This window comes from Pieris rapae, chromosome 11, assembly GCF_905147795.1.
Source record: "Pieris rapae chromosome 11, ilPieRapa1.1, whole genome shotgun sequence".
Taxonomy (NCBI): domain Eukaryota; kingdom Metazoa; phylum Arthropoda; class Insecta; order Lepidoptera; family Pieridae; genus Pieris; species Pieris rapae.
In genome coordinates this window covers 386,581-963,296 of record NC_059519.1, presented here as the reverse complement: position 1 = coordinate 963,296, position 576,716 = coordinate 386,581, and the positions used below count along the sequence as shown (strand labels likewise).

The window sequence follows — 576,716 nt, the reverse complement described above, 5'->3', positions numbered from 1 at the left end:
ATTGAGTCTCTGGTGCGGTTTCATACTTAGTTTTTTTAGGACACAAAATTTGTATATGACCAATTTCCCTACATGAAACATGAACAGTTAATATTAGACTGAAAATTATCTCGTTTTCAGAAATTATCTCGCAAATTTGGCCTTTTAACGTGATTTTGTATTATAGAGCGCGGTTCTAGGGGCTTGGTATATAATGAGAGGAATTTAACTAAGCCTTCCGATGATAAATTAGCACTAGTCGCGGCGGCGCGAACTTGTGGGTCCTTAATACCCCAAATAACTACTGCGACAATTAACTCTTCACTCATTCCTCGAACAACACGCAATACGTGAGATAACTATCAGAGTCTGTTGTCATTACGTCGAATAAAATATTTGCTAAGTCCACTCGCTACGGAAAAAGCTATTTAAATTCTCTCAACTATGATCATTTCTAAGCCACTCATTTAGCCACACTTTAGCATCCCCTTTCAAACAATATCCAATCAGAGATAAGCACTCACGGTCATCCCAATAATTAGACAACCGCGCACAGTCTTCCTCCTCACATCATATATCGAAATATTTGAAAGACGGGTCAAAATTAGAAATATAAATGGAGTTAGATCTTACCAGAATTGTGCTCAACGCACTTACTAGTTTGTCGGTCAACTGATTAAGTACCAGATCGGTGCTTGACTCGCATGCGCTGCTTGAACTTGGCACCGGAGCGTTCTCAGTACCATTGAGCGAACCGTCAGTACCAGGTGGTAACGAGTGTCGCTTACGGAAGAAAGCAGCAAATCCGATGGTGTTGCGCATGTCGGTGCAAAGGGCCGATCCCCTCGCGGTGGTGTTGCTGAGCACAGTTGTGGTGACACCACTGGTGGACATAGCTCAGTCGCTTGCGTCGGTTGACGGTTTAATATCGACTGTAACGTTTCTTCAAGCCCAGAGACGGGCACACCGTCTTTTTTTTTTTACGTGTTCACCGCCTACCCTCTATTATTTTTATTAAACGTATATCACTCGCGTTTCAAACTGACTAAAATAAAACCACGTGGGCGTTAATTTAAACTAATCAGAAATGAGAACGAATCCCACTACTGAAGTTAGAAATTAACAAATAAAATTACTAAAAATAACCAAATTAAATTACACGAAATTAACCACAAATTTAACAACAATAGTAACGTCCTATATCTAGTGCGAGCGTCGAAGAAGTGCGCCCGACCATACAGCGCGCCGTGCTTATATAGCCTGAAAACCAGTTTAGTCTAGTATACCCCACTGCTGCACGTCACTTGACTTTTTACAGCTTATTATATTATAATAATAATAATATAAATTACGTGCATGGCGAGCGAGTATTAATTTTGAATAAACTTTCGTAGACGCAGCACGTAGAACTTGTAGTACGCTCGCAAGAAAAACAAACCCGTTATACATATATTTTTATAGAAATGTGATTATTTCGAATTAGATATACAGAATAATTAAAAATTGGCAGTACAGACAAATTTAATATTTTTTTATGGAGACGGCCTTCTGTAGCTGAAAGCAAAATTGTAAAAATTGTAAAGCACAGAACAGGGAGCGCTGAAACATTCTTATTTCGAAGGTCAAGACAATTTTTGGATTGCTTATCCAGTGAGGTGTGTATAGATCATCATGTAACGGCCGGTTCACACATGTCTCCGTTTTACTGTTCCGTTTTATCGTGTACGTTTTTTTTCGTCGATGGCGTATGTAGTTGTATGAGCGACTTCACACATGGCACAGTATTCTGTATACAGTAAAAAATATCGTTCCGTAAAAAAATTACATTCCGTTTTGTCATCGAATACTGGACGACGGAACAGTAAAAATATACGGATACGTAGAATTTTAACGGATAGGTATTGTGTCAAAAGTGGACATTGACATACGAAAGTAATTGAAAAATTTCGATTCATCACCTCGTAATTGACTTATAAGTAAACTGTAAGCACCCTCTCTAGATCTTTGGGCCATAAGTGGATGCTGCCAATAACGTCGAATCTTCCTTCTCCGACGATAGTAGCAAGCAATACAACACGACAGCGTCCATCCTTGTAGAATAACGGCGGTATACTGCGAGAGTTTTCTGTTCACACATCGGATCCAGTAATGACGGATCCGTTGAACGTTATACGGTGCATATGTGTGAACAGAGCATAAATTTATGACGTATCCGTTAAAAATGTACAAGTAAAACGGACTCCCATGTGTGAACGGGCCTTTACTGATAATTCCACTAAAAAAGTTCCTTTTATTTTATTACTAGTACTATTATATTACTATATATATTTTATTATTAGTACTATACTACTTACTATTATATTATTAGTTACGGGTTTTATAAATAACAATAATAATATAATTTTAAAGTATATAGTTATAAGGTTCTATTTTCTATCTAAATATATCCATTAACTTTTAATAATTGCTCTTTTCCTTATATATTAATGACATATCCAAATGTTTCTTACACTGCAATTACTTGCTCTACGCAGACGATTTAAAGTTATACAGAAAGGTAGTTACACTTTCTGACGTGAAACTTATCCAAGAGGATCTCGATAGGCTTGATGACTACTGCCAAATAAACAAATTATTCTTGAAATATAGTAAGTGTCAGCATATCGTGTTTACAAGAAAAACACATAACACAATCACCGCCAACTTCACCCTTGGATACCATGCCCTCGAACGTGTGCGGTCTGTAAGGGATCTTGGTGTCCTTTTTGACTCCAAATTAACCCTAGATAAGCACATAGGCTTAATTATTAATAAAGCCTACCGCATGTTAGGTTTCATAACACGAGTCACCAGACCCTTCAAAGACAAAACCACATACATCCACCTTTATAAGACGTTCGTGCAATCCCAGTTGGAGTACGCCTGTCCAATCTGGAATCCGCATTACGCTATATATGTCGCACAACTGGAGGCTGTACAAAAGAAATTTTTACGCATTTTAAATTATCGGATGAATAGTGGTAGGGCTAATTACAAGGAACTTTTAAAAAGATATAAATTACCTTCTCTGAGTACTAGGCGTAATCTAATAGATTGTGTCACAGTGAGAAAAATATGCGTAAATGAAATAAGTTGTTCAGATCTTCTTGAACTCATACCATTTAATGTTCCTGCCAGGTCTCTACGCTTACATAGAACTTTTAATTTTCAGACTCCCAGAACCAACATTGGGTTCCGCGAGCCTCTTCACAGGATGTGTTCTTCCTTAGATTCAATCAAAAACATTGACCCTTTTTCGCACTCCACTACTGCTTTGTTTAAGAATAAAATAAAGAAACTCTTAATGTCTTAACTTTATATTACTATTAGTGTGTTGTTGTCATGTATTATTTTGTGTATCATATATAAGTGTAACCTGATGTGGATGCATCCAGTGTGTTTGTATTTGTTTTATTTTTGACTTTGTTTTTATTAAGGATGTCTCTGTTTGGTTTCCCAATAAATAAATAAATAAATAAATATCAATTTTAGTTCAATTCATGTAACGGTTTTTTTTTTGTTTCAAACGAGTTATTGAAAGCCTTTGATACCCTGTCATTTAAAACGATTATATTGATTTTTTATTATAAGCGTATAGAGATGGTCGTTACTGACCCGTAAATCACCTTCAAGTGAAGAGGGCAAATCATAAAGGAAAAAGGTTCTTCCTCTACTACGGAAATTGGATCTTAACTGTGCGTTGAATTTTTACCATTAATACAAATAATATGTCCTCGACGTACAAATGTAACAAACGTATGATCAAAGGCACTTTTTTATTTTTTTATTTAAATTCTTACGATTATTTTGCTTTTTTATGATCCGTTTTGCACCTCCTTCTCACCTCTTTTGCTAACCAACCTTCGTTGTTTTAAATTTTAGAGTTATGAACATTTAATTACAATCTATTACAACAACAAATTGTAGAAATTGTTGCCGAAAAAAAATTGTTTTTTCATTTGCTAATTTTATGCAAGCACATGATTTGATTTTGTTAGTAATATTCTCCACAATATAATCTTTTATCTTCTATCGGCACCATATATTAATAACATAGAAAAAACAGGCTTAACCTGTCGACATAAATGAAATTATACACAATAGTTTCAAAGATATTTACTTAATCAAATTTTTTTCTCAAATTAAAATTGTTCGCAGGATAAAGGGTAAAGTTAAAGAGGGAAACCTATAAAGGTCAGCTAAGAGCTTTTGTATAAGCTTCGAACTTGAACAAAAACATTGGATAAAAGCTTGATGTTGAGAAATTTTAATGTGAACTTTAGACTGAACGAAATCGCTTAAGCCGCGTTTAGTTCAAATTGGGCAGAATTTATAAGCGTTTAAAATTCTCGAAGAATTTCTTATACAATTTCAGGTACAGTACCATATTTTTTGATAGAAATATAAAAACCTTTCATATATTCAGACTCACCCGAGGTTTGAAGCCGCGACTTACTAGAAACTTATTGAAGAAACGGTATTTACTTCTTCCACGCGTTCAAACATAGACATATAATTTATTATAAACAAAAACACACACATAAACACACAAAATAACAATAATCAAAGAGAAAAAATAAAATATAATATTTTTTTTTCCATTTCCCATTCGGTTCATCGCGAGTATGTAATGCGTATGTGCTGTGGCTGTAATTGGCCCTGGCTCAGCATTATGCTGAGGAGCAGAATTTACCACAGCAATAAAAAACAACAAATCGAATTTATAATATTCCCACAATAATGCTAGATGAAATCTAAAATCATTGAAAAGTTAATATTCCTGAGATGAAATCCTGGGCGCAATAAGTATATTGATCGGCGGATATTGTTCAATCTGAGCTGGACTTGACCTTATTTTACAACCTGCCTTAAATATTAAGTCATAATAAAATTGAAATGGAAAATTTTCCATTAATTTGTAAGGAAACTCAGATTGAATGAAAATAACAACCTTACTATACGTAAATTACTTATTTAGATACTAAGAGTCTTTGTAATATATGGTTTTACAAAAGTTCAGTTAGAAAATCGCAAGCTTACAAAAGCGTATTATTCTTAAACGTATTTACTCGAAAAAACGAAATTTCGTAGCTGAGTTCTAGATTTTAATAATTATAATTTTTAATCTAGATTACATCTATATGTATACTCTTAATGTCAGTTCGTCTAGCCATAAAGTTACTCTTTAAAAATAATATAATATTTGAAATTGGAATATGCTATATTTAATTGTTGCTTTTTTAAATTTGGAATGGTCGGAAGAAATTAATAAGGTTGGATATATTGACTATATGACAAATATTACATTTGGTGAAACCTTCTTAGTCTGTGGTTTTTCTTGACATCCTTTGAAGTCTTTGAAGATTAAATGAAGTTTCTTTTTTGAAGATTTTATGTCCTGGAGGTTGAAGAGTCATTGACTTTAATATATATAGACACAATAGATACTAACACTGCCTTCCAAAGAGATGTGTACTATCTATTTTAAATTGTGGCTTACTTTCAACTTACTTACTTGTGGTACTACAATACTTTTCGAGGTTTATAGGTTTCTTGTTAACCATGTCCATTGTATAGCACAATACTTAACCAACGTTATTTTCTTTTGTTTTTAAATTACGAAACTGTAAAAATATATTAAAAGGGTTTGCCAAAGCAAAGTTCAACATTATGTCTAGTTATTCCAAACAATTACTGACCAAAGCATGACAGACACAAGCGTCAATTGATATAGCGAGAAATCTTTTAGAATTTAGGACAAAATCGTGCCCCGGGGCGACCTTTTGTACCTTCTGGGATCTTAGGGTACGGCTTGTCTTGCTTGGCTTAATTTGAAATTGTATTTATGTTATAAGAATTTTTAAATATAATGTCATTTACATAACAAAAAAAGTTAGTAAAGCTTTTTGCTCTTTATAATTAGGTAAGTTGTTTGTTAATTGTTTTGCTACGTATTTGTGATTTTTAAACATAATATCAAATTACTCTCATATGTTTGCAGTAAGTTCTTAAAATAAGGAAGGTCGAACAATCTGAGAGTCTCTTCCACTCTTTTTAATACTAACTACTTCATTTACATGATCAGTAGGGAGTTTTACCTATTATCACATGAAATGAAACATTTGAATGCTTTATTTTTTCAAAATACGCTTAATAGGAGAATGTAGGTCATGAAAGGTGAATGTGCCCATAAAAGTTGCTTTTGATTCTAAATGTATTATTTATACGAATCTTTTTAATAATTACAAATTCTTATATAATATACACAGGTATGATAATTATATATTTACGCAGTATTCTAGACCAATATCATTATTAAAAATGTATAGAAAACTCTTATAAAAGTTAAATCATTTAAACGAATCGTTGTCCTGGGTTTTAGAATTTACTTACTTCTAAATATTGGTAATTTTATTCTACTTAATATACATGCAAAATCATTTTTATTAGTTACCAGCAGATAAATGTAGTTCTTTATTGTTGCTTATTATTACTTTAAGTGTTCTGAATAAAAAACATGAAACAATAATTTTAGCAACGGGAACATACCTAATTATCTTTTTCTGACATGTTGCATGTTTAGTCTGTATTAGTCATTTGTCTGAGTGCTCTGTTTTTGCTCACCTAATTACTAACATGATTGTTGTTTTAGAAATGTCCGAGGCTTACACCAAAAACAAATTCAACATAAAGTTCTCATTAATTGTTTGTACAGGAAGCTAGCGTTTAATATTTAGTGCAAAAAGGATATTTAGCATAAGAGAGCATAGATTTGGTCATCCATAGATTGGAGTAAGTTGGGCCCATCATCTGCAAAATGTTGTATACTGGAAGCCCTTCGTAAAACTTAATATTATCTTCAATACACCCTATATGTAAATTCAAAATTAATTTAATTTTTTGACGTTCATAAGTGTACTTGTTTACCTATATGAATAAAGATATTTTTGTTTGTTTTGTTTTATAATCCACCATAAATAGCATGTCTAACGCAAGGACTCGTTAGTAGATAATATGAAAAACAATTGATAAAAAAGGCAATTGTCTTATAAAAACATAAAATAAATAATAACTCTGCAAGGTTTGAGCTGAAAGACTTCCCAAAGAACAATTTTTTGCAGCTGATGACCCCATCTAACCTCTAGTTGCGTTTGATCTGCGACATTTTGGTCACCCTGTATAATTAAATACAGCCCTAAACATGGAGATTTTTGTATCAAAATTCTTTTGAAAGGGATTACATTTCTTTATCCACTTTAGCACGTATATGTAAAATCGAAGAGCTGTCGTTGTCCGAAATAGATGCTTTTATTTAATAAATTTTGTTGGCGATCCATAGTTTGATTAGATTAGATTTTTGGTATAAAGCTTTGGTTTATATGCTTGAAATTTACTTGCCATTTTTTTATACATGATATAATTATCGGAAGTGTGTAAGCATAAATATTGTTTAGTCAGCGTTTGCGTTATTTTGCAGTTATTTAATGTTATATAAAGATAAAGTTATCTAACTTCTATCATCGCTTCTATACCAATTGCTTTCTTATTACTACGACTGACAGTCCATAGCTAACTATTAACTGTTAAAACACGAGGCAACCGTTCTTTGTGGTACTTACAATCGTATTTGTAACAATACGATATTACGTAAACTTTCAGCAACCCTTCGGAGGCCTATTTGGAACGAATGAAATCCCATATATGCTTAACGTGTAGTAATCAATACAAATTGTATGGAAAGTCAAGTTATGTTTCCTAAAGCTTCCAGTAATCAAATTAGTTGTTAGTATCGATTAGGGCTAATTATAGCCAGAACGTGTGCAACCTGTGACATAACTAATTATACGTAATGATTCTGTATCGGTATTGGGATTTTAATAGAAAAAAGAGTATGTTTAGTGGAATAGAAAATATAAATTTTATATTATTGTATAATGTTTTTGCAGGAAATATTAAATCGTGTGGACTGATAAAGTACTAAAGCGTGTAGCGACATCTACAATTTGCTTACAAATCACTGCAATGACGCAAACCCTGAAACGCGTAAAATATGTTATTAGGATATATTAAACTTTTTGACCTTAGCAACCAGGCCCATATAGGTGGCCAGTCAGTTGATAGACTGGTCCATGGATCACAAGCGTAATCACCCGATAAAAAACTAAAAATTATACTTTTTTTAATTTGGTTCCCTCGGAAGCTTTTAAGCAAACTGTCACAAAACTTTACTGTCTCAAACATACATACATATCAATATATATTTAATAAATTGTCTCTTTACTGAGACTTCGTTTAACATTACGATCTAACTTTACATTACTTAGGGCCTGTTTCACAATGTATGGATAAAGTACCAAATAGTAGCTTTTATCTACCAAATAATTTATGCAGCACATAAATTATTTGGTAGATAAAAGTTCCGAATAAGACACTTTGAGTTTCATGACGATTAGCGCTATCTGACAGTCGTGAAACGCAACAAACACTACATTATCCTACCAATTAGTAATAAATAGCTTATTTGGAACTTCTCCGGACATTGTGAAACAGGCCCTAAGTAATTTAAGCCTAACCTAGTTTACTAAAAAGGATATTTAACATAACAAAGTGTCCCATAACACTATATGTCAAATACACTATTATATTAAAATCTCTAGTAAAGGAAGACACTGTTCTCGTGTACTTTTTTAGTTTAGCCTTGTTTCTGATAATTATAAGCTTATAATAAATATAATATAAAATAATATATATAATTTAATATAATATATATAATTTAATATAATACTAAATATATTTTATATGTATCAATATTTTACAAGCCTTCCGTCGTACTGTAATTTTGTTTCTTATGCTTTTTATAAGGTTTAAGTTTTAATTAAGTTTTAGTTGATATTTTATTTTCGTTTATTCTGTGGTATTTTTTTTATTTTTTTCTATTATAATAAATGTGTGATTTGTGATATCATATTTCTTTTATAATTTTATGCTTACAAGTTTTTTTAGAACATGTAAATAAATTATTAAAAACAAAAGTTGCTAAATAATTGCTTGTAAATTAATGTTTTTATTTCATATCTGTTAAATTAAAAACACAAAAGATATTCATATATATAGCAGTTTTAGTATTTTGTAGATAGATATTTCCGATATTCATATTTCTATTTTCATAAATTTAGATCAGGATGATCTAAAATATTTTAACTCCGCCGAACGTCACATTTTCATTCGATTGCTTTTCATGTTTCGTTCGGGTTAATTGGTAAAAATTTCACCAATTTAGGGGTAAATTTTTTGCCAATTATATTAATTATTTGGTATGTCTTCAATTTTTAAATTTTTTTGTGTATTGTAATCTTTTTTATAATAATAATATTTGGGGCCGTTTAAGTTTAACATAAGCACTAAAGGGGTAAAGGGTAGTCTTTCATTTTCTTATTTGGTGATTATGTCAACTGTAATTATTTAGTTTTTTTACAAATTACCCACTTATTGTCTATGATTGAAAACTAAATACACTTGTACATGTACTTAGTATTGTCTTTTATTAACATAACTTTTACTGAGATCCAATAATATCCAAATTAAAATCTCGAGACAAACAATCCGGGAAAATAGAGGACACCGTAAGTCAATTCTGCAAAACCCCTTCATCTTTTAGTCGATACCAACTCTGAGGAAATAAATACTAATATAACTTTTTCTACAGCTGTGATACTTTTTGACATTCAATACCCCTTTGTCTGTCCCAAGTTAAAAATTATGTAAAAAAATAATAAGTTTTTAATAATACAGCTTCAATCCGTTGAAAAAGGGTTTTATTTTAACGTTTATGTACCTACTATAGGGGGGGGGGGATAAATTGCAGTAAATCTGCTTACATATTAATAATACTTGAACCATATCAGTCTAATCTCTTATTGTTTCCAAACAAATTTCCCCTTTATTTTTACAACTGACAGTTTTGCACTTTTCTTGTTAAGAATATATGGAAACGAAATACTCAGGGCTTATTGTTTTAATATATAACATTTCATAACACCGACCACCGAACGTTCTTTGTATGTTATGATATGTTAATCACAAACAAATGAAACAATTAAGCCTGCCTATTAAGTTCGTGCACGAACCCTTATTCAAGATGCCTTAATATGTAGTAAGTGAAAAACTAATGAAAATGATATTTCATACAAATTTAGTTTTCGACTTTCTACATACACTACTCGTATGCCATCTTGACTAAGACTCCACATTTTTATTAATAACCTCGTAAATATAGACAGGTCACAAAAAATCTCTTTAACACTCTACATAAGTGCAAAACATAAAAATACCACAGACAATAAACTAAAATACGCGGCATCAAAACTTGGAATGTTTATTTTCATAATATTATTATGGAGCCTACGCTTCTTGAGTTGATTGGTATAATAAATGAGTTCGGTCCATTTTGCGGAATACGGTTAAGTGACCGGATAGACTAATTTACTCTACGATTCAATAAACGTAATAACATTTTTCCTTCAAACTCAAAATAACTTTATTTACATAGGTAAACAAGTACACTTATTAAAGTCAACAGAAAAGATGTAACATTGATTCTAAATTTACATTAACCCCTAGTACGCAAGCCAAGGACAAAGAGCGGGAAAGAAGAAAAGGCAAGAAACTTTCAGATACTCACTCAGCAAATTATTTTAAAACAAAATCAAAACAAACTCAAATATTTTGATTATTTTTATTATTTCTTTGTAGGTAAATAAAATTGTAAATACTGTATTCTTGATTTTATACATAAAAAAAATATTTATTTTATTTCTGCACAAACATCACACATAACACAAGGAGGCCAATCAGATAATTATGAAAATATATTATAGAAAGGAAAATAACATGAGAAGGGGCTGGGGCAGCCACGTCCATGCAAATTTCTCACAATCGAGTAGGCCGCAATATCACAGCACAAACCTCCTGAGGGCACTCTTTATATTGAATAAGTTGCATAGGTACACTGTAATTAAATAATTATATAAGATTAAAGAAAATAAAAACAGCAAATAATAAAACTCAAAAATAGCAAATTACTCAGCGAAAGGTTTCAGTGGAGTTGCAGAGTCCATCGAGTCATTTTTCATCACAGTTTTATTGTAATACTAGTTGACCCGGCGAACTTTGTTCCGCCTTAATGGCAATAAATAAGCAGTTTGGGTTTTTTTATTGGAAAAAATACAAAAAAATTAAATACCTACATTAATCATTCATTATTATTTCTGTATTTTAGTACATAGGTTGCTCTTCACTTAAGTACCTTGTGATACACATTTTTTAATTTTTTGTTTTATTATCAGGCGCAAAAACAAACAACGCTGATGGTCTTCCGACCCGTGAACATGCCACGTATAATTGACCATGGGAAAAACATGAATGTTCTAGATTTAAACCACAAACTTTTAAGGATTGGCCTTGTGATTTGTTGATGGTCATGGCAAATGCAAGACGTATCGGAAATTGAAGTCTTTTAAATTCAAACGGCATATCGGTTGGGATCATCGGGATCCTCGGAATAAGAACTTCCTCACCTTTGAATTTTCCTATCATTATCGTAGCGTAAATTACATTGTTCTTCAATTTTCTAACCACCAAACGCATACCATTATGTAGTTCAGGTCATCTACATCTTTATTCTTTTTCTTCTTTTTTATCAGTAAGCAATGTAACTCTCATGTTTGTTGTCAGCTGCAGTTTCGTCACATAGCGCCATAGATTTGACGATTTGAGGCAAGCGTTTATTTCGTCGACAGCCGTAGATCTTGGAATTACTGGCAGTATTTGGCGGAAATCGCCAGACAGTAAAATCATTGCTCCTCCAAAACATCTCGATTCATTGCGTAAATCTTTTAATGTTCGGTTAAGTGCTTCCAATGCACGTTTATGCGCCATTGTGCATTCGTCCCAGATGATGATTTTCGATGCCGCTAAAACTTTGGCCATTGCTGAGTGTTTTGCAATATTACACGTTGGTTCTCCAATAGTTTGAAGATTTAACGGTAATTTTAATTCTGAATGAGCCGTACGGCATCCTTCTAACAATGTGGCTGCTATTTCAGAAGAAGCAACTGCAACCGCTATGTTGGATCTCGCCCGAACAGTTGCTAAAACTAATGACATGAGGAATGTCTTGCCAGTTCCACCAAGGGCATCTAGGAAATATAAACCACCATTTTCATCATCGTTTGCCTTCATTAAAGTATCATAAACTTCCTTTACTCGATTAAATGCGTCATTCGACAACAACAACAAATAGAAACATTCATCATTCTTTGGATGAACTGTATACATACGACCATACCGAGTTTTATAGTTCTCTTCACTGTTTATACGAATGGGCAATAGCACTATCATTATAATTAAATTGTAAATTGTAAAAATAATTAAACGTATTTATTTAATAGAAATATTTTGAATATTGATTTCTTACAAATATCAAATTGTCATATATACGTCATTACATAGCTGTCATTATACGTCAATTACATAGCTATCATTTGCGTTTTATTATTCCAAGTCTGATTCTTATTTGTTATACCACTTTTTATAGTGACTGACGTTTCATGTCAAGTCCCACGGGAACGCTGTCGAACGGGATAAAAAGTATCCTATGTCCGTCTCCTGGCTCTAAGCTACCTCCATACCAATTTTCACTCAAATCTGTTCTTTCGTTCTTGAGTTATAAGTGGTGTAACTAACACGACTTTCTTTTATATATATAAGATATATGTATTAAGGATGTGTATGCATGTGTTTGTAAAGTTGTGTCACTCATTAAAATGATTCATGAAAAAAATAATTGGTTCGGTAAACAAGGATATATGACAAATCTAGGATAGAGGACAAATCTTTGTCTTTGTTTTTAATCTTTTTTTTTTTATTTTTTTTTTATTTTTTATTCTTTATTACTCAATATGTCATATAGAACATGGTGTAGTGGTTGCAGCTCCTTACAAGCATTGTGTAAAAAAAAACTTGGCGATTAAAAAGAGTGGCGGAGAGTTTATCGCCAGTTCTTCTCTTCCGTTCTACGCCCTTGATTTGAGAACTGGCAGTAAATGTAAAATTAAATTCATTTAATATTTCTTTTTTTGACGTTCATAAGTGTACATTGTTACCTACATGAATAAATAAATTTTGAATTTGAATTTGAATGAGTAAACGAGGTCCTGGCACTGCCTTGTTCGATGATGCTCGAAAACCTCTATGAATAAAAATGACGTGCTTATTTTGTTGCTTACATTGCTACATATAATTATAATAACAGCACCCGTATAACGAATATTATCTTCAATGTAGATTGTATTGTACCGTAAATCCTCTTTATATTAGCACCAAACGCTAAAAGCCATCCCGACGTTCTATAAAATAAAAGAAATACGACCAGTAATCAAGGGAAAGTGTAAGTAAAGATAATAATGTTTATTACCGAGTTTTTTAGAGCAAACTCGGTCGGTATATTAACAATTATTCATATATATGTTTTACAATATATAAAATACCTACTCACAAAAAGACATTATTGACAACTTTCTTAACCAGCATAGTAATAAAAAATAATTAATGTTGACATATATATATATTTCTTTCAGAGTTTTAAATTAACGCCTAGCCAAACTAGCAATAAAATCTACGCAAATTTGATTTATTAAGTATAAGCTTAATAAGTTGCAATTAGTCAAAATTCAAATATTACTAAGTAAGAAACTGTTGAAAATGTCAAACGTCACATAGCCGTATTCTTGTAGTGTTTTTTAAAATCACTTTTACATAAGTAACTTGTTTTTCCATGATACGTTCCTAAAATATTATATTGAAACGCGGTCTACATATAAAATTGGATTTTGCTCGAATTTCATAAATTCAAAGACATGAAAATAAATTGTTATTTTTTATCTGTGTGAAATGACAGCGCTCGTGGAAGATAAATGATAATGATTCATATATCCAACATTTATTACAAAATATTTAGTGATATTAATAAAATTTATGTCACAGTGGTCGTGCGTTCGAATTATTTCTAGACCTTAGATGAGCAGAATTTACATAGAAAAAGGTATAAAAAATAGTAAGATAAATCCATCAGGGCTTGTGTATGTCGCAGTTAAGTAGTTAAATCAGAGAGTAAATTGAATTCTTAGACAGTTAATTAAAGATCGATATTCAATCACAAGAACACACTGTGTTTATTCTTCCTTTAAAAAACTTCGTCACTAAATCAGACCCAAGCCGATATATTAAACTGATAACCAAGAGATTTGATTGATCTCGACAATTTCATACTTCGTTAGCCTGAAATATTCTCGGATGAGTAAAAGCTTTCAAGTTGTCCGCGGTAAATCCAATATAAGGCCGACGATATCACAGCTATAGATATTTGACGATTGCAATGTATTTTTTTATGTAATACGAGGCAAATGGGCAGGTGCTAATCTAATATTAAGTAATACTGCCGCTCATGGACACTCACATTGTCAGGAGGCTCACAAGTGCGTTGCCCGCCTTTCAAGTTTGTTGTAATAACCCTTTGTTTTTTTAACAGTATTCCAGGAAACATAACGAAATATTCAAATTCCAATGTTGATTTATTGAAGAAGCAGCAAAATCGTCGCTGTCGAATCGAATCGAATCGCTATTCGAAGTTATTGATAATTGGAACTAGTCCTTTATCGTCAGCCCAACATCATTGCGTCATGTCTAGTAGTAGTAAAGACGGTTTTTGTATGAACGAACCGGGCTTATAGCGATGAATTTCCCCGTTATCTATACAACTGTAGCTGTCAACTGTCAATTTCACCGTGTTCGCTGAAAGAAACTTTAAAACGAATCTAAATTTTAAGATATTAAAACACCTGAATGTCTGTAATTGTTTTCTCACGAAATTGCCTTGATTTATCCTCAAAGTTATATCCAAATTATACAGTATTTGTAAAATTTATAGCACCCTTAATTGTGTTAATTTGAGAAAGGGTCGCAGGTATTATACTTATACTTAAAGCTGTTCCGTCATTCATTCTGCCTTCTCAGACCGTCGTCTTATGTATAAGTCCTAAAACAACGTCTGCTTAAAATTATACAATAAATAGTGACTTTACAAATTTTACACACACAATCACATCAATTATTTTTTATTTTGTTATTTATTTGGATGGTCCGGGCGCTGGTGCGGCTGCGGGTGCGGGTTGAGAAGCTAAAAAGTCGAGACCCTATGTAAAGCAAAATTTATAAATTTTTAAAGAAAACACTTTTTTAACGGATTGAAGTTATGTATTATTATAAATATATAATTATTTTACATAATTTAAAAAAAATCCCGACGTTTCGCATACTCAACACGCACACACGTTCAATCCGTTAACAGGTGTTTTCTTTAAATATGTTTACAGAAAACATGTTATGTTAATAAAATACAATATATCAATATTTTCTTTAATGTTAGTAATTAAGTTGTAAAAGTGAGATATCATATTCCCTGGACCGTTGATAGTCGCAGATAAGCGAGCTGTAGGTACGTATAGAAGACTAGCTCTAGTCGCTCTAGGATTTCAAAGAAAAGACAGTCTTGCAAGAAGATCTTGATTATAATAGTCCAAATGAGACTCATACGTTTGCCATATTATCATAGTCCTGCGCCTAAAGTTTCACTACAAAATTTATTATAAAACCTAATAAATATATAATGTTTTTGTAAAGCAGATCTTTGAAAGACTATAGAAAACCTTCTTCAAACAATTATAAAAACTCCTTTGTGAGACAAACTTCGTAGAATTGACCTCTGTCGTAGTGGCTTCCTTTGAGCAATGTTATAATGACTTTTTAATGTTTAAAAGAATGTAATTATAGAATTTCGTAAATTAAATAAAATCATAGGAGATAATATATTGTGTAATAGTAAACAAAATACCTATACAATATACTTACTCAGCACATTTGTAATATCCCCAACAATGACTTGCAATTTGACATCACCGGTACAGAAAGATATGCTGTCCCGGGATAATGGAAATCAGAAGGATGGGAGGCGTCGAGTCAGGTCGTGTCCTGGTATATCGATCCATTCTCTGCGCAACAAGTGAGCGAACGCTGAATTAAATGCTAGATAGGTTGTCGTACTGCAAGCGATTTCAATAACATTTTTAGTTCAGTTTGAGCAGCATACGACCAAGCAACGATAACTGAATTTCATATTTCACTATAGGTCATTTAATATTGCACTATTCTTCCATAATTCTTAATTGTTTTCTAGAACAAGGGGCAAACGGGCAAGAGGCTCACCTGATGTTAAGTGATTACGCCGCCCATGGACACTCTCAATGCCAGAGGGCTCGCGAGTGCGTTGCCGGACTTTTAAGTATTGTTTAATATTCTACGGTTTCGATATTTGTAAATATGTGAGTGTATACTAACAATACAATAATAGACCTGTATAGCAATTTTATTCTGGGAGTATATTGTCTTCAAATATAATTATATAACTAATGTATACAAAAACATATCCTATTTTAAAAGAGTAAGTGTGGAGTTTCTTGCCAATTCTTCTCCACACGAAACAACCTTTTGGAAGGGGCAACTAGAATCTTTATATTTTATTTAACGGTCAAAAGTGCCATTTTAGGTGGTCTAACTGGAATAAATGATTAGATTAATTGACTATTATAAATATAAATATTACATTTAAAACATCACAGGAGAACGAAGAGCTGGCAGCTACCTCGCACAAAGAATAAGTCTAGCTATTCAAAGGGGGAACACTGCCAGTATCTTCGGAACCTTGCCTAAAGGGACTCCTTTTAATAATATTTTTTAATAATTAAATTTTAAGGTTAGTTATTAGATATATTTTTATGTATTTATAAAGCTAAAATCTGTATATGAAGTGAAGCGCATCACATCTGCGCCTTCTATCACATCTATGCTCTTGACATAGCGATCACGACCGCTCAATACCGAATAAGAAGAAGATTGTATAAAAAAATATCCATTACTTCTAAACGACAGATATATTGCACCAAGTTTCTGTGCTCTGTAATTAATCTTGGCACACGCCGATTTTGACGGCTCGTGGGCTGTTGATAAATTATGTCCCAGCCCTGTAACTTACAAGTGTTGAAGTTTTTAATAGGGTGGAATAATGCTCGTTATGTGTCTGGATGTTAATACATAGATTCTTGGTCCCAGCTGTGCCAAATGATATTACAGACAAGGGGTCACTTTAATTGACAATGATTAGACTATGACATTGAATATTTGATTTTTTACGTGAATGTATTCATTATTTTGAAATGATTTATGGAATAATTTAATTTTATGAAATTTATTGATAAAAAATATGTACATATTTAAACAGTTTACATGTTAAAAATGTCTGATTTCCGATTATTATAAACTTTAATGGGTATGATGCATTAAGCCCGTAATGTGTATGCCTTATTTATTTATATTTACTTATTTTGTACTCCTACAGCTAACATAATTATAATGTTTACATACATACAATTTAAAAAGGCCAGCGACTCACTCGCAAGCCCACATACAGGTGAGCCTCCAATCCGTTAGCCTCAAGGTCTATAAAAATTTAAATTGATAACCATGTTGACAAACGAAGATGGCTGGACTAATTCGAGTATTTTCTTTATTTCTTGAACTCTGTTATAGTTTTATGGATGGATAAATTCTTCCATTTAAGCGAACAGACTCTATTGGATAACAAAATGTGTATGCATATGTACTAAAAAAATCGTATTTTTTATTACTACTACTACTACTAATTTTATAAAGACAGGCAACGCTCCCACTAAAATGGATGTGCATGGGCTGCGATTACTGTGCTTTTTTAGCGTCCCGTAGCCCGTACGCTCGTTGGCCTATATATACAACATTTATTATTTTTTTATTAACCTCTTTAAAGATCTAGGTTTTAAATAATAATCAAATCACATTAAGTACACGTATATTTACTATTATACATTTAGTATAAATATACCAAAAAGATTTTATAAGATATGACAAAAGTTTAAATTACAATTATTGACACATTCTCATAGTTTCTCTTATTTATCAAATCCATCCGTGCGCCGATACTCTTAAAAAATATTTTAAAAATAGATGGTTTTTTAGGGACTTCAAAGACATTTTAAAAGGAGTTTTCATTCTAAAAAAGTAAATCTTTTTACACAGTTTTAGTATAAATTATAGGTAAATCCGTAAAGCAGCCAGAATAGGATTAGAAAATATTCGATTTCATGTTCAAAATACTTTGTAATCTTTTGTTAAAAGTCAATTGTCAAACGAAACAATACCATAGTTATTTTTATTATTAATTAAAATTTTAGTATATTTGACATAATAGTTGACACATTTATGTGATTCATTTGACGCGCCAATTATTAAACTTACCAAAGAAACCGGAGTAACTTTCTTATGCATCAATCAATAAATGTGGTATGATTTTCGCTACTTTATGTTATATTTTTTACTTTTAAATACGTCACGATATAAAACGATTTATTGCTATTCTATAATGTAACTCAGCGTTTTCCGACCTACTAACAAGGAGTAAATCATAAATGAGGAGTATTTTTGAAATTTTATAAGTAAGTTTTAAAAATTTCAAGGCTAATAATGGTACAAAGAAGGTTCGGTAACGCTGTTTTAACAATTAGATTTTACGAATTGTGTATAACAGAAGTGCCTAGATAAATCTGTGTAAGAAGATTAATTTTGTTTTTTAATCAGGGGTCCATTAGTGTAAGATTCAGTCATAGTGCCAAGTATGACTTGCATATTAATTGGATTTGAAACAGGGCAGTCATAATTAGCGCTATAAAAATTATATATTATACACAATAAAATTATTATTGTAAAATCATTGTATACATATTGTATCGCTCTGGCACAATCCATTAAAATATTTACATCAAGTTATTAGAAGTCATATTCTAAGCTCATAAGTAAATAATTAAAATATACTTTATTATCAGTATGTATATCTAACTTTAAGCTAAGATAGACACTAATAGTCGAGAAAGTTAAAGTCTACGTAGTATATCAAAAACCTTATTTAATTGTATTTAGAAAGATTCAGTAGGTACACACGGGTTATCAGACCAGTCAATTGTCAAAAAGTAAAACTACAGATCGTAAAGATATCAAACATAACCTCAAAAACCATGTTTGCAGTTTGCACTGTACTTACGAATAAAACCTTTTAAAATAATTATACCACAAGGCTTTCTCTGTAATAAAAATGTATTAGAGAAATACCTGATCTGTTGGACTTGAAATAAAGTATACTTCTTATTAATAAACATTGTAAACAATCAATAAAGGCACATACTTACTTAAATACATATATAATGAGATCGCAATAAAAGCAACTGAAATTACTTGATATTTTTTATTAAATCATATATTTGTATAATTATATATTTTCTAATTGGTGTTTTTATCTTTCGATTTCAAATTAATTTAGTTTTAAACCTTTCCAGACCACATACAGATATAGTTGTAAATAACTAAATAATTTTTTTGACCTTTTTTTGTAATTTAACGAATACTTATTATATTCAAGTTGATAGGCTCAGGTCTCTAACTTGGCTATAATATGATTCTCTTTTGTAAAACACGGGTTTCACATCTGTGAAATTTATTCTAAGTACAGCTGGAAGGCTCCCGTCTGTCAGATACAATACGCTTGACATGCGGACGTCAGAATCAATTCTTAATCGCTGATTACTAAAATTCACTAGGTATAACATATGTGTATAAAGATTACTTTTATATACTAAAAAATAATTCAGTTTTGTTTTTATTATTGTACAAATTGTGTTGTTAAAGGGTGAAGGTTAAAATTAACAGTGTAAAGTTTCAAACCAATGAATTAATTACATTGTCACGCCTCTGTGGCGTATCAAATTGACAGATCCTTTGTGTCGCGTTTAAATGCGCAGTTCTAATGATTTTGTAAAATTGTTATTTCTCTTTATTTTGGCTTGTAAAATTTGCGCATTTCATTCGCAGGTAGCGATTACATAATATATAAGTTATTGTGCGTCTTATGTACTGTAAATAATGTTAGATATGATTGTATTAATTCAGCCATTTGTTCTTTGTAAATTTGAAGTGTAACTAAAATCAAGAGATGTTTATTTAAATGTTTTGAAATAATATGAAATATCTGATTATAAAATGATACAAACTTAAATCTTTAAGTAGCCTTGTACACAATACATAAGAGTCTATATCTTACTGAATAAAGTCCTTTCATTAGCATAATATGTTTTATATTTAAAAATAGAATTCACGGTACTTATCAAGTTATTTCGGAAATGCATATTCATTCTCATGTAATCACAACATTTAGAAAGATTGTCTTCTACTTAATTAAATTACACTTAAGAAATTGTACAGGAATTGCGTTTACTGTTCGCGTTTCTTTCCCTAATTTGTTGAAGGTGCGCGAGCTGAGCGGGGGAAGGTACATGGGGAGCATTAGAGGAAGAGGGGCTGGCAGCCGAGCCAGGTGGACCCTGGGGTCCAGTGGGCAATGATTGCCGCCGTCTTCGCCGGAGCGCGGGCGACAAGTTGTACTTCACCTTAGCCTGCACCAGAAGCTCTTTGAAGATCTGAGACACGTTCATATTATCCTTTGCCGATGCCTCCACAAAACCATTCTCCCAATCCACGGTTACAACGGACTCCGTTGTGTGAAAGTCGACCTGAAATTAAAATAATATTATACACACTGAATCGAATTTTGTGTAATTTTAACTACTCTTTTGTCTCTTTTTGTCCAATTATGATGAAAGACAGAGAACTTTACTTTAAACGATGCAATTAGACTTTATTAAAATTTATGAATGGGGTAAGATTCCATACTGCTAGCGTAGGAATATACTATTACAAGAATTACATTAAATTCAAATTCATTTATTCATATTTGTAACACAATGTACACTTGCATCTAATTTTACATTTACTGCCAGTTCTCAAATCATGTGCGTAGAACGGGAGGGAAGAACTGAAAATAAACTCTCCGCCACTCTAATCGCCAAGTTTTTGTTTTACATAACGTTTGTAAGAAGCTTACTCCATGTTTCACATGACATTATAACTATAAGTAAAATACCAATTAAAGTATATGTTAGGTATATGTAATAAATTAATTTAACGTTATACCGTAATTAAGGACTAACGATTTATTGCCTTAAGTATAAATGTTCTTAAGGGTCGCATTCCGCCTGAAATCTGACAAGATAAACGTGACAAATGAAGGCTTGCGAACTTTCAGCTTTAATTATGATGTCTGTGCCGTGAAGTGAGATACGAGGGATTTGTTCAACTTCATTATACTGATGTCGAGTCGATGTTTATTTTTTTATTTGAGATGACGTTGCCAGGTGTTTTCAAAAGGTCTAAGGGTGCCGGGGGCTTATCTTAAATTTGGTTAAATATAATTGGAAATTTTACTGTGTTTATTATACACTAGCTGAACTGGCAAACGTCGTTTTGCCATGTACATATATCATTTATGGTTATTGTGCCTCACTCGACATAGATAGGTATAGTGTGTCGCGGACTTTTTTGTAGGTATTTATAAGATCTACAGTTACTTAGAACATTTTATGGTTCTATCTTTAATAGTTTAGGCAGGGTACTCAAAATAAGTAACGTTTTTGGTTGATTTTTTACACCTTGTGTCCGAAAAACCCTAATATCTTACGGAACCCTATTTTTGTTCAAAATTAAATATAGCCTATATTACTCGTGGATAATGTAGCTTTCGAATGGTGAAAGAATTTTTAAAATCGGTCCAGTAGTTTATGAGCCTATTCAATTCATACAAACAAACAAAAAATCAAACCTTTCCTCTTTATAATATTAGTATAGATTGTTCAAAATTAAATATAGCCTATATTACTCGTGGATAATGTAGCTTTCGAATGGTGAAAGAATTTTTAAAATCGGTCCAGTAGTTTATGAGCCTATTCAATTCATACAAACAAACAAAAAATCAAACCTTTCCTCTTTATAATATTAGTATAGATTTTTTTTTTTTTTTTTTTTTATTTATTTGGTGCACAAAACACATTATAATCTTTACAAAAATAAACTTAAAACTAATAGTTATGAACAGGATTCTAATGTAAAACCATGTGCACACTGCAAAATTAATGTTACATCAATAAAAGGCTCATAACTAACAAAGGTAACATAGTAAAAAAAAAACAATAATAATAATAATAATAAGTTCCTCGACACCAATTTAACGTAACGTTAACCAGGACCACAAGGGTCAGCACTTAACCTACGATGGAGGATGTCTTTAACGACACTAATGAATTTATTGATGTTGCGACAGAATATGTCCACAAGTAAGTGGTTGCTCTTTGCCATCTCGTTATATTGACGAGCCATCCTGGTCAAAGGGTTGAAAAAAGAGATGTTATTCTTATAAGTTTGAAGGGAAAATAAATTGACTTCGTTAGCTCTACGGGCACTAAATCTAATGTTAAGGCTAATGTGAGCTAGTAGTTCGGGAGAGTCTATAATGGAGTGGGTGATTTTGTAAAGGTAAACTAAGTCGAAGACTATGCGTCTGGATTCTAATGGTTGAACTTTAAATTTCAGGAGTCTATCGCAATAATTTAAGTTAGACCGGCCAGGTTTTATACGATAACATAAAATTCTGAGAAATTTCCTCTGAATTCGTTCAATATCGTCAATGTGCACCTTATAATTCGGCGACCATATTGGACTACCGTATTCTAATATACTTCTTACGAGGCTGAAGTATAAGTACAAGGTGCTACGAGGATTTTTAAAACCTTTTGTGGATCTAAGAATAAAACCCAGTAGATGGTTTGCTTTAGACGTGATGTGACTATAGTGGGCACGGAATGAAAGCTTGTCATCGAACAGGATACCTAGGTCTTTTGCAACATCTGATCTGTTAACTAATTGACCATCTATGACGTAGTTCCATACGATTTTGTTTCGTTTATTAGTAAACGATATGACAAAACACTTGTCTATATTTAAATACATGTAGTTCGTCTTGCACCATAGTGATACGGTATTGATATCACGCTGTAATGTTAAGCAGTCATCTAAATTAGTAATAGAAGTAAATATTTTTAAGTCATCTGCATATAAGAGACAATTGCAGGACAGTTGTTGAATAAGGTCATTAATAAAAACTACGAAGAATAATGGCCCTAAGTGGGAACCCTGAGGTACTCCCGATGTAACTGCGATAGGTGCAGAGATGAAGCCCTTTAACGCAACCAACTGAGTTCTAGAGTCTAGGTATGAGCAGATCCATCTATATAAACTGCCGTGGATACCATGTGACGCTAACTTATGACAGAGCAGATGGTGATTTACTTTGTCAAAAGCCTTAGAGAAGTCAGTGTAAACAGAGTCAACTTGGCCACCTGTGGCAAACACTTGACAGAGATAGTTTTTGTATTCCAGAAGGTTAGTGACCGTAGACCTGTTTCTAACAAAACCATGTTGCTTGTCTGAAAGAACAGGCTTAAAATGACTGAACAGATGAGTATACATCACTGACTCAAATAATTTAGCAGCGCAAGATAAAATACTTATCGGTCTATAGTTTTTACAATTGGACTTATCACCACTTTTATAAATAGGTATTATGTGGGCAGTTTTCCAGCGCTTAGGAAACACACCACTAGTTAACGATTTATTAAAGAGAACACATAATGGAATGGACAACTCCTTTCCGCAACTTTTTATGAAAATAGGAGGCAGAAGGTCAGGACCCGCCCCTTTGTTAATATCCAAACTATCTATTTTACGTTTGATATCTGTTACCGTAATAGAAAAGCCAGATAATATATTAAAATACGTGTTATTTACAGCACCAGATTGGTCAGTGTATATAGTTTTATTAGTTTTATCGTCAAAAACTGAACCAAAGTATCGCGAAAAAAGGTCACATATCCCCTGACCGTCTGTCTCAGAAGTATTTTCAAGTGTCATGGTGTGAGGCACTGAAATATGGCCTTTACGATTATTCACAAATCTCCAAAATGATTTTATGTCCTTGGCCAACGAGTCCTCGATGGATGCGATATACTTGTCGTAACAAATCTTGGTAAGAAATTTGCATCTCTCCCTCAGCAAAGAGAAAACGTCGTAATCGCGGGGATTCCCAAACCTCTTAAACCGTTTATGATATAAGTTTTTTTCTTTATTACATTTAATTAAGGATTTGCTGTACCAGACTGGATAAGATGAGAATTTGCTACAACAACTTGGTGTATTTCTTGATATTATTTCAAATAAAAGCTCATAAAAAGCTTCGGTGCACTCATCAATACAAGGGGACGATAAGATTTCGGACCAGTTCACAGACTGGAGTTCAGATTTAATGTTTTCAAAATTACATTTAGCAAAATTAAGCCGTTTAATGTTAGCGCGTTGAAGCCCTTTAGAAATCTGAATCGGAGAAAGAGTAATCAAAATTGCGGGATGATTTTTATCTAACAAACTTAATGCAAGTGTTTCATTGACACTTATACAATCTATATTAGAAAGCACCAAATCCAACAAGCGAGCGTTTGCATTTGTGATAAAGTTATGCTGTTTTAGATTACACAGTGACATTAATTCATTTAGTAGAAGGAGCTTCTTACTCGGGTTAGGGGAAATTGACAGAGAGGGATTAATCGAATCAGAGTAATCAGGTGTGTTAAAATCACCAATTAATAAGAAATTATCCAAAGGGAAACGATTAAGAAGTAAATTTTGGCAATGGCTATAAAAGAGTTCAAAATGAATTTTACAAATATAGATTACAAAATGAATTTTTAATTTGTTGTTTGAGGAGAACAAGTGCTCCTACCTTTGCAGATTTAAATAGTGTCAAAAATAATAAAGTCAGTTTAAATACATAAACTAAATACTGTATTTGTATATATATGTTCTTTCTTGGTTATCCTTACTTTCTTCTCCCCCTCAGGCCTTATCCAGCCTTTTTCCAAATTTCAGTATCCGTGGCTCTCTCCCTCCATTCGCTTCCTGCTCAATGTTCTATGTCTTCTATCCACCTACTTTAAGAGCACCTTCTTCTCTTTCTTCCTCTTTGTGCTTCCATATATTTATCTTTGAAGTCCACATTTTATCTGTGCGTCATGCTATATATCCCATCCTCTTTTTAGGGAATATTTTAATAATGTATAGTTACTGTAGTTATAAACGCAAATTTATACATAAATCACTAGAAATGTCAGGAAAGTGTAAATAAAAGTTTGCATTAATATCCTTTTTTGTATATATGTATAAAGTAAGTAAGTGTAAGTATTCGAGACAATATTTGATTCATCCTGATCTCGGCTCCCTTTCCCTATACAAAGGGAGTTACAGTTCGCCATAAGTTAGTTATTTGAACAAATGAAACCGACGAGACGAAGCGTCCGTGCGGAAGACACAAGGGATTGGATATTGGTAAGTTAGTACTACCCTATTACTGCTGCCACAGTATAAACTACACTCACTGCATCCGTTTGCATTTCCTAACCCGATCGCAAACAAAATATGTTATTTGCTACCTCGCAGTTTACTTAGCGGAATATCGGAATAACTTTACTAATGGTTTAAGTCAATACCGCTTTTAAACGTATGTAATCGTGTAAACACATAAACCTGAATTAATATAAATGTCACAACTACGTGTAAGGTTAACTAAGGCTATAAAAGAGAATGCCAATGAATTTCGTTTGTTTTTTTTTCATTCATAAACGAAGTTTAGAGCGCCGCCATTTTGAGGACTTTTTGCTGCGTATCAAGGATTATGTTAATAATAATGTCAGCCATGATGAAAGTGTATGAAGCAAAAGAGGTATGTCAGAACAGTAGCAAGCAAAAAGTAAAAAAAGATATACTATTGGCAATTAATTCTCAAGAATAATACGAATAAAACACCGTATGACCTAGTCAAGCGGTGTCATGGATGGAAAAGATAAAATGCGGCGGAGCGGAGAAACCTGAAGAATCTCAAGTGTTCAAAAATATTGTTTTACGTGAATAACAATATATTTAATCAATGTCAAACAAAATCTTAACAACTTATTCGTGTACACAGGATGTCCAAAACATAGCCACAGCCATTTTTTGTCTATCTTCCTAAGTTTCTCACAAAATTTTTATACTTTTGCCATAATATAATTTAATTTCAGCTTAAATATGGTATGGTAAGTATTCTTTTTCCTTTTCATAATCTTTGAAATCTCTCCTATTCTTCGTTATTCTAGTTGATCCTTGATACATAACAATGTAATAGTCTTTTAAAATCCATTATCTATTATGAACTCCACAATAGCACAGAGCACAATGCATGAAAAATATTTTAAATATTCTTCATTTTACTTTTACTTATTTTTTTATTACTTACTTATTTTAAATTAAATTTTTTCAAACACATACATTACACATATTTCCACACCCACCACTCATACATTAGTTTTATTTAGTATTTAATGAACTGAAACTTCTTTATCGGCGTTGGAAAAAAATTACCGTCACATTTTTCGGTTACGCGTCACATTTTACCGTTACGCGCCAAATATTTGTGTTTATCTAAGTATATATTAATATCATCGTCGATATGTTTAAAGTTATGTTATTGTATACAGTTTAGTTTTACTTTTATATTGTTTGCGACCTTTTACTATTAAAGTGCTGTTCACACTAATTAACTAAGTGCACTACACATTATTAATATATCGATCACGTGAAAACGTTACTCGAAGATTGATAAAAATTATGTAGTGTAGATGAATAACATTTAACAACACATTTCTCTCATAGAACACGGTACCATTGACAAAGTGTTGAAAAATTTACAATTGTAATAGCTGAAAGAATACGATACATCATATACATCATCATCAGATAACATCTATTTCCTGGTGTAGACAACCCATAAATAAGTTTATGTTTCACTTCTTATTTGTTAGGGCACAACTGTTAGGATCTATTAGGTTGTTAAGAACTCACCCTTTCATATTTATCTAGTGCAGCTTGCTAATATACTTCATATAGTATATAGATATTTATTAAATTATAATTTAAAAAATAGTTTTCATAGTTCACTGGCTGGTAAGCTTTACACTTGTCCTTCGAGCCGGATGAACTAGATTTGAAATGCTCATCACCCTGTTGTGACAGAACAAAATATCTGCTTTCATCTTTGTCTGGCTGGCTTGCTTCTGTGATTTCTGTTCGGTCAATCGTTTTAGAAGTCATCTTAGTCTCTCAGATTCCCCGATCTTTATGAGATCCTCTTGGCGGATATTATAGGATTTTTATGTATTTCCTTCTTTCTAGTTATCTTATTTATGGGCACTTTAGCGTACGATGTTGCAACACTCTTAGGAGACAAATGCTTTAAAGCCTCTTGGTGATGCAGTTCCATTAGTAGTAGTCGTTTGCGCGACGTATAAACATCCAAGCTGATAAATTAAATTAAGAATATTGTCTATATTGGTGTCAGAATATACAATAAAATATGTATTTTTATGTAATGTATATAATTGTAAGCTATAAAAACATGACTTGTAAAACTCTCCAAACTTATTACATAATTGTCCATCCTTACAACATCCTAATCTGACAATATCTATATTAAAAATCCACACCAATGTTATAGGTCCCTCGAAAATGGCCTGAAGTGTTTTAGAGAAAAGGATGTAACAATCTAAGGCTATGCGGCTTTTTTGCTCGACTTGGTGGGGCGCGCCCCCAGACAAAAGGCAGATAAGTAAAATAAACTAATTAGCACTTGTTCCAATGGTGTAGGCAAATCTGTGAGGAAACCGGCATTCTTTAAAATCTTACTTTATCAGTAAAAGAAGACCTCATCTCCTCCAAGCTATAACGTTGCATCGCCCGCATTGAATAATACTCTTGGGACCGAACTATATTGTTGTTTATCAAAAATTCACTGTCGTATCAAAAAGCGTGTTAGCGTCAACAAATCTGGCTTCGTGCATTTCCATTTCGATTGAAAATTCAATTTATCCAATGAATGAACTGCATCAAATACTATAAATAACTGCGATTTAAAGCTTAGTTGGGACTGCGATAGAAAAAGCGATTAAGAAAATTCAATTTAAAATTGAAGTGTTTAAAAGCATTTAATGTTAGATTCTCTTTCACTATAGGTACTTGTTTTTAATTAAGCAAAATTTGAAGATAACTCTCTAAATAAAATATTTTTTTAATTTATATTACGAGAGAATTGTGAACAATCTTTGATTTACGGATAGAAAGTAGGTTCTTAGTTACATAATTAAATTACATATTACTTAAATAATTATCTATTTAGATAATTATTTAATTAATATGTAATAGTAATATGTAACTAAGTTTAAATGCGTAAATACGCTTTTAAATATGTAAGTGTATATTATATGTGTACAAATTTTACGGAAATAACCTCGTATTGCGATGGTTTTATTTAAATTCTTCATCAATCATCAGAATCCGTTTTCACTTCACAGCGTGTTAATTACTGAGTACTGAAGTTTCACAATTCTAGTCTATATGATAAAGCATCTTAACCTATAAACTAACCTGTCTCTCACCAGACTCAGCCATATCCACCTTATTCCCCACCACAACGATCGGAACAGCCGTGCTCTCCTTCGTCTCGTGTATCTGGTCTCTCAAAGCCCGCACTTCAGCGAAACTATCCAAATCAGTTATGTCATAGACTAAAATGAACGCGTCCGCCGATTGCATGGACAGGGCGCGCATAGCTGGAAACTCATACGCCCCAGATGTGTCCAAAATGTCTAAAGTTAGTCTAACTCCCGCCACGTTGAAGTCGCCATGATGCATTTCCTCAATTGTCCTTTTGTATTTGGGCGAAAATGTCCCATACAGGAATTGAGATATCAGAGATGATTTTCCAACTTTCGCCGCTCCTAAGACGACGATCTTGTGCCGGACAGCGTTGTTTGTTAAGTTGCTATTGCTGCCTGCTGTGTGATCCACTTTTTCAGGTCTGTAAAAAAGAATAACAATTTAATGAAGTTTAATGTCCGCCATACAAAATCTTAACATAAAATTAATTTCGGGAATCTTATAGCTAAATAGCACCGTTATGTAATTAAATTTTATCCACACGAGAGAGGAGCATAACCGTAATTAAGTAGTGGGTAAGTTAACCGTGAGGTCGTAGGTTCAGAGCGATCAATATCGAATCTAGCAGTCATACAGTTAAAGTTGGTCAGAGAATCCAAAATCCTATATGTCTTCATTATTTAGATGACAAGAATCCCAGGATGTTTAATGTCCCGTTTCGTTATTCTACAAATGGGCGTTTTTTGCCATTAATGTGGGCCAGCTGTCCTCCGAAGTATTTCTGAATTAACAGGATTAAAGAAAAGAGCGTACTTATTCTTAAAGGTAACGCACACGCAAACCTTCTGGCATGAGGGCGTCCATAGGCGGTGGTTTCTATTTAAGATTTAGTCTGTGACTAAATCTTTACTGATGCCAGTATCACAGTCTTTTATAACCTCATGATTCTAAGCCAATTTTTAACCAAGAATAAAAGACTTTAATTGTTACAATTCGTCAAAATTGTGGTTACTTTAAAATTTAAGTTATGTGAGCTTTTAACGCTGAAAGTTCCTGCAAAAATAAAAGTTATTTTAAGTTGGCTTGTTGCCTGCATGTCTGGGAAATGGAAACTAACGGTTAGATTCGCAACATCCTGTTGTTGGATTAAAGTAGATCTGCTTGTATTAAAACAATTACCAGTAAAGTATGCTCGGGATACTTTAAACAAACTTATTTTCTACGAGTTATATATTCTACTGAAGGAGTTAAATTTACCCTACTCAACCCTGAAATTGTGTGATTGAATCAGGGCTATGAACTAATAGAATGATCTTTCTATATACGGAATTCATTTTTACGGTAAAGGAAAACATACAATGACCCAAAAATCGAAGGCATTTGTCAGGCATAGTAGATAGTATATATTAAGAAAATAAAATGATCACGAAATTGATGTGTACAACAGGAAAGTTGATGGGCAATTGTTTTTTCCATGGAATTACATAAAAGCGAAGGTACGATCAAAATCGTTTTTGCTAGCCGATTTTAATCATTCGTAAAAATACTCTAACATTTAAAATTAATACTGAATCTTCAAACGTGTGTATTCAAATTATTAAAACATAATTTTGAATGAAAACATAATTAATTAAGCAGACAACATTTAAATATAAAAAAATTAGGGTAATTATGTCGTAAATCTTTGTTAATGTAATTTTTAGACATTGTCATGCTGATTTAAAAACATTGTTTGTTTAAAAACAATGAAAACAATTTACTATACCAATGTAGTATATATTTATGTGTGTATGTGTAGGTTGTTATGGAGAAACTGGAATCTCGATAAGTAGCTTTTACTTAAGACGCTCCCTAAATCTAATATATAAACACATTTTTATTTACTTAAAAATATATCTTAAGAAGCTAATACTACAATTAAAATTCATAGATTAATTTGTGATGAAATGACTTTGGTGTACCAGAAATTAAAACGCTTTGTGAAGTTCGGTGTTTTAAAAAAGCTGTGTTAACCCAGTAGGCATCTTTCAATTGTTTTCAAAACGTCGTGGGTTCAATCATGTGTACTTAATGACTTTTCTTTCATAGTTCTGTTCTATTTAGAACTCTTGTATAAGGAGACCTAACGATACGTAGACCAAAAAAGTGGCGATATGCGCCAGATACAAAGAGAACAGTGCTCCAAAATAATTAGTAACAATACAGAATACCACCTTGACATTTGTGCCATATTCTTGCAATGAATAAATTATTATTATTATTAGAAAAATAAGATTATTATCTAGTTAAATACTCTACCGGATGAGCTGATACGTTCGTGTCTGCGAATCTGGAGAAAATCATCAAGAAGGTGTACTTATTACCTGCTTAAACTAACTTGTATGATACTAAGCAGTTTCACTTAAATTAAAGCTAAATCAATATCCGAAACAGTCGCCTACTTCCTAATTCAGTAAATTAGTAGACTGATTCTCCTAAATTCCATTAAATCAGCTGTTTACACAAACCTTAACACACATAAGGTCACTAATTATCAAATAGACCCATTTAATTAGCTAACTAGCTACCTTTTTGCGGAAAATTTAATCCCTGAAGGCGACCCACGTAGACTTAATGTCTACATTGTTTTAGGGAATATAATTGGGAATAGGAATTAATGATAATTTTGGAAAGTATGTTTTTTAGTTTTATGAGTAAGACATATTAATCTTTTATGCTTAAATATAACCGTTTATATGATATAAGTTTTGAAAATCTAATCTTAAAAGTTAACCGTCGTACAATGTAAAAATTAAGTTATAATTTTATTTATATTTTCGCAAAATTTCCAGTGTCGCTTTACCAGCCTTCCTATCTTCTGTCCATAGTTCAGCAAATCTCATAAGTCAAATTTTAAGGGCATCCCCTTCAAACTTTGAGATTGCTGGCTTGGAAGAAGCTAGAAACGCTTTCTTAATTGCATGCCCAGGTCAAAATTTTCCATTTTCTCTAAATTCACAGAGGAGCTGGGACGACATAGACAGTAAAATGACTTATGACAATCTTTTGAGCCGTAGTACAGGTTCAGCACGTGCTAGGCTTTTGGCCGTGGGTACGCATGAGGCCGGCTATTGGCTTCACGCTTACCCTTCGTCAAATACAGGAACATTTCTTGAACCTGACACGCTCCGAATCGCAACCTGTCTGCGGCTTGGGGTACCGGTCTGCGCTCCTCATACTTGTCCCTGTGGCAGTGATGTCGACAAACTAGGACATCACGGACTATCATGTCAAAAAAGTGCTGGCCGCTTCTCGAGACATGCCGCACTCAACGATATCATACATCGGTCCCTTGCCACCGTCAACGTGTCTAATCTACTTGAGCCGACTGGAATTGCTAGAGACGATGGCAAGAGACCGGACGGTATGAGTTTGATTCCATGGAAGATGGGTCGGGTTTTGGTATGGGATGCCACCTGTTCAGACACACTGGCCCCTTCCAATCTTCATGGAACTAACAAGAGAGCTGGTGCGGCTTGTGATGCGGCTGAAAAAGCTAAAGTCTGCAAATACAGGGGTCTAGGCTCTGAATATGATTTTGTCCCATTCGGTGTCGAGACCCTTGGTCCGTGGGGTCCTAGCGCATTAAAGCTTTTTAGGGAATTATCAAAAAGGTTAGTCGACATCACAGGAGAACGAAGAGCTGGCAGCTACCTCGCACAAAGAATTAGTCTAGCTATTCAAAGGGGGAACGCTGCTAGTATCTTCGGAACCTTGCCTAAAGGGACTCCTTTTAATAATATTTTTTAATAATTAAATTTTAAGGTAGTTATTAGATATATTTTTAGTTTGTAATTGTATATAAATATTTATTGTAATCAATGTACAACAAAGTAATAAATACTATATTGTCAATTTCAAAATATTTTATATACTACATGTTTATAATTATTTGACTGCATTGGTCAAGTTTTATTAATTTATTTCCTATTTTTCAGTAACTTAATAGAAAAATAAATCTATATTTTTTTATAACTAATTATAAATAATGCAATTCTCCAGTGTATACTGGAACTAAATATATAAATATATAATTTACTTTGAATACGCTCGAATATTAAAGCACATGTTTTTCTTGCGGGACCCACATCATAGAGTTAAATTCTTCTAACAAGTGTATTATCCAAGGCCATTATCTCAACATTATACAAAGTTATGAACCTATTTAGTTAAAACCTATTTTAATTTTCAAATGCTGTATTGTATACTAATAATTATTTATATATTGATTCAGATTTATTACAACGATTTTTCAACATACCTACCGTAACTTTGTATTTGACGTTCTTACTGAGATTTAAGATTCTATTATGATATATTCATTTTTATTTTGTGGTTGCTGTTTTATATTTTCCCTTGCTAGCTTGCTTATGTTCTAACATAATTGATGTATTATATTTGTGACGTCATATTTTTTATATAATTTTATATATACACGATGTTTTAGAACTTTTAAACAAATAATCTTTAATTTTAGATTATCTTACTTTAGTTTAAGGTTTTTTCCCTGTAGCAGTGTGCTTTTACCGGTAAAAGCATTTCTTCGCAGTATTGCGATACTTATACGACAAAGTAGGAAAGCTTTGGGGTCACCGGTACTTTGTACCAGGCCAACTTAAACCTATATTTAGCGCCTGTGCACTTAAACTTCACGGCCAAAGTGTCTTTGTCCAAATGGAAGACAAATATAATAATAATGTCAGTGTGACCTCTAAAATCATTGTACTTTATTACGCTGTTATCAGATGCCCGCTGTAGTGTCGCCGGCTTATCAGCGCAATCACCGATCAATACAAACCTCACCTGTCACACTTACCTCGACAAACATAAGTCGAGTAGATATTACAAAAAGTTATACCTGTGTAATTGTCTCTTCCTTACTTCATCAGTTTTGGTAACACGAAAACCGAAAGTTGGGATAGCGATATCGGATGATAAATGGAACAGAAATGCGAAGGATGAAACTGTGTGGTATTCCACCTAAATCAAGGAACCTAACAATATAGCCACCGATTGATCCTTGGCCCTAATAGGCAGGTATATTATTACCGGTTGAAATTTTTTTTAGCGCTCTGTTAGCAAACTATACACAACAACTGTACAAACTCAATCAAAATTACGTAAAAAACGTGTCTTGCTATTAGTTCAAACAATCGGCGCATAAAACTGTAACAGATTATGCTTTCACGTTAAAAACATTTATTCATTTAGGTAACACAATGTACACTTATGAATGTCAATAAAGAAATACATTAAATGCTTAATGCTCCTAATTTTACGTTCGCAGCCAGTTCTCAAATCAAGGGCTTAGTACGGACGAGAAGAACTCTTAGTAAACTCTCTGCCACTCTTTTTAATCGTCAAGTTTTTGTTTTTACACAATGTCTGTAAGGAGCTGCAGCCAGTACACCATGTGACATCTTATGTAATTAATAGTTAATTAATAATAATAAAACTATAAATATGTACTTTAATGACTGAGTGAGATTCACACTCAAAGTATAGTAAACGTGACTCTTGTAAATACACTGCAAAGTACTGGCAATAACAGAAAAAGTTATTAAATGTTTTCGTCGAGCACTTTTTTCGAGATCATATAAAAAAATGGGTGGAGCACGATGTACAGACTCGTATATGGCGAGAGAATGGCGTTGAGGAATTTGCTACCACGGCTAACAAATAGGCTACCCGAACAGATACTAGATAGCCTAACGCTAACCAACATAAACTCTAAATTTAAAAAATATATATTTTTATTTGCATTTGTCGCGCTCCTAAACAAGACTGCCATGGTTACATTAATACTAACCACAGAGGTTTTCTAATGTAACATACTGCGATATTTATATTGTTTTGTACAAAAATAATAAAAATTATTAAGGCAAATGTACTTTAACTTATTAATTTGAATTCAAAACTGTCCCAGTTAATCAGTGCCTCGTCTGAACAGTTTCGTTATAAACTACACAAATTTCATACGTGTTTGTGTTGCGTTTTTGTGTGTGTGTTCGAGACGGGTATAAAATAATTCCTACTATTCAGAAGAGTATACACGAAAGATCATACATACTTGAGTTGTGATTAATCATATAGCGAGAGGAATACACATGTGTGTGACCATCTTTATAACATTATGGGGCTTTATAACATCAACAGATCCCAAAACTTTTCCAATAACAGTAAATGTATTCTCAGACCGAAAATAATTTATAAATTCATAATGTGTCAAAGCGAATTGTGTTTGCATTTACAGAATGGGCGATACAATATCCCCATGCCATTTACTTTAATATTATCCAATTTAACTTACGAAGGTTCTAAATGAGGATTAAATAAAGTATATAATTTATTAATTTAAAATACACAGTCTTCATAAATTCCCATAGTATTGCCAGGCTATGAAGACATTTAATAATTTGGTAATAATAAAAATGTTGAAATTATTTTGTCACACAAAATGTTATTTAAAATTGAAAATTAATAAATAGACAATCACTATAAAGCTTGGTCCCTGTGGCAGTGTACCTTTAACGCTGGCAACATTTCCTCGCTATATTGCGATACTTATTCGTTAAGCGTGGAAAACACCAGCCTAAATTATGTTATATGTATTAACAGTCAAGCTAAGAAGACCAAAAGCAAAAGTATATTATATTTTTTTTGTAAGTTAAGACTATTATAAATATCAAATAAATTAGACAAAACATTGACGGTGAAACAATATATAAATATGTCAGAAATTATGTAAAAAGAGAACATCAACATCATCGTCATTTCCTTTATTAGATTGGCAACACCACGTACAGGTTGTAAATTGTCAATGTGTCAAAGTCAATTTGTCGGTAGTGCGTTGAACGATCGTGAGTTCGTACGTATCGTGATAACTATCTGGCTCATATTAATCGCTTAGAATCCACGACAAATATATATCTTGATATAACATTAGTCGATAACACGGGTATATGTAAGTATTGATGTCGAGTCAGGCATATCCTAAATGACCTTTGACAAAAAGACGCATATTTTAAAACGTCGGTATGCTGTCAAATGTGTTCAATTACATTATATTTTACTTTTCGTTCATTAATGAAAAGTCATTTAACATAAAAGCCTCATAAATATAAGCCTTTTTATTCTAATTGGATTGGTCAATAGGCCAAATTTTCAAAGCTCAGTTCAAAAGCTTCAGAATTCTGCTAAAACGATCAAAAAGATTTTTTAAAGTTTCAAGAGCCCTCTATGGGAGATTTTCTTATATCTGTTGCATATTGAAATAATTATCGTATTTAATTCTATTTCGAAACGCTTCAGTTATTATTTCTACTATTATTTTTTGAGGTGATACATATGATAAATTATAAATTATATTTTATTAAGTCATAAAAGCGTGTAAAATAATTTCTACATACCATCATTTATTCAACGATTTAAACGTAAGCGTCGTTTGCTATAGTCTATACGCATTTGAGTACTTTTGACATAGTCTGTGTTTCATAAGCGCCAAAAAAAAATGATTCTCTTAATACATTATAAGCCTTGTAAATAAATATTAAATACAAATAAGACTTTTTTTACATTCCAGTGCTAATCTACAAACATACATTAAAAGTACCCATAATTCAGTTTCGATCTAAGCTTAACAAGCCAAAAAATTGCCGTAATAATTCACCCAGAAGTTTAATAAAGAACCGGTTTCTTGTAATATTTGTCACTCAACATTTTAAGATCTTTAGTAGTTTACATAAACTAATATGTAATTATGTCAGTAATCATAACAATCATTTGTACAGTATTTACAATTTCTTTAACTTATGTAGGTAATAATAAAAAATTTAAATCCCCATTCAATAAGTTATTTAATACAAACTAGTCGTGGTTGAATTATTTTGTTTCTAAATAAAACTGGCGTATACTTGTCATCATCTTACTATGAGAAACGGTAGGTAAAAATAGTATCTAAACGTCCAACACTTTACGGTGATAAAGGTATAATATTAAAAGTAGGCCTGGCAGGTCCATTTTAATGGAATACCTTAACATCTGTCGTTGGAACGAGCCGATTCAGAAATCTCAATGAAAACAATAAAATTTTACGACATTGCCCTTAAGTGAATTAAGTTGGCAATAATCTCCGAATATAATGTTATAGGTAATTCCGAGACAATTCGCAATAGAAAACGACTGTTACAATATAGAATTTACGATCGAGACGTTTTATTTATCAGTGGGCGGTCCCATATTAATTTTATTGAGCCATCGGAGGGCAATCGAAGATCGTCACGCACCATACTTGTTCATCGTGTTAAGTTTGCCAATCTTATTTAGAAACAATATAATAATTAGTTTGGGTAAACTATAATTGAAAATGACAAGTGTTTGTCCAAACAGGTCCTTAATAAAACTTCTGGATGAATTATTACCACAATATTCGCTTGTTCAGCTTAGACCCAAGACTGACCTCTGAACCCGGGACTACCTTTATTTTTAATGTGTTTTGTGGGGTCTTTCTGTCATAACACAATTTTAAAACCCCGAACGATGCCACATGCAACAAATAAATACTGAACTAAAAATAATATAAAATTTAATTAGTTAATTATTTTGTGTCAGCCATTTTGTGATTTTACTAGTATTAAATTATTTTTAAAATAAATATGTACATTTTTTAATTTAGGTTTCTTTTGTTTTATTTATTTAACATCATTACCGACTTAAGATGATCGTCTTAAATTTTATATGGATTTGAAAATGAGTTGCGGAATTGGCTTCAAACCTGTGGTCCTATGTTCGAATCACGGCTGTTTTATATATATTATGTATTATATATTTCTAGGAGCTGTTATACCCTTATACCATGTAAGAGATATGGCTAACCTCTTGACTATCTAATATGCTAAGTAAACAAAAGGAGAGCATACAAGCATACCAAGCAGGAGCAGGGTCAGCCGTTTGTCAGTGTCCATTATGGTTGCACCTCTGTTTCTTAATTACTATTTCTAAATAATTAATTTTGTTTTTAAATAGATCATTTAAAGCATCTGTATAACAGAGCCCATTTACTGTATACGCTGAAGAAAAACATCAGCGTACGACGTACTTTAGACCCATACTCGCACGGCCTATGTCAGAAGGCTGATCACCTCCTTGCCTATTAAAAGAAACAATTAACAACAATACAGAATTCAGAGGAAAGATTCACACTGTTTTTTTTCTTTCATTCCGGATACATTTAATAATAAGGTATATTACATTTAACCAATAAGTTCTAAAGTGGTTCTATTGAATTAATAACAGGTAATTACGGTTGGCAGAATCCGGCTTAAATTAATATCATTATTAAAGGATAGAGGGTGACCAGAGTTTAATTTTAACTAGATCCCAGACTAAGAGGCTTAAAAACCAATTATTATCAATGAAGACTTTTGATGTTATACTTATCTTAAATATATCAATGTCTATGAAAATAATTAAGTTTCTTGTGTGTATTAATATAACTAAGTTTGAACTAGTTTATGTTGTATCTTGTACCTTTGTTTAAGAAACTCAAAATGTAGTCTCTTCTCTTCTATTTTAGAAATGTCCTTTTTTGTTCAAAAAACCATAAATATTTTTAATTCAACGGAAATAGACATCTGTCGAAGTAGACGAGGGGAGAAATTGGCTATGCCGAAAATGTATCTATAATTGAATACGAAAAACATCTTTTATACAAAGCAAGCAATATAGCAATCAGGGTTTATAATAAATTACGAAAAATGTTAAAATATATAATTCATATTAATTTGATAACGTAATAATCAAGTAAATATTTTGTCACGACAGACAAGTGATGTAAGTGTGTATGACACCTATTATTTAAAAGTAATTTAAAATGTATTATTAATTTATAATAAAATTTACAATATTCTGAACACATACAAAAAGAGAACTAAAACTTATTTTACAAGTCTTATACAGTTGTCAGACCATTTCTGGGGCCACCGGTACTATCTACCAGGCAATTTAAATCTTTATTATTTACTGTATTTATTTATATATTGTCATTTAAAGCATTTATTATTCTTATTACTAATATAGCACACGACTATATATACAAAAAAACTCATTTTACACGTCCTTAAGAAATAAAAAGTGAAATAAACAATTTTAATAGTCTTTATATAAATGGACGACAATTACTGGTTAAGGATGGATGACATTTGATCGTTTATTAACCCTGACAATTCGTAATGCTGACTCATCTTTGAAAACATTAATATCGGATGAATAGCCAATGATAAAGCGAACAAAAAGGGTGTGGCGGGCTTTAGGTTAAAAGCTTGCTTTTTATTACTACATTATATGTTTACATTTTGACTAAAAAGGAAACATTACTGTAGTACAGTAAGGGGTTACCTCCAGAGTCGAGCGTAGTGCTAAGTACGACGACTATTTTGAGGGGTAGCTCAAAAAAATATTTGATTTTATGTAGAACATCAATTGTTTTATTATATAGATAATGTAGAAAAGGAGAGATCGGTTTATGTATATGTTTTTACATTTAATAAGCTTAAAATAAAGAGAGAATGAAATACAGAGCAGTGTTGGCTTTCTTTGTTGAACTCTCATTAACATTCGCTCGAATGGTGAAGGAAAACATCGTGAGGAAACCGAAATATTAGATTGACAAATGATCATGAAGCATATAAATAAATCTAAGGCCTAGACCTAAAAAGCTGGCCACTGGAAAGACTGTCTTTTGAATGTGCTAAAAAACCGGCAACGCACTCGTGAGCCCTCTGGCATTGAAAGTGTCCATGGGCGGCGGTATCACTTACCATCTGGTGAGCCTCCTGCCCATTTGCCCCCTATTCTATAAAAAAACCTAGGGAAAGTTCTTATAGAAACACAATTCATTGTTCTTATACTAGAGCAAACATAGTAAGTATTTGTGACAGATGTTTCGTTTAGTTTGCATAAAGGCGCAAAATGGTACACGCTACCGTTTTTACTCAAACAGATGTGTGCTTAGTTTCAACAAATTTCAACTTTACGCCATTAAAATGTTCTGTTAAATGTTCAGAACCAGTATAGTACTCTCAACCAGATTTTCCTGTCTATGAACGCAATTGTTTTTCTAAAACAGATTGCGAACGGGCAGAAGACAATCTGATGTTAAGGATATGGACACTATCGGTCAGAGGGTTCGCGAGTGCGTCGCCGACCTTTTAAGAATTAGTACGCTCTTGTAGAACCCTAAGAAGAATTGTTTCAGAAATAGTGTGACAGCTGGTTCCACATGATGGTGCGCGGCAGAACACAGTAGGAAACGTCGTAGGAAAACCGATTTAGTAACCTAACCTATAACTGAAACATTGATTAAAGAATCAGATTGGTATCTAAACTGTTAATATTCTACATCTAGGTACATCTGTTAATAGAAAAAGGTAATATAAACTCTTGATGAGCCTAACAATGTCTTCAATGTGTCGAACATAAATATCTGAACAATCTTATCTATCGTAAAACCAATTCTTTCCTATTAATCTATATATCCGACAATACGATTGCTTTCAATACCATACCGGCTTATAACGCGATGTCCATGCCCTATATAACGTGGTATTTCCCTTCTATAATGCGGTGATTTCTCCAATTATAATTATATAGTGTGAAAGTACAAAATTTAGTTTGGCGTACCTTTTTACCTGTTTCAAGTATGTAACTTTATAAAATGCGTGTTCCTAGTTTTTGAATTGTTTTGAAAAGAAGGTTGTACTCCTACAACGCGATTTACCATATAGCACCGGTTCTATCGCGTTATACGGAGGTTTACTATACTTTATCAATCCCCTACTGGTGACTATGATATAAAATATTAAATATTATAATTAAATATTTAAATTAATTGAAGTAAAATCAAGTAAATTACGAAACAAAAGAACGTTTTAGTATCAAAGGCTCATGTCAAACGCATGAAATATAAACAGTGAAGTGAAATTTTCTTAACTTTCCTTTCGTACGTACATCATACAAAGCAAAGGAAAAACTTTAATAAAGCTCGAAGGATCGCTAAGCTTCAGCTATGGCGTAAATAATATACAATTTTAGACATTTAATATTATTCTGAGCTACAAAAGCTTTACTATGCACTAAAGCTGCATGTAAGACACAGTGTATAAACTATAAAGCACTGAGACTATCAATTTAGGTTTACACGTAATGAATTCAGAATTTAGACAAATATTCAAATGTATTGAAATTGGATATATATTTTCACATGAATACATTTTGTCCTTAATACATTTGTTCGCTTATTATCCTTCGATTATGTAAATTCCCGCCAATTGAATTTGCACAGATACTATAAATGTGAGCAGAAAATATACGGGTTTTGAATCTGTTTAAATACTTTTTACAGAGAGAAAAGATAAGACGTACATTTGTTTGGGACATGATAAGATAATTATGTATTGCCATGTTTATGAGAGATAGATATCTTTTATATTAAAATAAAAGGAGTTTTTCTTTTGTTAAGGAAATTTTCTACAGAAGGCTTTTCGAATTACTGTGTGCCTTTAAGAAAATTATAATGATGTAACAATATCTAATATATGGAGAAACAACGTGTCGCCTTTTAGACTAAATAAGGAGGTTTAAGATTGTCTAACTCGACTTGACAGTAACACATATCTTCTTTTAATTTTTTAAAACCAACCGTTATCAACCCCCGTTGACACGCAGTTGACTTTTTCGACGACAAGCCAGTTTTTTCATAAAAAAAGGCATTGATGTACAACCGGGAATCGAACCTATTGAAACGACTTTAGGCACTAGGCTAAAAGTGCTCACTAATTTGTTTTTTAAATTAAATATAAATGATTGATATATATATCTACATATAAATGTTAATTAATATAAATAATAAATAGGTAATTCAATTATACAGGTTTTCTGCTAGCCTAGCCGTTAGTAACTATTATGTGTTTAGTAAATTTCGATTATAAAATCATTGGAATGCACACGACATGAGTTGAACATCTGAAATTCCTGCCGCGGGGTTATTAGCATTACATTAAATGACAACGTTAATTACATGCGGTTTCGCTATTGTAGTGTTAAATTGTATTAATCTGTTTTTTAATTAGATAAAAACAGAAATGAGATAAACAGAAAAAATATAATTGACCCTCTACGAACGATTAATAACTGATAACAATGTTAAGATGGTATCTAAACACAAAAATTGATTATATCCATTAAGACATCATTTTTAAATCGCATACATTTATAATCATTGCTGAATTTCGTTTCGATCCTAGGCATTAAATAATAGAAGATTTTAGTTCTAGTTAATATTAACCACTCGGATACAACGACAGAATATCACTACATATTATAAAACAAAGTCGCTTTCTCTGTCCCTATGTCCCTTTGTATGCTTAAATCTTTTAAACTACGCAACGGATTGATGCGGTTTTTTTAAATAGATAGAGTGATTCAAGAGGAAGGTTTATATGTATAATAACATCCATTAAATAGTGGAGAAGTACTGTTATTTTTGTGGTTTCTAATGTGATGTCGTAAATAATTACATTTTTTTCCGCTTACATTGCAAACGCAGGCTGAACCCTACGAGTTTTATCAAAATAATGTACTAAGTATTGTACACATTGAAAAGGTCTACAGAAAAGTCCGTGATGGTATGTGTCTATCTTATGGATAACCCACATGTTGTACATTTTATATGCAACGTTCACAGATTTTCTGTAGTGTATTAAGTATCAGCATTGCACCCATGCGAAGCCGGGGCGGGTCGCTAGTAATCAATATAATGAAATGTTAACAAGTAACAAATGATTGCAAAGTAACAGTCAAAGAGAGTGCCTACGTCTGGCTATACTCTCGGGGCTTGATTCCGTCGATTTAGAAAATCGCCACGCTTCTAAAACCAAGAAAGCCTCAGTGAGCAAACTATACAGCCTTTGTTTGATTGGTATTCATTGGTAAGGGAAACTATGAGCTGTACTTAAAGATATTAAATAACATCTAAACCCGAACTAAAAGTACTAATAAAGCTTAAATATAACAATTATTTTTGAGGAAATCCCAAAAATACGCTCGATGGAAGCTAGAGTTAGATTTATAATAATAATAGTTTCTCTGTGGGTCTTAAATTTCTACATCTGTTTCATTGAAAACGTTTTTATAGGCAAGTATACTATATACAAGATGGAATAAAAGGAATAGCTGGGAAGGATTGAATTGGAGATGGTGGCGAGGATGAGACACAAATGAAGGAATTTTGAGGAATTTTGAATTTTGACTAATATTAAACAGTATTTTGTACTTGAATACAGGTTTTTTTTATTATTGTTATGTTAGTGTATTTTTTGTTATATTATACAAAATCTTCTTGTAGAATCCTTCTATTTAAAGATTTGCCTTGTAGGTTTTAAAGAGCAATATTAATATAGTTTAAAGTTAATATATCCATGCTATAAAAAATACCGTGCACCGGGGTGCAATAAATCAATTTAAAGCTTGTGTTCACATTTTTATAATACCTTACACATGACAGCGTTAATTATAATGCACTCATGCACCACTTGTTATTAAATTAATAATTCATGTATGTCAGTTTTACATCAATTTATTCCGATTTTATAGAACATTTTACATTTGGACTGTATATTTAAAATTAAAAAAAAGTCACATATTTCTGAACAATTAATAAGTCCACATATTGTTAAAATAGTAAAACTTATAACTACGTTGGTAAAATTATTAAAACCTTTTAAATATTCAATTTATAAGTCTACATTTGAGACACTAGGTAGGTGCATGGCCATGTATATGAACCCAGTGTCTCAAAACAGCACATTCGGGCATATTTGCTATTTGGACCGCTATTGGCAGGTTAATCAAACTTGCTATCTATAGAGATAATTATGTATATCATATTATCACGATACAAAATGTCATATTTCATCGATCTCACACCTGCTCCAACTATAAACCAGCTATGGAAAAAGACCGAAGATTGAATTTGCATTATAAATGTCATAGAAAATTAAAATAATTGCGTTTTAGTAAGTAAATGAAGGCGTCATTTTCTTCACTATCGTAAAATGCATAAAAAAATTACTTTTAAATAAATAATTAAAATTAAATACATTAAGTAAAGACTAATTTAAACCATTGTTACATCTAAGAATCTAGCTACTATCTTAAGCGTAGCAAGATCGTAGAAGACGCTACGAGACGTAGACGCATAATGTTAATTCATAAAAAATACCTCTGAGTTTTCCTTTCTTCGTCGGTGTCATCTTTCATGAACGAAGGCTGTAAACTGAATCTACGGCGGAATTGGTGGCGACCTTTCATCTTTGAAACACTTAACACATACTAATAATTCGAATGTTTTTGTACCGCGACACACGTGCGCACTCCCGACTTGTCGAGCACTGAATGCCGCCTGTGGCTCGACCAGCTCCCTGCTACGCAGCACTACGGTACGAAAAATTAAATCTAAATTACAGCAAGGATTATGGACCTCCTTTCTACTTAGTTAAATTAATACAACGCTGTTTACGTCTAGTACATAAAATATATATAACGTAAAAAGAACAATTAACTTTGTGGTAAATCTTGTTTAATTTTAACTAAATGATTATTATTAGATAAATTAGGCAAAGCCATTAAGGAGATACAGTCCTGTTAAACAACTATTTATTGATTGAAAAGACAATATCGCCAATTTAACATTATTAACTTAAATGATATTAAGTCTTCAACAGCGATGTAAAAAATGCTATCTAAGAGAATATCTTCAATTTCAAAAAAGCGGTTGTTCGATATAAGATTCTCTACGATAAGTGGGCGTGCATAGTACTGCCTGTTGCGCCCACTGTGCTTTTTATGAGACATAATGTTGTTCGGAACTCGCATCAATAAGCCTGCTCCTAATATTACGAAAATAAAGTAATTTTACTTTAAGTTAATTCAAAGTATTTTTATATCTTTATCATTATTATATATGTATGTATGGTAAATTATGCACATTAATAAAAGTAAAATACGAATGGAGGTGGCTTGGCAAAAAGGTTTCAAGTAGCAAATCCGTCATGTGGAAATAATTTGTATTTAGGAATGAAGATTAAAAATTGTTGTAGTGGTTTTTCGTCGCATACTTTGAGTATCAGAAATTGAAGAAAATCATTAATTTTTATACCTATTAGCTGTATTTTTATTTAGTGTGGGAGTTAGTTTATTTATTATATTTTAACTAAATGCTTATATACCCTTGCTCTTGGATAAATTTTATCAGTATGTAATCAGCCGTTTCTGCCTGACGCTATTGAGTTTTTGTGTTCGGGATGTTTTCCTACATCGTTTAAGCGAGTGTTTGCACATATAAAATCCAAGGGTGCATAGCCGAGATTCGAATCTATTCCCCAAGGGATGAAACTCGCAAACTTTTGTAAGTAGGTCAATATTTTTCTTAAGAACAACCTCTTTGTGTCTTATTTACACTATTATGATGGAAAATACAACTATTGTTTTTAAGTTTTAATGATTTATAAAGATCTATAAATCAAGAAAACAAGTTATTTTAACATCACTTTGAGTAGAAAATTCATTTCCATTGATGATTAAGAAAATTGTGGACATCAAAATGTAAAGGCTCGACACCCACAACGCAGTTTGTCTCAAACATTTACATTTATAACGACGCAGATTCATCAACAAAACAAATATTTTACGTCTAATAGAATGAATTTATTAAATCGAATGAAGCTTTCGTTCGTTTGAAATAATAATGAAAAGTAACTGCTTTATATTTCCAAAATTTATTTCTTTACATTGATTCATATAGTATTTTATACGGTTGAATATTTTCTATCTCAGTTGTAGGGCTAGTGAACTGTTACTGTTTCTTTGGAGAAACAAAATAGATCTCTATACAAGAAAAAAATAAAACAAACAATAAATACTTTGGACAAATCCACAAAAAGTTTCAATGATAAAAAAATAAGATACAAAGCAAAGCAAAATACGACAACACCTACTTATTTAGTACTATGATAACATAGTAGTAGCTACAAAAAATGAAAAAGATACAAGGCTTAGGAAAGTTTGTTTTTATAACTTATGTATTTAATTATTTATAACAGACTATATAATATAATAATAGTAAATGTTATAATATAATAAAGTAATATGTTACTTTGTTAAACTTTTAATTTACTCTGCGAAGATATAATATATCGAACTTATTCCTAAATGAAGAATAAATTATGTACACCAACCTCTCTTAACACAGCCAATACCTGTAATATGCGTAAAGATAAAAAAGTATTAACAATAGGGGGAATGCTGCCAGCATATAAGGCCAGCATACACTGCCACAGAGACCAAACTTTTATGTAGGTAAAGAATATTGTAAAAATATAAAAATGTCTTAAAAAATATTTTTATAAAGGTTCATTCAGACATTCCCGGAACCTTGAAAAACTCAACCATCTTTGTCATATCAATAAAAAGATGCTACAGTTGTAACTATAGTGATTGTCATCAATATTTTGTAAAACAAAAACAACCCGCGAATACTAAACGCTTATAAAACGCTAGTATAACTTCATATTACCCCCAAACCAAGTAATAATATGATAAAGCCGAGAGATATCGCAAGAAACGCGGTTTCAGTAGCCGAGAATAGTAAATTACCCTGGGGAGGCTTGATTTAGTGTTGAGGAAAATTTATATCGACGTATAGATGCTATACATTCATCACATTGTCTTCTTTCTTTGTGTAATAATCGCAAAACACATTCTGTACACAGATTCACAAAATATGTATAAAATACTTTATAAGCATACAGGCATTGTTGTGTCTTAAACCTCTGTATATCAACATCTGTTCATAGATCTTTTAAGCTAATTAATTTAATGCTAAAAAATGTATATAGAACATGTTAATGAAAAGAAACCTGCAGAAAATGTTTAATAAAGACGTGTGTGTCTTCTTCATCGTAAGATCTCAAATGGTAATTATTACCCAGTCGTTCGATAGATCTTGCTCTCACAGTTCTCTCTCTCCCGCACTTGTTTTTAGCGAACCAAAGAGATGTAATACTTATTATTGATTTTCTAAATCTACGTGAGTCTCAGTTAACAACACACTCCTAGGAAGAATATATGCGTACCACTTCGACTCCCGTCGTTCCATACCTGAGCGTTTTTTAAGGCAGTTTTTGGCACGCACGATCAGTATGTGGAACCAGCTGTCCACTGAAGTATTTCCGGATTTCAATTTTGGGTCCTACAAGTAAAGAGTGCACCAAATTTTAAAAGACCGGCAAAACTTGCAAACCTTAAAAAAAAGCAATAATTCATATGACGGAGCTTTACACTCTGAGCTTATTGTAATATTACTTAGTATTCATACTTCTTCCCCAAAAGTTCCTTGAATTGAAACCTTGAGGGTTATAAAGTAAGCCGTTGCACATGACTAGAGCATTTAATAACGGAGAACAAAGGCTTTGATCTCCCGCTGTGGAGACGAGATGTTTCTAGACCTACTCGTTAACGTAGCTTGTTTACGGGCTATTTTATAAACTGCATTTTCAAAGAGATGTTAAATGTGAAATGTTCGATTGCGATTGGTCAATAGAATCTCTAGCTATTACGCGACATGATGCGTCACGCTTTCATCTATATTGTCCAATCACAAACGAACATGTTTGCGTTTCTCGTTTTACACCACTTGAGAATTATTGTTAATAATACATATTGGTCTCTGATTATGAAATTTGTTCATAGTACTTTTGAATGGTATTAATGTTTGATGTTTTAATTCTAATATAGGATTAAAACGTAGTTTTGAGCATTAAGCAACTGTGCAACCTTATATTTAATTTATATTTCTGAATTCTTAAGAATTAGTTGGACTCAATTTCCGCAAATAGACTCAAATTTAGTCCGTTTTGCGTAAAATAATTTCTTAAGAATATATAAATTACTTTTGAAAAGCAAGATGACACAGATACGTAATTGTATTTTGTAGGGGTGCCAAAATTGCGTTATTCGTATAACAGATATAATATAAGCAGTCTTACATTTCGTATTTTTAAAATAATACTTATATTTCTGAGAGACATCCATAGACTAGTTTTGTTTTTTAATAATTAAAACATTTAATGAAGGGAATAAGAGTGAGACGTGGAATCGACAGTTAGCGCTTAGTTAAGATGTTCGTTAAAGATGTATTAGATTTTCTCCCTCGTAAGTCTTGCTGAATCGCATCGTTTCTTTTAGCAAACGAGCCTACGGGATGCACAAAGACGGCAGCCGTCACAGACCATGGACGCCAAGTTTAGTAGGTGCACAACAGACCTTTGAGAGAGAAGTATGCTCTCTTTTTAAACAGTTGAAGGTCGTCTCTCTCTCTGTCTCCTCTCTATCTCCCAGGGAAGACTTCCACCGGGAGTTCATTCCACAGCTCGCGCTTGCTCACAAAAGAACACGAAAAACACGAACACTTCCAGACCGTAAGAGTAAAAGGTCCACAAAAGTTTTTATATTGAAAAAACACAAAGTTAGTCTAGAACTAAAACCTTAGAAGTTTTATCGGTCCCTCATTTGTTTATTGTTCTTTTCAATTCGTTTCCGTTTGAATCCGTTCAAAGAAAACGTTTGTAGAAAACACGGTTTGTCCGAGAAACATTACATTCGAGGCAACAAGGCAAAAGTACACATTGCCAAACAAATATAAAGTCTTAAAGAAAGCTCGCTTATTAGAAGTAAATTGTGGGCTTTTGCGACCGAGACTAATTAAACCCGAGGCGATTTTTTACAAAACAATAAGCAGAAATGCTTTGATACAAACAACACTTGCAGTGTTTGCGGGGTTGGTGCAGTGTTTACGGGATCTTTAATTTTTTAATTAACTGGTTTTGCAGATTTACTTGTGTTAACTAGATTGTAGCATCTTTTTGAGATGCAATTGGTATATTCTTGCATCTTACTGACAGGCTTTCAGAAAAAGCCATTTTTATTTTTCTTTAACGGCGCCGTGTGTTGTATTTATCTGGAATAGATTCCATTTACGAAAAAATAATCTGTCATAATTATAATCAAATAATAAATCCGGTCCACAATCAGGATTCAATTCCCGATAAACATTTATGGTTTCGATTTGAGGCTGATGTCCTATATGCTGAAAGATAATTTATTAATAAATCATGAATTTCGTGAATCAATTTGTCTTTTCATGTTACATTCGTTTAAGTCAATTAATTCGTCAAGTAATGATACAAAATATGTCATATAAATTAATATATAAATCAGTGGCGCTACAACCTCTATAGGTCTTGGCCTCAGATTTCTGAATCTGTTTCATGATCATTTTTAAATCTATTAGGCAAGTAGGTGATTAACCTCCAGTGCCTGATACACATCGTCGACTTTTTGGATTTAAGACATGTTGGTTTCCTCACCTTTCGAGCAAATGTTAAATGCGCACATAGAAAGAAATTCCATTGGTGCACAGCCGATGAATGAACCTACGATCTCAGGTATGAGAGTCCCACGCTGAAGCCACTAGGCCAACACTGCTCGAATATGTGATATATCTCTCATAATATCAGCGATGTATCCATTTATTAGGGTCCTTAAAGCAAAAACAAGTCCCATGTTTTCTCATTCTATTTCAGTAAATAATGTATTCAACTTTCGTTGTCGAATATTTTTGGGGAGTGAATATAAACAAAATTACGATAATGTATCCTGTATTTCAAATTTCGATCGTCTCCTGATATTAGAATCGATAACTTTATTTTAAGATAACAAAAAGTAATTGATAAATTTATTTCCAATACTCACGTACATAATAGTAATTTAAAATTAATAAATATAAATTCAAACAAATTTTATTATTCGTTGCGCGTGGTTTTCACCAGATGTGTCAACGGCACTATCTTCTAGGCGCCAAGTTAAATATTTACTTAGCGCATATGCTCCTGAACCCCATGGCCCAAGAGTCTCTACTCCAAAAGGAACAAAATTAAACTGGAAGGAAAGACTTGAACCACTTTTTAAAATTATAAATTCTATGAAAAGGTTGACCAAAGCGTACACACGTATGATTTGTTACCTAATAATGACATAATTAATGACACATAATGGCGGTACATGGTAAACATTAATTTGTGACAGATAGGTGAAACGATGCTATTTTGTATCAATGTAAAACTTTCTTTTGTTTCTATATCTTACAATCAGTCAGCGAGACTATGAGCAGATGTGTTTATTTATTTATTTATTTATTTATTGGGAAACCAAACAGAGACATCCTTAATAAAAACACAGTCAAAAATAAAACAAATACAAACACACTGGATGCATCTACAACAGGTTACACTTATATATGATACAAAAAATAATACATGACAACAACACACATAAAAGTAATATTAAGTTAAGACATTAAGAGTTGCTTTATTTTATTCTTAAACAAAGCAGTAGTGGAGTGCGAAAAAGGGTCAATGTTTTTGATTGAATCTAGAGAAGAACACATCCTGTGAAGAGGCTCGCGGAACCGAATGTTGGTTCTGGGAGTCTGAAAATTAAAAGTTCTATGTAAGCGTAGAGACCTGGCAGGAACATTAAATGGTATGAGTTCAAGAAGATCTGAACAACTTATTTCATTTACGCATATTTTTCTCACTGTGACACAATCTATTAGATTACGCCTAGTACTCAGAGAAGGTAATTTATATCTTTTTAAAAGTTCCTTGAGAGCTGTTAGTGCAATGTAAAACCTAATACCCTAATAACCTGTATATAAATTTGATGAAATGATAAGAGTATTCTGCTTATAGGTTTTTGTATTAACGACATTAAACGTTGATTGAGCTATAATTAAACTTTAGCATTTCATGTAATTACTAATATATTTGTCCCCGCACCACCTTTTGAGCCTGACACGTCGTTGACTGTATAACAATGTCTAGAAGAACCATGTTCAGAGTCAACCGCATGACCAGCGCTGTGGAACATTCTGCTCCTCAGCATGATGCTGAGCCAGGGCCATTTACAGCCACAGCACACACGCATTACATGCTTAGGACGAACCGAATGGGAAAAGGAAAAAATAAAAAATATATATACCTCTCGTTTTATCTTTAATTTAATTTTTTCTCTTTGATTATTGTTATTTTGTGTGTTTATGTGTGTGTGTTTTGTTTGTAATAAATAATATGTCTATGTTAACGGCATATTACCGTAAAACAAAGAAAAAATTATGTATATGAATTCATGTATATTCATTAATTAAAATGGTATTCATTCAGCCTCTGTATCTTGATTTACTAAAGCTATTTAGCCAGACCGAGTCACAGTTAATGAATAAAACATTAGAAAACACCTCAGACTTGTAATTTATTAAAAAGGTTCTATTTATTAGATATACCAGTCCCGTTACTCTGTAACTTCTATAATTAACTTATTAGTTACCAACGAGCAGAAGTTGGCCTGGTAGTTTCAACGTGCGACTCTCATTTCATTCGTAGGTTCGATATCCGGCTGTGCACCAACGAACTTTCAGTCTATGTGCGCATTTAAAACTGCACAGAACATTGGCAACATTTCACCCATATTCTATGCGAACAAAGTCGCAGACAGCTCGTAAATGTTAAGCATAAACATGCTCCATTATCTTTCTGCAACGAATAATGGGTTTTAGTTTGCAGACTTGCTTTATGTGATCCTTTGAAACGAACTCCCGCAAATCTCACTCGATTAAAATTAAATACATGTGTTTGACAAAGTGTTCAACTTTAACATAAAATGTCTGTTGTTTAACATTTTGCGCTTAAAACTAGAAGCGTTATAGCTGTGAGATTTTATTAAGGGACGCCAGGGATTCTAATCCCATATAACTTTTAAATTGATTAGAAGTTACTTCAGCGTGCGCTTCTCATCCTTGTGGTGCAGATTCGAACCCTAACAGTGCCAGTGGTCTTTCTTTCCATGTGGACATTTAAAATTTGGCTTGAACGGCGAAGGAAAACTTCGTTACGAAACCGGCTCGCTTTAGGCCAAAAAAGTCGCCAGACAGCAGGTTGATCATCTACTTGCCGATTAATTGATCGTGAAACAGATACAGAAATCTGAGGCCTAGACCTAAAAAGGTTTTTGCGCCTCTGACTTATTTATTTCTATAATTTGGCACAAACCATAGGCTATTTATAGACACATCATACTGTTTGTAAATAATAGTTGTTTCAAGTCGGAATCTATAGAAAGCGAATGATAAAAAGAACACATACTAAAAGGTCATAAAAGCAGGGCGCATAAACGTAAATAAATGAATAACGCCTCAAACCTTCAGAGCCAGTTAGTAAGTTCAGGCATATTTTTCTTAGCGGGAGAAAAAACTTATGCACAAGGAAGAATATCTTGAAAAGATAATATACCGTACTCTTTCCTTACGTAGTTTAAATACGTTTCACAAAGTAACAGTCGTTCAACTTCCCAGATGAATTGTCTTATCGGTAAATATGTCAAACACGAAAAGAAGCGGGCGACGTTGAAGCTCCAACTTTCCTGTAAATATTTTAATATTTATTATTATATTATTATATATAATTATTGTCTAGCCGCAAGCCCAACATAGAGCGATATAATAAATTATAATTATATCCATCGTATATATCTATCATTGGCCCCCTTTTAATTAAATCTAAATAATAATAAGCCTCTTATGCTGCTTTCTTCTTTCTTTGCATATTGGTGTCAGTTTATTTATAAAATATCTCTTAGTTTAGTGTGCCTCTTGGCAAAGGCCTCCTCTAACAATTTCTATTGTACTGTGTATCTAGCAAGCCTTCTCCATTTTGGGTCTGCCGTTAGTTTTAATTCGTCTTACCATCTCTTGCTTTGTCTTCCTCTGTTCCTTCTCCCATCTCCAGGATACCAGTGTAATTATGATGCTCAACTTCTCTTATGTACCGCGCTCCATGTGCCCAGTCCATCTCCACTTCAAACTATCTATTATATTAAGAACATCTATGACTTTTGTCTTACTTCTTATGACGGTGTTTCTTATCCTATCTTGTTTTTTATACCTATTATACTTCGTTCTATAGCTATTTGGCAGTGCTCCAGCATGTTTCTATGATGTTTCGTAATAGCCCAGGTTTCACACCCAAATGAAATACATGGAAGAACGCAGGTAGGTATTCTAAAATAATAATAATAAATCTAAATAATTATAATTGCATAAAACTCGCATATAATTCAAATCAAATCAAATCAAAATGTCTTTATTCATTCAGGTTAACATGTACACTTATGAACGTCAAGAAAAACCAATTAAATTAATCGTAAATTTACATTTACCACCAGTTACAATTGTTATGCAAAAACAAAATAACTTATATTATAACATATTCTTTGAATATGATATATATAGATATCTATAAACAGATAACATCTTCCTTTGTTATTAACGACGTCCTGATAAATTACATAATAACTCATTGTTTCCCGTTTCTTTGTCTATAGAAGACCCTTCTCGACCCCGATATAAATCTTTACCCCACATTGTTTGGATAATCTAAGTAAGAATGTAACTAACCGATTGATTTTAACTTATTTAGGGATTTTTCGTATTTTAGGACAGGGTTGTAAGACTATCATCAATCAAAATCATTTCATGAGAACAGGGTTTCTTTAGAAAAGAGCGAACCAACTCTTAAAAAGCCGGCAGCGCGCTTGCGAGTCTTCTAACAGTGCGAGTGTCCATGGTTATCACTTAACATGAGGTCAGTCATTTGCATCCTGTAACATAAAAAAAGTGTCAGGAGCTTTTACCCTTAAAGATAATATAGATTTTAGCCATCAGACAGAGTACAAAATATGGACTGGAATACAAGCCACTCAATTTCTACAGTTTCTAAGTAAAAACTATTAAACAAATTCCACAAATCTTCTTCATAACACCAAAGCTGCCACCGTCTAAAGGACAACGAACGAATATGATTGCTAGAGTTTAATACCAATATTAAATCTGCTTGACACATATTTTAAATTACATAAATTGTAATAAGCTCTAAAAATATCAGCGCCGCGACCTTTGATATTATACTTAATTTTCAGTATCCCTTATTATAATCATTCTTTATAGGAGCTTTTCTTTCAGCTCTCTGTACCTTAGAACGCTTAAAAACAATTTCGCTTTGACAATCCTAAAATCCTTACAATACAAATACAAAACCGTCTTAGTACTAAGATTATTCCGTACATTTAAATGTTAGTTCGCCAAACAGCTTTGTAAGAGTGCACTTAGCTCCCGCGGCGTTACATACAACTTCGCTTAGTTATACACGCTACTCTGGCGTACCGATTTTGATAACAGAAAGCTCGTTTTAAATAAAAGGATTTCCTAATCTGTTGATTTAGGTTTTCCTTAAACTTTTACTTTAAGTTACTTTCATATAGACTCATTGTTGTCTATTGGTGATTTGCATCACACTCGTTTCTTTTCATCAGAAATGTGGCAGATTGGCTCTTACCCGTAAATAGACACTGTCTAGTTTAAAACTATTTATAATATCCAGTTATTCTTGAAACTATGGTAGTAGGGTACTCGATAGCGCAGCATAATGTTGACGCAGTTATAACCACATCACACACAGATAACACACTTAAAATGTACCTTGTTTTTTAAATGGTCTTTTAGATTATTAAAGTGTTTCTGTGTGTGTTTCGATGGGGTGCGATGCGGCGCCAGAGCGGTGCCGCAACGTCATTCTACTTACAAATTAGTATACCATGTCACACGACGCGTTGTGCTGCCGCGCGGCGCCGCACCGCATCGTTACCGAATCGTGTGACTTTAGCCTTAGTCTATAGATCATATCCGTAGATCTTCTTTCTTAGAAGCTCTCGCCAACTCTTTAAAACTAAGTCACATTATAGGGAGCCTAGCTACATCATGTGGATGTAAAGAAGACAGGTTTATATGTATAATAACATCCGTTATGAGGTTTCTAAAGTGATGTCGTAAATTAACATTAACATTTAAACGCAGACTGAACCCTGAGATTTATCAAAATAATGTACTAAGTATAGTATTGAAAAGGTCTGCAAAAATTAGAACTTAGCAGAGATGAGATGCGTTTATTTTCGGAGCTCTATAGCGAGGAAAATAACATTACTTAATAAAAACGTGCTTTTCATCATAATTGCACCAGTGCTAAGCCGAGGCGGGTTGCTAGTTGTTACTAAGATTTTAGTTTTAAAATTTCTTTTCCATACTTCTTATTGAGTTAAATAAAATTAGGAAAATACTAGATTACTATTTAATCCAAAGTCCATTCAAGGAGCTTAAGCTTGTTTTAATCACGATAAGTACAAAGTGACTCGACTTGAACTCGAAAGAATAATAATTAAAAGGCAATTACATTAAAAGTTCGTTTTTAGTGCGAGTCATTCCTAAAGATATTGTTGCAAAGCGGAAAACTACAGAATGTTTTTATTTTCATTATTAAAAGCTTAATTAAAAAAACCAACAAAAGCTTCTTAATTCAGACGAATCATACAACAAATATATCAAGATTCTTTCAGACTATAATAATTGTGGTGAAAAGTTCTTGGGCTAACAGAAATTTTATTTTCTTTATTTTCGATTTGAATAGTATAATTTGTTGTTAAATAGGCCTCAGTTTCGACGATTTCCTCTTTATCAGCGCAAAATTTCGCAAAAAGCAGTCTCTTGATGTCTTAGAACCAGGAAAAGTCGCTGGAGCCTCAATCTGGAGTAGAAGTATACGGTGGATGCAGAAGCAATGTGAAGCCCAATTCATGGAGTTTTGCCATTCTACTAACCTATTTATTTTTTTGTAGGAATTGTCAAAAATGCAATTCGTTTCAAACATAGACAATGTGTTCTTCTTTAGATTCTATCAAAAACATAGACCCTTTTTCGCACTCCACGTAATCACCAAAAAAGACAATCAAACCCCCCCCCCCCCCATAGTGCTTACGTAATGCTTGTACGGCCCCATACAATATTTGTATATATCTATCCTCTCCCGATTTTCTTCCTCCGTTCGTGGGTAACTAACGATTCACATTGCTACAAATTGGTCCCATTGTTTTGTTTTGAATAGGTTTCAGGATATTAAATAGAAATGTCTCATGAAAAAACTATGTAATCTGGTTCGTCATCAGTTGAATGTTTATTATGCATCCATGAAGCGGAATTAAATTATCATACAGATTTACTAAGAAATGCGTTGGTTATATTTTTCAAGCAAGTTAAATACAAATTTAACATTGCTACAAAGCAATTGGCCTAGTCAGTTTGACTCACATCCTCGAGGTTGTAGGTTCAATACCGGTCTGTGCAACAATAAAAATTCTGTCTATGTGTGCATTTAACTCGAACGGTGAAGAGAAAACCGGCATGCCTTAGACCCAGAAAGTCGACGGCGTGTATAGGCTGGAGGCTGATCGTCTACTTGTCTATGATATTGACATATGATCATGAAACAGGTACAGAAATCTGATGACCAAATCTTATTATTCTGAACCGCAGCAAGTTATGTTTTTATTTGTTAAGACAATTTATTAAAGTTTCAGTTTCTAAGATTATATGAAACCCATTAATTATCGATGTTAAGTAAAAGTAAATACTTAGCAATTTGTCTAGACTGGTGTAAATAAGACACTACAATTAAGAAAATTCAAGTAGGTAAGTAAATTATTATACTAAATTGAGCTTTTATTTGTTAAGCACTCCTCCTCCATCAAAGTCATAACAATTGGTGCAAACTAGAAAAATTAGAAGAATATGTATTTACCGTGCTAGAAAACACAAGCTAGCTTGGATCTTCGATCCGACACTAAAGTTGTTACAATAAAAATAACTTAACTAAAGTGGAAGGCGGGGCATGTGCAAGAGGAACAAAAAAGTACTACTGGTGCCCAAGGTACTGCAAACGAAAAAGAAGAAGACACCTTAGAAGGTGGATATACCAAATTAAAGATACAGCAGGCGCATGGCAGACAGTGCCACAGTTCAGAAAGGATAGACTGGATTTGGATGAGTCCTTTGCCAAAAAGGGCACACAGATACTTAAATGAAAGGGAAACGCGTTCCAATCTAAAAAAAAATATTATTAGAATCACTCAATCTTTATCGCACATTGTGATCACCTTCAAAAAGATCTTCGTTTATAGTTGTTTATTATTAAAAATCTCATCCATATAAAAAGTCTAGACAAACTATTTGATTTATGTGAACCAAAGAATAATTTCAAGTGAACTTGCTGGAGATTTTTACTCAATATATCGTAACTGAAAACAGTGCACGTTCGCCCAAATACTATTCATGACAATTTGTAAAGATTTATACACCGAGAGCCCGCCTCCCTCTTTCTTAACTGCCGTTTGAATAGAATTTGCTGATATTATTTCTAAGTGAAAATGTATCGTGATTGAATTTCTGTCATCAGGATTTGGTTTGGATTTTCTTTCTTAAGAGTTTTTAATTCTTGTTATTCTTTATTGTACGCAGGATGCTAGTGTGTCTGTTGCAGTAAAGTATTTAAATCAGAGAGTTAATTGAATCTCTATACAGTTAATTAAAGATCGATATTCAATCAATATTCATTTTGACCGTAAGCCAGCGTGTTGATTAATAATATAAAACAAGATGGCGGTCCCGATGTACGCTATTGACTTATTCCTTACTTATCCAAGTCTTAGTTATATTATTAATAAACTAAATACTATTAATTTAAAAATCCATTTTATCCATATATAATAAATATGCTATGAATGGTCTATCCTACTGAAATATAATTTAAATATCTATATCTTTGCTTTTGTTTGTTGTCTATGTTTTTCAGTTTCAGTTTAATGTTTTGCAGTATAAGACTCTCAACTGTACGTCGTGAGTTCAAATGACCGCTATGCGGAGATAGATTCGTTTCTATATGCATTTACTCTTACGAGGGAAACCATGTCTTCAACTGAACAATAAAAGACAACAGTTACAAGGAAACTTTTCTTCTTTCCTTTAATTTTTATAATAGGTCATAAAGCTTGAAGAGTGAAAACCAGGAAATAAAATTTGCCTCCATAGTCCATGGCTCATAATTCCACTGTGAAACGTTATTTCAGGTACAGTGCTTTGGGATCTTAATTTAGCGAAGTTATTTAATTCCCATAGTATTGTTAGTGTTTAAAAAAATTGCCATTACTTATCAGTAATGTACACATACATCAGTACTCTATCGAGTAAACAATTAGGCAGCAGAACGTTGAATGAAATTACCTACGTTGAAAATAATCAAAATGTCAAAATATATTATTTACAAGGTACCTTGGCTTTAGACCGGGGGAGAAAAACTGTCATTAAAATCCCCGTTACACAAATAGTTAATAGAAAAAGTTGTGACCATTAGACCGTCACACCATGAAATAATTCACCATTATAAACAAACGATAAGCATTTATCAGCAATACGAGAAATAACGTGGAATAACACAAAGTGAAGTGTAGTTTAAAATATATATATAAATTTCAGACAAAATTACACTAATATTTAAATAGAAGGAAAACCTATCAGTATTGTAAACAAACGAAACTTTATATGTAAGTATAGCCCATTTATCAGACGGGAGAAAATTGTTTATAATCAAGTGTCTAGCAGTGACGATGGTTAATGGGAATAGTGTGACGCAGTGTCAACACTACAACAGCGGGGAAGACAACTTAATTAAGAAGCAACTTTAGCTATAACACCGATCCATCGAGTCTAGAAATTCAGAACAATATGGCCATAGATACTTTATTATTTATAAAAAATTACTATCAATTCAAATTTGGAATCTGTCATTTGAATTAAATATACTCTGTTTTTGTTGATAAAATGAAGTGTGCATAGTTTGCCTCGGCTGAGTAGTAAAAATAATACATATAAATATATGTATACCTGTGAGCCTGGATAATAAGAGCAGTGTTGGCCTAGTGACTTTAGCGAACGACTGTCATCCGTGGTCGTAGGTTCGACCTTTGCACCAATGGACTTTCTTTCTATATATTTCATTCTTTAACATTCGCTCGAACCGACATGTCATAGTCCCAAAAAGTCGACGATGTATGTCGGGCACTGGAGGTTGATCACCTACCTGCCTAATGCCTATTACATAAAGAAGAGAAACAGATTCAGAAATCTGACGCTCAGACTTAAATAAGTTGTAGCTCCACTCATTTTTTTTATATATGTCTGTAGGCATACTATATATAGACAACTAAGATTAAGTGTCAATGTTACGATACGGCACTTATTTCAGTGGTAATTTACTCTATCGATTTAATTTGATATATCCGAGAGTAACATTAATTGCGGAAAACGTCTACAAATCTGCGGTAATTTAGTGATTACAAAAATTTGTTATTTAAAAAAAACTTTTCGTGACTGATTTGAAACATCTGAATATTGATGATTTTATTGAAATTGCAATATAACCTCAATTAAATAGCAAAAATATAATAACGTTTGGTTACATAACCTAAATTCTTTAAAATAATCTTGTACTCATTCAGCTAAACAGTCCTCGTTATTAAAACATTGTCAAAATACTTTGCGCCTCATTAAGTTAGGTATTTCGACCCGAAGAAATAGACGAGAAATGCGACCGTAAAGTAATAGCTTTGTTCTCTTAATTAAGACTATTCCACCTAAAAACAACAGTTAACAAAGTCATTTAGTTGATGTTATGGGAGGCCAGGGGGTCTAGTCAAGTATCAACAGTTGGTACCAACTACTAGCTGTCATTTTCATACACTTTCTACATACACTACTGTTAAGCCGTCTTGACCAGAGCCCCAAAGCAAAAATTGGAAAAAATTCAATGTCATAGTTAACATCAAGTTTCTATTTACACCGATTTTTTAATGATAAAAGAAAGAAATAAAAAGATCATCAAAACAATTTGTAGTAATATTTTCAAAACTCGAATTAAATTTATTTGAAAAACGATTGTTACCTTTGTATAATATCGTCAGAAATGACCAGAAATGTTGTCAAAATGTAATCGTTCAAAACTGGCAACAAATTTGTATAAGCATAAATCCTTAATGATTTTATAATATTTTTCAACCTTGAGCAAATAACCGGCCATAATTCTATTATACACGGAGAACAGATACGTCAGAGGAGAAGAAATTCTAATTAATTCTGTCTACAACACAGATAAAGTTATTACGTATAATTTATTGTTCTGGTATCATCTACGGGAATCCATTTATCGTCGTACGAGATTAATTCCGGGATGTGACACGCCCGAAGCCTGTATCGATATCTAGTAAATATCTAATCGACAATTTATGTTCTTGTTTCGAGAATTTGCTGGTAGATATTTAGGACGAATATTGTTACAGATTGAAAGACATCGATGTTTTTATTTTCTAATTTTAATTTCATTCTTTTTCTGCTGAATAAATTCTGGTATTTTATAGTAATTTTTTAGTAATATTTATGTATACCTAAATTCTTATATATTTTAGATAAAAGCATTGTAACATATATCGTAGATATAGTATTATGTATGATGATAAATTTAATAAATAAATATACATCTTTCCTATCACGGAAGAGACATCGTTAGTAGACAAGTTTAAATTTGCTGGGACTATATTTCATGGGATTACGCATGCTTCAAAGCTGCTGATCTTCCAGGTACCTTCTGTGTTCCGGATGTAGGTATCATCAACTGGGGTAATTAAGCTTTTGTCAGAACCACAATTGTTTTATGCTCCAGTTCGGCATATTACAGTAAAACAATCTTGTCTTTCAAATCAAATCGAATCAAAAATCATATTCATGTAGGTAACATAATGTACAATTATGAACGGTAAAAAAAGAAATATTCATTAAATGCTTCTAATTTTACATTTACTGCCAGTTCTCAAATCAAGGGCGTAGAACGGAAGAGAAGAACTGGCAATAAGCTCTGCGCTACTCTTTTTAATCGCCAAGTTTTTTCTTTTGCATACATGCGGAAGAAAAATAACATTTGAGGGTCAAACTATCAAAGAATAATAATAAAAAAATTGACACGCGTTTATTACATTCCCCATTGAATTTTTGGGACTATAATAAATACGCAAAGTAATTAACTAGTGTACAAAAAGTTTGGAATGAAAACATCACTTTTTAAAATTAATTTTAAAAGATGTCAGATTTTACACGCTTTTCGGTGAGGTATTAAATTCGCAAAAAATTTGCACGATTTTCCTCAATCCTCTAGGCGATTACAGTTGCCACGTTGTTGAATAAATTATAAAGTCTTCTTCATCACATCGTTTAATAAGTTTCATTATTTTAATTGATCATGCTCTGTGTAAATTAATTTAAGATTTAATTACGTATAATATAGCCAGTAAAAATATTGTAATATTTTATTCATAATTATATTTGAATATGGTTTGTTGTAATGAAGACTGTTGGTAAAAACAACTTCTACAGAAGGTTTGTTAAGCACAGCGGTACACAACTGTCGCAATAAAATCCAAAAATTTAGTTACATGTGCCATAAATGCGATAATTACAGACATAACAGCGATATGACATAACAGGCTTAATCATAATTATGTTTAGTAGATATAAACATTAAAGTCGTAGAAATACTACAATAATTGTTTTGAAATTATAATTATTATTGATTTATTTACTTTCCCGTCTTTTAACAAAACAAAAGACAATGTTAATTCTCGGAGTAGTAATGTGTGAAACGGAATTAAATCGAAAACAAAAATATATTTAACATCTTTGAAATTCAAAAAAAAAGTTTAATATCGGCAGATTGTGCGAAATGATTTATTTCCCAATTTAAGAAAAAATGTGTTTATTTATGTACAGAAGTCGTAAAGTGAAGAATGTATCACAAATGTATTTGTGCAATTCTATATACGGCAAGAAACATGGAAACACGAGGTTAGGTATTTAAAATAAAATATCAATAGCGCAATATAAAGAGCAAATAAAAATCCCGCAACAGAAAACTTTAAGTGATTCTAGGGATAATACACATATTTACTTGAACAAAATATCCTACGTGCTCTCTGCATTGCGCTGAAATTTAAGAACAAAGATTTTCAAAGACACACTTTTAAAGTAAACATCAATCAAGATTCTGTATACTTTGCTTAACGTTTTCCCAGACACGATTATTTATATGTTTCATACTATCCTCATTGGCATTCACTAAAGTCTTTTTTTATTACTCTCGTGTCACAAAAAAATATTTAACAACGTTTAAAGTTTGGTTAAGGATGAATTTTCTTAAACTTAATGTTCAAGTGTTGGTAAGAGAAATTATGCTTGGTCTTAGAACCTATTTTTAGCTACTTTTAACGGAAGTCCTGGGACGATTCTTCAAAATTTCATACAACAATCAAGTCATACACGAACATTGCCACACGAACGTCTTAACAAAGAGATCCGTAATAATACAGAGAGCATAGAGCTCTCCACTTGAGAATAGACTGTCGAAAGACTCGTATGATTCTGTTCGTTAAGACTAAAGGCCAAAACCGATTTCAAAAATTATTTCACCATTGAAACTACATAGTCTTTGTAACATTGGATATATTTTATTGATTTATTTTTTAAATAAGTATATAACAATAAAGCCTTTAAAGGCACTTTTACCATGCATCTCGCGTCAAACTGTTTTCAAACCTACATTATTCTTAAATAACGAACACAAATCAGTCGGTGGTACATCAAAAAGTGCTCGTCAAAAAGCTCCATAGCACTTTGAAAAAAAAAACATTTAAAACGGTCATCGTCTCGGATACTACAGCGTAGCGTACCATGCACGGAGTGTATCGGCATCTGCAAAAAATTTATCGGAGATTCTTAACGTGCATGGTATACGACGTTGTTGGTAGACGTTCTAGTGAGTACAGTCCAGTTCCAAATATAGTACTAGCACGGTTATAATATGCTGTAGTGGGTAGGTATTTTAAAACTAAATTCAGTTGTTCGCGTTATTTTTTTTTAAAGATTACAGACACTTTTTTTTAAATTGAATATGTCTATTAGATCGTTTCATAATTTCAAATACTGTTTCACCCTTTGTATTTACTTTATAAAGTTTTTCTGATTGTTTAGTTGCCCACGACTGCTGTAAATCGGTACTCATTAATCATTATCATCATTTGATGGTCATGTTGCAATAGTTGAAGGCACTATCCTGCAAAGTTCGTGTTCATACTTCAATTTCTGTTATCAGAGTTCTGTCTAGTGATAAATGTTTTGTTTGTTTGATCCTGTTTAATAAGTTTTTTGACTAATTTTCTAACTCTACTAAAGCTGTATCAACCAATTGAATACGATCTCTTGAAAGCTGCGTACTGTCTTCGTCTACAGAATCTCCGCCTGAATTTCCTTCTCTTCTGGTACCTTCTTAACCTTTCATCTTCATTAAATAATGTATCTATCACATGTGTCCACTTTTCGTCTAGATCTTCTGCGGGTCTATCGTTAACTAGAATGATTGGCTTAACGAACTTTCGTTCAACTCTTAGATTATCATCTTTGGATGTTACTTCAGCCTTTGTACAAGGAATTTCTTTGCATATAACTGATATTTCCATATGAGATGTGTTAGAACAGTTTTCTTCTTCAGCTGCTCTCAGTGCTGCTTCCGCGTCTAATAGAAGTAACTGAAAAGATAAAACTTATAATTAAAATCTCGAATTACTGTTTAATGTTGATCTTGAATCTTTTGATGATAACGCTAAATTAAAAAACTACCGAATATTAAAATTTTAGGCATATAAAGTATATTCCTAAAATTTTATGTATCAATGTTTTAACCAATAAAATAGGGGTCCAAATATGGGCTAAACGATTCGTCAAAATTAGTCAAGCCGTTTAATCCATTTGAATAAGCGAATTAGAGTTAGTGTACGTTAGTTTTAAGTGCTTAACAGTGGTAAGTGATAAAATAGAACACAAGAATAGTGTCTTCTCCGTAACAGAGGTAGTAAGAAGTGTTATTGGATACGTTTTTATTTTAAATATATTAGTAAATTAGGTTAGACTTAAATGACTTTTCAGTATTTAGTTAAGCTAGCATACATAATATATACAATGCGTATAGAAATATGTCATTATATAGATATATATATATATATACATATTTCTATACGCATTATATTCTCCCCGACTATATAAGCTTTTATGGCTAAAAGCTTTTATAGTTAAAGGCTTATATTGACTTTTTATTTTCTATCTTTGTTATTGATAACGTTTAACAAAAAGCAGAAACAAATGTTATTTTAAACTTAACTAATATTTTTTTAAGTGAAACTTCTTTATCGGAGTTGGAAAAAAAAATCCGTCACATTTTTCGGTTACGCGCCACTTGTATCGGTTATGCACCATCTTTTTCTTGTCACTACCACGGCTGATTCGAAGCCATTATTAACAAAAATATATAATAACGATAACAATAATTCTAATAATATTTAATATAGTACGGCAAACCAAACAAATTGACTTTGTAATGTTAATTAATCTACTTAAGGTAAATACTGTAATACATATTTTGTTTTATTAAATAAGTCAGGATTGAAGAACCCTGGTACGAACCATTTTGGTCTAATGGGTTGAGCATGCGATTCTCAACTCTGTAGGTAAGAATAGTCGAATCGCGGTTCTTTATTGAATCGATTTCTTTCTCATCATACATCGTGAATATCTTCGACGTTAAAATTGATGACAAGTTTCACGCACAGAAGGCCTATTTATTTCTTTATGGCATGGATCACGGAATTCTCACGCTTCCAAATTAACATCTATTTCCAGAACAAAGGAGCTGTTTCTCCTATAGCTAAATAGTTTGTAATAAACCTAATAGCGGAAGTTTCTGAGAAACGTTAAAACGTGAATCCTCGATTTTACAATTCGGAAGCAAAATTCAACTCGAAATATAAACGCGTGAAAATTGGTTTATTTATTGAACCTCGTTCAAAATTGCTGGAATTGGAACTATCTTCGACACTTTGTTAATAAAACTTGGCACCTATTGAGATATCAATTCTGTTTAATACTCTTTATAAAAGCGGGCTTCTATTATATATCTAATTAGGTTTTCCACCACAGAACCTTGCACTATTAGAAGAATGTCTAGCTTTTGTTTTTACACATACAGTGTACCATAAAAAATACTAATGTTGAAAAATCCTCGGCGTTATGCAACATATATATTACATAAAACTATTTAATAACAACACTGAAATAAAAAAAATACTTAAGTTAATCTAACCTCGCTCGCTTTGGGTTTTGAATATTTTCATGGCTTACAGAATGTATGACGAAGTATGATACCTATTCTTTTTTAGGCCATAAAACAGAGCAGACAGGTATGGCGGAGGAGGCGTTGCCCAAAAAAGGCACATAGATTGTACGGTTTCTGGGTCATCGGGGTGCTTTGAATAAAAGATAATTTTAGTTTTACTCTATATTAACCATTCGCGTACACCAATATAAGCAAAGTAATGAAATTTTAATTGCTTTGTAACAACTGAATGCATAGTAACAGTTGAAGAGGGTGCCTACGACTGGCTATACCCTGGGACGTAACCCCGACGTTTAAGTGAGCAAAAAACATCCTTGGATCGTACCCAGATATTTAAAAATAATAAAAAATGTGAAAGTGTAAAAATATATAGAAATAAATATATATTTTTATATAATAGGGGGCAACGGAGCCCATAGACACCCATTTTTAGTGGGTGCGTTGCCGGCCTTTGATTTACACTCGAATTTTGATCAGTTGAAGGTCGTATTAATTATTAAATAAAAATTAATAAACTTATTCTTTATTCAAATTCATTCAGTTAGCATTTAATATGACTTTTATTTATTACAATTCTACTCGGACCGACACACCTAAGTAACTTAAAGATAAATGAAGAAATAATTTGCTACAGACATTGAAATTGTGATGAAAAATGAGTGGAAAATGGAATTGTTAATTCATGTCTGCAGTTAAACGCTTTAGTTCACGACACCTGCAGCAGAACCTCGTTTCGTTACAATAAAATTAATTTGTACCGCAACCAACTGGAGGCATGCCAATATTGAATTTCCATAACCGTGCCATAGTTACTTTTTAATTATCTCTGTGTCTAAGAATAAGAATGTTTTGGTTTATGCGCAGTTTCTAAAAGGCTAAGAAAGCAAATAAATGAAAGGATTTTTTTATCTGTGCCAGTTTTATTAAATAAAATAAAATACGTTTATTTTGGAACATAAGATCATCTAGTTATCACTTATTCCACGTCAATCAATTCGAACCTGTAGGCATCCCTACTCATCGGCAAATTAACATGCATTGAATAGTAATCGAACGAACGATCTATTGAGTGTGAATTAGAGCTATTAAAACATTGAGACACTTAGTTTGCAAGCGTGGTTATTTTTACATTATATTTCGCCCTTTAACGATGTAATTGTATCCTAAGAATCTTGAAGAAAACAATCATCCATCTTTGAATTGCTTTTATGAAGGATTCAGTTTGACTCATTCAAATTGTATAATATGCGATCGATTCGTAACGCGTTGAAAGCATTCAAAGATCTTTTACTCGATGAGTAGCTTTCAGAATTTTCACATAGATACCCATATCAACAGCGACTTAAGAAATGCAATATAATATCACTGTACGATCGGAGATCTTTAGCCGGTGTTACTTTCTTGTATTAATTAATTCATGGAAATATTCTCTGTATTTAATTATTTAGGAATTGCTAAATAATCAAATACAGAGCAGCGATCTCTTGAAGGATATTAACCTGTCGTCCCAAATTTTAAAATCAGCAAAAAAATTTAAATTCCTTTTGAATTATCACAATATTTGATAGTGGGCTTATCGGACGCTTGAATATTGGCGTTCCTAATTTAAAGTAGGTTTCAGTAAAATCCTTTTAAACATATTAAAACAATTACAGGTCAGGCCTGTGTGAAACGTATAATCCCTCCTTCAAACTGGCCAACGTGTAGTTGTCGGCTTATGTGATGATATTGTTTTATCGACTCGCTGACAGTCCAATCAAATTAAACGCTGGTCGAGTTACAAGCTATCGAGTTTAGCCCATAGGTTATTTAGGTTACTGAGTATCGCACTCGTGTTGGTTGTTTACCAACGTCGTCCATTCAATTAATTTGTCGGCGATATTTTCGTATGCAAAATTCGTACAATGCTATTTCACAGTATAAACAATAGAATGTGCCGAAAATATTGAAAAAAAACCCGTCAACCACAAGGTTTTAGGTCTCGGCATCAGATTTTTGTATAACGTAGATGGTTTGTGTACCTGACATACTTCATACTCAAATTTACGAGTTGAATTATTTTTTAGGCAATTTCCGTCATCATCGGACACAAGACGAAATATTTTTTGTATAGTTTTGGGGGGCAAAGGAGCCCATTTTAGTGGATGTGTTGCCGGCTTATAATAAACCGGAATAGACAAATTTACATCTCAATTACCGCCGGATTTATGGAAATAGACTTGCTTTGGAGTTTTTGAACTTAACCTTGCGGGTTAATGAAGTAAACAATAGGTCGGTGAATGTAAACATATCTCTTCATATTTTAGACTATGCCCAGGCGTTATGTAATATGTATACATATAGGTATAGTATGAATATTTTTAGCTCTCTTCAGCTTACGACATAATCATATTTTTTATCATTTATCAGCAAAGAAAGTGATACATTAAGATTAATTAATAATTTTTCATTGTACTTGTAATTTGGTTTTTGTTGATTTGGTTATGCACTTTTTGCACTTAACACATTTATTATATAAGGATTTTTCCTTGCTAGGGTTACCTGGAAGAGATCGTTAGTTTGCGATAAGGCCGCCTATCGCATCCCTTATTATTTTATATTTTAAAAATATGCATGCAAATGACTTAATCAGAACCGTTAAGTTATTTATAAGTGTTGTTGAAACGTATAGTCTAAATTCTCTCCCACATTAAAATGCTTTTACCTAGGTAACACTGAAAAAATTTAGAATTGGCCAGTTATAAAATTGCTGGAACCTGTTTTTTAATTTTAATTTTAGAACTCTTTGGTAACCTAATGTTAAATAAAAAATAAAAATTACATTGCATTTATAGTATACCCCCTTTTTTTTTTTTTTTTTTTGTTATTCGAGGTGGAAATGCATTTGCGCATCCCCTGCCCTAGGAAGTTGCAGGGGTATGTGGGACTCGACCCACACCAAAATCTCTGCTATTCAGAGACTGGGTGAACAATACCCGCTAAAAACACCTCGACAAATACCTACAAAGCCGCGTTACAGAGGCTCCGGGGTCGCTATCGCATTCTACCGGGACCTCAACGGCATAATACACTCAAAAAGCTTCGGTGCAATACACTACATAGGAGGTAAGAGATGTATAGTATACCCCCTTGATTAGATAGTTTTATAGCGATAGTGAAACTATTTTTTAAATACATCGTGATGCAACATATAGATCCGTGTTAGGATAGTAATTATCTTTAAATGTTTTGAATATTTCTGATGATTTTTTTACAGTCACCTTTCTAGGAATTATTAACCTGGAACTGTCAAAATAACGAGAGTTCATAAACTTTTTTACAGCTTACAATAGGTCTATCACAGAATAGCCCTTACACATGTATTCCAAGTAATAAAAACTTTATTCACATCTATCTAACACATATATATATATATATATGTGTGTGTTTATGAGAGCTTAGTCTCTTTATGAAGCCGCTTAATGGACAATCTCATTATTATTGCAATATTAATAAATAATAATTTTCATAAAACAGAAAAAACAATTAAAATGCTTCTGAATATAATAGTAGCCATAATTTCAACTCTCGTTACAGTTGAAAAGTTTGTCTTAGAATGGTGTCGAGTTCGCTCGTGAGCTTTCCGTACTTTCAAACGCAACTTTCACAGAAATTACACTTAAACTTGATTCTTGTAAGACACGTGTTTATAACCAATTTGCTAGTAGACCAAATTTATCGTATAAAACTGTCTAATCAAGGGGGCTAAGGAAAGGATGGAAGTCCACTGTTGTGAATGGTTTTGCATAATTACAAAGTAGTTTGCAAATTTCTCAGGCTTCTTATAATTATAAATTTAATCTAACCGTTATGAAACTTTGACGAAAAATGTAATCCCTATTATTAATACTGATAGATCTATCACATGCACAACACAACACAACACGTTTTACTAACTTTAAAAACATAATGTTGTTGATATTATAAGCATTATAACAAACATTATGTAAACACACAGGGACATTAATAATATCTTATTCATTACAGATTATGTACGTTGTTTTAGTTAGTAACGATTCGGACAAATATCTATGTCAGAATTGGTTATTAGGTTTAAAGACATTTATTCTCATAAAAGACATTAGCCACTTACCTGAGAACACTTATATGCTAATGTTACAATTAGAAAAAAAAAAGAAACTAAACAAAACAAAAAGACTAACGTTTTAATGCGTAAACTTTTAAACATATTTAGGATACAATTGCTCTGCCTAACACGACGCATTATTTCACGAAAACCGACAGTTTGTCTGACAAACATACCTGACGCCCTGCACAATCTCGGCAAGCCCAATAGCAACCTATGCGTGTTGTTACTAAAGATGAAGCGTATTCAACGTCTTCTGGGTAAAATAGAGTGCTCGAATGACAATTTTTTGAAGTGAAACTTCTTTAGAATCGGTGTGATTTCAAACCGGATGCAACGGAAAAAGCGACAGTAGAAAGAGACGGAAACATAAATTCATAAGACGTGGGAGAAAATTTGGTAGGATGCATTATACAGCCTTTTTTTCATTTTATCGAATTACAAACTTTCTATGTTTTAGTTTTTGCCAAATTAAAGATTTATATAAAATAAAATACATAAAACATACTGTTTTAAAAAAAAATAGTACATTTAGAAAGTAAAAAATGTTTAATTTATAAATGATTAATTATAAAAACTTTGTTTCAGAAGGTTTCTTCCAAGTGTGAATTGCACATATGTTTTTTTTATTTTAAGATAAAAATCTTATACATCTGCTCTTAACGGAATAATATAATTGATGACATACGGTGCACCAACGTGGGCGTTAAATGTTACCACGATTACGCGATGATTCCATTCCACACTTTAACATTAATTTACATGTGTAAACATTCTTTGAAGGTGGTCTATCGATTTTTGGATGAACAGATGTTTACGTGCAGACGGTGTGAGTCAGATGTTATTTTATAGTTTATATCTTGAACCGTTAATCTTGACTTTGACACTTATCAAGGAAGTGGGTAACGGCGGCTATATTTTTAATAATAGAGCGAACTACATGCTGTCAATAGAAGTGCCAATAAACGTGAACGAAGATGAAGTTGAATATGTAAATGAGTATATCTACTTGGGATATTTAGTATTCTTGGAAAAGATACTGGTTACTGTAAGTAGTCATGAAAAACAGTAAATTAAACATGTTTTACAAAATAAAAGTGTTGATGCCTGTATATTACCGTGTCTGATATACGCATGCCAAATCTGGTCTCTCACTGATTAACAAGAAATGAAACAAAGAGTATGACAGAGAAAGAATAGTATCGAAAGGATTTAAAAATGGACAGGAGAGAAGTTTTCTGCTGAATAAATCAATCAATAAAATCAATTAAATATATCTTTTATAAGTATGTGTCTTACACTCGCTTCCTCTCGATATCTTCCGTCCATCTTAATTGCAGCAACAAAAATAATAGTTTATTGGGTAATAAATATATGAAAATATTCATATATTTCTGATTCGTTCACGAAAATTTATGAATACTCTTATGTATTAATAGTTGTCTTACTATGAAGGAATCATTCTACTAGTAAACTGTAAAAAAGAATTTGCCAATGCTGTTGTTAATAAAGTTGCTCTAAGTACATATAACATTGACAGCCTGGGAGAACTCTGACTTTTACTTTAAATAAATGTTATATATTGTAAAAACATTTCAACACTACGAGTTTTTCTTCGAAATTGCAAACATTCTATTGCCGCTATACTTTATTGGATGGATTTGTTTATTAACAGTGAGTTATGAATCGTATTTAGTGGGACAATAATTAATGTTTTTGTACATATACATGTCTATTGGAATGTCAAAAAATCTATTAGATTTTAAGATATGTAAGTCATAGTTACTATGTCGACGTTGAATAAAATTTATTTACAAAGAAAGCAGTATTGGCTTGGTGGATTAAACGTACGAATCCTGGGCAGACGCTTTAGCGAGGCAAGAGGAGTTCATGCCCACAAAAAAGGGAACCTCTCAAGCATTGTACACGACCTCCCCTTGCTCTTAAAACCAGGGCAAAGTTCACCCTATATCATTGATGGACTGGAGGCCGTGATATAAACGGCTGATGGCGTGACGGGACAAGGCTGCGCTGCAGTGTCATGGCTTGGGCGAACGCTGGTGGTGCCGTGGGGTTTATGAGCACAGCCGCGTGTTCCACCATAATTATAAAAAGTAATTTGTGTTGAAGGTTCAGCATCATTATCGTCGTGCGTTCGATTCACGGCTAGACGTCAATGTTCTATGTTTAATTAACTGCGACGAAAAAGGAAAATTACGTCAAGAAACCGGCCTGCATTAGACATTAAAAAAAAATAACATACGAATCTTACCTCTAAGGTAACGTTATGCGTTCTTCAAATTTTCTATTATCTATGTTTTATTGTTATTTCTATACAAAATATCGTGTTTCACTAAAGTACTTCGAGAGAAATAGAGCCTTTGCGGGTAAACTTAATTTGACTCGACTTGAGCCTCAATTCGATAACTCTTCGATGACGTTACTAATCCATGACACAGATCTACGTAAACTGATATTTGTGAGTTTATCTACATTGACATTTGGATGCTTTGTAATACCTTGTTTATGAATCGCTTTTGACTTCTCTTTCGCACTTTAAAAGAAATTCTTCTACCAGAAACATCCGATCTTGTAAATCATTCAGAATAAAATATATATAATATATTAATTAAAGATTATTTTTATATAATAACAGCATTATTATTGTATTTCGCAATGAACACATGCTCTTACGGTAAAGGCAAACATCTCGAACGAATTAACGATATAACCATGGATAAATAACTTCTTTATAAATAAGTCCTTTTATTCGTTTTGCGACTGTATTTTTCGCAGTATCTTTCTGTATTACTATTATGATGTATTAACTAAATATAACTAACCTAGGGTTAGTTATATTTTACGTAGTTTCCAGAAAGCGTGCTAAACTTTGATGAAACCTTTTACGACCCACAAGCAGAATTTTATCTCAGCTCTCTCACAAAAACCTAAAATTTAGTAGATATTATTAAATTTATATCAAAATACTTCAAGCACATTTTATTTTTCTCGGACTTTATGTAATTTATATTTTGCGTCTGTGTTTCATCAAAATAATAACGTAAATAATATTTTGGTAATTGTAATGGACCGCGTGTACCTCTTTAATTGTATTTAAAACTACTACTATAATATTTAGAATATTGCAACTAACACAACAATAACCGTTTGTTTTTAAAATTATCTGCTTGAATAAATAAATAATAATTATTATATTATACATGATAATATTATGTCCCATAGTCGTACTCATTATTTAGTTATAATTTTTTATTTTATATATTTTCTGGTACTAATTTATAGTGAGATATTTGAGAAAGTGTTGGATTTAAAAGATTCCATTTCGTGAACATCTACAATAAAATGCGCAGTAAAAAAATATAATCGCAATCAAACGGGACATATCCTTAAGTCGGTTTTAAAACTTAATAAAACCTAGCTGAATCACTTACGCCCAAATATACATTAAGTATACAATGTTCGTGCTAATTCATAACAATTGTTTCTCTAAGAACAATATTAAATATAAAAATACCTAAAGATATTGAGACTAACGATTCTTTGAATAAAATACTTACTACGAATGAATGTAAGTCGTGATATATATAAAATTTTTGATTACTTACGCGTTTTTTATCCCTCGATGCAGTAAACAAAACCCATCCCACATAGACAAACATGATAAGAGCAGGCACGACGAGACTGGCAACTACAGGAATCCGTCGAACCCATGCGTGGTATATGGCAAGCATAAGTAGACATATGCCGACCAATATTGCTATATATCGCCCAGTGCGTCGACGCTCCTCCTGAAATGTTTTAAGACTATATTAGAAGAGATATCTCATATAATTTTCTAATAGTCTAATAAATTTAAATAAAAACTTTATTGTATGTTTATCTCACACACTGTTTGGTTGTTTTTTTTATTATTCTATAATGTAAAATATTCTACGGTTTTGAAATTTGTAAATATCTGAGGATCATGTATCGTAACAATACAATAATAGACCTGTATGGTAATTTTATTCTGGGAGTACATTGTCTTAACATATAATTATTTAACTAGTGTTGCCATTCTTCTCCACACGAAACTTCCTTCCAAAAATCCTTTTGGAAGGGGCAACTAGAATCATCTTTATATTTTATTTAACGTTCAAAAGTGGAATTTTAGGTGATCTAATTGGAATAAATGATTTGATTTGAGAGGCGAATTCCAAACTGTAATGAAGAGCTTTCATTACATTATACACTGTTATTCATAGGGGTTAGGTTTATGACGAGCGAAATGCTGGGATCAATATATTATATCATTTTATAAAGCACATTCATTACAATATTAAAACAACGGAAACTCAACAACTCTACGGAAATAGGAGAGTTTTTTCCTGTTACTTATCGTCCCTTCTACGACCTGGATTAGATAGCTGGCAGTATATATAAGTATCATTTTAATTATTATGATTTGTAGATACGATACAATATGACATTTGACATTGACCTTATAAAGAGAGAATAGCGCGGTATGGGCAGCGTCATATCCGTTAAGGCAAACTAGCTCGAACATATATGTTTTCATTTCCTACAATATCAATACAAAATATACCCAATATTGGGTAAACGCTTATCGAGTAATTGCATTCCATCTGTGCGGATATTACAAGACTTGTGTCAATCAACGGGTTAAATTGAATTTCGTGAACATACTGTACGAATATGCAAATTTTAAAAGGTTATGTGTATTTAAATATATTTTAGGAGATGTTTTTTTTTATATTCTAGAACTGTGTCTAATTTATAAAATAAATTAGAAATAAAATTCATACAAAATGAAGGAATTACTGTTCGTTTGTCTTGCTAAAACTCGAGAATGTCTGGACCGATTTGGCTGATTATGATGAACGTGGTGTTGGCATATTGAACGCGATTAAGAATCGTAGTCTTATGTCTAGGTTGCAAGGACTAGCTTAGAATATATAGTAGCGCGAAATAAGAATAAAAAAATCTTACCAATCTGGTCATTAGTTTTGATATCTAACGCAATTTTAGATAAATTTAATTTTTATTAGTTCGTTAGTGTACGTTATATCATCGACTGTTACCTACCTACAATATATTACCTAAGTGAATTATTTGTACTGGTTTAATATCATTCTAAAAAATTTGAATTAAACCCAAATGTTTGTGAATTACTTCTTCAAGAAAATACGAAGACTACTTGCATTGTTAGTATTTAAATATTTAAATGACGTGCTATTATGTCACAGATGGGGCGGTTATATCCATCAAAGTTAATTTAATTTAAAAATATATTATGTAAAAGGCTAGTCAAACATCGCTTTACAAAAAAACCATAGACAGCTTTTGATTAAAGCAGGATTGTCGAAAAGCCTCAGCCGCATGTGCAAAAAAATCGTACGAATCGGAACGGTCGTTAAAAAAAATTGTACGAATAATGCCATACATATATTGAAGTCCCATAGCATCGTCAACATATAAATGTTTACATAGAAAGGTTAAAGCGTTAATAATGTACTTAACATGAATGATGAAATGTTTCAAATATAATTCCGTGAATAATAAATAATTCATGTCACAGTAGAATTTTATGCACGTTCATGAATATTTCACAATATGGAAATATTTAAGTTGTATTAAAAAAATGTACTGTAACTCTTTAACACGAGAAAGATTAATCAGGAAAGTGTGGATGAAAATAAGAGACGAAAACACGGAAAGAAGGATGTCGCTGTGATAGAAAAAGCAACGCTGTTGAGTAGGTACACATAACAAATATAATTTAGTATTATTATATTTTAGTACTATTAAATACTCTTTGGAAAACACTGTGCATAAATTTATTAAAAAAACGAGTGATATCGCTTCTAAAACAATGAACTTGAGGCAAATCCGCATTCAGACCGACCAATATCTTTTGCAGGACCTTTTTGTTATTTGCACAAGCTCCAATACAATCATAAATTTACCATCATACTCAATATGGCTAAAATTTCCATTCTTATATGAATAAATTTCCAATATACATATTTTATTAAAGCTTACCAAAGCGGTTATATCACGAAAATATGAATTCATGTTAAAAAAAGGAACTTCTAATTGAACCAAAAAATAATATCAGAAAAGTAATAAGTTCATGTGCTGTGGAAGCCAGTTTCAAAATTAAACATAATTTTGAAAAGTTCTAAGTAGTTAATTTTAAGTAGTTAAGTTATATAATTTACAATAATTAGCTGCATTTATGCTTTGTTACTGTAAGCTATACCATAATTTAAAAACTTATAAAGATCCATTAATGGAAGAGAATTCAGAGTTATGTTAATAGTTAATTACAAGTCAATGGAACTAAAGTTTAGAAAATATAACTTATAGTTATGGTAATAGAAAAAGAATGAATAAGCTAAGTCGTTACAAGAAAACCGCAGAATAAAACTTTAATCAAAGAAGATTGCGAAAACGTAAGGAAAAAACACAAGTGCAAATCTCGCGGAAATATATACAATTTCGTTACAAACAGAGGAAAACAAAGCGAATTACCTTTACAGAAGAGACAGGCGGTTTATGAAGCAACTTGTCAGAGCTTCTTACCTCGTTGTTAAATTTTAAATTCATGTTATTTTTATTCACGATGCGTATGCGCGCTCCTACAGGCGCCGGTTAACTGAATTAACATGAAATTAATGGACTTACACTTTGTTTACTTCGTTTAAGACGTACAGCTTCACTCGGTTGAATCGGCTTTTTACAGTATTTTTTCTGGTTGGAATTCATAGACAAATGGTCTTTTAATAGTTTACGTACGTGTGTAAACGTATACGGTACGGTCCCCTGTTTTAAGGCATATAAACATTAGTTTATAAGTATAAGTTAGTAGTTCGTTACGTGAATATAAAAAACATTTTTGTTTATTGCTCAAATTTGTTGGAGAAGAACAAGGCGGTCAACACTTTTATTTATTTATTATAAGCTACCAATACAGATTACTCCGGTACAGTAACTATTGACATTTACATCACATACAAAACAATACATACACATAGAAAAAACAACGCAACATTACAACAGTAATAGATTTAGACAAAGAGATTAACTATAGTTAATCTAGGCAGCTCATTAATTACTTGTGTCGTCATGTGTGACCTTTTCAAAACGAAATTCTCGTTACATCATTAGATTAGTTTTATGGAATTTGATGAATGAGTTATATTTAATTAATAATGCATAACATATAACGAACGAAACTAAAAAGGGAACAACAGAAGTACGTAGTTTTTTTTATGGAGCTGCGAACCCACCCCTGACTTATGCTTATTAGGGACCTTGTTTTGCTTTATTTAAGTTTGTACGTAGTTAGGCAGTCTAACGTTGACCAACATAAAATGTAAGTTGAAAATGCGTTTGTCGAGTTCCTAAACGAGACTGCTACATTTATACAAACCACAGCGGTTTTGTAATGTAACATATCATGATTTTATTATATTATTCCGTAAAATAAGTAAATTAAGTAAATATACTTATCTAACGCACTGACCGCTGATGTGACGTTTTGAAAGTATCACTCAACTTTGTAATGAACAATGCATCCCTAGCTTTCAAGTTAAACTCAAACCCAAACTCAAAATATCTTTATTCATATAGGTAACCAAGTACACTTATGAACGTCAAACTTGTTAAATTAATTCTAAAGTCCATAGACACTTTTACAATTAAATATACACACAATAAAAATCTTTTCTGCGTAAATTTTCGTCTTAACTCCACTCTAACAATAGGTGCAATTAATCAATAAAAACGCTAAAATCGACGGCTGACGTTTACCAGAACATTTTTATTGACTCCACAATGTTAACCATACGCACTAACTATAAACAATTTTTTGCTATCTTCCGTTAAAAACCACAATCGAAAATTGCAAACATATTTGCCGAACGATCTGGCGAGTGATGATTTGCGGTTTTCGAGTTCTTTGTTTTTGGGTTCTGTATGTAAATATCATAATGTTTTCTATATAAATACATGATTTTATCTCGTTATATTGAGGAAATGTTATGCAGGAAAAAGCCTATCGTGATATCTCAGAACCGCTTTAACTTCAAGTCCATCAGGTCTTTCTCAATAAAGTAATTTTATTTTTTAAAGGCAAATCTTTCTTGTTCACTTTCGCTATCATCCCAGTCCGATAACTGAGCTAGAATCTAGAGATCACTATCACTTGAAAATAAATGGTTTTGACACGTGCTAGGTATATATTACACTACTAAACAACACCACAAAAATGGTGAATCGGTCAAAGTGGGAATATCGCAACTTAAGATTGATAAATGTCATAATTAGTACTGTCGAATTCAAAGATATTTTATAGAAAGCGTTGATCTGTCATTTTCTTACAAATATCATTACAAAAGGGCAGCCAAGGATGGTTTACAGAATCAGATTGACTATCAATTTTAGGGTTGGGTTATTGAATAGTAGTTTATGAGAGATGGATTGTAATATCAATCTCTAGTAGTAAAAATTGGATTGGGATTAAGTATAAAAAGCGGCCGATATAACACACTCGGGAAGCAGTCTTGCATCGAAGTCCATGGGCTACAATATACCTATTCTAAAAAATTAAAAACTTTTTCTGAAGGTGTCGAAATCGTAACCTTGAACATATTATTTACAGAAATCGTACTTATTAAGCCTAGATTATACGAAATATTATTTTCATTGTCAATACGAAATGCGGAAGTAGATGCACGGATTTTCTCAAATTTATTAATAGATAGTATAAATGTTGTATTAACATTATCCCGATAAACTTACAAATAGCGCTTTTAAATTCCTTTACATTTGATTGACTTAGACTTCCGTTAAGACAGTTTAATTGATATAAGAGAACAATTGGCTGGTCAATAAAGAAAGCGATATATTGGAAAACGGCGCATACGTAAAACAGAAGGAAAAATACTAAGAAAGGGGAGCTCACCAATTATGTCGGTAGCAAAAATAAGAGATTTAAAGAAAACACTTTTTTAACGGATTGAAGCTATGTATTATTGTAAACTTATAATTATTTAAACATAATTTTAAATTTATCCGACGTTTTGCGTGCTTTACAGCGTGAGTGGTCACGATGGTGGTGGTTTGTAAGAGATATTGAAAGGGGATTAGAGGAGAGACTTCAATAACCAATCTCAAGGGGTGCGGCTGTGCACTTATGAACTTTTTTTCATTGTGGGCATTCAACTAACTTGTTCAGGGAAGAAAACATCGTGAGGTAATCCGTATATCTTATATCCAAACATTTAACAACGCTGTTAATAACTAAAGGCTGATCACCTACTTGGGTAGAAAAGAAAATATCTAAAAATTAATTGATGTTTATATCGCCACCGAGTATACGAAATATTGTAGAACTTCTGCATTATGTTATGGTACGTATGTATTTTGACAATTAAACGCTCAGCGTGCGTATTTATTCACTCGTTTCGTAATGCAAATTCCCTAGGCGTCGTTAAATTCAATGACTTGAGAGTAAACGCGATTCGCTGAAACTTTTCCATTCTATTGTTTTCATTATAGTTACATCAAACAATGGGGATGTCTGAACTTTGGACAATCATAATGTGGTTCCATTTAACATACAAATACCCATATTTTATGCGTTCTGATCTGAATTTAAAAGATACTTTGCAAAACGGATAAAAACACTTGTTAAATAGTTCAGTTAAAATCATACTTAATGTAAAAACTTTAAAACATTTCTTTTTTTCTGATTTTTTTCTCTTCATAGATAATTTATTTATTTAATTATAAGTAATATCCAACATAATCGATTCTAATGTAATTACAACGCTGTATTCCATAACTAAATCATCTTTAATTAATTTGGAAGAACACATAATCAGTAACTGTATGGAAATATAATTTTAATAAACAATTATATTCCCGAATAAATAAAATACTAGAAACATCGGTAAAGAAAACATTAAAAGTAATAATATTTTAATGGCGTTAAAAATAGACCCACTTATAAATCTTAATAAATCGTTTGTCTGAATCAATAAATGCTTTGCAGTATGAGAATTGTTAACGTAGTAATAAATTTTATTGTTATCTGTGTTTCATATAAAAATTTACTGTATTTTCCTAAATCTTCACTAAGTGGCGTTAATGTACGGCTGTTAAAAACGCTCTACAACTAAACACATTAGATCCTAACATATGAAATGTCTTACTGGCCTGGTTTTTTAAGAAAAGAGATGATTTAACCTATAAGATGGCAAAAGTGTACTTATATCAATACTCTTATATCAAATACAATAGAAATATATACAGCTTGTGATGCGTCTGAAAAAGCTAAAGCCTGTAAATACAGGGGTCTAGGCTGATGTACATATATGATTTTGTCCCATTCGGTGTCGAAACCCTTAGTCCGTAGGGTCCTAGCGCGATAAGGCTTTTTAAGGAAATATCAAAAAGGTTAGTCGACATCACTGGAGACCGAAGAGCTGGCAGCTACCTCGGACAAAGAATTATTCTACTATTCAGAGGGGTAACGCTGCCAGTATCTTTGGAACCTTGCCTAAAGGGACTCCTTTTAATAATATATTTCAGTTATTAAATTTTAAGGTTAGTTATTATATTAGAATTATTTATTAGATGATATTATCGTGTCTATTTTACCATTTTAACATGCAATGTTTACGAATGTTTAAGAATACTATTGTAGTTTTATGATATATAAATTTTCAGTTAATGTTAGATGTAGCAGAGTAAGAGTCGAAACCTTAATATAAATTTGAATAATATATAATTATTGATAATTTAACATAACATATTATTCAATCTACATATGTTATAATATCCATATGTTTTAATTGCCTCCATTCGTTTTATCTTAATGCCATAAATAACCTTACCTATTATTTTTTCCCTGTGGTTGTTGGAAGAGATCGCTTGATAGCGATAATTCCACCAGTTACCCTCATATTTCCTTAATTATTTTAATTATTCTACATTTCTGTATACAAAAATGTTTATAAATCAATAATTACCTAAGCATCATACATAAACCAGTAAAGTTTGGTTGTGTGAAGCGCTGCCGGATGTTAATGGAATGGACTATAAATTATGTAAGTTATTACAATTCCATCAACCACCCACGTTTGTTTGTAAATGGAGCTGTATTTATTTATTCAGCATATGATTAGAGATACTACGTTACATATAAAATACATGGAGCGTAGGTTAAAAATCGGTCGATATGATCAATTCAATTGAAGTTACTTGATACTGCAAAATACACGTCGGGTGAGATGCAGATAAGGGAATTGATTAAGACGTGCAAACGTAATACGCTTTTGTCGTACGACACATAGCATAAGATTCCAAAGAAAGCATATGCTAAGTCCCAATTCTGAATTTTACCTATACCGAAGACACGTATGCATACTTCCTTCGTCTACTTAACATTTGACAAAAAATATTATTACATAGATAATGCAAAAATTACATGAATTGGATTTTGTTTACTCCACGTTTATGTAAATAACAAAAAAATCTAATCTTAATCTTTATTACATATAAAGATTAAGATTAGATTTTTTTGTTTGTAATAGATGAACTCAAAACCGAATGAACAATAATAATAATATTTTGTATTTGCCAATAAGAAGCTGTATTTTCACTAATATACATGCTATGAATAATAACAGTTGAGCATCAAGAAACGATCTTTCAAAGACGAGATAATTATTTTATTTTTCAGACTTTTTTAGACGTTAAACGATCTCAGAAACAACACGCCCTTGTGAAAAAAATATTGTTGAGGTGTCTCTGTTTCTGTCTTGAGAAAGGCTTATTTAGACTTGTTACCGCAAGTCAAAAAACATTTAAGCTTTAGAAACAGAACATTACTTCGACAAGGTTTTTATTTTTTGGCGCCAACATGATTGTCGGTGCATAGACAAGCGCCTTAGAATCTAGGCTACAGAATGCGTGCGCCCAATTCCGATATGCCATTGACCTGTGGCACTTTGCCCAAATGACGTTGCCAACATTGTGACACTATAATTCACTCGCCAATACGAGCTAGATAAAGCCACTTGTTGTTATTGTCAATCACGTATGTTACGCGTCTGTATTATAAATACTTTGAACACATTATGTAATACAAACTCGTAAGGCGAGAAGCCCAACTAGAAGTCAACTTTAAGAGTGAGGCATGCATGTTTGATTTATTGTCGCAGTTACAGTACTGGCCTAGTGTCTTCAGCGTGAGACTATCATACGTCACAGGTTCGATCTCCGGCAATGCGCCAATGGTGTTGTCACCGTCTTGTCACTTGGCACTTTCTAAGTGCTCAGTTAACATGCGCTCGAATAGTGCAGGTAAATATTGTGAGGAACCTTGCTTTAGAGTTTAGACAATAAAAGTCGACGGCGGGTGTCAGGCACAGGGCGCTGATCACCTACTCGCCTATTAGAAATCTGAAACCCAGACCTAAAATGGTAGCGCCACCAAGTTTTTTATCAATTACAGAGAAGCTATATGTGACTCGAAACCATTATAATTCCGATTCTAATCAAACACTAAAAAATGAGTGGAGAGCATATGTGTTTATCTAATACGAAACAGTAGTTAGAAGACATCTACGGCAAACAAGTGGAAATTCCAAGAAAATTTATCTTTACATGTTACTAAATAAAGGAAATAAAAAATGTATTGCTCATATAAAAATTGAAACAGAAAAATACACGTACAGTAAGAGCATTTAAAATGCTTGCTACGTTTGATATCATATATGCCATTTCAAGCCTATACAGTGAATGCTTTCTCCGTAACTCTATAGTTTATAAAATGTGAGCATTTGTCTATACAAATCTTCACATTTTATATCATCAAAGGCATGCTTTCTTCGTTGACATTTACAAGGCAATATCATACATTTCTTCGCGTTCTTTAACATGATATGTAGTAATAAAAATATAACATTTGTTAAAACAAACACTTTTCAATATAATTTCTTAGCCTTAAAGAATGAAGGATGATTGAAAAAGTAATTGCTATGGGAAATGGGATGAATATCAAAAAGTATGTTAATGACTTTCCAGTTCTTTGGAGAGTAAAGTTTGAAATGCTTCCTATTGACTTTGTTAAAGTGTTTTAAGAAGTTTTCAATGAAATGATTTATCTATTGAAACTAACGAGAAATTATATTTTTAGATTTTTAAATGTAAAAGATACTGATTTTTATCAAGTCGCTCACTGCTAGTGGACTAGACATTTTTATCACACTTTTTCGTTTTTAATTACCACCACCCTAATACAATAATTATATAGTTATAATTATGTAAAACAATATTCTGACAGCTTCTGAAGGCTAAAACCAAAAATATTGTAATAAGTAATTAATTTCATATGCATCGTTTTGTGTCAGACACAGAAGGTTGATTACCTACTTGCCTATTGAATTCAGAAAAAAAATATCACAAATCTAGGGATGGTAGAGCAGTATAAAATATGTACTGAAATTTTACTACAACAAAACAATACTCCTATATTCACGACCGCTCTTAAAATCCCTAACTATTTCCTTTGACAATCCGTTCAGTGTATCCGTTTAATGAGTCATAAAGTGTCAGGGAATGTTTGTTACGAATTTGTAAACGATTTTAAAACGATCGTGACCCGGTTCGGTTATTGCGAGTAATATCTTTACAAACTCATTGTCATAATTTTACGTTGTAACGAAGGTCAACTCGTGAATCAAAAGTTTCATGAATTCATTAAAGTGTTGTGGAAGATTTACGAACGAAACTTGTTGATAAGTTAACTCTATCACTAATTTGTATTAATTACTTTTAACAATTAATATTCTTAACAATAAAATAGAAAAAGATATGGAAGAGCTGGGTTCCTAACTCAGGTATTTTTTACATAAAAGGGTTTCCAAATCTTACACTTTGAAAAGAAAATGTACGTAAAATGAATAAACACTTATTATTAATATTATTATAAACACAGAATTAAAATGTTTATTACTAAAAACCTTGTTGATGTTCTTTTTCTTTTGTTGGCTCATCTGATGTAAAGTATGCCCATGGACACACAATGCGAGCGTTCGCGAATGTCGCCGGCCGGTACGCTGTTTTCATAAGGGACCCTAAGTCGAATTGGTTCGGAAATACTTCAGTGTTAATTGTTATGTATCTGATGTCTAAGTATGTAACAATATATAAAATTTTACGGTGTCAAAGAACGAAGCCTCATTTTTATTCTTCTCTTCTTTGCTTTACGTGCGATTTAAAACGGGCACTTTAATGTCATCGCTGCCATCACGTCAATTTATTTGGAACCATTTTACGACGACCTTTTCACAAAGTAGCATGTTTACAAAATATTACGTACATTTGCCGGGGCTGCCCGTTGACACATTGTTACCTGCATATTAAATTTTTCACGATCATTTTTATATCGCATATAGGTTTATAACCGATAAACTTTGTAATGTTCTTTGTTACAATTTTATTATTAAATGAACATATTATGTACGGTAAGCCTGCGAATAACGGGGAACACACGTTGCACACACACACACACATATCCACCAAACGGAGCTTTGTTCTTAGCCTCAGATTTCTGTATCTACCTATATCATTTTTAATTATAGGAAAGGTGATCAGCTTGTTGTCTGATGATCCTTTGATCTTTGGGTTTTAGGGTATTTTCATATTCAGATTCATTCAGCATTCGGTGATGGATGTTCGTATGCTGGGGCGGGCAACTGTGCTAAAAGTACCAACCGAGGTCTTTTAAACCTTGGGCGCCGGTATAAATTAACATTAGATTAGACTCCTATTTGTTTCTCCTCTGTTCTATAAAAAGATGTATGATTCCCGTATGTCAAATCCTATACGTTTTCTGGAATTCTTTTTTCACGATAAGCCTCAATTTAAATAGAACCTTCTGACGAGGCGCTCAATGGTATCCGTAATATATATATAAACATGATTTGAAATTTTTGGAATTCCATCCATCTATGAAGTTATATTGTCATCTCGATCTGTTTCTTTATAGAAACTTTTTAGACATTAATTAGTAGAAAAATACCTAATTATAAAAGTTTACGTTTTATTTTTAGCAAAAGTTCAAACAATTTTTAATTTGATTTCTTAACAATGAGGTAGCCTAGACATGACAGAGAGTTAATTAGGAAATTTCTAAAACGGAAATTGAAATTTCAGATTACTCATCAAGTTCGCTCCAAAGCTCAATCAAAACTTATCAATTGCTAATATTGGACTTTAACAAACTTCGACCAACTAAAGCTTCTATATAACTAGGCATGTCTATGATAAATGCTATTTTTATACAAATATTGTAGCCAATCGGATGTTATGAAAAGCCTACCTCTGCCTCGCGACTGCGTTGCCGTCCTTACAGACTTCCTTGGGGCCTTTATTTGTCCGGAATTAGATAGATGGCTTATAGTTTAAATAAAAACAAATATAAGTTATTATATATTTTATTTTTCACGCTGTACATAAATAAAATAAAAATATCGTTTTCCCAGTGTAGTTGCTGTATGCTGTAATTCTAGTGGTATCTCTGTTTAGTCGGTAGATTATGTCTGAGCGTCATGGCTAGCTAGGAAACGTCTGGAGAGAACAATCTATTTCTACCGGTTTCTATCCAGCGCCTCAGATTGGTCTATCTGGTTGTTGAAAGGCCACGTGATATTTTGCCTTCTGTGTTACCAACCCCAATCAGTTTCTCTAAGTTCTCATCCTCAACGCATTGAGATATAGAGAAGTTTCATTAGTGGTTCACTTTTTATACTCATGAATATACCGCAGTAAGAACATGCATACAACATATCTTAAGGCCAATATTTGAACATACGCAACGATTAATCGTAAATATTACAATAATAATAAACTTTTTTCATGACGAAATATGGTTGTTATCAAATTGTTTTGACAATGGCACCCATACTAGGGAAGCCCTCTGTTATGGGTAACTAGATTACAGCTCTTCGCTAGTCCATGGTGCATGTTTAAATGGACAGTAAGTATACAAATACTTTTTAATTAGTCTTTATATTAAAATTAAATAAAAAATTGTGTAAGATGTAAGTATGTATGTGTGTATGTGTGGCTGAGAGCGTGCGTGCGCTGCTGGGTGAGTTTCAGCAACCTCAGAGACATGCCAAGTCATGTAGTAAACCCAGACTTTAATTATATCAGAATTCATAGGTCGGAGATTGTATTATAAATAAAAAACAGCGCTAGCCGAAGTCTGTCCGTCGTTTTGGAGTCGGGACTAAAAACGTAGTCCATGGTGTTTGCTATATTATATACCTGTAACAGATCGCTAAGATGTTTATCTCTCATGCTAAATAGGTTTTTGTTTCTAGGTAGAGTTTGACTACTATATCTGTACTCACCTCTCTTTACTCTCTATTACTGTTCAAGTCTGTCTTATTAATAAATATGTCTTCTCGCCGTTCTTGCGACAGTTCCTTGTCTCAGTCCCTGAATCAGTTCTTCACGTTCCAATCAGTGAATCAGGTTTTTTCTGTTGATTTAAGATATAGGTTTGAAGTTTTCTTATATTAGAAGACTGCATCAATACGTCTAGTCTATTATTATTACTAAATACTACTTTCTAAGTACTTTCCGTGTATTCAACAACTGAAGACATAGCATGTATGGAGTTAAATAATAGCTTATTTATTTGAGATTATATCCATATGTCGTTAGGTAGTTGGCTTCAGTGTGCGACTCTAATCCATTAGGTCTCAGATAAAGAAATCTGACACCCAGAACTGACAATGTTGTAGGCTGATTTAATTTTTATTCAGTAAGAGAATCACAATTCAGTATTAGAAACTATGTCAGTATTGGTGAACAATACAAAGTTTTTATAATAGGCAGCATACCGAAATTTATTATGCGAGTTATTTGTGATAACACATTCAGGATATTAATGCCGAACACGATTTTTTTGTATAGAACAGGGGGCAAACGGGCAGGAGGCTCACCTGATGTTAAGTGATACCGCCGCCCATGGACACTCTATGCATGAAGGACCTCATTCCACCCTTTTCCTAAAAATGGCATTAAACCATTTCGGTCTCGGCATGCCGGACGCACTGCAGAAACGCAGAAAGCCCAATAGTAAACTAAACGTGATTTAATACTGAATATGGAACCTATTCTACGCCTTCTGGATAAACCGGGCGTGTCATTAGGCTGGAGCGATCTGTTATAGCAAAACACAGTGATTTACAGTTTTGAAGCCAATTTGTATCTTTACATATATAACTACTACTGTACGTGTACTGAACTGTATGTAGCTAAACTACTCTAAAACAGTGGAACCAATTTGAATGAATTTTTCTGTATGCGCCCTGGATGGTTTCGATTTACAATTCAGTCCAACTGATGGCGCTGTATTTGGTATCTAAGTTATTCATCTATAAAAAGAATGAATAATCTGTGCATGAGTAATAAAACTCCTAAATAGCTGAAATTATTTTGGTGAAATTTTAATGGAATCCAGAATTATTTTAATTGTTAGATTTTTTGGATGTAAGATGTGGGTTCAAGACAACCTCTATCAGATCCGCTAGTATATTTATAAATAAAACAACTACAAAACTGGTATATATTTAATAATAAACTATGTTAAAGCTTATGAAACTTTACAAATATCTGCATGATTACAATTGTGTATAGAGTTATAAAAATATTCTTCTAGAAGTGTTAACGGGCAAAGCTCTTCATCACACATTGGCAGCTTTATAACTCTTTCTTGGTGTAGAGTTAAGATTTTATCGCCATCTTTACATCTGAAAAATATAATATATTTAGATATATTTTTACCCATATTTATATATTTTGCTCCCTCGAACAGACGTACACAGAATTTCGCAAGCCACAATAACATTTTTTATAAATACATTACAATTGCAGCCGTAGATTGACTGACGCTACAGTATGCATTCAGACATATTTGTGTATCATAAATTAAAAAAAAAAAACAAAAAAAATATTTGACTGCATACAAGACGTTCGTTGTTTCACAACTGAGCGTTTCTTAAGGCACCTCCGCGCACCACTATTGTGGAACCAGCTGCCCACTGAAGTATTTCCGAACCAATTCGACTTAGGGTCCTTCTAGAAAGAAAAGAGTGTACCAAATCTTGATAGGCCGGGAACGCATTTAACATCAGATTAGCCTCCTGTCTGTTTCTGTTATATATAAGGGGGGGGGGGGTTCCAACTTACTTGTACATGACGAAGGCTATGTTCGATGCGAAGCAATCTATGTTGGAAGCTCTCCAAGGCCTTTCATCATCTACATAGTCACCCCTTAAATGTGATTTCGGTTTGTATAATTGAAGATGCGCCAGCAACTTCAACAGCGTACCAGAATGGGCGAACAAAAATGTCGCATTGCGAGTCTCATTCCTAAAATAAATACTATGTTAAAAAATTTACTTATAAGCGTTGGACTGCCTACCATTAGGTGGACAGATGACCTGGTTTTGGTGGAGGGAAGGTGTTGGATGCAGAGCGCGGGGAAGCGGTTCTACAGGAAATTTTAGGTAACAGCCTACCCAGTAGTCTGAATACTGTAAATAATTAATGCGCTATTAATATTACGCAGTGTAGGCCTATACTCTGATTTTTAATTCTGTAGAATACTGAAATTTCATAAGTGTTTCTATTTAAAAAATCTCCAAATGCAAATTTAACCCATTTGACCCATTGATGAAAATACACGAAAATAAACGAAAGTAAACGAAAATACATGAAAATAAACGTAAATAAACGAAGATAAACGAAATTGCACGAAAATTAACGAAGGTAAACGGAAATACACGAAAATAAACGAAAATACATGAAAATAAACGAAAATGCACGAAGATAAACGAAAATAAACGAAAATAAACGAAAATGCACGAAAATTAACGAAGGTAAACGAAAATAAACGAAAATACACGAAAATAAACGAAGATAAACGAAAATACATGAAAATAAACGAAGATATATGAAAATACACGAAAATAAACGAAAATACACGAAAATAAACGAAAATAAACGAAGTTAACGAAGATAAACGAAAATGCACTACTAAAAACGAAGATACTCGAAAAAAAACATGGTACACTATGGTTAAATCGTTAAATTTGAAAATGTTACAAACTACGAAATTTAAATACACCGTAATCAATGAGACATTTAAGCTGGAATTTGGAAAACTAATCCATCGGTATTTATATCCTTTCCACTGATACAAATACGTAAATAATTTTCCAAGTTATGCGTTGATTGACTCTCATCAATAAAGAGAACTGTTCGCATTTATAATTAATTCCAAACGCACAAATAAATCTTCTTGCGAACTTTCTGAGCTGCGGAATATTGTCTTCGTCATCACTACATATTAAAAACACAAGTCGCTTTCTCTGTCCCTATGTCCCTTTGAATGCTTAAATCTTTGAAACTACGCAACGGATTTTGATGCGGATTTTTTTAATAGATAGAGTGATTCAAGAGGAAGGTTTATATGTATAATAATATCCATTCAATAGTGGAGAAGTACTGTTATTTTTGAGGTTTCTAATGTGATGTCGTAAATAATTACATTTTTTCCGCTTACATTGCAAACGCAGGCTGAACCCTACGAGTTTTATCAAAATAATGAACTAAGTATTGTACACATTGAAAAGGTCTACAGAAAAGTCCCTGATGGTATATGTCTATCTCTTATGGATAACCGACATTATTATATACAACGTTCACAGATTTTCTGTAGTGTATTTAGTATCAGCATTGCACCCGTGCGAAGCCGGGGCGGGTCGCTAGTATAGAATAGGGGGCAAACGGGCAGGAGGCTCACCTGATGTTAAGTGCGTTGCCGGCCTTTTAACTTATTTAAGAAACACCTACTAAGTATCCATGGGCTGTGGTAACTGCGTTTTAAGTCTATGCCATGGACTCATATGCCGCTCTATTCCATAAAAATTACTGTACCTAAAATACTCACCGTAGAGTTTGAAACATATGTTTCAAAAGCATACAAGCCGGACGTAAAGTCAAATTATGTCCATACCCATCGCTCCAGTAATGTTTTAAATCAAAGTAATACTCCAATCTCTGTAATTAAAAATAATCATATACACAAAAGTAAAAATTATATTATGAGTCTGTGGACTGGGTAACTGTTACGGGCGATGCAAATTCGTTGGCAGTATAGGGGGAAGGGGGGAGGGGACGTCTTTCAATTTTTTTACTTTGCTTACGTCAACAATAATTACTTACTTTTACACATTGTCTATGCTTAAAAAAGGAAATGCAATTTCGAGGATTTCTACAAAAAATTAATACGTTTATGTGCTACAATTTTTGAGATCTTCGTGTACTTTTGCTGACAATAGAGTGGGCGTGGCGGATAAACTGCAGTAAATCTGCTTAATACTTGAATAGCCCTTAAGCGTGTTGGTTATATGTTCGAACCCCAGCTTTCCACTAATGGTCTTTCTGTCTGTGTGCGCATATAACACTTACACGACGTGTGAGGCACAGAAGGCTGATAATCTAGTTGCCTATTGGAAATCACAAATAATCATAAGCAAACAAACAAAACTAAAGCCAAGACATTAAAATGTGGCACCACCACCATAAGATAGATATTAAGAAGATACAATGGACCCCAACCCGCCAGAACTCAAAAGCGCTGTCTGCTCATTGGACATACATAAAATCAGTAGAAATAAATACCTGAATGCTTGTAGCGTCAAACGGAAAACACCACGGTGATGCAAAATGTTTATGCCATGACGTTTCATAGCCACAGATTTTATACATCAGTGATACCACATCTAAAAACAAATATTTAAATCAATTTAATAGATAAGCCGTAACTCATAGTTGCTGGCAAGCGAAAGCCCGATAAATTTATTTATAAAAGTTTTATTAACTTAGAGATTCTGTAGATCAAAAATAAATTAGCGTTTATGTCCCCTAAATTTTAGATAAATGTACTCGAAAAACCAATATCATGTAATTTAAGTAAAACATTTTATTAAAATCTCACATTTTATTGAAATTTCAGAAGTCTGGAATCCGGCCAAAATAAAGTAAATATACTAGGATCCAGATGTAACAACTCTCAGGAGATAAGGGAAATAAATACTAAAAATGCTTTTATGAAACATAACGACATCTTAGAAAGGTGCCTTTTCGACTGAAAAAACATTTCATCAATCAATCAATCAATCAATCAATGTTCATCTTTATGGGCCGTATTAAGTAAGTATTAAGTTAGAACTTATGGGAGGGGGGGCTAGTAATTTATTTTTTGGTAATTATTTCAACGGTAATTATTTACTTTTTTACAAAATGCACTTTCCAGGATTCCTACAAAAATAATATGTTTATGTACAATTATTACTTACTTATAAATTGCAGCAAATCTGTTTACTTAATACTTTGAATGGCACATATAAAGCTAGTTTTGGCAAAAGCATTATCTACCGAAACATACTGTTAAGAGCAGTTAATTTTAAGTGAATTTTACTATATGACTGCTTACTAAATTACTCCTATGTATTAATTGGATTCACCAACCTACGTCACAGAATATATGACAAATACAGGAAATAAAACATACAAGGCTTAGGGTTAAAGCATAGAACAGAAACAAAAAGCTATAACATTTTTAAAAAACAATGGTTTAATCCTGCTACAACTTGGAAGAGTCGAATGGTGTGGGTGTCAGAATAAGAATATATAAAGAGATACTATAGGAGAGAGCTACATATTTAAAGCTATTATGAAAGATGCAGCAGAAGCGAAAGTGTATGATTTGTATAACAACAAACCCAAACTCAACACCCTATCGAGACCCAAATATTTAGACACATTTGCTAATGTTTCATTCATTTCTTTACTAATGCCATATAATTTTTGCTCCTTGAAAGTTTCTGGATTTTTCTTGACTTCCTTTTTCCACCTGTCACAATCTTTATAAAACTGAAAGTGTATTTATTTATAGCTTTCTATAATCTATATGAAATATTATTTGTAGGCAAAGGTAGAATGTTTTAAGCAGAAGATATGGATTCTATTCCGGGTGAAATAAATATTGTATTTGGCTTATAAGGACATCACATCCAAAATTGGAATGGTGTTTTATTCAATAAATAGCAGATATAAATTCCATAAATAAAATAAATGGTAAAGAAGAATTTTAAGTAAAACTTAATAATGTAGAATTTAATTGTTAAATATATTTACTAACTTTACACTGTAAGTTTGTAAAGATTACGACATTCATAATAATGCTTATAAATCATACTAAATAATAAATATAATTTATAAAGGCATAAATACAATCTGTTTGGTAATATTTATTATATAAAACAGCAATACATACCCGAAGTGTATTATCTACTTTCAGGGCTGGTTCAAATACAACATTGTGTGCATTTTTTTTATCAAACAGCCCAATTGAAAAATATTTTGCACTCTGTTGTGTTCTTTGAGTTGCTGTATATCTAAACTGTGGATAGCATAATACATAAACTTTATACCAAATATATTTCAAAATAATCCCTTGGCTTGAACTTTTACTTATTACTATAATATGATAGTGAATAGCTGAGGAGAAAAACTATAATTGAAACAGATACAGAAATCTTTGAGCAAATCTTTTATATTTCAGTTATGCCTTAATTTTATTTTAAAATTTAAATTGGAACATAATTTACCTGAAAGCTGTTATTATCATACTTTTGCTTAACAATATTTGGGAATCGGTTATGTGTTCTCTCAGCTAGTAAAACCATTTCATCTTGTCCTTCTAAGGTCAAATATTTCTCTTCTTCCACTGGCATATCACAGGTCCAATGTTCAAAAGTTTGCAATTGCTCCTTATTTAGAAGTCCTGTAATTGTATAATAGTAAAATTAATATACTGTTTAAATCTTATATAAACTTTAAAAGCACAATATATCAGGTTATACAGTTGTTTAAAAGCAATAGAAAATACTTTAAACCAGTTATATGTTTCCAATTGTGTATGATTTAACATATCAATTCAAACAGAAAAATTATTTGCATAATAATTGCAAGCTTTACTCTAATCTATGAACTCACCCTTTCCCATGTTATGCTGTAATAGCACTTCATATTTCAAGTTTTGTAAAACTGTTTGGGCTCCCACTATGTCTTTTGCGCTAGGGAGACGAGATCCGTGGCGTAAGAGCATCCATATTTTGTGTGCTTTACAATCTGGAAGATATAAATAATGTATATTTATGTAAATGTTTGGAACTCCAGAAAAAAAGTAGTGCGTTACTTACTAGGAAACTTTATCTTAAAATCATCTTTGTTGCATTTAATTCTATATGGAGTACGAGTACCTAAATGATGCCGTATATCAGATTTTATGCCATTACAATGATAAAATCTAAATATAATTATAAACGACAATAATGGGAAAACTTTTTTAATAATACTCATTTTGCGTTGAAAATACTTGTACTATTATTGTATATCCATTTTTAAAATTTTTCACAATCTTTCACATTTATATTTTAATAACACCTAATTTTGGTAATATCTTAATGTTTCCCAGAAAACCTAAAAATTTAAAAACTATTTACAATACAAACAAATAAACGAAATGTTTTTTATTTTTAATTTTACGATTTCTGTCAATTGTCAACGGCACTGACAAACAAATTGCTTAAATATAATAAAGATAAATAATATACACAGTTTATTAATTATATATTTGTTAGTAAATATAAAAAATAATAATTTGTTAGTTATATAAGCATTGAATATTAAGAGGTATCTGTAAAATCTCTTCTATTTAAAATGATGTAACTACCTATACATAATAAAAAAGCCTATCATGTTTCCTACTATACGCATTGCGTAGGATTTTATAATGACCATGACGTAATGTTTAGTATTTGTACATATTTAGCCACATCGGATCATAACAATACACGTTTTCTCTCCCAGAGCGATAATTTTAGTGCTCTCTGGAGCGTTGTACTCATCTACCATCGCCTCCACCAGGAGGCGTATTATTATATTCTATAAAACATTATCTACTAGAAAATGTATATATAGCATTTCGTGCTGATAATTTATACACCGACAATATTATCAAGCGAGTAATTGCCATGAGCTTAGTGGTTTACGCTTATTAGATCCAAGCCGGTTTGAAAGTTTTTTAGAGTTGATGGGCACATACGGCTGATATATCTATAAAGATTGATAAATCAAGAGAAAGGTCAATGAATCTTGTGCTATTGCGATTTTATTTATGTTAAATATAAGATACTTTACTTCACTTCAGAAATAAGGTTAAAAATAAAACAGGAGAGACGTAACTGCTTAATATAAGAATTTATTATAAAATATTTTCAGCCTTAATTTTAGGGGATCTACCGATATTTACAAAGGCGGAATGACGTTCAGTCGTCGTGTAGGCGTTCCGGTGCGGGGAATCCTCTTGCAGTCAAGGGGTCAGGCGCGGGGGACGCATGGGGGGCAGGGGATGCGGCGGGGGAAGCTGCTGGGGATGCACTTCCAAGAGGAGACGGAATCGTCGCATACACAGTGGGCCTCGGCGGCTGGTACGACGGCGCGTATGAGTCACTCCGCGGATTGTAGAAGGGCGAATCGTCGGCGCTGCAATCCAAGTTCGGCGAATACGGAGTTACGGCCCCGCAAGATGGCGCATCATCGCTGGGCCGGTACGCGGGTCCCACTGGGGCGTACACCGTCCGACGAGGGGACTCCGCTTCGGGCTTGTGATGGGACGACGGCGCGTACGCGTCCGACCATCGGGCCTTGCTGGGGGTGAAATCCCCTTTAACGTACAACTGGATAGGACGCGTGAACCCCTTGCTGGCATGTTGGGGCACGCCTAAAACACAGCATTTGCTGAAGCCTACTTCGGGTGAAAGTAGATATTCGCGGAATTTGTACGGGAACAGTTCAATTGAATTGAAGTTCTCGTAAATCGTTGGCTGAAACAAAAAATATATATTTATGTATATTCTGTGTGTAATAATGTTTTTGCTAATCTATGTAAGAACTGCAGGCTGCAATTTCCCCATACTAGACTATCGAAAGTTAGTAATTCTTTTTTGGGAAAAGGGATACTCTTTTTTTTATAAAATCCCAGAGGCTCTTTTATCTGTCTTTTAAAAAATTTAAGAAATGTATTAAAGAAAAGCTATATAAAAAGGCTTACTAAAAAGTTAGCGATGATCTAGTTGATAAAAGGGGCTAGTGCTGGGCAGGCTACTTCTAATTAATTTGCTATATTTGTTTCAAATATTGTGCTTTTTTTTTAAGAGTACCGAGAGTTTTTTTACGCCGGTTTTTTCTCTCGGCCTACACCCTCTGTCTCCTTTGCCGGTGAGTAGGGATGCCTACAGGTTCGAATTTAATGACGTGGAATAAGTGATACCTTGATGATCTTATGTTCCAAAGTAAACGTATTTTATTTTCGTTTAAAACTGAGCATAAAGGTAGTTAGTCCTCAAATATTTGTAAAAACAACATAAATTGCTACGTTAGTCGTAGCCTTCTTATTATATTATGAATGTGCATAACTTGGACTGACATTGAAAAAGACAATCATTTTATTTAGTTAAAGTACGTTGTTTTAAGATTGAATATGTACTAAAATTAGCCTCATTAATAACAACACCAGTTCTCGTCGTTACATGTTGGGAAACATTTTTAATAACATGACAAATTAACTAGCTGCTGTAGTCTCTGGCAGAATGACCAGCGCTGTGGAACACTCTGCTCCTCAGCATAGTGCTGATCCAGGGCCTATTACAATCACATCACACACGCATTATTAAAACATACCTTGTTCTTTAAAAAATAATGTGTGTGTGTTTTGTAATAAGTGTTATGCCTATGTCTATGAAATTACTCATAATACAAATATATTAATAACGCTACAACGTCTAGGCTTCAGATATATTTATCTGTGTCGTAATGATTTATTTAGAAGGAAAATTGGTTTATAGGTTGTGTCTAAGGCATGTTTGATTCTTCAGAATCTACTATTCATAGTGTGTATTGTATATAAAATGTAAAGTGCATTGGTGCACAGCCGGGTTTCGAAACTACGACCGCAGGGACGAATGTCGCACGTTCAAGGCACAATGTCAACACTGTCATAAAAATAAAGGACATTTTTAATTTTTTACATCAGTCAGTTTATTTCTAAAGAATTGCGACAGATTACGTAATTAACTGCAATATAATATAATACAACTTCACAGTCTAAACTAGACTTTTTTTAAACATTTTATTAATAAATAATAAATATAGCCAAAGTTACTTTGTGCCTATACACCAAATTCAAGCAGTAATAATTAAAAGAAACTTACCGTTAAACGCTTTTTCTTCTTGTAGCTGGCCCAGTTTTGTGCTTCAAGCACCAACTTTCCTCCTGGACGTAGATCATTGAACATTCTTTTGAATGCACGCTTAATACCAGCATCGCCCCAATTTAGATGGAGCCATTTTGTGGTAGACAGACACAGAATCAGATCGAATTGTGGTGACTCCATAGACCCTACTGCCACATCTTCACGAGGCACGTAATTGCCCTGGAAATAGCAATGCCTTGTAAATATATGATTTAAAATAGAATTATAATAAAAGCATTATGGTTTATTCATTTAACCGTTTACTACATCGTTTAGAACACCATACCATTTATATTGACTAAAATGACATGACATGAAATCTATTGTATTAGGTACTTAATAACAACGTCATCGGTTGTTACGACTACCGGTTTTTAAGACCAAATATTATTAATTAGTAGTCCCTTTGAAGTCGTTATAACAGATTTTGACTGTACTATTTATATATTATATATAGTTTTTATTCTATAAATGTCGCGGTCTACTAGCTTTGTTAGCCGTTAAAAAGCCTAGTAGTTTGGTTAAGTTCACTAAACAAGGCCGTTTAACTAGCTAGTCTGAAACATATTCATCTGTAGCGTTTGTTACATTTATTAAACTTACTTAGGGCATTTATATCGTAGGACACATGTGCAAAATATAAAAAAAGATTAAACATTTGACATAAAAAAATAATCCTTTAAATTGCTAGTCACATTATCATTGTCACTACTGCCATTCATTGTTCTTGTATTCATTAAACTTAGTAAAGCACCATCAAAGTGGTTTGACAAAGTACACATGTCAGAAGTGAAACTTCTTTGTAAATTAAGTATTACTAAGGTAAAAGCCCCAATAGATGATCATGTACCAGTATATGATCACGCCATGTATTTATATATCTATATTCACACTGCTTACACATTGTATACATGCTAATGATAATATTAATAAATAAAAATCTGCGTTTACTGCACAAGACGTTATGCGACAGAATTTCCATCTAAAGTTCTAATATGTAACCACTAAGCAAATACATCAACCAATAACGTGTATTTTTGCTTGATCTACATTTCTCACTCTCTCTCTCATTCGCTCTCTCCCTTTTCTTCGAGAAAAACGATGCACATCTCCGTGACGTTTCATCCGTAAATATATTACTCTCATGCGCCTAAAGAAGTTTCATTTCAAATGTTCTATGTAAATCCGAAATAATAATTTAGATAGAAAATTATTACAACAATAATTTAAGTATGTCTGGTATTTTACTTTGTTCCACTACATTAAGTATGCGTGGATTATAATCCCATTGTTAAATGAATATTAAAGAGCCGAGTGAATCATTTTCAAGGCATACTCTGAGTTGTTTATGTTTTATTCTTGCATTTCACCGTCAATGACTTTTAATTTTCCAATTTATTAACAACCATAATTTTAAAAACGAAACTACTTTTACAGACATATCCCAAAGTATCACCTAGCTTTAATAATTGTGCACATAATAAACGATATGAGACCATTCTTATATATCATGGGCAGATGGTATGAAAAAGCATTGTACGCAAGCACAGACACAAATAAAATATTAATACATTACAGGCTAGGTAAAATTAGCATATATGTATATGTTAATATTATAAGTGTTTGTTTTATATCGTAGAAAGGGATCAGGCCCAAATTGATTCAAATTTAAAAAAAAAATATATTAGATAAGCTGAAGGCTAGAAGAAATAATGTTTCTGTTGTATCTTCATTGTATGTTCAGAGAAAATCTTACATGATGAAATTGAATATTTCAGTTTAGGTTTTAGTAGTGTGAAATTAAATTTGAAAACCATCTAATTTTGAAGACAGACTACAGACAATAACCATTATAATCGTAATGAAATTTCAAATATTCCTTAATACAAAATTTATTGAAATTTATAAAAATTTATTAAATTAATATGGAGAACAGACAGTATATCTTGTGCATATGAAAATGGGCTAAAGCAATTAAATATAGGGACTAAATTAAACACTTATTACCTGTTTAAATGTGACATTATATGGAAATATTGCTGGTGTTGTTTCCTCGGGAACATTTCCCATTGGACCAAACATCATTGACATTGACATCGGAAAGAAACACTGACCCTCAGGTTTGCCAATTGCCTTGCGGTTCTTTCTGGGTCTTTTAATCTTTCTTCCTTTCTTATCATCTTCTTTTTCCTTCTGCTCTGAGGCAAAACAGTCACATTTATCCTCTTTACATTTATCGCAATGTAATTTTTTATCATCTAGTGGATCTTCTGGTTTTTTCTCATCATCACACTTTGGCTGTGGTAATGGGACTGGTATAAAGGAATGAAGATTTTTACGAGCTCGACCTGAAATTAATAATTTATTTTATTAAACATGCATTCCGTTTTGCTATTCCTTACAACATTTTTTGAAAAAAAATGTATGTTTTATTTGAGAACTTTCATAGATTTACACTTAAAGAAATGCTTGCATAAGATATATTGTAACTTACCAATAAGAAGATTATCAATGTCAATGCCCACAACTGATTTGGCACCAAGTGTTCGAGCCACTGCTATGGAGATATGACCAACATTACAACCAATATCCAAGATATCTTTATTTTGGAACAAATGCCTATGCATTTCAAATACTTGCAGACGAATATCCATCATTGCATTGAGATTACGATATCCATAATACCTGAAAGTAATGTGTTGATGTCAAAGTAAGCATGAATGGGCGTTCATTATAAAACATCTGAGAAGAAATTAACACTGTTAATAATCTGGTGTGAAAACAAATAGCAGGAGGCTACAAAATATTTCAAATAATGTTTTATATTTACCTATCATAGTTTCCATATTGATAGCGAGAGTTCTTTGGGTGAAAAGTTGGCAGTTTCTGTTCACCTTCAGATAGACTCTTCAGTTTGGTCCTGTGCGGAGATGCTGGTCTTTCTTGTGGCCCTGTCCTCTGTTGGGGCCTTGCTCTCATCCATGCACCAGGTTGTGGAACCACAGGACTAACAATTTTATCCAGAGACTCCATGCGGCGTAGTTTTTTGGCATCTTTACATTTTTGCGAATTATTATCACTATCGCTACATGAGCGTTTGCGCGACTTTGAAGATGATGGTTCGGGTGGAGGTGGTTCTTTGATGTGCTCCTTTTCTTCTACAGTAGTCTCAACATCAGCAGCAACAGACTCTGCAGTTCGACGTCTAATACGTGGCTTCTTTCTAGGTGTCTTTTTGCGTTGTTGCATCTCAAGCCTCTTCTCATACTCCTCATTGTCCAGAGGTTCCATAAGATTTAAAGGGTCTCTTATGTTAGGTGGAATAATCACATCTATCTTTGCCTTGTGTCGTGGTGGTGTCGGTAATGGAGAAGATTCAGGTGTAACAGCATTCATAGCTCTATTAACATCCTCATCTTGTAAGCTATTAAGATTCAGGGGATCAGATATGTTACCACCAAGTAAAAATTTCGTTGGAGGAATAAAGGCTTCCTTTCGCGGACGATTATATGGAAGGAAAAATTTAGAAATAGATGGAAAACTTTGTGCACGTTTCTTAGTTTGCTTAAATTTTGTGCCTGCGTGATGTAGCCTGCGAATAGTACTCCTTTCTGGATTTTCTTTTAACGCACCTTTCTTGCCATGGCGAGTCTTTTTCTTTATTTTCTTTGAATTTCCAATAAGCGACTCCTCTTCTTTAGACGAATTGGCATCACTAACCGTAACATTATTGGATGTGTCTATTTGTGATGTATCTGAATTATCAACCACATTGTTTCCAACACTAGATACGGTTTGATCTAAAATCTTACTATTATCACTTGTGCTTACACTTAAATTTAATTCCTTTTCCGGACTCCCCATCGCGATATAACAAACATATAAAAGATCACATAATATTTAAAACAATAAACTGTAAATCAAATTTACCGCCACGACAATTATTGCAAAATGTACAAGGACATCCGCCAATAGCGATAAACAGGCCCTAGATATTTTACTGAAAAGTATAGATCTTAATAAAGCCGTGATTAACAAATCGAAAATGCACGAAAGTTTTATTTTAGTGGAATATTCAATATTCCAACTAAATACTATTAATTCACATTTATCCACTTAGACGCACCACAAAACACATCGGAACGATTTCCGAAATAAGCAATTGACATAATTCTAATTTACAAATCACATTTTACTAGCTGACAGTAAACGGCTGATGGGTCTGTGGTTTTGTCATAGTCACATTGGCATATTTATGGTACATGCTGAGAATTATCAACAGACTACACCAAGTAAATAGGCATAAAATAGCATAAATTTAAAATATTGTTTTTAAAAATATGAAAATACATTCTAAATTTTTATTTGTGTTAATATTAGCAGATTAATAAACAAAATTAATTAGTTTCAAACTATCGTCTATATTTTCTATTACATAATCAAATCTTTGAAAAGGTAACGCAATCCACACATGTTAGATTTATAATAATTTAGGTACAAAAAGTTTACAAAATAGTTTAGATTTTTTTTTATTATTCATATTTTTGATAATTGTTCCTTTATTTGTTATTTAATTATTATGTCACTATATTTTTGCATTTTGTAACTGGCAACATAGATTCAGTCGGCGTCAGAAGTCAAAACAATTTCGAATTTTGAATGTAACGACCGTTTGTGGCTGTTAAGATAGTTTGTGTTTGTGAAAAACGAATGAGGGGTTTCTTTGATTTTGTACTAGATTATATTCATGGTGTGTAATTATTTATGAAATTATTATTTACTAAGTACTAACCTACTTAGTAAACAAAGCTAACCTTTACGTAAACGTAATTAAATATCTTGTAAAGCGAATTTTATGTGATTATAATTATTTGACAGTGGTTTTTTGAACACTTCCAGATGTCTCGCATTCCAAAGCTGCCAGTGGCTAAAGAAAATAGACCCGGGTTTTCAAATATAAGGAACACAACAAGAACAATTGGCAATGGACTCAGTGATATTGATAAAAAAGCGCTTCTTATGAACCATACCAAACCGAGTACAACAGTTACGTCTAGTAGTACAGTAGCAGCTCCACGGCTTAAAAGAGCAGCTTCTGCTAACGCTGTAGTACCCCCTTCAAAAGCTGCTAAAGTGGAAAGAAAACCAAGTGTATCTGCAAGAATTCCACCATATGACTATAAAGCAAGATTCAATGATTTACTGGAAAAACATAAGGTGATAAAGAGCGAATTGACTGCTTTAAATACTAAATACATTGACGTATCTGATGACTATGAAAAGTACAAAGAATTGTCTGATAACAGCCTTAAAGAAAACTCCATATTAAAAGACAAATTGCAAAACTGCTTAAGAGAGCTGAGACAGATTACTGCCGACCATGACAGCCTCAAACTTGACAATGAAATGCTGAAAAGAGAACTGGATGACCTGCATAATAAAACAAAAATATTGGAAGATGTAACAAATAGTTTAAAAATGAAATCCATGGAAAATGATAGGCTCAGATTAGAAATTGATGATTTGAGCCGACGCCATAAGAGTTTGCAAGAAGAAAATGAAGCAATAAAAGTTCTAAATGAACATCTCAAAAAAGTGTCAGCAGAACATGAAAACCTACAAGAAGATCACAAATGTGCACTTGAATTAGTTAAGACAACCCAAACTCACCGTGATGCCTTACAAAACATAGTTGATACCATGTATAAAGACCAGAGAATCCTAAGGAATACTATTCAAGATCTAAAAGGCAACATAAGAGTTTACTGCCGAGTAAGACCTCCACTTGAGTCTGAAACAAATAAGCCCCTGTACAATTTACATGTTGTTGATGCATGCACCATTGAAATTGAAAAAATTGAACTATTGAATTCAGCTAGAAAAGGTAAATCTCAACATACCTTTTCATTTGATGGAATTTTTACACCCCATTCATCACAAGAAGATGTTTTTGGCAAAGTTTCTTCGATGGTTCAATCTGCCCTAGATGGATACAATGTGTGTATTTTTGCTTATGGACAAACTGGTTCAGGAAAAACATACACAATGGAGGGTGGAAGTGGAATTGCCGAATATGGTATCATTCCAAGATCAATAAATATGATTTTTGAATGCATGGCAGAATTGAAAGAAATGGGTTGGGAGTTGTCAATAAAAGCTTCGTTCTTGGAAATTTACAATGAAGTTATTTATGACTTACTTGATTCCAACAAAGATCAAGAGAGCCATGACATCAAAATGGTCAATTCGAAAGGATCAGAATTATATGTTTCCAACTTGCGTGAGGAAGAAGTAAAAAGCTCTCATGATTTCATCAGGTTGTTAATTTTTGCTCAACGAAACAGACAAACAGCTGCAACATTAAACAATGAAAGGAGTTCACGATCACATTCTGTGGCCCAAATTAAAATCTCTGCAATTAATGAAAAGCGAAAAGAAAAGTTTATGAGCCATCTTAATTTAGTAGATCTTGCTGGATCGGAGAGTGGGAAAACAACACAGAGGATGGGCGAGACAAAACACATAAATAGATCACTTTCAGAGCTGTCTAAGGTGATTTTGTCTTTGCAGACTAACCAATCGCATATTCCATACAGGAATTCTAAGTTAACACATCTTCTTATGCCCAGTCTTGGTGGAAACTCAAAAACTCTTATGTTAGTAAACATTAACCAATTTGATGATAATTTTAATGAGACTCTTAACTCCTTAAGATTTGCCACCAATGTTAATAGTTGTAAAACAACTAAGGCTAAAAAGAACTTGACTTTGTTTGAAGGTTTTTAAATACTTCTAAATGACAAAATATATAGCATAACAAGTTTTACATGGACAGGATCTATGGAACTGATAAATCCAGGCAAAATGTATTGTATGGATAATATGATATCTTAAATAATTGGCCATTCTTCAATAAACAAATAATGAGCCCACCAATATGTTATAACTAATGTATATGTGTTAATGTTTCATTCATATACTAAATTTGATAATTGTTATTTGACATTTTCATGTTTTTTTACTTTTCTGCTAAATTTGGCTTTTGATTATGTATTAAAATCTTAGATTAGTCTAGTTATAATTATGTTATCATATGATATTTGTATGAGAAAATTTTAATCTTGTATTGGTTTTAGTGTAGTCTTAATTATGGCCTTCTATTTAAATAATAAAATAGATATAATGATACTATATTTTTATTTTTTTGTAGTATACCAACTATTTTTCTTTATACTCTTCCTAAACTGCAGCCAATCTAAATGTAAGCCCCATAGGTTAATTATTATAGGGTTTCCTTCTCTTAGTTAAGCAGGCCGAAATGTTGCAGTATTACCGGCGTGTATGGTGTTTGCAGTATTACCGGAGATTCTAGGTGCTTCTAATATTGGCATAACTATAATTGTTATGGAAAGGCAGGTGAGGCAGTAACAGTAGATCACACCTTAAAAAATGAAAACACCAATTTACTTAATGCTGTTTTACATTCTTTAAGGATAATTTGTATTCGGTAGCAGTGCCATCTTTTGGATAGAACCTAATCAATCATACTGCAACGATATAGAACGCTCCTAGATGGAGTCACATTCTCGATTTCTCGTAATTTAATACATATTGTATTGATCATACAAAGCTTTAATGCCTAAGGATTATAAATAAACTATATTTAGAATGTGGATATTGTTAGGTAATGTTTAATTGCATGCTTTTTTTAGTAAATAAAAAGTTGTGTGCGTCTCGAAACACTATTTTAAATTCGGGCATCGAATTTTTACATTCTTCCACTCTCGCCTACAAACTTATGGCTTTAGTTAGAAATTTTTGGTACAATAGTTGAGTATTAATAAAAAGAATTTTACTTTTGAATATCTGTTTTAAAATCAAATATATATTAATAGGTAAGAATGTCAAAGGTCATCAATTTCTAAGTTTTATTATAGCATTAGTAAATCTATCACATTAATGCAAATAGATGTTATTTAGAGTATTTAAGGATTTTAAAAGGAAACACACACGAAAAATCATCAAATTATAATTATCAATTAATCATTAGGACTAGATCATTAAGCGAAACTGGCTTCGCATTGAAAACAATAATTCTGTGCATCCCCGTGCGTACACCCTCGGTGGGCGCAGGAACAAGCACTGGGCGAACGCGGCTCAGGCTTCGATTTGACCGCAGACGAGACCTTCAGACCTTTTCCTTCCAGGTCTACTCATCAGTCGCTCAACGAGATACTTCAGGTAATTTAGCCGTTTCTATAGTCTCTATCAGTCTATCCAGTCCGTACAGGAAGCCCTCCTCGTGGCTTCCTTGTTCCCAGGGTTCGCGATGCGTTACGCTCAAACCCTCAGGAAGACGTCGGGTCTTAGCGAAGTCGATTAACCACGCCCCGACACGCTCATCATCGTAGATTATAAATATACTACTGCCGACGATCTCATGCGTCCGGAAGAACTCGGAGTTTTCGAAAAGTTCCCTTATTTCGCGGAGACGGGCAGCAATAGAGCGGCGCGCGCGTTCATTGCCAGCGAAGAACTTGGCAACCGTAGCTCTCAGATGTCCTGGCTCTTTAACTTTCTGCAAATCAGTCAAAGGAGGCTGTCCTGGTAGTTTGACAGCTTCAATTCGAAATCCCTGCTCAGCCGATGAAGAGCATTGTTCCCTGAACTGCATGTATCTTAGTTTGGTTACGGCACGCACAGTATGCTCTGCTTCAGTCGGAGCATTGGGATCGAGGCGGACCATCTTCTCATACAGGTCGGTTCTAGCTCGAGCGTTGCTGACTTCGTCTTCGAGGAAAGTCCGGGTTCCCATTTTGACGTCCATAACGTGAGGGTCACGGAAGCCATGCAATAAGTCTTGAAGCTCAATGAAATGTTCACCACCGTATTCCAGTTCTCTGTAGTAACGTGGGATGGCAGACCGCATGTGGGGACAGGACGCGAGGGCAACGTACGCGTCACGTTCAGGGTTATGTGAGGGGTGGTCGCCAGGAGAGCGGCGTTTCCAAACGGTGCCAGGTCCGGCGGGTGCTAAAGAACCCGGGTGACCGGAAAGTTGGAACCACTCCGAAGAACGAGTCTTGAGTAGGGCGTCCGAGGCCGGTGCCGACAACTCTAGTGCATTCTGAAAATAAAAGGAAAAAACTTTATTCTAACTGACTTTATTGAATTTTTAAATCTGAAAATAACTCTATTTCAAAACTAAAATCGAAAGGAAATAGATATAATAGTCTATAAATTATAAATGGTCTTTATAAAAAACTCTGAAGTATTAAGAACATTTTAAACTATTGAATTTATCAAATGAAACTTACAATAGCCAAAAATTTCAACAAATCCGAAGGTTGAGCTGGTGATGTAGGAGCAGGCGCTACAGGAGAAGTTTCCGGAGAGGCGTGGCGTCTCCATCGTTTGAACAGAGCACCTTCCTCTTTCCCACGCCAGCGTTCTTCATCTTTACCTGATGCAACCTGCGGACAATAGAAACAACAAATTGAAACACCGTGCAACACATAGATACATCAAGAATATCCATTCACTTTCGTTTGCGGCGTCGATTGCACAAAGAAACGTACCGCTAGTATTTTGTTAGCGGTGTAAAGGAGCCCGCCAGGTCCAAGACGGCTGAGCAGAGATTGGCGGGAAACACTATTCATCTTACTGGTTACAGTCATGGCGAACACAATGAATGTACACGCGAGAAGCGATCAACGTTTGTGACTAAGCGTCTAGTGCTAACTTGCGAGTGATGCCAGTGGGAGGGTGACGATGCTTTTATAGAGACCTCGGCTTTCGCGTGACGTGTGCGGCCGCACTACTCCGCGCCCGCGCCGCACGCACGTCGCTGGTTTGTTTTCCCATCGTTATTTTGTTTGGCATTAGGCTATTCACGATTTACACTTAGCAAGAGCGCGTCGTATTACTTATATTTAAAAACTTTAACATATAGAACTGTAGAAAAGTGTTGTATAATTTCAGAGGGTAATAAACGTGTGTATCATATATAGTTTAAGTTACTTTTATTTATACACAGTATGTGTGTGTATTCAGTTTTTAGTGGTTTGCTTTTGGATAAGAATGTAACAATGAAGTTTATCTTTAAATTAGCATAGTAGTTGCTATGACAAGGTAATTAAACGTATCTGGGGTATAAACTGATCCGATGACGCAAATGTTTTGTTCTTGGGACAAAAGCCGTGACGTAAGGGGAAGACGCGTTCCGCATCCCAAAGTACTCTTGATCATTCGCGGTAAACAGTTTTACAAATACCTAACATGCATAAATGCCAGCCAGTATTTTAAACATATCTTTTAAGTATCGCAAATAAAGAATAGTTAAGGCAATAATAATTTACTGAATTGGGTGAAAAAATTTGGGTAAAAATGAAAAGTTCATCGCATACACCTCTTGACTAGGGAAGTGTCCAGCCATGATTATGTAATATTGATTGTAATACACTTACTTTAATGGCGTTGTTAAATATTTATTTGCCATGAAAGTAATAAGTACATAAGACTAGAAGAATTACAAAGAAACGCATGTAGCATTTCTATTCATATGTCAAAATATAATAAAATTATTTCCAACGTGATATTTTTTGATAAGCTAACGATGACAGTTGAGAATGTCAAAACCGATTATATTTAATCTCAATGAATTATTAAAATACAAGAAATATATTTCAGATAATAATAATATATTTACACACACACAAAGTCCATCCGATTTCACGAAACAATCTGTCATTTTTTATCGACATACGTGAAAGCACGAATAAATTATAAACCGTATAATTTTTATTTACCTTAGAATAACTGAACCACAACCAATTAAATATTTTTTGCACGTAGCACACAAACACACAAATATTGCTCACTAAATTTAGCTTTTATGGAGGTACTTAGCCGCGTTTACATGACTATAATATAAAGGTAAGATTAATGTCATAATTATTTTCCTAATTAATTCAAAATATTTTAAGATATTCAATTTATAATTTGACTGAATAGTGTATTTTTTTACACGTTGAATCCTCCTTGGGGTTTTTCAATCGATTAAAAAGTAAAAGAAATTAAACCATCTGTATTGGCGTCATTGCGGAGGAAAAATACCTATGCGATTATCAAAATTCTCAAAAGGGATAAATTATTATTTTAATTATATTTACCTTGCTTTATGTGACCTAATAAAAAAACATCTCATTTTTCTAGTTACTGTTGAACAATAAAGTCTCAATTTAAGAAAACGCAATGGTGACTTTTCTAAAAAATAGTATTGCTGTTTAAACAATAAAAGCAGTCATCTGCTCTCGCTCTTGGCCTGAAGGTTCGTGACAGCTCAGTTCGGCTGGAACTATGCTTAGACCGTGTGAGGTGTTTTTGCTATCGTTACTGCAAAAAACGAAATTTTATATAAAACGGGATTTTTTTCGTAAAAGTTACAAAATATCGATATTTTAAGTAGCCCTCAAAATCATTTATCAGTTTGAATTAAGGAATCTGCATACATATAGAGTATAAGATAAATTTACATTTCCGACCAAAATAATTTATATATATATACTTTATCTACTATACATACTTTTTGTGAATTATTAATTTAACAAAATTTAATTTAATATTACACATGTTATTTTATCTATTTAATGTAAACTTTTCGGTTAACACGGGTACAAAAATTTTGCAATTACGTTTGCGATATAAATGCACCAGGAAGAGCAAATACAGTAGCAATATTTGTCTTAGTAATGCATCAATCGACGTTCACAAATAATAGGTATCGTCATATATTTATAAAATTATTAACACATAAATACTGTACTATAAATAAATAGTTATAGTTCCTGTGTTTCGTCAATATGAAAATGAATGTCTGATAACCGCCCTGCTTCTATTGTCTATGTACTAAAGCGAACCTCTAGGGTCAGTTATTTAAAACAAACTGAAAGATTCCATTTTCAAATCCTATACTATAAATTAAATTGTGCTAAACGCGCGAAAATACAAGTGACCATGTCAAATGCCAATGCTCTCAAATGCAATAAAATTTCACTTATTTTTAGAGAGAAAATATAGAAAGACGTAACGTTTATATAAATATAAATACTACCAGAACAGGGAATTATATTCACTTAATCTGTGGCTGATAAATAAGGTTTTATTTAAATTTATTTTGTCCTAAAAATCAAAGAGAAAAAAAACTCTTAAATTCATATAATTAAAAGTAATAAGGCTCTGTTGTGAGATTGTGTGAAAGTAATGGTATGTACGTGAAGGTGTGAATGTGTGGAGTGCTCATGATGTAGGTGATTTAGCATTAATGGTTTATTCTACATATTCTACGATAGCTTAAACAATCAAGGCATTGTGGTCATTGCATGTCCAGGCGGCGCGACACATAATTGAGTTATTACGCACAAATTATTATTAAATTACATTTAAATATTATACCAATTATATATTATACAATTATATACCAATTGAACCTATATATTTTTTTTATGTTATTGTGTATGGAAAATATACGAAGTATTTTTGTAGATTTAAGTTGCCTTGTCTTTGATGAATAATAATGTATGACGGGAGGACTTTTCCATGAAAATATATAACGATTATGCTTTCATGTAATTGTAAAACAAATTTGAATTATATTATCCTTTATTGTGAAATGGGTCAGGGTCGTATTACGTAATCAACATAGTGCTTTCGTTAAGGCGTATTTTTTGTTTTTAAAGTTTAAAACCTTACAGAGATCAATAGCTACCATATTTAAAATACCAGCCATGATTACTACCAATGGTAGATATTTTTACAGATAGTGTTAATCTATTATCTATTGAACCACGAAATATATAAGTCATTTTAAATAAAATAAAGTTTTCTTTTCTTCATTTTTTCAGAAGCAAATGAAATGAAAAATGATTCACCATGCGTCATAGTCACGATTTGCGACGAGTCTAAAACCCTTCTATAGATATTTATAAGTATTATTTATTTATTTATCACAGTAGACCAGTAGATAGGCCTAGGTACCGCTAGATCGCCAGAGTGGAAGACCTGCTGCAGATGTAAGCCAGTAATAGGCGGGAAGATATTTATTTCGGACTCGAATACACTTTTTGGGTCGCATAGCTAGCGGAGTGTGTCATATATTAACCATATGACACATTGTGTTAGTTAAAATATTGACCTAAATATTATATAAGTAGATTAGCTTTAATATACGTAATTAAAATTAAATTATAACCCGCAACAAAACCCCACAGTATGTTTTACATAAATATTCTAAATATATTTAAGTATTATATACCTGCGACTCGTAATATAAACGAATCGCTGAAAAAACGCGCTGAGGTTACACTATTATTCTTTAATTACACAATTAAAGTTGATTTAAGCACTTGCACGTTCGCTTACCACATTATTGTGGTATTACAACAAATTTCCACAGCTATAAGAGAAATGTAGAAAAGTATACCTGTACACTACAACAATCATAGACTGTGAACTATTTTTAATCTATGGATTAGTCGAAAAAACAGATGACAAAATAGTGGTAGAATTTATAATCTAAATTTGTATGAAGACCTTCAACAAACCTGCTCTAGTAGTTTTTATAATACGTTTCATGTTTTATTGTTATGTAAAACACATTGATAATATCTAACAGTAGTTAAATTGCGAATTACAACGTTTAAATTAGTGGAATATTTGTAATTTGACATTAATTAAGGTATTCTCCCGTAATATATAAAATACATAGTTACACTAAATCTAGATAACAAAAACTAAACCGGTCAAACTACTATGTTATAAAAATAAAATGTGTACATATTACATATATATAACTTCTTGAACGGATTGATTACTTACATAAAGTATCGAGTGCTTCCACATGTATATAATAAATTGACTTTGATAATAATTTAGTTAAATGTATTGAATATTTCTGTTCCTTTTGTTGTTTGATTTATTATGTTAGCTGAAGGATTATAAATTAAATAAATAAACAGTTTTGAATGAACGAAAGGAACAAAGGTTTTTTTTTCAAATAAGTACAATTTGTATTTAGATAAATAGTTTTCTTATTGTTCGAGTGACTGACTTTTATCAATTATGTAAAGTTGTCTGCTTATATTAGTGTTACCCAATGGTAAAAAAATACTGTGTATTATCATAAACTCAGTGTGTTTTGTCACACAATTGAATTATAACTTTGGGACCGTAAGTATTACGTAAGCACTATAGGGGGTCTTTGATTTTCTTATTCGGTGATTGCGTCTACAGAACATATTTACATTTTTTACACATATTACCTTCACATTGTCAATACTTAAAAAGAAATATATTTTTATTAAGACTAATACAAATTATGAGGATTCCTACCAAAAAAATATATACGTTGAGATTTTTGAGAGCTTTGGTCACTTTTGCTGACAAGAGGGGGTCAAGGGGGGTTTTTTTGGTAAATTGCAGTAAATCTGCTTACGTTTGCTTGAACAGCTCCTTTCCCTTTCCGCTCACAATTTTTTCTCCAAATGGCAGCTAATAAAGAGAAGTATATGACTGATGTTGACTGACTGTGTGTTGTATACTGTGGTATAGTATAAAATAAACAAATCTTAAATTCAGCATCTGAAAGTGCATTATAATGCGTCACTGCACCTCTAGTGTCTGAAGGCCGAGTTGTTTATTGAAAATTGTGTTGCATGGTTGGTTGGTCAATAGGTCATGTACGCCTATACCCTTGTAAGTGTAAAAGCTTCTTCCACTTCCCCGATATTGCCTGCCGCTTTACGACAATAAACAAATTTTAGTAGCCATGACTTATACGTTTTTATATATGAAAATTCATTTACAATGTAATGCCAATTCAATTCTCGTACTTTTCCAATGTTTGTATTGATCTTTTTCATTGGGTACGTAATTTGTTTGACTGGAGTATATTAGTTTACAATTCTTGTGTATACAATATGATTGAATGTTAAATATGGTTTTAGCTGATTTGGTACATTCCTACGTGGACACAGGATATCTCAATTTTAGTCTATTGATATAACGTCCTCTCTGTTTGTTGTTTTTGTTAAATCGAGAGTATTAAATGTCACTTATTATTTACTACTTTACATTGAATTTATGTGAAACTTAATAAAATCAAGTTTTAAGATATTATATGTACTTATACGATACTTGAAGAAATTATCGAATAATTTATGCTACTGATGAGTTGACATGACAATACAAAGGCATAATTGTCTCATATATCGTGTCATACAAGTATATAATATAAAGCACCACATTATATAAGTACAATACAGTAATAAAGCAAAATGACGTGTGTTTATTCTAAATCACTTTCTAAAAAGTATCCACAGGATTTTCCAAGATAATAAATGACATTATTGAAATTGCTATTTTATTCAGGCATGATCATTTAAAGCATAAAGCATTTTTTTGTGATAGCATCATCCTCAATATAATGCATAATTTTTAATATAAAACATAGAATTGTTTGGTTAAGTTTATTAACAGATTAGCCTTTGAAACCTATTCGAAAATAATAATTTTTCTCTCGGTTAGTTATAATGACAAAAAACCTACGGACATAGGTACGTATGAATCGCAAAAACCAATTAACATAAAGGAAATTAAGTTTAAAATTAAAATAATTTAGAACGACATTACAATGACGTCAATCAATTAACGTGCTGTGCAATTACTGTTCTTTATCATTTTTATCATTTTTCTAACCTTCAAATAGGGTTAATAAAATCTAACATGGAAAGTCACAAGTATGATGCAAGCAGATGAAAAAGTTATGTCACAATCAGCTAATTGGGTATTGTTATTAATATCTACAACACAAGAACATAATAATGGATTCAAATAATTCACCTACTCTGACACATGCAAGCGGGTTCAGGAATATCCGGTCGTTTCGGCATGCAATGGAAAGAAGAATCTTTAAGTTGAGGAGAATAAACAAAAGGAGAAATGTTGATAGTCGTAACAAAACCTCCAGCTACACTTGTACACGCTCTTAGGCTAAAATGGAAATAGGCAGATCACATTTCTAAAGCGCGGGAAATAATATGGACGAAATAACAAAATGGACTGAACCTACTGGAAAGAGATGTAAAGGATGATAAAAGAAAAGATGGTGGGATGACGTAATAGAATTAGCGGGGAAAATAGAAAGTTGTTCAAGGCAAAGAGAAATGGAAAAATATGGATAAGGCTTTCACTCTAAAACTCTAATACAAATACTAGACCACTAAAAAGAAAAAATCTAACTTAAAATTTCATAAAGCTATAATAATAATAACAAATACATGACAAATGGTCTAAAGCAGGAACCGGATGGACTCGTCCAAAAGGAATAAGGAACAAAGGAAGACCAATAGAGCGATGTGATCGGGAGGGTAGCTGAATAACGATGGCACAAAATAAATTAGGGTGGAAAAAGTTGGAGGCCTTCTCCCGGACAGGGATAGTTAAAATTGAACTTACATTTAATTTTATTAAATGTATGTAAATAGAATGTGGAAGGCTTATTATTATTATTACATGACAATTACAATACGGTACACCACAAATGAGTATATTGCGTTACAGTAGTGAAATTGCGCTGTGGAAGGGTAATGGACCCAAAAGGAAGAGGAGGATCAGCCGCAATCATATTTTTAATAGAAACGTCAGCGGTAAATACTAAAATAAATATGAAGTATAAATGAATGGACATTTATAGCAATCTAAATTAGTTTAATGACGCGAGTATCTGAATAAACTCAATCGTGCAGGTGCTTTTTATATACAGCTGTACACACAATAAAATTAAAACAATATTTCATGAGTCACTGAAACAGTTAATGAAATTTGCGTTACTTAAAAATATGTCGTGTATATTTATTATATTACAAACATCTTGGAAACGACTTCCGGTGGGGGTCTTCCCTAAGAGATACGACCTCCAACTATTCAAAATTCGAGCGTACTCCTTCCTCAAAGGCCGGCAACGCACCCACTAAAAATGGGTGACTATTTGCTGCTATGACTGGCCTTTTTGGGCGTCCCGCAGGCTCCTTTGCCGCTTGTGTTATTATAAAAAAAACGTATGTCTGTAAACTGCTTTTAGTTGCACGTACATATTTATTGATATGTGTTTTTAGATGTATTGTATGTATCCAGTGTACGAGGACTTGTAGCGACATCTACAATCTGCGCTTACAAAACACTGCGAAGACTTCATACCTTGACACGTGCTAACAAAGTTATGCGGCCGCTAAAGTATATACCACTTCTCGACCTTAGCTGCCTTAGTTCAGCCAGTCTGTGGTTAGACTGGTCGAGTTTGATCCCTCCAATATGGAGAACGATAAGAACCATCTTTCAGACTAAAATTACTGATACAAAAAAATATCTCTTCGCTATTTTCAAAGAATAGCGTTCTAGAACATGCTTTGAAAGACGAGAGTTAGATTCAGAAGGAAACGCATACCCGTATGTCAAAATCCAATCTATCAATTCTTGCTGACAACCTTTACCTTAATTACCTCCAAGAAAAGAGCTATACAATATGCATGCGTCACCATGATTTGTCTTGCCGGTGACTCTCTCCTGAATGAACCATGGCCCAAAAATAATCTACCAGCAGCGAGAGTAGGGGCATGGGAATAGAAAATATTTAAATAATTAATTGTTATTTCATATTTTAACTATTCCCATCCGTATAAACTATTAGCCAGGCAATTAGTAGGCAACTTGGCCATGTTTCATTTCAACAAACATTCATCCAGGCTTCAACAGGCAAGAACACCAAGAAAATGTTTTCTATACCATTTGAGGATATCAGCTGCTTGTTATTTCGGGGTCAAATGTTTATATCGGCAAGCGGAAACTCGCACAGTCGAATACAAAGCATTAATCTAAAGCGGAACATTGTTCTTCCATAGTTAATAACGGTTTATCATCGGTTATTTAATCCTACAATTGTATAATAACATATTTATCATAATAACTTCGTCCTACTTTGGCCGGGGGACAACCGGTTGTCTTGTGAAACTAATGATAGGGACGAGTAAGGGTAAGAGAAACCTGGGTCGATCCACCACCCGTTGATCTGACCAAGTTAAGATAATGGGAATATCCTTTATGCCTTGAGACAAGCGGAGGAGAGGGCAGGAGGCAGATAAACGATATGTCAAGTCAAGCATTAAGTAATGAAGACTAAATGAAGAATTCTAAACATCAAAATAAATAAACATTTAAACCGTTTAAACCACACCCTGTATAACTAAGTAAAAAGTCAACTCATGACCTCAGACAAGAGTCGCATCACGACTTTCACTTAGACTTTCAATCGACCCTGTTTTTTAATGTTGGCAATATACATTAAGATGAAATTTCAAATTTTACTTACGCCTATCCCAACTACTTATATATATTTATTATTAGATTTTTATTATGCTTTTAGCCGCCGCAGTTAAACCAGCGTAAGAATGGTTTAGTTATTTATACACTTGCTTTTATTGTCTTTCGAATTGTTTTTGCTTTGCGGGCTCTCTCTCTCTACTGTACCTTTTTTTTAATGGCTTTAATTTGTGCCAACTGGGAACAAGGTACTTCGCCAGTGTCGTGTAGATGGAGAAGGCACGAAGGAGATTGATCGGTGACTACTGTATCTTAGTCATTGTTTATAAATATATCCTGTCATTCGTCGAAACTGTTTGTCAATCGGCACTTGGAGCTGTTCGACTTTATCTGGACGATCGGTATACGGAGATACGCTTTTTAATGCTTGGATCTTGTCCCATTCATTGACCTGACCAGTCCAACGAAGACTTTGGGCTTAAGCCTCACCAATTATGTTGGGTACAACAAAGGCAGCAGGATTCTCAAGTTTTGTAGGCCATGGCTTACTTTAGGTCGCTGTACTAGCGAAGTGAGTATTTATAGAAACTTACTGGGTCGGTTAATCATATCTAAGTATCGTGTTTAATTAATTTTTGTCCTGTGCTTCTTTTATAACGGTGTATAAATCATCTCGTTGGCTAACGTCCATGTGATCTTTTGCCTTCAGTGTTACCAATCAATGAAATAAAATTAATCTAGAAACTATAATTTACTGTAATCTCAAATCATGGATAAATTGTTTTCTCGCAACAAGTACAGCTGCAATTTGCTGAAAATTTTTTAGTGAAATTCCTTTTACAAGTGCAAATTAAACCTACTTAATTTTTAAAGATAATTGTCTCATTAAATATTTTAATACGTGTTCATTCATATTAGTTTTGATAAATCCGATTCAAGAACAGGTTACAACAGAAACCATAAGTGCCTTGACAGGCACCTTCAATATGAGGACAATCACGTCAGATGCAACGGCATTATAATACTCACATAGATTTGAATCTACACTTAACATACAAACATATAGTAGAATCTTTTCAAAGAACTCATGAGCAAGAAAGATTATTTTAATATAATGTTTTTAGGTAGCTTTATATACAGTTTAATTGTGTTTTTTATATATCATATCACCGGATGAGTCTACACATTTAAACTAAGGATATTAATCATAATCTATATCTGTGGTTTGTCTAAAGGCTGTATTATTAACAATAATGATATACAGAGAAAATTTTATGAAAACACTATGGGAAAGTGCCAGACAGAAATGTAAAAATGGTCTTTTAATAAATATTTTTTTTTTTATATTAAGTACATCATTTTTAATTTATATTTTTTAATAAAAGTATAGAAGTGATTTTAGCAGTAAGACAGCCCATAATATACATCCTGTCTTCTTACATACATTTTGTATGCAAATTAAGATTAATATTTAAAGATCTTCGTGTTGTACAACGTGTTCTTACATTTGCATACCTTTGTTTAAAGACTGTAACCAATTGCAGGTAAACAGATTAATTTAAGTGTTTCGTTGATAAGAATCATAATTCAAGTAAATCAAAATTCAGGATACATCACGGAAGGGGAAGCGAGCCATGCTTTGTTTTTTTTAGATTTAAAAGTACCGGAACGCCACAAATTAAATAACTAATATTTTTATTGATATTGGCAAATATAAGTTTTAGTTGTAGCGGGTAATCTTATTCTTACTTTTTTCATCACAGCATTAAATCAAAATAACAGAAAGAGACGAAAGAAATCTAGCGTACAATACGTGTGTATATTGGCATGATATACGTAAAAATAATTTTATTGTTACTTCTTGATTATATTTCTGAGTATGATCTAATTATGACACGGTACGTATTTATAATTATTATTGTTAATTCAATAAATTTTACTGAAGAATAAAAAAATAATGGACAAACTGTTTTATAAAATTAATAAATATGTTTTAAATTTATAAATTTCTATAATATTTTTTTTCACGTCCACCTGGATTTAAGATCAACCGACTTTCCGTTTTGAATTCTACCAAGACTTCAGAACTTAGCTGGCGTCGTCACTCATCTCACATGCCGCGTTTGTGCACACACGTACGGAGATAGGACAAGGACAGAAGTCCTTCTTTCTCTTTCTAATGCCTAGACATTGCTGGCTAAAGTACTAGGAGCGAAGATGCAGGCGGAAGCCAGTTTTTAATGCAATAGCCAATGTTTGCCGTTCAACGCCTTACGAAATAAGGCACATCACACAAGGCTATGTCGTGCGTCATATTTCACATTATTCAAAATTGTTGCCAGTTTCGACATATCCATTTTAAAGTTTCATCAACCCACAAAAGAGTATTTGCGTATTGATATTATTTAAATATATACTAATTTGCTACGCTATCTTGACTATTTAACAAGAGATGTGAAATTCTTCGTCAAGGATGGCAATTGTTAAAAGATTTTCCAAGTTCATAATCATTAGTTTTTATTTTTAACCTATGTAATTCCTAATTTACAACAACTAAGAAATATAAATTTTAGAATGGAGATTTGTTTTTTATCACATTATCTCTATATTCTATAATAAAACAAGGTACAAAACAAATTCTGTTCGCGAACTCTCTTCTTTGCAGTTTAAACGAATAAGCTTTTTACATTATTCTACCTTAACAGTTACTACTAATTGGATAGAACGTCAAAATAATACCCACACAATTTATTTAAAATCACTAAAAATTATATTTATATACATTAATCTTATAACTAACAATAAATAATAAACTGAAAGTTTACATTAGTATATTTTCTAGCTGGAACCTTGCCGCATAATTCATGTAATTCAATGCATATCCGATTTCCCTGGTATGGTATCGATTGCATAACGACACTGGATATCTTTGTCCTTCGAGGCATATTTATTACAGTAGGTATTGTTTAGTATAACAATCTTGTAATATGAATACAAATTCATTATAATGAATGTCAAGTAAAAACATTAATGGGAATTGAAATAAAGTAAAATTTAGAGAACTAGCTAATTATGTCTTCTTCTGGTGCCACTGTATTGCTACAGGTTGGCTGTTAACACCTTGAATTGTTGGGTGTCATACGCTAGTCTAAAAAGCTCCTTCCGATTGTGATGCCGTTCCACTCTTGTACTTTCCGCACCCAGATCTACCTTCTACCAGCCCGTCGATGGCTAGTCAAAGGGCGGGCAAGAAGAACTGGCAAGAAACTCTCCACCACTCTTTATAATCGCCATATTTTGAGTCATACAAATTGTTTGAACTGAAGCAAATCAGACACATGATCATATAAAAATCTTCACTGATATCGAAGAAGATATAAATATACACAAATCATCTAATTTAATATTTTGACATGGACTTTCTGCAAAGAATTTTTGATATGTTAAGTCGGGATATGGTTCCATAGGCGTTCGTTTGTTAGCCATAGACTAGCTACTTTTCTCAGCCTCCATGAAAGATTTCTAAAATACAATAATCGGCTAGAACATATATTATATAAGAAACATCTCAGTACTGTGACAAATATAAAATTGCAGACTGGCGCCGCCCGATCCATAACGTGTGCAGTTTTACTTATTATGCACATCATCAACTAACACATACAATACACATTGCATTCACAAATAGTAATCTTCAATTCTTTAGGTTTTTTGTTTTTATTAAATAAATCAGAGGCGCTTATTAGGTCTGGGCATCACATTTCTGTATCTCTTTCATGATCAATGTGCCTCAAACTTGCATTTCTATATTGATTATTTTGACCTTTACAAACCTGTAACAATAAAGTTAACAGACAATCTTTATAAGGAAAAGCATCTAAGATGTGTAAATTATTATGTATTTTGATTAAAATATTCCATCAGTATTATCTCTATATATAAAATTCTCGTGTCACAATGTTAGTTCCCATACTCCTCATAAACGGCTCGACCGATTCTTATGAAATGTTTTATGCATATTCAGTAGGTCTGAGAATCTGCTGCTATCTATCTTTCGAACCCCTGAATGATAAGGGGTGTCTACCCCAATATTTTTTTTTAATTTTTAGACAACCCTCTACGATCCATTATTATTTTTATATGTTATTTAAGAACTGATAATTTGAACTCTGAGATTTATTATTAAAAACCCATCAGTCTCTGTGATAGCACAGCAAAATGTTTCATGTTGGTACTATCAATCTTCTACTAAAAAAGTAGGCTAGGCATAAAGTAGAACCGAAGTTCGCGGGGGCAGCTAGTAATTTACAATACCTAATTTGGTACACATTAAAGCAAATAGGTACTCCTTCTACGACTACACAGGAATTTCAAATATTATGTGATATTTGTTAAACCATACAGGAAATTTATTTTAGTATTTAAAAGTATAATAGACATTGAGCATAAAGTGGTCTGATAAAGACTCAGATAAATGAGTACATCCTGTGTGCGTGGGTACCACGCGATACCAGCTTTTATGCGCCCACGCATGCTACAAAACGTGATATTCAGGTAAAGGGGATCTATTTATGAGGTGCCCTAACTGTTATCTAGCTCACATGGAGGCTACAGTCCAAACGTCTGGACAGTTTTATGTTACCATACTAATATATTGTGGGAATAAATAATGTGACAATGTTCGTACCACAATTTGTTTTTTTTATCTATAAATATATATAAACGACAATATAATATAAATATAAATATTGCTGTTCATTTGTTTTTTTATCTATATATATATAAACGACAATATAATATAAATATAAATATTCCTGTTCATTTGTCTTGTTATAAGTCGAAGATGGCTGGACTGAATTATTTAATTATAATCTTGAATTTCACGGGAAAGGTTTGAACATATAAATAATAACTAAAAATATTAAATAATGTCACTAGTTATATTTATAGATAGATGACTGTTTGGTTGACGTCAAATTTGTAGGTACCCAAAAATTATTATTAATTTAACAGTTCTTCTGTGACAACTACGTGTGGGTATTTATTATTACAGTAGTTATAAATATTTATATGCCTTATTTGACATGAATTTTGTCGTTAGAACTACCAGTCGTTGATTTCCTATCAAGAGCAAAAGTACAAAGTAAAACAATGTGTAACATGAAGTTGTTCTGAAGAGTTCTTTGGGTTGATTTTTTTCGATCTCGTTTCAACACCGTCCGGATCATCATGGATGGCTGGTAGTCGGACGGTCCGGTTTACGAGACACTTCATTTGCAAACTAGCGAACTGTAGAATCGACGTCTATTTGTTTTAAGAGTATACTCCTCCCTCAAAGGTAGGTAAGGCACCCACTAAAATGGGTGTCCATGAATGTCTTTTTAGGCGTCCCGTAGCCGCGTATATAAAAAAGAAAACAGGAGAGGATGGGCAGGACATAATAAAACGTTCATATACAAATGTGTACCAATCAAGATGTAACACAGAGTTATTATCTGTATACAAGATGCAATTATGATAACTAATGAGTGTTTAACTGTGCGTCATAATTGGAAGTTAATTTATATAAATTATACGGTCCTACTTAACAATTCGAACCGATTACACTAGATTCATAAAATTAAATTAAATTACTAATTATAATTAACTTAATAACTTGGTATACGATCTTCAACAAGATTAGTAGATGATGTATTTTTCGATCCCCGACAGTCGATAATATTTCTTTCTATGCATGCATTTAACACTCGCTCCCACAGTGAAGAGAAATATCTTGAGGAAACCGGTTTGCCTTGAGGCCCAAAAAGTCGACAGCGTGCGTAAGGCACAGGAGGCTGATCACCTACTTACCTATTGAAAAATGATCTTGAAACGGCTACAGAAATTTGAAGGCCAGGCCTAAAAAGGTTGTAGCGGCACTGATTTATTTTTATATTTAAGCAGAGGTGAAAGCTTCCAATTGAATTTATCTTGAAGTCAATCTAAAAATGAATAACTTTTATAGCACACATAGGATCGATGGGGATTTTTAAAACTTTATTTATAATGGTAAAATCCAGCTCTCCACCAATTTTTTGCTTTCCGAGGATTTTTGTTATTTGACCACTAGCCAGTAAAAATTGTAAGACGGCAAAAAATAATATAGGATGAAAAAATTTAAGGAGGCCCTCTTCTAGACAGGGGCCGTTATCTCAGAGTAATTAGTTAAATTGTTTATATATATATATTTATTTTTGTATAATGTATGGTAATCAGATGTGGATAAATAAAGGCTTATTATAATAAGTATTCATACTCATACATACATATTCATACTTCCAAAAAAGAAAAGAATCAGCTTTTCATGGTAATTAAAGGCTTTTAAGGGTATGAAACAACCAACCACGGAATTGCAAAAGCTTCCTTTAGTCTCTTTAACGATACCCGCTGTACGATACTTGTATGCATTTCGTTTTATATTATACACGGATGTACGGAAATAATGAACTTATAAGGTACCTAATTTAATTAGTATTTATAAAGAGAATACAGTTTTAAAGAGTTTAGTCAGACATTGTAATAATGTTTCGTGTGTTTAACATATATAATACAATATGCTATTGCATCTTCAGGTGCCAACAAGGAAGCATGAATGATTTGTGACGACTTCCGTCTGGTTATCCAATCTGACGTAAATCTTGTACATATAAACAACTTCGTTATTTATATGGACCCCGGAAGCTTATTGATAATCAGGTATTAAGGGAAACGCGTCTTTAACATCTCGCATACCGAGTGGAATACACGTAAATAAAACATTTCCATTAAACATAACCAATATGGCTTACTGGAGAAAGAATTTTGTCCGTTGAAATGTTACATTTGCTGAACATTTGACAGAGGACGCAATTTTATTTTGGGACATGTAGTATTAATATTTTTAAAATAAAACAAATAAAATTGCGGACATTCGCATCCTAGAAACTAATCTGTATTCGGGCCCGCGCGTCTCCCACAATACCAGTTACGTGAGTGAATTTTACTTACTTAATTTTTTTTTTAATTCCTACAATTTTACTTATTGGTATCCCTAGTAGGCCCATGAAACAAACAACTTGCTGATGTCCTATAATCAGTTATTAGATTAGTTAGCTAGCTTCGATGGTCCAGGTTGTGGCTACATTTTACACTAAGTAAATGCGGGATTTCCCTTCAGCATCCATATCTTCAGAGAACCCAATAAATGCGAGAAACTAAGGCGGTTCCAGATAATTAACATTAATTATTAGTTCATATCTGCCTATATTTACGTAAGTAACTGAGATAACGACCGTTTCAAGTCGATGGACTTTACTGCCAAATAACAAAAATAGATGGGTTCAAATTTTTTCAGTTACAGACGTCAAAACATTAACTTTAATTAAGCCAAACTCAACATTCAAGTGTTTATATGAACAGGTTATTATTAAGATTGTTTAATTTTGGCATTATAGTAACATTAAACAATTGAGGAAGGATGTGTGTCTGTTTCAGTTTGCCCACCCACATTCAAACAAAACGAAACATTTGTCTTTCAAATTATATTTTGCATACTAAGGGCCTGTTTCACAATATGGATAAAGTCCCAAATAGCTATGCAACACAAATTATTCGAAAGATAAAAGTTCCGAATAATATACTTGGCATTTCGTGACGAATAGCGCTATCTTACAGTCATGAAACGCAAAAATACTGTTTATCCTACCAATAAGTAATATATAGCTTATTTGGAACTTATCCGGACATTGTGAAACAGGCCCTAAACGTTCATGATTAAATTTGACTTTTAAACGTATAACTTTAAAAAAACAGTGGCGCCCCAACCTTTTACGGTTTGTTTTTTTTTCTAATAGCCAAGCTTGCCTGTCACACGCTTATAATGAGCCACTATTCTAACACTGTTCTTACGACCAAGGCATTGTTACTTTTTATTTAAATATCAAAATGTTATACCAAATTAAACTCAGTTCTTTTATGAAACATACACCCATTTACGTTTCTTATATATAAGACTTATCTTAGGTTATCTAATGTTTAATATAACATCCAGTTAATTCTATTTTGGTATAATAACATGCGTCAAATAATCGCGCGATTTTATAATTACGTATTTACTGATAAACTATATTTTAAGACGTCATATTAAATGGGCAATTTTATTTTAGCATGAGTATCGTGGTACAATATATCTATTTGTCTTGCGCGTATCATTTTCCTCCACCGATTTCTGATATCACACATCACTTCTATCGGAAAGTAAAAGTCCTATCAAAATTTGACAAGGCGTACTTCTGCGTAATGAATACTACAATCCATACATTTTTGGAGGTTTTACACAGGCTCCAAAAATGTATGGATTGCCAAAAATACACAAACTCAACAATCCTTTAAGACCAATAGTCAGTCATATCGACTCACCCACATACAAATTAGCCAAACACTTAGCATCAATATTATCCCCTCTCAGGGGGCACACTAGTGCTTATGTCAAGGACTCTTACCATTTTGTGGAAACATGTAGAGATCTCAAATTACTCCACAACGAAACTATGGTGAGTTTTGACGTTGAGTCACTATTTACAAACTTACCACTAAATGACTGCCTAGATATAATTTCAAAAAGACTTAAGGAACAGAACATGTCACCAGATTATGTAGATATTGTAAAACACTGTCTCACATCAGGGTACTTAATGTGGAAAGATGAGTTCTATGTGCAGGTTGATGGAGTAGCCATGGGTTCTCCGGTGTCACCTATAGTCGCTGACATCTTCATGGAGGACTTTGAGGAGAGAGCTTTGGCCAATGCCCCGGTTAAACCTAGACTGTACAAGAGATATGTCGATGACACATTTGTAGTACTCCCCAATGACAAAATATCTACATTTCTAGCGCATTTAAATTCAATACACAAGAACATTAAATTTACTGTTGAAAAAGAAAACAACAACTGTCTGCCCTTTTTAGACATTTTAATTATACGCAAAGCAGATGGCACACTAGGTCACACAATACACAGAAAGGCAACCCACACAGATAGGTACCTCAATGGTGAATCCCACCACCACCCGTCACAACTGCTCTCTGTCGGTAAATGTTTGTTTCAGAGAGCCCAACGTCTTTGTGATGCGGCCCACCTCAAGGAGGAACTACAGCATGTCAAACAGGTGCTACACCGAAACAAGTTGCGCATCCCCCGGCTGCATCACAGAAACAAAAACAAGACACAAACAGTTCCTCGCCAGCCAGCTTACCTGCCATATGTGAAGGGAGTTACAGATAGAATTAGCCGGGTCCTAAAACGAGCTTCCATTAATACAATTTTCAAGCCGCACAAGAAGATTCAGCAATTCCTAAGACCAATCAAAAGTAACACCCCATTGCAAGATGCAGGTATATACAAACTGGATTGCGACTGTGGCCTGTCTTACATAGGGCAAACTAAACGCAATATGTCCAGCAGACTCAAGGAACACATCGCGGACATAAGACATAGACGACACACAAAATCAGCAGTCTGTGAACACACACTAGATAGGCCTAATCACTACATACGCTTTGACCAACCGAAAGTACTTGCGAAAGAAAAAAGATTCTTCCCAAGATTGGTACGCGAAGCCATTGAAATCAAAAAACACGCCAATTTCAATAGAGAGGACGGCCTAAAATTATCAAACACCTGGGATCCAATAATATCCAAATTAAAATCTCAAAATAAACAACCCGCGAAAATGGAGGACACCGTGAGCAATTTCTGCAAAAACCCTACATCTTTTAGTCGATACCAACTCCGGGGAAATAAATACAGATAACACAACATTTTTCTGCAGCTGTAATACTTTTTGACATTTAACACCTTTGTCTTCAGTCACCGTGACCACGCACGCTGTAAAGCACGCGAAACGTCGGTTTAAATTTAAAATTATGTACAAATAATTATAAGTTTAAATATAAATACATATCTATAATCCGTTAAAAAAGTGTTTTTCTTTAAATGTGTAAAAGTTATGTAAATAAAAGACAATACTTCTTTTATATAAATTCCGATTCATTGGCAAAAGTAAACCACTGGGTAGGCTTACATTAAGGTGTTGTGTACCGTAGTAATGAGAGCTAGGGCCATAGTAAGAAGATACATTTAAGCTACTATGTACATATATAGCGATATCAAGCGTTCCACAGTTTACCCGCAAAAGCGTAACAGAACAATAATATAATATTACTTTTTAGCCATAATTATTGTATAGGCTAGATTGTTATCCATGTAACGTCGCACTCTTTTGTTGTGAACTTTAATAAAAAGAAAAAAATATTAACATGTTGTTTATTTTACCTTAAGCAATTGCTGAGGCAATTATGATGCATTCACATGAAAACACAATCAGATGACCTTCTAAAACACAAGCATAATTTGCATTGTAATACTGTCGTGAGAACAAAGGAGTTTTTATGTCACACTTCCATGGAGAAAGTAGAACGTATTTTAATGCCTTCTGTCAAAATTTCTCACAGAGGGGAAAATTTTTCATTTGTTTTATACAGACATTTGCCCTAGTGAAAGGTAAAATAAATAGTCGAGTACCGCTTGCCAAAAAAATGCCAATTTTATTTTCTCCCAAACAGCGACTTGTATTTGTAATTTATCTGGAAACGCATTTCTTAAACTTACAGCTATTGAAGCCATTTTCTGTCACTGCCTATCTGCCCTATTCTTGATTAAATCGGTGACTAAAAGGGTCATAAGTTGGAGTCCTATTAATCTACCAATAGACGTAATTTGATGTGCGGTTGGAGTCCTATTAATCTACCAATAGATGTAATTTGATATGCGAAACACCCAACTGCTGTAATCATCAGTAACAATAAAACATGCCATTCGTTTTTAATTATTTTTACTCCCTAACTGGTGCTTTCATATGTCAATTAAATATTAATACAAAATCATACTTATTTAATCAGCCTTGACACATTTATGACAACATTGATTGCAAATCACAGGGACCTCAAGTAGTGATTAAAACTATTTTATAACAAAAGATATAAGTAGATAGACAAGTTTATTATATTATTGGTAAGTGCTTGCAGTGCTTCATTAGAAGCAATACAGTTTAAGTCAGTCATAGAAATATTTAAGCAGAATTAAGGATATTAAAATATTGTGCTTTATGTACGCATTATTAGCCTTAATAGATGAGAATTGTGTTTTTATTATAACTTATACTATGGCTTGTACAATAGATAAATAAATGTAAACACGAAACTCATCAAGAGCTTTGAAATTCCTATATTATGTGTAAAAAACGTGAAAACATCGGCCATCACTTTAACATAAATTTCACTTTTTGACTGCCATCAACCGAAGAGAGTTTTCAATTCTCGAGTTTTTTTAGTTCACCGAAAGTTGAACCCAAGAACTCGGAGTAATCGGTAGCGGCTAGGCCCTGAACTTCTTAATATAACTATGTTCTTAATACGACTAATCTCCCAATGGGAACGAGTTAGAAATTTATCATACACGAGTATAGTTTTGTATAAAATTACTTACGTCAATGATTTTTATTTGTGTATCATTTACATATTATTAAACATTTTAGCTCTATCTAATATTTTAAATTTGATGTGCTATTTATTGTGTTGCTATGAAAAACACAATATATTATCTAATTATTTTTATATTTAAGTAATTATGAAATTGTGTTAACGCATTATCCTATGTTTATATAATAACTTATATATGTACTATTAATTAAGATTGATATAATAAAATATTGTTATAATGTCTATACAAAACTAAAGTTTCTTAATAACTTTAATTAACTTTCCATAATTGAATTAATTTTATTGCAAACTTATAAATTACTAATGCAAACTAATTGACGTCACGATCATAATCGTCCATATAAAAATAAAACAAAAACAGCTCAATAGTTCCAAACGAAGTTATGTTTAAAAGGTCATGATATTTCTGTTGAATCGGTATGCAATTATAACCAGTTTCGATTATATTTAATCTTTATCAAAGATCTCGAAATATTTCTTACAAACGCTGCTTTAAAATACTACAGGCTTATTTGAATGGGTATAATTTATACGGTGACTGAACCGTGGATAAATTTCAATAAATCAAGTGAAGTCTGTATAAGCCATGCAAATAGTGCAATACAAAGCTATTTCCGCTTACTTTTTCCTTAGTGAATCGTTTCAAGTCGATTATCTTCTGATACTGCCGCAGCGCCCGCATATAAATGCGGACGGGGAGGTCAGACGGCAAAGACATGGACCCCGGAGGCCGGGAGGCGACCCCCGTACCGCTCATCGTGGAATCCGCACACACAAACACACTAAATCCATATGCACAGCACGTTGATTCCGCAAATTAAAGTGCTAATCGCGCGTCCGAAGTGAACGTTGGCTCCACGCAACACTGACGTACTAGCCGCCTTCGCGCATGCGTATTCGCAAAAGGAAACTTAACAACTCGACTCGTCTGACTTTCCATACAAGCCGGCCACCGACCTGACCCGCTTTTACTATAAATAACTATAAGCTACGCACAAAATATGTCCCCCGCACCTTGTGTTTTAAAATATACAATAATTGACAACGTAACAAAAGATTACTAAATAATTGACGATTATCGTATAGAGTATAGACAATAGACTGCGGCCCAAGTGCGTTTGAAATAACTACAGATATTTATTATAATTCTAAAACTATTTTTATCGTCGTGTGAGTGTTTATAATCTAGCATAATTTATTATTCCATATTGTACATCTGAATTCTGATATAACTTGTCATGCAATCCTTAGATAAGCAAACAGCGTTATCAAGAAGTCCGGACAAATTGTTACCATACGATAAGATAAAATCTAACTAAACTTGCAATGATCAACGTCTCTGTGAACTATACGTGATGAAACGCACAAACTTACCGTCGCGTCGTTGTAATCGTCCTATAGATTGATTGACGTAATCTTTTAATGGTGTCAGTTAAAGGGATTCGTGATTTAAATCGAGGGGGATTCATACCACAGACCATAGTATTTTTGTCCTGTACTTTTTTACGAAGTAATTAAACGTGAACTGCAGGTTTTAAGGTTTACATACTTGAGTATGTATGAAGCATTTCATTCTTTAAATTTGAAGAAAATTTATAATACTAAAGTAGCCCTTGTATTAAATCAGTTTTATAGATACTACTTTCTATATGTAAAAAAAATCCAAATTGTGTTTACGGTACCTATGATGACGTGAGCCTTACATGATAATTAAACATACTAGTATTGTAATAAGCCAATTAGATTTATAGAGGCTTGACATACTTACAATCTAGTCTAAAATCAAAAACGTATTGGATTTTAACATAACAAGCATTCAAACCTATAAATCAGAATTGTGGTAAAAAATACATCTACTTTCGAACATTGTCGTAAATAAAAGTGTTTTGCGTCATATCAATTAAATATTACAATTACCTATTGTTTCACTTGTATAAATGGTGTTGCAATTAATACATAACGCAATTTTATGTAAATAACTAAAGCAATGTTTTTACTAAGTAAAAGATTACAAGTCTCACAGACCTGTTCCTAGCAGATCGAGAATAATCCAAGCTAGAAACTTCAAAATATATAATAAAGACAAATAATTTTATCATCTATTTAAACAATGTCCTGAGGAATGTAAATAGAAAGTTAAGTAGATTTGACATCGAAGGATTTTCTAGAACAAGAGATGTGCGTCACTCAATGCTTAAATTAAGTCGTCGGTCTTTAATACGTTTTGGTCCATTTTTAGAGTGAGTCACGTATGTATAAATTAGATATTACTTGTACTAACATTCTGTGTCAAGGACAAATGTTATTTAACATTGTTTGTGTTATTGTTAGTCAAAGTAATTTCCCAAAACAATGGGAAGTTATAACAAAAAAACTGTTTATGGAGGCGTAGTTCAGATAATTGGTCTTTCTACATAATATTATTAACATGACAGCACTTACAAGAACACTTTCAGTTCTAAAAATACAAATACCAAAAGAAATCTTAAAGCTTACTTACGATAACTCGAAGCTTTTGAGTAAACATAACCTCTTCTTCAACAAAACTTTTAGTTTTATGTTTATTATAACTTCACATACATCGAACACTCACTTTATAACTTAAATATCACATAATTTATAACTGTTAACAGTATTAACTGATTGAACATGGCATTTAATATCGGCAAAGACAAAAACAACGCGTCAGCTTCCTAGCCGGCATTTTGCGTCCCTTCCCCCTCCGTTCTCCCCTAACCCCTTGCCCGTGTTCCGGACATTCATGAAGCTAGGGTTGACTTGTGTTTTTTTGTAAAAAACTGACTCCTAGTCCTACAGTCAGGACTCGTTGGGTTAGTTATATGTATAAAAGTTAAAATGTATTTAAACGACGTTATTTAATTACTCTTAAATAAGGAGATCAAAGATAACTAAAGGTAAACTAGTCATAAGTACCTATTACTTTGTTATTACAGATTGAAAAGTAGTTTTACATACTAAATAATACAAAAAGTACATTTTGATTTTATTTTGCAAATGCATACACATTATGTTTATAGATTTGTATCATTTAACGTCGTGTAATAAGATTTCAAAAAAGTTTATTTATTTATTAAGATAAAATTTTCTCGGGTGTGATAATAAACAGTAGAGGTAGGTCAGGAAAGTGTTTGTCACATAATGAGCGTGGAGGTAAAGGAAGTCATTTAGATAATTCATAATTAAATTGGTCTTTCTATGTTATCTAAAACCCTTCGTTAATTACCTGTCAAATATACCAACAATGTTTGTTAAAGAGACAATTTTATTATGATGAAATTAAATAATGGCGTATACTTACTTAGTTCGAAATAGTTTATTTATCTTTCTTTATATAACTATATATATTATATATAACTAACTTAATATTTACTATCTGTAAACGAATTCTTTTTCGAAATGGAGTTAAGTTAAATTTAAACATACTTACATATCCAATGATACATTTATCTTCAATGAAGACGAGCTTTGCCGTGTCCGAATAATTTAAAAATATTTATTTATATTTGAATATGTTTTAAATGCTCAATATTAACGTAATAATGTTTGGTCAATGTGAGTGAATAAAAAACACTAAGTCATCACGGCTTTTAAAATGTTTGTATAATTTAACTTTTACATAATTCTAGCATTCTTACAATTCATGCATACATTTGTTCCCTTAAACACTGATGCTCGCGTTATACGGCGAAACATATAAATTTATGAATTAATAATTCAAGCTATAGTCCAGGATCAATCCAGAAAAAGGTAAACGTCCGAGACCGCGTTGTCTCATTAAAATTATCGTTGTATTTTTTACGATTTTATATTATTTTAACTGAAGCTAAAGTACAGTTTCCATAAGGTATAAATAATAAATATAGGACACAAGCACAGAGTGTCTTCCCCTTAGTAGTAGTGTTAAACAGTTTTTAGAAAATTACGCAAGTTTTAAAATACTAATAATGTTAAATGATAACTTTGTGCAGTGATAATAAATAAAACCGATGTGAGAGTATGCGTGCTGCCCCGCTCTAACGCGTATTGGCCACACCTATATGACGTCATCGTGTGTGAGGTTTATTTTTGTTACGGAATTTCTTGATTCATTCGCCGCCCTCAAAGACCGCAATAAAATCTATGCAATAGCTTTAAAGTAATAAATACCATTTTTTAATACTATTACTATTGACCATCAAGGAAAACGGCTTACTAAGCTTGCATAACGAAAACCTTAATTTCATATCAATTGCTCAAAATTTTATACGATGATAAATTCAAATAATTTTGTTAGTACCGAACTTTTTAGTTGGATAACAAGAAGCAATAGCGTATTAGGGGTACTAACATGCAGCTATACTAAAGGCCATTGACGTCAATGGACATACATATTTATTAATACGCACATAATTATTCGGTTCTCCTTGCAAAATAAATGTCGTAGTGAAGCGGATGACAGGTATATTAGCATAAGGTGGAACTTAGAAAAAACAATTGTTATGAATCAGAATTGGTAACAATAACTTCATAAACGGTTATGTTATTATATGAAAGGTGTCCTCCCTCAAAGGCCGGCAACGCAGCCACTAAAATGCCCCGTAGGCTCATTTGCCATTTATCAAATGAATAAAGAAACTAGTAAAGTATTAATTTATTTTGTTACAATTCTAATTACATCATGCAAATTTGTTGATATTCTAAAATACGATTTTTACTATTACAAGATCCTACAAGTATCTCGCCTGAAATCATATATTCGTGATAATATGTCCACAAAGCTATGTACGTACACTGCGAGTTGTTGAGGAAAATACTGAAATAGTTACTGGCTAAGTTTTTCTCACGATATAAATGTATCTTTACACCACTAGCGGGATGTTGCACTTTATAACCGTGGGATTGTTTACTGTTTTAACTGGATGTTTTGAGTTATAGCTATAGAACCATGGGCGAAGTATGGAATCGCGTTAAAGATGTAACGTTTTTTATATGATAAATGAAACTCCAGCTGAAAATTATAACAACTATTTTACTCTAATCCTAAGTAAAATCTGAAAGTGTCAAAAATTCAAGTAACAAGCCTCAATTCTTCCACAGACTAACAAACTTGTAATGTTGTATATAAAACGACAGTTATGACATATAAATAACAATCCGCCGCGCGCGACGTCATATGCCGCTCTTTTGCCTCCTTCAATGTTCTAACTTTTATGGAGCTAACAGGCATCGCTAGAGACGATGGCAAGCGGCCGGATGGGATGTCATTGATCCCTTGGAAGATGGGACGGACTTTGGTATGGGGTGTTACTTGTGAAGACTCGTCTCTTACAAGCAAAAAAGATGAGGCGGCCGCAGACGGAAAATAATAAACGGCTTAAATATTCTTTCTTTCCTCCAACTACGATTTGGTTCCCTTTGGAGTAGACTCTTGGGTTGGGGAAATCAAGTGCACAGGCGCTAATTAAAGATTGACACCTGGTAGATAGTACCGGTGACCCCAGAGCTGGTGTTTTTCTCGCTCTCAAACAACAGGGACCAAGCTTTTTAAATTTGTTTAAATTTTCTTTTTATCAATTTTCAATTATTTTTGATTTTTATAATAAAGTATTATAAATTTATAACTGCATACATAATTAGCTTCTACCAGTGAATTTATGAAATCTTAATTACCAAAATTATCTAATTATTTTAATGGAGCTCATGGTTAGCTCGGGCCAAAAAGCTTTAATAATATAGGCCGATAATATTGCCCAAGTATTGCACTTACATAGCTCATGCCTGTGATGGATTGATCTACGGTGGAAAGAGCCAGGCGCCAAGATAACTTACGGGTCAAAAGATACGAGCTGCACGTGGGAAAAATAAATTGTAACTTCTTATTATATAATTTTCTATTATATTAAATATTCAAAAAGTAAAGAATGTAATACATACGTACAGCTCTCTCTCTGTCTCAAATTATCTCTATCTCTTTCTATCAATCTATTCTATTAAATCTATTGTTTATGCCAAGATGAGTTAACTTTTCTACAAATGTTTTTAACAAGTTATTGTTTATTTTTATTATTAATATGAGAGGTTTTTACATAGTTCTATCGATAGACAAATAATTTTAGCTGACCTAAAACATGGCTTACATTAAGAAACAGATTAATTTCAATACGTCAATGATAACGTCATAGACTAAGTACAAATATCATGTATCACAGTGTAAGGTGTCATTAGTAGGGTTGCCAACCATAATTTTTTATACTTTATTTTTGACATTATTTTAGAAATTCAGAGTTTTTATGGTCATTTTGATTTATTATAATAAAATATTATATAATATATTTGATATTTATTTATATTGTTATTTAAGTTCATAAAACTAAATTAAATAATTTTTTTTATCATTATTTATGTTTATATATATGTATACATATATGTATAAATAAATAATTTTTATATTATGTTTTGTCGTAGAATCTAAAGACATGTTATTTTGCTGCCCTAGTCTTCTCCAAGGCTAGAATCGAGGTTGATGATATCCAGGCAATGCGCACGCGCAGCCTATTGTGAAACCACACGATTGACGTCAATGCTGCCCTGCACTTTCTCCAAACGCAACGTACCAGCACTTTCTGTACTTATGTAATAAATAAACAGAAATTATGAGGTAATTTATATATCTCATATAATAAATCCATACTATCATTAGGTACATACTAAATCTCGTTTCACGGTATTTGTGATAAACTCTCTTCACTCTCAAACGACTTGACAGATTTGAATGTATATTTGGTACATCGTATCCCATGATGAGCCGAGATTATTTATTAATAAAAAAAAATTGCAGCGCAAACATTGCCCTTTAAAAACTACAATTTAAATGTAATACTAATAATAAAAACTGGAAAGATTTATATGACATATGTTAGTAAAAAATTAACTCAAAATATATTGGACCGATTTAATCCGCATGGCAACATTATCCCTTATAATACACTATTTTTTTTTTCAAAATAAAAAAAAACTATTTGTTTAGCTGTTCCTACATATAATTTTGTTAAAATGGCGATTGGTAGCAATTCTATTAATAACAGAAATTGTTGCAAATGACATAATAGTCGTAATATAAAAAAAACTGATTTTGGTGAGGTTTAATTTTTTTATATAGAACGGGAGCAAACTTGCAGGATTGTTAATTGCTATCACTCATGGATCTTACCGGCCATTTCTTAAAAAACCTAAGTCACATTGGTTCATCAGCACCTTAAATACATCTTTGAATATAAAACAAGTATAAATAATCGTAAACTACTACATTATACGTATTATAAGAAGTTATTACCCTACGTTAATTTTACTAGTTTTTACGCATTTACAAGAAACATTAAAAGTTTTCGTAAACCTGTCAAAGTTCATATAAACAATAGCTCGCTATCTGAAATACAGTTTGGAAATTTCTCGGAATTATACGTTCCCGTTTGTTATGAGAATCTGATGTTTTTCATCGCATTTAATATTAATTTTGTAGGTTTTTCCCTGTTACATCCCAGACGCTTAGCATAGCGTGAACTTTTTCTTTGACGTCATACGAAATTGAATAACTATGTTAACAATGTACCTAATATTGTATCTGTGGCTATTCAATGAAGTCTGGAGAAACTTTAGAGACTTCATAACTTCTTAAGAACGACCTCTAAGGATTTTTAGTCTTTTGTGTTATGGATGAATATTTTCCTGGTTCACAGTTTTAGCTCTTTAAGATGTTCCTAGGTGTACTATCACCACTACATTACATATACATTTTCTATTAGTCAATATGACTTACTTGACATAAATTCCGTCTCCCAAGTGAGGCAGAGGTCATCCAGCGTAGAATTATTTCATATTCCTAAATAAAAGTTAATTCACATAAATGAGCATAACAAATATGGTGATATTATTCTTATTTACGACCGTAAAATTTAATATAGTTTATATTATATGCTTTGACGCTAACAATAATAAAAATGAAACTGTTTTTATGTAGTCAAAGTCATCGTAAATAGCCATAGACACCTATTAGATAGATTTTTGATTATTTAGTCTAGACTTCATTTATATATAGGTTTTTCTTTCTTCTTTTTTCAATTTCTTGGCGTTGCGCTGAGATGTGCAGTCATGTTGTATCCTCTACCGCATTTTCCATGGAGAGTGTTCAGAAGAGTTTTTCGTAATAATAACTGCAGCTTTCATCATCGATCGTGAAGGCAGACGTCCGTAGTTCTACAACTGGGGGGTTTAATGGTATACCGTACCGCGTACCACCACTATGTGGAAGCCGCCGCCCGTAGTCTTTCCGAACCAATTCGACTTAGACTCCTTCAAGAAAAGATCTTACCAATATTTAGAAGGCCGGCAATGTTCATGTTATCACTCAACATCCGATGTAATAAAATATAATAAAATGTTATATAGTGTTATGCTGCAACTACGTCGAGAAAAAAATATAATAAAACTTCAGTTTACAAAACGTGACTACAATAAACGTCATACAAATAAAATATAACGCAATAAAATTACACGCTTAGATAATTAAAAGTCGGTTGTGTGCGTATTATTAACAGGAAATATCGAAATACCTTCACGGTAAAACGGAAATCACAAAATATTTGAACACTTGATTCACTTCAGTTTCTACGAAAGGGAATAACCGAAACCCTAGTAGCACACAGTGAATTAGAGCTTAATGTTGCCATCTAATGAAATCTTTGCGATAATTTTAATAAGACTTCACGAAGGTCATATAATTGCCTATATTAATTTTCAACAATTATACATTTTTATTTATCACCCTTTCTAGAGGCTCGGTTCTGTACATAAAGAATAAACAACGTAGAGGTTTTTGCTAAAGCGGCTTATATACTACTTAGTCAGTTTATTAGATAGCTTAACGTTAACCAACATAAAAAAAGTTGAAAAACTACTTTTATACGCATTTGTCGCGTTCCTAAACACCACTGCTATGGTTTGATTTTTACAAACCTCAGCGGTTTTCTTATGTAACATATTATGAGTTTATTATATATTCTGTAAAATAAATAAATTAAAAAAAAAGATACGGTCTGTACTTCGATCTCATATCATGAGTATAACAACTACCCACTTAGATTACATCTATTGGTTTAGCCATGGTTTAAACACAAACCAAGTTATAATTTTTAATGTTTCTAGTATAATAATATGCATGCCTATTTTTATATGACTGATTATAAACAATCACTAAATGTCCACTTTCTTTGCAAATAAATAGATTATTATCAAGATTGAGACTGATTCAGGCTGTTCCTAACATTTTTGAAATGAAACTTCTGCAGTAAACGCAGTTTTTTTATTTACTTATATTATCATTAGCACGTATACAGTGTGAAAACACTGTTAATACAGATATACAAATACATGCACTGATCGTATACTGATACATGATCATCTATTGGGGCTTTTATCTTAGTAAGAATTAATTTACAAAGAAGTTTCACTTCTGACATGTGTACTTTGTACGCACGCACTATTTTTTATTATACATGTGTATTTATTAAGTATCACGAATGCATCACGAAACATTAGAATCTACCATAATTCTAATAAGTAATTTAAGTCTAACATAGTTTAAGTACACCGTTGCAGACGTAGGACTGATGCCAGAAACATATAAAAGATCAAAGACCGATTTTATTGATACAATGCGTGCGTATGACTTGGCAAAAATGTGTGACGTCTAGAAGGTCATAATAGATTATTATAATTTAATGAACCATTCAAATCCAAATATGTAACTGAAGAGGTTACTATTTTTAGATTACGTATTTTATTGTTTCATAGAGGCTTGAAGCTCGCGTCGTAGGTTCGTTCCCAGGCTGTGCATTAATTATTTTACATTCGCTGGGACGGTAAAAGAAAACATCGTGAGAAAACTGCTCGTAAATCAACGGCATATGTTAATACAGATATACAAATACATGGATTGATATACAGATATACAGGCACAGGAGGCTGATTGCCTATTAGATGGACAAATGATCATAGAACAGATACAGAAATCTGAGGCTAAATGAATAATTATTATAGGCTGGAAAGCAAAGATACCCACCACGTCTACCCGTGTCATTATAGACATCAACTATAATATATAACTATATATATAACTCTATTTCATGAGAGAGCAATAAATTCTTCTGTCTCTCAGAATGACCAGCTCTATGGAACACTCTGCTCCTCAGCATTTTGCTGAGTCAGGGCCAATCACCACCACAGCACACAAGAACATACTTAAAATATACCTTGTTTAAAAAAAAAATTATCTCATTCTTTTTTTTTTCTTTGATTATTGTTATTTTGTATGTTTATGTGTGTGAGTTTTGTTAGTTATAAATGTTATGTCTATGGCTAAATTCTTAAAGCGTAATTTTCCATTGCGTTTTTCACAATGGAAAATCAAATAAAAAGTAAGAGAATTATGGCCCCAGATAATAAGGTAAATATTTGCCCAAGATACTTATATGGTGCTTATGTTCGTGCCGCAATATTGAGTTAGATTTAAGTGTTTACACAAAAATTCTCCCACTTATTGCAAAAATAAAACACAAATGTTTCGCAGACTCGTTTTCTCAACATTAATAGGTCCGACAAAGACTTTTTAAGTGTCTGAATCAAGTTGTACAAAAATCCCATTTTAAATATAAAAAAAACATAAGTTATTTCATGCAAAAAGTTTTAATTTTGAAGCACGTTCATAGCTGGACCCAAAAATGATTGATTATCTAGGATGATAACTACTCTATCAAATCACGCCAAAAAACAAAAAAAAACAAGTCTACATGCCGACGGCTCGTGGTAATTGTATTAAAATTGTAAAGACGTCATTAGTCATTACTTATTTTTTGTTATACTCAATTAATAACGGCGAATAAAGAATAGCCGGTGAATTAGTATTAATAAGATTTTATTGGCACACACGAGTGTTGTAAATAGTAAAAAAAAGGGCTATTGAAAAAAAAATTATTTGAATTTACTATTAATTTTGTTATAAAATAGCTGGGTTCACTGACACAGGTATTTTTTACCAAATCATTCCTTTCATAGTATTCATTCAAACTCATTTTTTTTATAATGAATGATTTTTTTAAAAATATTATCTGTTGATAAATTAAGCAGGTAATTTTCTAGTCAGCATGGGTGGGCTAAAAACGTATTGTCGTATTAATGAAGCTATCAATATGTGCGAAGTAAGAGCACTATTATTGGCAACACTTGGCAACCATAAAAGATATATGGGAAATCCATATTGGTAAAATTCATATTTGGTATGCGGAAAATGTGAAAAACTCTTCATTTTAACTACAATTTTAACGTATAGGCTATTATTATACATATATCAATAGGTATTTGAAATTCCGATGAAATTCTTTAAAAGAATATGTACTACAAGCTTAAACGGAAGGCAATCTAAAAAAAATGATTAATGAGGCGATGTCTCATTGCTGTACTGGAAATAAGCCATAATGAAAATTTATTTTTCCTCCTACAGGGCTTCTTCGTTATAAATATGGAAAAAATAAGGTATGAAGGAATAAATTTGATTCGAATTTTTATTCATGTATGATAAAATTATTTATAGATTACTTTAAATAAATTGAGAGGCGAGGTGTTTCTATAGTGAATGCTGACGGTACATTGAACTCACCATGACCCGAAGGACTTCTACTATTATCATCACCACCCTGGTAGCCCGCTAAAAGAAATCGCTCGAACAAATTAATTATTTCATTTCATAAACTAATTTTCAAATAGTTGTTTCTATTGAGTCATCAAGCCACAATCAATGTATTGATTCGAAATTGTAGCTGATTTTTAAAGTTTTAAAATTCAGTGTAAAATAGGTACATAGTAATGGGTTTTTTTGACGCGCTCGCTGCTTGCGTCGTACTCCGTAGTATGTGACTCGTCGTTGACCGGTCCACGGCCGAGGTCGCGTTGAATATGCAGCACTCCAAGTTAATATTAATAGGAAAACTCCTTAAAATACTACCCGGGGACAATCACAGTGATAATGGGATGTAGATGTTCTGTGGGGGGATTGACCTGTCCGTACAGCGATCGTAGGGGTCGTGGAGCTCCTCCTATATCGTACTCCATATGTGATTCATTAAATATGTTTTATAACCTTTCATTGTAATTATATGTATTTATTAATAACTGTAAATACAATATATTTAGAAATAAACATATGTTGAACACTAATAAATATTGATTAACTATTTATTAGTACTAAATAAATTATTTATGAGGCTTCTATGCTCCAAAAGGAAGAAAAGGAATGACACCTTGTTTCGTCGTCTATGGACGGTGTTGCCATACTATTTACACTTATTTTTAATATAATGGCAGTAGTTATAATTGACACTTTTAAATAACTTTAATATAGCTGATTTTTTTAAGATTTTTTGGTCTGCCAATGAGATAAAAAAATGAAACTACGTGTTATTTCAGAGTATTTATTTTTAATCGTGTGTTACACTTGTTCGTCAAATGTCTAGAGCTCAGATTATTAACGAAAACTAGTGTCTTAGAAGATTATTTCCCATTTATAATCAAAGTATCGACGCTTCCTAACCGTTGACCATTAGATATATTGCGTAACAGAAAGTAAAAGTTAATAAAAAGGTATGTTTATGTTTCGAAAAAAAAAACTCCTCATGAAATTTTTTTAAATACAAAATGAATTTTATTTCGATTAAAACTATCAATATTAATACGAGATACGTCAAACTGGGACCACAATTATTCCATTTTCATTTGCAAGTTTTACCCTTTGCATGGGAAATGTATGCTTATACTAATTGTAAATAAGATATTAACATAATGTCGTCCAAAATTGCAAATGTCAATATTAAAATTATCGGCACCGATCCCATAAGAAATTATAATAAGTTTTGCCGCAGTATATTTAATTTAATGTTAAAAACATGGGGTTATCCCGATTTAACCACGCAATTTGCGAAAAACCTAATATCTATAGAAAAATATAATATCACGAAACCGATACAAAATACTGAGGCCAAGGTTGAAGGGTTTTTTCATCACGATATTTATGGGATTGGTCTGAACCAACCTTAACCTGAAGCCCTAAGGCTCGACACACTGATACACTGGTACAAGAAAAATAAAATACAATAAGTATTTAATGAGACAACACTTATACGCAAACATAACATACACAAAAAATAGATTACAATAAGAGATAAAGAAATAAACAAAAAATCGGTTTTAAGATGTGAGAGAAGCAACTATGGATATGCAGAATTGTTTAATAGAATGCTGCTGTACTCAAGAGAGGAATGTAAATTTTTATTTAGTTTGATTTATTTTTTTTATTATGACATGACCCTTTGTAAAAATCGATTACGATTCGAGACTAAATAATAGGCGTCGGCACGCGTAGGATGTGCGCGGGCGAACTACGTAACATGCGACCACATTATGACTGATCAAACAAATTAGCCACCCACAATAAAATACTCAAACGTTTAGGTGCGATACAATATTTATTTTTAGACTTTTATCTTTACGTTAAACAATATATTTATACATATAATTATTCGATTCATTTCAAAGTTAATTTAGCAAAACTGAAAAATAAATATCAAAATGTTATATTTAAATACTTTTGGAATTTACGTTATACTTTATCCATCCTAATGAAAGGCTTCGAATCAAAAAAGTCCAGTAGTAGCAGATATAATAAACGTAAAAATATTCAACCTTTACAATTAATTAACAAAGACAACTTAATCATTAAAAATGTGTTGAATGCTTAAAATGAAATTATTATTGTAATGATTTTATAATAAAAACTATAGTAGTATTTCGATAGATATTAATACACACACACACAGATAAACGGAAATACATAGCTGAGTATAGTCTTTTTGAAGTGAAACCTCTTTAGGCGCATGATGTTAAAAATTTACGGATGAAACGCAATAATAATATTAGCGTCACGAAGATGTGCAGCGTTGTTGTCGAAGAAAAGGGAGGGAGACTGAGACTGATTGAGAGAGAGTGAGAAAAGTCAAACGTGGCATGAAGCAAATAGCCATGGAGCGAGACTAGGGAGCAAGCAAGTGAAATAAAACGTTATTATACTTATGTGTATAATTGAAGATCAATTAATTCCCATCCTCTTGCTTCGCCCACTCTCATTTGTCAAAAGTGCCTTTGTCTTTCCTTTATTAATCATCTGCAATCAGCCTCTTGGTTTGGCTTGCAGCTCTGCGGAATGTCTTCTCAGCCATTCACGCGTTCCGCTGTTTCCAAAAGGTTGACGTGTTGCTGATTCTCCTTTTCTATTGTTCGGTCAATCTTTTAATATCTTCCTGAACAGAGGCAATTCCCAAATACTCATGGACTTCAGCATTTCGTGTTAACCATGACGCACCCCTCATATTTCGCAGTGTTTTGTTTTGTAGCCGCTGCAGGATTTATTATAGCGGCTTGATGACCCTCAGAGCTGTAACCCATAGGACCGTAGTGGTTTTATCTATAGGTATAATAATAGTATAATTCTGTCTTAGCGCCCTAAATCTCGTAGGAGCCAACCTCACCAAAATCGTCTAATAATAACGCTGGAACGTGAATATGATGCCTAAGAAGCACGCGCCACGCCCGTGCTTATCGTTTGATCTGGTGACCGGCTGTCAAGCCCAATTGCGACTTAACCTATGTTTAACCTCAATCACAACAACCACTCTTTCACACGAATCAATAGCTTTGAGTTACAGACTCATTCATATTGTTTAAATATAGAAATTTTCAAATATTTAGATCTATAGCTAGATAAAATCAAAATCATTTCACGTTTTTAGAAAATATATATATAAACAACAGCTATCGAAATTGTGTATGTCAATAGTGAACTTACTTAATGATATTCCAAAAAGGTACATAATTATGAATTTTTAGGTTTGGGCCTCAAATTTTTGCTGCGTTTCAGCCTCCTATACTGATACACGCCGTCGACTTTTTGGGTCAAAGGCTATCCTCACAATGTTATCCTTCACCGTTCATGCAAATGTTAAATGCTCACATAGACAGGAAGTCCATTGATGCATCGAACCAACGACCTCAAGAGTGACAGTCACAGTCACACGCTGAAGCCAATAGGTCATGGTTCTCAAGTGGGGATCGCGACCCTTGGGGAGTCAAGTTTGTTTTAAAAGGGACTCACAATTTGTTGAAAAATTATAAATACAAACTACCACATCTAAGTACAAAAGATTCGTTAAAATTGCGCGCTATGTACATATTATTATTATTCTACAGTTTCGAGCTCCCAAGACTGTTTTACATAAATTTTTAACTATTTCATGGACATAAAATGACTGAGAAACGGTACGCTAGCCCAGCACTGCTTTTTGCAGCAAACTAAACCATAAATTAACTTAACCAACAAATATATCAGAAATGATCCATCTCGTATTCAATGTTCGTCAAGTGAAGGGTTGATAGCACCAAACGTCATAACGTCTGCATATATTCATCTTCATTTGCAAAAAGAGATCATATCGTTCTGAGGTAGCCAGGGGTCAATGATGCACCATGCATAATGCATCATGGACAGTTCGTTTACCTCGACGTCTGCATTCTTAACATGATGGTTGAACGTTGCCCTTTGCCCTACACTGACTGTACATGCATTATACCCTCTTCTATAAATAATGTCTGAACAAAGTCTGTTTCTATGATTAAGGAATCAATTTAAAACAACGCTTATACAGCGTGTTTAAAAGAAATACGCAATTTTTATATATATTGTAACAACTGCTTTACTGCAAATTTGCACTATAAGGGAGGTGCTGGTTGGAAACAGAAAACACACACGCAGAGCTAAAAACACTAAGACAACAAAGAAATCCAAAACTAATTACATTGCAAAACAAAACAGAAAAGACATAAGTATTTAACGAATTAATAGATTTAAAAAAAGAAGTCTAAAATTAAACGGTAAATTAAGTCAATTAAGTATTTATCGCATTCATAGATTTAAAAATAAGAAGTTAAACATTAAACGAACGATAATCTAATATTAAACAAAAAAATATTGCTTCTGTTAAATAAACTCAAAACAAAATATGTTGTGTATTTCAACATCTTCATAATTTGTGTCAAAATTAGTCCAAAATATTGGCAACTTAATAAGATAATTCGTGTTCGTAAGAGGCACATGGAATTGTAAATATCTTATCGCATACGGGATTCTTAATGTAATTAACGGCTATGAATAAACCCTTAATATCTTAGTAAAAATGTATATGTTATATAAGCTGTAGTAAACAAAGTATTTAAAATACCATAAGCCTGGTCCAAAAAAGGAAATCGCGGTCGCGTGCGGCTCGAATTTCCTCTTCAGTCGTCATACAAGGAAAATATCTTGTAAGGTCATTAAGAATCAATCAAAATCGATTAATTAATAGTTAAAGTTTGACACACTTGCGTAGAGTCACGTACGTGTCGATTATTTGCTTTTTAATAATCGATAATGGGCACAACAATCATATAAGCTTGGCCCTAATGCTTGCAATTAAAGAAATAATAATAATAATTAATCATTGACGTGTAAGGATGGTGTTATGCACTTCTTGAGGGCCGTGGCTTTGGCTTCAGAGTACAATCATTCCTGAGGTCATGGTTCAATTCAAGCAAGTTCGCATTGATCTCGCTTGAACGGTGAAGGAAAACATCGTGAGGAAGCCAAACAGAAGGCTGATCACTGATTTGTCTATTATATTATGTTATAACAAAAATTCGCTTACTGAGAAAACATTATAAACTTAGATTATTATTTATTAGAATAATTATTATATAACCAAATGATTATGAAAAAGATACAGAAATGTGAAGCCTACATTTAAAAGGTTGTAGCACCCTGTATGCCACAGATTTTTCTAGATCGTCCCTACAAATAAACGCGCGTAATAATATTAAAAAATGCTGTCGAATGATTGAGAAAGTTCTTGAAAATGTAAAATTAAACGTGGGTTTTCTCGCATGTTATTTTAGTCTTTATGTACTCCGTAAAATGGAAGAATTATGTTTGTGTAAATAATAAATATGGTAGCGGTGTTTTAGAACCTTAAACAGTAAGATAGGGATGAAAACATTTGGTCGTCGCAGAAGCAATACATTCATGGATTTGCACTGAAAAAGATTGTTCATAAATTGGGCTTAATGCAAGTCGATGAAATTTTTCATAAAAATTCCGGTGCAATATCAAGGGACGCATGTGCATGGGATTTATGTCCGTGCACCATTACTATATAGAACCAGCTGGCCACTTGGGTATTTCCGAAGCAATATGACTCAGGGATTTTCAAGAAAAGATCGTACTGATTTTAAGACGGGAAACGCAATCGCGAAGCTTCTGGTGATATGATGTCTATGGGCGGCGTTATCACTTAACAATTAAATGAGCCTCTATAAAAATACTTTTGGCACATTTACTCCTACTTAGAACGAAAGTTAAACAGTAAGGTTTTTTAATATATTTAATTAGTACAATTGAGAGCAGTTGATTACAGTAGGCGCCCAAAATAGGTTCTATTGCATAAGGCTGTTTGTGATTAGTAAGAGGCACGCGCCGTTATCAAAATGAGCACTAATTCAAACGCCTACGTGACTTCTGGCATGGACCGTTGTAATCAACTAATGAATCAATCCGATGACCGCTTTCATAATTGAATTAAAATTATTTTTTAACTATTGCTAGAGGGATTTCGTTCACGTGTAAAAAGAAAGACGTAGTATATAAAGATAGCGGTGGATTCGATAGATGATTTTGAACGTTTAGACATAGACATATCATTTATTACAAACAACGTTTCACCAGATGTTAAGTGTAACAACCGATGACGTTGTTATTAACTACCTAATCTAGTACTTATTACTAAACACTTGATTAATATATGGAACTATTGACACGGCGACATTGAGTCTCTTAAATAATGTTTGTATCAAGGAGGGGCGAAATTTCCTTGGAATCGCAAATTAAAATTCAATAGAATTTTTATTGAGACTAATAAATATAGCTTTTAATAATATTTACTTCATTAAAAAAATGCATTTTCATTTGTAACAGAACTTATGGCTCGACTAGGTTTATTACTTATATACAAATATTATTATTGATTTCTAAATATACATACTAAGCCAAAACGATAATTGACAGAAAATAAATAAAAACGTAATACATAAAATACACAATAACGCTACTGTGAATTCCCTCTGCGAACATATAAAGATGTCGATAGTGTCGAAGACATCATTCAGCAAGCATTCTTTATTAAAGTTGATCTGTGCAGCAGACTGGTTCTGGCCCTTGGTATGGCAAACAGCCTTGGCCTTCACCGTCCCATAAACCCTGGCTACAAAGAAACCGAGTTCTTGGAGAACACTTGGGTTGCTTACCACCCAATGGAAAAAAATGTATTCGTGTTACATTTTAATTATTACAAGTCTAATAGTTATCATCAGGTATTTATGCATTATGATTTTCTTTTTACTTAACCCAATGTATTTATTTCCAACACACAAATATAATATTCTTAATCTACATAGTAATAAATGTATATAATTATTATTTAAAATGGATAAATTGAAGACTAACACCCAAAAATAAATTGTTTATCAATTTTATTTTGCATATTGTTTCTGTTTAATTATAATAAACTTTTTATTGACACATATGTACAAGAAATTTCTGCACCAACATATACTCTGACATACGATATATAGTCCCTCATACGAAATACATGAAAAGACGTTGGCTTTATACATTACAATAGCCTACTAGAGATTGTGATACTATTCCGAGCCAATGTCATGCATATGAAAGACTTCTTAAATCCTATCGTTTCCCCAGGATCAATATTAGAAGCTCGAAGTTAAACCCATTAAATAAGCCACTGACCAGAGCGGTAGAGATGATGACAGTTACCATATATTGACGTCAAAAGGATAATGTATTCAATTTCGCACAAAAACATCCAATAAATGCAAATAAATCCAGTTTTCTCAATATTATAACTTGACTGGCGCCGAGTATGTAAAATATTCTTTACACAGGTTAATACTACAGGATGTAACACTTGAAAATATTTAACTAGACTATGTTCGTATATTTATTTAAACAATTGAAAGGATTTAGTGACAAGGACTGATGTAAGGTGTCGCTAGCCTTAAAAATAAAAAAAGTAAAACTTAAATGGCGTTATTAAAATAACTAGATAAATTAATGTATACTATGTATGTATGGGTCCTTCAAGAAAAGAGCGTACTAATTCTTAATAGGCCGGCAACGCACTCGCGAGCCCTCTGGCATTGAAAGTGTCCATGGGCGGCGGTATCACTTAACAAAAGGTAAGCCTCCTGCCCGTTTGCCCCCTGTTCTATAAAAAAAACAGTAATGAAAATGACAGTACTAAGGTACTATGTACACACATATATATGTATGAACGCGTATACTTAAAAATGTGAAGGTATAATTCTTTAAAGTGAAATATTTAAACGATTATTGTTGAAGAGTTAAAAAAAAACTTGAATACACGGTATCCACGCGAGGGATTTTTACGAATTTTGTATTTAACATGTTTGCTTGAAATTCTAACGATTTAATCGCTTAGCACGTAAAGTTAGGTAATACTCTTTGTAATGACTGTCGCAGAATAAAAGGCAATTTGCTATCAGTCTGTATAAAATCTCTTTCAATAAAAATTCCTTTAATTTCTTCTAATTATGAAGGTTTATGTTTACAATGATTTAAAGAAAAATTATATGTAGTTCATAGTTAGGATATATAACCGTGCGAAACCAGCACAACAAATAAATTATAGTAATAAACGAATTAAAGCCAGCCCAAAAAAATACCTTAACGTAAGTTCTTCTCGCAAACAGACAGACAGGCGCGGCGGACGATTTATTTTTATAATATAAAAGTTGCTGACAAACTTTTCTGTAGAACTCACAATAAATCCTATTTAAGAAAGCGTTCGTAAGAAACGTTTGACAGTTTTTCTGCGACTACCACGAAAAACCCTTTTTTTTTTGGGTTAAAAGTCTATGACACTCACAAATAACCTGGCTTTCTATTGATAATTAATTTGCCAAATCGATCCGAACCTCACAACCTTTTCCTCTTTAATTAATATGTATTTGAATTAAAAGAAATCCTTCCAATTGCGAAAAAAATAATCTAGCACCTTCTCACAAACACTGTATTTAATTCAACAGAGTTTATATTTTTTAACAATAGGTAAACATTACATAACAAATGAATTATGTAGTACATCTGACTCATGATCTTTGTCACTGATCTCATTACACGCCAGTCGGAATACAAAAGGATTTAACACTTAATTGGCGCCACAAGAGTCCGCAATCCATGCTAAGTTATTTATGCAAAACAGGCTAAATGATAATTATCTATGGTTACATGGCTTTAATTTCACAATTTTAACATGGTTAGGGAACGCTATTAATTTCCACCTCGATGGCTGGGAATCTTTCTTTCGTTTTACGAATTAGCGGGCTGTGGAATCCGATGGAAATCTCCCATATTTGTATTTGAAAACGTATGTACATTTCACAAAAAGCAGTTGGCTCATTTTTGTCCCTATTTTATTACAAAAATAAATTATTGTTGAAGTGTAACTTCCTAAATAATATTATAGGCGCATGAGGGTAATTTTTTTCGGATGAAACGCAATAATAATAATATTAGCGTCACGAACATATGCAGCGCTTTAGTCGAAGAAAAGGGGAAGGCGATTGAGACCGATTGAGAGTATACAGTGTGTAAACAGTGTGAATATGGATAAACAAAAACATGGAGATAACATATAAATATGATCATTTTTTATAGGGGCTTTTACCTTAGTAATAAACAATTTACAAAGAAGTTTCACTTCTTCTTCTTCAACAGTATGAATGAACTTAAATGTTTGTTTTCTCAACGTAAGTTAGTAAAAAATAAAATCGCAAGTTAATATTTATAGAATGATGGTTCAAAATCCAGTTAAAAAGCCATTTACATTATAATCGTTGTACAATCACCTATTTAAAAATGATAGCAATTCCAATTCAAAGTAGGTAGTAGTAGTAGTAATATATTTTCATTAAATGTTCTCTATTAGATAAAATATAGATCGCAAAAACATTTTTAATATAAAACTTATATGTATATGGATTAAATGAATATAGATTTATTTTAATTTTGTCCTTATATAATAAAAATAGCATTGAGCTACAGATTATGTAACTTTTGCTAGATATAAAGTAGAAAGATATTAAGAATAACGTCTTATGTACCAACACTAGTAAAGTATTTAACCGTCAAATTGTATATAAAACCACAAGGTGGTCCTGGCGTAACTGAAATTAAATTGTGTGAAATTCGGTTGAAGTTTGATTGCTGTCGCGGTTAGACATAAAAAAATGGAAAGAAACACTTTTTTGCCTTTCCTGTTTCTAAAGCGTCATTAAGATGTATATGTTCTACTTTTTAATATGGACTTAAATATTGTAAATTGAAATACGATTTGAAAAAAACGCCTGCTCATTTTTAATAGTTACTTTCCGCGTCATTGCTATTAAACAGTTTCAAAAAAAGGGGCGTATACCTTTTCTCCCATTTTTTTTTACGCAATTACCTGCGAGCTTATAGGCATACAATTCTGCATATAGGAAACCATCTACATAACTACTGCTGAAAATCGTTTATCGGTAATTTGTATTAGTATCTCTTATTATACGTTTACATTACATTTATAAAATTTTTTTTAGTATTAATAATAAACTAATAATTTTTATTTATATTATTATTATCGCCCTATGACTTCACTTGAAGGGCCTCGCAGGCGTTGTGGCTGCGATGCCACCGCGCTGCGGCGATCGCCTATCCTTGCGGTAGGTATGTTTGTGATCACGTGGTTATTGACGTCAATTCTGACCTCTGTCGACTATACCGGCTTGCCTCCTGCTTATCTGAAATACCCTATACTATGTACATACCATTCGTTTCCTTGCGAGTTGCGACTCGTATACAAAGAACGACGCGAGAAATCCAAAATTTTATCACGTTTGTACAATTGTTTAGGTACACTTTCGCATCGTTATAACGTCAGTTAATAGACTAAGACGTACAAGGAATTATCAAATATTTTTTGTAATTTTTACCTAATTGAATTTTATACGTTTCATTTTTTTAAAGAAAATGTTATACATAGACTAATGCCGCTGGTATATTACAGTTACGAAATGATATAGTAAAATTCTTTGTTGGTAGTTTCTGACCGAATGGCAACAAAATCACTCATTCATTCTTGAAGTAATCGTCAGATATCAAATCAAAAATTATAATTTTTAACCACATACATGTTGACACTTATACCCATAGTTGACACTTAACTATAATTAAATAATATACAAAATGTGATTATATCATTAAATATAAAAGCATTCTAGAGTTACAAACAGCTCCATTACTCTGGAAAGCTTATCAATTGCATTGATTAACTCAATAATTTTATTATAAAGAGGAAATATTTCTTAGTATGTATTTTTGCAACTACACTAAAAAATTAAAAAAAAAGCATAATAAACTGATTAATCTATATCATAGAGCTCGGTTCGCCTAAAGTAGCAGTGTTCCTTTATTATTATTTATTTATATATAATTATTACCAATTACTCAAAAACTATTGTTATTGCTGAAGTACTGAAACGTTAAACTTATACGTATAAAGACATTTACAAGTTGTACAAATTGTCTCATATAAAACATCTTAAAAAAGAGTCGAGCTATAATCCTTAATCTCTTCATTTTGTATCTTAGTCCATTGAAAAGTTACATTTTGGGTTGCGTTTTTTAGAGGAAGCAATTTTATTTTTTTGATGTGTAGGAGGGGGTCAGTGAAAGCTAAAACCAAGTTTGTGGGGTCGCCACCCTTGTCCCACGGCCACCATCTTGAAAATAGGGGTTGAAATGGTATTTACAATATATCTCTTAAGCTATTTATTTGAAATAGTTAACAGTTTTTGTTGCAAATTAAATTCTCTACAACAGTTTTTGGTCCAGTAACTTTTTGTCGTAGAACTATAAATAATAAAGTTATAAGCGAAAATCTTCAGAAATTCGAGAAATAATTTTATATTTTTCGGTGTAACTTATTTGTTTATCATTTTACGAAAAAATGATATAGTTGTCTTTATACACTACTGTTAAGGCATACTGAATAAACCCCCTGGTTATGTATTGTTACAAGGATCTTAATCGTTTTTAACACCCGGCCCCTAGAATTATTGGGTGTGCTGCCTACAACACCTTACAGATATAAAATATATAATATTGCAGAAGAATATATTACCGCAACGTTTTATACAGATTCATTAAAATGTAATGAATTGGAATGAAATATTGAATAAACTAGCTTGGTTGGCGTAAGATATAAATCTAGCCAAAACAATTTCTTGAAATACTTTTTTTTTGATTGATTGCAAACGTAATCTTAACAATAACTATAAATGGATGAACATTGTGCATCTTAATAAAAATGGATTTGATAACTTTTTATTGCCCCTTAACAATGGATTCAGATAAAACAAGAAAAATAATTGCACTTTCCAGAGATTTCTTGTCCATTGTTTTTACCTGCTTGAGGCGACATATTATACAGTTTTTCTCATTGTTCGAGACATATTATGTTGATAAGATTATGTAACGATTACATTATGTTTTAAATTTCACTCAAATGGAGTTGTTTTTCTGCGGCAAGTATTGAACACGTGATCGTGGCCTTGAAGAAAATGAAAAATTTACAGTTCATACACGTTTAAAAACTTAATTTGAAATTTAGATCTTCAGCAACACCACGTAATAAAAGTCATCTAAATGTTACGAAACGTATATTTTTCTTAAATCTAAATAATTTTCTAAAACAGCGGAGCTTCTTACGTTCCTCATAAATACATTTTTTATAACCTACAATCAAATAAACTGTGTTTATTGTTTTGTAAAATAGTTTGATCGATATAATTTTTTACAAATAAAAAAATATTGAATATTTCTGTTTCTTAGAGAAACAATTTTACGTTATGTAATTCATATTTTTAATATTTGCAGAACAACTAATATTTTTATTTCATATAGTTTATTTTCTAATAATTTACACCAACACAACTAACCTTCCTTACATTAAATTTTCTCACAACGTGAATTTAATAAATAACATATGTACAATGTTCTTTGAGAAATACGATATCTTTAAACCAAGAAGTAGCCGATCAGCCTTTTATGCCTGACATATAACACAATGTTTGGATTTAAAATACGTTATCCTCACGTTGTTAGTGTACACATAGATAGATATCTATAGGTGAACAGCCGTGATGGACGACCACAGAGTTTAGAAACGCAAAAGCCAGTGGCATTTATTACAATTTTAAACTAAATATTTATTGGACTGAACCACGTCGAAATAATATAAATTTTCTAAAACATATCGCGAATTACCATCAATGGTGATTTACTAAGTATAAATCATATAATAATTGTAGAAAGAAGCAATAATTCCATCGATTCAATATAACAAGAATATTTCCTATTATGAATAATGCAGGATTTTTTTCTTACCGCATATGGTATATGGATTTGATTTGAGGCCAACAAAAGGCGAACGCCCCTACGGGACTCCCAAAAAGGTCATCACAATGAACACATTATGTGGGGTTTGGATTGCCCGACGTTTTATTAATAAAATAAAATGTTTATTATGGAAAAAAAGAATTTGAATTTGTAGGCATCCCTACTCATCGGCAAAGAAGACAGAGAGTGTAGGCCGAGAGAATAGATGGGTACATCGCCGGAGATTTAATTAATAGTCGGAGATCGTATCTCCCAGGAAAGACCAAGACCGGGAGTCGATACCACAGTTCGAAAAAGACTATTATGATTTCCGATGGTAAAGTCACCTAAAAAAATAACTTAATCAACAACTGAATCAATTACAGGAATTAAAACAAATTATTAATTGTCTTACTTAGGTATCAAAATTAAGTTTTGTTTACTTTTGATGAAACAATACCAGAACTTTGAGTGAATAAACAATAAGAAGCTTACAAACACTGAAAATAATTGTTAATTTTATATCGTAATATTCGAATGCAGTAAACGACATTAAATAAGTGATAAATCCTAAATTGTAGACGGACGCTGATGATTCTTCCGCTTGTGAGTAATAAATAAAATTTAAAACAAAATCTTAGAGGTTTAAGGGTAAAATCGGTAATAAACTATACAGTATTTCCCACGGGGATCAATTTGATTGTCAAGGGCTTTTCGAAAATTTATTAAACTTATTTGTGATTTTTATTACAGTTAAAAAAGTACTAAGTATGCTCTTTAAAAAAATTACTTAAATAAATTAAAAAATTAAATTACTAGAATTTCTCCCTAAAACCTATAATTTCAGTGTCTTAAGTGAACAATCCTAATATCAAAACATAGGCATAGGCATGGGCATTATGGTGGAGAAGGTTATAGGTTGGAAAACACTGCTATAGACTATATAAATAGTATATAAAATACGGCTTAAATATCGAAAATTTCCATCAAGAAATAACGAGCTTTGACGTTAAGGAATTAACAAAACAAACGACTTTCCATTCCCTTATACTTTCTAATTAAAATCATGAAATTCAAATTAAAATACGAAATTCTAAATAGCAGTGAGCGTCGGAAATGGTGAAATATTATAATTTATTCCTAAAACACGTGTGGCGGACAAGTGATAGTAATTTAAAGTATTGATTTAGCTCAAAAAAGTAGCGAAATACACGTGATCAAAATGTCTACTTACTATTAATGATTTGGTCGCCATTTCGTTTTCCTTTTTATCGATTTAGGTATTAAAATGAGATAAATTATATTTTCCATTCAGACATTTTCTATCTGACAATTCAAATTTACAGTTCGTTGCGCGGGATTTTCCATGTTCACTTTTCGCGAAACTTCCTTGCAGGAATATAAATGAGGAGGCTGAGTAGGAGCGTAATCGATATTAACCTAACATTTTCAATAAATAATGATTCAGCACGGAAATCTTTCTAATCTGTCACAGGCGTAAATAAAATTAGACGCAAAATAAAAATTTATGGGACGAATCATTCGGCTACAGATGTTTACAAAATATCCTACACAATGCCATGTGAAGCTGGGGTAGGCTAGAAATAACTATAGGTTGTTGTCTTTGAAAGATTTATTAATTGTTCATAAAATCAATTTAGGGTATCTATTTTTAACATTTCTTCTTTTTATTTCAAAAATTGTTTATGCGTCGCGGCAAATGAAACATATTTAAATTCTTGTAATAAGATTTATAATCCTAATAAAGTACCTAGGTATATTTTATAGTTCCTACTACAAATTTAATAATTGAATAATAACTATTCATGTTTTCATATGACATATAGTGCCTATCTCGAAAATAAGCCGCTGTTTTGCTGGTTAAATTGTTATGTACTTAACAAAAATTTCTGTCATTTTTATTTTAACTTTTTATATATTATATGTAATTGTATTTTTCAATAATTTTTTGTATAACTTATGTTTACCTTAATTGTCATTCCTTTTACATAGAATATGTAGTTATATATTTATAAACTTTCAAAACTAAACATCATAGCTCCTTTTTTTAGATTTACTTTTTATTATCCGTATGATTTGTTTATAATGTCTAATTATGGGATTAGTATATTAAGGCAAAATACGCTTGTGAAAAAATCTAATAAATAAGAGTTCACTGAACTTTATGAAGCCTTTAAAATACTAAAGATATCCAATAATTAAATTCAAACGAAATTCTTAAAAACTTTCGCAGCGTAAAAGTGAGCAAACAACAATCAACGTGACCATGCTAGTTTAAATAATTCTGGAATATAATCTAAGCCACAATTATACGATCACGTGTCAGCGGAACCATAGAAAGAAAGCGGGAGCTCTCTCGGGCGGGAGTGAACACGTGACCTGCGCCCGCCGGTCGAGCACGGTCATTCGCTCCAGACTATTAACGCGTAAAAAAACCCATAAAGTACAGACTATGAAATTTGTATTTCCTCTTACATTAAATTTGATAGAATTTGAATTATGGTAACTTGAGATTTACGTTACTATTTCTAACACAAAGCAATGGTTTTTAATTCGAATGTCTTCGTTCAAATTGGAGCCTACATTAATATATCCTTAGTAAACTTTTATCGGTATTTTTTTTTAAGATAAAGCTTTTCAAATTAATAAGATTACGTACAATACGTAAGTACAATTTTGGATAAAGTACTATATATTGTTGTCTTGTGTACATTCTGAAATAATTATTAAATAATTGTATAAGTAATAACAATAATATATTTAATTTTAAAAGCTGATAACGCACTCGCGAGCCACCCGGCATTGAGTGTCCATGGGCGGAGGTATTTCTAAACATCAGATGAAGTTCATGCCCGTTTGTCCCCTGTTCTATAAAAAAAAGCTTAATTTACTATACCTAGGTAATATTCCATCCTCATAAAGTTTCGTAATAATAATTTGGGCAATATTGTATCTTCGTTGTAATATAATATAAACTATTTAAAACATCTGTATGTATTTCAACTTTGTTTACCTGAAACCGATCCAGATACGCAAAACCTCTGTTGTTTACGATACAATATTAAGGCGTAGATAAAAAATATGAATTTAAATGTAAAGACGCAAATGCACACGATAAATCCATGTTTCGAATTTAAATATAAAACCTTGTATAATTTAAGACTATGACGCAATTTCGAAAAAAGTTTATGTAATATTGTTTATAAGGAAGAAAACTTTTGTGTCGTTTATCTTTATAATAAAAGTAAAACAATGCTACATTATCTCTGAGGAATAGGTTTTACTTCCTTAATATTTAAAAACAAATGCTTAGATTTATCGCAACAAACTAAATATAAAATATTTTGTACAAAAAGTTAGCAGTACTTAGGCGTTTCGCTGAAGACGCCTAATCTTCTTTATGGTATTTTGACATAATATATATGTAATTAATATAAGATAACACGAAAGAAAACTCACCTTCTTTGAAGCATGTTTGTCTTTTTTGATAACTTTCATGCCATTCTGAAACTGAAAACAACATTGATCTTACTCATGTACTTGCTAAATATTTATAGAATGTTACCGGTTCTTTATTTTTAGACGAGGCCATTGCGTAAAAACATATTTATCAAACTGCATTAAAGTTTCTTGCAGAAAGCGTGAAAGATTGTACCTTGCTCGGTAACAATTTACGCAAATGATTTAAACGAAACGCAACATGATTGAAACTTTTCTTTTATTCAGTTTTCGCGGATGTGTCTTTGTGATAACCCGTTTTATTGCACTTCAAATATAAATATCTATAGTTTTCCTTCAGCTTATTGCTATTAAAAGCTTTTCTCTAAGCACTTATTTAACAGTTTTTTTGCTACACCTATATCTTAATATATATATTTCTTGTGTGCGTGTGTATGTGACTGAACTCCTCCTAAACGACTGGACCAATTTTGATGAAATTTTTTGTGTGTGTTCGTGGAGATTCGAGAATGGTTTAGATTCACAATTTTGTCCGCTGGACAATGTTTTTTTTAATTAATTAGTAGTTGTTGATTTTGGAATGTTTTACATTGGATCCGACAGACGGCGCTACCATCGCACTTTCAAATTTTAAATAATATTCGAATTTTAATTTTAGTCTGTCCCGACAGTTAGCGCTGCGATCAAATTAAAAAAAGTTTTGTTATCATTGTGTTATTGTAGACCATGTGCTGGATCGTTAGATATTGTCATAACATTTGAATAATAATTTTCATCAAAATGGTCCAGAATGTTTTAGCTTATTAAAAAAAGTTTGAAATTTTCAAATTAAAGACGTATAGACAGGACAACGTCTGTCGGATCCGCTAGTATATATATATATTGCTTATTGCCCTCATAATTAGAATCGGTTTCCGAATACTTACAGCACAATGGAAGCAGCTGAAAAGTGATGTTGAGGGTGAACTTGGGCTGGAAACAGGTAACGCCTCAATTTCACAACTCGCATTTTTGCCATTCACTACCTAAAATTAAAAAAAAAATCATATTAATATTTTCTATGACTGTGTGGTGTCGTCGGAGGTATACAAATAGTATTTGTAAATAAAAGTAGTATTATAATAGTATATACAGCTTTTGGACAGTCTGTCTCTTTCTGTTGTCTATAGGTATTTAAAATTTATTCGGTATTGAACCTTTTCTAGAAAAATATGTTGTTGCAATTTAAAATAATCATTTATAATTGGTTACAGCCTTATAGGATTCGTTTCAAATAATTTTATACATTTATATTATTGACTGGGTTAAAAAAATCTATGGATGATAAAAAACGAATTATATATTCGATTTTTTAATCCCTTAAGATAGCTAGGGAATCTTTAGCAAAGAAATTTATTACAGCGCACTAATACGGTACGTTATAGTTGTATTAACTCTTTGTGTTGGTTTTCTCCATATGATATTAGGAAAATTTATAGATACTGTCAACATTTAGGTTATTGTAATAACGATACGGTACTTTTACTCTAAGGGCCAGTGTTTATGGAAAGAAAGTTTGTTATTTTTGGTTTGTCTTTTTTAAAGAACCTACGAGGGAGGGAATTTTTTTAAACAGCTTATCTAAGGAAAGGACTTTTTAGCTACCTATATTATTTAATTTAATATTTAATATTTGTAAATGCAAGCACTGCATACAGAACAACACTTTATATTTTAAGTGTAATCTCATGTAAGCTATTAATATAATTGTCTTATTTATTCCTATACATTGCATATTATATATAACATATACATTGCATAATACCAAGAGCAGTCGACATGGTGTCCCACCAAATATTACTTCGCAAGATTGAATTTATGTGAGTAAGAGGGGTTCTCAATTAAAAGACCGAATACAAAGAGTATGTCTTAATGCCGGTCTGACACAAGCAACTACACACAAGTGACATTTGGAGTTCTCAAGGCAGTCCGCCGTCCTACCCTCTGTTGATACATTTGAAAGGCCTAAGCAATTTTCTACTGATGAATCGAAACATATGACCCCCCTGGATCCGCCTGATGATTATGATTGGGTTAGCATAATCTTATATTAATTCTATATTTATCTCATTTATGCTATTAATTCACGTGAACGTGAACATTGAGAATTAAAGGTTGTTCAACTACGTTTAAATTGTTAAGGGTAGTATCTATTACATACTGATATATAATACAAATTAAAGACAATATAGGGAAGTAATTTTATATGTAAAGACGTATTCGTATTTAAAAGATAATGACGTACCATAAAAATGCAAAACAGTATGTAAATTTATATCCGAACTGTTAATTTAAAAACAAAGATTGACGCACGATGCCACCTAGCAATATTTTATGCAAATTCAAAAAGTGAGGATATCAAAAGTGGACGTTTAGTTATTATTTTTATTGTATTCATTAAATAGGTATCACATCATTTCTTATAGGCTGTTGATTCGCCCTTGATTCGTAACAAATTAAATTGGTAAGTGCGCTACTTTATGAATAAATTATAATATTATTTGAAACTCAGACCATATACTATGAAGCAATGTATAGTTCAATTATTCATACATAATTGATAATTTAATCGAGCAGTGATGTAATTGTTGATAAAACTATGAACTTGAGAAAAACGAAACACAGGTTGCCTGAACATGTGGTTAAAAATACACAAGCAAATTGACCATCGTACTTTTAAATTTTGATATTGATCAATTCACACGAGTTGAATGCACCAATAAACAGTGTTATGGCCTTGATTATGCGCGTACGCATGATAAGAGCCATGCTGTACTTACATTAGCACTAGCCTCGTTGTAAACAGCGGAATAACTTTCCGGTGGAAAGTTGAATGGCAAGGCGGACATATCCGTTCTAATTCACAACACAAACACTATTGGAGGGCGTAGGGACACGATCAAGTCAAGTGGCAAATGTTCCGCAGATTCATTGTTCCTTATTGATCAACATATTGAGCCGCAATATCACCACGCGCGGGTGTCGGGGAGACCACTGACGCTCCGTCGCGTCTGGACACGCACATATGCGGATTATCACGATTTACGCCTTTAATGAGTAATGCAAACTTCCCGGTCGTAAAATTGGCCGTGTGAGCCGGTATTGGCGCTATCGGAACGAACGAGCCACTACTCAATTGATTGCCAGCCTGCAGTGTATGTCGAGTGGACGAGTTATGCACACGATTAAATCTACCTACATTTTTTATTAAGTATTGACGTGTTTACTTGCGACAGGTTTTTTTTTATTTGTGCGTTATTGACAGGATCGTTGATACTATTTTTATAATACTATTTACGCAATAAATGATTTAATCTGTGCACTAGCACCGGTAATAATTAAAAATGTGTGAATGGCGATTATAATTATTTATTTTTAATTTAAACTAATTTAACGTTCGCTGCTTTTAATTCGAAAGGTCTCCAAGGTAAATAAATTCCTTAAAAAATTATTGGCTAATGTATGCAAATGAGTATACTTTAGCATAAAACCTTCTGATGCTATTTTTAGTATTCATTAATGGTCAACTTCAATTAAACTTTTAAAAGGATCAATGAAATGAGTGAACGATTATGAAATATATTTTGGTAGGCTTACCATATTATAATTACAATCACGTAAGTTGGCAGTACTTATTCAGTGAAGTCGATTTTTGGAGCAAAACTACCACGAAATTTCTCTAATCTAATAGCCATTGAATCTCCTATGCTGGTGAAGTCCCAACAAAAAAAATATTTCACATATCACACGTCTATACCGTTTTCTAAATTACTATACCATAAAATAAATATTTATTTTGATGTCTAAAGTAATATATCTATACTTTAAGGTATATTATACATAGTTTGTGCTTTGACAAGGGCTTCTGAATGTTTTCAATATTGATGTTCGTTAGCGGTAACCATCCACATACTCGTCTCTCTTATTATATTAATATATTGCTTTTCTTATTAATCCTGTTATTTCTATACTATTTAGACAATTTTTTATTTTATTTACCAATTGTCCTACAAGTCCGACACTCGTCTAGCAAACATAGCAAAATACACATATTCGAAACTATATCTTTTCCTTCATAGGGATGTCGTTTCGTATTCAAATGTTGGCTATTCTTCTCTCTATAACTAACGTATTCTATTACTTCCTTGTGCATATTGAATAGTTTCTTCATGTGGAAAATTTGACCGTATTTCTATTTTTGTTAAGTCAAAAGTTAAATAACTTAATTGGCAAGTAAGTTATGTGGTTAGTTTAGATTAGTAAACGTAATTTTAATTGCGTTTACTAACCACATAAACATAACAACCAATAAACATGTCTTTAGTAAAATTCCCCTTAGCACGTCAAAATCTTCTCTGATACCCACACTATTAGGAACATTTTATTGAGTACTGGCAGAATTGTTACTTAATTAATAATTGACTTATGATTTAGTTTAGCACGAGCTTCCATGTTATCCTAGGGTAGGTAAGGAAGGGAATAAAACACTGAGCAATTCATTTAATACTTATAATAAGGTTTAAAACAAATACAGAGAAGTAGAATTTTATTATACATAAAGGAAAATAAATTAGTAAAACATACAAATAAGAAGAGAATTGTATACGTTAAAGCTCATTAATAATAATTCAGTCTTTTTATATTGGTAAAAGGGAATCAATAAGCAGGACAAACTGAATTAAGGAATTATTTAATAAATTACATACGTTAAAAAATTAGAAACAAGTATACGTATCCGTGCGCACAATGTGTACGCAAAATATATACGTTCATTTACATTTTTTATGCAATCGTCTACAACATAAGTAAAATACGTATAATTTTGCTGATTAAATCAAGTTTGTAAAATATTGTACGTATACGTGAGAAGTTGCAACGCCCTCTGTGCCGCGACGTCATTGCTCCTCTGCAGCCTTTGCATCGTGGTCTGGACTGCCGTGGTGATACCAGAACTCCGAAGGACTAATTTGGCCTGAAATAAAATGTATATTGAATTTCAAAAGGAGGTTATCAGTTTTACACAAGTATGTTATTTTTTAAGTGTATGTCTGTCCACATTTCTCAAAAATATAGAGATGTTGTTTTATCAAAATCGGTAAATTACTTTAATAATGTAGTTAGTAATCTTGGAAAGATCATTTAATATCTTTAATAAATATTAAAATTAAAATAAATATTTTAAATATTAAATTTTTAAGTTTCTTAAATCATAACAATGTACAGAGGCAAACAAAATTCAGTTGTCTTTCATCACAAAACACGTGAAATTGATAACCGGTTTACGGTTTTTTAGAAGTAACTGACTTCAATAAAAATAGGGTGTAATTAATAAAATATTTGACTAATATTGGTGGTGTACCCGATGATTATTAGCAGCAAGGGCCCATACAGCACGGCTGGCCGAAACTATCTCGGATGTGTCGCCGGTCAACAGCGAGCCTGACAATACTTCTAGAAGATCCGCTGGAATATAATAATTTTAAACAATAAAAAAAAACAATATTAATGTTCTGTCTCATTGATTCAGTTTCGGAGTCGTTCTATTATGGGGAGTTAATTGTACGTACGTGATTGAAGAAATGCCAATCTCTGATGATGAGCAGCGTGGGCCAGGGAAGTGAGTAATGGGCGTGGTATGGGTCTAAGTGTGGGCGAAGACAGCACGTTAATAAGAGCCGACGCCCCATCAGCGTGTCGGCTCAGAGCCTCACACAGTTTGTACCACGCTTCGGTATACGAGTCGTTATTGCGTGCACGTAGTTTGCAGGCGCAAGAAATTACGTCAGTCTGAAAAGAAAACAAAAAAATTACACAGTAATTTAAATGATTTTTTTATATTAATACTAGCAGACTCGGCCAAGCGTTGCTGTGGCTAAGGTTATTGTTATATTATATAGTAGTTAGCTATTCATTCATATATTGCCCAGGGCGACATCTCTGTCTCAAAAAGATAAAAAGTAAAGGCTATTTTGGGAACAGACTTTAACCCCTAAAAATTCGCAATTATGTTGGTTTAATCTTGTCTTCATGGTTGCGATACTCATTGCATATATGTTAGTCATAGAAGCGGCCACATTGTTTTACATGATCAATTTATAATTAGTATATATTTAATTAGAATAAACATTTAATATGGATTTTTTGCTTGCCTGTTTTTTTTATGTGTACCTTTAGTGAACGGAACATTGCAAGGGGAAACCAAAATACCTTGAGTATAAGAGACCGACAGTGCTGGTTCGGTGTGCAATGTGTGAGCACTCGCAAGGCGAGAGGCAACAGATGCGAGGCACGAGGCCGGGAAGCCTCGCGACTCACCAGCGCACACACTTCGCTCGCGAGGCTACGCCCGGATACGCAGGCGCACATCGCGCTCCAGCCTGTAATGAGAAATATATGATACAATTCTACTACTAATCTACCTAATGGGTCTGCCCCTTCGCAATGGGCATTTCAAACGTAACCCAGTTGTTACAGTCTTTGGTACTGTTTTATACACGTCAGAGAAATAGTGCTAATGTCAGCTGTCACTGTCATGTGTCACAGAGCGCGCAAATTAACCACGTAAATATCTAAAACTTAGGTTACTATTAGGAAAACAATGATTTAATCCAAATTACGAAATGAATATAAAAATATTTGAAAACTATTCGTCGAAATTACGATTCGTACTTCGAAACTTACCTTTCGGATTGTCATTAGTAAACGTAAGCAGCAAGTGCATGATTGTATCCCTCAAGGGTTCCGTCATCATGTACCAGGGCCACAGCTTGTTGTGAGAGGTCACGTCTTCGGACAAACGCTCCTTACTCGGGGCACAGTCTAGCATCGAGCTATTGGCCAACATCAGGACCCAATAGAGATTGTTTAGTATTGGCTCCTGTAAAAGTCAAAAATAATTTCATAATGTATTTGTATTATTATTAATATTTTTTAATAATTCATTCATTCATATCATACATATACAGAAATGTGTGCCCATATAAGAAATTTAAATTTGTACAAAATAAATCTGTATAAACTAGCATTAAATTATCAAAAGGAAATGCCCAAATGGGATGCAACCTTTCCAAAACTGCTGGCGTAGATCCAGTGGCTTGTGTGTGTAACCTATGAAAGGAGTTCTAAATTGTAACTTATAATTATATTTATAAATATATTTGTTACTTATAATTATCTAAACAAGTAACAAATATATTTATTTGATTGTATTATCATATTTTTTTTTCTAGATATGGCTGTTCAATTAAAATATCATACACATTACATATGGTATTGATGACCATCTTTTGGATAGAACTATAAATAATCTAATAACCAAAAAAACATCAGCACTGACCGAATTAGCATTCCGAATGACATCCATAGGTTTACCCTGCAAGGACAGTTTATCCCTAAAAGCCTGCAGCGCAAGGTTCAGCACTGTGGGAAATCGGCGATGAACCGCGTACATGCGACTGCGAGGACTGACAGACAGTACTGACGCCATACAGGAACATAGAGAGGACCACGTCTCGTCTGAAAGGAGAAATTAATTAGTTACTGTCTAAGCTAAATAAGAATGTATGAGAAGCTTACACTCCTAAACGGCTGAAACGATTTTGATACATTAATTCATCAATATCACTTATTCCTTATAATACGGAATACATACCTTGTTTTGTCAAAAAGTTTTTCTTCTCCAAATGCTCTTTGAAGATCTCCATCAATATCTTGCACAATTCCTCAACTATATACTCCGGTTGGCAATCACTCAAACCGACGCTACCCGACCGCACGTTGTCTATGAATGTATGTTTGTTTCCTTTGTGAATCGATTGCGCCAATTGGGTTAAACAAAACATCGCCGTTGACTGCAATTCTGCAAATATCGTTTAGCATTATAGCTGGTCTAAACAGTTCTATTGGGACGCCAAGTCTAAACAGAGGAAAGGGGAGATTTGATATTTCTCTCCTGTCCATGGGCAGGTAACAGTCTAACTAGTTCTAATTAAAAAGTTAATAAACCATTGAATATACATATATCTTCTTCATATCCGGTACACTCTTGATCGCTATGTATCCCACCTATCTACCCCTTCTATTACCACTACGGTAATAGAAGGGGCAGATGTTAGAGGTCATCCTGCTGCAGTGATTGACTGAACCATACATATATAGGGTGTCCCAAAAAGGTTTCAAGCGATGGTCCAGAGATGGAGCTCCCGTAGAGGAACCCAAATATCCCTGTGTATCTTTTATAATTATATTTTTTCTGTTTTGGGTGAATTTTTACGAATAATAATTTAGGTATGCTAATTTTATCACAAGAGTGACAGCGTAATGAAATTTACAATTCAGGGTACTAAGCCTGGACCACCGCTTCACACTCATTTTTAGGATACCCTGTATACTACGGCTGACGCATGTAACTTAATAGTAAGATCTGGTGTCCGTATTAATCGATCAGTATCTAATGTTAACAGCAGGGCTACTCTGTAAATCGATTGGGTTATCTCATGCTAAAAAAAATGTCCAGTTCTTTTAATTACCATAGATAGCGCTGATGTGGAAAGGAAAAAATATAGAAATTGCTATTACTCCTGAAGATGGAGATTTATATCGAACTGAACAGGCGTTTTTCCACAATCCCACCAGACGTTAACTAAGATGAGGACAATTAGAGTGCTGTAGGACTTATGAAGTCACGTAATCCGTAGGATCTGATTTCATCCATATCTAAGATTGAATTAATAATTGTTTCAATTAAAAATCAAATTACCTATATCATCACTTTCCAAGAACTGCAAAAGCATTTCAAATAATAAATTCGAGTTGTTTTTCTTCAATTCCCACCAGAAGGTGTCGCTAGCTGATGTATCGCTTAGTAAATATCCCAGTAGTAGCGTGGCCTGCGTGCGCGCAAAGATTTCGTTATCAGCTGAAAATATATTTAAAAAGCTATACATAGTGGAATTTAATATACATATTATGACATTTTTAGATCAACTCAACTCAAACTCATATAGCTAAACAAGTAGATTTATGAAAGTAAAAAAAAATTAATTAATTTACATTTACTACGTCTACGTTTATATAAGGATTTTATATAAGGGCATCGCATAAGACAATGGCAAGCGGCCGGATGCGATGTTTGATACCTTGGAAGATGCAACGGGCGTTCCTAGGGAGGGACCCTAGTTAGAGTTTAACTTGGTACAATCTAGATATTCAAAATATCGATAAACGACTCAGATGACATGCATTTAAACAATTCAGGTGTTTAATGACTTAATTCATAAGTGATTACAACTTATCTATCAAATACTTTAATTAATGCTTTAATCTCTGATAAAATTCCAATACAACGATTCATTTAATCTTTGACCGATATTTTTATTTAATATCAAGAAAATTATTTTTTGCATAATTTGGATTGCCATAATATTTATATACGTAGTATTTTAGTTAATAATTAGAAGTGCAAACCAAATAGCAATCATCGCACACTTGAAGCCAAATGGTGCCCTATAGCAGTTAGTTTCCCACACTCTAAAATTTTAATTTAAAATTATTGTTTCCCATAACGCGCAAAAGATCGATTACAGCTATATTCTTTATTGGTAACATAAGTGTCTTTTAGCTCAAATAAATCAAGTTTTTATTAGCATCGCAACCCTTCCACCCCAAATTTTAAGTAATAGTTATTTATATATAATTTGACACGGAGCTTCAAACAAGAGTTTCATTTATTTCAACATCCCTCAAAACTGCCACCGAATTTAACTCCTATTAAAACATTCAAAAATAATATTCAGGACTAGATTACATATATTGCAGAGCACATGTTTTCTTTCTTAATAAATTTGTCTAAACAGTCCCCTAATAACGTAATAAGTTTTAGAAAATGTTCTAAAAATAGTCAAAATAAATTATAGAAAAACTAACCTTCAATTGGTCGCAAAGTGTCGATCAGGTAATGTAAGCAGTCCTTAGTGGAGGCTAGGAGTGCGCGTACGCACTTATGTCTCACCGCGACGCATAGAGTGCGACAGATGCTACCGCTCATGCTGTCCTGCTCTATCATACCCTCTGACCGGCTCAAACATCTGTGAAATAGATACAATATAAAAACGTTTTATTTAAATTCGATATCATTACAGTTGGTTGATTGAGCAGTGTTGGCTCTGGACTCTCATCCCTGAGGTCCGTAGGTTCGATCCTCGGCTGTGGACCAACCGGCTGGCATCAATTTAATTGACTTGCCATTGTCAAGTCCATGCCTGCCTTATAGCCTTTTAACAGCACACAAGAAAAAAATTGACAACAATTATAAACAGCTAGCTTATTATGACATTGTGTTGATGTCCTTATTATTTGACTTAATGAAAATTAATATAACATTTGCCTATTTCCATATGGCTGATTGTGCGGATTTTCATAATTGATTAATCACCAAATTTTTGCAAATAAATGATTTATTATTATTTTATTCATGGTCGTCAGATGCTACTTCGCCATAGCTTAATACGCACATAAGGTATCTCGGAAACCCTGCGTTTGACAAAATATAATAGGAAAGATATCTTACTTTTAAAGTTCAGTAAAATAAACTTAACAATTATTTTCATTTCTTTCTCATCAGTTAATTATTAGGAATAGTTTTAAAAAATACAAACCGAAACATCACCCTATATAGACCCCGTTCGTTCCAACTTTGTATGGGACTATTCTTCAACATTGAAACGTTTGTGAATACATCGGCAATGGCTGTAATTAGATCGCCAGTCGGTGGCGGCTTTTCAAACCCATGGGTCGGTGACACGATGACGTCTTGACTCTTTTGACTGCGAACTTCAAGTTCCGCTCTCTTTTCTAATAAAGCAAGTGGCATGTTTGGTTCTGGAAAAAATGGTTGAGTTTACACTGTATTTTAAAAAATACAGAAATTTATATGACGTGGAACACAAATTGGTTACAAATTTTCTGTCCATCGAAGCGTCAACATTTATTACAATAATATAATACGTAAAAACAAAATTAGCTACTTAAATTAATTAAAATTGTAAATTCAAACTAGGCAACAAGATTTACAGTCTTAAATTATTAGGAGTGGTTATAATAATATATATAAATTAAATGATTATGTAACATATATTTACGGAAATCTGAGGCCCAGGCCTAAAAAGTTGTAGCAGTTTTTATTAAAATACCACTAATAAAGACAAAACAATTATTAAAATTACTTACCAAGATAGGATATATCGTTCGAATAACTGCTATTGCAGAAATCTATTAAAATTTGTAAACACTCTTCCACGAAACTGTAATCATCTAGGGACATAAGTAGATCCCTTTCTAACACCTGAAATCAATATACAATATTTACATAATAATTAATCACGTGGATATGAAATAAATATTTTTATATAATATGTCGCAACATTGTGAAAATAATTATACAATTTTTTTGACCTTGTGAGTGTGAATTTTGTGCTGGAAGCTAGAATTTCAAATCGGTGACACAAGAAATTGGGAACAGAACCCGGTATATACATAGTTGTTTTTATAGGCAAACGAGCAGTAGCTTGAGCAGTAGTAGTATTAAGTGATACCACCCGTGGACTGCACACTGCTGGCAAGTGCGATGCCGGCCTTTTAAGACAACACAAACACATATTTCCGGATTTCATAATACGCCCAAGATCAACTTTCTAAATCTTAATTTCATTTTACAGTTATAGCATCCACTAAATCTCAGATGTAATACATGAACACGACCCACAAAGACGACAATTCTAAATTATACCTAGTATAAGAAATAATCTATGTAAAAAAAGTCGAGGTCAAAGTAAAATCATTTCTAGACAATACTACTGCGTTGTATTTACAACGACAGTGACTTGCAAATACACTGATTCAAATATTTTATTAGAATTTATGATAATCCAGACAGTGAACAATAAATAGTTTGTATGACCATGACGTCATATGAATGCCGACAGATTTATTTCTTTATTTTGTTGCATGTACAGAAATACAATACGATTGAGATAATTAAAATAATATGGTCTTATAATCGAGCGATCTCTTCCAGATTGTCACTGACCACTTTGAGCAAGAAGTGGAAAACAAAACAAAACTAATGGAAACAAAGCAATAAAAACATATTATGTTACATATGGATAATAATAAAAAAGAACACATTAATTACGATAATTTCAGTTCAGTACAAAAGTTAGGGATACAATGTGGACTTGTGGGTAATTTATATTATTTATTTGTAGGAAAAAACCTAAAAACTTCAGTGCGTCTAATGACTCTCATTATGAAACCTAAGGATTAGTGGTAAGGCACTGACAACACGTCAATCCCCGGCTGTGAACAAATGCTTTTTCCTCATCAACAGCTTCTACAATGAGTACTTTCCACGTTCTGTTTATATCACAAATAAAATGCAAAAATAAATATTCACAATATTTTATTACTCAATAACATTAAGTACAAATACATTAAGTTTTACATATTAAGACATAATTAAATGTAAATACGCAGTTGTTATATAAACATATATTGCCTTGAATATTGTCGTAACTGGTATTCTAGTTTATAAATGGATTTTATTCCAGTTTTTGCTGTGAATACAAAAAAAAACAACAATGTAGGCTCTCGGTACTTAAATTAATTAGTTCGTATAATAATATTAACCTGCTGGTAAAGCAATTTCTGAGATTATAGTGTTCTACTAAACCTCACCAGCTGGAACATATCAATACGAATCTAGACAAAAGTCTGCTGCCAGCAGGGCTCAGTTATTGTTCTAAAACATCTGGCGTATTCGCTTTTTTTATTATAGAACAGGGGGCAAACGGGCAGGAGGCTTACCTGATGTTAAGTGATACCTCCGCCCATGGACACTCTCAATGCCAGAGGACTCGCGAGTGCGTTGCCGGCTTTTAGTACGCTCTTTTCTTGAAGGACCCTAAGTCGAATTGGTTCGGAAATACTTCAGTCGGCAGCTGGTTCCACAAAGTGGAACTGGAAAAACTTTATAAAATCCTTGACGCTGCCAACATCGTCCAATTCATATTGCAACAGGTGGGACATGTGCATCGAATAGCGAACGACAGTAACCCAAGGTCCTGACAGATCTCACAACTTGATAGCAAGAGGAAACCCGGTAGACCGAGGCTGCGTTAATGGGATGGAGTTATCAAGGACCTCGATACAAAAAGAACTGAAGTTCTTCGAATATATTTGAGGAGGCTCAGGGCTTGCAAGGAGCTGAAGCCATTGATGATGATGAAATACATGTATATAGAAATAATAGAAGACAATAAGCATCCAATCGTTAAATCGGAATCCTTCACACAACTTTACTAATTATATTTGTAAAGCAAATAACGTTGAATAAACATTCTGTTTTCTTGTTTGACTCAATTAATAATAAAGTTCATTCATAAGAAAAAATAATCTAATATTTATTTTCTAATTAAGTTTAAATTTACTAAAATATATTCGAAATTTGACACGTATTTTTTCGAACCTAAGTTCAAAATTAATAATTATTTATTCAAATATTTAGGTAAAACAATGTACTCTCATGAACGTCGAAAAGCAATATAAATTAAATGCTTCTATTTTTACATTTAGTGCCAGTTCCCAAATCAAGTGCGGAGAACGGGAGAGAAGAACTGGCAATAAACTATCCACCACTTTTTAATTGCGAAGTTTTTTGTTTTACACAATGTTTGTAAGGAGCTGCAACCACTACACCATGTTCCGTCTTATGTATTGAATAGTTAATTAATAATAATAAATTAAAAACAAAGATTTGTCCTTTATCAACAGGAGTGATGGTGAAATAGGAGCACGCACTTATATTATCGTGGTAACAATACGCGATCTCAATAATTATGTTGCAATCTTAGTAATAAAATATTACCCGGAAAATCCAAATTACGTACACAAATTTATGAAGAATATTCAATTGCTATTTGTGCCTAAGTACATTAACAAATAAGTATTAAGGCACAGAGACTTTATTGAAAGACGGTCAGAGTCCCGGCAAAAACGAGGCGCGGATCACACTAATCTCTGAAGCAATATAAAACTTATATTTGATATATTTATATTAAATAAAAAAAAATATTTATAAAAATAATAATTGATTTTATGTTTAAATGTATTTTTATCAGCAGTGCGATATTTAAATTACAAATACATAATAAAGTTAATTACACAATTATCATACACGTCAAAACATGAGTCAGTCAAAACCGCCTATTTACAAAAAACAGTACAACGCTGCAAAATTTTCGATACAATTTTATAAGCAGCTGTAAATACAAAAAACAGCTCAAATTCAGCTAAATTCTACAATACTGTAAAGGCATGGCACTCCGTATACATCATATTGGTTTAAATCTTAACCATATGCCACCTTTGTTTTTGAGCATAACGCTACGCGGATCAAATTGAATAGTGGGTGTGGTTTTAGAACATGGTTCAACAACGAAGTTACTGAGAATTCCCGTGAGACCGGCTACAACTGTAAGTTGACCGAAGCGAGCGCCTGAAAGAAATTATACAGAGTTATAGTAGGTAAATTAATGCATTTATTAAAAGGGCAGATTCGCAAATCATTTAAAGTAAAATTTCATTAATATACATATAGAAACTCATGCGTAAGACATACAGTCAAAACCGTTTACAACATCGAAGAACAACATACCGGTTATATATACCAAAATCCGAGGTCCCGGCTAAATTCTATTGTATTAGGTACTTAAAAACAACGTCATCGGTTTTTACGACCAAATATGAGTAGTCAGTTTCCAATGATTTTCAGTTCTCGTATTTAAGATTATATAATTTTGCGTTTTTATCCTTTAAAGACCTTATATTGTGATCTATATTAATTTAATACCTTTCAAGCCGCTAGTTAAATGGCGCTATTTAGTTAAGAAGCTAGGCAGTTAATTGAACTGCTTATTGAAGAAATTTAATTTACAAATAATTATTTTGTATTTCAGATGTTTCATCTTTTTAATTTCTGCAAAATAATGACTCTTCCGTACGAATGGCATAAGCATTAGCCAGCCAGTTTATTAAATGTTGTAACCAACGCTACTGAATATCTTTCAGGCCGCTAGATAAACATCGGAATTTAGTAAAAAGCCTAGGCTGTTACGGCTAATTGAGTTGGCTACGACATACATATGATGTACATGCTTTATCTATTTCCTTTTCCTCTGTTGAATGAACAAAGCTAACAAACCACGTACTATCATCTCGTATATATATCGTTATAATAGACGGTAAACTCATACTGTTCAATTTAAGTAAATCTATTTTTATAAATCTACCAATATAAATATGCTAAAGATCGATCAAGTGAGCGTAAACGTGGAGGAAGCTACGTGTAGCTCCACTAACCACTGACGAGCCGACCCGAAGGCCTAAGTGGCTAAGGCTGAGAATTTCCACATATCCTGAGGCCGGAATAACCTCAGTGCGTTTCAGAGGTTGTGTCTAAGCAGTGATTTGTAAGCGCAGATAGTAGATGTCGCTACACGTGAACTACAGCAACTATCCAATAACATTACAGGGAACACTTCGTAACCATGGCAAGTACGCGATACTAAATTTGTCCCATGTAATAATAGTCTAGCAAAAGTTATACATATATGTGCACTCAGATTAAAAAAAAATATTTAGGTTTTAGGGAGCGTTCCAGTATTACGTAACGAAGTTTAGGGAGGGGGGTTAAAACGTTACGATGCAGATGCGGGGATTGAATTAAGCGTCATTTTAATGTCAATTTAATGATTTACTAGGTGGTAACGAAACATTTTACTATTGGTTATTTACAGAAAAAAGTTACGGGGCGTTGGATGTGGTGGGGGGGTCAAGAATTTCCAAAAATTACGTAACGTAATATATGAATGCTCCCTTATACTGTTTCCATTGCGAAACCATTTTTGAAATAGTGATACAAATAAAATATTGTAGCCAAATGAATAATATTATACTTCGAATATTCTTAAACAAGAAATCTTTTCAATTCACTTGAGATAAATCGAATTGATAGCTCTATCTTCGAATGTAAACAAGGCTGACTTTCACACTTGTGCGCTCTGAGATTAACCTCAACCGATACTACGTACACTGCGTAATTTATCATGATGAAATTCTAAACGAATACACTAAGATTTATCTATACTAATATAAGAAGATTTGTAATGTACTCCCTACAAACATAGTATATTTAAATTTATTAAAAATTTACATATGATTTTTTTATAGTTGCTTATTAGTCACTTCAATAAGACATTTTTGTCGTAACTGTCAAAATACCGCGAATCTGCCCAAAAATAAATTTGACATACACTTACCAGGACAACTTCTCGGTCCATCACCAAACGCTAAAAACGCTTGAGGATTTGAACCTTCGCTAAAACGTTCTGGATTGAATTTATCCGGTTCCGGGAAATATCTAGCGTCCCTCTGTATACAATACAAAGGAATGAGTACTGCATCTCTCTTCTTAAAACTAAGCTCCGTTCCTTCCAAAGTGCAAGGAGTCGTACACAGTCTCGTTGTGAGAGGAGTGGGTGGGTACATTCTCAAAGTCTCCATCACAGTTTGGTTCACCAGCCGCATCGCACAAACTGCATCATAATTCAATCCATTACACCTTTCCAAGCATTCTCTAATCTCAGCCCTCAATTTAGTCTGCAAATCGAAATCTTTAGACAGCTCATACAAACAAAACGATAACGTGGTGGCAGATGTTTCCAATCCAGCGAGCATGAAGATAAAAGAATTGGACGTTATCAGTTCATCCGTCATACAAAATTCTTTCTCTGTTTTTTGTACGTTTAACATCAGCTGCAAAAAGTCATGCCTCTGAACTCCCGTGGTGCGTCTGGTTGTCAACACCTGATTGATGATATCAGTAAAAAACACTTCAACGTCTAGCGGATATGTCTTGAGATTCAAAAACCTAAATAGCCATGGAAAAAATGTTCGACAGTATCTTTTGAGTATAGTGGAGCGGTCTGTCTTAAACATTTTCTGCGACATAACTAAAAATGGCGATTCGGGATTCTTCATCGATCCAGGGTCCACGCCGAATGCACAACTGCCTATCACATCGGTGGTGAACCGGCTCATTAATTGTGGGACATTGATTTCGTCCGTTGGTTCCAGGTTCAGTGCTCCCTGGAAACCATTTGCGCATTCCGCAATCAATGGGAACATAGCTTTCATTTTTGCAGACGAAAATGAGGGAGTCACTATATGTCTCATCGCTTTCCATTCAGCTCCACTCATATTTGCCAAATTTCTGAGTAGGGGTTCTCTTTTGGTGTCTGTTGATACCGATATACGATCGCTAAAGCTCTGGAACTCTTTCGATAGCACACTTTTTACAATATCTATATCTATCAAGAAGAGCGTGGGTCTCCGTGCTTGAAAAATGCCAACATATTTCTCATTCTTATAGAAATCATAAAAATATTGTAACATGCTTGTATAGCTGCGTCTCATTGTTAGAGTTGCGCCAAAATTTCCGAATATGGGACACGGTTCTTTATAAGGCACATTTCTTAAAAACCAATACTTTCTTCCATTCGTCGTGTAATGAAGAACTGTCAACAGTAACACTAAACACAGTACAATTAAAAGTAATAGAATAAAAAACGGCATTTTTATTATCACTGTTATTACACTCGACTGTTGTAAACAACGCGTGGCCGTCAAATGCGAGAGCGAAGTCGCGGCGTGCGCGTGCAACGACGGCGAGCGGTGAAATAAGCAGTGTCGATTGTCGGTATGCGCAAGCGTCAACAACCAAGACTCAAGATAAGCTTCACAGCCGGCGTGCTTCAAGGCCATGTAGTGTTGACGTACCCCGCCCGTGACTCGAATTTATGCCCGCATGTCGTGCGCAAGGGTGCTTCTATCCATAATAGGCTATTTGACATGAATATAAAGTGTTAATCAGAGTAAGCTGTGTAAAAACAGATTTGTAAATAATCATTAATTTAACAAAAACTCTATAATTAAACAAATAGCTATTCACGTCAATAATGTGACACAAAATAGTCACAGTAGACGTGATTTATTTTAATTTAACAATTTTCACAAATTTATATTTGTGAAAATTGAAGAATTTAAAAAATCGTACCATACAAACTTTGTAAAAAATAAAAAAATCAAATTAAATAAACTCGGAATAAATTCTGTTTAATCTATATTACCCTTAATTTTTATGTAGTCTACAGTGCTGAACTCTTAAACGGCTGGACCGATTTCTATAAATTTTTTGTATACGTTTGCGAGGCGCCCTGGATGGTTTATGTCAACACAGCAGCCCAGCGCTGTAAACTATGTACTTTCATACTTTATATCCTAAACGCTTGAAATATCATGCAGGACGTCTATCGGGTCCGCTAGTATCGGCACCATCGGCACCATTCTTACTAAACAAACGAACACAATAACGATTCAGAGAATTGCAACATTGATTCAACAAATGCACCGAGCGACAAAACTTAACTCGTAAAATGAGCAAAATGTGTGAAAAGTTATGGAAATCCCCGCGGTTAATACTTTGAACAATTTTCCTGCTTTCAATAATAAATTAGTTTCTCGTTTACTGTAATAATTGAAATTATTGTTATATATCAACCAACAGCTACTATCAATCCTATACAGAACCAGTCTTAATTGCAACGAATATTTTTCTAAAGCTGTAATACTTATTATTAGTATAGAAACTGATCGTAATAACTTAACATTTATAACTTACGAAACACACAAAATAATAGTAATATAATAACAAAGAACTATGGAAAGAAAAAAGTAATAGGGTACATTTTAAGTGTGTATGTAATACGTGTGTGCTGTGGTAGAACCTGACCCTTGCTCAGCATTTTGCCAAAGACCACAACAGTTATTTTGCGCCACAGACACAAAAAAAGAATATAATAATATTAGAAAAATAAAAACAGTAAAACTTAACACTGCCAAAATTAATACTGTCTTATAATTTTACTACTATCTATTAATATTTAAAAAAATACCTGAAGACTCGGGCATTTTTGGTGTGCTTTAGTATCAAATAAAGTATTCTTAAATATTTAAGTAGTCTTTATAAATAATGAAATCATAACATCGGATGTGTATGTGAACAGAGTGGACGAACGACTTAATAATTTCCATTGTTTTCCCAAACAAGAATAACAAATGCGCACATCATTCACAAAGCTATTTAAAACAATACCAATTACTAACTTTTTAATGTTTATTTACGCGACTGGAAATATTATTTATATTGTAATACAGCTAACATAAATTGTATATCACACAAAACAATTATACTTATGGTGTAGCCAAAATAGCTATTCCATGGCATATGCTATTCGACGCTGCTTTATTTCTAAAACGCTAGGGACTAGATCGAATATCGATATTTAATTAACTTTCTAGAGATTCAATTAACTTTAAACTTTCGTTTAGCTATGCAAGATAATTTACCGTGTCCAACATACAAATTGAAATTGTAAACGTAAAATGTCAAATATAGCTTTTATATATATATTCGGAATAGAATGTGTTAAAATAAAATTTAAAGTCTTTAATACATTACTAAAAGTTCCGCAGATATATTTGCGTCCGTTCTGTTTCATTTAGAATAATGCAAAGCAAATAGATGATTACTTTGACATCCACTCAAAAAATTTAATGACTCATAATCAAAAGGGCAAACTTTAAAATCGATTTTCCTTTTACAAATAATTGACGGAAACTAAATAACCACCGTTACTATGATCCAAATATACAAAGGAGGTAAGAAAAACTCGAGTATTAAATATATCCTCATACTTATAAAACTTAATATTGATAAAAAATAGGTGATTTCGTTTTTATGAATTAAATTTATGACACAGACAGTACAGACCTTTTTGCGAATTCAATCGTCTGAAAAATTTGAAAGAATGCTAGAAGGCCATTGGTTGCACCTCGAGAGTTCACATGACTGATTCATTTGACATATACACATAGTATATATTATATAATCAACATAATAAACCGATCCGTAATAATATGTCAACCCAAAAGACAGACACAAAGCAAATTCCGATGATTATTAGTTTTAATTATTTTTCAAATTCATACTTAAATTCCATACATGCCTAGATAACAATAAAAAATCATACATTCCAGCATAAATGACGTAAGTGAAGCCATAGTTATCTCCTCCGGTGGTCCCTTTATTCTGCCCACGAACTCTCGCGGTTAATATAATTTATAGATCATTACTGAACATTCCTTTAAGGCTATCAAAGCTTTGTTTTGTCGCGATTTATTATTCATGTGGTTTATAAATTAATGCGTAGGCGCACTATTGTTTAAGTTAACCACTAAATGCATCTATACATCAGTGTTTAATGTAACAAACCAGTCGAATGTTTAAAATTAAACTAATATTTCTTAAGAAATATTTTAATCTTTTATTTTGTTTCATTCGACCTCAGTGTCAAATGTTAACAAAGAGGTTGGGATCAAAAGAGACTACAACAAAATGAAGACAAAAGCTTTTTTTAGATTTACACCTAATTACTATTATAAAAAAACAGAAAAATAACTAATGACGAAAATAAATTAATTATAAAAATGTTTTAAAATTTATTTATCTTTTAGGTCTGGACCTAAGATTTCTACATAATTTGTTTTTCAAATAGGCAAGTAGGTATTCGGCCTTTTGTGCCTGACACACGACGTCGACCGGTTTCCTCACGAAGTTTTCCTTCACTGTTCGAGCGAATGTTAAATGCGCACATAGAAAGTAAGTATGTACGGCACTAGACCGCGCGGCAGGTCACCTACATTGGACTGATCAGATTAAGTCTGCCGTAGGAGAATCACCGAATCAGTGCAGCAGGATGACCTCCAATAGGCAACGATGGCGGATCGTCGTGAAGCGCATCACATCTGCACCTTCTATTACAACATAGAGATCACGATCGCTCTGTCAAGAGTGTACCGAATAAGACGTAAGAGATATCTAGAGAAAGAGAGAGAGTAAGAGATATCTATAGAAAGAGAGAGAGTAAGATATATCTAGAGAAAGAGAGAGAGTAAGAGATATCTAGATACTAACTTGATTATGCGGTGAGACAGAAGAGGTGACAGTCGTGAGAAGTGCCAGCGCGGACGCACGAACAACGTTCGCTTCGCCGCTCTTTGCGAACACGTCCAATGCGTAACGACATAACGACTCGTCGGGAATATCTAGAAAAAAATATTTTTTTAGCTATATATAATATAACTTCCAATAAATAATTTCGTATATGTGTACATATTAGTACGGAGTACAGCTGAGTTTCATCATCGGAGGTCCAGACAGAATACAAAATTCCAACCGTATCACCTCGTTCTCAGCGTTTTTTTAAGGCAGGCAAGCATCCCTACTACGTGGAACCAGCTGCCCTCAGCTGTCCCATCGGAAGTATTTTCGAACCAATAAGGATCCTTCAAGAAAAGTGTGTACCAATTCTTAAAAGGCCAGCAAGGAACTCGGGCGCCTTTTTAGATCTTTTCATCAAAAATTTTATGCTAGTTCCATATAGTCTCTGAATATGCGATCGGAGCAGAATCTCATTGTAGGGTCAATAACCACTATCAATTAATTCAAATCAATTATAATATAAATAAATCAAGTCAATTTCAAGAATTTTAATAATTTGATTACTGAATTATGAGTTACGCCTAAAAATACATTTACGCATATCGTAAACATGTTCTCGATTACGTTCAGTAACCTCATATCGTATTGTTATCAGTATTTACAAGTCACTACAATATAACTATACAAATCACCATGCTAATGCATTTGTAGAATATTGAAGTTATACTTCTTTTGGCGCGTTGGGGAAAAATAATGAAAAGAAATTTTTATGACGCGCGCGCACACCGTCTTAAAAAACGTGAACCCTGAAGTTAGCCATAATCAACATTTTAGTTCATTCCACAAACGTAGAACGTAGAAGGCGAAAGATATAATTTTTGGAAAGAGTTTATCTTGTTACGCAGAGAAGTGCGCATAAATACTTGTACGTATTTTTAACGTATCCGCAAATTGAGCCGGATCTATATTCAATTTTTAAAAAGCCGGCAACTTGCAAGTCGTCTGACAATGTCAGCATCCATGGACGATATCACTGAACACCAGATGTACCGCTTGCCCGTTTGTTATGTAAAAACATTCTGTAAACCCGCCCCCTCTCCCCCCAAACAATAGTTCCTCAGAGGTATACCCTGGTAACGTGGAATCATAATTTTAAACAGGAAAAAAATTGCTAAACGTTGAAGTAAACTGTATTTTGTATCTGTCGTATGAATATTCACTTACATTGCAATATCTGTGGTAAAAGTTGCGTATAACATGCGAGCGCGGCCGTAACTTGTATAGCGGCTGCGCGTAACTCCGGACGTTGGGCGTCCACACATCTGATTACCGATTCGGTCAAGAAACCATCGCAGTATTCACCCCATCGCTGTAACAATTATAACAATTGTGAAATGGTCACAGCATAACCACGTTGATCCAAGTCGAACCAATGTCATAATTTTATAGATATGAAACATATCAATATCGCCGGAGTGTGTACCAAAAATTCTAATCCTTATCAACGTTATCAATCAATCAATCAAATACAACATATATATTATTATATATTACTGGAAGAAATTGTGAAAAAGCGTTACTTAACTTTCTAGAAAATGTTGATTTACTATGTATGTGTATATATGTTAAATTTTTGCGTTTTAACTGTATTTTGTAATGGACAAAAATGCATATTATTACAGAACGTAATAATAATAATAAAATTATTCATGAGAAAATCATACTTCATTAGTCCCGACACTAGGAAGTCTGTTTGTAGGTTTATTTTTTATGTTTATTTTTACTAGAAGAAAAATTGCCAGTTGTACGTGTATACGTATACGTATATGTTTAAAACAGTTTCTTTAGTAAAAGTAGGTTTTGGTGTTACAACTAATAGAACACAAGTCTTATAAGACATTAAGTATGTGCAAATGTGTACGTTCATATGTATTTCAAAGTGTAGCTAAGAAATACGAGAAGCGTATATGCTGTAGATTGAAATCCAATTTAGCTAGCGTAATTTTTATGCGATTTGTGAGTTTGTATCTGGATAGATTGACTATCTTAAAATCCATAGATCGAGGAATTTTACTAAACAGGAAAAGCCCTTTAATGCAAAGAAGCCTTGGCCAATGACAGTCCTTTTGGTGTGGACAAAACATCTGTTCTTAGATGTGTACTGATTTCTTAGTCCATGGAGTTTGTAATATGTAACAGATCGCTGAGAGGTAAAGGTTTCTTAATGAGAACGTTTTTGGTTCTAGGTGGAGTTTAACTGTGGGGTATCTAAACTGTCCGCGATTGGCAACTTTAAAAATGCTCTCTGTTCACGTTCTGACTTAATCAGTAAAAATTCAGCGGTTCCTCCCCATGCAGGTAGGCATTCTAGATAGGACTATCAAAGTGCTTGATAAATTATTAGTAAGGTGACGACAACTATTGTTACGTAAAATAAAACTAAATTAAACTATTTATAAAAGATAAAAAATATAGAAAATTATCGTAAACAGTATCAAGAGTATGGATTTTGGCTTTGCAAGGCTGTTATCATTGCATGTCGTTTGTCATGTAGCAAGATAAAATAGATGTAAATAGATATAGTATATGACATAGATGACACATCTGTTAGAAAACTGCCAGCACTGGTTGGAAGTGAGAAAATTTGGATAGTTCACCTATAGCGCTATTTGCAGCGGAGCATACTAGTAATAAAATTAATCATGGAATTGACATCCTCATCATTCAAAGTTTTGTAGTCGGTTGAAAAGTATAATGTAAATACTAAAAAAATGTGTCATTAAAAAATAAAGGCTTTTCTGACAAACGTGGGCTAATCTAACATTGCTACCTATGGTTGCCTGCCTATACTCTCCAGCGAATGCGTTGCCGGCTCTTCCGGATTTTTAAACTTTACCACAAATAATAATCTAAAAAACACTTTGACATAGTATTGTCTTTTATTTACATAACTTTTATACATTTAAAGAAAAACACTTTTTTAACGGATTATAGTTATGTATTTGTATTTAAACTTATAATAATTTGTACATAATTTTAAATTTATACCGGTACCAGTCACCGTGACCACGCACGCTGTAAAGCACGCGAAACGTCGGTTTAAATTTAAAATTATGTACAAATAATTATAAGTTTAAATATAATAATACATATCTATAATCCGTTAAAAAAGTGTTTTTCTTTAAACACTTTGACGTTTAACTTTGTTGTAAACAATTTATTTATCAACGAAATGTAGTAAAAATTTCCTGTCAAACTAAATCTAATAAATTATCGTAAAAAAACAGCTAAATTATTCCAAATTCCAAACTACCTGAACTGGTATGTCCTGCGCCTTGATTTTCTTCAAAACAGCCATCAACGCGAGCATCGCATCCAACCTACAGGCTTGACCTTTCCTTCCAGCGCTGGATGAGCAGCCACTTAACACCCTGGTTATCATCTTTAAGCTGTGTAATAAGGCTTCCTCGGAAAGATCACATTGTGAGTGCAAGGCATATCTTATACAACATAGTAATTCCTTGAGATAACCTAGAATCAATAAAAAAACTGTAAATTCAATAAAAACTATATTGCATTCAATGTTGAGTCGACTGCCACATGTTAGCTTTTAATATGTATTTAATTAATTTATGAAATATATAATAATAAGAATGTGCCATAGTCGCTTTGGCTCGAAGTGGGATGGGTCGAGTCGACGTACGGAGTAGAATATAAAATATATTTATTATGGAACATAAGATACAGGTATCAGTTATTCTACGTCATTAAATTTAAACCTGTAGGCATCCCTGCAATGAAAACAGAGGATGTGGGCGACAGAAAAAGACGACGTATAATATCTCGGTACTCTTTTAAACAGCAAATCAAGACGCTATATAACACGTCGTGGCACATGCGCACGGGCAATTCCCTTGTTTAACTTTGAAGTTATACATAAATCGAAGATATGTGTAAAGTCAGTGAAGTGTATAATTTCCCATTTTGAGTACTAGATCAACTAGCTTTGGTACACGGTACTCTTATAATGCAATTTCATATAACGCGACAGTCTCTCGTATAACGCGGAGATTACACACGTTATATTTCCGTGACATTTATAATGATTTGTACGCACATATTTCGTTCATCACAATCTTAATATTTGATGTAAATTTTAACGAGTAAATGAAACATTTGCACATAACGCTTTACATGGGGTCATACAACGCGTAATACGCTTATACTCCTACAACGCTGTGCGCACCTTCCGTGTTATACATTCATGAACTTGCCGTGAAACATGAAATGTATTAATAATGGATACAATTAAAATAACTCAATTGTAAAATGCGTACCACTATCGACTCTTAAGTCCCGGATAGGCGGTATGACATGTTAGACTCAAAAACATACATATAGCCTAAAATTATATGCCTCATACATACCTAGCATATGAAAATTCTTCAATTCAACCCGTTCCAAACATGCAAAAAGGATCTTCAGAAGACTTTCCATCTTGCTACCCCTAAAGCCATCTTCCATTATTATGCACCGAAGCAGAACTTTAACTATGTATATCCTGAGTTGTATTACGTCTATATCTTCGCTGGGCGTTTGTTGTGGATAGAGACGATCTCGACTCAAAAGTGCTATTACAGCCGCTTCGTTACCGATAAATGATGATTTTACCCACGACATCGTTGCTTCTATAAAAATTATACATAATGATGAGCCATGTCATACGATTCCAGTCAGTGAATAGCTTATTTAAAGCTTTGCTTCAAACGAAAGCTCGATCCAAAACAGCGTTGGCTAATGCGCGTTTAACGCGGATTTTGGATCGTAGGTGTGAGGCACCTGGACAACGTGACGATTGACCTGTGTCAGTCACATAAGACTGATCACCTACTTGCCTATTAGATTGAACAATGATCACGACACAAACACAGAAATTTGAAGCCGTGATTTGTGCATGTAGTAGCAATGGAAAAACAAATGGTTTTTACATAAAAGAAATCAAAGCAGGTGTCAAATCAAAGTGATATTGAATGATATCAGGTATGAAGTATTTATAAAGAGATATAAAATACTTTGAAACACTTTAAATTTTGACAATCAGTTTCCAGAATGTCTGAAAGATTGTACACATAGTGGCATTTTCCACACCAAATATGTAAGATAAGTGTGCATTACTAGCACAAAATTTAAGAAATAACATGACACACAACTTATGATATGCTAAAAAAAGATAATCTTTTTTTGATACTTGAAAAATACATTTATTTAGATTACATACTCCAAAAGTATATAGTATATATTATCTATACTAATATTATAAAGAGGAAAGGTTTGATTTTTTGTTTGTTTGTTTGTATGAATTGAATAGGCTCCGAAACTACTTGGCAGATTTGAAAAATTCTTTCACTGTTGGAAAGCTACATCATTCCTGAGTGACATAGGCTATATTTCATTTTCAAAAAAATAGGCATCCTTACTAAAATTACGATAACATTAACATTTGTTTATTATTTGATACAATTCTAACAGATGGCGCTGAGTTAAAGGTAGTAGTTTGGCAAGACGACGTTTGCCAGGTCAGCTAGTATACAAATAATTTAAAAAATACAAATGTTCACGTCATTTGGCATGCTAATGTTTTGAGAAATATATATATATGCTATAGCGAATATTAATAAACTTTAATATAAGCCTGTAGGTAAGGAATTGTAAGTCATAAATACAAATACCAAACTTTTGTATATTACATACTTTTACTGAAAATAAAAATTTAACGCCCAACCACATATTATAGTACATTTTGTAAGAACTATAAAACATAAGAGAAGATCTAGTACCTACGCTTAAAAGCCAATAACACACTCGCAAAGCCTTATAGGCGGATATTAATTTTAAATGTCCCGTATGCTCCTTTGCCTGTCAAATGAAAAAAGCCGCTCAAAAATGAACACTGACCAAGATTTACCTGTCTTAGGCACATTGTCCATATAAGCTACGATGAACTGCAACAGTACTATCAGTAGATCTGTGTCACGCGCAGACGCTGGTGGCGATATTAGGAATCGCTTCAGATTCAGCCATTTCAGACTTCCAAACTCTTCGGGACAGACTGTAGACGATGACATCACATGGATATAGCTGAATAAAAATTAAAATCGTGTTTGAACTCGTCTTTTAGTGAATTCTTAAATATACGAAACATAGTAATCAATTTCTACTATCGCTATACTAATACAGAAAATGAGGACAGTATTGTTCTGTTTAGGGTACGATTGAGGTCATGGGTTCGATTGTCGGCTTTACACCAACCTTTCTTTTGCAAAAAACCCCGTTATCCAAGACGTTGCGCCTAAATACTGTCTCCGACACTATCGACATATTTATATGTTCGCAGATTGAATTCACAGTAGCGATATTGTATATATAGTATGTGTTTAACATTATACATGTACTTTATCATATTTTATTAAATGTTTCTCGACATTAGCGTATTGGCATAGTTTGTAAAGATAATGTATTTCTGTAATAAATAAATAAATATTAATTAAAACCAAACGCGCTCAGCAAACATACCTCTCCAAGACACACAGTGCTTCGTTAACCTGCATGTGTGTAGTTGCATTCTCCAAATTCAACAGTCCTTTCGTACAGGAGTAGTCCACACATGCGGACCTAAGTAGTTCCAAATCGTGATCGTTGAGACCCTTGTTAGATTGGAGCAAATGTGGAGAACCGCGGACTTTTTTTCCCCCATTGAGAACCCAATGCCATCGTATACGGATAGCTGTACGCCATTCCGTTTCATTGAGTAGCCAGTCTAGAAATGGTTTTAGTCTATAAGACATTTAATTTATTTAATTTAATTCATTGGGTCAGTCTCGTCTGCAGTGCGCAATGGAGCAAGTCTCCAGCACTGAGACGCGCCGACCCTTAATAACAATTAAATTAATGTAATTTTGGATTACATTTAAATCGGTCAAACCGCAAGAGGAGTTCAGTGATATACACTAGTACTTAGAATTATATACATATATAAAAATAACACAATTATACCTACATATATAAACTAAATTGAAAATTATGGATATCCAAAATGATATGGAGAACTCAATAGTGACTGAAAATATGAAAAATAAACATAACATTTTTGTTTTATTTACTTCCAAAGATAATATAAAATAACTTTGAAAGTTCATAATAGAAATCCAAAATTCTCAGAAATTCTCAGTTCTTGAAAAGAAATTGGTTCCAGTTAACCTACCCACAGATCCATGTTCGGCATTAGGGCTGGTAATCCAATACGTGTTGACAGTAAATGGTAAATTGACTCGCTGAGTCACACTCGAGGGCAGGGCTGGCACTATTTGCCTGGAATCGTCCAGCTCTTGTAAAACGAATCCGGCCCAAGCCAGCAACCCTAGTACTTGTGCGGACATCGTTACGTGGTTTTCGTTGGCGGGAAAAATCAGTATAGCTGAAAAATATGATTTTGAAGGATGGTCATAGAAAAAGGACGGTTTCTAAAATTTTATTTTTGTAGTGAAACTTCTTTAGGCGCATTAGGGTAAATATTTTACAGATGAAACACAATCTTCATAGTATTAGCGTCACGAACATGTGCAGCGTTTTCGTCGAAGAAAAGGGAAAGAGCTATTAAGACTAATTGAGACAGAGTGAGAAAAGGCGAACGTAGCAAGCAAATGAGAAAGATCGAGAGAGAGATCGAGAAGGATCGAGAGGGGGGAGGAGAGGGGGGATATACAAACATATGGAGTGATCATAGGGTAGAAATTAGTATTCTGCCCCGACGTCTAATGATAAAACTACTACTATCTCCTCTGAACACTCTCCATAGTAATTGCGGTACGAGATTCTGATAAACATACAGTAATTTTTGATCCTTACCTCTAAGCAGAAATAAGGGTAATTCAGCCATTTTGGATAGCTCATGTCGGGCGGCAAAACAAATGCTATTTAAGACAGAGACACAACTCAGAGCGCACTCGGGGAACGCTAAGTAGTCATCCACTGTTAGGGACATTCTGAAAATATATTTTGTCATTATTCTATGGTATTTAAATTTTTTATATTAGGTACTTAATATTATACATAGTAAACTTGTTTATTAATTATAAATACATAGAGTATTTTAAAGTAATCGTAAGATAATAAGGAGCTTAACTGTTGTAAAGCACTTGAAACATTGATTAAAGTTTAATATCGAATTCATAAAAATGAATATCACAGTCCGGCGACGCATTCCCTTTAAAAATGTTCAGATAATTACAATTTAATACCTTAGCAAGGCATCAATAATTCTGACCCCATCATATCGTACAAAAGCATCGTGCAGACCCTGCTGCCTCATCATCACGGCCAGCTGCTGCAAAGTACTTCGCCGCAGAGACGGTTCCAATGTCTGAGAAGTGCCTGCCGGCATATACTCCGAACCATCCAGAACTAAATCCTGTTTTAGCACTTCCAGAACTTGTATTAGGCCTGTGGTCTGTAAATGTGAATCGACATTATATGTGTGTGAGTGGAAATCAAAACGATGTACTCCAAAAAGTAAATACACTCTTAAAGCCAGAGGGCTCGCGAGTGCGATGCCGAACTTTGAAAAATTGGTACAGCAAGTCGAGAACTTTACAAAATATAAAATTAATCAATTATTAACTTACCGACACCTTCCTATCGGGTGAACTCGTTTGATCGACATTAAAATCCTGAATCTCCACCCTCCGCAAGGCATTTATTAGGATATCTGTTCGGAGTGTCTCTTTTGGGGGTAGATATTTGGCGTCATCTGAGAAATGCAATGCAAAATTGATAATGAAACTGTGTTTAGTTAAATAGGGCCGACGCCGTTATTTTGTGGAAATGGGCCGGTCACATCAGATGTGTCCTAAAAGTCAGCCTCAGTTGGAATAGCCCAGTGGTAAGAACAGAGAGGAAGGCCTTTTAGAAACTTGGGAAGATGAATTAAAAGAGATAGGGAAGAAAATGTTAGCGAGGATGAGAGACAAATGAATGAATTTGGAGCATATCCGAAATGTTTAATTGTAAAATACATTTGCATTGGACATGACATTTAAATTTATATAGTAGTATTAAATGTTAATCAACTTTCTTATTCATTACAAATACATTATTATTTAATTTTAATAGATATCAACACATTTCTTTATCGTTATAAACACAACACTCTGTAAAACGCAAAAATGAGAGAAATTTTTAGTATAACACACAACCCATACATAAATTCATTCTTTATAACGCTAAGCTTTTCTCTATTACGATTACGAAGCAATATCATGTAAATGCTAAGATTAACTCACCTAAAACTCCACATAGCGAATGCGCCGCATACATTTGCACAGCCGGACATTTGACAAACAAGAGGCGGACCAAACCCCAGACCATTTCGGCTTTCGACACCCCCATGCACTCCACTATGTCCGCTTCGAGGGATTTGCAAATCGCCTTTCCTGAAACAGAGTTACTAGTTCAAGTTCAGGACATTTTATTATTACTATATATAATTAATTGTTACGTAGTGACCCCTGGTTCATTAATAATAATGTGTTTTGAAGTGAAACTTCTTTAGGCGCTTGAAGCTAAAAATTTTACGGATGAAACGTCACGAAGATGTGCAGCGTTTTCGTTGAATAAAATGAAGAGTGCGATTGCGACCGATGGAGAGAGAGAGAGAGAGTGAGAAAGAATACACGCTGTTGGATGATGTATTCGTTTAGTAGAAGAAGTTTTTAAATATTTATATTATCATTAGCACGTATTCAGTGCGTAAACAGTGTAAATATATTTATACGAATACATGGATCGAACATATACCTTAGTAATAATAAATTAACAAAGAAGTTTCACTTTTGACTTGTTTGACACTATATACGCACGCGCCTCTTTTTCTAGGAATTAGACTCCTCTATAGCCCAGTCATATTAGGGCTTTCACCTCGGAATGAAAGATAATAAGCTGAAAATTGGTATGAACCTTTGTTTTGTCATTCTAAATGTTGTCTCAAAAGTCACAATCGTTATCGTGTCCGCGTCTTAAGATATTCAAGGTCAAAGGTCACAAAAATCGGTTTTTCGCGAATATCTGGCTTCCAATCGGTTGAATGAGATTTGCATTTATTATAAAAGTTGTAGGCTATAAAATTCCCTACAACTTTTGTTTAAACTTTTTTTTCATACGACCAACCGTTTTGAAGGTAGAGCGCGAAGTGCACATAGTACAGTCATATACGGCCTAATGCAAGGTCAAGCGTGAGTTATGGTTATCAGTACGTTATAAAGTCAATTATTTACTTGGAAATTATAATTATTAAACAATGCCTATTATTTATGTACTAACTATTAATTATTTATATTTAATTAAAGTAAGTAACTTGATTATTTATATATAATTATTCATATTTAACTATTTAAGTATAAAATATTATTAATTCTGGATTATATATTTTAGTTTTATTTTAAGTTAAAATGATAGTAAGAGTATATATTTTACACATATTTTTATTTATTATTAAATACGGCATAATATACATTTATCAAAATGTGAGTTCAAATATCAAAAGTATCTTTGTTGATTTTAATTGTAATGAAATTGGAAATGGAAGCTAATTATTTTCTTCTTCTTCGTCTTCTTCTTCTTCTTGTCGCTCAAAAATTATATTATTATCATTATCTGTCATGTTCATCTCCAAACCTTCCAGAATATCGGGATCATATGTATTTTCTTCATCGGGATTACTTGGATACAGTGAAGCGTTGAGGCAAGCTTGTCCGTTGCATTGGCCGCAAGCTAAAGAACATTGTAGCCCTGATTTTCTGCATCCACAGCGGGAACCACAACCATTTTTGCAATTGCAAAATATTACGTTTAGTAGTTCGGCTGGTGCTGGAGGTAATAACGTTCGTATGGGCTCCAGGATTTCATTTTCAAGCATCCAGCCCCATTCTTGAGGTTCTAAGTCCTTCCCTAACCACGTTAGAATCTGGTAGTAGACACGTTTCATGTGTTGATGAGCTGCTACACTTGTTGGTGGAAGTGTTGACAGTTGTACAGGTTTATTTAGTTTTATAAATTTGATGAATTGCGTGTAGCGGAAATGATCAATGTTGTCCTCAGATTTTGGAGCATTATATAATGCCAACAAGATGCGCACTCCATTTTCTAATAATGTTTGTTTTAAGCAGTTTTCTTGTTGAAAAACTTCCACCAGTTTATCTAAATCAGGAATTTTTTCCAATGCTCTAGTAACAGTTTTTTTTTCCTTTTTTAAATAGCGCAGAAGTCGTGTCACAGCCACTGAATGCGTCTAAAAATAAAATGTGCTTTTTAGTACGAGGATATTGGTCAAAACTTTTAGTAGAATATATTTGTGTTTTGACATTGCCTTTGCCAACTTTTTTCAAAAAAAATTCCTGATGATGTGACTGAGTACGTCCAATTAAAATAACGAGCAAATCGATATCTTCTCCTATGATGACAGCAGTCTTTTGATGTTCTGATAAGGCAATAGCTGTGTCAATGATGAGAACATCAGCATCATCTCTGGCTTGTTTTGTTGTGATATTAACAGTTTTAAATTTTTCAACAAGCATGTCGATAAATTTTTTTTTATTAGACCGATTTGATAAAAATTTTTCTTGACTGATTGGCACAACCATTGTTTCGTCAACAACTTTTATAATAAATGCAAATCTCATTCAACCGATAGGAAGCCAGATATTCGCGAAAAACCGATTTTTGTGACCTTTGACCTTGAATATCTTAAGACGCGGACACGATAACGATTGTGACTTTTGAGACAACATTTAGAATGACAAAACAAAGGTTCATACCAATTTTCAGCTTATTATCTTTCATTCCGAGGTTGACCCCTTTTCTTACCTAATATGACTGGGCTACTAGATAAATTGCCTCTTTGCTGTAGTAGAGAGATAAGTAATTTAAGTCTATTCTTATTTACTAAAAAGGTTATTTAACATTAATAAGTGTTCGAATAACACTTCTTCTTATCAAGGATTAACTTTAGGTGAGGTAAGGTACAAAAGGAATGTAAATAAAACGATATCACGTGATCACCCACCAAGTTGCGTTTCGTGAGCTGCGTAGACGTGTAAAAGAGGCAGAACCGGCATCAAACTGGCGAGTAGCCTCCACCAACATTTCTCACTGAGGACTAGTCTCCCGCGGAGTAGGTATAACATTACTTCGGAAGCACTTTCCTGAACCTGGAATTTCAAAGATTAATCGCAGCATTAAGAAGGGTATTTAAATACTTTTTGTTTTGATTGAAAAAAAATTAATTAATTCACTTGGGAAACGTAAATTAATACAGCTAAATCCAACTAAAATATCAAATTTAAATCGAGTGTTACAAAGTTAATTTAAAGTCTTCCATTCTTGCTTTTATTTATTAGTTATTGATTTGAAAAACATCTCCTATTTTAAATTTTGAACACGTCTGACGTGTTTTCAAGTATATGTGAAACAATAAGATTTTCCCGTATATCTTGATTTTCCTTGAGTTGCCTTTCACGTGTTTTCGCGCCACGCTATTAAAGTCCTAGGTTCGATCCCGGCTGTGCACCAATGGACTTTCAGTATATCTTTTCACATTAGCTTGAACGGTGAAGGAAACATCATCAGAAAAACGGTTTGCCTTACACCCAAAAAGATGACAGCGTATATCAGGCACAGAAGACAGATAACCTACTTGTCCGCCCATATCTAAAAAGATTTTAATGCAAAAACCCTACGAACATTCCTAAGCAAGGATGTTTTTGTCCAAACTTTTTTATGTTTATTAAAACTGTCTTAGATTTGACATACAGGAGTTTTAATTGCGGTCTTGACTCTGAAACTCAAGGTCTAAACAAAACTTGTTGTTGTGTTTAGTCAAAAACAGATTTTAATTTTAAGAAATAATTTTTACTCACCTCTTTATTACTACACGATAGACCCTGACAGCATATCTCAGTTAGAACACCAACATCACACAACAAATTCAAACTCATTTCATTTTCCGACTTGAAAGCTGCCTTAACCATATTCTCCAATATTTTATAGAACACCCCTTGAACCCAGGGGATGCTGTGAGCCATAAGCGATAATGCTATATCCCTGGCTATTGACCAATCATCGCCATCGAACTTCTTCGCCATCAAAACCTCTGCTATGTCAGTTAAAAATCTCTCATTTCTATATATATGAAGCACTGGTATGGCATTTTTAATAATTGATAGTATATTTTGGTTGTTCCCAGGTTTCTGCATAAACTCCACCGCATGATCCATGCTTGTGAATATTTTCTTTAGTTCCCGGTATCTGCTTTTGAATTCTTGGTCTACGGCTGATTGTGCACACTGAAATGAGACATATTCCTTGAGCGTTAAGATTTAAATATAATGTTGATTTCAAAGGCAATACGTTGATCTAGGTGCGTGTACGTTATGTACGTGCACGTGTGTGAAGATGGAAAATTTAGAAATCGTTTATTTAAAACGAACAAAGTTTCGTGGTAAACGGATTTTACTGTTTATTAAGATTTTAAATCTGGACACAAAACTCACCTGTAAAACAACAGACATTCTCTTATTTAGCTCTGGATAAAAAATATCGATTCCCGGGTCCAAAAGGCCCATTTGTAGAGCTGTACACAAGGAAGTTGGCGGAAGAGGGGATTTCCTTGCCCAATACAGCAATTCAGCTGCACATGATAAAAGTCTAAACCAAGCTACTCTATGCTGTAATCTCTCTTGGTCTGACTGGTACAAATTGCTGTAAAATTATATTCAGTATGTTGTATGTTTGGCACTGCAGTGTGTCATTATAAATATTTTATTCATAAAAATTAGGTAATAAAGTACTAGTTCGAAATAGATATATTTTTAATTCATTTTGTTGAAAAGCGGCTACCATCAAAACTACAGCGAAATAATTTTAATGAATAAAAAAGTTTTTTATATTATTGTTATTAATGATATGTAAATGAAATTCATCTAATTTTATGTATGAATTAAATTAATCTCGTATATAATTACTACATGTATGTTCATTTAATCAGAAAAAGATCAGTGGCTTAAATTTTATACACTGTATAATGTTGTATAATGTATAATGCTTTTTTCAAAAAATCATCCACTTTTAATCGTATAAATTTATGTCTAACTCTTTTTAGCGTCGCTTTTTCGTTACATCATCTTTCAAATCACAACGATACTAAATAAGTTATAAATTCAAAAATAATAATTAACTTACTGATACTTCATTAAAAGGTCACCCAACATCCGCATTGTCATGCAACTTTTATGAGCTATATCCCTTTCAACCTTCGATGAGTGATCCGACACCCAGAAACTGTCATCCACAAGGTCCAAGAGTAACTTTGTAAGTTCTTCCACTAAACATATACATAAACTTAGCTCCTTCTGAAAAAAATTATTCAATCTCATATAAAATATTGAGTATAATTGGTCACTTTAAGATTTTCTTTGTATGGAAAATTTAGACTATATCCTATTGTATCAACTCTTACGTAGGCGACGAATCTTTGAGGATATGGGTAGTGAAGATTCAATGTTATCTTGGCTTGCTCACGATGAAGAAGCATTTCATTAACACAATGTGTAAAAATATTGTTTATAACACGCTCATGGCATGACATCAACTCAAATCATTTATTCCAATTAGACCACCTAAAATGGGACTTTTAAATAAAATATAAGGATGATTCTAGTTGCCTCTCCTAAAAGGTAGTTTTGTGTGGAGAAGAGTGGGAAAGAAACTCCACACTTACACTTTTAAAATAGAATTTACATGTATTTGTAAACATCAGTTAAATTTTTATATGTGAAGACAATATATTCCCAGCATAAAATGACTATATAGGTCTAATATTGTATTGTTAGTAAACATGTTCCTCACATATTTACACATATTCACATGCTATGACAGCTTTATTAAGTTCCGTGCTCACTCACCATAGTCAAAATTTCTTTGTTGGTAGTTTCAATCTGTACACTCTTTGCCATAATACAGAGAATGTTGTGTGCTGTGTCTAATGCAAATATTGGTGCAGGCAACTGCCGCAATGCTGCTAATTTATCCTCATTTGGTGTTATTATTCTACCCACTATTTGTTCCAATTCCACATTCACATTATCATAAGAATCCCTGTTGTCATATGGTACCTAAAAATGAAATTTACCTAATTTTATCTGAACATATGGCATGGTATATTAAGTCAGACTTATGGAACAATAAATTTACAGCTACCCTCTTTTTAGAAGCCAATAATTGTACTATGTAAAGATTTTTTTTATATAGAACAGACATTTATTAACAGACTTAAACAAGAAGGATATCAGTTTGAATTGTATGCATGTTTATTTATTTATAAGTTTTTAAACAACATGGGCTTAATGGGTTTCTTGTCACTCCACCTGAGAGCGACCAATTTGATAAATGTATGGGGGTAGTATACACTGATATCAGGATATAGTTGAAGGGTATTAGAGGATAGCATCTACTGACAATTTTGTTAGTAACTTAATTGTATTTTATTGTGTTTTTTTGTTATTTTATAATTACCATTTTATTTTTAGTATGAGTTTGGCCATGGCTGTAAGTGAATAATTAAATAAATAACATGTTTACATAAAATTATACAAGAAAATATGACATCACAAATTTTACAAACATACACATCAATTATATTAAAACATAAGCAATTAAGTTCTAGAATAAGTATTGGTTTGTATAGTAATTGCATACGATTTTTAGGCCTCTGGAATAAGTCACATCAGTAATTATTAAGTAAGCTGAAATATACCAAATGATGTTTTTGAAAAAAGGCTATAATAATAAATTAAGTCTGGATTTCATTAAAATATGTTTATTAGTTTTTGATATATGAAAATTTTTAAGGTGACTACAGTGTATAAGCACAAGCACAATACCTAAGTAAAAAATGTTAACAAATATTGATATTTTTGTAAATTGCTTTTTAATAGATTTTAGTTCAATTAATTTAATAATAATAAAATTTGTTACCTTACTATGTTCACATATAAGTTCTGCAGATAACAGCTGTTTTAACCGTTTATGGAGTGATTTTGTTATACACAATAGTACATGCAATGCTTCACTGGGAGAACTGCCCAATTGCCCATCAGATATAGCTAGTAAGGCCTAAATAAAAATTATTATAACTACTAAATAATGAATAAAACATAAAATAAAATATTCAACTGTAATGATAGAATAATCAATTTAAAAAAAATAAATTGAATTAATTAGACATGTGCTTATTGAATAAGAATAAACCCCACAACACACTTGGTTTAATAAAGTGAATTTGAGAATTGAAATTAAAGCACTTCTAAGAAATATGCCCTGCCATGCCATTATAATCCAGTATATCCAAAAGTCACCAACTGACTTTAGTGACTTGGGATTTTATGGTTATCATACACATTTAGCCTAGTTGTATGGTTGGTGGACTCAGTTTTTGCACTTAGACTCATAAACGGTCCATTGTGTCGAAAGTCCTGGCTAATTAGGCCAGCCTTCTCCCAGAAGCACAGAAGTTTCTTGGTTACGTCGCAAGCTTTACGGAGCGATCTCACTGCTCTAAAGTTTCTCAGTTGTCTTTTAATAATCAGTTTTTACCTTAATAATAGATGGTCTATTCAAAAATATTTCTGCAGAAAAATCACTAAGAAAGACATCTCTGATAAATCTACAGCAACGCCGGGTAGACTTTACAATCTTCAGGGAATCTTCAATAAGAACAATTGTTTTATAATCAGATGGGCTTAATACAACCCATGGAAAGAGAATCACATTTACGCCATTAGATTGAATACTGAAAGGCAATATTAATAAATAAATGATACAGTTAATTATTAGCATTCTATGTTTAAATTTAGATATTACTCAACAGTTTGTTTAACTACAACAAAACTTACTTGTGGTTACTATTATATTCATGTAAAACGGAATCTGCTTCTGATGTCAAATTTCTGTTTGAGTTACATTCTTCATTAGGTAATCCTCCACTTTCATAATTCGAGCTACAACATTTATATTTAAAAATGTAATACATTTGTATGAATGGTTTTACACAATATGCAATGTATATTCAAACTTACTTTATACTAGAAGTAGAAGGAATATTCAGTCTTGGTATGTTCATATTATCAGAAGATTCTACAGTGTTAAGAAACTTTAGGGAATCTACAATTTCTTCAAACAGTTCTAAAGAGTTTCTTTCAACTTTAGGCTTTATTTTATATAAAACTTCTAACATTTGATGTATGTTATATTCCCTTACAGCATAATTACCACCTTTTGTCTGTAAATACATTATCAATTTAATATAGATTTTTGATGATTTAAATTATATAACAGTCCATTATGAAGTTTTTCTAATACATTTTGTGCGCATACTTTACAAGATATGTTTCACCTAGATTACCTTTATAAGCCTGAGTAACAATTCTAAAGCTTCCCGCTGCATTGAAGGTTGTTGTTGAATATTAAACCAAGCAAGAAGAGCTTCTAAAAGTTCACTATTACTGCGTAATTCATCGTTTAAAGTCCAACCTAACTGCATTTTAGCAAAAAGCAGTTGTAAAGAACGTTCACGTATTTCTTGCAATGGGTGACCTGGAAGAAATCTTTAATTATAGATAGAATATGCCAACTTTAACAAACTGTTCGTTAGAAAAAGGAACTTTATCAAGCATTTCAATAAAAAATAATAAGCACTGCTTAAAACGTACTCAATTTCTTAATATATGTAGAAAGTATTTCATTTGTGTCCATTATAGTGTAGTTTTAAGTTCTTAACATACTGAAAGTCTAAAAAAAACAAAAAATCAACAAAAATCAACAAACAAATCGTTAAAACTTAAAAAGAGTTCCGCAGCCCGCCGCCCGCACAGACTAGATTAAACTAGACATTACTAAACATTTTGACAGATTTTAACTTAGTGTTTCTTTTTATAATGTTTTTTTTTTGCAATTTTATAGGACTTTTACGTATAATCTAATTCACAAATTATATATCAAGAATACATGTGTTTGACTATCACAAAACCAACCAAACCGTTCAAAATATCAAGAACTTCTTTAAAGTGTTTTAAACTTTATCATAATGTGACCTTTAACGGACTAATATTGATTACTTAATTATTATTTACGATTCTTATAAATTATATAAGTGCAACTAACTTAGTAACTTTATTACTGATTCATCTAATATACGGAGCAATAGTGCACTATGGTGTATTTATAAAATTATCGAGTCGCTATCTAAACAATAAAGGTACGGATAGACGTGCTCATTACTAGCACGAAAGCATGCTTTTATTGAGCAAGTGCTCATTAGTAGCACGTGTGTAAAGTAATGAGCATGCTAATTTTGAGCGTGCTCAAAAATCAAACGTCGTTTGATTTTCGAGCATGCTACCTGAGGCGCGAGTAGGTGGGGGGCGTGCTCCGAGCACGTCTGAACATGTTTGCTTATTAGCATGCTTCAATCCATTTTGTCTCGATCTGCGGCGGATGACTGTTTTATGCAACTAATTGATGTAATTAATTAAAATTAAACCCGCAATATGTCGCGTTGGGGAGAAGAAAAAGGACATGAATGATTCAAGTTTAACAATGAAAATAATTAAAACTAAAATTAAAAACCTAAGATCTATGTATCACGCCGAAGTTTTGGCCGAGAGCCTGGTGCCAAACAGCACGTCTGTCCGTAGGTTTGCTTTGAGCATGCCTATTTAGGAGTATGCTTTAAATCAAGCTTGCTTATTTCTTGAAAATGTGAACAGTTTGCAGAGCATGCTAATTTTAAGCAAGCTTATTAGCATGCTTTTTTTGAGCACGTCTGTCAGTACCTTTAACATTGTACTTTGTGTTATTTGGTTTAAACTGTTCTACCTCACCTTTTAACTACAATGATAAGATCGCCTTAAATTATATAATAAAATTCACAGTATATAAATATAAATAATATAACTTATTTTCCTCCAAATATCACGGAGGTGTTCGATTCAAGGTCCCCCTAGACTCCTACATACTCAGTATAATCAAATTGTAGGGTATTGACTATTAGATCCAACCCTATTTTACTCCTGTGCAAATTTTTATCCTGTGGTTTTTTGGGGTTCCCTATAATTTATAAACTACTGCTTCTACTAGATTATAAATTTATAGCTGTTTTGACTTTTGATTCCATTTTCCCATCTATTACGGCTGGCCTAGAGAGGCCAGAGACCGGAGGCGGAGCCCTACATTTGTAAACAAACGTTATTGTTATTACTATCTAGGCATATGCATTAGTACATTACAGGTGATTATAAAATAAAATGTTATTGTTAATACTTTTTTAATAGAAGTGTTTTTACTTTGGTAATTTAGTTATATAAAATATTGATCGATAATTTAAGCGGAGGCTAGTAATAGTCTTCAAATTTTGAATCTCAATTTACGTTGATTTAACCTATGTTCACAGTTTTGGTTTTGAATAATATTGTTTCAAATGGCTGATGTTAAGTCTTTGCTAAAAGAAGCAAGGAAACTTTTAGATGAAAAAAGTTACAAAGATGCTCAGGAGACCTGCAAAAACATTCTTAGAAAAGACAAACATAATTATTTAGCCCTTGTTTTACTTGGTAAATCATTGCAAGATTCAGATCAGGCTCCATTAGCATATCAAAAAGCAATTGCAAGCAAACCTGCTTTACCACTTGCATGGCAAGGATTAGCAAACTACTATGAAAGAAAAGGTGATAATAGCTCTGAAAATAAACTATTAGATATCTATAAGGAAATTTTAAAACTCCCATTAGAAGAAGAAAAAGCATTAGAAATTATCACAAAACTTGGTCAATTGGGATGTAAATTAAATGATAATAATGCATTATCTACGATTCTGAGTTACATACAGAAGTCATCAACTGAGAAACTTGGGAAAGCTGCTGAAGATGAATTACTTAAGCTTTTGAAAAATGGTGTCCGGTGTAAAGATTATGACATTGCCTTAATTTTAAGTATCCTGGATAAATATGTTTCATTAAATTCCGATATTCAAATTTATTATGCAAAAGTTATCTTACAAAAACCAGATTTTGCATGTGCAGTAGAAGAAGTCATTAATTTAGAATTTTTCTCTAAAAATGTGAGTCTCAGAGAATGGCTATGTAAAGAGTTGTGTTCCTATTACATTCACGAAAATTCCTTCAAAAACTTTGACATGGAAAAAAATATTAAATTAATTATTCAAGGAATTGAAAATTCTAAATATCCAGGATTATTAAAAAGCATGCTGTATTATGAAAAGGGACTTTATGTAGAAGCTTATAAACTATCAGTCCCTTTAATAAATTATCAAATTGTAGATGAAGTTGAAGCTACATTTATAATAAGATGTACAATGATGTTGAATAAATGGCAAGTTGCTCAAAAACTTGCTACAAATTTTTTAATGAAAGTTAAGGAGCCTGCATTTGAGGCAACTTTAAAAAAATTCTTATTTCTATCCCTCTATGAGCAACAAAAATGGAAACAGGCTATGGCTGTGGGAAATGAGATTTCTTTAGATGCTTTGTCTGAAAAGGAACAAGCTGCTTTAGCTAAATGCTATATTGAAAGTAACGAACAAACACAAGATATTGTGCATAACCTTCAAAATACTGAATATTTCTCCCAACTAAAAGCTCTCTCAAATATGAAACAGGGAAAATTTGAAGAAGCTGTTGCTTTATTAGAACAGGATTCATCACAAAATCCACTTAATTTATTTTATTTAGGAAAATGCTATTGGGCATTAAATCAATATGAGAATTGCTTATTGAATTTATTAAAATCTGCAAAGATGAATACAGAACACGCTGATACATTTTTATATTTAGGTCATTATTATAATTATTTCAAACAAGATTTTAATAAGGCTAAAAAGTGCTATGAAAAAGCACACAGTTTAAACAATACTGAGGAAGAAATAATAAAATGCCTAAGTTATGTGTATTGTAAACTAGGACTTAAGGATTTAGATTTTGAATTATTAAGAGCAAACCAAGATTCATGTGAATTGTGGGTTAATTTTAGACTTGGTCTTCATTATTTAAATAAAAGAGAGTGGGAAAATGCTATATTACAATTCAGGAATGTTATTAAAAGTAATAAAACTCATGTCATGGCATTTGAATGCTTAGCAGATGCCTACTACTCAAGGGGTTCATATACATCATCTTTGAAAGCATATAAAAAAGTGATTTCTATGGATAAAAGTCGAAAAAATCATTGTTTGACTAGAATTGGTTACATTCATTGTTTACTAACAGAGTATGAAGAGGCCATTGCTACATTTGCTGAAGTCATCAAAGTAGACCCTTGTTCAATTTTAGCATTAAAAGGCCTGGCAGAAACATGGATTAAAGTGGCTAAGAAAAAAGCATCTTTTAAATTATATGGGTCTGCACAAAATTCTGCTCAGTATGCTATTGATTATATCTCAAAAGGTATTTGTATAGCCAAACAATATGTATGTTTTTGGAATTTGTTGGCAAGTGCATTGATTTTTATAACTTCACTACCAGACACATATTCATATGTGTATCTAAAAAGTGCATTTGATGAAGAAAGCAATATTTCTAGAAAGGACAAATTAGAGATATTCCCACAAGCTCTTGCCTGCTTCTCTAGGGTTGCTAAACTAAACAACCTGAATTGTTCATATGATTTAGCAGTAACTTATCTTGTATTTTATCATGCATCACAGTCAAAGACGCATTTGCAAATTTCATATAAATTAGCTTTAGCATGCATTAACTTAAAACCTTCATCTTGGCGAAATTGGAATTTACTTGCAAAAGTATGTGTTTTAATGAAGAAATTCAATATAGCTCAACATTGTTTTATAAAAGCATTATTAGTTACTAGAAAGTGGTCTGTAGCTAAAGTCTGGTGCAATTTAGGAACTTTGTATATCAAGGTTAAATTGTATAAATTAGCCAATTATTGCTTTTGGCGTGGACAATCAACTTTGCCATCATATCCCCAAAGCTGGATAGGTCAAGGATTGATTGCAGAAACTATAAGAGAAGAAGAGGCTATGGATCTATTTCGACATGCATCCAGACTTGGTTACCATCCCGAAAGTGCCCTTGGGTATGCAGACTGGGTTTGTAGAACTCTTAAAAATATTAACTACCCAGATAACCGGGAATTGTGTTATATCATAGATGGATTGTATGCTATTACATATAGTATAGATCTTATGGAATGGTTTTTAACCTATGAACCTGAAAATGCTTGCGCCCTAAATATTATTGCCATTTTACAAGAGAGAATTGGACTCCTCCAAGTAGCACTGGAGTATTACAAAAAATCATTGCAATTCAGTGAAGAAGATAAACAGAACCTTATTAAACTAAATATTGCTAGGCTTTTGAATAGACTTGAAAAATATGATGAGGCAATTACTACTTACCAAAGTATTACAGAAGCAAGTCTGGATTCTACTTGTGGCTTAGCTTTGGCATTATTTAAAAAAGGTTTGTTTGAAGAGTCCTATGCAGCCTATGATACAGCTTTACATTGGTTAAGTAATAATGATGATGAAAAATCAGAACTTTTAGTTGCAATGGCAGGTATTATTTACATGCACAAAGGAATTGATGATGCCAAGACAATATTATTTCACAGCATTCAAGTTTCACAGAAGAAACCTACTCCATTCAGTCTTTTTGCAATTTGTTCTTTGGGAATATTACATTCTGACCAAAGCCTATCTAAGCTGGCTTTAGGTGAACTGCAAAAATACGAAAGAGATAGTAAATTTGGATATGACATTGGATTCCTAAAGTCCTATCTAATATTCTTGAATGATATAGATCATGCAATAAAAATAATAAGTGAATCTATCCATGATCATCCAAGTGATGCTAAATTATGGTACTCCATGGCACAATATTGTTTACAATCACCAAACAATAAATCTATGGTTGCTAGTTGCTGTGCTCAGAGAGCAATTTGCTTGTTTCAAAACAGTTATTCTGAATTTAATATAAGTAAAATGTTGGCAACTGCTAGTGTTGCTGAAAACCTATCTGGGAACACTGATAAGGCTTTAATTTTGGCAAAGAAGGGTTTACATTTATATCCATGCCAAACAGAAATATGGGCAGCAACATTATTTTCAATATTACAAACAAAATATGATAAAAGTTGGATCTTTGCTGCATCAAACCACATAAGAAAAAAATTAAATGCAACACGTGCAATGACAAGATGGCTGAATCTACTTGAAAAGAAGTTAGGAAAGTAAGAATAAACATCTAACATTTTAAATTATAATAATGAACTTCAAATCTTGATTATAAATAAAATACACAATTTTACTAACAAACTTTATTGAATAAATTATGTATATCATTTTGTTGTAATTTTAAACTTATCACCAACCCTTCTAAATACTGCGAGAAATTTTTCTCCATTATTTCTAGACACTTTTTGACCCTCTTCTGTACTTTCAAAAAGTTTTTCTACAATTTTATCATCTTTCTAAAACAACAGATAAAGCTCAAGTTAATATTACACCAATTATTAATATACTATATATTTCAAAACTAAAACATTCTTACCAGTTCACCATCAGAAATTCTTTCAAATAATTCATGTTCCTCAAAATGCTTAACCATCCATTCATGTAGATCTTTTACATCAGTTATAGTATACACAATACCCTAAAAATAATAAAATAGTTCTTAGTCACACCACATACACCAAAATTTAAAAGTAATTAATTGAAAACACCTATTTGTCCAACTATTGAACATGTTTTATTTTTCGAATCTTAAGAAAAGACAAAAATATTGCCATGATTAGTAAAAGTAAAATTATGTATGTTAAACAGTTAAGCAAAATTTTACAAAATATCATAACTAATTACCTGTTCAGCTAGAACATATGCATATTCTGAAAGTAGCCACTTGTTAATGACCCTCCATTTATGTTTTGATTTCTTAAAATGGGGATCTGGGTATAGGAAAAACATTTTTTTTATCTGAAAGCAAGTTTATTTATTGAGCCAGAAATTTTTAATCATAGTAAAAATATATAAGGTCATATCTAAAAAATTATATAATGGATAGTAACTAATCAAACCACCACTTGGTTTAAAGCTTGCGGTCAAACATTTGATTCATGACTGCACCAATACATTTTATTTTAAATTTACAATTAGAACAAGATTATATTGCCTGAAAACTCTCATATCTAGAATAAACAAGGAAATAAAATTATCAAAAACCACATGCAATTTGAGGCCAAGGCCAATAAATAGGCTATAATATATTGTTTATATATATATAGACTTTCATTCTATGTGCACATTTAACATTTGCTCGAATGGTGAAGGAAAACATTGTGAAGAAACCAACAGGTCTTGGACCCAAAAAAAAAGTTGATGACATGGGTCAGGCATTAGAGGCTGATCACTAACTTGCCTATTAGATTTAAAAATGGTCATGAAACAGATTCAGATATCTGAGGCCAAGACCTAAAGAGGTTGTAGCTCTACTGTTTTTTTTAATTTTCTTTTATACAAAATGTTAGCAGGAATAGGTATAATCAGTATAGGTGGCAAGCAATTTGTACAATATAAACAGTTGAGAGACTACCATACCTGCCCCTTATGGAAGAAATTAGGTAAATATTTCATAGCATTTGTTCGTAAGACAGCAATATTTTGGAACTTTTCTGGATTTTGTGTTCTAAGAGCTTGAATTCTGTCATTTACATAATCTGATACCTTAACTCTTATTTCTAAACCTAATATCAGACTTTTCTCAAACATTGGAGAAAGGGTTACTGTAAAAGAAAGATTATTTAAAAATATGAGAAAGGTCAAATTTTACCATTAGCGTAGTAAATTGTACCCACCTAAAAGACCTCCATAACCACAACCAACATCTAAAAATTCAACTGCCTTGTTATTAAAACCGTTATTTATATCAGGGTATAACTCTGACCAATCGTATTCGTCTGGCTTTGAAGGGCTGTAAGTTAAAACAATTTAATTTACCTAAAAACCATTTTATTTACAACATATAAACAAGTTATTGTAGTTAACCTACTATTCAAAACAATGATCGGCCATCGGGTTAGAGTGTGCTCGTTGGCGATAATATTTTTTTTGAGGAAGAGCCATTTTGCTGTTAGTTATAGGCTCTAAACTGAAGTATAAGTTAAATTTGAATTTTTATACAATATTTTATATTATAATAACAATACATGTAACCCATGCCCGACTACCTTGAATGTTTTTCACTGTAGTTTGAAGTTTCAATTTTGCACAGACCAACTATCTATCTAAATGTATAAATTACGTTTAATGTTACTTTGACATTTCTTACTTATGAATGTGACAGCTTACAGTGGCGTTGACATTTTGAAAAAAAGTCATGGAGATTTTTTATTTATTTCGTTAACCATTTCTGCCATTGTATTATTTCAATATTTACTAACGATTTATCTTTTAACTTTATCGTTATAGTCAAGTGTTGCATTGTGCTTTTAATTTGTGAGTTGTGAAAATGTTAATAGAGCGAATTATAAACCATAATTTAATACAGAAAACCAAAACATAAAAAGCTTTGATCGTGCTGTGTGATGTATATAAAATCAATGCTATAAATCGTTATTACTGGTAAGTAATTACTTTAATCCTTTAGCATAATACGTATACATATAAATCTACCATTTAGCCTACTATTCACGAGTTTCAATATATTTCTTGAACTTATTTACCAAAATATAAACTTAGGTTTTAACAGATAGAATTTAAAGGTGCCCAGATGAGTCAGTCATTAATAAAAAAAATTACAATAAAGTTGGTGACTTCTTTGGTAACTGTACTTTAGTTTTTATATCAATTAAAGGCTAAAGTGAGCTTGTTTTCAGCTTCAAAAAATTATGATAATATTAGGAATAGATATAATAAATATCAAATCACAAATTGGTATATATAGGGATGGTATAATTGCATGTTTATGTACTTATAAGTAGTTAAGAAATTTTCTATAACAATACAGAAACTTTTTGGAAGAAAAACTGTCACTCATTGATCACTTGATAAACCAGACAACACCAAAAAACTTACTTAATTTAATTTAAACTTGTAACATTATTCACATTTAATAATGTACTTCTATTTAGCAGTGTACTACATACATACTGTGAACTCATACAGATTGATTCCGAGAATTGTTTAATGTTTTTTTTTAGGAACCTTGTACTAGTACATCATTTCTACATGATTTGTCACTGAAGTTAAGGTTTAAAATAAGTGTGTAACAATGACTAAGAGTTTAAGAATTTCCTTTAGTAGAAAAATGTTTGTAAAATTTAGCATTTAGAATGTACCATTTACAAAGAGTCACAGTTCACAAAGTAATTTAAAAACTCTATACCACTATTTTTTATACACAATGTCTCACTTGTTGTTTATTAACGAGTGATTATTTTGACGTGAACGCTTATCCACGTGCACTCGTCACTTCGTTGGTTGAAGTTTGTCATCGCCGCAGTCTACAAGCGGCGTCGACCGCGACACACGCCCGTCACTCAAAGGCTATCAAACCGAGTGTTATCATTTAGCGGAATTCTCGATACCCAAACGCTATTGTTTTGTGTTCCGTTTTATTAGTGATATAAACATGAAGAAAGCGGACTCCAACGCGAGCATAAAAAGGGGTTCGAGGTCGGCGCGGTTCACAGACAGTATATCGTCGTCTGATGAACCGGAAACTGAGAGGTTACTAGGTCTGAAGCAACCCACGGTGGTAGCATCAGGGGCACGGCGGGAATCTCTCACAGCACCACCGTCCCCCACTGACTACGCCAAGAAGCGCGATATTCCTCGCCATCACAATTACATGAACCATCTGCATCATCTCATTCACTGGAGAGATAAATGGACTGGTGAACCTCATAGAGCACACGAGGTACAGAGGTTAAGGCAATTTATTATTAAGCCCTGGTGAAATAAGCATGACTGTTGTATGGTACAATCGTTGTTTACCTTTAATAATTGTAAACGCTCCTTCCAGTATACGCGAATACCACATATTACATATTAAAATTGTTTAATAATTTTCATACAATATTATCAAAACTGGTGAGAGCCTTACCTTAAACAAGTTTTTGTGCTAGTTTTTAACCTTCAAGGCACCGTATTCGCGAACTTATCGTTTTTTATATTCAATTTTTAATTTCTATCGATTTTCTAACATCACAAATATTTATTGTATGGTTTTGTTAATTCAAAGAACCAAATACAACGTGACGTGACCATGGCCGTAATCATAAGGTAAAAACATAATCGAATGAGAACATGACGACGAACAAGGTCGTAAATCTAACCCAATGCAATTAAATATAAAAACATTATTCTGTAACCCGCCGAAAAATAACATTGAAATAAAACATTATAGCGCTCTTTTAGTTATATAAGTCGCTTACTATTCTGATTCGCATATACATTATTATTCAACGTTTATAGGTAAAAAAACATCTATAGTTAATTTAGTATATCTATATTAAAGTATAAGAAATGGATGTAAAGCTTACTTATAATCTTTTTGCATTATGCACAAACATGTTCTTGAATTCTAATAAATAAGTATGTTTATCTATTCCGTCCATCCTTCAATGTTACGATTGCGCATTGATAAATTGTGTTGACAACATAAATTTTACAACACAATTGCGTGTCTGCTATTTAATCCAGACAATTGACTTTATAAGCATTCCAAGAACCGAACAGGAGAGTTTAATAAGAAATGATGCATTGGGCTAACCAGCCCCAATGTCCTTTTACTGCTTCTCTTTATCAGATTGTCACTATCACCAAACTTTATTTAAAATAAGTTACGGTGGTGGTTCGATATTACGATTGATATTTATATATACATATATTCTCTTGAAACAATTTCCTCTTAAATTTAAAAACGAGATGGATAGGTGTCCGTACGTATGTCAAAGATATATTGGATTTTGATATACGAGTGTTATAGTTGCGCATTATCTTATAATCGTAAAACGACAGTTGTTAGACATTTTGTAAATTAATATTAGATAATAATAATATAGCCGAATTTATAAAACTCGATTTCCAATCTTTAACATATATTTACTACAGCGGAGTTCGGTGTGCCTCTTGGCAAAGGTGCCCTCTAACCCTTTCCCCATTTCAATTTTTCTCTAGTAGTCTACTGTTAATTTGAGTTCATCCTCCCACATTTTGGGTTGTCGTGTTCTACTTTGTTTTTCGTCTCTATTACTCTTCCGTCAATATTTTGCTCCATATATCATGGAGGCTCCGTAGCATATAATAATATTTATTTATTTTCTCACAAAAACTTACAAAACTTCATACATGATGACAATAATGTATCTAAATAATTGTCATTCTTCTTTGTAATAATTATTGTATCATATGACCCGTCCATCTCCATTTCATTTCGTCTATCTTAGTGAGAATGTCTGTCGCACCTCTTTGCTTATCTAATTTTCTTTTTCTCAGCATGCTTCTTTCCATTGCTCTTTGGCAGTATGCTAGCATATGATTGTACTGTTTAGAGAGTGCCCAATTTTCGCAGCCATAGGTTAGGCAGTGTACAATACAGGTGTTAGAGACTTTGCTCTTTATTAATTAATATTATTGTACATACTTAAAATAATATTTGAAACTGACCTCATTCAGTTTGCAAGGTTCTAAGCAAAAACTCTTTTGTTTCTATCAAAGGCCGCGCTAATAATAAATATGGGCTTGGGGTAAACTTCTATTGACGTCTTTTCATTGAACTAATTAGAGAATACAAGTCGTTATTGTTCAGTAGAATACCTTGTACAAATGTTAGTTCTCTTATCTGTCACTTTATAGCAGGAAAAATCTTAAGCAAACATGATTATCACAGAGTTTGTACGTGTTTCTTTATGAAAATTTTGATCTTTATTTGTCGTTTTAATTTGTAATATCATGCGTAGTGATGGATTCACTTGTGGTTTCAATTCGATTAGTCGTCAAGGATACAACGTCACATTTGTTATCAATTCCACTAATTTCTTCTGTAACCTTGCTTCGGCTCACACCCTAAACTATAGCTATTAATCGATCCAATCGCACTGCTAATTACCTTTCTATTATACTGTCTGAACTTTATTATAAATAAAAAGGATATATAGGTTAAAATAATAGCCCCCACACCAGAATTCTCTGTGTCGTGGGCAGCCAGTTTCTTCCTTTTGAGATGTTAACGATACTTTCCAATAATTTTTACATACACATTTTATAATTAAACTATTATTGCACAGTGAGATTATTTTCTGTTTCAACATAGGACAGATTGATATGTCGTTTAAGAATGTTAGTAAATGTGAGTAATGTGAGTTTTGAAACTTTAGTGTTTTGTTTTTAAGAAAGTGCATAAAGATGAATGATAAAGGAGAAAAAGCTTTTATGAACTATTCTCTTAATTGCGAACTAATTCGTTGCTGTTTATTAGTTAGATAAAATACCTGCTAGCCAGAATTTAAAGAAGAAGAAAGATTTTTATTTTGTCTCTTCTTTTCTTCCCCATCATACATCGTTCCATCGATCTTTGACACACCTGTAGCTTTGTATGCTGTGCCGCGTATGTAGTATGCTCCATTGTAGGCGCCCGTTTGCGATCCATATGTTAGTACAGGTAGTAAACAAGTATCGAAGAGCTTTCGTTTAATTACCATGCTCGCTTTCTTATTTTTCATAACTTGTTGAAGCGCCCAAAAGTTCTTCCATGCTTTTGCTATTCTTGTGTCGATTTCTTTTATTGTTGCATATCATATAATAAAAATCAGTATAATACCTAATAAATAAACAATTGGAACCGTTGATATGATGACATGCCGAAATTATTTATAATCTTTATCTTGGATTCGTATTGCAATTGTACTGATACAGTTTTTTATAACACATGATAGGCATTCACTCGTGACCTTGCTACTAAGCTTGCGAATCAGAATAAATTTAATCTTAACTATATAAAACAAAGTCGTGTTAGTTATACCACTTATAACTCAAGATCGACTGGACCGTTAGTTATCCTTTTTTGGTGGAATCTTCTCCGCTCCTAATAGCATAAAAAGTAATAAAAATCGGATAAGTTAACGAATAATATTATGTGTGCCATCTTTTGACAAAACATTTCTGTATTTGCAAAAAAGTTGTATTAATGTTATTACCGTAATGGAATCCTATATTAAGTTTAACTTAAGTTGACATGATATTATTAGACTGAGCACTGAGAACTAAGTACGCCGGGTCAGCTAGTACATTGCAATGCTAGTAATCATTGTTTAGAGACGTATGTTATAGATAGAACTTTTGAACATCTCGTAGGCGTATTTAACGCCCGGTCGTTAATAAGAAAAGATCGGTGGAAAAAATCTTTAATAAAGGAAAAAAAATATTTATTTTGTTGCACCTTGACAGTTCAATAAAATCTTCGCCTTAATATCGCCTACATTTTCTTGATTGCATTATTCTGATGAAGAATTTAAATATATGTTTTGTCTTGATTTTGGCTGGTAAACAAACGAGTTTCTCAGCCAAGTTCAGGCTTACCATTAATGGCTGATGTAAATTATAATCAATCGGTGTTAAAAGCCAAATGCCATATACTACTTAATATACTAGTATATTACTTAGCATAGTAAAAACGTCTGTTGATAATAAGCGTTTGGTATCTTTAACAACAACTTCACAATTTAAGTGTTTACAAATTTTCTTTAAATATCTCAAATTATTGGAAACAAGTCATGATTCGAATGCACTCTCACATTGAGAGTACAACCACTTAAGCCTCTAGGCAACTACTTATTACGATAATATAATAAATTTAACTATAGATTAAGAATGAATAAATTATATGTAGCTTGGTATTAAGAGTTGAACCTTCCTTTCCAAAACGTTCATATTGTTAAATGTTTTAATTTACGAATGCTTATTTTAAGACCAATTTACTGCGTTCAGACGTGTCTAGGTTTATAAATGTATTAAGTACTGAAGTGTACACTCAATTTGTTGAAATACGATTTTGCCCTGGGTTACTGCCAAGACACAATTGAATTCTATATACATTGCATAAACAGAAAATTAAATAAGATATTATGTAATGTTGAGAATATCGCACTTATCAGTGTATGCCTATCAATCTTGATAATAACACGTCATAACACAGTAGAATGTATTAATAGTTTAAACTTATCCAAATATATATTATATATATCAGTCTCACCGACGACAAAATTCCAATTTCGTTTAAAATGTATGGAATATAAAACTATTTTAACCCTTAACTTATTATTATTTAATAACTTTGGAATTCACAAGTAGACGATTTCTCCATTTAACGAGATCCAAGAGGAATGATGGAATATTTATAGTCACAATATATTAAGCGATTTCGGTTTATTGCTTTTGAAAACTGCTGTTGTCAACCTGAGGATGAAGAGAATGCCCTACGTGCTTTGCATTTCAAAGACACTAATGTAAAAGGCTATATTAAAATATATTTTATCTTTAAAATCTATTTGTCAAGAAGTAATATACCATAAATGGCTGTATAGTAAAAAATTATGTAGTCAGTATTGTTTTATTGAATACTTGTTATTCTCTTTGATGAGAGTTTCTAAGTAATAACTTATAGCTGTCTAAGTAGAAAGTGTAAGTTATTGAAATTGGATAGCTGTGAAACTGATACGATGAGATATTCTTTTGTTATGAAAATTTCTTGAGTCTGAGCGGTTTCAAGACAAGACTACGCCTTGAGACAAAAACGCCAATAATTTTGTTACTTACAACATGATTATTAATGTGAAAAAAGAAAGTTCGTAGATGATTGTTCCGCTATATACATACATATATTCTAGCTATCAATTAGGTACTCGTTTTAATGAGAATGCTATACTGAGATTTATTTAAGCAAACAAAATCAACGTCAGTTTTAAACGATTGTAGGCTATACATTCGAGGTCCATTCATTCCATTCCGAGGCTGTATCTTGTGGACTTGCCAGCGAAATGTTATCCACCTCAATACCGCCTTTCATAAATATTAAACTGACAAAAGGCTCGACGCACAAAAGGCCTTCTTGCCTAAACATGATAAAAACATTCCTGCCAGAAAAATTCAGATAAGACATGTTTTCACAGTGGAATTCGCAAAACTGTAAATAAATAAAAACTATTGCTAAAAAGAAACCTTTTTTGCAATTTTGCTTTGTAGGTATGTAAATAAATATGCAAAACTGCTATGGTTTGACGTAAAATTTTACCGTTACACTTATTGCAACAGCATCTCGAAGTCAAAATCATAATATGCAATTGAGTAGCCATTATTGGTTCCAGTAATCATTGAATACAACGAATTGTGGTACAATTCCGTTCAATTGCCTTTATGGAGAATGAATCAAACATTTTAATTGTTTGTTTAGGTGTATGAAGGACGCGCGTTTGTGGTTTCTGATTTGTAGTCGAGTTCTATTTCGTATTCACAAAACACATACATTATTCATTGTACAATGTAGTCGGGAATGTGAATCTGTATGCAATATTATTTTTTGAATTTAGTTTTAAGTGTAGAATTACGCCATCTGTTGGACACGTACGATGTCACGCGGTTTTACAACATTTGACGTCTTATAGATGTTAAGTAACGTCGATAGGTGGCGCTACTGACCGTTAAAAAATTTTATATTAACACTTGTTATTTGCAACCACATAAAACTGTGATTAGCTCAAAAATATGTAACCGCTTTGTGTGCAGTGTTTGCAATATAATATTTTCGTGTAATTTAAAATGCTTTTACATAAATACGGTTTTACCGATATTAAGTAAAGCATGAGTAGGACACAACAAACAAACGAATGATAGGATTGATAAGCTTCCCGAGTACTTTCAATCATTCATTATCGATACCTCTTGAAGAGAGGGTCACAGGACGTAAACAGAATTTTAATTGGCTACCCTCAATGGCGTTTCTGGGATTGTGATAGTTTCAAGTGATGTGAGTGAGATGCTTTCATGGTTTGATAACGCGCCTTCTACGTCTGGCTCCGAGCGGAACCCGCTCGTGATACCGATAAGATTGCCAAGGAGTTATGGCAGTGTTCTTCCGTATTATCGTTTTGTGCGGGAGACCATTAGGGAATCAATGAATAATGAGGTACGTCTTATGGTGCCATTAAGAAGATTGATTATTTAGTATCATTAATTAAATGGTTTAATTAATGATTTCGATAGATTTCTGGTAAAAAATAATACATAGATTTAATGATTAAGTTGCCTGTGCATGCCCGAAATCAATCGTTTGGCTAGCCTTCGGATTAAATAATCCGGCGCGGGCGGTGGCGGCGAGATTTTTGTTGGCATTTTTCTATAGAATCGGTGCTTGTTGCATTTTTTATGATATTACAAAACTTAGCCAGTAAGTAATAGGCAATATTGTTAGCTTAACATTTAAGTAATATATAATCTATATAAAGATAACGAACCAAATTCTTCCGTTAGAAATATACTAAGTATTCACTGTTGTATGAGCAAACATTGTTGCATCTGTAAGGTCGTGTTAATGTGTACCTAGGATATCTGATAAATATACCTTTATACAGTAAATATTGACTATTTTAATAAAGCTGATTTCGTGCTAATTTCACTTCTGTTTCTCGTGGAAGGCGGTGGAAACTGACACAGTTGGTAATTTATTACAGCAAACATCTTTATCCTTAAACAAACTTTGAGTTTACCTTACATAAATTATTGGGGCTACTTAGCCGCGGAACGAGATTAACGGAAGCATTATGGTGTAAGATTTTGTAGGGAAGAGATCATGGTTTAGAAGTAGAAGTGTGTAAAGTGAAATGCTACGTGTATCGTCTTTCAAACGGACGTTTAAGGTTTTTTTATGTTTTTTTGTTTGTTGTTGTTATAATGATTATGTCCCAAAGTGAGTTTTGCCTCCGAGTCAAGAGAATGAGGCCTTGCGCGTGCGCATGGGGGCCATGCGCCGTCTACGCCGTCTTTTCAGCAAAATCTGGGTTGTCATTTATGCCTTTCCTTTCGTTTTCCCCCATGATATTGGGTTGGAGTACCATCTCCACATTTATTCTGACATCTCCATCTTCCATCTTTGTTTTTTAAGCTCCTAAAATTGTTTTGTTTATAGGAAGCACATTTTTATTGTTACATAACATTAGCAACAGGACTTTTTAAGCTAACTAACGAAATAAAAGTAAGCCGAGTATTGACAATACAATAATATTAAGCTAATTAAATATTAATATTGAAAAAAATACGCTTCGCAAAAGTTGAATCAGATTTTCGTGATATTAAAAATTGGATTCCAATATTTCTATTATTTTTTAAATATTTAGTTGAATGTACATAATATTAATTATCTTGAGTATAAAACATTACATTTTATATGTTTTACATTCTTCCATGTCTTATTGTTTCTTGGTAAGCGATATTCTCATCTCTGGCCCGTGTCAATCAAGTTTTGTGGGAGGTATTTAATACCACACCACACGCATTTTATTTTAAACCCTCAAATATATGATGTATGTGGCCATCGTAACGAGTAAACTTTAACCTTATAACTAATTTAATTTTAAGTGAAACAATTAAACCTTCAAAATTTTATGTCTAATGTTGAATTCATCCATGCAAGGCCGGTTATTATTATTACTCACTGCATCGGGATAGTGTTAAAATAAAAATAAGCGGATATAATGAGGCATATGTCTCAATTGTATTGCTTTATGACAAGTAAAATTGTTTTGCGTATACCGTTTACTGGATTAAAATTAAATACGATATATATACATAAATAAATCCCTTTCTCTCTTGGTCACGGCATCATGCGAGAACGGGTGGACCGATTTCGCTGATTCTTTTTTTCTTGTGTTTGTTATTGTCAGAAGAAGGTTCATATAAAATAAAAAATAAGAAAATTGCGTGGAGAATTAGAAAATTAAAGAAACTTAACCACCGTATTAAGTAATTCTGACTTTTGTTACGATATAAATTTTTCAGTATACAACTCAAACTTTTTTGATGTAACTTTATTGACATAACATTAACAGAATTTATTGTAAAAATATCATCAAAGAGAATGAAAAAAAATGAATATCGTTTAAAATGCTGCGATCGGAGTACCTATATTGATAAAACACATAAAATAATTAATTTATGATTTCTAACAAAATATAAATTCCTTAGTGCACATCACTGTTAGTTCAAAGCTCAAGATTAATTTTAAAAGTTCAATTTAATATGCAGTTTTGCTATTTTTGCATAGACTTGGTATACTTGGTATAAAGAAGCATAAAGATAGCACAATATCTATCGGGTCCGCTAGTACCTACCTACAGTATATTTTCGTCTAAATACTCTATTGAATATAGTAATAGGTCGTTTATAGATGTATGTATAATCAGGATAAATTAACTGGGCTCAGCATGACTGGGCAGTAATCAATCCTGAGAGACCGTTATTCTTTTTGCCTCGTTGCACCTCGGATCTTCAACTTTGCTGCTTGCTTTATTTTTAAACTTATAGACAAGATGTTGCATTGTTATGTAAAGTTATTTTTAATCGTTGAATAAATTTTTAACTTCGATATTTTTGACCTTATAGGGCCCTTCAGGAAGTTAAAACATAGTTGAATGTTTGACATTTCAAGGAAAATGACTTAGGGCCTGTTTCTCAATATCCGGATAAATTAAAATAAGCTATTTATTACTTATTAGTAGGATAAACACTATTGCTGCGTTTCACTACTGTCAGATAGCGCTATTCGTCATGAAACCCGAAATTCGTTATTCGGTAATTTTATCTTCCGAATAATTTATGTGTTGCATAGCTATTGGGTACTTTATCCATACATTGTGAAACATACCCTTAATGTATTAAAGGAATGCTTGATTTTAATTTGAAATTCCTTTTTATAATATTAAAATGATTGTTGATTTTGTGTAGGAAAAAAATGATTCACTTTAAATGTTGTTTATTTAAAGCCGTTCAAATTAGATCATATATCAAGCTTACAACGCAATGTGGTGTTTACATTTTCAATTGAATAGTTTGCACGATTAATTTAGAAGCAAAACAAGAAATAAAAACCGCATGGGAACTAATTGCGGCATCGGAGGGGAGGGCTTCGTCCGGTGGTATCCACGGCGAGTGGCCGGCAGTCGGTTCATCGGTGTAACTTGCGACCGGTCACTCAGCAACATGGTGCCCTCGGAGCGAGCCGCGCAATGTACCGCCACCGCGATCCTCCATCGTATCTCTATGCGTACCTACAGCACGTATTCTCTAGTACGTATCCCCTCGCATTCATTCATCCGCCCGCCTTACGCCCGCCCTGAGACGCGCCGCGCTCTAAATAGTATCCGCCCATCGGTATCACTCGAGACGAGTCGTGTTTCCCGTTGGACTTAGTCACCGTCCACGTCTCTCGCTAATCTGTCACGGAACGCGTGCACCCATAAATTATTATGTGCACATTCGTACCACTATGTTGCGTCCGAGTTTTTCAAACAATAATAGTGATAATGATTACGTTCATATACGATGCCTCATTGCTAATATACATAAACCGCGAAATGTGTCCAGGCCGCCCGAGTATTCAGACTCGGTTCTGGAGACCGTCTTGGAAGCGAATTGTTCGGACAGGGAGTCCAGCCCGTCTGGCTCAGAGAAGTCCGATAGATCATTGAGATCGGAAAATTCTGATGTAGCTGAAATAAGTGAAGTAGAGGAACCAACCAAAATACGAGCGAAGAGTAATAGCATTGCAGGTGCAACTCTGATGCCACCGTCGATGCACAACAAACGGCGTCGGCCATCCTTCCTCCACCTGCATGGTGGACACCACGAGAACATCGGTCCGTTGTCTGCGGGTGCGCAGTTCAACGTGCCTCGCTTCACCGTGACGGCTCCACCGGGTGAAGGAAGGCGCCTAAGCCATGGATTCCCTTTCCATGGCTTCGCTCTCCGTCGACACTCTAATATGGTCTGCACCAGGATATATAGCCGGTGTGAAAGTTTTGCAGTTCGCGATATAACAATGCATTTTAGGCAGATTTAACTAACGTGTGAGGCATGATTTGTAGGTAGCGAAGACTAAATCTAGTTGAACAACCCACTAAATGCGGTAAGACAATCGAGATAAATCAAAAAAGAATTTGAATGATAATTAAAAATAAAGATAAATTACTCGTACGCGATTAAAATAAGAAGAGCTTTGTTTCGCAGAATGTGTTCGCCGTTTAATCCCTCGTACCGCAATAATTTGTTAGGATATCCTTGATATCGCTTCTTATCACAATGTCTATAGGTATGTGGTTTTCATTACTAGTTCTGTGGGTTGTGCCGTGCAAACGTGTATTATTTTTGCATCGAATTATTATATGAAAAGTGTTTTTACGGAATGTTACGTCGGAGTTTGCAAGTTGTTGAGGTTGTCTTTACCATATAACCCTCTAATGTTTTATTAATCAAGTCTTGTTTGTTTGTCCGTTTGTCAAAGGTTGTCGAAATGGCATGTTGTCTGTGCAATGGAGTATACCTATCCACCATAACCGCTAACAAATCCTAATGAATAATATGTATAATTGAAGTTCGCTATTTGTTATCTCTTATCAGTGTATTTTTCTCTATTTTAATTTTAGATATAAATTTTATAACTGTATTTTAAAATGATATCACAAAGACAATGCGATTGGAAAATTTTGAATATACAACTTTAAAAGTGACATTGAATATAATTAGTAACGTCTCCAAACAATTGTTTCATCACGACTTGCGATTGATTTTGGTTTCCGTGTTTGCAGAGCCTTCATCGCAGCGAGTCGATGGTGTCGCTGGCCTGCTTCAAGACGCTCTCACAGCTCATAAACAATGATACCAACGAGCTGCAGAACTACCTTGCGGCCAATAAAAATGTTAATGTCGATGACAGAGATGAGGTAAATATAACATAAAAATAATTTAAGAAATTGGGCACATATATATTAGTATTGTTAGATTCTCCTAGAGTCCTCTGACACGAAAAAGTCACCCACCTTTTTGTATCTATTAATGGACTTTAGCAGTTAACTCATGGGTATTTTCAAGAAACCAGGTTCCACGTTATCCTTAACTCGATTATTTTCCAATGTTAATAAAATTGAGTGTTTGTTTGTTTGTTTTGGTATGAACAACACGTTCATATACCTATTTTTTATATTTAAATAGGCTATAGGATATAACACGAACGAATATGAGGAGACACAGCTAGTGTAGTAAAATTAAACTCTGTCGCATCACGGAACATGTTAATACCTAATCACCCAATAGAAAGTAAATTTGGTTCCACCATTTATTACTTTATAATAGAAACCAATTTTTCACATAATATCTTTTTCTTAACAGAACGGCACAACAGCGCTCATGTACGCAAGCGAGAAGGGGCGAGTTGAAGCGGTACGGTTGCTTATCGGTGCGGGCGCGGACGCGTGCGCTGCGGACGTAGACGGGTGGACACCGCTCGCGTTCGCTGCAAGGGCGGGACACCTCAACGTTGTAAGGGAGTTGGTGGAGGCCAGCGTGACTATTGACTCGAGGGATTGTGTGAGTTTGTACTTAGTCATTGTCCAGTTGTATTAAAAAAATAAGTGCAAAAACGTATGCATAAGCTTCAATACTGGGAGACAAGATTTGAAAACGCGGGAATATGAATAACGGTGATTCAGATCCTTCTGTAACAATGGCTAAAATATGTTGAATTTTATGTGGCGATTTATGCTACATGAGGATTAAGGCACATATTCAATATGGGAGTGATAAATAAAATTTCTGCTTACACCTAATATGAAATCGTTAAAGCATTATCCTTTGTAAAATACACCTTAACGGTTATAGAAAGAAAAGTGCACTAAGTCGAAGAGTGAGTTGGTTATCAACTATGAATTTTATAAATGCAATTCCGAAAACGTAAAAGCAATGTTAGCCTAGGCTAGAGCGTGTGACCATTATCCTTCAGATCGTAGGCTGTGCTTCAATGGATGTTTTTCCTATGTGAGAATGCCTTAGACTCAAATGGGCGTGTGACAGGCACAGGGGGCCGATCACCTACTTGCTGATAATCAAGTAAACTAATATAAAATAACTTGACAAATGATCATGAAACAGATATCTGAGGCCCACACATAAAGAATTAAAAAAGTAGTGCTACTGGTGCGGTAATTCCAAAGCCATATGTTGGATACCTCGAGAGGTTACTAGATACCTGTGACCTAAATTATAATAGAGCAATAACCAAACTGTTCTCTGGACTGTGCAGTTTGTATTTATAATTAAGATGGAGCTATGCCAAGAGATCAGTGACATCCACGCATTCTTAAATATCCATACAAACTAAACAAACCCTTTTCATAAACAACATATATTTAGAACAATGGAATTATTTATAGGCTGTACACAATTAGATTGTAAACATATTCACATATATATGTATTCACGAAAATACATTCAGCCGTACTAAGCAACTGCGATGATGTCGAAAATTAAATATATTCAATACATAAGATACACAAAATCGCTACTGTGAACTCTCTTTGCGAACATATAATGACGTCAGCAGTGTCGAAGACAGCATCCAGTAAGCAACGCATTTGTTAATCTGTGCAACAGACTGGTTCTGGCCCTTGGTACATTTATCTCCTACAAAGACACCAAGTTCACAGAACACTAGGATTGCTCATCACATTGAGTAGATAGGCTAACTGTAAGTCCCGTCTAGTTCATTATTTACTGTACCCCACCATCCCTAATATTAAAGGACATTAAGGGGTAGACGCCATACAGCCCCATCCGGGGCCCAAACATATAAATAGTTACACATGCTCAATTTAGTTATTTTACAGGGTAACTGGACACCGCTTATGTGGGCATCGTATAAGGGGCATGAAGAGATTGTAGCGTTGTTACTAGAGAAGGGAGCAGATGTGCATGCGCATGGAAACTATAATATAAAGTAAGTTATATCTTAGGATAGTTAATTTGGCAATTAGTAAGCAAACTCACTTATAAACAAATGCGAGTTCTCAATAGAATTGATACATATTCCATTATTTTATATTGAGAAGTAGAATACTACTAAAGTAATTTTAATGAACATATTTGTGAATAAAAATATATATTCCACATCCATATTTAGTCCTATAATCGATTGTCCTTTTTTTCTTGTGTTTGATATGTTTGCCACATTAAATATTGTACTGTGTCAGTGTGGCGAGAGTTGGCAAGCTTTGATATTAGGTCTATACACATTAAATTCGTCCGAATGTTTTTTTTGTAAAGGGATCATTGAACTACCTATATCGAAGATGTCAAAAGATAGCAATGGTACATAATTCATTAAATATATTCTATTTTAAAAATCTACTTTATATTCCTCCCATACATAATTTCATATGTAATAATTTGTAAATAAATATTCATATCGTTCAGGCAGATATTAAATGTGGTATAAAATATGTGTCCAAATTTTAGATGTACTTATAGCCGATTTTCTTAAAATTTCCGTATACATATGTAAATTATTTATACAGTCTATAGAAAAATATTATATTATAGTCTATGCAATCTATAGAAAATTGCGCAAAAGTTGTGTTTAGCATACGGGGCAAACCTTTAAGATAATCTGAAGGTTAACGCGAATCTCCGAAATGTGAACGGATTTCCTTGTAGCTCTCATACAGACTAATTAAGCGCAATTTGTATTGTTTAGTATAATTATTTATGCTTTATTTGAAACCGGACGGAAGAGAAATTAAAGGACAGTCCAGGGGCAGTCTCGGGAGCGTCGTTGGTCTTTTAAAGGCAAATTGAGTACTGTTCTCACCTCTAGGCGGGAGCTCCCCAATACCAGCTCCTTCCACTTGACCGTATTCAACGAAGAGCGATCCGAATCTTCGACGACCAGACACTATTCGAAGGTTGCGTAAAGATGTCTCCACCATTATGTGGAACCAGCTGACGCTGAAGTATTTCCGAACCAATTCGACTTAGGGTCCTTCAAAAAAGCAGCTTGCGAGCCTGTTGGTGGTTGTCCATGGGCGGCGGTGTCACTTTGCATCTGGTGAGCCTCCTACCCGTCTGTCTCCTGTAACATAAAAAGGATTTGTTAACATTATTGTAACACAGATTGTTATGATTAATTTAAATTATTATCATCGATAGTATCTCTATCTGTGTCGTCCTAGTGTAACGAAGTTTTATCGCGTGTTATCGTGGTGTGGTGTTTTTTTTGAAACTACGACCAAAAAGGTTTATATTGTTTAAGTGGCAAAGAGTAGAGAACAATATAATAATAAATATCTAGTATAATCTGTTTTGATCCAATTGAAGACTTTTCATTCACATCTACACTGGCTTACAGCCAGATCTTGCCTATGTATTAATCCAAACGTTTGTTTCTCATTACTGTGCTATCATCAGCAATGTCAAATTTAATCTCGTGATAAGGAATCCCTTATCTAAATCTCCTTTTATGTTATTTTCACTGTTTGGTTACCGCGCTTGGGTTACGAGAGAAAATATTTGTCTTGTTGTGAAATGAATTTAGTACGGAAAATCCTAGAATATTATTAAGTATTCGTTTATTGTGTCAGTGTCTGACGAACATATATTTTAGATATATTTACCCAGAATATTAATTGTGTCAATATTTCTCTGTAATAACCATTTTTGTTAAAAATTTTTTTACTACATATCTGTTCTTTTAATGAAACATAAAAATTAAATATACTTACTTCCCTACAATATACCTACATATAGTAATAAAAAAAAATTCTTCATTATATCGCTTAGTTACAAAGAAATATTGACCCATGTAATGTTATGGGTAAATCTTGGTAATGTGCCTTATAATAATTTGAATAGTAAAATTGTACGCCATAAATGTATTTTAATGAACCATACTGATACATAAGTTATTAGGTATTATTCAGTCTTTGTTTAATTTGTTTCGGTGTGTGTAGAAAATTACTGGAAAATGATATTATGTATGGAAATAGAGATGAAAATTTTTAAAATACAGAATACATTACTAAATACCTACAGAATTAAAGCAAAACTGCTATTTAGTAGTAATGTCTTAGTTTTTTTTTTATATTAAGTTGCCGTTTGGTTGATGATTAATTTCAGTTTTATTTTCTTACTTAATTAACTTAAGTTTTTCTGTTTTGTTTAACAATGTTATCAGTTTTAGTTTGTATATTGTGCTGGTTTTATATAATGTATTCTTTTATATTATAGATAGGTGTAGCTGTAAGATAACGAATACATTAATAATATAAACAAAAGTAATATTTTATACAGGTTTGATGTTATGGGTCGTAAAAATCGTAAAATTAACTAATAGTACTTTTGCACCACTATTGACTTGGTAGCTTCAGCGTGCGACTCTCATCTTTGAGTTAGAAGATTCGACCCCGGCCTTGTTTCTATGTGCGAAACCATCGTGAGGGGACCGCCTTGCCTTAGACCCAAAAATATGTGTGACAGGCACAGGAGGTAGACCTACTTGTCTATTAGATTGACTGATCATGAAACATAGACAGAAGTCTGAGATCCAAACCTAAAAAGACTGGAATCTTTACTTTTCTTGCCACTGATTTCTTTCAATAAAACCAAAAAATTATGATAGTTTTGGTTTCCTGGACTATGTTGTTATGTAATAAAATGATTCTGTCCAATTTCCAGTTCTCTAGTATGGGCATCAGGTCGTCACCATAGCGGAGTGGTTCAACGGCTTCTATCAGCCGGAGCTCGCCCAAACTCATGCGACAAATACGGCACTTCCGCCCTAACTTGGGCGGCAAGGGCGGGTGATGTGGGGGCTGCAGCGGCTTTGCTACGTGCTGGGGCGGATCCCAATACGGCTGGAATGTATTGCTGGACACCTTTACTACAGGCTACTCAAGGTTGTTAGTGGTTTTTTCAACTTTTCCGATAATTGAATCCAAAGCTTTAAAGAAAACGATAAACGTATATATAACGATAAATGATTGTGACCACGTAAACCAGGAAGGCAGCTTTGATGTGCACATTGTTTATTTATTTACGGTTTTATGGCAATGAGCGGTTTTATCGCTTCTGAGCGAGCTTATCTAGGCAAGCATTGCAAGAAAAAAACTTTGGTTGAAATAAAAATCCAAAAAAGTAATTCAGCCGCTCATGGACACTCCTTATGCCATGGGGTTGGCGAGTGCGTTGCCAGCCTTTTAATCTCTATAATTGCATTTGCAATTGCATTGCAATTGTAGAAACAACAAATAAAATAGGGAGCTTTGAAAGTGCAGAAATAAATTACTTGGATTTGAGTTATTTACGAAGGACAAAGTCTATATTAAAACAGTTCTAAGTGTTGACAGGAAGTATTTGTCTCGCCAATGTTTATTCGTAGCTAAATTTGACCTAACATACCAGGCCTTACGCTTGGAGGTATATTCTCCGTCAGTTAATTTTATTTTCAACAAACAAACCTGTATCTAAAGAAAACACTTTTTTAACGAATTGAAGCTATGTATATGGGTCAATCAACTTTTAAGTGTACATCAATGATAAATTTTATTTTTATAATTTTATTTGAATTTTTTTTATATTTTAACATTTTTCTTTAGATAATTATTTATATTTTAAGAATTTACATAGAGCAGAACGATTTATTTAAATAAAATAGTAAATTTGACTCCGAAATAGTCCCTTGGACAACTAACTAAATAGACTTCTGAACCATTTGAAATTCAGTATAATTGTGAATCGTCACTTTATTCTCACTTAATATAGGATGGATTTCAATTTGTCTTCCATAAATAACAGACGTGACTTTATTATTGAAAGGAAAAGTATTGCTCTATGCTGATTTTATCATTAAATGTCCTATGGGCAACCAAAATGTCCCACGGACAACGGTTTTGGTTGTCTAAGTGACTGGTTGTCCGAGTGACATTTATCAGTCTTTGCGCTTTCTGATAATAAATAATGATATTTTGAATTACGTCTTACGCAGATTGAAAAATATAAATAAAATATAATATATATTTCACTTTTATTTACTATGATATATCAAATAACGTTTTTGTGCTGGTTGTCCGGTAGACACACAAAAAAGCCACGCACTTTTTCAAAACGCGCGCGACCGACTGACACCGCGGCAATGATGAAATCAAAATGACGGTTGGATTAGTGTTGTCAATAAATCGACTGACTTATTGTCAAGGCACTGATCATTCCATCTATGTTTCGGTTTCGGAACTTTTTTACCGTTGTCCGGTGGAAGTCGGAATAATAAAATATAATAGGGACCAAAACGAACATGCAAAAAATTCGGTAAAATTATGAAACAAACAAAAATCTATATGCTAGCATCTTAGTGAACATTGTAATGAATAATTATGTACAAGCGTAATTAATTGCCATATAATATTTTTTTGTATAAAGTAATGTTTCATTGTAAATAGCTACTGGGGACAAATAAAAAAACGCTACATCCAGATATTTTGTCACCTGGACAACCATTAAAATTCCAGTTTAATAGTGATTTATTTAAAAAAATTTACTCGTATGTTTGCTTAATAATAAGATAAATGCGACATATGCCAAAAAACCACTTAATTTTCTTTAGAACTGCGATTATTGGTCAGGGACAAAACAAAGTACTTACAGGACAAATAAAAGTTGATTGACCCATAAACTTATAATTATTTTACATAATTTTAAATTTTTCACGTGCACTTAAAATAAAAACGTTGTAGCGCTTCTGTTTTATTTATTATAGAAGAATGGGCTGATGTGTATAACCTATTGTAACATATTGTAATGATTACCAAATTTATCTATTACGCATAACGTTTAAACTTTAAAGTGATTCATGCGAATTTGTCATGAAACCGATTCCAAGAAATTTTAGTCTCGTAAATTGATTATAAATTATTCTAATTTTAAACAGGCCAAGGTTGTAATAAATATAAACACATATCACCGATTCAATATTGGTTTTTCTAAGCGAGATCTTGAAATCTAAACTGATTGATATCAAAATAGAATCTAAATATAAGCAAATTTTCCTAATCCAATGAAAAATGTAAGTAACCCTATTGTGCTTCAAAACCGCTCTTGTATTTCTAAAATTGAAAAGACACGCCCAATGTTAACCAAATGTGCTAACATTTCGTTTCACACTGTATATTACAACCGCCTGATTTACTTTTTTTTTTTTTTTAATTTATTCATTTCTCACATAATAATTATATTTAAATTAATTTTACAATAGAAGTACACAAAATAATACCTGCACCGACCTCTATATACTATAGTATATTATATCTCTTAATTGATTACATAACAAGCAGCTCTTGTGAAGTCACAAACTCAGTGCACAAACTATCAGTCTCCACCGCAATGAAATAATAAAAATCTTAACAAATTTTTGAAACAGTACTATTATTCTTTATGATTCGACAACATCTATTCCTTTAAAATTTGAGATGTATACCAACAGAAGAGACATCTTCCCAACAGATGACGGGTTGTAATGAATTTGAATCATTGTAATTTGATAAGAAAACTATGTTTACGTGTTTGTGCGTTAATGAATTTAAGATTTATCAGTAAAGTTGTTTTTCAAGCTTCGTCTGTTTTGCCAACGGCCGTCATTAGCGATGATTGATGTCTTGGCACAAAATGTTGTTATAACCTACATCAAATAAATATATTTGTAACTGCATGTACATGACAGAAAATTTAATTGTGTTTAAAGTGTCAGAGGGATATTTTATATTAATTATTAATAATTTCTTAATGTGTGTTAAAATAACTTAATTTTTAAAGTTGCTATTTTTCTAAATTTCGTTTATGATGACCAAATTTTTGTTATATTTGCAAGATTTTAACATAACACTTTGCTTATCCGGCTTGAAGGACCATATAAACTCAAGTCATTACTACCAGGTCTTAGAAGTTATTAAAAACGTTCCATCTCATCGGTATTGTTTTAAGTTGGAATTTACACATTTTCAGGAAACTATTTCGAAATCGTACAAATGCTGTTAGAACATAAGCCAAATGTGAATGCGCTAGACAAGGATGGTTGTACTGCGCTGGCGACAGCTTGCAAGGAAGGCTTCTATGACATAGCTTTAGCTTTGATTAATTCTGGGGCGTACATTAATGTACAGGTATGTTTAATGATTAATAAACTAGCATTTATAGAAATGAATATCATGATAATGTCTGATTTTTATAGTAATTTAATTCATACAGATAGGTGTAATTATATTTATTATGTGCGGTATATATGGTGTATTGTTTTCAGGACCACTCGAAAGACACTCCCCTAATACAAGCAGTGAAGGGTGGCTACAAGCACATAGTGGAGGCATTGCTAAAGAAGCACGTAGATGTAGACCTTCCAGGGAAAGAGAAGAAGACTCCAGTGTACACTGCGGTGGAGAAAGGCCATGTGGCCATTTTGAAATTGCTTTTAGCTTCGAATCCAGACCTGGAACATTGTACTATAGTGAGTATTTTGAAGTTCAAATGGGAAGTTGTTTATTGAGCTGCTGGATTAAGCATCACAGTACCAGTACTACTGTTGAAGCGTTTGGTAGTTTTTTAGGTATTTTCTGTGCTTGTAGATTATTTTTAATACATTAAGCCATAAGTAAAATAATTATTCATTTGTATAAAACAATAAGATTTTTAAAATTTATACTAGGGTTAAAACTGAAAAATGGCAGTTATATACAAATTTCTCATTCTTCTCTTTCTCATGTCTTTTTTAGACAGGTGATACCCCATTACTCCGTGCAGTGCGGTCCCGTAATGCGGAAATGGTCGCGTTATTGTTGGAGCGCAAGGCCCGCGTCAATGTGGCTGACAACAGGGGTGATACCGCACTGCATATCGCTATGAGGGCGCGGTCCAAGGTAATATCACTATTTATTATTGTTCATTTGCACAAATGCACGAACCAACTGCCCACTGAAGTATTTTCGAAAAAATTCAACTTAGGGTCCCTCACGAACTGGTACGCTCTTTGTACCAGTTCTTCAAAGGCCGGTAACGCACCCACGAGCCCTCTGGCATTGGGGGTTAATTATAACTTAACATCAAATGAGCCGCCTATCCGCTAAATATTTTTCCGTATGTAACAGCTAAATCCTTTTTTCAGCAAATCGTCGAAATCCTCCTCCGCAACCCCAAGAACAGCCAACTCCTGTACAAACCGAACAAACTGAACGAAACGCCGTACAACATCGACATGAGCTACAACAAAACCATTTTGGGCCAAATATTCGGAGCTCGCAAGCTGAACACCAACGAGGACAACGAGAACATGTTGGGCTACGAGCTGTACAGCGCGGCGCTGGCCGACATGCTGTCGGAGCCCAGTCTGTCGGTGCCCATCACGGTGGGGCTGTTCGCCAGGTGGGGATCGGGGAAGTCGTTCTTGCTGAACAAGCTTAAAGGTGAGCCGTGCTTATGATCGACGTTTTTCAAGTGAAACTTCTTTAGGGTAATTTGTTTTCGGATGAAACGTCACGAAGATGTGCAGCGTTTTAGTTGAAGGAAAGGGAGAGAGCGATTTAGACCGATTGAGAGAGAGTGAGACAGGGAGATCGAGAAAATTTACACTTTACATATTAGAACTTTAGATGGTCGCATAACGTGCATTAAACATTGGTTTTTTATTTATTTATAATACCATTAGAACGCATGCAGTCTGAATAAAGATATACAAATACATGGAGGGATCATATACTGGTACAACGTGAACATTGAACATCTATTGGGGCTTTTACTAGTAATAATTATTTACAAAGAAGTTTCACTCCTGGCATGCGTACTTTGTACGTACACACTTTTTTCAATCTCTGAAAATAATTAAGTTATTTGAATATGAGACTAATACTCGCAGAGGAGATGAAGAACTTCGCCCGGCAGTGGAGCGAGACGGGCTGGTCGTGGTCGTGGGCGGTGTGGTGGAGCGCCTGGCACGCCGCCCTGGCCTTGGCGGCAGTCGCGGCGGCTTGCGGGGCGCCGCCCTATCTCGCTCTGGGACTCTGCTTCGTGCTCTTCGCTACCTTCTATCTGGCTCTGTATACGCTGTGGTACCTCACGCACCGGTAAGTTACTTTCTTATGCACTGTAGTTTACTCAATTAATTAAATAGTACCTGGATGGCCGAGCTTTGCTCGGTATTTTAATTTTTTTATAAATTGTGTTTTTGGAAATTATATATAAGTACGAATTACATACTAATAAAATGATGAAATATGAACAATATAGATTATATATGCTGGAATAGCTTTAGTGTTGTTGTGTCGTTAAGGCAATTTAAAAATTATTATTCGCCGATAGATGTCAGGAAGATTCATTTTTCAGTTTAAATTGGGACTACTCAAACACCACCTTTTTGTTATTTTCTATCATTTATTCCTAGCTAGATCGATTTATCGCCCCCGAAACCTCCTGTATACTAAATTTCATGAAAATCGTTGGGGCCGATCCCGAGATTCCAATTATATATATCAATATACAAGAATTGCTCGTTTAAAGATATAAAATAATATACTTTATGTTGCTAATCATACATTTTTAAATCAATAAATATAATTGATTCATTCATTTTCTCTAGTTAATAAAAAAACTTAATTAACAAATTGAAATTCACAAGCGTATTATATTTTAAGATTTGTACGAATTTCAGATACGAATGGTGGTGGGCGGGAGGTGTTTTGTCGGCCATGGGGAAGCGATTTAGTTCCCTACTGCTGGTGCTTCAAGTGGTGTTCTGTCACCCTCCAGGGCCGAACGATCCGAGGGCGTTGCCTGCCACACCTATACGGTAAGTTCTTTGTATACGTATAGTAGAATTATTTTCTTGAACTTTCTCTAAATTTGTATACATTATCTCCTTTCTCTTATGCAAGGTTTGGTAGATGAAATTCATCATTTTTGATGTGCATTATTGTCGAGCTAGGAAGTCGAAGTTTTTGTATGTCTAATGTTCGGGTTACTCAACAGGTTATATATAATAAAATATATTATTATTTAATTAACAATTCAAAAAATAAAGTTTTGATTAGTTCATGTAATAGACAGCAACTTTTTTTATTACAAATATTGTGGCATTTTCAACAATACATATTATATTTTAATTAATTAACAAATTATAATCTATTTGACTTATCCAACGTTTTCGTTCACAACTAAACACTACCTATTTATGAATGTAGACGGAGGATTTATATTTAAGAATTACACAGATTCCACTTCACCGAAGGCATGAAGAGTGGCAGCGGTCAAGAGAGTGAGGCGATGGTGGTTCAAATGTTGGCGAGTCTGGCCGAAGCCCTGGAGCTGCAGTACGGCCGGGTCTGCACCAGACTGGCACGGGCCTTCAGGCCTAAGCCTGTCTCTTCTACTTCGGGCTGGAGGTCAGAATAAATTCTGTTGATTAATTGATTTATATTACTATAGATAATGGTGACATTTGTGTTAATATATATAAATTTAAATTGAGTTGGTATGAGAACAAAAATAAAAAATGACTTATAATATGCATTATTTTTTCGTTAAATGACAGTTCAAATATTTGACTATTTAATTTAGATTTAACTCTTATTAAAAGTAGGTTAAATCGGTAAGATAGCCGTTCAAGTATGCACTGTAGAGGACAGGGGGGACTTTCATTTTCTTATTTTGTTGACATGGGGAATGGGGGATTAATGATTTTTGTCAAATGAAATATGAAATTGCAGATGGCGCCGCGCATGCTGCATCCCTCATATCGTGACATTCGAGATTTGCTTCACGTGCATCTTACTGGCTGCCTGCATTTTGACCATTTACCTCACTGACCCTGGAGTAGATCAATCGTAAGACGAAATATCGAGTCACAAAATCTTTTCTTTGGATACACGTCTTCATTTGGGTTTTACTTTAATAGATTTTTTTTTAATCTATTTTTTTATTTAAACTAATGTTTAAGATAATTTAGTTTGTTTTATTTTCTTTGCTGAGCTTTCTTATTTTTTTCTTAATTATTCGACTCCACTTGAATTAGTTTAATAAGATATCAGAGCAAAAAATAAGAAAGAAACGACGGCTCAGCGAAGTGTCGTCGATCAGACGGCGTGACATTCAACAGGGTCTGCTGATCGGCGCATGCGCAGCCTCAGGTGCGCTGCTGTTGGCCAACGTGTTCACCGCGGGTCGGGCTCTGGCCGCCCTGGCCATTCCGCCCCGGGTCAGGCTCACCCGGGTGGCTCGGCAGGCCGTGAAGAACCACCACGCGCATGTGCTCGCTCTGAGGCCGGAAGTGCAGGCCCTGACGCACACCGTACGTATATTGTTTTTGATGGCTTTCGTATGTTAAAAACGATTTGTTCAATTGTTTTATTTCTAACATATAAATTAAATTTATGACTAATATTTTTTTCTTATTTCCACTCAATTCTGGTTGCGCTGTTTTTATATTTATTATGGAGCTATATATATTCACAAGAGTTGCTAGCTATATTGTTAGTTATGGATAGATAGATTTAGGAATATAAGTTTAATTTTTTAATGTTTTTATCTAGAATAGTTGGTGTGGGATTTTGGAATTCTATCGTATTAGTAATTACTGTTAAGATAGAAAAATGTAGTGATAAATAAATAAATATTTTCAGGTATCGTGCCTGGATGCCTTTACGGGTCAGCAGACCCGGTTGGTGGTGGTGGTGGACGCTCTGGACAGCTGTGAACAGGAGAAGGTCTTGGCCCTCCTCAACGCAGTACACGCGCTCTGCTCGGACCCCAAGAGCCCCTTCATATTGCTGCTGGCCATCGACCCTCATATCATTAGCAAGGTGAGCTTCACTCTGTTTTATTAGTAGTGTTCAAGTGGATTTAAATTTAAAATTTTTAAGTAATTATTTCAGTTAGTATTTTTAATAATTAAAAAAAAGTGCGTGCGTACAAAGTACACGGGTCAGAAGTGAAACTTCTTTATAAATTAATTATATTTAAGGTAAAAGCCCTATGGATGATTATGTATTCACACTGTTTATAGACTGTATACATGCTAATGATAATATAAATAAATAAAAAATCTGCGTTTACTGCACAAGACGTTATGCGACAGAATTGCTATCTAAAGGTCTAGTATGTAACTACTAAACTAATACTCTCTCTCTCTCTTTCAATCGCTCTCTCTCTTCGACAAAAACGCTGCACATCTTCGTGACGTTTCATCCGTAAAAAAATTATCCTCATGCGCCTAAAGAAGTTTCACTTCAATAAAATTGTCTAATATTTGGTATATTCCAAATATTTATATTTATTTTATATTATTTTGTCATATTTTTACTTATGTATTTTGACCGATTGAGTTTATTGTTATTCGTTTAAATGAATAGGTAGGTTCTAGGCTTAGTACTAATATTGTGGTTCTAACAAGTTTCCACTGCGCAGGTGGCTTGGATGGAGGTTAGTCGAGTTGGAGTGTCGTGTCTCCGTTAGCAAATAGCCTTGTATATGAAGCCCTCATAAATTAAAGCGTGATTCTTGAGAATCATCAGAGAATCTGACTGAAAATAGACCCAGAAATAAGATTCTTCTATGTCATCTCCATAGCTAAAAACAAATTCTGCCTTGGACTAGCAGATAAAATCAAAATGTATCCCAAAATTTGTAAGATTTTAGGGAAATGTCCCAAAATCCATGCAGATTTTATTCAAATCCCATATATTTGTGGTCCCTCAGCCGTGTTGAATATAGGGCTAATAATGTCAGTACAGTGTGCTTGCATGCTTCTACGCCTGGGTTGCAGGTTTTTTTTGGTTTTCTTCTATGGACGTTGTATATAAATGTATTGCATGAATATCCGTATAGCAAAACTACAATATTATCGTCAATGTAAACACCTCTAATAGCAAGCAATATTAGCCGAGCGTCCTATTCTCAATAGATTGTCTATAGTATAAGAGGGCCAGGTCGCATCTCTCAGGGAAGATTCCCAGGAGTCGATTCCACGAAAAGTATCATTCTATAAGCGCAATAAAAACTTGCTTATATGTTGTCAGGGATTGAAATATGTATATATATATATGTAATCAGTGCCTCCAGTTGTGTGTATTCGTTTTAAACGAGTTCTTAGAAACGTCCCTAATAACGTTGGATAACAAAACAGGCGGTAGAAATAAACAGTCGCCGAGCACTGTCGGAGAGCAACATCGGAGGCTGGGATTATCTCCGGAACATGGTCCAACTGCCGTTCTACCTCCAGAACTCGGCTTTGCGTAGAGTGAAGAGCGCTCAGCAGACTGCCACCAAGAGGATGCACAATATCGCTGCAGAGGATTTCTCCACGTCGCTGCAACGATCGGTACGTAGTTTATTACGTACTAAGGCTGCCTTTGTGAATTATTAAATGTTAAATATTTTTATTGACAAATCCAATAAAATAAATCACTGGCACTACAAACTTTTTAGGTCTGGGCCTTGTATTTCTGTATCTATTTCATGATCATATACAAGTAGGTGATTACCTTCCTGCGCTGTCGACTTTTTGGATTTAAGGCCAGTCGGTTTCATCACCATGTTTTCTTTTACTGTTCGAGTGACTGTTAAGTCTATGGTTGCATAGCCGGGATTGAACCTAAGACCTCAGGAATTACAGTCGCACGCTGATACCACTAGACAAACATGTCACGAATGCAAGAAATAGAAATTGTATGATGACAGTTTTTCTTACCATAAATATTCCTACCATGCAAGTCGATATAATGTTCCAGGTATCATCGCGACGTCTTTCGTCGACATCGGAACTCATGTCCAGCCAGGAGCGCATAAAGCCCCAGCAGACCAAAGAGAGCGTGAGACGTCTCCGACCTTCGGAGTCCATCGCTTCCTCGGTGGCATCTGGTCTGCACAGGGCCGTCCCGACACCGGCAGGAGGGGCTGCCGACCTGGGACGGGTTCTGCTGACCGATGACTACTTCAGCGACGTCAACCCTAGGAGCATGCGACGGTTGATGAATGTGCTGTATGTTACTGGTGAGTTACAATCCTTTATATGTTTCGTTTACAGGACGTATTCTTTGTAGTGAAAATAGTGCGTGCGTACAAAGTGCACATGTCAAAAGTGAAACTTCTTTGTAAATTAATTCTTAATATCGTAAAAGCCCCAATAGATGATCATGTACCAGTATATGATCACTCAATGTATTTGTATATATATACGTATATTCACACTCTATAGTCTATACATTTCAATGAAAATAAAATTTGCGTTTACCGCACAAACCTTATGTGACCGAATTGTTAAAGTTCTAATATGTAACTACTAAACGAACGCGTCAACCAATAACGTGTATTTTTGCTTGATCTTCATTTCTCTAGGGGCACATACCGTTCAACCAATCAGAGCGCGAGTTGCATTCCGTCCTACGCCGGTTCACAATTTGACCGCTTCCCATCGATAGATTACAATCAAGCGAAAAATAATGCGTTAAATTGCAATCATAATGATACGGTTCACAATCTATCGATAGTTTACAATCTTACTAGATAGATTGTAATATAACGATGTTTACAATCTTACGGTGACATATACATAACAAAATTATAGCAAAAACAGTTTTGCCTTATAATTGCAAACGATTATTTGATTTCTTGTATTTAAAATCTAATTGAATCAGCTTGCAAATTAGAAAAGCTAAGAGTGTCTAACTAAGATTGTTTGGTATTCAGGTCGTCTGTTAAAGGCCTTCCAAATCGAGTTCAACTGGTACCAGCTGGCCTCTTGGGTGAATCTCACGGAGCAGTGGCCTTTCCGCACTTCCTGGATCATTTACCATCACGAGACTTTCGAAGAACACATCGACGACAACACCTCGCTCAAGCATATCTATGATAAGTACGGAAGCAATATTTTTTTTAGTCTGACACATGTATGTCCCAGCACAATGCTGTGTCAGTGTCTCGGGGTGGGCTGCAGAGATCTGGAGCACTGAGGCCACCAGCCCGTAATAACAATTACTTATGTAAAACATTAAATTAATGTAATTTTATCAATTGTTTCTTTCTGACATGGATTACTTTGCTTGCTATAAAATATATCGTATGTATAATATTCAAAATCTCGTTCTATATAAATTTTCGTCTTGTTGTTCATGTATTTTTTTTTTATCATATATAAGTGTAACCTGTTGTGGATGCATCCAGTGTGTTTGTAATTGTTTTATTTTTGACTTTGTTTTTATTAAGGATGTCTCTGTTTGGTTTCCCAATAAATAAATAAATAAATAAATACTAAATAATATATATAACAAAAAAAAATGTGGAATTGACATTTTTTTTCATTCGCCCTACTCTAAGAAACGATGACAAAACATGGTAATAAACAATGTACTTTTTTGGAGTGACTGGATAGGTCTTTAAGTAATTTAAATAAAAATAAGATATGTTTTATCACAATTTAACCGCCCAAGGTCCGGTACGGTTCACAGTTTGAAATATTTAATTTAAAATGTTTAATAATTTATGTAAAAAAGAAAAGTTCTCTTTATCATTTGGCATTTAAATGACCAGGGTAAAACCACTGATAAGCGGTCTTCGTGAGGCTGGTAATCTGTTGGAGTTGGATCGTGACGAGCGGAAGCTGGAAGTGTTTCTGAGCTTCCATCGTGCAACGCTCACTGCGGCGGACCTCAAGATATTCCTCCCCTTCACCATCAACCTGGATCCCTACATCAAGAAGGTTATCAAAGGTGGGATCGTAATAACATTCGACATCCAAAATTTATTCTTTTTTCTGTGTTTTTTGTTGGCAGAAATGTATGAAAAATAGCACATATTTTTTACGTTGAAGACAGAAATCTTCAATTTATTGATATATCTTCATAGATATATGAATGCATATATTTCTGAAACTTTAAGAAGCCATAATATTGTATAAACATTTTGATTCAATTTGTCTGATGGCTATATTAAAAAACTTAAAACATATTTATACTGAAAAATTATCATTGAACACATTAATTTGTAATTATTGAATTCTTCCAATGTTGGTACGTGGTTAAATTTATTATTTATTTCAGAGGAGCACTTGCAATCTGGTATAGACGAAGACCTGGGTTCTGGAGCAGCGACTGTCACATTGCAGAAGCAACCGCATTCGAAGCTTATTCATAGGAAACAGGTAATTAAAAAAAACTTATATAAACTGTGTACTTAAATTAACTGTAGTTATTAAATTTTGTTTTACAAAGTGCAAATAATTCATAGGAAAAATACATTTTCTTTAAAAATCATTGTTTGAGTTAAATCGGTGTCAGCCAAAAAAGGATGACAGATATTTTGATTTATTAATGATTGGTAGAAGCAAATTTAACCGTATACCTTACCACATATACTCTTTACAATAAGTAAAGATGAACTTGGAAGTCATGATAGACAAGACTCATCAGCGTTAATGCCCAGTGCTAGAAGACTAAGAAGTCTGATCGTTTTTTGAATTACTTCTTTTACTATACTGGCCCGTGACAACGGAACCAGCGTACATTATTTATTCCGAGAAAAGGGAGCATCCTGGTTACATTTTTTTATAATTTATTAGCAGAAAGTGCAGCCGGTAGCGCCAACTCCGCAACAGAACCAGGTGTGGGCGGGATGGGCGTCGACGTCTGTGACCCCGCCCACTTCGGCCCAACCCCCCGCACAGCACACTCCTTTTATGCCTGTTGTCGGTGCTAATCCAGCGGCGATGATCAGAACTGCTTTTCCAGCGCTGGTACGGTTCATCTTATTTATTATATAATCTTTTGTATGGTAAATGTTATTAATATTTAATTATACATATATTTATTTATTTCACATCATATTTATTATCTTAAACAAAGCAGTCTTAGTGCTTATATTACAAATTAAATTTTATTTAAAACTTTATGGATTCTCGCACGGAACCACAAACGCTGGTCTTGTTTGTGTGAACTCTGTAGATTTATACTTTGTTTAAAACATCAATGAATTATTTATTTAAAAGTGTGCTTATTCTACCCCATAATTAATTAAATTTCTTTGATTTTGTTTACAATTACTGTTATATTTACTATCTTACTTGCCTGTTTTTCTCGTCCGTGAATACTGAACTGGAAATAAATGTAAATTTATTAGTATGTTTAAATCTATAACAAACTACATAGTTTCCCAATGATATTTTTATTAATTTATTTTTATCGTAATACTACAACTAACATTAATTTTATACACAAAAATCAATAAAAAATTAATAAGTAAAACCTAATTCGGCTGAGTTGTGTGATGATGTAAGTGAGAGTATGTATGGTGGGGTGTGCTCATGATGCAGATGAAGTAACGCTATGTGATATTCTTATCTCCTTTTAAGAATATTCAGCGTTAGCTTAAGCAAGTCGAGTAATATTTCTGGTTTTCCAGGGTGACGTATCAACAATTCGCGTTTCCACGTTGAGCGTAGAGCGCGTGTGTACGCTCGTACGCGATGCTTTAGGCCCTTCGGGCGTGACGTGCGCGGCCGCACTCCAGAGACATCACGTTTGCGGTCTCGTTCTGGCCGTTTGTCGGCTTGCTGAACTCAGGCCAGTATGTATTAACTTATTATTATAGCTTGAACATAAAAATCAGTGAATCTACATTTTTTTAGCTCTGGGTCTCAGATTTCTGTATCTAATCTGTATAAAATCTAATAGCCAAGTAGATGATCAGCCTCATGTCCCTGCACGCGGACGACACTTGTTAATTGTTATTAAAATACATTTATTATTTTAAAAACAAAGCCTTTCTAGCCAAGATGGTGGTCTAACTCTCTCTGACTCTACGATGCTGGTAAACAAAACCCGTATAAGAAATAAAATAGGCATGCACGTCATCATCGGTTGGAAGTGATCATTTTGTGTCACGTGACTGACATATAAAATCAATACTTTTTAGTAAATTAATGATTATTTACAAATACATAAGTCGGTAACGCTTTTTAAACCCATGTTTTATTACTTAAACGCTATTTATCATGTACCGTTTGAGTTTCTTTAAAAATGAATAATTTCCAGGTGCTAGAGTTACCGTTTGGTGACTGGGAGTTGTTCAAAATGTTGATTCTCAATCTGCGAGAGCTGGAAGCTACGATGCCCGTCCCCACAGTCCCCGCATTGTCAGGTATTTAATCAATCAAATCTGCCTCAATTGGCAGACGTAGAAATATGTCTGTATTTAGACTATTTTATGTACTCACATGACACAATAGAAATGCATTTTTTTAAATAAAATCTTCGTTGCGACATCAACGTTAGGATATAGCTTAATTTGATGCCGCGTTTCCATTATGCAAGTACTTGCATGTATGACGTCACACGTGTGTGCAAGTGTGTTGAATTTTTAAACAGACTGTTCAACTTGAATAATATAATAATAATAAAAATATTAGTATTTTCTTTCTATTAGCACTATTTTTTACAATTTAATCCTACACACATCCTTATCCTTTAGACGAACGCATGAGCTTGCACTTGCAACTTGATTGCAAATGAGGTGAGGTGAGGCACACAACTTGCAACATAACTAATTTAAGTCTAACCTAAATTAACTAAAAGTGTCCAATAACACTACTCAAAGTCTACTATCTACTAAGTGGACGTTCTTTGCGTTCTATTTTTTCACTTACCACCGTTTATCACTTGACACTACACACAAAGGACTAAATAGGTGTCTAAGTGCGGAAAATGAGTCCACACTAACACTAATTCTCTCATTTAATAGAAATCCAACTAAAACAGAGTAAATAATGATTTTCAGTAATTCCGGATAAATCCGGTGACACGGAAACGGAAGTGATAAAGCCACGACCTGTCTTGGAACATCAAAGATCGCGTCCAACTGTGGTTGAGAAACAGGTAATGTTATTATTTATTTATTTTATTATTCAATATTAATAAAAATGTTTTTGTGTATGAAAATCTTGAACAGCGCTTCGTGGGGGTTTTTAGAACTAAACCTCGTTTAAATACAATTTCTGTAAGACCAAATGTGAAAAATGGATACACTAATCCTCCATATAACGCGGTAAAATGTATGCAGAGATTATTGTACTTACAATAATTTAATTAAGTTGTACATTTATTTTACATATAAAATTGGGTTCTATTGTCTTAATAATATAGTCCAATTTTGTAATTGCAGCCTTACGCGGAATATCAGGTGATTATTTTAGCTGAAAGTAGTTTCATTTCTGTCATTAGAAAGCTCTACATTATTAGCGTTTTCTTTCATAAGGAACCAAACTTACATAAAAACACAATATTTTGTTTTGCTTGTTAATGTTTGATTTATTTAATTCTGTAGTTATAGATATAACCAAAACACTAAACTTTATTTAACAAATTCTCTCAATACCTGATGTAATTTAGATTTTTATTTGGAATGTTAGCCATAGTCGTCAGTTAGCAAGGCCTTTCGCTGACCACGTCAGTTAAGAACCACTCAAAACATCGTGTTCGAAAGAATCGCGTTCATCAATATTTTTTAGTGTTAAAATATTTTTTATAAGTATTATATATTTAATTTGAGTCATCGTCGAAATTAAAGACATTTAATTTAGCTTTAATCCCATTCTCCTCAACCAGGTGACCTTGGAAGAGCAGATGATTTGCGGCGCCCTGCAAACCCTGAATGAAGAGGCGATGGAAGACGTGCTCCACTCTGAGGCGCCTTCAGGTGAGCCCCAGCTGCGGACCATTCGCGAGTATCCCCCCTCTCCCGTCCCTTCGTCTTCCTCTTCCCCCTCGAACCCCCCAACCCCCCCGGCAGCCTCCTCAGAGGAGGAGCTACGCAGAGATGTCATCGTCAATATTTCGGACGACGTCTTTCTATAGGAGCATCTGAATTTGCGATATACTCTTCTCTCTTTCTCTTATCCGTCTCCCTATGAGGAGTGACAGAGATGTTGACATCTCTGATAGTGTCTTCCTATGAACAGTGGTTGTATGTACGGCTGGAAGGTATTTTTAGCTTTGCTTAATTCGTTTCTTCAATTGACACAGTTTTATTGAGTTTTAACACATTTGGCTTTCAATAGCTTGAGCAAACGAATTTAAGCAAATTCTGGCGACGCAAAGAGCATTTTTTTATAATTTGAAGGTTGAAGACTAAAAATTCTGTGCCAAAACGCATGTATGAGCGATAAAAGGCTATTAATACTCCAAAATCGCTTAGACTAAGACATTTTTAACAAATCTTTGTTCGAGTAAATGTCTCAATGTACTTTTAACTCTAAGTACTTAATTTGTAATAAATAAAATGCATGTACGCTTAGTGTAAGTAGCTGTTAACACTGCTTCATTTAATTATGCAATGAAGCATTCCTATTAATTTTAAGCTTATCAAAGTATTCGTTGAAATTGTTAAAATGGCTGTGCTTATCTTTCACGGATGTGATCCAGATACTGATAGAGGTTTTGGGAGATCTTGATCATACTTTGAGTATACAATTACAGAATATTTAAGATATTAAACCTGTATCACGTATTGCACTTCGACACTGTAGATGTATTTTCAGATTCCAGAGTGCCATTGTAAGTTAATTACCTCGATCGAGATGTTTTTTATATTTTCTGTTTTAACAGTTTTGTAACAATATACAGCATTCACGATTGTTAATCATTGAATGACTTTAGAGTAAGAATCCGCGAATAGATGCTATTACACTAGAATTGTCATTACATCTGTACACATACATATCAAGTCTATTGTAGTGGTAATCCGTAACAATCATTCCATTCGATTTCGAAAAAATAAACTTATAAAAATTATTTAGTTGTTTTATTTAATTGGAACCGGTGCCGTGTATAGCGTGTGAAGTGGGTGAGTTCAGAATTAAGTATGGGTTGGTTTCAGGCGAAGAGCGCGAGCCAAAGTCGTCCGTCGCTCGAGGCGCCTCATGGGCGGGGAGCTCCGCCCCTGCGCCGTCGCCCCGCCCCGCTCCCGCGAGCTTCCGCTCTCGGCGCGACCGGGATCCCCCCGCGGTCACCTTCAAGGTCGAAAACGAGGAGGACTCCGACGACGGCCACATCACCTTCACCGCGAGACCGCGGCCGACGGAGCGCCCGGCTCGCTCCCGGCCCTCTTCCCTCCTCGTGGCCGACGACAGCTCGGAGCCCGGCGACCGCCTCGCCGCTCGCTCCAAATCCGTCGAAGACTCCACTCGCACCGGTTCCCCGGTCGTCGATCTCAAGTTGCGAAATTTGCGACGCACCGCCGATATTCTGCGAAAAGTTGGTTCCGCCGAACGATTGACGCGCCTCCGGGAGAAATTCTTTTCTCTCAACTCGGGCTCTCGCGAACGCAGTCCGACTCGGGAGGAGCCCAGCGACGACGAATCGGTCCCGCTCGTCTCGTCGCCGACGGTCAGCGCCGCCTCGCCGTTGGACAAGTCTGAGAACGTCGACGCTTCGAAACCGTCGTCCCCGGCGACCACGGCGTCTTACAAGAGGTCGCTCGGCGTCGATTGCGGCGATAGAAGCATCCAAGACTTCACGGTCAGCTCGGACTTCTCCCCGCGATCCGATACGACCGAGCTCGAGTCCCCGCGAGAAGGTGGAACCGCGTTCGATTTGTTGCCGGAGACTAAATGTTGCTCCGGTCCGCCGAAGAAGGCGTATATGTTGCGGGAAGAGAGCAACGGGTCGATATCTAATATGGTCGAACCGTACAATATGAGGCTTCTCTCGCACGGGACCACGGAGGGATCCCGGGCCTTATGGAGACAGGACGCCCTGGATTCCGATCCCCCTTGGCCTTGGGAGGAGCCCGATTCGGCAGTGTGAGCGCGATCGAGGGAACGAGCGAAACTCAATATCGAGGTTTACTCGACTGCAGAATATTCGTAGTTCTGGCAAATTTAGCTGGATATTCCGAAGATACCTTGGCGTATTCGACGATTAAGAATATTTATGTATATGATGAATTACTGTACTTAAAAGACATCCGCGTGACTCCGATGCATTTAATATGCCTTATATGTAGTTGTTAAATGTAATTTTAAATAAATATTATTCCCAATTCGATTCACTGCGAAATTTCTTCAATGCCCGAACAAATAAAACACTTTCAAATGCTTAACATTTTTATTGTACATACAGATCTACAACTGGAAATGAATGAGGTGAATTAAAAATACAATTTTCAACAGATTTAATGGCAAAACAGTATTTTCGAAAATATATCAAATTGCAATGATTTTATGAAAGACATGTTTATTTCACTTTACGAGCGACATAAAAGAAATCTGTCGCAATCAGTTATATCGATTCAAAATCACACCCGCCTGCATCGCTGTACAAATAAATACTAAGTACAAACCTAAATAACGCAACTATATACATAAAGAAACGGATTAACGTAAAATTAATAGCCGCACTACGTGTTTATCATAAACATATTAATTAAGAGATCATTTTTCACGTGGATGTATGAAATATACGCCTTACATTATTCAACAATACCTACAATTGGGAAGTGGATTCCTTCAAAGCCCGATAAATTCGTATATAATCCTCCCTGTAGCTTAATTGAAACATTTTAGCTCATACTGCGCATATACGATATACCTTTTCAAAATCCTATTATATGTTTATCGCTTTAGCCGTTTAATAGAAGATATAACCTAGCGAATTGTTCAGCAGTTTTTAACAAGGAAAAAACATGATTAATTCACAATCATACGCCGGGGTCTCAAGGCAGTCTCCACATAAGAGTGAATATAACATATTATGTTATTCTTTAAATAAATAAAAAACTTTAGTGAATCCAAGTGGAGAGCAAAGCGTATATTCACAATACTTTGAAATGTAAAAAGTCCTTCTCAAACCGTTCACGTCTAGATATAAAAATAATTAAGTACAATCTAAACATAATTTGTCGGAGCTAATAAATTCAGATCTCACTTCTACATCACACATTCGATCGACCTATTTACAAGTGGCACACGAATCCTAATCTATTGATTAACTAAAATTATAAAAATACCGTTTTTAGTCGAAACGAATAACAACTGTACATAAAATAAACTAGAAGTATAAAAATAAATAATGGATCCTAGAGGAAATTGAGTCGGCAATATCACACTTCAAACAACTTGTATCTTGCTGAGGTTACCCGCGTTGTCTTCTATGACTTTGTCGGGCGGATCCGACGACGGAGCACACTGGCGCTTGTTGTCCTGGACCTCCAGAGCTTCCTCGGCATCGGAAGGCATTTTATCATCGCGCGAAGTCTCAGGTTTCTCATCACCGGAATTGTCAGGTTTTTCTTCAGAGTCGGCGGGTTTTTCGTCTGAACTGTCGCAGAGATGGAGGGGCGTCGGTGTCGGAGTGGTGAGCGAGCTCCACCATCCGGATAGGGCTCCGCGGGCCTGGGACAGGGCTCCGCCTACGGCCCGAGACGTCGTGGCAACCGCCCGACCGGTGGTGGCCACGGCTGCGCTCACTTTCCTGCCACCCTCCGTTGTGGACATGGTGCTAATTTAAATTACAATTAGATTATCATTAAACACTGAAATTAGTTATTTCTTGCATCTTTCCTTACATACACATAGTTAATGGTTAAAAAAAACTAGTCTCTATTACTGTTATATTAACTCACATTCCTTTAATAAAACCAGGTAAGTGATACTGTCTTCAATAAAAACATGGTCAGAGATATTCCTTTAATCATATGTTAACGATCGAAGATCTCTTGACGGCATTTAATATACAAACTAACTGACCCCCGGAACTTTGTACCTATTAACATGGAACATTTTGCTGTAACCCCAAAGACTGCTCCGAATGAAAACGTTTTAGGTTTTTCTGTGATATTTTCTCTATATAAACCTAAACCAAGTTCTTACTTAACAAATAAAAAAATAGGGGTTGATCGTAGAAGAGTGAATGTATGTATTTTTGTATGCCGTATTATAAAACAAGAAAATTATAAATTAATTAAGGTTTGGAGTTTTGGACCACCCTGAACTATTAGGGGAATAAATACATAAAATACATAATGGATATGCACACAATTTCACCAAAATCGGTCGAGCCGACCCTAATAACTAAAGTTGAACTTTTGAAACGCCTAGTAATAAATATAAGCGTATATATTCTAAATACTCACTGTGCAAATTTCAACTTCATGTCAGCCACCGAAAGTTGACCAGCAAAGGGGTGCATCGGAATCAAGTTCATGAAAGCTTCAACATCACCATTATTAGTACTTTTTAGCCATTTATCATATGCATGCGTCGCCTTGAATGCAGACATGAACTGGGAGTTATATGATTCTATTTCTCTGCTTCCATCTGCAAGAATTAAATATACAAGTCACTCAACTTTCTCCGTATAAAAGTGAGTTATGTAACCTAACATTAGTAAGCTACATATATATATATATAGTTTAGTTCATATTTTCAAAATGTAACCAAACATTGTACACTTGAACCCAATATTAGCCCTCTATATAACATTCTCGTTTCCTATTATATCCAATACCATAAGTGTCAGATTATGAACTTTTCTATAAGTCCAGTTATTTTTTTGTTTATCCAATGGTGCAGCCTCACTACCTCTAATATTATCTTATTTATAAGTTCATATTTCAAACAATTAAAGTCAGTTGTTACCCAGCTTCAAACAAAGCGTTACATTTATCTAAAGTGTAAACATATGAACATCCATACAAAACACCCAACTTAATTAGCTAGAATAAATTACCTTTATCCTACTCTTACTATAAATAAAAACATACAAAATAACTCAATTTTTGTACCTGGTAGCAATGATGTCCTTAAAAGGTAAATCAAGTAGGTGGCAAACTGATCTCTTATCCATGCATCCCCTTGAGTAGGACCATGCCGTACCACATGATCCGCAAACCTAAGATCTTCGGTGCCAAGGGTAAGCTGCCTTCTCAGAGCAATATCTGCTGTCTCAATACGCATTTCATTCAACTCCACAAGAACATCAAACAACTGTCTCTTCTGTTTAAAAAGCACATTTGAAGCACCAACCACAAACCCTTGAACGGCAGAATCTGACAGTAGGTCTAAGTACTGCAGAGATAAATATGGCAAACAGAGATACCCATCTTCAAACAATGGCAGTGGAAAACCACAATCAGCCTGATCTATTTGTCCTATCAAATTATACAATCCATCTACACTCATGTCTCTTGCCATTGTGGGGCTTTGCTGAGCTTCAATCACACATTTTTGAGGTTTATACTTTTCACCAATGCTGTGACATTTTTCTCTACTAGGTAACTCTTGCACATCTGCCAGTAAGGTTTCATCAAAACTTTGTCGGCTGACTCTATCTTTTTCATCAAAAAGGTTTCCAGTTTCCTTTGGCGACAGTACCTCAACCAAACTGTTACCAAAAACACTTGCATTTAGAGCATTAAATTCTTCAGAATTTACTTCTATAGCTGTTGTTACTGGTGAAAGGGGTCGCGATAGTCTGTAATTTAAAAATAATATTTTTAACTGACTTATTCTACACTGACTACTAACTAGATTTATTCTAGATATAGTGTCATTATAAGATATTTGTCACAAATAAAGTTTTCACTTTAAAATTAGATATACATTATAAAAACTTATATTAATTTTTACATATTAATATTAATACAATACATAAAAGGTGACATGTTAGTTTCTAATATTATTGCAATTTATTCAAATTACAATTTTTCTATTATTAGTTATTTTATACCAAAACCAACAAAGCAACTACTAATATATGGCATATAATATTTATATATAAATATGACTTTTATAACAATAATCTCTATAATCTCTGAATAATTAAAGAGATGTAGTGTATATAAATAAGGGGAGAAATATATACAAAGGCCATAATACTTACACAACATTAGCCGACTGTGATAGCCCATATTCTAAACAACGAGGCAGTAGTGAAATTACAGTTAGTAAGGCTGTTGAAAGCTGTCCAGCCGGAGATCCATATATGACAACTTTACGACTCAATATTAATAATTTGAATAGCAAAAGTGCTTTGTGCCTCCAATTTTCAATTAATTTTTGTACAGATAAACCTGTAATCCAAAAGTTACAACCAAAATAAATATTAATTCAATATTTACCAAAAAATTACTTTCATAGAAGTCTCCTATATGTATTTTAGAAATTCATTTGAGTTAAAATTGGCAAGTATAATTACAATTTTTTGATATAACATATTATAGCAAATTTATTTACATACCTTCCAAACATTGATCAATTTGTACAGGGCAACTATTAAGGTGATTATATGCATCTTCTAATAGCTTTGTCTGGGAGAAATCACCTTGCAGGAACCAAGCCCTCACAACAAGTTCCATTTTAACTGCCAGTCTACCAAATAAAGGTGCTCGACAAATAACACAAACACTCTTCTGAACAGAACTTCTTGTCATGTCTTCAGTTTTTTGTACAACTTGCTAAAACATTATAATGGGTTCCATATAATAAAAGCATTAAAAATCTTGAAAATACTAATATATTGCTACATACCTCAACAGGAATTTGTCGAAAACATGATACACCGTAAACAGTTCTTGAAGAGTCACTTAAATCTGGCAAGTTAAAAAATATTGTGTCAGAGAGATAATTGTGTGAGCCATCGGGTAAAGCCAATGCTGGTAAATATCTCCAAGCAGGTGGAAGTTCCGAGGGTCTCCCGGGAACTAATTCAGGGTAACAGTGTTCTACCTAAAACACAATCGAAATTTAATTTTTTTGGAAGTATGAACTTATAGAGAAAATTTATGAAAATTTTCTCTTTAATTTTAAATTAATTTTATGATATCGATTTTAGCACGAAACGCCTACCTGGCATCCTTTTTTGTGGTGAAAACCCACTACTATAATGTTTAACACCGGTTCGTTAATGAATGCCATATTTGTTGTTTCAAATTTTATCAAAATGTAAACATATTAATTTATATAATTTTCGCCAATTCAAAAGACAAAACAACACAAAACCAAAAATTTCATTTTCCCATTTTTTAGCATTGCCATGAATGACACTTAATAAATGACAATGACTTATAACCTGACATGAACTAGCTACAGATCATATAGTTATTATATACGTCAAAATCTGTAAAATTTTGCTTATTTCTAAAACTAATCAAAACAGTACATTGAACTCTAAAAGGAACATAGGAAAGAAAGAATATTGTTCGAAATTAAGATCCTAATTGTGTAGATTAAAACGGTTAATAAATGAACGAAACAAATGAAAAATTACTACAAAGTTTTCTTCCGGTTTATAATTTTTGGTCATTTCTCTATCTCCATTTCTATACCTATCGCCAAGTTCTTGTCATAATGTTATCTCTTTTGCTCTTTGGAATTTTTCTATTATCTTCCTCACTCATCAGCATTACTACATTGCTCTATAATCTTTATCTCTAGAGACTTCAGGTTTTACGAATTTACGATCTAAATTCTAAATATGTAGTTGTATTTTTTGATTGTTAAGAAGTTAACTATTTAAAGGGACATACTTTTTATTATAGTATGGTACTTTATTAAATTAGATATCATTTAAAGGAAGTTCATTTCCATTTTCCAATTATCTGAGTTAAAAGTAAAACGACCGCTTGTTTACTGTTTATTTGTGATATGTTACGTTAATCTTGAATGCGTCGCCATTTTCGCACTTATTGCAATCGGCTGCAAATAAACGGTGTTTAGAACAAAAAGGTATTGTGAAGTGATAAATAATTGTGTGATTCCTTATTTCTGAACATTACTTAATTTCATCCCTAAGAAGAACTGCAGTGGTTGTTTGAACTCGACAAAAGAAATTTAGAAGAGGTTAGAATAGAAACAAGAATCGTAAATATATTATGACTTCTGTTTACATATTTTCAAATGTACTCACGACAAATCGACTATTTATGCGAAAAGCATAATACAAGAATGTAACTATTTAAAATAAAAGTCACTAACATCAATAAATTTTAATCGAATTCAACAGAATTATTATGTCATGTTCAAACAACCTTTTTATACTTAGTAATAAAATATATAGATTTGATCAAAGGTTAATCATCAATATTGTTTTCATTATTTACAGCGCAAAATTATTTCAATATAATAAATTATAACTTTAGAATATTTATGTTATGATTTAATCATAGGAGCTCTTTAAAAGTCCAGTAAGTTTCTTTGCTTTAGGTATTAAAACAGATCTGTATTGAAAAAAACCTAATGGTTATTTTGATTAGTTTGTAAAACACTTAAAAGAGTTAAAAATTTTATAAAATTTTGTTGCAGTGTTAAATGGGTAACCCCATAGAACTATAGGCATGACGGAGAAAGTTCTTCACCCAGGTAAGTAACTTCATATTTCATACTGTTACAATTTGTGAATTTATAACCAGTATTTTTCCTTAATAATGTATAAAAATTATTGGTATAATTTCAGTAAGTTTTTTGACCTGAAGGAATCAAAGAATTTCAGTTAGCTATTAGAAGTACAATAAAAATTATAATTTAGCCAAAATATTAAAAAGTGAAGTTATTTAAAGAATGTAGATAATTGTTAGGTAATAATATGTTATTAAAAGAAAATTATCGAGGTTAAATATAATTTTTTTTTGTTATGTTTTGGTAGATTTTGATAACTGCTTACAAATTTACTGATTCAGTAAAATTGTAATATATTAAATGTAAGTATTATAATTAGTTATTATAGATGTGTGAATGGCACATTTGTGTGGTCATTTAATTGATTGTTTAATAGTGTATGTTCCTATAAATGACAATATACATACTATTTCAATTACTACAAGGTAGTAAAATATCTAGCATCTGGTCAAAATATTTATAAAAAGTAATTTACATACATTATACAAAAGACCAGAATTAGCTTTACGTTAGAATAAATTTTGTGTACTTTTCCTCCATTTTGATACCTAACTTGACTTGAAATATACGTCAACTGACGTTTTGACTCGGAAGTTTAATATTTGCCGCGTTTTTTTTTAATAAAAAGGAAATATTTTGTAATATTTGATTTTCGCATTTTTTATGAAGAAATAATTTCGTTTATAAATATAGAGGGGTTTCGTTTTAAATTCAATGTGATTAAATATTTAAGTGTAGCGGTAAATAGATTTTTACAACTTTAAAAATACGAAAAATATTTCCAGATTCATTTGTACTTTTTTTAAGGACATAAAATTTTCTTTTTCTAGGGCAATCACTATTTTTATAAACCCTATAATATGATGTGCTTAATAAATTATGACGTCTTTTAGAGTATTTATTTTAAATTGTATTATGGTTACTGTAAAAGGCAAAAATAAAAAACTTGAAATAACAAATTAATTTATCAGTCTTTTCTAGCTAAAATTCCATGTTAATTTGTTACTCAGTAAATTATACCTTGCCGATTTTATTCTACTGCCTCACTGTTTCGGGACAATTTTTTTACCAACAAATATTGCTATTTATGCACTTGCGCGAGATGTTTCTCTCATATTGTGAGCCAATTTCCAATATCATGCATTCTGTTTTTACTGACGTCTGAGCTGGTCCCCATCTTATATCTTATTGAGGTTTGTGCTTTGGATTCGCTAATAAAAGTGTAAACTGATCCACACTTGAATAAATAAATAAATATACATATTGTGTCGAAGAACAGACACATTTCTGTGTCTCTTTTCGTTTTGAGCCTAGTGATACGCTTTCTGTATTTTGCCTTGACAATCGTCATTGATTTTTACGTTGTTTTCCCTCACCGTACGAGCATGTAATAGTTGCATAGAAAAATCGTATACAGACAAGTACAAAGCCGTGACCACAGAGTAGAACACTGCGTTAAAAGTAAGCGTTAGGTTGCAGGAAATGCGTTTGAAGGTTTATAGCAAATACATGTTCATTGCTTAAAACGAGAAAAGCGCCATTTGCATTTCGCACACAATAAAACTCAACTATATGTTATTGCGATGCGCTATATACAAAAGTTCATTATATAATACACATGAAATAATTTAAATATCACACGGTTCGGTAATATGGTTAGTACATGCAGTCGTTAAAAATGGTAACTAGGTGTATATGGTAGAATGAATTGCATTAATAATTATTATATTGCTATTAATTTCGGCCAATCTCAGCCGCGGGTTAGTGAAGAACGCACACGGTGTGAAACTGTTCGATTCCCGGCGTGTTAACTGTTTTGGGTTTGCTTGTGCCTGAAATTACTGATGAAACAAGTGTTTTGTCAGTTACGAGACTTAATACACTAATTGTGGTGAGATTTGATTTAGACATAAGTAATATTAAAGTACATAGAAGTCGTTTATATGCCTGGACGGTTTGTATGTACACTGGTTTAAGTGTGTGCATCGTTTGACGCATCGCAGTTGAATCTTTATATAGGTACGTTGCGAGGGCCGAAGAACTATGTAAAATTAGTACATAGAGCGTGGATCGATGCTAGTTGTCGACGCGACCACATTTGTTGGACGGAATATTTACTTGATATTTTATATTGAAGTGTATTTTGTAAAGAACAAATAATCTTTATTTATTTTAACTCCCAATTTTCGCACATTCTACCTTTCACCCTTTGTTCGTATTAAATAAAAATTATGCGTCATTAGAATTTGTCAAATTATATCATCAACTAGACATCTTGCCTTAATACTTAATAATGTGATTATGTATGTGTGTATATATTGTATTCATATTGCAGTATGCATTACTTTATGTTGTTTGCATGTCTACAACCTTGGTGAATATACGAACTCAAGAAAAGAGCGTACCAATTCTTAAAAGGCCCCAGCATCGCACTCGCCAGCCCTCTGGCATTGAGTGTCCATGGGCACTTAACATCGGATGTTCTATAACTTTTAGTTTCTCGCCGTATCCCGTGATGTTTGGGATTCCTTTATCTGCTTATTAGAATCTAATGTAATCCTATTTTAACAGATTTATCTGGAGAAATGTATAATAGAGTATAAGTCCCGTGGGTTAGTTATATGTGATGCTTAAATTGTGTAAAAGAAAGTTGTCGGAACTACCTAGTCAAATAATGATAATAATGAAAATTTTGTCATAACTCTCTTGTATTTGGTTGAATAATCGTCATGTGATGTAACTTCTTTTTCAGTATAGGGCCTTTGGAATATATTTGGTATATTTAAAATCTCAGAAAAATTGTATTTGAATGTTTCCCAAAATGAGAAATCTGCGTTTATGCCTACAAGAATTTAGTTACATTGGATAATAGCGCTGACACAAATTATGAATACTGTGTACACTGATTGTATTGTCTACATTGATGTTATAAGTCATCTGAGGGCCAGTGAACTGGGCCTATTGCCGTTCTACGAGTGCGAGTGAAACCTTGCTTCCCCGAGGTCAATGAACTGTACATTTTACTGCATCTGTTGCAAATACTTGATTGTGCATCGCTGCCACCAATTCTATTAAGTTCCACACGCCGCTCTTCGCTGCCTAGCCAAGTGAAAAAGTCGTTTGCGCTATAAAGAAACTCTGAGCGAGGTTGAATTGCCAATAGAAAGTTTGTACTGGAGTTTCACTGTTAATTCTTATTAATAACCATGTTTGTATTGAATCTAGGGCACGTCAAATGTATCACCAGGTGTTTGAAATTGGAATTTTATCGTGTTTTTCGTATGTTTTGACGTAAACATGTACGTCGTACGAGTAAGTGAAGAAAACTTGCAAACTGGATATTGCGATGTTGTATCAGTCATACGACGTTTTGTTTCGAAACATGTCCCTATATCTTAATAGTAAAAATAAGTGAAGATTTTGTGGCTGCCATCGCGTTTTTAATATTATTTTTTACACACGTTTAATATTTTACGATCGCTATATCGATAGTTACATCAAATTCCGTTTAGTAGTTTTTGCGCGAAAGATCCATCAATGCTTCCTCACGGACTTTCGCGTTATTAGCAGTTTGATAGGAATTGTATATTCATAATTTGATAATCTATATTGCCTGAGGGCCTGTTTCACAATGTATGGATAAAGTACCAAATAGCTATGCAACACATAAATTAAAGATAAAAATTCCGAATAAGATACTTCGCGTTTCATGACAAATAGCGCTATGTGACAGTCGTGAAACGCAAAAATACTGTTTACCAATAAGTAACAAATAGCTTATTATAACTTATCCGAACATTGTGAAACAGACCCTTAATCTTTATTTTCATTATGTGGTTTTATCCTTGGAATTAGTTCAGGGGCCCTTTACCGGAGTTCGGTGGGATCTTTGCAAAACAAAAAGCATTGCGTATAGATAAATGACAGGGTGGAGTGTATATTACTACTGCATAGTTTTTTTATCATTACAATTATAGAGATATTCCGTTGTTGAATATTGTGTTATATAGTAACAGTGGACTGTTGGTGTGATTCATAACTTTGAATTTTTGTATTATTGTTGAGATGGAAAAGTGTTAAGTGTCGACACAGAGGGTAGGGAAAGATCTGGGTGTTTTAGGGGTGCGGTCGGTGGAATGAGGGAGTTATATAGTGACGCGATCACGTGTACATTTTGCAGCCTGTATTGATCCTGTCGTCTTTTTCTTGTTAAATGCGGCAGCTCAGCGTGATTTCCGACAGTTTTCGACCCTGATCGATGTAAATTTTGTTTGTGTTTTTTTTTACTTTTGACTGTAACTTGTTTCTCATACTTGAGCTTTATCTGGTCATGTATGTATTTTTTAATATAAGTAGTATAGCTATTTGAGTTGAATGTCAAAACTATTTTGTTAGTAATGGCGTGCATTGTTGTAGAAAATGGTCGGTTTTGTCAAGGTCTCGTCTATAAGAGAATTTTGCTCTTTCGCATTAATACAATTAAGACGTAGTAAACGGGTGCCGGCATTGTGGCAGGTGGCATCAGATCTCTCCAGAGCCCAATAGCAGCGTTGCAGTGTTCGGCTCCGATGCGACCCGTATTCCCGTTTTGGGTGCGTGCCATTATTTCTTCACTTTATTTTTGTTTCAAAATCCGGCATCTGTATTAGGAATCGAATTCAAATGGAGCTATTTCTGTCATTGCGATGATATATTATGTATTAAATTTTATTACTTTTTGATAACATTGATGTCTTTAAATAGTATTCTTAGCCGTGTGTCTTTTACCACGGCAGCGTTTCGTATCCCCGACACATGTGAATAATTTACCAATATATCGAGGGACTTTTCGTGAGAGTTGTGTTATTTTTGGTAGACATAGCAATAGATCTAATAGAGTGTAGAAAAGGTGAACATGATTTGAGATAGCATGCGTGTGCTCTATTTTGGTCGCGGTGGCACACTCGGCGGCTAATCGCCGAGTCACGTGGCCATCGCCGGAAGGACGAGGGGTGAGGACTCGCGGACGAGGTAGGGACGTAGGAATGCAGTCACCACCGCGCTCTGCACGACTCGCCGATTGATTGTTCAACTTCTTTGTACTTATTATGCTTCCATTTCATTCGCGAAATTGTCTTGTTCAACTGTTAATTCGCGGCTTACAGCGAGGTAGTATGACTGGCATTGGCAACTTAAAATTTACCTTATGGAGATCAATATGAAGAAAATGATGTCTTAAATTAAATTATATGAAAATATTAAAACTAATTTTCTCTACCGATAAGGGCAGGTATGAGAATTAATAGGAGTTGAGTTTTGCTTCGTGAATGCATTTATTATTGCAAATAGTGTCTGCTCGCAAATGAAGTGTGCTGACTGATATTGCACTCGATGTGATTTCCTTTCGTTTCTTGTAATATATGTATGTGGTGACTAGTGATGTTCGGCAATTATTACAGTATCGTTAGATGAAATTGTGGAGTAGAGGCAAGTAATTGCAGCGCGCGGATTGCAGGCGATCGCCCCTCGCCCCTCTGGGGCGGCCCGCACTCGAACACCGTAAGTAAACAGTCTGGTGTTTATCCGCGTCTCGCTCACACCGACCGCGTCGCGTCGCGCTTCTGAGGTGCACTCGCTATTCCTATTATTTTCGTGACGGGTATTGCGCCGAAGCCGATTCCCGCATCCTCGCCCCGAGACGTGAAGTCCGGTCTCGCGGTGGAGGCGGCCGTTCGCATCGTACGCTAGTCCACGCCCGAGGCTGTCCCGTCGCGCGGGTCGCGGCTAATGGAACGTTTGTTTTGCTCGGTCCCTCTTGTTATACACGAAAATAATGCGTCACGTCGCATGGATCGACTCAATGTTACGTGTGCGCTACGGATCCGTTCGACTCAGTGACCGATAATGTTATTTGGTTCCGTATAAATAATTGGAAAGTTGATGTGTCTGTGGTGGTGACAGTGTGTGGATTGTGCCCCGGGTGTGCTGATGCTACACGTGAATGTGGATGGGCATAGTGGAGTTGGAAGATGCATTTCAAAGAGTCGTTTGCAATGAGCGATCGTCAGAACGAGCGCGGCCGCCGCAACTCTCGCTGCAAGGGTGGGTGTTTACAGTGACAGCTCTTAATACTGTTATGATCCGTCACGCCGTGTCAGCTGTCACTTCGATAGTTTAGGAGTTTCATTGCGATGATAACCATAGCTTTTTGTATATTTTTACAATGGCCGTTAGTTTTCAGCTGCATTTACTTTTTCATTTGTAAGTTATGAGTGACCTTGAGTCACACACACATGCACGGGAGATAAGACGTTTATGTATTGTGTTTCTGTTTGACAATTACATACTAAGAGAACACACTCATTTGATGATAAGGGTATGTTTTGAATAAAATATTTTGAAATCGGTTTTGGTTTTAGGTACTTATCGAAATTTCAGCGTAATTGTACGCAATGATTAGTTTTTCAAATCTAATCGATTAAAGTTATCAGTAAAGAGTAAAATATAGGCATGCGTTTACAATTGTTGGATCTTTTTATTACATTATTATTGATAATGACGACGAATGAAGAATTAGCTAATTGTTTAGTAAACTAATTATACAAGATAATTGTTTATAGTACCTTTATTAATTGTTCAATGTCATTGAAATTTTATATAGTATGTTATGTATGTTATAAACATTATTGGGTGTTTCAAGTAGGTATTGTATTTATGATATTCAAGTAAAAAAATTGTTGTCGACGAATTGGTAGATTTACATGAAATGTTACCAGCGCTTAAAATTCATGAATATAAAATACGATAGCAGAGGTACACATGTTACAAGGACACTTATACAGGTCGCTATTTTATCTTAAGTCCGCTCTCTGAGTCGCCCATTAAATTATGTCCAATGGTAAAGGCTATGATAACTCGGGTTAGGCAAATTTGACTGACTTAGAGATGAATAGTGACGTTTAACTTCCAATTTTATATTTAACTAAATATGTACTCAATAAACAGCCCATACGGCACTTCGATTAAGTTAAACAATATTCGCAAAAGTTAGTCGAATTTTTTCATACGAAATAATACGTATTATAATATACTCGTAGACGCGAGTATTTTTCTTTAAATCCGACAATGGCGGTATTGTAGGCCTCTGAAAACGGAGGTGTAAGGGGGGTGGGGGGGACACAGAGGATGGAGGTGAGATCATAGTGGCGAGTGGCCTGGGGTGGCGATCAATATGTACATTGAGCATATATACATATAACAACCTATATAAATAACCGCACCTAACTTCTCTCAACTCGTCTGTCTGCTCCAGATACTGCGCCAAAAACCCCCTCTCGCCCCTCACCTCTCTTATTTTTTTAATATCAAGACTTAATCAATATATTTGTAGGACATAAGTACGACCAGTTGTTCACTGTACGAAACTTAGCTCATCGAAGATTCGATTTATAATTATTACATGTAAATAGTAGTAGTTTTTGTCTTAGTCCTAGGTTTGATACCTGGAGTTAAAACTGTTTAAAAAAATTATCCTATCAAGAAATTGCGTTGTAACTTCCAGCCATCGCTTACAAGTAATAAGTATTATAGACCTACAACGGAACATGTATCCCCTGTTGACTATTAGAACACGGAATAGCTCTGTTTCAATAATCACTGATCTTTCCGTCTCTGTCGGACATTTTTTATTCCTCGGGTTTTTAATTGTTCGCCTATATCAGTGGCTTTGTTGATGTTTTTTTTTACGCAAAACATAACAGGGTGCCGGTGATTCTATTGTAAATGTTCATGCGTAATTTTTTAGTTTACCTGATTTGAGATATAAGGTATTATGGAAAACTTGTACACATGACACACATATTCCTAGCATTGTTTACAATTCTCTTGACAATTGAATTTCAATGTTTATCATCCAAGTTCTTACAAACGTTCGTAATCGGCTCATCTATAGATCACATTCAACTCTAATAACACCCCTTTTTTGAGGGTATATAAAGCCGTGACCGAAAGGGGTCGATAAATGATACAGGTTTAGGCCTTAAACAGAAATCATACTTAAACATTCGTATTATTACAATATTAAACAAGAAAACATCCTTATGAGTAAATTAGGGAAAACTGTGAATTAAAATTGTTTCGCTACTCTTCATTATACATTTCTGTTTTATATTTATTAAAGATTATTTAAAGCCAGATGTAATAGTAATTTTGTATGGCAGGCGCTGGCGTCAAAATGGAGCACTTCCAGGCGGCGCTGGATCCTCGCAAGCAGGAGCTGCTGGAGGCTCGCTTTCTAGGCGCCAAGGTCAGCCTTTATTCAATTTATTTACAATACCAGCCATACTTGCTTCGTTACCTTGAATTCGAAAGTGACGTTATCGTTTAATTCGTAACCTAAAAATACACGCTTACTTTTACGGCTCGACGACAGATTGATGACATTCAAATTATGCGCAATTCATCTATGCGCTACGTCTGGTATATAATTTTCTGTAATGTATAAACTGAACTATTAAACCAATTTTTATTTAGATCAGGGCGGAGCGCAATACACAGCGGGATTTTACAAAATATTAATCACTTTACGTATGTTTTAATTAACAATTGCTTCGAGACGATTAGTTGATTCTTTTGTTCTCGCATTTCCCGCATTGGTGGTTAGTTCGGTTTGTCAGTACTGTGGAGACGTTGCTATGTATCATTGAGCGACGTCACCGCAAAACAAGCTCACGCTTACGTGTACGAAAGAAAATGGCGGCCCATCGCGATTCGAGTGCACAATGGAAAAGCAACGATACTCTATAAATAAAATGGTCAGATACCGGCGAAACGTTTTTGTAAAACGGCACTAGCTATACAGTTTTGTGCAAAAACCTTGTAACAATCGCGCTATATTGTATGCTTACGAAAATTTTAAACAGTTGAATTTTTATATAATTTTAAGCTTTTGAGTTATGCACTTAAACAAGTAATGTGTTAAGTAATTAAGCGCCGTTTAATAAGCGAAAAATAATTTTATTGTATGTCCGCGGTAATCTCGAGGTAGCTTCGCGGCCCGTGTCGCATGCTTATAAATTAATGTTCATTGTGTCGGATAGCTGTATAAATATGTATTATGTATAGCGATCTCAGCCAAGTGATGTGGTAGGATATGTAATTCCATTATGTGGCTCGCCTCCGTTCGTCTACCCCGCCCCTTCGTCGTACCTCAGCCCCCTTTCTGCCCTATTGACGCGTCGTTTTATCGCGCCACAGCACTGCTTCGTTTCTAAAACTTATTCAAATAAGTCGACATTACAGTATCGATCGTTTTCTAGTTTTATTTCACTTAGAGTCATCGCATAAACTGTTTAATAATAATAATCCGATGAAATCAAATCTAAATGATGGTATCAGCAACGTATGCCTGACATAACTTGGTACGTTTTTAGAATTTTATTGTTGATGGCGTGGCAGATGACTGTAAATGGTTTGCTGATTATATGTAATAGGGACATCGGACTTTTATCAATCTGCAATGAAGAAAGAGCTCAACTCTTAGCAATCAGAGCAGAACGTGTTAAACACGAAACAATTATTTAAGTATATGGAAGTACGAGATTTGTTAGTTATCAATTTACATTGTATTTTATCCTCTTATCATGGGTTTTGTCACTAAGCGAGTCTCTGTGCAGGTGAGCGCGGGGGCGGTACTGGTTGAAAGCCAGCGAGTAACCGAGTTCAAACCGGTGAGTTATTTTTCGTCCGTTCATGCCCTATTTACACTGTCGTAGGAATATTTGACACGAGATATTTTTAATAACAACGTTTTGCGCTTGCGGTCTGTCGAGCGCCGTGTCACCTTGATATCAATTAGGTTTCAACAAGTGAGGGAGTATTGATTTTAAAATGAGACAGCATAACGACGACTGAATGAGCACTTGTTTTTTTTTTAAATTATCTTGACACGTGATAAACATTATCTTATATCTCAACTATATTGCCCACAATTAGAACCAATTCGACTTGGTCATTCAAGTAAAGAGCGTACCAATTCTTATAAGGCCGGATACGCACTCGCGAGCACTCTGGCTTTGAGTGTCCATGGGCGGCGGGGTATCACTTAACATCAGATGAGCCTCCTGCCCGTTTGCCCCTGTTCTATAAAAAAAAAGTTCCCGTTTCGTATGTAAAATTTTAATTTAAAATTGAATTATTTTGCCAATACATTAATTGTCGGTTTGCATATGTTGGTATTGATGTGTAAGTCAATAGTAACATATTTAAGTTGAGAATAGTGAAGTGGAAGTTGTGGGTGTAAGGGTTCAGTTGCGATCGCCAGTGGCCTTTGCTCGGGAGGGGTCAGCGACACTGTCGCACCTCGCTCCGTGCTCCGCATTGACATGTCCCTACCTATTGCCTAGATATTTTAACGCGTCACGTGACATAAAATACTTTGCCACTGTGCATGTTTTATTTATTGGTTATGCTTTTATTTAGATTTTCGACCAACACTAATACTTTTAAAGTAATTTAATTGAATCCATACTTATATATTTTTGTATTTATTTCACTATAGAAACATTAATACAAATTTATTGATTGGTTTAAAATAGACGTCTTAAAATAAATTGTATACACACGTAATTCGATCACAACAGCTGTATGTCGTAGAATGAGTGTTTCGTTGCAATAGTTTCAATAGTTTGAGTTTGAGACACGGCTCATCGGATCGCTTTGCCTTATACACGTATAAATTGTAAAGAGGGAAAGAGATATAGGCTTCGGTTTGCACATTCAACGCGAAGGGAAATTATAATATGGCGCACACGGCCTCGCCCCGCCTCAGCAATTCGACAAAACTCCACTGGCTGCTTAGCGGTTCGGTTCCGCAGTTATTTTTACACAACCTTTCGCACCGATCGTCACCGCACTGCATGGGTACACTAATTCAGAATGGACGCCTTTCACTGTAATAGCACATGAAATCATACTCGCAATTTTCGCTTCGTGTTTTTGTTTACATTTTGAAATATCAAATGAAATTGAACGAGACGGTAGGTCTGCACACGTCCGCAGCCGCGGAGGCAATGAACGCCGAGCGGGGAAGTTAGGCGGGTGCGGGCGCCGGGCGGCCTGTCATGCGTCAGCTGAGCGTCACGCCGCGACATTGCAAGGTCCGCCCTTACTGCCTCGGCTGACCCACTGCGCCACGATCCTATCGAAAAGCGTTGGCGTTGCCACTGGCAATAATAGTGTTTAATGTTCGCTATAATACTTTATAACATGATCGCAAGACTAAACCCACATTAACGCTAAAATTATCTGCCGACTTCGAACATTTAGAGCGAGATGTTTTTCAATATATTAATCGCCGTGCGTGGTTCCAATTTGTGGCTTATATGTTTGATTTACTTTCTCGTAAACGAATTAATCTATTTAGGTAGCACTACGGTATTTACTTATAAATACTTTAATCAATTGTATAAAGTATTTCAGATTTATTGAAAAATTATTTCAAAAATGATTAAAAAAAAATAACAATAAAATGTTCGAGTTGTTAAAATTACTTGCAGCAAACTAAGTAAAGTGAGAGTAGGTAAGGACAGGCACTAGAGAATAATCAATATTGCAGGTTCGGGTTCGAATGTCTCGTTGGCATTGCACACTTGCCGAAGTTGCGCTCCCTCTTCACCCTACACCCCTCGTACTAGAAAATTGGGTTAAACAGCACACGGCTCTACCGCACCGGAAGAGGGGATTCGGGCAGAGCTGCGCTTCAACAAATGCGGGACAAAGATGTGACTGAGTATCGATTGTCTTCGTATGCGTTCGCAAAGCACAGTAGAGGGCACATAAGCGCTAATATGCCAAGAAACGCCGGTTAAAAGATTAAAAAATGGGATATATATGACTTAATTTTATGTCAATAAAACACCCGCCATATTAAACGACATAGCTGTATTAGATTTGACTAACGGTGACCTTTACGAAGGATCGAGAATGGGGCGGCTCCCTTTTTTTGGCAGTTAGGTTGGTACTACAGGAAAAGGCTAATACGACATTGGTACAATAATTTGTCAAGAAATCACAAATGTCTGATTCTGTATAAGTTATGACGCGACCTGCAAACTGTGCACACAAAATATGTAATATATAAATATGCGCTAACACTAGTTGCCAGCTCGCTAACTTTCCATTTGCCTGATGCTAAGCGTGCTAAAAATAGAGTTACAAATAACTTGTGCGCCGCAAATCATTGTTCGATTCTCATTGTACCACGTGATAACATTCCGTTTGTGGAATATTAAGATTTTTTTATGCCTGAAGCTCTAAATAGATTTGAATTAATGTAATGACCTTGAAAAAGTACAGTAGTAGTTACAGTAACTTCCTCACTAAATATAATAATAAAGTCGTCTTATAAGGAATAGATTTAACTTAACGAGGTTTGCAACCTTTAGTCCGTGAATAATCCGTGAGTACAAAATGCGATCGATAATGTTTTTCAAGCGTTTCGGATTTTCACGTGTCCCTTATCAGTGGTTACGTAGATATAGTTGTTTGTCTTGCTCTTTATCGTGCATTTCATTGAGTGGGAATTGGGTTTGCGGTTTAGGTACATAGACTTAATTACGATGTATTTTACATGCATTTCATAAATGTAAAAATTTCAAAACAACGGAATTTTAAGGAAGGCTCTCTTCGCTATGAATGTTTAATTGTGGTTATAGTCGTGTAAAATGTCTTTGTTGGCAAAACCGGATTGCCGTTAGAATAAAGGAATGCCGCGGTTACCTGCTCAGTTTGCAGTGACTAAACCAGTATGTGGATAATGTGTTGGTTAGTGCTTAGGCTTGTTGAATTTTGATTTTGCCAAACATGTAATAATCCATTTTAAAGGCCTAATAAGCGGCAAATGTATGTATAATATTAAAAGGAGCCCATTTTACAAGGTCATCGTTGCCAAAACATATCAAACTTCAAAACTTTATTAACAGAGAACGACAAGGGAAATTTTATTTTATACACGTATTGATTGTATTACAATAAGCGTTCGATAAGACGTCAACAGATGTACCGCAATTATAAACTGAAAATATGCATTTAATGGTTGTAGATAAAGTGCATGTTGCCAGTGTAGAGTTTTGAAGGTAATCCGTCCGTTTCTTTTATGTAAAATGTATAAATATTAAAAGAATAATTTTATTTGCTAAATTATCTAGACAGTTAATACATTATAATTCATCATACTGAATACAAAAAATATATGTATATATTTGCCTACGTATCACGTCCAGTAAGCAGTTTGTTATGGAACACGAGCGGAGCGCTGATATAAAGTAGGTAGGTACTCGTTTACCGCAGGTCGGTGGCACTCCGCCCCTGCCCGCCACCCGCTGTTGCCACTCCGCACAGTGCCTCGTTTTGGGAACGATCGTCTAAGTGCAGTGTTTCATAGGCGCCTAGTAATCTTCATCGATTATTATCGACCTTGTTAAAAGTTATTGTTGTCACCTTGCAATTGCAAAGCTAAGCAATAAATAATACACGTTTCGCTTTAGTTTTGTTTTTACAAGTTTTGAAGGTTTTGCAATCTTCGATTGTATCGCAATTTGCAAAATTCCAATAGCATCCATCGCGGTCATTGCAACAAGTATGAACTTTGAACATATTAACGAAAGGAAAATCTATTACACTCTTATCGTTGAAGATTCGTAGTAAAATCATCAAATTAATAAAAACGGCCTTGTAAAATGGCGCTTTACTAGACATAATACCTATGACTTATGTGTTTATATCTAATGTTGATTGTTGAACGGTCGAATACGGAGCAAACTTCGTGACGGTCTCCATTCTGAAGTCTGTGCAACGTCCCCTCTCCCCGCCCCGAGCCCACGGATGCGTATCCGATTGTCGCGAGCCGAGTGCCGACTGGCGTTTACAACTTGACAAGTAGCTAGGTTAACGTTTACCCGATTATTTTTGTAATTTCTTATAAAAAAGTGTTATTAAATGGATCACATATGTAAAGTCTGACTTGTGAGTAGCTATAAATAAACAAACTTGTCAAATTACCTAGTTTAGTTGTGGATTAATGTGTGCGAATCATATGTATTGACGCCATCTTTCTTTACAGATGTCAGCTGGCTCACAAATTCAAATGGCACCTCAAACTACTGTCAACACGGGCCAGCCAGTACATAATAATCAGGACTCCAATATGAGCACAGGTAATCTGTGATTTAGTGATGAAAAATGAAGTTTTACGTGGTGCTGTGCATGTGGGCAATGATGTTCGTTGTTTATAATCACGGTTTTATCAAATTAAAATATTACTTGTAACTGGGACCTATAAGCCCGTAAGGAAAATGGAAAAAGGATTCAACGTCACGGGGCTATTGAATGATGCCGAAATGGAATCGTAAAAGTGCTATATTCTCTGAACAATCCATTTCACGATGCATGATCATAAAAATGGGTCAAACTTTATCAAAATTGGTCACACCAACGCTTTTTTCAAAAGTGAGTACTTTGGTGATTACCTAGTTAAAAGCTTGCATTTTTTGCATTTATTTGCATTTACCTATTATTTACATTTTGATTCAAATGATCAAGTTTTACCATTTCTTTTGATCAAAATGCAAAGTACTTAATTTATGTAGTTACTATGTTATTTTAATAATAATATTTATTACTATTAAGTTTTATTAACAATTTTTTAGTTCACATAATCTTTGGCATGATAAACATAGCTGCCAATGCTCACAATTCTTGAAATGCACAGAAGAATTATGTCACTACTTTCATTAAAAAAGTTGCTGCATAGCAACAAATATAAATGAGTAAAATTATTCATATTCAATTAATATTACAATATAAAAGATCTCATTATGTGTCTGATAATTTCAGGATCATCTCATAGTGATAAAGAAGTAGATGCATTAACTCCTGAAAAGTCAGCTGCTATGAGAGGTTCTGCAACTGTACCAGGCAGTGCTTTAGTGCCACCGAGTGGAGCTACACCTACTATAGCAATGCCAGAAAGGAAAAGAAAGCGAAAAGGTAATGGGCATACATTTTGTGTAATATTCATTGCAACAAACTGCATTTGACGTCATGACTCACTGTGTCACATTTATACAGCACATACAGAACATTTATACAGAACGAGAATTCTGTGGAAGTTGTTATACTTATAGGTATGCATAATAAGATATAAGGAATTCTAGGTTCCCACCCATTAATTTTTCTCTACAAATTTGGGAATTTTATTATGTAAATATGTAATCAAGAATTACAATTTAAAATTTTACTTATGATTACAATTTTAAATTAATTATGAAGTTAATATAAGACATATTGTTGTTATATTTATTATACCTTAAAATACTTCAAGGACTTGAGTGTATCTATTAACCTCATTTATTCAAGATCTGTGCAATATAATTCTTCTATCTAATGGTGTTCAGTTAGAAGATTGAAGTGATTTAGGAGGAGACATTTACACACATACATATGTAATACAGTGATATGCAGGCGTTTGATAGAAAATCTAAATAATTTCAGGTGAGGAAGGTGTTGGCGGGGGTGGGGGTGGTGGTAAGCAAAGAAACAATTCTGATAAGAACATTCGTGAATATTTCTCAAAGCACCCATCGTCCAGTCCGGTACGGCACACCGGGGCGAAGTCACCGTCGCCGCAAAGCGCCAATTATCCTATGGTATGTTCTGGTTAATTAATTAATTAATAATAATATTGTACCATGTACTGAATTATTATGATATAATTATTCCAAAACAAATTATATGAATATCATGCATTTGTTTTGTGGAATAATTTTTCAGACCCGTCTATTTATAAATGCTTATTTATAATGCATGAGATTGGATAAAATGTAGTATAGTTTATGGTTGAATGGAAGTTGAGGTATATTAAGGACAGGACACAGACACAAAAATATGTCTGTATCTGAAGCATGAGTTATCAGGCTACAGAAGGATTTTTTATCACAGTACCCACCGTCACCATCATCAATATCATCAATATTGGCTCCGGGAGCTGATTACTTACGTTCCGCCTCGCAACAGCGACCTCACCCTTCTGTTAAACAGGTATAAGATTGTAAATTACATAGTATTTACATTCAAAAAATTATAAAATGTGTTAAGATTTAAACTTGATGCAAAACTTCTTTCAATTGTTTACTTAAAGTAAAATATTTTATCTTACTATTTGACTAGACAACATTAATTTGTCACAACTGAACCATAACTATATAATTCACAGATTCAGACAGAACTGACATGTCAGAGGATACAAGAGTTAGAAACTCAGGCTTCGTCTGACTTAGAGCTAAGAAATAATAAAATAGATGAATTAACAAGGAGTAATGAAGAGTTGCAGCTTCAAGTTCAAGCGCAGAATAAGGTGAGTTTCTTAAGTTTCGAGGTTTTGGATTTAAATTTTCTTAAGAAGATTTTCCAATATTTACTATGTTCTTAAATATGATTAGCCAATGGGGCAGTCTTTTATTAACTTAATATTTTCCAAATGTATAAATTCATGTAATTCTATATATGGAAGAACCTTTGACTTATACATTTTGCAATACACATTATGCATTTAAAATTATGAAACTGGATAATGAAAATTCAACAAGCTTAATTTTTATATTTAATATTTTTTTTCCTTATGATATTTGCTATTTAAAGATTTTCGATATAATTATAGATATTATTTCTGATATCTGTGTACACTAATGCTTGAATTGTAGTAATGTATTTTTATATTTGTTGTCGCCTTAATGGTAATATGGCATTTTCCCCAAATAATATTTTTTTCTATGATTTACTTTGACATGATGACTGAGCTCAAATTTTTCCTTTGCAGGCTATCGATCAACATAAATCACATATTAATAAATGTATAGAGGTTGTAAAAAAGTTATTAAATGAGAAGAGTACTATTGAAAAGAAAGAGGCTCGACAGAGATGTATGCAAAACAGATTAAGGCTGGGGCAATTTGTGACTCAGCGAGTTGGTGCTACTTTCCAAGAGAACTGGACTGACGGATATGCATTTCAAGAACTAACAAGGTGAATTTACATGAAGGTTTAGTCATAGCTAGGGTCATGGTTTAAGCATGAGCGTCGGCACTCCGGTGAGATAACGACGATAGTCTATTTGTGATTTTCTACTTTTCTAGCCATATCTTGTGTTTGTGTAAACAATTTGAACCATTTTTAGCTGTGGAGTGCATTTACAATTATGTATAGCTTTTCTTCTTACTTTATTTAATTTTTTTGATGTATTTGAGTTGTTTCTCACGATAAATTAATTGGTTGACACAAAAAGCTTAGTTATTAAATAAGTCGCTTATGAGATTCTTTTAAAATTATATTAAAACATACTTAAACAAAATATATAATTATATTTTATGAGATAATAACATTCATACTTAAAACAGGCGGCAAGAGGAGATAACGGCTGAGAAAGAGGAGATCGATCGGCAGAAGAAACTCCTGATGAAGAAGCGGCCGTCCAACAGTGAGGGCAGAGGCAAACGAACGTCCAGCGTGGCGGCGCCTACGACGCCCCAGCCTCTTCACAACGGCACCGACCCGCCCACCTTCCTCAAGCCCGACCCTCTGCCCAGTCTCAACTGGCAGGAGTACTACGAGGCCGACGAGATCCTCAAGGTACTTGTCCAAATCCAGTCTCTTTGATGCCATAAATACTGAAGTAATTACGTATTACCAATATGCAATATTTATCAAATAGTGATTCCCACACGTTTCCAAAGAATTGAATGCAATAGCGATTAAAAATGGTAACTTTTCTAAGTAAAAACTTAATATTGTAGAAATTTTTATTTTATTTATTTAAAATTTATCAAATTGTCCTTTACATAATTGTGTTTGCTCAACTTAACTCATGAAATATATAAAAACGCAAATTTTTGTATGTTTAGTTTGTATAAATACTTATAAAAACATATTATAGCCCACATACAGCAACCATGACCTGTCATGTGAAACTTGTAGCTCAATCAAGTATTAGTAGGTGAAAGGAACAATCTATTGCATTATTGCACCATGCACTTGAATTAACAGATTTAGTAGCGAACCGTTTCGCTTTTTGATTAATTGATTGATTCCTATTTCGACATTAGGATAATATTTCGTTTGCTATTGATTTATTAACATACTAGGTACAAGCAAAACAATTTTTTTTTTTACAAAAGTTATAAAATAATATATAAGTTATAAAATACATGGGGCGCTTTATACAAGTTGTTTTTTATTTATTATTTATATGAGGTACAGGCAATGCTTAGAGTCTGATATAGTAATGTATTTTGCAACTGCATACCACTTCCTATGTATAAGATACATTGCTTTCTAGAGTTGTTAATATGTGCAGATCGCACTAACATTTTACGCCACTTTCGGCCCACTGCCTGTTTTTAATATAATTTAGAAGTTAAATAATGTACTAAATATTACCGTCTAATTTTACAGCTAAGACAAAGCGCGTTGAAAAAGGAAGATGCAGATTTGCAGCTCGAAATGGAGAAATTGGAGAGGGAAAGAAATCTTCACATCAGGGAATTGAAGAGAATACACAATGAAGATCAGAGTAGATTCTCACAACATCCAGTGCTGTCTGATAGGTGAGTAATAGCATTATTTCAGTTTCAAAACTTGTATGTTCATAATACAAAATTACCATATTAATTGTTGATTTTATTTTTGAAATGTTTACATTAAAATACAATTTTAATATTTTAATACAGGTATATACCTACTAAATATATATTCTGATATATTAGCAGTCTGCATTCCCGTGTCCGCCATTTTGTTATACAATACCCATGTCAATTGACTAACTCTATTTACGAGTTGATAATGAAAATCGATTAAAAGTTAATATTACAAACACAATAATTAATTATTATAACGTACTGATAAATATAAATTAAATTTAAACTAATAAATAAATTCTGATATTCAATTATTGAATAAAATGTTATTTATCTACTAGATGTATGCATGCACGGGTTTCAGACTAATTGACATTGTAAATTAACATTTAATGGTAACTTATTGTCACCAGTATACATTAATATTGTAACATTTTAGTAAAAACCTATTAATTTATAATTAATTAATTAATTTAATATTTGAATAGTGTAACTTTTTCATCAGATATACATACTATAATGCACCATTCTTTGTTACAGATATCTGCTGCTAATGTTGTTGGGCAAGGGTGGTTTTAGTGAGGTTCACAAGGCCTTTGACCTTAGAGAACAGCGCTACACCGCCTGCAAGGTTCACCAGCTCAACAAGGATTGGAAGGAGGACAAGAAGGCCAACTATATCAAGTGAGTCCGTATACACGTGTGCCATTATGTGTGTTTATATATATGATGTTTTATTGCTGCTGTATATAATCATGATGTCTTTTTTAATATTTTTGGTCTATTGAATCTATTATCTATCTATATATTTTAACTATTTTTTTTTTATATTTATGCTTTAAAGCTTTCATATCACTTATTTAAGAATGCGCCGTCTGAATATATAGATAACAATTAGAATCGCATATATGTATTATAAAGTTAAAATGATTTCGGGAATTTTAAAAGTTTTGGGAACCAAATAATAATTCCTATATGTATAAAATTACCACTGAAAGACAGTATATATGTGTGTACGTTTGTTTGCAGACATGCCCTCCGGGAGTACAACATTCACAAGGCCCTTGACCACCCTCGGATCGTGAAGTTGTATGATGTTTTCGAAATCGATGGAAATTCATTTTGTACAGTGCTCGAATATTGCAATGGCCATGATCTTGACTTCTATCTTAAGCAGGTAAGATTTTAATGTTAGAAAAGGCTTAAGGTTTAAGTTTCTTTTAGTTAATGATTAGTCTCAATCTCTGGTACTCAATCTCCCTACACATGATTCATTGAGATTTTGAATTCTAGATTTAATTTTTTTTTGTATTTCCAGCATAAGACAATACCGGAGCGAGAAGCTAGATCAATAGTGATGCAAGTGGTGTCCGCTCTAAAATATCTAAATGAGATAAAGCCTCCAGTGATACATTATGACCTCAAACCGGGAAATATATTACTCACTGAGGGTAATGTCTGCGGAGAGATCAAAATCACTGACTTTGGCCTCTCAAAAGTGATGGACGAGGAGAACTATAATCCCGACCATGGAATGGATCTCACCAGCCAAGGGGCTGGTACCTATTGGTGAGTAGAGACTTTTAGTTGTATACTTACTTACTTGTATATTTTCTTTCTTACTTTTTTAGTAAATTTTCCTAAAAAAATTGATATGTTCGTTAATGTTTTCCTGTGAAAATTATTTCCAAAATGGCATTTGTGGTCTTCTACTATTTTGTAGGATTTTGACAAAAATATACTATTTTCTGAAGTGGTTTATTTAGGTTTTTATATTATCATATTTTTTAGGTATCTGCCCCCTGAGTGCTTCGTGGTCGGCAAGAATCCGCCAAAGATAAGCAGCAAGGTAGACGTGTGGAGCGTAGGTGTAATCTTCTACCAATGCCTCTATGGGAAGAAGCCGTTTGGACACAACCAAAGCCAGGCGACTATCCTCGAGGAGAACACTATTCTAAAGGCAACGGAAGTACAGTTTGCCAATAAGCCCACTGTCAGTAATGAGGCTAAGGTGAGAAGTCGAGCCCTGAGCTTGTTTTTAATTTCATTATATATTATTATATTCTAGGTTTTTCTTTTTGGGCTATTATTAAAACTGATTTTAATATTAGTTTGTTTGTGTTATATTTGTTTACTGTAAGAAATTTCTAAGAATCTTAAAGAGATTTATAAGAATCTTAAGAAATTTCCAAGAATCGTTAAGATATTTCTAAGAATCTTAAGACATTTCCAAGAATCGTTAAGATATTTCTAAGAATCTTATGAAATTTCCAAGAATCGTTAAGATATTTCTAAGAATCTTAAGACATTTCCAAGAATCTTAAAGAGATTTATAAGAATCTTAAGAAATTTCCAAGAATCGTTAAGATATTTCTAAGAATCTTAAGACATTTCCAAGAATCGTTAAGATATTTCTAAGAATCTTATGAAATTTCCAAGAATCGTTAAGATATTTCTAAGAATCTTAAGACATTTCCAAGAATCATTAAGATATTTCTAAGAATCTCAAGACATTTCCAAGAATCGTAAAGAGTTAAATAGATTGCATATTGCAACTAATTGATAAAAATTGTTAGTAGCAATAAACTTTGTAATGTTTAATTACAAGATTTTTACAAATTATTTACCTTTCTCTCGCAGAGTTTCATCCGCGCCTGCCTGGCCTACCGCAAAGAGGAGCGGATCGACGTGTTCGGGCTGGCGCGGCACGAGTATCTCCAACCGCCCATGCCCAAGCCCCGGGGCGCCCCCGGCAACACCCACGCCCACCAACCGGCGTTCCCGCCCTCCATGTACGCCAGCTCCTCTTCCTAGCCGAAGCACCGCCGCCGCGCCGCCAAGAGATAGGCCTGCAGAGTGACTCTCACCGCCGCCGTCTCTCCGCCCGAATCGGGGGAAGGGAGGCGGCTGAACGGTTCCGACTGAGAAGTTACTGAAATTACAGTACGAAAGAATACAGTCGCCGGGGACGCATTCCCGAACGCCGGGTCAATGCGAGCCTCATTTTCAATACTTTGATTTTTGAGAATAATTTAATTTTTACACTGTATTTTGTCAACTGTAATTTTTTGAAAATACAGTAACTATAGTTGTCCAGCGAGTCCCAAAGTGGACCGCTGGCGAGCACTCTTGTGCGGGTATACGACGTGTACACGGCGGACTGACTGAGTTAAACTTGAGTGGTAGTGAAGTGCTATAATCGCTGAGCTGACTTTTGTGAGCTTTCACGTGGACGTCGAAGTGCGAACTGTAAATAGAATCTCCCGCGTCCACGAGACTAGTGTCGTCGAGTGAAGTGCTTGGACATCATGTTGAAGCTGTCAGGAGTGGGAAGTGATATTCTCGGGACTTGGCCTACGCCCACCGCCCGGCCTCAGTGTGTGTAATCGAAACGGTGACGATATGAAGAAGATCGAATGTCTTTCCTGTTTTATAATTAAATCGAGTGTCGAGTGACCGTTTGGTTACACACTCTGTGACTCCGACTGCAGCGGAACTCGGAGATGACTATTTTAAAAATAAAATTGTTTAACATTATGCTTACTGTTGACTGTATTTATTGAGGTGATAAAATGTGATTCTCCATTTCTTGAATGGTGTCATCCTTATCACTAGAGAGGATCCATGGGAATATCCCTTGCATATTATATAAGTTATCCCTATTAAAAAAGTTAAAATATTCATAACGTCTTTTCTTTATAACTCCTGACAATAGTGGCTCGCCGAGTTCTCGTTCGTTATTCATCGTCTCGACGAACAATTTTTTTGTTTTGTGGAAAATCACGGGGATAAATCGAAAGAGTGGGCGTGTACGAGTCACCATTAAATATTTCTCTCATGTGTCAATATATATAATTTTTTGACTATCAGAAGGATATTTTACTAACACATTAATCCAAGCACCCGAATGGCAAATAAGCTGGTCAATATCCCGTCTCGTCAAAGTGCCCATAGACATCAAGCGATGTCAGCCCTCAAAAGCCTTCTAACAATATATAAATACCATAACCGTTAACACGTTTCTGAATCATACCCTTCTAGTTAATATTTTACACAGGCAATTTAACAAGCTGGCAAGTTAAATTATATAAATATAGCAAATTAAATTTAACATGCTTTTATTTACAAATTAATTCCTTATATTCCAATCCGGAATTGCAACATAATATGTATTTTTCAATATAGGTAATCCTAATTATTTAAAAGAATTTGTAATTGGTCATTTTTAACAATTTATTCAAATATTTTAATATTAAAAACCAGTTCATTTCAAATAATTAAAAAAAGACAACCTTGTTCCTTCGAGCCGGATTTGAACCAGCGACCTATGGATAACAGTGTTTGCCTCTACAGTCCACCGCTCTACCAACTGAGCTATCGAAGGTATATGAGGTAGATCGAAATTATCGTAACAAATACATTATATTATGTATGTTAATATACAATAATTGTAGGTTGGAATTAAAACAAAAGCTAAATTAGTATATTATTAAAATACATAATTATAATACACAATAAAAGGCAACCGTTGAAAAGCGATATCGGAGAACGCTTCTTACCTTAGGAATTTCGCATTGTGCTCTTTCTACTTCATTGAGGTGACTTTTGACCCGACCTCCCCATGTATAATGTGTACAACTCCCTTAGTACTTTCTTCGCTCAACGATTTTTCTCGCTCTTTCCACGCCCTTTCATCTTTAACCACTTTCTTAAAAATAAAACCCTTCAACCTCCACTCTCGATTCTAAACTTAATACATTCACTTATCTTAAAGCGTCTACATATTGATGGCCGTAAAATCAGTTGCAATACCTGGTAATGGTGGTGGGGGTGAAATCAGCTCTTAGTTCGTATTGGCAATAGCAGTAGAGTTTTTTTAATATAAAAGTCTTTAAGTAAAAAAAAAGTAAAGTTAATTCTTAATGTTAAGTATGTAGTACGAGGCAGCCAACATTCCGTCAAAAGAAAGATGTCCCCCAAACTCCTGGTTGGCTGGCCGCAAGAATGAAATGACTTTAAGCATATTACAGCTTAGAAAATAAAAATAAATCAGTGGCGCTACAATCTTTTTAGGTCTGAGCCTCAGATTTCCGTATCTCTTTCATGGTTACTCAATCTAATAGGCAAGTAGGTGATCAGCCTCCTGTACCCGAGGCTAGCCGATTTCCTCACAATGTTTTCCTTCAATGTTCGAGTGAATATTAAATGTTTATAGAAAAAAAGAAAGTCCTTTGATTCACAGGGGATCAAAACTACGATCTCAGGGGTTAGGTCGCGCTGAAGCAATTTGGCCGACACTGCTGTAATAACACTTTTACTCCTAATTTTGTGAGTTTAGGTAGTCGCAGATGTATTTTGGTGATGAAAGATGATGATTTAGTGGCGCATCAAAGCCCAATTGTGTAGTATTAATTTTCTCATAGCGGTTTTCTTAAATGTTTTTTCTTTTACTTTACTTTTTGTAAGTGTGCTAGTGAATTTTACTAATTAGTGAGGATACAGTTTCAGTTTCAATTTCAGTTTCAGTGCTAGAGAGCCTATGGACGTTGGATATACTGAAACATCAAAATTAACATAACGAAAATTTACAAACCGAAATGTCACACTGAACATTGGGGAAATTGCTTCAAATACATTTGCGTAATCATCACCAAATGAACCAATAAACTTGGCAAACAAGTTAATCTCGAAAAAGTAATGTCGTGTGAAAATGAAAGGAGGCAATTGGATTGGCATTTAGTTTAGCGTATTTATTGTGATTGATCTTTTAAAAATGTAGACCTTGCGTACACAGTTCGCTGTTAATTTGGTAAATGTGATACATAGATAATGGCAGTGCGCTTGCCTGTCCTGAATTCGACTCTAGGAAATAAATGTTTGAGTTTTAATGCTAACTTTCATATATAAATACGTAGTTTCTCGCAATCAAGTTAGGATTAGGAAGGAAGAAGGAAGGTTATAGGAAGTCGTCAAATCTAATCAAAATAATTTATTTATTTAGGTAACACAATGTCAAGGCAACTCTCTATAAACACTATTATTATTATTATAAACACTCTTTTTCATCGCAAACTTTTTTGTTTTTACAAAATGTTTATAAGGAGCTGTCTGATGAAATCTTTAAATAAAATTAATAACAATAAAATACATTAAAAACGAAGATTTGACCTGTTTCAGCAGGAGACATGGTGAGATTTTGGGTTTTCAGGACTACATTCTCGTGGGAACAACATGCAAATAGTTCTCTAAGTAAAAATAAGTCTGATCAACGATACTTCACTTTTGGAGAATGATACTGAAAGGCCAAGCCGGTTTTCTACCCTATAAAGCAACACAAAAAGCAACTAATACGTAGAAAATCGATCCTGGGCAGCGATGAGGATAATTATGTGGCTTTGATGTTCACCGGCCTTGTGGAATGTGGGGACCAGCTGAGACGCGCCGAAGCGTGGTTTCCCTGCCACCCGATCAGTGGAGCAAACTGCGAACTTGACCTTAATTAACGATTTCAATGACCTATATTTAAGCTTTGACAATTCAGGCTGTAATTGATAGGTATTTTTTATTAATTATCATGGAATTGATACACAGAGAGACACAGAGTGTCTGATTACAAATTTATCGCGCAGTACACTGATATATTGGTACGGTATCGGTTAGAAAAATAAAGTATTTTTTTTAACGTGACACGATTACGACACTTAGGTAAACAACATACACGAAGAGAACAAAAAAATATAAGAACTAAACGAAAATCGATTTCAAAGTTTGAGCAAGTAATCTATAGTCCTAGCTCGTCTATCAGAATACTGTATCTGAATATCGGTGAGTTTTGGCTAAAACGCGTTCGTTCTAAAGACGGGATAAATGTGATGATGGGATGTCTGGTGTATCGAGAGAAACACGTCTAACTATAACTAACGTCTACTAAATGTCGTCTCCGATATTATCGACAAATTATATGTGAGTTCATAGAAGCGATATTGTGTATATTAAGTATTAAATATTGTATACTTTATTATTTTTTATATATATAATCGCATATAATCGCAGTGGCTAAGTACTGTATGAATAATCATAATTTCTTATTTGAGAAAATTCTATGAAATCGTTGTGAATATTAGCATGCATAAAATAAAAAGCTCAATAACATTATAAAACGAGTTGTTTAGGAGGATAAAAGTTTAACATAAACAAGTGAATTTAAAACAATCTTAATATGTAATCTAGCCTCATAAACCTGTCGGCAGATGTTTGTGGTATGAAATTGTTCAGAAATTGGCGGATCGCGTGTATTTTCACTATGTAATCTTGTGGCCTTTGCCCCGGCTATGCCATTGGCAATGGCATGATTGACAGTAATGAGCGACTTGAAAGTAATATTTTGGTTACGATAATCAACGATAATTCCAACGATAAATTATAACGTAATTCCTCAAAAGTGACAGGACATCGTTTGGTTTTTGTAATAAAATAATTTTCACCTACTTGTCCTCAAAGTGCAATAAGCCAGCAAATGTGAGTTTGTGAAGACAAAAACATTTTTTTGCTATTACAGTTAAAGGACGTAACCTGTTTTTACGCGACTTGGAACTAATAAACTGTGCGGTTCTTAAGACAGTATTTGCTGCGGACCACCACTATGTGGAATCTGCTGCCCATTTAAGTATTGCCGAACCAATTCGACTTACGCCCAATAACCTATCTTCATTCATTTTTAAATAGGAGATCGATCGACAGTCACGTTCTTATCAAATTGTGGATTAATTATTGGGTTCGGGCGTTAGGGTCCTTCAAGAAAAGAGCGTACAAATTCTTAAAATGTCGCGGCCCTCTGGCGTTGAGAGTGTACATGTTACTTAACATCAAAAGAGTCTCCTCCCGTTCGTACCCTGTAATATATATAAACAAAATTACGAGAAAAACCAGAAATGGGGCATGGGACACACATTTCTACATGTTTTGCTAATACCATCTTGTGTTTTCTAGTCTAAATAATAATATCGCATTTAATGATTATAAAATCCTGACCTACGGGCGTGATATCTTAGAATTAAGGACATATTCATATATCTTCAATACAAGTTTCATATCAGGAAAACATAGTTGTCCTTTGTTATCTAACTGGTTAGCCATAGGTTCATTTTCCTTGAATAAACAATTACAGGAAGTATTCAGGGATTTGATGTCAATATTTTTTTTTTAGTAAAAATACTTGTTTGTTAGTAAAAGTCTGAGATGACTTTTTCCGTACACATTTATTTATTGAAGTTCACCATATCATATAATACACTACAAGTATATGTTATAAGCTATCTCTTCTAAAATACATGACAATTATGGGAACATAAGTTACTAGTAAAACAGCAGATTAGACAACAAATAGATACGTATCTAACTATGTTGTTTTTTTAATTGATCATCCCACTACCGAATATCTCAAACTCTGGATACGTTGTGTCTATTCTGTTTTACTCTCGAAGTATTCGAATGAGAAGTTTTTTTATATATAATTTGTTAATGTGTGTAATCTGTTTTGGCTTTGTGTATTGTTTTAGTATTTTGTATAATAATATGTATTAAGTAAGCTGTTAGATTACTTACAATTAAATAAATAAGTTCCTGAAATTCTAGGTTGGTTTTTGACTCTGCTTCTTTAAAACTGTAAGAAGTTACTGTTCTGTAAGTATTAAATAATTTTAAAAAGAACGTAAATCTTCTTTCTTTTCTTTACAATGAATCTTATATAAAGCCTATATAAAATGTTAAATGCTGCGATCTGGGTATATTTATTTGGCCTTTAAAGGGCAAGAATTAACTAATAATATACGGACCTTTATTCCAGTCACGAAGATATGAGTAGCAACTGTCCGGAACGTTTTTAATTCGCATATAAATGGGTACGGCACTGCAACGGGGATATTTGAATAACAAAGTGGGGAACCATTTTGGTTTTAATATCGAGTCGGATTGACGAAAATATGTCACATTTACACACACTTTATTTGATTTTTATACATGTGTCTTTACTAAGTCATGGGACATTACGATCTAGCATAACTGAAGACTAATTGTAATTTTAGTTTTACCTAACTTACTGAAAAAAGATATTTAAATATCCTTTTCAGTAAGTTAGGTAAAACGTATAAGATAGTGTCTAATAACACTACTTACAGTCTCAATTAAGAGGAAGACACTCTGTTGCTTTGTACTATTTTTCACTCACTGTTTAGATCTTAATACTAAAACGAAACTAATTCATTAGTTCAAATGATTTGTCAAGGACAGACATCAGACATTACTGGATTAAAATGTTCCTGAAATTTTATGAAACGTAAAAATAAAAAAAAAACAAATAATTATCAGCAATAAATGGATTTTATATGGCCTAGTGGCTTAAGAGAACTCTCATCTCCGAGGTCTTAGGTTCGAACCCCTCTGTGCCCCCATGGTCTATGTGCGCATTTAACATTCGCTTGAACAGTGAAGAAGAAAAAACGTAAGGAGACCGGCTAGCCTTAGATCCAAACAGTCGAAGGTGTGTGTCAGGCATAAGAGACAAATATTATACTAGTTAGCCCATTAGAATGACAAATGATCATGAACCAGATACAGGAATCAGAGTCCCAGGCCTAAAAAGGTTGTAGCGCCAGTAATTTATTTTTAATTGCTTAATACGCCTGTAAGTAAAAGTATTTAACCGTTGCTATATAAAGAAATTTATGTAGATCGTATAGTTGTGTGTAAACTGACACAAGCGCCATTGTCCTCCGGAAGGTTCGAGTGACTCTTAATGGTTCTATAGTCTTTGATATTTGACAGAAGGCTATTGTAGTCTAGCTAAAGACATTGTTTATTGAGGTAAAATGTCAAACATTGGTTTTATGTTCGACATCTATTAATATGTAATCATGTAATGCGTTTTCACTTCTCAGTATAAGCAAGGCTGACTTATTTAGCGGTTTAGACGGCAGTAAAATGGCCATAGAAATTTTCAAGAAGAAATAACTACCATTCAAAGATTTTCTATTTAGTCAGTTCAGTTGTTAGGACTCAATCAAATTATAACATCTCAAAACTCCGGTGAGAACTGGAAATGAAAATGAAAATTTTATTGTTTTTGTGTTGCATTTGTAATAATAAAATTTGGTCGTTTTGAGGGGTTTGTAAATATATTAAACAAAGCCACACTATTCGAAAATTAGTAGCACGTACATTGCAATTCGGTTTCTACAGCTGTTTCAATTTAATATTGGCGTAGGCATCGGTCATCAACACAAATGAATCACATTTCTGTTGTTTATTTTTAAAGTGTTGAATTACGTAAATTGTATTCTTTACCGCAAAAACCTTGTCATGCTGTAAATGTTAATTAAGTGTTACAGTTGACAGTCAAAGGGCACTCTTGATTAATAGATTTCGTTTAATTTATTTGTTTATTTTAATTATAACAATAATTTAACTATGTTTTGCGTATTACATTTACGCCATAAACACAAAAACTTTGATGGCTTTGACCTTGGTTTGGTCTTTAATTTGGAAATTACAAAACACTTTTGCGAGTTGACAAATAACAGTGGATACCAGAGTTCTGGTCTGAACTGTTATTATTTTCGTATTGGCCACTTTCTATACAAAATCTAAACGGCAATATCGTTTAGAATAAACGTAATCGTGTATTCTTTAAAAGAAGTCGTGTGATTTCAAATAATAACATAAGGTACTTTTTCTAGACTTGCTGGCGGATTTCTATCTGTCTTAATCGGTCTGTAATATATTGTCATCATAAATGGCTTGATTACATGATTCATTGGAATCGTGATGTCTTGATCATTAATTGAGAGTATGGGGCTTAAGCATAGATAAACATACAATATAGGTATACCTATAACATATTTATGTTTTAAAACGCAATTTAGTAGTATTATACGATACAATGAGTAACGCAGGTCCTACCAGACAGCTGCCGATTTGACTAACAATAATATTTATAAACTATAATAAAATTAAATGAAAAAGTTAATATTTTAGAATTATTACTTTTGTAATAAAGCTTTTCTGTGTCAGATATATGTATTTACGAGTCTTTGAAAATATCCACTGAATGCATAATGAAAAATGATCAAAATTCAAGGGTAAATTCATATCGTACGAGAAGGACACGACACATCAATGATTCATGAAGTAAAAAAGTGTATGAAATCTTTAATACATATTTTAAGCCTACCTATAAAACATATAACTACGTTCACGGATTGGTTAACGACAATTTAATAACTATAATAAATGTTATAGCTGTGTTTACCCATATTTTTTTACCTACAAGTTTTATGGTTTTTACAAAGAAAATTAAAGGTGATAAGGTAAGGCAGTATTAGTTCAACTTATGTTAAAAGATGTACAGAAAAATCAGTATTATTTAAACGAATATTCGATCCCAAGGGAACTCAACCCAAATTTCAATTATAAGCTTAGCAAATCTCTGAGTTGATGCTGGAGTATTTCGAATGCCCAGTCCTGACAGCTGACCTAAATATTATTGTGCATGAGACCGAGATTGCGCACTGCTTGCGAGGTTTTACCACTTGTAACAAGGATCTCGATACAACATTTACTTTATCATAGTTCTACTAAAATACAGTTACAGTACTAGGGTTTGAATCGTGATGACAAATCAACCTTGGCTTTTCTTAGATTGTATTTTTTTGTACATATATTGTATATTTATTATATAACGCCCACGGGACACCCATTATGGTAAGATTAATTTTACACGTTCCGAGATGGATGTATTTACTTGATTCCTTACATCGAACCTTATACTGGAAAGGCGGTCATCGCAGCCCATGGACACTCATTTTTAGTAGGTGCGTTGCCGGCCTTTGAGAGAGGAGTAGACTCTAACTTTGAATAATTAGATGCTGTCAGGGAACTTCTATTTACTCCCACAAGGGAGTAGATTCCACAGTTCGCTATTTCGCAAAAGAAAGTGCCGAAACGGTTTGTGGAATACTTCCAGCCATCAATATCATCATCTTTTAATGGAATATTGAATCAAATTTTGAATCAACCCAGTATAAAAATAATTTTGCATTGTAATAAAATTTAATTAGAATATTAAAGGATATATATTATTGCATATAAAAATTGTTATATATATTTTCTGTGAGGAAATCTTAATATAAAATTTTCATTAATTTTTAAAGGCAATTTAAGATTTAATGAATATTCTAAGTTGTATTAACTGTTGTTTTCACGCTCTTGGCAGAGTGCTTCTGCCGATGCACACCACATCTGTGATGATTGTCTTTTTTGTGATTAACCATCTGGTATAGGATTTTATTTTTTACCTTTTGCATTAGATTTTCTTTAGATAATGCCGAGTATCTACAGTTCATTCACATCTAAATTATATTTAATGTATATAATCTCTAATTTGTTATATTAATGATATATCTCGATTTTTTGCTGTGGTCCGATCTCAATAGTCGCTGGACAGACATTTTGCGCTGATGAAGATGTAATCGCTGAGACTGAACCCAATTTTGAGACTGAAAAGTAAAAATGGTATCGAAGATATTGTACGACTGAAATAATCTTTGTGTCAAATTCTATCATTTTTTTTATGTGAACATCTAAATTTTTAGCATTGCATAAATTTGTTAAATAAGTATTATTTAATTTTTGTGTATTGGTCATGAAAATAAAAAAATATAGTTTTGTTTAGTAAAACAGAATATAAAAATACTTCATAAAAATTAAACGTGGTAAGAGAAATGTGAGAACTGTTTATTCTACAGTCGCACATTGCAAAAGGAAGTGCACGGTGCTTCCGGTAAGGTACATTCCTGCGGGATCATGTATGCAGTTAAATATTATGAGAGTCCTATGTAAATAGACGAGATGTAGGTGGAACTTTTTATACGATAAATAAGATTTGATTATCCACTCTGAATTGTACTTTACCGAGTGAATCGTATGATATTAAAATGTATGGTGTGAGTATAGCAGCTCACACCATACATTTTAGTGCGTTCAGTACTAGAAAAATGGGTATTAAATAAAACCCTAATAAAACAGATTTACATTTATTAATTTAATAACGATTTATTTTTAAATCACTGCAATACAATATTTTTAGGTGTGTTTCTCAGATTTCTGAATGTGAAAGTGTAGTAGGCATGTAGAATGCTCCTGTCGACTTTCAGGTCTGAGGCAAGCCGAATTCCTCAAGATATTTTGCTACACCGTTATAGCTAATGTGCACATAGAAACAAAAGAAGTTCGTGCACAGCTGGGATTCGAACCTGGGACTTCAGGAATCAGACTTGCATGCTACAGCATGCGAGTAATGTGTGTGTGGCATGTGGCTTCAGCCACAGACACTTCTCATATTTTTATTCTATGGATATGATGAATAGTCTTAATCGTCGAGAAAATGACAGAAATGGATCTTGGAGATCAATTAGCATGCGCAACAACGCCACTTCAATGTCGTTGGATGATCAACGATGCTGTCAGCATTTAGCTGACTCGGGGGACGCGTGTTTGTACTGTGACACGAATAACTAAGAGCCTCCATCGAGCCTTCGCAATTTACCTTATAGGCTTATAGTATTGGCATACATTTCCTCATCCTGATAGGTACACTTGTGGAGATTCAATTGAAACAGTGCTATAATATATTATGCCTTACCTGCCATGGCAGTCCATATGGATTGACCTGGAGATTCCCGGCGAAATAGTACTTAATATATTAAATATATCTTGATACAAAAATGTTATCGTGGTATAATCAAAAGTTTGCATATTCAGCCACAAATACCTAATGGCGAACAAATTCGCCTTGTCAATTCATACATTATTTTTAGTGATAAAATATCACATTTTTAAAATTTATAATGACGTAATCAAATTAATATTAATGTTTCACGCAAATTATGATTTGTATAATTATTTATTTTTTCAAAAAGTAGTATATTTAGTCGATTTTTATTTGATCTATATACTCATGTATGCATGTAGTCTGGACTCAGTTTCCGAACTCTCAATGCCAGAGAGCTCGCAAGTTCGTTGCCGGCCTTTAAACAATTGGTTCGAAAATATTTCAGTGGTAAGCTGGTTCCACATAATGTTGGTATGTGGCAAAAACTTCCTTAAATATAGCTCATTTGTGGAACAGCGGACGTCGAGGCAGAATACGAAATTCCACCCGTATTACCGAATGATGAATGATGATGAAACGTTTCCAGATGAATAAACACACTATGGTTTTAACTTTCTGAGTAGTTGAGATGCTCAATGAACTTTAAAAGTCAGGGTTACACAAACAGAAAATACTAGCATATTAATTTTTACTCCACAGCGAGGTTGTAGTACTGAGAACTCGGTTTCTACTCTAGTGTACTACGCACTGTACTCGAGTACCGACAAGTGCGGATAGAATTAAAGTTAACTGATTATGAAAAAATAGTTGGTAAATTCAAAGTAGACTCTTGTCTAGTTAAATAGCACTTGGAACGACATGTTTTCAGACTTACAACTGTAATTAACGTTTGTATAACACCATCGCTCAATAGACTCCTGTCGGGAGGCCTATGGGTCTGCTGTTTTGAGCCACACTTACTGCTTGAAGGCCTATAAGTATTGCACACCAGGCAGGCGGTTGCAGGTAACCGCCTAAAAAGCAGTCAGCCAATTATATATTGACAGCGTAGAAACAAAAGTTACTAAAACTAAGACATGTATATATGCTATGAATTTAATATTTACGATACCATTACCAATATTTATTTTTAGCCCCAAAATAGGCTTCAGTGTCAGCGATTACCTCTTCATATGCGCAAAATCTCTATCCAACGCGCAAACAGTGTGAGAACAGTAAAAAAATACTAGAAACGTCGAGCTATGTAATTAATTTAATAAATTAACGATTATAAACATTAAATATTATTTAGATGTGAGTTAACTGTAGATACTCGGCATGATTTATAGAAAATCTAATGCGAAAGGTAAAAAATATAATCCTTATTAATGGCTTAATCACAAAAAAGACAATCATCATAGATGTGGTCTGAATCGGCAGAAGCGCTCTGCCATGATGATATCTACAGAGCGTGCAAGGATAGTTAATACAACTTAGAATATTTATTGAATCTTAAATTTCCACTAAAAAGGAATCAAAATATTAAATTAAGATCTCCTCGCAGAAAAATATCAATTTTATTTGCAATATAAACCTTAATCTTCGAATTAAATTTAATTACAAAATTATCATTGAGATTTTGACCTCCCAAATAATAAAACTTTCGGATTTTTTGTTTTGTATTTACGTAGTTATTATTGTCAGCACGTGTTATTTTAGTTATTAAAAAATTATGCAATACATTGTATTATATGGATTACTGTGTTAACGTGACCTAAAAATCGCTATATAAATTCTTATAAGGCCAGCAACGCACTCGCGGGCCCTCTGGCATTGAGAGTGTCCATGGGCGGCGGTATCATTTAACATCAGGTGAGCCTCCTGCCGTTTGCCTCCTGTTCTATATAAATATATATATATATATAAGGGTTTATTGTTTCTGGTTAGAAGACTCAAACATGCAGTCTATTCCAAACCACAATTAGCAGTTAATTAGGAGTTAGAGTTTGTTTTTTTGACGTTCATAAGTGTACATTACCTATATGAATAAAGATATTTTTGAGTTTGAGTTTGAAAAAAAAAATCAACTGTACACATTTTTATCATAATTTATCCCTCATAAATATATATTAAATAAATAAAAAAAACTAAGTAAATAAAATGTATTTGCATATAATTTCGTCAAAAACATTTTGATATAGGTATTCCCTTAGTTTTTCTTATAAGGTTGCAGAAACCAAGATGTGATGTGAAACAAGTCGTTAACCTAATGCTATTTTCATTACTGATAAGTAATTAAGAACAAATATTCATAATTGCGCATTATGTTTGCTGTCTTCAGAATCTAAGGATAACTCGTACCACAGGTTTCACTTTATTAAGTATGTGAAAGACTTAAATTTAAATCTAGCTGTGAAGCTACTCAAGTGTATTGTTGTGGGTTCTCGCATGATCATCAATATTCTTCTTTGATGACCAGGCGAGAACAATATTTTGGATACCGCGCTTCTAAACAATGACTTGGTGCTTTGACCAAACTTTTGTCTTAAGTTTTTCAACCAGGACGTACGTCTGCGGCCAGGTCACCGACTACTTGCCTTGTATGATTATTGGAAGGAGGTCTTATTTCTTAATGTGCCGTAAAACGTCTCCGAAATACTTAAGTTTCCTTTTTTTAACCTTCACAAGCACTTCTTTGTTCTTCTGCACTCTGTCGCCAGCGTCCAAGATTCTACGCCATGCAGCAATAATGACAATAATGAATAATAATGAAAGAGAAGAAGTAAGATCAATGCGCGTTCTATGTTGTAAATTTAGGCGCTTGTCACAAAGTATTTTTTATTGGTTCTGGAAAGGCATTCCACGCTTGTTCATGCTAGGCGATGGATGAACAATTTTTCTATGCGCACAATTACAGAAGGCAACATTCTGAAGCCCAGAAATAGGATTTATGTATTCATTAACAGAATTGTTAATATTAATCTTATGATTATAAATAATCACCAATTGCCATCAACATTACATAAACCAATTGAATATCTGGATTATATCCAAAATTCTACTCAACTGTCAAGATGTTTTACTCATACGTCACTGTATTATATTAAATATTTACGGACGTAGTATATCCGCCAAAATTATATTTACAAAACACTCATTGGTTTAGTAGTAAGGTTGTTCCAGTGCAGATTAAGGGTGGATCTAGCATTCGTGCTAACTTCTTCACGTATAAGATGATTTCTTTTCCTTTCAGTTTTCTTAAACGGCCGCGGTGGCTAGGCCCGTGGCATTGAGAGTGTCCATGGGCATAACGCCGCCCGCCGACTATCACGTGAGCCGTCTGATCGTTCTATAGAAAAACCTGATCTGTCCTAGAAACGGAGTCATGGTTTCATAACGACTCACTCCCTGAATCCCTTTGGTTTGAATTTCAGTGGTACTGTTCTGGGTTTGTTTTCCGTTTCTTGTTCCAAAAGCATTATCGCTAAGTATAAAAGGAAATGCCCACTTGTATTGTAACCGACTCGAAGAAATTAACATACTTCCATATACACAACAATATTTCTCAATATAAAAGGAGGTGTCCTTTTTCTTCTCAATCCTAGTTCCCATTGTGGAAATTTCTGCCCATTTGTTCCCGTAATAAATAACATTAAGACAGGAATAGTTTCGTGACGTAAAACTAATAATAGTTTTAATTAGCTGTAGCAAACATGAAGCTGACAAGACGAGCTAATAAACATTGTTTATAACAGGAACTCAAGACGGAAGCTACGATGACAAGTCTTGAAGATGAAACTTTATGAGTTTTTTAAGTTTAATAGAATGCCGTTATTAAAATTTTTAATTAAATTTTAACAGTACTCTATTAATTACTTTAAGCGTATGATTCTTAATCCTGACGTCGTTGTTTCGAATCCTAGCGGCTTTTGTCGTACTACTTTTCCTCTTCTTCTTTCTTCTTCTTCTTTTTGATCTTGCTCGTGAGGCAGCAAATAAATGGGTCAGATTAGATTATATTAGACTAACATACTCTCAAAATTACAATGAAATAAAGTCTATTTTGACACATAACAGATAATTTTAATTAAAAAATAAATCTTCAGATATATATTATAACTAGGTATTAGAGGCAATAAATTAATACTACTGTGTATCTCTCAATTAATTTTATATGAAAAAATAAAGACACGATCCATAGAAATAACGTTTGGTAGAAATGGTAGAATCGACTCACCGAAAATCAATTGCGGAAGACATTTGAGTGAATTATTTTAATGCCCAGTGTGGATTGAGCATCTGCAAGGTATTTGATATAAAATAAATCGTGTAACAATGAAGGAGCAATGGCCTGCAATGACGTCTCTGCTATTTGTGTAGCGGTAACTGTCAAACATAAGATTAGCAGTGACTTTTGATTTACAAATGCATCGCAAAACACTTTATTAGTATCAAATACAAACAATCGTTGACCCAGATGCTAAATCGTGATTGATTTTGCTGATGCACTTGGACGGTTGTGGTATTTAATCAAACAGTGATTTATGTGTGTAATTGATGTATACGGAATGAGGATTATACATTTTTTATCTGTTCGTTGTCATTTCGGGAAATAAAGGGTTTATGGGAAGGTAACTTAGGACTATTAACTTGCGATTATTCTTGCGAATTCGGCGAAAAAACGTATTAAGCACATAAGCTGCATCATAAGCATACCCCACATACACACCTTCACGTACATACCAATCAATTTTACACTGTAACACAACACAGCCGAATTATGTATTACTTAGTTAAATGTATTGGATAATTTTGATTGTTTGATCTCCTTTGTAAATTTTTGAACCTTTTTTGTAGGTAAATATTTTATATAATTTTTGGAATCTGTAGGATTACGAAAAACTAATTAACCTCAACTTGTTTATCATGACTATTCTCTGATGAGCTCATAGCTCTTTATAAGTACCACACCTAAAGTACCACATCATATATATGTAATACATTTTCTACAGTATAAGATACAATCCATCTATTCTAAATTACTGTAAACATAGATTTAACAAAAATAAATCACTGAAAGAAAACATCTTGATTCTGGCAGGTTAATTTTATAGTTCTGGAGATAGTACAAGGTCACATAATATTAAGTGCTGACCGCTGACCATGGACACCCACAACACCAGGAGTTTTGAAAGTGCTTTGCCGGCCTTTAGGCTAGTGGAACGCTCTTTTCTTGAAGGCCCATAAGTCGTAACGGTTTGGAATTCGCAAAGCAAAGCAAAAAAAACAGTAAAGGAGGGGAACTCCCCCGCCTTTCCATCTTCCATAAACAGTATAACATGGGGTAAGGCCGAAGTTGGCAATTAAATCTTTCTTTCTTTTTTTTTATTTATTTTACAAAATAATATATATTACAATATGTTACATTAGAAAACCGCTTTGGTTTTTATTAATGTAACCATAGCAGTCTTGTTTAGGAGCGCGACAACTGCATGTAAAATAAGTTTTTTAGTTTAATATTTTTATTGGATAGTGTTAAGCTATCTGTTAAGTATTTGGGTAGACTATTTATTAGCCGCGGTAGCAAATGCCGCAACGTTCTCTCGCCATATACGTGTAATAGGCATCTCCTAGGCCACGCTTAACATCGACTGGGATTGTGGCCAAACATCCTCCTGTTTCCTATAAAAAAAAAAGACTTTGTTGTGCAACGCCAGACGTCAACATGGAATGGGTGGATTTTTTCTGTCTTGACGTCCGGCCACGATATTAAGGCGCAGGTGGAATTCTCTAATTGTTCTTTGGAAGTCCTTGGTATTCGTGTCGTGTCATACGTTTGTCTTCCGTAAATTAGGTCCGCTTGTTATAGCCTCCATTGAAGGCTTTCATCCCACCTGTTATTCTTAAAAAAACTTATGCTTATGATTAACGATGGTGGAGGTATATATTTGTATGACGAGATTTTTATAGGGCTCAAACCAAGCTCGAAAGTGCGTTACTAATGCGTAGTTGACTTATATTTTTCCAGCTATACAATGCTTTTCATTTCTACCGAGCTGAATAAACCGTCAGGCAAGACAAAGAGGTTTTTCTAAAACGAAATCCCGTATCTAGTGATTAGACCGCACATTGTACCAAGTCTAGCCTTTTTTTAAATTATGATATATGCAAAAGTATTAATAACCAAAGGCTAACACATACATAATGCCAGCCCCAAAAAATTAAGCATTTTTGTTTTTGGCCTGAATGAGACATGTTGGAGATAAGTAAATTTAAATTTGTTAGTTAACTGCTTCTTCAAATTAATATTAATTGTTCTAAAACGTAAATCTCCCGTCGTTGTATGATCTCCGCGATTAAAGACAAAATAAAACGACCTCTAACCACGTTGGCTGCGATTCAAACATTATTAAACGTTATTATTTTTACAGTTGTAATAAGTAGTTTTAGTCGTATTCAGAAGCTTCGTTAATTTGTAATCTAACATGTTACGCCATTAATAAACTTAGCAAATTTAAATTGCACGTACGGTTCTTCTACGGTAAAATAAAAAATACTGAGTCATTATTTCATTAATTACTGTAAATTAAATTGTGCAGAGAGCCTACTTGACACTCGTTCATTCATTTCGATGTTTCAATATAACATGACTTTTTGAAAAGGCATAATCCAAGTAAATTACGGATATGGTTTAAACTGGTGAGATAACGGTAGTAGGCGTACATCGTAAATCCGTCGTATATTGTATAACCCAACCTAAGCAAACGTCGCGCGCGGCGCGCGCCCTCGGTCGGCCAGTCATCGAGCGACGGTCGTTTGGAATGTTGCTATCGGTCTTCGCGAAATATATACATTGTTTATGTGACATGCGCGCATAATTTAACTAATCTAATAAGAATCAGATTAAAGTGTTTTATATAGTGTCAGTGAAGTGCAGTTTTGTATATAAAGCTCCTCTGAGGTTGTGTCGTGTTTGTATTCCATTGAAAGCGCGGTGCTCGCTCGTCCGGTGTACGGGACGTCGCCCCCGGAGTTTTACTAAGAGGTAAGGGAAGGAAGGTGCATATAAAATAAAAATAAATGTTTTCTGTTTATCATCCAACACTAACCTAATTAACACAAATAAGAACTCTTAGTTATCAAACTTTAATACATATTGTATTAGCTACTAAACGAGCAACTTCTATTTCTTGTGTCCAACGATAAATCATAATGCATACGGCATACCGACCTATTATGTTCACATTATACATTTGAAGGCACTGTGAATATATATATTATATCATTTGAATTAGTATATTTAGTAAAATTTTATACTTATTATAATTTAATAATCGGAAAAGTTAGACTAATGTTAAATTATCGTTTATTGTCTTTAGGTAGGTAACTACTACACATTTAAATAAAGCAGCTTAAACCATAAACGCGAATTTATTATATAATTTACATAACTCGACAGCTTTTGCTGGCCATTATTGCTGAAAAGCTCTCGAAACGTCGAGCTATGTAAATAATGTAATAATTAAATATACCTACGTTAAAAAGTTTTATGGTGATATTTCCTGTTTACGTACGTAGTGTTGAAGCACGCGGTTGTAGATGGTAGCTTATCTCAGCTTTTAATTACTTAGACCTTACACGCATTCAAAAATATATGAGGATATGCACATTATATATTCACAGCAGTAAATCAAACATCCATAAAATGGTAATTTCTGATTGTTTTCTTACATATTATGAACTTAGTCCGCGGATATCTTGCCTTGAAAATACAATATATTTCCCACATTCGTATATTTAGCCACAGTATTTAGTTACGGTTTGCCTTCAACGTCTTTGTTCTTAACTATAACTTGACCTTTTTGTATGAGTTATTACAATTTGAATTATCTAGCTAGAATTTATGAGCCAGTTCAGTATATGCAACTTAAACATTTACTTAAAACGATTATTGTCGGTTTATATATAGTATAAAGGAACTAAAAATCTTCACTAATAAATTCTGAAAACAAAAATGTTCGGCTGGACATATCAATCAAATGGTTACATATTTTTTTTTATTCGTAAGTTTTTCCGTTACAAATACATATTCCTCCTTGTATTAGTATGTATCTAGATCTAATATTAGTACTGCTCAGTGGGGTGCGAAAAATACGCCAGTTCAAATTCCAGCCATCCGAGATGTTCACTTGATCAGCAATCCACATTTGTTATCATGTATCTATCAATGTATAACCAATAATGACATTTCAATATTTATAAAACGTCTTGTAGTCTTAGCGAAATAAATTATGGTATTTTTTTTTAAATTTTGTACACAAATGAAAGTAAAAATGGTTTTGATAATTCGTTCAAGTGTCAAACCAGACATTTATTTATTTCGTAATCTTTCAGCTAACATAAATTATATATAATTACAAACAAATACACTAAAAATATAGCCAAAGATGGAATACATCATACCAAGCTTATTTTTATAAAACATATGGATAACTAAAACACTCACAAGTTTTAGTTATATTTGCTAGCATAATTTTCTTGCCGGCTTGCGATGCTGATGTACGGAAGCCGGTAATTGATCTCCTGATTCCCGGAATATTAGAAGTCCCTGCGTTTTGTGGGTTTTCTTTGTTCGCAACGTTTAAATATAACGGCATTTATATACGCAAAAGTTCGAAAGGTTTTAATGATAGTCATACAATAAAGTAAGTAAGCTTGAATATAATAATTTGTGAATAAATTAAAAAAAAAAAAACGACTTCTTCTATTGTATAAGGGCTTTTGCCTGATATATTTGAGGGGTTGGGCGCTGTATACTCAAATACAGGTTTACACCTAGTTCAGCGTCAGATAAACCTGACCATTTTTTTTATATACTTGCGCAATTAGATATAACCTTTTCCTGTGAAACAAACTTGAAATAAATTGTTATTACTACTATTCTAGAAAAATCGTAAACCTAAGAAACATTGTGACAAAACGTTAGAAAATAAGAATTAATTACTTTAGATTACAATAAATTCAATTACAAAACCTGACTAATTAAGCAATTTATTACAAAAATTATATCAAGAGTTATTAGCTAATTAATTAAGGCTCTCGTGAAATAGCAGCTCAGTAATGAGATATAAAAAGCGTAATTATTCTCACTCGCTTAGCTAGAATTCGTCCATTCCTCGTAAGACTCTTTGATACGTAAGTTAAAAGGATTTATATATTTTCACTTTTAAAATACTCTTCTCGAATTCTATTTGCTTACAAGTTTATTATGTTTAATTAAAGAAAAAGCTAGTTAGCTTTAATTTATTTATTTTCCCATTGTGAGTGTAGTGGCTTACGAGGAATTCTAAAACTCAAACCCTATTTTTCCCCTTATATTCTGTTTGTTTTAGTAGCTATATTGCATATATATATAATTGTACGGATTACTTAAGAAACTTAAATGCTAGGTTCTATGAAGACATTACTAGGAAATTGTTAAGGTATAACAGTAAGTAAATTTAAAAAAAAGGCAAAAGAAAAGTGAAAAAGTGGAATTTAAATCCAAATATTTTTTTAAAAGATTTTACAATATAATTGCCCCCCTGTGGGGCGTGGGCCCCACGTTGGGCAACCGTGATCTAGAGCATTATGAGGACACCTGTTCATCGTCCGTTTTCTTAGAGAAGCCTTAGGAAAAGTTACAAAATAGATATTTGGCAGTGGGAGAAACCTTAAATCGACTAAACAGTTATTAGGTCATACCATACACGCTTCGCCGACTGTCTGCATGATGTCATATTGTCTATATTACGTTACTTTACAAATTAACAAACCATACTCATGTTTGAGTATGGTTTGTTTATTGTGTAGTTAATTAAATAATGTCCAAAAGTAGTGTTTATCTAGTCACTTATAACATTTTTTATTGACGGTTTTGCATTTAAGAATTTAACCTAATTTAAGCGATTTTTTAGTAAAATGAATTTAAAATGCTAACACAAAAATCTTTATTATTGAGGAAATCAACTATAAAAATTATGAAGTTAAATTGTTCTGTATTAAAGACGTGAAAAGTTTCGTTGAGATTTGGTATGGAATCCATGATGAACCCTAAACCTCGTCATAAACCCGAAGGCAAGAATAACCGTTTTGAGTTCCGATTGATTTCAATTTAATTTCTATTCTGATAACAATACTTAGGGTCGATGTTTGAACCATTTTGTTCGCTTCCTAATACCCTCTCTGTCCCCCACGTGAGGCCGCTCTACAGCCCAAGTTTAAGAATACATCAGCGTAACACATGTTCTTTGTTCTATCCTCACCACAGACGAATAACTCGTTTAACTTAAACGTCTAATAAAACGAATAAAGAATCGTAAATGTATTCTTTATTCCCATAACAAATTGTTCAGAAAGGTGCTCACGATCGCGTATTAAATTGGCCCTTTTGAAGTTCAGACTTCCGGTGTCTCCCGCAAAGCCTTATTTAAATTCAGAAACGTTTCAGGGCGCTCTTACGAGCCTTCCCCACTTTCAGGTATTCTCCGCTGTTATTTGAACGGTGCAGTTTTGATTAAAACTGCACTATTGCACAGAAGCAAGTTCTTAGTAATGTATGTATCCTTTGTGTTTTAATACATACTGGAATGCCGGCTGCGAGTCTAAATGAAATACATGTTCAAATGATAAAACGTTCAGTCTTTTAACAAAATCTGCCGTAGAATCGTGAAAGATTTTAATGTTATTTTTAAAACGAATGAAGTGTTTGAGTACTAACTGTGATACCAAAATTATGCAAATTTAGGATTATTAAAACTTATTGTGAATGTTACTATAAAATCAGTTTAATAAATTATATCTTTTACTTGAAGTAATCATGGAATCATAGGAAAAAATCGTACTAAAAATAAGAAAACTACTTAAAATTAAAAGCGAAGAAGTAAGACGAAATACAAGTTATAAATCCCTTATATTATGCCCTAAAACAGAGGCAGAAATGAGCGGGCATATAGCAAGATACAGAGTTTAAAGGTGGACTTTAAAGATAACTATATGATAAGGACCAAAGGGAAGAAGGAGAAAAGGGCGCCACAAAAAAGGTGGATAGAAAAAATAGAAGCTGTAGCAGGAAGCGAGAAGAGAAAGAAAACTATAAACAGAGTCAGTTGGTAAAAGCTGGAAGAGGCCTTTACCCGTGAAGGGGTTCTGATAGCCGGTAATGAAGGTAGCTAAGATATAGGATATATATGATATTAAAATAAATAAAATAATGAATAAATCTTAGCTGTATATTATATTTTTTGTCATGATTGTAAATGAAAAGGGCTTTATTATATTTATTATTATTAATAACTCTAATCAGATTTTAAGTTTTCTTTGACCTCAAGTACATTTAAGTAAATGTTTCACGGAATAAAATAGTATGTATTACTACTAAATGTTTATCGGTTTATGATAATAGTTATCGTTAAAATTAAACATTGTCTACATAACCCAAGCACGCAAACAGATTTATAATCCCAAAGACTAATGTTCAGTCAAATGATGTTATCGTACCATGAATATTGCCAAGGGTCATACTATTTCGATACGAAATATTTACTGAAATTGAACGTTTTCAATTTCCTCTGATGTACAGAGAACATTTGATGCACCTGTGTTTAAATATCGCTTTGTTTTCGTGTGGTTTATTACTTACGAATTGCTTGCTGTGAACAGTTCGAAGATGGTGGTGGCTATTTCAGATCAACAATGTTCTTTGTACCTACCGCCCTTATCATAACTTAAGAAACGTATGTAATAGTTGTGTAACGAAAAAACATAATATGACCTGTGTGCTTCTTGTGCCCACCACATAGGCCTAACCTATCTGATAAGGGCTCATTTGATTCGATGTATATAACTTTAGTTTACGAATTACGTAAGTTAAGATATTAATTGTTTGTCTATGGTCGTCAGTTAATTTTTGTTATTGTTACTTTGTTTTTCCTAATCAAATCCTTACGCTTGTTTTTTTTCCTTTCGTGTGCGAATCTTGTATTGGTATGCATTCTTGTCGATTTAGGGTAATTAAAAATTTAAAAATACATGGAATATATAATATACGCGATTATTAGATCACTAGACACTTAAAAATGTAACGATACCGTTTGCCAAACTGTCTGTCTCCTACGCAGTACTTTAAGAGAAAACTTACCAAGCTTGAAATCAGTAAAACGGCGGATCATCATTCATCTTATATGATAATATATCTTTTTTCAATGAAGATGTCTAGTTCTTGAAATTAGTGAAGCAGTAAGCCGAATATATCTTGCCAATCGCTCGCATCCACTTCCGAATTGAGCAGAGGCCAAACAATGACGGATTGCACACGGGAAGAATGAATGCTGCGCTCTATACATTATTATTATTATACATTCATTTAAGCCATAGGTATATTGCAGTTAATTATTTTTACCTACACAGTAATAATAATAATGAATACACATTCATTGAGCGAGGTAAGCACCAGTTTTGGATTTACCAGTCTATGCCAGGCGCCATCATAAATCTTTAATTAGCGCCTGAGCACTGGAACTCCACGGCACCAGAGTTTCTTGCAAAGGAAACAAACTAAAAGTTGGAAGAAAGACTTATATATTTATGCCGTGATATTTTCATGCCATCTTCAAGTGGCTCAGGGTATAGATTACTTGTTTTGTCTGTCACAGCTTTTAGAACAAATGTGATAAGCGGTGTTACGCGGTTTTAATCGAAAATTCCGTTTCCTCGATAAATTGAAGTCTTTTTTCAATTTAAACTAGTCGATTAGCGCTTTAAACTATAGATAGAGATAGTTCCAAATAATTGATAAAAGTATGCTACTTGAACGAAACTAGTGAACGTGCTGAAAACTCAAAACATCCAGTTCCTATTGTTCATAAGTTTAAAAATGAATGTTTCAAAATCAGTTTTTTTCCAATTCCAAAATATATATGTAATTTATCCCCCTACTCCGATCGCTTCCTCACCACGGAGCTGCCGACACCGGGCAGATTACAACACCGTTACTTCCATCTCTGATGATAGACTCTCTAGTTTTTGTTATATATTCTATCCATTAGATAAATTATAAGATTTGGGAAATATGGACAAAATATTTTAACTTTTCTCACATAAACACTTAGAAACGATTTATTAAAGAATATTTTTTTCTTTCAGAAAATCTGTGATACTCTTTGAAAAATCTTTTGTTAAATCCCATATTGTTCTTTTTTGTCTCATTCACATAATACGTATTCGAATGAAACTAAAAAAACAGTTAGTAATTTTTTGTATTGATGACTAGTTATCACACGAATACTTTTATTTTTAAGACTACAATACATCTATAAGATGTATTATAGATGTTGTCTTAAACATAATAGTATATATCCATCTGTAGAAAGCCTAACACCTTTTAACACATGTACTCATAGTTTAGCTGACTGATTGCAAAATAAAGACGTATAAAAAAATACTATACATCGTTCGAATAGTAGGTATACGTGTATTAAAAAAATTTCTTGCTGACTTCGACGCTCAGCCATCAGCTGGACGGACTGAAGATAGAGAGCTGGCTGCATCAGCCCCAATAATGCGATCGTAGATATGAGAGTAATCCATCTTCCATAAATGGACTACCCAACTCTATCTGTTCAATTCAGTGCAGTATTTTATGTGCATTCAAAAACTCAAATCATATTAGCTTTTACAATTACTGATAAAACCAATTCTAAAGTTTGTATTAAAGTATAATTAATAATTATTAATTATAATTGTTGTCGTCGCTATGAATGCACTTGTGCCTGTGATTACAAATAAAAGAAAAAGTCATTTTTAATTAGGTTTGATTGAAAGCCTGCTCTGAAAGTGGGTCACTTGCGACGTACTTTGTTTACATCTTTATTTCTAGATGATCTATTTTATCTATTTTTCTGTTATATTTACGGTAAAAAAATTGGCACCTTTTACTATCATTTTATTTCTCTTCTTCCTCTTCTTGTTAAGTATGCTACGTTTTGGTGCTATTTCTTATGTGTGTTTATTGTTTTTGCCAATACATGTTGCAATACTGGAATGGGAAGTTCATATTTCACATAGAATAAAAAATAAAGCAATCGTAACTGCTAGCAATATTTTATAACTTCAGTTGACAACTCTTCTTCCGAAAATAGAAGATAATAATAGATAAGAAGATAAAACATATAAATTTAGTAAATGAAATCAGATTTTATATTAAAATAATAATTTATTTTTTATCTTCTTTGGATATGTCAGTCCATACGTTTGCACCTGCTAGAGACGAACATTACGCACCTAATCTATGATTAGCAAATCTGTAATGTTCGTTTGAATTCAATGTGAATTTTCTATAAATTAAAAACACCAGTGGCGGTGAAACTTAGGTGTTGGCCTCAGATTTCTGTGTCTGTTCCAAGATTTTTTTATAAGTAGGCATCATTTGCTTTACGCACGCCGTCGTCTATTTGAGTCTTTCCTTCACCGTACGAGCAAGTGATACATACTATATGTGCGAAAGGAAAGTCCATTGGTGCACTGTCAGGTTCGAACCTACGATCTCAGGGATGAGCGTCGCATGCTGAAGTAAGTGAACACCTTTCTTCTAAATCGGTTCAATAGAAAAAGGTGATTACACATTATTCACAGACATAAATTCTCATGTAAAAGCACATTTGGCTTGCGCGTGCGCGTCTTTTAGACTACAAAAAGTCATATCTGAATTTTCAAGCAGCAATGTCGTAAATAGTACGGCTATTCATATTTCGAGGTGACAGTCTATTTTCGTTTATTCTGGATGACGGATCGGTGCGGGAGAGGCGACTTTTTCTATGTTATTTTAGTATAAACAGACAAATAAGAAAGTGATGCCTATAATTATAATTTAATAAACTGAATATATTTCCACATTTTTATTACGAATTCCCATTTGGGGTTTGCCATGAATGTTTTCTACCAAAATTTTAAATTCTCCCGCTTGCTCTCATCATACTTTGATTTTTTGTGGAACAGGATTTGAACATGAGAGTGCGAGGAGATGTTTTGCAAGGTGTAACCCTGGGTCCGCTGTTACTGAAATAAGTACGTAAGATAAAATAAATAAATAAGATATACCGATACTTACTTGTATTTTACGTGACTGATATGTAATGTTTGTCTCCTATAATTTATAAATACAATTAGTATTTACAATGGCCAATAATAATAAATAATGATCTTGTTCACGGCACTAGATCTTGTTGGGCGACGTTTGGAATCAATCCATTAATAAAGTTGACATTTCAATTGAAGCTCTTATCTAAAATGAAAGTATGATATCATACCTCTATGAAACAGTTAACTGTAATTAGCACAATGCATGACTAAACTACTGTAAGTGCGATACTGTTTTTTACTAGTATATATACAATCATATAATATATATTATTAAGGAGGCACTGCTTCCTTGTCGCTTACAGTGGCGCTACAGCCAGGTCTAGGTATAGGGTCTTTACGTGGCATCAGTTTCTTTGGTCATTTTCTTTACATAGATGACCAGCCTTCTGCTTGACATCGGTTTCCTCTTAATATTATTCTTCATAATACGAGTATGATGTGTACACATAGACAGAAAGTCTATTGGTGCACAGCCGGGGATCGAAATTACGACCGCACGAGGCGAGCAAGGCGAGAAATACTAAGTGTAAAATGCACATTTAATTGCATACCTAATTAAATTAACAAAAATAAAATTAATCTGATTTATACAATTATAAAAATAACGTCTATAATAAAAACAATTTAGAACAGTTGTTAATAATTACTTATGCTAGGTTTCAAAATACAATAAAACATAGTTACAATAAAAATGTATAATTACAAAAGTCAGGGTTGAACAAATGGAAAGGATATGACTGATATCTATGATGAATACGATAAAGACGTAAGAGAAGAAGCTAATCGAATCGAGGACTGCTTTCCATAACTTTATGGCGTAGTTCCAAAAAATACTTGCCTTTAAATGATGAGCCGTTTGGCCAGTTCATTAAGTTCGCACATTTTCTAATTATTTTTCAGCAAAAACATCTGATTTATAATTACAAAAACTATTTATTTCCTGTGCAAAATCAGATGCGTAGTAAGTGATTATAACGCCGGAAAGCTTTTTTGTATTATGCAGATACCATTTTACAAGCTTATTTCAATGTGTTGGTAAGTTTAAAGAGTTAAGGAGGCTAAATTTCAAACATCAGACATCTTGAGTTGGAGATTGAAAAAGTTTTCAAACAAATGGAAAATGAGTCCATTTCAACATTATTTATTCAAATAAATCTTGCGCTTTTCAATCGAAAATTAACCTGTTAATAAATAATAAATACATCAGTGGCGTTACAATCTCTTTAGCTCTCGGCCTCGGATTTTTGTATTATATATTTCATGATCATTTGTTAATCCAATAGTAAAGTAGGTGATCAGTCTGCCTGACACACACCGACCACACGTGACACACATCTTTTCGGGTCTAACACAAGTTTCCTCACTGTTTTCCTTCACCGTTCGAGCGAAAGTTAAATACGCGCACATAATTCAAAATTCAAAAATAATTTATTCATGTAGGCAATATACACTTATGAACGTCAAAAAAAAAAAGAAAACGAAAGATAAACAGAAAGTCCATGATGAGTGTCGCACGCTGCAGCCACTAGGCCGACACTGCTCTCGAATGAACCTATCCTAATACCTAAAATTCTAATAAGAATAAAATTCTCAATTGAAGTGTATGAAGTAGTAGACTTTTTGACGCTTCAATTCTTTACAAATCCCAATAAATGTTATTATATATATCACTAGCTGCCCCCGTGAACTTCGTTTCTTCTTACGTGTTAGTAGTAGTATTATAGTAGTAGATTTATAATAGCCGATTCTCATATGGATAAAAAATTTCATAAGAATCGGTCGAGCTGTTTCGGAGGAGTATAGGAATTAACATTGTGACACGAAAATTTTATATAATCATTTAATTAGTAGTTTACAAAAATAAATATTTTTCATACCTTAAAAGTGATTTGAGATATCAAAGCGCTCAGACTGCGACGCCGACATTTCCCGCGAATGTACGAATTGTTTCGCCCATCACGATACTTCCTAAGGTCATTGACCCGGCGATCGTGAGCCCCTCGCCCCTCTAACCCTTAGATGGGCCATTATAGCTCAAATATAATATATGAACCAGATTTTGTTCCTATCACGATCGACCCGGAAATGTTTTTAGTAGACCGTTGAATCAGTTTCTTTAAGAATTAGGAGCAAACGAACTGTGTCACAATTCTGATTGTAATTATTTATGAATGGTTCGATTTTTTTTGGAGTGAAACTTCTTTAGGCGCATGAGGGTAAAATTTTTACGGAACGTCACGAAGATGTGCAGCGTTTTTATCGAAGAAAAAGGAGAGAGCGAATGAGAAAGGGAGGTCGAGAAAAAATACATGCTTTAGATGGAAATTCTGTCGCATCTTGTGTAGTAAACGCCGCGCCGATTGTGATAAGTGCAGAACGAGTGTAATAGTGTAAATATAGTAAACAAATACAATGATCATTATGTTGGTACAACATGATCATCTATTGGGGCTTTTACCTTACTAATAATTAATTTACAAAGAAGTTTCACTTCTGACGTGTTTACTTTGTACGCACGCACTTTTTTAATATAAATTTTTTGACTCGGCCGAACGTCACATTTGATTCACTTACTTTTTGGCTCATTCTTATGCTCTTTGGAAAAGATACATTTTTGCCAATTTTATTTATAGTTATGCCCTCATTTTATAATTTCTTAGTTGGTGTTTGTGCGCATTTTGAACTATTTCACGGCAAAGTTTTACGGCAGTGGTAGTGGTTGTGTACCCCGGCTATCGATGTTATTATCTATTAATTAACACTTGCTCATATAGCAATATGAGCAAGTAGTATAGTACGTTGTTATCAAGCGTAGACGCCTGATAGACAGACAGACATAACATTTATTACATACAAAACACACAAACATAAACACACGAAATAACAATAATCAAAGAGAAAAAATTAAATAAAAGATATAATGAGAGATATAAAAATTTTATTCCTTACCCCATTCGGTTCGTCTCAAGTACGTAATGCGTGTGTGTGGCAAGTATGTAATTGGCCCTGGCTCAGCATTATGCTGAGGAACAGAATGTTCTACAGCGCTGGTCATTCTGCCGGTGACCACAGTAGCTAGTTTGGGCCTCAGTCTATACAATCCGATAATAACATCCTCTACTAATAATAAAAGTTACCAGTTTACGTTATACAGTCTTGTGTAAAGGTATATAGTAAAATTAATAAAAATGTAAATAAAATAAAGTTAAAAGTTAAAAATAACAATAATTAGATAGAAGACCGATACTTGCCTATAAATATTATTAGGAAAGCAAGTTAGTTATTTACTATTATGTTTATACTAATCTACATATTATGTTCCACAAAAATGTTTTCGTTTAGCGTCAATAAAGATAAAGTTATCTTTCTTTAACGGCCCCCTGTTTTATCTCTAATTCAGTTATGTTTGATTTTATTGCCTCTCGCATTGTTACAAATAAATTATAGGTAAGTACCAAGCATTGATCAATGATGTTTAGGAGAGCGTTATTGATTGCTTCTTTAGATATATTTCCACGAAGCTTGATATTGTTTGCTATTTAAAATATCTTTGAAGATTTTTAAGATATATTTAAAATCATTTATTTATATAGGTGACACAATGTACACTGATCAACCTCAAAAACAGAAATGTATATGAAATGCTTCTAATTTTACATTTACAGCCAGTTCTCTAATCAAGGGCGTAGAACGCAGGAGAACTGGCAATAAACTCTCCGCCTTTTTTTAAATCGCCAAGTCTTTAGGTATTTTACAAACTAAACTTTAATAACATTCTTATTTCTATTGATACACAAAGATAATTTAATGTTTAAGCGATGATTAATTTATATAGTCGGTACCGATACTATAATAGTAAATTTTTATTCGATTTCTTAAGGTGATCTTTATTCTTTATGCTTCCAAATTAATATTATGTAGATAGGTTTAAGATTGTGGGTATTATGAGTATATATTTATAATTTTTGGGTCTGACTGATGATGCTTGATTATAGACAGAAAAATGCACGTAGAATTTGCTTGCTGTCTTTGAACTCGGCTTAAACACACGCAAAATATAGGTATACAAATATTTAACAATAATGTATCTCACTGCATTAAAAAGCGTTTTAATATAGCTAAAGATTCTGTGTGAATAATTTTATAAAATTTATTTACGCATATTAAACTAACTTGTTAAATCAAACGTGTAAACAATATAACACATAAATAGAGCAAACATTTGGTCGAACAACTTGTGTTGTATTTTTAAATAAACAATTTTGCAAAACGAGATTTTATTGTTTTTCCTTCACGTGTTATCCCTGTGTTGTCCTTAACTTTATAGCCGGCCACAATAATCATAATATTTAATGTTTATTATCCTATTTTAACATAATAATGTTGAAACTGAGGCGCCGAGACCTGAATCAAAAAGCTCCGAAGCAAGGTCGTTGTTATTTTTCTATCGTATTAATAAATTGTTGAAAGTAATAAATATTTCGTTAAAGCGTTTTCGCAGTGTTATGTGAACTGACCTACATTATAAATCGAAATTATATTCATAACTGAATTCTTAATGTATGTGGGCAGTTTCGAATTGAGTTATAATTTCAATAGCTATAAATAAATATTTTCATCGTCCCACTTTCTTTTATCGTGCTACCAAAAACATTATTCTATTAATTTTAATGAATTTTCATTAAAATTAAAATTAATTTACATATATATACCTCAGAGATGAGAGTCGCATGCTGCCACATGGCCAACACCTCTGTTAACTTAATCTAATCTAATATATATAGAGGTGGTGGCCATGTGGTTTCACGGTGCAACTCTCATCTCTGAGGTTTGATCCCCGGCTGTACTCTAATGGAGTTTCTGTCTATGTGCACACTGTGAGGCACAGCAGGTTGAACACCAACTTGCCTAGTAGATTGACATGATTATGAAACAAATGATTATGAAACAGATACCAAATCCTAGGTACTTAAAAGGTTGTAGCGCCTCTGATAAAAATGTAGTAAAATGAACGTCTTGTTCTTAGTTATTTATAACTGTGAATGTTTTTTCGTAGGATGAAGCGACGGGCGTTCGTAGTGGGCGCGCTGGCGAGGTGAGGCAATATGGATCACGCGGTGAAGGCAATGTCGGCGCGCGGGCCGCTGGCTCGACTGCTCGCGCGCCGACGCTTCGAGTCCGCCGAGTTGGAAGAGCTCTATGCCCGTTACGCCTGCAAGCTGCAGCGGACCTCGGTCGGCTCCGCGTTAGCGCTGTGGGCAGCTCTTGCCGCTGCCCTGGCCGCCGTCGATGCCACTAGAGGCTGGCGAAGAGCGCCACAGGTATTATTAATGCTGCGATGCAATATATATATTTCTAACAGAACTGGTCTTTAAAATGTTATTTATTTGTAGGTGGGCGTGTTAAGTGCCCACGCTGTGCTCTGCGGCGGCCTCGCGTGGTGGTGCGGCCGGGCCGGTGGTGTGACGCCCGAGAGGCGTCTGCCTCGTGCTTGCTGGCTCGCTTTAGCTGGCGGTGGAGTAGCTCTAGCTGCTACGCTACCAGCTTGGAGCCCCGGTGCAGCTGTCGAAGGGGCTGCCCACGTGATTTGGGCCGTCTTTGCTGCGTACGCCCTTCTTCCCGTTGGCGCTCCAGTTGCAGCAGCTTTTGGCATTGTTCTTCCCATCGTGCACACGATAGCAGCGGCTCTGGTCGCCTCCCGTTTCCCGTATCACGTTTGGCAACAGGTTTGTGTTACTTTATACTTCGAAAAATCTTTTCGCAACGTTACCGGAGCATCAAAGTAATGGAATACGTAATGGCAAAAGAAATATTTTATTCAAGTCCATTATTGTTTGAGATACATTTGGTGGTTCTCCGGCATAAAATATAACTGATTATTCTGTATGCTACCGTTTTAAGAATACCCAATTAACATTGACCGAAACTAGTAGATTATACTCTGGCTAATGTATTTTTGCTGAAACTCGATAAAACAACATTGTTTTTGCGTTGTGAATTACACAAAAGGAAATTGCATACAGCCGTAATTAAATGATAACATACCCTTATTACCCTACCGTAGGCGATTTACATATAAATATCAGCTAACAAGGTGACTCGTGTACAATTCTGTATTAAGAAACAATCTTTGCATAATTCTAGATTATGTAACGCACGATTTCTTGTATAATTTCGAATGAAAAAAGGCAACCGTTGACGCGGAGCGCATTAAAAAGCCATAACTTTTAGGCGCACATAAATTCCAGACATATACAGTTCGGATTGCTGGTGGAAACCGGGAACAATAAAACACGGCCTCGTGATGTTCGGAGCGTTTGAACGCGTTCTGTTTATTCAGATATCAAAGTGCGTTTTCAGGTTTCCCTTTTCATTTCTATATTTACGGCGGGCGGAAACCACACGGTACACTCATCCTGCGGTCGCAAAAAGAATGTTCTCGTGTGCTTAGAAATGCTCGCAAATAATAGATCGTGCGCAAACTTGTTAGCAACGATGTTTTGCCTTGTTTTGTGTATGACTCGAAAGTATGAAATTTCTGCTTCTGCTAATATTTTTTTAGGTAATGATAAGGTGGCTGTAATTGATTTTATATTATATGGTAGCTAATACAGACGCTGGTCCACTATGGACATTCTTGTGGGTGAACAGATACTGGCTAATGTATTAAGCAATTGCTCATTTTTATATAAACAAAATGTTAAACTAACACTTAAAACTAAACAACATTTGTATATTTATGGTAAATAAAACTCAAATGTATTGCTGAAAAATTTATATTTACTTGAAAACAATTTAATTTCTTTTATAATCCTAATTGTTCTAAAAAAAACTTCGAATTAAAATTTAAATGACAGGCCATAACTAGCGTCATTTCCACAGACTACAAATGAAATGTAACGTCAATAACGTATAATTGAAAATTGTTCACGCCATCCAATCACCTTAGTCCTCTCTGTCCTCATTTTCTGTCCCAACCGCACCCGTTCCTTAAACACCACTCTCTCTCTCTCTCAATATTAAAGTGTGGAAGGAGGGGACTATGAGACTTGCGCCCGCGCCTCAGAGAGAAGCCACTACCGCCGTCGCGAGGTCACGCTTGCTCACTTCTACTACTGTGTTTCCGCTACCGCAGAGTACTAAGTACTTACCGCTTAATATTCTATACGTGGTCTTCTCCCACGGAGACAAGTGAAGTGCCTGAGGACTAAAGGTGAGTGGTGTTTCCCATATTTCTTCTTTTTACGCCGCATTCCACTTGCCCCTCGGCCCACCTTTTCTTGGTCTCCGCCATTACATTGTTTGGTCCTTTTCGAGCCGCGATATACTATTTTAGTTTGTTACTTAATTTAATTTAATATATATATCTTTGTCATTATGGAGACTCGTAAAGCGGCTTTTGAGAAACAAGGCGCTAACAGTTCGCTTGAAATTGATCGCGCCGTTTTAATTGCAAAACGAGACAATTTATTTTCACGTGTACAAGACTTGTACGATAGGTCAAAGAAAACCTCGCAGGAGGCTGACATAAATTCTTTTTTATCGGGTATGATATCAATTGATAATATTCGGGATTCGTTTTGTGAAACAGTGAGTAAAATAAATGTTATCGAATTAACTATTAATCCCTTATACACTGTCAATTTTAATTGCATAAATTCATTTGAAGACATGTATTGTCACTGTAAATTCATTTTTGAGAAATTTAATAAATTTGTTGCAGGTAGGAATGATTTATCTGATGCAAACCAACACCAACGCAAATCGTTTCACTTACCAAAGTTGGAATTAATGATTTTCAACGGTGATGTCATTAAGTGGCCGTTATTTTACGAATCCTTTAAACGTACCATTCATGAAAATCCTGATCTTTCAGATCACGAACGAATTCAATATTTAATAAGTAAATTATCTGATTCGGCCCTCTCTGTTTGTGCAGGTATAATTCCAAATGCTGAAAATTATGCTTTAATTTGGCAAACGCTTATAAACAAATACCATGACAAACGAAGTTTGGGTTCAGCTTATATGCAAAAGATTCTAGACTTCAAACCGCTTACCACCGCTTCACATAAAAATTTACAATTGTTTCTTGACAACTACTGCACCGCAATATCAAGTTTAGAATCATTACAATTAGAAAATTTAGCTGATTTTATATTACTATATTTATCATTGAAGAAATTAGATTCTAGTACAGTTCGTTCCTTCGAATTACATAATATTAACAACCCTACAATACCTAGTTATAAAGATTTAATTGCATTCGTACGCGAGCATAATAGAATAGCTCAGCATTTGGATACTACTCGCACATTCGATAACAAACCGGTTTCTTCGCGTGCGTTTGTGTCGCTTACAGAGAAGCGGTCTAATTGTTCATTTTGTAAACGCATCGATCATTTCAATTTATATAAATGTAATTCATTTAACGAATTGTCTATAGATGATAAATACACTTTTATCAAAAACAATAAAGGGTGTTTTAACTGTTTAAGTTTATCGCATATGTTAAATAAGTGTAAGTCTGCATGGAATTGTCGTAATTGCCGCATGAGACATCATTCTACGCTGTGTCGTAATGCGACTGTTTCTCAAGAAAACATGCACGCTAATAACTTGAATCGCATGAGCAATGCAACTGCGCCGCTTGCTGGGCCTTCCGCTAATAATACACCTAATTTACCTCCACGCAGCGACAATCAGCCGATTAATAACTCAAATATTTCACTTTGTAATATTCGGCCGGCTATTTCCGAAAGTAATAATACATGTTTATTAGGTACGGCGCAAGTATATATATATGATTTAAATGGTAAACCACATACAGTTCGTGTTTTAATTGATTGTGCGTCTCAAAGCACTTTTATAACCATGAAATGTTGCGAAAGATTAAATTTAAAGGTTACTAAATTTTCGAATAAGTTTGTAAAAGGTATAGGTTCCGCTTCAAATCCGATAATAGGAGAAGTTTCTACCGTTCTTTCTTCTCGGATTAATAATAATTCTATACCTTTAAATGCCTTTATTATAGACAAAATAACAGACTGTTTACCGGTGGCACAAATTAAAAAGTCTTCGCTGAAACATTTAAACAATATTACTTTGGCGGATGAAAATTATTTTTATCCGTCAGAGATAGAGATACTTATTGGTGCACCACATTACGCCGATATAATGTTGTCGGGTCGTGTTACTGGCGCACCTGGCACTCCTACCGCTTTCGAAACAATATTCGGGTATATTATCATCGGTAACGTCCCCTTATTGGGTTCTGATTGCACCAATAACTATAACAGTTATACCGCTATTTCGCTATGTTCTATAGTACAACCGCAGTTAGAAAATTTAATTAAAAATGAAAAATTTCACCATGTTGCGGGTGATCAAAATCCTAGTGATTGTCTATCTCGTGGCTTATCACCCACAGCATTTGTAAATAATTCTACTTGGTTCACTGGCCCAAAATGGTTAGTATTGGAATCATCTGAGTGGCCAATTACGTCTCTAAACTCTGAAACAGCTGTTGATATAGAAGAAGAAAGAAAAATAGTCTCTATTCCTGCTACAGTGTGGAGTGATCCAAACCCAATTTTAGAACTGTCTCATCGAGTTTCTTCTTGGTTATTGTTTCTCCGTACAGTGGTATGGATATACCGTTTTCTAAAAAGACTTCCTAGATCTACTAATATCTCTGCTGACGATATTAGTTATGCTGAAATACAGATATTTAAGGTTTTACAAAAGGTATATTTCTATGATGTCATCCATAGCCTTAAAACTAGTGGCTGCTGCTCGCGTTCTATTCAAAGATTATGTCCCTTTCTAGATGCTGATGGGTTGATAAGGGTTGGTGGTAGATTAAAAAATGCCAATCTACAGTATGATCAGCAGCATCCTATTTTGTTACCGCGAAAGGACAGGATACTTGAGTTAATTATTTCCTATTATCATCGTCATAACTGTCACGCTGGTCCAGTCACTTTAATGGCGATTCTCCGACAACGTTATTGGATACTATCGTGCCGCAGCATAGTGCGATCAGTTATACATAAATGTAACTTTTGTTTTAAAGCAAATCCTCATCCTATTATACCGCTCATGGGTGACTTACCAGACTATCGTGTAAACGAATCTAAAGCTTTCGTCCATACCGCTGTAGACTATGCTGGTCCTATTTCAATAATTCCTTATCGAAAACGTGGAGTCCGCTCTATGAAGGCTTATCTTTGCATTTTTGTTTGTATGGTGGTTCGAGCTGTACACGTTGAGCTTACTACAGACCTTAGTACCAGTTCATTTCTTTCTGCATTCAAGAGATTTATTGCGCGTCGTGGCGCTATTTCTGTTCTTTATTCAGATAATGCAAAGAATTTTGTTGGAGCAAAAAATGCATTATCAGATATATTTACACTTACAAACTCGATTGAATTTCATGATACATTTGCCACTGAGCTTGCAAATAATCGTATACAGTGGAAGTTCAATCCTCCTCGAAGTCCTCATTTTGGTGGCTGTTTCGAAATATTTGTTAAGGCTTTTAAGAACCATTTGCGTCGTGTGGTAGGTGATCAGTTACTAACGTATGAGGAAATGTTAACTGTTCTTACACAAATTGAATCAGTTATCAATTCTCGACCGCTTACACTTTTAAGTGAGGATCCATCTGAGCTCACAGCTTTAACTCCAGCTCACTTCTTGATGTCATCACCAGTAAAATTTATACCCGCTAGAATGAAAGTAGATGATGAACCAGTTTCACTTTTAAAACGATATGCGTTGTTGGATGGTATGATACAATCATTCAGTAATCGATGGAAATTGGAATATCTCCATTTGCTACAGTCGAGAACAAAATGGAATACACAAGCCAATCCTGTCACAATAGGTACAGTTGTAGTTATAGTGACAGATAACGTTTCTCCACTTTCTTGGCCTTTGGGAAAGGTAATGGAAATTTATCCCGGAAAAGATGGAATTTGTAGAGTAGTTTTAGTCAAAACTGCAACGGGAATTTATAAAAGGCCTGTTGTGCGTTTATGCCCATTACCGAACCAATAAAACTGCCTACAAAACCGCTTACAAAACCGCTTTAAAACCGCTTACAAAACATCTTACAAAACCGCTTTCAAACCGCTTACAAAACAATATACAAAACCGCTTTAAAACCGCTCGATCAACCGCTTAATACACCGCTCTCCAAACTGCTTTATGAATCTTTTACAACCCGCTTTACAAAATCGCTTTACAAACCGCTAAACAAACTCATATAGTTCTATGATCTTTTTTACCAATCGCGAATATCAATTTTCTTTTCTCATTGTTATAACTATTATTTTTTTGTCTTTTTAGTATCATTTCTCTTTATAAAAAACCTAAAGGTTTTTTAGGCCGGGGGCAATGTTCACGCCATCCAATCACCTTAGTCCTCTCTGTCCTCATTTTCTGTCCCAACCGCACCCGTTCCTTAAACACCACTCTCTCTCTCTCTCAATATTAAAGTGTGGAAGGAGGGGACTATGAGACTTGCGCCCGCGCCTCAGAGAGAAGCCACTACCGCCGTCGCGAGGTCACGCTTGCTCACTTCTACTACTGTGTTTCCGCTACCGCAGAGTACTAAGTACTTACCGCTTAATATTCTATACGTGGTCTTCTCCCACGGAGACAAGTGAAGTGCCTGAGGACTAAAGGTGAGTGGTGTTTCCCATATTTCTTCTTTTTACGCCGCATTCCACTTGCCCCTCGGCCCACCTTTTCTTGGTCTCCGCCATTACAAAAATAATTAATAATCTAAAAAATATAACCTGTGCAAGTAATATGTAATTTAAATGTACGAGTAGTTTAATTTGTACTTATTAGGGATTAATACGATTTTTATATTGGGTAACTGAATCTCGATTTTCGTTTGTATAATGAATTCATAACGTGTTGTTTAATTAAGTTCAAGCTTGCCTTTATAAGGCAGGTAGGTCATAATATTTTTAAATAATTATTGGTTTAGCCTCAGATAACTTTAATGCGATCCCTTTGGTTAATAAAAAAACTTTCGAATGCTGAAATATATTTTGGAAATTTTATATTTTGCCGACGATTTTATTGATATATTTAAAAACAAATTATGCGAGGTGTGAGTTTTTAAATCTTATCTCTGTGTGTGTTTCTAATTATTTGACTCCTCAACGGTTGGATCGAATTAGATTTTTTTGTGTGTTCCAGTGATTTGATTCGATAATGATTGACAAAATAAATAAAAGACTTTCAAAGATTTGTTAAATATCAATAACAATTGATTAATAATTATAAGATTTACTTATAAATAAATATATAAAAAAGATATCGTGTGTCTGGTCTGGCAAATATAACGAAAATATATATATTAGATATTTGTTGGGAATTTTTTATAATTAATGTTTATCTTAGCTTTAGCTATAGTAGTGTTGAGTTCAACGATCCTCCGTCGTTCTTAAAATGTATCATTAAAATCTTGTGAATTTTATTTACCGTATAACGTAACAAATATTTAAACTGACTTATAATAAAGAATATGTAACGGAAGACATTTAATTTATTGTAGCAAGAAAACATTTTGTTAGTATACTAAGTTTCGTATTAATGCTATTTATATTATAAATAGCATTAATACGGTAGTAGTATATTTAAATAAAAATCATTAACGACTAAACTCAATGTTATATCGATAATTTTTTGTATTAAAAAAAAAAATGCTCGATGAAATGTCTTGTGTAATTTGAAACTTCATCATGTGATTAAACCCTTAATATGCAGGCAGACATATTTTACCTTAATTGCCTACATAAAAAAATAATGCTTAATATTTGTATATGTATACTAAAAGTACAGTTTATTAAAAATAGCTCTCTGGCATTGAGTGTCCATGGGCGGCGGTATCACGTAACCACAGGTGAGTCCTGCCCGATTGCCCCTTGTTCTTTAAAAAAAAACCAGAAAACACCGAAAACCTCTAAGGTGTTTAAACTTGGTGCCTGAAGAGCTTCACCACAGAACAAATTTAAATTCCTTATAAAGTACAAAAATACAATTAATTTTATTTTATTTTATTTTATTTATTTAAGTATTCCTACAGCTAACATTAAACAATATCCAAACAATTACATAACACACAAAAGCCAAAACGGAATACACATATAAACAGAAACATAAAACACAGTTTTACAAAGCACAGTTGTAAGATTGAATGATTGGTAGATCAAAACATATAGTCAACATGAAACAACAAACAAAGCCATTATTGGTAAAAGTTACCTGAATTTTTAAAATATTTTTTTAAGAATTTTTTAGTCACATTAAATATATCGATTTGCTGGTAATTTATGTTGTAATCTGTAGGTATGCAATACATAACCGAGTTTCGTTAATAAAAAAAAATATTCAGTCACTGGAATACAAGACCTAAAATTTTTAAATGACGATCTCTACTCAACAAAATCAATAAACACATAGATAAACATCTCTATTTTCAAATGTTTAGTAAAACAGACCTGAAGTGGATTTAGATGCTACATTAATTCATGGTTAGAATTAAACCAAGTTGATTAACATTGACCAGATGTTGGTGCACGTTCCAAATGCAATACACCATTTAATGCCCTTGCTAAATGTTATAATTAATAGAGGATACGTTAGGTACTGGTTGAGTACAGTTCTAGTAGCATTGAAACGGTCGTAGGTAGGATGACAGAAGTCTTGAAGTGCATAGTCGTGCTTCTGTACCGAAAAGTCAAGATTTTTTTTGAACTTTTTTTTTTTACTTTTACTTATTTGTCTTGCTCTGACCAGGGATGATTGATATTAATTCATGTTAATAAAATAGTATAAACTAAGTTCATAAAATGCTATTTTTTCTTTCTTAGCAAACTATTTCCTTTTTATGTAATACGAATACACAAGAACAGAGTGTCTTCCCCTTAATAGAGACTGTAAGTAGTGTTAATAAATAAATAAATAATGGACATTTATGTCTAATATCATTTAATAAATTAGGTAGGATTTACATTACATATTAGTATTATGTTAGGATTTTAATGTTATACGATGTCTTTGTGCAGAGATAATTTATTATATATTAATAACAGAGGTTTCAACTGTTCCAACAAGTGATTTATATACTAACCTTACCATTAAATGCTAAAAGTTTCTTTCAAAATTAGCGAATTGAATTGAAGGTCCTTATTAAAAACTTCTAGTGGCAACTATAATATTATCAATTCATTATCCGTACGTACAATGTTTAGTCTACTCGTGCAAATTGAAGGGGTAATTAATAATAAACTCTCAGAACTTCTAAAGACAACAATACATACGCATACTTGATTATTGCGTAAATGAGAACTCACTCCGTTGAATATTTTATATATATAAACTTAATTTTGATATGTCTCACGCAAACATTTACGTAGTAAAAGACGTAGATTTATTTCTTTATTTGTTTACACTTCGTTTAAACAGGCATGTATAAAAACAGCTTACATAAGTTATTATGAACGGGCGCCCTTATTTTTTAAATCGATTATTAAGAGTATTTGATTGACAGGGCATTGGTTTCCATTAAAATATGCAAATTGTATCAGATTGTATAACTGTTACATATCTTTTGATATTTGCATAGTATTCCATTTATAAAGACTTTCGTTCTGCTAAGATCTCTGGTTTAGCTGATTCCCGGTTCTATATGGTGATATATATATATGTATGGTATGAGATTGTGTTATCTGAATGAATAAATATTTATAACACAATGTCCACTTACGAACGTCAATAAAGGAACACATAAAAATCTTCTAATTTTACATTTATTGCCAGTTCTCAAAGCCGGGTCTAGAACGGACGAGAACTGGCAAAAAAGTTTCTGCCACTCTTTTTAATAGCCAAGTGATTTGTTTTACAAAATATTTGTAAGGAGTTGCAACTATTACATCAAGTTCCAATATTAAGTAATTAACTATAGCAATAAAAAAATTATATAAACGAAAAAATTAAAAAATAAAGATTTGTCCTCAATCAGCAGTAGGTATGGTGAAATAGGAGCATACACTCATATTCTCGTGGAAACAAAACGCAAGTCAACCTCATGTTTTAACATATAAAGCGGTTTAATTGTCTCATTATGAAAACGTAAAACAAATGGCCTAAAAATGAACGCGGTCGTGTTAAGTTTAAAATAATTGAATTTGTGAAGAATAAAATATATATATATATATATATAGAGAGAGAGAGAGAATATGTTGGTACGATAGTACTGTAAGCAAGAATAACGGAGAGTAAACATAAAAAATTGTTCGGCGTTTCATAGAGCGCTTAAAGGCATTTTCTGTCGCGCACAACCTCTTTGTGGAACCAGCTGCCAGTGCTACGATTGACACGACTACCAAGAGTCGAGAGAGATTCGGAAGGTGCATGTTCGTGTTTCTGTAACGAAGTCAAGATTTTTAGGAACATTTTATTTTACTTTTACTTATTTTCGAGCAACAGCCCTGACTTAAAATGAGTGGTTTTAAAAACCGATACCCGATGGATGATATAATTAAAACCGAAATTCATAAAGCCAATAAGAAAATATACTCTTAGTAATTTAAAACCTTTGATGAGTTTAATTTATATAAAGTCGACATGTTGTTTTTTTTGGTGGTAGTTTAAAAAAAAATTACGGAGTTTTATATGTATTTTTTAATAAAACCGACACCAAAATGGCACAAAATAAGCCGTTTCAGAAGTCAAATTGTACATCATTGTGCGCCGCCTTAATGATCTAATGAAAATTCTACCAAATGTCTTGTACATAAGAATTAATGTAAATGTAATAATAACATAAATTGTGATAGACAATGGTTTTTTAGCTCTATTAAATCATAAACCTTTTTTAAGAAGCATTTAAGTTAACAGTCGCTTTAAACGTGATGTTCGTCTATAAACAAGCTAATCATTATTATAAAATGAATATATTCCTTATCAGTAAATAGCTCAATATTTTTACAAATAAACGTGACGCAATACTCGTTAGCTAATTGAAGCTTATATTACGTTTGTGAATAAAAACGACAATTATAGTCTAACGTTGCGTTTTAATTAGACAAAAAGTATTTTTATTGTCTATGTCTAGTGTATATGTTGGAGGTTTTTGATAAAAAATACGGATGGATGTCAATTGCGTATGAAATATGCTATTTGTTTAAATTAACTAATATTTTGTTTGATTATTATAAGCGTTAATAATAAATAGCGGACACGCCCTCGAATGTTGTGTTTTATAAATAAACATTGATTTGATGACCATGACCAACAGGTTTGATGACAATCATAAAATCCTCCGTGCACCGTAACTTTATATATTTTAAATTAATGCTAAGCCATAGTTTAGTTTATAAATTTATGAACATCTGGTAAGCCAAATAGTTTTTGTTTATTAACCTACCAAGTGAATTCTATTGTTCACGATATAATAAAAGAGAAGATTTAAATTTTTTTCCTACAGTACGGTTAACAGAAGAGAGCATGATTTTACATGAAATTACAATCGAGCCTATATAATAATTCTGCCATGGAATAAGGCATGTACCTAATGAAATAAGAAAAATTCAGTATTTTTCTTATTTCAAAATATAACAAAATAAAGTTTATATTTATTTGCACTGTCATAGTGGTGAAACAAATCCGTAGCTTTACTCTGCTTTTTTTATCTTCGTTCACAAAACATTACTCGTTTTATAACATAACAAGTAGCAACACACGTTTATTGGTACCATCTTCCAAAAATAAAATAATAATACATCAGTGGTGTTACAACCTTTTTAGGTCTGGGCCTCAGATTACGGTATCTGTTTCATGATCATTTGTCAATCTAATTGGCAAGTGGGTGACACACGCCGTCGACTTTTTGGGTCTAAGGAACCCGGTTTCCTCACTATTTTCCTTCACCATTCGAACGAATGTTAAATGCGCACATAGAAAATCTATAGACAGGCATATCCGGGAATCGAACCTATCACCAAAGATAAAAGACGGACGCCAGCAGGTGGAAGGCAACATTGGTTATTTTTAAATTATTTACTAAAAAACTATTACACAAAATACTTAATGGAATATATATTTATAGAATTACTTTACTGCAGATGTACAAATGTATTCCTATATAGTAATTTAGAATTACTTAGGTATTAATGTAATCAATATAAATGTGATTTTAATATATCTGGAAAAAAGCTTCTGTAATATATCGAAACGACTATTCACGGTAAATTCTCTCCAAACTTTTGTTGTGTAACGTTTTAAAAGCTTTTAAGTCGTGCTTTTTCTCGTACAATAACTACGTCAAAGCCTCTATATGAAATGTTTTAGACAAATTACTTTGGAGAAATGTGATATAAATGACTTTGATATGAGTTTGAGATATTCCTGTTTTTCTTTTTTCCTTATAGGATTCGAACGCAGGATCATCGCCAAACGCTTATTATCTAAATATGTATACGAAAATTAAATCTGTTTATTTGTCTCGCTAAAACGTGAGAATGGTGGGACCGATTTGGCAAATTATAATATTGAAATATTTGTGAAAGCTTAGAGGTTTAAATAAATAATAAATAAAAAAGTGTTTGTTAGTAGTAGTATATAAATAATATTCTTTACAATGTGTAAGATATGGGAACTTTTTGAATATACGTATATATAATTTAATGGAAATAAATAAATAAATAAATTTAATTACATATTTTATTTCTTTTGATTTTAATTTTTAACTCTTTTCAACACGCGTGAGGTGGAGTATTGGGGCGGAGATTTAATTCCCTCATTAAGGCTACAATTTCAGCACGTAACTATGTATATATATAGTATCATTAAAGGCGGAATGAAAAATATTGTAAATAAAACCAGAACAAAATAATTCCTTTTGCCTTCAGTTTGTTTGGTTCAACGCGTTATCTTAACAATCTTTATTTTCTCAGAAACAGATCTGTCTCTGGATAGCGTCCATAAGATAGGCTTTATAACGGTACATCTAGTATTATATAATAAATGTTTGATAAGAAAGAAACCGCTAACCAAGAAGCCGTTTATGCAAATTATAATTTGATAATTTAACCCGTAAAAAGATACCATAAAAAGGGTTCCTTAAGGGTTCTAGGGACTGTAACAGGAGATTAAAGCATTTATGCAGAACAATTTCAGACGAAAATCACATCAGTTGACAACTTCATTTGCATATTACGAATAACACTTTGTTAGAAGCTACGAAAATATTTCTGACGTCAATTTATGATCACACTGTTTAGGTATTGTAAGCTTTTTAACATGGTACATTTTATTTAATATATTATTTTTCTGATATAGCATTCAATATCAAAATGTTACAGCCAAATATTCCTTAAAATATATACGATTTAATAAGGATACACCTTATTAAAATCAAAATAAATAAAATCAGTGGGTGTCAAGGTTTTCAATAGGTGATCAGGCTATGGTGCCCCAAACTACTGAGAAATTATTTCACTTTTAGAAAATCTCCTTACCCCTATAGTGTTTACGTAATACTTAACCCTTATACCCGATTAACAGGCGATAGAATATTTCCTAAAACGTCAGGAACATTGCGAAAGCTTGGATAGTGTTGTCCAAGCGACGAAAAAACCCAATAAAAGACAATAGAACTTCTAGACATCACTGTGATGTCCAGTTGCATAGAAGTTTTATGTCCAAAAAAATCCATACCAAAAAAATTGCTTTTAAAAGTCCATTTAGCGAGGAAGGCTATAACATGCTAGGAGGGAATTAAAGCGTATGAAACCGTAAAACATTCATATAAAATATTATTTAATCACAAGTCCCGTAGTGTTTGTTTATCTGGCTTTTGAAATAAAAACTATATTTGTTGACAAGTAAGACCTGTCAAGATTGCTATCAGTCAAGGCGTGAAGTTGATCTCTTGTATCACCAAGTCCATCAGAAAGTGCACAACCAACCGAGTTAATAAACATGTTTATGATATTAATAGTTGAGTAGTCTAGCAAGCTTTCTTTTAATACTAGCCTAGCTTTTTAATCCATACAAATAGGTTTTATATCATGTTTTAACAAAATTATTACGACTTAAAATTCTCGTGTTTCATGTGACTTTTTATCCCTTTCACTTTTTATCGTTTTCATATGTTTTAATTGCTTTGCTTTGTTCCATTAGTTTAGTTTAACGTCTTGTAGTTTTGTTCTTGTGCACACCTTATCTAATTTGTTTTTCATAGTGGTTGTCTGGAAGAGATCGCACGAAAGCCATTCGGTACACGGTTAATAATTTTATTGTACTATATTTCGGTTGTTTGCAAGAAATGTTAATAAATAAACATTATCGCTATTCATAAAAAAAAACTGTTTCAAGATTAATTTAAGTATATTGTATAGAAATATTAAAGAATAGGTATGTTACATATAAATAGTTCATTTTTGATAATTATCAAAAAAGCGTCGTACAAAATATTGTACCAAAGCATCGGTGTAATATTGGCTATTTATAATAGATAATTAATTACTACCAATTAGGTTTTCAGATAATCACTTTAATGAAAGTCATCCATCATTCTTTGACCTCATTTTATTATATTAAAACTAGGGATAGTTTTAATTAATATATAATAATAATTTATTCCATGTTAGTTTGTACAACATAAATTATGATTTTAGTATTAGTTAATGTCGTAAAATAGATATTTTTTTATTTTCAAAATTAATATTTAAAAAAATATTTTGTAAACATTTTATAATCTCTGGATTTACGGAAAAGATTTTGAAAAATATTTAATATATAAAATATTACCATGTTAACCCGAAAAATGAAAAGACATTTTCGCAGTTGATCAATGCCTCCAAAATTCCTCCAAATCCATGACCATGACTGTATATGTCTAAATTTCATAGCGAAAGAAGTACCCGACGTACTTGTTTCTCTTGTCTATAGTCGGTTGTAATGCTCCTCTAAACAGATCTCTATCTGCAGTAAACGCCGCTTTGAGTATGGTTAAGAAATGTTTATGTTCACGAGTTTTATAAGATAGGTAGGTATTCCACAACTTAATAGCGGACGAATTGCAGAAGGGTGAGCCTTGACTGTATAAAATTTACATAAAGCATCTATTGGAGGACCTGATAATTTGAATAAGAGGGAGTTTTGGGATTGAAGGAGATGAGCGTCACGTCTGAGTCGAAAAGGTAGCCACGCTTCTGCGGAATTTATTTGTATGTTTTTCGTTTGTATTATTATATATATTATTGTATATAGCCAACTGGCTTGCTTGTAACTTGTTAACAAAAGCACTGACTTTAGCTCCCCAGGGCGACCTGTCGAAAGTATATTGGTAGTATTGCTTTTTGGTTATAAAATAAACTTCTTGTAATATCTGAAAATATAGAAATGAAATTTAGTAATGTTTTGTCAATACGACGCCTAACTTAAAATGTCAGGCTACTAGACATGTGGTTTTGCATAAGACTGCTCTGCGCAGGCGCCATATACCCTCATTATATAGACAAAATTATTATTTCTGAAGAAAAACAAGACCTGGTTGTAGAAGTTACATCAACATGTCTGAGGCAAATAGCTTTGGTGACTCAAAACAAGGTTTCTATGCGTGATAAGTTGACGATCATGACGGGTTATTTCAGTGTGATGAACTTCTAATTGAGATGTTAATAGAATATTAATTATTATGTCAGTTTCTTACCCCCCTCTTAATAGAAACTAAGTCTTAACATAAGTACGTCGCTTTCTATCAATGAGTAAGAAAAGAGAAAAGAAAGAAAAAGAACCAGTGGCGCACAACCTTTTTAGCTTTGGGCCAGGGATTCCTTTTCTTTTCATGATAATTTGTCAATCTAATGGCAATTAGGTGATCAGCCTCATATACCTTATGCCGTGGACTTTTTAGATTTAAGGCAAGCCGGTTTTTCTTCACCGGTCAAGCGAACCTTAAATACGTCATAGACAGAAAGTTCATCGGCGCACAGCCGGGGATGGAACCTACGACCTCAGTATGCTGTCGGAAACTACAAATCGTTAAGGCCTATCTCCATCAAGGATATATTGTAATTGTCTAGGTTTTTCAAATATAATATCTTCTCTTTAAGAAAAGAGAGAAATTACAATTGAATGCTATATGAGAACAAATACCATATATATTCCGTTTACAAAGATCGTTTTTTATTGGTCCCTAAATGACCTTCCTAGCTAGATTAACACGGCATGGGGCAATGAATCTACGCAATATTGGCGGTTTTATTTGGGCTATTTTTTCTATATTGTAGAAATGAAAGGAAGATAGTCGTAGGTCAGATAAAACGTTTAAATAATTGTATATATCATTTATTATTCTTAGTCTACATAGTAATTAACATTAATTTTAATTTTTTTTGAAAACACCAGTTCTGGAGTACTATCTAACTAAAATCTTTTATCAATTTAATTCATAAATAAAACTTTCTTAATTCTACTTTGAATGTAATCTTAATTTGACACAACAAAACTAAACAAATTAAGCGAATACAGCTCCTTTTCATGATATTCAAGATGGAAGTGCACAGGAGTGTTATTAGGGAAGTTGGTACGTGACGGGGAGCCAAATTGTACTCATTTACCGATACATCGTTTCCCCTCTTTAGAACTTGTTTGCGTTTTTAGATAACGTTAATTTGTTGAACACTTTACCAATGAATATAAATGTAAAATAGATATAAACAAACTTATACTATTTATACATAATTCTTGTAAAATATCTTAAAATGTTTGCGAGGGTTTTGTCTTTTAAATATAAAATAGCAGACTCCACAGACGTCCTATAAGTACATAATATATAACCTAGATACTGACTGCAGCGCCATCTGTCGGGCAGATTTGTGTCATCAAATATCTCCACATAAAAATTAATTACTCTGATTATACTTGTTGAACTAAAGCGATCGCTATATCGCCTTTTAAATAAGCATCAGAAACAGTATGAATCATAATCTAATACTAAGGAAAATGTCTTTATCTGGGTTTCGCACTTCTTAAGCCGTACCCCGGGGGTCAGACACCTGATTTATTACGTATCAGATAAAGACATCAGCTATGTCCACATCGATTAAACATGAATTATTCATCTATCGACATATTACAAATGGTCAGTAAAAATTATTCTGCAAATGGAACATGATCAATCAGCCAGCATGTGAATTGTCAGCTGTCAAATTGATCTATTCGCGTTGTCAATGTTTGACGTTAGTGCTGATGATCGTTATCTTTAGTAGCTATTAGCTATGGCAGTTTCTGTCCTTATTATCTTTTGATGCACCATTTCCGCTTATTTAAATTATGTGACCAATTAATATAGGTTGACGTTTTTTTCTACTGAATATTAAATCAAAACTGGAAGTTTAAGTCGATTAATTCGTCTCTGAATGTTTACTTCAAAGGATGTTGTCAAGTCATCTGATTTGCTTCTTAAATTCAATTACACAAAAAACCTTTTTTACAAATTAGAAGAGTAATACTATGCCTAAACTGTTTTAGCAAAATTCAAGGCATTTAGGTATTTTATTAAAGTGGCAAAAAGTAATTTGCTCTATATAAAACTCATGACTTTGAAAAAATATAAAACTCCATATTTTTTCCCCTACTGTTTTATCGAAACACCCAAAATGATTGATTGCATTCATTCACAAATACAACACATAACAAAAACAATATGAAATATAATTTATTTCTCATTTCCAATAAATTGAATTCATCAGAACCTGAATCTGAAATTCAATTACACTCGATAAAGATTCGTCTTTTGAACGTATTATAATGGGACTCCCGTTCAATGGAAGCTAATTTGAAAATATGCTTTGAAGCATCTTGTTAATATCACGTGTCAAAGTTATTTACAAATTCGTACGGCCAATTAGATGAATTTGTTCCTCAATTAATTTAAGATTTTCATAATTGTGTATCTGTTGTCGACGATCTTTATTGAATATCTTCGTATTTTTTTTACGAATCTTTATAACTAGCGACCCGTCCCGGCTTCGCACGGGTGGACATTTATTTTAAAAACAATATTATTGTGGAACATTTTTTGTTCAATCATCAATAGTTTTAATTTTTTAGCAATTTTTTACAGTTCGGGTATCATTATTGTTGTTTTAGTATAGCATATATTAATCAGTGATAATGTAGCATATAAATGGTGAAATAATTTTTAGAATCGGTCCAGTACTTTTTGAGCCAATTCGTTACAAACATACTTACATACAAATCCTTTCTCTTTATAATATTAGTATAGATTAATGTAATTTAATACATCAAAATGTTTTTAAAAATTAACGACACTATGGGCCTGTTTCACAATGTATGGATAACGTACCAAATAGCTGTGCAACACATAAATTATTTGAAAGATAAAAGTACCAAATAAGATACTTCGCATTTCATGACGATTAACGCTATCTGACAGTCGTGAAACGCAAAAATACTGTTTATCCTACCAATAAGTAATAAATAGCTTATTTGGAACTTATCCTGACATTGTGAAACAGACCGTAAATCAAAAGAATTTCGTAAAAATTATGTATGAAGTCTTATAAATCCCAAAACAGCGGTTTCATTCTGTGTCTTAATAGGCATGTAGACAGTAGACAGTTACGATTCATTCTGGTAATCGAACGTGCACCTTATGTTTGAATGTCCTTAACGTAACTAGACAGCTCTTTAATTTATTCTCATATTTCTTTATATTATAGATGGTGGGCAATATAGTCGTATTTATTTGCGTGAACGTGGTGGGCGCCTTGATGCATTCATTGATGGAAACCGCCCAGAGACGAGCCTTTCTTGACACACGGAACTGCATAGCTGCCCGTCTTGATATGGAAGATGAAAATGAAAAGCTGGTTAGTAATATATCAATAAATAGAATTGAACTAAAAAGTGAAACCAAATTATTATAATATTAATTAAGCTCAATTTATTCTTCTAGGGATTATAGTACTCTAGTACAGGGAATTGCCAGTCTAAAGGTTCATTGATTTGACTTGATAATAAAAAAAAAACTTTTCGGTTCGTCTTTTATCTTAAACGCTTCTCTGCCCCCTTTCGTAACAGCGCAAACAAAAATTTGACAGAGGGAGACCAATTAGTCCTTCAGGGAAAACTGTAAGAAGTTATAAGTGTATTATGCAGTGTCGATAAAATACTCTTTAGTCACAACAATAGATCGTTTATACAGTCATTTGTCTTTAGCTGGAAGCCGTTTAAATGCAATAAACTTAATCTATTTTTAGAAACATATTATAAATAGTACTTGTACTTTGTAGGAAAGGTTGCTGCTATCTGTACTACCACAACACGTTGCCATGGAGATGAAGAATGACATAATTTCACCTGTTGAAGGCCAGTTTCATAAGATCTACATACAGAAGCACGAACAAGTCAGGTAAGGTTCTATTAAGGCTTTGTTGTGGTTAAGTCGTAAAGTGTTAAGACAATAGACATATACACATATTTATTATTACTTAAATAAAACCAAAATAAAAACAAAAGAAGGTTAGACATTCTTTTGAATTATTCATAGTAAATTTAAAAGTTAATACATATTGAATAAAATTAAAGGAAAGATTTGTATGTAACGAATTGGCTCAAAAAATACTGGACCGATTTGTATAATTCTTTCACCATTTAAATGCTAAATATCGCTTAATAATATAGGCTATTTGAATTGCAAGAAAAAAATAAGGATCCCTAGTAAAATTACAATAATGATACCCTCTAAAAATGCCTATAAAATATTCATCGATGCGCTGCGAAAATGATATATGAAAGAACAATAAACTGTTCCACAATATTAAAGAACATATAAATCTCTAGAAAATGGTTAAAAAATAAATGTCCACCCATGTCCCATGTATACCCGGGACGGCCTGCTTTCAGTTTAATATGAAACAATTTATGTTATTAAGTACAAAGGTAGCTAATGTTGGAATTAAAATGTATAAACTCAAGTAGAAATGGCCTCATGGCAAGAGGAATAGAAAAGTTAACTAAACCAATAATCAAAAAGGAATACAATTTAGAAGGTGGTAGGTATAGATACCTACGAAGAATGAGATAGGAATACGTTTAATTATTATCGCTACATCCTCAGTACTTAAAGTAAGAAATAATATATGGTTCTGTTTAAGCAATAATACGGAATAAGGGCGATGCCAATATTTGATTGAAATTGATTGATTTGAGATAACATAATCCGGGAGTTCTCAATTTTGGTATATGATCGATTAATATCGATTAAATGTTACATGTACTTGGCAATGTGTCGTAGACGTCCGCCTTTTGGCCCTTGTCCAAGTGGCCACAATGCGTTCGATTTTATCGGTCTCTACAAGAATCCATAACGGTCAGGGTCTACTGAACATTGCACAGACGATAAAAACGTTTTCATCGTTCGGCCAGTGTAAGCTTTGGTCGTTTGTTGTGGCTTTTGGTCGTGTCGAACTCGGCTCTGCGTGAAATTTGTTTTCGTAATTAACTTTCTCGTAAGCATGTCTTAGCAAAACATTAGAGATTTAGCACGAACTGTGCCAGTCAATAATTTTTTTGACATATGGGATATGACACCCAAATCGATGACTACTATGCGATTTCCGACTTGACTGTTCTTAATTGCCTTCTGCTCAAAGACAACATTTAACATTACGATCTAATCTAACTTTAGACCATTAAGTCATTTAAGTCTGACCTTATTTAGTATAAGAGATATTTAACATAAATGTCAGTACTTACATGCTAGGGGGAAGATATTCTGTTCTAGTGTGCTATTTTTTAACTTACCATGAGGTATTAACAGACAAAACATTGTTTTATGTCTATCAAGACGTCAAAAAGATAAACAACTTGTATACTATGAATAATTATATTATATTTTATTGATGTTTTTTCGCGTCTAGTATTGTGATGGTCAATCTTTTTGTATATATATACCTACCTATTATTAATTCAATTTGTTTAACTTCATATTTAGTATAATTGTTTTTGTATGTGATTTAAGTTAGCTGAGGAGTACGTAATAAATGAATAAAGCATATGCCTTCAATCAATATATTGATACATAACAAGCTGTAAGTGCAAATGATAAATTAAACAGATGCCTATCTAAGAGTAGTGTAGCAGCTGAATTGTTATTAATAAGTTTTATATTGAGATTTAAAAATAAAGGACAAAGTAAGAATTACAGAAATATTAAAGAAAGTAAACAAATACACTATCCCATTGCGAAAAATCTTATGTGGAAATGATCCACACCGCTCGCATGAACAATGGCAGATGGACAAACAGGTAACAAGATGGAAATGGTCACGAAAGAAAAGAAAGAGTGGTCGTCCTCACGGTGGGTTGAGGAGCTTAAAAAAGTTTGGGAGAAAATGCTCAATTCAAATCAAATCAAAATATCTTTATTCATTTAGGTAAACATGTACACTTATGAACGTCAAGAAAAACAAATTAAATTAATCGTCAAGATAGAGAGATGGATGGACTCTATAATTTAATTATTTATGTTCAAAATGTTAACCGTATATATATTTGCAAATTTGGAAGAATGTTAAGGCATAAATGAGACATAATTATTGTGAGTTTAGCCATGTATGTAATTGAATAAATAAATAAAATAAATAATTATTATTCTTATATTTAACGCAAAAACATAGTGAATAAAACAAAATTACTTCGTAAATAACGCTTTGTAAGCTAAAGTGATTTTCGTCAGTTATTTGACTTTTAAGATCAAAGAGTTCATTAATTTTGATAAAAAGATGAGACAGCTAATAATGTTACTTCGTCCTATGACGTTTAATTGCTTTACATTAAACGTCATACATTAATTAAAATCCAGTTTTTCAAAGAAAGTCTTAAGTTTTCGTGGTTGAAGAGATTATCTGTTTAATATGTGTATATTTATTTCAACACAAAACCGTAAATATATATGACATAATACTAAAAGTGATATGGTGCAACGTTGTTAGTGTTATTGGTTCTCCTAGAATCATTTGTTGTTGTAAATAACATCTTAACGGGCGTAACGAAGAATTGTTCGTACCCTATAATTACTCCATTATGAGATTTTTTAGATATTTATATTTTTTATAATATAGGTTATTTAAATTGAAAGGAAAGCTAAGAATCCCTACAATATTTTTACCCGAGGTGTAAAAAAATAGGTATAAAATATCTTTCATTGCATGTGCTGCGAATACTATTGATGATAGAACAAAAAATGTTCTACATTATACAGAACATATCAATTATCAATATCTACAAAAATTGTTTAAAAAATAAATGTCCACCCGTGCGAAGCCGGGACGTGCCGCTAGTAAAAACATGGCGAAAGCTTTTACCCTAAATACAAATACTAAAACACTAACAGAACTAACCTTAATTTATCAAAGTTATACACAACTAATCCTTATACTAATTTAACTAAACAATTTTTGTATGGAATTATTAACAAAGCTTTGTTTTATGAATTCGTATTAAATATAAATCTTACGATTACAAGTATCGCCAGTTAACTGTTATTCTAATATGTCTAGAGCTGTGATATGTATAGATAATACCAATTAGGTATCAATCACCTCTACGGCCTTAGTAATCCAATTTGCGAGTATTCGTTTACGTAAAGGTGGATAAATAATATTGGAAAGATGTGTGATAAATTGCCGGTCTCAGGGATTATAGGTAGGATTGATTGCTTTGTTCTCATGTATTCAGGTAAACATTTTGCTATATATAATCGTGTAGCAAACTTTTTTTCTTATTTTAAGATAGTCGAAAGTGAATGGACTTAGTGTCTCCTTAAAGCCTCGTTTGCCTCCTGTGACATAAAAATAAGAAAAGAAAAACATCGCAAAGTCTTTACCTCTATGTATGTGATATATATTTAAAAAAAACTGATTTCAAAGAAAAGGGATTAAGGCAAAATTTCAATAATCCCAAGGTACTTGATATGTATTCTTTACCAAAACAAAGTCACCGAAAGTATGAACATGCTCCGATGACATTATCAGCGGCATAGCAAATGATACGCTCGTTAAGATAAACATTATCGCATACTAATTAGTAATCGGCTACTGCCATGGTAATGGTGTATGGGACAATGGATGTTCGGGGTTGAATGTTTAATTATATTTATGTTCTATACAATATATTTACGTCAACGAGTATATAAAATGTTTCTATGTGTGCGCAGCTGATAAAAGGGAGTGATAGTTCGCTCCAAGTCGCGTTTCTGAATTGTGAATTTAGATTGTATGACAAAATCGGTCTTGGTATATCATTTTCAATTGTTCTATTTAGGAACTCTGAGTAATAGAATATATTTAAATTTGGCAAATGAGTCAAAGGAGAAATAAATACTGAAATGATGTTTTTATTATGATATATTTTTAGGTATTAAGTGTGAATGAAAATGTTTTATGTATAAGAGTTGTGGAAAAAGCATTCTTTGTTGAATTCAACAGCTATTAAGGTTATAAATAAAAATAATAAAAGTGGATACAGTTTCAGACGTTTAAAGTTTAAGTAAATACATATATTCTCAGTAAAAAATACCGAAGTGCATTAACAGCTGTACAGAATATTTCATCTCCGTGAATATTTCCTCTGGCAGAGAATAAAATTAAACAGTACCGGCTCCGAGCAATTATCTAACTTTATACATGCATTGATTTCTATTATGTAAAACGAACTTCAACTCAGTTCTATTATATGTTCCTAGATTTTGACGCATAATCATTATCCAGTTTGACAACTCCGTGCCGTGGCCGATGAATAAAACGCATACCGTGATCTTATATTATCAGCATTTTACGATTATGTTTCTTTCTCTTTCTCGCCGTTTTGTGTTGCCGGGTATCAAACTTCCTTCATTATACGCCATGTGTAAGCACTGAACCACTGTTGTTACAGTGTATATACAAAACATTAAATTAATATGAAAATATTCTTGCCAAACCACTTGTTATGGTACAATTAAAATTGTTACAAGTGCTCAAAGTGTTATATAATGAAATGTCGCGGTCGTTTGACTATTAAATAAGTGTTTGTACATTTTATTGTGTTGGTATTTCCAACTATTTAGTCGTATGTTATGTTATTTTATTGTAAAAGTTTAAATAAAGTTATTTAAATATATATAAATTTGAGATTCACCGCTATCCCTCACTTAATTGTTTTAAAAATAATTTATATTTACTGTACACGGACACATAAACAGTAATACTGTTTACAGAAGTATTAAGTAGGCGTGAAGATTACACTAAAATAGCCGTACGATGAATCGCCGGATACATTTAGCGATATTTACATTGTATGTAAAACGTTGCAGAAATCATTGCGAAGATTTTACGATCTTAAAACTGGGTGGAGTTATTTAATTGCCATTTACTCCCTGAATGTGGTAATTAAAAGATAGTCAATAACACTGTTTTTATATGTAAAACCTTTCTGAACATCTTGATGCCTTTTCGTTGTGAGTGTTCAGAGGAGTTGTCCTGATTACTTGGAATTGAGTTTTATATTCGTCCCCCATACGCAATTCTACCTTTTTATAAGATAGTTGAGCGTTAGTTTCCGAGCACCGTACCAATTTACATATATATAATAATTACCGTTCTGGAATTTTCATAAATAATTCAAAATGATCCAGGATTTTTTTTTACGATATTCTTAAAAACATTCTTTTGAAAACTACAGTACACAGTATTCGTTCCGTACCTATACGGAACGAATATTTCATATAATACAGACTTAATCAATTGGCAAATAATTTCCTTGACCGTTTTTTTTCTTTTTTAATTATTTTATTTCCCCTGCCATCGTGTCCAGGGACTTTATATATCTCACTTTTTTTTAATCTAACAAAAAATACATTTTTACACGTTGCGATGCTTTCGGATGTCGATTATAGAATTTTGATTTGGGGAGAGTTAACTTGCAGTGTTAACTTTGCAAAAAAATATAAGTTTACATACTAATATATCTCATACTTCAAATGTATACGGCACTTTTGTGTGGTAACTAATATTAAAACTAACAACGCATTTATCACAGAAATATAATTTCGCATGCCATTCTGTTTATAATTATTACTGAACAACTGTAGAGAACTGTTTTGAAATAGGGTTAATTTATTATTATATAAATATCTCTTAGAAATAATAAATTATTCTTTATCTTCTCTATCATCCTTTAAATCTCTAGTTTACCCTGTCTACATTGTATGTATCCCTAGCTTTCGCGCCAACTGATCTGTAACTGGTCTAAAATTATCGTGATTCATGTGCACTTTTCTTTTTCATGTGACCTTTTGTTATTCTATTTTTAATATTGCTGGATAATATTGTATATAATCACTGATAATGTATGTTATATATGTCTTAAGTATTTTTGTACTTGCTTATCATATTTAATTTATTTTTCTCACAGAGGATGCCTAAAAATCGCTCGATAAGGCCGCCAGTTGCCCTCCTATTTAATTATGACAATTGTATTATATATTTCTTCGACGATGCGTGAATAAGAAATGAAATCCTGATTTAATTTTCATACTTTTCTTTTGGATTTAGGCCTACATAAAAAACTTTCCAATTATATATCGTGACATACCCCAGTAGTCATACTGCAATAACATAGCCGTCTTATTCTTGGCGCCGTCTGCATTATATAAAACCTATGAATCACATACAGCTTGCTTTTGTTTTAAGTTTGTTTAGACTTATGATATAGCGAGTTGAGTCTGAAGAAAATATTTGTGTTTTTTTTTCTAATTTTTAGATATTTTACTAAAATTATATTTTATTTTTGAGTGAGATTGTGAAACAAAGACACCTTTGATAACGACTACTGCAACGAAAAGACGACTTGTGTCGCGTGTCTGTGATGGGACCATAGATACAAATGATAATTAGAAAATAGACAATAAACGAAATGCGTCATCGTTTTATCATAGATTCCTTTAGCCATCAGAAAAATTATGATTCGTCATACAAAAGAAAGTCAATCATGAATCTATAAATATTTTATGATAAAAATAATAATATTCTTAACACGGCGGATTTGTAAATGCGTTGCAGCCTATTAAACTTGTAAATTCAGGATTATTTATTCGCAATGCAACCTTGAGTATTATTTTGATTCATTTGACAAACTATTATGTCAACACCTACTGAATGACGCCAAACATTCAGCTGAATGCAATAATTCAAATTAAATTATATATTTATAGTACATATATACAAGCTCTAACGGTGAAGGAAAACGCAAGAATACCCAAAACTGTGTGTATCAGGCAGCAAAGGCTGTTGTTAATACTTGCCTAAAAATCAGATTAAAATTCTTTGTCATAAGAGTCCTTTTCTGTATGAGAAAATCCATAAATTTTTGACAACAGTGTCTCCAGGCACTTTAAGAATTTTAATACCCACTTTTAAATATATGAAAATAATTTATGTGTTTACATAAACAGAAAACACGGTTTTCCTTGATATCCAGAATAGAACATGTCATTTCATTGGCTCTCGCCCAAACGCACAGAGATTTAGTTTGTACTCCCGAATGTTTTGATTTTTAAAACCATAACGATAGCTTTATGATCTGTGAATTGTTTTTATAAATAAGAGTTCTAGTATTCATTATTCTTACTATATCACAATCAAGTCTAGCTAATATAATTATTAAACCCCCCACCCCCCCTATTATCAGGAAAAGTAAGCAAAGCTCTCGAAAATAATAATAAAAACGTATTCATTTTTCGTAGGAATCCTCGGAATTTCGTTTACAAGCATAGACAATGTGTGTTTAGATTGTTAATTTTTTTTACAAACTGAAGTTGTATACGTTTCTTGTAAGCCATGTTTATACCAGGTCGTAAGTTCGATCTCCGGCTGAGCAACAATGGACTTTCGTTCTATGTGCGAATTTAACATTCGATCGAACGGTGAAGGAAAACATCGTGAGGAAACCGGCTTAAAACTTAAAAAGTCGACGGTGTGTATTTCAATTTAAAACGGCAGTTTTGTTTCGCCTTTACTATCATAAATACAATCCTTCATCTTAAGTAAAGAGATGTATGAAATATGCATGTAAAAGTTTTAATTAATTACGTAATATTATAATGTCTTGTCTGGGTTTTTGAAAAAAAAATCTCTTAAAGTTTTTCGAAATAATAAAACCAGCAAAGTTTAGTTATGTTAATATACTTTCTTTGCTTACTTAACCGTAATGTCATCCTATAATTCTGGGTTAAATTTCCACACAATTAGTATTTTGGATTAAATAAAAATAAAAAAAATAAAATGTGTTTATTTTGGAATATAAGATACAGTTATCACTTATTCCCTAGACACCCCTACTCATCGGCAAAGAGGACAGAGGGTGTATATAGGCCGAGAGAAAAAGAACCGAGTAAAAAACTAATCGCTACTCTTTAAAAATATAAAATCATCAAACAACACTTATTTTAAAACAAATATCGCAAATTGATTAGAAGTAGGCTGCACTAGTCCTAGATCTTTTTTCAACTAGATAATCGTTAACTTATAAAGTTAAGCCTTTTTACACAGCTTTTCTTAAATGGCAGAGCATCTATTTTATTAAGAAAAGTATCCCTTTTCCCAAAAAAGAATTACTAAGTTTAGACAGTCTAGTACGGAGAAATTGCAGCCTGCGTTTGTTCCGAGTATTAACATTGTGCGTATGTTCTATTCTAGTAAACTTATCACTATTTTGTATCCATATATAATATTTTCAAAAATATATTGCGAGGCAAAGGTAAGTATATTAAGTTCCATGAATTTATCTCTCAGGGATTCCCGTCATTTTAAATTATATATTGCACGACTAGCCCCCTTCTGCAGGAAGAAAATAGTTTTGACTTCAGCAGCATGGCCCCATAATAATAAGCCATAAGTCATTAAGCTCTTAAAAGGAACCCACTTAAGTGTTATTTATTATGTTCCAATTTATGAATTATTATATCTAAATATACTAACAATTATATCTTCTATACTACCGTTAAAAGTAGTCATAAGTGGAAGTTATTATGCTTTTTCAATATAATTTAATAATATTCATAGTTACGAAAAGTATATTTAAAAAATACATGTAACACAAGTTCCCAAATCAAGGGCATAGAGCGGGTAAGAAGTAATGGCAAGAAACTTTCCGACTCATTTTGATCGCCACTTTTTGGGTTTACAAGGAATTGTTAGGACCTCCAACCAACACATGCCAACCTTTACTTGACATATTGAAATTGTCATGTAATAATAATAATATACAATTTTAGCGACCCTAACAGTCCACCATCGTGATAATGTCCCCGAGTACGGTGCCAGGTGGATTCCTAACACTTCAATACACTCAATTTATAAGTAATTTAACATTCCAATTATACATTTCCATTTAAATTTCAAATTGAGTCTATATAAGCAGATCAGCGATTCTAATTTAATCCTGATCAAGTGCTTGGTGATACCATTTACCACGATTTTGCGGATTAAGTCTATTTAAGTGTTTAACATAAAGTGAAATTACTGTCGTCTGAAGTAACTGCGCAGATTTATTACTGAAAATAAAGTGACTACTTTATATAACAAAGAGTTACTATGTGGTTACCATTTTTATACTGTAAACCATACCGTGACCATAGCAACAATGTCATAGCGTTTTTTATCCTATTCTTAAAAGGCAGACATTGCAAGCCATCTGACATTGAGTGTCCATGGGCGTTTTCACTTAATATCAGGTGGGACACCTGTTCATTTGCCCCCTGTTCTATAAAAAATGTGTCATTTGAGCTATAATATTGTTTTAACATTTATATATTAGAGGGTAGTTGTTTGATATTACCCGCATTAGCTGACATTAATAGCTTGATTACGATATTGATAACGGTATTTTCAATTCGCGTGGTACAAAGTATAAAAAGCTAGCTAGCTATTTTAAAGAGTGATGGCCTTGCGGTATCAGATCACAACTCCCATCCCTGAGGTGGTACATCTATGAACCCATGGACTTTCGATGTGCGCATTTAACACTCATACAATGAAGGAAAACATCGTTAATAAAGACTGATCACCTATCAGAAAAACAAAAGATTACGAAATAGATAAAGAAATCTGATGACCTCTTAAGGATGTAATGACATTTTTTATCGTCAAAGCCTAATAGATGCCAAATATAATAACATGAACAAAGAAAAAAATTTTCCCTCTATCGAGCCAAAACATCGTGAGCTACTTTGCATTCCAAGTACGAAATGTGACGTCACAGCCGCAGACAGGAAGTCTAGTGCGCTGATCCTTTTAGGCTAAACGGATATTTGGCTGATGGGATTGTCTGTCTGCCTGATTATGCCAGTTGCAATTTGAAAATCAGATTTATACCGACTCTCATTTTATTAGTCTATGTAGGCCTTCGCTATAAGTGTCTCATTTTTACAAGATTTTTTGATCCTTATACTCATTTAAATACATACTTGCAATACGTTAAGTTGATAGCAAAAACAAAGAAATATTGTTATTTTATACTTTTTGGATTGGGTTGTGTTCGCACATCTTTAACGCTGTGTAGGGTCTAATGCACATACCTATATGCAAATGCATTTCTTATATTTTTACTGTTTGGAAACAGGTACAAATAAACTTTAGGAGCAAAAAACGTATCACCTCGACGTACGTAGTTGCACAACTGAGCGTTTCTTAGGGTGGTGTTTAACGCGCACCACCACTATGTGGAACTAGCTGCCCACTGAAGGATTTCCTAACCAATTCGACTAAGGTTCCTTCGAGACGCTCCTTGCGTACCAATTCTCTTGTCCATATCACTTAACAATAGGTAAGCCTCCTGCCGATTTGCCACTGTATAAAAAACGAGTTTAATATACCTTTAGAAATTCTTAGTCTAAGATTTCGATTGTTTCTAGATCATTTTTAATTTCTTATAAAACTTGCATATGTGAACCGATTAATTCAAAAACCTTCAAGCGTCTCTAAGGAAAAAGATTAAGGCTTCGAAGGATCAAGACTATCGGAACTATAACCCTCTCGATACGAGCAATGAAGGACTTAATACATCAAGACCTTTTTTAAAACTTTTGTCCGTGGAAATTTATGCTCAACGAGCTTTCGCGTTTAATAAGTTTGATGGTCACGTGACAGTCTTTCCCATACAAACTCATTTGGCGTTAGTGGAACGCTCCAGTCATTACTGCCGTATGAGACATCATTGTAAAACCCAGTAGTTTAACATACTAATATTAAGGTATATGTCACACGTAGGTCGATGTCGCACTTTATACCTTGATAGGCAAGGTATAAGCCTGTAGGGTGATCCTTATCATTGTAAACCAATTATTATAATATTATTGTGCTGTCAACGCTTCGGTGGACGGAGATATTGTGACCAATTCGTGTTTAACAAACATATATGTATTTAATAATGATCATAAATAAATATATAATAAATAAATCTTGTCTATCTAATAGGCAAGTAGGTGACATCCGCCGTCGACTTTTTGGGTTTAAGGCAAGCCGGTTTCCTGGTTTTCCTTTACATAGAAAATCCATTGATGCCCAGCCTGGGGTCGATCTTACGACCTCAAGGATGAGAGTCACGCTGAAGCCACCATAGGTCAACACTACTCTTTTTGTCTTAATCTATATTTAAGTTAATATTATAGAGATTTGTATGACGAACTGTACGATGTATTGACGAATGAAATTTATTAATAATAAACTAATTATAAAAATTATAGTAGGTACTAATAGTACAAGAAACGCTTCAAAATCCGAGTAACGTAACGTAACGAAAATATTAAAAAATGTATGTCTAGCCGTGCGAAGCCGGTACACGCAGCTAGTTAAATCACTGCTGTATGTTTTAAGAATAACTTTGATTTTGTATAAGATAATTAAAATCTGTCATCTGTCAAACCCTCAAAAGCTTTCTCCGCGAGCTTACTCATGCTGTTGACTTATTATTATTTTTTATTGCTGATATTTAAGGACTGTCAGCGAATGCAATGACATCACAGGTCATAGGTTCAGTGACGTAAGTGTGGCTAAAAATATGTTTTGTTTACGTGGTATGTTGACATTGACTTGAACTTGGGTCCAAATGAGACAGGTTTATATTCGGACCATAATACATTTACTTGACGCATATATATATAATTGTTATTCCATCAATATCACATAATCTCTCAAATCAATGATGTAGGACTATTCGATACAATTTATAATTGTAAAATTGTTATGTCAACTGAAGTAATAAAGAATAGATAGACAGGATAGCTGCTGTACTGACTAAATCAATACCGTCTCGGTGATGGCGATAAAATGTAATTACCATTTCCTTCAATATTAGCTGATTTCGCAAACTTAAATTTTGTGGGGCAGAAAGTCTAGGTTTTTTTATAGAACATAGGGTAAATAGGCTGTTTAGTGATACCGCCCATACACTCACATTGCCAGAGGGTTCCCAATAACCTTTTTTAGAATTTACGCGCTTTTCCTAGAGGACTAAGTCGAATTGGTTCGGAAATACTTCAGTGGGCAACTGGTTCCATATAATGGTGAGTGGCAAAAATTGCCTTAAAAACTCTCAGTTGTGAAAATTCGGACGTCGAGGTGATACCGATGGAATATGGTTTTCTGCTTCGATGATGAGGTACACATTCGAAACACAAAAAGACAAATAATAAATTACCTAAGCTCAATTAAGCGTGGAACATTTTGATTTTATATTGAATTGAAAATGCCAAGGTTAAATAAAGAAGAAACAATAAACGAATCAAATGTGTTGTAAAGTGGGTATTATGGAAGATGTAAGGGGTAGCCATTGTTCGATGGGGAAATTGTGTTATGACAACGTCCTTCATTACGAGAGTGTATTGTTAAAATGTACCTGTTATAACGAGGGGAACGTCGACTTTCTTTATGTTGCAAAATCAAATAAAACTTATATTCTCCCTTAGAATAGTTACAAAAATATAAAGACGGAATAACAAAATTAAACTTTCACTTTTTGTGTAGAACCGGGGTCATACAGGCAGTAGGCCCACGTAATGTTATGTGAATCCTCTGAATGCCATGGGGCTCGTGAGTGCGTTGCTGGCCTTTTATGAATTGGAATGCCTTTTCTTGAAGGACCCTAAGTCGAATAGGTTCGGAAATACTTTAGTGAGCGTGGCAAAAAATTCCTTAAAAACGCTCAGTTGTGGAATGACGGAATCGAGGTGATACGGGTGGTATTTCGTATTCTGCCTTGTCCGATGATGAAACTCAGCTGCAGATATTAATCCGAACAATTCCATAAACACAGTAAATTCGGTAGAAAATGCAGTCTCTGCATCTACCACACATCTCTAGTACTAATGAATCAATGACTAAGTAAGGTTGTGATTAAGCTCCTTAAACGCCATACTTATTATAATTTAGTTAATTTACATAAAAACAGAATTATTTAATCTGTTCGTTAGAGTTTATCGCGTTCATAAAGACTTCATTATTTTGGTTATTTAAATATTATGTCGTCAAGATATTGATTAATATTATTTCTTTAATAACATTTTTGGATTGCTATTTTTTTTAACATTATTACATAAACATTTTTGATTGACAAAATTAAATAAAATTGAACGCTTTTTAGCTATTAACAGCAGTAGTTCAAGGGTTATTTTAAGTTGAAGACTTAATTGTATTAACAAATTTGATTAAAACAGAGGATCTTGTGTTTTTACCCGCGTCTATGCAGTAATGTGTGTCTATGCAGTAAAAATGCTTATACTTCCTGTCTAATTTCCTATGGTCATAACATTTTTCTTACGGTTTCAGTATTTCTAGAGTTTATTGAAGAGGAATAAAACATGTTTTTCTTTTATACTATTGTGTATATTAAAGCCAAGACCTCCGAAAGTAAGACATTGTAAACAAACGTCAACAAAGCTAAAAAAGGATATATGTACATACTGATATCTTAAACAGAACGCATTTTATAGTCTCTCCATTATTACGAAAATCCCGGACAATGCAGCAAGTGTAAGAGACATGACTAGTGTTGGCTTAGTGGCTCTCTTCCCTCAGGTCCTAGTTTCGAGGTTCCAGTGCTCAAATAGAACTTTATTTGTATGTACCCTCGCTTATACCGTAAAGAAATCTTCAGTGTTCCTTGTCTATTTGAAAAAATACCATGAAAACGATATATGTACTTTGTTTTTCGAACAAACATGTTGACTGATACCGAACAAACTAAAATGACCCTCTCTAATCCAATTCGAGACATAGTGACAACAATGTCGAGAGATTTGCCCATTGGGGTTGACATGATCCAAAAATGATTCACAAATATTTGGACGACACTGTCTCGTTGTTTTAGAGAATAAATACGTGTAAAATATACAAAACTTCTAAAAGGGGAAAATCGTGAGATGAGATATGTCGTACTATGAATATATTTTAGACTCAAATCGTATAATTTAAATTAAGTGTGTTCCAAATTATCAATCTGTGTAAGTTCATCAGAATCGGTTCGGTAGTTATCGAGTTATGGTTATGGACACATTTATGAGAAAGACACATGTATTTTAATTGTTACGTTTACTTTTGTTTTAGATATTTTTAGAAACGGGCAAAAGGGCAGTTGGGTCATCTAATGTTTAGTGATACCACCGTTCATAGACGGTTAGTTCGGGATTTTCAAAACTAAGACTTTTTTTCAGAAGATATATTTTAATGTATAAACGATTTTTCTTTTGTATGAAAGTATAAAATTATATTAAAAATAACTTACAGTCAAATAAGTTTTAAATTTTAACAAGTTTGAGAAAAATGTTTGTAAAATTACAAGATTTTAAATTTAAGATAAATCCACTGCTTGAGCCTTTGTAAGTGCATCGTTGCAGCTTATCTTTTTCTGTTCTTTTGAAAGATTTTCTATATTAGTTTTTTGTTGCGGCTTCTTTGTAAGAGTAGTGCCACCAACTTTTAATGCATTTTTATTTTGTAACAATACTTAAAACGATTACTATTTACTTTACTTACGATCTTCATCTTTAATCAATCACCTTTCATAACTCTTTTGCTAAGAAACGTACCAAGGACCTCCGTTGTAATGTTGCGTAACCAAGCTGACTCTTGATGCACTTTAAAACATAAATGCTCTTAATATTTACAAGAAAAATCTTTATTTTACACAATGAAAAGGATATTTAGTTAAAAAGAAAATGAACTAGCCACCACTCTAAGATTCAGTCAGCCATTCAGGGCAGCCCGTCTGTTGCTTTTGAAATGTAAACGGTTCTTGATAGTAATTTCTACATAACATTTTATAATTGAACTATTGTCTTCTCTAAATGAGAAAAGAGCTTTTTTGTGTTGATTATGTAGGTTTGCGTTGTGTATTATGATTACATTACTTATATTAAAAGACCTAAGGCATTTCTACTAACGCAGTACTAAATGTCGCTTCCATTGTTCGTCGCTTTGCATGCTCTAGCACACCGCTTTTACGATAATGAGACCATAATTACGGGATTATGAACTATTATTACAACAAAGATGGTTTCATAATTAAAAGAAACTCCAAGAAAACCACGTTCCTTCTGAATAAAAACCCTAGGTTATGCTTGTCCTCTTTAGAAATAGTAGTTATAGAATTTTTTATATTTTTTATATATATGGGTCAATCAACTTTTATTTGTCCTGTAAGTACTATGTTTTGTCCCTGACCAATAATCGCAGTTCTAAAGAAAATTAAGTGGTTTTTTGGCATATGTCGCATTTATCTTATTATTAAGCAATCATACGAGTAATTTTTTTTAAATAAATCACTATTAAACTGGAATTTTAATGGTTGTCCAGGTGACAAAATATCTGGATGTAGCGTTTTTTTATTTGTCCCCCAGTAGCTATTTACAATGAAACATTACTTTATACAAAAAAATATTATATAGCAATTAATTACGCGTGTACATAATTATTAATTACAATGTTCACTAAGATGCTAGCATATAGATTTTTGTTTGTTTCATAATTTTACCGAATTTTTTGCATGTTCGTTTTGGTCCCTATTATATTTTATTATTCCGACTTCCACCGGACAACGGTAAAAAAGTTCCGAAATCGAAACATAGATGGAGTGATCAGTGCCTTGACAATAAGTCAGTCGATTTGGTGACAACACTCATCCAACCAACATTTTGATTTCATCATTGCCGCGGTGTCAGTCGGTCGCGCGCGTTTTGAAAAAGTGCGTGGTTTTTTTGTGTGTCTACCGGACAACCAGCACAAAAACGTATTTGATATATCATAGTAAATAAAAGTGAAATATATATATTCTATTTTATCTATATTTTTCACTGTGCGTAAGACCTAATTCAAAATATCATTATTTATTATCAGAAAGCGCAAAGACTGATAAATGTCACTCGGACAACCAGTCACTTGGACAACCAAAACCGTTGTCCGTGGGACATTTTGGTTGCCCATAGGACAATTAATCATAGAATCAGCATAGAGCAATACTTTTCCTTTCAATAATAAAGTCACGTCTTTTATTTATGGAAGACAAATTGAAATCCATCCTATATTAAGTGAGAATAAAGTGACGATTCACAATTATACTGAATTTCAAATGGTTCAGAAGTCTATTTAGTTAGTTGTCCAAGGGACTATTTCGGAGTCAAATTTACTATTTTATTTAAATAAATCGTTCTGCTCTATGTGAATTCTTAAAATATAAATAATTATCTAAAGAAAAAATGTTAAAATATAAAAAAAAATCAAATAAAATTAAAAAAATAAAATTTATCATTGATGTACACTTAAAAGTTGATTGACCCATATACTAACTGACCCGGCAAACGTTGTTTTGCCATGTTTTGTGCCAAAAAATTAAATTTATAATTAACAAAAAAAAACATAAGGGATGATTGTAGAGGGGTGAAAATTTAGGGTTGCATGTATTTTTGTATGGTGCATCGTAAAAAATAAAAACGAAAAATTTTGTCTCAAAAATAAATAAAAAAATTTAGGTGGACCACCCTTAACATTTAGGGGGATGAAAAATAGATGTTGTTCGATTCTCAGACCTACCCAATACGCACACAAAATTTCATGAGAATCGGTCGAGCCGTTTCGGAGGAGTTCGGTTACTAACTCCGTGACATAAGAATTTTATATATAATTGATTGATTTAAGTTTTTTTTTATTACGTTTATTCGTTATCATTGCAATGTGAGACATGACTGGGGGAATGTGTATTATTGTACTATATAATATAAAAGTTTCAATATTGTTACAGTATCCTTTTCGCTGACATCGTGGGCTTCACGGTGCTTGCGTCGCAGTGCAGCGCGCAGGAGTTGGTGCGACTGCTTAACGAACTTTTTGGTCGATTCGATCAACTTGCCAATGTAAGAATTTGTTGTATTTGTTTAATATTTATAAAGTTATAAACTGACGTTCCGAAGTTTCTTTAGATTCCATCAGCATCACCGTGTTGGCTGGTGGATCTTCTACGATCCGCTTCTTAAGAGACTTTCTTTTGCGAACTAGCTTACTGTGGAATCTTATAATACTTCCAATGAGGGTCTTCCCTGGGAGAAACCGTTAAATGCTGGCAACGGATTCACAAAAAATGTTGTCCACGGGCCGCGATGACTGCCCTATTTGGCCTTTTATCCAATAAAATAAAAAATAGCATATTTACCTTGCAGAAATGCTACGAAATATACATGGTTATTTTGTAGCATAGGACTTATATGTCATTTATCCAGAGGTACAAAGTTTTTACCTTTTTAATATTAATTAACTCACATACTTCTAGGACAATCACTGCCTTCGCATCAAGATCCTGGGTGACTGCTACTACTGCGTGTCCGGGTTGCCCGAACCCCGCTCTGACCATGCACGCTGCACCGTCGAGATGGGCTTGGACATGATCGATGCCATCGCGTGAGTTGTAGTATAGCTTTATATGACGCTAGATATAAACCAAACAGTGTGGTAGGTTTTTGTTTCCATCACACGTATATTCAAAATTTAGTTATGGACCTCTAACATCGCCCGCAAATCAAAAGTTGTTTGTCTCCTACATAAAAACATATTTTATTTAAAAAAAAATATGTTGTTCCCTGCTACACCACTGCTTGGTATATGAAAAACCGACAGGCTGGTCATGGTTCCTCATGTCTCCTGTGGGTATCGTAATGGGCCGCCCCGTCTTATAATAAGGCAAGAAAAACGCAACATTTACTATAGCCCGACGATGTATTATCGGATTGTAATATCGGCATTGGTAAAAGATTTCCTAATTCCTACGCAAACGATGTCTAGCCAGCTTATTTAATAATCTCTAATTCAGCTGTAGCACGTCTTGCGGTACAATTGTGTTGGCAAAAGGAGGGTTTAATCAAAAAAGAATTGATTTTGTACGTGACTTCATCGATGCTCGCAAAGTCAGAATCCGAGTATCGATTGGAGAAACACGAATTCAATTGAAAAGCACTAGGAGCTGTGCCCCGCAGGATATGTATTAGATATGCAATATCTTTATTGAAACAGGAACGTAATGATACTTAGAACTCTGGGTAATAATAACCAGCAGTTGCCCACTGAAGTATTTCTAAACCGATTCGAAGGTCCTCCAAGAAAAGAGCGTAGCAATTTTTAAAAGGCTGGCAACTCACTCGCGAATTTTCTGGCATTGCGAGTGTTTATGGGCGGTGGTATCACTCGAGTGTACCTATATTTTTATTTTCTAAAAAATTGACGGCGTGTGTTAGGCACAGGAGACTGATCACCTACTTGCCTATTAGATTGACAAATACAGATACAGAAATTTGAGGCCCAGACCTAAGTTGTAGCGCCACTGATTTATTATTTAAATATGATATTGATATAACCTTGAGACATTATTATCCGTGTTAGGTTTATTGAGGACAGTCTACGTGACTTATAAAATCCGTCGTGTGTTTCGAGCAAGTTAATATGCTTATGAGCTTAATCTACCCTAATATTATCACATTGTTCACTTAACTAGGTTAAAGGAATAAATTTACCAGTTCTTAAATCGAGGCAGGAGAACTGGCAAGAAAGTCTCCGAAACTCTTTGAAACCACCAAGTTGTTTTTTGTGGGACTTGAGACAACACACAAATATACAGTATTCACAATATTCTTAACCTACATAGTAATAATAATAAAAATGTATAAAGAGAAATTTCAAAAGTTTGGTCCCTGTGGCGGTGTGCCATTAATGCTGCTAGCATTACCTTGTATTGCGATACTTATTCTTTCAGGAAAGCACCAGTTCTGGGGTTACCGGTACTATCTACTTGACGACAACTAAAATCTTTAATTAGCAACAGTAATAATTTAAAATATTATATTATATAAAATATATATATTATATATATATTATATTTATTTTTTTAATAATATTTCCGAATTTTTGATCAACAACTATACTTTCAAATAGCCATGCCAATGAATTCAATTTCACATTAGTTTTGTATATATAAAAAAATCTGTTTTAAAACAATGATATCAGCTATTATCTATACCTACTTAATACGGTAACATTTACAAGATACACGATTGCACTTAAATGTTGCCTTTGCATGATGTAATCGATTTAATGTTCTGGGGTAGTTACTTCAAGCAATGTCGAAGCACTACAAACTTTTACATTAGAACAGATTACATATTCAAGACTATCTGAAAATAAAATAACTTAAGTTGTTATACTAGTATATAAGTTAAGTATAAGTTGTAATACCTATGTTGGCCAAGCAATTAAGTTTTACAAATATTCTTTAATACTGTATCTGTACAAATATATGAGAATGACTGTAATAATGTTTGGAAAGCGATGGGGTTGGAGAATGCTAGTGAAAAACGGAGAGTAAGGTAATTGTGAAAATTGAAAATGATTAGATTATTCTTTTTTTTCTTTTTAATAATAATAATAATAATTTATTTAAAGTTTGTTTCACAGGAAAAACTCAGAAGTACAACAAAGTAATTCAGTTTCTTCATAGTTTTATACACAAAGCCACTTGGTAATTATTGTTTTAACTTCGTTCATTATTTATTTATTGAAGAATTAAGTTTAACAATATTTTATCGTATTGAATTTTCATTGAATTTCTTGCTTTCTTTCTATAACAAAATACAACACAATACTTCATCGATAGCATTAACAACATGTTTATCGAAGTGTACAGATTAACCTTATTCTATAAATATTGCCGAGGGGTTTCTGGGTCAACTGGATTGAAGGCTTACGGGTCCATCCATCAGATGCGTGTTTAGGTAACTAATACTATACATACTTTATTTTGTTCCAATTGCCTTATTGAATTTTTAAAGTTACAATAATTTACATATATACCTCTAAATTTAAGTTTTTTTGCGTTGTAAAAGCGTCAACATAATATCTTAGTGGTTTATACGTAATTATCTCAGTGCAAGAATATCATATAAAATATTTATACTAAAAAATATTTTATACATTTTTTTTATTGGCTTAGTAGTTTCAGCGTGCGACACTCGTAGGTTCTTGTTCTTCTAGGTGCGCATGTAACATTACCTCGAATGGTGAAGGGGAACATCGTGAGGAAACTTGGCTTAGACCCAAAAAGTTAACGTGTCAGGCAGAGGAGGCTGATTACCTACTTGCCTATTAGATTGACAAATGATCATGAAACAGATTTGGTAATATGAGACACAGATCTAAAAAGGTTGTCGTCGCGAATTAATTTTTTATATTTATAATATACTCTTTAATAAGTAAGTTGCCACTGTTGCATAAAACAACTCAGTAAAGTGAGTGTGAACCGTGTGTTTGTGCCACTGGCGACGAGATGCTGGAAGGATATAGGGCCTTATTGTCAGAAGCAAGCATAGTATATATATAAAGTATAGGCTGAATGTAAATGTGAAAAATCACAGATATTAACACGTTTAATGACATCCTTTTACGAGCTCAGAACTTAGTAGTAACTTTATCGTCCTATAGTCGTCTATTAGTGGACGGTAGAAAGTATTTTTTCAATCGATAGCTTTTATATGATTCAGTTAATTTTTAAAAATGAAAGTCATATTATACTCAGTCACTGGCTCGATCCAACAGGGTTTTTATATTATTATATCATATTTATACTATCATGTCTAGGAAGACAATTGCGATAATTTCCTTAATTGGTATTTGAAAGAGTAGTCGAAATATTTCGTTGTGGTTGCAACCAGGAGATAGGTTACATGCTGAGCCATGATTGTAATATTAATGAGATTTTAAACATAAATAGTCAATAAATAATTTAGCTACAGTTTGATGCATTCGATAAGCCTCGCCTTGATGTTGTTGTTGTTGAATGTTGCACGAAGTTGAACCTAAGTTCAACAAATACCAACTTCTTTCGAATCAAAACTAAAGATCTAGCGACTCGTATTCCTTATTAAAAATAACAAACATTTAATATATAACAATCAAAGATATTATTAATGAATATAAGTCATATCCTGTAACTGTAAAGATACATTCAAAATAACTTCCTTTAGGCGCAAAATATAGGTTAACACAGCCTTCCTGTAAAATACGACAATTCTGAAGATATTAATTTCTATAAGATTCTTCTACTTATCCGGTAGTCGGTACACTCTTGACAGAGCGGTCGCTATGTAGTAGCAATAGTTGGGGCAGATGGGATGCGTTTCACGACGTTCGCTATCGATACCATAAAATCATTCAATAAGAAACAATTGTATTATTTTATATGCCCTTATAATCACATTATACCGGAGTTACAGCGGTATTGATCTAGTATTGTCCAAGGACAGTCAATCAGTCCAAAATTGTAGTTCAGAAATGCACCAAAGATGGATCATAGTCTTGGATGGATTGTTTTATAATCCAGAGTGAGTAATATTACAAAAACATCTTCTAAACATTGACGTATTGACTTAGTTTGTATTTGTTAATTAATAAAATCTCAAAAATAACCTTAATTCAAGTAAATTATACTAACTTTGAAAAAGAGTGGCGGAGAATTTATTGCCAGTTCTTCTCTTCCGTTCTACGCCCTTGATTTGTATTTATTTTTTTTGACGTTCATAAGTTTACATTAAGGGACATAAATAAATAAATAAATAATTCCAGTAGCTCTTTCTGTCAAATTGTGGTTACGCTAAAATGAAAATGAAGTGCTTTACTTAAAACGGTACATTAAGGCTGTTACATTTTTGAATAAACGTTAAGATTCCATACCTTTTATTCAACGTAGTTTATATAACTAGAAAATAATTAAGTCTCGTTCAAGAGGGCATTGTGTAAGAAGGCATTAACATAGCGGGTCATTGTCAAGGCATGTCGCGCTATCGTTGACGAATGTCGAGGTTCAGTAGTTTCTTTGTCAGGGTCGAGGTGCCGTGGGTGGCCGTTTTATAGTATTGATAGAACACTGGTGAAATGTACTTACATTCCTGGTTAGTTCGTTCAGTCTCTTGACACGTTACACGAAGACATTTCCTAACTTTAGTACTTGTAATTCCTTGGTTGCGACACTAGCGAGCTCTAATGTTTTTTTTTATACAAGTGTTTTTACTAAGACAAAGTTTCATACTTTAGCATCTAGCGTATCTTAAGACTAATAAGTAATTTAAGTCTGACCTAATTTACTAATAACGATACGAGCTCCGAAGATGCTAAAACATTTTGGGGATTTTATTAGACTGATTAAATAGTTTTTCATGTTACAAATTTTTTTTCTATAGTATGTTCTTACGTTATCAAATCATGTTATATGAACAGTTTTACACTCGAGCCCTCTGCCGCTGAGAGTATACCTTTCATAGACACTTAACATCAGATGGGCCAAGAGGCTGTTTGCCCCGTTAAAAATCTTTAAATGTTGCGTTTATTCAGATTTAATTTATTTTCCCGTAACATTTTCGAGCTAATTTCTAATGAAACTCCATATCTATCAATGTATGTTTAGCTCCATTTGGGTTGGTGATACGGGATAGGATATATTTTAGTTTTGATGTTTTATTTATGCTACAACATATAACATAATATAATTTTTAAGCTTTAAATAAAATTGCTATTGGAGTGATAACAATGTATTTAATTTTGTCATTGGGTTATGAAGATGGAATCGTGGTTAAGACAACCGTACACCGCAACCACAAACTATAACCATCTTGGTATGCATTCTCCTATATACAGCTTATATATGATCACACTTATGTTTTTATTACACTATCTTAGAGTAACAAAATTGGACCATAACTATTTTGTACTACAAATCAGACCTGAAAGACCGTTATAAAATATTATTAGAATCACTGAAAGATCCTCACTTAAGTTACTAGGGAGCGTTTATAACATCGTAAAGTCCGGGGATCATGAGGAAATTGTAAACCTTCTCTTCTGGGTTAATGAGGTGTCATGATAATTAAACTAATAGGCAAGGATTAGCCACCTGTACCTGACACACGCCGTCGAACTTTTCGGTCCAAAGCAAGTTTCCTCACGATGTTTTCCTTCATTCGACCGAATATTAAATGCTCACATAGACTTTGGAATGGACTTCCATTGGTGCACAGTTTCGAACCTAGGGTCTAAAGGATGAGAGTCACGCTGGAGCCATTAGTCTAACAATACTCCGTACCTAATACGATATTCAGCGTACAAATGCAGTTTGATATCAAATTAACATGGCTATGTAATAAGCATTAGGCTTAGACCCATTTAATTATATTACGATTGCTGATCCGGTATTAAGAAACCCTTGAATGTATCATGTACGCAATTTTGAGGCTGGCTTAGTTGTTTTACGCCTAAGTTTTTACGTGTATAAATGCAGCGTTGGTAGCTTCGGCATGCCTTCATCTCTGAGATCGTAGGTTCTAACCAGGGCTGTGCCTATCGTCCGTCCAAGTGCGCATCAAAGGGAGATATCGTGACGAAACCGGCATGCTTTAGACCCAAAAACTCGGTGTGTGTCAGGCACAGAAGGCACCGATTAGAAATAATAACGGAATAGACACAATAAACTGAGGCCCAGACCTCAAAGGTTTTAACGCTATTTGTTTTTTTTTATTAACTCAAAATTAAGTGAAATAACAATAAATGCGAATTAAATTTAAAATATAGCATTGTTAATTATTCTCTTGGAAGAAGGATATCAAGCTATTAATAATTCTGTTTTGAAAGGCGTTAGTCTGTTTCTTGGGAAATTTGCCCACCAAGCAGTTAGATTATATTATTATATTTCGTGTAGATTTATTACTATATTTCAACAGAAATAAAACACTACAAGACTTAAGAATCTTTAATTACTTTTGAGTTTCTTAAACATCCAGCTTTCAGAAATATTTTAAAATTCCAAGATTTCGCTTCACGTCGCAGAATCCCGAGATTACCTTTAATCCTAGATCTCGGACCGATACCGTTTCATTAACAAAGATTAAATTGCAATAGATGTCGCAGATTGAAATCTTTCTCGACCTATTTATCACTGAATAAAGAAATAGTAAAAGTACTACCGCGAATTAAATTTATATATTTATAAAAACACAATCCTGTCCCAATAACCCTAAATAGATAAAAATATATACCCAATGAATAAATTACACACGAAACAAGACAAACAAGTTTGAGAGAACACAACATTTTACTTCAACAATACAACACACATTCTTCATTCAATACCAGGCCAACTATTCAACTATTTCAAATTCCTTGGTCTAATACAAACTATTTACGTAACTCAGTCATGTATCGTATACCTTCTGATTATAACACAAATAGCAAGCAAACACATACATTTAATGTAACTAAGAAATAATCTCTGGTATATGATATTAATAACAGCTTTGTTATTCTTCATTTATAATAAATATATGTTGTAATGATCAATTTAACTTAGAACTAAGAATATATAAATATATATATATATATATTTTGTTTGTTTGTTTTATTTTTTCGTATAAGTTGGTAAAAATTGTTAACTGAATTCACATTCAAAAATATTTTTGAACGTGTCTTCCGTTTTTGGCTTTTGTCTATAATGTAGTTGTTTGGATATTGTTCAGTCAGTAGCTGTAGCAAAACTGATTAGCAAATAAAACGAAATTTATTAGAAAAACAAAATAACATAATAAAAATAAACAAAAAAATTAACAAACTATGGGCATTAACAAATAATAGAACTTTAGTTTTTTTGGAATTTGAATAGAAAAATTAAAAAAATAGGTCCGTTTACCAATGTAATTCGTTGACTAAATTTATATAACGGATTAGCATTTTAGTCCTAGCTGTGGGCATAAGTAACAACGGATGTCACCTACTGACTTACTCATCAGGCACATTGAAGATAAGACTGTCGAATTACTATCATTCATAATAAGTAAACCGATATTTTTTATGCTATTTGTAATATCCAAAGGAGTGAGTTGGGTAAAAGGCTATGTGATTCGTTATATATCTATAAAAAATAAAATCACAATACACAGTTTTTTTTACAGAACAGGGGGCAAACAGTGCTTAAGCCAATCACACCTGTTGTGTGTATGAATATCTACTCCCGGTGCGAACAGTAAACAAAAAGCTTTTTAACAACTTTATAAAGCTGCATGCTGGCAAACAATTTATAATTAAATGCAATATCTTGGAATACAGGTCTGATTATCTGTATTTGTTTCGTGATGATTTGTTTTAATAGTTTATCAGCCTTCTGTACCTGTCACGCTGTGGACTTTTTGCTCTAAGACAAGCCGGGTTTCTCCCAATAGTCTACTTAACATAGACAAAAAGTCCATTGGTGGACAACCGAAACGAGCTTACGAATCATATGTCCATACATTATGGGAGTCTCACGTAATATTATTCTCCTGAACTTATTGAAGTGAGGCTTCCAGATGTGGCTCAATATTATAAAATATAGATTCCGAAAGGCTATGCTTCTCTGAAAAGGCTATGCCGGATATCCTGAAAACGGAATATACTCTGAATTCGAATTTTAAATTTTCTGCCGTAGAAAGGTGTATAAAGAGAAAATATTCTTTTCACACGAACTTTTATTCTCTACAATTATTGGTGATTACTTACGGTATAATAACTTAAATAAAATGATGCATTAATACTAATATATAATTTACCAAAAACATTAAAATTCGATATAGTTTTTTTTAATCGACCTATAATTAATATAATACTGCTCTAGGAAAATGTTTTGTATTAATTATTATTTGAGTGAAACATTGTAATTAATATTAATTTGATAACGTCCTTATATATTAAGTAATATTTTATTTGATTTGATTATATGAATCATAATGTAATGTATAACAAATTTAAATTGTACCACCATAAATTAATAATTATTTTTTGAAGTTTAATATTAGTACATATAAACGCGCGCATATATTGAAATAAATTCTAAAAACGCGTAATTTTTTTTAAATTCATTAATAATTAAAAACATAATAGATAATCTTGTTTTTAATCAAGAACAGTTTTTTTACACTGGACACAGATTTATTTAAAACTAGATAAAAAAAGAAGCGGACACACCCACACATCGCCAATATACTCTTCGTCATATAAAGTTAATATAAAATAGATTTTATCAGATGAAAATCTTACGTTTATTGATTGATGCAAATCTTAAATGTCTAGTTACTAACTTTACGTTATTAATGTAATAAATTCCTGTCACTTTTTCTTGAAAAAAGTTTTTGTCATTAAAACTTAACATTTTGTATATTATTTTACAAGATTTAGATTTCGATAAGCCTCACCCGATGTTCAGTGATACCTTAAACACTCTCAATGCCAAACAGCTCGCTAAGGCCTTGCTGCCCCTTTAAGAATTTGTACACTCTTTTCTTGAAGGACCCTAAGTAGAATTGGCACGTAAATACTTTACACCCCCTTTATCAATCTAATTACATATGGTTTCTTTTCATTGTACGTGAAATTGATTTATTATTAAATTCTGAATCTTCCACATTTAAGGTGTCGTCGAGAATTAATCGACTTTTAATGACTTCGTACACATGATATTAAACTGTAATTTGTACTGGTAATGTGGAAACAATTTCATATAGGATTTACTAAAAGCTTTCATATTATAGATTTCTAGTAATTTCTACACTCAGTACTCTAGTAAACTTGTTGAATTACTTGACTTCAGGTCCTATGGCCTACAAGTAGGGAAGAGGGCAGATTTCCACGTACCACCACTATTTGAAACCTTTATATAGTGAAGTATTTGCGTGGGCCCTTCAAGAAAAAGTGCGACCAAAACACCAAAACACCAAAATGCCCTTGCCTGCCTTCTGGTTATATGTCCATGGGTATCACTTACCATCAGGTGAGCCTGCCCGATTGCCTCCTATTACATAAAAAAGTCATCATTGAAAACTACCCTGATCGTCCTTGGGCAGCTCTCGTTACTTTCACTCCACGTACTTGCTTCGTACGTTATCATGACAATAGTTTGATAGACATTTTCTTATTATATTTTAAAAAAATATATTTGTGTTAATTGAATATCATATAATAAAGTCGCTCGCCCGCTCCGAAGGCTAAAATTATAAAAATCCCAAATGGATTTGTGGAACGATAGATTGGCGACTCGGAAACTATTAATTATAATCTTTATTTTATTATTATTATTATACTATAATGTATTATCTTCTTTCAAAATAAATCAATAATAATGTTAAGATTTAATATTCATGTAAATATTATCCCTTTGATTCCTTTTGGTGTGTTTCTTAATTTTTTCACGCGTATAGTTTCCCTACCCTTTACTTGAAACTGGCATAAAGTTAAAAAACGATTCATTATGGTTTTATATAAATTGTCTAAATTGTTGAAAATGTCGCTAACAATTTTGCAAACTAGGACGAAGGGCGGAATCATGAAGCATACATGAACATTTTTAATATCGATCGAAGTTACGGTATTACTCTTGTATCATAAAACTAACAAGGAGAATTCATGACCCTATATAGCGTGTCAAACGGTTGTTATGTGTCACGTACGCTGACAAGTTGTGGGGTGGAAATTTCGATTTTTCATGTCTTCTATTTTAACATAAATTTAACAATGTTATCCATACTTTTTACGTAATATTATCCACATTAATATTTTGTAGAGAAAATGTTTTAAATATATAACTGTAATGATAAACGATTCTTTCACCAATATGAAGCTTCATTGTCAGCATTAATAGGCTGAATAATTTATAGAGGAATCAATATGTTAATAGGAGCGGATCATCGCTGATGAAGAGGTAATTGCCGAAACTGAAGCCTATTTTGAGGCTGCAGATTCGCCGTATTTTGATTTCAATCGTACTATGAAATTGGTATCGTAAACTACCGCTATAATCGTTATATATATAGAGATGATATAGAGTGATACAACGATTATTTAATATTTAAATCAATCAATGAAAAAAACAGTCTAGATTTTTTTATTACAGAAGTCGGACATAAGTCGATCAACTACACTCCAGTCAATAAACTACTGCTTATATGGAAATTGTATTCGTTTTTACAAAATTATAGAGAATTTACACTGTATAAATTCAAAACTATGATTAAACGTAAATTAATCAAGAAAGCTTTTTATAAATTTGACGATTATTTAAATTAGGATCATTCAATATTTTCATCATCCTTGAGATTGATTTGCTCCAGTTCAAATATTTGTGTCTGATTTGCTTTACAAACAATTTGCATGACTCAAACTCCGCGATTAAATCAGTGGCGGAGAGTTTCTTGCCAGTTCTTCTCGCTGGCTCTACGCCCTTGACTTGCGACCTGATAGTAAATGGAAATTTAGAATTAATTTAACATCTTTTCTGTTGACGCCCATAATTGTACTTGGTGGGTATAGTGTGTACCTAATACCTATTAGAATGAAGTTATTTGGAAAAAAATAAAAATAATTCAGTACCCACAACATTTTTAGGGCTGGTCCTCAAATTTCTGTATATGTTTCATGATTATTTGTTAACCTAATAGTCAAGTTGGTGATCAGCCTCCTGTGCCTGACACGCGTCGTCGACATTTTGGATTCTAGGCAGTCCAATATCCTTACGATGTTTTGCTTCAGCGATCGTGCGAATGTTATATGTATACGCACTTCGGAAGTCCATTGGTGCACAGCCGGGAATCGAACCTACTAATTTGGGGATGAGAGTCGCACGCTGCAACCACTAGGCTAACACTGCTGTCTTTTATATGTTATTTCATTTATATATTGTAACATATTACGATTACACTTTCAACGGAGAAAAGTTTTACCGCCGCTAATAAATAATAACCAATCCACAGTTCTGTATGATATCTCGGATAATCCCCGTCGATTCGAAACAATTTCTCGCAACAGTAATTTAATTATCTTCTCGAACTTGTGTATAATTTATCTAGGCTTTGCATGTAATTAATTCTGTGAGTTGTGAGGATATTGTTCATGTATTCTAATTAACAAGGCCATAATACCGTGATTGTTATTTACAAATTAGATTGGTACTTGGCTCAGCCATTTCGGATGGGCAATAGCTTTTTATTACATTCGTAACACAAAACAAGAATTGTAATGAACATAAATTAACTTCCAAGAGTCATAATTTCTTTTCTTACTTTTATTATGGCAGAATTGTTTTGTCTTGAAAAGTTCTAGTATTTTGCCGCTTTTCTTGTATTACTGATATATTATACTAATTAAACATACATAATCTTAAAATATTACAATAATATTTTTTTATTTACACTTCGTTAAATACGTTTCATTTATAGAGAAACAAATAACATAAAAATTATAAGAGATGCAACGGGCGGCCTTTACGCAAGCGATCTCTTCCAGTTTATCCTAATTATAATTAAGCATTATTTTTGAGTGGATGGCGATGATGATGATGGCGACTAGTCCTTTCAACCTTCTTACCCTTTTAGTCCAGGTTTTGCCATTGTTCATGCGAGCGATGTGGGTCATTTCCACTTTAGTTTTTGTGGTTAAAAGTATTAAAACCAGATTAAAACGCTTTTCTTTTTAATGAAATCTATATGTATTAATTAAGCCAATTATCAATTCCGAAACTTCCAAATACTAATCTACAGAACACAACACAACAAGTGTTTTAAAATTTGGAAAATATCAGAAAACCCCTTGCTACAATATAATTTATTTTAAAAACGCGTAAAATATAAATGTACTTTACGCGTTGTTTGACTGTATACTTAGTATATTTAGAACGTAACTACTACCAATAAATCCAAAAGGAAATGGGTGCAAAGCGAACGAGTTCAGTTTGGTATAAACAAAAATACATTTGTGTGGAAACCATAAAAGCGCCGGTCATTTGCTTCGTACATTGTTAGCGTTAATATATAGCTTTCTCCGTTTAGTGTTTTCTCCTATGTTCATGTTGAAGTGTCTGAGAAGATGAATATTTTTTTCATAATTTCCAAATTTGAATATAAATAATGCAAAGAAAAAAAACTAATGCAATTTGCGGCCTTGAATTATTATTTGGCGTCCAGGCGTTGCGGGTGGAATTTCGTATACGTTCTGAAAGGCTGGCAATGTACTTGCGAGCCTTCTGGTAATGTGAATGTCCATGGGTGGTATCACTTATGATGATGAGCTCGCTTCCCGTTTGCCTCCTTTTACGTAAAAAACTGATCGTTTTTTAAGCCAGCTTTTGCCGCGCTCCACCATTGTGTGGAACCTGCTGAGTTGGAAGTTGCTGAGAAGTATTTCTGAACTCATTCCACTTAGGGTCTTTTAAGAGCGTAATATTAAAAGACAGGCAACGCTCGCGAGGCCTCTAGCATTGAGAATGCGCATGGGCGGCGCTATGACTTAACATCATGTCAGCCTCCTGCCTGGTTGCCCGCTGTTGCCTGATTTTCTGATCCATGGCTATTTACATCACGTGTTTAAATTCTTCTACCACCATATTCATAAATTTGTTGAAAAAACCTTTTTTGTTATAAGCTATACCAAAAGAATGTTCTAATTCAATCTGATACGAGAGTTGCAAAGAGATTATGTTCATTAAAAATGGATAAAAATTCTCTGAACATTGAGCTTCCTGGCATAAAGTGTTCTTAATATTCGTTTGAATAGTTTACGACTTTTTACGTTTCTTAGAAACGATTCATACAAGTTCATTAGTTGCCATTGTTTCTTGGTTATTTGATTACTGAAAAGCAAACAAATATATTTAAAAACATTGCAACGGCTAAGATGCTCATGATGCTAATGCTCACTTTTTTGCCCATTAGACTTACTCAACTCAACTCACTCGGTGAACAAGATAATAATAATGTTGTGTAAAAAGTACATAGGCTGGCATAGAAAATCATTTTTTGTTGATAGAATTTGACTTGATTATTCAATCGGCCTTTGAGATTAAACGATTATAAATCATACAATTTTGCGAGACAATTTTTATAGTACGATTTGTCTTTAGCCTCAAAATAAACTTCAGTTTTGGCGATGAGTCGAAGAGGTTTCAGAGTAATTTCTGGAGGCCTAAAAACGGGAGGTAGTTAGTTGCTGGGGGCCTGCATAATACGGTTGGTTTGGAAACAATTTGATAGAGTTTTATCACCGTTGATTGATTTGTGACCCTAAAATAGACACTATCTTGACGAAAAATAATTTAATATTTACCATCTGAGATAGAAATCTTAATCAAAATACTGATAAAATTGTGCCAATAACCAATCGACGGATTGCAATAGCCATCTGACGATACAAGCTATCCATGGTAGGTCGGATCGGTGTATGTGATAGACTTGTATGTAAATGACAGTTCAACTGTGCCAATATCCTATCTTAAGATTTTATTTTACGCCAGTTTTAGACATATATATTTTAATATTATTTGTATGGTTTTATTCACTATATTTGGTTTACACTGATTATCAAATGAGGAGCGAAGAGATTTTATTCTATCCGTCGCCAAAAATGGATTATCTTCGTAGGGTTTGGTTACTCAGATCGATCGACTGTCACGGTCTGACTGTGGATTAATTATTGGGCTCGGGCCTAAGTCCATAAATGGTTCTGTCTGTTATAATAAAATAAAATGATTTCCTGAAACGATTGATGATATTATAATATCTCTAGCTAATAAATTCTGAAGCATTAGAATTAAATCAGATTGTTACCACTTTAGTATAAAAAAGTATTTTAGCTTACTTTTTAACGTATCTCCGTACGTAGGGTAAAATACTTTTTTCATATAAAACGTGACTCATATATCAATTAATACATAAATATACAGTCAGATCGGTGCCAAACTCATTTGTCTTTTGACTCTTCATCAGCTCAATAGCATGAGAATTAGAAGTGATTTACAAAGTAAATTTATTGAGTTTTCTTATTTATGTGTTACTGTTTAAAGCTTATAATTTAACTTTAAGCCCGCGTAGGTGGTGATAAATTATGAGTGTCTCTGTATAAATGAGTTTAAGAAGTTTGCGTCTAATTAGTCGTGCGATCCATTCTAGGATTGAGAAACAATCATATTCTCAATTCTATTGTTGTTTTAAAATGTTTCATAAAGGTAATCTTGCACACTTCTTGATGTATTGATCTACAAACTTTCCATTTATCCTAAACCAGAAATGTAAATTGTTGTCTAAAACTCGAACCAAATTTTAATTGCAGATTTAAAAACCTTATAAGATAGTATTCGAAGATAAATTAGCTAATTTTACCACAAGCATATTATAGTGAGTCGTATAAAGAAATATTTGAAATATTAAAAATGTCCTTATACATGTCATGCATGTGATCTCTAGACAAGGATATAACTCATTCAAGACAATAGCTATTATGAGAACGATTTTATATATTTGTTTCAATTTAATTTTACTTATAAAAATATATAATTTCAGATCTGTGGTTGAAGCAACGGATGTCCAGCTGAACATGCGCGTGGGCATCCATACCGGACGCGTCCTGTGCGGCGTGCTGGGTCTGCGCAAGTGGCAGTATGATGTTTGGTCAAATGACGTCACTCTTGCTAATAATATGGAAGCTGGAGGGGAACCTGGGTAAGTGGTACCAGTCTTGGTCTTATATTTGTCCGTTTAGCCTGTGATTCTTTATTTTTTAAATAGCTTAATTGAGTGGGTAACGTCAATTTAACTCTGGACTGACCACTAATTGATCATTGAACACAGCCATTTCCTTGCGGGCGTAGTTGCAGGTCATAATTTTTTGAAATACACTATTATTCAAAACAAGTATTTAGGAGAAACCTAATAAATAAATGGTTCAAATTTGTGTGCGACTTTTCTATTCTTCTTGTCAACGTCGATAAAAAATCGGTGGCGCGACAATATTTTTAAGTTTGGACCCAAGATTTGTTATCTGTTACATGATAATTTGCTTCCTCACACACGCCGTCCTCTTGTTCGGTCTAAAGCAAGCCATGCTAAATGCGCACATAGAAAGCACAGCCGGATATCGATTGATCGAACCCACGACCTCAGGGATGACAGTCGCACTCTGATGTCACTAGGCCTACTGATCTGCTCAACGTCGATATTAAACAGATATTTAAATGACTACACTTAACTGAATATGTATGGTGCAAAGTTCGATTTGCATATTACAGACGGGTGCACATTACTCAAGCGACGCTGGAGTGCCTGGGAGGCGCGTACGAAGTGGAGCCAGGCCACGGCGCTAGCCGCAACGCGTACTTACGAGATCATTCCATACAGACCTACTTTATTATTCCACCTCCCAGGCGAAGAAAGGTACGTTGACCCTTTAACCACGTAGTAACCAATGGTCGTCCAATGTGGGCGATTTGATACTTCAGATGACGTTGTTGGCGCGTTGAAAGTCCGTATGTTCGTTCGTCCGGCGATTGATTTGTAATGATGATGAAATGAGGATTTCAATGAAGAATTTTTCTCAAATTATATTTTAGCCCATCTTTATGACATTTAATTCATAGCTACGTCTATGATGGAAATTAATTATTTAAATTGTGTATGTTACGTTTTATTTAATGAATTGATTTTGTATCATCTCTGACATTAAACAAATCGAATCAAAGTTCTTATGTTCACATTAAATATCTTAAATAAAGGAATCACGGCGACTGTTAACCGGAAATCAGGTCAAGATGGTAAATAATGTAAACAAAGGGGAGAGTTACAGGTCGCAGAACCCCTGATGTTATTTCATTAAACATTCATGGTTCTTTTGGTTGTTTGTCATTCCGTTCATCGGTAACTTATCTCTGCAATTGAATAGTTTAAGCTAGAAGGCACTTCAACCCCTATTAATTATTACTTAAGGCGGCAGAAACTTAAAGAACAGCTTTAGGCTAAAGGTGGAATACTTCTTTGAAAATTCTTTATTCGTATAACATTATTTTAAGTGAAAACCTTGGGTTTTACCAACCAACATTATACGTGTCTGCTTATTCCTGGGCCTCAGATGCAGGTCCGAAGGTACGATTCCCGGTACAAAAGCACGTTTCACTCCTAAATAACCACTCCTCTCCAGAACTAGTTCTAAAAACTTTTATCTAGTTTCTAAATGTCACGAGATTGGGATTTAGTACCAATATAATATTATGTTTCTATAATATTATAGCGGATCCGACAGACGTTGTCCTGTCTACACGTCTTTAATTTCAAAATTTCAATTTTTAATAAGCCATTTTGATGAAAATTATTATTCAAATGTTATGACAATATCTAACGATCCAGCACATGGTCACACACGATATAACACAATAATAACAAAACTTTTTTTAAATTTCGGGACAGACTAAAATTAAAATTCGAATATTATTTAAAATTTGACACTGCGATGGTAGCGCCGTCTGTCGGATCCAATGTAAAACATTCCAAAATCAACAACAACTAATAAATTGAAAATTAATTAAAAAAACATTGTCCAGCGGACAAAATTGTGAATCTAAACCATTCATGAACACACAGAAAAAATTTCGTCTAAATCGGTCGAGTCGTTTAGGAGGAGTTCAGTCACATACACACGCACACAAGAAATATATATATTAAGATGTATATATGTTTCCTAAAACAATATTTGTTTTTCCAGATGTGCCTGACAGCCGGAATGGGTCTAAGTACAGGGTCCCGCAGGAAACTCTCGTTCAAAAACGTTTCAAACGTCGTAGTACAATTATTGCATTCGATAAAATTCAATGTCGACGTGCCATTTTCAAACATGGCCGCTTCGCCACAGGAGCTCAAAGCTAACGCCGCTAGAAAGGTATAATTTATATATTTTGCTATATTTAAATCCGATAAATTTATGTACTGTGGCGTCTTAAATTGGTTTTGCACTTCGACACGCCTTAATATAACAATACCGTGTCGGTTTTTATCAAGTTTAAGTTCACTATTGTGACGTTGATTAAGGTAAGTTTTATTATTTAGTAGTATTAATATTTTAAATAGTTTCGTAGATTATTAGGCATTAAATATTGAAATATTTTGACCCAAACGCCACAGTTTTATAATCGTAGTACTCACGTTATTTTTATTATGGTATGGCATAGATGAAACTAGAAGAAGCAAAACAATTTTTACTGCGATATGCTTAAGCCCACGGTGATCAATCTGAAGATTAGGGAATACATATAAGTCTCGCTTTTGATGTTCTGTTGTTATTGTAATTTGTACATTATGATATGTGCATTTGCGTCTGTATGTCGTTTCCCAAGCTTCGCGCCTGCGGTGTTAAAGCGAGTGGGACTACAAGAAGGTACACAATGAGCCCATATTGATGGAAAGGTAAAAAGACAAATACGCCCAGTCACTCAACGAATTCAAGATGTGTAAACATGTGGTCGTGAAAACATTTCATCCATTTTAAACGTTCAGAGAAAATTTAGTTTTCAACCCAACTGTACACTGCTGTAAATTTAAGTTCTGTTAGCAAATAGTCGAATCTCGCGGAAACCCGTCCGTTTCGTGCGTTTCGCGATGTGCCGAGGTAGTTAGGTGTGAGGTGAAGTGAGTGCTGTTGGCGGCAGGTGCAAGACTTGCGTCGCGCGCTGCACGCCGAGCCGGGCTCCGCGGAGGCACTGCGGCTGGCTGCCCTGAAGGACGACGTGAGCGCGCTGCACCGCCCCCCGCCGCCCTCGCCCCCCGCCTCCGCCCCGCACCAACACACCTTCGACGCCGTCATGCAACACCACGCACTACGCACACATGCAACGGTCCACACACACTCTCATACGCTAACAGACGTGAAGCAACTCACAATTTTTGATTGGCTTCTTGCCGCGTCGGATTTTGGTTGCTTTGCGTTCGCACTTTAAAACTAATAGAATGAGTAGGTTTTTGAGCGCTTCTCACGCAGCGATTGGAGCCCGAAGGCTCCTCGTTTTATTTTCGCTTAAAGAACGTAACGCAAATCTGGCTTCGTATCTTAGTAGTTTGATTTTGGGTGAATTTTCTGTGTGCCGCTTTTTCTAAATTTTACACTATGCTCTGATAATATTTCGGCTCGCGAATCTTTACAATTCTTAGGGGCTTTTTAAATATTGGAGTTAGCGATAAATGTTCTCATTTTGCACTTTGTGAATGTGTCGGTTTGCGTATTCAACATTTTAGTTGCTGGTTTGTCGAAGCTTCTCCAATTGCAATTCCACGGCGGAACCTTCCCCGCTCGTTATCGATGTGAACCCGTCCTCGGTAGGCTCCATTACCAGCAACTAACGTGAGACATCTGCTCGTTGTTTTTCAGATATTCCGACCCTGGACATTAGTTCCACAACAAAATCCCGCCGAAACAGTAAGCGCAGAGTGTTGTTCTTGTGTATTGTATCCCATCGTACACCGGATGACAATCCTCTACTTCTTAGGTCTATACTTTCCACATCACCTAATCGCGTTTCGGGAATACACGGGTCGCACACTCGACACCATTCGCTGTGATCTTTTGTATTCTGTAATGGTTGTTTGGAAATAAAGTCGAACGCACAAAACTGTGTTTCACTCGCTGCCCCGACTGGCCACATTGCACGGCATGGCATGGTCCCTATGCATGGATTTATAGTCTCTATAAGTTACTAACATAGGTGTTTAAGTTAAATCTTAAGTATATCTCTCATTTCCAATACTATTCAAATGAAATTTATGTCTGTAAAGTTTAAATGTAACTCTCAATGTAAATTGTTTTCTGATCTGATTGATGTTTCTATGGATGTGTCTATTGCAAATCTAATAATGTACGCTGCTTTGGAAATCTGGATTTTTCTAAGGTCAGTCCATACTATGGATGTAGCATGGATGGAGTCGGCATGTGGTCCCTCTGTGCCCCGAATCACACCCTCGTCACATCCAGTAGACGGTGCTGGAGTGTAGATGTTTTAATGTTTGGATGTTTCTACAGAATAAAGTGACGGAGAAGTTTAAGCGGCCTTTGAAAAAGCGTCATTCCTCTGTGTACCACCAGCCCACGAACCGCGTCAACAAGTACCTGGCGCAGGCCATTGACGCGCGCTCCGTGCACCGCGAAAAGGCCACACACGTGCACTTGCTGACACTTTGCTTTAAGGAACCTGATAAAGAAGAACAGGTAACCTAGACAGCAGGTCTATGGTATACGCTTTTTCTTAGACATTCTATTTTCTTTTCCATTTTTCTTTTCATTCTATTTAATTCTACCGCTAAGGAAGGAATAAATGTAGAACTTACAGGTTTTTAGAACTCAAAGCTAATTCTTGTCGGCTGTCTCAGTTGTAAACCCCCTTGACTTTGTAAATTTTAACTTTCGGATTCTTTATTTCCAGTATCGCGCTTCAACAGATGGTGGATGGGCTGGTTCTTTAAGTGCTGCTTTGGGTGCTTTAGTGGCAGCTGGAGCGCTCCAAGCCGCAATACTACCACGGACATTGATCCTTCTTATACTCTTCGTCATCGCTTTCGTCTGGTCTGCTGCTGTACTCGTTCTGACGTTGGCAGCCAGGCTCAGACTCATACCATGTGATATATCAAGACCGTTTGCACTAAGGAATGCCATTACTACGTTTACTATTGTTTTGGGCTACGCTGTCGGACAAGCTAACGTGGTAGGTTGGTTCTTATGTAGTAAAGTCTAATTCAAAATAACTTTTTTCACTTCAACACACAGAAAAGAAGTTGAATTAATTCTTACTCTACATTAAATACCAGTTCGCAGGTCAAGGGCGTAGAGCAGGCAAGAAACTATCCGCCACTCTTTATTATATATAGCGGATATAAATATTTAATTAAAGTCTGCTATATCGTTATTGTTATTTTGTGTGTTTGTATTTTTGTAATAAATGTTATGTCTATATCTATAGCCAAAGTATTTTACTTAAGTGAAAGATGTTTTTTATCGGTCATCTATTTTTTAATTAATTTGTTCGGTGAACGGGCAGCAGGCTCATCTGATTAGTGATAGCCCATGGCGACTTGTTACCTTGCTTGCGAGTGCGTTTCCGGCCTTTTTTTGTTAAAAATGTACAAATCATTATCATATAAGTGTATTGCATAAATCATTATTAAAAGTTTGAAAGTAAATAAACAAAGAATTATTACAAAATTGAAACCTATAAGAAAGAACAGCTGTCAAGTCATTATTAACTTCAGATTTTATGCGGTCTCAATAATGAACACAAATTTTCCAGTTGTCATGCCAACCGGTAAACGTGTGCGGCAATCTAACAGAGAACACAACGACCATGGATGGACTAAGATCTTTAAAAGGGGATGCGGTATCCGCTCTATGGAGCAGTCCGGACATACATCGCATGTGCCCTATACCACTGTACATAACTCTCGGGTGCTGTTTGAGTATGTTAACGGTCGCCGTGTTCTTGCGATTACCGATATTGATAAAGGGAATTCTACTGGCGGTGATGACGGCAGGATATGTGGCTGTGATGTTGATTTACCATAAATACCTGTTCGATTGCTACGATCTTATGACTGAGTGAGTATATAATAATAATAATAAGTTTCGTTCGCATCTTATTGACATACGTTATTAGAAATTTAATTATTTAGAATTTTATTGCTCTAAGATGCGACTCCTCCAACTTGTTCCAATAAATAGTTTTCTGTGTAATTTATTCAGCCATTTCGAGTAAGTCGTGGAACCATCTTGACGTATTTACAATTTTCTTAACCTACATAGTATGAATAATAAAATTTATAAATAGAAAATTAAAACATATTTAAAAACTTTGCGTTCCTCGCTTTATTGCGATACTTATTCGTTGAGCAAGGAATGCACCAGCTCACCAGTACTATCTACCAGACTCCAGCTTAATAATAATAATAAATAAAAAAGTAAAAGTAGTATTAAACAAACTTAATTTTTATTTTCTTAAAATAATTACATTATTTAACCGTATTTTATTTTAAAGCTTAAATCTTTAATGAGGCCATAGAGTCTACTTTAAGGGAAAGAAAATCAGAAGTTGGAGGACTCTTATACTTGAGCCGTTTATTATTTTTGTGAGAAATCGTGACACTGGTTTTGTTAAATTTTCAGTTCGGGCGTAGTTAGTTCGGCATACGTTTCCAGTGCATGGGCGGTCGCCCTGGCACTCGCTGTGCTGCTGCATGCGAGGCAGACCGAGTGGACGGCGAGGCTCGACTTCTTGTGGCAGGTGCAGGCCAGGGATGAGAAGCGCGACATGGATGCGTTACAGGTTTACATACCGACTATTTAAATTTGAATCATAATTATTAAGGGGCGCTTACATGTCGCAAATTCGAAGCGATTAATTGCCAGATTTACCGCATGTCCTGTGTGACAAATTGACTTTGACACATTGATAATTTACAATCTATAAGTTGTCTTTGATATTGTATGGTGTTGCTATTAATATAACAAATCACATCGTGTCCTTTATGATTAAGTTTGCTTCCTTCCATTGAATGTTTAAAATGTGTCTGATATATTTACGAGGACCTTGGAACAGTTAAGTTATGTCAGATTCCTAGTTAATTGATAATTGTCATTTATGTGCAAAGAAACCAACCTATTTAGGGGTTTTACATTTATTTATGATCGGGGCCTGGAGGACAGATAGCAAATATAATAGCGAATTATAGATACATATAGATCGAGTGTCCATGAGCGGCGGTATCACATAACATCAGGTGAGCTTCCTGTCCGTTTGCCCCCTGTTGTATGAAAAAAAAAATATATATGATGGATTTTCTTAAACGACCGGAGCGGACTAATTATTAAAAGCCCGGCAACGCACTGGTGAGTCTGGAATTCAGATTATCCATAGGCGGCGGTATACGATGAGGTGAGCCTCTTGCCAGTGTGCTCCCTGTTCTGTAAAAAAGGCTGTCATATATAAGGGTTGGTATAAAATTCTAATAAAATTAAAATAGAACAATTACTCTTACAGGCATCAAACAGAAGAATACTTTTTAATCTGCTCCCTGCACACGTGGCTACACATTTCTTGGATAATCAGTTCAGAACAAATATGGTAATTTCAATTGGTATATGCGCTTAAACAGTTATAAATCGAGTTAAAGTGCTTAAAACTGCTTTTAATTTGGGAAAATCTTTCGATCATTAAGACATAACGCTCATTCATCAATCATCATTCAATTGGCACAATCATTCATTCAATTGCTTTGTCTGTTACGCACTTCGCACAAAATTATTTAGGGTCAAATGACAGTGAGAATATGAAAATATTAAAAAAAATATGACGTATCGAAAACCTAGAATTTTTAGTTAAATATTTTAACTGTTAGCCGTTCATGCAAATAGGATTTGTTTTGGTTTTCATTCATGCTTTTAACACTTTGACATTTGCTAGCACGACCGAAACTTATCTTATTCTGCTCCCAGCGAAAAATGTTTTTAAGTTATCCAAAGTCTTATTATCCTTCATAAAAAATATATAAAATCGTAAAAATGATTCCTATTATACGTACAAAATTCATTAGTTAAATCATATATTATATAGTTTGATATTATACAATACCGATGAGATGCCACTCAACTTCTCTTGATACTCTTTACTTGGTTTGATTTCGAGGTTACATTTACGTCTAAGAGTAACTTTTCTATTCTCTTGACCTTTAACGTAACACAATAGCTCCTGATTGCCTAAAAATTCTTAGAAGTTTTTCGTAAAACAATGATTCCCAAACTTTGGATGGCTCTAAAAGCAATGATCGCCGGGTGGACGGTATCTGTCATTGGGCCTGACGTGCACGGCTTTCCACGCAATGCTGACTCAAGAAGCGCGGTTGGCAGGACCTCTACCACCAGTCGTACCACCGGGCCGGGGTGGTCTTCGCCTCTATCACCAACTACCACGAGTTCTACATGGAGCTTGACGGCAACAACCAGGGAATGGAGTGCCTGAGGCTGCTGAATGAAATTATTGCCGATTTTGATGAGGTACGCATTTTTAATTTTTAAGTATTTTAATAAGCCATAAACCCAAATGGAGGATTAAAAGTAATAAAAATTTCGTTCTTGATTTATTTCATTGCTATAATTTAGGGGAAAATTTAGTTTAAACCAAGTTAAGCAAGGTAGTAGATCGACTTATTTATTATTACAAAAATATAAACATTCTTACAGATTTTGCAAATACATTACAATACACAACATTACAATATACAATTCAGGCACAGGAGGCTGATCATCTACTTGCCTATTAGATTGAGAAATCATCATGAAACCGTAGCGCCACTGGTTTTTATTACGTAGCTAAATTGCTATTGTAAGTAGTTAAATTAAGTTTTTAATTTCAAATTTAAATTTTAGTTACTCGGGGAAGAACGATTCAGTGCGATTGACAAAATAAAAACTGTCGGTTCAACGTATATGGCAGCCGTCGGTCTAATACCTGACAAGAAGATGGCCGACGACCCAAGTACAAAGAAACATTTGGCGACACTTGTAGAATTTGTCTTCGCTATGAGAGATAAACTTAAAGATATTAATGATAATTCTTATAACAACTTCATGCTACGAGTCGGTAAGAAACTTTTTTATAAAATCTTTTAAATCTTTAACGCAATTGAAAATATAAGTTAAATGTCTATGTCTACTGTTTAATAATTATTTCAATGCCATTGTGAAACTTTTGTACGAATTACGGAGACATTTGTATAAAAATATATTTAATTGAAAATGTTTGACCTTTTTTTAAAAATATCACCATTGTTATAATTTTATGGACCTTTTTACTTATTGTAGTAACAGGGGAACTTGATTTTTTTTTGTTGAAAATGTACACTTTGTGAACCTCTTGCAGGCATAAACGTCGGACCAGTCGTTGCCGGCGTAATCGGGGCCAGGAAACCTCAATATGACATTTGGGGCAACACCGTGAACGTCGCCTCTCGCATGGACTCCACGGGCTTGCCCAATCACACTCAGGTCACGGAGGAAGTCTTTCAGGCTCTCAAAGACTTGCCTTATCAGTTCGTGTGTCGGGGGAAGGTCAAAGTGAAGGGAAAGGGGGAAATGACGACCTATTTCTTGACAGAACGAGCTCCCACGAGCACTAACAACCACCATATTGCCAGCAATCCACCGCCAAATCCTCCCACCGCCTACGGCGGCGTAGCGACTCCTTTAGCCATGTTGCAAAACTCGGCGCGAAGAGCCGTAGCGCCCGCGTCACGACTTCCACCCTTACGAGAGGCGACCACCGCCGGGGAAAATGAGCCTCTGCTCCCAAACAACCACCAGAACGGCAACAAGGGAAGCAAAGGACGGAGAAATAACGTCGAAGATACTCCCCCTCCGCCCCCACCCCACGGTATTAACGGCAATCCCAGGTGGCCTCCCCCGAGAGCCCTGGTTCCTCCCTGGCCTAGACCCCAGGAGCCTCGACCGCCGGTCGCCCACAAGAGGAGAGCCCCCCCCAGGTTACCCAGACCGAGATCCAGCGAAAGTTTGCCTTTAGCGAGAAGTCCAAGAGTGCACTCGTCCGCTGACGAACTCAGTTCGCTGACGCGCTCCCCGAGTTTGAGCTCCTCCGACGAGAGTTATTCCCGGACGACAGACGCTTCCCCTTCACCCCCGCGAGCCGCCCAATGGCAGCCACCTCGACCTCAAAAAGTCGAAATAAACCCGAACCCGGGATACGACTATTACTCTCCCGTCAGAAAGGAGTCACCCAACATCATTTACGACTTCTACCTTAAACACAGGTTGAATAAAAAACCGTCTCTCGATGACAAACTCCTCGATGGCAGTATAAACCTTCAAAAAGAAGAGGACAAATTGCAGAGGAGCATATTGAATATGCACCAGATGTCCGCCAAGAGAGACGGGAGCAGCCAAACGGATAAAAAAGACGTCCCGCACAGGTTTACGCAAAGGACGAGTTCGTTTTCGAGTTCGGGCAGTCGACCTAATAATTTGAAACATTTGAACGATGCGAGGGAAGTCTTCACTAAACGCAGCCCTTCTGACATTGCCTGTGTTCCACCATTCGAAAGGGAGATACAGAGACTACTCGATGATAAGAATCTCGTGTTGAACTCTCCAAAAATCGAAAGAAAGGATTTGAAGTTGGACCTAAGGTGAGAAAGTTTTTATTTAAAAAAGTGAACATGCTAGTTATTCTTCTATTTTTGCCTACATTGGCACTATAGAACATAAAAAGTAAAACAGTTTTGCCCCTAATATTTATTAATTAATTTTTCTAAAAGTAAATGTAAACACGATTGATGAAAAGAGACGGGAGACAGGCAATCAATCAATCAAAATTTTAAATATTTCAAATAGGTAAACAAGTACACTTATGAACGTTAAAAAAATTTAGATTAATTGTAAATTTACATTAACTACCAGTTCGCAAGTCAAGGGCGTAGAGTGGGTGGTTGTAAACCCACTGATAAAATTTAGAATTCACGATCATTTGCCTCTGTAAAACTATAATTGTAACCGCCCCAGGGCTGCGAACGCGTGCGTCGAAGCAGTACGCGCGAGTAACAACAACAGTAGTCCGCTACACGCTGTGGGTTTGGCCGCCATCACACACTTGGCTAGGAATGACCCTCCCGCCATCGCACACCCCCCTGTGATACCCTCTCCCCGGACGGACTTCCCGGGCGTCCTGCCCACGGATGTTGTCGTGGACTTGCCTTCGCCGACGCATTCCAAGCAGAGCACCAAGTAAGTTGTATATACGTAATATGAACTTAATAATCTTCGTAAATTTTTAGAGAAAAAGTTGGGTATTGTGCAGCAGAAATATTTTCAGTAAGTTTAAATAAGTGAAATGATTGCATATTATGATAAATGAACACACCTTTTACAGTCCACCACCACCACGAAAGGAACCTGAAATTACCAAAGAAAAGCGAGAAAATGTGGAAAGACTACATCATCGGGTATGTGTAAACTTTAATCAGTATTTTTCATTTATTTTGGGTTTTCAGAGAAACAGCCTGAGTAATTAGGAAATGAGAAATCTTATCAACATTTAACTAGTTTTGAAACGAATTTCTTCATTCTCAGGTCCATCATCGAGAATTAGGTGTCTATGGGGAGAGTCAATCCGAGTGGAGTTCCTCTTGCTCCGAAGGAGAGGGAGAAGGAGAATGCGGACAACCAGAGAGCACAGGCTACACCACAGACGACCCAGCTCTGGAAAACGTGTCTATGCTCAACGAAGCCGGTCTGACGGACGCCGAGGCCGCCCTGAGCGACGTCAACTCCTGTTATTTCGACCGGGATGATGATATCTCTTCCCGGGCGTCCTCTCGTCTCTTGGACTCGGAGGCTCTGGTCTCCTTGGAGTCCCTCAGCGCCATTTACGACTCGGACGAACCAGCTCACAGGTATTTGGCGAACATTCGAACCGTCAGTGAATCCATCACCAGAAACTTCGGCCAGTCCGCTCATGTGACCGATGGCGAAAGCGACGTCTGATGGCTCACGTCTCGGCACGGTTTTTCCCGCGTTTGAATCGTCGTAATGGCAGCGCGTTTAACCGCACGCGGGTAAGAAGACATCCAGCTCTCTTATGAAATACTCACTCTAGCGCTCGTCCTTCCACTGTGATCGTGTCACTTAAGATGTGCCTGATTCTGTGTATTTGTGTAAATTGTTAATATGTATATGTACTGTAGTGCCATGAGATGGCGCCACGAATCATCTAGAACGTGATCTCTACAATTACAAGGTGCTCTGACTTAGTAATATTTGTTCGACTTGTGATAGACCAATCTGTCGGTGTCGAGGGCTGGCCCCTTCTCGAGATTGACTGCTCGACCTGTAGATATAAGTATTGCTGCATTTCATTGTGTATTTAGCGTAATGTTCTCTCTCGAATATCTGCGCTTTCTTTGACGGACGAGTCTCTTAGTTCTAGTCAGTATTTTTTCTCGTTAGTGCCATCGGCCATCACAACAATTTAAAATAATCTCGTAGTCCGACTAGGCGTTGAATAGATATACCCAAAGTACAATCCGAATATTTGTTGTAGAATATTCTCGAATATTATAGAGGTTAGTGGATGATTTCGTGTCAATTTCATGTATTCGAATTTTCGTAGAGTAAGGATAGCTGTCTAAGGTTATTTTTGAAATTTAAAGTCTGTACTTAAAATATTGGAAATAGTTAAAATATATATTCATCAAATTTGACGTGGCTAAACTGACCGACCGTAGATTATGTGATTCTTTCTTTTTGACTTGATGATTAAAATGTGACCATATTTAACCGATTTCAAGTACTATCAGCAAAAGCTTTATATAATAGCATTGATAATTTCATAACTTAAATTCTGCCACAATTACCCTTAGTGGTAAAATCTAATGCAAATATCTTCGGAATATTCGAAAAAACAAATGAAAATCGGAACTAATCTTGCGATTGTTTTATAGTTTCTGCTGATAGTACCTACAATGTGCAATAGCTTATTTGTTTCCGTGATATTAATATAACTTTGTAAATATCGTTATACTGTCAAGTGCTATATATTAATTAAGTAGGTTTAGTGAACAACTTTTTATCTATCATTTGCCTTTTTAATGGAATTTATAATTATTCGTGCCAAATACTGTTATGTTTCTTATTAAGTGGTTGGTTAAGTTCATTTTTAAATATTTCTGTTAAGATAGTTTTAATAGACTTGTCATTCAAAGTTACCATTTTCGATAGATGTGTATTATTTCAAATATAATGGATATCCTTCATCAATGGCCCGTTTTCCAAATAGATTGTTAATGACAGGTCTTAACTGCAATAATCAAATTTTGACATATGGGCTTATAATCAATTTGTAAAAATTGTTGTTTAATCATGTAGCTATTTCGATGTAAACTTTCTTTCTTATTTATTTGATTATGCAATATTATAATTCTTTATAACTGATTAAAGTGATTTAAATAATTTTAGTGTTTATTACTCGACAGTTCCCTGTGTTCGCTTCTTACCATAGTAATACAGTAAATTATATTTTACGATCTAAATCAATTGGCAACTATGAAAAATACAATTTAAATAAATATACAAAATCAAAAATATCATTTTCGGTTTTATTTTTACTCCATATTAACCACTCGCGTACAACCATAAAATATAAGCAAGATAATGAAATATAAATTGCTATGTACCAAACTAGTGTATTGAAACAATTAAAGAGAGTGGATACGTCTGTTTATACTCTCAGGACGTTACTTCGACGATTTAGTTAATCGCCAGTCACGCTTATAAAACTAAGAAAGCTTAAGTGAGCAAATTGTATAACCTAATTCGTACACTCGTGGGGTTTTAATAGCAGATGAACAATTTTTTACGTTTTCTGATACAGTACAGTCTGCAACAAACTATCGCTTCTCACTTGTAGGAACATTTGGTGTAACAGATTTGAGAACTGGCAGTGAATGTAAAATAAGAAGCATTTAATCAATATTTCTTTTTTGACGTTTGTAAGTGTACATTGCGTTACTACGTGAATAAATGATTTTTGACTTTAACTTTTCTTCCATATTCGAGGGTAAAACAGCTAGTTCGCCGCCCACAACTAGTATCCCCCTCCTCAGATTGTATAAAAGAACAAAATCACAGAAAATGTACTTCCTTCATCCCTCTTCCCCCAATCAACTTATACATGTCAGTCCTACTACTGGTTAAAGTCTGAGAACTGGATGGTTATATATGTATAATAAAGGAGGTAAAATCAAACCCAAAAATTATATAATGTGCATTTTAAACGAAATTGTTGAATTGTAAAGTATTCTAGGACATATGACAATTGTAGGCAAGGGCGGCTAAAACTTCTTAACCTTGAAAATTTGTTAATCTGCCCCTGACTATATCTCAATTATCACATCTTACTTCACCTGGTTCATCCATTGTGATGAGAGAGAGAAACAAACAGTTAACCAGAAAGATTTGACGGTTATTAAAGCTATTGAAATTCATTTTAACCTTAAAGGAAGACACGTAGCATTGTCGGTGAGTGTAATATACAGCATACAAATAAGCTATGTAACCTTGATCAGCTATATTAAGACTAATATGATTAAAACATTACTCAACTATTACGTTGTATATAGGTACATAGTTATTTAATATATTTTAGACAGAAATATAGTTTTCAACAGCTTTACGATGAGTCTGATAATGTAGAAATATATCTGTATTTATTTATAATAAACTTTTTCTTATCTTTGTGTTTTGGATGAGCTTATAAACTAAACGATAATGTTACACAGAAGAAAAAGACACAAGGAAGTGTCATGTTATTGTGTTTACGCTGTAATGAAAGGAGATAGATGATACTTGCTCTTTAAAGCAACGGCCATGAAATTGACCATCAACGCCACTTTATTTCAACTCCCATTATATTTACCTATTGTATTTTCAACAAAAAAAAATAGAAAAATTAAACCTGAAATACCTGTGAACCTTCGTTACTTAGGTTGTATACACACGAAATACGTGGCTATAAACTACTAATTGATGTCGACGCAACATTTTTTTTTTGGAACATAATGGTATCACTTACTAAACAACTGACTGGTAACTTGACTAACTGACCTGTATGTCTTATAAATAAGGAAATTATAAAGAAATTAAATTTTATTATTATTAGTATCCAGAAGTATACTAACAAATTTGTACAGTAACAGTAGGTAGTAAAGCACTAAAATATTTTAGTTTTGTTAAATGTTTTTATTTTATTATTGTTAGAGTTTTAAAATTTGGCCCAAGTTTTCCAAGACTGGTACATCCTCAAAATGATTATTCAACGGATATGTAGTTTCTCATTATGGTACCTACTGTATTACGTAGTTTTATTAATCGTCATAAGGAAAATGATTATTAATATCCAACAAAATCCAATATCATTACAATGTTATTTCCTGCGAATGCCGTAAATTGAGTTTCTATTATTTAATAGCCATAATTGGAAACTAGAAACTGATTCTCATTTCCTTATCCTTTATAAAACTCCATATTTTCTAATCCACTGACATACTTACCGCATTATGACAGGCACAGAACACAAAAAATGTTTCAGCTATATATTTCTTAAGTACTTACTTCGTACTTATGTAATGCTTATAAGTGTCCTGGATTCAATTTCCTATATTGTTTGCGGAAAAAGGGTTCCATTAGGTTACCTTCGCTCTCTACCACACATACATCGTAAATTATTAATAATAATGTTTTAGACACATAATCAAAGGTTAAGAGTTAGATAACAAATGTCATGATAATGGTTGGCATGGTGATGGCTATTGATTATATCAGTTCCTGGGACCCGTTGGTACGGAAATAAGGTCAAAGTTATATACTTACTTTTTGTAGTCTCACAATAACCATTGGAATTGGAATTGAAACCATTGGAAAAGTATAAGGTTGTTCTTTAAGTATAAAATGTTTATAAATACAGTAGACATAGACAGACAGAAAGAACGGCGATAGGTAATGTAATTAATACAATAAAAAGCTAATCAAATTCTTGGTAGACGACGTTATGTTCTCTAGGAATACGTGAGTCAGGACATACAACGCGCCAGCAATGACTGGTTGTTAAATTCAAAAATTCATGGCGGTTGGTCTGCGGTCGTGATGTGCATTGACGCAACATAAAGACAACCGATCTTACCTTAATAATTTACATTGGAAGAGTAGAGAAATATTGATGTTAGTTATTATATTTAAGTTTCATCCTTATAATCCATTTTCGGTTTAGAAATTAAACATTTACCTTGTCTAGACCCAAAGGTATGGCAGGTATCAGGTATGAACTATGACGCGGCCCGCACAGCTGCCCCTCGCGTCGCCGCCGCTCATTGGCTGCGAAAACCGGTTTTGTACCCCGCGCCGCACCCCCCTCGTACAACTATCAAACGAATTCTTATTCATACACCTCGTCACGACCGTTGCTGCCGCAGAGCGTGCGCATCGAGTCTAATTTTCCGCGTAATCTTATCGAAATGTGAAACGCGGAATTCTTTATTGTACTCAATAAAAGTGATACCATAAGTGAATTTTCTACGAGTGCAAACAGCACGGTAAACGAGCGCTATGAAAACATTCAGTCATTGTGTTTTTGTTCTTTTTGTTTCAACTGCGCTTCGTGGTCGGCCTCAACGTAAGCTTACCTTTGCCATGTGCGTAAGGTAGAAGTGCTTCTGTTAGTTTATAAAAAAACTAATATGTTAGCTTAGCGAGTGTGTGGTGAAGTGAATCATAGTTGTCAATATGAAAGTGACAGTGTGTTTTGGTGCTGTGCGAGTGTTGGTACCTTGTGGGGCTGGCGACCTTTTGGTGAGGGACCTCGTACGGGAAGCAACGCTGCGATATAAGAAAGCTACTGGACAGGTGAGATTAATTTTTTAGTTGTATTGAAACCGTTTCTGATAAACAATAAAATAACAACCATATTATATAAAACCCTGACCAACAAAACTGCTGTAGTACATAGGTATTATTAAAAGTTTTTCGCGCCATTTAACTATCGGAGACAGGTAATTGACAAAAGGGATCGGCATACTTGTCAGCAATGTTAATAAATCTAGGTATCCAATTATACTTTATACAGAAATTGCTCGTATTCGATAGGACATTCTCGCATATTTGTGTAAACTATTAATTTTTAGTTTTAGTTAATTATTTATTACTGTATCGTAACTTAACATTATGCTTTAACTAAAATTGCAAAACAACTACTAGAAACTGGTTTATGAGCATTTATAAGATTAATACAACAGGGAATATCAATCTTGTAAGGTCTGGTTTTAGTGTCAGGTTTGAGACTAGACTATCCTTTATGTTTCTTCGAAGTTTCGTAATGGCAGTGCTAGTTTTTGCGTATCTAATGGAGGTATGTACGTGCAGGCGGACGGCGGACCACTTTCGCGACATTTTATCAATTTGACATAGTGGTTGTAGCGGTATCTCGTGGTTAATCGGTGGTTAAATTATGGAAGTATTGAATTCTCAATTTACGAATTAACGAATCGAAGCCAAATGTATGTGTTTTCCCGTTGATGGTTAAACCGTTAGGTCAGCTGTTGCGTCGGTTTTATTTTGTTGCATAAAATTACGCGAAGTTTGCAGTGTGATGCGTTTATAAGTATACGTCGAATAAACTAAATATTGAATAAAAGCGCGTTCATACGCGGTGTAAAGTTCATAGCGGTTTATTAGCGTGTAGGTACTCTGTAAAATACTCTATTTATCCGATCTGTATTTACATAAATTGCAAATTAAATCCATTTTTTATCACTACATACGCATAACTTTTTCTTATTTCTTGGGATTTTTTTTTCAATAAACTTAATTCTTCCTTAAGTATTTTCTGTCAAAGTACAGAAATATTGCCAGCCACAGAAAATTTGTTATCATAATCACGCACCATCAAACACTTATGCTTTAGTTTTATATTGTGTATATGTTACTTTATTGTAGTCATAGTACCTATGTAAATTTTGTATCCGCGATGGAAGGCTCACAGAACGTCTATTATAGACAGCAGCCTTTAACAATATCTGCAGCATACAAACCCGTAATATGCGAAATTGTGAAGAGGCAAATAAACTAGCTGATACTCATGTCTTCGCTGGGAACTAGGAGAAATAACATGGCCAAGGTCAATTTAAATTAGTTCAACGATGCATGAAGATGATACTTATATTTGCATTATGTACACACAAATTTGTAATAAACAGTTAATTGTTACTTAGGCTTATAGGCTGATACAACATTCAAAACTAAAGGACTTCAAAAAATAAAATGTTTATTCAGGAATATAAGATACAGGTATCACTTAATCCACATCATTCAATTTAAATCGGGTGACATCCCTACTCATCGTCATCTACTCATCATAATCATCTACAAAGTTGACGGTGTAGACCGAGAGAAAAAGCCGGCGTTAAAAACTGTCGGTACTCTTATAAAATAGCAAATAAACAAACAACACTTATTTTAAAACAAATATCGCAAATTAATTAGAAATAGCCTGCCTAGCACTAGTCTATCAGTTTTCCCTAAAAAATCCTTTGCTTGATATAATTTAATGGCACGCTATGCGTTGCCAGTCATATGTCCATCCATATATTTATTTCCTAGTTACATTACATCACCTGCCCTTACACCTGACTCCCACATAGCTAAGCTGGTAGGTAGATTCGACCTTACGAGTTTATGCATAATATGCACTTGTAAATTATATTATTAGTTGACCTTGTTCGAAGATTTTCTTTTGTTTTCTCGAGTGTGCTCGTATATTATTGATGTGTGCTATTACTCTAAAATATTATGTGTAAAAATGATTAATAATGAAATAAAATCTTTGCACATGTAAAATTTACTGTTTATATTTCTTCTATAATACTTCTTACTTATTCTTACTATAATATATTCTTATCCTTTACCAATGATTGGAATTCCTTAAAATTTCCTTCAAAGACCAAAACTTAATTTAAATCAGCTAATGAAGTAAAAGGTATGTTTTTATAAATGTACTAGAGACAGCTACCATTACCATATCATTTAACAGACCCCGTCCGTTAAATGATATTAACAAACTCAAAACCTACTGAGCCGATTTATAATATTGTTTCCACAATAATTATTATCCCTAAGTGGGATTGGCTCTATTTACTTCAAAATAATTTAGGCAGACCTCTACCGAACAAGGTGACATGTCTTAGTCCCCAAAGTTTTTGTAATTGTTGTATAATATGACATCGATTCGCGATTTACATGTTTGTATGTAACGTACTAAATACCTAGTTTTGGCAACGTTGCGCATGATTGGACCACGATTACACAATTGAAAGGTCGCAAGAAACTAACGAGCAGTAAATGATCGCTTTCTGCTCCACTGGGCATGTACATACTTTTAATAGGCAACTTTTCCGGATTCGTAAATACCACATTTTATATAAAATAGCTTTAAGTATATATCTTTTAAGTAAGTATGTCATTTACCATGGAGAATGTTCAGGAGAGTTTTTCGGATACCTGGTGTTGAATTTCATCATCGGGCGTGAAGGCAAAATGCAAAATACTATGCGTTTCACCTGACGTCCACCGTTCCACAGATCTGCCTCAAGGCATCTTTGACGCGCACCACCACTATGTGGAACCAGCAGTCCACTGAAGTATTCCCGAACCAATTCGTTTAACGGCCCCTTCAAGAATAGAGCGTAACAATTTTTAAAAGGCCGGCAACGCATTTGCGGCCCTTTTGAAAGTGTGTTGAGTTTTCTCTATTGATTAGATTGTAATTTTTTTCTATCTCTAAAATAGCTGAATATTTATTGAGCGTTTCTTATTATCTGACGTTATGATTACTTTACCATGTATATAAAATAAAACGCTTAAATATAATTGTTTCTTTTGTTTACATTCAAAGAGGTTACACCCTTTTCGCACGCGTTTAAAATTGACTTGGGCACTAAAAATCGCTAAAACAATAGATTCTTTGATAGAGCCACCTAGGCAGGTACGTATTGTGTGATGACTGGTCCCGAAGACCGGTTTTGAGGCCATTCTTTCCATGAATAACGTATTGTATGGTAATCTGGATATTTGAGATGCATGGAATTTTAACACGTTATTTCAATCAAGTCATATAAAATCTTTATGTTAATAATGATTAATAAGAAAATTTGGTTTTAGGAGGGCAAAATGACGTCATACTCTCATTAATCTCTATTTATGTTGTGTGACTCTTTCAGAAAACTCTTTTTCTTGCTTACCCAGTCGTTACTAACTCAGGTTTGACTGTAATACCACAGTATCAAATTAACAAAACACACTAAAAGTCTCTTTATTTATAAAATAATTAAGTAAATGTATTTAAATTAAAATTACAATTTACTGGGTTAACCCAGTAAATTGTAATTTTAATTTATTTTTATAAATCTTGGTTGACATAAAAAGCTGAATACCTACTTACCTAAAACGATCAATAAATCAGATATATGATATGTCTTTATTTTACACGAAAACCAAAATACTCAAACGTTAATATTTGCCGTTGAAAAACTTGAAAGAAATTGACTCACATGAAGTCAGCCTGTTGCTAAATATTTTACTTATTTGTAAAATCATCGTGGCAATCTACTAAAAAATAAAAATCCTAAAAGCCGAATAATAATAACTTATATATCCATTAAAGAAATGTTACTGTAACAGAAATGTGTCCCAAGCCCCATAGGGGCGTTTCAACAGATAAAACATAGTCCAGAGTGGCAGATGTGCAATGTGCATGATGTCTTTAGTGCTTCAATTAATTTTAGAATTGGGAAAGACAAAATTGGTATCGCCATGTGTTCGTGTCAAGTGGACCAATGGCGTCGGGATGTCCGAATATCTTGCATATAAACATGTGTTCCGCCCCCAGCATCGTTCCCGAGAACGAAAATCACAAAAATATCGTATTTCAGGACCTCTTTAAAAATTCTCGTTTTATTTCAGTTAATTAATATACAACTATGAACCATATCAGCTGGTGAAAACCGTATAAAATCCGTTCGTTTTATAAAAGAGATAATATGCTCTTTTTTGTACGCAAATATTTTATATTTGTATTTTTTCTTATTTAATTATTTGGAGAATGTTATTAAAAATGATAACAAAAGAAAAACAAAAGAAGAACATATTTATATATGTTAATTTCATTGAATTTGTACAGTAAGTCGAAGGTTAGTTACGTATAAGACTTCCTAATCTTACCAATCGTATACAAATAGGTAAGTAGGCGGTTCGCCATTCAATATAATAATTATATACGGACGATGCAAAAACTTGTAATAAACTTGTAATACGGTTTCAACGCAATATTAATCCAGTATGATGCAGGATGGCCAACAGCATCCAATCACGGATTCGCTATGCGATAGGTATACCAAGCGAAATCCATCATCACATCATTACATCTCTACTATTGCTGGCTTTTAAATCCAGGTTCCAACTTTCTAGTAGAGTCAGCTCATTCCTGTCTGACCAGCTTACATGATTCAAACTTCAACTTCTACTATGCCTTTAATCCAACTTAACAAAAACTGTAGGTACCTTAAGATGAAGGTACCTTCTTACCTACGTAGGTTGTGCTTCATTTATTTTTTAGTTATAAAGAAACTTATAAAGTAGCAAATCGTCTAATATGAAAAATTGCCTATATTTAAGTACATTAGATTACCTGTCAACGTTTTACATACGAACTCGATCTGGTGTGAATGACTCTGCCAAATTCTTCCTCTTGTCTCTGGTACTCGCCACGATTTTGAAATCCTACATCGCTATCTCTTTTATGAATTCCTCATCTAACAGAAAATACTTTATCAGAAATAAAATATATACGTACTGCACCGGACTGAAACACTTTAAAGACAATATGTTTAAAGCTTTTTAGGTACATCTAATATTGTAATTCCGAAATTAAATGAGAATTACTCATGCGCACGTGTAGTAATCACGTCTCGCGTCCATAATAGTTATCCGGTTTGCGCAGCAACTTGGTTTATCACTCGAAATTTGATCTTATAAGCTGTCCTAAGCATATTAGTCACAATAAGCTCCCCCACGATATAACTTTCTTCGTATTAAATTTTCCATGTTCTGCAGGTCAAGAATAAACCAAAGAATATACTATTCTCTCTCTCATTAACTTTATTTAGATCAATATTGATCTAAGTAAACAATACATTTTTGGCAATGAATTATAAGTAGCATAATAACATGTATATTGCACATATATGTACATATATGTGCAATATAACGGCAGTTTATATAGATGGATCTGCTCATACCTAGACTCTAGAACTCAGTTGGTTGCGTTAAAGGGCTTCATCTCTGCACCTATCGCAGTTACATCGGGAGTACCTCAGGGTTCCCACTTAGGGCCATTATTCTTCGTAGTTTTTATTAATGACCTTATTCAACAACTGTCCTGCAATTGTCTCTTATATGCAGATGACTTAAAAATATTTACTTCTATTACTAATTTAGATGACTGCTTAACATTACAGCGTGATATCAATACCGTATCACTATGGTGCAAGACGAACTACATGTATTTAAATATAGACAAGTGTTTTGTCATATCGTTTACTAATAAACGAAACAAAATCGTATGGAACTACGTCATAGATGGTCAATTAGTTAACAGATCAGATGTTGCAAAAGACCTAGGTATCCTGTTCGATGACAAGCTTTCATTCCGTGCCCACTATAGTCACATCACGTCTAAAGCAAACCATCTTCTGGGTTTTATTCTTAGATCCACAAAAGGTTTTAAAAATCCTCGTAGCACCTTGTACTTATACTTCAGCCTCGTAAGAAGTATATTAGAATACGGTAGTCCAATATGGTCGCCGAATTATAAGGTGCACATTGACGATATTGAACGAATTCAGAGGAAATTTCTCAGAATTTTATGTTATCGTATAAAACCTGGCCGGTCTAACTTAAATTATTGCGATAGACTCCTGAAATTTAAAGTTCAACCATTAGAATCCAGACGCATAGTCTTCGACTTAGTTTACCTTTACAAAATCACCCACTCCATTATAGACTCTCCCGAACTACTAGCTCACATTAGCCTTAACATTAGATTTAGTGCCCGTAGAGCTAACGAAGTCAATTTATTTTCCCTTCAAACTTATAAGAATAACATCTCTTTTTACAACCCTTTGACCAGGATGGCTCGTCAATATAACGAGATGGCAAAGAGCAACCACTTACTTGTGGACATATTCTGTCGCAACATCAATAAATTCATTAGTGTCGTTAAAGACATCCTCCATCGTAGGTTAAGTGCTGACCCTTGTGGTCCTGGTTAACGTTACGTTAAATTGGTGTCGAGGAACTTATTATTATTATTATTATTGTTTTTTTTTTACTATGTTACCTTTGTTAGTTATGAGCCTTTTATTGATGTAACATTAATTTTGCAGTGTGCACATGGTTTTACATTAGAATCCTGTTCATAACTATTAGTTTTAAGTTTATTTTTGTAAAGATTATAATGTGTTTTGTGCACCAAATAAATAAAAATAAAAATAAAATAAAATATAAATATACTAGTGTATGGGGCACATGTTTAAGGTGATTTTCTTCCAACATTTATGCCGTTTCACTGAGACAAAATCTTATATATGTACAATGTGACCCGTAGTATATGCCGTTGCAATGATAAATTTTTAGATAGTTGAGATCTTAAGCTAATTGTAAAAATTGAATTTCCCCCGATAAGGCGTTTGATAATAATCATTTTTAAAAACCGGATTCCCATTGACAATTTTACAAGAGATGTTGGCGTTTTGTTAAACGCATTTGTGTGAAAATATCTGAAATTTCGTTATAGTAAGCAAATGTTATAGTGTTATATTTCGCGTGTATTGTTATTCTTAAAGTATTCAACGAAACGTAGGAAATTTTCTTATTTTTATTTATTTCATATGTATTATGATTTACTAAATATTTTATATATTAAATTATATCTATCACACATTTTACTAATCTTGATTGTTATGAAATGGGCCGATTAAATATATCCTAAGTAATTCGTATTTAGTACAATTAAGTAATACGGGCTATTTCTTATCATTCTTGTTCGGTTGGTACTTGGTAATTGATGACTACTCGACTGAGGTGAGTCACTTACAGTAGGTTGTAAACATAATTCATTAAGCGTAAATAATTTAATTCAAATCTTATTTAAATTTAAATATTTTCCATATTTATTATTTGCATTTTTTTTCGTGCGTGCAATTAAAAACCTGTCACGTGTCACGATGTTTATTCCTTATGGTAATTCTCTGAAACGGGTCCAATGATTTTAGGAAATGGAAATAGGAAAAACCTTTAAAAATTACAATTATTGAAATTATATTTATTAATTGAATATTATTATTGTTTTGGAGTCTATCTACTGTCAGTGTATTTATTGTGTTAACGAATATAATTGTTTGTTTAAATCATTTGAAATTAATAAGTAGTTAAAGATTGTAAATTTGTAAAAAGTCCCTACCTTCTTTAATAAATGATTAAAGAAGGTACAGTTAAACATATAATAAAAAGCATTACAGTATATGTTATATTTACATAAAATTTACTAAAATATTACATTTCCAACAACGAATTTCCTATTTACTTAAATATTCGCTTACTTAACTATCTTTTTTAATTGATAAGTATGCCACTATATGAGAGGTCCCCGAACTCCTAAGTGAGGTTAATATTCTGTAAGAGTTACTGTATGACCATTCCACAATTTGTATAAGACACGAGATAACGACAAGATTCAACATATTGTATGTTTCTGCAAACGTTTGCTATTAAAATCTATATGTTAAACCAGACTTTATAAAAAGAAATATAAAAAAAACATTAATATAAGTAACTAAAAAGAAACGAATACGTTTGTATATTGACAATTGATAACTTTGGAAATTTAAATTAAGTAAATAGCATTACCCGATAAATTATGACTTTATCGGTATTTATGTCGTTTTGCGTCAGAAATATGCGGGCGGCCTCGCATTTAGTGTATGCCTTATTCTAAAACACGAAATATATTTTGAGAGAGTTCTCTTTTGAACGCAAAGTTGTATATGTTTTCAAATAGCCCTCCATTTCACCATTACGCATAACCAATTCGACCTTGAGCCGTTCATGAAAAGAGCTTACTAATTTTTAACGGCAAGAATCGCACTCGCAAGCCCTCTGGCATTGCGTGTCGATAGGTCACTCACTTAAAGTTAAGAGACCCTCCTGTATGTTTCCCCCTGTTCTATAAAAATCTGGAATCAAAACCTAATTTTCAGAAACTGTATCTTCAGATTCCATAAGAGATCAGTGGATGCTTTATAAGATAGAACCTGATTCAGATCTCAGAGTTTTTGGTTTAAAAGTAACATTGTTACACGTAATCTAAATAACCGTCATGGGTGACGAGATGGGTTGAAACGATCATATTATTTGTATTTCCTCAAGCGCAGCATTTTAAGTATAAAACCGAAAAAATAAAATAAACGAAAGTCTTTAAGAAAATTATGATGCTGCCAGCATTTCTTCGCTGTATTATACGATACTTGTTCCTTGAACGATAAAAGCACCAGCTCTGGTGTCACAGGTACTATCTACCAGGAGTCCAGGAGTACCAAGAGTCAACCTAAATCTTTAATTACCGCTTGTGCACTTGACCCACGGCCTAAAAGTCTTCTCCGAAGGGAAATAAAATCAAAGTTGGAAGAAAGACTTTTACTTTAGGCGTTTATTATTTTCAAAAAATATTGTAAATACTGTTAGAAATACACTTATTTTCCTATGTCATAATGAATATCATTAAATGTATCAAAAGAAAAGGAAGAAAAAGAATCTTACATTCTGAGAACAATCAAATCTTCTTTATTCACTGATCCTGCGGCCATACACTATTTTAAGATGTTTTAACTGTAAAATAATAATAGTGTAGGAACAGGTAGTTTCTCAGGTAGCCCGACATCCCTTGGAATTATTCCGGCCTTTCTCTGTGTTTGAGACCCGATCCAAAAGTAAATCTTTTGCTAGTTAATATAATAAAACCTAGTTTTAATATGAACAAATGTTCGTTTCGTAAGTTTGCATACCATTCTCATATTAAATTTATGAATGATTTTCAATTTATTACGAAAAAAGTTCAATATTTACAATAATAATATGTATTAGCATAGACTATATACGACTATGTAATTAATATCAAGGCCAATTTTAAATTAAGTTTACGGCTACATTGACCTTTTATAAACAAGGTTACGTTTATTTTTGTTTATATTTAACTATTCTGTAATATACATATTTTAGACATAGATTCACTGCCACGGGGGCCAAACTTTTTAAATTTCTTTTGATGTAGTTTACTATGTAGGTTAAGAAACATGTAGATATTGTATTTGTAGTTTGATTGTTATGTTTTGCTTTTAATTTACGAACTGTATTTTGATAATAATGTACTTACTTAATAAAATTTTAGACATTTTAAACTATTATCTGTAACATTCCTTATTATCACGTAAAAATATCGCCCTAATGTATATAGTAAACAATATATTAATACTTTCGTGGGCTTTTTGATTTTTATCATAGAGGACAGACGTTAGCCAATCCTGCTTGATAGGTATGGCCCATTGGAAATCCCTATTTAACCGCCTTTTATTATTAGTTGATTAGATTAGATGAAGAGTCTCATTTTTTTAAACACCGCGTTTTATAATTAAGAAAATACCGAAAATAAAAGATATATTTTTTCATAGTAAGTACTTAATAAACATGGTTTAGAAGTGAATAAAAAATATTTTTTTATCTTTTCAATTAAGTAATTCGTTTTGTTAGGATCACATGATAGCGTCGAGTGTCTGTCAGGGATGCAAGTGTTTTTTGTCTGTCTGCACTTATCTCTCCACTGAGCATCCGTCCCAACTGTTGACTTGCCGCACGGCAAGTGGCCGCCTGATTTATTATTTCGTATACATATGTTACCCATTGGTAAAGACAACTTATATTACGATGATTTTAGGTATCATTTTTTTCTGGTTAAAGTATTACGTAAGTACTACAGGGGGGAGGGGTGTCTTTGACTTAATTATTTGGTGATTACGTCAAAAGTAATTATTTACTTTATATTATTCACACATTGTCTATGCTTGAAAACGAAATGAATTTTCGAGGATTTGCTGACAAGAGGAAGGAGGTACTTGAACGACCCCTTTAACATAAATAACTGTATTCAGTCTTTCTTTATTCCCTTATCGGAAATAAAATAAAATTGTTTTTCTTTACCACCATAAAACTGGTCAGAATGTATTCTGGCATTGGACACCCTACTTCTGATCATTCTATAATCCCGGGATCCTCTCCTACCCTATATATTGTCTTCCGTCTTTTTATTATTTTAGGACATTTTAATTGTAAAATAATAATTTAAATGTTACAGTTATACACAGTTAACATTTTATACATGAATAATTCTATTTTTTCCAAGGACCTCTTTATCTCCAAGTCTCCATCTCTCTCTATCAACGTCTTTAAGCTCGGCAGCCTATCGTGCAAGAGGGCGACCTTTCTTTCTTTTCTCTAGGAATTGTTATTGTATACTAAAGATTAATTACTTAAAATATAAAGAGTTAAAATTTAACAAACATAATTTAGCCTTTCTGCGCAATATTCAACCTATAAGTCGTATTGCTCTTTCAATTAGTCGTACGAAATGTGTGGGCGTGGGTGTGGCAGGAATTCCGTTGCTAATCTTTGACCAAGATCCTTGGTGTGGGCTTCATAAGGCAATTACATTTTCATATAAATGCTTCAATCGTATAAACTAGCATTTTAAAAATAGAACGCAAGTATAATACTGTGCCCTTGAATTTATAGATAAAATATCTCATAATTCGGTATTTAGATCAGATTGTTTACACTTCAGGTGTGTAACGAAAGTGTAATTATTTTAAACCAATAAAGGCACCAACTACTTTCTAAGCCTTTATAAATCTTACCATATAGTTAATAGATGACACTATTTCGTTAAGTTTCGGATTTTAAACGAATTAGTTTGGTTAACCAAATACAGTAATTCTTCCGCGGTAGGTGCGATATAACCTCGGCATAAGAAATTGCGTTGTAAGATTAGTCTTTTTGTTTTTTTGAACAAGTTCAAATCTATGAACACTATTTTAATTATAACAAAACAATTGAAACATGCGTACAAAGATACGCACATCTAATTTTGGACATGTCATTATAATTTCCACACTCCAGTAATAAAACTTGAGAAATCTCGTTATATTGACACCGGAAATCGCGTTATACGAAATCACGTTATAAGGGGTTTATTGAAGAGCCCTTCAGAAATTGTGTTTGTGATTGGCCGTAAAGACGTATCTTGTCGCGATGCTGTGATTGACAATATTTTGTGTTGCAGCCTTTAGTATCCACACGAAATAAAATTGTTTTGTCTACGTAGAACAATTTGCACTTGCATATTTTAATATAAACACCGCATTGTGTTTCAAAACTTAACAGCGGGAACAAAGCCAGAATTGAATACATTGTGAAATTACCTGCGTACCTGGGCCTGGTCTTTTTAATGATTAATCATATCGGGTTTTGACTTGAACGTTTCTTCATAACTAGTTTATAACAGATCTGTTCGTTAGCACTTTAAAATCTAGATTTAGATTTGTCGGTTGTTTTTTATTTATGGTCTAACATCAAATCAAAATGGGGACAATCACTACGTTAAAATAAAGATATGATCGTGTGATTTTCACATGAGAGCTTAGGCAGGATAGCCAGATCCAGAGATCAAAATCACGATCAGGGACTCTTTGTATTGAAGATGTTGCATGGCTCTATTTTCTTCACCATAATATATCATTGAAAACCCATTGTATGGAGGAGGTACATTTTCAAGTCTCAAATGAGTTTATCACTGAAGAAAAGAGTAATAGACTGTACGGCTGCCAATCATGGGGGCCGGGGTCATCTGGCTGCGTCTGACCCACGAGTGGAACCGGATGGAGAAGGCGTATGTTTAACAGTGGGCAAACCTGACAAGCAAATGATGATTCCTAAACGTTAAAGTGTAGTTTTGACCTAATGTCAAACGTTTTTTTAATTAATAATCAATGAAACTTGCTTAATTAAGTTTTGGAAATAAAGCATATTATTATTATATTGTTAACAGAAAGGAAAGAAAAAATAAATAGTCGATTACGCTGTTTGTTCATATGCAACAACTATTGTATGTGCGAATTTCGACACTGCCTGATCTAGGTACCTACTTATTTTTGTCATCAGATGCGAAAGAAATAATTTAATTTTTTGTACTTGATAGATAAAAACAATAATATGATGGTAAGTAGTTCATTACAGTTTGTATATATTTATTAAACCATCGCACTAGATATCAGTTATTGAGATTTAAAAATTTCACACCTATTGCGTATTCATTTGTTATCTGTAATGTAACCCACTTTGATATGATAATGTAAACACAATTTATCAATTGCATAAATAGTTCAAATATTTTAGAAACGAAATTCGTGCGAATGAGATATCTAAACAGTTATTAATAACAGATACGGATTTGCTCATGTATTAGGTCCTTACATATGAAATGGTCGTTTGTGATTAATTGTCATACTGGCCACTTTGAAATATCTCCCCTTTGGCCACTTCAAATATCTCTTTGGTTAGGAATTCCAATTTCAATTTTATACAACTATTTACTCTTGCATTTGTTTTTCGAAAACCATAATTAATTTCAATTCATTGTTATAAAGTTGTCATTGCCGTTTCTTTTGCTTTTTTATCAATCTTTGTTATAAAGACAATAACTATCTAAATATTATAAAACAAAGTCGTGTTAGTTACACCACTTATAGCTCAAGATCGGCTAGACCGATGTTAGTGTACTCTTTTTTGTGGATTTCTCCGCTCCGTTTTCGCATAACAATAAATGAAATAATTACTTTTTTTTGAATGCAAACAGCATGTGGTGCCATCTGTTGACAAAACTACGTATCATTTTACATCGAATTCGTGTTAGTTCAAGAAATTCCGATCTTAAGGCGAATGAGGAGATGCACAACCTTTGATCTTGTTCGAAGACTTGTGTTACCTCTTCAAAAAATATTGTCTAGAGAGAAGATGCCTAAGTGTAAAACTGCCTAAAACTCTACTTTCGCAATGGCAAGCAATAAAACAATTCTGTATTTGCAAAAAAAGTTCTATTAATCTTATTACCTTATTGAAATCCAAACGATTTTTATAAGACTGTTAAGTGGAACAGAAGTAGCCGGGTTAGCTAGTATGGAATAAAAATTGACCCTTTAATTACGAATTAATTTTCGATTTATTAAATTCATGTTTACATAAACCAAAGATATTATTGTATTCAAGCACAAAGAAAAGTATTACCCTTGTTTTTTCCTGTTAATTTTTACGTCATGCAATAGTAGAAATAACTCTCGGTTTCTCCCACGGGTCCGACATCCTTCGCTGGTCACCCTATAAATTGTAACACATGAAAAAATAAACGAAAGATACAATTACCCGCTTTCCGGTAGCGAGTTTCCGTTTTAACGAAAGTGGTTTTACTTGTTATTATATTCTACATTTAAATACTTTTACCTTTTCATACGTGAAAAACGACGAAATTGCGAAATTTGTTTCGTTTCATAAAAAATTAAATATACTATAAAAGAGTTTTTATTAGTATATTTTGGATTTCCAACACATTTTTACCTATGTACTGGAGCGCTTTACTTCGATAACGATGGGTATCGACTTTAAAAAACCTTTTAACGTTTTGGTAGGCACAGGTTAGGCTACTTGCTTGGTTTGACATTAAATTAAAGTTGTCTTTTGTCTACGCGAGTACTATACAATTAGAACAATATTTCTGATGAATAAATTATTTATGTTTAATAATAATAATTTGAGTGGCGGAGAGTTTCTTGCCAGTTCTTCTTGCCCGCTCTATGCCCTTGACTTGCGAACTGGTAATAAATGTAAATTTAGAATCAATTTAACATCTTTTCTGTTGACGTTCATAAGTGAACGAGTGTGAGTAAAACATTATACATAACAAAATATGTTTGTCATAATATATAATTGATCAGGCACAATAGAGCTCCTGTGTTATGGGGGACCAGATAGCAATTCTTCCGTAGTTCGTAGAGCATGTTTAAAAGTTGAATAGTACCTACTTATATAATTGTGTTTTTAATGCTTTTTAGGAAATTGTGGTCAGAAATACTGTATTAAAGTGCTAAACTTATTAAGCATGTCCCAAAGTAACCAATATAAAAAATGAAAGTTTTCTATTCGGTAATTTGTAGAACGATTTAATTCTTGATTTCACTTTATACACAAAGTAGTCCACCATGAATCAGCTAGTCTTGAAAATATATTAAAGTTTATGTAAAATTATTAATAATCAATAACTAATCGAAAACTAATACACAAATTGAAACGAAATATATTCAATTAAAAAAAAACCTTTTTCCACTTTTAAATTAAAAAGCACTACTAGAAACTACAAAACTCTTTGCCTTTGTCTTGTCTGACAAAAGGAGTGGCGGAGAGTTTATTGCCAGTTCTTCTCTTCCGTTCTACGCCCTTGATTTGAGAACTGGCAGTAAGTAAATGTAAAATTAGAAGCATTAATGAACATTATTACATAATGTCAAAAAAAGTTATGTTCCCAACATGAATAAATGATTTCAAATTTGAATTTGCTCCAGCTCTGCTTTCTAGTTCTGTGGAAAACTCACCTTTATTCCAGAGGTTCAGTTGCCAACGAAAGAACAAGCCCTTAATATCTTCCGCTTACTTTATAAATATTTTAACACCTAAGTGGTTAAACCGTTTTTAAACCAGGTCAAAATAGTTCAATAAAAAAGTTACCTTTACGACATTTCTTTTTATATTTATTGTGTAATGTTCTCTTGCCTGGTCTAATTTCTAATACATTTATTTTTGCGCTGGAAACTGTGTCCAGGACCTACGGGACAATATGCATTTTATTTAGCTATAAGAGTGATTTAGACAATGTATGTGTATCATCTTATATGTTGGTGATATTTTTCCACAGTTCACAAGAACTTTTCCAAGTGCACCCATTGTTCACGACCTTACATAGTTTCTAGTATGTAGAAATCGATTTTTCATATAATCGCCATTGAGATCAACTGTAGTATCTAAAATAAAAATACAATTTTCTAATATAAAATTGTTTTTGTATTTATTAACAGAAATATTCTTATAACACTGATTTTGTTAAAAACTTAAAAGCAGTGCTCAACAGACAGAGGACTACGACTGTCATCACGGAGGTCTTAGGTTTGATTCCCGGCTGTTCATCAATGGACTTTCCGTGTTGAAAAAGCCTCGTGAGGAATCCAGCCAGCCTTAGACCCAAAAAGTCGAGAGCGTGTCAGGCACAGGAGACTGATCTTCTACTTGACAAAAGATCATTAGGCAGATGCAAAAATCTGAGGCTGAGACCTAAGAAGGTTCTAAAGCACTGTTTTTTTTTATTAAATCAAACTCTGCTCGCATACATAATGGTACAACTGCTAACTTTAAGTTTGAAAAGGCTTTTATAACCAAAGTTTTATTCTTTTCTTTGATCTACCCTAGTTACTAATCCTATAAGGGTTAATACACATAGGTAGGCTAGTGTGTCACTTCACCAGTATGCCTGGCACTTTTTGGGTTTCAATGTTTGTTATATATGTTGAGTTAATTGTGCTTTACGGGATTTTTATGAACTTATGTTTTATAAAAAATAAAAAATTTGACAATTGAAAATTATGTTTAAAACGATTCTTTGAAAATCTCGTAATATTCCACCATAATTTATTTCGTAGCTCGGTCATTATCATACAAACCACACAAAAAATAGTAGTTTATAATTTAAGAATATTTGTAGTACTTATGTATTTACAGTTCAATGGAAATTTTCTTTTGTACTGTATAAAAATATTACTCCAACGAAATTTTAAACACATTATAAATACACTTTGTCTTGTCCATAATACTATCAGAAATACTACAGTTAACAAAAAGAGATAATTAAATTACATCAAAAGTGATAATCATTATTTGTTGTGCTTGTAGTGCCATCTAGGTAAGAGTCTATGAAACTTATATAGACAAAGGTTCTGTGTATACAGAACAGCAATTGGGCATACATGTTAAAAAAATGGTTATTATATAAAGGTATTAATATATATATAGATTATTTTAATATAGGCATTTAAAGCTAGATCAATCAGTCAATACTATTATAGCCGTATCGTTAAAGATATTACTCTAGATCTATTTACTACGCATAGAAGTTTCACGGCTAAAAACTAGATGGCGCTTTAATACAAGTGCGCACACTCAAACAATTCAACAACTACTTTTATTTAAAGGCTTGCAGGGCCTTAAAACTGCTGTTTTATTGATCATTTCAGTCACGCGTCTTCGAATTCAGTGAAAGACTACATACAACTCTTATTCTCTGGCTTTATCTTTTATTACAAAATCAGCTGCATTTTTCTTTATCAGAACAAATACAATTATAATCGGTCATTGATAAAAACATCAATCAATGCAATGCCACTCGACAATTCTGTATCTGTCATTTAATAATACACAGTAATTATATTAACCCACAATTTTAAAAAAAGGATAATGGTGACATGTTTTCAATACTCTTTAATAATTGAAAAGCGATACTACGCCTCGTTGCAACCCTTTAATCATGAGAAAATAGGTTGTGAGTCAGGACTAGTATGGTTTCCACTCAGTGCACTTACGTCTCGGTCCGCCACTTCGTACGGCATTGACCCCACTCCTTATCCTGCAGCCCCAATCAAATTACTAGACCATAGCTTTACATAGGTTTTAATAATTCCTGAATTCATTACCATATTTATCAGCGCTTCGTAGATGGAGATAGATAGATATTTACTAGGAGCTTGGTATTTTTTTATAGAATATGGGGCAAAGACACGTTTTTTAATTCGTTCTTTTCTTTAAGGACGACAGAAGACAGAAAGGACTGTCGAATTGGTTTGAGAATACTTTAGTAGTAGCTGGTTCCACATGCCGCGCATCACGGCAAAATTGGGGAACGACGGACGTCGACGTGTTATGCGTGGACTGTCTGTCCCTTAAACAATTCCGTGGCGCTGAAAACAAATATCCTACCTAACCTACTACAATGATCGCCCCTTTAATAGACTTTAAGAGCTAGGTGAAATGGCATCCCCCGTCATTGGAGTCACTCCTGAATTTTAAAGAATTTATTTTAGATGGATACATCACATGATATCTGATAGCTATTAAAATTGAAATGTTATTGTACCTGTCTTGCTTTGACGGTCATGGCCATTGCCATCGTTTGCCGACGATTTGTAACTTAGTTTTTTTCAAACATACATTGGCTAAGTTGGGATGATATTATGAATTAAGTTACACAAGTGAAGTTCAAAGGTGGTGGTTGGTATGGTGGTGGTCATGATTCATAAAATCAATTCCCTGTTTTTACTGTATACTGCTTTAGTTAAAAAAATCGATTTATTTGTGCATTTCCTGTACTAGGCTTGCGATTGAAGCCTTGCTTGCGAACGGTGTCAGGTGGTACGATTGTTTACACGTTACAATGGGTCGGTTACCTCGTCGAGGGGAGTGGAAACCCCCCCCCCCCCTTCCCCGACTCAGCTGCGGTCCTGCGCACGCGCTGAAAGCAAAGCCAGTTGCTCGCCGCGCAGCCTTCGGTTTCGCGTTTACATCTTCGTAGCTTCTATAAAGAGAATTTGTGAAGTGAATTTACAAGGAATTCGAAATTTAAATGTGCTGTGAAAGGTTATCCATACGAATTTCAAATGTAGAACGTTTTTATGATTGTCAAAGTATTTTGTAAGTGCAGTCGGAAATTGGAACGGGCTTACTTAATTTCAGCTCTTAATAAAGTTATAAATGAATTTACGATTTCATGCCTTAATTTAAGTGAACTTAGTGGCCCTTGAAAATAATTCACTCTGATTGAGATACATTGTATACATAGAAGTGGATATAGTATCTCCAAAAGAGAAAATCCAGCATCTATTAACAATTATGTACTGGGAAACGAAACTCAAGAGCGTTACATCCAGTGCAGGGAGCAACCAAGGAGCTTCCAATGAACCTTTACGTTTCTAATTAGGCATGCACTGCTATTTCTCTCATCCAGTTATCACCATACCTTTAAAAGATACAACACGTACACCGGTATATTCATATTATGTCATACTTTACACTATATTATGAATGGTTTGGTTAAAAACATTCACAATTTCTACGTCATTTAATATCAAAAAAGGTTTACTGTTTTTTAAACTTTCTCGCCTTTTTGGTTTAGAGTACTTTCTAATAATATCGTAGTCTATCTTTTGTAATGCACCATAAAATAAGAATAACACAAACTCTTACATACACAAAATAATCCGTTCCTAAGCCGAGACAAGAATATAATTCAGATAAGGTTATAAATTATAATTTAATGCAAAATGCTCCTAGCTCTACGATATTATATGTTAGCTATATAGATCTAAGTTATTAACATCATCATAGTTAAAATAATATATTTAAGCGTTAAGAGACTGTGTAAGGACAATTAGTAAATATAATGTGGCTATCAGCAAACATTGCACAGATACTACACGGTTTTTAAAATCTTTTTTTTTGCAATGTCCTGACAAAGTGATGTTTAATAATCATATTTAATACCAACTATTTTAAGGCGTGAAAGCGTAACAAACCGACTTTCTTTATTAGATGGGATTAGGATCTAAAACCTCTCTTGGTCAAAATAACTAATTAAAATTCATTTTCGCTTGAAAATTTTTACCCTTCAGAACCTCCCGATGTTCCAAAAATTCAAAACATATTCGTACGTTTAACACTTGGTTGACTACGTAATCGGCCATTAACAGTTCTAATTACTCAGAGAAGCACACGTTCATGAATCGTTACAATTCACAATTTTGTGTTTTATAATGAAATTCACTTGAAACAAGACCTAAATTTATATATAATGAAGATCTATCGAGGCTAGAAAATCTTGAACTATCATTACCATTGGCATTGTAATCTATAGATCGTGTTTATAACATAATAACTGACATACATACCTAGATCTCATGATGGAAAGCATCGAACAAGGGCTAATTATAGACTATTTTATATTGATTCATTGTTGTTTTCTGAGTTATTTATTCATTATTTAATTTCTACGACAGATTAAAACAAGAACAAGATAAAAAAACAAAAAGTTAGGTAGAGGGGCTAGGATATGGTGGAATCCGAAAGCATATGGGTTCTGTGAAGTGGCTTAAATGGCCCTGTGAATACTACCCTAACATTATACTTTCAAGAGAGTTAACTCAGTTGTAAAATATCACAATATTCCAGATATTCACCATTGCTACAATCGGTCGAATTTAAATTTTCCCACTTTTATTTTAGTACATAATTATATGTACGTTTTGTTATTTCCATTAAAATAGCTAATGAAATACATTTGTGCCCATTTTCTGCATTCAGATCTCTTAACAATAGCTTATCACAAAATGAATGGATTTAGCAATGTACCGTGGTACGCTTAATCGACAATTGTTTAAATGTAGTAAAATTTATAGAACAATGCCAGCGGAATTTTTAAAACCTTATTTCTTTATTTATACCTAGAAGCACTTGTCTCTGAACTGTGCTTACTACATAGCTATTTATAGCTTGTTTAAATAGTTGTATAACGTATGTAGTATTTTTTCCAACAGTTGTTGACTGTTGTAAAGAAAAAAAATAAGGACCTGATATATCGATATCGTCTCGAACATAATTAAACATTCATGTACTGTGTACACTGTACAGTGCTAATTGAATTTGAAATAGTACGTAGTAATTGCTAATTACAAAGTCAACGATTTGTGAGAATTTTCTTCTCTAAATAATTATAAGCCGCCGTGGCTAAGTTGACGCGATTAGAATATTTAACGAAAATTCCAAAATCCGATAATATATTAAATAAAAGCAGTTATTAAATAGAAACAGTTGAGAAATAGAGAGATACAAGAGATTCTAATTATATTATAAATGCTGCCATGATTTTGGTTGTATGGGAAGCTTTATAGATTTTGGTATATTAATTACGCAGTGTTGGCCTAGTGGCTTCAGCGTACGACTCTCATCCCTGAGGTTGTAGGTTCGAACCCCGGCTGTGCACCAATCGACTTTTCTCTATGTGAGATTTTACCATTCGCTCGTACGGTGATTCCTTCACCGTACGAGCATCATCGTAAGAAACAGTCATGGCTCAGACCAAAAAGTCGATGTCATGTGTCAGGCACCGGTGGAGGCTAACCATCTTGCATATAAGATTGATCATATACAGAAATCTTAGGCCCATATCGGAAAATGTTGAATCGCCACTATATATTAATCACCTAGTCAAAATATTCGCAGACACATAGAAATAATATTTATTATTAACAGTTTTAACCTTATATCTGTAATATGATAATGAAATATTAAACCTTCGGTCTATTTACACGTGTTGCAGACCGGAAAGCATGACTTGAAAGTTAGCGTTTCTATCTTGGCATACGGACACCCTTTCATGTTAGAAATGTGTATCTTGAACTGAAGTTTTCTTGCCAGTTCTTCTCTCACTCCCTGCCCGTTTTACGCCCTTGAAGTCAACTGGTAGTAAATGTAAATTTACAATTAATTTAATTTTTATGACGTTCATAAGTGTACTTACCTAGATGAATAAAGATATTTTGATTTTGAAGCCTAATTATATTTAATTAAGTATATTAATTTTGAAACTATAGTATCCTCCAATATCCAGCTGTTCTGCGTTTTAGGAAATCGCCTTGTTAAATATTCTTGTAAAGTCATTTATTTCAATTCATAAACTAAATACTTACACGAATTTAATAAATTTATTTAATGTATATTACACCGATACTGAAAAAGGAGCAAAGGTACGCAAAACTAATAATGGACTTGACAAATTATTTTTAATTTCACACTACAGAATTTGAAAATTATACGAAAACTTACTGTCTACTAAAAAATACTGCATTTGTTATTCACATAATGGGGTAGCTCCAATATAGTATGGGGCTGCCGAAAATCAGTGTTGGTTGATACAACAGCTCGAACCTCATTTATAACCATTTCTGGTTAAAGATAATTATGTTTTATGTATGTATGTGTTTTCGAAATGATAGCTTGTAACATATACTGTAAAAATAAAATATAATTTGGTGAACTTGAAATAAATAAATGTGTTGCCATATTTTTCTTTCTTTCTGATTTATAACTCATGTTTTTGTATGATTGGCCACTGGGTGACCAAGATTCACTAAAAGCTGCATTCTGTGCAGACCTAGCCTCTTATAAATCGTTTTTCGTAGGATATTTCCATTAAGAAAATTCTAATTTCATAAACATAACAAAAAATTATTACGTGCTTATAATCTTATCACACCTGTAATAGAACCTACACCTAATTTGTCTAAAATGAGGTTTACAGATAACAAACGATAACTAGAGGCCACTTTAACGCGCATACTTTCAGTTTTTGCCCGTCTACTGAACCGAACGGTATACACGATTCGTTTTACCTTGTAAATTCACGTACATACAAACAAACTTGTGACAAATGTGTGAGTGATAAGTGCAATGAAGGATCCACCCAGATGTGAGGATGTGGCTGATAAGCTCGTCAGGCTGTTCAGTTGGAGACAAACGTATCCCGTACAAAAACTACAGAAGAATCTGATTCCTAAGGAAATTGTCAGGGTAATCGTATTTTTTTTTATTTTGTGAGACTGTGCGGACTCCAGCCATATGGTATACCTAATTGGAATTTTGTTCACACTTGTCTTTGGATCTGAAACTTTGGTTATATAGAGACATTAAGTTTAAATCCAAAATCAGAGTCTTTCTTCCCGTTTATGACGGCCAAATTAAGACTATAACAAAATCCTATTTTAATGAATTGTAAAATACAATTAACACAAAGCTCTCATAACGCAGACATCTTGATGATGTCATTACAATTCACAAAAAATCAAAGTATATTATCTTGCTAATATTGTTATTAGGTTCTAAATTTTTACTATGTATAGACATCGACCTATGTATATAGTATATTTACATGAGTGTCTATGGATGAGATTTAGAAGTCTTAGCCCAAAATGTGATACAAGAGTTATACTGCTATCGATTTTGAATCCTTTGCTATTATAAAACAGTATTATATTTGCAATTGTGTAAAATAACTGGATAAGAAAGCTGTTAAAACATTGAATCATATTAAAATGTGTGACGACTTATATCAATAAAATTCACCAACAGAGGGTTATAAAAACTTGAATATTTTTGTATATCCATCGGATTTTTTTACCTCGTGTTTGAAAGCAAAACATTGCCAATTACGTCTATGAATAAATCTACTTGACTTTCTGTTTCGTGACTTCCATGACTGCTGATTTGTTACGTTATCGTCACAAGGTAAATAGTCGAGATTAACTGCACAGTAGAATTTTAAATTTACAATTAGTATTTACTTGTTGTATGTATTATGTAAGATTATTCAATGTCTTGACTCGGCTGTATGTTGAGGAATTTGATTGAACGTGCAGTTGTGACAAAATACTGGTTTTAATTTTTCTTTATTCCGGAAAGTCCATTTTTAAAGCAATGCCATTAATGCGGACATCTATGCTACGACCGTATTAACTGGAATAAACCGTAAGGCATATTGTGTATTTAGAACAATAGTCATTCCCCCCACTGCCAACTATACCGTATATATACATATATATATATATATATATATATATATATATATATATATATATATATATATATATATGTACTTACTTAATACAATATAATATTAATTTATGTACTTAATATTTCAAATTAATAATCGTGTCTCAGCTTTTTTAAATATACAACAGATTATCATTTTTATGGCTTATTTTCCACACTTTGTTTACATAGAACATCAAATGCTATGGTTGCAACTTTCACAGATCCATTGTAATGCTAGAAAGCAGCTCATTAAGTTACCTTAATTATATTGGTGAGTGAAGAAAAATCTTTGATATAAGTATTTACAAAAAATATTTACTTAATAAAATTTTAACGAATTGACCATGGCGTTTTGTACTAAAGTGCTTATCTGTCTCTTTTCGTCACAGCGTAAGTATAATTAACGCAATTTTTTTAATAGACTGTGTAAAGGTAATTTATAAGAATTTGTAATATGTCACATTCCATACCGATTCGCTGAGTTGACTAATAACTAAATAATTGATAACGGATAACGCTTGTGGGCTGTGGTCGGTGAAAACTAAGTATATATGTATACATAGCGAATAATCACCGAACACAATCCATGGTAAATGCGGTAGAAGATGCAGAGAGACCATACATATATCGATTATCTAGTTGATAAAAGGGTACTACTAGCACTAGTACTTTACTACTAGTACTAGTGCTAGTAGTAAAGTACTAGTGCTAGGCAGGCTACTTGTAATTAATTTGGGAGATTGGTTTTAAAATAAGTGTTGTTTGATGATTTGCTATTTTAAAAGAGTACCGAGAGTTTTTACGCCGGTTTTTTCTTTCGGCCTACACGGCCTTTACGGCCTTCTTTGCCGATTTTTTTTCATATTTACGCATAGGCATCTACTATTCCCAAATCTTAACACAATCTATACACGTGGTATTAAACTATTCTAATATTAAAGGTTCTTTATTATTTGGTTATGCAGATTCCAATTAAATTACTAGCTTAAATCTCTATATAGATACACTATCTTCACTAATTGTGTATCATTTTACACAATTTATTTGTAATACAAACGACTTCCTGTCGTTTAATTAGTTTCATTTGTAATTCTAATTTACAATGAAAATTGTTTTTAAACATCTACTATCCGCTAGAACCTAAAATAAAGATAATATGTTGTTAAATGTAACAGTTAATAAAGTATTTTATTAATAATATGAATTCAAAATATCTTAGGCGGTTTTTTAAGTTAAAATTGTGTTCACCCTAATACATATACCCATACAATATACCCGTATTATGAAATAATAAATTTATAAATTGAAATTAATAAAATTTGCGTAACAGGACCTTGAACGCAATATTACTTATTCAGGAGTGAATTGTCCCAAAGGGCCATCGAAGACCAGACATGCTTCGATCTTGACACGTATTTAAAATTCTAAACGCCTGATGGTTTATTATAGCGATTGTATAATGATTGTAATGCTTGACAATAGCGGTTAATTGCGGATTTGCTAATAAGACGTAATACATATTAGTACTATTTTAACTTTGTGGTTAAGCGTCCGACATCGGATGCAAAAGATTTCTTCATACTTTATAGTAGCTCGAACAGCAAAACCGATCTACAAAGAAATCTGTTAATAAATAAACAAAAGTATACGTACGAATGCTCCAAATTTCATTAGGAGATGATGCGTTCCTCCACCATGCTTGATGATGGGTTCAATATTTATTGGTTCAAAAACTATTTCAAAAGAGTAACTATGGAGTTTGTTGCCTATTCTTCTCCATATGAAACTAACAGTAAGGCACAATTAAGTAATTTTAGGCTATTGTTTAGATTTTATCGCGCGCTTTGAGCAGGGCGACCGAATCAAGAAATTCCGTAACGAAATTAGAAACATAACACACGATGACGTAATATAGTACGGACAGAACCCATACTGCGTATACAGTTATTAACATCTCGATCACTCGAGATCGGTGACGTATCGTAAGCGCAGCCGGTGCTGCCAGTACGCGTTAGAGTGAGACAGACTATATAGGCGTGTTAGTTGAGTCTGGTAGAGTGGTAGATTGAATGAATATTAATGAAAAACTTGAATTAAGTAATATCAAAAATAATTATAATTGCATAAGTTGATAAAAAATGCTATGCAATAGCTTTACCGCGGCAGTCCCCTAGTGCCACACGTCTTTTTTAGTATATTTTCACTTGTAGTTACTTACGTTTAAAAGTGCTTTTTTAATAGTCCTTATTGCAATAAATGATTTGACTTTGACTTTAATCAACGAATCCTTTCCCTTCTTTCTGCGCTATGATGCATCGCTAACAGGACCTTAAACAATTATAAAGGTTAAGACAATATTTACCGATGCACAAATCTAGTTAAAGCCTAGCTAACTGTAACCTTGCCTTCGCTCTAATAAACTCAACGTTTTTAATACGAAGGAAATAACCAACTGTTATCAATGTATTTTGCACGTTTTACTTCGCTTATTGTATAATAACTTCAGTTGTGTTCGCGCCGCGGCAGTAATCGTGCGACTTTTTTGTATTAAGTGTTGATAAAACACTACCACCGCGACGACAAAGTGCATTTTAATATATGTTTTTATCGAATTAATCATTTGTAAGGGGGCGTAGCTACAGTTGTGTGAGGTTATGAGTGTATTGCGGTTATTAATACAGATTTCGACAGGTGCAATTGCAATACAGCCTTGAGTCTTCAAGAATAAGTTATTTTGAAATAGCCTTTTGTTGACAATTGACATAGATTAAAGACGTTTTTGCTTAGTCAACTTAACGAAAACATGCATTTGCTTTTAAGAAATTACAGGATCTGTTCTTCGGATAGAACATAGAACCTTTTATGTTTACTTTTTATAGGAAAAGTTCTGTTTTGGTTAATCTTTGACGCAATTGAAATCATTACATATTCGTTGCGCACCATTTGGCCACCTTTAAGGTGTGCATTTCCGTTGGTCCTCTCTAAGAATGGTCATCGACAAATTAGTCGCTATAGATAATAGCAGCGAATGTTATCTGAGTACGTGTTAGATCTACGTGCTCACCAACTTGATTTTTATTATATTAAATATTGGATTCGTGTTGAACGAAGGAAGAACGAACGAACGTGGGAAGTTTTTTATGTCAAATTTTGAAGTTCGAATCGTATTTCCACCTTCTCGGAAGCTCGCGTGATCTTTTGATTTCATCTGATACACTTGAATGCATTCGTGGAATCCATAATGTACGCACCGTAAATCGTGCCGCACGGATTCTCTCTACTCGATTACGTTTTGATTACTCTTTTGTCCCGAATCGGAGGCGCGGTAATTTGTCAGAGGAACATCGTCCGGAATTTGCCGTGACCTACTCCATAACTGGGGCTTGAGCCAATTCCATAACGTATGGTGTGTGTTTGGTCAATAGTGCGTGAAGGCCAAGGCTTTTTCGCGCCATTGACCTGCCACAGACACTTCTTACATCGAATAGTTATCTTACTATTAAATATAGGTACATATTCAAACTTATAACTGGCAGTTAGTGCAAAACAATGCGTCATTTCCCAGTTTTTTTTCATTAAAAGTGCGAGAAACTGATGCGAAGATTAACGTTTTGTAACAATGTGATTGCGTAATGATGGAGGATGAGCAGCCTGTACCGCCTCCCAGGCGCAAAAAGCGAACGCAGATAGCTGCTAACAATGACAAGCAGAAGAGAACTGTCAGTTGGGTAAATGTAATTTTAGATGTATTTCCGTATAGGTACATCGTAAAGACAAAGTCATGGCCGATCCATGAAATTTTGCTTAATATTTTTAAGCTTAATAATAATAAATTAATTTGATACGAACATCACGATAACTTGACATGAAAAGCCTGATCGCGCACAAAAGGCAAGAGACAAAACAGCTTTGTAAACATTAATGCTCAATACAATTCTCGATTGAAAGCATTGCGTGGGAACGACCGATCACAGTTCTATGGGCTCCGAACATAATGAGCTTTATACATTTTTGCAAAGATATTTTTTGCTTTTAGGTTTATCCCATAATAGATAAGGTCGTATAAAATCTTAATATACATAATAGTATGCGTTTTAATATTAAGACCTCATTCACAAATTCTTCTGTATTATATTCGTTAGTCAGGTCGTAATTTAAATGTTTTGTCTCGCTCCAATGTTAAATAGCATTTTAAAGTTCATTAAATTTTAAAGAATAGGTACTTGGTTTTAAAAATGAAAATTTATGAAACCCGATTAAAATAGTTTTATACGAATAAATGTTACTTATTATTCAATTGTTCCTTTGATAGACTCAAATTAATCAATCAATTTCTGTTTATAGGGACCTGAAACATGGGTTGGTGTGAGAGCGCTGCGGGCCAGTTCCGGAGGTATACTAGACCCAGATGACCGGGTGTGCGACGTGGCAGATGACCGTGAAACCCTCACTGCAGAGTGCACAAACCAGGCACCACAGCCTCGAGCAGCACAAGCAGATGGCGCCAGTGGGTCTTCAGCAGGCACCGCCTCCCCTGACATGTTTCGGGTAAGATTTTGGAATTTACATCTTTCAATTGTATGTTTGTAACGAATATACGGTAACACTACTGAATATTAAAAAATCTAACGCCATTCAATGTTGCATTATCCTTTATTTATAAAGCTATATTTATTTACAAAACATTTTTGAGTTTATGAGAGAGAGAGACATAATAGAAAATAATATCTAAACCGCTTATAAAAATTCATTAAATATATATACAGCTTATGTACATGGCAATCGTAATATTATTATGTGTTATATAATTGTTTAATAATTTTAATATCTGTTAAATTATTATTACTTTTTTTTTAATTTTATGGCTGTTAAATTATTTCTGACGACAAGATTGTGACCGTCCAAAAGACAGGGCTCCGTTCCTTTTCAGACTATAAAAATATATTTAAATTAGGAACATAAGCAGGAAAACGCAAGGAAATTCTATGACATGTTAAGACTTGTGAAAACATGAGATTCGTACCATTTGCATTTAACATAATATGGTGTTTAATACAATTTTTGTCATTAATTGTAATGTGTGCGCATAGAGAACATGAAATAATTTTCGGAGTGTTTGTGTATTTCTTTGGAATGGGTGCATGCTTTTCTGGATGTTATATAAAGAAAGATAGGCCAGTAAGTGTGAATTTGAGTACAATTCAATTTCTACTGACTACTCTTTATGGCTTATTGGTTGACACCCACTGTACTAGTATATAAAATTGCAAGTTAGTAGGTTACTTTAAAAATGATTAACTATAAACTGTTTTTTCTATTATTTTTACCATTTAGTCACTTACTAGGTAATTAAAAGGTACTGTATTATCAAAAACCTGTTTATTACACCTTTTTTAGGCAAGAGTTTTATCGTTACTTGTAGCTAATTTAAATGCATAGCCCAATTGACTAGGATAAGCAAAGTTTCATTATTAACGCATTTTATTTAAGTTCGGTTTTTTAAAGGGTTTATTAATTATTATAGACGGCAGATCACCTGCTTTCCTTTATAAAACGGTTATAAATCAAAACATTTAGCTTAAAAAGCTACCGATCTTTGTATTTTCAGGAACCTAATTGTTCACGGCACAAACCCTACACAAATTTAATTAGAAAATGCTCATAAAAATTATATAAATACATAAGTGTACAGTAACTAACACACTTAAAAAACGTGGACTAAGATAGTTACGTGTTGCCATGGTTACAAGTCTTACATGTAAACCTCACCAGGACATGACTGTACAACGTTAACGTTAATTTTTGTCTATCTACCATTGTTATGAAATTATAACAGTATTCTTTTATTCACGAGGTAATTGTCACTCACACATGATATATTAATTTAACATTGGTTCCGTATTCTGTATGGACATTAATTCTATATTTGTATTTAAATTAAACAAAAATTTTGCAAGAATTCTATTTCATTGTTAGTTACTGTGCAGTAATTTTGCGCCAGACTTTAATTATGACATTGTATTTTCGTTAACTTAAAATGCAGAAAAATAACGCCCTATTTATATTCGATATATTTACTTTACAGTAGTTAAAACTAATTTTATTTCAAATATCTGTGACAAATTGTCCATGCACAGAACCTCAGTTCCTATAACGGTCTTCAACTGGGGTAACTGGATTTGTAAACGGCAAACATGGCAGTTACATTAATTATTCTAATTCTATATTATTTTCTAAACCTTCATGTATATAATGTACTTATAACATGGGAACTGCAGTATCTTACCTTACCAAAAACTATCAAAAAGTGTGTCTTGCCAGTTATTGATCCGCTCTATGCCCTGGCCCTGGTAAATGTTATTCTTTCAGGGCCTCATATTTCTGAATTTGTTTCATGATCATTTGTCAATGTAATGGGCAAGTACGTGATCAGCGTCATGTACCTGACATTCGCCGAATTTTTGTGTCAAAGGTTATGTTTCACTCACCGTTCGAGAGAATATAAAATGCTCACATAGAAAGTCCATTGATGCACAGCCAACGATCAAACCTACAGCCTCGGGAATGAGTCGCACGTAAAAGCCACTAGACCAACTTTATTTAATTTTAATAAAAAGTATTAAATAAGAATCTATAGAATACGAACTTTGAAAGACATTGTTATTATTTGTTATATATGACAATATGGACACTATATATACAACCACATATTCTTAATTTCAGATGCATATCTCCTAATAAGTATAAATACCTGGGCTCACATTATTACTCCTTGGTCCGTCTGTTTGTTTTAAAAACCCTCTCATCACATTCATGTAAAAACAGTCTGTCTTAAAAATATAAAATAAATCTCTAAATATGTTATTATGTTTATATTTTTAGGGAGGAGGTGGAGTCGGCGGCAGCATGCGGGTTCCGAACACAGATTCTTGTGTTGAAGTCGGCGCTGCTGACTTAGAAGATGGTGCCAATGGCCTGCAGGTGCGACGAGGCAGCGAACCCACCTTACACCAGGATACTCTTCCTCCACAGAGACAGGTAAAGTTATAATACACGGGTACGGTATTTTACGGCTATGACATTTACAAAATTAGAAAAGAATGGAAGCAGCTGGAAGATGCCTATCCCAACTGTCTTTCAGTTGGAAAGTGGGAGTTCAATAATATAGTTTTATTATAATTATTACAAGTATAATAATTTATCGATATCGAAGTATTATACATAAACCAAAATTAACCAATGAATTTTAATCTATTAAGAGTAGTAAAATGGTTTATCAGATCGTTAGGGCTTAATAGCTTATATCATTTGCGTTTAAAGTATTTTTTTATTTTAGTCAAGATCGTCGAACCGTATAATAAATACTTAACAAGCGTAGATTAATATTGATTAAATTAACCGTTAAAAAATAATATATAATAAGTGAAATATGAGAGTGTTACCTTTGATTTTCTTTCCTTTCAAGTAGAGACTTTTGGGCCGTAGTATATAATGTAAGTAATACCTATAATATTTTTGTTGATTTTCATATATGTAAAAATTTCAGGATACCGACCAAACAAAACGCTGGTCAGCGGCAGTAGTATGTCGTGATGACCACCGACCAGAACCCCCCCATCCAGACAAACATTCGCACTTCCAGCGACAGACCAACAGATTGTCCATGCAGTTTTCTGGGCCAGGGTTAGTCCCATTCATTATATTAATTAGTAGATGACGAGATGTATTTACTAATTAGGGTCTAAACACTTGTCATATTCTAAGCCTTTAATGGAAAAGGAATGACCGTCAATCAATAGAAACACATTTGCAACACAATTATATATTCATTAGCACATATACAGTGTGTAAACAGTATGAATATAGATATAAAAATATATGGAATAATCATATACTGGTACATGCTCATCTATTGGGGCTTTTACCGTACTAATAATTAATTTACAAAGAAGTTTCACTTTTGACATGTGTATGCGCACGCACATTTTTATTATATTGTATTTGCAATTTTTGACCAAGCCTTTTAAAAACGCAGGAGTGGCGTATGGATGGAGGCGGCGGAACGGGTACAAACCTATGGCAGTAAGAGTTTGCCAAGAGATGCGAGACGCGATCCGTTAGGGCAGGACACCGCTAACGAACAACAAAATAATAGGTAACATCAATTCGTCCATATCCAAAATGATTTTACTATCTATTTTAACAAGTAGATGATGTCCTGCTGCCAATGTAATACAATTTATACATACACCGATCCTAACTCCACATACGGATGGTGTACCATATGTCGACAGCGAATTGTATCTTAGACACAATGCGTAGAGGTATGAGAACTTGGGGAAATCGATGGTGGTTGGTGACGCAGAAGGCTAAAGATCACGTGGCCGTTCACCAACCAGATGGACCGATAAACTAGAATACTCTTAGTCAACAAACTGTCATAAGATAGTCGCTGGACAGAAACTGGTGGAAACGGATTGCCCGCTCCAGATGTTTCCTTGCTGATCACGATGTTAAGAAATAAGCTGCCGACTGAAGATAGAGAGGTCTCATAGAGAGTTAGAAGGCTTTCCCAATGCAAAGAAGAAATGTCTGGCTTGTACAATAATTCGGGAATAGAAGAGAGTATTACTCCAAACTGGAAACTATATATTTTTTTTTTTTTGACAAACAGTATTTTTATATGTTTCAGGGTAGAAGATATGCTGCGATGGGTAACCGGTGTAAATAACGTAGTCAATGTGAATCATGTGCAAGAAAGACCCTTGGATTTACTACCTGAAGGTAAAAACTTTTAGTTAAATAGATGTAAATGCCTTTTAAGTATTTAAACGTAAAGCCTTATTAGATTACTTAATGACTAGCAGACTCGGCCAAGCGTTGCTGTGGCTAAGGTTTTTGTTATATTACATAGTAGTAAATTAATCAAGGGAAACCGTAGGAGAACTTATGTGAAACGTTGGTACCACGACACGGACCTAAACTAAACTACCTTTAACTCAGCGCCATCTGTTAGAATTTTATCAAATAATAAACAAATGTTAATGTTATCGTAATTTTAGTAAGGATGCCTATTTTTTTTGAAAATGAAATATAGCCTATGTCACTCAGGAATGATGTAGCTTTCCAACAGTGAAAGAATTTTTCAAATCTGCCAAGTAGTTTCGGAGCCTATTCAATTCATACAAACAAACAAAAAATCAAACCTTTCCTCTTTATAATATTAGTATAGATAAACGCAAAAGTAGGAGTTCGCATAATTAATTATTGTTGATTAAGTATGTAATAATTATATCCTAATGATTATATTTGTAATTGTTATAAACATATCATTAGTCGTATGCAGACAGGTAAAATTATGAAATTCATTCAGAGTTCTGTTGATGTTCTCGAAAAACCGGCTGATTTTTTTCAAAAAATAGCGCTCAGGCGAGGTTCTTTCTTTAGCCTTATTTATTTATTTATTTATTCAGAAACCAAACAGAAACATCCTTACAATAAAAACAAAGTCAAAAATAAAACACAAAACAAACACACTAGATGTATCCACAATAGGTTACACTTATACCTTCAGTGGGTATACCGCTAGTTACGATAAAAAATATTCAAAACTTATAACGTCTTAGTCTTAAACCATCACAGAGCGTTGTAACAATTTTATAAACAAGGATCTGGAGCTCGAGAATGGCATGAGAATATCCCGGGATGGGCTTAACTATCATGAGGATATGTCCTGAGTAGCGCTCGGGCCAAGCCGGAGACAGCAAGCCTTTTAAGCAAACAAAGTCCCTTTCAGAAAATAGGAGATTTGACGCTTAATTACTGCCTAACTTCTCGTCCTATAGGCTACTATATATCAAATTACGTATGCATTTCAGTGCGACCCAGTGAACGAGCAATATCAGGAATGGACGTGCCCGTCAGTCCCAGTAAGCCCAGTACAGCGCAGGGCGTTAATGTGTCGCTTGTGAAGGGAGAAAAGGGTCTGGGATTCACTATAACCACGAGAGATAACCCCACGGGGGGACACTGTCCCATATACATCAAGAATATATTGCCTAAGGTTAATTTTTTGTTTATCTTTCTTAAGCATTATATAAATAAAAAATATAATTAATTTGCACTTTATTCTTTAAATATGGTATACCTCAAGGGTCAAACCATGCATTTATTTTATTTCTTTTGTTTGAAAATGACACCAATTTTAATCGTTGCATCTTTTTGCCTTTTCCTTATAATGTTCATGTATTTCAACTTGTATCTTATCTCAACATCATTCCTTGAGAGGGAAAATATGTCAAATATAAAGATTTGTTAAGAGTGAAATCGTAAAATACGGGTCATAATTTGCATACATATTGATTTTCGGCCCAGACTTGTATCCATATTATATAAATAAGTTATTTATTAACTTAAATATTATGTTTTTAGTTATAAATTCCTTAAATTCTAGGGTGCAGCAGTAACTGACGGCAGACTTCGAGCCGGTGACAAGCTGGTGTCAGTAAACGGTGTCAGCGTGGCAGGTCTGACGCAGCAGCAGGTCGTCACGCTGTTGAGGAATACTCCTACTGATTCCACCGTTGATATACGTATTGAGAGGCCGGCTGGGAGGACTCAGGTAATTACGAGTACTTTTATTTGTAAATTATCAACTTATTAATATTAATTTCAAATTTTTAATATGCCATAGTTTTATGATTTTCTTAGTTTTGTTAACGATGGCATTGTCGAATATAGTTACAAAACGAGAAAAATATATTAATGTAACTGACATTAATATATTTTTATATATAATCATATCATATTTACATATGAGATTCCTAGGCTAAGAAACTTGTATTTTCAATATTACATATGATTTTTTTCGATTTTCCAGAGAGTAGAGCCGCAACAGAGTCCGACAAAATACATAGAAAAGGCCATAGGCGCCCCACCGAAATCAGCAGACACAGAAAAAGCGGTAGAAAACGGTAGAGTCTCCAGTATAGTCAACGCCATAAACAATAATTCTAACTCCGTCCGAGGAAGAATTTCTAAGAGTTCTTCGAAAGATGATCTGAAAGACCAATCACTGGACTCGGCTTTGCAGGATGCGCTTAACTCGTCAACTGGTTCAGTAAGTTCAACAATATTTTTTGTTAATTTACAACTATTTCTATAATATATATTATCCTATTATCCGAAACTATCAAACAATCTAAAAACATTTTTCATTTTCATTTTTTATTGCACAAAATCACCATATAAATCAAAAAAAAATTGCAATTAACTTTTATGTAATATATTTTTAACAGGTAACAAACCTTAGAAATCGTCTCATACTCCGCTTGGAGGTGCCAGTACACGAATCGGAGAAAGCCGGACTCGGCATCAGTGTGAAGGGAAAAGTGACTGCGACGCCGAAGCCCCACGATTTGGGGATTTTCATCAAATCTGTGTTACACGGTGGAGCCGCTTCCCGAGATGGCAGGTTTGGCAAATATTTTCCTTTATTTTTTAATTCTGTTTTATAAAAGACCACAGTCTCAGTATTACTTTTGTAGAAATTCAAAATTCACGACAAAGTTTAGGCTACGTATTCTTATAGGAAAAAAACTTTAACATTTGCATGTTTTCTAGATAGATGGCGAAAAAATATGCATGATTAATGAATATCTAAAAAATAAGCTAAATAAACTTAAAATTGGGATACTCTTTCCCGGGTATCATCATCACTGACATCTGTAAATGATTTTTTTTAATACTTACACACGACGCACGACTTCTTAGCTTCAAATAAAATTTATATATCAAAGATATTTATGTATCCATTAAACATGTATCATCATCATCATCATCATCATCATCAATGGCTATTTGTGGACTTCAGCCTATAGTATATTTCATTACAAGTGCGGAAAGCCTGTCATTGCAACGAGTTCCGACGAATGTCTACCCGAGCCGAGGCGCAGCCGAAGGTGAGGGTTGACAGTCGGGACAAGTTGCAATGACGGTACCGCACGTGTACTGAACGACTATTTTTAATACAGTTGTGAAAAAATAAAGCAATTTAATTAAACTATTTGCTTTTTTTCTATTCTCTCTACGGAATAAATTCGTTGCACGTATATATGTAGCGACTTATATGTTTCCGGTAAATTCTTCTCCGAAGCATTTTGTGCAATTATACTGCGTTCGGGTGGTATTCATTCAAATAAAATATCGTCGAAATTACTCATTTTGTGCAACAAATAACTCAACTCGAAAGAACATTTTTGGAAAATGGCGCCAACCGCAAAGAATATGAGCAAAGCTTGTTTTTTCTTTTCTTCACCCATTCTGGGTAGGCAAAGGGAACTTGGCCCATACAGCCAATTCTTCAGTAGACTTTTTTTATTGAAAGAAAACCAAATCTAACTCATTGAGTCCAATCATTAAATCTGATATTTAAACAAATAGTAGCTTCTTTTTAAAATATTTGCATGAATCATAAAAACTTCTGTGATTTTTTTTAGTAAAAACTTCATGGTTAGTTTTTTCTTTTTAATATTTTTTTTTTGATATGAAATATAATAAACCTTACCTAACTTATTGAATCCAATTATTAGTAAACTTTTTAAAAATACGTATTTGCATATATTATAAAATTCTTTTTAATATTTTTTTAATTGATATGAAATGAAAAGAAACCTAATCGAACTTATTGAATCCAATTATTATAATATTTAGAAATCATATATCATAAAAACTTATATGAATCTTTTTAATAAAACCTTCGTGGTTGGTTTTTTTCTTTTTAATACACATTGTTTTGACAGTTGGCAAAGAAAACGCACGAGTGCGGGAATGGCAAAGAAAAAGCACGAGTGTGTAATAGCCCACTTTCCGAACGCTATACCTCCCTGCAATATGCCACTTTTTGAGCAACTGTATTAAAAAAGTATATTTCGCTATCACATCTAACACATCGGCTATCACCTACTTCTTGCATCTTGCGTTCAACTTCAATCATAACTAACTCTAAAGTACTCGTAGCTATTACAATATTTTGTCAATGAATAAAGCATTAAATTGATTTCAGGTTACACACGAACGACCAGCTTCTTAGCGTGAACGGCGTGTCTCTGGTCGGTCAATCCAACGCCGAAGCCATGGAAACCCTTCGACGAGCCCTCCTTCATTCCAGGCCTAATCTGCACGGCACCATTTCCTTGACCATCGCCAGGCGGACGGGTAATTATTTTCTTTGAGAGATATTGCTTATTTGATTATTTTTGGCCGTTTGATACAACAACTTGGTCCTTCGGATAATTCTGTCGTGTACATATTAAATATAAACCTCTATTTAGGGCCTATTTCATATAGGCCCTAAATAGAGGCTCAATCACTGTTAAATCTAGTTTCAAGAGCTTTCGAACCATATTTTTGTATAAAGTTTGACATATAGGAAAACGCAAGTAGAGATTGTGATCTGAAATAAGAAATATGATTTATATTGAAGTTTACCATATTATTCATAGTGCTATATTTACAGTATATGTTACACACTTTCGTAAAATATATGAACGTTTTGGTAAAGTTAGAAATTTATTATTAATCAAATACAATAAATTTTGATGTTTTTAAACAAAAAAAAATTATAGACAGTCAATTTGGTAAAATTAAAAAATATTATTTGTCTGTAATTGTGGAAAATCTCAATTGATGGATTCAGTCGGAATTAAAACATAATTTAGTTTTCAGGATCGCTTACGACGTTAGTGGTCATTAAAATCAAATGCATTTCACAGACAGCATGGACAGCCTGGCACGATGGAAGGACGACACGCCCCCGAACGGAAACGACACGACCAGCTCCAACGACAACTCCAACTTCAACACCGTCATTTACAACGACAACAAACAGACAGACGCCAACTACGACAAGAAACACACATCCGTCGTCACAATTAATAATAATAGCTGGATATCCAACCAATCGGACGACAGCAAGGGATATCTGGAGAGGGAAGATGCGATCCCCCACGATAGTAAGAGAGACAGCTTCGAGTGGAGCCGTTTGGACGGTTGGAATCCAGTGATAGACAGACTGACAGGACTGAGGAACGAGAGTTATTATATGGCGACGCAAGAGGTGCCGAATGGAAATCTGAGGAGCATGGGGCACGTGCACATGTCAAGGTCGCCGCCTGCGCATCATAATGTTATCATTGAGGAGGACTATGGCACCAGGTGAGTTTATGTTAAAAATGTAGTGAAATAAATAAATAAATAAATGTTACGCCCCCTGTTAATTACCGTTGTAGACGCTTTTCGGATGTGTTATCAGCCTTTTATAATATTTGATCTATTTAGTGTGTTTGTCTAGTTCATAATTAATTTTAATCCATCTTAATTTTACTATATATTTTATCTTCGCCTTATATAAGATAAATACATAAAAAGACGAGCAATGTTGGTCTAGTGGCTTCAGCACGTCAATCTCATGCCTGAGGTCGGTGAAGGAAAGCATCATGAGGAAACCAGCCTTAGATTAAAAAAATCAACGGCATTCGTCAGGCAAAGAGGCAGATCACCTATTTGCCTATTAGACTTACAAGTGATCATGAAACAGATTAAGAAGTTTTCAATAAACAGGGGAAGCGTCGGGGGCGAGTCGGGCAGCGAGTGCGGAGTCAACACAAACGGCTTCAGCCGAGATGCCATCGGCAGACGTTCCATGTCCGAGAAGAGACACGCAGCACTCGACGCCAAGACCACGGGGACCTACAAGAAGATCAAGGAGATTAAGGCTAGCGGTATGTCTAACAAATATATATCACTTATATATTTAGAATGATATATACAAAAACACAAATATACAGTCGTTTCAATATATACTTGAAAAATGCGAGCGGTTAAAATACAGGCGTTTTCTATTTATTCATCTTTATTAGTGTAAGAACATTGTAAATTGTTCAATCAAATCACCTTCATTTATATACTTAATAACGTGTACAGACCTAAATATATAAACAAAACTAAAACTTATTGAACAACCAAAGAATGAATATTATGTAATTAACAGTAACTAACGAAATCGATTTTATTTATTTAATTATAAGTAAAGTACATATGTATTACTATACTTTACGAAATTTTACATGTTTTATTTTATTAATTGTATATTGCTCTATACAATTAAGCTAAGAATCACTAGTAAAATCTAAAACTAGATAATTTAAAAATAAATAACAAATATTTTTTAAAGGAATGTATATGTAGTGATAAATAATTCTAAGTTAAAACTTGCAGCAGCACCTGTGGGTCCCTCTCTGGGCATGCGCAAGTCATCGAGTCTGGAGTCGCTGCAAACCGCCATACAGGAGACGAAGCGAAACCCGCGGCACGAGCCTATATACGCACGGGCACATCCACGTAAGACTTGCGAATTTATTACGATCTTCTTTACGCCTATATATTTTTTTTACTTAACCTACCTTTTTGTAGCTACATACCAACATATGGAACACTTTGCTATGCTACCCAATAGAGATTGTTCGCTTTCCCGGAATAAAAACCTAAGTACTCAATATTTTTTATATTTTCCATTACTTTGCAATTCATTTTTATTTATATATAATTAATTTATGTATTGATTATTATTATATAATTTATTTATTGATTATTTTGACTATTTAAAAAACTATATTATTCTAACTTATTTTAAAAAACGAAATTTTATGTCGAAACTTGCTTTACCGTTTTGATGAACCTATGAAATGGATTAGTATATGGGTCGAGACTCCTACCCGTTTGCCTGGTGTTCTATAAAAAAAATCATAATTTCAAAAGCATATATTACTTATGATTACTATTTTCGTACAAATAGCTGATGAATTTTTTTTTCAGCTCTTAAACACTGGTTGACCGACGACAATAATGCCCCAGAGATCATCCGGGGCTCACCTCAGCAATCTTCTCTGTCCCACAAGAAACCATCGCTGCTCAAATCAATATCTACGATGTTTAGGTATGTCCAATTGCCGAAAATGGGTGTACCTTGGGATGGTCCCTTATAAGGGCTAAACCAGTGAAATTACACGGTTCTGTCTCTGTCACACAGCTTAAACACAATTTGACAGAAAGAGACAAAATGTTACTTCAGTTAAGAAGTGCAAATAAACAGATCTGATGAACTGATCTCAGATGAATTTTTATGAATAAGGATTCGAATTATCGCAATACTAAAAACAATCAAACATACTATAAACTTTTATTAGCTACTCATTATTTAATTTTTACAAGATTGTATGCTGTTTTAAAAGATGGATTTGTATCGAATACCTAAACTCGAGAACCGGACCGGTTTCAAAATTTCTACCTTTAGAATACTACTTATTTCATAAATATTATCCAAAATATCAAATACCCGAATTTGCACAGGATTGGCAAACCTCAGAAGAAAGAAGACGTGTACGGGAGATCGACGCCCGCGCGTTCGTCGGAGAAGTCGCTCGCACGAGACGCGATGGAGAGACACCGAGATGAAAGAATTGAGGACGTACACACGCGCAGGTATGTATTTTGTGATTGAATTATTATAGGTGAAAAAAACGAGTTTTATCTTTTTTATAGAACAGCGGATGACAGGTTGGATTTTAAATGCAATATTTCAATTTTACAGGAATCTCTAATATATAAAGTTCTTGTGTCACGGTATTTGTAATTAAACTCCTCCGAAATGGCCCGACCGATTTTCGTGAAATTTTGTGTGCATATCGGTTAGCTCTGCGAAACGGACAACATCTATTTTTCTTACCTCTAAATGTTAACTGAGCTCAAAACTAATTAGATGCTAATAAATTACCTTCTTGAGCTCATCGGGTAATCGCATTACATTTGTTACAGAGAAGAGCTCCGAAGCAGGCAGAACAGTGAGCGAAGTACCCGCTCCGATCGAAGAAATGGGCCCGCAATACAGGTAATATATTTTTGACAACAAATGTTATATATATTTTGTATGTTGATTTCTTTGCTTAATTTACTAAATTTATGCTAGCTTCGAACGCACTTGTGATACAATAATTACAAGCTGGGAATAATTATGGAGAGTTGCATTCCTTTGTGTAGCCAAGGAATCTGAAAGGCTTAGAGAAATTAATGAAAAAAAATTAACAAGTACGTGTTTCACAAGTCAGCAGTGTGGGTTAAAAGAGGAGATACCAATGACAAGAATATGAAATGGAATGATTAGGTGGCTTTAGAGCGAATGAATGAGGAGCGGTTAACAAGTGGGATGGCTGAATGAAGCGAGAATACGTCAAGACTGTCTCTAACTTCAGGAAAAATACATGTTACTAATGTTTTTAGGCAATGGAGAGCGCGTGGGGACCAACAGGACATTATGTCAATTACGAAGAAATCCAACAAAACTTAAAGTGAGTTTTGCTTTTTATACTATAGCACATTCCATTCGATTGTGATTATATCAAAATAAATCAAAATTTATATATTCAACTTACTTCGACTTAAGGCATGCTTATGAATGTTAAAAACGTTTACAAAATTCGCGAAAGAGCAAAACTACGCCATCCGTTCGCAAGACTACCAGGAGGTTTGTTCTGAGAAGAACGGGCAAGAAACTCAGCAAGTTTTATCCTTTTAATATGTGTAATGTATCCCTGATTAGTGATACGAAATTAAAAATCTTTAATTTCGTCATAAAATCACATATGTAATTTTAAAATAAGTAATTAAAGTGACTTACAATATAATTAAGGTTAAACACGTATATAATTTTGACGATTAAAAAGAGCAGCGGAAAGTTTCTTGCCAGTTCTTCTTGCCCGCTCCACGCACTTGCGAACTGGTAGTAAATGTAAATTTTGAATTAATTTAACATATTTTTTTTTGAAGTTCATGAGTATATTTGGTTACCTATATGAATAAAGGTATTTTAAATTTTAGTTTCATATAATACATAACTTAAACTGAAATAAAAACGTTCTTTATTTCGAACGATACATAAACTTGCATATAACATAACTTGTAAATATTAATAATGCATTTTTAAGAATACTTTTGCATTTCGACACCAATTACCCAAATATTGTAACTTGTATTGAAAAAAATTAATAACAAACGTCTTATAAAAAATAATAAAAACAAAATCTTAACATTTAAGTGACTCGTATATATTTATTTACAAAAAACTTTTGAATACAGTTTTATCCTTTGAAATACCCTAATCATAAGATTTTTATGTCTTATATCTATTGAGACTGGCCATATTCGATTAAAGTGTGTGGGCACTATATGTACTACTTATATTGGGCTAGATGTCCATTTTGACTAGGGTAAGTATAGCTTATATGATCCTAAGTTTTGGTTAAAAAAAGCTGCGAAAATTTTTTTTTTAATTTTTTTTGTGTAAATACGATAGAAATAGGAACAAAATTAAATACTCTTTTCTTATCTCCGTCGATAGTTTTTGCTTTTTTTATTGCGTAAGTATATGGTTTCTTCTAGACCATAGTCTGTATAATATATTGCCAATATTCAGAATACCTGGGTGGTAAACTGACAGTGAATAAAAAAATATTCTCTTAGGCTTGCTGCAACATTCACAAACTGACCTCATTATGAAAACCGAGATATTTTTAGGCTCTCTTGGGTTTTTCTTTCAAGTTGAAAGATTCAGTATTACAGATTATTTATGTACTTTTAAAACATTTGTCTCTTGTGTTTATATTTTATTTTACATGATTTTGTCGAACTAAATATACTTTTTATGGCACAGTTTCTTACTAAAGGAATAACAAATTACTCAACTCAACTGATCGGTCATTAATCATAGATTTGAATTTATCTAAGAGATCATATACTAATAGAATCATGACGAGTATTATGGAGCCAAAAAACAATTGTATTACAATGCATTAGTTGTTATTGCGATTTAATTAAATGTTGTATAGTTTATTAGTTATTTAAATAAAAAGCATTTAAATCATGTTTGTTCCGCGAAACAATGTATCGTTCGTCTCATCTCAAGCGAACATTCAGGCATACATTTGTTTCACTAGTCACAAGCGCGCTCTTAACGCATACTTTGAAAGTACCCAAACTCTCTCTTTTTACTTACAGCCATTACGATAATTAATTTATTGCTTTATTTAGTGCGAGACGAGAGAAACTGAGCGAAGTACAAATCGGTCAAATGCGGCGGCAAGTTCACGCGCAGAGAGCGAAAGCCGAGGAAGAAAGGTGAATATTCAAATAATCTTCAACAATTCATTATAACTATATATGTATATTCTAATTTTTCACTCGTGATTTATTACATTTTTATAGTTACATTACGATAGTTTAATTCTTAATAGGCCTGAAAATTTACTTTGCAAGCTCAAAATTAATAACCTTCGATATCTTGAAAACTCATTTAATGTACAATATGTTAGGTAAAACAATATATTTCCAGTTATAACAACTGCCATCTATTGATCGGCATGATAATCAACTAATTGGCCAAACAACGCCCATGTAATCTTACTCAAGTTTCTCACACCAATATTTATTTATTCATTTACTCATCTATGTTCGATTGTAGCAGTTACCAAAGTTATAATCGATATAGTATATAGTGCTATATGTCATAAAATAGAAGTAGAATTGGAAGTATTAAGATAACAATTGAGAAAAGTGTAAATAAACTAATTATTTAATTGATAATTATGTTACTTTGTAATCCCTCATGAATAATATAAATTATATGATAAAAAACAATTACACTAAATATATAGCCAAATATGGAATACATAATATGAAAAGAAAAAAATCAATAAAAAATATTAAATACATTACCTAAGCATTGCCAAATTCGTCTGTATTATGGTTGTTGTATACGGGACTGCCGACTCAAAACTGGGTTTCATGCATTGTTAGGTTTGATGTGGATCGAGAAACAAGGCAGAATGTAGGTGTATGTTTTTAGAAGTGAACTGCAAAATTTTACTTGCGATGACGTCATGTAGTATTAGTAGTATTAGTAGTAGTACATATTTCACGAGCCAAGCCTGTATATTTTGCTCACCCAGCTTTCTTAGTGTTATACGCGAGCTCCTATTATAGAGTAAAAATAAAATACTATTTTAACTTTACTAAATAATTTGAAGTACCCCGATGACCCAGGAACCGCACAAATATTATCGTATTGTTTTGTTTTTATTACTTCACTTGAGTATTCTGCTAACAGCTAACTTAAAAAAATAACCATTTCATTATAAATATTAAAAAAAATTGCACAAATAATAATTTAATTCTCTCGACTAGATTTCTTTTAAATTTTAATTTGTTCAAAGTATTTTCTTTTATTAAAATAACTTTTACACATTTAAAGAAAAACACTTTTTTTACAGATTGAAGTTATGTATTATTGTAAACTTATAATTATTTAATATAATTGTAAATTTATCCGACGTTTCGCGTGCTTTACAGCGGGCGTGGTCACGGTAATTGAATACAAAAGGTGTTGAATGTCAAAAAAGTATCACAGCAGCACGCCAAACGTCGGTTACATTTAAAATTATGTTTAAATAATTATGTTTACATTAATACATAACTTCAATCCGTTAAAAAGGTGTTTTTCTTTCAATTTGTTGTTCATACTATGTACTAACTTGATTTATATTGTACATAGGGTCTATATTTTCCTGTATTTAATCAATGTCATACACAATAACAATTACGTGAGACGGCTTCTAATGGTCTATAAATATATATTTACATAATTAAAGGACAATTATTTATTTCTTTCTATCGTATGGAATATAGGCATCGGGAACTGCTTAACCAATATTAAACAAAATCAAACCTTCAATCTTTTTAGCTCTGATCCGTTTTATGATCATTTGTCATAATAGGCAGTAGATGATCAGCCTACTGGGCCTGACGCTGACTGGGCTGTTTGGGTCTAAGGCAAGCCGATTTCCTTCGTTTCCTTCACCGGCGGAGCGTATGTTAAATTGCACACATAGAATTTCCATTGGTCCTCAGCCGAGGATCGAACGTCCGACCTCAACAATGAGTCGCACGCAAAAGCCGCTAGCCAACACTAAGAAATAGTCCCCCTCTGAATTCTCCCTATTAATTATAAATTACATTATTGTATATTATTAATGACTTTCAATTTGGAGACAGAAGTCATTCAATCATTATTTAAAGGATAAAATAAATTTAGTTTTTATAAATTGTTGTTGATAGTGGAATTCGTGTTTCCAAATTTAGATATGTTAATTGGTCACGTGTTAGCCACGCGTGTCCATTTTAATATGTGAGACAGAGAATATAAAACAATTAAAATGAATATCTTAAAACGTTCAAGTGCCTTCAAAAATCTATGCGGTATTATTTTCTAATTTTCCAAAATTTTGGAATTAAACTACTTTAACACTGATTTGAACACTTGCTTGTTTGATTAAGAGAAGTCCTTACCGTGTCGATTCTCGAATAGTAGGCTATATAAGTCTAGATAGGATTGGAAACCGAAACGTCCATTTGCGACAAACTTTTCAATTAAAAAACACAGCTTTTAAAACACCTCAATTACAGGTTAAAGATGAATTTTTATTTATCGATTTTGCGATCCTAATATCCTTCAAAATCAGTCGTTTTTGGAGGTTATACATGCAAAATTGATTTCAATGCATTAAATCATTCCAATGTAGTTACAAGAAGTTCAGTTAGCGTGGCTACTAAAATTATAAGCAAAATTCACGTCGTTTTTTTAATTACATTTTTCTTTTATACTGGGAACTAAGACACCGTGATTTTATAATTTACGCTAAATCCCGTTGAACTATTTCTGAACCAATGCGACTTGCAATATTGCATTGGATCCTATAAGAAAAGAGCGTAATAGGCCGGCAACGCACTTGCTAGCCTTCTGGCAAGGGTCTGGTGAGGGTTTATGGGCGGTGATATCACTTAACATCAGATGAGCCCTCTGCCCGGTTGCCTCCTACATAAAAAAGACCGTATGGAATAAGGAAATTTATATTAATTTGTTTATTTTTTTCCGCTTTCCCGATGTCTATTGGTAAGATTAACGTGTTTTTTTATACATTTATGTGTTTAATGCGGCCTATATACTCTGTTCGTCACTGCTATCGAATCCGTGAGCTGTGATTTTATGGCCGAAGACACCCTTGCGAGAGGTAATTGCTGCTAGATTATGCACAATGTGAAATTATTATAGTTTCGCTTTGAGGACATGCGAGGCTGATAAATTTTAGGATACTCTCCACTATCCATGTTTTCAGGCGTAAGTTGCTGCAGACATTGATGTTTCGTTAACAATAACAATTGAAAAGAAGTTATACATGAAAATTGCTTTTATGTATTTTTTTATCTAGTTTATTGTCTTTTATTTCCTCTTTCATAATTGTAATGTTTCCCTTGTGTTGTGTTTTTGTATGTCGTGTGTTCTCTGTATATGCTTCGTTATGGCTTTAAAAAAATCCTTGCTATTTAGATTTTTGTTTCGTGATCCCAAGATTCCTTGAGCGCTGATTATTGAGGGAACAATATCGAACTTACGTACAAAAACTTGGAAGTTATAGAGGACGGATTTAGGTGAGGCCAACCGGGGTTACAGCCCCGGGGCTCCACAAAAGAGACTTCCGAAAAAAAGTTTTCAATTCTGACTAGTAAACACTTTTGATATATTTTTGTGTTAAATAGTAAAATAATTTAGTTGGTTTCTCAATAAATTATTAATTGAATTACTTGACTGAAAAAAAAATTAAATAAAATTGTTCATTTTATTTGGAAAATAACTCACCTCGAAATCCGGGCCTGTGGGACTAAATAATTAACTTGGTTTGACTCGAGAATTCAACTTTCCGTATATAAAATCAATTTACTTATAAACTTAATTACCTGTGACCGAGTTCCTTGCTATTGTTTTATCGTAATTATCTTTTAATTTAATTTTAATGCTAATAATTAATATGTAATAATAATAACGGAGTGTTTTTTCAATTATTTCTATATAGGGCAGGACGTTTAGTTATATCACCGCCCAGAAACCAGAAGGCTCGCGAATGCCCTGCAAGTCTCTTAAAAAATAGTACGCTGTTATGTTATAGAACTATTAGTCGAATTGGTTAGGAAATATTTCAGTGAAAATTATTATCTCGTTCTAAGAAAACCTAGGGCTAAGGATAACACGCGGGAGTTATACTGAGTTTCCACTCTGAGAGTAGGTACATACGCCAAAACGACTTTGTTTTATGTGTTAAGGATAATGAATTGAACGTAGCATTTATGAAATAATAAATTTAAAGTTCAAACATATTCGCTTTTTTATAGAATTAATTGGTTTTACGATAAATCAATGGTTGATCAAGCTGTCTTTATATTATTTATGTCTTACACAGATAAATATCTCAAAATAAATTAACATCCTTATTTAGCCCTGAGATTTTTTGTTTACGTAAAAACAAATGTGATTACTACTTGAACAGGATTTTAATTTTATTTTCGATTCCATCGAATGAAACTCACTCGCAAAAATTTCATACAAACTATGGTCTTGTAGTGTTTGTATAAACTGTGATAATATATTCGCTTGTATTTTATATAACATTTATGAAGCTTAAAATTGTTTTTTTGCTTTCGATTCAATTAGTCCGCAAAATTGTCGCCGGCGACAGTTGGTAAGTGTCTTTCACATTTAAACGTTTGTTGCTAATCATTTTATTTGTAATTTTAACTATCAACTCAGAGCCAATATAACCAAGTATCTAGAATTAACTCTCACATTAATTTTAGTCCGCTTATAAACCCAAACCGCCAAGGCACTCGCGGGCCAGATGGCGGTGGTGGTATCACTTTACATCAGATAATGTAGATAACATCGCGTTTATAGGCTATGGTCAAAGTTTTCAATAGTAGTGCCCCCAGTTTGAATTTTGAACCAAACTGTGTTTGTAGAAAAAACGACACTAACAATAAAAATAAGGTATTAATTAGATTGAAAGTTTTATTATAACGCATTGCCTAGTTAAAGTTTATTTAAATATCACAAAAAGCTAAAATGTTGACTATAGCTAACTTCAAGGTGTCGGTTTTTTGTGACGTTGTGGGCGCACATCGTAAACATTTACTCTAATAATTTTTCCCTAACGCGCCAATAAACTTTAAAAAAACTGTGGCGCTACTACCTTTTTAGGGCTCGTCCTCAAATTTCTATATCTGTTTCATGATCATTTGTTAAGTTAATAGGCAAGTAGATGATCAGCCTACTGTGCCTGACGCACTTTTGGTCTTAGGCAAACCGGTTTCCTGCCGATGCTTTCCTTCATCGCACAATACGCTCAATAGAAAGTCCATTGTTGCACAGCCGAGGATCGAACCTTAGACCTCAACGACGAGAGTCGCAAGGTTTGATGCACGATCCATTTACGAAAATAATACACTATGTTCACTTCAAACCCTACTTACGGCAGTATTCCTCTATTTACCCAAATTTGATCTTACACATAAATTTTCGGTGACCAAACCTAATTTTATTACTGGAAATAAATATACTGTTTTTTATTTAATAGCGTGACAAAATTAATCGTCTATAATAAAAACAGTCACGCACATAATTCTAACGAGATAATAGCCTTTTTCATCGAATTGAGTATGCCGTGTTAAAAACTTCAAAACCATAGATCTACTAGAGATATTTTATGTTGTATCCAGCCCGACCTATCGATTCGAAACCAGTACTATTCGCTATCAGAATTACTAAAAATACTGCACAAATGCAACAGCATTTCCTCATGAATATCTAATGAGCTACGTATATATGTATATAACAAATAAACATACAGTGTAAACTTTATATAACTATCCTACAGAAACTGGGCATTTTCTTTTGTAGAGTTAAACTGATTAAATCGTAGTCAGTTCGTGACCCAATTATCCACATATCACCATACTTTTATATGTTCATAAAAGTGAGAATATTCTAGACTTGCTTGAATTATATAATTTTATCTAAATATATTAAAATCGATATGATGTGACTAAAGACCAAGGTCATACTAACTCTTTTCCTGAATTATAAACAGAACTTTAATATATTAATATATGTAATTATAAATTAAAATTATTTTCTAGTTAGACAAGGTGTTAATTTGTTAGATTTTTTCCAATCAACAAAAACCTTGAATGATTTTATACAGTGTACTCTTGAAAAACACCAACGTATTGGCGAATTCAAGTCTTCTTCCCTTGACACCATCCTGGCCGTTTGCAATAAAAAAATATTTAAAAATTAAATATTCCTGATTTGCGTACAAAGTTTAATCATTTTTAGTGCTATTTTCACAATGTGCTGTTTATTAATAAATTAATTTCTCATAGCAGCAGTCGCCGCGGAATGTCCAGTGTTAGCCACTCCCAACGCTCATGCAGGGATCGGGAGATACCACGTCCACTCTCCAACTACTACGAGTATGAAGCTGCTCCGCCAAGAAGATCTGGAAAGCTGTCACATTATCATTAGCACAGTAGACCTCTTCTTGAATAGTCAATATATCTTTAGCAATGAAAGTTTAAAAGCTACTTATAGAACCTTGGCTCTAGAAATTAGGTTTAAGAGGAGTTAAAGAAGTCTTAAAAGATTTAGATTCGAGACTTATCGCGATTTATCTCTACCGTATGTTTTACACGTAGCACCAAGTCTCGACTCTGAATCATACAAAAAGCCTGAACAAGAAGTGTTTCAGAAATTATATTACTAGTGATAAAGTACTTAAAGTGATTTACATATTATGTATGTCTAAGCTAAAATGTTCGTCACCTTAGTTTCAAAGAAAAATGACGTGTTCTTACCACGTCATCATTGCAATTCGATATTTAATTGTTTTTTATCTTTTTCGGTTTTATATAAGATGCATTAATTGTTTAAACGGAAAATGCTTAATTCCGAGTGAAAATTTAATGGGCAGAAGAATCAATGAAATTTAGTTACACCTTAATCAGTGCTTCCCAACCTTTTTTTGTTTCATGCCCCTACCTAAAATTCTTACGCCCCCATATGTAACATATACATAGGTACATACATACATTTAAAAAAATTATTTTTTCATTTGAAATCAAATAACTAGTTCATTTTTAAAACAATAAAAAATCCAAATGATTTTAATAAAGATTTTTCTATATTATCTTAGTCAGATCGTTGTGTTTGATACTTGCTGCACAGAGATTTTTTATTAAGTTTCAATTTGGTTAGCTTCAGTCTCAAGTCTTCACGTTGTTATATCCAGCTGATTTCGATTGCCCCCGTTAACAATCTAATTGGACATGGGCCCCATGTTGGGAAACACTGAACTGAACTAAACTTTTCTTTCCATTTTATTTATAATTAGTTTGATAAATTATGTACCACTAAATATTTTCCTGTACCATATAACATTTCGTATAAATATGTTAAAATTTGCAAACATTGACGTCAAACTGATAAAAAATACCTTTATGTTTTGTTATTTATACAATTTCGTCATAATTGAAGATTTGCACCTATATTATTTTATTTATAAAAACTAAATTAAACGATTTTGATAACTAAGATTCATTGAAACATGGACTTAAACTGGTACTGTGTTTGTTGCTATGGTTACGATGATTCCATAAGAACGGTAACTATTTTTAGTCTTCGTTTTATTGCTTTGATTATCTTTACGCGGTTATGGGAAGTTATAATACTATTCCACCAAGTAATGATTTGGTTTTTATAAAGTAATATTATTACTATCTTAGTGATAGCGCTCTGTGGTTAATGAAATTTTGATCAGCGGAAGTAAGTAAGAGAAAATTCTTTCATACTATTTTCTATTTCGAGTATGTATTCGATAGTTAATATCAGAGTATCTTCGCGATTGTTGGCCTAATATTCCCTGAACACTTAGTAATAATATTGTAACATTTTCATGTCAGACGTATAACACGAAACACTTACGACCTTGTGTATACTTACTTATAGTTAACTACACGAATACGAATACTATTCGGCGCTGATAAAACCATAAAAAATTCATTGTTACTATTCTACACTGATTTACGTATATTAAAGGTGTTGTCATATGGGAAGTGAAACTTAAATAAAATTCAGTCCAGACTTAGCCTTAAGTATGAATTCATAGCGCTAAGTCTCTAAGACTTTGTTAAGTATACCGTAATATTAAAATAGTTTTTGTAAGTTTTAGTTTTCGGAGGCATTGTTGTACATATCAAAATTATATTTCTTCTGATGCGTTAAATTAGTTAATTAAGCATATGTAAAATACATTCCTACTTATATTAAGACATAAATCAAAGAAGCTTTAAAGTGTAGGATATTTTTTATAATAGGTGTTAATTCCGACTGATTATGTAGGAAATTCGTTTGACATTGTATTTTCAATTTTTTCATTTGACCTCATCCGCCATTGTTACATAATTATCGTATTCCGTCGACAATTTGTGATATTATTAAGTTAAGCGTCTAGTCCTACTTATTTACAACAGCCGTACTCAGAGTTGTCCGTTAATTATTCAGTATTTAAAGTTCGAATTGTGTTCTTGTAAGTTATCTTTACGGATGGAACGAACAATGGATTTTTAGCTTCAACTGTAAGTAGATTCACTATTTAAAACTTAAGTAAAGTTAAATTGAGCAACTTTGAGCACGCCTGTTAGAATTAGATTAAAAAACGTTTATTTCCGATTTAAGTCTTTCTATAATCAAATTAGGAAGTTATGTAGTTTGCTCTTGATTCTATAAATTTTAAGTTTAAAATACACGCTATATTTCGCTATACAGCGTGTTCCTCAAATAAGTAACTAAGTAGGACGAATGAAACCTTAATACACTCTGTATTCACCTAACATATCTATTGTAAATAAATCTCTGTTAAATGTTAAAATATCGACATAACTATGAACAATTAGTATATAATTATAGCATTTTTTTGCAAATGTATGTAATTAAATCATGATTTTGTAACATACAATATATTTGTATGCCTTTAGGCGATCGGCCATGTACCTAAAATCAAATAAATGTTATACAGTGATAAAGGTTTTTGTTTTATTAACACTACACTTTATTTTAACAGTGTTAAGTACTTATATATTACTTATAGTACTTATATTATACTTAACTAAAGTATAATATAATAAGTAGTTAAGTGTTAGTTTTGCGTTCATGCCTTCAATCGCCTTGACCGATGAATTTTTATTCTAACGAAGGAAAAGATCGTGAGGATACTAGCATGTCTAAGATAAAAGACTTGTGTAAGCTACTGAAGGCTGATCATTTATGTCCGTGCCGTTTTGTGAGAAAATAAATAAAGATTATTATTATTATTCAACATTGATTACTAATTATTCTGCCCGTTTCTGTCCTTACCTCTTCAATGGGTTTAGTTCTACTGAATTAAAACTCACTAGAATTTCGTAATGATATTAGCATTGATCAAATTTGATTTAAGCATAATGAACTGGAAAGCGGAAAGAGAAAGATTATGAGACTGTACCTTCAGGTTAAATATCACTGCTGCCGGAAACAACCTTATTGCTTTACATTCGGCACTTTCAAGCGTCAACAACAAAACAACAAACAAAGCTACCATTCTTTAAATCGTACTAATACCCTAACAAATTACTAAGAATTTTTTAATGTCTAATTGAATTGCAACGCAGCATGATTTTGGGTTCGATTCTCTGCTAAAGAATAGATTCCTGATCAATTACAATAAACGATACTGGCTAAAATGTAATACGTATGCCATATCGATCGTAAAATTATACCTTTATTCGAATGCATGAAACTATTTCATGATGTGTCGTATAATTATGAAATTTTTCCACACGTGAGTTTCTTTAACAAAAGTAAAGGTTACAACGCAAGCCAGACAATCTAATTTGACCTTTCAAGTCTGGAGGGTCAAATGTGTTTAATTAATCTCCTTTAGTTAGGCGGATTTATCGAAGCATACATCAATTATATTTATTTTTCGGAAATTAAGCCTGTTCTGATTCTGATCGTTACAACAAATATTTGTCTTTATTAGCTTTAATATTCTTTAACTCACAGCGAATTAATTCGTGTAGTTTTTATGATTATCCAATATTCATATGGACTTACTTTGTATAAGTTCTTCTATTCCGGCGTGGTACGAACCCCAGCTCGGATGATGGTAGGGTTTGGGAGTAACTTAACCACATGTGCAAACTATATACTAAAATTAGTTTATTCTAGGATTCTTCATTAAGATGGAACTGTTAAAAATAAAGTTTTCTTGTTATTCAAATCGCTGAGTAATTTCAGAACGAGTTACCAAGAAACTTCATATATTTAATTTTTAAAGTAAACAAAAACATTTAAAAGATCTTATTTAAATAAATTTTAAACGTTTGATGTGAGATGTGGACTACAATTAGGAATCGCATGATTCTGTGAGATAGCCACAGACGTTTATCTAAACGATCGCAAAGGGCAAGGGCATACCGCAATATATCGGTCTCTTTGCGTCCTTTGCGACTCTTCGTGATTCAACAATCGTCATGAATTTTCAGACGTTTTTCCTTTATTCACAAATCAAATTCTTGACGAGGCAATTATACGTTGTTATTGAAATATTAGGTAAATTGTATAAACGGTATATTTAGTGATTGTCGCATTTACAGTTTGAATAATCTTTTATGCAAATAAATAGTTTGTATGTAAACAGTAGGAAACTTTATACATTGTATATTGCCTTCTTTACGGTAGTAAATCATGGATATGTGACTCTAACACAAACAGAATAATAACAACTTGTCAACAAAGAATGGAACGTAGTGTACTCAATTTGAAACTAAACGAAATAACAAACGAAACAAAAAAGTAAAAGACAATACTAAACGAAACAAAAGTTATTTACGCACTATCCCATTTTAAAAAACTTAAGTGCAAATGGCCCAGCCACACAGCTTGCAAGAATAATGGCGGATCCACAAAGTGGAAAGGGCCAACAGAAAAAAGAAAGAGAGGTCGCCCTCTCGCACGGTGGGCTAACGAGCTGAAATAAGTTGCTGGAGAAGATTGGGAGAAAAATGCTTAAGGTACGAGTAAGAGAGATGGAGCCAGTTGGAGGCCTATACTAAGAGGTCCCTAAAAAGAATATACATAATTTATTTATTTTAATAGTAAGTATATTTTGTAAGGTTTTCAGTGAGTAAATAAGACTTAATTATCATTAGTAGGATACTAGCGAAATTATCTGTTTAGTTGTATAAAGAAGTCAATCTGACTCTTTTTCAGATTTTTTTATGTACTCAAATGTGTATCGTACCAGAACTTCGGTTATCCAAAGCTACGCTGGTATATTCACAGCTAAGTTCAAGGACACACTAAAAATGACCAGTATTGGTGGAAGAAACTACAATTGTGTGCTTTTAAAAAATGAGCGTAACCTAAACCGCCATATAAAGCAAATTTATCTTGATTATTGTTATTTTGTGTGTTTTGTTAGTAATACATGTTATATGTTTGTCTAAATTAAAATAAACAGTTAACATAAGTCAATGATCTCCGATGGCAATATATTCAAAACAAGAAATAAAAATCAAGAGACGCGAGTGGAAAGTCTCCATTATACTAAACCCAACTACATTCAGAATTATTCCAAGCCGTTGAATGTAATCTTGAGTTGTGGGTCCACAGAAGGCTGTATACAGCCTGCGTAAATCCCTATGACGTCAAAGCGTAAGGTCATGGTAATTTCAAGATGTTGACTATAATAAATTGTCGCTTAAATGACTAATGTTCTAAGTAATTCTTCTTGTAAAAAGCAAAACCTTGATTTTTTTATTGCAAATAATATACTTTTTCATTACGATTATGCGCAGAAAGATTTTAGGTTACTTAGATATTTAAAATAATACATTAAATATAAATAAGGAAAGGATTCACGAACACGGGTAAATGGTAAGTTCAAATAAAATGTGTTTTTTTTAGATTACAGCTAACAAGTTTTTCAAAAGCATACAACGCAATAAGATATACAAAAAACTTAAGTGACTGTCTAGCTTTGAAAATATTATTATTAATATTAAAGAAAAGACACTTTTGTATTTTGGACAAAAATTTAAAACTAATTTATCAACGACGTGGGAAATTGCATCACATTTTTTTTTAATATTAATTCTACTGACCTCTAACATAAGCTTTTAGCTAACACGTAGTCTACGTATATATTAGTCTTTTATTTAATTTAACTCTCACTGGTGACTTAAAAATACTGTTTGTCACAGTGTTACAGCGCCGTAAAGGGCGCGTAGTTCACAGTCGGACCCCACAATTATTTAACGAACCCTAAGGAGGGTGGATGGATACTTAGTAGTTCTCTGAATGTAAGGTCAGCAGAAGGTTAAAGAATGTTTGGCTATCTTTATCTATAATTGTACTGATCATTTCTGTCAGGTTATATGCCAGGGCAAAGTCATAAAATAACTGTCAGTCTTAACAACTACATCTTTATGAACGTATAACATACCTATTTACTTATCGAACAAAACGCTTGTTTACTACTAAGAAATCTTTATTTGCCAGTGGTGACTATATTTATGAAAGAGGTCAAGGTGATCCCTTGTAATTTTCATGTTAACCTAGTTATTATTAACACCTCATTATGTAAATAGCATCGTGACCAAGCTTTGATTTACTCATCTTGTCATTCAAAGTTAACGTTGGATAAAAAACATCAACAATATATTATGTAACGTAATGTAAAATAAATAACGTAACATGCCTTTACGTACACTTAAAACATATTAATAGAGAAGCAAAAAAAGAGTGTGAGCCATCCCTAATTTCTCACATCGCAAATTAGAGATGTGATGATAAAACATTGGCGCTACCATCCTTGGCCTCAAATTTATTTATTTGTTTGATATTATTTTATACTACTCAAAGCGAGTCACAAGCGAGTGTTAATTGCGTAGATAGAAAGAAAAATCCGGCACTGCACATCCGTGATTCAGGGTTAAAAGGCTCAAGCCAACATTTTTTATAATATCTTTACTTGTTGCCTTAATTTTTTTATATAAATCACTGAAGACGTTTTTTTCTACAAGCTCTGAAGTGGCATTAGTATTCATTTATTATTTAGTAGTTAGATTAGTAATCCATGTATGTTTAATCCTGTCATCAGAAAGATAAATTTTACTGCCATTTATAAAACCTATTAAAATTAGGACAATCAGATACTTTTGAAGATATGTTATAGAAAGGATATACATGTGTGAAAATGACATGAGAACTTAAGAAAACCACCAGATACAGATTTAAACCAGATCCATGCAACTTCTTCACTGTAAATAAAGCAATTTATAATAATGATAGTAAATGACTCAGCGAAAGGTTTCCATGGAGTTGTCGAAAATGTCCACTGAATTGTTCATCACAGTTTTATTGTAAATCCGACACAATCTGTTACAAGGCCTATTAAACGATGATCACAAACGTGAGACAGGCGTGTAAAAGGGATATTTGTTTCTAATCAACAGTTAACTGTAAGTTTTAGTGGATGCAGCAAGCAATTCCGTATGAATATCACTATTTATTATCTTGTATACAATACAGCCGCAATTCGCAATTCACGTGAAATGATGTCAAATCTTTTAAGGCAAAATTCTAATACACTGCGAAAATATGTTAACGCGAGATAAAAGTATGATTATCGTCAAACTAGGTTAAAAATTGAAAATATAAATATAACTTAGAATATTAAAGAAATGAGAATTGAATTTGAAAAGTAATTGATCTATCTTATATCATTATTATATTTTGATTTGAGGGTTCAAGTGCACAGGCGCTATTTAAAGATTTAAATTGGCACCTGCTCGATAGTACTGGTGACCCTAAATCTGGTGCTTTCTTCGCTCAACGAATAAGTATCGCAAAACAGCTAAGAAAAGCTATTAGTTTTAAAGGTACACCACACCAGAGGCTTATTGAAATCTTTATAATATATAAATCTCGTCACGGTGTTTGTCCGCGATGGACTCCTAAACTACTTAACCAATTTAAATTAAATTGGCACACCGTGAGCAACCTGGTCCAACTTAAGATATAGGAAAGCTTAGATCTTTAATTATAGTCGCAATTTTATTTTATTGCAAATTATTTGATACAATTTTAACAGATGGCGCTGTGTTAAAAGTACCAACGTTTCACATATTAAGCTCTCCTACCGTTTCCCTGGAATAGTTTACTACTATGTAATATAACAAAAACCCTAGCCACAGCAACGCTTGGCCGAGTCTGCTAGTTTATTATAAATTTCTATTTAATCATTTATAATTGGTATATAGTTTAAGATTGTATTAAATGTTTCGAGATTATACGAGTATATTGTTATAATTATTAATGTCCTGTTAAAAATGTTAGTTTATTGTAACTACAAAAACACTAGCCATCGAAGAAGCAGCGAACAATAGCTGATTGTCTACCTGGGCTATGGCTACGATAAACATAATGTATTCTTTCAAATTATAATAAATATCTTTTTAGACAAAATTTTGGGTCGATCGATTGGATTATAAAAACGATCAAAATTGTTTTTGAGTCTGCATATTATGCATTGTGATGAAATATGTATCACTACGTGGCACCTTCAGAATTAATTAATGTTTACATACGTTAGACTTGTTAGATTTCTAAGCAAGGTCTCGGCTCCGAAGGAAATGTTGAGTAATCCGCATTCCGTCTGTAAATTAGGAAAGAGTCAAACAATTTGATATCATTTTCTATTCAAATCCCAATTGTACGTCGTATTCTTTATGTCGCATCACTGCTACCCTGCAAGTGATAATTAAATTTGCTAAGTTGGTAGCTGGTTCAGCGCAGCCGGCGTGTCTCTCGTTATTTTTATCACTGCATATGAGCTTCCCTCAATATTTTATAAAATTAGAAAAAGTTTTTCAGAATAAATTTATGAAGTCTTGAAACCGTTTTTATTGAAATTAAATTCAGTATTTAGGAAAATTTTAAAGGGCTACCCGGTCTAGTAAGGGATTTATTGGATCTCAAATCATTTTAAGATTCAACCACATTCTATACGCGATAGACAAATTTCTTTAATCTCATGCAAACTGATAGTTTCCATAAATATTTTAGCTTTTAGTAACCTACATTTTAAGTTGATTTCTGTAATAATATTGCTATTTTTATTGCACACTTTAAATTTATTTACTTTAATAAGTCAAAGTCAAATCATTCATTTGCATAAAGCCTAATAAAAATACACCTTTAAAGTCAAAATTACAAGTAAAAATATAAAAAAAAAATGACTTAATACCCCTTTCAAAAGGTAGTTTCATATAGAGAATGGGCAAGAAATTCCATACTTACTCATTTACAATCGTTTATAGAATATTTTGTATACATTAATTTGATTTTCCTAATATTTATTACAAATATTAAGCGGGTAATTTATGTGATTTACCGATAAAACCTCGAAATCCGGCAACAAAACGAATATATCTATTATAACCGGTTTCTACAATAATGTACTGAATTCCTGCCCTAATGCGGAAAATTATAACCTAACCTAGCACAGTCAAATACATAATATATTATAGAGATGAGCTTAGTGATGTATGTAAAGTCTCCAACGCGGTGTTAAATCAAGTATATAATGTACATTAAAATTTACATTTACTATATTATACTGTACTAAATTTACATTTACTACTATTTATATATCAAAATAAGTTACTATACAGACTCCACCAATGCGGTATCTATTTATATTGACAGCACATTAGATTCATAGAAAAAAAACAAACCAACACACGGAATAGAAAGATTCCGTTATGTGAACTGACAATAATTAAAAAAAGATATTGTCTAGGTATGTGATGTTTGAATTAAAAACAATAAAAAGGTAATAGGTCCTCCAATATAATTTCTAAAACGACACACAATATAAAATTTTCAATAAAAAAAAACAGAGTCATCCCCATCTTTTTCCAAACTTCGTTTCTATTCAATCATGGCTAGTTTTATGGAGCCCAAAAATTATAGCACATTAATTTGGCTGAGACCTGTTTCTAGCGAATTTATTAAATATTGTTCATTTTATGAGCTATTTAAATAAAAATCATTTGGTGTTTACTTGATTTTTGTACCACAAATTGCTTCCTTCAAAGGGAAAGAATTAGCATCATTTGTGAAATTTATTTCCATGGTTAAATATAATAGTTTGTAAAAAATAAACGATTACCTTAGCTTTTAACTTTAAATTAAGTTCTATATCGTAATTGCATTAGAAAACCTGGGACACGCTATCGAGTTGGGGTCCTTCAAAGAAAGAGCCTTATATTTTTAAAAGACCAGCAACACACTTGCGAACCTCCTGGCAATGTGATTGTCACTTAACATCAGGTGAGCATCCAGCCCGTTTGACTCCTGTTGGATAAAATATATGAGAGAGACGCTGGTTAGAAACCGTTGGAAACAGATTGTCCACTTCACATCTTTCCAGGTTGACTACGACGTACAGACATGGGCTAAATACAATAAATGTCATTGGGCTATAAAATGGCGTGTAAAAAATAATTCTGCTTTTAGCCGTCGCAATCCAAACTTCAATGTTAGTTTCCAAATTGAAATCGCTATCGCTATTGTCAGTAACAAAGTACTCCCGTACCCGTACTCAGTAAGTACCGCAACATGTCAGTAAATATCAATTATCGAAAGCACTTAAGCGAATACTTCACGCAACGCAGCGACTTGTATATGACCTGTCTTCAGCCAATGGCATATCCGGGAAATATCTGAATCCCCGTGCGGCTTTTGATTATTTCTTTACAAAAAGCATACATATTTCGTTAATCATCCGACCGTTTCTCCAAGGAAAGTCCACAATCAAGATATACTTATACATTTAGGTACCAAATCTTTCATTGCGATGTTTGCGGAACCAGTATTACGAAAATGCACGCGAGTGGTCTTTTCTAGGGCGTCAATGTGACTCAGGCATCGTCCGACTTCCATTCGATGTCTCGGTCCGTCGGCCACAAGCAGTCTTGTTGCTGCCACGCGGCTAACGCGATTAACAACATCGTAATATTCTCCAGAATACAGTGCTAAGTGAAGGAATTGTGTTTGTGAAGCGAAAGCGACAGGATCTCGTGTGTTCCGTTGGTATCGCAATGAAAAGTGGTAAAATTATGAAATCTGATTTCTAACTGTGTACTGAAGGAGTTGCTTATGTAAATCTCTTGCATTCTAAAAAGTAAGTACATATTTACGCTTTGGTTTTTAATAAACTTTCCTTCGTATACACAATAATGATCAAATATGACCATTTAGATTTGAGAAATTAATTTAGTGATTGATGATTTCTACATGATTTTTACGTAATATACTTTAATGAAAAAAAATACTAATCAATAACGAATGAATGTACAGTTTATCGATTAGCTGCTAGTACTTTTATTATGCCATGAATTAATTATAAAAGGTGGCCATTGTAGAGTGATCACCTATTTAGATACTACTGCGATGCCTGATCACACGCTGTAAATTTGTTAACGCCAGTTTCATCACGAAGATTTCTTCGTACAATTGATTGCGCACGTTGAAAAAAGTCCATTGGTGCACAGCCGTGATTCAAAAGTACTCAGGGTTGAGTGGCGCTTAAGTCTTACATATACAAGTTTTAGTATAACACCTAATCATAAATTAGTAGATTAGATGATTTTTGATTCATAGCGCTAAATAATGTGCAATATGAGCACACCCCACATACATACCTTCGCTTTCACACCATCACAGAATACCTACAGTCTACACAGAGTGCAGTCTATCATTTTTGTATATGTGTAGTATAATTATTTTATGTTTAATTACGAAAGAATTGAATATATAGATTCAATTTAATAACTGAAAACTGTCTTTGCATCTTTTCAAAACCCAATCGGTACACATATATCATTACAATATAAGAAGTCATTCTACATTTTGATTTTCATTGATACTTTCACTAATAGAAAACTGTATCATTCCTCATTGGCACGTGTTTCATTGCAATATTCTAGTTTTCCCGTTTCACGAGCGAATGCGTGGGCAAAAGCATTCTATATTTCTTAGCAAAAAATATATACCTGGTATAACATCCTCTAATAGTATTTTTGAAGTCGGTTAAAAATACTTATTTAACTGCAAAGTCAGTGTTATGTTATATTATTTATTAATCAAATTCAAATGTAATGTAATAGAGGCCCAATAAAATACAACATTTTAAATGGAAATGGCGTTGGTAGTCAACGAAGCGTAGCCGATTATCCTGAGATCTTGAATATAGGCGTTTACATATGATATAATATGGAGGTAGTTGCGTGATAACGATTACAAGAGATGAAAAACCTTAGTGAATAATATTATTTTCGGAGTAGAGACTCCGTAAATAATATTACTAAACTCGATGGTTTTACTCTTAAAACCTGGTTTGGAAATGGACAGGCCACACCGCTTGCATGAACAATGGCAGATGGACAAACGGGTAATAAGATGGAAAGGCCATCGGGATGAAAAAAGAGAATATTGGATAAGCATGATCAAGATAGAGAGAAATGAAGCCTTTGGAGGTGGCCTATCATCTACAAGAGGTTCCTGGAAAGAAACATATTTATTAATATATATATATAAATATATATAAAGTCAAGTGTGTATATTTTGTAAATGTTGATTAATGTTGGAAGGAACAAATGTGGCTTAGTTATTAAGTTAATGTTTCAAAGTTAAAGTTTATTCTCATTAAACATGTCACTTACATAGAATAAAAATTAAAAATATATTAAGACGCTGTTTACGTTGCATCAAAGCTACCGCATTCGGTTCTGATTTTACGTAGATGTATATACGATTACTGTAGTTCCCTGAGGCACATAGGAATGTTGAAAGAAATGTTCTGGAAGATGATATTATTTGCTAGATAATGCCTACCCTACCAGATGAAGAAGCTAAAAGGAGAATTAAAATTAGGAAAGAAAGTATTATTAAGTATTCTTACAATCGATTCACCTACCTATCCCGTTTCTTTTCTAGAGCAGTAATTATAGAGACAGATTCAAGCAGCTTCAGTCAAAAACATTAACTTATTACATAATGTCTTCCACACGGAACATCCAACAATACTGTATATTATGTCATACAACATGTAATATTATATAGACAATATTAAATATTTCTTTGTGAATCACCTAGTACGACTAATTTAGTTCCGAAATCTAGTCTTTAGAATCGTTAGCTATTGTAGTTTCTGTAACAATGTTGGCACATTGCCAGGAATCTGACTTAGTTTACAAATATTTAGAGCAATAAAATGCTACTAGAAGGACACCTTGTCTGTTGCGCTTGAGAGGAACGTCGTAAAACTCAAGACGGCAAACGTTACGCTTGCAAACATAATAAAAATGTACTTGTAGAGAATAGTTTAGTTGCAATGCAATTTCCTTATTATTCCTTTAAATTCTGCGCGTGATATTTGTAGCAAATGGCCTTTACCAACAAATATAAACGCGATATATTACATTATTAAATTTATTTTGGTACTAGTTATTTTGAGTCGTGTATAGCGAGAAAAGTTTTTGTAAGTATAATAGTGGCAAACCGTGATGGACAAGTGGCTTGAGCGTGCGAGTCTCATCCCTAATATAGTTCGATATCCGGCTGTGCACCAATAGAATTTCTATGTGCGCATTTAAACGTTCACCCGAATGGCGAAGGAAAACATCACGAAGAAACCGTCTTGCCTTAGACCCAAAAAGTTGAAGTGCCCTGACGCACTTCAACTTTTAGAACAACAGTAGAGAGAAGGCTGATCTGAAAAATCTGACCACCTATTAGATTGGCAAATGATCATGAGACCTTAAAGGTTTCTGTTTATAGTATTGGCGTTAATTTTAGACTATAACGTACCAAGCGCATGTGTGATATAAAAGTTTAAAATATTGAATTTTTGTATCACTTTGGTTGTGTGTAATTTCGTTTATAAGCCGTTTCTAAATTAAGTATGAAGCCATTGCTCTTTAAACCAAGAATAATCACTGAACTATGTTCTAACAAGACATTCTTACTTGTACGGTGGCTCCCTAATAAGCTTATTAAGAAGCGTTTACTATGGTGTTAAATTTGACTGATTTACGTGATCTAATACGTAAAACCCTACAATTAGTTTACATTCCAGTTGAGTGTTAAAAGGGCAGAGTACACAGTATTTTGCCCCAAGATACTTTCTTTTCAACTTTAGGAGGTATTAATTGGCAATTTCACAAACGAGATTATTATGAAACCAGAAGTGTTGAACGTGCCTGTATGAGCAGAGATTTCGGTCGAAGAACGAGGTCAGGAAACGCAGCGTTATGCATTCGACTTCCGCGAGTTTACAAACGTTATGATGCGCAATAAAAAAATCTTATGAAATTTAGGAAGTTGAATGTTAAAAATAACTCCGTAGATGTATACTCCGTAGTAGGTGAGATTTGGATAGCATTGTTACTATCGAAATATTGTAGAATTGTTTGAAGATTTGCTTTTTTTTTAAAGAGTACCGAGAGTTTTTTACACCGGCTTTTTCCTTCGGCCTACACTCTCTGTTTTCTATGCCGATGAGTAGGGATGCCAACAGGTTCGAATTTAATGACGTGGAATAAGTGATACTATGATGATCTTATGTTCCAAAATAAACGTATATATCGAACATCGCGTAAAATTATAACGTTAATATATTCACACAAAGAGATTCACTAGATATTATTAATTTTAAATGTCTCTTATTGGAATCAAATTAGCATTCCCAAGTAACACAAGCCAACACTATAAAAGCCCGTTTTATTTTCAATCAATATGCAAGTATAATAACAGCCTAGATTTGTTATCACTACATATTATAAAACAAAGTCGCTTTTTCTGTCCCTATGTCCCTTTGTATGCTTAAATCTTTGAAACTACGCAACGGATTTTGATGCGGTTTTTTTAATAGATAGAGTGATTCAAGAGGAAGGTTTATATTTATAATAACATCCATTAAATAGTGGAGAAGTACTGTTATTTTTGAGGTTTCTAATGTGATGTCGTAAATAATTACATTTTTTCCGCTTACATTGCAAACGCAGGCTGAACCCTACGAGTTTTATCAAAATAATGTACTAAGTATTGTACACATTGAAAAGGTCTACAGAAAAGTCCGTGATGGTATATGTCTATCTCTTATGGATAACCCACATTTTTATATACAACGTTCACAGATTTTCTGTAGTGTATTTTCTTCTTTTGCTGATGCATTGCACCCGTGCGAAAATACACTACAGAAAATACACTACAGAAAATCTGTGAACGTGCGAAGCCGGGGCGGGTCGCTAGTATATTATATTTATTATTATCCTAATATCTGTTGATCGGGACCCATTCATGGGTAAATGTCTCCAGGTTCTTCCAAATATCTCTTTCCACTAATGTATTTATAGCAAAGGCATTTATAGCAGATTATTAGCAAAAACAGTTCAGTCGTAATTAACTTACTGTCCCATAATTTGCAAATTTTAGTTATTTTAATTCTTTAAATTTATATTTATTTTTATTATATAATAAATATATCATGGAATAAACCCAAGAATATTTTAACTATATCTTACGATATGCAAATGACGAATTCATTTAAATAATTTTGTATAGAACGGCAAATTTTAAGACTGTGTGAAAAAATTAATGTTCATTTTAAAATGTTTACAACCATAATATTTAATCAGTTTAAAATAACTTTAAACAGTGCACAACTCACAAAGATAAACATTCAAATCGTAATTATCTCGTTTTCAGTAATTAAATATTAATTAGAAAGTCTACAATATCTGCGTGCCTAGTCCGAGTTAAAACAATCTTATTTTTATAATAAATAATCTTTAATGAAAAATAGAGTTTTTAGAAGATAAGCATAATGTCAATGGTAGCAGTTAGAGTTTTGGTTTACACTAGTCAATTCAAAAGAATGTTGGTGAGTTTCGTCCCCAAATCAAAACGGGTCTTCCCCTTACTTATTTGTAGTAAATAAAAACACGCTTTGCAATGTTAGGGAGCCGACGGGTGTTGCGACAGCGGAGTTGCTGTATCTGGCACGGCAGACTGACGGGCAACCTCCAGTGATGGAGAGGCAACAAAATACTGTTTTTAGTTTTCATAAGAATAAAAGCTGTATATAAGAAGACTAGAAATAAACTTACAATGAATATAAAGATATGAAATAACATAAATTTTTCGCGTAAAAACATAAATATACAATTAATTTCCAAATCGACAACACCCCAATAAAACAAGTAAAACCAGTAAAGGCCTTGGAATATTATTAGATGAAAAATTGGCCTATCAGACCATCACGCCGTCGATGGCCATAACAGGCAAAGCGGACATGCAAGTCATTTAAGAACATAAATTGTAAAAAATGCCTATATTTTAATGTCAGAACCATCCCGCAATACACAAGTTTCATCTGGTCTCCATACTATATGAAAGCTTTAGAAATTATACGAATAAATTTTGTGAAATTCCTTAGATTTAAACAGTATCAATGTTTCGAAAGTTATGCAGACTCTTGCAAATAATAATTTAAACTCATTAGAATTTTGACGGAGGCCACAAGACATTTGCACGATATTCTTAATGGGTGGATAGATATGTCGTTAATTTCTCTAAGAATTCCCACCAGAATTTTCCACCGTATGCGACAAGACAATTGTTCCATGTCCCTCGTACGATCACGAATTACCTGCATTATTCGACAATTTTTTGGGTTTTATCTAACTATGACATTAATGATTTTTTTTCGTCCAAAGAAAACGTGAGAAAATATTTTAAGAGGCGGGAAGACTTTGACTTTGTTTAATAGTAACGATTTAGTTTGAAATATTAAGTATTAATTATCGTTTGTTTAATGTTAAATTTTAGGTTTCTTTTTGCCTATTATTTTACTAACTTATTTTGTTTCATATATTATTTTAATATAGTCTAAGTGTTTTCTATTTATAATGTGCATGTTAGGAGTAAGAATAATAATAAACAAAAGAAAAGTAAATACATGTAAATTTAAATATTTTATTTAATAAATTAAAACTAATAAGTGTATATACTTACTTGTAAGAATTAATTTAGATTTTATTTGATTTAAAACTCATTAAAATGATATTTATGGTAACTTTATTCAATAACAAATAAATCATCCAGTTTCAATAAATATATTAAAACAGTTTCTGTGAATTTTTCGAGAAATTTCGTAAAAGTAATAAGAATATAAAAGTTCGTAGTGAATGTAAAAGTGCTGATAAGATAATAAAAGGATGTGGATGCTACATCTATCTCTAAACACATATCCGTTTCTATAAGAATAAAACATAATTGTTAAATATTTTTAGGTAATATTGAAATGTTATCATACCAATTCTTAAAAGACCGGTAACGCATTCGCGAGCCCTCTGGCTTTACAGTTTGACTCCAGTTCTAGTTAAAATATTAAACAATTTACCACAGAGAACGGTCCTGTGGTGATATACAAATTTATTTACAATGGATATTAAGCTCTGCGTATCTAACTCAATATTGCTATTAATAATATACATTACATTCCTTTCTGTTCATAATTTTCACAAGATGCACTCTTGAAATAATATGTTAGTGTGTAGTTAATAAATAATTGAAATTGCCAAATATCGTAACAATAACAGGTTAAGCGTTTTAACACATATAAAAGTAAAATCAAACGTGGCGATACGCCGTGTCAAATTTATAAACTATTATCTATTAGGGACAAAGATAGTTATTTTTCTCTTTTATGATTTTAGATGTATAATGTGTCTCGTAAATTTGCTGTTTACTACACCATGTTGATTGCTTGTTAACTGATCGCTTTTCCATTCTTTGTAATTTTGTATTTTAAATAAAATCTCAGCAAAAATGGAAGTCCATAATTTTAAATGTATCTCAAATTGTTGATTTCTTCTTTCAAGTTTTTTAATAACCTACTTATATCTGGACTAGTATTACATGGAGAAAAGATGTACGTATTTAACGAATAAACAAGTAAAAAAACTCGAACGATTTAATATATACTTTTAACGTATGCTGCTTGATCATCGTAATTATTACCATAAATAAACGTCCAAAAGGCCAGGCCGGCCGCTTATATCTCTGTTAAATCTTTATACTAAAGGTATTAATAAAAATAAATCCTATTTAAAAACTATTTTAAAATGTAACGCAAAAGACAGAACCACTGAATCAACATGTTCAATTATCTTAAAAGATCTCGGATTTTGACAGCAAAAGATCACGTATGTTATCATTCCGGATTCAACGCAGACCCCGATTTGTAACGGGTTGGAAAATACCAACCAACATGGCAGCAGGTTAAAAAATAAAGTTAAATTGAAATTCAATTATTATTCTGTAGTGCCTGGAAGAGATGTGTTTAGATATCTCTCCGTTTTATGTAGCATTTAGATTTATTATTGTTAAGTGTTATGTTTTTATCACAAAATCATTTTTCTTTTATAAACATAATAAAATCACCTTTTATAATATAATATAAATGGCTCAGAGACAATATAAAAACGATATAAATAGTGGAAATCAGCCCCCGCAAACAATGTCCAAGATATGGTAAAGAATAACAATACAAATCATGCATTTTATTATAATTTTTAATGACAATCTTAACAATAGGAATGTAAATGAAACGCCTTTACAATCGCCCATTTGATGTTGATTGGCATTATTCAATTATTGAATAATTGGGTAAAGGGTAAAATGTTTCTCCACTTCTGTAATTAACGTTTAGAGTAAAATATTGAATGAAATGAAACTTTAATTCCTAAAATAATGGTGGAAGGTTGTAAAGAAATACCTTTGACTACATAACTATGTTGATTAAAAACAGTACCGAGACTTTTTTACGCCGGCTTTTTCTCTCGGCCTCCAACACCCTCTGTCTTCTTTACCGTTGAGTAGGGATGCCAACAGGTTCGAATTTAATGACGTGGAATAAGTGATACCATGATGATCTTATGTTCAAAAATAAACGTATTTTATTTTATTAAATTACTTGTTTTAATGTCACAATCAAAATTCATGAAAAATGTAATATCGATTTCACTCTCAATCTTATATTATGTTAAAGAGTTTTTGTTCTCCGTTTTATTGTATTAAACGATATTCAGGCGGCGCTGTTTAAAAAAAAATTGTCTCGGAGCTCTCGGGTTTAACTTGAAGAAAAAAAGTATCAAATGTGAATTTCAAATCATGAATTTTATTAATATTTAGTGATTATGTCATCAAAATTATATACTGTACCAAAATTGTACAAAAGCTTTCGATTGTTAATCGTATAAGGATAACGTTTTATGTTAATTAACCTCAAATAACTCGTAAATGATATGAATTGAGTGCGGCTTCCTTTTCTAGTTATTTAAACAATGAATATATATTTTCATTATTTTATTTTATTTGACCTTGTTATGAATAGAATTAAAAGAACTCAAACAAACAAGGTAAAAAAAGAGTAGGTACCAGGAAAATGTTGGAAAACAATGAAAGATTGCTGAATAATAAGTCCAAACATAATATAGAATACAAAAGAAGGTTTAATTATTTAAAAAATAATGAAAAGAAAACATTTATTCATAAAGTTACAAAATACCAGGAAATCTCACGTTTTTAAACTACCGAAAAATATGTATTTATTTATTTATTATAATAGTTTAAGTAACAATTATTCTTATTTTTTTTATTTACTAAACACAAATTTTCAAAGATTTTTTTACGTACGTGGATGACTTATAATTTAATTATTTGTGCTACTATTATTACATTACTTTTCTTTTTCTACGTCAGAGGCGCAAACTAACTGTTGTAATCTGGCAGAACGACTAGCGCGTGGAACACGTCTGCGTCAAAGAATAATTTTGAGCCATGCCCAGTTACAACCACAAAACACACAACACACATTACACAGAAATTTATCTTATCCTTTTTCATAACTTTTAGTTATTTTGATTATTATAATTTTATTTGTTTTTTTGTAGTAAATTTTATGTTAATTCAGCACACAAGCTATAATATAACGTGTTTTAACAAATTTAACATTGTTTGTTAATGATTATACCGTATTTAATATAGTCACATTTATTTCTTTAATTGTCTTAAAATCAATGCCTTGCTGATCTGTCAAGAGTGGTCGAGCTACTCTTCATTGCTCTCTGTTCCACTCTTCAGTAGGTACATACATAACCAGTAAGTTAAAGACGTCACTAGGGTAGGGTTGTCGGAAAACTAAAACAAAGAAATTTCAAATAGTTTTTAGTTTTAACAAATGCGCATAATTTTCATCAAAATATAATAGCTATCCATAACCGAACGTGATATATACGATCGAAACATTGAGTTAAAAACTGTTCATGAAATAGATGAAGGTTTTCCTACAGTATTAAAAAGATTTATAATAATAATTAGCTGTCCCTGAGCTCCTTTAGCATCGGTTCCATAGTATGATCTCAATTTTTATATAAAATATCATTAATTACAGTTGTTTTTAACTAATTTGATTTCATCATTTTTATATTATACAACGGGGATCAGCGTTTTGTATGATGAAAAAGTATAAATAAAATGGCTTGTAATTTAGAAAAATTATCGCTCAGAGCTTCACGAATCATGGAAAATAAAGGTTTCAGAAACTAATCGTTTTAGTTCCGGTTTAAAAGTAAGTATTTTTATGTAGTTTTTCACATAATGATAAATGTTAACGCACAAAACTCGTTTTATCAGTATGGTTGGAAACCTAACATCAACCCTAAAATGCGATATAAAGCGAGCGAAAGATCCGGCGCGCGACGATATAAGCTACGGTATTGTGTCAGCGACGCGCCGCGCCGCCACTGGCCACCTGTCAAATGCGGAATGTCAGTACTCAGTCGCAGTCCGCAACCGGCTGGCGATTGACGCGCGTATTAAACATTTCACCAATAAACAAAATACTATCTAATAAACAAAATTAACGTGCATCATTCCGGTTTATATAATCTATATTTTAATTTACCAAACAAGGCGGCCGACCGTAGTGAATTTGCAGAAGTGTTACAAGTGAAAGGAATCAAGTTGCGGTTGAAGTGTTCAGTGAATTTGTGAGCAAGTGTCACAAGTTACTTTCATTTCATCAAATTCTTGAATGATATGAAGAAGTTATAAGTGAGATGAGCAACGGCCGCTAACTGGCGGAACCTGTAGGAGTTAATTCGTTGGCTGCTGGTAAATGATCATATAGTGAAGGTAAGCGTTAGTTTATTTTCTGATTGACTTTCGTAAACTAAACCAATCAGTAGAACGTATAACGTATTTATTCTTATGTGTAAGTTTTATGTTATTTTAAGTATGATTGGACTTTAAAATCTGCGCGATGTAGTTATTATGAAATGCTTATGTTACAGGACTCTATTCGCTGGTTAGCGCTTAGATTTAATTATTAAATAATGCTTAACAATTAATAATTGAAATGTATTTTATCTATCTATATAAATGATATAACTTCAATTAGACAGTGACTTGTAGGATTGGCTAGATTTCGGATTTAAATAAGTTAAATTTAAATTATTTATTTAGTACTAATGTCATCATATTCTTCAAATTAAGGAAATCAACAAAATAAATTTAAATATCGTTTGATTAGCCCAAAACGGTATACGTTGACCTCCTCCACATCATATTATACATACTGTCTTGAACATGTTCTATTATACATACACATGACGTATCATATTTACTGTTCCTACCCGGGGATCCACCCCAGCAGCCTTCCTTGAACGCATTTCGACTGGCTTGTTCCTTTGGCGCTGCGTTGGGTCACCTTATATCTTAACTAATTCGAAGAAACTTCTGGTGGTGTGTGTCCAAGGGCGACAATATCATTGTTAAAAAAGCTTGAGAAATTTCCGTAACTAGAATTACGTCTTTGTTAAAGTAAGAAACTTACGCACCATACTGAAACATACGTGCCTACTGCCTACACCTAACAGTGCTTTGTATGATGAGTGTTATCCAGTTCATACATTGGTAAAGACCAAATACGTCATACAAATTAAAACAGTAGCTCATAATTATTATTTCATTGACGCATGCGGCCCATTAACTGGTAATAACCTCTTCAAAACAAAATAATCTCTAATCTTATCTAAAGTGGTCGCATTGATTATTACATACAAAGAACATTCCCTCATTTATTTGTATTCGCTTTTGAATTACAGAAATAAGAAATGTTTAAATTCTATTAGTTTAAACTACTAAACGTTTATTTACAGTTATGTAGAGGATTATTCTGAATTTATCAATATAATGCCATTTTTTCGTCCGTATGGGGACTATACGGACGAAAAAATGGCAATTGTACACTGAAAAGCTGTTTTTAATTAATATTGTTACGAGACGTAGAAAAGGCCATAAATTGGTCCTTTTTTGAAGCGACACTTATTTATCGGCATTGGAAAATAATTTACCGTCACATTTTTCGGTTACGCGTCACAATTTTCCGTTACCCGCCATCTTTTTCTTGTCCCTACCACAGTTGATTCGAAGAGTTTCGAAGCCATTAATAACAAAAATATATAAGAATTATAACAATGACACTAATAATTAAGTATATTATTATTTTAAAAATCTGTAATAACCTTAGTAGAATTAAGGCAAAATGAAATAATTGTATTATTTGTATTCATGTCTATGAATACAAATAATGCAATTATTTCAATAACAGCTAATAGATAATAAAAGCCTTTTGTTGAACTTTATCTCATTTAACTTTATTTAACCAATTTCTATAAAGTTGCGTATCGTTGATCATTTTTCGAAAAATAAGGTCATAAAGAAGTTTCACTTCCTACGTGTGTACACTAGTACACGTACACTTTTTTTATGTAAACGACCAAGAGGCTCACAGTCTGCTAAATGATGCTGCTAGAGGGCTCTCAAGTGCCGGTTTATTAAGAATTTCTACGCTCTTTCCTTGAAAGCTCTGAAGCACAACGGTAGGCTGGTTCCACATACAACCCCCAAAAAGCTCATTTGAAGCACGGAACGTCGAAGCAGAATACAAATTGCCACCCATATTGTTTCCATGATGATGAAGGTTCTAAGCATTTACGCCAATAAGGACAAAACGGTGAATATTGACAAAATATTAACCTTTAAATTTGAAACCCACACGTTAGTGATAACTCAACTTTTGTTTTTATCTATCAATTGTTTACTACCGTTTCCTTATCAACGTTGGCATTTGATACAGGAACGCTTTCGATCGGCCGATATTTTTCTCTATGTTTTCGTTCAAGTACCTGTATGCGTTGAATCCACTGTCTGATTGCATCATTGATGCCCATTGGCGGAACAGTAAGATTCTGCGTAGTAAGTCTTTCGTTCAAAATAGTATTCTTAATAAGCGTAAACAGACCCATCTGGTATTGGGTCTGTTTTCTGCCTTAGCAAAGTACCTACTCAGAGCGACTGAGAACAGCCGATCGACTCGATTGACGTTAAAATATTTTAACTAGTTAAACCCATAATTTTGAAATAAAATTTATAATTTACCTTGGCTTGAAAAGCATAAATTTTAATATTCTAATAAAGAAAATTACCAGAAATTACCTCATTTATAGCCACAAATGTTGAATTTTACGATACATATATATTATTATATGTTGACATATATGCACAAGTTAAACTACAGCGAAGGATTATGAATAATAAACCAATGGCCTAGACCTAATAATAACGAATTGCACTGACCTTTTGGGTTTCAATTAAAAATATCCTTACAATCCTCTAACTTAACATTAATTAGTGCGATTTAGTTACGGCTTATAGGTCTCAAATCTCTATAAATTACTTTATGAATGTTTTGTTGCGTTTATCTTTGAAGTGACACTTGTCCGATAACACGTTCAATAGTAATTTGACGTTTAATCTACGTTTAGATATAAAATATAAGGGTTTTATGTGACCTAAGATAAGTCAATACATATATTACATATATTTTAGTTAATAATTAGAAGCCGTAACAAAATAAAAACAAATCATCGCACCCTTGAATCTTTATGAGCCCTGTTGTTTTTTCCACACTCATAAATTGCATTAAAACATCCTCATTTCCGAAAATGTCCTAAGAGGTCAACTATACTTGTATTGAAGTATCACTTAGACTTAAGAACCCTTAATCAAGTTAGTTTTTTATTGGCGTTGCAACCCCACTACCCCTCATTCTATGTTGGCTCATATGTTAAGCACTAAAGTCGGTTGTTACCCAGCTGCAGCAGCTGTTCAATTCAACATATCCATGAACCAACCGCCACCAAACTTAATAAGGGGTATATGTTATATCAAAAATCATTTATTCATATAGGTAACATAATTTTCACTTATGAACGTCAAAAAAAAAGTTATATACATTAAATGATTCTAATTTTACATTTACTGCCAATTCTCAAATCAAGGGCGTAGAACGGAAGAGAAGAACTGGCAATAAACTCTCCGCCACTCTTTTTAATCGCCAAGTTTTTTTTACACAATGTTTATAAGGAGCTGCAACCATTACACCATGTTCTATATGACATCTTGAGTCTAGTCTATATGTGTCACACACAAGGATTGGAAAATGTTGGCGAGGATCAGAGTTCGATAAGTTTGTCCACAAACAACACAGGGTACTCGACACAGGGTACAGTCCAAATAACACTACACGCTTTAATGAAATGCTTTTAAGATATAGATATAGTAGATAGGAAATACTCCTGGTATTATACCAATATAGATAGGTAAGTTAGCAATGTTTTAGTCGGTTTAATTTTTTAAATAGCTCTTGTTTTAATATATTTCCCTTGAGAATTAAAAGCCTTCGTACGTTGAAGCAATACCTTATTACAAAAGTTATTTCCCAGTTTATGGTTCCCTACACGATTGTGCACTCGACGAAGTAATATCATAACTTTGAGTTGGACAACATTGAAGTTTCTAATTGGCTTCTTTGACGAAGTTCTAATGTTATTAACGAATTAATAAGGCAATGGAAATACATAGAACGTTCATAACGAGTTGTTCCACAACTGAGCGTTTTTTAAGACAGTTTCTGCGTTCCACCACTACATTCAAGCTGCTGCCGACTGAGAAAATACTTCTAACCCAATTCTTAGGTTCCTTCAAGAAAATAGTGTAACAATTCTTAAAAGTCCGGCAACGCACTCGGCAGCTTTCTGATAGTATCAATGGGCACTTGTAACATACGATAAAGCATAATATATGATATGGCGAACTATAATAACTCAAAAAATACCTGTCTACTACCTCAAGACATTAATGTAAATTAATAAAACCATTTTAGTATTTTTAATACGCCATCTAAGCCTAAAAAAGCTTAGAAAAGCTTCTAAGTTTTAAACGCATGCTACGCCTGCTCATGATGTTGGACTTCCGTCATCATACAGTTATTCTCCTCCGAGTCGCAGGAGATATAGTGACAGCAAGTCATAATACAGATGTTCCACCATTGCCAAGATCTTCTAGATATTATTAAATAAACAGTGATCAGAGAGTTAACAAGGTTCCCAGTCTGAAGTCTGAATCAGCATCACAAGACGCGATCCCCGGAGGCCCAACACAGCCCGTGTGGAGGAGTGCTGCAGTGCTTTTAGTGAGTTGAGTATCTGTGCCTCTGAATAGCATAGGGCTTTACTAGATTGGGTGAAATAATAGTTGATAACGCTGCTGTAGTTTTGATTTCATAAATAAATGCCAATGGCGGCACGCCGTCAACTTTTTAGGCCTAAAGTAAGCTAGTTTCCTCAGGAGGTTTCCTTCCCCGTCGTCTTTCGGTGAAAAGTCGGGAGTTGAGTTGAAGTTGAGGTCGTAGCCTCAGGAATAAAAGTCGCACGCAGAAGCTTGTGTTGGCCTAGTACACTGCTCATGAGTTGATTCGTTACAAATATTTCCTCTTTGTAATATTAGTTCAGTTTTGTGTAATTAACTGATGATGTTGAAAAAATAGCGTAAATACTATGTGCGAAGGTCGCTTTGTTACTACCATATTTTACATTGATCATTACATACACGTCAAACGGTTAATTACTGGTGTAATACTAATTGTTTAGTAATACCGAACATTATCTGAATTTTAAGTAATAGTTAAGCGGTAATAAATCATTAGCTAAAGACCCTGTTTTATGTAAGATCCAAAATGTATAAACCTTTTATTATACACCATGTTCAAAGTGTCAAGTAGTTATAGGCAGCAAAACAAAAAATTACATTAACTTATATAATAATAATAAACGAAATTCGATTTTAAAGTGTTAACTAATTAATTTAAGATCCAGTATCACTAGTCTTGGTGTCAGACGTCTGGATCTGTCTCTCGTATTCATTTATTTTCCTCCTAGATGATCAACCGTATGTGCCTGACACACGCTGTCCATGTTTCGGTCTTTATAGAAAATCGATAGTTGTCGAAAGCCCAGTTGGGCGCCGAAGCTGCTAGACCAATAGCACAGCCCCACTCAGAGACTTTCTTTACTATGACCTGAGTGTGTAATGGTATAAAGCTACTTCTATGTTTATCTCTGAAAATGATTTTATAGTATAAGTTTCACGTATTTTTGTATTGAACAGTGGGCGAACGGGCAGGGGATCCTGAAATCTCATGGGTGCCATAGCGCTTCTGCGTGATTGCCTGGTGCGTTGCCGACCTTGTAAGGACTGGTACGCTCTTTTCTTGAATATCCCTGGGGAATTGGTTCGGAAATACTTCCATGCAGCTGGTTCTACATGATTCGCGGCAGGTGCCTTAGAAAACGCTCAGCTGTGTAAAATATATATCGTCCCACATAAAATCCCACAGCGTCAGACGATAACAAACATGATTCAAAACGTTATAATACTATTTACATATACGCTAAAATATATTTTTGTAATGGCCACATTCTACAAATATATGATTATCAATTGTCAGTAATACGTAATACTGGTATTACCACATTTCGATGCGACTTCATTACTTGGATATTGGTGTCACGGATACCGGGTGTAATCAAGCAATTATTGCGATGAAGTTGGATCACCGGACCCTGAAATGTACTTGTAATTAGAGTTTACTGGTCTATTCTTGTCATCAAGGAGGAATTGAGCGAAGTTTTATATAAATTTGCAATCTCTTGCAACAGCGCAAATTCGGCCTCACTGGAGCTTCATAATGCCGGCTCCATCTACTTGACCGGATGTTTAGAGCAGGTTGGCCTCTGGGGGCTGCGTAGAGATGTGATGTCTGCATGGTCTACCGCATTTACCATGGATGGCGTTCAGAGGAGTTGTTCAGATTTATGCTTGTGACTTAGTTACATCATCGGACTTTGACGTCCGGAGTTGCACTTCTGGGTGTATTTAAGGCGGTGGTATGACTTATCATCCGGTGAGCCTCTCGCCCGTTTGCCCTCGTTTTATAACAAAATACGTAATATTCTTCATAAATAATTTTGTATAACTTAAGATGAGTGTTTAGGGGTCAGGCGACGAACCCTCTCAGACCCCTCTTTGGTCAATAATAAAGCTGTCTTATTGTACAGTTTACTAAAGTACTCGTTTGTCTCTTATCATCACAGCGTAAACACAATTTAGCAGAAAGAGATTTATAAATAAAATTTGTAAAACCTTGTTCAAAGATTTTTCCGATATCAGTGTTTGCAAAAAAATACACCATATATTATTGAAAAGGAAATTGAATTAAATTTCTAATTGCCTTAACTTATACAGGTAGCAGTAATTAGATTCTATATATCCTTCCTGTCACGGCAAACAGTTTCCCATATTATCAACAGCCAGGGGGCGCCACCGCCCACACGAGCTCGCAAAATAAATCTCCTGTTTACACACAGAATCAATATCTGGTAGGTTATATGCGTGGGAGAACTGTTTACCGACATCTATAAATACATCTTCTATTCTAGATTTAACTTAAATGTGCGTGTAGACGTCTAGGGTTACTTGAGGCTGCCTAAATTTTCTCAGCGATCCAGACCAGTCTTTATATGCCTGCCTTGTAAGCAAGTGTAACCGCGTTTTGCTGAGGAGTTTTAACGTCGGTAGTTCCTACTTAGTAGACTTAATTCGATTATCTGAAAATAATGTTCTTGCATTATTATATATATATTTTAGTTGAAAATTATTTATTTTATTTTATTTATAAAAAGACTCCTGCCGGTTACTTTAACAGGTGACCCTAGATTGATAAGAGTGAACAATAAGTGATTAAAATTTAAAGAAGATAGAAGAACCCTTGTGCATATCAGAGCTCGGTTTTTGGCTTACATACGCCTGCCATAGGAAACTTGGAACTGCAGTAAAACAAAGTTTTTTGTTGAATCAGCAAAAACGTTTCACATAACTAGTCCATAATAAATACAATGTGCTTTCGATACAAATATAAAATTGTGCAACTTGCACTGGAAAATTACAAATTGTTGACGTAGTTAAAACCGCAAAATGCATGTGTGTTATGTGGTCCCCACTATATTATTAATATTTCTATTTACTATTTCTTTAACCATCTGTTTACGATATAATTTAAGATTAATTAGTTTGTTCGACGTAATTTATCCTTATTCTTAAAAGACAAAACCCAAACCTTTTTAAACATCTGTTAACGATAAGTTAAGATTTATTAGTTGTTCCATGTAATGTGTCCCTATTTTTAAACGACAATACTCAAACCTTTTAAGTATCAAGTTACAATTTCTTTTAACCATCTGTTTACGATAAATTAAGATTAATTAGTTGTTCCACTTAATGTATCCCTACTCCTAAACGACAAGACCAAAACCTTTAAGTATCAAGCCCCGATCCTTTGAAAGACACTTCCATTCCATATTCCTATTTGAACACTAGTTTTGTAAGCATAATTTTAAATAAAGTTTTTATTAGTTTAAAAACAAGTTTTTGTCACTGCCTCATAACAAATTTGGCGCAGTCGGTAGGATCTACTTGTGTAGCAAGACGAAAAAAAACGTACAAAGGACAAGCATCGCCTAGTACGGTAGCCTTAGGCTTTTAATAGTTTTCGCCGATACTATGCTCTTGTGGTTCGTGTTACTGTGGTAAGTGGCATTTTACTTGTGGCTCATTCTTTTTCCTACTTTTCTATATTTTGTGTGTTATATATCCTATCCTATATTACTATATTTTATATATATTTTAATTACACTATTCATATCTACTAACAACTACACACGCATTCTACATTTTTAATCATCATCATGTCAGTAAATACCAAAAACATAATGAAGGCATCACCAGTCAATATTACGACACTTATAAATCTAATTCCTTTATTCGACACAAACAATCATGACGAAATATACGGTTACATTCGGTCCTGTGATACTGTGTTTAAATTGTCATCTCCGTCCGAAAGGGAGACTTTGTTAATTTGTGCTCTAAATAATATTAAAGGCGTCGCGGCCTCAGAAGTTCGGTGTAAAACGTATGAAACGTGGGGTGAACTGAAGAGATTTCTTATTGAAAGATTCGCGAATACTAAGACAATTCAACATTTAAATTTAGAACTTCAGTCAATTTTTCAGAGACCCGATGAGTCCTTAACGCAGTTTTATCATAGGGTAGATCTTTGTCGTTGCAAAATCTTAGAGAAACTACATTCAGAAATTAGTGATTCGACATTAAACGGACGTGTAGCGACTACCGAGGAAACCGCCTTAAGTATATTTCTCAACGGTCTCTCTACAGACATGGGTATAATGCTCAGAACAAAAGGTTTTAATACTTTGAGAGAAGCAGGTCGTTTCGCAATGCAGGAAGACCAAATTAGGGGTATGAACAAAGCTAGGCAATCATTATTTAGGCCAGATCCAACCCCTAGGCCAGCAATAAGGAGTAGTTCTTATCATAATAATTATCAATTTATTCGAGACCCAAATATTCCATTTAAGCCTCCTAACTCTAGATTTTCTCCAATTACATGTGCGTATTGTAAAAATATCGGGCATACAATAAACGAATGTCGCAAGAGGGCATACAACGAAAAAAATAAACAGCGCGCTATCCCTGCACCAATCCTAAATTTAAACTTACAAGCGACCGACAACCAAAGTCGAGTGTTACAAAGCACTGTACCTGCATCCTTGCATAATAAACCAGCCTATCGGAGGCAATGCAAAGGAGCTTGCACACCGACAGATTTTGAAGCTAGCTTTATACAGACCTACAATCAGGGTAGCCAGTCCCAAACCTTAGGTCTCAAGACAAATTCTACTATTTCTTATAAGCCCACTGTATCTTTGAATCTCACTGAATCTACTTTATCTAATAAGAACGATATATCTCCAAAACCCTCTGAATCTACACATCTCATCACATCTTCTAACCCCACTATATCTCAAAATATCGCTGAATCTTATAAATCCACTGGTTCTCAAAAAATCGCTGAACCTTGTAAACCCGCTGTATCTCAAACTACTAAATCGAATTCAAAATACCATTCTATGGAAAATAAACGTAAGGCGAATTCGAAAAACAAGAATATTCAATCTTTTTCTATTTCCGCTTTAAATGCTCCTCCTCCAGAAAATCTGCTACAAGCTACATTCCACATAAATAATAAACCTGTGACTCAAACCTCTAGGCCCCCAGTTTTTAACACAAATACTATTGACTTAACCTGTGACAAAAGTACTGATAAGAACGAAATCGATTCTCACGACGACTATTTTATTTTATTTTATTTTATTTTATTTATTTGGTGCACAAAACACATTATAATCTTTACAAAAATAAACTTAAAACTAATAGTTATGAACAGGATTCTAATGTAAAACCATGTGCACACTGCAAAATTAATGTTACATCAATAAAAGGCTCATAACTAACAAAGGTAACATAGTAAAAAAAAAAAAACAATAATAATAATAATAATAAGTTCCTCGACACCAATTTAACGTAACGTTAACCAGGACCACAAGGGTCAGCACTTAACCTACGATGGAGGATGTCTTTAACGACTCTAATGAATTTATTGATGTTGCGACAGAATATGTCCACAAGTAAGTGGTTGCTCTTTGCCATCTCGTTATATTGACGAGCCATCCTGGTCAAAGGGTTGTAAAAAGAGATGTTATTCTTATAAGTTTGAAGGGAAAATAAATTGACTTCGTTAGCTCTACGGGCACTAAATCTAATGTTAAGGCTAATGTGAGCTAGTAGTTCGGGAGAGTCTATAATGGAGTGGGTGATTTTGTAAAGGTAAACTAAGTCGAAGACTATGCGTCTGGATTCTAATGGTTGAACTTTAAATTTCAGGAGTCTATCGCAATAATTTAAGTTAGACCGGCCAGGTTTTATACGATAACATAAAATTCTGAGAAATTTCCTCTGAATTCGTTCAATATCGTCAATGTGCACCTTATAATTCGGCGACCATATAGGACTACCGTATTCTAATATACTTCTTACGAGGCTGAAGTATAAGTACAAGGTGCTACGAGGATTTTTAAAACCTTTTGTGGATCTAAGAATAAAACCCAGTAGATGGTTTGCTTTAGACGTGATGTGACTATAGTGGGCACGGAATGAAAGCTTGTCATCGAACAGGATACCTAGGTCTTTTGCAACATCTGATCTGTTAACTAATTGACCATCTATGACGTAGTTCCATACGATTTTGTTTCGTTTATTAGTAAACGATATGACAAAACACTTGTCTATATTTAAATACATGTAGTTCGTCTTGCACCATTGTGATACGGTATTGATATCACGCTGTAATGTTAAGCAGTCATCTAAATTAGTAATAGAAGTAAATATTTTTAAGTCATCTGCATATAAGAGACAATTGCAGGACAGTTGTTGAATAAGGTCATTAATAAAAACTACGAAGAATAATGGATATTTACAATTAACCTACCAACACTTTACAGAAACTTCAGATTATAGTTTCGACACTTCAAATCTACATATTTCACAAAATAAGCTGTTAGACAAACGACATAAAGACATATTTATTCCTATTTCTTGTGACATTTCCGATGAAAACAACCTTTTCAATGAAGCTCTTTCAATGTGTTCTCAAGTGGAACCACTTTTAAAAGGGTCTAAATCACTCTACGAAACTGACTTATTGATTTCGAACAAAAAACAAAACATCTACTTTAATTATTCTCGACACTTATATTTCGACCCTTGGGATTCTGAAAGTTATTTTAAGTCACTTCTTAGCTGTTTACAGAAAAACGATTTGAAATCATTATACGTACCTGACTTAAAAGATGACACAACTTGTAAATTAAAAGGCAATGAACAACTACATATTACATCTTATTTAGCAGACATTTATAATTGTAAGATTACTATCTGTGAAAACAAAACTCCTAATAACTAATGGAAGAAACCAAATAGTTCATGCAAATCGTTTAAGACCGTTACACGAATCATGAATCATTTAGAATAATTCCCATTATTAGATTCATTTTTATTATATTTTACAAACCAATTTTAACTCTATTTCAGTTTACAAATTGCTATGGCATTTCTCATTTTTATATACAACAGAGAGGAGAATACTCATCCTAATTATATATATTCGTTCTATACACTAATGAATAATCCTTATTTTAGTTTTATCATATATGTCTCATAATGGAAAAATATTTTACATTGTATTATACAAAATTTATATAATTATAAAGAGATAAGACAAATAGGTTTAATTTTAATTCTTAAGAAGTCGTAGCCTAATTCTTGAATATTTTTATGAATAATTTCTATATCAGATTTTATAAAGTAGTTATTTCCATATTTAAGGTGTTGTTACCGGACGTAAAAGATGCCGAATACTATTATGAATGTATTTCTCTTAGAAAAGCAACAAATTTCTACGAATGATATTTTAAAACAATAACCTTAAATTAATTAATTAAATTAATAATTAAAACAATACTATTTTGAAAATTTCATACGATGAACATATAATGAACGAAAATTAATGGAAATTAATTCCTATATTAATTCCAAGAATACTTTACTCTTTAATTTTAGTGTATCTATTACAAATCTCAACTGTTTAATACACTACAATAATTTTAGAAATCGTCACGCCTCTAGAAAACAAATCGATAATATTGTTGAAAGCATTTTATTCAGCAGTTATCCTTCGTCTTATTTTTAGTAAGTCTTTACAAATAATTATTAGCATCAAGTCACCTAAAACATCAGGTAATCTAGTAGTAACCGTGATTTTTCAAAACATCAATAAAATTCTAAACTCTGCTACAATTACATCATACATTTACATGAACAAAATTATATATATTAAATTTTCCTTTAGTCATAAATAACATATTTACCTTATACACTTTAATTTCAATTCCTATAATACATCGTCCTTTTATTCCACAATCCTACCTGAGCACATGTATCTTGCTATGAGCAAAAACAGTCAACGCTACCTGACGACGAACTCCGTGGACAAGTGTAAAGAACTCTCTTCAAACCTTCATGTATGCAGTAAGGTCACAGTCTACAACTCTAACGCACGACCTATCTGTGAAGTCTCCATCTTGCTGACGAATTCTAAAGACACACCTAAAATTGCGAGGTATCCACATTCTCCGCGTACTTCAACACATTTCATTAATTGAAAAATAACAAATGGATTTTCATACTTTCGAAGAAAATTACATATGCTATAGAATGCAACAGAAAAACCACACATGGCGAAATATTTGGACACGGAATAATTCTGCTACAACCTACATGCAAATTTTATACACCAATGGTTACACTCATCGCTGAAGACTCGAAATCGAAGAACATAAGTCCCGATTGTTACTGTCGACGTGGAATATACCTGCATCGAAGGGACTCCAGATATATATAATCCAGAACTCGTACCTATCCAAATCAACGATTTCTTTAGACTCTCTTAATTAAAGACGAGATCAAATATCACTCTAAAATACTAAATCAAGATAAATATATAATTCAAGAACATCCATATACTTTCACTCTAACGAGTTTATTATTTGGCTCAATCCTTCTTATGTATACTCTTTACAAGTTTTACCCAAGAAGAAACTCTCACAAACAAGGATGCATTCAAATATTTAATAATTGTTTCGACCAATCCCGAAGACGGCAACAAATTGAAATCCCGATATCTGCATTCAACACGACGACGACGATGACGGCTTCCATCAGCTCGAACGACGAAGAAGAAAACACCCAACCAAATTCCTCAAAAAGTTCACGCCAACAGGCGCAACCTTTATTTTAAGGCGGGAGGTGTTATGTGGTCCCCACTATATTATTAATATTTCTATTTACTATTTCTTTAACCATCTGTTTACGATATAATTTAAGATTAATTAGTTTGTTCGACGTAATTTATCCTTATTCTTAAAAGACAAAACCCAAACCTTTTTAAACATCTGTTAACGATAAGTTAAGATTTATTAGTTGTTCCATGTAATGTGTCCCTATTTTTAAACGACAATACTCAAACCTTTTAAGTATCAAGTTACAATTTCTTTTAACCATCTGTTTACGATAAATTAAGATTAATTAGTTGTTCCACTTAATGTATCCCTACTCCTAAACGACAAGACCAAAACCTTTAAGTATCAAGCCCCGATCCTTTGAAAGACACTTCCATTCCATATTCCTATTTGAACACTAGTTTTGTAAGCATAATTTTAAATAAAGTTTTTATTAGTTTAAAAACAAGTTTTTGTCACTGCCTCATAACATGTGCTCATTATGCATCACCTCACAGACGGCCATGATAGTGTGGCATCTAGCCCACGATCATGTCTAGGGAACTCTCTGGAATTGAGGTGCACATCAGTGGTATCACTTACTATCAGGCGAATCTGCTGTTTGGTTCTATATGAAAAAAATTGTAAGACGTCATTTTTTGCAATAAAGCTGCCCAAAGAATTGGCTTCGTCTATAATTACTATTATTTATTATTAGTATAACCTATATTCTAAGTTCTTCAATTCCCAATTATTTGTAGCGCAAACGCAAGGAGATTTTTAGACCATAGAAATAAAAGTAATGTAAGCCACTTTATTTCATATAACACTTAATGGGTGTTAGTTTTGTTATCATACACTTAATCTACGTTGATATTATTTCCATTACATTTCATTGGAATTAGTTCTTTGAAAACCTTTATGGCCGTCAGCCCATCGCTTTTGTGGTCTTTTTTTTTCCTGGGTGGCTTCTATCTGTACACATTTAAAGACCAAATGCTGATTAAATTATTTCATACGACTGTTAATGTGAAATTCCGATTGAACAATTAGTGGACTATAAAGTTCAAGATATCTTGTATCCTGGTTCATACTTTATCTGCTTTACGCCTACGTTTCCTTAAAGTAGCTTGTTTTTAATGCTTTATTTTGAATCTCTATAAGCCATGGCATTTAAATATATTTAAACATATTTATGAACACTTCGTTGCTAGTGTACAGAAATTATAGGACAATTACAATAATTAAGTGGAAAGGAAATCTGGCCTTATCGCTTTCGAGTAATCTGTTAGACAAAACAGTGAAAGGGACAATAATACAAGTTCATGAATCACGATAATTTCAGATCGGTTCAAACGAAAGTTAAGGATAAAGGACTGGTAATTTTTGTAAAGTAGAGATTTAAAGCAAGATAGAGAAGAATCTAAGCCAACGGGAACGCGAAGTGAATTCCATAGCCTCAATGCATCTTCTCAAAGGATTCTCCAAGAATGGAAGGGTTATCTCTTTACAAAATCCCTTTGGATTTCAAGAATATAGTTTTCGCAACAGCTATAGCTGTGTAACTCAAAAAAATTGAGTTGAATATATATTTACTTATATATTTATAAATATATCTTGATTGACAATGAAATAATTAGAAACTCGATTTTTGGGTATAATTTAGACAAATTCATTTGTGAAAAACATTTCCATTCGGTCTTTGGAGTTTGAGAGATGGAAGGGAATATTCTTCATATCAATCATGATTTTTACAATTAAAAAATGGCGCTACAACCTTACCCTTGGGATTTCTGGATCTGTTTCATAATTCTCATTATGTTTTCCTTCACCGTTCGAGCTAATGTTTAATGCGCACATAGAAATAATTTTACAACACAATAAAAAAAACTAACGTCATCTACCATTGTTCTCTTTATTTTAAAATTAATTAATTCATTTCAATTAAATTAATTATATCTAATCAGCATTCAATTAATATATTATTTATATAAATTATTTATATAACTAGTGATATGATTGCTATTGAATGTTCCCGTCTGCATTCCCTGCGCTTTTCGAATAATTTTCATACGTTTCTGTAAAGTTGTATAAAATTATAACATATAAGAATATTAAATATTTAAAAAGACATCACTATTTGATTTATAAATAGCAATTAATATCTTGCTATATTTATTTTTATATGTCTATGTTTAAATATAAATATATACATTTTTCTATAGAAAAAATCTATTTGCATAGTAGTGAAAAGAACCTTTAAAACGAGTTGATGCGGTATTTCATATTTGGCCTCGACGTCCGTTGATAAAATTCAAATTAATTGAAAACTAAATTGAGGAGGCATTATTCATTGCGTTCGTGGCAATATGCGATGAAAGTGAAGTTTAGATCGTGTTCTGTAGTCATTTATTTAGATAAGCTAGTTTACGTAAAGCTAGTATATCTACTATATAAACTATCGACATATTTATATGTTCGCAGAGTGAATATTATGTGTTAAATATTATATACTTTATTATATTTTATTTTTATATTTAATGTATTTTTTCCCTTTCTTGGCCTGCACGGTTTGTGCGTCAGCCATGTAAGAAAGTTAGGAAGGGCATTATTAGATTTATTGGATAGGAAATTGGTACGAAATTATTTAATCTATGTATTACTGTAATAAATAAATATTATATTGCAACATAGACTATATATTGAGATTAGACGTATTGAGATCTAAATATTTAAAAACAATAACGCCTTTCCACAATATGTTGCAAATTACCATAGTAATTATTAAACCTATATCTGTATTCGTGAGAATCTTACAAATTACTCTCTTCGGTTAGTTAAGAATTTCAAGCACGTCGGACTCGAGTGGGCCTTAAATATTCAGCGACATAGCTCTTTCGGAGTTCTCTGTGATCTGTCACCTCAAGTATTTTACACACAAGTCACATAGTTAGCTCAAAACATGCAGAAAATTACTAAACTAAATTGCTTAGCGATGGAACTACTATTTACAATTCAAAAAACAACACACAGATACATTTTTTATTTCTTTTTATTAATTTTATGCTCTGTGAAGCTTGTATGACATGGCGATGTGCGCGTTTAAATGATCTGGCTAGATGTAATTTTTGAAGGTTAAAACAATTTTCCCGCCATCGTTTCGTGTTTAGCCATAGACTACAACACAATTAATATTGTTTGTGAGAAACTATCTGTTAGATGGTAGATGTCTTTAATTCGAATTTTATACATTTAATTGTCGAATGCCAACGTTCTATTGTTTTTCAAACCAATTATGTATAATAACAGTTATCTATGCACTTTCTCAATGGCCAAGAACACAAACATGGTTACAAAGACGTTGACCCATGTGACGTCATTGGAGGCTGTTTTCATTATAGGCAATGATTGCTTTCATCAGCTCGTTAATAACCGAGATAGGTTCTTGAACTATGTATCGTTTATATCGATATATTATTTAATAGCGGCTCTAAAATACGGCCATGTATGAAATGTTGGCAATTAATCCAAATTATTAGTGAAATAAATTGCTATTTAGTAAACAAAAATATGTCAATTGGAGACAATATTTTATAATAGCTATGAACTCTGTCTAAGTCTGTAATATATATTTTCAGGCTTTGTGTGTGACTAGGCCAAGTGATACAGAAAAATATCTGAAAGTTGCCTGCACCATGTGTTTAAATTGATAAAATGTTTGACACATTTATTTGAAAATGTCGTAAGTCGTGCGTTCAAACTCCGACAATAGATTTTTCTTTCTCTGTAATGTGAAAACGTGAAGGCATCGGCGACGTGCCTCAGGCACAAAAGTCTTGCAGAAATACTCATAAAGTAGCGTGATTGTGTGTATTATAACTTAAAGATCACACTTGGTCAAGTCTGTTATTTGTTTTGACTGTGTGTTATGACTCAAACATGACAGTAGCATGAAGTATCGATACTTAAGAGTAAGCTGAAAACCTCGTAATTCAGTTCTTCTACCTTAAAAACCGGGTGAAGTTATTATAGTATTGTGAACTGTAATGTTTTTAATAAAATGATATATAAATTTATAATATAAAAAATAATAATATCTCTCTCCCTAAAATATGGCGAGGGGGCCAATGGCTGGCCATGCGTCATACTCGTGAACGGGTGCTACTTGTGGTGACTGGTCGTACTTGAATTCGTGTTTGCGGTGATATTAGTTGTTTATACTACGTCTTTGCGTGTTGTTCTCACGAGTACGTAAGTGCGTGCTCCTATTTCACCATGCCTCCTGCTGATAGAGGACAAATCTTTGTTTTTAATTTTTTTTTTATTCTTTATTACTCAATATGTCATATGGAACATGGTGTAGTGGTTGCAGCTCCTTACAAGCATTGTGTAAAAAAAACTTGGCGATTAAAAAGAGTGGCGGAGAGTTTATTGCCAGTTCTTCTCTTCCGTTCTACGCCCTTGATTTGAGAACTGGCAGTAAATGTAAAATTAAATTCATTTAATATTTCTTTTTTTGACGTTCATAAGTGTACATTGTTACCTACATGAATAAATAAATTTTGAATTTGAATTTGAATTTAAAAAATAGATTTATTTGGCCGTCACATGAAAACAATATAATGTTTAAAGAACTTTATTTCTCATTACAAAAACAGAAATATTTTATTTACATGAGAAACTTAATATTAATATGTATATATTATATACGAGCGAGATACACGTCGCCATTAGCCGTAACAATTTTAGTCAGCTATGTTCATTCTAACATGCATCTTTAATGCCTTTTTGAATTTGTCAAACACTCCAATATTGCGAATTTGAGATGGTAATTGGTTAAATAATTGCACACCCTCATACCTAATAGATTTCTTCAAATAATTTGTACGCGGCTTCGGTAAGATAAGCAAACTCGCTCGACGAGTATTGCGTGTCGTTGTGTGTTTGATTTTTTTAAACGACAAGCAACTATGGATAGAGTTATTTAAATTTTTTTTTATCAAAATACAGGTGCTATATACATACAGTTGTTTAATTGTCATAATTTTGGTTTCTTGGTAGATTTTATTAGTCGGTGTTAAAAAATTGTATCTAAATAATGATTTTATTAATTTATTTTGTAGTGTTTGTAAGTTAGAAATTATGTTTTTACATGCCGTACCCCATATTTCAATTAGATATATGAAATGTGGCTTGACTCAACAATTATAAATTAAATGACGTACGGATTGAGGAATACATTTTGATATTGACCAAAATCTGCCTATAAGTGATTTTAGTTTGGTAATTATGTGTGATATATGAAAGTTCCACTTTAAATATGTATCTATTCTAAGACCCAGATATTTTTCCCATTTTTTGTTAGTGATTTCAACGTCTTGAACTTTTAACGGTTGAAACATAGGAATGATTTTATTTTTTGCTCTGAATATTACATAAGATGTTTTTGAGATATTTATGGTTAGCAGATTTTGTTGAAACCAAGAATATAGAGAATTTAGGTCTGACTGAGCTCGAGCAACCATAGTCTGGATATTTATACCGAAATAAAATAAGCAGGTGTCATCAGCGTAGAGAGTGATTTGGCCATGTAAACCGAGCTCGTGAATGTTATTAATATATATTAAAAATAACAGTGGACCCAGTATAGACCCTTGTGGGACGCCGCATGTTACTGGTATTTCTGAGCTTTGAGCATTACCTATTTTGACTATCTGGGTTCTGTTTGATAGATAAGATTTGAATAATTTTAGCGCACAACCTTTTATTCCTATACGATCTAATTTTTTAAGCAATAGATTGTGGCTTACGGTATCAAACGCTTTTTTCAAATCTATAAAGACACCCAGCGCCATTTTTTTAGAGTCAATGTTTTCCTTTATATGACTGATAAGATCGACTGTGGCTGATAAAGTGCTGCTTTTTGATCTAAAACCATATTGGCGTTTAAAAATAAAATTGTTAGTTTGTAAGTAAGTATCAAGTCTTGAATAAATAATTTTTTCTAATATTTTTGAAATTGAAGGTAGAATGGATATTGGTCTGTAATTGCCGGGGTCAGTTTTACTGCCTGATTTATAAATAGGAGTAACTTTGGCTTTCTTTAGAGAATCCGGAAATTCACCTTTATGCAGCAGCTTATTAAAGCAGACCGAGAGATATTCAGAGAGATCATTGATAATGCATTTTATGGTTTTAGTATTGATTCCATCTATTCCAGTACTGCAATTTGTGTCTAGTGTTTTTATTATATTTGTTATTTCAAGTGTTGTGCATGGACTGAAGTTAGATAATTCAGCATTAAGACTTTGAGGAAGTGCTATATATATATCTCACAAGTAACATTTATTATTTTAAATTGTTTAGTGATGTTTCAGGCTTGTAGTTTATCCACAACGAAGTTATAAAGGTCTAAAATGACGAAACTAAAATGACAGAAGTCTGAGGTCCACGCCTAAAAAAAGATTGTAGCACCACGATTTTTTTTAATTCATAAATAAATCACTTTTGAACGCTGACGAGTGCTCTATCATCTTTCCGTTAGTAATTATGAAAAGAGATCTCTCTAGTTTAAACAGTTAATTGTCTTTACGTTAAATTAACCCCCTACACATTAAACGTAACCATAGTGTATTTATTAGCACTAATAAATTCTGCAGTGCACTGACCCAGATGTATGACGTCAATAATGCTTCTTCAATTTCGATCTCATAAATCGTATCGCAGACTCGGCATTTTATTAAATATTAAGACGCATACAAAACATAACGAAATACTTTCTAAGAACAATGACATTAATAGGAGAAATTGATAAAAATATTGATATATTTTACAACAATATTCCAAGTAACTTAACCACGTAACTTTCTTTATCGTGCTTTTAATGAGGTTTAATTTTCTATTTAGTTTTAGTTATTTTTATTTATTTTGTTGTTGCTTGTTTAATGTTTTCCCTTGCTAGCTTGCTGATGTTCTACTATAATTGATGTGTAGGTAGGTATATGTAAAATTTGTGATGTCATATTTTCGTGTATAATTTTATGCATATATAAATAAAGCGAACTCTTACTCCTGTAAACATCCTGAATTACTATATTGAATGCATTCACGTTAAATGTACGGCGGGAAGCGATTGTTATAATTAATATAATGTAAGCTATATATTTTAGTATAAGTTTGTACATTATGCCGACGTGAACCCACGTATCTATGACTAGGAATTAAATAGTATTGCTTGAACACAGATTAATTGTATAACATGTTTGTATTTGAATTTAAAAACATTGCTTTATATTTTATGTAAGCACAGTTCGCTCTTTGTAAAAATATTGATTTATTCAACAAGCTACATCTAAGAAGGAAGAGCATTTACATGCTGATGAAATTGATTTGGTTCTCAAAGAGCATCTTTATGCTTATCAGCCGTGACCTTTGAGCTTTTGATAAGTGAATGAATCATTTTACGATCGAATCACATTCAGTTTCCCCAAATGGCTTTATGATTTATTTAAGTGGGTGTTTAATATAATTAAGATAATATTTGTTAGTGATTTCACTATTTAAAAATAACTATTTATATGCAAACTCGAATTTAAGCATTCTTTATTATCAAATCAAGCGAAAGCTGAAAGAGAAAAATATTATAATAACAATTACTATCTGTACCGTCAGCGGAAAAGGACACACATGACACATTGTATTGATATATATTAATGTACTATATAGATTAACAGGCGTTTTTAACTTACCGTCGAGTGAACTGACAAACGGTATGATAGTTCCTATACTGTAAAAATACTATCTTTGTAAATATTTCAATATATTATTGTTTATTGTTTTGTATGTGATGTAAATGTATTGCCGCATTGCAGTTATCGATAATGGTAGCTTATATTTAATATATAAATAAAAACGTCCAAAGTCTCGTTTTATGGAACTAAGTTGCTTAGTTGAAGGCCAAAGAAAACAATCGATTATGTTAAGTGTCATTGACAGATGATAAACGGAATAAAACTCGAATAACACACTTGAACTAAATCCACTTGGAATATTAATTTGACCCTACAATGATTGATAGTTAGAAAGTTCAGACAGAAGTTTTATAGAATGAAAAATCTTATCTCTCATTCATATAACGAAATTAGTTCACTTTGATGAAAATCGTCTTACATTATGTGTTAAAATAAGAATAATAATTATAAAAAGAAAGTGGTACATTCTAATTGATAAATTATGAAAAACCGATAAACTATATAAATATAGGGCATTAAAATGTCGTATTAATCATCATAATATCATACTAATTGTTGTCAAAACTTATGGTTTAAATACTTTCCCACGCTGTAAAATAATCTTCATGAGATATTTACACGACAGTGAACTTTTAGGAAGACGATTAAGTAGTTTGGTTGCCACGGCGTTATTTTATTTAATGGTTTAATTTTATTATGGTTTTGAACAAATATTACTAAACGATTATTGTTGTAAAGGCCGCAAAAATCTTGCTATAATACACGAGATTCATACAAGCTGCGCGCGGAACCGTATTGCATAATTAAATTATAGTCTATTTTTGTTCTAATTGAATAATGCAAGGTATGATACAAGCCTGACTCGGTTCTGACGTGCATAATAGAAAATTAACCACATTACGTCGTCCTCTCCGAGAATATAACTGCCTTAACGATTACACGAGTTATACATGCAGAGCATGTATTCAGTTCGATCCTGGAAATTTTAATTTTCACTTGTGACTGACACTCAAAAATTGACAAAAAAGAATTCAAAATTTTAAAACAGTAAAATATGTACAGAATATTACAGAACTTTAATTCGTTATTAAGGTTCACGAAAAAAGATTACAACGTACGCCAAAAACTTTCACTCACACATGCATACACTTACTCATGCACTGAGCTAAAAAATATTAAAAAAATGGAATTTACTATTAAGTTTGTTCAACTGAAAGGAGTATAGCTATTTTTTTATTTAAAGCTGGTCTCAAATCTTGTTGTGAAATCAACACATTTTTATTTTCTATTTTAAATGTGTGTGATCTCGTCTCTTGATGGAAAACTAAACATAAAGTAATGTTTCAGGATACAAGGCTTTATTATAACGGTATCGTAATTCTTAAGAGGCCGGTGAAGCACAGGTATCGGTGCTGTGATATCGCGATATTCCAGGTCGTACATCTGTCTCATATGAGGTTTAAATACGGCACTTGTAAATACTCTTGCCTATTATAATACCAACTATGTATTAAATTCTAAGTATGTAACTAAATTCTCAACAATAAAACTTACACATATTATCGTTAGAGTTCGGTATTTTGTAGGTTCGATCCCCGGCTGTCGAACGGTGCAAGAAAATATCGGAGAAAATCGGCTGGCCTTAGACCCTAAAAGTCGACGGCGTTTGTAAAGCACAAGAGGCTGATCACCTATTTATCTTTTAAATTGTCAAATGATCATGAAACAGATTCAGAAATCTGAGGGCGAGACCTAAAAAGGGTGTAGTGCCACTGGTTTATTCATTTTTAGTTTAATTATCACAGTAAAAGTGCAAAGCATTTTAATGTATAATATTTTTAACTTAGATTAATAATTATTCATACGGCAGTTACAGAATTTGGCTGCTAATCGCCGAAGTGACCTGAATTGTAACAAACCACGAAATCATGAAAACGTAATTTACAACTGACATTATTGCCACAATAATAAGGCCACAAATATTTAACGCATTTTCCAGAAATATTCGACCCGGGTTCAGTGCGCGGGAAAGTAGATCATGCAGATATAGGCCGGGTGTAAGCCAAAACAGATGCACGCTTTGTTTGTTATGAACGAAAGTGCGTTTCAGCCTTTATTAGCATCTAGGTTTTATTCAATGTTATATCTTGATTGGAAACATGCTTATAATGCTCTATAGACAATCAGACTAGACAAAATCAACTGGTTGCTAATAATAATAAGTTATATATAGGGTATTTGCTTTTTTTCTGTTTATTTAAAAAAAATCAAATTTGACGTAGCTCACGCGCAGCTGGGCTGTATAAATAAAAAAACTATTAAACTATCTTTCTTAAGGGGCAACTAGATTATTTTTTTAATATTATGAATTCTTGTCGGAGTTTTAAGATGAAGAAAGGTCCAACGCATCTAAAGGCTCTGGCCTCTTGTATGTTTAATTTATTTTCCATGAAAGTTGCAGATTGGAAGCTAATTTTAGTAACTATCCGAACTTGGTTGATACAGCCTTTAAATTTCTCATACATGCAACCGTGGGCTGTGGAATTGTATTTTCTATCTAATAATTTCTATCTAATAAAATAAAAAGAAGCACGATTCCAAATATATAATTAAGGATTGACGTAAAACATAATCGAAGAAAGTCTTACGATATCGTTAACGCAAACTTAACTAATCCGTAACAATTTGTGCGAGTTTATTTACGTAACTTTTTTGTTTCAGAATGCCGGCGCTCCGGCTTTTGGGGCGAAAATGGCTGGCAGCCTCAGACGATCTCGTTTTCCCAAGTATATTCGAACTTCTATTTCGATTCGTTTGGTAAGTTTGTTTTGATCTTTATTATCTTTATATTGTACTGGCTATTTCGCGTGATTTCACGTGTTACCTTAAAACGATCGCACTTCATAAATTGTGTGTGTACAATTTTGTTAAAACATACATAATGTTTATCATTAAATTCAAAATTGGAAATAAACGAATTATTTTCAAACACCTTTCACATGTAGTGTATTTTGTCAAGTTCAATACACCATCAGAATAACACATATCTTAACTATTTAAGAATAATACTGCTGATTTTGTTAAATATAATTCGAAACTATCACATTCAAAGTTAAGTAAAATAAATGGACCGGGGAAGCTCCCTTGCAAAACCATAATAAGTTTTAAGTCACGCAGTTTAACAATTAAATGAAATTAGCACATTTATACTTAGTTGATCTTTTGCCCTCTAAGTAGATTCTAAGTATTAAGTTACGGAAAACATTACAAGGTCTTGTATCATATTCATATTGTGTTAATATGACCAATAGAGCATAATAACTGGTATACCGCAAATTGTATTACGGTTAATGTTTAATTGCCCTTTCTAAACGAGTTGTTGTGTTTAGTTTAGTGGCTTATAACTATGCCGTTTCTTGAGGCCTCTTGTGCCTGACAAACGTACTGAATTTATGGATTGGGTATTCTCAGGATGTTTTCCGATACTGTATCAGTAAGTTTACACACATAAATACCGTTGTTTGGTTGTCCGGTTACAATGTTTTCATTTAGTGTAGTGAACTGGTTATGTGGTTAATTTGATTGATTAAATATTTAATGACACCTCTTAGTTTTATTTATCTAGAGCATTATGTCCAACTCTTAAATATTACGTATTGAGTTAGTATGATATTGTTTTCACCAATAAACAACTTTTTGAATAATAAAGGTTGACACAAAAAAGTCTGTTTCAAAAGGCCAACAACGCACCGCGAGCTCTCTGGCTTTGGGAGTGTTCTCGGGTGGCGGTATAGCTTAGACGAGCCACCTGCCCGTTTTCTCCCAGTTATTTAATATTTGTAGAGGCTGAATCAATAAAACAGTGATGTCTTATGGACGGAACACATGTATAAAGTTGCTTAATTTACAAGCTTTTAGATATCTGTTAGATTGTCAATCTTGAAAGATTTTGTAACACTGCAATGGACTTCGGCTAATGATAAACTAAAAGCCTTGAAGTGTCATAATAATAACGAGTTATAGTAACACGTGTATGATTTGTTGTGAATAGATTTTGAATAGTACAATCCAATAGGTTAGCTTTAGTTATTTATTTATAAACTACAATTAAATTTAAGGACGTGTAATAAATGATACCTGTATCATATACTCGAAAATAAGCCTATTTTTATACTCAAAGAAAAAATCTTTTGGTGAACAAAAAGGCTGTACTTAATTAATTGTCTAGATTTATTTGCATTTGCAATTGAATTTAATTAAACTTGGACTGTTATGGATTAAACCAAAATGAATCATCTCGATATAACTTAGTTTCAAAGAAATTTGTAGACATACACACATATGAATGAGAAATATGATGGACCTGCTTGGAAGCCTAATTAGTTTTGAAATCGGTTAATAAAGATGGTTCAAGATGTGAATATGGTACAACAAACCTTGTATTGTCCAAACAATATCATTATGTATTCTTTAAATCCTTGGCTTTAAAAAACAGTCATTTGCCATTTATAACAATTTGACTTCGAAAGCTCAAATTAAATTCAAAGGCTCCATTCGAAGTTAAAGTTAACGGCGCCTCGAAGCATATTTCAATCTCAATAAACAATAAAACTTTATTAATGTCCAATAAAGTCAATAAGGCTTATTGTAGGGAACATCTGTTGGTCCACATTGAATGCCAAGTGCTTTCTCTGAAGTCGTATTTACGTCAATCGGACTTCTCTAGCCAAAACCTTTTTTATATCTAAGGAAACACATTTGTGCATCCTCTGCCATTAAAAGTTGCAGTTCTATGTGTAATTCCAACGAAAGTTGGTGGAACGATGCGGTTGTTATCAGAATCTCTGCAATTCGGAGACTGGACGATTGCACCACCATGTATTTTAAAAATCGTCAAGCCACGTCTATCAATTCGAATGTAACACTTTCTATGCAAATGAACGATTTATATATTTTAAAACCTCCTCAAAAAGAACGGGGTCGCTGTTGCATTCCTCTGGGTACTCTTAACATTACCTAGGGACTTATGGAAAAGGTTTTTTATGGAAAGTGTAAGAAGTTCGCGCATAGTCTGAATAGAGCTATAAATTTGTATGCATTAAAAAGTAAATGTATGGTAAAGTTCACGGGTAGGTCACCTAAGGTGAGTGTATATATACAATACCATATATCACGCAACTCACAGGTTTTTGAAAGCTATCTAAAAATAAACATAGCTATTAATAGAAATGTTAAATTTCACATTACAATTCGGTCGTGACCTTTCTCAATTTTGATTGCTTCATAATGTATTCTAAATTGTCATCACTTGGTTTTATTGGCTTCGATCAGCGGTTGGAATGGAACGTAGAGTTATCATCAAATAGAGTATCAACGACAAATCAATGACACTGGCGGCACGTCTTGTTAAATGTATCTTTACCTATTAAATTACATATTATAATAATAGTGTACAGTATTTATTTAATTTATGGTTGCTCAATATTTGGAATAATTGACAGATAAAGAAAGAAAGGAATCGGCACAGTACCTTCTTCTTGATTCTTTCTACAGCCCGTTCCGGAACTAGTGCTTCCATAGGATATAAAGAATAGACATCTCATCACACCTATAAGATAGAATATATTATAGGTTTGATGAGATGTCTAGGAAAATTAGGATGGATATATGGAGCAATCATTAATATAGTATTAATATCAGCGCAACTAGACACCACAACTTTTTAGGTTTCTGAATCTATTTCGTTATTATTTGCTTTTTCTAATAGGTGATCAAGCCTTCTGTCAAGCACCGTCGACTTTTAAGGTTTTAGGCGTGCCGGTTTCCTCACTAGCGTAGAAGCAGGCAGGCAGGAAGTCCATTGGTGTCGTGATTTGAACGTACAACGATTAACGAACGGCCTAAACTACTCAGCACAAAATCAAAACTGTACATTGGTATAATGAAAGACTTTTGAATGAAAAATCTGTGACTTTTTAATCTCCTGGTTATTTTATTTCGTATTAACTCTACGCTGACCAAGTGAAATTATTCAATTGTACACAATTGGCCGAAGCGCGTTAGCGTCCGACTACTTTAAAGAACATACAGAAAAACTTAAAATTCTGAATTAGTCTGACTAACTGTGTATACAGCATTATATCTAGTGATATCGTTCAGGTGGGCTACCATCTTTGGTCATGATCTCAGATCAGTCATCTGTCGTCGACGTTTTGTGTATAATTCATTGTGATTCCCTCACAAAGTTTTTCTTTAAAAAGCAATTGTAAAAAATATATATACATTCACCAAGCAAACTTTGTAAATGTGCTAACATTATTTATATTGCGGCGGACTTACAATCCCAGAGAAAATACTACAAGACACAAAACAGATATTGCAATAATCTAAATAAAGCAACTAAAAATATATGTTATTTGAGATTTGTATTAGCAGAGAGAACGTATACAATTTGTAATCGCTAATTATCATTAAGTATTTGAATACCAAAAATTATTATATTAATCGCTATCACTTTACATTTCATGGTGGACTTATGGGGATGCGTGATATGTCTTAATCATGTTTTAGACCTAGGCCTCAAAATTCTGTATCGGTCTCAGGATAATTTGTTATTATAATAGGCAAGTAGGCAATCAGTTATCGGCGAATTCCCGAGCAATCGTGTGGTCTTAATATTATCGTCCCTTGCTAGTATATAGCGGTGGTATTTATACCATGTATAAATAACTCAATATTCATGACATTGAGGTTAAAGATAGCACGTTACTATGATCACGGGCGACATTTATAGCAATATCTATTTTAATATGCGTCTCTATAATAAAAAATAATTTTGAAATTCTCGTATCCAATTGGTTTTGCCTTTAGTGTTTCCAAAGACAGTCTTAGAATCTGCATTCTTTATTTCAAATTAGGTCGCCAGATATGGATGTATACTGAGGATTATCTTAAACTACCATCTTAATTCATATCGTAAACATAGCCATTTTCTGACACTAATCCTTAACCCCGAATTTGATCCCAATAATCCGATAATTATTTCTACGTGTACAATTAATCAAGCAATGAAGATTAATATTGTAACGAAAGCGGAATATCTTAGACCTCGGTGCCTGACACAAAATGGATGTTGTGAGTCAGGCAAAGCAGAATGATTATTTAAGGAATTATTATATATCATATAAGGATAACATAAGGAATAGGACAAATGCTACAATTTGGGGCAAACTTATTAAATCTTATTTCAGAAACGTTTACACTTAAATACTTTATATCTCTATACTTTCTTAGGCATCTTTGTGCTCTTTATTGGCAAAGGCCTCCTCCAAACCTGTCATTAATGTCTGCACTGTGACACTCTCTGTCATGTACCACCTGTGCTGCTGCCTTAAGTTTACCTATCCATCGTCTAAGTTGTCTTCCTCTGTTTCGATTATTTTAAAATGTTATGGCTCCATGTAACTTTTATAATATTTTTTTTACATTGTCCATACAGGTTGGTTCTCATCGCTTTAGTAGTGGAAGTACTGTATCCAGTGACATGGCAGTGTCAGACCGAGGGCTGGACGGGTGGAGCGTTTGTGAGGCTCTATCTTTGCGGGAATCTAGCATTACAAGCCAGTCTCATGCTGCTCCTCTCGGCCCTGGCTCAGCAATCCGCAAAAGGCACCATCACAGACACCGACGCGCGAAAGCTGGTGTCACCTTTACTATTACTTAAGTAAGTAAGTTAATATAGAAGTCTTTGCAGTGATTTCAAATGACAGCTATGTAATGAATTCGTGTACATTAAACATTTTATTTTAAAATTGGTCCATGGCAATGTAAATTTTATAAATAAATTTTTGCAAGTCGATATTACATGCGACGTTCACCAACCATAATCTATTCACTTTGTCACGTCTCGCGCCAAATTCCGACTTTAGATCTAAAGCCTAGGGTCCTATATACATACATAAGAAACTAGCAATACCCCGTGGTTATCGGTAGATATTGATCTCGAGGTAGGGGACAATCTACTAGTCGGACTATGGATATATTTTTGGTAAGCTTTCATAGTTTTTAATTACTACATATCAGATTATTACACACTTACATACATAATCTAATCATTCACATATTTTACTTTACAAAGAATATATATCTAGTATATTTTTAAATTAGTAACGGTGAGGCTAACATACAACTGTCGATGGGTAAAACACAGTTTAGATAGATATTTATACGTTCTAGATACGTTCGTTATAATAGTGTAAAACATTTTTTTTCTATTATCAATAGTTTCCACAGCATACGCGATGACAGAATTTTTATAAATATTTTTTTTACACCTTGGGTTATATTTTTTGCATTTTTATTGGGGATCCCTATTTTTTTGAAGATGTTGTGTCTAACGCACTCGCGAGCCCTGTGGCATTGAGAGTGTCCATGGGCGGCGGTATCACTTAACATCAGGTGAGCCTCCTGCCCGTTTGCCCCCTGTTCTATAAAAAAAAAGTCAGTGAAGATGCGGTAATTTTTGTAATCGGTGCAGTAGTTTTGTTTGAAATCATTTGAAACATACATTCCAAAACACAAATTTCGATTTGTCTTCGTGGCATTATTCGTCGGACATCTTTGCTTAGTTAGATATATAAGACTTAAAAAGAATGAATTACAGGTCAGTCTCTATTTATAATTTTAACACAAAAAATACTCTTCAAATAATAAAGTTTAGTAATTAAGTATATGAAAATACTTCAAGTGTATTAATAATTATACATTCTTCAGCTTTTTGCAAAGTAATCAAAATACAGATACTATTTTGTACTCGCCCGTACATGAGCATGTAATTAAAGAATATTAAACATTGTGTTACATGATACTATCTACTCGTGCAAGAATTTTAAGTAATTACCTAATTAATATACAGTTAATAAAGGTTGAAGTACATAAGTGTATAATTTACACTCTTATTTATAATAAGGATAAATATACACATCTATGTCTTATATCTGTGAAAAAAAATATCTATCATCACGGCATGTCTGTCTCTTTCTGTCTTTTGTTTAAATACAATCAGACAGAAAGAGACGAAAAAATGGACTGACTTTAATTTAGCAAAATATTTAAAATCTATAACATCGGATCTTTCATGAAATTATTGGAAAACCCGGAACATTATTGCCTTTTGAGAGCTTCCCTCAGATTGTTTGGTTGAATGCGATTTCTCCTCGATCTAGGAACTAATTGAAAAATTCTCTGTTCTGAATATTGTGTGGAATATTTAATGTGGAATGGCATCATAAAATAGTAAAAGGCAATATTCCTAAGGGTGTCCGTTTGTCATTTGTATTTTATTTGATACTGAAAAATGACATGGAAGATGATACCGTGTCCTTAATTGATCGTTTATGCAATAAATTGATGGTACATGATCTTCGTTCGCTTGTCACATAAATAAGAATTATGACTTTTTTTTAGTATTTTATCACTTTAATCGTACTATAGTAAAAATAACTGCCTACGTGGCTTAGTACTTAACGTGCTTATAACGTACTTTTATGTGCTGTAAATCGAGGCGTCGATGTTCGGAGAATATTTTTTTTTCAATATTCAATTTTCAATTTCAAAAATTCTTTATTCAATGTTCAACAACAAATAAAAGTGCTACATGTCCAGTGTACATTATTTCCTGGAATGTAACAAACTTATAACTGAACACGTTTTTTTAAAAAGCCGTATTGCTCTTTTTAAAAACAGATAAAAACTAAAGTTATGATTTTTGAAGTTTAACATTAATGAGGTAAACTGCGGACTATGTAATCTTTAGATGAGATTTTCATTTTTGACATGTCTAGATTTAATAACTAAATAATTAATTAAATTTAAAAGAAAATTAAATATTAAGCAATAAGATAAACCCTGTTTAACCTAAGTAAATATAATTTGTGGTTTTTATAATTCCTTATAAACTAAATACAATAAACAAAACGAACACATTACAACAAACAGAGAGCGTGAACTTAAGTTTTATCGATTTTCAAGAATACGTTTTAACACGATGCTTGACTTCTATTCTTAACAAATTGATCGCAATACTTATGAATAACTAAAATATTGTGATCTAAATCAGAGAATCGTGTTGCCCAGAAGTAATATGTTATCCCCAAAATCTGATTGGTAAGTAGTCTAGGAAAGAATGGTCGAATGTCTTGCACGGGCGCGTTATTTACATGTCATGATCCTTATTCATCAAAACTGTATTGTGTATATATATATGTAACCCTGTAATGAAAAGTCAGTTTATTGAGAGAATGTTATGGAAAGATAAATTTTCTATTTTTCTTTCAGAGTATTTCTGGTGCTACCGGAAGTGGCGTTAAACGTGATGGGTACTATGTGGATGTACTGTGACGTCATCGAGTGTGACGTAACGGACAAATTCTCCAGTATTGTTATACAAAGTAAGCCATGCTTGTGTGATTCAGTTAACACGAGTTTCTATTTGCTAAGTGATAACTGGTATTAATTTTCTGGGAAAACATTGTGTGAATTTTTTCTTCAGTGACGTTATTCCAAATGTTATTGTTTCAAGTCAACTCCAGACCATTAAATACTGCAACGTTTTTCAATAAAATAATTAATTATTTTAAATATTTTATTTTTATTTTTCTTTCAAATGTCATAATTCAGTTAAGTACGACTTTCGTAAGTCAAATCCTTTACATTTAAGACATAGTGGAGTTATGCTCAGCCCAAGTTGAATCTACCTTTTATTCTACTATTATGTATTTTTCTAGGTATAGTATTATTCAACTGGGTGCAATTAGCACTCACAATATTCGGCTTGTTCATGGTATTTGACCCCCTGGGGTCAGTGAACTACGATGAGATGCTGGACACGCCGAACCAGGCCCGGCATCACAGGAAGGTCACGGGTCTCTGGTCCAGAAGGTTCCGGTGGGCGTTCTGTTGGTTAAAAAGAGACGAACATGGGAAGGAGGCTTTTCAGCAAGTCGCTGGTAAGAAACCATTTTTGATTCCTTTTTTATAATTTGTAACTTATAACGGATTTAGTTCACTTTGAAATCCCAACAGACTTTACAAAGCTGCGTAGTCTAGACTTACGTGGGTAACTAAAACTTCTATTATAAAACTGTCTCTGGCGCGAGCTAGACAACCGGAAATTTAACACATTGTATACGGCTTATAGGACGCTATTTTCAGAGAAAGAACTGTCATGCGACTTGTACCTATTAAGAGCGCCAGGAATTGAGTATATTCAGCGCAAACTATTAAAATCTTTCGATCTCTTTATAATATCGATCATATTCAAAATAATGGCCCCTGAGATGTTCCAATAACCGCGGAAATTGGTAGCAATCACTAGGAGCTAGGGTGAATTTGGACGATGTTCCATCTACTTGAAGCCTTGAAGCTTTCCGTCCTGCGGACATGATCTCCGTTATGGTGGCTGCATGAAAAAGATATTCTATCATTACCAGCATTGGTTGTCCCAGAAAACCCCATGATCTTACCGGCAAATGGAATCGGAAATTGTTATTCGGAGTTACAGATAATGGTCTCTTCTAAGTCATGGACTGTTTTTACGTTTCCGTATCATAATTATGCAGCCATGCTTCGTCCGTAGTTATGAATCGAGAAAAAAAACATATCCTCTTTGTGGAATTTGTGACGTTCTTCCTCGGTTAAACTCAGCACACCAACGCGCAACCACAGAATATGGTTAATAACCAAGTAAAAAATTCAAGGAGAGATACTTTATTACCGCGCGAATTTAAATTTTAGACCTTTTTTAAGAACACGTTCCGACACCACGCAAAACAAATGACACCTACTTATAAAAAAACAAATTATGTAATTACTTTTTAATTTTTATAATTACGCCGGCCAGTAATATTTTCCAAGCATATCATGACTTAATGTCAATTGTTAAGGAACTGGCTCCCACGTATTCTTCCTTTACGGTTCCTGGGACATCGGGATGCTTTAAATAATATAAGTAGGATTTTAGTTTTCCTCTGTATTAACCACTCGCGTACTATATAAGGTTAATTGATATGTAACTCATGGATGCAATGTTACAGTTGAAGAAAGTGCCTACGTCGGGTAATACTCTCCAAGCGTATCTCCGAGGATTCAGGAAATCCCTACACTTATAAAACTAAGAAAGCCTCAGTGAGAAACATGTACAACCTCGGCTCGTACGCTTCTTCATTTATTTCAATATTATGCGTACGAAGGAAGCTAAATATATGCCAGTTTTACAAATAAAAGCTTTCTATATAACAGAGTCAATTTGAAAGTGCTCTTAAGTAATTTACCATTTACTTTCCCAGAGTAGTCGAGACATAATCATTATAATTCGATTTCATTCACGAACCGCGCTTTTAGACCACATTTATGTATGAAACCTAACATATTATTTATAAGAAGTCGTAACAATTAAACATACAGCATTTACACCTAGCTGAATCATTTTAATATACTCTTGCAAATAACATCCAGCTTTGCCCTAATATATTTATAGAAAAAAACAATTTCCGATTCTTATTCTGGTTATATATATATATATATATATATATATATATATTCATCGTATTGTCGCTTATATATATACGAAGATTGCTGAATTATATAAGCGACAATACGATGAATCGATAGCAATTATTTTGAACAGAATTCTGTCGCAGTTTGAGACGAAAATAGAGGACTGAAGCTATGCCAAAATAACTTTAAAAGCTTTTAAATGTTTCATTATATTTTTGTATTCTTTCAAAGTCTTATTTCGTTGATATACCAGTACTTTCACCTGGTTTCTTAAATTATACATTTCCAACAATTTGTCATTTTTCTTTGTCACTATTCGATCCCGATTACAAGTAGGTACCGATGATTTACAATAGTCCATAAAGTATTGGATTAATATAAGTAATAGATCTGATTAAATAATATATAATATTTATTTCCAACACACAAATATTTTAAAATTTTCTTAACCTACAAAGTAATAACAATTATTAAAAATTAAAAAAAAGAAAATTTAAACAAATTTCAAAAGTTTGTTCCCTGTGGCAGTGTACCTTTAAAGCTGGCAAAATTACCTCGCTGTATTGCGATACTTATTCGCTTGAGCGATAAGCGATATTGAGCGAGGAAGTACCAAATCCGACGCCATCGGTACTATATACCAGACGCCAATTTAAATCTTTAAATAGCGCCTGTGCACTTGAACCCCACGTCCCTTTGAGCCAGCCATACTTTTAAATATATATATACATATGTGTGTTACATTAAACCACTATTACAGTATGCCTACAGCATTTGGGATCCTTATTTCATAAAGGATATTAGTATGCTTGAAGGGATCGGGTCAATCAGGAACAAATCTTATAATAAGCGTCTGAAAGCACTTGACCTTACTGATTTATAAGGATCTAGGCTAATCGGGAGTAGGCGATTAAGAGGAAATCTCATTGAAACCTATAAAATACTCACTGGCCACAATAATGTTCCAGGAATTGAGAAGCTCTTTATTTTAAGTGAAAAAACACATTTGAGGGGTAGTTCTTTAAAACTTAAAACCACTCATCATAACACAAATTCCGTAACGAACTTGCTTCCAAACCAAGATATGGCCGACTGGATTAGGCGTAAAGTGTAATCAGTGCATGGTGCACTCATTTAATTATTTTTGTGTTTATATAAATAATAATAATATTCTACTATAAACCCTGTATTAATGCACATTTTCCTTTTCAGCGTTACTAAGCGCCCTATTCAGGTCGACAGACCTTGTGCCCTCAGATGTGGTCGCCGGCTGTGTCCTATTAAGGGTAAGACAGAAGCGCGAAACGCGAGAAATGCGACGAATACAAATGCTGAACGATGAAGAGCCAATATACACCACGGATGTGAACAAAGTGTTCTCTGAAACACCGCCTTGGATGAATTTAGATCACGCGCTGCACTATTTAAGGCTTTCAATCGCCGCCTACGGATGGCCGTACGTACTTTATCGCCACTGTTTCACGGGATTCTGCAAGTTGGCACGCCACCTGACTTGTTGCTGCTGTAGGTGAGTTTAGTTTAATACAATATTAAGGATGATGGTATTGTTTTTAACGCCAACGGGTAGGGCGCTCATCTGGCGTTAAGTGATATATACACTTACCTATAGACACTCGTTTTTCTGAGGGCTCGCGAGTGCGTATCGGGCGTTGTTAAAATTTTGAAAGTGTAGACATTTTACCGACGCTTATTATATACGCCGTTTTGAATTAATTTTTTTGCAAAATGTGCATGTCAAAATTAATTTATGGTAAGAAAAGTAACTTTCGTGAAAGTTTAAACGAAGCGTGAACGCGGTTAAATATAGTTGACACACAAAATCCTTTACTCGTGTTAATGTAAAAAAATAGTGTCAGTATACAGAACTATATTTCTACGAAACTGCTATATGGTAAACTTTTTGAATCTGCGGGTCTGAGATATAGTAAACTTTATCTACCTTAAGAGGTGAGCCCTTTTACTTACCAACCGCCATTTTTGATAATAATCCGCAACTTTTAGCAGTCGATAACTAGTAGTGTTGCCCAAAATCGGTCTTGGTCTTGCAGTCTTGGTCTTGTTCTTGCATTTTTGCAAGACCAATACCAATACCAAGACCACCTTATCGTAGCAAGACCAATACCAAGACTGAAGCCTGCAAGACTTGAGCAAGACAATACTTAAGCCTGCAATACTCTTGCGTCTTGCAGTTAGGACAAACTGAGATTTGGGCGTTATCAAATTTTCAACTTTATCACTAGAGAAATAAGGTTCAAGGTTGATTGGGAAAATGTGACGTTCTGCGAATAAACTGTTGGTCGGTCGGTGTATTATATACCTACATATTTGATAATTTACCGACAACGACAATCGCTATGGAAGTACACACAATAGAATCACGATTGCCATGCGAACCGCCTAGCCAGCGGCGCCGCGCCGCGTCCGGGGCGCGCGGTGGGAAATGGACTACCGGCCATGTTGGAGTTAGAGACCAGGCTCCACGTGGAGATAATGCTACTGGAAACTCCGTAAAGTTGCGAAAAATCCAGAGAATAGGCACGTGGAATGTTCGCGGGTTGCTAAAAACCGGTAAACTTGACATCGTGGAAAGGGAAGTCACTAGATGTGGTTTATCCATTTGCGGTCTAACAGAAACGCACTGGAGAAAAAATGGGCACTTCTTTACCGACGCCCATGCTGTTTACTTTTCCAGTAGCGATGACAGTAGCCGAAACGGAGTAGCGATTCTTATTCCTAAGCATGAGAATAAAAGTGTGATAGGGTATGAGGCAGTTAGCGACCGCATTATATCTATGAAGCTCAAAGCCTCACCTGTAAACTTAAATCTAATACAGGCATATGCCCCTACTAGTGAAGCTCTACCCCTCGTACTGGAGAGTTTTTACCAAGATTTACAAACAACAATTGCCAAAATCCCCAATAGAGAATTACTTATAATAATGGGTGATTTTAACTCAAAAATTGGCGCAAACTCTGCCCAGTACAGCAAATGTGTAGGAAACTTCGGACTTGGGGTACGTAACGAAAGAGGTGAAAGATTCATGCAGTTCGCAGACGAGAACAACATGGTAGTGGTAAACAGTCTATTCCAACACCATCCCCGTAGACTGTTCACCTGGACATCACCTGGAGGTAGAGCCAAAAACCAGATTGACTACATACTAATAAGATCACGTTGGCGTACCTCCATTCTTAATGCCCACACGCTCCCTGGGGCTGATTGCGGTTCCGATCACCAACTCGTCATCGCAAAGATGAGGTTGAAGCTCAAGGCCACTCGATCCTCCAAGATGACAAGACGGATTGAAATAGCAGATAACGAGAAATTCACTACATCCATTCAACGGAATTGGCAAGATTGGAACGTTGTGAGCCGCAATGAAGCAACACCAGACACGCTATGGAATAAGGCTAAACAACTCATCCAAAATGCAGTCACTGAGTCTAATCCGAGATCAGAAACACGCAAACGTCAACACTGGATGACCGACAGTACCCTTGCCCTTATAGAAGAGAGACGCCTAAAGAAAGCCGCAGGAGCAGACATAAGAGAGTTGAATCAACTGTCTGCTAACATACAAGCCTGCTGCAGGCGAGACCACAATTCCCACCTTCGTAGCATTTGTGACGAACTTGAAAAACATGCTATGAAGCACGAGTCTAGAGACCTTTACCATAAAATTCGTCTTATTACTAAAACTCTACCTGCTAAAACCTGGGCTATCGAGAACGACAAAAATGAAGTGGTAACAGAACTCGAACAAATCTCTGAAACGTGGAGGACCTATTGTCAATCATTGTTCCTAGATCCGCAGTCTCGACTGTCTATAAGCACAGAACCAGAGCCAGATAATTTGGAACCAGACATCCTTCTGTCCGAAGTAAGAGCTGCCATAAAACACCTGAAAAGCAAAAAAGCAACTGGTAGAGATGCAATTCCTATAGAGACAATTAAAGCCTTAGGAGAACGTGGCGACCAGATGTTTCATCTCATCTGCAATAAGGTGTGGCAGACAGGAGTATGGCCTACGGAATGGACACACACCATATTTACACCCCTGCATAAAAAGGGCTCAACGAGGAAATGTAACAATTACCGCCTCATTGCTCTAATACCACACGCTAGCAAAATATTGCTGCATATCCTCAACGAGCGCTTGAAAACCTATCTCTCTGGGGAGATCGCTCCGGAACAAGCAGGTTTTGTCAGGGGAAAAGGCACTCGGGAACAAATCCTCATTTTACGCCAGATTATAGAGAAGTCAAGAGAATTTAACAAGCCCATATTCATTTGCTTTGTTGATTTCTCAAAAGCATTCGACTCAGTGAAATGGCCGGTGTTGTGAAAGACCCTGCTAGATATGGGCACACCGAAACATCTTGTGCACCTTTTAAGACGGCTCTATGAAGAAGGTACAGCTTCAGTTCGCACAGATGATGTTCTATCAGGTGATTTCCATCCCAGTGCCGGAGTACGCCAGGGGTGTATAATATCACCGCTCTTATTCAATGTGTACACAGAGCTAATAATGCGGATCACTTTGGAGGACTGGACAGACGGTGTAACAATTGGTGGATACAGGATTGCGAACTTGCGTTACGCGGATGATACGACTTTGTTTGCATCCAGTTCGCAATACTTGGAAGAGCTTCTGTTAAAGATGGAGCGAGTGAGTCGTGAATTTGGCCTCAGGATAAATCGTAGCAAAACCAAGGTGATGATTGTTGACCGTGCCGGAAATAATTCGCCTCAAGTGGCTGAAGTCGCGAAATGCAACGTGGTTCAATCGTACATTTATCTTGGGGCTCAGATTTCGAGCAATGGCGGCTGCATCGACGAGATTAAACGTCGGATGGGCATCACGAGAACGGCGATGGACAAGATGCAGAAAATATGGGGAAACAGAAATATAACAAAAGCCACGAAGACCAGGCTCGTGAAGGCACTCATATTCCCCATATTTCTGTACGCAGCCGAAACGTGGACCTTGCGAGATGTGGAAAGGCAGAAAATAGACGCTCTCGAAATGTGGTGCTGGAGAAGAATGCTTGGGGTATCGTGGACCGAGTTTCGTACAAACGTCTCGATACTTCAAGAACTCGGTGTTAAGCAGCGTCTATTTTCAACAGTACAATCTCGCATCCTTACATTCTTCGGTCACGTATCTCGGCGTGGCGATCAGTCCCTAGAACGCCTTGTCGTCCAGGGGAAGGTGGAAGGCGCTAGACCGCGCGGCAGGTCACCTACACGCTGGACCGATCAGATTAAGTCCGCCGTAGGAGAAACACTGAATCAGTGCAGCAGGATGACCTCCAAGAGGCAGCGGTGGCGGAGCGTCGTGAAGCGCATTACATCTGCGCCTTCTACTTCTACTACATAGCGATCACGACCGCTCTGCCAAGAGCGAAACGAATGAGAAGAAGACCGACAAAGACGCCGCGGTTTGCAACAAGTGTATCACAGCATTTGACACGCTGTCTCGATAGTGGGTGATTTAAACAAATTTGAAACGTGGAAAAACTCCAAATATGAGCGACGTCATATTGCTTTACGCATTTGGTTTTTAAATCACACATTTCCAAAAATCGAGATTTGCAGTGTCGGTTTATCAACTTCTATCGTATCTACTCTAGTAGCTAGTAACCTCCATAAAAACAGCAGGCAACGTATAGTTCCAATAAAAAAGGAACATAATAAACAATATTATTTGCATAATTATCTACACTTTATTTTTGCGTAGGCACAAAACCTATTTGATTTTGATTCTGATACTTCTGTTTTTTAATTTTTCAAAGATTTATTCTATCTATCAAAGAATGCCGCATTTTTCTTTGTCGGTCTTCGGCTTGTGTGCTTATAAATATGAGTTTTACTTTCAATTTCAGTCATTTCTAATTGAGTTTGGCTTCGAGTCTATCTTATTTATTATTCTCGCCCATTTACCTAGCTAGGTACTCTAAATTCTTATTGCTTTCGGAGTGAATGTTTACAATTTGACATGAGTGACGAACAAATAGCAATAGGCTAATAGGTATTTACAAGTCTTGCGAGACTTGCGAGACTCTTGCTGCAAGATCAAGACCAAGACCAAGACTGAGAGCGCAATACCAATACCAAGACCAAGACCAGGTGTATTGACGCAAGACCAATACCAAGACTGGTCTAAGTCTCGTCTTGGTCTTGCATTTGGGCAACACTAATAACTAGAAATGGTTAAAGTAAAAAAAACATTGGTAATATATATTTCTCGACTATAGATAAAATTGGTATTATATTTTGGCTGTAATCCAAGTAACCAGTAATTAGAAAAACAACCACCGGATTCTAGGACGTAAGAAGCACTCCATCAATCATATAAATACATATAAAAATCGCTTTAATATATATTTATTAACAATAAACCTTTTAATTGATAATACACAAATGTAATATTTACAATATCATCACTATACTACAAAATATTAATTTTTAAAATTTATTTTTATAGTGTTTTAAAGTTAAATAAATAAAACTCCCCTTACATTATGGTATCTTAACAAATATAGAGTAATAATAAAAGTATAATTTCAGGCCAAAGAATACAATCGTATCAGACGACAACTGCTGTCTCTGCCACTTTGCTGGAGTCAAATACATGTCAAAACTTTCTGCTGATGACATCATATTTGCATCATTCAACAACCGAGTTTTTGAAGTAAGTTCAGAACCAAATAATAGCCGAATAATTTAGCCTATGCTAGACTAAGTTCTATCGCATACATTAGGTATCTAGTCGCCCAAAGGGCTGCAAGAAATACTTTTAAAATAGTTTTATATTTTACGAAGTTTTTATCAATAGTTTGTCATGCTTGTGTGTGTGCGGGTAGACCTATTCCTTTTTCACAGGAATTTGTCATCTTCAAACCCAGGCCATCTAAGATGTTATGTATTATGGTTCAATTGTAATAATTACAGAAATAAACAAGAAATGAAGCTCAATCAAAACATACTGTTTTTCTTAACTTTTTATACAGTTATTATTTGTATAAAGATACAACAGCGGTCCGTATGTTAATGATTTTATCTCATATTATTAATATCGGCCTGAATGAACAGTTAAACCAGTTATAGAAATGAATATTTTTAATACCTGTGGTCAATACATATAAACGGGAAAATACAAATATTATATAATGATGTGATACCATTATTAATTTCACTCATATTATAACTTTCTATTTATGAAATAACTTTTAAAATCATTAAATTACTTTGGAAGTTTAGAAATAAAATACTGTTTTTTAGTTTTGAATTAAATCTAAAAATTATTTGTGTTAATTCAACTAAAATGTCCAAGAAATGCTAATCAGTCGAAACTTTGACCTCCAGTTAAAAGTCAATTGTCTGACCATTGACCCATGTAAGTTCTTTATAAAACTGACATAGTATTACAAAATCTCTACTCATTGTCTGTTCGCAAATCTTAAAAACAGATACAGCGGTTTTTTAATGTAATAATTATGTATTTTTAATAATTATGTATTTTTAATTTATTGTAGTAATTATACATTTTTGGCTTAGTGGTTTCAGCGTGCGATGCTGATCGTTGATGTTGAAGGTTCGATCCCCGGCTGTGCACCAATAGACTTACTTCCTATGAAACCATTTAACATGGCTCGAACGGTGAAGGAAACATCGTGAGGAAACGGGCTTGCCCTAGACACAAAAAGTCGACGGCATGTGTCAGGCACAGGAGGTTGATAACCTAATTCGCTATTAGATTATCAAATGATCATGAAACAGATTCAGAAATCTGAGGCCCTGTTAATGTCAGGAGATAATTTTTGCAATCAGTTAAGTAGTTTTTCATTTAAGGAAACGTTCGTAACGCAATTAAGGGGGGAGGGGGAATTGTAACACGTTACGGTGCGTTACGTAACATTTGTTTTATTTTTGAAAAATTAGAGCCTTCTTTTAATATTACTCGAGAATGACTGAGACATGGCAGAGCGCCACAAATTCTTTCCGTCTATATTAGCCGGCGTTAATGTCAAGAAAAACGTTACGTGCGTTCCATAGGGGAGAGGGAGGTTCTGAAATCTTTAAAAATTGCGTTACATAAGACTTGAACGCACCCTTATTCAATACAAACATACAAAATTCCTCTTCGTAAGACATGTAGACTCCTACGAAACAAAACCGATAGCCTGTATTTCATAAAGTGATAGAAAGAAAGCAAAAAAACACTTTTTGTACACTAGTCCACACACCAGCATTCCCTGTGTTGTGGGTAGCCAGAAAAGTAGGACTTTTCACCTGTTATCGATACTTGATAATAATTTCTACATAACACATTTTATAACTAAACTATTATTGCACAATACGAATAATATCTGTTAGCATAGGACATGTTGAGATCTTGTGTAAGATTGTTAGTGAATGTTTGTAATGTGAGATATAATGATAAAAATAGGGTTTTAAATATAATTATCTTGTTAATCCTCGGTTCGTATTTCACGTTTCGCTTATAAGAATCGCATTTATAAGTATTTGCTTAAAAGTTTAATTTACGTCTACGTTTGTTCAATTCAAAATTCAATTAATTTTAATTGGATCGCTCGTTTGAGCATACATTTGGTATCCTGTTACAGACAAAATAATTATAGTAATTTTGGACTTAGTTTGTCCGAAATCTATTTCTTTAACCTCAAGTTAAATGTGGATGCAGTTAAATGGTTTGTAATGGACATATGTATACGATGTAAGTACTACAGCACTTACATCTACTATACTAGGCCTCCTCCAAATCCTGCCATTCCTGTCTGCTCTGTGCCACTCTGCCATAGTTTGCCTTAGTTGTCTTTCTCTTTTTCTTTTATTGTACCTTGGGCACGAGTTTAGTACTTTCACTGTGTTAGTTACTATATATAAAAGGCAAACTTTTAAGGCATTAACTCATGAGCTCAATTGACAATTGACCTAACAATAAAATATTTTGTATTGCGGTGTTTTTGTTATAGCGATTATCCGGTAAGCAGTATAGCGAGGCAATTGTTATTATATACAGTAATAACGAGCGATGACCCTGAGTTCACTTCCTCAAACATTATTTTGTATGATTTTGAAGCGATTTTATCTGCGTGGTCTGTGATGGATTAAAATCTTAAAATAAAGCTTATTGTATAATTATTATTGTATTACTGCCCTTGTCTTCGACAATATCACGATACATAAACGCAAAATCAGTGCCATTGCACAGTAAGTATATATTAAGCAGTTACTATTCCACCACACCACAGTACAAATTTAAATTCCTTGTACTTAAAAGTTATTATAAAAAAGAAACGGAAACATTACAACAAACAGAGACAATAACGTTTTTATACCTTATATAAGGGTTCTAAACAGTTATACCATTATTAGTCAATGGATAAATGGTATAGACTATAACACTTAGTCAAAATGTTCTATTTTCAAAAACCAGTATACAGACTAGGAAACCACCGCCAAGTTTAGATTAATCCTGCCAAATAATAAGAGCTTCAATGCATTTACCAATGAATTTGACTCATGTTTAGTCTAGTAAATCATTTAGCAATGTTCAGCGGTACTGAGTAGCTATAGGGATTTTGAGTTTCATATTGAATCGTCAGTATACCAAGCTTGCAACATAACCGATCGATATAGAGATATACTACTACTGACGAATACATACATTGTAATTGCGGCACAACATCAGTCTTACTTTTTAAAAGCTGTGTTAGATTTTTATTCGTGTCAGTAATTTTTTTTACTTCGGGAAATGCATTCCGTATACCCTATCGCGGAGCGACTGTTTGGTGCGGGAGGGTATATATTAATGTAAATTATTATAATAGCTAGGGGATATCGGGTCCAGTACCTGCAGGGGATGGCTTATCATCCCTTCTTTGGATTGTATACAAAAGTTAACTTCGAAAGACTAGACGTAAGAATTACCCCGCATTATAGAAGCATCTTCAACTTCAAAAACACCTTGCCCTTGACAGATATACAAGTGATATGTGACGTCTAGTAAGGCGAATAAGTCATAGTTGTTTCTTTCTAAGTGTATAATTATTCATAATTAACTCTTATTTGGATATATTGTTAATAAATATATGTTTTACAGCTTCCATTCTGTGTGATCGTGGACCATGAGCGTGAGAGCATAGTGGTCGCTATCAGGGGCTCGATATCACTCAGTGATATTTTCACCGACTTTACAGCAGGTTCCGAGAGGTTCGAAGCTGATGGTAATTTTTTATACTTATTACAATTATACATTACATTACAATTATTTCTTATTGTTAAATATCAATTTAATTATTTCTTCTTTCCTTCAATTTATACTTCTCCAATGGTCTTAACAAGCAGGAGACTCATCTGATTTTAAGTGATACCGCCCATGGGCACTGACATTGCAAGAGAGCTCGCAAGTGCGTTGCTGAGTTAAACGTAACGTTAATTACACATGTAATTTTTGTAATCTATCTCCCAAAATAATCTTGACCAGAAATTCAATTTTCCAATTAAAACGTGGTTTTAATTTTGATCTTGATTCTCTAGGTTTACCTGAAGGCACTGCGGCTCACAAGGGGATGTCTATGGGAGCTGCGAAAATGCTGCGAAGACTAAACCCAGTGCTTGATCGGGCTTTTCAGCAGTTTCCGCATTATGACCTAGTTCTTACAGGTTAGTTATTAACGTAGAAACCACGCTATATAAGTCCGAAATATTAGTTTCGAGAGTTAATCTTATTTCTATATAAACAACCTTCAGAACAGTATGTCGGTATGGCATATAACATAGTTGTCCTGGGTTGAGTTACTCAGCAAAATAATGACTGTTTGGGTAGGAAGGCCTTTTAAAAATGTTCTATTAACAAATCGTAAATTTTGCATTGGTTATCTAGGACAAGTTAGTAAAATTATCAGACACTGTCTGTATCTATTAAATTGGAAATTTTGTTAATTTGAATCACTCGAAGGTAATATAGGATCTTATAGTTAACAAATTTGTAAAAATCTTTCCTCTTTCTATAATTAATGTAAATGGTCCCAGACTTATATAACATATGAAGACATAGTTACTATCAGAGCGTATCAAATTATTTAATTATTATGCAATAAAAAAACAATTTATAAGCATAATTTCCAGCCACGCTAATAGACTTGATAATATTCTTAAACGACTATATATCCGAATTTGGCGAGTGTTTCGAGTCGAATTGTCGTCTTGGTATTCGTTATCATTGAACCAGCTTAGTTAATTAGAAAGATAACTTCACATCATGTCTATTAAACAAAGGCTATCAACACCAACTACTGACGTCAAGTCATATATATCATATATATAAGTCATAAGTAATATCCCGTAATTCGTTACAAAATTGAATTGTTCATTTTATTTATTTATAAAAGCTTGCCAACCCCAGGCACTCTCATACAAGAAAAATAACATACTATTTTTTTGTGTGCAGCACTTATAGGCAAATCCATACGAAGAGATTAAAAATACGTAAAATCCTGATTCAAAGTGTGTGGGGAGCAACTGTGGGGCTATTTTTCATTAGAACAATAAAGACACGCCAATTTACATAAGAAATGTTATAAGCATTTGTATACTTTTTTTAATGTGTACACCAAACGCTAGACAGACTAGGTTTCTTATATTTTGCTATATTGAGTAACACAATATTATGTCAAAAGAACCATTGTAACAAATTGTATTTCGTAACTATTGTTTCTTGAGTTTATAGTCCTAATTCAAGGTTGTTAACCTGAGTTCTGCGAAATATAACAACTGTAGTTTTCTGTTCCTATGTAAATATAACGACGGCTCATCAATGAAAGACTTGGTCAATTCAATTGCGAAGTTCTAATCCCGCGAATTATGTGAAGAAATTAAAAGAAAACCAGGAGTTTACAGGATGTCAATAATATTTTATTGTAACGTCCTATAATATAAAAAAAACATTTTTTTGATAAATCTAAAATGTAAAAGTCTTATTTACTACATACTACAGATAATAATAAAAGATCTTATAATAATAATAAAAAGTTTTTGTTCATTTTAAGTATATTTTCTTTTCTAAGTGTAAGATTTGGAAACCCTTTTAAGTAAAAAATACCTGTGTTAGGGTTCCCAGCTCTTCCATGAACAAACTTCTTCAAATCTTCCGACTGCAGTTTGTAAAGATTCGGTATAATTTAATAATGATTATTGGCGTGAAACAATTTATATTAATTTGAAAACGTAATAATACATTTTATTAAGATAAACACTACAAATAATATAGGATTGGACTATAATGATATGACTCATAATGTAACCTCTGTGATTCCTTCCTATCCTATTCCTTTTAGGACAAATTTGCACGCAATTATTATGTGTATCAGAATGTGCGAACATTAGATTGTTCCACATTTTCGCGGATTTTTATCGGATAATTCATTTATAGACAAAGCATAGCACTATCTACTGGTATAGACGGACGGAATACATCTAAAACTATAGAATAAGAAATAAAAATAAAAGTTATTAATGCATTTTTTAATTATTATTATCTTTTGATATAAGATGGATGAACGTTTCAAGGAATTATGATTATTATTATTATAGACGGTTAAAACCGCATGGCACTTTGATAATTACCATTTACCAACGCAATTATTCACAGGTCACAGCCTCGGCGCAGGAGTGGCCGTCTTGGTGGGGATTAAGTTGAGGCCGAGATATCCGCATTTGAAAGTGTTTGCATTTTCTACGCCAGGTTGGTAATTAGCTTGATTGTATAAACATAACATTTACTAACGATACACACAAAAAAACACACACAATAGTCTAAAAATAAAAATAACAAAAACATTTTTTGAGGAATAAGTTGCATTTAAATAAACAATTAACGTTATGTGTTACTTTAACTTCAAAAGAACATATATGAATAAAGGAGGTTTAAACTCAAATTATATATAGTTTTGAGTTTATGACTATGAAACGTATATTTCATAATCTTAAGACATCTTTCTCATCGTTTTACTACAGCTTATAACAGATAATAATAATTTATGTAATCAATATCATATTGTTATTGATGTATTAATATTGTCCTAAATATATTAGTAGGCTAGCTTTAAAGTATAATAAAATTAAAAAAGGCACATGCAGTCCATTGCAAAGGCAATCCAGCTTTCCCAGTATTACCGCTAGCTGTTAGGGCTCCCAGATAGTACTTAAGACTGGATTTTAATGGGATACAACATTTAGATAATTTTTTAAGTTACTTGCGCGACTGCATCCATCTCGAATTAAGAAAGTGTGAATTAACTGATTTATAGATGCAATAACAATTTGCTTCCGTAACAATGTGATTTGTAATTTGAATTTGGATTAAACTTATATTGATTATATTTAGATAACTTGAACTTCGCCTTTGGTACGTTATATGGTATATCCTTATTAATCGGAAGCAAAAAGCATAGCAACGAGGAAAAAATATGTAATTTACTACGTTAATATTGAATTACAAAAAGAAACTTAATTGATCCGTACTTTTTATCACATATACGATTTGTATTATATAACATTAAAATAGGATATATTTTATAAAATGTCCAGTTTATTTTTTTACTTAAAATTAGAAAGACATGTTATAAACTGTTGAAAATTAGAGAAACGTTACAAACATAAAACACGTAACACATTCGTACAAGTTAAAGCGGAAATTTTTTTCGTCGGTCTGTCCGTCTTTTTTGTCTGTGTTTGCGAAGTATGGATATATTACATCTAATTTACCCTTACATCTAATACCCCAGTGTCTCCAATCTATTTAAGTTTTGTAAACGTTTATGATTGAACTTTAACTGTTTAAGTGAAATATATCTTAATTAAATATATCTTCCAAGTCTCGAAACATATGTGGATAAACATACATATATTTAAAAAATAGCTTTTTGATTTACTGCACATTGATGATTTCACATGCAGTTGTAACTGATAACCACCTTCTAAAGTCGGGTAAAATTTATTTCAGCGGGGCTAATAAGTCGAGAAGCAGCACGCTACACAGAGAGTTTTGTCCTCACTGTTGGAGTTGGAGATGACCTGGTCATGAGGCTGAGCGTCCATAGTATAGAAAACCTGCGAACCAAAGTCATACAGACCATACATGCAACCAAATTACCTAAGGTATCAGAGACGAGACTTTAAATTGTTATGTTCTAAAAATAACGGTGGCGTTAAACCCCTTCTTAGATTTGCGTATCTGTTTCTAACACGCAAATGATCAACCAACTGTGTCAGACAATCATCGCTTTGGGTCTAAGGCAACATTCTATGGAGCAAGTGTTAAATGTGCACATAGAAAGATTGTTGGCCATGACTCGAATACACTATTATCAAAAACTATCATATCATTTCCGTAAACTTTGTGTATAAAATCGTAATACGTGAAAAAACAAAATCGCATTTCAGTATCGAATTATGCTGAATGGTTTCGGCTACGCGCTCTTCGGAGTACCAGCTCGGGACCTTGAATCCACGTGGCGAAGGCCCGAGGACCTTGAGGCCAACCATTCCGATGACTCCACTGACGCACTGCTGACCCAGGGCGTCTCCACCGTGAGTGCTGTCAGTAAAGCTCTTATTTCAGGTCTTGTGTGTTGTCGTCGTCATTGTTGTGACGTCATCATTGGTTTGTGATGTCATTGTGGAGGTAAGCATGATCATTGGTTGGCTTGGGTCCTGGATTTATAAAACTGTAATGCTCAGTGAATTTCACTTAAACACTTTTAACGCTATATATATATGTATATATATATATAATAAGTTATTAGTTTATATAATATATATACTATAGAAATAGCATATATGTTACAAGCTATATTTTATAAAATACATGACAATTATGGTCAACGTATATGTTACAAAAAATTAAAAGTAATAATAAAAAATATTACACTTCCATTTGTTTTTTTTAGTTATTTCTTGCTTGACAATAAGATAAGGTATCAAATAGGCACTTACCAAATTGCTTTATTACTTGTTTAATAATTTTATTTATTATTATTTTGACATAAAAATGTACATAATAATGCAAAATCATTGACTTCTCTTCGGACCCAAGCCTCTTTTACTAATATGCAATCGCTCTCATATTTCGTAACGGTAAGTGATTATGTTGTCCATATTAACACTTTCATAATACATTTCCTTGTTTTTGAGTGTTTTAACCTGTGTGTGTTCGCTTCACAGTTAAGTTTAAAATTCAATTGTAATATATATATTGCGAGAATTAAATACAAATATTTTTAGTTTGGTGTTAGATTAGATTAATGAAAACTGTTTGTGTTTTATGCGTGTGTTGTGTGTGTGTGTAGCTATTAAAAAGCAAGATCCCCGTTAAATTCCAGGAGGCGGCACTAGTATCAAGAAACGTGTTCACGCGGAGGTTTTCCACAGCCCGTCTCTTTACGCCTGGAAGGATATTACATATAGTTAGGCGCAAGCGCATGGGCATTGAAAAGTACGTATTGCGTTATATAATAAATAAAAATAAAAGAAATCAAAACATTAGGAGCCCACCATTTAGTCACAAAGGATTTCATGTATCAATGTCATTTATTTGAAGATATTTTAAAACTGATTTAATTTTCACGCAACATTTTAGTGGAGAGACTAAAGAAGAAAGGTTAGTAAAATACTAAAAATGTTAAAATCTCCAAATCACAAAATACCTTAATATTAGGTTGATTTTTTTTAATACAACATAACATTTGAGGGCTAATGAAAAATCCTAAGATTTTTAACAAATGTTTACAAAAATACTGAAATATAACCATTTAAACATATCTACTTGCCAGCTACGAAGCCGATCATATACATAATAATAGTTATATATTTACTTTAGATTACAAAATTTACGTTATATCTATATTTTAGTATACTCTTGTAATTTTTTAGAAAAGTGCGTATCCAAGAACCAACGTACGAAATGAGATGGGCATGCGCAGAAGACTTCATGGAATTGCAGGTAATGCCGCGAATGTTGCTGGACCACTTACCTGAAAATGTACATAGGACTATTGAAACTATAGTTAGTGAAAAACACCATTATCGAGTTACTGCTGTTGTTTAGAATATGTGAAAAAAATATTCTGTGTTGGACGGGTTAAAACCTCAGTTGGTTCATCCACAATCCTTCAAGACGTGGTTCTAAGTATTCCTATTGTTGAATGGTTACCATCTATTTTATAAGTAACATCGTAACCATGGCAACGACCTTTAAACTACATTTTACAGGCAGAGTAAGGCATTTCGGCTTAGACTGTGATTCAGAGACAAGTACAAATAAACATTACCATCTGGCAAATAGTAATTGCTTTTTGACAGCTGCTGAAGTTTCGCATTCAGCATTCAGAGACAAGTTGTACTTACACATGTCAGATGACTTTCGGATTTTGACAGCTGAAACGTTTCTAAGATCAGAATTATAAGTTGGCAGGCATGTCAAGACATCAGAGTATGGTCAGTTGAAAGTAACGTATCCAGTTTACTTAGAAATAGATAAATAAGTGTGGATGTATGTAGGAACCACAAGCGTACCGCAATATTTTATTAATGTGTAGATATTTTCGTAAATGTATGGCGTCTCAAAGAACTACAGAAGTGCAAAGTCCGACCATAATCTAAAATATCTTTCCTGTAGAATGTGTAATGCCTAATTTTAATATATAAAAAGTAAAAGGCCGTTAAAAATAAGATTTATTTCCGCTTTTATATATCATATATTATGATACCAATTGGTAACTGACCAATTTTATAATTTTACAGAAATTTTCCCTATTTAATAATATATGGCACATTAAACACAATTAGGTATAGTTAACCACAATTTTCCATATTGTAATACTTTTTCAAGCAAGTCTTTGTCCGAATACACAAACACGTGCATTAGTATTTCACAAAAAAATCTTTAGTAGGTACACCTCCTCATACAAGAGTTGAGAGTAATATTTAAGGCCTTTGAGTATTCAGACTAAAGACAAACCCCTCATTCATAAATATAAACCATTTCGTCTCTATCCGTCAAATTATCTTTACGCTGTGATGAAAAGAGTCCGAAGGCTCTTAGCATACGTAATACTTGAATTATTGTATTAAATACAATAAACAAGGAGAACTAAACAGAAGCTCGAATAGAATTTGTGATGTAAACTGTAGAAAGTATGGAAAATTGACGCATGCGAGCTGTCAAAAAAGGACACAATCGTGTTGACGTATATGAAAACTTGACGTCACGTTTGATAAAACTGTTTTTGTTTTATTAATGAGGGGTTAGATATGAGAACTCTCTTATTGACTATGCGTCGTTGAACGAACAATGTAAATATTGTAAATATATAGGTTAAGTGAATTGTGAGAAGACTGTGATGATGTTTTTTATGAGAAATATTCTTGTAAAGTCGCGGGGGTTGTGTAATGTGTAATAATTTTGTTAAATCAGCTTATTAGGGACAAATTTTATTTGCTCAATTGAAAGCAATTACAAAAAAAGTTTCGAAGTCGTTGTGTGCATTGTTATCGGATTTCATGGCCGATTTGACTTAAATGAAAATGTCTGAATAATGAAAATTCTTGTTCAAATTATTTGAAGATGTTTTAAAGTGTCAGTCGGCCATGAAAACTACCCTTAGTACAATAACTAGGAGTGTAAGATGTTACCCATGTCAATTAATTTAATACAAATTATTATTTAAGAATTTCCTACAAAACCCTCTTCAGATAGGCATATCCTAGGCGACAAGATAAGTTTTAAAATAATGTCAGATAATTAATGGACTGTGCCAAAAAAAGACGGAAACACGAAACACATTAGTCTGTTTAGTTGCAATGCGATTAAATTGTACTTTTATCACAAAGGATGATTTTTGTACTTAAAGTATTAATGAATTAGTAATATTTGGTTACCTGTGTTATTTTGGCCCAGCCCATTCTATGTCTATGGCTGTAATATAATCTATGGCCAAAATATTTTTAACTCAACAAATTCAGTAATTAACACTTAAGAGATTGCCAATTGTTTATCTTGCCTTTTTTATTAGGTAGCATTTTGTTACATTCCATTTTTATGCTTTTTTATTTATAGTGGTCATGGTTAAAGTCGCTTGTACTACGGGAAATAACGCAATTGCAGTTACAAATGAGGGATTGTAGTTATTATGCCGCGCCTGTTTACGCTATTGCGTATTTAATTTATACGTATCTTAAATTGACAACATAAATTCGTTGATCTGATTTTTATACAAGACTAATTTTGGTGATTTTTATGTTTATTTATCAACGCTCTCATTATGTATCGCGTTATATTTTTATATCCGTTCCTATTAATTGCTTTTTTATTCTTATATTTTTATGAAATGGCCTCAATTAAAAAAAATAAGAATCTCAATATTTTTATTATATAACATGAACAAAGTATATACTCTCCAGTATTTTGTAAATATTTTACAATTTTCTTGTCCACTAATGTCTTTTACTTAACTCTTGTAAATTCGAGTATTAGAAGGACGGACGTCCTTTTCACTTGTACCCTAAATTAGGGCTTTTTATTCTCACTGTTTTTAGGATACTTTAGAATATAATACCAATGTATTGTGTTGGGTTTGTGTTAATTTATAATAAATATATTTTAAGTAAGTTGCCCTGTTTTTTTTAATGTAGCCTCACGACTATGACAATGGTTCTTGGCCTAAGATTGTATCAAGTAGGTGATCAGCCTTTGCCTATCAGACTGGATTTAGGAAGCCGCATGTTTTCCACCTAAACGACATCCAGATGTTTGTATGAGATAAACTCTTTTTCCGCACCTAGTTGCCTATATGCTCTGTCTATAATTAGGGTTATACCCAACCGAGAATACTTCTCGAGCATCTGGAAGGAGCTCCAGATGCTCGAGAAGTATTCTCGGCACGTAGCAGGCTTCACTGAACGACCTCATTACTCCGAGGATTTCTGTTCGTTGGAAAGCCACAGCCACTCATTCCACGACAACGTAGTAGACAGATTTAGTGCAGTTTTGGACTGAGGCTTTTCGCGATCACCAGACGCGCTGTCAGTTACACGCTGAAATTATTAAGTCTTAACTGCTGTACGGCTGAATCAAGCGGTTAAAGCGACACATTCGCACAGCTGTGTGTGCCTAATAGTTATTTAGTTTGCATTACAGGTGTTTGTTCCAGAGCACTTTGCTGTCTAAAATCACACCTAAGTATTTTATGTAATCTTGAGTTATAGAGAAGAGAGAATTCAGTTAGAGTCAGTCTGGTTGGTAAATAGGACGAGTTCTGGTTTTGATTGTTGACGGACTCCAGATTCCACATACTGTGGTATCTAGAAAAAGTATTGTTAATTTCCTCACATAGACAAAACGCCATTGCTGTTATCGTTCATGAATATGATAATGTATTGAAATCATGACTGAGATTGGAAATTAAATAGTAAAATCAAACACTTTAAAATATACTTTTCATTTAATAACTTGCTAACAAATTCTTACACAACCCTTAAACACTATAATAGAATACATTGTTACAGATTATAAAAAACTTTCCAATATTTGAAAACATGGTGCAGACGCATTTTTATGTTTCGTTTCTTCGTGCAAACATATGTCAGAGAATTAATGAATGAGCCATGGATGCGGTTAAATATAAATGAATATATAAGAACATATGTTCTCAGATACGCCTATTAATGATTAACGTGTATTCAAGCACTTTAATAAAAAAATTAATTTTATGAATCTAATTGGAAGCCAAAAAGACTATCCACTGTTCCTAAAATTAGCTAAATATTAAAGGATTTTTTAAATAAATATATTATTTATTTTTATTTATTTTGGACACACAAATCTGCTTAGTAGGAATAAACAATTCGTTTACAATTTCATAAACGTCTCTGAGTAGGGTAACTAACAAGTAATTAACAAGAACAAAGCTAAATTTGGCTTAATGATTAATAACTTTTAACTTTTTCACAAGCGAAGCGTACATTATAACTAATATTACAAAAGGATATTAATATAAAACTATTTTTCAGTCGATTCAATCATATCACAGTTCTTAGCACAATAATTACTATCTCTATCAATATTATTGTAGCGGGAAATCGTTCTATGGGAATCTGTAGGGTGTCAAGTTGACATTAACAATAATTATTAGCGATAGACAATAGACATATTGAAAATATAAGTTTTCTTTTGTTCACTTAAATTTAACTCTAAAGCATTTATTTATATTTGTAAGATAATATAAGTGTTTGAGAATCCCTATTTTTAATTATATTTTTAAATTAAAAATTTTCATCCATTTTTCTGTTTATATTTTTGTAAATGTCATCTCAACAAACTTTGGAGCTCCGTCATCGCTGATTGGGAGGCGGCCGTTTTCTTCGTTTCAGTTTTGTACCTTAAAAAAATCTAGACTTGGTACAAATATATAATATTGGAGTAATATTTAATACTACAAATTGTAGTTGATTGTTTGAAGTGTTTATCGTGTACAGGCATGTCGTAAAAACGACAGTTTTTTAATTCTATGGACAATGATAGACTGGAGTTGCTCACACAAAAAAATATTACGGACTTCAAAAGAGGAAATAATTTCTTTTTAACTAACTTCGAATAGGAGAGTAAGAATAAGTAAATCTGTATTTATTATATATTTTGAGTACTTAGGCTTCCACGCACGTGTAATTCGATGTTGACTTTGACATTGACTTTATTGATATCTAACTTACGGAAGGGGAAAATTTCATTCAAATCGGTTTCGTAGTCTTATGAGATATGGGATTTACGCTCGAGAGGATAATATAGCTTATTAGGTAAATAACCTCAGAGTTATCTTCGAAGTTAGATTATTTTTCGTTTTAATTTCCGGGAGTTAGAAAAACAGTAGTCGGCGATATAACTTACCTATTAAGAAAATCATACGCAATATCCGGTCGGTACAAAGCCATGTCCTTAAGATAGGCTTGGTCATTGATCAAGACCCTGCGATAAGCCAACTCTCTCCAGGTTTCGCCCCCACTGCCCAACAGCACTAGGCCTTCCATGAAGCTAAAAGGAAACCAATTTTTAGGGGCAAAGTACTTATATACTAAAATGTGGTGTGATTTCTTCGATAAGCAGAGTAAATATAGCCAATGTTTCAAAGATAACTTCTGGAACAACTGCGGGATGATCTCATCTTCTTTTTTAGCATTTGAAATAGCAAGCATTAATGTTTAACTTATGTTTTCCGTTTCATATATATTGTTTATCTACGTAATATGTTTTGGCTTTGTATATTGCCTAAATGTTTTGTTCATGATATGTATGTACATAAATAAAACTAAAGGGTTATTTGAGAACAGATATACATTTGAGATCTCACCTCAAATATTCGCTGACGAGTGCATACATCTGTTCCGTACTCCTCTTCAGAATGAGCCGAGTCGGAGACGCGTTCAACAAAGACACCTGCAAAGCCACCCGTTGGGCCAAAGCCGCCATTTCGCCCGCGCTGCCCGTGCACCCGCCTTGCAGGTACAATTCAGCCGAATCCGTGCAGTGGTTCAGAGCCGTATCGAGCAAACTCCGCGTCGGCACGTTATCGTGGATCTGGGGCCAGGTCGGCCTCCTCCCCTTAACCCCGTCGGTCGCCATTTTCTCCAAATCGTCGATCAGATCCAACGCCTGTTTCCGTTTGACGTTTGCCGCCTCGGCGAACATATTGAAATGCAGGGCCACCATGATGTATGTGTCGGTGTCACCGGGGCAATGGGTCTTTAGGAAGTCTAGGAGGCCGTGCTTGAATTCCGCGATTTTGTCCTGCTTCTGACCGAGCATGTAATCGAATTGGCCAAGTAAGTATTCGAATTGGTGGTTTTCGCGGAGAGCCTAGAAAAGGTTTCATTCAAGTACAAGAATATAGTTAGTAATCATTACTTTTAATTTTACAAAATCGACGGCATGTGTAAGGTAAAGGCTGCTTATTAGAAAAGATTAACGATTAGAACCGCATCAAACCGATAATCGATTTAGAAACTGAAACAGCCCATACTTCTAGTACGCCAATACCTATTGTTCCCTGGAAAAACTGGTTCCCTGGACACATTTTCCCGTCCTTTATATAATGATACTAGCTGACCTGGCAAACGTCGTCTTGCCAAACTACTACCTTTAACTCAGCGCCATCTGTTAGAATTGTATCAAATAATAAACAAATGTTAATGTTATCGTAATTTTAGTAAGGATGCCTATTTTTTTGAAAATGAAATATAGCCTATGTCACTCAGGAATGATGTAGCTTTCCAACAGTGAAAGAATTTTTCAAATCTGCCAAGTAGTTTCGGAGCCTATTCAATTCATACAAACAAACAAACAAAAAATCAAACCTTTCCTCTTTATAATATTAGTATAGATAAATACCTGCAGTATATAAGCACACTCAGTGTACCGGCCCAGTCCCGTCAACAATCGCCCCATTAGTCTCCAAGATCTCGCCGCCAGCAGACGTGCGGACAACGCCTGCGCGGATCGGAGCACGACAGCCACGCCCTCTGTGTCGCACGCGCACGAGAAACACTCGTGAGCCACTACCAGCAGCTCTATTGATATTGTGTTCACCTATGTCGGTTAATAATGGTCTATTGCACTCTCAACTTATCACTCCTTCGGCTCTTTCTCTCAAATTGTGTTTAGAATGTGGTGAAAAGAGAAAGTGCCATTGGGGTGCAGTAAATTATAGAGGATTTTATGCTCTATGCTTATTACTATAAATGCTGAAGAATGCCTGCGTCTAGCCAAGCTTTCGCAACGGAACCCAGACGTTTTAGATTCCACACTTATAAAACGAAGGAAGCGAAGTCGGCGATGCACTTGCATTATTTTTTATGACTTTAGGGTTTCGACTGTCTCTTTTCATTACTAAAACACAATTTGTAAGAAAAAGACAAAAGAGTACTTATTAAAAAGATGGCAATTAGATTGATATATTTTTTAATAGTAAAGCCTTAGTTTAACAAAATATAAAACGATTGGAAGCACTAATCAAAATCACTCAAATTGATTTTATCTTAGTATGTGATGATTGAATTGAAAACAATAAATATGTGATAATCATGATCTTTGACTATAATTTCAATTCCTATAAACACAATACAATGTCTTCGATACTAATACAAAATAATAGTGCGTGCGTACAAAGTACATATGTCAGGAGTAAAACTACTTTATAAAATTTTAACTAAGGTAAAAGCCCCAATAGATGATCCTGTACCAGTATATGATCAGTGGATGTAGTTGTATATATCTATTGCTTAACTTTGGTTTTATTAAATAATGGCGAGTATTATGGAGCCAAACAATTTGGCGTTTACTTCATTTTTGTTCACTCACGCGAAGTAGTTCTAGTTGTAGTTTAGGTCATTAGAGCAAGCGGAGTCAAATCATGAATTTTTCCTAATACAAAAACTAAAAGAAGTTTCAAGCGAACCATTACTAACCTGCTTCGTCGATAACTTCGCTCCTTTGGTTATCTTTCGTATGCTGGATTTGACCTCATACCGTATATGGAGATTACCCTTGGTGATGACGTCAAACAAATTCCTCCGCGTCTCCTTCGTCATTTTATTCGTATACACAGTGGACACGGAGAACATGGATTCCGTCTCCGCGGACATCAGAGTGCCTTCCTCCGTCAATATCGACTCGATTTCGTCTCCATCCAAATTCTGGTACTCTTCGTCGATCAACGTCTCGACATCGAAACAGCTGTCGTCCAGAACGTTCTCCGGGATCTTTATGGAATTGCTGGCTTTGTAAATCTTCTGGAACGCTATCAAGTGGTCCAATATCAGCCTTCCGATTTGGCTGCAGGCGTCCGGGCGCATGTTCAGGAACATCTCCATGTCTGAGTCGAGGATGTAACCCCAGAGCGTGTATTGAAAGTGTTCCTTTTGACGGAAACTTGACGTTTTTACGAGGTGAGGGGATATCACGGCGGAAACCATTTCTTTGCAAAGATATTCTGCTATCTGGAATTATTAATTGTAGACTAAAAAAGACACGAGAGTAAGTTCGAATAAATGGCTTCAATCGTTTAGAACATGAGCTTATAACATAAAATTAGGGTACTATCCCTAGTTTGTTGGGTTGCGACAAATTAGGGGTACTACCCCTAATTAGTAGGTTAGAGTTGCGACGCTAGATTCTTATATTGATGTGATACTACAATTTATGAATGTGGGAAAAACTAAAGGACTCATTTTGGCTTTAAGTGTGCGATGATTGCTATTTGCGCTTCTAATTATAATTAGAAGGCAACATACAACAACAACAACAGAATATTGTTGTTGTGTGTTTATGTGTGTGTATAATTGAACTAATGTTAAATAGCACTAATAATAAAATAATAATAAATAATTTATGTATATATTTTAGAACTAGACCAGAGAAAAGAGAAAATCCTACCTGTTTAGTGGGTACATTAAAAGTACGGAACACGAGATTGGCCAAAGTCATCCGGGACTTTCCACTCACTAAACTGATGAAGTCGAGGGCTCTGCTCTGACATTTCAGGACTGACAAGTAATCCCAACCGATTTGCAGACCTATTCGAAAGTAATTCGCAATCTGAAAACGTTACAATCATTTTCAAACCTCTAAAACACGTATAAGTATGCCTCCCATATAAAGAAAAACACTTTTTTACGGATTATAGTTATGTATTATTGTATTTAAACTTATAATTATATAGACATAATTTTAAATTTAAACCGACGTTTCGCGTGCTCTACAGCGTGCGTGGTCACGGTGACTGAAGACAAAGGTGTTAAATGTCAAAAAGTATTACAGCTGCAGAAAATGTTGTGTTATCTGTATTTATTTCCCTGGAGTTGGTATCGACTAAAAGATGTAGGGTTTTTGCAGAAATTGCTCACGGTGTCCTCCATTTTCGCGGATTGTTTATTTTGAGATTTTAATTTGGATATTATTGGATCCCAGGTGTTTGATAATTTTAGGCCGTCCTCTCTATTGAAATTGGCGTGTTTTTTGATTTCAATGGCTTCGCGTACCAATCTTGGGAAGAATCTTTTTTCTTTCGCAAGTACTTTCGGTTGGTCAAAGCGTATGTAGTGATTAGGCCTATCTAGTGTGTGTTCACAGACTGCTGATTTTGTGTGTCGTCTATGTCTTATGTCCGCGATGTGTTCCTTGAGTCTGCTGGACATATTGCGTTTAGTTTGCCCTATGTAAGACAGGCCACATTCGCAATCCAGTTTGTATATGGGGTGTTACTTTTTCTACAGCTGTAATACTTTTTGACATTTAACACCTTTGTCTTCAGTCACCGTGACCACGCACGCTGTAAAGCACGCGAAACGTCGGTTTAAATTTAAAATTATGTCTAAATAATTATAAGTTTAAATACAATAATACATAACTATAATCCGTAAAAAAGTGTTTTTCTTAAAATGTGTAAAAGTTATGTTAATAAAAGACAATACTATATGCCTCCCATATGTCAAAACGCTTCTGACATTTGGGAGTGTAAACATAATCTTAGGGGTGAGGAGTGTGGTGTGCGACAAAAAATGGCTAAAAACACTTGTTGATGAAACGTCGAGGAATACGAAATTCCACCTGCATCACCTGGACGTTTAAAGATAAAACTAAGCTGCAGGTATTAATCCAAACAACTCCCCTGAACATTCTCCATGGTAAATGCGGTAGATGAAGAGCTTCATCAAAGCAGTATTTCATTTAGTTTTGCCCTTATCATTGAAACAAGTACTATCTTAAACACAATGTTGTTTTTAAACTTTATTTTAAAACTTTAAGTGATTTTTTTCAGTGATTCATTATTCATAAAAAATATATTATTCTTATGTACACATACTTGTTTCACTACTGTAAGGCCACACTTTACAGCTAGAGCGTCAAGGGCCGACAGCCTATCCGCCTCCTCTCTCACCGCGAGGTGTGGTAGGCTGCCTTCATCATGTCTCTCTTGTATTACAACCAGCTCTTCAAAACTCATTTCTGACGTTTCTGAAACTAAACACATCATTTGCAACAGTGACTTTTCTACATCACTATCATACTCTAGTCATCGTAATGACAAACCAACCAAACAAATCAAGAACAGAACATTTAAGTCTGGTAAACTGGCTATCAATAAAATGGAATATATTTGGAATATATTTTCAAGCTTATTGAGAATATATTTTAATTGTTGACAGTTGATCTTTATTGTTGCTTTGGCTAATCATCCCTCTATTGCTTTAAAAATAATAATTTATATTTGTTTTATTATTATTTACATTATTTCACCGTTTGGAATCATTACTTAAGTAAGAATATTGTTACGACCAATCAGAACAGAGCAAATGTGTCGAGTGGGGCCGAAGCGCCGGTGGTTTCTGGGAACGAAGGACCGTACTGATTGAGTATCCAGTGGGGCATTGTGGTGTTGAGAGGTTGGACCGAGTCGAGTCTAGATTGTGATTAAAAGTGCAAGATTAATTTAAGCAAAAGTGTTATTCGTAGGATAATATTGTACGACTTTACCCAACGTCCACTAAACCCGCTAATGGTCAATATCGACGGAGTGACGATATTTCTCCGACATATTTTTATACAAAATCTAGAGCTTACCTGACAATTTGTTTTGCAAAGTGGGCGAAGATATAATCAAACGAAGTTCTTGTGGCAAATCATATGGGGAACAACTTCCTTCAGCTAACTTCAGACATGTCCTCATAATTTGCACCGGGCACACAGATCTGGACAAAAACTCATCGGAGACTTTAAATAGCTTCGACAAACGAAATGCATCCACGATCAGTTTCATTTCCAGCAATTTGTTTATCGTCTTCCGCCAAATTTCAATTTCCTTATCCCCCAAAACCACTACTTTTTCAATATTTCCAACATCAGATTCCACTTCGATCTCGTGCAGCGTCATAGAGAATGGCCGATCTGAATTTGCCACTCCGAACTTGTGGGATTCGTTCGCATTTCTCTGTAAGTTGAGAGCAAAGTGGACGGTGCTCTCATAGTTATCCAGGAATATCTGATCTTGGTTTTCGGATAGGAAGAACGCTTCCCACATTTTATGTTCTATAAGCTCTCGTCTTTCCCCATACTCGTGATTCTCATCAAACCAGCTCATGATGATTCTGTTCGCGTAGAATATCTGGTCCACTTGGGAAATATTCTGAATGAGATCTTGCAGGAATTTTGTTGACTGTTTGCAGGTCACACCCGTCTTTTTAAAAACCCCACTACATTCGGCGATAAATTTCACAATGTCTTCGTCGCATAGGGGATTTTCTCTTTCCAAGTCTTTTAAGAAATCTTCGCTTTTACGACGCCATTCTGTGACTAATATATCGTCTATGGGTAGACCGGCCAGTTTCGCAATTTTAAAGGCCACGTCGTAATTAGATTTGTCTTTGTACATATCGAGGCACTCCATTATGTATAAATGTGAGTTATCTTCGAGTAATTTCGAGATATTGATGATGTACGAAGTTTCCATTGACATTTTCATGATCTCAAACATTGTAGCAAAATTGGGACAACTTCCTAAAATACAAATATATTATTTTTCCTTCGTTTTTTTAAACAAAACATAATTTCCGTTTCTCTGAATTTGAAGTCCATAATCTATACTTTATCAAAAGTTAAAGTCAACATTACTTTATATTATATAGGTTAACAAGTACACTTATGAATGTCAGAAAAGAAGTTAAATTAATTCTAAATTTATATTTACAACCTGTTCGCAAGTACTTACCAACAAAAGACTTTCCAAAGTCAGCCACAGCCAAACATTTCAAAAACTCTTTTTGATGATAAGCACTATCAAAGCTATGATTTAGAGCAGTTTTTATAATTTCAACGGCAACATTCTGCAAGGAATTTGTCGACAAGTCCCATGGAGACCCATTGTTGTCGGAACTGTACTTTCTTTGGCACTGCTGAAGGAATCTATTGAGGCAGCTCTCGGTTTCCTTGTCAAAGTTTAGAAGTTTAATGCTGCGATATAGAAACTGTGTCAACAGTGCTAAGGGATTGTCCTAAAAATAACAATGTATACGTTTTTAAAGGGTTTTAAGGCATTTTAAATAACCTGAAAGAAAGAAAATATATACTAATAACGTTTTTATATAATTGTATATATCGCTTGCTCCGGCACAAACTCGTAAGGCAATATTTTAATGCTTTATCATTTTTGACTTCTTTGATGTACTTTTATTACTATCAAAATTTTTGATAAACATTTTATTATAAAAAGACACGAGTCTGTCTTTATTCTACGGAAATTATTATGTGTGCCATGTTAGTAATATTCGTTTACCTAATTTTATTTTCCTGAAATATATCGCAACAGCAACATACATTTTTAGTTCATATTGTAATTCTATACAAAAAATATAAATTTAAAGTAGGCATGTATATAAATTTTTTATATATACCTACCGGCATAAAAATGAGGGTAGACTCATACAACGTCGTGATATATCCTTCGATGAGGCAAACCGAGGCCAATCTTAAGAAAAGTTCAGATGGAGGTTTGCCAGCGACCTCATTTTGTATGTCTAGGTTATCGCTTCGCTGTATTGACGCAAGTATCCAATGTGCCCATAGCACGTCTACTGCGTTTGGCTGCGAATATACCGGGGATATTAAGAAATAGCTTAGTTTTTATGTTTATTCGGGTTTTAAATCCTGAAAAGCTCTGCCATTAAGGAGCTAAAGACGCACGCGTCTTGTTGAAAAATATTATTGTGAGTATTTAATCTAAACAATTAATAAGCATAATAATTTCATATATTACCTCATAGCAGCTAGCAATAAGTACCAACAAAGGTTCCCTATAAATTTCGGCAGCTTTTAGTAAGGCCGCTGGAGGATCCTCGGGGCCGTGACAGGCCGCAGCCACCTCCCAGAGCTCTCGACCCATGACAAAGTTAGGTGAGAACTCGAAAGTCATACTTTGAGTGGGACTCTAAAATGTTATCCGTAATCATAATTCCACCCTTACAGCAAATTTACACACAATGTAAACCTTAATAATCAAAAATAAATCGTATGAAAACATATTAAATATAAAAAATTACTGGAATAAATAAATAAATTTGAATTTAAAAAAAATATACTACTAAGCAGTTAGCTGTTAGCTGATTTTACGTAATATTTAAAACGAATTTTTTTTTAATTTATCAGATAATGAGAAAACTAGACATTTATTTATTTCGTAATCCTACAGCTAACATAAATTAAATATAACAAAAAACAATTATACTAAAGATATAGCCAAAGATGGAATGCATAATATTTACAAAAAGGTTCTAACATTTACGAACAAACAATACATAATTCGGCTGTATATTGGGAGGCACATAACTGTTGATTTTGCCTGTACATCAAGCAAAGCAAAAGCTTAAGTGGAAAAGGGCGGGCCATATCACTCGCAGAAACAATGGCAGGAAAAAGAAAGAGAGGCAGCCCTCTTATACGGTGGGCTGTCAAGATAAAGAAGTTGGTGGAAAAGATTAGGAGAAAAAATGGAAAAGATTGAGATGGAACCAGTTGGAAAAAATAAAATTGTAAGTATACTTTGTAAAGATGGATGATTGTTTCCAGTAATAAATCAAACTTAATTATTATATTCGTCACACTTACAATATCAAGAGAATTCATTCTCATCAATCTCCTCTGACCGTTGCTGGGAAGATATTTATGGTCCTTTTCATCTTCAACACTTTTATGCAACATTATATGTTTCAAATGCTCGGCATACGACTTCTTTCCAAATTCCTGTGAAAGCTGGATCATTAGATTCAATGGATACCTAAAAACATCGCCGAATAACAAGAAATTGAACCAGGAATTCTCTTTAACAAACTCTCGCAAGAGCAGCTCGGGTAACGGCAAATTGTGCAGCATAGCGAACTTGACCATCGTCTGAGATTCAAATAAAATCATCGACATGTCCATTCTTCCACTCTCCTTAGATTTCTTCGCTTTCATAAGAGCTATTTCCTCCAAATATGTTAGAATCGTTCTTGCAGTCTCTTCGTGACTTTGAAGCAACTTTGCCATATAATCACCGACTTGCTTATTGGCGTCAATTTCGGACAAGCCATTACTGATAAGGAATTCTTTGATCATGTTTGCAGCGGAAATGTGGACTCTACACCTAGTGGGGTTGCATCCGATCATTGCCACAAAGGAAATGGCGCAAGCCGTCATGGCTGGGTCAGACCAATTCTGGAGTGCCAGAGCGTGGGCTTCGCAGCATGCACTCTTGATACTTTTATCTTGTAGCCGATTATAAATCTGGTATTGCTGGGCCACAAACGCCTGGCTCGCATTGCATGGACGGTATTGCTTTAGATAATAAACGTGACTCAATTTCGCTTCGTAGCCATATTTTTTCATGAGTTTCTCGTTCGCAAAATCTGGCATATCTATCGACCTTTGTGATAAGGATTGCAGCTCGCTAATATCCACTTCGCTCGATAACAGACTACCCAAACTGCGCCTATCAGACTTTTCGTGGATAGTATGATTTGTATTTAAATTCATTAGTTGAAATTCAAAAATTTTAGATATATCCAAGCCCCGGTATCCAGATAGCAATTGATAAACGTTGACATCTCTACACTCATAAGTATTGTTCGAATCGCAATACTTTTTATAAACACTATACAAGTGTGGCAACTTGAGCTTGTATCCTTTATTTGGCAGTTTAAAGTCTTTGAATTCTAAGAAATCTTCTTTTGAAAATATATCAAATAAGTTGGCAGATTCTTCTAGTAAAATCATTCCAATGGTTAACTGTGGGTTTAAAAATATGTAACTGTCTATATTATTTTTAGCTATCTGTTGGCAAGTTTTATAGACAGGAACCACGTGACTCTGCCTGTCCGACGTCTGCTCGATGCTTTTGAATAGCAGCCAGAGTTCAATGCAATCTCTAGCCTCTTCTTCGACGTTGGACAAGTCCATATCTAACATCTGACTGTCGATGCAAATTGTTAGTGCCTTATACAACTTGTTCTTAACAAAAAACTTGGCCAATTCTAAATAGAAATCCTGATTTGTCAGTGTCGCACATGACTCGCTGAAAACGTCATCAATCATCTTAAGATTTTGAGTTCTGGCTAGTCTAGCCACTATTTGGAAGAGGTCATTTCGTTCCTTCTCTATAACGATTCCATATGACGACAAAGTATCGTAGATGCACATTTTGGTGTATGCAAAGCAATTGCTTTCAGTTACAAAAGTGATCATGTCACTTGTTATTGACCATTTACGAAATGTCTTGTCTAGTTTCTCCAACAGTTCTATGCCAAAGCCTTTTGTATCTACATTCAAGAGTTTTTTAACGAAAGTCTCATTGTTGAAAAAGATGTACCGCGAATTCATATCTCTTACAACTTCAGAGAGTTGAACATTAATCCATCTAACAAGTATCATGGCTTTGTTGTTCTCAACTAAATATCTCCAAGCATGAGATGATGAAGAAAAATCAAGAAGGGAAAACTCTAAAACAAAAAAAAATTTCAATATGCATACACAATGACTTCATTATAACACAGTTCCGATATGGGCTATGCTACTCAATTTTTTCAGTCAACAAAAAATACAAAGTGCCATATTGCCTAAGTTTACAGAAATTTGGTAGAGGGGTTCAGGGGATAAAAACAAAGCAAGAATGGTAGTTCAAAAGTTAAAATTAATTATATCATACAACATACCAAATGTTTCAAAGAAAAGTACTGTAGCTATTTTGTTCTTCCAATCACTTGGATACTTCTCAATTTTTTCAATTGTTAAAGATTTGATTTCAGTTTCATTAACAAACACTCTGTCAGCACCACTGCCAAATACTTTGTTTTGTTTGAATGTGCCTTCAACTTCAAATGATTTCTCGAGAAATCTCAATAAATTCCAATGTCTATGAAAATCTTCCCATCTTGGAACATTCTCAGCGTGCATATCTTTGGTGATCTTTTGAAGATGTTCTACTAAAAAGTCCCGATACTCAATTTGTGTTGCAGTCTGTGCCAATGTCATGAGATGATCCTCTGGATTAATATTCATTTTATTTAAAATGTGAAGAACTTTGAATATTTGCTTTCTCATTAATAATTGAACTGTCCATGCTTTTACCTAAAAAAAGGATTTAAGTCAATTTTACTTTTAATTTTTTTTCACCTTTATAATTAGAAATATAATAACTCCATGTAATGTCATTTCATTTAATTTAATGACACTAATAAACCTTTCATATTTGCTTTCTCATTAATAATTGAACTGTCCATGCTTTTACCTAAAAAAGGATTTAAGTCAATTTTACTTTTAATTTTTTTTCACCTTTATAATTAGAAATATAATAACTCCATGTAATGTCATTTCATTTAATTTAATGACACTAATAAACCTTTCATAACCGGGGCAAGTGAATTATACTTTGTATCAAAGGCATTGTGTCTACAATAAACATCTGATCATTCTGTTACACATAATTATTTTTCTAAACAAATTTTTATTTTTTTATTTTTCTAAATTTAAGTACTGACCTCAGCTATAAACCAATCTTGGGCAACTGGTTCATTCCAAGTATTTTTCTTCATTAAAAACTTGATAGCTAAGCTTATATGTGTTCCTTTTGCAGCAGCTTCTCGTACAACATCTCGGGGTGATTTTAATTCCCAAGAGTGCCAAATAATCTTCTCATTTTGAGTAAGGCCCTCCATATTCTATGACTAAAAGAGATATGATGTAAGTCAAATATAATTTACTATAAAGTACAACATATTATGTACAACTATTAATTAAGGTCCATACATTATCTTCAATAATAAATCTGCAACATTGTAAATAAATACACCTACCTTATTATTAGATTAGATCACATAACGTTCATCAATTATCTTGGTAATGCACTAAATTAGTATGAAACAGTTTTCTATTTTTTGTAGCTATCTAACCACGTATTTTTATTAGCAATAATTTATTTAGTTGAAATGATTATTTATTATTCAATTATAAACAATAACATGAAACATCGTTCTATCAGCCATGATAATACCACAGACTATAAATACAGATAACAGAATACAGAGTACAGACCATATATTAAACAAGGCCAAAGAATTCCAGGACAAAAAAAATTAATATTTCAAAAATTACCGCATTACCGACATGGTTACATAATAAATAAATAACTAGCCAGCTTGACACTTATTTAAATTCAAGATAATTTATTGTAATGGTGTAATATATTATCAATAGTTGATACAGTAATGAGATCCCATGTATAACACGTTACTGTAATTAATCAAATTTTTTACGACAATCGATCAATAATTTTGCACCTCTGAAACAAAGTTGCCTAGCAACTAATAATCTTAACATCAACAAACATTTTGCGTTTAGTGAGAGTAAAAATTAACACTATTAACCATTGGTTATATTGATATACACAGAATTTTTGCGTGGTAATTAAAATACGGCGAAGAAAAATCCTGACAAATGGCTGATGAACTCGAAAAAGCCTTTTTATATTACGATGATATCAACAAAATCAGAGTTGTTGACAATACTGTACTGAAAGAAACGGAAGATTTGAAAAATAATTGCAAAGAGTATGAAACAAGTAGGTTACATTGTTTATAATATTGTATACTTCTGCTAAGAAATGTAATAATGAAAAAATAAAATTACTAATCAGTTGTGTCTAGACATAACATTAGTGGTCAAACAGTTTTTCCTAAAAAACTGTTTTATAAAAAAGACTTCTTGCTCAATTACGCAAATACATAAGTCCAATGTGTTGGATTCGATTCCCGGACATAAGTGTAACACATACAGCAATCTTGCTTCATTACTGAGCTTTAAATACAAGTAAATTTGTTTAATATTCCAGAAGTAGAAGATTTCAGTAAACTTATAACTTCAATTCTTGCAACTATGAGTGAACTAGGAGAAAACGTAGAAAAACAGAAAATGGCTGCAATTGGTGCTATAAACTTGCTTAAATCTGATACCAAAGAAAGGGAAAATGAGCAAGCGAAATTGCAAGTAACTATAACTTAAATAATAGAAGAGGAACACAGCAGGCATACCACGTAACTTCATTAGTGCTTCCGGTACTGAGTTTTCTTGCCGCGTTATTTAAATATATGTCAATTATTTAATTTGCTATTAGAGTTACGTGGTAAGCATTCTGTTATTAAATAGAAATTAGCGTTAGTCTTGACTCTTTACTGTTCTATAATAAGTAACAATTTAAAAAATGATACCCTTTTCACGACTTTAATTAATTTAGGATATGAGATGTCTAATATTTTATAAAAAATCCAGGCAGAAATTACCTACAAAACCTCAGAATTGGAGCAACTTGACAACGAATATGACGCACTGCAAATTCTAGAAGCAACGCAAAACGAGACAATTGAATATCTCACTCAATTGAGATAATTCATGGTCGATTAAATAATCTTTAAGAAAAAATAATATATAAAAAAGTGGTTTTATTTAAACTTATATACATGGTATTTTGAAATAGAAATTAAGGGTAAATATTAAGGAATTTCATTTATGTAGAAGTTTCTAGAGAAACAAGAGAAACTTGGCAAAAAACAATATCTAAAAAATACCAATTTAGCCTAGGTTGTGAAGTAGTCAATAACAATGAAGTAGACTAACCAAAATTACCAAGAACTTGACAAATTAAGGTAATTGAGGGTATGTGATGAATGAATGGATAAAATTATTATTTAATAAAGTGAAAAGAAAACAAATTACGATGTCTGTAAAAATGTATTTGATGCACACAAAAGTTGATTCCGGTTTTAAATTTAACAACCAAATTTTATAACTATAAAAATAGAAATAACTCAAATTCACGAATGTGGGAACAAGCCAATTTTAGTAATCGATTGGACATCTTAAAAATGGTAGATTAATATTTTTTTACAGTTACATGTCCCTTCCTAATATAAAATATATGTCAAACGATTGAGCGAGTCATTGAATTTTATTATTGGGACCTTTTCATAAATCTTTCAGAATAAAAAATGAATGATGGAATCGCGGCAAAGTCAGCTTAAAACTACACTTACAAACTATTATGAAATCAGTTCAATAATAATAAATTATGATCTTTCTGCTAAAATTAAATGTTGGTAGAACCACAATTTAATTTTAAAGGAATTATCTATAGACCTATTAAAACAGTTACATAAGGTTTAAATTTAACCAATATAATAGTGGAACCAACATATTTCGGTCTATTTTTCATCACTAGTCTTCGGTCAATAAATATTGTTTCACTGGGAACCGAACCCAGCAACTAATAAAGTAAAAGCCACCAATCAAATAACGGAAAATGCAATCATTAAAATGTTGGAGTTGGGTGTAAAATTTAAAGTAATTCGAACCATGAAATAGATAACGACTGTTTATGTAGATATCGCAAGCCACCTGCGAGTATAAAGCAAGTGTGTATTGATATAGTCAACATCAGCTTTGATACAAAAATGGAGGCCCTTCATCACTAATCCGGTCCAATTTTCGAATTAACTGTTGAGTATTCGGTCATCTATTGTCTTATTTTCAAATGGGATCTTTTAATACCTAATTCAACCCTAAATTAACCACTCCACATTTCAGTCACAAATTAAACACTCGAAGTTACTATTGAACTGGACAAAGGGTCGTCGACCTTTGGTCGCTTTGAGTCCTGTTGTTCCTCTGGGAGTTCTTCGGCCGCCCTCTTCTTGGATTCGGCTTGAGCGACCTCAGATATCACTCCGTCTTTGAACCGTACAATAATCGCAGTCATGTTATCACAGCCCGTGCCATCGCCCATTGTGCTTGGAGCTAAACAGTGGTCAAACATCTGTGAACAAGTTTATGTATCATTATTTTGCTGCATTTGCCTTGGGCCCTCACAGTTTACCAAAGACCATGCGTCTTTGGGCAACTGCGAAGGCCCTACGGAATGGTTATCAAGATAATGGACCTATTCAAATTACATACAGAAAGACGTGTATGTGTTTAGAAGTACAAATATTTTATTGATTCCTACTGATGATATTGACTGATGTTGTGCAGAGATATATCTTATCTCAATCTAAATTTACTTTTATCCTGTGATATTTCGTTTTAGAAAATATTTATTCTATCTTTAATCAATGCTATATTCTATTAATTGGCTGCTCTTTTAATTTTTTTATAGACTGTATCACAAATATTTGAATGATTAAAGTTGGTTTGTTTTAGAACACATAAAAATTATATTGCTGGATTTTGGTAATTAATTCATATGTACTAGTGGTTCTGTGGAAATAAATAATAAACGCTAGTAAAACAATTAACGGTAGACGTAATGGAAAAATGTCTAAAGATAGCAAAGTTAACTGATACTTAATAGATCCCACCTCCGTCCCAAACAGTTGTATTTGTTTGTTAATTGACTGTACTCTCACATCTCATAAAATAAAGTATAATTACAATACTTTGATAAAGCGTTTCAGGTGTATTTATTATATATACTATAACAATGGGTTAACCACCTAAAAAAAAGTATATAAATTACCTCTTCGCATATTTGCGATAGTTTCTCCCTGCCTTCAGCCAGCCTCGGTAAGATGAAGTCGCACACCTCTTGACTAGACATATAATTCCATATGCCATCACAGGCCAACACCATAAACTGGTCCTTCTCTGGCTCTATTGTCAGTGTTTTGACATCCGGTAGAGCGGTGATCATCTGCTCCGTGGCATCCAGGTCTTTATTCTGTTTGTACGAATGGTCCCCGATAGCCCTGGACAGGTTAAGGCCGCCGTTGATGCGGCCGTCGTTGGACACTTTGCCTCCCGCCTTCGTGATCCTTTCCAACTCTGGAGCGTCCTCGGGTTTATGGTCTATTGACATGTCTATCGCTTTTTCTTCTCTGCAAATTATGCAACGGGAGTCTCCGGCGTTTGCTACGTATAGCTCGTTGCCTGTAAAGAGGAAATTTTTTATATTCATATAAGAAAAGTTTCTTTCACACAATATGTATAATATTTCTATAATAGTTAATAGGGCAATAGCTTATGTGATGTAATATAGGTTTTGTGTAAGTGTAGCTTTTGGCCCTGAATTTGAAGTAATCTTTGATAACGACAAACTTTCAAATCCCAATCCAAATCCTTTTCTGAACTCTATCTCAATACCAAAGCGTAACGTAGACGTATGTAATTGAATATCAAATTGCAGGCCTAGACATAAGCCAGCCAGGCAGGAAAACTAAAATAAAGATAAACATTTTGTTTGTTTGGAAGTTTTTGTATATGTATACAAAAACTTAATGTGTGACAGTGTTATCAAAAACTGATTTAATGTCACACATTAACTCAGTTTTTGATAACTGCAACAACTGAAAAATTTGGTTCAGTTATATAAAAAAAAAGTAAACTAAAGATTGGCAGATAGTTTGTTAGCAATTACTCACGTCCATTCTAGTTTCTATGTATCCTAAATAAACAAACCTCTCAACAAAGCAACAACCGCCGTACACCCGCTGTCGTTCCCAGGCTCCTCAGTCATGGAGATATCTTCTCCTTCTTCATCACTAGACTCTGCTTCTTCATCTTCTTCTTCCTCTTCTTCCTCAGCTTCACCTTGAATTTTAGATATAGTTGATTAGATTACTTCATATGACATGTTTACAAAGTAGAAATGACACTTATTACATTAATATAAATGTAAAAACTAGTTATACTTTCAAATAAAGATAATTTAGAAGTATTTTTTATTTTAACACAGAAAATAAACAAAAGATTTTCTTAGTTACTTAATTTATTTATTTTTGCAAAAATACATATGGAATCCTAAAAAAAGGCAAGCATAAATTTTTACAACCTATATGAAGCTGCTGTAACATACATGAATACCTACAAAACAGTATTTTTTTAATTAACTAAATAATTCCATCACATACATAACTATATGTGTGTAGAAAACATACAATGAGTATATTATAAAACAGGATATTTACCATCATTAGAAGACTCCTCTACGCCATTAAGATTGTCTTCTTCTGATGAGTCTACCTCTCCTCCTTCAAAGGTCTCATCGTTGGAGTCACTCTCGTCATCATCAGCAGTGGCTTGTCTGAGCAGAGACTCATACACGGCTGCTGCCGCTCTTCGGAGTTTCGATTTCTTGGGACGATCAGGCACCGGTTTGTCAGAGCTTGAAACCGGAGATTTGTCTAAAAGTAAAATTTTCTAATAATAATGCAGACAATTCAAGTAACATAACTCCTTTCAAATGGATAAGTCGAGTAGAGCAAATATTTTATTAAAAAAATAACTTATAAATCTTGAGGTACAGGGCAGAGCGAAGTGATTTAACAAAATGTATGTTAAAATTAATATGGTATAAAAATTTACCTTTACTCGCGTCTGGGGTTGATACTCCATTAGAAGACGTAATGTTTTCTTCACCCTGCTTCGAATCTGAGACTTCCCCATTACAGACCTCAGCGGGGCTGCTATTAGGCTTTTCAGTGCTTTCACTCTGTTCTGGCTGTCTGGAAGCATTATCAGCCGAACTGTCCGGAGTTGAATCTACCTCCATTGGCACTTTTTCTGGAGTTTCTAGTGGTTCACTAGTTGAAACCTGTTTTTATTACAAAACAGTTAATGAGGTAGTTGTATTAAATATGTGGAAACTGCGTTATGCAAATCGTAACAAAAATAACAGACATAACGAAATTTAAATAGAATGGCCATAAGTATTTGACCTAGTTGAACCATCAAAAACTTTCTTACAAACACAGATTTATTATACATTCACATTATGGCAGTTAAGCAGTGTCAGCCAGTGGTAAACTTGTGTTGCTTAAGACTCTGAACCCTTAGGTTATATATTTGACACCTCTGTATCAATAAACTTTTATTTTTATGAACATAGTACACATACTGAAGGTGAACAATGTAAGGCAACCAGCATGTCTTAAGACCCAAAAAACCAATCTATAAAAAGAAACCTGGTACACTACTATTTCACTTGTCAAATTTCCTTGAGCATCTTGGAATAATAAATGTTTTCAATATTTATGGAATAATAAATATTTTTACAACTAATGCATACTTTTTTTAAATGATAGAAGGTAAATTTTCTATTTAGTATTTTAATACCAAAGGACAAAATGCAATTTTAACATCCTTGTCGACCCAAAAGTGGTGAAACTTAGGAAACATCTCTTCTACTTTGACAGCCAGATCAGTATTACCCTCAGGACAACCATACCACATACTACCTTGAAAAGACTCCAAGCTTGAATTGACAATTTATTATAGCAACAAAGTGCATTCTGAAAACATGAAATATTTTTCTTGAAAATAATCATGCAATGTAAATTACCTCTCCATTTCTTTCTTTATCATCACTGGAATTTGTGGAAGAGACTCCTCCAGTATCATCTCCATTTTGGGTTTCTTTTGAATTTGCACCATTACTGCTAGAAGAGGCCTCAATGGGCTGTTCGCTACTTGACCCAGCAGTGCTACACTCTGCACTAGAACTTGATGCTCCCAAACCTACAATTTATTTTATTCTATAATAGAACAGGTTTTGCTACTTAGCTCAGTACATTGTAACAACTTACTTTAAATTAAAATTTGTTATTCTTATATTAAAAAATATTGTTCATCTATCTATTCTATCATAAGTAGAAGTTAGAAGTGTTAAATCATTTATTTTTACCTGAGCCACCTGGTTCATCAATATTCCTTTTAGCACGAAGACAAGGAGATAGTGGAGTAGCCTTATCACCGAGTCTGGCTCTGTGTAGTGTACTTAATTTGTTTTCATACTTAGCCAGCACTTCCTGAAATCAAGTTCTTTATATTGTGTTGTTGTAAGTATATTAATTATATTTTAAATATAAACACAACCAAAACAATGTCCATTTTTATATTATCTAACATATTTACCTGAAGGGGAAGATGAGCCTCCTTATATAAATTACTAATACTCTCATCTTCAGATTCTTCATTGTCACTGGGTCCAGCTGGGTTTATTTCACCTGTAAATTAATAAAGGTAACATTTTAATTTCAGTTCATTAATATATGTACAAATTGACATGACAATCATTTTAATTACTTACCTGCAAGCTCTTTCAAAATGTCCATAACCTCTTTTGTTGCAATTGAAGCATCAAAACCAAGAAAGGCATCAGTCAATGCTTTAACCAGATCTCCATTTTTATAAGCCTCTGTATTTTTTATGAAATTCGGTAAGTTTTGAGAACAATAAGTAGCTACTTCGGCTCCACCGTGCCCGTCGAAAACCGCAAATAGTGATGTATTCGTATCAAAATCCAAGATTGTGTTATGGGCATCCTACAACATCAATTATATGAATAAATACAAACAGAAACCTAATACAAACTTTGTTAAACCGTTATAATTTAGAAGAATGGTTAGTTCAGTTGTTAATATGTAGCATGGAAATTCTTCTAATAAATTAGAAGGCGTTAAAGATTATTATTACTCCAATGATAAGTAATATGTGAAATGAGAGATGAGTATGTGCATATTTATTTGAGATCTTGAAAGACGAAAATCATCCGACTAATGTGAATAATTTTATGATCTTACTTCTTGGTTGACACGCCACCCCTGCATGGAACTCGCGCCGCATTCATATTTATTGTTCGATTCATCATTCGATATTTTTTCCGTAACGGGTTCTGATAAATATGCACCCATACTATAGATTTGTCGACATAAATTTGATAATTAAAATTATAAACGCGCGAATTCACACCAATAACTCCTGTAGGCGGCAAGCGTAAACCAAAAACTATGGATTCAGAATTCAGAAAGATTAAGCAATGATAATAGAGCTTGATCTTTAGTCTATCATTTGCACCTCAGCACTAAGTCTGTGCTATCGTTCATAATCTATAAGAAAAATAATAAACAAAATTTTATAAATATATAGCTAAGAATATATTTATTTAATTTAATATTGTTATGATTAAGTTAAAGATAAACAGCGAGTAAAATGTAAGAAAATGAGCAAATATTGTATGTCACCTAACCTAACCAGCCTTAAATAACAACATCAGTATTATTTCAGGTAATGGAGTTCTTTGCAAGCCTCGATTCTAAAGTAATATAATATTATTATAGTATAACATTACGACAAATATTAAGGTATTAATCATCATAATGTCAGCTGTAAATTTCAAGGTTTAATAAATGTTATGTATTAGAAGGGAATACATCCCTCTGTTAGTGATAGGTAATTTTTGTAATAGAATAATAAAATACGCATTTGACTTATTCCTTTTACTTAAAAACGTTGCAGTTGAGCTTTCTGAATAGCGGAATGCTGATTGGAAAAGCGGAATAGAATGATGTCGGGATATATAACGGAAGTTATCTAATATGATATACTACCAACATATTATAAACATATTCAATTTTATAACAATGATTGGACCATGTATAACTTACATAATATTTATAGCAAAAATAAAAAAATCATATCAAATTATATTTTTTATAGGTAATAATGTACAAATAATATCCCGAAGTAGATACCAACATCCTTTATAATATATATACGCAATACTATCGTAATACCCTCATCTTAACTAATCACATTATTTCTCATATTACTAATAAAAATAAATTGTTATCGAGTTAGTAAATACTGTTATCTTAAAGAAGACGTTTAAAAGATTAAATACTCGTTGTTAAATACGAAACATTGTGTATTCTGATGTTATAATTGCGTTAAGTGTAAAGGAAAATGGATAGTGCATACGATCAAGCGCTGTACGAAATCGGAGATGAGGGGAAATTTCAAAAGAGTTTCGATATAAAGTATAATGTTTTATTAATCTTTTTTTGGAGTATAGTTTATATGAATATTATTATGTCGTTAGCAATAACTCCATATACATGTAAATATCCCGAGAAACCACAAAACTACAGCGATTTTGATTGGAAATTGAAACATATACCACAGTAAGTATTTAATTTAAGTGATAATGAAAATAATAAACAACCAATAATCAATAAAAAGTATTTATATTCAGTATTGTCATCAAAAATTATTAAATAGTCCTCACATAATACCTAATAAAAAATTAATATTTTGTCAAATTTTATTATATTTAATTACAGCCAGACGAATTTAAAGGGTGAAATTATATTTGACAGTTGTATAATTTACACTGACCCAGATTTAAGCAATAAAACAACAGGTACGTTACTCATGATAATGAACTTTTATCATGTTATGTAGTTACATTAATCATTTTATTTGTAATTAAGTTATTACCTAAGAATTAATTAAACAAAACATTGCGTATTCTTTATCAGTTTAACTTTAACAGTTTCATACCGGCCTGGATAAATCTGATACGAAAATCTAGGGATTAGTCTGATTAGAAATGTTACAGTTATTATTTATACTAACCCAGTTACTTATTTTATTTTATTTTTATTGATTAAAAGCTTGCCAACGCTTGGCAAAGTGTAGCATCGCTAAAAAAATCACAAAATACTATTTTTAATGTGACAAGCACTTATAGGCAAACATGACATAGACGAAGAGATCTAGTATTAAACAAAACAAAACAAAACAAAAAATTACTAGTAAAAAAATAAACTTAAGACACTAAACAAAAATCAATTTCAATGTGTGAGATGAGCAACTATGGATATCCAGGCCTAGCTCGTTTATCAAAATGCTTAATCTGGATATCGGTGAGCTTTGACCAAAACGCGTTCCGAAATGGTAGGACAAATAGAATATTGGGATGCCTGGGTATCGAGAGGGTACACGAAATATGAATTTAGATAGAAGATTCGGCAATCAACCAATACTAAACATTAAAATAAACACAATTATTTTTCGTATGCTCCAAATAAATTATTAATAATAATAATTAATCAACTATCTTTACAAAAGAGGCACTTACAACTTTACTACTACTACTACTTTAACTTTGGGCTGGCCCTTTACTTTCTTTGTCCTATTTGTCCATATTTAATTTTTCATGCGAGTGGTGTGATCATCCATTTTCACCTAGGTTCACTATACCAAATAATTAACAATATGAAAAACCTTTGTACCTTCACAATTTTGTAGAATGTGATTCTTATATATACGATAAGACTTGGTACGGGACAACTATACCATCTGAAAAGAACTGGGTGTGTAAACAAGAAATAAATATAGCTAATATTTTCGCATACAGCAAAATTGGCGAAGCGATTGGATCAATATTCTTCGGGTGGTTCGGTGATGTGTACGTATATTTTTATTTGAAATTATTTTGATATTATCGCTGCAAACCACTAAATAATTTGTTCTATTCTGCAGCTATGGACGTCGAGCTACTTACGTACTATCACTTTCATTGATAGTTGTGGGCCGACTGGTATCTTTGATGGCTGGCTCGTCATTTATAATATTCGTAGCTGGATGTATTATAGCTACTTTACCCTCATGGTCTGTGCCTCAGACAGTTTCCGTTATTTCCATGGAAATGTCATCATCTTCTCGAAGATCTTATACTACCTCACTAAGATACACAGCATTTAGTGTTGGATTGGCAGTTATGCCTTTTCTTTATTGGTGGCTTCGAGATTGGAAAACATTCGTGATCGTCACCACTGCTCCTTTGTTGCCATGTATTATGTTTTCCTGGTAAAGTATTATTATATTTAATGTTGCTAAGATTTATATTAACTTGAGATATCTAGTAGCAGTAAGGCGAATCGTATTCACCAGACTACATAGAGCTATTTTTATAAGCGTAAATTTCAGAGTCGAGTAACCACACTGACTGACTGACCACATAGTACCTAAGTTTGTCGAATCCTATAGGTTCACAAGAGCGGTAAAGCCAGATCAAAAGGTCAAAAATTACGTTTATGAATAATGACGTTAAGAATACATCAACAAATTCTGATGATCTTATATTAAAATAGGAGGTAGTTTAAAAGAAATCATAAAATATATAAACACCACAAAAGCGGTCTCAAAATACTGACGACGCGTAATTGTAGCCGTGATATCTGGATTTAAAAAGGAAAGGCATTTTATTGGGAGATTGGATTAATAAAATTCCGAGTGGTCGCTGTAAGCTCGAGTGCCAACTCGAGTTCTTGTATCGGATAACACATCTGGCTTGGCTTGGCTTGGCTCGTTCAAATTACTAAATAAAAACACTGGTCAATGAAGTGCTCGGTTGTTTATAACCTTTATTCATAATCAAAGTTAAAACTTATTAAAATCCAGATGATATCACTATTCAAACAACTGTTAAATTAATCTTACCCTGGTTACTTTTAGGAATATACCAGAATCAGCACGATGGCTGTATGTAGAAGGGAAGTCGAAGCAATGCGTCAAAATTTTAAATAAAATAGCTGAAGTGAATAATTCAAAACTAAAGCCTGAAACCGAAAAGGAGCTTTTATCGGTTAAGAAACAAAAGTCCTCGAGTGGTTTTGGACCTTTGGCCTTATTTACTGGAGCAAGATTAGCATTTAATACAATTTTAGTTCTTTTATTATGGCAAGTATCTACGCTTTATCAAATCTTGGCTTTGAACATGTAACATGGTGATTTTTTACCTTTTGCTGACAGTATTAAAAATTTGTACTAGGTATACCTATTGTAAAGAACTAATTTCTAATTTGTTTAAATTATTTTATTATGACGAAGAATTTTAAAATTTGGACCTATAGTAAAAGAATGTATTCTTAAAATAACATAAAACATATATGTATTTCCTTTTTTTATATATTCCTTCCTCAAAGGCCGGCAATGCACCTTCGGGCAACTTCGGGGACAACCCTTTGCGGGCGTCACGTAGGCTTGTTTCTAAAAAAAAATATTTAACTGAGTGATCATTTAAATTTGTTTTTAGGGTTTTTGTATCAATATGTTATTCAGTATTGATTTTAAGCACGGGTGAAAAATCAGATTCCAATCCGTTCATCCAATTTTCCATTCAAGCTCTGGCCGAGATCCCCTCAAATTTTATAGGAGCTTGGTTGTGTAACAATATTGGGAGACGACGTTCTGCTTCTGCTTCGTTCTTTGTAATTGGAACTATATGGATAATTGTTGCTTTGAGAGAAATGAGTTAGTATTTTTTATGGTTCGAAAATGATTTTCGCTTTAGCATATTTACCGTATATTTTTCAACTGGCTTCAAAGAACCCGTAGAAATTCGACATGTATTGTTTTTTTCTTAAACTTTCATCAAACTATACAAATTAAACTTAACAATATTCAATGTAGGTATATATAAAACTATCCAGTCGCTTTGTTTTGAGAAAACATATTTTTCTTATACAAATTATTTATAAAGAAAAATATCGTATAAAACCTCCATACGTTTTTGTTTCTAGCAAGCATTGCATGGCTTCGCGCTTGGTGGATTAGTTCGGCACTAATTACTATTGGAAGGCTAACTATTGCCGTTTCCTTTTTCGCAATCAACTTACTGAATATGGAAATATATCCTACTTGTCTCAGACAATCAGGACTCGCCTTGGGAAATGTTTTATCGAGCGTCGCTTCAGCTCTAGCGCCTTATATTTTGTATTTAGTAAGCAGATGTTTATTTTAATTTTTTGAAGTTAATGTGTTAAACTATATTATCTGTGGCAAGTATCAGTAAAAATTGTCACGTTTTACTGAGTTTTACGCTAGCACTTTTCGGACTTTAACAAACCGAACTTTTAAAGTAAAAACGGCATCATTACGTATCTAGTAGGGTTTAATGTTTTAAATGTTATTGAAGTTTAAGACTCACTTTATTTAATAGATATAAAACTTGAGAAAATATTCCATCTTTTGATATTATGCCATTTGCTTTGCTTTTTCGACTGTCAAAGTACGTAAAATTACTCGTCACTCGTAAGTCATAACGTAACGAATTAATCAACATCTTTTTGTTTAGATTGGTTAAAATGCTTAACGATTAACTTGAAACGTTATTATTATAGTTATCATTTCAAGCAGAGCTTATAAAACAATACTTTTGATATAAAATAATATACTCAGTAAAAAATATTTTTGCCCCTTCTGGGCAGGGGCCCTCTAGGGTCGGGGGCCCGTGGCATTTTGCCAGCCGTGCCAAATTATTATTTCGCCAACACCAACATAATTCTTTACAAAAAAAATAGATCATTATACATTTTGTATGATTGTGGTGAAATTAATATTTTTTTATTTAGGTGGTAACACGTTAGACAGCGGTGGTGGGATATGGTCATGGGTTGACAGTTATAATCAAAAAATGTAATTCGAATCTTTCATTTTCTTTAAATTCGTCAAAATACTTACTACATGTAATGTTACGAAGGTAGTTTTAACACGTAAAGTTTGTGTTCCAATTAAAATCTTACACAATTAAATCAATGTTAATTTTCAGGGACGCCGGGTCGATCCACGTTTACCTGGCTTGATTCTTGGGACGTCTTGTTTGTTAAGCGTTTTTATTTCAATGTTTTTACCGGAAACATTAAACGCCAAGCTGCCGGAGACAATAGAAGATGCTAAAGTGTTTGGAAGTAAAAGTACTCATTTTTCAAAAGTTCCTTGTCAAATAACACGAGCTGAACATTTTAGTTAAATTATTTTTTATTGTAAAATTTATTTTTTATATAATAGACGATGTTTTTTTATTTTGTAATTAAAATATTATCCTCTATTCATCACATCTTCCTCTACGCATTGTAAAATCATAAATTATGATTTAGACTACTATTTGCAATCTGCGGTCTATCTGCTGTTTAGACGCGAAATGAAGTATTTAGTATTTTGACACTGACAATCGTTGCTTTGGTCTGTGCTTATTGCTTATTTTCTGAGGGTTGTAGTAATAACTATTGATTTTTCTTAGTATTAGAGTTAAAACAATAATGGCTATAGGCTAATATAATTCTTAAATCGGGAAAAACCTTTCTCAATAACATACTGCTAGTGATTGAAAGATTGCTTAACTTCAACAAAATACTGTGGACACAACTTTAAAAACCGAAAATGTCGGGCGATCACAAAACGCTGATAAAAGGCAGCCCATCCCAATATGTTAAATTAAACGTGGGTGGTACATTATTTTACACAACCATTGGGACATTAACAAAGAGTGATAATATGTTAAGGACGATGTTTAGTGGTAGAATGGAAGTCTTGACAGATTCTGAAGGTAACTTTACATTTTCATGAAAAAAATTAATGTTCCTTTTATATTTGCATAATATTATGTAAAATGAGTTTATTTGAAATTAACGTTTTTAAAGGTTGGATTCTTATTGATCGCTGTGGAAGACATTTTGGTACCATTTTGAATTATCTGCGAGATGGTACTGTTGCATTACCAGATTCGTATCGTGAGATTATAGAATTGCTTGCTGAAGCCAAATATTTTCTTATTGAGGAATTGACTGAGTCATGCCAACAGGCATTAGCTAAGAAAGAAAGGGAAGCTGAGCCTATCTGTAGAGTTCCTCTAATTACATCTCAAAAAGAAGAACAATTACTCATTATGTCAACTTCTAAGGTAATATTTAACTAATTAAAAACTTATGTACTACTTTTACTTTTTGACATCTCTAATAATAATGTTCTTAATTTTTTAGCCTGTTGTTAAACTGCTTATTAACCGACATAATAATAAATATTCCTACACAAGTACTTCTGATGACAATTTACTGAAGAATATAGAGTTGTTTGACAAGCTGTCGCTGCGCTTCAGTGGAAGAGTTCTTTTTATAAAAGATGTAATTGGTTCTAATGAAATTTGTTGTTGGTCCTTCTTTGGTCATGGCAAAAAGTGTGCAGAAGTTTGCTGTACTTCTATTGTGTATGCAACAGACAGAAAGCACACTAAAGTTGAATTTCCTGAGGCTAGAATTTATGAAGAGACATTGGGGATTTTGCTTTATGAAAGTAGAAATGGACCAGATCAAGACTTAATACAGGCAACATCTTCTCGAGGTGCAGTTGGAGGGCTCTCCTGTACTAGTGATGAAGAGGAAGAGCGTTCTGGACTTGCCCGACTCAGGTCAAATAAACAAAATAATCAGTCTTAGCAGTTACAGAATGGCTTAGCTCGCCTTAGGAGCTCTAAAAGGACCAATGTCTGATACCTAACAGGTTGCTTTCTACCTCCTTTCTGGCTGCCATGTTTTGGTATCTAAACTTTGACCAAAGTAGACTTCTCCAAGTCTATCTTGTATGTAGGTCCGTGAATGATGAAGATTTGAAATGAGCATTTATGAAAAAGGAGTAAGGTGAAAATGGACTGTCATTGTATTTACATAATCTGTTGTCTTTAGTGTATATTATAATCTGATGCTAGTGTTATCTTCAATACAAATAACAAGTCATAGAAAAGTAACTCTGTTGATTCCCAATTTTAAAATAAGGTATTCCTACTTTTACTATAAATTTTATATTTGTTTGTTAATGGGTGATTTAAAGTCTTTTAATGTAGTAACATAATGTATTATGGCTATCGGATGTAAAATGAATTAGTAAATATAAACATGCTGTTATAATGAATGTATACCTACCCTATGTATAGCTCAAATAAATTGCCAAATTGATGTTGTATAGTAAATAAGAATGTTTAATGGTTGCTCAGTTTCAAGTACAGGATACATGACAATTTTGTTATTGTGAAAACCACATCAATGGTCAAAATATGTTTTTATTACTGTAAGAAAATGCAGTTTCTATTCACCTAAAATAAGTGAATAAATCAAATAGTCCATCGAAGCTTTTTATTTATATAATTTACCAAATACTAATAATATACTATCTTAAAGATTATTCTATAAATTTTTCCTGCATCTTAAAATGCAATGTTTCTAAAGTTTGCTTCAAAAATAAATACTGCCACACAATATATAGATTGGGATTGAGGAAAAGTACATCAAGATTAGTATACTGTAGATTTTTTTATATTTGTTGTATATAATTATTATTCTTTTATCCTTAAAAATATATTACTTTTATATTCTATAAAGTTTTTACATAATCAAAATAAATTATACTCACTATATGGTATTTGTTTAATTTTTCAAATATATGTACAATACAATGTAAATCTAAAATAGGCATTATGTCAGTTTAGTTCTATGAAAACAATATGACTACATAATTGTTTTGTGGCTAGCCTAATATGCATGAAGAATACATTACCTTAAAATCAAATTAAGAACTTTCTTTTCCAAGCATATAATAAACAGGAAATGCTTAATTAATGTTGAAGAAGTGCAGTATTAATTCTGTAACATTCTAAACTACAAAGTGGTACATTAGTTTTTGAGCAGTTATATTTTTTATCATTATTACAGCCTTCAATTCCACATTTTAAAGTCTTTGGTGGCTCAATAGTAGCCTTACACGTTAGAGGAATTGCCATGCCAGGTGGAAAAGTTAAGGATATTGTGTCATTATTATTTTTATAGACAATCATGGGTTCTTGTTTCCTTGTTGGTTTTCCTCTGTGAGCATTTTTAAGGTTTTTTGATTCTTGCTTTTTTAGAAGACGATCCATAGTTTTCTTTTTATCCTTTTCACGTTTTTCATCTGCTAATTGTTTTCGTTTTTGTGATTTCAAAGCAGCTTTTTGAAGGGCCTCTGCAGTCATCACTTTTTCTTTGTATCCAGAGGGTAAAGCAAGTAATACTTCTCCACCAGGGCTTGTTTCTTTGTCAGTACCTCTTTCATACATTGCCCTTTGTCTAGCAGTCATCATTTTGGGGTCTTTTGGTTTTATTTTCTTTAATTCTTCATCAACCTATAAAAAAAACAAGTATTTGAATAATGCTATCTCATTATATCATTAGCCTTATGTAGGAGTTTTATGATAATATTTTTTTCTAATATCATTATAAAATAATAACACTGAAGATTTCATTTGAAAGAGATTAAAGTTTCAATTTAATAAGCACTTTACATACTTCTTCCAGTTTGCCTGATTTAATCGCATCCAACCATCTCTCTTCTTCGCTAGATGTACCACTATCACGACCTTTACCTTTCTTTTTCTTGGAGGGCACTTTTGGGGGAGTGTTTGATGAAGATCCTGGCATAGACTTACGATAATCAGATGATTTCATAGTTTGAGCCTTTAGTAATTCAGCAGCAGTGCCAGGGGCTTCTTTTCTACTTTTTATTTTATATGGCTTATCCAGTACATCTTCATGGGACACATCAATAGAGGTATCACTATCATACTCATAATCAGGCTTTCTTTTTTTCTTCTTATGCTTATGTCGCTTATGCTTTTTTTGTGGAGATGTATCTGTAAAGTGTTCTATAATTCTTAAGAGTTCATTAACAATTGTCAATTAAATATTTCATAAAATTATATTTACCAATTACTATTTCATCTTCTGTAGTACTTTGTTCACGAAGCCTGCGGACCATATTGACTAGTTAAGAAGTAATAAAGTATTTATAAACGTGAAAAGACCTAGAAGAAAATTTCCTTGCTCATTATTAAATTAAATATTATACAGTGTTTGGTGGCTGTGTAGAACACTGTAAAGATATTTTTTATCCTAATTATTTTTATTTAAAACATAAAATTCGAGGCTAAAAATAATGTAATGTCGTTTCCGTGTAAATAAACATGTAACAACTAACAAGTTTGATATTTGTGAGTTGTGACGTTTTGATTTGGCAAAAAGTTGAAACGTCAGTGTCATGATCAAATTACGCAAAACGTTGCCGTAGAAAAATAATGCAATGACAAATTACCATAACACTTACCTTTTTTTTGTTTTTTTTTACTTGGGGAAATGCATTGCGCATACCCTACCGCGGCGCGACTGCTTGGTGCGAATGGGTTATAATGAAATTAAACATAATTTAATTATAATGAAATTATAGTTAAATTATGGGACTGGCTATTGTGCATACCCACTAAAACCCCAAGGCGCAACCAACAATCGCCTTATGCGGGATGCGGTAACAGCAGAGCCTTATCCGCTTCCCGACATGCGACGCGGCGGTTGCGTCCGCGTCTTCACGTCCATTGTTGGTTTTTGAGGATACTTGACCCAGCAAGCATCTTTCACAGACCGGGCCATACGCTTTCACAAATAGCTAGAGAATATCGGGTCCAGTACTTGCAGGGATGGGCCATCATCCCTTCTTTTAAACGCATGGACCCCTGCTCCCCGCTTAGGCACTTTTTAAGTGGCGAGGATTTAGTGGGCGCGGTTTCCTTCGCCGTCGCGGATGGGCATCGGGACAAAGCTCCCTGGTTCTTTCCCCCTCATCTTAACACCTACTTTTGTAATTTTGTTTAAAAAGTTGTGCCTGTCTACCAAAATATGTACAAACATTTTTTTTTTAATTTCTATGAAATGAAACGCTCTGCATTGAATACGGTCAAGTGGAAGAAGCTGGTACTGAGCCTAGAGGTCAGAACAGTGCTCCATGTGGGGCCGAATTTGCGCTATAAAGAGTTGCAAGCGGTAGTTCAGTCTCACTCACCGCACGAAATACGAGTACAATACGTTATACGATGAGCCTATTGAATCACTTCACGCGGGTTTTTTGCGAAACTATGGTACTGCCTCGTCGTGCCTGGACCTGCCTGACAGATTGGATACACAAATAAATTGCCATTCAGTTTAAAAGAAATAAAACCTTTTTACAAATTTAAAAAACTTTTAAAATAACATATAGCTTATTTTTCAATAATTTCATAACACGATGCACAACATTTCTCACTAAGTGAATGTCACAGATTCTTTGCGAAATAAATATTCTTTGAATCGAACCTCTGTCACAGATTACTCCACCAGTAGGCGATGGGGCCATCACGCCTGGACGCCGTAACACATCGCCGTATTTTTTTAACAGATTGAACAGTTTTTTATAGAAAATTATAAAAACATTTGAAAAATAGAGTTTTATCCATTTGTAACAATGAATATGGTAATTCAACCAAAATCTACAATTGTATTATGGCTTGGCTGAAAATCATAACCAGAACTTCTAAATGTTACGATCAAAAGTTAAGAACATAACTTTAAACTTTATATACATCCTTATTATTGCTTTGAAGGGTATATAGTGAGCACCTGTGTGAGTGGCTGATTTAGAAGAGCTTACTTGAGATTACTTCAGTCAATCTTAAGTACTATTGATTTTGATACCCTACTTTACCTTTGGACTTTAGATTTTGGTTATTATAAATAAGATAAGGCTTTTAGTAGAAGTACTTGAGTACAAGAATGTAAAACGAATGATGAGAGAAATGTTGCCATTCGACTAGAGATGCTTTTTTTACCAATAAGATTCAACCAAAACATTGATTCTTTTTACATTTTCCTACCTCTGATCTTTTAATTGATTTTGATCTTTTTCCGTAATAACGTTACGTTCCTATACTATCGATGAAACGATATTTCGATATTTAAATACTAATTGTAGTTATTATGAGGAGTGTAGCATAGTTAATATTTCTCCATTAATCTCATTTAATCTCGTTCACATTTTCACCCTGGGGACTATAATGTACTGTATACTGAGGTTGAAACACCGGAATAATTGCAAAATGTAGGTCAAACAATAATAGCAAATAAATCCATGATTAATAATACTTAAGTCAGCTGACCATTTTGATGTTAAAATTCTTTTAACGGCAAATGATGCAAATATAAACTACAAATTTGGTTTTCTATAAGAAGTTGTATATATAAGTATATAAGTTGTATATGTTACTTGATACCTGCTTCTTAATTTATATTGTCAGGACTCCATTATTTTACAACAGTATATTAAACGGAATTGGCGCGAATCTTGGTCGTATCAATCACTCTAAACCTATCACAGCAATAGACGGAATATAGCAGCCATTTCCAATATTATATGATTGAGATGAACGTTTCTATATTGTACTTATCTTGATTTATTGTATACCCATGAGTGTAGTTAGCAAAACGGGTTTTATAACCGCAGAGCGTCTATTGACGCGAACATTAACGTTTTACGAACTCTCTCCGTAGCTCATGTCATTTACTTACATTCGAGTGGGTTTATGATTGTGGACTGAAACGTCATGTTGCTATAAACTTGTCTACGATAATGTTAAAGGAGTGCTTCTATGTTTTTGTAATGAATGAACTTAAAACTAGCGGGAAATCAATAATTCTTGTAGCATTCATATCTCACATCAATCTCAATAATGATTAACACGTGCAGAAGAAATTTTACTTTGATTTATTTCATGTCTTTATATTATTTATACAAAATAGATAAAGGTTGGACCAGGTAGTTTCTTAAACTTAATCACACATTTGACATGAAATAAAGTTAATTTGTGCTCTCGGGGCTTGGTCAAAATGCCATAACAGTAGTATATGTAATGTAGTCGAAAACTAAAGTACAGTCAAAACCCTTTTCGACGACATCGTTTAGAACAACATACCGGTTATATTTACCAACATCAATGGTCCCGGCTGAATTCTTATGCTTTAGGTTCTTAATAAATATGTTATCGCGATAGCCGATAACATATTTATTATTCGTCGTTATTGCGACTATCGGTTATAACGACTAAATATGAGTAGTCCCTTCAATGTCGTTATAACAGATTTTGACTTTTTTTGACGAATATTCAACGGCGCCCGGAATATTGCTACGCCCTGTAATTAATTCAAAATGACCAAAATGCTAAATTTTTATGAAAGTATGTAAAGTGAATGTAAATAAACAAAGAAAATAAATATACAATTTAAATAAAGAAAACTACTACACTATACTAGGAAATGTAAAATGTTAAGTAAATGTGAATGCATAAAGCTGCTGTAAGAAACACAATATAATATAACATAACAATATTAAAATAAAAATAAAAAATTGAATGAACAAAATAAATACAGCAAAAAAGGACCCTGATAAGCAAAAGTCAGGGGTGGGTTCGCAGCTCCATTAAAAAAAAAAAAAAAAAACAGATTTTGACTGTAGTATGAAAATTTGTCGATACAAATAAGTAATTTTTTAGGATAATTTATTGTATACAAATAAAGCTGGATGCAAGGTGTTAGTTTTCCAAATTTTTCCAAATTAATGAAACAACTGAATTTGCCGTATTTCTGCAATAAATATTACTCGGAACAAATTATGAACACACATGTTAGGTTATAACTATATTATACATTATAATATATCTGTGTTGAAGTAACAGTGTCGAATTGACGTTGTTGTACCAAACGAACCCGAAGGCAATACTTAGTTATTTCATATCGTTATTGCCGCTAGAAAAATAAATGCTTAATTAAGCGTGTTACGAAACGTGTCAAATATAATTGCAAAAGGATTTATTCACCAAATAATTCACGTGAGAGGCGTCTTTGTCTGCTTGAGAGGTTCATTTGTCACTGAGTTCCGGAAACGGATATAAAAACTCACTTGCTCTGGTGTGCTTTTTACCATTATATAAGGGTTAGAATTGCATTTCTTAGTGTAATTTTAACACGAAAAATATGACCAAATTAACATTAGGTATGTAGGTAATTAGTTCATTAAACAGATAATAAAATAAAACAAATCAAAATTTCTGTTAGTTATCTACACTTATGAATGTAACTAAAGAAATAATGGTTCTAACCTCACCCAGTTCTTAAATCACTAGATCGTGTAGACTAGGCGAAGAACGGACGAGAAGAACTGGCAATAAACTCCCCGATATTCTTTTTCACTCATGTCATGTTAAATAAGTTAATTATTGTTACTAAAATTAGTGAACATATTAGAAGATGGCGAATCCTTTAAAGTATTAATTTATTGCGGCATGACGATGCAATCTATTTTAGACGCAACCACCTGTCACAGGCGTACCATACTTATTTATACTATTAATTGTCTTCAACACAAGACCTTTGCAAATACACGTATGGACTAAAATCAATTGATTCGTTAAGTAAAAAAGTAACCCAGCTAATTTCATTAGGATTGCTGACACGACAAGTTGTGTAAATTAACTATGGGTCATTCCCCTCACGTCCTGCGGTGTTACTAGTCGCTCTGTGGAATTGTTAGAAGTTTCTTACAAACACGAATATAATCTTTTCGTTTTATGTACTGATTCTTTTAATGTTTTGTTAACTAGCTATCAAGATAAATTCGTTGCTAGTGATGCTGACGTCCCTTGAAACCCTTATAAAAATAAATCAAGCTCTCTGACCTTCAGGATTTTGCGCAAGAGGATAGAATGTTGTAAAATATAACCCATATAACAACGTAAGTCGTAAGTAACGTGTCCCCTAAATTCATAAAAAGGAAAATAAGTATTATTTCACTGTTAACTAATTATTTAAATGTCCCTTTCTGTCAAATTGTGCTCTCGCTGACGTGACAGAGAAGAAAGAGAAGGACGCGAAAAGACCGAAACTAGAAATCTCTAAGATCTTGAACATGTTAAATTATATTAATAATAAACGATCTTGTTCGCATTAATACCTGCAGCTGAGTTTCATGATCGTACAAGGCAGAATACGAAATACCACCCGTATTACCTCGACGTCCGTCGTTCCACAACTGAGCGTTTTTTAAGGCAATTCCTGCCCCACACCACCACTGTCCGGTACCGGATGCCTACTGAAGTATTTCCGAACCAATTCGACTTAGGGTCTTTCAATAAAGGCCAGTCCTTTAAAGGCCACCATCGCACTTGCTAGTTTTCATGCAATGTGAGTATCCATGGGGAGATTGTATATTTTAGGTGCCTCGAAGCATAAGTTGACATAGATAAATATTACATCACATTTATGTTTGTCGAAAACATTAGGTTTCTTCGTACGAACAAAGGTCGCATCTGGCCACGACGTGCACCGGAAAGATCGTATGAATGCACTGAATTATTCCATTCTAATTGTTTTTAAGCGCACAGCTGTCAACTACAGTTTTTCTATTACGATTTCGCCTTTGTTTTTATCCATTTAGTTTTTCTGCAAATGGATTGCAATATTCTATTATTTCTATATATAGTTACTATATATGTGTAAAGAATTATTTACATTACCTGTATACATATGCATTTATTTTTAAGATATATGAGGTAACAAAAAAATTTATATCAAATTCAGTTAAAAAGTTTTTGATATCTAATTATACTTTTATTTCATTATTTTTACAGTTTCCTTCACTGTTCTTTATACTAAATTTTAATACCGTTATGCTTTGTTTATTTATATTTTAGAATACAGTGGGTATTTCGATATACAAGTGCCCTAATATATGAGCAGCCGAGCGAGCGAAATGATGCTTGAAGATACGAGGAATCGAATACTACACTGCAGCACACTACCCCAACAAGATCCAAAACAAAACTTTAATAGTTTTCTCCGACTTGACTACCTGAAACGAAATCTTAGTCTGTATTCTTGTTTCCCTCGATTTCGAAACGTTTTTGACAAGTTAGCTTCGCGTTTTTTGCTTTTGTACATTTACAAAACATTATCGAATTTATTTATTTTATTGTGTAACCGTGGTGGTGTTTTGGGAACTAGAACGGATTTATGACATTCCAATTGATTTCAATGGCAAAAAATTGAAAGATTGTAATAGCTATTGGACTTACGAGCAAGAATACGGAACAAATTTAACTCACCACTTTGTATAGAAGTTTTGTTTTTGCATTATTTCACTTGAAATCTAGGTTTATACTTTATGTTTTGCGTTTAAAGCCTTAAACAAGCCTGCATAGTTAAAATAAAACCCAAATGTAAAATGTATTCAAAACTTTAATCAGTGGAGCATTTGTGCAAGTTTTTGAAAGCATTTTTAGCGAAAATTCTACTGAGTGCGCATTGAAAATTCATTTATGAACTTACACAAAGTCTTAAACACGGAACTAAATGCAACTTATAGTGAAGTATGGAATTTATTGCGCTCAAGTTAATATTTATTGCTACTTTATTTAATATTTTGTATACGGTGCGCTACTTTAATAATTGAAGCGATCCAACCTGGGAAGTTGCTTAGCGATAAACAAATTTTTATTTATCTCAAAATAGTTTGCCTTTTTCTTTAGGACTATAAGATTGAGAATATAATGTTGGTAGAGTGCACTGCTAGTGCATTACTAGACTAGCCTTATTTATTATGTAAATCTGACCTTTGAATAGAATTACCTGACATAAACAATTTTTAAAGAACTTTACAGGTTTTTACCACAATATGTATAGTGTCTACATGTTAAATTTATTTACAGTTATCAAAAATTTAATTAATTATTGATGTTAATTTTTGTAAGAGAAATGTGGGTTTTATGAGATTTTTAATATCTCAGAAACATTCTCCCTTTCTTGATCTTGTTTTAGTTCAGTTAATAAAATTAGGTTAGGTGATATCAGTGTTATTGGTAATTTAAATCGATGGGAATTTAAATGATTTGTGAGCGCATATCACAAATGGGTGAATCAATGTTGTGACGGACTTACTCACTAAAAGTGATGTATTTAGAACACGGACGAACGTCAAAAAAGCTCACCTGTGATAACATCGTGCATGGTCACTTACATTGCCAGAAGGACATCAAGTGCGTCACCGGCCTATTAAGAATTGTTACGCTCTTTATTTGAACAACCCTAAGCCATTTTTTTGTAAATAAAGTGTGAAGCTGGTTACATATAGTGGTGGTATTATGAATATTCACTTTAGAAAAGATAATAACCTCAAAGTTGAATTAGGTATATTGTTATTATTCCTTTCTTGTTTACCCTTATGCTAAAATAGCACGTAATAAAAGCAATATAGGTGTCGGTTGGGTCGGTGCTGAATTTAAATTTAATAAGTGCGCACTGCGTCTCGATCGGACAACAATGCCTACTTAATTGGTTATTAAAATTTTATTCATTCGGCTTTATGTACGAAATACGTTTTAATGAAAATCCGCTTTCGCGATTTTCTCGTTGGATTTAATTATGGAAAATCTATTTTATGTTTCAGTGTTTGGTATTTTTAACGTGAAACTTTAATGTGGACAGGCTTTTAGAAGCAAACGAGCAATTAAAATCGCGTGGTCATCTGAATCATATATGCAAATCCAATTTTGTAGAATATATAGTCCACGGGTACTCTGGTCCAAATATATACGTGAGCCGCCTTTAGTTCATACTTGAAAACGTCCAGCACTGGCCCCAGAGGGGGATATTCGAAAGTGGACTCGACAGTTTTCATGATATATTTTGAAAATTTACTTTCTGTGTTTCATTAACAATTTCCTAATAATTTCTTCCTTCCTTTAAACCTATCATTTATGTTTCTTAAGTAAACAGTTAAACAATAACTTTTATGTTCAGATTTTTTAAAATTTTAGGTAGTGAAATTGAAAAAACCCAATGAAGTAATCACTGCCTTAAATTCGTAACAATCCCTGCATAAGATACCGTGTATATTTCAGGCATAAATTGTACCTTAATAGAGGTACCCAATTATCCAGTCCTCTTTAATCTAGCTACATTATTTTGTCACCTATTCACGAAAGTTTTGACCTGAAATTCATTGAAAAGTCCCTCTCAAAGCATATGGGCTTGAATTCACAGCCATAGGGCGGTTGATGAAACTTCAAAAGGCTTATTTTTGGCCATTTTCACCACAGAGGAGCAGTGATAAAGTGTCCAATAACGATGGAGTCGTACCTTTAGTAAACATTGGCTTATTACCTACTTACCTGTAAAGGTTCAATAAAAGTTATTATTATTTATATTTAGTCTTTATTCCTGACACCCAGTAAAATATACGAACACTTATTTAAGTTACATAATAAAACTGAATTCTACTAGATATGTAGATACGTAATATATCTCGCTTTAGGTTATCACCGTGTCCTGTGACACATAAGCCTCTTCCAGCTGCTTCCATTCTTTTCTTTTCTCGTCCTGTCTTTATATCGTCTCGCCATCTCTTGTTCTGTCTTCCTCTTTTCCTTTTTCCATCACATCATTTCAACCTGCTATCTCTCGTCATGTGCCCGGTCCAGCCATTTCATTTAATGTCATCTACTTTAGTCATTGATATTGACATTGAGATGAACCAGAAGAAAAAACTTATAATCAAAGCTATCGATCTCTGTATAAAAATTAACGTTGCTCAATGGTTATGCTCGATTTTGTTAAAGGCTGACCTCGATGGTTTTATCTCTTTATCAAGATCATATCTTTGCAGAAAAATGATCAAAGGAATGCATAAATACTTTTTGTTTGAGAAGGAAATTGGATTCTTTCCCAGAAAACGCTACGTCACGAAAAGGGTAATTTAGAGTTTTGAATTTTAATTTATTGTTTTAAAAACAAGACACAAAGTGAATGTATTGATATCCGTATACTTTAAATATCCAGCATCTACTGGTAGCATTTATGTATGGTATAAGAATCCTACCCGCCCTTATAAAAACAATTTATTGGTAAGAATAAGTTACTAAATATTATATTAGTGGTACAATCTAAACTTCGCATATTCATCCACACATAATGGCGTGCAAATTAAAATCAATTATAACGTTTCACTCAACTCTATTTACTTTGACTGCATAACCCCAAATTATAAAACCATATCTAAGTATATATAAGACATGTGCAGTTAATAATGTTTATCAGTTTCTCTTATAGACCGGGAAATAGTGACAAAAATATTGAGTCATTTGTATCAGTATTGCGGTTATTTAAGGGTCTTATTACGCAATGAAAAAAAAAATTATGTTTTTTTTATGTTATGATATTATTTAATTAGCGTAGGTACCGGCAGCCTCGTCGCGTGGGCGTTCGTCAAACTCGTCGTAATAATTACGAGTGTCAAACGTTTTGCTCCACAAAAATGTAGTATTTTTCAATACATCGCGAACTAGATTTTTTTGAAGTTCTTTTGGAGCGTTAGGGAAAAATGATGAGTGTAAATTTCTACGCTGCGACGCACACTGTCACAACAACCGACACCCTTAAGTTAGCTATAGTCAACATTTCAGTTTTATCTATTGTTAGTGTCGCTTTTACTACAAACGTAAAATAAGGCGACAAATAAATATTTTTGAGAAGATTTGATGTTGTAACACCAAAGAATTATAATTTATAACACACACGTATTTTTTTTTTTCAAATTTTATTTTCGCTTGACTGAGCTTTAAGCAACAACGTATGCTAAATAGTACTCTTATTCGAGTACTTTAGTGCCGTTAGAAGGTTTACAGCTGAGTCGTCAGGACTTAATCACCACTAGAGCGCTGCTAATGAGCTCGCGGTACTGCCAATTACAGAACCAATCACCAGCCCATGCTCTTGCTATAATGACGAGGCATTGATATTTTTTTTTATCAAATATCAAAACAAGATAAATTGAACATTTTGGTTTTTGTTCTTATAACTATAGTTTAACAAATTTGTATTTATAGTTTTGTTATACCGTAGTTTTCATCACAGAATGAGCTCTTAACATTTGCTACGTTTCATACGATTGTGATTGTTGAAATATAGTGAACAAATGAATATCCTTACAGGGCTAGATTTAGGGGAGGGCAACCAGGGCAGCCTGGCGCTTTCACAAAAGACTCCAGAAAAACATGAATATCTATCTATATCTATTTTCAACCGTGGTGGAAGGTAGTCCATAGCCGTGTTAAAAGTATTATTAGCCGTGTTATAAGTGTTATTATTCAATTTTTAACAATAGTGTTAGCTTTTATAAGTCAAATTTGAAGTAATACAGAATACGTAAAATCAGTGAAGTGAATAATAGTGAATCTAATCAAGCTATGAAGTGCCATGGCTGTAATAACGTATTAAATGTCGATCATTTTTTAAAGTGTAATAATTGCAAACGCAAGTTTTGTTATGAATGCCTTGATGTTGCTGCCGGGTCGACTAAGCAGCTCAGTGCTGAGCAATTGGCATCACTTAATTGTCCTCTGTGTCAGAATGTAACTCGGCGTAAAAACAATGACGATAATACTCCTGTCCGGCGGGGTCGCAATAACCAATCACCAAGCGCCTCCTCATATATAACGACGTGTAAAGAGCCGGAGTGTTTGTTGGATTTTGCTACGAAAACTTCTGCAGGCGCTGACTTTTCTAAGCAGCCGGTTACGTTGGACAGTATTAGCAAACTTATAGACTTGAAACTGTCCCCTGACTCATCGTTTATGCTAAATCTACGGTCCGCGCTTAGAAAGGACTTGAAGGACATGGTGACCGACGAGGTTAGCCGAGCTGTTGAGTTGGTAAAGGCTGACTTCACGACGACAACGGATTTTATCATCTTAGAACAAAATGATTTGAAGTCAAATATTGCAGACAAAGACAATCGAATCAGGGCACTCGAGACTGAACTTACGAAATCTCAAAACACGTTATCAAAACTCCAGAGTCGTTTATTTACAGTTGAAAAGATTTCACGTGACTTAAACCTCGAGATTCACGAGGTACCCGAAAGCAAGACTGAGAATCTGATGGAGTTATTCAAAAAACTCTGTGAGTGTTTAAATGTTGTGGTATCTGAGAGTGATGTTAAAGCATGTCGTCGTGTAGCTAAGATGGACTCAAACTCCAAAAGGCCGCGAAACATACTAGTTACCCTCTCAACGCAGCGTCAGCGTGATACACTCTTGTCTGCGTTGACTCGCTTCAATAAGTCCCACCCTGACACCAAACTATCTACTACCGATATTGGTATTGGCGGCTCGTCGTCGAGCAGGATATACTTGTCTGAACATTTGTCTCCTGAAGCTAAAGAGTTACACCATGCGGCACGTAAATTTTCTACTGACAAGAACTACAGGTTTGTTTGGGTGCGATATGGCCAAATTTATGTTCGTAAGGATGAATCAAGCCCGGCCATTCTAATTAAAAGTCATGATTCCTTCACTAAATTGTCTTAATTGTTATTACTACTACTAATTTGTTTGTTTATCATTGCTTAGTAAGTTACTTGATCAATTTTTGTTTTTATATACTGAATCACACGTTATTTCCACAATGATTAATATATTTTATCAAAATGTAAACAGAATTCGTAGCAAGTTAACTCAATTTTCTTTAAATCTGTTAAATTCTAACTTCGATATTATTTGCTTGACGGAAACGAACTTAAATATGAGTGTTTTCGATGGCGAAGTTGTTGACGCCCGTTACAATCTCTTCAGACGAGATCGTGCGGATTCCTCCAGTGCTAAAACCGAGGGAGGTGGAGTTTTACTCGCCGTCCATAAAAAATACCAGGTCATCCGTCAAGCATCGTGGGATAGTGATATGGAGGATGTCTGGGTTACTCTTATTCCTGAAGCACGTGACACTTCTCGCATAAATTTATGTGTTTGCTATTTGCCTCCTGATATTAGAATTAACAAGCTTGAACTCTTTTATAGCCATTGCCAAAATTTACTTCTTAATCGTTTCCCTTTGGATAATTTCTTATTAATTGGTGATTTTAACACACCTGATTACTCTGATTCGATTAATCCCTCTCTGTCAATTTCCCCTAACCCGAGTAAGAAGCTCCTTCTACTAAATGAATTAATGTCACTGTGTAATCTAAAACAGCATAACTTTATCACAAATGCAAACGCTCGCTTGTTGGATTTGGTGCTTTCTAATATAGATTGTATAAGTGTCAATGAAACACTTGCATTAAGTTTGTTAGATAAAAATCATCCCGCAATTTTGATTACTCTTTCTCCGATTCAGATTTCTAAAGGGCTTCAACGCGCTAACATTAAACGGCTTAATTTTGCTAAATGTAATTTTGAAAACATTAAATCTGAACTCCAGTCTGTGAACTGGTCCGAAATCTTATCGTCCCCTTGTATTGATGAGTGCACCGAAGCTTTTTATGAGCTTTTATTTGAAATAATATCAAGAAATACACCAAGTTGTTGTAGCAAATTCTCATCTTATCCAGTCTGGTACAGCAAATCCTTAATTAAATGTAATAAAGAAAAAAACTTATATCATAAACGGTTTAAGAGGTTTGGGAATCCCCGCGATTACGACGTTTTCTCTTTGCTGAGGGAGAGATGCAAATTTCTTACCAAGATTTGTTACGACAAGTATATCGCATCCATCGAGGACTCGTTGGTCAAGGACATAAAATCATTTTGGAGATTTGTGAATAATCGTAAAGGCCATATTTCAGTGCCTCACACCATGACACTTGAAAATACTTCTGAGACAGACGGTCAGGGGATATGTGACCTTTTTTCGCGATACTTTGGTTCAGTTTTTGACGATAAAACTAATAAAACTATATACACTGACCAATCTGGTGCTGTAAATAACACGTATTTTAATATATTATCTGGCTTTTCTATTACGGTAACAGATATCAAACGTAAAATAGATAGTTTGGATATTAACAAAGGGGCGGGTCCTGACCTTCTGCCTCCTATTTTCATAAAAAGTTGCGGAAAGGAGTTGTCCATTCCATTATGTGTTCTCTTTAATAAATCGTTAACTAGTGGTGTGTTTCCTAAGCGCTGGAAAACTGCCCACATAATACCTATTTATAAAAGTGGTGATAAGTCCAATTGTAAAAACTATAGACCGATAAGTATTTTATCTTGCGCTGCTAAATTATTTGAGTCAGTGATGTATACTCATCTGTTCAGTCATTTTAAGCCTGTTCTTTCAGACAAGCAACATGGTTTTGTTAGAAACAGGTCTACGGTCACTAACCTTCTGGAATACAAAAACTATCTCTGTCAAGTGTTTGCCACAGGTGGCCAAGTTGACTCTGTTTACACTGACTTCTCTAAGGCTTTTGACAAAGTAAATCACCATCTGCTCTGTCATAAGTTAGCGTCACATGGTATCCACGGCAGTTTATATAGATGGATCTGCTCATACCTAGACTCTAGAACTCAGTTGGTTGCGTTAAAGGGCTTCATCTCTGCACCTATCGCAGTTACATCGGGAGTACCTCAGGGTTCCCACTTAGGGCCATTATTCTTCGTAGTTTTTATTAATGACCTTATTCAACAACTGTCCTGCAATTGTCTCTTATATGCAGATGACTTAAAAATATTTACTTCTATTACTAATTTAGATGACTGCTTAACATTACAGCGTGATATCAATACCGTATCACAATGGTGCAAGACGAACTACATGTATTTAAATATAGACAAGTGTTTTGTCATATCGTTTACTAATAAACGAAACAAAATCGTATGGAACTACGTCATAGATGGTCAATTAGTTAACAGATCAGATGTTGCAAAAGACCTAGGTATCCTGTTCGATGACAAGCTTTCATTCCGTGCCCACTATAGTCACATCACGTCTAAAGCAAACCATCTACTGGGTTTTATTCTTAGATCCACAAAAGGTTTTAAAAATCCTCGTAGCACCTTGTACTTATACTTCAGCCTCGTAAGAAGTATATTAGAATACGGTAGTCCTATATGGTCGCCGAATTATAAGGTGCACATTGACGATATTGAACGAATTCAGAGGAAATTTCTCAGAATTTTATGTTATCGTATAAAACCTGGCCGGTCTAACTTAAATTATTGCGATAGACTCCTGAAATTTAAAGTTCAACCATTAGAATCCAGACGCATAGTCTTCGACTTAGTTTACCTTTACAAAATCACCCACTCCATTATAGACTCTCCCGAACTACTAGCTCACATTAGCCTTAACATTAGATTTAGTGCCCGTAGAGCTAACGAAGTCAATTTATTTTCCCTTCAAACTTATAAGAATAACATCTCTTTTTACAACCCTTTGACCAGGATGGCTCGTCAATATAACGAGATGGCAAAGAGCAACCACTTACTTGTGGACATATTCTGTCGCAACATCAATAAATTCATTAGTGTCGTTAAAGACATCCTCCATCGTAGGTTAAGTGCTGACCCTTGTGGTCCTGGTTAACGTTACGTTAAATTGGTGTCGTGGAACTTATTATTATTATTATTATTGTTTTTTTTTTACTATGTTACCTTTGTTAGTTATGAGCCTCTTATTGATGTAACATTAATTTTGCAGTGTGCACATGGTTTTACATTAGAATCCTGTTCATAACTATTAGTTTTAAGTTTATTTTTGTAAAGATTATAATGTGTTTTGTGCACCAAATAAATAAATAAATAAATAAATAAATATGAATATGAATGAATATGAATAGGCATGCAAATGTCATCTTATATTTTATTTATTTGATCTATTGAATAACAAGACTAGTTATTAAATCTTACATTTAGAAAAATACATTTAGAAAAATGACAGCGCAGAGTTAGTTAGACACCAATATTTGTAAAAATTCTTATCTAAAAAATACAACGATTTAAACGTTAGGCTTCTTTTTCTTGTATTTATTGTACATTCATGTATTATTCTTATCTTGATTCGGTGTATAAATTTACTTAACGAAATACATAGGTTAACGGAGGTTTTATTATTTATATGACTATAGTAGTTAATTTCTTGTATTTTTTATTATGTAACATTTTTTTGTTTGTTGTTTGTATTTTATTGTTTTGTCTGTAAAGTATATTAATTACTGTTCACTCTTGTCAATTTACGGCCATCTGTAAAGCAGGAATGTTTTGTGTAAATTTCGACTGAAAAAATTGTTTATTTTATTTGGAAAATAAAATTGTAGTCACTGTCTCCGCTGTTTTGTTGTCCCGAGGCCAGACCTCCAAATCCAGCCCTCCACCCCTACTATGTCATTTATACACATAAGTATCAAATATAATTACATTTGTCCCTACTATATGAAATTCGATAAGTTTCTTAATTTTATATTAATTTTAATTTGCTAATTAAAATTAATATAAAATTAAGAAACTTATCGAATTTCATATAGTAGGGACAAATGTAATTATATTTGATACTTATGTGTATAAATGACATAGTAGGGGTGGAGGGCTGGATTTGGAGGTCTGGCCTCGGGACAACAAAACAGCGGAGACAGTGACTACAATTTTATTTTCCAAATAAATATGCAACATTTCAAATGTATTAAATGTTATGAAATTCCTTAACAAGAAGAACTCACCCCACGTTAAAAAAATGTCAAAGATCAAGTTAATACGTATAAAAGTCTTCTATTAATAGATGAAATACGCTCAAGTATGTATAACTAAATTTCTCGTAATATTTTCCGCCTCAGCAACAGGCGTAGGAGTATAAAACAGCGGACAACTTGACTGATTGTCGACTCTTACAATTTCTTTTCACAAAGCCATTCCACTAAGTGGTTGACTGCATTTCTTAAGAAATATCATTTTCAAAGTATATTTCTTGGATATCACAAAAGAATATCATCAAAAGAAATCCCAATAATATTTTATTGTACAACTTTGTTATTTCTATTAATGAATAGGTGTAAAATAAAAGCTTGGCGATTGAAAAGAGTGGCGGAAAGTTTCTTGCCAGTTCTTCTTACCCGCTCTACGCCCTTGACTTGCGAACTGGTGGTAAATGTAAATTTACGATTAATTTAATTTGTTTTTCTTCAATAGCATCAGTATTTTTTTACAGAACAGGGGGCAAACGGGTAGGAGGCTCATCTGACGTTAAGCGGTACCGCCGCCTATGGACACTCTCAATGCCAGAGGGCTCGTGTGTGTGTTGTCAGCCTTTTAAGAATTATATATGTATATATTATACTCTAGGTTACACAAGCACAAAGAAAGACAATTATGTTTCGAGGTTTTTTTTCAGAAATTGTGAACGGCGAGAGTGTCACATTAGATAAAAGAAGATAAAAGAGAAACGCCACATAGAAAATTGGTTGTATTCTACTAAGCAACGACATGCACTTTTACCAGATTCAAAATTATTTTATTTAGAACATTTAAGAAGTCTTTTAGCTATAGAGAGTTTATAATTCACGTTACCTATATTAATTTCAATGAAGTAATAAAACTTTTAAATTAGTTAAATTAGTTAATGACCCAGTACCCAGTTTCTAGTCTAAATTGAGGCTGTACGTGTTTAAGAAATTAGTAATGTTTATTGTGCGGAGGCTTTTTTATGTATCTTTTTTATTTAATCTATATTGTATATGTATTTTGATAACTAGCATGCAGTTTTTTAGTCTTACTTAAAAAAAATTTAAAAGTATTTAGCTTAAATTACTCTTAATCGTGCTGTTTTCAGTCTAACTATTTGATTTTAGCAAATTTAATTTGAGACGTCCGTCACGTTGTGTACTGTAGAAGTTGGAACGATTCTTAGTTTTTACGTATAACCTTGCGTCTTCTTTGATGATTGTATAGTTTTATTAGTTATATTTACAATTCCGTTACGTACTAAACATCACCTAATTCCGCTACTCATTATGTAGTCACTTTACATTATATATAGTAAAACTTTACTAGTTGATGGCATAATGAAATACCGTTAAAATATTTTAACAGCAACGAGAAAGTATCCTTTTAAACAGATTTCAAATAAGGCTGAAAGGCGAATTATAAAAGCAGTAAAGTATATTGGGTTTATTTAGCAGTTTTTCCATTTGAGAAAGATGAGTGATTCGTTGAATGACTCGACGCCGGCCGGCCAGCCCCTTTGGACCGATTTTCATAATAAACCTATCACGCTAAGTGGGCCCGCTGCGAGCCCTGTCCCTAACGCCTTCAACATTTGTTCAGGGTCTCTTTTTTATAATTTCCTCTCGGATATACATTTTTACCATCACATTACGCTGTTTTCAGTTGTATTTATTGTAGTGTAAATGTGTTGTTAATGATATATTAGAAAACCCAATAACTCTATGGTTTGCTAAGTATTACTGTGTACTGTGTAAATTAGATTACACCAATAGGACGACATGGTCTATTATAATTAAGTGCGTGGCTCAAGAAAATACGCGATGGCGAAGCATTGTGGATGTTCTATATACCCAGGGTATAGGGTATATATAAATACTTTTTTAAACTGAGGTGTGTATATTGTTTCACAACCGTGTCAGCGGTTAATCAATGTATCAATTGAACAAATAGTACTTAATTAAAATGACAGCTTTAAATGAAAATCAATTTCAATTCTGCTCTTCTGACCTAATTAACGGACGAATATGGAAGAACTGTAATCACATCTACATATACGCAAGATGCCAAGATAATGTTGCAGGATATTTTTACTTTTATAATACACAAAGTTTCAAATTGACAATGATTTCAAAGAGATATCGTTGAATAAAATACTGCGCACTGCTGATGTTCATAAACTTGGATATCTGTATGAATTTTTATAGGGCCCTATAGAGTATAAAAGTCTAAATATACAACCTTGATAATAGCTGCTATAAAAGAACTAATAAATGATATATGACATGTCACAAAATATATAATAGTTCTGTAAAGTATAAAGAAATAGTAATATGATTTTTGTATGCTTTTTTAAAAAAAATTGATTTAACTGTTCTGGCTTCGCATTCCGAAGAGGTTTTTTTTTGTTGGTCTTCGATGCCTACTATTTGATAGTGAAATCTATGTTATTACCTTATCTTTTATCTTATTTGGGGTACACAACAGTTTACTCAACAGATTTTGATAGCGTTTTTTTAGTTATGATGTATAGTGACAGGTATTTAATTTGTTTTTACTGGAAATGGTAATTTGTCTAAGTTATATAATTGTAATAATGTGTTTGTGAACGGACTAAAGATAATTTAACGTGAAAAATATTGTGATTTAAAGATTTTATGCCAAATTTTACCCATTTTAACCGTGACCTGGAAGTCTGCAGTTTATTATTAAAATGATACCAATAGCTTTCATTAAATAATGCATGCGTAATCATTAATAGAACCCAGAACAACTTTCCTATCTACTTACTCCTAGTGGTGAAACTCAGTCAGAATCCGGGTCACTGGCTGAAAACACTTGACACAACAAGATCGCGCCAGATCGGCACAAAGGATTTCCCTTTACGACTCATAATATCATTTTACTTGCTGAAATGCGGCAAAATTTACTTTATAACTTTGTTCGAATGTTACAGAATAGACTCTCCATCTGTTTGTTTAGGGATTTGCGCAACTTTGACAGTTTCCTTAAACGGAATATAGTTTTCCTCGAAATCATACGCATTTACTTTTTTATTATCAAATTGAACGGTTGCCTTGGCGTGCGCCCATTTTATATCGCTATTGAGGAGGTCTAGGTTTTGACAACAGTTTTTTTATTGAATTTATGTTCATTATTTAAGTGTTAAATAAACAATAAAAAATCTAATATCTATTTTTATTATTCACCATTTCACCATAAATAATTCTGTATCTACAGTATATACCAGCTATATATTTTTACATAATAGTAATACAAAAAAAATTACACTTACTATTTTAGACTTTACTAGTATTTTTTTATTATATATAATTAGCAAAAAATACTTCCCTTTTTTAATAATAATAAATTTTCATTTGCGCTTACGATGTATTCCTCTGTAAAAAAATGTTATCTTTTGGTGGCGCCAAACCATACTGAAATCGCTCAACCATAACCTTTAAATTAACTAAAATATCATCACGCAAACAGCATGCTGACAGGCCAATAAAAACTGAACTTTACATCGAAACATCGCTTTTCGTTCACGTCAAAGACATAATAACGATATTGTATTTAACATAAACATGATAAATGAAGAACGTTGCCGATAGATTGGCATTTTAAGAGGATCCCACTGTGAATAATTCAAGATTGCGTGTCGCCTTATCATTCAAATAAAGAGTTTGTATGTTATAATTCATATAGATTTACGTTTTTAGGAGATAAATTACTATAACCTTTTTCATTTCAAGTAAAAAGAAAAAAAAATATTTAGATTTTTACTGATGATCCTAGAGCTTTTGTGGCTCCACGAATAAGTATCGCCAGAAAATTCATGACTATTAAATTTATTTAGTTTTCTATCTATTTTCATTTATTTTTATATAGTAGGTTCAGAAGATTGTAAATACTTTTAACATAATATGTAATATAATTATTTTAAATTCATAATCATTCAATTTAAGTTTATAATATTCATGAAAGGAAGTGTGTAATTGAATTTTCACTAAGACTTCCTCAGCACGCGGAATGCTTTTAAGCCATAATTATAAATTCATAACAAGTTGAAGGAAAATAGTTTACAATTTGTCTAAAAATTACACATCAACGTGTAATTTATATAATAAAATATTTAGCAATAAAATGGAAATAATGATTGAAAAGAAAAGCAGTTCGAACTTTTCTTATACATTACGTTTGGAGGCAAGAATAACTTTTTAATTAAGAGCGATTTCCCACATAATCTGATTTATGTTACCAATTATTGAATAACTTTAGAACCGCGCAGAGTTTAGTTTATGTATTAAACTGTTGTCTAACGACCTGCGGTAACTAGCTATATTGTAGAAAGTCCATGAATTGGTTGATAGAGTTCAAATCCATTCAGATCGTTGCATACGATATGCAAAATCGACTGGATGTTCCCGTATCATTGCAAGATTCTAATATCTGATATGCAGTTTACTCATCTTTCTTCTTAGACTAATAACGTTTTTAATTATTTATTTAACACACTTTATTAGTTTATTCTATTATTTTCTAAAGTTTTTCTTTTTCACCAATGTCTCATGCCAGAGGGTCATTGGTCAATTGAAAATTGTCGAGATCATCTGATCTCGACAATTTTCTAGTTTTATTATTTCAACTATCTAGTTGATATAATTATATAGCATATAAGGTATACAGATTTTATTATTTAATATAATATTAAGGATATTGTAACTGTAACAATAATTACCATATGGATTTTTAAGTCCGTTTAAATAAAAATAAATAAATCAGTAGCTTGTCATAAATCATTTGTCAATCTAATAGGCATGCAGGTGATCAGCCTCCTATGCCTGACACACTTCGACTTTTTGAGTCGAATTGACCATTCAAGCGAATGTTAAATGCGCACATAAAAATAAAGTCCATTGGTGCACAGCCGGGGATCGAACCTATGACCTCAGAGATGAGAGTCGCACGCTCATGCCGCTAGGCCAAGGCTGCACTGTCTGATAAAATAAATAAATCATAACTAGAAGTAACATAAATGGTTTTAAAATAATAATGTTGTTAATGCTTTTAACTTGAACACGTCTACATAGATTTCAAATAGCGTGCTGCTTAGCAATTTCATTTATTACTAGACATTATAGATTAAATAGTTTCTATGACAATTAACATTGTTGCTATGCTTCCCCACAATGATAGTGTTTCAAAGAGTTTTATTGAAGTATGCCAACCTGTTGTTTGTACAAATATACATTAATATTTTACTTGTATTGTAATACAATTTAATGACTATATGGAATGAAATGTATGTATATAGGAATACGTTAAAAAGAACCAGCAACTGGCAGGTACCAAAGGATAGGACCCGGTGAAATATCCAAGTTTCGGAGGCTTCTGTGTGAGTGAGTGTATAAAAGTTCGTATATATTTATATAATACTGAAAATACCAGTCAAACGGATTACCGACTAGAGTTATAACTTAATTTCTATTAGATATATATATTACATAACTATATGAAAAGGAGAAGTCGGCCTTAAAAAGGTGGATAGAAAATATAGCAGCGTTAGCAGGAAGCGAACGGAAGAAAGCCATAGATAATTGTAAAAAACTGCAAAAAGCCTTTACCCGTGAAAGGGTTTCAATCTAAAGTGAAGGAATTTAAGATATTAGGATTACAAGAAAAAATATATATAACAAATCTAAACTGTACATTAGGACGAAAATAAACGGGCTTTATTATTATGTATAAACTTTCCCTAAGTGAAATGGTACACTGAAAGAGCAAGTTTACTACTGTCAGGTAAACGGAAACATAATACGAGGACCTGTAAGACTTCTTTGATTTGAAAGGGTGGAGTGGTACGGGGCATATCATTTTACAATTTAGGCGAAATCTGTACATTGCTGATAAACAAAAAGCAAAACTTATCCTTAATTAGATTGTGCTCGAGGCCAGCTCAGAGCTCGAGATATTTCGTTCAGATAAAATAGAACTAGTCAGCTATGTCAGGATTTACATTGCAAATTACAATCGGAAACTTTCAATACGTATAAAACAATATTAAACTATTTACACAGTTCGTTAACTTATATTATAGAACAAAATATTTGTGTTTTAGCAGCAAGCAGCAGATGTATGAGTAAACCTCTTAGGAGATTCAACTCATTTTCGTGTTGGTGTACGATAGTAGCAACGGCGTAGCAAATTAGCGTAGTAACATGTGTGCTACGAAATATCTAAGTGGTGAGTCTAAGAATAAATGTAACATATAATAATTACTTACTTTACGCATGAAATCATGAAACTGTTATTTAACAATTATTTATGACATTGATTGACATAATATTATAATCCCAATAGCGTTGAACTTCAAACATTATTTTACACTGGTCTTATGGTATAGGTTTTACTTTAAGTTAGAAAATTAATAAGTGAGTAATGACTCGTAAAGACTGTCATTCTGAAATAACACTATTGGGTTAGCAAGTACATTACACAGTGCGATTACGCGATAAGTAATAATTGATAATAATAAAAACTTTATTCATGACAAATAGGTTGTCAAAGAAATCATATATCGCTAGTCCCCACACTTGGGAGCGCTGTGTTGTTTGTAACTAGATAACTATTAGTCATTTGTATATGATATATGTTTAACACAGTTTTTTGAGAAAAAGTTGCTAGGAATTACATTTAGTTTGATTGAATGTGTGAATAGGTGCTAATGAGTTGTCATAAGTGTGCATTGTGTCTGTATAAGTTTTCGATCTATATACTTAGATTAGACCTATATTATAATTAAAGCACTATGAGTTTTAGCAAAACTTCCCAAAAGAAACCAAGTAAAACAAAACCTCAGTGTAAGCTTTTTGATATTACTATCGTTGGTGCAAACTTTTACTGGAAATTAAAAAAGTTAATATAACCAACAAAGTCAGCCTCTACGAAAATAATTACAAACACAGCTTTGTCCCCACTATTCCATTATAATACGATTTAATCCTTTTGTGTACACGGCCATTGTTTTTCAAAGGCTGACTGTTGAGTTATTGTACATGTTTACCTTGCAAAAAGCATGTCGTATGCAAACAGCCCGTATATCATCAGATTAAAACAATGTACACATTGTCTATTAATTACCGGAACTGAATCAGCGTAAAATTCACAACGTTGTGTTTTTTAAATTAAAACAACACCTTCAAATTTTAATAATATCAGTTTATTCATGTTGATATTATACATGTAATGAATGTGGAGGAAGTAGTCCGTCTATCTTATGAGCTTCTTTTACAGAAGGTGTTCTCATGGAAGATTTTATTATATATTCTAATTAATTTGCGTCTCCTGCCTGTTTTTTAGCTGTTGTATGAAAAAAACAACATAGATCCATTCACTATTGCTAGTTCATGAAAAATGGCGATAGTATTTGGTACCCACTAAATTCTATTTACCATTTAACATAGTTTCTTTAAAACGTAACTAATTACGTACGTTTCTTGCATTATCCCGATACCCTTCCAACATGCGAACGCCAAAAGTGAACAAAAATTTCATATTCTTGTTCTCAATGATATATTATTCCAAATTGCCTCATTATAAACACATCAATCAGGCAAGTTTTCTAACACGACAATTTCGCCAAATTGTGTAACTTCAGGCTTTGTAATTACCTGCATTTGAGTATTATATAGAAATTAGCGAACAACTAAAGTTGTGATGGCTTGTTGTAGTTTTCAACATGTCAAAAGTTGTAGCCTGCTTCTGCAATATACAGGCGTTAGAATTTACTGAATATGAATATAATAATTGTCCCATAACGCTTCTGGTTCTTCACAATTGCAGATTGGATAAAATGCCTCGCCTCATCAATAGCTTGCTAAAGAGCTTGCAATTATTGCATAGTTTAAAGTAAAGTAAAAAATTAAAGCTTTAGCGTAAGTTACTGCTGTTGTAATATGTAACTTACGCATCTTGTAATAACAAGACGTAATTTTTTTATATAGTTTAAGAATTAAAAGACAATATTATGAATAGACAAGGATGACTTTATGGTATGTGAAATATATAAGAATATTTTGTTAAAATTATTATTATCGTCTATTATAGTCTATTTATTAGCCCCGAAATGCGAATAATGAGCAATGGGTAATATCAATATTATGTGGAAACCAGTTTTCTGGTCCCGCTTACTTGACAGAATGTGGTTTAGAAATTGTATCTTCGACTAGTCGTTACTAGCTACGAAAGTGGTGGGCTACTACAAAAAGACTTATTTTGCAATGTAGGTGTACTCATAATTTAACCTAAAATAAGCGAAAAAACGTGTCTATGGAAGTGTTACTTGCGCATAATTAAAGTTATCATTGACAGCGTTTTGTGCATTTATCAGTAATTTGTGTATTTTAGAGCAATTAAATTCTTCGTTGATTACTTTCAAATAATCCTTTGTAAATATTTACGGCGTTTAGAAATAATATAGTTTTACTTGATAATATCAAGTAAAATTATATTGTATTTAAGAAAGATTATATAATAATCCTATGAGGATCTTTCTTTTTACTTAATAAGTTTTTATTATATTCCGTCAGCAAAGTGGAATATCGCCGTAAACCTGTTATTAAGCACCCGGCTTACTTGTATGAAATGCGTAATTAGCCACCTAACAGCTAAAAGGCGGAAAGTGCCACAATATAATATACAAGTTGAAAGTTAGCTGTTAAGTACCGTAGAACCGGGAATTCAATGTTGCTCTTTGTATCGACAGGGCCTTGGGGTGCAGCCCAAAAAGCTCTTCAGTAGATCCACCCCTGACCACATCCTATCCTGATCCATTGAGCAATTAATGACTTGACATGACTTTTGTATTTCTTATTCGTTTATTGCATCGCGACTCATGATTAGTTTTTTTAGTTTTCTGTTTATTTATATTATTTTAGATTAAGGTTGGCTATTTTATTGTATATATATATAATAAAATATTGATATTGATATTTGATAAGTATTGGTATTACTCCATATTTCTTTGTTAGTTTTTTTCCTTTCCAGGATTGCCTGGAAGAGATCGCTTGTTAGCTATAAAGCCGAACGTTGCATTTTTTTCATAATTTATATGTATTATGTTTTTGCTTTCTGTAAATGGAACGAAGTGTGAATAAATAATTTAACATGATATTCATAATTGTGCATTCAAACAAGTGATAAATCAAACAATACAAACTTGAGAAAATAAAGCAAAGAAAAATATAACGGGCCCTATATATATAAGATAAAAAACTTTTGCGCTAGAATAAGTTTCCGTTTGCCCTTGAAAGACAGTTTTATGTCACATTCCGGTCTCCATAAGACACACTACATTAGACATTGAGGTCACCAGATGGCGGTTAGTTGTAAAACTGTTTACGACCGTCACTGAAAGGAAGTTAAATGGTTTGCGAATAAACATGTGGCCACTTGAAACATTGTAACGATATTTTCGAAAGTTTATAGAGTAACAAGGTGTAAGCTTAATAAAGCTCCGGAGTTTGCCAACATCAAGCTGTTATGTTTCATAAAGCTAACAAGTTGCAGTTACCAGCACGTGTAAAAAGTTTTAAATTAATTCAATGACTATGTTAACTTACTGGTTTTTGTTTTAAAACCTTATTTAGTAATCGTGTTAAAAAAGCAAATCATTTAACACAATTTAAAAACCAAAAAGGTTAGATATATTACAATTAATACTTGCAATACATGGAATGAATTAAGTTTACTATCCTGTTCTGTATATCAATCCTCTCTTTGTCACCTGAGTTTAAGCCTTATCATATTCATATATTATATATTCATATACATCGCCGACTATTGTTTTTTTATAAAGAGAGCTGTATATAAATATCATGACAAGAAGAGCTCTTTTTTTAATGAACCCTTAGTCATATTTGTTTGGACCTCGACAGTAGGTGATGAGGCATAAACAGTGTAGTGCGGTACAATGCGCCTTTAAGAAGGCTTTGTCCACAGCGCTAATGTCCTTTACCTACGGATAATTAATTCATCGTTATATTTTGTCATTGCACAACATATACTAAGACTAAACAGTGTTTGATTTTTAATTGTATGTAACAAATTACATTAATTAAATTCGGTGACTTGGGTTTGATGTCTGTGATTATATAAAAAAATACGTTTATTTTGGAACATAAGATCATCATGGTATCACTTATTCCACGTCATTAAATTCGAACCTGTTGACATTCCTACTCATCGGCAAAGAAGACGGAGGGTGTTGGCCGTGAGAAAAAGCAGGCGTAAAAAACTCTCGGTGCTCTTTTTTAAAAAAAAAGCAAATCATCAAAATATACGATAAATAATATTTAAAAAATTACCATATATTATATTAACTATTAAAAACCATCAATCATATGCTAGTAATTACTAATAAAGATAAAATAAGTCTTAAGTGTAATAAGTTAGGATGAGTACATTAGTTACAAGAAATACATATTTTTCCTTGTATTTTTATTTTATTTGTGGAGATACAGATAGAGCACGCATATTTACGTTATATAAGTTACGCGAAACATGTATTTATTATTCTAAAAGATTTCCTTCAAATAAGATTTATATCGTTTCATCAAAACTAGAAATCCTATTCATAAACATTTAAAGAATATTCGAATGCCTAATCGTAGACACATTCAGAAGATTTTATGTGACAAGACAACGGCACCCCAAAGTCATATATATTTATAAAAATTCAAACACGAAATTGCAAGGTGACCTTATCTGACTGTAAATTACTTTATTATGGAAATTTTACTGTATCAAACGTACAGATAAGTGATGGTTACATGTATAATGTACTTGCTCCGTCTAAGAAAGGGACACAAAAATTTATAAGTTCGTAACTAAAGTCCTTTGGTGTTGCGTAGAGATGTGGGGTCACTCTGCATCTTCTACCGCATTTACCATAGAGAGTGTTCAGAGGAGTTGTTCGGATTAATACCTGCAGCTGAGTTTCATCATCGGACGTCGGGGCAGAATACGAAAGTCCACCTCGACGTCCGCCGTTCCACAACTGCGCAATATCAAAAATGTTTAAGACATTGTTTTTTAAAGATTACAATGTTCCCGCCACGAAAAGTTTACATCAGCATATTTTTATCAAGGCCTTAAGTTATCAGCCAGCATTATAGTTTTTCTTAATTTAATGAAGAAATGTTAAAGTTTTATAAAGCAGGCAATGGTTGTACGATATATTATTTCACCAATAAATAACTAATAATTTGTACTAAATATGCCATAACAGTATTTCTTAATTTTTTACCATATATGAAATATTGATTTTCAGAAACAATGGCTTCATAAAGACGTGTGTTGCAAAACAGTAATGGGAGTTCTTATGTAAAGTCGCGTGAACATCGGACACGGCAACACTGAGGACGAGAACGAAAAGCTGGCAATACCGCGGTTACTCTAGTTATCCTAGTACGGTGTGTTTATTCTACACGTATCGACCCGTTGGCCGGGCGCGAACTGTTGCTCGTTAAGCGCCTTTATCGCTAAATAAAGCGATTTATATGAAGCGCTATCATAGGTCAGGGCGGCAACTCTACTCCCTGGTTTAATTATACAAATTAAAGCTAATTCATAGGTTTTTAAGAATAATATTTCAAAGTATACAGGAATAATTAAATTTGAATAAAGAATTAAAATATACAAATGTAAGCGCCACATCAAACTAGGAATCTCGCTTTGTACAGCGCAATCAGCGCTTTGGTATCGAAGCTTTAGTCCCGTTGAAGGGTGAATACTGGCGCGCGCCGGCGACTTCAGTCTTTCTTGGCGCACCGAAGCGGCCGCTTGGCCTCGATACCATCTATGACAGCTGGCGATCACAACCTTTAACACAACAAACGTAAAACCTTTCTAAGAAGCATTGGACAACCTTCTTCTATGGGATTTTAAGTCTTTCAGTCAGGAATGAAACGCGTGTGAACATTGTATAAAGACTTGTTGTGTCATGTGATATTGTACAAAAGCTGTTTTGCATTCGAGGCTTTCATAGCGGTAAGTTCCTTTAATTTACAAGTAACTGCTTTTAAAAACTCAAGGCCAAATGCTAAGACCTTGAACGGTAGCGCTCAGCATGACAAGTCATTGTATGTAGTAAACACGTCGTAACCATATCTGATAAGAGATTAAATCTTTCGTTGTTACCTCGCAATGGATTTTATCGTCACAAAATACAATTAAATGTATTCTTAACCCGAAAAGCTTATACTTGAAACCGTTTTTATTCAATGTTTGAATTTCTATATTCTTAATCCTAGTAGACCCCGATCTACGTGATTAGCATTTCTTAGAAACAGTAATTTTCATGTCTACGAAGTCTACGCCGTAGAGGCTGGTAGCAATTAGTGTCATAAACTTCGCGTTATTGGTTCTTTATAGCTTAGTTAAGGATAATATTTTGCATAACTAAACGTAATGGTTCAAGTTACACTGCCGCATAAAAGTGGATTTGTCAATATTTTCTATTAAATTTTTAATTCTTGTTACACAGAATAAAAATTAGTGTATATTTTGACATAAACTACGCGACTTGACCTTGACTACGATCAGAAATCGTCACCGACGCTAAGTATGTGATATCATGCAACACGACAATTCAAATTCCTGCAGCCAACTATATATTAAGCCTTGGACGAATGTTATTCAAATGAAATATTTTGCACGAGTATTTTACGACTTTTATTTAATGTTTCCGTGTTTAGGTAATATTACGTTTTATTATCAATATTTACTGTTTTTAGTTTTTAGACCAAGGTTAGTTTTATATCAGTATAAAAATTGAAAAATATGCTTCCGTTGCTCATATAGTAGGTGTTGCGTTTGATGAAAACTATTGTTGTTTCAATAATAAAGTTCTGTATCAGCGTAAATAGGGAATATATGAATTACGAACCAAATATTAATTAGTTAGAATGTTTAATTTTATTAATTTGATAGATCTCTCGGATTTGATATAGGTTTGAAATATAATTCTATATAAATAAATTTATCAGTTTTCGTCAAGACATCACATTAAAACCGGCTTGTTTATTTTATTTACACATTGCTAAGTTGTTTGTTCGTATGATTAGGTTCAAAATTCAATTTGAGGTAATTATAGAGGTGGTTTTGAAGAACAAATGAGCATGCCTAAAATTTGGGTTATAAGTATTAGTGTGCGATAAATTACGAGCTGTCGTCATGCGTTCAAGATTGATGTGAGCGATTAGGTGTATTTTTATACGTCTTAAATCAATATATTTCACACCTGTGGCCCCCAAATTGGTGTTTTCATTATTCAAATTTTAGGGGAAAAAAGCTTGTATAAAGTATATCAATAAAATTTTTTATTGTGTATAATATTGTATATAATAAATATATTTTGATTCTGGTTTCAATTTTATTCTAAATGTAGTCATAATTAAATTGCATACACTTTCGCAGACACACACATACATTTTAAGAAATCTAAGTGGGTCACGTGTTCTATCATAAGCCCAACCATAATCTGTTTCTCTTGTCAATTAATAAGACAATAATTATTTCTTTACGTACCAATACAATGCCTGTTTTACTAGAAACGAGACCCACTCACGTGTCAAATTTTAAGCAGAAGTAGGTACAAATAAAACTATGAATATCTTAGCCAGGTTATGGAACAAGAGCGTGAGTTCCCATTGGATTTAGGAGTTGACCCACATCTCGTGCTACGCTTGTTTGCATGAAACACTCAACACGATCATGCTTAGTTTTTTATATCGCGTTAAATGTGGCTTTGTTTGACGGGTACAAAAGTATTAATGTACCTAAAGTAACGCGTAAGCTTTTAAAACGAGGAGAAAGATAAAAGAAACGATTACATTGACTAGCTGTTAGCTATGCGTCTTAAGTTACCTCTAAATACTTCTGATTTCACGGATTAGTAGGATATATTCTAACTACAGAAAAATTGGTGACACTATTATTTAAGTGAGTGAGATATACATATGCGAATTTAAGCATGAGAACTTGGAGTCATACACAATCATTATTAAAATTTAACATTATCAAATACAATTCTAACTGATAACCTCCACTTTAAGGTTGGTTAAAAATAATTAAATGAATCTTTGACTGTTTATTTTAGGGTGTAATTCAAACGCTAAATACTACACATTGTTCAATAATTACAATGCATGGTGCGATTTGAGAACAACATAACTGGGACATAACGGGCAGGAGGTTCACCTGATGGTAAGTGCACCACCACCACGCTATGTGAGTGTCCACCGCCCATGAGCACTCACATAGCCAGAAGACTCGGAAGTGCATTGCCGCCCTTTTTTGAATAGGAAATTCGATTCGTTGATGTTGTAACTGGGTTACTTAAGCAGCGCTATTGAACGATCTGATAGTAAAAATTGTATCTGATAAGATTTGAAGTAACTTACATACATATACAAGTATTCCTAATGTGCACAATAATATTGTTATGCAAAGGAAAGTTATTTCCACGTTGCGGGGAAGTTAACAATTTGTGCACATTTCGCGATTTACTTAATATTCAAAAGCGTGTTTTTGCTAATTAGTTTTTACGTCGTTATTTAAATTTTTAATGCACTTTTTATGTTGCATAACTCAGTTGAAAAAGGCACGATATTGTATATTTATGAAATTGATTTCTCAGCCTTCTAGAATCACCTGCATCATGAGTATACTAATAGTGTCAGGCAATACTTCATATATATAATTGTAGATATATAAATAACAATAATTGTAGATATAACATTAAGAAGACCGTAGTTTTTTAAGTCTACGTGATTCAAGGATGATATTTCTTAGGAATTATTATAAGTAAGTACGTGACTTCACTGCCAAAATCCAGAAGATAACATTAAGATATTCAAAAATTAAAAAAAGTGTAAAATCTATTCATCGCTTTAAATATTAAAGTACATTTGGATTTTTCAAAGCGAGATATTTCTTTGAAACTTTAATAGAGAATTTCTGTTTTAAAATGTTAGACTAAAAAGTGTCTGCTTCGTTCGGGTCTCTACTTTTGATTTCATCGCACTCAGACATAAAATAATTTCGTTCTTTTTAAATTTAGACAGTAGAAGCGCGTTCGAAATATGAATATTGATATAAAATTTACATTAAAGAATCTGTGACCAGATTTGTTTGAATAAAATTGATTTTTATTATTATATATATATATATTATTCGTTTAAATATTATATATCTTTTTTATGGTCATTTTTAAATCTAATAGGCAAGTAGGTGATCAGCCTCCAGCCTTACACACGTCGTCGACTTTTTGGGTCTAAGACATGTCGGTTTCCTCGCGATGTTTTCCTTCACCGTTCGAGTAAATGTTAAATGCGGACATAGAAAGAAAGTCTATTGGTGCACAGGCCGGGATCGAACCTACGACCTCAGGTATGAGAGTCGCACGCTGAAGCCACTAGGCCAACACTGCTCGTTAATTTTTATATATTAAATATGAAATCAAATGTTGGTAGATGTTGTTTCAATATTTAATATATTGAAACAACATTTACCAACATTCTCGGTTGACATTTAAATATATGATTGAGTTCTAGTTACATCTGAGTTCTTGTAACCATACTGCACTTTATGCATCCGTTTTAATAATAGTATTTCTTCATAGACTTCGCTGCCGTTTCCTCATTAAATTTTCCTTCAAAGGCGTTAATTGCGAATATATAAATAATCTATTGAAGCATAGACATGGTTCGATAGGACGACTGTAATCATACACACCTGCTATTTATTTTAGCGTATTTTTTATTTTATACCGTATACGATCAATGATTGTATAAAAGACATGAGGGTTTAATGATTCAGAAAAGGGTGGCACCGTTGATTATTCATGTAAGGCACCATGTAGTCTGAATGTATTGAAAAATAACAAGTATATTTTATAATATGCACGTTGGTATGTTGTCAATAATACTCCAGGAGGAGTTTTAGCAGGCTTTTTGTTTACTAAAAAATACTGACAGAAACTAAGACTGAATAGCTACTGACTCTAATCTATGGACATAATCAAATAAAAATAATAAAGAACTACTTTTTATTATTATAACCATTGATTGCCTGTGACTTAAGTTTCTTATGCCTGAGGTGCCTTCGAATCACGAGTATGTACACATTTACCACTTGAACTTTGTGGTCAACCTTATGTTCCTCAAACTTAAGAAAAATTTAATGAAAACAGACACGGTTGTAATCTCAGAGCCAACACCTTTATCGTATTTCTTACTACTGAATTCCTGACGCATGGCAACGGGTTGTTCTCGTTGAATACCGAATAAAAGTTATACTATACGTTGGATATTTGATCATTTATGTAATTTTTATCACTATTATTATAATTATAAAGTGTTGGCTCTGTAAGTTCAGTGTGTGACTCTCAACCCTGACGTCATAGGTTCAATCTCCGGCTGTACGCCAAAGGTTATATGTCTATGTGCACATTTAACATGTGCTCGAACAGTAAAGGAAAACTTCGTCAGGAAACCGGGCTTAGACTTAAAAAATCAACGGCTTTCGTCAGGTACAGGAGGCTAATCACCTATTTGCCTGTTAGATTGACAAAATTAATGATTATGAAACATATACAGATATCTGAGGCCCAGAAAAATGTTATAGCGCGATTGATTTATTTGTTTTATTACAATTATTTTGTTAAGTAAAATATTCATAATATACACCTATTAATTTCAAGTTTATGGTTTTTCGATATACACCTTATATTGCTTTTAGGTACAAAATTAGGTACAAGTATCAAGAACATTGTTTATACAGGTGGCAAACAATGTCATGCGTAGGCTCTGCTGTCCTATAATAACATGTAGGTATATTCATAAAATGATATCCAAATAGGGGTTCACGAAATTGCAAAATTCATGAATATGCTTAGCTTATTATGATGTATACGGTTATAAATATTCATCAAAACGTACATCGAATGTTTTCTTTCAGTTTGAGTATATTTGACCATTTCACAAAAACTTTTTGTAGGTGAAATCTGATGTAGGTTCAGAAATACTTTAGTGGGCAGCTGGATCCTGACAGTACTGTTGGGCGGCAAAAACTTTCTTAAGCAACACTCAGTTGTCGAGGTGATACGGATGGTATTTTCAATTCTGCCTTGATGAAACTCAGAACGGTTTTAATTCGAACAACTCTTCTGTACACTCTGCATGGTAAATGCGGTAGTAAATGCATGAAGATCCCACATCTCACGCCCGTTAAGGGATGAAACTACTCAGAAATCCACTTGTGTGTGATCGTTGACGATTCGTATCGAATAACTAACTTTTTGTCATAATATTTGGTGTTAATGTTATTTTCTGTAACTTGTTAATTAATTAACTAGTCCTTCAATTACCGTCGCAACTTTAAAAAAAAGATATTCTAAAACACAGAAACTCACATTTACACTTCCACACCCTACACACATTCCCTCTCTCATATTAGCCTCTCATATTACCTAACAATCTCATATTATTGTTAGGTCTGTAAACTTTGTTTAGGACCAAACAGCTATGTTTGTATGGTTTTGTGTATTATATATTCCTGTACCTTATCTGTGGGTAGACGTAAAGATTTTTAGTGATTTACTCCCAGTTTAGTACTTATTTTTTATTAGTAAAAGTACAATATTAACTTTCTTTAAACAAATAATAGGTAGAAAAGATTATGTCGATATTAGAGTAGAATAATACGCCAATATATTGACTGTATAACTTTTAAATAAATATTGCTTTCGCTCTTCCATTTTCTACGATATAACGTGTTCTGAATTTTCTTACAGGCATTGTTTTATAGCTTCCGCATTTTATGGTAATACGAAATACACCCGTGGACGAAGCGGCGTTATAACGGAGCCATCTTGGGAACTTGCAAAGGGTTGACAATTTACTATTTTCATCCTACAACTAATATATACTACTTGTGGTTTTACGAACCGTAAACGATGTAATTAGTTCATAGTATTTTGCACAAATGTACTACGGCCAAGTTATGAAATGATGTGTCGTTTATAATTGAATCCAAAAAACAAGTTAACTTTATTTATTAATTAACTCTATAAAGGTCTATATTTATGAAACGAATGAAACGCTTTCACAGTTTAATAATAAGTTTATTGGAGAAATGGGCCATTGCTAAAACCTAGCAATAAGGGCTGTATTGGGTTCCGCTTTAGAATAAATAAGCATTACGCAAAATCTTCGAAATCTTGGCAACATGATTGAAAGCACGTAAAATGGATCCTTCAGTGGCAACGTGGAATAAGTATAAAAGTTTTCTATAGAATTTGACTACTATACGTATATAACTGTAAATATTATTATTATAAATTTACGAGTTTCTTTGAATAACTTTTATCATGTGACCTTCAAATATCATATAACCTAGCAAAATTCGGCACCAAGGCTTATAAATCAGTAATGCTTAAAGAGCGTAGGTATGTATCCTTTAATATTTGAAATGATAACCCCGAGCTATTATTTCATTTGATTAGCGTGTTACATTACGTAACATCATCTGCCTTGAATATTTAAAATACATAACTTTAGAAAATTAGTCTTAAGTAATATAAAGTTACGGTGATATGGTAAAATGTTCTTTATGTATTGGTAAAATCAACCGTCTACCAAGTATGCAGTGAAAAATAAAATTGTTTTTTGAATTATTTATCAAGCTCTATCGGATAAGTGGCAATGGGCGGGGCATGTAGGAAAATTCATACATAAAAAACAGGAAGCGAATGGATAAATAAGAAAGAAAGCCATGTAAAGAGTTTTGTATAAAGATCTGGAGGAGGCCTTTACCCGTGAAGGTGTTCCGATCTGAAGGTAACTAGAATATTTAGTATTATAAGAAAAAACAATTTATATTTATAATTAAACGCGGCTTTAATTATTATTATTAATATAGCGGATAAAAATGTATTTGATCAGTATAACAACTTGTTTCACAAGACGTTGTCATTTAATTTAGTAATTTTTAAATAAATTAAAAGACCCACTGTACAGAAGTATTTTCTATGCAACAGACGAGGTTTCTGCTCTTTCTCTTACATTGTTTACTGGCTTATATTTTCATGATTCATAGTCAATCATACAGATTGACTATTTTATTTTATTTTTATTTTTATTTATTTGGTGCACAAAACACATTATAATCTTTACAAAAATAAACTTAAAACTAATAGTTATGAACAGGATTCTAATGTAAAACCATGTGCACACTGCAAAATTAATGTTACATCAATAAAAGGCTCATAACTAACAAAGGTAACATAGTAAAAAAAAAAAACAATAATAATAATAATAATAAGTTCCTCGACACCAATTTAACGTAACGTTAACCAGGACCACAAGGGTCAGCACTTAACCTACGATGGAGGATGTCTTTAACGACACTAATGAATTTATTGATGTTGCGACAGAATATGTCCACAAGTAAGTGGTTGCTCTTTGCCATCTCGTTATATTGACGAGCCATCCTGGTCAAAGGGTTGTAAAAAGAGATGTTATTCTTATAAGTTTGAAGGGAAAATAAATTGACTTCGTTAGCTCTACGGGCACTAAATCTAATGTTAAGGCTAATGTGAGCTAGTAGTTCGGGAGAGTCTATAATGGAGTGGGTGATTTTGTAAAGGTAAACTAAGTCGAAGACTATGCGTCTGGATTCTAATGGTTGAACTTTAAATTTCAGGAGTCTATCGCAATAATTTAAGTTAGACCGGCCAGGTTTTATACGATAACATAAAATTCTGAGAAATTTCCTCTGAATTCGTTCAATATCGTCAATGTGCACCTTATAATTCGGCGACCATATAGGACTACCGTATTCTAATATACTTCTTACGAGGCTGAAGTATAAGTACAAGGTGCTACGAGGATTTTTAAAACCTTTTGTGGATCTAAGAATAAAACCCAGTAGATGGTTTGCTTTAGACGTGATGTGACTATAGTGGGCACGGAATGAAAGCTTGTCATCGAACAGGATACCTAGGTCTTTTGCAACATCTGATCTGTTAACTAATTGACCATCTATGACGTAGTTCCATACGATTTTGTTTCGTTTATTAGTAAACGATATGACAAAACACTTGTCTATATTTAAATACATGTAGTTCGTCTTGCACCATTGTGATACGGTATTGATATCACGCTGTAATGTTAAGCAGTCATCTAAATTAGTAATAGAAGTAAATATTTTTAAGTCATCTGCATATAAGAGACAATTGCAGGACAGTTGTTGAATAAGGTCATTAATAAAAACTACGAAGAATAATGGCCCTAAGTGGGAACCCTGAGGTACTCCCGATGTAACTGCGATAGGTGCAGAGATGAAGCCCTTTAACGCAACCAACTGAGTTCTAGAGTCTAGGTATGAGCAGATCCATCTATATAAACTGCCGTGGATACCATGTGACGCTAACTTATGACAGAGCAGATGGTGATTTACTTTGTCAAAAGCCTTAGAGAAGTCAGTGTAAACAGAGTCAACTTGGCCACCTGTGGCAAACACTTGACAGAGATAGTTTTTGTATTCCAGAAGGTTAGTGACCGTAGACCTGTTTCTAACAAAACCATGTTGCTTGTCTGAAAGAACAGGCTTAAAATGACTGAACAGATGAGTATACATCACTGACTCAAATAATTTAGCAGCGCAAGATAAAATACTTATCGGTCTATAGTTTTTACAATTGGACTTATCACCACTTTTATAAATAGGTATTATGTGGGCAGTTTTCCAGCGCTTAGGAAACACACCACTAGTTAACGATTTATTAAAGAGAACACATAATGGAATGGACAACTCCTTTCCGCAACTTTTTATGAAAATAGGAGGCAGAAGGTCAGGACCCGCCCCTTTGTTAATATCCAAACTATCTATTTTACGTTTGATATCTGTTACCGTAATAGAAAAGCCAGATAATATATTAAAATACGTGTTATTTACAGCACCAGATTGGTCAGTGTATATAGTTTTATTAGTTTTATCGTCAAAAACTGAACCAAAGTATCGCGAAAAAAGGTCACATATCCCCTGACCGTCTGTCTCAGAAGTATTTTCAAGTGTCATGGTGTGAGGCACTGAAATATGGCCTTTGCGATTATTCACAAATCTCCAAAATGATTTTATGTCCTTGACCAACGAGTCCTCGATGGATGCGATATACTTGTCGTAACAAATCTTGGTAAGAAATTTGCATCTCTCCCTCAGCAAAGAGAAAACGTCGTAATCGCGGGGATTCCCAAACCTCTTAAACCGTTTATGATATAAGTTTTTTTCTTTATTACATTTAATTAAGGATTTGCTGTACCAGACTGGATAAGATGAGAATTTGCTACAACAACTTGGTGTATTTCTTGATATTATTTCAAATAAAAGCTCATAAAAAGCTTCGGTGCACTCATCAATACAAGGGGACGATAAGATTTCGGACCAGTTCACAGACTGGAGTTCAGATTTAATGTTTTCAAAATTACATTTAGCAAAATTAAGCCGTTTAATGTTAGCGCGTTGAAGCCCTTTAGAAATCTGAATCGGAGAAAGAGTAATCAAAATTGCGGGATGATTTTTATCTAACAAACTTAATGCAAGTGTTTCATTGACACTTATACAATCTATATTAGAAAGCACCAAATCCAACAAGCGAGCGTTTGCATTTGTGATAAAGTTATGCTGTTTTAGATTACACAGTGACATTAATTCATTTAGTAGAAGGAGCTTCTTACTCGGGTTAGGGGAAATTGACAGAGAGGGATTAATCGAATCAGAGTAATCAGGTGTGTTAAAATCACCAATTAATAAGAAATTATCCAAAGGGAAACGATTAAGAAGTAAATTTTGGCAATGGCTATAAAAGAGTTCAAGCTTGTTAATTCTAATATCAGGAGGCAAATAGCAAACACATAAATTTATGCGAGAAGTGTCACGTGCTTCAGGAATAAGAGTAACCCAGACATCCTCCATATCACTATCCCACGATGCTTGACGGATGACCTGGTATTTTTTATGGACGGCGAGTAAAACTCCACCTCCCTCGGTTTTAGCACTGGAGGAATCCGCACGATCTCGTCTGAAGAGATTGTAACGGGCGTCAACAACTTCGCCATCGAAAACACTCATATTTAAGTTCGTTTCCGTCAAGCATATAATATCGAAGTTAGAATTTAACAGATTTAAAGAAAATTGAGTTAACTTGCTACGAATTCTGTTTACATTTTGATAAAATATATTAATCATTGTGGAAATAACGTGTGATCCAGTATATAAAAACAAAAATTGATCAAGTAACTTACTAAGCAATGATAAACAAACAAATTAGTAGTAGTAATAACAATTAAGACAATTTAGTGAAGGAATCATGACTTTTAATTAGAATGGCCGGGCTTGATTCATCCTTACGAACATAAATTTGGCCATATCGCACCCAAACAAACCTGTAGTTCTTGTCAGTAGAAAATTTACGTGCCGCATGGTGTAACTCTTTAGCTTCAGGAGACAAATGTTCAGACAAGTATATCCTGCTCGACGACGAGCCGCCAATACCAATATCGGTAGTAGATAGTTTGGTGTCAGGGTGGGACTTATTGAAGCGAGTCAACGCAGACAAGAGTGTATCACGCTGACGCTGCGTTGAGAGGGTAACTAGTATGTTTCGCGGCCTTTTGGAGTTTGAGTCCATCTTAGCTACACGACGACATGCTTTAACATCACTCTCAGATACCACAACATTTAAACACTCACAGAGTTTTTTGAATAACTCCATCAGATTCTCAGACTTGCTTTCGGGTACCTCGTGAATCTCGAGGTTTAAGTCACGTGAAATCTTTTCAACTGTAAATAAACGACTCTGGAGTTTTGATAACGTGTTTTGAGATTTCGTAAGTTCAGTCTCGAGTACCCTGATTCGATTGTCTTTGTCTGCAATATTTGACTTCAAATCATTTTGTTCTAAGATGATAAAATCCGTTGTCGTCGTGAAGTCAGCCTTTACCAACTCAACAGCTCGGCTAACCTCGTCGGTCACCATGTCCTTCAAGTCCTTTCTAAGCGCGGACCGTAGATTTAGCATAAACGATGAGTCAGGGGACAGTTTCAAGTCTATAAGTTTGCTAATACTGTCCAACGTAACCGGCTGCTTAGAAAAGTCAGCGCCTGCAGAAGTTTTCGTGGCAAAATCACACTCCGGCTCTTTACACGTCGTTATATATGAGGAGGCGCTTGGTGATTGGTTATTGCGACCCCGCCGGACAGGAGTATTATCGTCATTGTTTTTACGCCGAGTTACATTCTGACACAGAGGACAATTAAGTGATGCCAATTGCTCAGCACTGAGCTGCTTAGTCGACCCGGCAGCAACATCAAGGCATTCATAACAAAACTTGCGTTTGCAATTATTACACTTTAAAAAATGACCGACATTTAATACGTTATTACAGCCATGGCACTTCATAGCTTGATTAGATTCACTATTATTCACTTCACTGATTTTACGTATTCTGTATTACTTCAAATTTGACTTATAAAAGCTAACACTATTGTTAAAAATTGAATAATAACACTTATAACACGGCTAATAATACTTTTAACACGGCTATGGACTACCTTCCACCACGGTTGAAAATGTTATGAATGAATCATGAAATATTTTTTTATCGGCTTTTCCATAATCTATTTATAGTTTTCTTTCATACGACAACATCAAATCCAAACGGAATCCAAGCCTCTATCATCATAATATAATAGTTTTGAATTCCAAATACCAGTTACTGAGTTACCAGCTTGAAACTATAAAAATTCGTTTTTATCACAAAAACGAATTCTCTATTGTCTATCCTAAAAGTTAAATGTTGTTTGGGAGAACGTTGAAATCCAGTGGGTATTATTTGAATAAACAAGCTTTGCTCAAGGGACGTAGTAATATTTGCGTTTTTAAAACCACTAACTCCAAGAATAAATACGGTTACAACCCTTGTTTTATTGTATAATGTTTGCAGGCGAATAAAGTACCCTTTCGAGGTTCTTTCAGGGTTTTCTTGAATAGCTTCTTAATCATAAAAAGTGATTCGGATTTACCAAAATACATTGTTTTTTTCAAATTGTGTTTACTCTGAGATGCAGTATTTAAAAATTTTGTGTTTACGTTTGTATACATTAGGAGGAACACATACAGATAGTTAATGAATTAGGTAGATAAAGTAAGTAGTAGCAGTAACAAATTTTATATATGTGGGTAGTACAAATAGGGTTAGCGTTGCGTACATTTTAAAGTATATTTTTGCAATGCATTTATTCATTACATACGGAATATTATTCTATTCAAAGGTAAATCTACAAAGGTTGTTTTCGTGGTAAGTTATAGTGGTCATAACTTATTTTAAATAATTAATTTCTTCTGTAAAAGAAAGTGCTTTAAGTTACCATTAATATCTGGTCGTTTGACCTAAATCAAATATCGAATTTTCGTGGCAAAACTTTCAGCGAGTACATCTTAAAAATTCATTACAGTTTTGAATATTCAGTCAGAAACAATTTAAAATCAAGCTGAGGGCTGTGCATTAACTTCGAATTCGGAAAGATGGCGGCCGAGCAAAAATGGCTGTTCGTAGCTTATAGGCTTGTTTTATTATTGGCCGTAAAACCTAAAGCCATTTAATTCTTTAATTACATCACAGTCTTGTTTTGCAGAGTCGTAAAGAATGTGAATTATACAACCGTGGCTACAGTTTCTATTTAACTTGTGAAGGTTTTTTGCGAAGTTTGAACATCAAAATTACCAACTTAAATGCACAATTTACCGGAATAATGAAACCAAAGAGTATACTTTTATTTTTGTAGGAAGGACCTGGATGGAATTTACATTTATAGTAATAACGACTTAATGAAGCCTTAATCTTAATGTGCGTTTTTAATTGTTTTTTTTTAAACCATTTTTTTTTGCCATATCATATTAATTGAATTTAACATACATATAATCGTTCTTAACTTGACTTTTTTTCTTATATATAAGTGACACTTATGAAAAAAATAATATTAATTTACTATTCAGCACGTTTGCATCAGATAGCAATGTTCATTTCAATTTTAGATGCAAAGCCAGACTAATCGGCCTTCATAAATAGAGGTCTAGTACGAAGCTCGTATGGTATTAATACTCGGTTGCATTGTTGCCTTGACCTACCCTTCACCGGAGGGACGCAGTGGCGTTAAAAAGTTACATTATATATGTATTTTACAACGATCGAAGGTTGGGTTTATATACGAATAGAATATAGTTACCAAGGTTGTCAACAACACTCAAAGTGAAAATGACGAAAATATCTGTCTTTCGTAACCTTATGGGACACGGGAAAGACAGATTTATGCATACAGTTAAACAGTCTGGAGTTAGATGAGATTCAAAATTTAAAAAAATACGGTAGAGCTTAATCTTTACTTTTACTTTGTCTTTTGTGTTTTTTTAATAAAGGAGCCATAAAAAAGAAAATAGTCTCTAGTGCATTCGAATTATGATTTTACAATTGACTTTTTTAAAGAAATAATTTATTTCTTTTGCCATAAAATACATACAAAGTCACATAACTGATAATTAAATATAAATAGCGGTTGAGACCTACTTCTAAGTGAAAAGTATGTTTGTGATGGGAGATTCAATTTATATTATTGGTAGGATAGGGGGACAAACGGGTTGTCCATATTTATAGAGTCATCCGCAACCAATGGACACACTGACACACACACTTTCTCTATTATTGAATCATTACATTTATGTACTGCAACAAAAAGTTAATATTTAACATATTCTGTTAATATTGCAATTACAACTTTATACATTTTACTTTTATAAAAACTAACTAATATATCCATATATAATATAATAACTAAAATATGTTATGAAAAACAAGTCTATTTTCGTGTCAACTAAACTAAACTATTTGTTATTTCCTTAAAAAGCCTTATACCTCTAAAACCCCTCGGACGATGAGTCTTGACAGCGAATGGGACAAAATTATATTCCCCTGTATTTATTTAATTTCATCAACACGCAAAACATCGGAGGTTTAATAATCGTAAAATCAAATTAAATAATTGAAATTTATGACGTTTGTAACCCAGTTACTTATTTATTTCTTTAGAATTTCTTCAGATGACTACGGTTGCTGAGAAGCACTCGTAACATCGCGCTATTTAAATAATTAAATTAATTTGCGTATATATTCTTTCCGTTCTAGACGATTAAATCTTAATGATAGTTTTAGTTGATAGTTTGTCTGTTGGTTTATTTATAGTAAGTGGTGTAGTTTATAGTAAGTTTATAGTAAGTGGTGTAACTAACACTACCGTTTCGTATATTTAAGTTAAGGATTCAGTAATCGACTTATATGTTTAGAAAAAAAAAGTGTGACCTATGTCTCGTGCAGGTATGTTTCTGGTTATAACTACGCCAATTGTTACCGTGAATAGGTAAGCTTTTGTTTGATTGGATCTATTGTTACCTGTCACAATGAGGTAATGGCCGTAATAAATAGTTGATTAAAATCGAACATTTACAGCAGTATTAGCCCAGTTAGCAACCTTCAATGTTGAGGTTTCGTGTTTCAATCCAGGCTACAACCAATATTTTTTTAGGCTATTACCTATTGTCTTTACTTAAAAAGCCTAATAGCGCAACTAGGTTGTAACAAGTTTATTCTGATTAAAAACCTTCATTTAATCTACATAAACAGTAAAAATATACTGCGCCACCTTACGATACTGCATCAAAGTATACCAAAAAACCTTCGCAGGCGTATTCAGTCCACTGCCATTTGCCGTATCGCAGGAGGCAAGCTGCTGTAAAGACTTGCTCTTAAATAACTTACATTTGTGCGACCGTATTCTGCGCTGATTTTATGTAGATGCATGTGATTGATGTTCTGTCGTCTACGTGTGGAATTGAATTTAAAAGTAATCCTTGTATGTGGTTATTTTTTTAAACTAAGAGACATGTTGCTTATTTATCCAAGTACTTAATGTTCATTAATCCAGTGTTTAGTACGTTAATACAAAGAGGGTTTTAATTAATTTATTTTGAATAATCTGAAGTTGTTTAAGTTTTGTATTTGAAGCGATACTCCATACTTCTATCAAATATAATAAATGGGACTTTCGTTGAGAATTCTTTATGATCGTTAAATTTCGAAATTTGTATCCAATTAATTAAAATGTATACTTGAACTACTAAGACGTATATATGTCACCGTAAGATTGTAAACATCGTTATATTACAATCTATCCAGTAAGATTGTAAACTATCGATAGATTGTGAACCGTATCATTATGATTGCAATTTAACGCATCATTTTTCGCCTGATTGTAATCTATCGATGGGAAGCGGTCAAATTGTGAACCGGTTGAACGGTATGTGACCCCGCCACCCTGGCCACACGTCATATTTGTTTGTTATTTCTATTTTTATAATTTGTGCTTAAAGACATAATAATTGTTGATTTTTTTGAAATTTTTAATAAGAATTTGTGTTTGTAGAATAAATATTTCGTTACAATTTGTTTCTAACATATGTCAGGATTTCTAATTTCCTATTAAATAATAAATTTATTTTATTTAAGTGACACGTCTGTTTCATTTCTAAATGAAATGAGACCGACCAATCAGGAAGAACTTGCAGACAGTTGACAATTTGACGCGGGACAGATTGTAATTTAACGGTTTCACTTCGGTAGATTACAATATAGCGAAAAATGATGCGTTAAATTGCAATCATAATGATACGGTTCACAATCTATCGTTAGTTTACAATCTTACTAGATAGATTGTAATATAACGATGTTTACAATCTTACGGTGACATATACAAATGAAGCTACAAACATTACGCCACTTCACCGTTTCAGCTGGAGATTGAACCTAGGACCCCAGGTCGCACGTTACGACCACTAAGCCAACACTGATGATTTATAACTGCTACTACTGAAGAGTATGTATGCAGAAACACGCAATTTCAATTCTCTATTGAAAATTTCTTTTGTGTTGGATAGTTCATCGAGAAAGACATGTATGTGCTGAATCAAAATAAAATCATGAATTTAAGATATAAAACGGGAGTGGCTATTTTGGTTCTCGGCTGTATCTGTATCTGATCTCTGTTTTGTTACATTCAATGATGAAATAGATAGAATAGATAGATTCAATGATTAGTAGATACAAACTATTTGTATTACAAACATAATAAATATGATTGTTTCAACACATTAATTATAGATATTTTATAATTCAGAATTTGTAGCCAAATGGACTCGTAAATGAGTTTGAAATATTGGATAACGAATTTATATTTACGAAGGACGTGAGAATAATAAAGCTAAATAGGTGGAGGGAAATTCGCAACTCATTACGCAATTACCACTAACAAAACCCACTTGAGTAATGCCGTAATGCTTTATGCTGAGTTATAATAGTTGGAGCTTCAAAGAAATTCATACTTTTTTCTAATTAATTATGCCGCATGTATTTTAAGAATTACTTAATAAAATCACGACTGTTATATGACTACATTACTACACCTGAAGTTGATGTCAAGAAAGATTACAAAATAGTAATTTGAATATTATATAGTAATTTAATATTCGAATTGATACAGATGGTATCAATTCGTAGTCCGTTGTACAATTGAGCGTTTTTACGAACCACCAATATATGGAACCTTTCAAAATAGAGCGCACTGTAGTTAATAAAAACAAATACATATATGTAATTTGAGACACACACATGCTATTTATCTGCAATGGAAGTGGTAAATAGAATCTATAATAGAAGCAAAACATAGAATAGAACAATATTTGAATACAAACTGTACAATAAAAACACACATATATAAAATAGAAATTACGAGAAATAGCCGAGGCTTTTTTGAACAAAATCCTAGACAGTTGCTCCTACCTTAACGATTATGAGATAGACGATGTCGCAACGAAATTGATTTTCTATTAAGATAGAACCTGTATGTGAGTATAAGTCATATTGAATATTTTTTACGTGTCTAGAAGAAACTGACTAAAAATATCTGCGTCTAATTTATTGTTTTTTTTACAAGCAGGTATTTCTTTGCGATTTTACCGCTATAATATGAAACATGGAGGCTAATATCAGCATAATCGATACTATATATATTACTATATTTGGCTCTTTTATCTCTGTTTCTTAATAAATTTAAGAAATGTATGAAAGAAAATCAGTGTAAAAAGGCTATTACTATAAAGGCGTTACTATAAAGTTAACGATTATCTAGTTGATTAAAGGGCCTGCGACTAGTGCTAGACAGGCTACTTCTAATTAATTTGCGATATTTTAAAATAAGGCCGGCCTACACCCTCTGTCTTCTTTGCCGATGAGTAGCGATGTCTACCGATTCAACTTTAATGACATGGAATAAGTTACACCTGTATCTTATATTCCAAAATTAACATATTTTATTTTTTTATCTAACGAATTATATGTATCACACAACTGTGGGCAAAATTGCGGGGTTGAGTTGGCTAGTCAACAAATAACCACCTTGTTTGTCACTTAATTAAAACAAGTAAGATTTAAGTTTCTCATTTCCGTTTTCACTGAAACATTTTCTGTCATTGCAGGTAGAGCGAGGTGCGCTGCGGAATATGGTATGTAATTTTCTTCACGTCTTGTACATTTATTACCAGTTCTCAAAACTTTATGTACTTTTCTATTTTTAGTACCAAACAGATATTGTAAATTTTAAATTTATTTTCGTAATGATAGTTTTAGTATTGTATATATATTACATAGTGAGATTGAAGTATAGATTAAAGAGCGAGGTAGCACCTATTTATATAGTGATGCAGGAAGGTCAAGGACTACACGAAGGTAAAAAGTGATAGGTAGAAACTGAAATTGAATGATGGAAATATTGTGGTTCTAATTGTTAACAAAGCAACGAACAATAACCTGAAGGACTCAAGAGCATGATCTGAATTTGAACAGGACTTGCAGCTAAATTGTTGAAGATAATGTATCAAAATAACTGTTAATTTCTACTTCTAGTAGAAAACCCGAAACCAAATCGCCTACAGAGGCAAACATAAAAACGATTACATACTGATTGTTGTATAATTTCAAAGGTTTAAAATTTAATAATAATTACCCCATAGACATTATTATTATCGACTACAGATTAGTCGTTAAATTATGGATATAGCAACATTGAAAAATCAAATAAACAACTAGTATGACTAGTTGGGACCATTCAAGAATTACGTAAACAATTTAGGAGAGGGGGATCTTTAAATGTCTTATTTGGTGTTTACATTAACAGTATTTTTATTGATTGTCATTGATTTTATTGATTATCAATTTGTGAGCACAGTAACATAAAATGACAATGGCAGCATACCAGCACTATGGCTGCGACATTTACATATTTATGTATAAGCTATTAATAAAAAAAAACGAAACTATAATACTAACATTAAAACAAAAAGCATTTCTAGCAATTATTTTTTTACCTAAGGCATTAAGCATATATATTAAACTCAAGTGCAACGTTTTCTTAATATTTTTCTAAGAACCAAGTAGCTTTATGTGCCTTACAAACCCCGTCGATTGTTTGTCCCAAACGTGGCGGTTTTTTTCCCATACTTCCCTGTAGTAAGTGAAGTATTATGCGAATAATGCATATCCAATATCACATTAAAAAATCGATAGCGAATACATGTATAATGTATACACACTAAATTAAAGTACATTAAAATAAGAATTTGCTTTGCTGAGACTTGAAAATATTTTCAAAGCAATTTGTTTCAAAGGCTCAATTTATTAGTAAAGAATTGCCGGAACCGAATGAGCATAATTGGACGCGAGCCAGTCCTTGTTATATTATTCATAATAAAACAGGCGTTCGCACATTAATATAATATTATTCTGTTTCATAAACAACACGGAAAAGAGATTAAATACGTTTTGTTAGGATGCGACTTATTTGTAATAAGTTTTTGTGCATTTTGTGGTGTATCAATTTGGTAAATTGCATTAAACCTGAGGAACTGAGGTTACAGTGTATGTCTCTTTCACTGTTTATATTTCTTAAATATAATAACAAAATTACACCAATATTCTCGTAATTTTATGACCAATGTGTGGAAAGTGGTATCTTCTATCTACTTTTTATTATGGAATTTTTACATTTGTGACAAAGTAAATTTTGGCCTTTTCAGGCAGTGTATAATGTGAACATTGATGTTCAAAAGTGTAAAAACAAATTAAGCAAAACAAAATTTAAAACTGAGTAAGTAGTGATAAAATTAATATAAATATTGAAATAATTTAAGACATGATTTTATATTTAAAACATAAAGGACGTGACTACAAAAATATGTAAAATTTAAAACATGATGTATAAAGCTTCCCATTCACCACACACACACTATAGGTACTTTTTTCCTCGAAATAAAAATAAAAATTTAAGAAACACTGACTGCAAAACATACATAAATATCAATTGAAGCGTGAAAAAAACATCAGCATCCGGTAAATTAATAACATCCTCACAACATTCCAGAATATCAAGGTTAGATTTCCAAGTATGCAATTGTTTATAACGCTATTATTAAGGTTAATATAACCAGAGAAATGACAAATTGTTAACAACACCACACACACACAACGGCAGATTGAGGAGTACTAGTACCACTAAAGAATTATATAAAAAGACTAAAGTGAAGAAATCTGCTGAAGGACTATATCGAAAACAAAACCGTACGTAGAATAATATCAAGGAAAAAGGGTGATAATACAAAAGGTAGTAAGACGTGGTGAAGGAAATTGCCGGAAGTGGGAGGAGCGGAAAGCGACATGGAGGAAGGAGGATCTCCCTCTCCTTCCTCCATTGCCAAAAAAGGCTAACGTAGCAATCTCGATTTTAATTAACGCAATCAATATTTTGTATCAGAGTAGAGACTCAAACACTTAAATGTAAAGAAAACACTTTTTTAACGGATTGTAGTTATGTATTATTGTAAACTTATAATTATTTAAACATAATTATTAAATTATTTATTAGTTTACAATAATACATAACTTCAATCTTCATCAAGTGTTTTTCTTTAAATGTGTAAAAGTTAAGTTAATAAAAGACAATACTACGACGATGTATTTATTTGTAACTTACACGGTGCTTTGTGTAACATCACTGTAATCTTAGAATAGTTCTCTTTCAGATACAATTATGAAAATAACGTAGATAAAATGGAGGATGTAGAAACGTAAGGAGTATGATAAATGGAGGTTCCATGGAGTCGCGCGGGCACGTAAGCCAGGCCTTGCCTACCAAATACCGCGCTGACTATAAAAACTGCTCGCAGTCACTCCCGCTTGATATTCTGTGAGTATATGTGTTTATAGCTATAAATATCCATGATGATAAATTAATCGAATCACATTATGTACACACCACTAGAATATATATTTCCATATGATATTTTTTCATATAGCCATTCAAATTTTTATCCATTTATTAAAGTAAAATGGCCAAAAATATATGTAGTTATTTTTCCCTCATCCAATACGTATGTACATTGTGAATCGTCTAGTTAATATCCATTTTCAATAAAATTATCGTAACATATCATTATAACATGGTAATCTTATACTCGGAATAATTATTGACTGTGGCTTGAATTTTCAACAATATGTATAATTAACTCTTGTTAATTACAAGCTTTATATAATTATATATTAACTATTAAAATATGTAGAGTAATGGCAACTCACGATAATATAGAAACTTTAGCTACGATCTACGACACAGAAGATTCTTAGCACATTAATAAAAATTTGACAGATTCTTGCATCGTTAGGTAAGTATTAAAACACTCAGTCAACCCTTTTCTTAATGCATTCGGAAGCAGGAAGAAATAAGATTTATTTTGGTTATGATTCTTACGTTGCGTTATATACGCCATATCTTAGTATGTTTGTTTCATGATAATTTTTCACAACCGACCAACCAACAACCTGACACACAGTCGACTTTATGGGTCTGAAGCCCCTTTCGTCACGATGTTTTCCTTCTCCGTACGAGCGAATGTTATATGTGAACATACAAAGAAAGTCCATTTTTGAACAGTCTGGAATTGAACCTACGACATCGACTGAGAGTCGCACATTGAAGCCTAAGTAAGCCTAACTAGGCCAATACTGATCTTGCATACTTGAGATACCGTTGTTAATTAGCGTTGTATCTTTAGTAGAAGTCAGGATCGCTATGTATGACAGTTTGCAAGTACATAATAAGGAACGCTCGTAGCTCGAACAAACAGATAAATTAGGCTGAATTTGCAGATGGTTACCTCGTTCGGCGTTTCGACCAGCAGACGGCGACCTGGCGGACTGTGTTCTTGTGGTGGGAGTGTCGCGGCCGAAGTTAGCCGCGGCCCTCCTATCCGTCACTCTGCTTTCTCTCTTTCTCACATTCCACGTATTATATGACAGTGCATTATACAGCATTCAGGTAAGTCAATATAAATCAAATCAATTGATTTATTTGCTAGAATAGTGGTACAATTAGTTACATAAATTACAAAAATCCAATCAATCCGCCACAAATGGGGATAGGCACGCAAATGTCTTCTTATTTTATAATCTTTATATATATAAATCTCCTGTCACAATGTTAAATTTAATTGGCACACTACGAGCACTCTGGTCCAACTTAAGAGATACAACTAAACGTCGTGGTCAGCAATGTAGCATCTAGAGCGGACAATCTGCTTCCACCGGTTTCTGTCCAGCCCTTCTTTAATGACGATGAGTCTTTCACTTGATCGAAACTAGTTGGTGATCAGCCATATTTTGCCTTTCGTGTTACCAACCAGCATCTGTTTCTTTAAACTCTTTTCGCCTCTGCGCATTGTATGGCCAAAAGAAGACACGATATACATTTGCTACAACCTTTCAAAAAGCGTTGCTAACCCGGCTTTTTGATGTTAAATTGAAGACATCCAACATAATAGTTATTTTAGACATTGATCGATACTTTGTTTTATGGCTCAGTATAAATTCATTCAAAGGTGCTATGTTAGTATTGCCTAACAAAGTACATATATATATATTCCTAAAATTTATACATGCAAGTAGTACCACCATCACAGAAGAATGATTGAACTCTTGCCTGCAGAAGCAAAACTTAAAATTATAAGTCTATAAAGTAAACGATAAATAATTTTATGGGTAGTAAAATTTTAAACGATCCGCGTTAATGAAGGCATCAGTGCACGATACTATGTAATGCTACCTATTAATTTCTTTTCGTAATTAAACTGCACAGATTAATACAATTCATTCTGATTAACTTAACGGGCGATGTTCTTGTTAAATTCACGATAGTAATCGTTTTAGCATTTTGACACTAAGACTTTTATTAGAATTAGAATGAGCAAGAGATTTACTTACTTGTCTGATGGGCCATGGGCATAACTGCCCTTACTAACTGTCATAACTGCCCCTTTTAGGCGTCACGGCGACTCGTTTGTTTATAACAAAATGTAATAATAATAATCACAAAAATATGTCACAATAAGTTAAAAAACAAAAGTAATCTTCAAATTTGATTTTAATCTTAGGAACAGTAGAAAACTCGTATAAGTTTATAGCCTCTCGGTTAAAGATATAGTAAAGTTTACGATATATTGTAATACAGCGATACAGAAGTATGGTAATAAATCTTTGGCTATGCGTACAATTCGATAGAAAACTTTTTATATGCAAATTGTGTTTCAGCTTATTCAGAATCGTCTATTCTTTATTGGAATTTGATATCGTATATTTCTATTTCTGAAATAAAAATATATATCATACTTTTCAAATATAATATACAACCACATTATAAAGCATTAATACATTTCCCCATTTAATCTGGTAAAATCCGTGAATTTCACAAATATAACCGCTTCAATTAGATGAATAATGCTTTGTTTTCTCAATTTCATTGTAATGTGATTTACAAATAAAAATTCAATTACTATTTAAAAGCTTTTCTGGTATTAATCGACCGACTAAACTCAAGTTATATATCTCCCGCCCATCAAAATAATCCATATTAGTAAGACTTTTTTTCACTTTAGCGTGAGTGTGAGTTGTATTACTTACGTCATACTTACTTCAACTTATTTCTGAACTGAGACTATCTTGTGAGTTTAATTGTTAGACAACACGAAAACTTTGCATATTTGTCATAGGCAGTATGATGCAGCTATTACTTTTTGCCCAAGAAATGAAAGCAATACTTGATTGTGATTTATAAAAAAGAAAACATGTTTTTCCGAACGTACGAAAGTACGCAACGAACTAGTAAAACATCCTGATATTAAAAAACCTTTGTTTCTCAAAACGTCGTCAATACAATAATGCATTACTTAATACTCTTTTGTGTGTCACGAATCAAAACACACGTAGAATCCCTTTCAATTATACTGGTTAGCTTTCACAAGGACTCTTAAGTCTCGACACATTTGCGGAGTGGGCGAGTAGTGCCTACTGAAAGTTCCCGGCACAAAGCCTCAATCGAAAGAAAAGCTGACCTGCCACAAGGATTTTTATCTTAGCCTATTCTTTATTTCGTTCCATTTTTAAATTAGGACGCATTCACTTCATATCAATTTAGGCAAGCAAAATTAGCAAGTGTCTTAGATTTTTATATACAAAAAATACTAGGCGTTGAACTATCGTTTAAGTAAGCAAGGAACGCTATTTTCTAAAAAATGTGTTAAGAAAACTTTACGTTCCAAAAACATATCTTCAATCGAAGATCAAATCTTGTATCATATTAGCTATTTTTAAATATATTGTTCGATGATTAGCTTTTTTTTTAAAGAGTACCGAAAGTTTTTTTACGCCGGCTTTTTGTAGCGGCCTCCACCCTCCTGTCTCCTTTGCCGATGAGTAGGGATGCCTACAGGTTCGAATTTAATTTCGTGGAATAAGTGATATCTTGATGATCTAATGTTCCAAAATATACGTATTTTTTTTATATTACTTTTTAGCTCAGCATAGCTACGGAGGTGGTAATTAAATAATAATCTTATGTATTTGTATATAAACGATATTTTGTCACAGTCCAAAGTATGAGTTGTACGCAACTAAAGTTATACACAGTTAAAAACATGATAAAATAAAAAAATGGTAAAGGAAAAGTAGGTCAGTTCAGAAGCTTATTAGCCTCGTGAAGTATAGGTAACATTCCTGGGTTGGCACGACTTCTAAGATTCCTCGAAAGTTTTGCACACTCAACTTTTACCCACGTACGAGGTACAAATAACTCGTTTCCACTTGGTTAAACTTCTTGCAATAACTGTGAAAAATTAATGAAACTACAAAAGTTTTTTAGTTAACTATAACGTTATTCTTTCATTTTCCATTTGTTAGCTACTTTAGTATTGAGCTTTTTTGTACGACAGGTTTTAGAAAATTACGAGTTTATTTACAACAGGCATTAACCAGTCCACATCGAGTCACAAACTTTCGCAATAACTGAATTATCTTTATTCAGGTTTTTTTTATTATTTTCCACATTTAGTGAAAGCACTATTTACATATGTTTTAATTGCGAGTGTATTCTCTATTAAAGACCACCAGTTGCCCTCCTTTTTTGTTTCTTTTTGTTTTTCTAGATACTTGCAAGGAAGTGTAAAGCCACAAAAATTGCAATTTAGTATATAATAGTACTATTTATACACAATAAGCAAAATAGCACTAATGCGAAACTCGATTTTTTTTATCTTAATTAAAATGTATCAAACACACTGCATAAAATTTAGCTTCTATGGTGCATTTTATATATTTAACATGTATTGCAGGCCGCGAGTATTGCTTCAGCCGCCAGCGAAGGTCGAAAAATATTACAAAATCAAGAGAGCAGTCGCACGATAAGCCATCCTATGGCTTTGAGGAAACGGTTGAAAATTCCACGGGCTCCTCGACCCATTCGTAGACTACCCCAGGTATTAGCAGACATACGTCTAAACAAATTGTTATACGTCCGGACGACATTTATTTCTACGTCTTTTTTAAAGTTCTCATCGTATTAAGCTTTTTAAGCCGATTGAGTTACCTCGGACGGTAAATTAGTCTTATCACCAATGAACAAAATATAATGAAACAACTATTACGGACTCTTGACCATAGAAGATATAAACGGACGCAGAAATGTGTCTGTATGCCCCAGAAAAGTGGAGGCGGATATCAAGTAGTCGTGAATAAAGCTATATAAATTAATTTTGCCACGATTTAAATGCCTTAAAGTTCAGAGTCTAATGTTTATTAAACGACTTCTAGCGAGAAAGTTTAAATGCCAAAAGTCCTAATTTCATGAAAGTTCTTTATTATTCAAGGAATTGTAAACGCGAAATGTTAATTTACTACGACTTTTTAACGCCTACTTCTAACGCATTCGTTTATATTATTTGCTCAAATTATAACTTTTAAATTGCCTATTTACGAAAACCTCTTTTGAAATAATCATTGTTATTGTTGCTATGTGCTTTATTTATACTTTCTTATATAATAATAATAAATAGTTTATTTGCAGAGAAAGTGGTACATTCAGAACATATAAAAACCGCTTAATCAGCTATATAAAAATAATAATAATAATTGTTATTAATAATTGTCGTCTAAATCTGTGATCTAAATACTCTCCCTATAAAAGTACCGTGCCTTTAAGTATCTAATCACCTTCCCTTTGAAAGCATTACACGTCAGTGAACTATTATCTAGGAAGGTGATTAAATAGTTTGATAGCCATGGCGTAACAATTTTTTAGTACATCGTGGTGCAGTACCTACCTGGTAGTCTTTAATGGTAAAATAATTTCATTCAAAGTTATGTACTCATTGTAAGTTCTTCCTTTGATCTAATAAAAATATCTTGCAAATTCTATAAAACAGTTAATTCACTTTGTGTTTCCCCTTTTTACATATATAACTTTTCCTTACATTTATTTATGTTTTAGGCCCTTATAATCGGAGTGCGCAAATGCGGAACGCGTGCATTACTTGAGATGCTTTACCTCCATCCGATGGTGCAGAAGGCTTCAGGGGAGGTGCACTTCTTCGATCGTGACGAGAATTACGCTCTGGGTCTCGAATGGTACAGGAGTAAGATGCCTCTGTCCTTCAAGGGACAGATAACGATTGAAAAAAGCCCGAGTTATTTCGTTACTCCGGAGGTAAATATTAATTCTATAATTTATCCCTACTACCTTATTTTCCGTTTGTTTACAGGCAAATTGACATGAGAGTGGCAAGGACAAAACATTCAATAGTAATTTTAGGTTCAGTTTCCGTTTATGAATAGCACCATATGTGTTTTATTAATTTAATATAATTTATCATTAATTACTACATAGGACAAAGATTGAAAAACAAAACAGTGGCGGAGAGTTTCTTGCCCGGTCTGCTTTCTAGACTTGCGAACTAGTAGTAAACGTAAATTTACCAATCAATTTTATTTATCAATCTTATCTGTTGATGTTCATAAGAGTATTTGATTACCTATTTGAAATAAGTGATCTTGAGCTTGAGTATATTTATCTTTATAGCATAGACACATTCCCGGTCGCATACGCAAATGAGTGTTTTTTTAAATATTATGGATATATATTGTTTATGAGTATTGCTTAGGGAAATTAGAGATAATTTGACAACTAAGATTAATTAAAAATTTATGATTAATTTTATGGACATATCTATATTGTCGATCTCCAATTATAAATTATATTGAATTCGTTTTAACTCTAAAGGTCCCAGAGCGCGTTCGAGCGATGAACTCATCTGTGCGTCTCTTACTCATCGTCCGGGAGCCAGTCACTCGAGCGATATCTGATTACACCCAACTTCGAAGTCGTGCAACTCCTTCTGCGCCAGCCTTATCCTCTGCGGGCCATCCTCTACCGGACGCCGCGAAGCCTTTCGAGCATCTCGCCATAACACCGGATGGAGCTATTAATGTTGCTTACAGGTATATAAACTTATGGTCGCACTTAAAACCTTCTGATTAACTTTATCAGTAGATTAATAATAACGGTGCAACTATTACCAGATTAGTCTGTTTATACCATCATACCTGCAACTATATTTGTTATTTTCTATTGAAATACAGCGAAAAAGTTTTTATTTGTAAAACTTTGCATATGTTTATAACTTTTGTCTGGAGGTTAGTTTATTGACAGCCATTTGTAATTTAGCTGTCAAGATGATATGCGAAGTTTCGCGCTCGCGTGCTTTGGTATTGTTAAGTCCTAAAACAGAGATATGGGCGTTTGATTCCATCGTAAGGCTGAAATACTAAGTCGTTCTAATCTTTACGTAATTTTCGTTTGCTTTCGGCAGCATATTTTTTTTAACTAAACTAACAGATAATGTGGCATTCTAAGGGTGCAAGAAGAATTACATACGAGTTTACTCGATACAAAAGTACAAATATTGGAAATTTACTCTGTGACGAAAAGAAACAGCAGTTTTTAGTTAAACTTTAATTCGTAGTAGTTAAAGTCTCAGTAAACATTTATTGTTTAGGCCCATAGCCATATCTCTTTATCACGCGTACTTACACCGATGGCTGGAGGTATTCCCACGTGAGCAAATCTTGGTTGTGAATGGCGATCAGCTGATTGAAGATCCTGTACCTCAACTTCGACGGATCGAAAAATTCTTGGGCCTTGAACATAAAATAGGTATGTCAATATTCCTATTTTTATTGTGTCAGTCAAGGTCAACCAATACAAAGTGCTTTTTAAAAATGTGGAATTTTAATAATTATTCTAAAATAAGATTACGCAAGTTTCTTGTTTATATTTTTAGTCAAAATATCATTCCGTTTAATGATTAAATGGATGTTGAATAAAAAAAAATCAAGACCGTATCTATCTTGTAAAGAGAAGTCTCTTTACAAGATAAGGATGTATTAATAAATTAATTCAGAAGAATATTTTCTCTAGGGTTCTAATTTCTATATAGTTTATATTTAGCTTCGTCTTCAACAGGTAGAAAAAACTTCTATTTTAACGAAACAAAGGGGTTCTACTGCCTGCGAAATGATACGACGGACAAATGCCTTCGTGAGACAAAGGGCAGAAAGCACCCAAGGGTAGACCCAGCTGTTGTCACGAAACTTCGAAAATTCTTCGTTCAACATAATCAACGGTTTTATGACCTCGTTGGCGAAGATCTAGGATGGCCCGAAGATTAATTTTAGTAAATATTTTAAGATGGAAGTGCCTCTATGCTGCATTTACATGTGAGTCAATTGTCAAAACATTTAAGTTGTCTATTACAAACTGTAATATGTTAAAGAAGGTTTTAATGTCATTTTAATTTTTTATATATTAGTGTTTGTTGATAACAGTCGTAGTTTTGGCTATGTAATATAGCATCTATGTAACGGAACTTAATGGAACTTTACTCCTGGTACTGCAGCATAATGGCACGTCCAATACTGTCTTACCTGTGAACAACATATCAATGTAACTAATACATATCACTAGTTAAGGAAATTTTTAAAACGTTTATATATACATTTTAGCATAAAGTAGCTTATTAGCGTAAAGTTGGCTGTTCTTTTGTTTATAAATCTGTTATGGGAGCAAAATTTTAGAATTTAGTTCGTTAGCCTTAGTTCCTTTAGTGTTTTATACAGATATATAGGATTAAATAGTGATTTGTAAGCCGTACCCACTGAAACCCTGAGCAATATATTTTTATATATAAGTGCAGCCCTTATACAACGTTTAGATTTACAGATTTTACATGTTCTTTTAACGTTTAAGATAAATGTACATTTCGCTTTCTCTTTAGATGTCGTTGCTCGTGCGTATTTTAAATCTTAATGTGGTTTTAGTCATTTTCCTACAGTCTTAGAAGTTTGTCCGTTTCATAGCGAACTTAATGATAACTATATTACAAAAACTAGACGTTTCTTGAGAAATATCAATGTCTATATGCTATCATATGTGATAAAACGCGATAATGCTTAGATCACTAATTTTAAATTTTGACGGATTGTTCGACGCGGGTTTTAGAGTATTTCTATTTAAGTGTAACGTCCAAGACTGAAGAGTTAGTTAAGTCTAAAGTAATGCCTATTTAGCATTAAATGTCCATAAGTAATGCGAGAAGATCCCGAGATCATGACACAAAGCTACGTACCAATTTCAATTTATTTGCTCGACGTTTGAATAAATCAATAATTTTAAAATTGTCGCAACTTTCCATTTCTCTTTCAATTCTGTCAGCGATAGGAATTCAAGAACTTTAAAAGTTAATATAAAAGTAATTATATAAAGAGACGCTTAATTAGGGTTAGTTTTTATTATATTGATTTATTTTATGTTTGTCTGAATGTGGAGAAATTATTTTCACTTTTGGATATTGTTCTGTCCCGGGAAACTTTCATTTAGCACAGACGTGCAAAATGCTGTCATTTGTCTATGAACGCTCCACGGATTACGATATTATATATAAAATAAAAAACCTTTTACCTCCTTTCTTTGTGAAATTTTATAGTCGTCGAGTAAATAAATGAATAGAATTAAGATCGAGCACTCGAATTTTGAATACAGTTTTTTTAGATATATACGCTTCATCCAAACTTCACGATCAACGAATATTTGTATAATTTTAATTTTACAAATAAAGCACGAAAGATACGATACATTGTGATTATGTCTTTTAATAGTCCTAGTTAGAAATAAAGAGTGTTGATCACTATGTTGGGACGTTTTACTGGAATACCTTTAAAGATAAAATAACTTTATTCGAATTTAGTAAATACTTGTCGTCTTCAACTATTGAGGAGAAATTAAAAAAAAATACATTTTCAATTTTAAATATTTATAATTTGAAATCCCATAATAACACGATGTTCCAGAAAAATGTTCCACACGAGAATATCAAGCATATCAAATTAATGTCGGTTAAGTTTGTAGGTTAAAAATTCTAATTTATCATGTTATTAGTTAAGTATAAAAGTTAACTTGGGTTAAGATAATTCAATAGTTACCGATAGATATAATTTAATCACTGTTGAATGTTGTGCACGTATTGAACGTAGTTTGTTCTTATTAGGGCAGTAATTTTATACTAATTTAAATGTTATTGAGAGCACAGACGACTATCTGTCTAAAGTATTAACATATATATGTTAGCAATAAATTTATACATTTCTCCTGACAAGGTTCGTGTGAAAACAAACGTGTTATTGATGATACAATAGAAAGTCGTTTTTTTAACATAAATAAAAATAGTTTTTCCTTTGTGTGTGTGTGGTTCCTTTCAAATGTTTAATGCGTGTGTGCTGTGGCTTTAATTGGCCCTAGCTCAGCTTTATGCTGAGGAGCAGAATGTTCCACAGCGCTGGTCATTCTTCCAGACAACACAAAGGCACCAAAAAAAATGTAATACATACTTAGTAGAAAAAAAGGATAATAAAAGTTACCAGGTAAATAAAGGTACTTAGAAAGCCATCTTGAATCAAGAAACCGTGCGGAGTAATAAATAAATAAAAAGCCTGTTTAATTTTCAATCTTGTTTTCTTCAGTACCGTCGATCGGAACCGCTTCACGGGTAAAGGCCTCTTCAGCCTTTTTCAACTCACTCTGTCTATGACTTTCTTTCTCTATTCGCTTCCTGTAACCGCTTCTAATTCTCCTATCCACTTTTTTTGGGGCTCCCTCTTCTTCCCCCTTGTATTTTCCAAATAATTGTGTTTTAAGTCGATCTGAGTATCTTTCTGTAAGCCCCGCCCATTGCCACTTCTGTTTTCGGGACTAATGTAATGTTTTCTAATTGTTTTATAATCGTTGTCGTTTATACGTATATACAACGCTCGGTATGACAACGATAATCGCTACGAAAATCGTAGCACCTCTACGCTATAAATACAACATAGCGTAGTTTCAGAGAGTTTGTTTCTCTCTCTTCTCTTCACCTCTCGGTGGAGACACGTGGAGAGTGATAGTCTCCATAAAATTAGATGTTATATTGATTGATGCTTTAGACAAGATGGACGTTTGAGTTGTTCCTTATAAAGATCTCTTTAATAAATTAATAATTTACTTATTTATTTAGTTTAAAATTTTATTAAAGGTTGACTTAAAATATTTAAACTCTGTAAATATCTAACATTTCTTTAATAAGTTAATTGTACGTCTTCAATAAATAATTATAAATAAATGATAGAATGGTTTTATTACTTTACCTATTATATATAATATGTATCGTTAAGAAACATAAAGCTCAAACATTGTGTTACACTGTACGTTAGTTCCAGTAATGTGCTATAGATCTTTTTTAAACAATGGCTTTGGCAAATGACCGACAACGAGCGATAGACCTAAAATGAATCTGTTGTTTCACTTGACGAAGACTTCTCAAAAAGTCGCAGCCTAACCAACTGAAATGGGTGCCCAAAAACAGATAATCATTTGAAAGCTAAATTAGCGACTTTCTTTCATGATAATATTTTACAATGCACAAAATATTACCTATAAAAGTCTTGCTTTTGAGGCTTTCATATACCAATGGTACTATTTGTTTGTCATATTTGCTGGACACTTTCACATTCCAAACGCTAAGTGGACTGGT

At 33.4% G+C, this 576,716-nt stretch overlaps 22 protein-coding genes and 1 non-coding gene across 65 annotated transcripts; 11 read left to right on the top strand and 12 right to left on the bottom strand.

Annotated features, from left to right (window-relative positions):
* Positions 1-20,130: 20,130 nt before the first annotated feature.
* On the bottom strand, positions 20,131-44,149 carry LOC110991557 (ras-related protein Rap-2b). Its single transcript, XM_045630211.1, has 3 exons — positions 43,994-44,149; positions 28,666-29,098; positions 20,131-20,780 (listed from the first exon to the last, which is right to left on the bottom strand). The coding sequence occupies exons 1-3, from the start codon at positions 44,080-44,082 to the stop codon at positions 20,457-20,459; spliced, it is 846 nt and encodes a 281-aa protein (XP_045486167.1). The 5' UTR covers positions 44,083-44,149; the 3' UTR covers positions 20,131-20,456.
* Positions 44,150-86,880: 42,731 nt separating this feature from the next.
* LOC110991595 (multiple inositol polyphosphate phosphatase 1) lies at positions 86,881-92,906 on the bottom strand. The gene is made up of 9 exons (XM_022257024.2): positions 92,598-92,906; positions 92,392-92,526; positions 92,004-92,179; positions 91,670-91,795; positions 91,116-91,266; positions 90,013-90,113; positions 89,279-89,388; positions 87,514-87,696; positions 86,881-87,074 (listed from the first exon to the last, which is right to left on the bottom strand). The coding sequence occupies exons 1-9, from the start codon at positions 92,755-92,757 to the stop codon at positions 86,918-86,920; spliced, it is 1,299 nt and encodes a 432-aa protein (XP_022112716.2). The 5' UTR covers positions 92,758-92,906; the 3' UTR covers positions 86,881-86,917.
* A 732-nt stretch (positions 92,907-93,638) lies between these two features.
* Positions 93,639-99,932, bottom strand: LOC110991579 (7SK snRNA methylphosphate capping enzyme bin3). The gene is made up of 5 exons (XM_022256979.2): positions 98,542-99,932; positions 98,206-98,396; positions 97,719-98,059; positions 95,670-95,891; positions 93,639-94,283 (listed from the first exon to the last, which is right to left on the bottom strand). Exons 1-5 carry the CDS (start codon positions 99,573-99,575, stop codon positions 93,726-93,728), a joined length of 2,346 nt encoding a protein of 781 aa, XP_022112671.2. The 5' UTR covers positions 99,576-99,932; the 3' UTR covers positions 93,639-93,725.
* Positions 99,933-100,352: 420 nt separating this feature from the next.
* Positions 100,353-102,897, top strand: LOC110991596 (protein claret segregational). The gene is made up of 2 exons (XM_022257025.2): positions 100,353-100,461; positions 100,611-102,897. The coding sequence occupies exons 1-2, from the start codon at positions 100,459-100,461 to the stop codon at positions 102,495-102,497; spliced, it is 1,890 nt and encodes a 629-aa protein (XP_022112717.2). The 5' UTR covers positions 100,353-100,458; the 3' UTR covers positions 102,498-102,897.
* Positions 102,898-103,724: 827 nt separating this feature from the next.
* LOC110991586 (inositol-trisphosphate 3-kinase homolog) lies at positions 103,725-157,021 on the bottom strand. Of its 4 annotated transcripts, XM_022256989.2 has the most exons (5): positions 156,660-157,021; positions 154,767-154,865; positions 153,841-153,891; positions 105,029-105,184; positions 103,725-104,838 (listed from the first exon to the last, which is right to left on the bottom strand). In XM_022256989.2, exons 1-5 carry the CDS (start codon positions 156,726-156,728, stop codon positions 103,936-103,938), a joined length of 1,278 nt encoding a protein of 425 aa, XP_022112681.1. In that variant the 5' UTR covers positions 156,729-157,021; the 3' UTR covers positions 103,725-103,935. The 4 variants fall into 4 exon arrangements, with proteins under 4 accessions (XP_022112681.1, XP_045486003.1, XP_022112682.1 ...); XM_045630047.1 differs by lacking the exons at positions 153,841-153,891; positions 154,767-154,865; positions 156,660-157,021 and adding an exon at positions 128,161-128,332; XM_022256990.2 differs by lacking the exons at positions 153,841-153,891; positions 154,767-154,865; positions 156,660-157,021 and adding an exon at positions 126,283-126,602.
* Positions 157,022-158,395: 1,374 nt separating this feature from the next.
* Positions 158,396-192,985, bottom strand: LOC110991554 (rotatin). Its single transcript, XM_022256933.2, has 33 exons — positions 192,871-192,985; positions 192,564-192,754; positions 192,238-192,440; positions 192,055-192,159; positions 191,756-191,951; positions 191,138-191,275; positions 190,066-190,275; positions 189,344-189,513; positions 188,656-188,863; positions 188,023-188,448; positions 187,170-187,314; positions 184,393-184,542; positions 183,736-183,860; positions 183,352-183,560; positions 182,960-183,096; positions 182,316-182,528; positions 181,628-181,871; positions 181,020-181,192; positions 179,482-179,742; positions 178,368-178,585; positions 176,279-176,423; positions 175,028-175,158; positions 165,106-165,220; positions 164,535-164,757; positions 163,804-163,964; positions 162,638-162,796; positions 161,531-161,737; positions 161,216-161,394; positions 160,561-160,756; positions 160,087-160,256; positions 159,447-159,666; positions 159,239-159,342; positions 158,396-158,851 (listed from the first exon to the last, which is right to left on the bottom strand). The coding sequence occupies exons 1-33, from the start codon at positions 192,911-192,913 to the stop codon at positions 158,714-158,716; spliced, it is 5,913 nt and encodes a 1,970-aa protein (XP_022112625.2). The 5' UTR covers positions 192,914-192,985; the 3' UTR covers positions 158,396-158,713.
* On the bottom strand, positions 166,320-171,698 carry LOC110991555 (cytochrome P450 6a2). Its single transcript, XM_022256934.2, has 2 exons — positions 170,253-171,698; positions 166,320-168,430 (listed from the first exon to the last, which is right to left on the bottom strand). Exons 1-2 carry the CDS (start codon positions 171,565-171,567, stop codon positions 168,267-168,269), a joined length of 1,479 nt encoding a protein of 492 aa, XP_022112626.2. The 5' UTR covers positions 171,568-171,698; the 3' UTR covers positions 166,320-168,266.
* Positions 192,986-194,257: 1,272 nt separating the features above from the next.
* Positions 194,258-198,529, top strand: LOC110991567 (tetratricopeptide repeat protein 37). Its single transcript, XM_022256948.2, has 2 exons — positions 194,258-194,447; positions 194,610-198,529. Exon 2 carries the CDS (start codon positions 194,637-194,639, stop codon positions 198,423-198,425), a length of 3,789 nt encoding a protein of 1,262 aa, XP_022112640.2. The 5' UTR covers positions 194,258-194,447; positions 194,610-194,636; the 3' UTR covers positions 198,426-198,529.
* Positions 198,494-200,407, bottom strand: LOC110991568 (tRNA (guanine-N(7)-)-methyltransferase). The gene is made up of 6 exons (XM_022256949.2): positions 200,236-200,407; positions 200,042-200,157; positions 199,785-199,969; positions 199,050-199,163; positions 198,742-198,843; positions 198,494-198,661 (listed from the first exon to the last, which is right to left on the bottom strand). The coding sequence occupies exons 1-6, from the start codon at positions 200,307-200,309 to the stop codon at positions 198,530-198,532; spliced, it is 723 nt and encodes a 240-aa protein (XP_022112641.2). The 5' UTR covers positions 200,310-200,407; the 3' UTR covers positions 198,494-198,529.
* A 173-nt stretch (positions 200,408-200,580) lies between these two features.
* LOC110991564 (kinase D-interacting substrate of 220 kDa B) lies at positions 200,581-236,341 on the top strand. Of its 11 annotated transcripts, none has more exons than XM_045629947.1 (27): positions 200,581-200,807; positions 213,041-213,175; positions 213,621-213,818; positions 215,114-215,223; positions 217,956-218,176; positions 221,274-221,431; positions 221,569-221,772; positions 222,038-222,181; positions 222,427-222,724; positions 223,174-223,381; positions 223,966-224,103; positions 224,525-224,695; positions 225,020-225,136; positions 225,390-225,600; positions 225,932-226,111; positions 227,434-227,628; positions 228,038-228,299; positions 228,996-229,161; positions 229,836-230,014; positions 230,345-230,445; positions 230,863-231,036; positions 231,702-231,866; positions 232,334-232,439; positions 233,076-233,173; positions 233,460-233,477; positions 233,903-233,993; positions 235,173-236,341. In XM_045629947.1, the coding sequence occupies exons 2-27, from the start codon at positions 213,062-213,064 to the stop codon at positions 236,099-236,101; spliced, it is 4,956 nt and encodes a 1,651-aa protein (XP_045485903.1). In that variant the 5' UTR covers positions 200,581-200,807; positions 213,041-213,061; the 3' UTR covers positions 236,102-236,341. The 11 variants fall into 11 exon arrangements, with proteins under 11 accessions (XP_045485903.1, XP_045485898.1, XP_045485904.1 ...); XM_045629942.1 differs by lacking the exon at positions 200,581-200,807 and adding an exon at positions 201,677-202,104; XM_045629948.1 differs by lacking the exon at positions 200,581-200,807 and adding an exon at positions 202,007-202,112.
* Positions 236,342-236,387: 46 nt separating this feature from the next.
* On the bottom strand, positions 236,388-241,325 carry LOC110991565 (late secretory pathway protein AVL9 homolog). The gene is made up of 7 exons (XM_022256945.2): positions 241,141-241,325; positions 240,823-241,020; positions 240,533-240,749; positions 240,176-240,365; positions 239,079-239,767; positions 238,428-238,611; positions 236,388-237,793 (listed from the first exon to the last, which is right to left on the bottom strand). The coding sequence occupies exons 1-7, from the start codon at positions 241,207-241,209 to the stop codon at positions 237,403-237,405; spliced, it is 1,938 nt and encodes a 645-aa protein (XP_022112637.2). The 5' UTR covers positions 241,210-241,325; the 3' UTR covers positions 236,388-237,402.
* Positions 241,326-241,779: 454 nt separating this feature from the next.
* LOC110991592 (serine/threonine-protein kinase tousled-like 2) lies at positions 241,780-265,034 on the top strand. 13 transcript variants are annotated; one of them, XM_022257009.2, is made up of 17 exons: positions 241,780-242,019; positions 242,596-242,652; positions 250,887-250,972; positions 252,342-252,395; positions 256,787-256,880; positions 257,560-257,712; positions 258,217-258,371; positions 258,664-258,762; positions 258,938-259,078; positions 259,541-259,746; positions 260,118-260,349; positions 261,172-261,323; positions 261,894-262,037; positions 262,383-262,530; positions 262,672-262,922; positions 263,145-263,364; positions 263,994-265,034. In XM_022257009.2, exons 2-17 carry the CDS (start codon positions 242,628-242,630, stop codon positions 264,165-264,167), a joined length of 2,334 nt encoding a protein of 777 aa, XP_022112701.1. In that variant the 5' UTR covers positions 241,780-242,019; positions 242,596-242,627; the 3' UTR covers positions 264,168-265,034. The 13 variants fall into 13 exon arrangements, with proteins under 13 accessions (XP_022112701.1, XP_022112705.1, XP_022112702.1 ...); XM_022257010.2 differs by lacking the exon at positions 241,780-242,019 and adding an exon at positions 242,054-242,133; XM_022257013.2 differs by lacking the exon at positions 252,342-252,395 and having other exon boundaries at positions 241,781-242,019.
* Positions 265,035-265,650: 616 nt separating this feature from the next.
* Trnay-gua lies at positions 265,651-265,737 on the bottom strand. The gene is given in 2 exon segments: positions 265,651-265,686; positions 265,701-265,737. It is a non-coding gene; the product is annotated as a tRNA-Tyr (tRNA).
* A 16,051-nt stretch (positions 265,738-281,788) lies between these two features.
* On the top strand, positions 281,789-360,669 carry LOC110991594 (Ca(2+)/calmodulin-responsive adenylate cyclase). Of its 5 annotated transcripts, none has more exons than XM_045629933.1 (22): positions 281,789-282,043; positions 295,232-295,496; positions 295,569-295,901; positions 313,953-314,102; positions 314,526-314,644; positions 331,564-331,675; positions 332,089-332,216; positions 347,198-347,356; positions 347,923-348,067; positions 349,389-349,562; positions 351,045-351,092; positions 351,693-351,878; positions 352,093-352,371; positions 352,954-353,258; positions 353,823-353,982; positions 354,697-354,780; positions 355,548-355,709; positions 356,082-356,295; positions 356,575-357,853; positions 358,227-358,448; positions 358,594-358,666; positions 358,794-360,669. In XM_045629933.1, exons 2-22 carry the CDS (start codon positions 295,281-295,283, stop codon positions 359,205-359,207), a joined length of 4,962 nt encoding a protein of 1,653 aa, XP_045485889.1. In that variant the 5' UTR covers positions 281,789-282,043; positions 295,232-295,280; the 3' UTR covers positions 359,208-360,669. The 5 variants fall into 5 exon arrangements, with proteins under 5 accessions (XP_045485889.1, XP_045485888.1, XP_022112712.2 ...); XM_045629932.1 differs by lacking the exon at positions 351,045-351,092 and adding an exon at positions 350,329-350,406; XM_022257020.2 differs by lacking the exon at positions 351,045-351,092 and adding an exon at positions 350,329-350,514 and having other exon boundaries at positions 355,563-355,709.
* Positions 360,670-363,656: 2,987 nt separating this feature from the next.
* On the top strand, positions 363,657-414,364 carry LOC110991573 (partitioning defective 3 homolog). 8 transcript variants are annotated; one of them, XM_022256961.2, is made up of 22 exons: positions 382,059-382,154; positions 385,915-386,138; positions 391,503-391,706; positions 394,041-394,196; positions 394,705-394,841; positions 395,194-395,313; positions 395,851-395,942; positions 397,037-397,221; positions 397,612-397,779; positions 398,038-398,277; positions 398,456-398,631; positions 400,222-400,373; positions 400,931-401,372; positions 401,778-401,938; positions 402,435-402,557; positions 402,630-402,704; positions 403,032-403,152; positions 403,566-403,697; positions 404,031-404,103; positions 404,493-404,560; positions 406,299-406,385; positions 412,536-414,364. In XM_022256961.2, exons 2-22 carry the CDS (start codon positions 386,019-386,021, stop codon positions 412,675-412,677), a joined length of 3,174 nt encoding a protein of 1,057 aa, XP_022112653.2. In that variant the 5' UTR covers positions 382,059-382,154; positions 385,915-386,018; the 3' UTR covers positions 412,678-414,364. The 8 variants fall into 8 exon arrangements, with proteins under 8 accessions (XP_022112656.2, XP_022112652.2, XP_022112660.2 ...); XM_022256962.2 differs by having other exon boundaries at positions 382,059-382,208; XM_022256963.2 differs by having other exon boundaries at positions 382,062-382,142.
* An 8,847-nt stretch (positions 414,365-423,211) lies between these two features.
* Positions 423,212-485,564, top strand: LOC110991584 (diacylglycerol lipase-beta). Of its 5 annotated transcripts, none has more exons than XM_045630020.1 (15): positions 423,212-423,439; positions 457,013-457,108; positions 461,790-462,014; positions 464,627-464,739; positions 465,076-465,297; positions 468,059-468,374; positions 473,439-473,562; positions 476,998-477,121; positions 477,435-477,560; positions 479,548-479,640; positions 480,901-481,055; positions 481,341-481,496; positions 482,279-482,391; positions 482,536-482,556; positions 482,829-485,564. In XM_045630020.1, the coding sequence occupies exons 2-15, from the start codon at positions 457,014-457,016 to the stop codon at positions 483,001-483,003; spliced, it is 2,058 nt and encodes a 685-aa protein (XP_045485976.1). In that variant the 5' UTR covers positions 423,212-423,439; position 457,013; the 3' UTR covers positions 483,004-485,564. The 5 variants fall into 5 exon arrangements, with proteins under 5 accessions (XP_045485976.1, XP_045485975.1, XP_045485977.1 ...); XM_045630019.1 differs by lacking the exon at positions 423,212-423,439 and adding an exon at positions 433,129-433,518; XM_045630021.1 differs by lacking the exon at positions 423,212-423,439 and adding an exon at positions 433,130-433,518 and having other exon boundaries at positions 481,341-481,487.
* Positions 485,565-486,378: 814 nt separating this feature from the next.
* On the bottom strand, positions 486,379-500,002 carry LOC110991566 (spatacsin). Its single transcript, XM_022256946.2, has 15 exons — positions 499,824-500,002; positions 499,509-499,694; positions 498,684-499,098; positions 496,603-498,470; positions 495,755-495,925; positions 495,397-495,582; positions 494,711-494,993; positions 493,567-494,499; positions 492,809-492,966; positions 491,380-491,541; positions 490,413-490,943; positions 489,337-489,534; positions 488,300-488,805; positions 487,840-487,983; positions 486,379-487,333 (listed from the first exon to the last, which is right to left on the bottom strand). Exons 2-15 carry the CDS (start codon positions 499,683-499,685, stop codon positions 487,261-487,263), a joined length of 5,805 nt encoding a protein of 1,934 aa, XP_022112638.2. The 5' UTR covers positions 499,686-499,694; positions 499,824-500,002; the 3' UTR covers positions 486,379-487,260.
* Positions 500,003-500,199: 197 nt separating this feature from the next.
* LOC110991582 (intraflagellar transport protein 20 homolog A) lies at positions 500,200-501,639 on the top strand. Its single transcript, XM_022256984.2, has 3 exons — positions 500,200-500,587; positions 500,858-501,012; positions 501,295-501,639. The coding sequence occupies exons 1-3, from the start codon at positions 500,464-500,466 to the stop codon at positions 501,409-501,411; spliced, it is 396 nt and encodes a 131-aa protein (XP_022112676.2). The 5' UTR covers positions 500,200-500,463; the 3' UTR covers positions 501,412-501,639.
* Positions 501,640-501,739: 100 nt separating this feature from the next.
* On the bottom strand, positions 501,740-507,818 carry LOC110991563 (probable protein phosphatase CG10417). Its single transcript, XM_022256943.2, has 10 exons — positions 507,594-507,818; positions 507,101-507,335; positions 506,926-507,017; positions 506,696-506,819; positions 506,354-506,529; positions 505,378-505,606; positions 504,981-505,196; positions 504,472-504,603; positions 503,534-503,943; positions 501,740-502,834 (listed from the first exon to the last, which is right to left on the bottom strand). Exons 1-10 carry the CDS (start codon positions 507,702-507,704, stop codon positions 502,613-502,615), a joined length of 1,947 nt encoding a protein of 648 aa, XP_022112635.2. The 5' UTR covers positions 507,705-507,818; the 3' UTR covers positions 501,740-502,612.
* A 759-nt stretch (positions 507,819-508,577) lies between these two features.
* LOC110991597 (organic cation transporter protein) lies at positions 508,578-513,659 on the top strand. 2 transcript variants are annotated; one of them, XM_022257026.2, is made up of 8 exons: positions 508,585-508,973; positions 509,133-509,212; positions 510,103-510,262; positions 510,337-510,663; positions 511,312-511,536; positions 511,892-512,109; positions 512,379-512,578; positions 513,407-513,659. In XM_022257026.2, the coding sequence occupies exons 1-8, from the start codon at positions 508,756-508,758 to the stop codon at positions 513,605-513,607; spliced, it is 1,629 nt and encodes a 542-aa protein (XP_022112718.2). In that variant the 5' UTR covers positions 508,585-508,755; the 3' UTR covers positions 513,608-513,659. The 2 variants fall into 2 exon arrangements, with proteins under 2 accessions (XP_022112719.2, XP_022112718.2); XM_022257027.2 differs by lacking the exon at positions 512,379-512,578 and having other exon boundaries at positions 508,578-508,973.
* Positions 513,660-513,792: 133 nt separating this feature from the next.
* LOC110991562 (BTB/POZ domain-containing adapter for CUL3-mediated RhoA degradation protein 3) lies at positions 513,793-515,752 on the top strand. The gene is made up of 3 exons (XM_022256942.2): positions 513,793-514,183; positions 514,278-514,537; positions 514,617-515,752. The coding sequence occupies exons 1-3, from the start codon at positions 514,018-514,020 to the stop codon at positions 515,067-515,069; spliced, it is 879 nt and encodes a 292-aa protein (XP_022112634.1). The 5' UTR covers positions 513,793-514,017; the 3' UTR covers positions 515,070-515,752.
* Positions 515,753-515,759: 7 nt separating this feature from the next.
* LOC110991561 (INO80 complex subunit B) lies at positions 515,760-517,637 on the bottom strand. The gene is made up of 3 exons (XM_022256941.2): positions 517,365-517,637; positions 516,948-517,291; positions 515,760-516,784 (listed from the first exon to the last, which is right to left on the bottom strand). Exons 1-3 carry the CDS (start codon positions 517,414-517,416, stop codon positions 516,242-516,244), a joined length of 939 nt encoding a protein of 312 aa, XP_022112633.1. The 5' UTR covers positions 517,417-517,637; the 3' UTR covers positions 515,760-516,241.
* Positions 517,638-544,829: 27,192 nt separating this feature from the next.
* Positions 544,830-576,212, top strand: LOC110991581 (heparan sulfate glucosamine 3-O-sulfotransferase 5). Of its 2 annotated transcripts, none has more exons than XM_022256982.2 (9): positions 544,830-545,047; positions 562,701-562,727; positions 565,299-565,462; positions 566,422-566,590; positions 569,934-570,077; positions 571,088-571,303; positions 571,877-572,094; positions 572,652-572,809; positions 573,119-576,212. In XM_022256982.2, exons 3-9 carry the CDS (start codon positions 565,353-565,355, stop codon positions 573,322-573,324), a joined length of 1,221 nt encoding a protein of 406 aa, XP_022112674.1. In that variant the 5' UTR covers positions 544,830-545,047; positions 562,701-562,727; positions 565,299-565,352; the 3' UTR covers positions 573,325-576,212. The 2 variants fall into 2 exon arrangements, with proteins under 2 accessions (XP_022112674.1, XP_022112675.1); XM_022256983.2 differs by having other exon boundaries at positions 565,288-565,462.
* Positions 576,213-576,716: the final 504 nt, after the last annotated feature.

What these genes read in the sequence shown, in the direction of transcription:
- LOC110991565 (XM_022256945.2), bottom strand. Translation starts at nt 241,209, where the DNA reads ATGGCATTCATTAACGAACCGGTGTTAAACATTATAGTAGTGGGTTTT. An exon ending in ACCACAAAAAAGGATGCCAG is followed by an intron (nt 241,021 to 241,140) that starts GTAGGCGTTTCG and finishes ATTGTGTTTTAG; the next exon opens with GTAGAACACTGTTACCCTGA. An exon ending in TTCGACAAATTCCTGTTGAG is followed by an intron (nt 240,750 to 240,822) that starts GTATGTAGCAAT and finishes ATAATGTTTTAG; the next exon opens with CAAGTTGTACAAAAAACTGA.
- LOC110991561 (XM_022256941.2), bottom strand. Translation starts at nt 517,416, where the DNA reads ATGGTCCGCAGGCTTCGTGAACAAAGTACTACAGAAGATGAAATAGTA. An exon ending in AGAAGATGAAATAGTAATTG is followed by an intron (nt 517,292 to 517,364) that starts GTAAATATAATT and finishes AACACTTTACAG; the next exon opens with ATACATCTCCACAAAAAAAG. An exon ending in AATCAGGCAAACTGGAAGAA is followed by an intron (nt 516,785 to 516,947) that starts GTATGTAAAGTG and finishes TTTTTTTTATAG; the next exon opens with GTTGATGAAGAATTAAAGAA.
- LOC110991592 (XM_022257008.2), top strand. Translation starts at nt 248,697, where the DNA reads ATGCATTTCAAAGAGTCGTTTGCAATGAGCGATCGTCAGAACGAGCGC. An exon ending in AAGGAAAAGAAAGCGAAAAG is followed by an intron (nt 257,713 to 258,216) that starts GTAATGGGCATA and finishes AAATAATTTCAG; the next exon opens with GTGAGGAAGGTGTTGGCGGG. An exon ending in AAGAAGGCCAACTATATCAA is followed by an intron (nt 262,038 to 262,382) that starts GTGAGTCCGTAT and finishes GTTTGTTTGCAG; the next exon opens with ACATGCCCTCCGGGAGTACA.
- LOC110991584 (XM_045630020.1), top strand. Translation starts at nt 457,014, where the DNA reads ATGCCGGCGCTCCGGCTTTTGGGGCGAAAATGGCTGGCAGCCTCAGAC. An exon ending in GTTTGCATTTTCTACGCCAG is followed by an intron (nt 479,641 to 480,900) that starts GTTGGTAATTAG and finishes AATTTATTTCAG; the next exon opens with CGGGGCTAATAAGTCGAGAA. An exon ending in AAGCGCATGGGCATTGAAAA is followed by an intron (nt 482,392 to 482,535) that starts GTACGTATTGCG and finishes GCAACATTTTAG; the next exon opens with TGGAGAGACTAAAGAAGAAA.
- LOC110991563 (XM_022256943.2), bottom strand. Translation starts at nt 507,704, where the DNA reads ATGGGTGCATATTTATCAGAACCCGTTACGGAAAAAATATCGAATGAT. An exon ending in AGAGGAGTCTTCTAATGATG is followed by an intron (nt 504,604 to 504,980) that starts GTAAATATCCTG and finishes CTAAAATTCAAG; the next exon opens with GTGAAGCTGAGGAAGAAGAG. An exon ending in GGTTGTTGCTTTGTTGAGAG is followed by an intron (nt 503,944 to 504,471) that starts GTTTGTTTATTT and finishes TCCTCTTTACAG; the next exon opens with GCAACGAGCTATACGTAGCA.
- LOC110991566 (XM_022256946.2), bottom strand. Translation starts at nt 499,685, where the DNA reads ATGGAGGGCCTTACTCAAAATGAGAAGATTATTTGGCACTCTTGGGAA. An exon ending in AAGATTGGTTTATAGCTGAG is followed by an intron (nt 499,099 to 499,508) that starts GTCAGTACTTAA and finishes TCCTTTTTTTAG; the next exon opens with GTAAAAGCATGGACAGTTCA. An exon ending in GCCTTACAGTAGTGAAACAA is followed by an intron (nt 491,542 to 492,808) that starts GTATGTGTACAT and finishes TAACGTTTTCAG; the next exon opens with ATTGCGAATTACTTTCGAAT.
- LOC110991586 (XM_022256989.2), bottom strand. Translation starts at nt 156,728, where the DNA reads ATGTCCGCCTTGCCATTCAACTTTCCACCGGAAAGTTATTCCGCTGTT. An exon ending in ACAACGAGGCTAGTGCTAAT is followed by an intron (nt 154,866 to 156,659) that starts GTAAGTACAGCA and finishes TTTTAATTTTAG; the next exon opens with GTAGTGAATGGCAAAAATGC. An exon ending in TGTTGAAATTTTTGGCTATT is followed by an intron (nt 104,839 to 105,028) that starts GTAAGTTTCATT and finishes TTTTATTTTCAG; the next exon opens with AATGCACTAGAGTTGTCGGC.
- LOC110991582 (XM_022256984.2), top strand. Translation starts at nt 500,464, where the DNA reads ATGGCTGATGAACTCGAAAAAGCCTTTTTATATTACGATGATATCAAC. An exon ending in TTGCAAAGAGTATGAAACAA is followed by an intron (nt 500,588 to 500,857) that starts GTAGGTTACATT and finishes TTAATATTCCAG; the next exon opens with AAGTAGAAGATTTCAGTAAA. An exon ending in ATGAGCAAGCGAAATTGCAA is followed by an intron (nt 501,013 to 501,294) that starts GTAACTATAACT and finishes TAAAAAATCCAG; the next exon opens with GCAGAAATTACCTACAAAAC.
- LOC110991555 (XM_022256934.2), bottom strand. Translation starts at nt 171,567, where the DNA reads ATGCCGTTTTTTATTCTATTACTTTTAATTGTACTGTGTTTAGTGTTA. An exon ending in TGGACCGAGAAGTTGTCCTG is followed by an intron (nt 168,431 to 170,252) that starts GTAAGTGTATGT and finishes AATTTCTTTCAG; the next exon opens with GCGCTCGCTTCGGTCAACTT.
- LOC110991579 (XM_022256979.2), bottom strand. Translation starts at nt 99,575, where the DNA reads ATGGGGAGTCCGGAAAAGGAATTAAATTTAAGTGTAAGCACAAGTGAT. An exon ending in CAATATGGAAACTATGATAG is followed by an intron (nt 98,397 to 98,541) that starts GTAAATATAAAA and finishes CATTACTTTCAG; the next exon opens with GTATTATGGATATCGTAATC. An exon ending in CATTGATAATCTTCTTATTG is followed by an intron (nt 98,060 to 98,205) that starts GTAAGTTACAAT and finishes TATTAATTTCAG; the next exon opens with GTCGAGCTCGTAAAAATCTT.
- LOC110991554 (XM_022256933.2), bottom strand. Translation starts at nt 192,913, where the DNA reads ATGGACACAAATGAAATACTTTCTACATATATTAAGAAATTGA. An exon ending in GAATATAATAGTAACCACAA is followed by an intron (nt 191,952 to 192,054) that starts GTAAGTTTTGTT and finishes ATTGCCTTTCAG; the next exon opens with TATTCAATCTAATGGCGTAA. An exon ending in AAACTTTTTGACAAAACAAG is followed by an intron (nt 161,395 to 161,530) that starts GTATGTATTCCG and finishes TTCTCCTTTCAG; the next exon opens with ACGAGACGTGGTCCTCTCTA.
- LOC110991557 (XM_045630211.1), bottom strand. Translation starts at nt 44,082, where the DNA reads ATGAAAGGTCGCCACCAATTCCGCCGTAGATTCAGTTTACAGCCTTCG. An exon ending in GAAGAAAGGAAAACTCAGAG is followed by an intron (nt 29,099 to 43,993) that starts GTATTTTTTATG and finishes TCTTTTTTACAG; the next exon opens with ACCTGAAAAAGTGGATCACA. An exon ending in CTGAGTCTGGTGAGAGACAG is followed by an intron (nt 20,781 to 28,665) that starts GTTAGTTTATAG and finishes TTTTAATTTCAG; the next exon opens with GTCGACTTTCACACAACGGA.
- LOC110991562 (XM_022256942.2), top strand. Translation starts at nt 514,018, where the DNA reads ATGTCGGGCGATCACAAAACGCTGATAAAAGGCAGCCCATCCCAATAT. An exon ending in AGTCTTGACAGATTCTGAAG is followed by an intron (nt 514,184 to 514,277) that starts GTAACTTTACAT and finishes ACGTTTTTAAAG; the next exon opens with GTTGGATTCTTATTGATCGC. An exon ending in TCATTATGTCAACTTCTAAG is followed by an intron (nt 514,538 to 514,616) that starts GTAATATTTAAC and finishes TTAATTTTTTAG; the next exon opens with CCTGTTGTTAAACTGCTTAT.
- LOC110991567 (XM_022256948.2), top strand. Translation starts at nt 194,637, where the DNA reads ATGGCTGATGTTAAGTCTTTGCTAAAAGAAGCAAGGAAACTTTTAGAT.
- LOC110991564 (XM_045629939.1), top strand. Translation starts at nt 211,723, where the DNA reads ATGTTGCGTCCGAGTTTTTCAAACAATAATAGTGATAATGATTACGTT. An exon ending in ATGTCGATGACAGAGATGAG is followed by an intron (nt 213,176 to 213,620) that starts GTAAATATAACA and finishes TTTTCTTAACAG; the next exon opens with AACGGCACAACAGCGCTCAT. An exon ending in ACCCTCATATCATTAGCAAG is followed by an intron (nt 226,112 to 227,433) that starts GTGAGCTTCACT and finishes ATAACAAAACAG; the next exon opens with GCGGTAGAAATAAACAGTCG.
- LOC110991573 (XM_022256960.2), top strand. Translation starts at nt 363,999, where the DNA reads ATGAAAGTGACAGTGTGTTTTGGTGCTGTGCGAGTGTTGGTACCTTGT. An exon ending in ATAAGAAAGCTACTGGACAG is followed by an intron (nt 364,119 to 391,502) that starts GTGAGATTAATT and finishes TTCTGTTTATAG; the next exon opens with GGACCTGAAACATGGGTTGG. An exon ending in CTCTTCCTCCACAGAGACAG is followed by an intron (nt 394,197 to 394,704) that starts GTAAAGTTATAA and finishes TAAAAATTTCAG; the next exon opens with GATACCGACCAAACAAAACG.
- LOC110991597 (XM_022257026.2), top strand. Translation starts at nt 508,756, where the DNA reads ATGGATAGTGCATACGATCAAGCGCTGTACGAAATCGGAGATGAGGGG. An exon ending in AAATTGAAACATATACCACA is followed by an intron (nt 508,974 to 509,132) that starts GTAAGTATTTAA and finishes ATTTAATTACAG; the next exon opens with CCAGACGAATTTAAAGGGTG. An exon ending in CCATGTATTATGTTTTCCTG is followed by an intron (nt 510,664 to 511,311) that starts GTAAAGTATTAT and finishes GGTTACTTTTAG; the next exon opens with GAATATACCAGAATCAGCAC.
- LOC110991581 (XM_022256982.2), top strand. Translation starts at nt 565,353, where the DNA reads ATGATAAATGGAGGTTCCATGGAGTCGCGCGGGCACGTAAGCCAGGCC. An exon ending in TCACTCCCGCTTGATATTCT is followed by an intron (nt 565,463 to 566,421) that starts GTGAGTATATGT and finishes CTGAATTTGCAG; the next exon opens with ATGGTTACCTCGTTCGGCGT. An exon ending in CCATTCGTAGACTACCCCAG is followed by an intron (nt 570,078 to 571,087) that starts GTATTAGCAGAC and finishes TTTATGTTTTAG; the next exon opens with GCCCTTATAATCGGAGTGCG.
- LOC110991568 (XM_022256949.2), bottom strand. Translation starts at nt 200,309, where the DNA reads ATGGCTCTTCCTCAAAAAAAATATTATCGCCAACGAGCACACTCTAAC. An exon ending in ATTTCTTCCATAAGGGGCAG is followed by an intron (nt 199,164 to 199,784) that starts GTATGGTAGTCT and finishes ACTTGCTTTCAG; the next exon opens with ATAAAAAAAATGTTTTTCCT. An exon ending in GAATTTCTGATGGTGAACTG is followed by an intron (nt 198,662 to 198,741) that starts GTAAGAATGTTT and finishes CTGTTGTTTTAG; the next exon opens with AAAGATGATAAAATTGTAGA.
- LOC110991595 (XM_022257024.2), bottom strand. Translation starts at nt 92,757, where the DNA reads ATGAGTATTATTAAAAAAGTTTTCCCATTATTGTCGTTTATAATTATA. An exon ending in ACAGCATAACATGGGAAAGG is followed by an intron (nt 92,180 to 92,391) that starts GTGAGTTCATAG and finishes ATACAATTACAG; the next exon opens with GACTTCTAAATAAGGAGCAA. An exon ending in AAGTAGATAATACACTTCGG is followed by an intron (nt 91,267 to 91,669) that starts GTATGTATTGCT and finishes ATACACTTTCAG; the next exon opens with TTTTATAAAGATTGTGACAG.
- LOC110991594 (XM_045629931.1), top strand. Translation starts at nt 295,281, where the DNA reads ATGGATCACGCGGTGAAGGCAATGTCGGCGCGCGGGCCGCTGGCTCGA. An exon ending in TGCTACGATCTTATGACTGA is followed by an intron (nt 353,259 to 353,822) that starts GTGAGTATATAA and finishes TTAAATTTTCAG; the next exon opens with TTCGGGCGTAGTTAGTTCGG. An exon ending in CATTCCAAGCAGAGCACCAA is followed by an intron (nt 358,449 to 358,593) that starts GTAAGTTGTATA and finishes CACCTTTTACAG; the next exon opens with TCCACCACCACCACGAAAGG.